At 41.4% G+C, this 498,386-nt stretch overlaps 2 protein-coding genes and 1 long non-coding RNA gene across 33 annotated transcripts; all 3 read right to left on the reverse strand.

The window, feature by feature from the left end:
* Positions 1–11,216: 11,216 nt before the first annotated feature.
* ATF2 (activating transcription factor 2) lies at positions 11,217–93,404 on the reverse strand. 29 transcript variants are annotated; one of them, XM_065561878.1, is made up of 17 exons: positions 93,264–93,404; positions 92,416–92,587; positions 87,523–87,573; positions 78,293–78,366; positions 77,590–77,659; positions 76,533–76,645; positions 66,638–66,734; positions 64,791–65,085; positions 63,763–63,881; positions 60,856–60,984; positions 57,573–57,751; positions 57,079–57,193; positions 56,592–56,678; positions 40,688–40,837; positions 29,931–30,137; positions 20,820–20,925; positions 11,217–13,649 (listed from the first exon to the last, which is right to left on the reverse strand). In XM_065561878.1, the coding sequence occupies exons 10-17, from the start codon at positions 60,982–60,984 to the stop codon at positions 13,423–13,425; spliced, it is 1,200 nt and encodes a 399-aa protein (XP_065417950.1). In that variant the 5' UTR covers positions 63,763–63,881; positions 64,791–65,085; positions 66,638–66,734; positions 76,533–76,645; positions 77,590–77,659; positions 78,293–78,366; positions 87,523–87,573; positions 92,416–92,587; positions 93,264–93,404; the 3' UTR covers positions 11,217–13,422. The 29 variants fall into 29 exon arrangements, 25 of the variants coding, with proteins under 25 accessions (XP_065417950.1, XP_065417954.1, XP_065417948.1 ...); XM_065561882.1 differs by having other exon boundaries at positions 64,791–64,988; positions 93,264–93,398; XR_010591588.1 differs by lacking the exons at positions 64,791–65,085; positions 76,533–76,645 and adding exons at positions 21,868–22,049; positions 29,411–29,484 and having other exon boundaries at positions 11,878–13,649; positions 93,264–93,398.
* An 11,677-nt stretch (positions 93,405–105,081) lies between these two features.
* Positions 105,082–109,901, reverse strand: ATP5MC3 (ATP synthase membrane subunit c locus 3). The gene is made up of 5 exons (XM_005300437.5): positions 109,670–109,901; positions 109,480–109,580; positions 108,126–108,203; positions 107,590–107,783; positions 105,082–105,334 (listed from the first exon to the last, which is right to left on the reverse strand). Exons 2-5 carry the CDS (start codon positions 109,516–109,518, stop codon positions 105,220–105,222), a joined length of 426 nt encoding a protein of 141 aa, XP_005300494.2. The 5' UTR covers positions 109,519–109,580; positions 109,670–109,901; the 3' UTR covers positions 105,082–105,219.
* A 98,165-nt stretch (positions 109,902–208,066) lies between these two features.
* Positions 208,067–486,645, reverse strand: LOC103307508 (uncharacterized). Of its 3 annotated transcripts, XR_510005.3 has the most exons (6): positions 478,866–486,645; positions 446,422–446,494; positions 424,355–424,549; positions 421,965–422,040; positions 213,106–213,201; positions 208,067–211,092 (listed from the first exon to the last, which is right to left on the reverse strand). It is a non-coding gene; the product is annotated as an uncharacterized LOC103307508 (long non-coding RNA). The 3 variants fall into 3 exon arrangements; XR_010591592.1 differs by lacking the exon at positions 478,866–486,645 and having other exon boundaries at positions 446,422–446,749; XR_010591591.1 differs by lacking the exons at positions 446,422–446,494; positions 478,866–486,645 and having other exon boundaries at positions 424,355–424,706.
* Positions 486,646–498,386: the final 11,741 nt, after the last annotated feature.

Here is a 498,386-nt window from a genome sequence, read left to right on the forward strand (position 1 = left end):
CAGACCAAAGGTCCATCTAGCCCAGTATTCTGTCTTCCAATAAGTGGCCACTGCCAGGTGCCCCAGAGGGAATGAACAGAACAGGTAATCATCACGTGATCCACCTTTTGTTGCCCATTCCCACCTTCTGGTAAACAGGCTAGGGACACCATCCCTACCTATCCTGGCTAGTAGCCATTGATGAACCTATCCTCCCATCCCTACCTATCCTGGCTAGTAGCCATTGATGAACCTATCCTCCATGAACCTATCCTTTTTTGAACCCTGTTATGGCCTTCACAACATAGTTCCACACATTGACAGTGCGTTCTGTTTTAAACCTGCTGCCTATTAATTTCATTTAGTTCTTGTGTTATGAGTAAATAACACTTCCTTATTTACTTTCTCCACACCAGTCATGATTTTATAGACCTCTATCATATCCCCCCTTAGTCGCCTCTTTTCCAAGCTGAAAAGTCCCAGTCTTATTAATCTCTCCTCATATGGAAGCCATTCCATTCCCCTAATAATTTTTGTTGCCCTTTTCTGAACTTTTTCCAATTCCAATACATCTTTTTTGAGATGAGGTGACCACATCTGCATGCAGTGTTCAAGATGTGGGCATACCATGGCTTTATATAGAGGCAATATGGTATTTTCTGTCTTATATCTATCCCCTCCTTAATGATTCCCAACATTGTTAGCTTTTTTGATTGCCTCTGCACATTGAGTGGATATTTTCAGATAACTACCCACAATGACTCCAAGATCTCTTTCCTGAGTGGTAACAGCTAATTTAGACCCCATCATTTTTTATGTATAGTTGGGATTATGTTTTTCACTGTGCATTACATTGCATTTATCAACATTGAATTTCAACTGCCATTTTGTTGCCCAGTAACCCAGTTTTGAGAGATCCTTTTGTAGCTCTTCGCAGTCTGCCTGGGACTTAACTATCTTGAGTAGTTTTGTATCATCTGCAAATTTTGCCACCTCACTGTTTACCCCTTTTTCCAGATCATTTATGAATATATTGAATAGGACTGGTCTCAGTACAGATCCCTGGGGGACACCACTATTTACCTCTCCCCATTCTGAAAACAGACCGTTTATTCCTACACTTTGTTTCCAATCTTTTAATCAGTTACCAATCCATGAGAGGACCTTCCCTCTTATCCCCTGACAGGTTACTTTGCTTCAGAGCCTTTGATGAGGGACCTTGTCAAAGACTTTCTGAAAATCTAAGTACCCTATATCCACTGGATCCCCCTTGTCCACATGCTTTTTGACCCCCCAGCTCCAAGAATTCTAGTAGATTGGTGAGGCATGATTTCCCTTTCCAAATCCATGTTGACTTTTCCCCCAATGCAGTATAGTATAGCAGCAGGAAGACTGCCTGAAGTGTTACAGTTAGTAAACTAGTGAAAAATCTGGTCTCACATTATGGTTTAAGATTTTTTTTTTCCCTTTTCAGTTTAGCTTAACCCTGTACCCAATTGACATGATGATTGCCCTGTTCTGTTCATTCTCTTTGAAGCACCTAACATTGGCCACTGTCAGAAGACAGGATACTTGGCTAGATGGACCATTGGTCTGACCTAGGATGGTTGTTCTTATGTTCTTTACTCAGAGCCAAATTACAGCAGCAGGTAAAGATAACAGTGTATCTTGCTGTTGCTCAGGGCACAAACAAGGAAGGGGGGTCACAATTTATAGCAACTTGCTGCAAAAAATGGCTGCCCAGTCAGCTAGAATGGGGAAGCAATGGGGAAGCATCCACTGCATAAAACATGTTTCCCTCTCAGTGCACTGTAATCTATGCTGCAGTATGCAGGATAGGACAAAACTACATGGGTGCAGCCAGGGTGACACCACAGCAATAGAACTAGCAGCTGTGATGATTGGCCTAGGGGAATGGTAACAGTTTTGCAGACCCATGGATGCTTCTTGCTTACTGTTTATGCTGTATCCAAGCACTTTACAGAAGAAAATAAAAAAACAAGGTCCCTGTCTAATGGCCAGAGATCTAAAATGTTTGGATTCATTGTTAGGAATATTATAAGGAAATATTTTATATACTCACACATATGTGACAGTCATAGAAGTTGTAAATCTGCCCATTTAAAATTCATTACACGCGCAACAAAATGATCAACAGAATTAACAAATGTTTCTATCATACAATGACCGATATACAGCATCTGTTCTTAATTTACCCGGATTATCTAGGTTTTCAGCAAAAATCATTAGTCCTTTAATACAATTCTGCTGAAAGGCTTTATTTGTCTGAATGCAGAAGACAAAGCTATTACAAGAAAATTAAAATATTAGTCTCTTTTCTTATGAAATCATAAACATGTAGAATATAAAGTTTATACTTCATAAATATAAGATTTATACTTTATACTGGTATTTTACAGAGTAGGAAATGTAGAAGGACTAAAGCCCGGTCTACACTACAGAGTTAGGTCAATGCAAGGCAGTTTATGTCCACCTAACTCCATAAGTGTCTACACTAAAATGTTGTTCCCGCCACTGTAACTTGCTCGCTACGCCGACTTAATAACTCTACCTCTGCAAGAGGTGTAACATTTAGGTCAATGTAGTTAGGGCAACATACATCCACTCTAGTGGCCTCCAATAGGTGTTCCACAATGCCCCATCATGACTGCTCTGGTCACTGTTTTGAACTCCACTGCCCGGCAGCCAGGTACATAGGTACATGCCCCTCCCCTTTTAAAGCTCTGTGAATTTTTGAAATTTCATTTCCTGTTTGCTCAGTGTGGAGAGCTCACCTAGCAACTCTCGAGCAAGTCTAGCAACTGCCCAGCTGACCACGCCAGCTCCACGATGCAGACATGCTCCTGCCTGAAGTACACAGAAGGTGGTGGATCTCCTGGGTCTGAGAGGAGAAGAGGCTGTGCAGGCATAACTCCAATCCAGCTATAGAAACACTGACATCTATGAGCAGATCGCTCATGGCATGGAAGAGAAGGGCTACAAGAGGGACACGCAGCAGTGCCACTTGAAAGTCAAGGAGCTGCGTCAGGCGCACCAGAAGGTAACAGAAGCTAACAGTCACTCTGGTATGGAGCCGCAGACATGTTGCTTTTAAAAAGAGCTGCATGCCATCCTTGGCGGAGACCCCATGACCGCCACCAACAGTTGCATGGATGCTTTGGGGGAGCTGGAGTCACAGGCCCCCAAAGTGAACAATGAGGAGGTGGTGGTGAATGAGGAGGAGTATGCAGGACAGGCAACTGGGGGATCCAGTGGCGAAGCGAGCCAGGATCTGTTCTTGACTCCAGAGCAGTCGAACCAGTTCCTACTCTCCAGCATGGGCAAGCCTGATGCAGGGGAAGGAACCTCTGGTAGGTGTGCAGGTTACTTTGATATTGCAGGGACACATCTGTTCATTTACTCTTTTTTAATCATTTCGTCTTTTTAATCGTGATGAGGTAGTAAAATAACCAAGCGAGGTAGAGTCGCTATCTGCATCTCATTCCCATGGACAGTTAGGCAGAGGGGGCCCTGCAGAACAGTTTGTTTATGTGCACCAGTATGTCCCGTGAATCCTCCATAGAGATCTCAAGAAAAGTTTCATGAAGGTTGTCTACAATCTTCTCCTGAAGGTTTCTGGGGAAGACTGCCTTAGGACACTTTCCCACATCACTGAGCAATTACTTCAGCAAGCACTATTGCAGCATACAAGCTAGCAGCATATGGACCCGGTCTGCAGCCGTATGAATGTAGGAGCTGGTCCCTTTCAGCCTGTTATCCTCAGAAGTGAGATATCACCTAAAATCACCACTGCCAGTGGAAAATGGTGCCAGTATTTAGTTCAATGGCTCTATCCACATGTACTTATGCCCATGAGCTATCTCCCTCCCCCCCATTATTGTCCCAACTTGCCACCTCCCCCCAGGTCATATTCACCTGCTGTGCTCACTCAAGGAATCCCAAGGAGAAGTGAGAATGTACTGCTTGCAACTTGTGTTGATCAAGGAGAGTGAGTTCAGTATACCAAGTTTCCATTTATCCTGTGAAGACACTCACAATACTACCTCTGTTCATTCTATCTTTTGCAGCTCAAAATATGGCCTTGAGAGTCTCTCCATCCACACCAGCAGAGCAGTTCAGCCAAATGAGGAGTAGAAGGAAGAAAATGGGGGATGACATGTTCCAAGAGACCCTGCAAGCCTTGGGCTTGGAGGATCACCATCTCGGATGCAATGGACAGATCGGAGAGGAGAAAAGCTCAGGACAAGGAGCGAAACAGGCAGCAGGACATGCTAGTGCTTCTCAAGAGAGAAACAAATGCTGGAGACTCTTGTTGACCTTCAGGTTCAACAGACCCATGCTCAACTCCCTCTGCGGCCCGTAGAGAACTGTACCTCTCTACACTCCCCCCTCCCATTCCACGTGGTGTCCAGGACTGCTGCACTATCCCTACCAATTTACCCTGGAGAACAGTACAGATAATCACAGCTGCACATACAGTAATCATGTCTCTCACAGATCAGTGTATGTGTTGGTGAAATGAAAATGACTGTTCTTTCCCTTTCAAGTTTCTTTTCCTTGTATTTGTAACATTTCATTCAGTTATAAATATGTCTGTTTGCATGGGTTTGGAATAGAAGTCTAGTTAGGGAAACTTATTTCTTTATTAGTTCACAGCATATGCTGGCTGGGTCTCATCATTCAGAGATAATAGCAATAGGTGCTTGTGCAATTTTATGTTAACACACACACACACACACACCAACCATTCATTACAAGGTTCACATCAGGGTTCAAAAAACCCCACACCAAACCAAAAAAAAGGCCAGGAAGAGCACAGGATGGCAATTCACATTATTGTGGCTATTAAAATGGTCTTTCAAAGCCTCCCTGAGCCATTTAGCTCCCTATTGAGCTCTTCTTATAGCCTTGGTATCTATCTGCTCAAAATCAGCAGACAGCTATTCCACCTCTGCCCTCCACCCCAGAAGAAACTTTCTCTCAGTTGCTTCACAGATATTATGAAGCACATAGACAGCTATTAAACCATTGGAATATTTTTTTCACTGAAGTCTAATCTCATGAGTAGACCGCAGCAGTGGCTTTTCAGATGGCCAAAGGCACATTCAACTGTCATTCTGCACCGGCTCAGCCGGTAATTGAAATGCTCTTTGCTGCTGTTGAGGTGCCCAGTGTACGGCTTCATGAGCCATAGGAGTAAGGGGTAGGCTGGGTCTCTCAGGATCACTATTGGCATTTTAACATCCCCAGTGACGATCCTCTGGTCTGGAAGAAAGTCCCTGCTTACAGCTTTCTGAACAGGCCTGGGTTCTTAACCATGCATGACGTGTGCATCTTTTTGTTAGTAAAATGCCTCTAGTGACCCACCAGCACTTGCAAACCATAGAAAAGCAGTCCTTTCTTTTGATGTACTCTGTGGCAAGGTGGACTGGTGCCAAAATGGGGATATGCGTGCCACCTATCGCCCCCCCCTGCAGTTTAGTAACCCCATTGCTGCAAAACTATCCATGTCCCGCACATTGCCAAGAGTAACAGTCCTTTGTAGCAGAACGTGATTCATGGCCCTGCACACTTGCATCAGAGCAACCCCCACAGTGAATTTCCCAGTTCTAAATTGATTCCCAATCGACGGTAGCAATCTGGCATTGCAAGCTTCCACATGGTGATCACCACTGGCAGTGCAGCTCTCATGTTGGTGTCGCTGCGCCGGAAGGCTGGGGCGAGCTCCGCATACTCTTCCAGGAATGTGGCCTTCCATATCTGAAAGTTCTGCTCGCCATCCCAAGGCTGCATAATAATGTGATTCCACCAGTCAGTGCTTGTTTCTCTGGCCCAGAACCAGTGCTCCACCATTTGCAGCTTCTCTGTGAAAGCCAACAACCATGAATTGTTTTTATGTCCAACAGCAAGGTAGCCTCCAAGGAATCATCATGTTCCCCGCGGCTCCTCTGGCGGTTCTGCAAATACTGCAGGATCAGGTGCATTGTACTTGCAGCGCTCATCACAATAGTGCCTGGATCCTGCACAGCTCTGCTTCTCACAGAGATGGCGGATGCATGGGTTTGCAGGGCTTTTGAAAAGAGGCACAAAACATTATGGGATGCAGATAAAATTATGGGATGGAGAAAACTGCATCATAGGATGTTTAAACCATGCTCCCAGTCACCCCTGCATGACTCATTTGTCCCTATGAGGCACTGCAAGCCCTTCCCAAAACACCCTGCACTAGTTGGTGATGAGTTGCACTGTGGGATAGCCACCCACGGGGCACTGCTCTCTCCATCAATACAAGCGCTGGTAGTGAGGATACACGCCGCGAACACAAGGAATGTAGTGTGGACATGGAAAAGCGATTTAATTACTGAGGGAGCCGTATGTTGCATAACTTAGGTTGACTTAATTTTGTAGTGTTGACTTGCCCTAACATGCATTTAAAATTCCTTAAAATTCCTTATTCCTTCACAATACAAAATATGTATCCATGGCTATTTTATAATACTTACCCGAAGTGTGATCAAAACAATTTTATAACTTTTGATTATAAATACTATATACTGAAGAAATTTAAATTCATTATTATTGTCCCTAGGTTACATTTGACTGTCTAATATGGTATCAGTAATAACTACATCTACCTTAAGTCTTTTTCTGCTGTTTAAATTTCATATTATATATATATATATATATATATATATATATATATACACACACACACACACACACGTATATATACCCCCCCACACACACACATTATTTAGCTGTAATTTTTCATTTTATTTTAAATATCATGGAAGCCAAAAATAAGCTGCTTTTTGAAACAATTCAATTTTCAATTGATCAGACCAGTTTATCTAGGGTAGTATTTTGTCTCCAGTAGTGACCTAATATTAGTAATTCAGAAAGAGTCAGACCTTAATGTCTCTTATACTCCTAGCCAATATAGCTGCTGGAAACAGGTGGAAGAATTCCTTCCTTGACTATTGACAGACCAGTTTATTCTGTAAAATTTAAGATTTAAATGCTGTCATTCAAATTTGTTCAACAAGATTTAGGGCTCCATTTCCTGACAACATACGTGCATATAAGGGAAAATTTACCTGCAATTCTGCTCCCCTGAAGATCTCTTTCTGACAGGATTCCCCCTCTTGGAGCTCATCTTCCAGGGTGAGACTAACAGAACTCCCAAAGCTGTAAAAACATTGACCCTAAAGGACAACAGTGGCCAGGCTGAATGTCACCCACATTTTTAGGCCACCACTTGCCACCCCCTACAGATTATAAATACCATTGCGCCTCTCCCCCTGCAGCCACTTTCCTCCTGTTCGCAATTGGTGAAGGCATTCTGGGAATCATGACTTTCTTTCATTGCTTCATGCTTTTCTGTATCCTTTGTATTTATTACTCCATTTTCAGTCAGCCTGTATGTTGTCTAAATTACTGGCCCTTTGTTTAGGCATGCTATAACAATGACTGCTCTTGCATACTCATTTCACTGCATTTTTCCGATTAAATCTTCATTCTGAGATAAAAATTAACTATGTCGCTTTATTGAGTAACTGAAGAATGTATAGACCTCTCCTTCCCCTACCCCCACCTCCTCCCCAAAAAAAGTTAACAGAAAAGAATTATGTGCAGGTACAGCAAATAAAATATGGAATGCCACTACAAAAATGGCAAAAAATGATGGGGAGATGTTTTACAGCAAATGAAATAAATTAAAAACTATCAAGTCGTTAATATATAAACTGTAATTCTATTAAGTGATCGACCTATACTAGCCGTACACTTGGGAGATTAACAAGCCTCTCAAAGGCACAGTCATGCTTTATTTTTTTATAACTTGGAGGCAGGGCCCTGTGTGGTGCACACAAGCCAAATTCAGTTGCAAGGGCTCCTGGATTTCTGCATCACTGCTAAATTTCATGCCACACTGAAAATTCTGTAATAGTGTGATGTATTTGCAAAGTAATTCCAGAACATATTTTAATTAAATCTAAAAATGCAGTACGTAATCCATATGTGACAAGTTTGTTCTAGGGAGATATAAAGCTTATACTTTCATAAACTTTTTGGTTTGCATTGTGATGCGGAGTATCTTGCAGCATATATAGGCTTCAAAAAGCTGACACGTCAAATCAGACTCCAGGTATACAGGCTGCAGAAAAAGCTCCATTTGACTGCTCATTGCTGTAACTAACCAGAGACAGTTATTTTGGTGAAGTGACGACAGCCTCTGACTGGCAATTTTTTGGGGGCAAATAGTAAATTTGCCAATAAATTGGGGGAAACTATTCACAAACTCAGATCAAATTCAGCAAACAGCTTAATAGATTTATAGACTCCAAGGCTAGAAGGGACCATTGTGATCATCCAGTCTCCTGTGTAATACAGCCCAAAGAATTTCCCCAATGTAATTCCAACAGTATATCTTTTAGAAAATATCCCATCTTGATTCAAAAATGCTAGTGATAGTGAATTCACCATGACCCTTGGTAAACTGTTCCAATGGTTAATTATTTTCAGTTAAAAATTTACACCATATTTCCAGTCTGAATTTTTCTAGCTTCAACTTCCAGCCATTGGATTGTGTTATACCTTTCTCTGCTAGATTTAAGAGACCATTATTAAATATTGGTTCCCCATGTAAGTACTTATAGACTGTACTCAAGTACTTCCTTTATCTTCTCTCTGTTAAACTGAATAGATTGAACTCTCTGATTCTATCACTGTAAGGCAGGTTTTCTAATCCTTTAATCATTCTTGTGGCTCTTCTCTGAACCCTCTCCAATTGATCCACACCCTTCTGGAATTGTGGACACAAAACTGGACACAGTATTTCAGCAGCAGTTGCACCAGTGCAAAATACAGAAATAAAATTACCTCTCCACTCCTAGAGATTAACATTTATCCATCCAGGGACTGCATTAGCTCCTTTGAACACAGCATTGCACTGGAAGGGAATGTTCAGCTCATTATTGATTATGACCCCCAAATCTTTTTCAGACTAACTGCTTCTCAGGATAGTCTCCTATCCTGTAAGTATGGCCTATGTTCTTTGTTCCTAGAAGTATAATTTATAGTTAGCCATATATCCAGCGATCCAGATCTCTCTCTGTATCGGTGACCTGTCCTCTTCATTATTTACCACTCCCCTAAATGCAAACTTTATCAATGGTCTGGAAGAAAACAATGTTAAATAGCATAGAACCACAAACTGATCCCTGTGGGACCTCACTGGAAACAACCATTTGATAATTCTCCATTTACAATTACATTTCAAAACCTATCAGTTAGCCAACTTTTAATCTATTTAACATGTGCCATGTTAATTTTATATTATTCTCATCAGTGCCTTACAGAAATCTAAGCATATTACATCAACACTATTCCCTTATCAGCCAAACTTGTAATCTCATTAAAAAAATATATCAAGTTAGTTTGACATAAACCCATGTTTATTGGCATTAATTATATTACCATTTTTTAATTCTTTATCAATCAAGTCTTGTATCAGCTGCTCCATCATCTTGCATGGGATTGATATCAGGCTGACAGGCCTATAATTACCTGGGTTCATCCTGCTCACCCTTTTTAAATATTGGCACATTAACTTTCTTCCTGTCTTCTAGAGCTTCCTTGGGGTACCAAGACTTACTGAAAATCAACAGCTGAAAAAGAAATGGAAAATAATTTTTAAAATATCTAAACTCTTTCAGCCATTTTAACACAATGTTAAAACTGTGTTTGAACCATTTTGAAATGAAACATTTTAAAATCCATTTTGTAAAGCAATTTAGCTAATTACAAAACGATTTTGGGTTGAAGGTAATGTTTTCAAGTTTTTTGTTCCTGCAAGAAAAAACAAATCCAGTTTCAGTTCAAACCAAACTGTTTTTTTCCCTCCCCACAGTTTGGCCCCAGAACCAAAATAAATAAATAAATAAATAAATAATTTACTTAGGTCTGACCCTACACTCAATATCTGAACAATGGGGGTGACGTGATTTATCACATAAAAGCGATGGTATTGTTTCTCTTTCCTGAGGTGGTGAACATAATTCATATAATCAGGAAGGGAGTTTGATGAAGCAAAAGGGTATCTGAATGTCTCCAGGAGAAAAGCAAGAATAGAAAAATGTTACATTTCTCTTTCTTTATCATGAAGGCCTTGTTTGAAGCAATTTTCCTATATTAAACTTCTGTAAGAATGAATGACTACGTGAAGAATTTCAATTGAATTTTCTCATCACATTTAAACAAAATAATTGCGTGTGCAAATCTAGCTGCAAAGGATGCATGCAGTCAGGTTCTTGTCGGTCTTGTTTTACTGCCTCTGTATCAGAGCTCTGTGGAGAGATTTTGGGAATCATATCTCTATACTTTAAGGTGTGACCCATACAGAATGCACCGCTTTCAGGGTGAGCATGTAAACTTGTAATATGCTTTCCACAAACATTTATGAGAATAAAAGTTAACCAACCCAAATGTTCTGAAAAAGCAAACAAAAGAGGAACATTTTATTTTTAAGTTTGATTGAATGCCCATAATTTTTGTAGTATTTGCCCACCTCTATTTTCTACATAGCTACTGTGTTTATTAAGGGATTATAAGAATTAGTTGTAGATTTATTTTACTTTTGTAACTTTACATATTATTAGCTGAGACACAAAAGAAGAAAAATAAAAAAACATTAAACTCTGCTCTGCAACTCACTGCCAACAGAAATCAGGTTGAATCACATCAGTGACCTATGGGCCATCTTGGACTCCTTTCTGATGCCCATCTTCTGCTCCTGGAACTAATGATTTAAGAATAATTCCTCTAAACAAAGTGGTTTGAATCCAAGGGTAGAGGAATGGAATTTGACTCCTTCTCTAGAAGACAGGGATGTTCTTCTACATTTATCTAATGTTACATTGACATTCAGGTAATGAATTCCACATAAATGCTAACAACCATTGGAGAAAAAAACCCGTAGAGAAAGAAGTCTGAGTACACCACTACCTTTTTAGAACAGTTGTAATTTCATTAAAATAGGAGCATAATTTAAAGATTATTCTCTGATGATTTACTCATGCAAACTGCACATAAAGAAAACAGTACAGTTTGTGAAAACAGTACAGTTTGTAAAGAGTCGAAATGATAAGTACAGAAGTAGTGCGACATATGTCTCAAAACGGAATTCATGGTTGTACAACTAATAACTGTTTTCTCTATTTGATGAACACAGACATGTTTATTATGGTTCTTTTCCCAACCCCATTCGTTAAATGCTTACATGTCTCCTCACACTTATGTAGACTTATTTTACAGGCACAACAGTTTTATTAAAAAAATTCACTTGCATAAATAAGATAAAAAATGCCTAGTGTTTAGGAGAGAGAATGAAAATGTAACCAATGAGGTTTTACCTAGTTCACCAAAATTACAATGAAAAGTAGTAACTGTATAGCTTTCCTGCATAATTCACATTTTGTGCCTTTGAGATAAATTCCTTTCTCACAAGACTTATGGTATATTTTACCATTGTGGAATTTTTCAGTAACTAACTTTTCCCCCCATGAAACTGGTAAAAGTATTTAAACATATGGGTTTATCAACTCAAAAATTACTTCCTTGTTTTTAAAATACAAAATATTTAGAATTCCTATTATTTTCACACTTACAGCACTGAAATGATATACACACAATTCAGATATGTCTTTGTCCAGTTTTGATTATAGTATGGTTGTATATTATACAAATTATGTTCTTCCTCTGTATTACCAATTACATTTCATAGATTTAAAAATGAATCTCATAAGGAATTTGATAGCACGGAGATTTAAAACAGTGTAGCATGGAGAAGGAAGAGAAAATGAACTACACAACCCATTATAAATGCATTAAATCTTTGTTATATACATAATGAAATCCTGACTGACTGCCAAAATTTGCTACTCTTTAGCTATTGTACAAAGTTTTCTGACCTGAAAGCACACATCTACTTTTTCCCCCAACGTAATCTATTGTAAAATATTGTACTGTATTTTGAACATGAGTACGGAATCCAAATAGGTAATGGCACATTTAAAAAACTCAATATCCTACAGATGATTGGATAATGAGAAAAAGTGTACCTACAATCATCTCATCAGAAACAAACGTACATCATGGAATGTTAGTTATCCAAGTTCGCACAGTAAATAACATTTTTAAACTGCAATCTATCAGCCAGCATCACATTGAAGGCATCTTTAAACATTCAAGCAAAGATTGCTGGCATAAACTACTGAACCATTCTCACACACATACACACACATACACGCCACATTATAATTACATTGTTTCCAAGATATGGTAGATACTGATTTTTCCACAAGAAAGGTATCAAAATTTTGCTACTAAAAGATGACAGTGCTTACACAAGAATTAAGTACAAGTTAGCTTGCAAATACAAGACAATGACAAAGAAGAAGGGAAAAAGTGTTGTTTAACAAAGGTTTTTTAGGCTTTTCTGGCATCCATACTTGTGTATGAGTAAACTCCTTAGTCTGTGATTCAAAAATCCACAAAGTATCAAGCTAGCTATGAAAATTATTCCATATTTGATAACCCTGTATTGTACGATATCTTTTTACTGTTTTGTACTAGCCTAGCCACAAAGGGTATTTGCAGACCATTGTTTTGACAGCAGAAATAAAGCTCCCCTTTTAAAATTAAAGTGTTGAAAAAATTGGCATTAGTTTTTAAAGAAAGTCTAGTTAGGAATGACCCTCATCTAGTTTAGGTATGTGCATAAAGGTACTGTATGTCCCTACACCATACTGGCCCTGTTAAACAATTTAAAAAACAACCAACCAAAACAGCTAATAAGCCAAACAAAATGCTACACATGATATAAAGCAAACATTTTCTCCCAATGTTTTTTCTCTCATAATGTGCAAAACAATAAAAAGGCAAAAAGACTAAAAGCAAATGTACTGTTACTGTCTTTTTCTCTTGCCTAGTGCTTTATGACCTTGCTAACAATTACAAAGTCAATAGGGACTATGCAGAACTTTGGTATAAAATGTCACATAATATTACTATCACAATCTTGGGGATGCACATTAATAATTCACCCCAATGTTGATTGAAATAATACCAAATTAAAAGTGAAAAAAACCACATTGTACTTTACACACACTTTACACATTGAGCACAGAAAATAACTAGTAAATCAACTTTAAAAAAAAAATCCATCTTCTTCAAGGAGACTAGAAACTGCTGTTCAGTCTCCTCTTCATCTGCCCATCTGACAATCTTTAAAGCCAAATTTAAATTTGAATTTTAAAAATGAATAATTTTAAGCTACATATCTTTTTAGATGGAGACTGGTCTTGATTTCCCTTTAAAGTCACAAATGTATATCTAAGAAACTGTTGCAATGCAAGTTTTTAATCAACTTCCTGAAGGCTGTGACTGGGAAGGTGGAGCCATAACAATCTGTGAAAGCACTGGCTCTGTACTCTGGTCCGCCATCTGGGTGAGAACTGACGTGGCTACGGCTTCTGCCTTGGAGGTTGAACTTACTCCATTGGAAGTGCTGACAGAACTATGCTGAATAGCTTCTGTATGTGGACTATTTGGCACTGAAATGTCTTCAGAACTGTCATCTTTATCTGCAGCTAAAGAAAAAAAATTCACTTGCTTTTTTTTTTTCTAAAATATGCATAAAAAATTTTCAGATAACAATAAGAGTCCTATAAATAATCACAATTAATAGCACATAGAAAAAGACATTTGTCAAACATTTATTTTTAATAGAATTGCTTTATATATAAAGATGAACAGGTAACTTGTTTGTATTTTTCTATAAACAAAAACCAGGATAGAATGTTAGAATATTTATGGACACAGGTACATTTTCAAATGATTATTCCCATTTAAAACCACAGTTAATTTTGGTTGATTTTCCATCTAGTGCAGCGACTGAGGACTACAATACCTGAGTCTAATGATGCACGCACATGAGAATAACAATAGTCTATAGTTTATAGTCTAAATGCCACCAGCTGTTCTATAGTTATGTAAATTAATTAGATTCAGATTTTTTAAAAACCACAAGATATTGCATTTGACTAGTAATTCAGCCAGAGAATCATTTTCAGTTTGATAATTAATAATGTTTATGAAAATCACTCTCTGTAATACAGTAAATTACTATTGCTCAGTTGGACAATAAAGTTTTCAATATGCAAAATCTTCATTCTTTCAACCGGGTGAAATTCAATTAGTTTTGTTTAGCACTTAAATATCTGCCAGTAAGAGTTAATTAATGCATGACATAAAAGTCTTTAAAAATCAGAAGACATCCAAGAACTTCTTCTGTTTGACTTGCTCTGAATCAATGAAGTACTCAAATGAATTACTCATATTTTTTTATGATCACAAAACCCAAGTATTGAAAAAACAAAACTTCTTGCTGTGCAAATTTAATGTGTGTGTTTTGTTTTTTTTTTTAATACAGAGGCACGATTTAACAGGAATTATTCTTTCACTAAATGCATCAGTTATATTTTACAACACACACCTTTCATTTAAAGCAGAGAAAGTTCATATATACAAGGCATTTTAGGAGAAAAGGAAGCCAATATGAGAAGTGAAATCCACTTAATAGATTATCTGATAAACATATATATTTAGATGAGAACATTGTTTAGACATGAAACTTATTTTATTTTTACAGGTGATAATTGGTAAATTAATTAGTATTTTAATTAAATCTCTTCTCTATTTTTGATTAGTCAGATTGTTGAACAGACATTATCAAGTGATAAGAAATTGTGTAAGTCAAATTTTTACCTGTAAGTGGTATCTTTCAGATAAAATAATCTCTGTTCACAACAGGTTTTTGCTCATATAAAAATGGAAGGTGTGAATGATAAATTTAACTGCAAGATTTTTTGGTACCATCCTAAGCTTCCTAGAATGTTGCTTGAGTCTTCCATGGCAACTCCCAAAACATTTACTTTTGCACTTAACTAAAATGGAGACAGTTACCTGGCTAGAAGTTAAGGAGGAAAAGAGCTCCATTCTAAAATGGTGCAATCAAAATAAAGATTTTTACTGAATAGGGTATGCATAGAAAAAACTGAATCCAAAACTAAAAAGGATGACAAAGACACAAAGTGTCCAAGGAAGGATACACCAAAGTTTATAATAACAACTAAGAATGAACATTGAGCACGGATAACAAAAATACATTGAAGGTAAATTATTGTGGGCTGAGGTTTTTTCAGTGCAGGAATACCAGTTGCAAGAATGAAAATTCACTGATGAGCAAGTTAATTCCACAACATAATGAGATCTTTATTGCAGTCCTTTATCCATACTAAGAAGGGATTAAGTTCAGAGACAGAAAGTAACTCTTTACATAGTATTGTTTGAATAGAAGCAAAGTCATACAAACATGCAAGTAAGCAGCCTTGCAAATGTATTCCAAAGAAATGTTAACTAGTATAACAGCATAAGAATGGCCATACTGGGCTCACCAATGGTCTATCTAGCCCAATATCTTGTCTCTGACATCAGCCAGTGCCAAATGCTTCAGAGGGAATGAACAGAACAGGGCAATTTTGAGTGACCCATCTCTGTCGTCCAGTCCCAGCTTCTGGGAGGTGGAGGTTTAGAGACACTCAGAGAATGGGCCTGGCTTATAGCCATTGATGGACCAATCCTCAATGAATTTAGCTAATTTTTAACCTTGTTATCCTTTTGGCCTTCACAACATCTCCTGGCAATGAGTTTCAGAGATTGATTGTACATTGTGTGCAGAAGTACTTCCTTTTGTTTTAAACCTGTTGCCTATATGACCCATAGTTCTTGTGTTATGTGTACAGCTAAATAATACTTCCCTATTCACGTTCTCCATATCACTCATGATTTTTTAGACCTCTGTCATATCCCCCGGTAGTCGTCTCTTTTCTAGGCTGAGCAGCCCTAGTCTTCTTAATTTTTTCTTGCATGGAAGCTGTACCATGTACCCCTAATAATTTTTGTTGTCCTTCTCTGCATCTTTTCAAATTCTAATACATCTTTTTGAGATGGGCCAAATGGAACTGCATGCAGTAATTCAAGTTGTGGGCATACCATGGATTTTTAAAGTGGCATTATAATATTTTCTGTTTTATCATCACTTTGCTAATGGTTCCTAACATTGTTAGTTTTGGGGGTTTTTTTGTTTGTTTTTATTGCCACTGTACAGATGTTTTCAGGAAACTATCCACGATGACTCCTAGATAGCTTTCTTGAGTAATTAAAGCTTGTGTAGACCCCATCAATTTGAATGTACAATTGGGATTATTTTTTCCAAAGTGCATTACTTTGAATTTAATCTGCCATTTTCTCGCCCAGTCACCCAGTTTAGTGAGATCCTTCTAACTCTTCATAGTCAGCTTTGGAGTTGTATTATTATTTGTATTATTTGCAAATGTTGCCACCTCATGTTCACCCCTTTTTCCAGATCATTTATGAAAATGTTGAACAGCACAGGTCCCAGTACAGATCCATGGGGGACACCACTATTAACCTTTCTCCATCGAGAAAGCTGACTGTTCATTTCTAACCCTTTCTCCCTATCTTTTAATCAGTTACTGACCCATGATGGGGCCTACCCGGGACCCCAACCCCTATCCAATCCCCCCTGTTCCCCATCCCCGAACCCCTGCCCCATCCAACAGCCTCCTGATCCCTGTCCCCTGACTACCCCCCAGGACCCCTTTCCCCATATCCAAGGCCTCAGCTCCCTTAGCATGCCGCTCAGAGCAGCATGTCTGGAGCTGCGCCTCCCGGCTGGAGCCACACACACTGCCACGCTGCCCTGCATGAGCATGCAGCCCTGCCGCTCAGAGTGCTGCCTGTGTGGCGGTGTGGCTGCAGGGGAGGGGGGACAGCAGGGGAGGGTCTGGGGGCTAGCTGTCCGGCCAGGAGCTCAGGGGCCGGGGAGGACAGTCCCGTTGCCGGATGTGGCCCAAGGGCTGTAGTTTGCCCACCTCTGCACTAGTCAGTCATCCAAATGGGAAAAAATTGCAAACATTTTCTTCCAAAGGTGTGGTATGACTAGAGCTGGTTGAAGTTTATTGACCAAAACTGGAAATTTGGGTCAGTCAAAATATTTAGGGAATGTGTGAATTTTGCTATATTGTTTTAGTTGAAAAATTCTATTAAAAAAAACCCAAACAAACACAACCCTGAAAAAATAAAGCAACATTTTCATATTTTCTAAATGAAAATTGGGATTTTTCTATTTGAAATGACTTTGTATTAGATTTCCTTCAATTTTATTTTAACAAGATAAAGCTCAAAAGTGAAATGACATGTTTGGGTCAAATGAAACATTTCACTCTTTCCAATTTCCCCCCCCAAATTTTTCATTTGCTGTTCTTTTTTCTCTTCTGGAAATGCCCGCAAACCGAAAAAGTCAGTTATTCATACAGTTGTGACAGCTTGTATAAAGTTGGTGCATATGTACAGAACGGACAGTTACTTCAGACAATACTGAAGATGAAGTCTCCAGAGATAAAACCAGATACTGCTGGTGCATAGGGACTATGGGAATGTTTAGGTCAACATCTAGACAAGTCTACGGTAGCCAGAAAATTCTCTAGAGTGGTGGCTAAATCACTGAAGGGGTTGACTTATCCTGAACAATTTGTAGGCAAAGGATTGACATAATTATTATAATGGCTAGACCCCAATTGTTTCTTTACAATTAACTAGAGCAGGAATCAAAAATTTTTGATTCACTCGTTAATGGATTATAGCCCCTATTTTTATTAAGCTTTACTCAAATGGAATCATCTAGTGTTCGGGAAGCTTCCTGAATCTTTGCAAATAAACAGAAGTAATATTCTCACACCTACAACTCTCCAACTACCCTCTGCCCCTTCACGACTATTCATCCTCCCTCATTTCTCCCCATCCTCCACACTAAGAGGAGACTATATAGGCTTATATGAGAGACACTATATAGGCTTTGCAGCAGCGTATTCCTGAAACTGTGTCTCAGATGGGACTATGGATAGAAAACGTAGGGTTTAGGTTTCTCTTGTAGATTACACATACAATTTAAAAATTTTGTTTAAGTCCTTAAGGGCTTGTTCAAGAAATTTCCCAAACAACTGACCAGTAGCATATCTGCTTGGGAAGGACATAAATTTATACTTGGCTGACAACTCTTGCATTGCACCAAGGTTTCCTCCAAACAGCCTCATGAAATGTAATCACTTCTCTTTTTGTCTTTTCTGGTTTCTCAGTCATCACCACCTCTTGGAAGCAGGTGAAAGGTACCTAAAGTAACTGAAAATGCTAGCAAGAAAGAGGGACCTTAGTACTTGTGCTTTTCACTCTATGTGAAGCAGAAGTTGTTCAAAAGATCTTTTAAAGATACCTAAATAAGTGTCAAAAAATTCTGCAATGCCATTGTTTGCTTGTGCCTGTTGAAGTGCATTTTAAGTGAAATCCCATTAAATTGTGTATCGAATTGTTAAAGCCATGTCCGCAGGGTATAAATTAACTGTGTCTCAGCAGCACATGATACCTTGCACTGCAGGAGCATTCTAATTCTGCCTCTTTGCCTCTTCTATACCACACATGATAAGAAACTATTTAACACTTTTTAAAAAGTAACATGGTCATGCTGCTGATGTAGATAGGGCATATCTTTTTAAATTTGTTTTTTAAAGATTTGAAGTTATTTTTTATTCACGCCACAACCACAAACATTAACTAAAACCATTTTAATTGATTCTTGCTATGATTCATCATATAGTCTTGCACAAGTCACTTTATCTATGTGTGTGTTGCCCCAATATCTGTAAAATTAAGATATTATTTAATTCTCTCAGAGCTACTGTGAAGTGCTTTGGACATAACACTTATACACAGTGAGACAAGAGTTCAGTGTTTATGCGCATTCTTTATCCACTTACATACCTAGCTCATCCCCATGCCATATTACTCATGACACTAATCCTGTAGATCATTATTTTGTGTGGCACTATGCCAAAGGCTTTACAAAAATATTAAGTGAACTATGCCTGCACGTTCCCTTCTGAACATCTTTTGATACTTCTTTTAAAATGTAGTTCCTTTTTTCAAATGATAGATATTTTAGCAACTTTACATTCTCTGTTCTGATTAGTAGTGAGTTAGTTTTACTTTGACTTTTATAATGAAGACAAACCTAAGAACTTCAAAATCTGCAGCGATTTATAAATACTATAGCATTTTTTCAACAATATTACTAAACATTTAGTTTTTAGTATTTTAATGAAAAAATCCTTAATTTGTAATTATCTGCCAGTCTATTTCAAAAATGCATACGTTTAATAATTGTTCATGCAAATCTAGAGAAACACATGTATCTTCAAGCTATCAAAATTCAAGAAACCTAGCTTGTTTAGGAAAACCATGCATGCATAATGGTATCCCCTAGTAGCTTCTATATGAAATTATGTTGTTCTGTCAGATGGGAGCCATAATGGCCTCATCCCTGCAGCAATCATTGTTAATATAAATCCCGAACATATTTCTATATGGTTCCAATTTACTCCAAGATGCTATTTTCCATCCTGTCAAAATGACTGGAGATCAAAGGACTAAGATTTATAAGCTCAAAACTGACAAAATCAGTGTTCTAAATATATATATGGCAACAGAGAGTTGCTAAAATCTCCTGAATCTTTTAAATTAAAAAATATTGCCCATTCTGATGAAACTGCTTACAATGACTACAAGTAAAGATGGTGGCCATTAAGTTTTATCGCAAGCACCTGAGGAACTGTTTGCATGCAATACAAAATGTTCCTTTATTCTCTCGAATTACTGACACTGGCAAATTAAAATGAAGTGGCTACATATGGCAGAAACAATCTTCACATTTACAAATATCCTGAAATATCACTAAATCATAAAAACGAAAGCTGTGGGTTATATATTATGAATGTTGCCTAATGCATTCCCCGCTCAGTTATTTGTTACGAATTTGTGTACAATGGACAAAATTGGCCATTTATTCTACAGCAGCAGCTGGTTCTAGCTCTGTGCATCATATCCAAAAAAAGAAGTTAGAAGTAAGAAAAGCACAATTAACCTTTAAAATGCCTAAAAAGTGAAAAATTAAGTGAACAAATTTCATTTCCTTAAAATTTAACAGTTTTACTGATTTCAGTTTAACTTGAGAATTCTAAGTCCTTCACTATTAGAATCCTATTTTAAAAATTCAAACATTTTAAATTCTTATGACAAACAGTTATTTTAAGTCAGAACAATCTCAGGGACAGCATACAGTAAGAGCCAGGAACCTGCATCTGATTATTTTAATGGGCTGACTGATCCTGGATGTGCTAGTAAATAAGGACAGCTGTTACCCTCCCCTCCATGGAAATCTCATTATGAAATGGAAGAAACAAGGACCTTTCATCTTATTTAAGATAATGCATTACAGAGATTGTTCACCATGTACTGTCAATACTTTAATTGTATATACTAGAAGCAGGTATTGCAGCTTACAGTCCTTTAGTAGTAATTATGGGTATACACTTAGTTTTGGTTGTTTTTTTCTATAATGTCTTTAAACTTCAGATAATCTACAACATTTTTTAAACTGAAAGCATTTAGAAAAATAGCTTCAAAATATCATACATTCATTCCTGTCTTTTAATAAGCTTGCAGAATTTTATATATTTATTGTTAAATATTATAACTGCACTTCTCATTTTTAATGGTTGCTCAGTTCACTTTGGCTGTATTTCACTGATGCAGCCTAAGGCTATAGGTAATGGAACATTACTCACTCTGATAGCCAGATTTCTTCTGCATGGCAGTTACAGGGCAATCTTTATGAGCCAGAAGAAGCTGTTTCAGCTGTGCCACTTCATTTCTCAGCAGGGTGACTTCATTCTAAAGGAGAAGAAAGTTATGCACTTTACCAGGCTCAGACTACATGCATTTTAGAGGTAAGTATTAACAGTCTTAAATTGTACAAGATCTTTGGATGTTCATTTAGGGGTAAACAAAACACAGTACACATTTCCATGACTTTAGAACACTTTAATATTAAACTATAGATATAACTTGTAAAAAGATTTTTTTTATATAATAAATGCCAATACATTTATTGTATTACATTTTGTAGTTGGTAGACTGCAGGTTCTACACATAGTCCAATTCACACGATCAGACTGTTGTAAGTCTCTTCTGGATGATTTTGTAGGTTATCTTTCAGGCAAGTAAACCTAATTTTAACCACCCACATTATAACATACGTTATAACCCCAAATATGCTCAGTGAGTATGGAATGAATTTTTTTATAAACACATTTAGACTCTATAAAAGAGAACCTCCCTACAAAATGTAACAGGAATGATAATAAGACAGTGATCTATCAATTTTCAGATTTTATTTTTCATAGCCATTAACAGGAAACAATCAGTATGCAAGAATCAAGTAATGGGAATGAGAACAAAACCATTGTAGGAGAGAAGAATTAATAATGATACACTTAGATGCAGTGTAACCCAGTACAGCACTAGACTGGGACTCAGAATAACTGGATTCTATTCCTGGCACTGTTACTAGCCTGCTGGGTGACCTTGGGCAAGTCATTTCACCTCTTCATGCCTACATTTCCCTATCTGTAAAAAAGGGATAATGACACTGGCCCTTCTTTGTAAAGCACCTTGAACTCTACTGATGAAGAGCCTGATAAGAGCTGGTATTATTATATTAGACAAGAATCAAAATTAAGAACAGCATGACATTTTAGATGTAACCATTTTTATTTAAAAATAGTTACAAACTGTCCTAAGCAACATTAAGTGGTCTACAAAACATTAAGTTACCTGTCAATATTTACTGCTCCCGTATCTTTTCAAAATGTATCTTCAATGCAAGTTTTGATGGGTTAATTTTTGCATCAAACAAAAATCCTTCATACAAATATGCATATTAAAGAGGAGTATGTTCTCACAGTAGCTTACGAAACTTGACATAGCACAAAATTGTTCAGTTTATCAATGTGTTACTATATTCAGTAAAAGAGGGGAATAAAGGAAAGAACAGAAAAAATTAGGTCTGAAAGAGGTCCTTGAAAATAAAACTATGTCAAATATGGTATATATTAGCTTGGAGGTTAGAAATAAAACACTATGGATTTGAAAAAATTGAAAAGAACAAAAGCTAAAGAAATAAAATTTATTTGAGAACAGACTTTGATAGTTTACTTTACCTTGCACTAAACAAACGCAATTCTACAAATGAACATTATTATTAAAAACGTGCTTTTATTTCAAAGGATAATGTTTTCCTTTAAAACCCCCAAGCTCCTACATTCTCATACTTGCAATCCTCCTCTTAGCAACTTAGCAGGTATTTCTTTTCTATTTGGTCCACAAACCTTGCTTGAACAGATACACTGAAAGTAAACACAGCTAGGCAGAGAATGATCATTCTGTTTCACAGAGGATTTCAAGATTTCTAAATTGTGTTTTGTTCCGATTTGTGAAAATCCCCCAAAATTTCCAATATTTAGGGAAATAGAATTACTATTTTCTGCCCAGATCTATAAAAGTCCTGCCTCCTGCAGGTTGCCCTGGAACCCGGGGCCCTGGAAGCCCCGGTGCTGAGACTCAGGTTCTCTGCCAGCCAGCCAGGCTGCTGAGCAAGCAAGTTGGTAGGAAACAAGGCAAGTTTTGAAACTTGTTTTGCTCACAGAGTTTCATCAGAAACCTACCTAGTTTTCAGTGGAATTTCATCAAAATCGACATTGTCCTGTGGAATGCTCCAATTTCAATACAGGTAGTCAGAAATTCAGACAAAAAATATTCATGAAATTTTTCTTGACTAGCTCTAGTAAATAGGTTTTTGTCTACTGAATTGGCACAAAAGATACCTGAATAGTTCTGAGAATAGGGTACACCTCTACCCCGATATAACGCTGTCCTCGGGAGCCAAAAAAATCTTACCGCGTTATAGGTGAAACCGCATTATATCGAACTTGCTTTGATCTGTCAGAGTGCGCAGCCCCACTCCCCCGGAGCGCTGCTTTACCGCGTTATATCCAAATTAGTGTTATATCGGGGTCGCGTTATATCGAGGTAGAGGTGTATGTGAATGTTAATGTTGCTGCAGAAGGAGCAGAGAGAGCTCAAGACTGTAAACTTACTTTCACTCCTCAGGGTACATCCTATGTAAATAGTAGGGTTTGTTTGCTTTTAAACTTATCTTTATATCTTAATAGTTTGGTCTCCTTTTAGGAGAGGGACATTTTGACTCCAGAGAATATTCTCAACAAGATGTAGCAATTTTAAAGGGGTGTTGACTTTTCAGCCTACATTAGATTGAGTCCTTTTGCTTTTTCCTGTCCGTGCGTCTAATTTTTGTGAAAATTAAATCTGAACAATTCCATACACTAATGGCAGACATAAGATGAGGTAGGTAATTATCAGCATAACTCCGGAATGTTTTTAAAAGATAATGGTTGAAAAAGTATTTTATAGCCCAATCCCACATAGTTTTTAAACATTTTTATTTTTTCTAATAAAAATATGGAAAGTAACTCAAATTCTTTATACTTAAGCAGACTTGAATGTGAAAGATGAAATATCAGATTCTTACATATAAAATGTAAAAAGCTGTGGAGGTATCTAACTCAAACTAACATCATCATTAACAAGTGAGATGACGCAAAAACAGCACCAGCTAATGGCATATACTATATATTTATCAGTGTATAGTGCTAGCAGATACCACGCATTTGAAGTTGGTCTTACATGATTTTGATGAAAGTATGAAATTAATCATTCTTAAGTGTACCATAGTGTATACATAAGTACTTACACTGTATACAGCATGAGGAAAAATGACACACAAGTTCAAGTAAGGGTAGTCATCTGGATACTAATATTAGAAAGCAGTTTTGGAAGGTAATGAAATCAGAACTGAGTGTACTAAGGCTAGACCCAACCTCTATATTCCCTGGTATATTTTTGCTCTGTACATGACAGTTTGAGATTTCTTCCCCTAAGTGTTCATATATAGTATTCTTTACAGAAAACAGGAAAATGGAAGGAAAACAAAGGAGGAAAACTTAAACTGATGTAATACAAAAATGAAAATTTAGATTCATGGCTCTGGACTAGTGAGCTGTCACATTACTAATGTATTCAGATACCATGACAAATACATGAACAAATATTTGGTTAGATGAAAATAAATATGAAATACATCTTGAGCAAAGTAATAGTGAGGAAATACAAATTTTCTAAATTCAGAGATTTCAAAATATACTATCAGAAAGAAAATTTGTGCAGAAAAACCTGGAGTCTCTATTAGATTCCTCATAGCTTGTTTCAACATATCTGTATTCCCCCAGCCAAAAAGTACTTTCTTTCTGCCTCCAATCCTCATGAGATTCAGCATGAGAAGTTCTCTGGCCTGGTGTGTGTTGGAGCCAAAGGTAACAGGTCCAGACTACATGTATTTGTATATAGTCTATGGAATGGATTAAGCATTTTTGTTGCACAAGGGATTGGGGGGGTTGTGTGGATAGGCAGCACCTGTGATGTGTCTGCCCAAGTCACCATAAAGAGGGAGCCATTCAGAAGAGACTACATTATAGGGAAAGTGGATGGATTATCCTAAAGGAAACCCTATACAAAAAATGGGTAAGTGAGCGTAGCAAGCTCTTCACAGGCCACGCCCCCCCTCCCGCAGGAGCAGCAGCATCTGCAGGACCCTGGGCCGCCTCCCACCCCCAAGGAGCAGCAGCCTCCACTGGAGCACAAACCCCCAACATCTAAGGCTTAGTTAGGAGTATTTTTAGTAAAAGTCATTGACAGATCACTGGCCATGACTTTTTAGTTATTGCCAGTGACCTGTCCGAGACTTTTACTAAAAATATCCATGACTAAATCATAGCCTTACCTATAGTAAAAAAGACAACATGGTATGTTTTATTGTTACAGGAATACAGTATTCTTCAATATGTCTGTAAGGCACAGAGGCAATACTTAAAATTATATATAATGTTTGAGATCTTTTACCAAGGAAACATATTGGCTGAGAAAGCCATCCAGAAAAGCAAATAGAATACAGATTTTAAAAGATTGTACGTGTGGGGCAACTGATGTAGAAGAGCTTGTAGTAAAGAGAAGACTTTGCCCGTCTAACTGAAAATATTGAATGTTATTGAGGTGATACAATTAATAGACATTTGCACTACATATATAATAAAATAGAATAGTATCATTTAAAACCAAGAAAATGAAGGATAGCAATGGGAATTATACACAACCATTTAACTTAAGAAGCAGATAGAATACTGGACTGTACCAAGAAAGGTTAAAGTAGACCTTATTTGTATAGAAATGTGTTTATTGGAAGCTAACAGAGAACATGCAGTAAAATATATATCATGTAGAAATTACATCAGAAAGAATATCCTCATCTTCCTATTTCTATATGTATTGTTTAGTGTCTTCATTCTAAAAACCCTGTTAAATTTACATAACACAAACTGTATGATACTTAAATTTAGGACATCTACTTATTAACAGTGGTGAAAGACAATTGTTTTTGTTCAATAGCTCAACCACAACTTTCAGTCTTTATGAAATCAGTCTATTTTTAGAAATACTGTAGCCTAATCATGTCAACAGTAAAATTCAGCTGAGCAGGGCATTTAGGTATTAAACAAAATATGAACTATTAAACCCTAGCATGCAGTCTGTAAAACTACGCTAAGGCAAAGCTCCAAACTTATTACATTTACTATTAAATAGAACATAAGTAATCATGGGTCATTACTGCCCACTATGCTGATCAGCTGTGCCAGGCTGTCAAGTGAAGAACTATTATGGAAATGCAGGATTGATTAATGTTTTCACATAAAGTACAGTTTAATTATTTCTTTGACATTCAATTTTCTTTACAAGTCATTCTGTTCTTCACAGTTAACGGTTTTGGTATTGGCAGACGGAAAGAAATTTCTTTCCCCTGAATTCACTATTACTGGGTTAACTCTTGACAATCTGGAAGCCAAAAGCTTCCTTGTATTTTTTTTTTTTAAATGAAGAAAATCTGTTTGTGTAGCTATGGGCTTAATAATCTAACAGATAAAAGTTAGAGAACTCATGGACTTGCTGACTGCAAAATAGCTCGATGGAATCAGGCATTGTCCCTAGACTGCTGAGTGATGGTGTAATGAGCAAAGAACGTAAGCACTGACAACCAAGTTGCTGCTTTGCAAATGTCCTGAATAGGGAACTGTGCTAGGAATACCGCTGATGACGCTTGCAGTCTCATGGAGTAGGCAGTCAGGATAGCTAGTGGCAGAATACCCATCTGCTTGTAACACGTGCGAATACACAAAGTGATCCATGACCAAATGAGCCTCCTTAAAGTCGCTGGCACAAACACTCCCAGGGACGTAAGGGTCGCCCTGGAGTCCTTCAGTCCATGAAGCTTCACACCACTCTGCCCCGAAAAGAGTGAAGCTTCCTTGAAGGGGAGATCTTGGAGGGTTTGCTGAACTCCTACGCATGGCCACTACAGAAGCCATGGACCTGGCTGCTGAAACTGCTGCATCCAGGGCAGCTTGCACGGAAACCATCGCTAAGGATTTCTCCTTATCCATGAACGAGGAGAACTCGAGCCTCGCCTCTTGCGATACCAAGTCTTTGAACTTCAACATGGAGTCCCACATGTTCAACAAGTCATATCAGCTGAGCAGCACCTGCTGGTTAGCAATATTGAGCTGCAGACACCTGGTAGAGTAGACCTTTATACTGAATAAGTCCAGCTTTTCTGAGTCCTTTGCTTTAGGTACCACACCTTGCAGACCCCGCCTTTCCCTTTCATTGGCAGCAGAAAACACTTGGGATTCCGGGGAGGGGTGGGGAGGGATGAATATACAGAAACTCATAATCCTGGGCAGGAACAAAGTATTTCCTCTTGGCTCTCTTTGAGGTGTGGGGAAGGGAAGTGGGGATTTGCCAGAAGGTTTTCACAGGGTCTATGATGGCCTCATTGAGAGGCAGGGCTACTTTTGATGGGCTTGTCATGGCCAGAATATCGCCCAGACTATGAGAGGACTCTCTTACTACTTCCACCTGCGTGCCCAAATTTTGGGACACCCTCTTCAGCAACTCCTGGTGGGCCTTATACTCATCTATGGGAGGTAACACACCTGCTCCTGACCAGCCTAATCAGCGCCTGAGGGTACTTCTCTTCCCTTTCTGTGCCGACTGGATCCCGTGGAGTTGGTTCCTTGAACTTGGTATCAGGCTGGGTACTGGAGTGTGTTGCCTGATGGGGAGGCGGAGCCCTTCTCTTAGGGGCCACCGAACAGGAGTGCCTCAAGTGGGACCCTGAGATTGGTAGAAACCCCCACAGGCTCCAAAAGGGCCATTGCATCAGCATAGGCACTTCAGTGACCACTAGGCCAAGCACTTAATGGCACTCCTGTGCCCCAATCCAGGGCAGGGTAGGGATGACTGGAGGAGTGGCAGGGTCGACTCCTTGGATGAGAGGAGTATGACCCAACCTCCAACTCCAAAGACGAGGAGTCTCCATCTGGTGAGCACAGAGGAGCAGTTCCCACCAGTGACAGAGATCGGTGCTGAGGCACAGGGCTCGAAGCCCGCTGACTGAGATATGCCTTGGCACTGAGCATAGACAAAATTCTGCTAACAGAAAGAGAAAAACAAACTATTTATTTCTAACTATTAATTATACACAACTATCAGAAAAATAAAGACCACCGAGAAAGCTTGCCGTAGCAAAGAAAACAGTTTCAGAGACCATTACAGGTGGTAAGAAGGAATTGAGGGGACAACTGGGCACTTTATACTGACGCTATGACTGTGCAGCACCAGAAAGCACCTGAGCCTCCCAGACAGGTACCACTGAGGGAAAAATGTCCAGTGACTGATCGAGGCGCGCACATACCTACAGTGGAATGGACATGTGCAAGCGCTCGAAGAAGAAACTGAATTTTGGCCAGTAATTATAGCATACATTCTAATTTCTTCAGTAATCTTCAAAAAGTTTCATTTAGTATGTCTGATAATTGGTGGGATATGCACAACTTATTTGCACAATTCCTTTCAATGTTAATACAATCACGGTTGCAGCCAATAGATGTCACTGAAGCTTATGTATTTTTAAAATCTATCAATATTACCATTTATAAGCCCACACCCATCTATTTTTAGGTTAATTAACTTTGGTGCTGTACATGTTCCTCGCATCATTGTATTATAATACTCTGAAGTCAGAACTGTTACTCCACTATTAGAAAAACGTTTACTGAGCAGTGATAGAGTTTGGGGAGACACTGTGTATTGTATTTGAAAGTAATTCCACCAATATTGAGGTATAATGCACCTTTTCTTGAATTTGGGTGACAGCTTTGTGTCCTTTACGCAGATTTAAGTCTCATTTGCATAATGGGACAGGATCCTTGGACATGCTGAAGAGACCTGCAGATGAGGAGCTAAGGGTGTTCAACATGTTGCAGCATTATGCTCAACATACCTGCCCACTCCTCAGGACAAATAATAAAGAATGGATGTTTGAAAATGTATTGTTTCCTGCTCTTTGTTATTCTTCCTCTCATTTTGCATTCAACTGTTTTTAGGACAAAATGGAAGGACAGTATGGCATAAGTAATTTATGCCATATACATCTTACTATATATTGCTTCTAAGTTTCATTTAAAAATGGGGATGTCAAGAGATTTAGAATCAGATCCTCTGTTGATGTAAGTCATGGAAGCTCCACTGACTTCAGTCAACCCACACTGATTTATACCAGCGAGGATCTGACAACCCAAAGTTTTTTGTATATTCATATTTTGGTTCCTAAATATTAATGTTATTGTGTTTCTTTGCTTTATTCTCTATCCTATTAGATTTCTGATAATCTTCAATAAAAATAAAAGATTGCTTTTTTTTTTTTAAATTTACCTTAGTATCTTACAAGGAGACATTGTCTATTGTGTTAATTCTTATACATGTCTAAGTGGGTGTTTGTTTTTTGTTTTGTTTTTGTTTAAATGCCTATTAAAGAGGCCTAGCTGGCTCAAGTTGACTGATACAGACCTTAGGCCCAGACTGGTAGCAAAATACCAGTACCACCAGTTGCCTGCTTTATTGTCTAAATGAAATGAATTGGACATTTCAGTTCACTGGACTTGGGTGGGGGTCAACATCACAACTTGGCATTAATTGGCACATTCTTGGCAGTCTCAGCAAAGGCACCAAAGGCTGACTAGGAATAGATACTGGACAACCCTCATATACTATATGGTCCCACAAAAATAGGGTTGAGGCACACTGGTAGGGCAGTGTGGTGAAATTTGCACGGCCACTGCCTGTGCGGTACCTGTTCTGTGGACAAATAGAGGCCTTCAGTTTCCAGTGCTGTCAATCTGGCACCTTTCACGAGCACTACATTCACTTTAAAGAAAAAAAACTACGGTTAAAAAATACAAAGGAAATTAAAACAAAAATTTGAATTTAAGTAACTCAGGCAGTGACACAAATTGATATAAACAAGGCATTTCTAAATTAAGGCTAACATTTTGCCAATGAGACTTGACTTCAAAATCGACTTGCTCTTGTTGGTTTGTGTCACAACCCCAAAGTTACTTAAAATGGAACAAAGGCCAAGTAGGTGAGATCCCAGATTTCACATATCTTTGAAGCTGCATAGTCTCATTCTCATTATACCTATGATACGGGCATTTTAATACTGATTATGTCTGTTCTGAATTCAACTGAATTTTAGAAAGCTATTCATATTGTAGCTCCCATACCAAGTTTGCGTTCCATGACCTCAGGATTGCTAACTGAAAATTCAGATAACTCTTTACTTCTTGCTCGTAATCAAAAAAAGAAAATACCTGTAATTGACCATTTAATGAGCTCAAGTCTTCTGCTTTCTTCTCCAATGACTGCACCCACACTTTTCTTTTTTGTCGACATCTTGAAGCAGCAGCACGGTTTCGCTCTAGAAACTTTCTTCTTTTCTCATCAGGGTCTTCATTTGCTGCTCTTCTTCGACGACCTCCTGTATTTTGGGTTTGTGGTGTGGGCTGAGCTGGGGAAGCCTGAAGGAAACAGGAACATCATAGTTCAGTGTAATGCAACATGTAACTCAAATGTAAGGGTTTGATTTACATGTATAAATGTACACACATTTAAATAGGAAAAATCAATGATATTTCTGTTCTAATATTTAAAACACAATTTTTGATTAAAGGAAACATTAAATAAACATCTTAATTCTAGGAATACTGTCTAGTGGTTTTCGTTGTGGTTTTGCTCACTAGTGAACTACATTTAATGTTCTGTCAGTATTTTAATCATGACCCACTGGCTTCCAGATTTGTAATCTTGCTGTGAAAATTCACTCCATTCTGATACTTGGGATACAAGTAAACCTGAAAGAAATAACTTTTTAGAATTTTTTTTCGAACATTCTTTTACCCATTTTAAAGTTACAGGAAGACAAAATATTTACAGGTTTTAAAAAACGCTTTAACTAAAAATGACTTTGTAAAATGAAATTTATCAGGCAATAACTTCATATAGTTTCTGTTTCTGGTGTTTTCCAAACACCTATCATCCTAAAACTTAGCTATACTTTGGTGGTGGAGATGTAATATTTGCCCAATATATAACAACTGCTCATCACAAGGATCTGGACAAAGCATTGGTATTTACTAATCCCTAGAAGAGTAATTTCTTACCTGTTACTTCTGGCTTTTCCAAGTCCCTCTATGCCAGCCCAGACATGGATAGGATCAAAGTAGTTAGAAATGAAAATATCCTATTAGATCATACAGTCCACCCTCTACATGGGCAGAATATAGTCCTCAATAAAAGGACTGTTGCGTTACAGCTATACAACCTTGGATCTTCAAGTCTTATCAGCTGATAAAGAGGATAAAACTGTACCTTGAATTAACTCTCCTCATAAAGGGACCTGGCTGACTCTGCATGCTTAATACTTGTTATACAATAAATAATAATAAACTATTAAATAAAAACAGAAATCAAAGTACCAATCCTAACTTCCACAGCTCATAATATGAAATCTAGACTGGTATAAAGGGACTTTGAGAAGTTAAATTAACAGTTAAGAATTGACCATTTGCAAATATTTCTTACTGATTAGATACTGAGAACTTTCACACTAGTTCTCATTAACCAGATTATACACAGAATATGTATACCTAGAAGAAAAATTGGGACCGACTTTAAATCAATCAATCAATCAATCTACCTTCTCAGGGCAGCATCTGCAGAGATTGTCACATCCAGATTAACAACATAAAAAATACAGGACACTGAGGTGACGACATTACACAGTCTCAATCCAAGAGTAGACATTGCTCTTGTGGATGGACTCAGTAAGAAGAGCCTCTATATCCTGGGCAGCATACACTTGCTTAACCTAGCCTCAAAACCAGAAGGGGACAAGATTTTTTAAAAGGGACGCCTGATGTTCGGTGTTTGAATGGCCTGATTTTCAAATATGCTGAGCACCCAGGCCCTCCCATTGCCTTTAATGGATGCTCAGCACTTTTGAAAATCAGACTACATCTTTAGGTACCTAAATATCATAGAATCATAGAATATCAGGGTTGGAAGGGACCTCAGGAGGTCCTCTAGTCCAACCCCCTGCTCAAAGCAGGACCAATCTTCAACTAAATTATCCTAGCCAGGGCTTTGTCAAGCCTGACCTTAAAAACCTCTAAAGAAGGAGATTCCACCACCTCCCTAGGTAACCCATTCCATTGCTTCACCACCCTCCTAGTGAAAAAGTTTTTCCTAATATCCAACCTAAACCTCCCCCACTGCAACTTGAAACCATTACTCCTTTTTCTGTCATCTGCTACCACTGAGAACAGGATAGATCCATCCTCTTTGGAATCCCCTTTCAGGTAGCTGAAAGCAGCTATCAAATCCCCCCTCATTCTTCTCTTCTGCAGACTAAACAATCCCAGTTCCCTTAGTCTTTCCTCATAAGTCATGTGCTCCAGCCCTCTAATCATTTTTCAGAGGGGTAGCCGTGTTAGTCTGAATCTGTAAAAAGCAACAGAGGGTCCTGTGGCACCTTTAAGGCTAACAGAAGTATTGGAGCATAAGCTTTCGTGGGTGAATGCCCACTTCATCAGACGCAAGGCGATGAAGTGGGCATTCACCCACGAAAGCTTATGCTCCAATACTTCTGTTAGTCTTAAAGGTGCCACAGGACCCTCTGTTGCTAATCATTTTTGTTGCCCTCCACTGGACTCTTTTCCATTTTTCCACATCCTTCTTATAGTGTGGGGCCCAAAACTGGACACAGTACTCCAGATGAGGCCTCACAAATGTTGAATAAAAGGGAATGATCATGTCCCTCGATCTGCTGGCAATGCCCCTACTTATACAGCCCAAAATGCCGTTAGCCTTCTTGGCAACAAGGGCACTCATATCCAGCTTCGGGCACCCTGCTTGATACTATGAACATACACATCCATTTTTGAAGTCTTGGCCAAGATACCTAAACTTTAAACGCTGTTTTGCCTTTTTTGGTACTTCACAAAAGAACAAACAGGGGATCTGTTTTTCTAATTTTCAAAGTTCTCTTCAGATAGGAAATGCAAAGCTTGTTATATAGTATGTATGAAAGTATGTTCCTTACTCAGTTTCACCAGGCCTGACAGAACAAGGGAAGAACAACTTCCTGACCAAACACACAGACAAATTATTTTAAACTGTCTCCTTTTGCACCAAACAATTGTGACCAAAAATTGTAACATTCAGATCTTACTGCTTGATTGCATTGACAGCATTTACACTACGTATTAAGGAGCCTGCTACTGGTTATAGAGAAGGTTAAGAATCAGATGAAAAAACTGGTAAGGCTAGAGGGAGCTTCATCCTCAATTTTCTGGACAAGCAGATGGCCATTATTAATACAACATTATTTAGAAATCTTCCTAAAGCACTCCACAGAAGCTCTTTTCAAATCCCTGAGAAGATTTTCATGATAAAGTTGAAATCCCATGCAACTATGACAAAGTCTTTGCTTTTGTTTTTCAGCTGCCCTAAAAACCGAACATCACCTCACCTCTAAAAGGAAAACCCCAGATGAATTGCCTTGATTCTTAAGGCCCTACCAATTACTTTATAAATCCTGAAGGGAGTCGATCTTCGGGTCTTTATTTTGAACATCCTTAAAAAGACTAGCATGTGATGTTACTGTTCAAGAGATCCACTACCATGTGAGAGGGTTCCAGCCTGGTACTACAGATCCAACGTAGTATCCCCAGGTAACAGAGAAGAGACACGCTATACATCTTTTCTTTGAAGGTCTAACTCTAAAAAAAGACGGTTACTCACCGTTGTAACTGTTGTTCTTCGAGATGTGTTGCTCATATCCATTCCATTAGGTGTGTGCGCGCCGCGTGCACGATCGTCGGAAGATTTTTACCCTAGCAACACCGGCGGGTCGGCTGTGGAGCCCCCTAGAGTGGCGCCTTCATGGCGCTGAATATATACCCCAGCCGACCTGGCGCCCCCTCAGTTCCTTCTTGCCGGCTACTCCGACAGTGGGGACGGGGGGCGGGTTTGGAATGGATATGAGCAACACATCTCGAAGAACAACAGTTACAACGGTGAGTAACCGTCTTTTCTTCTTCGAGTGCTTGCTCATATCCATTCCATTAGGTGACTCCCAAGCCCAACTTAGGTGGTGGGGTTGGAGTGAGACATTGCTGTGTGCAAAACCGCTGATCCGAAGGCAGCATCGTCCCTGGACTGCTGCACTAGTGCATAGTGTTCTGTAAACGTGTGGACTGACGACCAAACCGCAGCTCTACAAATGTCCTGGATCGGAACTTGCGCCAGGAAAGCCGTCGAGGAAGCTTGGGCCCTCGTGGAGTGAGCGGTGAGGTGTGGTGCTGAGACACCTGCCAGGTCGTAGCAAGTCCGGATGCAAGACGTAATCCAGGAGGATAGGCGTTGTGAGGAGACCGGTGAGCCTTTCATTCGGTCGGCCACTGCAACGAAGAGTTGCGTCGTCTTTCTAAAGTGCCTTGTGCGGTCAATATAGAAGGCCAGGGCCCTGCGTACGTCCAGAGAATGCAAACGTTGATCCTGGCGAGTAGCATGTGGTTTAGGGTGAAAGACCGGGAGAAATATATCCTGGTTGATATGAAATGGAGAAACCACCTTAGGGAGAAAGGCAGGATGTGGGCGGAGCTGCACTTTATCCTTATGAAAAACTGTGTAAGGGGGCTCGGATGTAAGCGCCCTGAGTTCAGAAACGCGCCTTGCTGAGGTGATGGCTACGAGGAAGGCTGTCTTCCAGGATAGGTACAGAAGTGAACAGGTGGCCAGTGGCTCGAATGGATGACCTGTGAGCTTGGAAAGAACCAGGTTGAGGTCCCACGTCGGAACGGGCTGACGTTGCTGTGGGTACATCCGGTCTAAGCCCTTGAGGAATCTAACGACCATCGGGTTAGAGAATACCGAAGACGCGAGTTCCCCTGGGTGAAAGGCTGATATAGCGGCCAGGTGAACTCTAATTGAAGATATCGCCAACCCCTGCTGTTTTAGGGAGAGGAGATATTCCAAAATGAGAGGAATAGGTGCGTGCAACGGGGACGTGGCTCGTTGTTCGCACCAACAGGAGAACCGCTTCCACTTGGCCAGGTATGTGGTCCGTGTTGAGGGCTTCCTACTGCTCAGCAGAATCTGTTGAACAGAGTGCGAGCACTGCTGCTCTGCCTGGGTGAACCATGGAGCAGCCACGCCGTGAGATGGAGTGATTGCAGGTCGGGGTGACGCAGGCGACCGTGGTCCTGAGAGATGAGATCCGGGCATAATGGAAGCGGGATCGGTGTCCGAACCGAGAGTTCCAACAGCGTGGTGTACCAATGTTGTCTCGGCCACGCTGGGGCGATCAGAATCACCTGTGCCTGGTCTCTGCGCAATTTGAGCAGTACCTTGTGGACCAGAGGAAACGGAGGGAAGGCATAAAACAGGTGGTCCTTCCAGGGAAGGAGAAACGCATCCGAGAGGGAGCCCGGAGCTCGACCTTGCAGGGAGCAGAACACGTGGCACTTCCTGTTGTCTCGAGATGCAAACAGGTCTATCTGGGGAAACCCCCACTTCTGGAAAACGGAATGTATGATGTCCGGACGGATAGACCACTCGTGTGTTTGAAAGGACCTGCTGAGTCGGTCCGCTAAAGTGTTCTGGACTCCAGGGAGGAACGATGCCGTGAGAAGGATTGAGTGGGCGATGCAGAAGTCCCACAGGCGAATGGCCTCTTGGCATAGAATTGACGAACGTGCTCCTCCCTGCTTGTTGATGTAAAACATGGCCGTGGTGTTGTCGATGAGAACTAACACACAGCGGCCACGTAGGAGATTGAGAAATGCCTGGCACGCCAGGCGCACCGCCATCAATTCCCGAACATTGATGAGCAGGGCTAGCTGGGGTGCAGTCCACAGGCCCTGGGTATGGTGCTCGTTGAGATGGGCGCCCCAACCCAGAGACGAAGCGTCTGTGACCAGGTGCAGAGAGGGTTGTGGGGCGTGAAATGGCATCCCCTCGCAAACCACACTGTGATCTAGCCACCAGGTGAGGGAGGTCAGGACCGAGTTCGGGACCGTGACCACCATGTTCAGGCTGTCCCGATGTGGGCGGTATATTGATGACACCCAGGTTTGGAGTGGGCGAAGCCGAAGTCTGGCATGCCTGGTTACGTACGTGCAGGAAGCCATGTGACCCAGCAGGGTAAGGCACGACCTCACCGTGGTGGTTGGGAAGGCCTTGAGTCCTTGAATGAGGCTCGTGATGGTGCAAAAGCGGTTGTCTGGCAGGATGGCTTGTGCGCGTCTGGAGTCTAGAACTGCGCCGATGAATTCTATTCTCTGGGTAGGTTCTAGAGTGGATTTGTCCTTGTTGAGTAGGATGCCCAACTTGTTGAATGTGTGCACTATTATGTGGACGTGAGCTCGAACTTGCTCTTTGGTGCGACCGCGTACCAGCCAGTCGTCTAGGTACGGGAACACCTGTATCCCTTGCCGACGAAGGTACGCTGCCACGACAGCCATACATTTCGTGAACACCCTTGGGGCCGAGGATAGGCCGAAGGGAAGGACTGCAAATTGGTAGTGCACCTTGCTTACCACGAACCGCAGGAAGCGTCTGTGAGGCGGGTAAATTGCGATGTGAAAGTAAGCATCTTTCATGTCGAGGGCGGCGAACCAGTCTCCAGGATCGAGGGAAGGGATAATGGTCCCCAAAGAGACCATGCGGAACTTCAACTTTACTACGAATTTGTTGAGTCCGCGCAAGTCCAAGATGGGTCGCAGACCTCCTTTGGACTTGGGAATGAGGAAGTAACGGGAATAGAATCCCCTGCCCCTTAACTCCACTGGAACCTCCTCTATGGCCCCCATAGCAAGGAGCGTGGAAACTTCCTGTATAAGAAGTTGCTCGTGAGAAGGGTCCCTGAAGAGGGACGGGGAAGGGGGGGAGGAGGGGGGGATTGAAGAAAACTGGATAGCATATCCCCTGTCCACCGTGCGAAGGACCCAACGGTCCGAAGTTATAAGGGACCAGGCACGGTGGAAATGGGAAAGGCGATCCCGAAAGGAGGGGGCTGGATCCTGGGGGATGACTGGGGCGCCGTCCTCGACCGCACCTTCAAAAGTTCTGCCTGGGGCCTGAAGGTGGTCTAGGTGGCCCCTGGTTCTGACCAGGTTGAGGGCCGGTCCACCTTCGTCTACCACCTCGCCCTCGCCTCCGGGCCGAGTCCTGTCTCTGACGAGGCGGGGGGGGTAGAAGCGCTGAGGCTGCGGCCTAAATGGCCTGCGCTGAGTGCCCACAACATGCATCCCCAAGGAACGCATGATTGTCCTGGAGTCCTTGAGGCTCTGCAGGCGAGAGTCCGTCTTTTCTGAAAACAACCCTTGTCCTTCAAAGGGCAGATCCTGCAGGGTTTGCTGCAGTTCCTGAGGCAGACCCGAAACCTGGAGCCAGGAGATCCTCCGCATAGCGATACCTGAGGCCAGGGTTCTCGCAGCAGAGTCCGCTATGTCTAAGGAGGCCTGTAAGGAGGTCCGAGCCACCTTCTTACCCTCCTCCACCAGGGCTCCAAACTCCTCCCTGGACTCTTGGGGAACCAACTCCTTGAACTTCCCCATAGAGTTCCAGGAGTTAAAGCTATAGCGGCTCAAGAGCGCCTGTTGATTAGCCGCTCTAAGTTGCAGCCCTCCGGCTGAGTAAACTTTACGGCCGAATAAATCGAGGCGCTTAGCCTCCTTCGATTTGGGCGCCGCGGCCTGCTGACCGTGGCGCTCCCTTGCGTTCACTGATGCCACCACCAGTGAACACGGCTGGGGGTGGGTATACAAGTACCCGTAGTCTTTAGACGGGACAAAGTATTTCCTTTCCACCCCTCTCGCTGTGGGTGGGATAGAGGCAGGAGTCTGCCATATCGTAGATACATTGGCTTGTACCGTGCGGATCAGGGGTAACACCACCCTCGATGGGGCATCCGCTCCGAGGATATTCACGATGGGGTCGTGCACCTCCACTATATCCTCCGCCTGCAGGTCCATATTACGGGCCATCCTACGCAGAAGATCCTGGTGAGCCCGAAGATCTATTGGAGGTGGACCTGTGCACGATGTGCCCGCCACTGCCTCATCCGGAGAGGAAGAGGAAGATGCCTCCGGTGGAACAGGACCCAAGGGAGGGTCCTGGTCTCCCTGCTCCTGGGCCGGAGCATCACCTGCGCTTGAGTCCAGGGCGTCAGGTGGTGCGGACACGGAAGCCTCCATGCCCCCGGCGGAGGCCGAGAGATGGTAGACTCCGGGGCCCTTCTAACAGAGTGACCGGAGCGAGAGGTCGAAGCAACTGGAGCCCCTTGCGCCTGATGGTACGCCCACGGGGTCCAAAACGACCAGTGAGATGGGCCATGAGAATGGTCCTCTGTTATGTTCTGCCAATGGCCCAAGTCCTGTTCCTCGGCTTGCCCCTGAGGGGGGTATGCCGATCTCGAGAGGTCCTCCGAAGAGCGAGACACCGATCTCGATGGCCATGGCGGTGCCGAGAGCGTCGAGACGATTCCCGTGGGCTGCGGTGCCGCACGGTGCCGGTCCGGAGATGATCTATCTCCACGCGGTGCCGGCGATCGGTGCCGGGACCGCGACCGGTGCCGATGACCTCGTCGGTGCCGGGAGTCGGATCTGGACCTCGACGAGGACCTGGAGTATGCCCGGTACCGGGAGCGGCCTCTCGACGTCGAGCGTCGACCGTAGCGGTGCCGAGAACTACGTCTCGACGTTGATCGGTGCCGACGATCATAGCGGTGCCGAGACGTAGAGCGGTGCCGCGAAGAAGATCTTGGCCGCGAGTACGACCGGTGCCGAGGTGATATTCGGTGCCGGGACTGCGAGCGGCGTGGGGACCTGCTTCGGGACCTGGATCGGTGCCGAGGTTCCAGCCCTTGCGATGGAGGGCGCATCAAGGCAGGTTTCCCCCTCGACTGGACCGGGCGAGTCAACGGTGCCGTCGGTGCCGGTGGTTGGGGCGGTGCCGGCTCCGTGAGAGCTATTAAGTCTCTCGCCGCCGCGAAGGTCTCTGGCGTCGACGGGAGGCACTGTATCACCGCCGGCCTCGGTGGAGACGCCATCTGCACCGGACTCAACGGCCTCGGCGCCGGAGTCGACGGTGCTGGAGGCACCTGTTTCCGGTGCTCCACCGGCGGACGCGGCTCTACCCCCGGCACTGGGGGAGCCAGCGTCTTCGGCACGGAGGGCCCCGTCTTATGGGCTTTCTTATGCCCTGGGGATAATGACCGGCGCCGAGGCACTTGCTGTGCTTGCGGTGCCGACGAGGTCCGGTGCCGACGAGGCTTATCTGACGCCACTCGCGTGGTCGTCATGGCCGGTGCCGCCGGGGCACTGCGCACCGAGGCGCTAGGTGCCGGGGCCTGACTTGTAGATGGAGCGTCCGGACTAAGTGCCGCCTCCATCAGGAGTTGCCGGAGCCGAAAGTCCCGCTCCTTCTTGGTCCTTGGTCTGAAGGCCTTACAGATCTTGCACTTATCTGTTTGATGGGACTCTCCCAGGCACTTCAGACAGGAGTCGTGCGGGTCGCTCGTGGGCATAGGCTTAGCGCAGGAGGCGCACAGCTTGAAGCCGGGAGCGTTGGGCATGAGCCCGGCCCCGCGGCCGGGGGAGAAAGGGGGAGACGACCCCCTTAATCCCCTGAACTATTATAACAACTAGAACAACTTTTAAAACTATTGAACTATTTAACTATAACACTAGGACTATAACTATAACTATAACTGTGAATAACAAACTAAGCTAGGGAGAGTGGAGAACAGCTAAGCAGCGCTCCACAGTTCCAACGACCGTCAGGGGCGGTAAGAAGGAACTGAGGGGGGCGCCGGGTCGGCTGGGGTATATATTCAGCGCCATGAAGGCGCCACTCTAGGGGGCTCCACAGCCGACCCGCCGGTGTTGCTAGGGTAAAAATCTTCCGACGATCGTGCACGCGGCGCGCACACACCTAATGGAATGGATATGAGCAAGCACTCGAAGAAGAACTAGAGCTTATCAACACAGGAGCAATGATATTTGAGAATAGGTATTTCATACCAGCTTTTTCACTGGCAGAAATTCTACAGCTGGGAAAACAGACAGGAGAGAGATACAGGTCATCTGATTTTGAGGACACTGGCTAGGGGAAAGAAAACTCCTGAACAGACACAGTGACCAATTGCTGACAACCTCGGTCTATAAAATGTCATTTTCCTAGTGTACATTAATCTACAAAAGGAAGTTACCATCTGAAATACACTCAATATAGCGATGCTTCCTTCATGTTTGTCTCTTTCTCCCCCCAAAAGGGGTGTGTGGTTCTGTTTTCACTGTGCTACTTAGTAAGCCTGAATTTCCTTGAGAAAGCTTTCCAGACAGGTTCTCTGATCAGATGAAATTAGGTCAACAGCACACCTCTGAGGTAAAAACTGTAGCTTCTGAACCCTTCTCCTAGAATCAAGGGGACCAGACCTCTCCCCAACTCCCAATTGCATACCTATTCCCCCTTCTCCAACTTGGCTCATTGTTCCCACCCATTTTCATCCTATTCCTAGTCATCATCTAGAATAGCTCTCCCAACATCACCATTTTCACAACACCCAAGAGAGCACAGTAAACTAACTAAATTATGCAGCTGAGTCCCTCATTTTTATATCAGTCAATAACGGCTCTTTCAAGCAAATGGTACCTTAAGCAGGAACCTGAAATGATTGGAAAAATATTTTAAAAGGTGCTTATGATCTTTAAGATTAAACTAATACAATACCATGGTAACACTTGTTTTGTTGATATTTTCCAGATGTATCTTAACTTGCTGCACAATTTTCAGTTTACCCCAGAATTCAATGCCAGTATGCTACAGAAATCAGGAGGCCTTAGCTTTCTTACCAAGTAGGTAAGACAACCTCCATTTTTTCCAATATTGGTTCATAAACACACCTCAATCTTATTCTCAATATATAAAATAAATGAATGAGGATCAGAGATTTTTGCGTAACAGTAAAAAGAGTCACAAGTACATCTTGGCTTTGTTGTCATACCGGTGTTTCTGTAGTTGATGTAGCAGGCTGTTGTAATGACTGTGGTCGGGCTTCCTCTGACTGAGTCCTAATCAATCCACTAGCATGCCCCTTGGCAGTATCTCCATTTGTGATCTGAGGATGCTGCTGGGTCAAAGCAGCTTTCAGTCTCTGAAAGTTGAGTAAGAAAATATTCTGTCACATTTTTCATAATGGAAGATACTGTGATAACTTACATTAAATAATAGCTATTTATATAGCAGTAGCACCCATATACTGCTAGCTACTTTCCAAACATACACAATGAGCTCACACTTTAAGATAAGAAACACACAAAGGGTGCAGGAGGATGAAACAAAAAAAAAAATTGTTTTAACAGTCTAATTGGCCTTCTACAAGAGTGGATAAATACACAGACAGTAAACCCAGACACAGGAAATTTCTTTCAAAACCGAATTTAAAAAAACTTCTGGTGGGGTTATAGTTTGTTTTAAATCATATTCTTTGTTCTAAGATGATATCTTGATAATGCATTAAATAATTGACATCTTTTAACTCAGATGTGGAAATTAACTAATGTTTACATAGTGCACAGGCTAAATATTTTCAACAATGGTTTACAAAAGCTTTTATGAGCGGATTTATTAAGCAACACAATTACAAAAAAATAGTAATTACAAACTGTATCTGTATACAATATATTTCAAGAGTCACATTATATATTAACCATGTGCTATATTCTAAAGCAGATCTTATTGACTGTACTAGTCTATTTGAAATTAAGTTTACAACCGCTTGAAAATAAAAGTTATGCTTTCACTATAAATGTGAATTAGAATTACTGCAAATTTTCAACAAAAGGTAATGTATTCTGTTTACAAGAAGCTTATATGCCTGTGGTATAATGACATAAGAACGGCCATACCGGGTCTGACCAAGGGTCCATCTAGCCCAGTATCCTGTCTTCTGACAGTGGCCAATACCAGGTGCCCCCAAGGGAATGAACATAACAGGTAGTCATCAAGTGATCCATTCCCTGTTGCTCATTCCCAGCTTCTAGCAAATGGATGCTAGGGACACCATCCATGCCCATCCTGGCTAATAGCCATTGATGGACCTATCTTCCATGAATTTATCTAGTTCTTTTTTGAACCATGTTATAGTCTTGGCCTTTACAACCTCCTCTGGCAAAGAGTTCCACAGGTTGACTGTGCATTGTGTGAAAAAATACTTCCTTTTATTTGTTTTAAACCTGCTGCCTATTAATTTCATTTGGTGACCCCTAGTTCTTGTGTGATGAGGAGGAGTAAATAACACTTCCTTATTTACTTTCTCACCAGTCATGATTTTATAGACCTCAATCATATCCCCCCTTAGTCATCTCTTTTCCAAACTGAAAAGTCCTAGTCTTATTAATCTCTCCTCGTATGGAAGCCGTTCCATACCTCTAATCATTTTTGTTGCCCTTTTCTGAACCTTTTCCAATTCCAATACATCTTTTTTGAGATGGAGCGACCACATCTGCGCGTACCATGGATTTATATAGAGGCAATAGGATATTTTCTGTCTTATTATCTATCTCTTTCTTAATAAAAGACAGACTTAGGTATCCTCAATGGCTATATTAATAGGTTTGTTTTTATTTTCAAATTTTGCACTCTCACAGTAAGAGTTTATTCAGTGTTATTAAACAATTTCCCTGCAAGATAAACTGTGTATGAGGATGCATCTTTCCAGTGAGCAGTTCTGTACTTAAAACCATCAACTTCATTAAAAACTACATTATTATACTTCTACAACAAATTAACAAAGATTTTTAATTACGTGACAGTCTAAAATACATAAAAATGCACAACTCTCTCGAATAATCTTTATTATTGCAGATTGAGACCTTCTGCACAAACATAAGAAAAAACATCAATATTTATCATCCTCTTTTGAATGCCACCAGGCTTACAGTGTAAATTCACCTCTCCAGTGTACCATAGACAAAAGTGCACAAGAAAGGAGGTCATTAATTCAATAAAGACAAAAAGCGGATATATTGATGAGTAAGGCAGAAGCATTCCCTGCTCCTCACCCTGAGAAGCCCCTGAAGATACCAGGAAGAATAGTGGAAAATAGGCCTGCCACCTTTCTCTGAATACAAGACTCCCCACTACCCACAGGAGGATGACCACAGCTTGATTCTCAGCAGGGCTTTACCTAAGGGAAGCTGTGGGGACAGATGGGGACTCATATGGATGCCTCTACAGGTTTGGAGAAGCATCCAAACTTGTAGATGCTCAGCTAAAATCCAAATCTTACAAAGGTGCTGAATTGAGATATTTGTGTTTAAATAGCCTAAAATTCACATTCAGCCCTACAACACCTGGAGACTACTTGGAGTATGATAATATATTACAAGCATAACTGGTAGCAATGCCCATTGTTAAGGTTACTTAGCACCTTCCATTATACGTTCCTGCTTTCAGTTGCTTATAAATTTTGTCTAACTTTAATCATTTGGACTGGAATTTTCCATGCTCTCTTTCTTCATCTCAGACTGAAGTTTTTTGGAAAGTTTTATCAAGAGGTTCTGCTAAATCTGAGACTGAAGAGTGACAAACTATTTTTTCTGATGATAAATTTCTCTTTCCAGGAATTTCTTTGAAGAGCTCTAGCACCTCCATGCATTGGAGCATAAACTTGAAATTTAGCAAAGGGGATAGTCCTGATATCAAAGAGGTGCCTTTTGCTGTTTTCATAAAAGTCCATCCAGATCTACACATGCTCAGCAGAGGTTGTTGGAGGCTTATTGCTAAAAAGTCTCCAAATACTCCATTCTGAACTGATATGTCCCAGAGCAACAGAACTCACTATATACCAACTGCACTAAGCATGCCCTCAGAACTGACAGAGTCTGCTACACAGTAGGCACAGAGCTAGATATATGAAGACAGGAGGCAATGGAAGGCATCCAAACTCTTGGCCCGTGAGAAGGTGTACTGGGGGCTGGAAGTCAAGAGGAGATGAAGTTCCAGTCTCAGCTCTTCAGTTGACCAGTGTTAATTCTGTGAACTTCCAAGCCATTATTGTTAAGCAAGGACTCATACCCTCCCCTACTTTAGGAGGCAGGAAAGGATCTTAATCCATTTTACAATTAAAGTAACAGCTTGAGCAAAGCCACTTCTGTCAGAGCTGAGAACAGAACCCCAAAGCTCTAAAATGGCAAGTCACATAAGTGCTTTTCACAACAAATTACATCAAATCTACGTGCTTAGCTGTGGTGCTTGGGTAGTTACACTCGCCTTCAGAGTTAGGAATAGAATCCAGAACTCCTAACTCCCAACATTCCTCTGCTGTTCTGCAAGTAGTTGTGCAAGCCACTGACATTGTATCTGTAGTATCTTCAGTGACTGGTTGACATAGACAATATCAGCTTACTATCACAATTAGTTATTGCTTTAATTCAAGTGTATTCTTACATAAAATGTCAGGGGCACCTAGAATATTGTATTGGCACTCTTATTACAGTGTGCATAAATCTTAACTAAGTGGTCGAAGTCTAGGCTATCCCTCTAGAAGTCTTGGGTTCCTGGTGATAACCCATGCAGTGGATCAATATGGGTTCACCTGATAGAATTTTTTTCCAGTTGGTTTTTTAAAGAAGCTATGACACTTCTCACCAGAATGTTAAGAGTTCAAAAGTCACTCACTCATAATTTAAGAAATTATGGAGAAAGTGAATAAGGAAAAGTTATTTACTTGTTCCCATAATATAAGAACTAGGGGTCACCAAATGAAATTAATGGGCAGCAGGTTTAAAACAAATAAAAGGAAGTTCTTCTTCACACAGCGCACAGTCAACTTGTGGAACTCCTTGCCTGAGGAGGTTGTGAAGGCTAGGACTATAACAGGGTTTAAAAGAGAACGGGATAAATTCATGGAGGTTAAGTCCATTAATGGCTATTAGCCAGGATGATTAAGGAATGGTGTCCTTAGCCTCTGTTTGTCAGAGAGTGGAGATGGATGGCAGGAGAGAGATCACTTGATCATTACCTGTAAGGTTCACTCCCTCTGGGGCACCTGGCATTGGCCACGGTTGGTAGACAGGATACTGGGCTGGATGGCCCTTTGGTCTGACCCAATACAGCCATTCTTATGTTCTTAAGAAATACAACCTTAATGCACCCCCCTTGTGAATGTTTTATTAGAGTTGGCCAGGAATTTTGGAAGCAGGCTTTTGCTGGAAAATGCCAAATCATCTAATCTGAAATGTTTTGCAGAAACATGTTCTATGAACTTCTGACAACCACATGCTGGGTTCCCTTGGAGCTGTAACTTCTGGCTCTAGCTGCGGTTCAGCTCCTGATTCAGGACTTCCAGCTTCCCTGCTGTGGAGCTGGGAGCCTTGCAACTTGGGCTCAAATTTTCCCAAATGAAACATTTAGATTATTCTGGAACAAGTTTTGGGGAAATTTTCCCTTTTGCGGGACATTTCAGATTCAAATTTTCCCTCCAGAATTTTGGAATTTTCCACAAAACAGAAATTCTGACTTTTGACTAGTTCTGTGTGTTATGGTTACAGAGAGCTGGAAGGATGCTCTCTTGTGTTTATGGTACTAGACGAAGACTCCAGTGAGTTCAAGTTTGCCCCTGGCTCTGTTAGGACCTTATGTAAGGCTAGCCAAGCTCATAATGAATACATATAAGAGGATCAAATTAAGGTTGCATCGGGAACCTTTATCATAGCATTTCCTAACTTTTGAGTGTTTGACTTTGCAAAATTAACATTATTTTAATTTTGTTTTTTGTACATAATAGTTAAAAAGCGGTGCCAGTGAAGCTTTGCACATTTTTTTTTTTTAACACTGCACATTTTCCCAGCTTTGCCTGACCACTCTGGCTGGGACACAGGAGGTTATTGGAACAATTTGCCTGAGGAAGAAAGGGAGTAACTTGCCCCAACCGCCTACGAAACTAAAAAGTCAATTCTAATACCAAACACAGAGGAAAAATGCAGTCCTGTGCCGGCAATTTTTACTTAATTCTATATTTTGCAAATTCTCAACTCTCATTAAAATAAGTTCATTTTCTTACTACTGTAAACACAGCTTTGCAAAAAAACTCCAAGCCCTGCCACCAACTGTCTCCAGTCAAACAAGAGCGAAGGTTCATCCTTTATTCACTCAATTCTCCTTACTAAAATGTAATGTCCAATTAGAACCATTCCCTCCTCCCCCCTCATTCTGAAAGTACAGCTGGAGTACTAGTAGTTTAATGGTATAGTTTCCAAAACTGTCAGGGCAATGGACTGGATAATCTAACAAGTCTTTTCTATTTCTAGAGCTGGGCAAATATTTAATAGTTATATGACAAATTTCAGCTCATTTTCTCTTCACAAATTTTCTGCAAAGACTGATTTTTCTCAAATGTATTATTTTCAATTATCAGCTGAATAACTTCAAATATTTCTTTAACTACAGCTTGTTGATAAGCAGTTCATTGCAAGTACTAAATAGTTACAATTGGAACTGTATTAATTAAATACAAGTTAGATGTTATGTTTCTATTCCAGTTTTTAAATCAGGTTTCTGATGCAAATACTAACCATTACAAAATAAAAATTAATTCTGTGCAAATATGCTGTAATATTTGGTTAAAGTTGGTAGGTTCAATGAACCTGCTAACACAGCCATTTGCTAGAACAGTAACAAAGAAAATGCAAAGGGATGAGAAGATAGGCAAAGTCTTTTTAAAATATTAATATTTGCAGGAAAACTTTTTGCAGTATACACCCAGCTCCATTTTTTTTAAAACTCCTAACTGCCATGATTCTATTGAACTGAACACAAAAATCTCTCATACTAAGTTTGCAAAGTTAAAATCAAAGGAAATTCAAATGTACGGTTCCAATAACAATGTTAACTCCTCCAGAGTGCACATGCATATTGCCTACTGAAATTTTTCCAATTAAATGTGTAACATAATATATTACTGTCTATGCTGTGAAATGTATACCATCAGACACACACGACTTGCAAATGGCCACACTAATATTGTTTTGGAAACTTGACTTTTGTATATAAATCTAAGGTTACACAGTTAAAAATACATTTTTTTGCATTTAAAAGTAAATAAATCCCATTTGAAAATTTGTTATATAGTTGAAACAAAATAGATATTTACCACAGAAATAGGAATACAAAACAATTCCCTGTTTTAGGCACGGCAGAGATTGAGAGATGTATATAAGAAACCCCAATACCTGATAAGTATTCCAATACTTGCATGTGGCATATGGGTCGACATTGTATTTCAACTGAATAGTGGGGTAGTCACCCAAAATATTATGAATTTTAGTTTTAAAAATCTGATACATTTCCGCATATATTAAAGATTTATTCTTTATATAGTTATAGTATTATATGTGAAGAAATAATAATGGCTAATCATAATCTAGATGCTTATTCAAGTGAGGTTAAATTATCACAGAATAAAAATCTGATTTTAAAATATTTTAACATTTAAATCTTTACTAGTGAAATTTTAATGTGCATGTGTACCCTTGAAAACAAATCCTTTTCACATCTGTCAAAATTTGGTAGGAATAGATCACTCCATCAACAGCTCACAGAAACTAGATAATATTCTCTAGAAACAATTTATGAAAAAGTCAGATCCATATTTCATATCTGCCACAAAAGCTCATCAGAGTAATAACCCTCCTTCTCCTGGGTGTTATCCTACCATCTGCTGCTCTATTACTTATCTTTATTTTGCAACTAATTAACAGCATAATCTTCTAAATTCAGCAAGTTAATTATCATTATTGTGGTCTTTGCAGCATCATCAGTCCTCATGAAGTCTTGTCTCTCCACCCCCAGAGAACGTATGAAAATGAACTAGGTTGGGAGAGGGTCTGTTTCTTTAGAGTAGGCTCATTAGGTGTTTGCTGATTATCTCGGCATGCAGAGAGGCAGGTCAGAAGAATTCTGCTGAACACAAGGTCCCATGCCGGGCTCAACCAAGCTAATATAGGTTTCTGAACATTTGCCAAGCTGCCCTCTGTCAATTCTCAGTAGAAACCCCCTGCAGAAAGCCTACTGGCTACCCACTGTGTTCAAGATATTTCTCATTTTGTCACAAAAGGCTTTGTATGAAGGGTTCTCCAGAGTAGAACTTTGTTTAAACAAAGATTTTTAATTTACTTTCTTAGGAAACTTCATGATTCACTCAGAATGTTTTCCCCAACGTTTTTTGTCTGCATCCTCAAATTGCATGTTAATGACAAACATGCTACACAGCTTGAAGTAAATCATCCTTTTTTTTTAATATACACTGATATCTGGAATTTCAGATTTTCCTCTCAAACAGATCAAAGACCCAATTCTGAAATAACTTGCCCTCCCTTACAATACAGTATAATATATTTTTCCACATCGCCTGCTGTACCTGCATGTGTTCTGGGCACCTCAAAAACACCACCCAAAAAAAAAAAATCAACCTGCATGTGTGGTTTTACTGTTGTGTGTGATCTTAAGAGAGTTCTGTATAACAATGGACACTGAGCCTGTGTGTGTGAAAATCCACAATTTGTGCATATGGCACACTTCATACATGATCTGTAAAGCTGATCTTCATACAAGACTCCTAGAATCAGCTGCACATGAGCTCCCAATGTGATGCTGTGACAAAAAGAGTGAATATGATGCTGGGATGCATAAACAAGAATCTCAAGCAGGATAGAGTTTATTTTACCTCTATATTTGGCACTTGTGCAATCGCTGATGAAATACTGTGTCTAATTCTGGTACCCACAATTCAAGAAGGATGCAGATAAGTTGGAGAGGGTTCAGAGAAGAGCCACAAGGAAAATTAAAGGATGAGCAAACATGTCTTCTAGTGACAGAATTAAGGAGTTCAATCTATTTAGCTTAACAGATGGAATGTGAAGGGGTGACTTGATTACAGTGTGTAAGTATCTACATTGGAACAAATATTTAATAATGGTTTCTTCAATATAGCAGAGAAAGGTATAACATGAACCAGTGGCTGGATCACTGGAAGTTGAACCATTGGAATAATTTACCAAGGGTCATGGTGGATTCACCATCACCGACAATTTTTAAATCAAGATGGGATGTTTTTCTAAAACATATGCTCCAGGAATTACATTAGGGAAGTTCTATGGGCTGTGTTACACAGGAGATCAGACTAGATTATCACCATGGTCCCTTCTGGCCTTGGAATCTATGAATCATCATTCCTATTAAAAGCGAACAATAAAAAATATTTTCAAAGGAATAAGAGCAACTGACACCTCGTGCCTGACAACACTAGCATAGAGTAATTCAAGCTAACACTGTGTACGTGAACATCCAACTCAAAAGAACTACATTAGAATGCCTGTTTCACCTACCTAAATTTAATATTGTATGCAGGTGCTTAAATGCAATACATCTTACTGTCTAACTTCATATCATTATGCTTCAGCATTTAAGCATACACTTAATTGTTCCTTATATGGTATATTTTTAACACAGTCTTACTGGAGAGTGCATCGTAACAAAACGATCAGAGCTAGGTAACCATTTTGCTATTTTCTGTCTCTTTTCTTTTCCGAATCTTTTATCCCTGTTCTTTTTTCTTCTATAGATATTTTTTCTGGTTTATTTTCATTCTTTATCTTATTTTCTTGCTCCTGTGTTTTTTCACTCCCCCCACCCAAGGCAATTGTGTTCACAGTGTACTGTCCCCCTACAGGCTGCTTACAGCCTATAAGGTTACAGGCAGTGATAGCACAGATTAGAGGAGAGAAAACAGCAGCAAAGGAGACTGAACAGGGCTCTGGCAGTAATAGCCTTACAGCTCCCTTCACATGAGAAGCCAAAACTGTGCCACCCTGAAGGAGTCTGACATTCCCAGGTTGGGGATTCCATCAAAACAACAGCCATACCAAATAAAAAACAAAACAAAAATCCAACTATTTAAATTATGTATTTACAAAGTTAATATGCAGTTGTGCTTGCACATTTGTTTTGTCAAATTTATACTGGTATGAAATTTGATTGCACAGGGGAAAAACATCAGAAGAAAACTATCCTGTAAGGTTAAACTTTTTTCCAGAATGTTAGCACCAGACATCTCAATGATACATCTTCAAAGACCAGATACACATTCTTTCAAGTCAAATCAAAAGAAGGCTGTAACTAAGAAAATATTTACAGATGTGCAATCCAGGCACTGAAGGGAGACTCAAACACATGTGTGGAAGTGGAATACAGCTCAACCAACCAAATGACAGGCAAACCTGAATATTAAATTGGGCAACTTCAGGCTGGTAAGACTTTGAAATGTTACTAGAGAGCAGATTTAGAAATTGAACTGAGACTTCAGGAGCTACTCATACTTAAAAGGTAAAAAATGGGCAGAAGGACATTCTTTAGATGAATGCATGACTGAAGGCTATATTTGGCATGTGAGACAGATTAGGTGCCCTATCTTCAACAACTGTGGGATTTTTGTCTTCTAGGAAAGCCAAGATGAAATTTTAACCATGACTTATATCTATTATTGAAGAGCATCTTTGCTGACACATTATTTTTAACAACTGAAGTTTAAAACAAAATTTCCATTTATTTCAGTAAAGCTCACTCTTATGATTACCACAACAAATGGTGCTATATATGATTTTGAGCGTGAAGCTTTGCTACATACAAGCCATAAGGAAATAAATAGTTATTTATCAAAATATGCAGTGGTTCTATATGCTCTGGCTCACTCTAAAAAAATATGCTAAACTAGAGTCAAATGGTAATAAATTATGCGTCCAACACCCATCTAAGGTTCTATTTCCCCCCTGTACAGATGGGAAAACAGAGTACGGGTGGGATTTTCAGAAGCATCTGAGAGAGTTAGGTGCCTAACACACATTGAAAGTTGACTCCAACTCTAACTTAGCCACGTCGTCCTTCCCCATGAAGGATATTAGGAAAGTCAAGGGAGCTTGTAACAAATGGATGTAATTTCTGTTAACCAGTAGAGCTGGAAGGGACCTCAAGAGGTCATCTAGTCACAAATGTGTGTTAGAAATTAGGAATAATTGGTGGACAAAATAAGGAGATTGGCTATTCTGCCCATCACTCCCTTTCGGAGTCCTCAAAGAGACTTGTGGAGGGAAAAAGCTGGCTAATGTGACAATGGCTGACTGAAAGATCAGAGACTGGGAAGGAGCGAGCTTCACCATCATGAATGCCACTCTTACTATCTCCTGGCACTGCAGGATCTACTGTACCATCATTGGACCTTTGTCAACCTGATTCCAAGATGTCCTGACCAGACCTGGGCAACAGAGGGACTTCGATGACATTGCCACTTCTACCAACTCCAGCTGAATCCCAAATACCACCTGGAATTTGAGACTATCACACCACCCACCACTCCCTTTCCTATCTCTCATCTTTTGCCTTCTGTTTAACGAGAATCTGGCTTAACTGGCCAAGACTGTATACTCTACAACACTTCTGTAAGTCTGTAACTGAAAAGAGGCAGCTAAAAGCAATGCCCTAAACAGCCCAACGCTGCTACAAGTTTACCATGCCTTAGAGCGACTAATAAAACAGTTTGCTGTTCCTTTGTTTTTCCAGCAGTGAGGCTGCAAGTGAAAGTCAACACTAGAGACAGAAGCTGCATTTTCCATCTGCTGTTCTTTTCGTTCCCCTTCTGTGTGAGTGTTTTGTTTTGTCTTTTAAGAAATGGGATTGGACTTTCACAGCAATGAGAACTCTAGCCCTTCTCAACTAACTTCTCTTTTCCCCAAAAGGACAGTTATTACCATCTTTAATACCATCTAATAGACTGTCAAGTAAGTGGGTTTTCCTTCTAAAAACTCGCTCTCCAGCTAAAGGGAAAAGAACAAGGGATGTTAAAATAAAAGCTTTCCCCAATACTTTACATTTCAAATGCTTTACCAGTTTTTCCTTCCTTCTCTCTCTCTGTATCTTTAATAAAAGGTGAAAAAGATTTTTTAAGGGTGTGTTTGCCATGGCACTAAGTAGGCTGTGGTATCTGTATACCAGACCCCAAACCTTCTTTAACACTCTTTAATGTTGGATACTGTCATATTAACATCGTTGACTCTTTGGGCCCATTTATTCCATCTAAATCCATACAAAAGACACCACTAGATACATCTTCCCAGTTTGATAGCGAACCATTGATAACTACTCTGAGTATGGTCTTTCAACTGGTTGTGCACTAACCTTATAGCAATTTCACGCAGGCCACATCCCTAGTTTGCTTATGAGAATGTCATATGCAACTGTGTCAAAAATCTTACTAAAAATCACAATATCTCACATCTACTGCTTCTCCCCATCCAGTAGGCCAGTAACCCCATCAAAGAAGGAAATTATGTTGGTCTAGGATGATTTGTTCTTGGCAAATCCATGTTGGCTATTCCTATCACCCTATTTATCTGCTAAGGGCTTTACAAAAAGATTAATAATTTGTTCCAGTATTTTTCCGGGTATCAAAGTTGGGCTGACTGGTCTACAATTTCCCAGACCCTCTTTGTTCCCTTTTTTAAAGGTATGTACTATGCTTGCCCTTCTCTAGTCCTCTGGGACCTCACCCATCTTCCATGAGTTCTCAAAGATGACTGCTAATGGTTCTGAGATTGCTTCAGTTAGGCCTTGTCTACACTACTGCAGCAAGTCTATCTAAGTTATGGTACTCCAGCTACGTGAATAAAGTAGCTGGGGTTGACATAGCTTAGGTCGACTTACTGCGATGTGTACACTGCACTGCATCGATGGGAGATGCACTCCTGTCGATTTACCTTAATCTTCTCATTCCAGTGTAGTACTGGAGTCGACCGGAGAGTGCTATGTGGTCGATTTAGCGGGTCTTCATTAGACCCGCTAAATCGACCTCCGTTGCATCGATCACAGCAACGTTGATCCCTAGTAAGTATAGACATGACCTTAGTTTCTTAAGTAGCCTAGGGTGAATTTCATCAGGCCCTGCAGACTTGAAAACATACAGCTTACCTAAATATTTTTTAAACTGTTCTTTCCCTATTCTGGCTTGTGACCCTTCCCATTTCTTGTAAATATTAATTGTGTTGAGTATCTGGTCACAGTTCACCTTTTTAGGTAAAACTGAAGCAAAATGGGCATTAAATGTTTCAGAATTCCTTGATGTTACCATCTGTCCCTCACTAAATAGTGGATTTACACTTTCCTTCATCATTCTCTTGCTCTTAATGTATTTATAAAACCTCTTTTTATTGCCTTTTATGTCTCTTGCTAAGCGCCACTCATTTTGTGCCTTTGCTTCATTTTGTCCCTACATGCTTATGCTATTCTTTTGTACTCATCCTTAGCAATCTGTCCACGTTGCCACTTTTTGTAGGATTCCTTTTAGTTCCGGATCACTAAAGAACTCCTGATGCAACCGTATTGGCCGCTCACTAATTTTTCCTTCACATCAGGGTAGTTTGCTGTTGTGTCTTAAATGTTACAATGTTCATTATGCTCCCTGGTCTACTGAGGATGGCAGATGTTGTTTCTCTTGTCGGAATGATAGTACTAGTTTTGCCCAGGGGCAAAAAGTTAGGTCATCCCTGCAGGAACCTATGAACATGGTTGCCTCCTCTTGGGCAAGTTGTCATGTGTCTTTTCAAAGAAGAAGTTAGGGCCTCAACCACCACATCACTTCATCCTGAATTTCTGGAATAGTCAGAATGTCTCAACTGAGAGTACCTTACAATAATATTTTTTTCTATATAACTTACAGTAAAAGATGCAAGATACTGTATTAGAGATTAGAAATTTCAGTTTTTGCATTATAGAAGACAAAAAAGTTTAACCAACGACAGCTAAAGGCAAACAATAGATAACAGCCCTCCAAGACATTTACCAACTTTCAAGGCATCGTCCCTAGTTCAACAGCCTATTTACTGTCACACTGAATGTCATGTATTCAGCAGACTGTTTTGACGTTAGGTAGCCAGTTGTTTTAGCAAGTTGGGCAACCAGTTGTCTTAGCAATTACATATAGTATGTATTTATGTTACATTCCCCTAGTGTAATATGAGAAAAATCCACAACAATGAAATATGTCTACACATGACTAAGCTGTCGCTTACAATATCAATAAGGAAGTTCCAAATGAATTCAAAAATTCTGCTTCCTTGTCTTCTAGCTAGTAACCATAGTGATATACTAAGAGAAATATGTAAAAAGCCTAGAAATAGTATTTAACCGATATTAATAATATCTAGCTAATCCTGCTTATTAAGTTTTATTGACAACCGGAGCATAGCATTTTTTAAAAAGGTATTTTCATCAACTTTGTTTATCAAGGAAATATTAATCAAATATAATTAAATATTCTAAGCCCTCTGTTGGTTTAACAGAGACCACCACCAATGATAAAAGTAAATTTAATTACTCTGACATTTGCAGAATTTCAAATGTATTGCAGGTTACATTGCAGCAGTTTCATGTTTAACATATTTTTACATGCAAGAAATATACCAGAAAGACACAGAATTTGGTATTGCAAATAAAGATTTACATTCTGAAAATCAAATGGGAATTTTAAAAATTGGTAACCCATGTTGCCTGTTCATAATACTTTATATCGTTCTTAGCTATTAGCCTATGTAATTTTTTGTTGAAGAAATTTTTCTGTGAATATTAGGTTTCTTCTTTACACTTTAAAAAAAATTATTATTTCTATTATTTTTGTGAATATACACTATATAGAGCGCAACTAATATACACAATTCTGATATATTCTGCCCATTCCTTATTCATAGAGACAAGAAAGAAAAGAAGAAATATGGTGAGTATGCTTTTACCATCCCATTTAAAGAAGATAAGCAAACACTGAAGTGCAAATATTAGCTACATTCTAATGAGACAACTAATGAGACTTAAATTTTAAGTCTCGCAATCTTTGTTTTTCTTTATGCTATTTTTGTGCCTTCTCTATAAGTGATTGCTTTTTCCTATGTGAAATCAAAAGCTTTTACCACTTGTATTTTTTCATAAATAAAGCTTCATAAAGCATATTACTGCATGATTTATTCTTACTCTTAAGAATCTAATTTCTTGCCCAACTAAACAAAAATAATTTGGACCTCTAGTTTTGAAGTTCTAATAGATTCCACATAGTGAAATTCTGTCAATAGGAGTCTTTTGATCCTGTGGAATAAGTCAGGTGAGGAAATAGAATTCTTGTTCTTATCTTATCCCCATTTTTTATATTAATCTTTTCCCAGAATTAAGATAAATATATTTTCTCAGAAGGCAGTTACAATTATTTTTTTCCTGACTCTGAAAATGAAGGACTCCTTTTTCAATCCCTCTGAACGATGAGTGGGGACTGAGGAGAAAAAGCCCTTAGTACTGTCCTCCCATCTCCTGCAGCACTTCAAAAGCCAACTCACCAAAGGGAGCAGAGATGGGAGAGTAGGTCTGACTGTAGCACGCAGCTCTACTCAGAGTTCACTGGTGGCCAACGCACTCCTGAGAGTGGTTGTATCATTTTGGGAAAAGGGTTTCTATGTGTCCAACAGCCTCACCTCACACAGACAGATATTTGATGTGGAAAGGGTCCTTGCCCATCTCTGGGGTACCCCTGCACCCTTCCTCACTACTGAATACACTAGGGTTTGGAGTGGAGGCCAAAAAGAAAGTTCACTGACTGAACTTCCCAGCCTTCTCCCCACATTAATAAAGGATTTTAAGGGCTTCATCCCTCTATACGGTCCATCATCCCCCCCTGCCAGCTATATATACAGTCTCAAAGTGGCTTCTGCAGCTATAGCAACTGGGCTGCCTGCTCCTGCTGCTGCCATGAAAGTGCCCTAGCAGGGTGCTATTGCCCCTAAACCCCCCTACTGCTTCACATTTAAAACTAATATTTTTATCTACTTACTGCTCCTGATTCTCCTCTTAATTTTTTAAATACAAGTAAATGAGTGTCAGGGATAATGTAATACTATTCTAAGTTAAATGCACGTAATCTACAAGACAGATTCAGTCTGTGGAGCTCTTCTATGGATGCACACGGGGGGACATTTATTTAATTTTTCTTTCATATATTTCCCATTCCATTTTACAACAACAGATGGAATGAAGAAAAGTTAGATAAAAAAGCATTGAAGCAACTAGCTAACAAATTGGAGAAGATACACATTTTTATTGGGATTAATTAAAGTTTAAACTATAATTATTATGATCCTGCTAATGTACATTTATATAACTGATTCTTTTCTTTACCCTTTTTGGTTATCATACCAATGTCTCTTTAGTGACATTGGTCACTAAACCCTATCAGGTTACATGCCTGGAAGAAGAGACTATAAGCAGCTGGGAATATTAAGACGTGTGTTGCTAGGTAAAGCCTGGTTTTTATTCCTATAGTCTTTTCTGCTAAGAAGCTTCACACCATTTTGATATGGGCTTACCTCTGCAGTTCTTCAATTTTGCTTCTATTAGCAGGCAAGGTTCACTGCTGAAGTGATATTAAGCTTGTGTCTCCTCCCTCTCCTAAAGCCACATATACGCCTACCCTTCACCATGAGGTGCGAGACTGAGCTTACAGTTAAAATACTGGTCTTCTTCTGAGTACATTTCACTGGTGCTGCTAAATTCATAAATGTGTTTTAGTCCTGGTGCTAACAATCATACAAGAATCTGAAATTACCATAAAACCAAAACACATTGATAGCTCTCATTTTCTAGCATTGAGATTCCAGCACAGAGCTTGCCTTCTGTAAGATCAAGGTCCGTAGAAAATAAAATTTATACTGCATGGTAACAATTACTAAGTCAAACAACTACATCTGTAGTAAGACCTAATTATTAATGACATAACATTTTTTTTCAGATTAACCTTCTTGAAGATCAATGGAATTCTAACTTACCAATTTTGCCTCTGACTGCACTGGCTGTGGGGAGGAGGGCCCTGGGATTCCTGGGATACTAGGCACCATGGTGACAGGTCTAACAAGCTGACCAGGAAAGTCATAAAAATGAAAAACAATCTTTGAGTATTCTAGCATAATACAAATTATATGATTGCATTGCCCACTAGAATCAAAACAGCTACCAAAATCTGTAAAACTAAGTTCTAAGGCTTAAGGTATATCAGCAGCTTTTTACCCTTTCAGAGTAATTAAAGTATTTCTAACCATTTAAGTAATATTTGGAATGATAAAGATATACTATTCTAATGAGTATTCAGAGCACAAATTACAATAGTTGCCAAAAATATGTATCACATCATAGTAAATCAAGTCCAAAAATCTTTTTTTAAATGTCAGTGTTTGAAATTAAAAAAAAAAGCAGCATTTATGCAAGTCTGCATTATTTTAAAATTAAAAATGTATAATAGGTCATGTGTAAACTTACTGGAACTGCAGCAGGGACATGAACATTAGAATTTGTGATTGAGGCAGGAATAGCAACAGGCATAGTTTGTCCATTAGGAAGATGTAACAGCAGAGGGAAAGGACCTGGTACTGGTCTAAGAAAAACAAAGAGGAGGAAATATTTTAAAAGGACACAAATACACAGCAGAATTGAAAGATATTGACGTTTCTTATTACAAAGTTTGATACATTATTAATTTGGTGTAACCCTGTCCAAACTTAATACAGCTTAAACTATTTGTCATTTTAACAAGGTATCAATAATATCCACATTCTGTACATTTAACAGTAATTCTGTTTGACATAACTGTCTCACATAGTTATAATGTAAACTCACTGTACTGTTGGAGAATATGGAGCTGGAGGCCACATTGTTTATTAAACTGCAGAAAAAAGTGATCAAAAGTACTTTGTAAACTAGACAAAATCTTTTTAGAAATCTGTAATAAAATATTTTACTATCACATAACTTACACTATTGGCCTGTTGGAGGATGGAGCCTGGGTAATGACAGTGCTGGAAGTTGGTGAAGGTATTGCCTGCTGAATAATAACACTTGAGTCAGAACTTGTTAGCAATACATTAGGAACCTGCAGTGATGCTGGACGAACTATTGTTGATGTAGGCTGCGCAGTCTGCTGAAGTGACACTTCCTATGGGAAAAATGAAAATTAACCATTGAAATTACAGACCATCAATAAAGATTGTGCAGTGAACATAGATTAAAGAGAAAAAAAATCAGTAATCTTTGTAACATTTAACCAACTTACAGACTGCTGGAGTGAAATGAATTATGCTGTTTTAAAAAACTGAATAAGTTCACCAAAAATATAGGCTCAATAATTAAGGCTGTGACAAACAAAATCAAGAAATGTATCTGTTCATCACAATTTTAGGACCAATTCAACACCAGTTTACTGAGCTATGAGACATATTGCTCCAATATGCTGTCAGGGTTTATATTAGTAATAGATACAGGGTAAAGGAATTGACAATCAGAATTATGCTACCAGTTGCATCAGTTCTTGGTAAACAGAGCTTTTCAGTATGCCCTGACATACAGCAAAGAGAAATATAAATGAATATTTCTTTTAGGTTTATATAACAGCTGAAACAAAAGGGCCATTGGAATCAGTAAGAACCAAAAAACTATGTACATTTGTTACTCCTTTTAAAAAGTAATTTCTCTTATTTAACTAGGACCCTCTCGTGAAAAATACTCCCAGGATTCTACAGTTCTTTCAGTCTTTCAAGATGTTTAGAAATACCCTCGCCTACCTCTTGACTGAATCTTAAAGAAAGATTTGAGCACAGAAGATAGATCACTGTGCTTGTAAACCAGGCAAGTAACAGAACTGACTGAGGATGTGACTGTCATAATCTGAGAATGGCAATCAATTAGGATTCAACGAAAATATTAAACAAGCATTTAGCACGTCTATACATACCTTCCATCTGAAGATCCCAAAGCACGTCACAGAAGTTAATGAAACAAGCCATTACCTTTAACATGGGACCCTGTATACTGTCCTATAAACTTTACCTACTGTACACGGCAACTAGCCTCCAACCAAAATTAATGAGAGAGCACTGCATGATGCAGCAAACTGGAAATTATATGGTAATGCTTGTTATTACTAAATTCAATAACCTTTAATTGTACTGAAATAGAATATAAATACTCAATAAAATGAAAGCACATAATAAATGAATTCTCTGGACAGGGCAGCTGAGCAGTTAACCAAACCAGGACAGGGCTAAGATGAAAACCCGTTAGCTGCGACTCAAATCAAGATCAGATAAAAGTGATATTTGCGGGTTGGAGAAAGATTATTATCTCCACCGATCGAGGAAGCATGCCCACTGTTTGTTCCTTATTAGATCCTCTATTGCTCTTGGAGGTACATACAGGTAGCAGCAGAGCACTTTATCTGGACTTGGCTTTTATCTTTCCTTTTGGATGCAGGCCTTTCCAGTTACTTATGCCTTTGTCAGATTTGATTGCTGCTGTACTCAGGACTACACTTTAAAACTATGAAAAAAACCTTCAATTAGTACAGATTTCAGCTGTCCACTTATTAAATGGTATTTCACTTAGGGAACATATTACCCTATAGGCTGCACTGGCTTCCATTTGATTTCTGAATGAAGCTTATGTTGTAGATTTGGACTGATAATGCCCTGAATAGTTAGGGACCTAGCTGCCTAAAGACTGCTTCTCTTTCTATGGTGCCTTTTGAATTCAGAAGTGGTCAAACTGGGAGCATTTCTAGTTTAAATAGGAGTGGATTGGCAGCAGGGCTTTTTCAATAAAGAGACATTTAGCTTTGAAACTTGCTCCTCACCAAAGAGCCAAACACAACCTACATTTGTTGCATGGCTCATCAGTTCTCCCAGATTTTGAACAAAGGCGTGAAGCATTTCATTGTGGGAAACCAGGGGAGGACTGCAGCGGAAGAAATCTGCTGTGTAGATCTACTAAAGGGTAACCTTGCACAGATTAAGTTTAGGAGCTGTGCAGAAGGAGAATGTGGCTGCCACGAAGAGCTCATAAGTGCTGCAAGAGTGGAGCTGTGATCCTGAGCAGTTTACAAGCACCAGATGGCAGCAAATTCCTCCTATAAGTCTTCTTTACCCAAGATAATGCAACTGCTTCAGCTGCTTTGCCCATTCGGCTGCAAGAAAAGGTCTGGTGGCTCAGGTCACACTCTCATCCTTGATGCACTGAATCATGAAAGTTATCCCTTCTCCCTGCCTCCCATTCTATCCTTTTAAATAACAGAAGTATAATAGCCAGCAAAGAAACAAACACATTTGTTTCCCCTTTGGGAAAGAGGGGAACTAAAAAGCAAGCAGAACCTAAGAAGGCAGGCAAAATGTCAGGCTAATAGGAGGAAAATGGACATTTTGTGAATTTATATGGTATCCTGGCAAAACAAACAAAAAAAGGTAAACTATGTGGTCATCTGTACAGTCACAATCACATTATCTAGGCCAGGATTAGGGTTGTGGTGCTGGGACCGTGCTGGTGCAGGTGATCAGTGCCCCCTCATTTGTCAAGGCATTTATCAACAACAACAAAAATCACAAAGCAGTCCCTAAACCTGTGACTTTTACTAACTTTACCAATATCGCGCCATGATTTTTTGATTAAAAAAAAAGATGTGACAAATCTGCAGCCCTATTTATGATGTATAAAGATGCTCTTTTTAAAAAAAGTTGTTTTTCTTATAAACAGAACAGGAAAGTCACGGACTAAATGAAGAAAAGTGAGTGAAGTGATCTGTATAAAAGAACACCTATCAAACTGAAAAGTAAGATCTACAAGATGGTAATTGGGCCAGCACTTTTGTATGATTCTGAGAGCTGGACCCTGAGGAAGAGCCAGGGGCAGTTCTTGAATACAGTGGAAATTAGTGTTAAGATGAATGCTTGGAGTTATAAGGCTGGAATGGAGAAGGACTCAAAGAGCCGAACCCATGTAGATGAGACTAAGACAAGAAGAAGAAATATCAGGAAAAATCTGTTCTCTCCTAAATTTGTTGGAGGACCAGTGGGAAGAATAAAGAATGTTTATTTTAAGCAAAATTTACCTGAAGGGTTGAAGGTTTTGAATCTTTTACAATATGACTGCCATCACTGTACTATCAACAATTAGGTCACCAAAGTAGTTCTAGTAAATATATACAAAACCAAATACATTGCTGTGAATGTTCTTTATAAAAATGTTTTGAATCCAGAAAAATAAGTTCCTGACCTTTTCATCACTGGTAGTGGACTCTGGATGAGGTAAAGGACTATCCTGATGAGTTGTCTCCACAACTGAAGGCTCTTCAGTTTTATTTCTTATGATTGGTGTTGCAAGAGGAGATAGATCTAGAGGCATCTAAAAGAGTAAACATGCAAATAAACCTGTTAGCCACTCAAATTATAATATGTAAAAACAAAATAAGCAGCTGGGGAAAGTATCAGCCCTATGGAGTAGAGGCTCTGTTCTCAAGGAGCACAGGCCATCTAAAGCCGAGCCAGCTCATTAAGCTACCCCTCATTCCCACTTCTACATGACCTTCAGTCCCTTGGGCAGATGTCTGGTTCCTCTCCTTTCAAGTCCTCAGGCCAGCCAAAGTACAGGCCAATCCCTGTAAGTTCTGTAGGAGAAGTGTTCCTTTCCTGAAAACCGTAGGAAGTTAACAGCTGGGAATGTAGCCTACGGTATTCTGCTTCACAAGATAGCCATATTCTGCAGAAAGCCCCTTGTCCCTGCCTTGTATTATCTTCGGTCCTTTGGGTTTCTGCATGGCCTGCTCTCTTCTATACTCTGAATGCTATAGCTGGCCATACTGATTCTAACAACTTGAGAATAAGGACAATTATGTGACCATGTAATCACACTGTATTGGGCTCTTGTCTGTAACTGATTACACGTTCAATTCAATCATAAGTAGCTTGTAATGGAGAACTCTCAAAATCTCAAATACCACTTTACCACATAACATACTAAAATTTTAAATTATATTGCTAAGAATAAAGTTTAAACTTTGAAAGCACTTTAAGCCTCAAAACATATGGAAGCCTAAGGAGGAAATCTCAACCTAGGGCAAAACTTAAAAAAAACACACAAACCCAAAAACCACACAAGACTCACTTTTCTTTCCCAGTAATTTTCTGTCTTCTTTAGTGTGATTGCAGATTTGTTCTGAATAACTGCCCTCCATCACAACCTAACTTCTACTCTATTTTGAACTCACATCATGAACTTACATTGCAATGCTTATTAAATTTTATTGTTACCAAGCAAATGATTAGACTCACAAGTGTGACATGAAAACCTTAAGTTCCAAAAGCTACAAGGGACAAAATGTTATCAAACAAATATACTGAATAATTATTGAAAGAGATAAAATTGTTTAAAAAGAGAATGGGAAAAATATATTTAATTGCTCAAAGGGCTTCACATTGTTAAAATCTGACAGAACAACTTTTAAAGGCATGAGGACTACATCTGGAATTCCTTTAAGAAAAATATCTTTTAACCAGTATCACTGATACTGGTTAAAGAAAAAGAAAGTCCAGAGTATTTAGCCACTGACTCATATTGCAAACTAGCCCATCTGCCAAAATACCTTAGAGGAAAATAATTCTCTCGAGAAAGATTTTTACCTTTCATTATACTCTATCTGGTTCTTTTAAGAGACAATCAAACTACATTGAAGAGAAAGAAAATTGTTTAGGAGTGCCCCTTCTCCCTATACTCTTCCAGAACATGGAAGTTAAAAGCCAGAAAATAAAACCTCTGAAAACCAGAAAATGCAGTTAGATAACTCCTCCCACATGATACTCCTTATTAACCCCATTCTCCTTTGATCACTGCCCTTAGGAGTCACTCAGGGAGATCACAGTACAATATCCCTCCCTAAGACATGAAGGTCAGCTGGGAGGATGAAGAGCAGTGTTGAAGAAACTGCAAAGAAGTTTTAAAAATTCTTTGATCCTTGTAGCCTCTTGAGATGGCAGTGAGCGCTCTGGAAACCTCCTGCAAGTACTCACAGGCTCAATAGTGCTACATATAATGGTGCAAGAAATCTATTAGTTGGAGCCATCATTTGGAGCTGTGTTGGACTCACAGAAAATGGCAGGTGACAGATTTTTTTAGGGCTCGGTAAGGTTCTATTATATTCCTAATGCCTCTGCTATCTCCACAGAGACAAAAAACTAAAGATGTGATCCTGCATACCTTTGTACATTTGAATAACTATATTTATATGAGTAAAGTTTTTCACATTGACAAGTGCTTGCAGGTTTGGGCCCTAAGCATTTATAAATGGGAAGGAATTAAAATGAAAGACATCACATCTAAATGTATTTAAATAAAATTCACTAGGAATGGATTCAATTTAAGTTTACGCAAAATTCAATTTGTACAAGAAGAACAAGTGTGGTGGTTTTGGTTGTTATCAACATTTGTCTTTCACGTGGGATTTGTCTGTCAAAGAGATTTAAATGTCAGTTTAACTGAAGTTAAAATAGTAAAATCTGTTCTCAAATCATACTTCACTTTTAGTTTCTGAATTTGATTACCACTGTTTAACTCATTATTTTAACAACTGAATATTAGTAATGTGTACATTGTTAAAGTGTTGTCTAATCTGTATACCTTCAAAACAATTGAAGTATATAAGAGTTATTCCTTCCACCTGATTTTTATTTATATATTTTTTCCCCTTGTAAGAACTGGGTTCTTTTTAGAACCATTTACTCATTTAGGGCCTCATAAAAAGCCCACTGGAGTCAATGGAAAGGTGCCCATTCACTTTAACAAACTGTGGATCGGGCCTTTAAATAATTAAAAGACAATAGTAAAGCCAATTAAAGCCACATGGTATAAAATGAAACAAACAGGTGTGTTAGTCTTTGCAGGACTGGGGCCTAAATTTGTATTTTCTCCATACAACACATACCTACACTGCTATGTTGATGACTGATGCATTTCAAAGTTGAAAAACAAAATAATGAGAACATTGATTTTTTTTAAAGCATACATTCCAGTATAACATGGTTCCTCTGCTTTATCAAAACAAACAAATCTCTCAGTATACTAAATACTTCCAGACCAAAACAAAAATATTGTATATAGTAACTTCTAAGCCCAATATTGCCAACATACTTTTTTAATGTCATCTTCTGAAGCCTTTTTGAATTCATTTTCAAAAGGACTTGCTAGCTCATTGAACAAACCCACTTCTTCACAGTTCTTCAAGAATCTAGTTGGTGTTGGTGTCTGATCTGAAATGAAATGAAATTAAACATTTTTTTCCAAAATACCATTTAGTAAGAACATGTTCTTACGATCTTCAAAATAAAAATATGAAAATACCACCAATGCCCAAGTTTTAATTACTTTGGTTATTTATCCTAAAGTTAACACTAAAGCAAACAACCACCTAGTTAAAATAAAGTTTGTGCTACAGTTTAAGGGCTCTTCTTTAATATTATTTAAAAACAAATTTAAGATGCAACTTTCCCCTTTAATTATAAAGACTTGCAGCCCATTCTACCTAAAACCACTATTGCTAAGGTTACAAAAACTCATTTGTTTTAAATAATTTTTCAATTAAAGCAGGCATATAACTCGTCAAAACTTTCTGGCAATTTAATTCAAAATACTTTATATATTTTTACTGTGTGTGTAAAAATAATATTTTGGGCATTTTGGAATATTTCTGTGCTAGCTTTTCTTAAAATTGTTTTATTAAACAACTTAGCTATCAGTTATTTCATAATGTGGGTTTTGCTTCCACTTATTTTGGAGAGAGTAGTTAGATCTGAAAATATTTAAAAGATTAAAAATAGACATCAGATACATGGGCCAATTTTCTTAGAGTTTTAACGTTATTTTAATAATACACTATAAATAAACAATATGGACGAATGCTAGTTCCCACTTTGATGAGGGCACACTTTGCTATGCCCTGGTACAAATTAATAGGTGTAAAACTCAACAAAACACACCAGTGGGTCAGCAGAGATTGCTATCAGAGGGAAGCCTTTAATTAGACTTCTCTTCTGTTGAGTGGAGTTCCCTCTTACCTTGTCACTTTCCACTTTCATATACACACTTATAAGTAGCAGGCTACAATGGAGGCTTGAATGGTTACATACATAAAGAAAATCAGATAAAAATATGGTATTTACATTAATAACTGTTAACTTTTGGAAGGTGGCATTCACTTGTAGTTTTGGTAATTAGGAAGACTCTCTCATTCAAAACCCCAGGGATAAGATTGGAAAGGGAGATATGGCATGTGGCCAAAAAGTTTCCTAGGCCTCCAAGGCACGCTTCTTTTCCTCTTTCATGCAGGCCAGCCAGAAGTGGTACTGTTGCTCCACCTGCTGGAGAGACACAACTGAGGTTTGTAGACCAGTCCCTCATGGTATAGATACAGGGGAAGATGTAATCAAAAGTCTGAGTTCTGTCTCCATCTGTTGGCTGAAGGAACAACTCTTAAGTGCCTGGATTAGCAGAGAGGATCATTTTAAGAAAGAAGCTTTATTTTCAAACAGCAATGAGAGTTGCTGTTATGTAAGGGCCCCCCACAATTCAAACCCAAGGGAAAGTGGCATTGATGGACTCGTGGACCTGTTTTGTATTTCTTCTTTTATTGTGAACAACAATAGGGACTACTGCTTTTGTTATTCATATGCTGTGTCATTTATAAGTTACATGCAAAGTGTGGTGAAGATAGTATCCCAAACGTTTTTGATTTAAAAGATGTTTGCATAGTAAAACTAAAATCACAGTACTTCCATTGACTATTGTGTGAATGACTTCTGTACTCATTTTAAATTTATATTTTGGATAGTATGGAAACTCCCATTTATTTCACTTAGAATTTATGCACTGTCAGGTGAAAGTAAGCTGTTATACTGTACAGTATGTATTATAAATATAGGAAATAACATTACACAAGGTTTCACTAATTTCAAGGGGAGTTCATGTATGATAGTGGGGAAAGATCATGGAAGTACTGTAGCACGCTTGGGAAGGCAGATAAAGAACTCTTCTATTGTTTCACTGCCACTCACCTGATTGCCTGATAGATCTCCCCCGCAAACTGCACACACTGCAGAGAGCATTTATGGTATTTAAAAGTCTGCCAGTTTTTTTAACTGTAGAATTCCATTTGTCTGTCTCTCCTAATAAATTAGCAACTTGGAATAACGGAAGGTTGGAAAGAGGGGCTAGTGCATTTGTACAATTAAATTAGACTGCTCCACCACTGGAAAATGTTTTGACTATATCCATGGTGTAGTATATGCACTATCCCCAAGAAGTTCAAGAGGAGCTTACTTAATAATATTTACAGTCTAATGGTCCATTCATGATTGGTCTGTGTCTATAAGAGCCATAGACTTAATAAATTTAGAGAGGAATTTTTTTTTTAAGAAATAAAACAATAATAAGAAAAATAAGATTCTGACTGACCAAGAAAGGCAAAGGGATTCAGGGGTTAAAGTTTGATTTCAGATATTGCAAATAAGTAGTTTTGACTTAGACAAAATTAAAAGACTTGTCTTCTTTATAACAACTTATTTATTTTAAAATATTTACAATACTATTGATTGATTTTCTTGAGACAACTGAAGTCTGTAAAATGTGTAGTATTTTTAGGGAAAAAAAACTATTTCAACATACGTGTAAACTATAAGGGCAACCAAGACCTTGGGGAAGCGTTTAAGTGTCAGATGAAGTTAGACATAAAAGGTTATACAGCATGTGCTTTTTTATATATGAATGCTTACATAGGTTAGTCAACTACTGCAATATTGACAATCCTGTATTTATTATATACCATGTGAAGAGAGGTGATTTAGATAGAAATGTAATGGATAATGAATACATGTTGCAAACCTTCACCATACAGAAATTCTTTGGTATTTTCTTTCACCAGTCTACAGAAGTTATATCATGTATAAAACCCCACAAAATTTGTGCACATTCCAGGAGAAAGATGGATAACTTAATAAAAGTATATACTAACCAGCCACAATGACACTGTCATTACGAGCTGGACCAAATTTCAGTGTCATCTCATGTTTATGTTTATGGACAGCCAAATGATCCTCGTTGGTAAAACGCTGTGGCAAAAAGTTTTAAAGTACAGTTAAAACTTTGAATTTGACTGAAGTGAATGTAATTATATGGAAAGTCATTTTCACAGCATGTAAAACCATCATTATCACTAAAATATCAGTTGATTTTTTTTTTAAAACAAATACACATCTGTTCTTGTTAATGCTGGATATAATATTCTACCATCAAGTGGTCAGAAAAACTTAACTAAAAATACATATACACACTATTGCTAAAGAATGTCCGCAATAATTAAGTAACAACACTATGAGTCAGTAAAAGTGAAGATACTGTGAAGAACCCTACAGTCATCAAAAAGTCAAGATACACTTTTGACACAAAAGGAGTATTATAAACATTTATTGTCTGAGCACAGTAACCTCTGTGGTTTTGCAATTACAGAAGAGTTGGTTTTCTGCCATAGCTAAGGTTGAAATATGGTTAAGGTTGAACATGGCTTTTTGTTTAAGGGTTGACCATTGTGAATGCTCTAAAATCCAATGCCTACTTGGATTGTCTTTGCTGTGCCACATGGGCCTGTAGAGTAGGGTTAATAATCCATAAAGGGATCATTTGAGCAAGGTGAGTCCCCCCAAGATACAGTCCCTCAGCTTTTTACAAAATCTTATTTTTTTGCACACACCTGGAACTCAGATTATGGCTCCAACAGTCCCAAAACTGATCTCATTCACTCAACATTTAATTTAGCTAGCACATGACACCCACTCAATACAATACTGAAAAAGTTATTGACAGAGTTTAGATCTCCAGAATGGCTTTTGCCAAAATTGATGAGCCAAAGAGATGGAAATGCACGTGTGCAGCAAGGGTGCGAGGCAGGTTGTTGTCACAATAACTAGATGGCTTCAGAAAACATGTTGTGTTCATTGTACTCATCCATTTTGAGTTCTATCCCCACCCTTGGCAGCTTTCAGAGAAGGTGCGTTGTGCACATCCTTGCTCTTTGCCTGCATTCTGCAGGGCTGCTTTTGGAAGTTTTACCAAGACCAATGTTTCTGGTTTAAGAGCAATATTTTAAATTGCTCTAAAATCCACATGCAGATTCTGATTTTACTTTAGAAGTATTGTCCAGGAAATTACCATTAATTAAATAGAGAGAAGATGAGAGACCACTAGACAGAGTAACTAAATCACAAGTCAGTCTTTGTCTGTTTCCTGACCAATGTAACTGAGTGTGATCAAAAAGATAGCAAGTCAATGTGTCATTGGTCAAGAGGTACCTACTACACAACTCATTCTCAGGAGCTTTTCACAAATTTTTCAAATTCTTATTACTTTGTTGAGACACAGCTGGGGAGTGTGTGTGTGTGTGTGTGTGTGTGTGTGTCAGAGCAGTGAAGGAACATGGGGGGTGGGATGGGAGCTTTTCAGCTTAGGTCTGTATTCTGGCACAGCTACTGAGGGACCAAACACGCCAAGGATAATTCAAATACTGGTTTTCCCCACATTCTCCCCTCCCTTAGCCCTGCCTGGGTCAGGTAGTGTCAGCAGAAAGGTGGGGATGGGGGAGATGCCTCCCATTCACAGCCCCACAGCTGGGGGCTAGAAGGTGAGCTCAAGGAGCCGGGGGCTCCTGCCTCTCAGGGGGGGGGTCTTAGCCCCTGTCCCTCCCACTTTGCATGTAAGCCAGGATCTGGGGAGTTCCTGCCCTTCACGGGGAAGTCTGAGTCCTTGCCTCACCATGTGTGAGACACGATCTGGATCCTCTGCTGAAGATGGATGTCTAGAGCCTCTTCCCCATACACTAGGGCGAGATTTGGGGTAGTGACTTTTTCTCCGCCCACCTGCCTCTTCCTGGTTTCAGCCGATACATGGAATCCTCATAGCCCCATCACCTTCCCACTTACCTATAGCCCCTCCAAGAGCACCAGGGGCATGGAGTGCCAAGGAGAAGGGTGCAGCTGGTAAATGTGTGGAAAGGGCTCAAAGCAGCAGGCATATGGAGGTAATGTTGGAGGAGACAGAGCAGTGTCAGAGCAGTAATAGGAGAGTCTGAGCAGCTTGGAGGAATACGGGGGTTGGAGCAGTGAGGGGTGGTTGTAGTAGTGCAGGAAAGAGTGGAGTGAAAGGGGGGTCAGAGGTGTGCAGCAGGTGATACTGGAGTGGCTTCTGCTTTGCCCCTCCCCGCCCCCAACCATCAATATTAACATCAATTATAGGTACTTACATGGCCCCTATCGCTGTAGTATCCGAGTGCCTCAATCTTTAACGTATTTACATTCACAACACCTCTGTGAAGTAAGGAAGTGCTATCATTCCCATTTTACAGTTAGGAAACAGATTCAGAGACACTAAGTGACTTGACAAAGGTCACACAGGAAGTCTATGGCGAAGAAGGGAATTGAAACAAATCCCCAGTCCTAACCACTGGATCATCCTTCCTCTGATGACCTCACCCCTCCCTTCAAAAAAAATGCCCCCCCCCTCCCGACTAGACATTAGTCCTTGCACCGTTGCTGCATCTCTTCCCCAGTTTCTCAAACTGCAGGTCCCATGCTAATGCCTGCTTCTCCTGGACAGGAGGGCTGAGGAGAGAGAACCAAGCTGTGCCAGGCAGACAGAGAGATGGGGAGATGATGTAGGGGCACTGAAGACACTAACATGCGGCCAGTGTATTCTGCGGCTGGGGTAATCACTGCCAAGGAGACAGAGGCAATGGAGGTGGAGAGCTGGGCTGTGGTACATAAGCACACTGAGAAATTATTATTATTATTTTTTTAAACTCAAAAGGAAATTAATTTTGCCAAAACTTCATTAAGGCAGAGTTAATGTTACCCAGTCATGCTTTGTGCCCTTCCAAAATGTGGAGAATGGCTAAACTTAAACCTCTGAAAACCTGGGAAGTTAAGGTACATGCGACCCCTGCAATGCAACCTTAACTCTGCTCTTCTAGAGCAATTCCTCAGCATACCAATTACATACATTCACACCATAGATGCTACAGCATACGAGCACAGCAGTATAAAGTCTAGTACCTTCTCTTTTCCAAGGCAAACCTTGGGTTTACATCAGGTATAGGAAACTACCTACCTCCCCTTGGTCTACACTAAAACACTGAGTTTACTCCACACAAACCACCCCAGATTTGCAAAAATGTTACCACACTTTCATCCTTGTCCTGAGGATTTGTTCTGAGACATTACCTTCCCTTATCCCTCACAAAGCCCCGGACACCACTGTCATGTATGCCATTACACCGCTGATAATCTTCATGACAAGGTAACTGGCGCAACTCTACTGACAATCTACAAAACTCAATGCTGAAATGAAGCATACTTGATTCCTCAAGGTACACCTGCACCGCTCTTTATATCACAGTCACAGCTCTACCAAGTTGTTCCAATTTATCCCTCCATCATTCAAAACAAGTACACCTAACACAGTGAATATAGCTGGAGTCCATGCAGATAAATGTCAGAAGTCAAATCTGTGGAACTTAACACAGGACTAAGCATGTCTTATTATTTTTCTCAGATCTACTTACTGTAGATTCAGAGATTTTAAGGCCAGAAAGGACCATTAGAACATAGATTCTGACTTCCAGTATGAGACAGGCCAGAGAATTTCATCCAGTTACTGCTGCATTGAGTCTAATGCCTTGTATTTGACTAAACCATATTCCAGAAAATAATCCAGGCTTGATTTGAAGACATCAAAAGATGGAGAATCCTCCACTTCCATTGACAGTTTATTAACCTTTGCACTACCCTACTGCCAGCTCCAGTGAAAGTACAGTTAAGGTTGTATTGTTGGGATGGAATATATCCTTATCCCTGCACTCTGGGTTTTCAGATGTTTAAGTTAGCCACACTCCACATTCTGAAAGGGCACAAGTGAAGGCAAACAACTCCGGGCTAATGAAGTTTTGAGCATTTAGTTTATTTTTTTCAGTTAATATGGATTTTTTAAATCATTGCATTTTTAAAAATTAAATTCTTGAAGCGATGCTATCAACTTGAGTGCTAGTCAGTTTTTTTTTTTTTTTTTAAATTAGCTAAAAGTACTTTCAGGTATTATTGTCTACCTGCCCCTGAGCCCCACTCTACATGTTACTTCTTTAAAAAAAATGTAAAATAGCCTGACAAACCAAAGTGGAAACTGATCAACTTTACAGGGAAAATTGTTAAACAATGTAACTATTTTGTCAAATGCACAAAACCTATTTTCTTCTACTCCCTTTCAATCACATCAATCCTCAATGATTCTTGTAACAAGTAAAATATTCAGAAAGAAATTACATTTTTAAATTGATGATGTCCCTTAAATCTATTTTTATTTAAGCTTGGTGAATATTTCAGTGCTCATGAAAATGAGGGACCTGTGGCACTGCTAGAGCAAGGCATAGTGCAGGTTGGTTTTCCCTTTATTGTAATGCAGTAACGAGCACATATTTTACCTGCTCACTGTGCATACATGCAGCAACAGCATTTACCATGATGACAAAAAGCCACAATTCTCATTGATTTCTACTACTTTATACTTAAAAAAAGTGTTTGCCATTTTTTAATATAATTCACATCACATAAGTTACTTCTGAAACCTGCCACACAATCGAGTTTTCTCAGTCTCTAACTCCATGGTATAGAGCCCAAAAAGCTAAGCAGAAATTACTTGAAAGAACAATGTTTCAGATTAGGATTACTCTTGATTTCTTTTAAATATAAACTACTAGAGCTTCCCTGGGATAGTGCTTGGGGTTTGCTATAGACCGCCGGGATCCAATTTGGATATGGATAGAGACTTCTTTAATGTTTTTAAAGAAGTAAATACTAATGGGAATTGTGTGATCATGGGAGACTTTAACTTCCCAGATATAGACTGGAGGACAAGTGCTAGTAGTAATAATAGGGCTCAGATTTTCCTGGATGCGATAGCTGATGGATTCCTTCACCAAGTAGTTGCTGAACCAACAAGAGGGGATGCCATTTTAGATTTGGTTTTGGTGAGTAGTGAGTACCTCATAGAAGAAATGGTTGTAGGGGACAATCTTGGTTCGAGCGATCATGAGCTAATTCAGTTCAAACTAAATGGAAGGATAAACAAAAATAGATCTGTGACTAGGGTTTTTGAATTCAAAAGGGCTAACTTTAAAAAATTAAGGAAATTAGTTAGGGAAGTGGATTGGACTGAAGAACTTGTAGATCTAAAGGCGGAGGAGGCCTGGATTTACTTCAAGTCAAGGTTGCAGAAACTATCAGAAGCCTGCATCGCACGAAAGGGGAAAAAAGTCCTAGGCAGGAGTTGTAGACGAAGCTGGAAGAGCAAGCATCTCAGAGAGGTGATTACGAAAAAGCAGAAAGCTTACGAGGAGTGGAAGATGGGAGGGATCAGCAAGGAAAGCTACCTTATTGAGGTCAGAACATGTAGGGATAAAGTGAGAAAGGCCAAAAGCCATGTAGAGTTGGGACCTTGCAAAGGGAATTCAAACCAATAGTAAAAGGTTCTACAGCCATATAAAGAAGAAGAAAACAAAGAAAGAAGAAGTGAGACCACTAAACACTGAGGATAGAGTGGAGGTTAAGGATAATTTAGGCATAGCCTAATATCTAAACAAATACTTTGCCTCAGTCTTTAATGAGGAGCTTAGGGATAATGGTAGGATGACAAATGGGAATGAGGATATGGAGGTACATATTACCACATCCGAGGGAGAAGCCAAACTCAACCAACTTAATGGGACTAAATCAGGGGGCCCAGATAATCTTCATCCAAGAATATTAAAGGAACTGGCACATGAAATTGCAAGGCCATTAACAAGAATTTTTAATGAATCTGTAAACTTAGGGGTTGTATCGTATGACTGGAGAATTGCTAACATAGTTCCTATTTTAAGAAAGGGAAAAAAAGTGATCTGGGTAACTACAGGCCTGTTAGTTTGACATCTGTAGTATGCAAGGTCTTTGAAAAAATTTTGAAGGAGAAAGTAGTTAAGGACACTGAGGCCAATGGTAATTGGGACAAAATACAACATGGTTTTACAAAAGGTAGATCGTGCCAAACCAACCTGATCTCCTTCTTTGAGAAGGTAATAGATTTTTTAGACAAAGGAAATGCAGTAGATCTAATTTACCTCAATTACAGTAAAGCATCTGATACGGTTCCATATGGGGAATTGTTAACTAAATTGGAAAAGATGGGGATCAATATGAAAATTGAAAGGTGGATAAGGAACTGGTTAAAGGGGAGACTACAACGGGTCATACTGGAAGGAGGTTACTAGTGGAGTTCCTCAGGGATCGGTTTTGGGACCAATCTTATTTAATCTTTTTATTACTGACCTTGGCACACAAAGTGGGAATGTGCTAATAAAGTTTGCGAATGACACAAAGCTGGGAGGTATTGCCAATACAGAGAGGGACCAGGATATCCTACAGGAAGATCTGGATGACCTTGTAAACTGGAGTAATAGTAATAAGATGAAATTTAATAGTGAAAAGTGCAAGGTCATGCCTTTAGGGATTAATAAGAATTTTTTGTTATAAACTGGGGACACATCACTTGGAAGTAACAGAAGAGGAGAAGGACCTTGAAGTATTGGTTGATCACAGGAGCCACCAATATGATATGGCTGTGAAAAAAGCTAATGCGGTCTTAGGATGTATCAGGCGAGGTATTTCCAGTAGAGATAAGGAGGTGTTAGTACCGTTATACAAGGCATTGGTGAGACCTCATCTGGAATACTGTATGCAGTTCTGGTCTCCCATGTTTAAGAAGGATGAATTCAAACTTGAACAGGTTCAGAGAAGGGCTACTAGGATGATCCGAGGAATGGAAAACCTATCTTATGAAAGGAGACTCAAAGAGCTTGGCTTGTTTAGCTTAACCAAAAGAAGGCTGAGGGGAGATATGACTGCTCTCTATAAATATATCAGAGGGATAAATACCAGGGAGGGACAGGAATTATTTAAGCTCAGTACCAATGTGGACACAAGAACAAATGGATATAAACTGGCCATCAGGAAGTTTAGACTTGAAATTAGACAAAGGTTTCTAACCATCAGAGGAGTGAAGTTCTGGAATACCCTTCCAAGGGGAGCAGTGGAGGCAAAAGCCATATCTGGCTTCAAGACTAAGCTTGATAAGTTTATGGAAGGGATGGTATGATGGGATAGCCTAATTTTGGCAATTAATTGGTCTTTGACTATTAGCAGTAAATATGCCCAACGGCCTGTGATGCGACACTAGATAGGGTGGGATCTGAGTTACTACAGAGAATTCTTTCCTGGGTGTCTGGCTGGTGAGTCTTGCCCACGTGCTCAGGGTTTAGCTGATCGCCATATTTGGGGTCGGGAAGGAATTTTCTTCCAGGGCAGATTGGCAGAGGCCCTGGGGGGTTTTCACCTTCCTCTGCAGCGTGGGGCACGGGTCACTTGCTGGAGGATTCTCTGCACCTTGATGTCTTTAAACCACAAGTTGAGGACTTCAATAGCTCAGACATAGTTCAGGGGGCTGTTACAGGAGTGGGTGGGTGAGATTCTGTGGCCTGCGTTGTGCAGGAGGTCAGACTAGAAGATCATAATGGTCCCTTCTGACCTTAAAGTCTATGAGTCTATAAGCCATAACATTCTTTCAAAAATAAAAGTATGCTGAACTCTTGAATGTAATACTTTAAAATTTCCTTTAAAAAAAAAAAATCAAAGAACATTCACCTCCTTGAATCTTTCAATTATAAACATTACAATCAGAAATTAAATACACAATTCGATGTTAAAATGATGATCAGAGTCTCACTTAAACTGACAAGAAATCAAATTCAGAGTCAATGTTACCACTCAGGACTTAGACACTGCCAGACAAATGGTACTGAATAAGACTAAGAACAAATCCTAGAGTTGTATTAAAATAAATCTTGTTGCTTCTGTAAAGCAACATTGTGCAAAAAACAAAACACCCACATAAACCAAACCCCACTATCTGCAAGAACGCAATGACTTTTCCTTACAGAATAAGTATAAATTGAGCTGTCATTAGTACATGATAAGAAACACAGAAGACAAGCCTAAAGGAAAATGGCTTATTAGCTTCAATATTATTTAATACACTGGAAAATTATACTCATCTACATGTGGAAAACCCGACAGCTATGGGCAGCTACATTTTCAGACCATAGATTACATACCTACATAATCATCATAAGAATAGGTAACAATTAAAAGGTCTTCAGTCTGCTCAGGGGGACCTAACCACAGGCTGCCCAGATGTGATGTGTAATATTAACTTTCACTCTATTATGAGAGTTGTGTCCAGCGAACTATCAAGCCCTAGTTATTCCTTAAAGTTAGCGTGCACTTCATTACGTGATATAGGCTACCGCTCCCACTACAAACTGACCCAGGTTGAGAGATTCACATCCTGGCACCTCCCCCTGAAGTCTACATATGTCTTCCTCACTACACCCTGCAGGAAGGACCACTTGCAAGTTCGCAGTGGATATTGACAAAATTGTGAGCAGATAAAATAAAAGTGAATATCTGATCACTGTTTGCATCAAGAAAACCTCAAGTATTACCTAAAACCACAGAAGCTGGGCCATACCAGTACGGAAGGAAAGAAAAACAAGATTAATAACCTAGAACAAAATATAGTACCTTTTTTCCAATCCTGATGGGAGTTGAGAAGGCGTGAAAGCCTCACATTATGAGAGCATAAGAATGGCCATACTGGGTCAGAACAATGGTCCACTTAGCCCAGCATACTGTCCTCTGACAGTGGACGGTGCCAGATGCTTCAGAAGGGATGAACAAAACAGGGCAATTATCAAGAGGTTCATCTTCTGTCATCCATTCCCAGCTTCTGGCAGTCAGAACCTTAGGGACACCCACAGCATGGGTTTGCATCCCTGACCATCTTGGCTAATAGTCATTGATGAATCCATTCATCATGAACTTGTCTAATTCTCTTTTGAACCCACTTATCCTTTTGGCCTTCACATCCGCAGGCAATGACTTCCACAGGTTGATTGGGCATTGTGTGAAGATGACTTACTTCTTTATGTTTGTTTTAAACCTGCTGCCTACTAATTTCATTGAGTGATCCCCAGTTTTCGTGATATGTGAAGGGATAAATAACACTTCCTTATTCGCTTTCTCCACCATATCCCCCCTTAGTCGTCTCTTTTCTAAGCTGAACAGTCACACAGTCTTTTTAATCTTTTCTCATAAGGAAGCTGTTTCATACACCTGATCATTTTTGTTGCCCTTCTCTGCACTTTTTCCAATGCTAATACAGCTTTTTTCAGAAGGGGTGACCAAAACTACACACAGTATTCAAGGTGTGGGCGTACGATGGATTTATATAGAGACATTATGATATTTTCTGTCTTATTATCTATCACTTTCCTAATAGTTAGTAACATTCTGTTTGCTTTTTTGACTGCCACTGCACACTGAGCAGATGTTTTCAGAGATCTAGCCTCGGAAAATTACAAGATCTTTCTCTAGTGGTAATAGCTAATTTTGAACTCATCATTATATATGTGTAGGTGGGATGATGTTTTACAATATACACTTTACTTTGCATTTATCAACATTGAATTTCATTTGCTCTTTCCTAGCCCAATAACACGGTTTTGAGAGACCCCTTTATAAGTCCAAAGCAGGCTGCTTTGGACTTAACTATCTTGAGTAATTTTTGTATTGTCTGCATATTTTGCAACCTCACTGTTCACCCCTTTTTCCAGATCATTTATGAGTTATATTGAACAGCACTGGTTCCAGCACTTAGCCTTGCGGGACCTCACTATTTACCTCTCTCCACTGTGAAAACTGACCATTTATTCTTACCTTTGTTTCCTATCTTTTTACCAGTTACTCATCCTGGAGAGGACCTTCCCTCTTGTCCCATGACTGTTTACTTCGCTTAAGAGCCTTTGGTGAGGGACCTTGTCAAAGGCTTTCTGAAAGTCCAAGTACACTATATTGAGCAGATCACTCTTGTCCACATGTTTGGTGACACCCTCAAAGAATTCTAATAGGGTTAGTGAGATGTTATTTCCCTTTTACAAAAGCCGTGTTGACCCTTCAACAAAATATTGTTTTCATCTATGTGTCTGATAATTCTATTCTTTACTATAGTTTCAACCAGTTTGCCTGGTACTGAAGCTAGGTTACTGTCCGTAATTGCAAGTATTGCCTCTGGGCCTTTTTAAAAAAGTTACGCTTCAGCTCAAAATGGGAGGGAAATTTGGAAATGCACAAGACCAGAATGGGATTTTAGTTCCCTGTACAGCCCATTTGTAAGGGATTTTCTCTGAAGCTGACCAATCAATGGGAAGGCCTCCTTCCTGAAGCATGGTAGAACCAGTAGGCTAGTACTGGATTATAACAATGCATTGGGGAAAATTGAGATGTTTACCGAAACTTAAAGTATGCCCCCAGGCTTCACTATACAAGAGCCCTGCTATCATTTAACCTCTACAGATATCATGAATACTGGAGCTGTATCACACTTTGTATTGCACTTGTTTTTCTGCTAATTCCTTCTAGAGAGTTAAGAATGTGATCACTATTATGCAAATTAATGCATTATTTGTTTCCATTTAGAAAATTACAAATGCAGAATTTAAACAAAGTGTTTTTTCTGACAGAGATATAACAATTGTGGGGTTTTTCTTTTGTTTTTCTTTTTTAAAGAATCTATCCTATGGATAGCATTTTTGAAATTTTTTTTAAAATTACTGAAAATTCTTGCTGTCACCTGCTTTACAAAATAATTACAGCATGCAGTTACTTTCCAACATCTGTCATTAAGAAATATTTCTACTCTTCAATCTAACATAAAATACATTTACCTGTGTTTGTCTACTTGACCAACATTAATAGATTCAAAGCATCCTATTACCTGGCCACATCCAGGGGCAGTGCATAAAAAGGGTTTGTCATCACTCATATTCCACAGGTCTTTGTATTACCTAGGTTGAAATGATAAAAACAGGAAAAACAAAAACAAAAAAGACATCTCAAAATATTTAAAAGTAATTGCAACAAGTTACCAATACATCAACCTCCAAAGCCCAGGCTGGAAGAATTACTAAAGATTTTAGTATTCCACTAGCAAGAACCATCCTGCCTCTCTTCTGATTGCAGTGAGCCAAGTATTTGATAATACAGTTGCACAGATACAAAATGGGAAATGACTGCTTAGGAAGAAGTACTGTGGAAAGGGATCTTGGGGTCATAGTGGATTACAAACTAAATATGAGTCAACAGCATATAACATCCAAAGAGACAAGCACACAGCACCAATAAGCCAGGGAAAACAACACATTCCCTGAATTTCTCATGATCAACCTTTAAAGCCAAGTCGGTGTATTAGGGATGCCCATGTACATCTCCACAGCAGAAATTATTTTTATAAATATTATTTTTTAAAAAGGCTACATTTCAATACCACTTCAGAAATACTACAATAAAATAAATAATAATAATGATATATAAAGTCTTTAGGTAAATATTATGTACCAGAACTCAGCAGAAGATCAAAATGTTACTTTACTTAGCAATGCTCTAAACAGACAGAGAGACACACACACACACGTCTATACCTGGCAGATTCACATGTAAGCCAAATTTCATAAGGTGAGCAGTTTAATCACATTCTCCTTTTCATGGCAATGAACTGTAATTAAAGAAAACAATTATTGTGCATGCTAAACAAACAAAATGCAGTTATTCCCTTGTAATGTGTCTGGATAAATTATATAATATCATTCATTACCCTGGACCAGGTTCAGATTGCACTGAATTCTTGCTATTTATGCATATATAGTATTTGAGTTTCTCTCTCCATAAATACAGTCTTCCTTCTCAGAACTACTATTTTTCAATTTAATACACAGTTTCATGCAAGCATGAGTCACGCAGTTATACTGACCTAACTCCTGGTGTAGACAGCACTATGTTGATGGGAGGGCTTCTCCCTTCGACCTAGCTTCCCCCTCTTGGGGAAATGGAGTACCTATGTCAACAGGAGACGCTCTCAAGTCAGCGTAGGTGGCTTCTTCACTAAGTGCTATAGCTGCTACAGTTCTGTAAGTTTAGACAAGCCCCCAGTTTCCTTAAGAGCCTTTGGTGAGGGACCTTGTCAAAGGCTTTCTGATATTCCAAGCATACCATATCCACAGGATCACCCTTATCCACATGCTTGTTGACTCCTGAAAATAATTCTGATAGATTGGCAAGGCATGACTTCCTTTTGCAAAAGCCATAGTAACTCTTCTCCAACAAATCATGTTTATCTGTATCTGACAATTCCATTATTTACTATAGTTTCTACCAATTTGCCCAGTACTAAAGTTAGGCTTACCAGCCTGTAATTGCCAGGATCTCCTCTAAAGCCCTTTTTAAAAACTGTTGTTAACATTAGTTACCTTCCTCTGGTACAGAGGCCGATTTCAGTGATAGGCTACATACCACAGTTAATAGTTCTGCAATTTCCTATTTAAGTTCCTTCAGAATTCTTGAGTGAATACCATCTGGTCCTGGTGACCTATTATTGTTTAATTTATCAATTTATTCTAAAATCTCTTCTACTGACACATCAATTTGGGACAGTACTTCAGAGCTGTCATCCAAAAAGACCAACGCTGATGTGGGTATCTTGTACATCCTCTGTACCAAAGACCAATGCAAAGAATTCATTTAGCTTCTTTGCCATTGCCTTGTCTTACTTGAGTGCTCCTCTAACACATGAGTTTCACTACTGTCTATATTTACATGAAGGCAGTGTATAAAAAAGAGAAACCACAATTCTTTAATTAATCTAAAATCTCAAAGAGGTGGGAAAAAAATCCAGAACACTATTGAGAAGAAAAACAAAAACAAAATTCAGACTGTTTCTAATGAAATTTCTCTTATCTGGATCCCTGCAAGTATCATGATACCAAAGAAGAATAAGATCTACTTATAAAGATAAGTCTGATTTGGTTCATCTGAGATACAGAGACAGATTTAAAAAAAAAAACATGTAATGAGGAAGACAGAAGCAAAGAGAGGGATGGTGAAAGAAAATGCAATTGTATTTCTTCAGACCAGCGGATTCAAAAAAACCAAAACGAAACCAAAAACATCCATAGACCTCCTTCTCTAGGTAACCAAGAACAGGATAGGTAGTGGATAGTATTTGTGGATACAAGAGGTCATTACAAGGCCACTCCATTTTAACATTCGGAGATAGATGATAACGAAATGAAGCAACCAAACTGCTTGATGACCTGAGAAATGACACATACTCCCAGCCCGTAAGTTTATTTAACCCCCATAAGAAATAGATTCAGAAGTTTAAGAAAATACCATTGAAAAAAAGTATCTTTAGGCAGCTCCAATGAATGGTGGTTTCAACTACTGCTTTGCTAGATGAAGTAAGCAATGGCAGCTTTATTAACAGAATGTGCTATGCACAGATCAAATCTGCTTCTCCTTCAACAGTTTGGACGCTGAAGGTCATGAGACCTTTGGAAATGCCTAAATTTTCACTGGATGTATATTCTCTCTAGTACATCACTAACCTTTAGACATGAGACAGCTCAACTGTTCTCAGATAGATCCATTAAACTGGCCTTCATCACTGATGTATGTCACTGATATCCACTGCTGACAGACTTGTTCCAAAAGGGTAGAGATCCCACTCCCCTTTACTAAATTTGTCTCACAACCACTGGATAGATCTTTTGGCTACTACACACATAATAAAGGAGAGCTAGTGATACTAGCCATAAGCACTTAACTGCAGAAGCAGCAAAGATACAGTGCAAGAGGTTCCAAGGTGTTGATTCTGTTACATACACATTCAACAGTAAAGGACTTTGACTACCTCAGATCAGGAGCAAAGAGGAGATTATTCCAAGAAGAAACACTTAAGAATCTCTGACTTTGGCTGCTGAGGGACAGGCTGACATATCAGAGTGTGAATGCCAAGACAAACCACGGACTGAAATTGTTCTGCTATTCCCTTCAAAGAGTTCATGACCTGTCCCAGGTTTCCGAAGGCATTCAGTATTTGTTGAACTGTTAAGCAGGCTGTTGATATGTACTATCATCATCATTTTTGTAAAGATTTACAGGAACTCAGGCAAGTGCCATGGCACAAAAAAGAATTTGTCTAAACTCCAGGCTACACTATAGATAGCATTGTTAAGAGGATATTGGAATATGTAGTCCTCTTGAATTTTTCAATGGATGCTTGAAAGTCTTCCCAGAGAGAACGTCATCCCAGTTCTGCTGTACTCCATTCCGAATTTTTTTTTCTTGGTTCAGTTTCAAATCTAACATGGGCTAGTCTTAGTTAGGCCTTGACATTAATTAATTAAACGTTGCTGGATCTCTCTCCAAGGGGCACTAGTGGACAACTCCTATATTGGAGATGGTTGAAGCAGCTTTGTAGCCTTTAGGATTTCCAAAAGTCTGAAGACAATCATGATAAAGAATTAGAAAGGGCACAACTGCCTCTATCTGTCCACCATAGAGATTCAGACTAACACGGCTACCCCTCTGATATCTGTCCACCATGACAGTATACCTTGTTGCTGATCTTCAAAGGGGCAAGCTAACTCCATACCAGACGAAATAGTACAGTATCAGAGTGCCTCTAGCAGATCTAGCTTGTTCCAAATACAGTAGAACCTGAGAGTTACGGACACCTCAGGAATGGAGATTGTCCGTAACGCTGAAATTTTCGTAACTCTTAACAAAGCGCAGTTTGGGTTCCAGAACCAGCAGCTGAGTTTGCAAGCTTGTCCCTATCCCTACAGGGGTTTGTGTGGGTGTGTACAGCATGTCCCCCTCCCAGCCGCGGAGGGAGGGTAAAAACAGTACATCCCCCTACTGGTGGGGGAGTGGTGGAGGAGTGAAAGAGGTGCAGACCCCAGCCTATTCTCCCTTTTAGTACAGGATTAGGACAATATAAAATAGCATATAGAGTGATTATCTGATTTAAATCTATTGGGTTGAGAGGGAAATGATCCTTTATTTTTTATATTTAATTTCTGATCAAAAGTCAATCCCTTTGAAACAAGTTGAACTGAAATCAAAAACCGATTTAGAAAAGTTTTTATGAGTGAACTAGAACTGACCCCAGACTGAAAACCTCTGACTCATATTGATCCCAAATGGGAATCAAACCCAAAAAACCAAAAACCAGTAACCAGTTCAAAGTAACAGGTTCAATCATCAGGTGGTAGGGAGTGTCTTCTCAGGATGCGCCAACCTTACAGAGAGAGAAACACAGACTACACTTCCCAAGAAGCAACCAGAAATGAGAGGAGGAAGAGGGGGGATAAAAGTATTCTGGGATTGGTAGTTCTCGATTAATTATGCCCGGGTAGAGGACTCCCCATGGAAGAGAACACATCCCTCCCCTCACCATCTCCTCCTGCTTGCTGGTGAGTGCTAGAGGCCAATAACTCAGGCTTCAGACATGGTGGGTGAGGCAGGAGGAGTGTGGAACACAGGACCTTTGTTTTGACTTGAGAATGTAAGGCTCCACTGTTCTTCCAGGGTGTTCATGGCTTTGTTTCCCTGGCACTGAAGTTTCTTCCTGCTGCCACTCCAATAGTCACCCTGCACAGGTTCAGTTATTGTGTTATGCTATGGGAGACTACTTGAAGGAGGGACGGAGGGACTCTGAGGGGCCTGAAAGGAGGAAGGAAGTGAAGGGAGTTCTAGCTGAAAGGGGAGAGGTGCTGTATCAGTTCTTTTCTGACTAATAAAAACCGCATTATCACCTCACCTCCCTGGCTGGGCCTAGAACGTCTCCCCTCTGTCCACTACGTCAAGGAGGTTTGTTTGTTTTTCATAACAGAATTATTTCATATTGCTTGATTGTAATGTTTGCAGTTCCCTGGTGGTGAATTTTTTATTAATAGGCCTGCTGCTTTCCTTTGCTACCTTTTTTTTGCATTACTGATTTCAAAAATTACTTCATAACTTCATCTTTCTTTTTTAATCTTACAAGAATTTTGGAATGTTTTGAGTTGCATTAAGTCTTTGAGGTGATTGGCTTAAACACACAGAGCCAACTAAATACAGTACATTGCTCTGGCCATACTGCTGGCCCAATTGCTAATCACTCCCAGCCCCAACTGAGGCTGCTCCTACCTAGTCCCTCAGGTATGTCCTTGATAACATGGGATATTGGTATTATGTAACTTGTGATTTATCCTAATCCAACAACCCAGATCATAGTTTGAAAATGTGATACATTTCTGCATACAAAATATTTTGAATGAAATTCCATTGAGAAGTTCCTGAAGAATACAATAATAAATATTCCTTTTCTAAGAGTTACAATGCAAGCATAAGAGTGTGTGACAATCTGCAGGAAATGTATCTGAACCAGTTCAAACAGGTTCAAAGTTTTCTAAGTTAGTGTCTGAACCAGAGAGTTAGGAACATTGCTAAACCCCAACTGAACCAAAATTTAAATGGTTCGAGACTCTGCTTTGAAAGGAAAAGAAATAAGTTTTATTGAAGTGAACTATTCACTGGACAAAAGTCAAAGCTAATCTGGCCTCTGTTAACATTATTTTATTGCAGGACACAGCATAAGGTAGTTTTATGAGTGACAGACATCTGAAAAATTGTATTTTGACAAGCTTTGCAATCTTTAGGCTTAAAGATAAAGAAGCTTCTGAAAAAATCACCATTTGCACATGTGCCATAGAAGCTTGCTAGAGCTTGGCAGCTAAATAGTCCATCTGTACTAAGCAAACTCCACCCCTACACAGCTCCTGGTTTTAACTGCACTGAACATGCTCTAGCCCAGGGGGCTGAGTAGGCCATTCCCTGCAATTGCTTTTCCCAACTGCCAGGGGCCGGAACACAAGAGACAGATTATCCCTCTTGCAATCTCAATGGTCCCCTGCTGTTGCCCAGCACAGGCACCATGGAGAAGGAGAAAGCAACAAGACTCAAATGCAAGAGTCAGAAATAAGAGTGTCATGTAAAGAAAACCATAAGAACATATACCCATCCTGACCCTGGAATAAAATGCAGGATTATTGAATCTCAACATTCCTCTGTTAGCCAGGAAAAATCTTTGAAACCCACTCAAAGTGTGTCTCAATCCCACCTAGTGGCTGCTCCACAAAGAGAATCACAGCATACTACTATGATTGCTACCAGTTACTTTGTTAGCTCTAGTGGTAGTGGTCTCTGATGTGGAGGTAAAGTTTCCAACCCTTCAGACCACCCATCTGGCTCAACAATTAAATCTCTGTGTTTTCAATTTGCCTTTAAAAAAAAAAAAAAATTTGCAAATCAAGCCCCTAATGTTAAGTTAGACACCAAACAATGAGGAACAAACAAGTAATGACCACCTGTGAAAAATCTGGCTTATGAGAGTTGCTGCACATGACACAGGAATCCTGTGGCAGTAGCAGAGATAGAATCCAATCCCAGAGTAGCATTCAGCTGCCTTAATCACAAATTCATTCTCTCTCTTCCTGCAGTTCCCTGCTTCATTCACTACACTCTTTCCAACTTATGCAACAAATGAGGAAGGGATCCTACAAACAATAGCCTCATTCACGCCACAACCTTGGCTCATCTCCAGAGCACCAGTCATCCTGTACTTTGAATAAGGCTGAGGGTCTGTGGGGAAAAAAAAATGTGATCATACAGTTGAAGACTATTATAATCTTCTTAGCATATGATCAATATGCTTCAGGATTCATCATCAAATTTGGTCCACTGGTGGTATTATAATGAATATGCACAAAGGGGCTGAATTAAGGTTGCACAACTATTCTTAGTTCTGGCATTTCCTAAACTTCCGAGTGTTTGATAGTGTAACCTTAAAGTTCTCTGAATGTAATTTTTAAAAATGTAATTGAACATTTATATAATAGTAGTGCCCAAAGGCCTCTACTAAGATTTTGTCCCCTAATGCTAGCAGGGCAAAAACACATAGTAATGCTCCCTGCTCCAAGGAGTTCATAATCTAAGATTTCAAGTGGGATATGATGGGTAAAGGGAGAGGGATACAGAAATCAAATATATACAATTTTGATGTACATACATATATTTGCAGATTTTTTATTGTATAGTAAGTGCCAATGATTCTCATCTGCCATTCAACTGAGTCATAATTAATAACTGATTTAAGTGTCAGGGCAGAGTTGGGACTTGATGAGAAATCTGTGGCCTTATGGGATCAGCTCAAAGAATAAGTTCCACATGTAAGAGGCAGCATGGATGGAGGTGCGGAGGCATATATCCATATATAAGAAGGTGACAAATGGCTAAACAAGACTAGCATAGTTAACAGAACAGAGAAGCTGTGTTTAATGTGATGAGAGACAAGCGAAAGCACATAGCTAGGGCAGAATTCTGAAGGTTCTGGAAGGTGAGGACAAGAAGCTTGACTTTGATGCAGTGAAACAGGAGGAGGATAATGGACCCAGGAAGATGATCTTAGAAGCTGCATTTTGTATCCTTTGGAATCATATGCCTCTTTCAGCCATGTTACCCTAAGGCATTTGGCTTATGTAGTTCTACCTGTCTGTCTACTGGTATGTTGTATTGCCTCATCCCTGGCCTTCATGTGTACGCTTTGATGTTAGTCCTACATGGGGAGAGATGTATGGAAACAACATAGTAGGCCTTCAGATACCAAAATAATCTGTTTAAGATACAGCAAATGGAAACGGGAAAAAGGAAGTTGTTTCCTTGATAGGTACTTGTGAGACAGCCCTGCGGTCCTTGTATTATTTATACACATGATATAAGTAAACTAAAGAACCCAGTCAATGTTAGGCAGCCAGAGCAGGTGACCTTGATCAAGACCACTTGCATAATGATTTCCCAAAAATTAGACTGGCTCTTGGTTAGATATTGATTGGGCTTGTAAGAAAAATATTTCCACACTTGTCTTCCTGTTTCTCTGACCATAGCCACATATTTAAATAAGTGTACAGTAAACTAAGAAAATAAGAGTTTAAAAGTAGTATTTACCCATCTGTCAATTACTGTACCCATATAGAATGCCTCCCTACAGAATTCAACATAATTTAGCATGAGACTCAAGCCCTATCCACAATGGCAGTTCAGAATAACATGGCTTGTCTGATTGGTATGGAAAGGCATAATAGTGTAAGCATTTAAAAACCATTTCTCTAGATTTTTTCACTTTTGAATCTAGAATTTTTTTTTTTTTTTAAAGCTTATACAGAATCCACACTGGCCAAGCAAACTGTTTTAAACTTGTTTCTCTGACAGGTTTTCATTACCAATATAGGTGACACTTTAAACACAGTCTGAAGGGCAACAGTGAGAAATGCTGAAATGATTAATGATTTACAACATACAGAACTTATAGCAATGATTGTTGATCTAGTGCGTGTCTTCTTGGGCCTTTTAACTACAGGGCAAATTTCACTGTATCAAATGAACAAGCTCCATACACCTGTCCTGCAAGCAAAAGGCTAATACTTTATAAACATTAATTCATCAAGATTAAGTTATTTTGACATAACTAGGGTTCCTAGGCACTACGGTAATACAAATAATAAATAATATAATGACATTCTATGTGAATGCAAAGCATAATCATCAAGCCCAAAGCATCTCACTTAAAACTTCTTAAAAAGAAAAGAGTGCAAATGGAAGTGGAGTGGACGTTAGCTAGAGTACTTGCTATACTGTATTTGAAGTTTTAACATTTAAAATTTTTAATTATTTTGTTTTTTGCAGATTACATCAAAATCCATTCATCTCTCTTGTTCTCTTCTTTTCCACCACTAAGGGTGGATGAGTGGTAGCTCATAACTGAGAATCATGATACACTGAAAATGTAAAAGCAAACACTATTTTTAAATGCAGAAACTGAACATTTCTTTGAGCTATTAGGCTACCTAAACAGTAGTGAAACATACTATATGCACTGTGACTGCTCGTAGCCCACTTGGTCTGCACTGCTGTTATTAATTTATGACTTTGTTTATATACACAGAAAAATTACCCTCGATTCTTTTAATAAAAAATGTTTAATGCAGACCTCTTGGATTTGAAGGGGCATTAAACTGTATCCTTAAATGTTTATTGTACTACAATTAAAATAAATACTGGACAGGTAAGCCAGAGCAGGCAAGGAAGAATGGTCACTTAAAAATAAAAAAAGGCATGTTTGTTGTATTTAATTCCTGATTTTTCTTTTCGTACAATGTCTTTTTCAGATAAGAATACAAATGTAACAAAAGGTCCGTTTAGGTGATTGACAATAAAATAAGCAGTGGTGCAGACTATAAGAATAAAAAACTGAACACAGGAAAGTATGTTTATTTAAAATATTTACTTTTAAGTGTAGGTATTAATTTTCCAACCTTACCATGGGGAATGTTAGCTTGAATGGGGTAAAGGGGCAAAAGAGGAAGAGGAGAGGGGTTCCGTTTTTTTTGTTTACTGGATTAAAATTATCTAATGTTAAAAGCAGTATCTTCTTCTAGAGCCAAAAAGAAACAATGCAACTCAAAATAGGTAACAGGGTTCTAAATGCTAGCTCGGCTGCTACACTTTTATACTTTCTGGGTGAGACTTTAAAAAGCATTCCAATTTAGCCTAACTTCAGTTCCCACTGAAGTTAATGGGAATTATACCATTATTTCTAGGGGAGGAGAATTGGGATGATTTTAAGCATCTTTGAAAGTCACACCTTTCACTTAAGTATAGAAGTTGGTAGATGGAAAGTCTCCCAAATTAAACTACTTAATAAATAATGAAAAATAAAACAAATTAAAATTTTTAGTTTAATAAAACAAAAAAAAGTCACAGCTGCACTGACCTGGAGGGGCTGGAACAGCTTCTCTCAGATTCCTAGAACACAAGTGGAAAGCTGAAACAAAATGAAATATATTTACTGCTTCACATTTACAGGAAAATCCACCCTCCACAAAGAAGTGGGTAAATGCCTCATTTTAATAGACCTATTGTATACCACCACCATAGGATCTGAAACAAAAGTGAAAAGGAAGGGTTCAGGTGTTTAAAACACAAATGAGATTTTCCCTACTATAAGTCAACCTTCTGAGACAACGTATTTGAAAGTCTGGACCAATGGGTTTTCATTTGATGTTCAAACTTACTAGGCATAGAAATTATTACTGGCTTCCAAGAATTGTTCTACCACCCAGCTATACTCTTTCCAAGCCAGCTCCCGTGCATTCCTTAGCACAGGATGTGCTCCAGTGTACTGCCATGAGGCTTTCGTATAGGGTGGAGGGATGCTTAAATGACAATTTCTGTGGTGTGTCAGAGTCCCTGCACAAGTGGATCTTCTGAGCAATGTTCTGTCCCTGCAAAGGAGAGTGGGGGCTTAGTCACTGAAGCCTGTAGGACTGCAAATGAGCAGGGTGGGCTCCATTTTGAAGCATCACTTGTCATAAAAAGACAGTGCTAAAGGGAGTGAGGCCCTCAGAATGTAGTTCAGGAGAATTTGCAGTACACACTGTCTCATTTGAGATGGAAGTGGAACCTAAGGAGCCTAAGCTCCTAACACTGACTAACGAGACAGGAGCTGTGCAGAGGGTGGAGGACTCACTACCTAAAGGCAAGGAGAGCCAGAGCCTCCTATTTTGCTGCTGCCACTATTTGCCTTGCTGTAAGAGGCCATTCCGTTTGCCCTGGGAAGAAGATTTAAAGTTGGGCTTGCTCCAGTGGATCTTGAGGAAGAGCAAGAGGGGATGTAACAAGTGCAGCATCATGAAGAGATCTAAGCACAAACAGCCACAGCATTTTCTGCCCGTCTGAATGGCTAACTGCGCCGTGAGGTTCCAAGAAGAAAGCAGTGGAGAGACCATGCAGAAGGAGCAGCTGGACAGAAAGAAAAAAAAAAAGTTTGAAGCTGGTGATTGGTCACATTTGCCTACCAAATCGAAAAAGCAGAAGGAAACCCATTTGTCCAGATTGTCAAATGACCTGATGCAGAAAGATCCAGTACACAGCCCAACAGAATCAGCAGACCTAATTATGGAATAGGGTGTGTGCAGAGGAACAAGGAGAGTATGACTTTGGTGAGACAGAGCTGGAATAAAGGCGAAATTTCTGTGTGAAAGGCAAGTGGAAGGGTAAACACTGTAGGCAATATGCAAGGGATAATTTTTTATTTGTTGGGGGTTTTTGATAGGATTATGAAAAAGTCAAATTACTAATACTGATACAAATATAGGAAAGGATCAAATAAGCAAGCAAATGCAAGTTTGGGTGACAGGATATAAAAATAAGTTTAAATACATTCATATTCTCTTCTAAAGTGCATTTTATGTCCTTAAAAACATTACCGTTCTAAACATTTCTGTTTCTACTGTTACTGAAGCTGCTACAACATCTTATGATAGACTACATAATTAGCTGAATCTGGAAACAAAGGTTACTTACAGTTTGGCAAAAATAAAATTTTAGTTCTCTCAGACATTCCCAGAATAATATTCTTAAGTTAATTATGATTTATCTTCTGAATTCACCTGTCTGGGTTCTTAAATCTCAAAATTTCTCACGGAAATTCAATTAATCAAAAATGAAAACTCTTATCTTCTGTCACTACAATAATGCTAGGTCATTTTTACTGTTTCAACTTTATTAATAAAGCCAGAAAACTGGTTCACTTCTACATTGTTTCACACTATCATATAGCTATTAATTTGATACAAATAATCATTTTTGAGTTTTTGTCATGAAGAACTGTTTCACTGGTAAGATTTCTGTTATACAAAACAGTAGACTTAGAAGTGTCTTTACCCAAATAATAGAATTGACCACTTTGAGCACTCTTTTGTGAAACTTGTCTGCATTTACCTACAGACAGAGGTGTTCTACACTTCTTGGACTCAGTCAAAGCCAAAACTTCCTAACTGTAAGAACAATGGGACAATGGAACAGACTGCATAGGGAGGTCATGAAAGCTCCTTCACTGGAGGTTTTCAAAAGGAGGCTGGATAGCCATCTGTCTTGGGTGGTTTAGACATGCCAAATCTTGCATCTTGGCAGGGGGTTAAACTAGATGACCCTTCCAGTCCCTTCTACCCTATGGTTCTTTGATTCTACATCTAAAATTTATGTTGACCAAGCTACATTGCAGAAAGATGTGATTAAGCCTTGGCATAAACACCACTATTCTTCCATCCACCTAGCTACTGTCTGTTGATGGGGTGGATTTACTACAGCAATGGAAAAACCCCTTCTGTCACTGTAGCAAGTGTCTATGGGCTGGTCTGCAATGGAAAGCTACATCAGCTTAGCTACGTCTCTCAGAGGTGTGAAAAATCCACATCCCTGAGAGTTGCATGTAAGCAGTGCTAGGTCGATGGAAGAATTCTTCAATCAACTTAGTTACCACCCTTAGTTACCCGCCCAGTGATGCGAGAATCCCTCCAGATGCTGCAATAAGTGCTACAGCAATGCAGCTGTGCCACTGTAGAATTTTAAATGTAGACTTAACCTACACTACAGTGGCATAGCTGCAGCTGTGCCCTAAGTCACTGAGTATGAATCTTGTCCCTACTCAAGTCAATGGCAAAACTCTCATTGACACTGATAGGGCCAGCATTTCATAGGTATTTCTTGTAACACCAGTAAAGCTATTTCAGATAGAAGTGTGATTGGTAGGTGATCAGTGTCCCATTAACACCAGGAGAATCTACATTTGGTGTTATAAAAAGTTGTTTTTATTTATTATATGTACTGCAGTAACATCCTACAACTCCAAGAAGGAGCAGGGACCCTTTGTGCTAGGTGGACATATGTGTAGGAAAGCAGTACCTGCTCATAACAGCATACAGTCTAATTTAAGACAAGATGTAACAAGTGAGAGTAACAAGCAACAAAGGATGGTTGAAGAGCGGACAGGGCTAACAGTAATAAGATCATGCAGTTAAATAAGCTAGCGAATGCATGCCACTTGATGACTTCAGTAAGTATTACTATATAATACTGAACCATACTATGCTTGTTACTGTGAACGTCTTCATTGGGTTCTTTTTAAGTGGGAATTTGATAAACATTTTTTAAAACTGGAGGCACGCCAGGTTGAGATCAGATAAAATTTCAGAAAAGCAACGTGTGTCAGCTAAGAGTTAAAGATTGGCACATAGCTTTTATTTTTGGTCTTAAATATCTACAGACAAGAAGCTTAAACAAAGAAAAAAATACCAAAGAAACTAGAATGGATAAAAATGGAAGAAGACCATGACATAATAGGTACATCGGAAACACGACTGAATGTCAAAAGTTAAGGGAATACAGTATTGTCTGGGTATATCCTATACAAAACCAAACAGATTAGGTTATACAGGTGTGGGAGCAGCAGTGAACCCAAAAGATTTAATGCAATCAAATAAGACAAAATTCTGAGTAGAAAGAAGGATATATGGCAGAATCTGTGTGGCTACAAAAATTCCTAGTAAGAAGAATACAGATATACCAACAAAATTAGGCTTACTAACATCCAAATCAGGATTAAGATATTTAATATTTTGATCTTCATTGCACATTCATGTACAACTTTAACTACCCAAATATAAAATGATAATAAACAAGTAAGTTGCCCACCCATCCCTCCAAAAAATGCATTTATATTATTATTCATTTAAATTTCTGTCAATAACCTTTAATGTAACAAGGAACCCCAGTAAAGTTTAGTGTATTTTTTTTTTAAAACTTCACACATTGCAATGAGGCCCTTTGAATCTGTAATATGCTATATAAATGCTAAATGTTATTTTCACAATGGTGTTTTAGTAGATGTTATAACTACCAGATCAGAGCAGTGTTCTACCTAATCCAACATCCTCACTCTAGCCCAGTTCTGCAAACATTTGTTTTAAACCAATGGGGCTATTACTAGTTGTAAAGTTAAACATATGCAAAAGTGTTTGCCATATTGGGGCCTCTGATAATAGCCACTACCAATACTTCAGAGAAAGGTTCAAGAAATCCTGCATTTGACAGTTATGGAATAACCTGCCCATAGGAGATTTTTTTTCCTCAGCCCATCTGCTAGTGGCTGTCTTATACTCTAAGGCAGTAGTTTTCACCATTTTTTTTCATTTGCAGACCCCTAAAAACTTTCAAATGGAGGTGCAGATCCCTTCGGAAATTTTAGACCTAGTCTGCACCCCCCCAGGGGACCACAGGCTTGAAAACCACTGCTCTAAAGCATGATAATTTATATCTAATGTAAGTGAGGATATTCTCAGTAGCCACATAAGAGGCTATTTTTGTTTGTTTTAGTCCTACTAAACTCCTGCACTCAAAGACAGCTTGGGGCAATAGAGGGAATGAAATCCAAATTCACTGACTTGGATATAAGGGAGATTTTAACAAAGATTTTGCTAAAGGGGGTGGAGGGTGGAAGGGAGAAAACAAAATGCCCAGATTTCTTTTATTTGGAGAAGCGGACAGCCTAGAATTTACTAGTTAAGGGGGGGGGAACCCCAAAACCCATTAATTGTGGGGTTAAAGAAAGAGATCAACATGTATTTATTTTTGGAAAGAACAAACAATTTAGTTGGGGGATGGATGGAGGGGGGAGAAGAAAAGGCAACCAGAATACATGTGAGATAGGAGTATCCCAACTGATTTTATTTGCAAGACCAGAATTATTTTATAAGTGGGGGAAAATCAAGAGGTTGCAATGTAAATTAAATAGGTGGCGGGAGGTGGCAGCACATGAAGTCCCTACCTCCAATTAGCAAACTTAATCCTGAGGCAAGAGAGGATCGCATCAGGGAAGATTTTCAAGCCCTAGAATATAACCATCATGCTTTGAATGTCTGGACACCAGTGCTGCCTCACATAAAACGTCTTCTTGGTGGGCCACAAGTAGGTCAGAGGTTTTAGCTATTGAGAGGACCCTAGAGGAAAAACACACAATTGGCAACAGAGTGTCCAGCTCCCACTCACCACAGACACAATGGTGATGGGCCCAAGCAGACCACCACAACCCAGGCCAGGCCGGAAACAGACACAGGCCACGCAGCCCCCTCTAGGCAGGACAGCTCTGCCCTCCCCTCTTGGCAGCTGCTGAGGGGCACCTGGGGTCTTCTGTCTCCCTCCGCCCTACCAAGGGCAGACACAGGCGAAGAGAGGCTGTGGCAGCAGCAGGGGGAGGGGCAGGCCTCGCTGCACCCCTCAGCCCCCCCGCCCCCAGGGACGGGGTGAGAACCTGCTGTACCTGTCAGGGCAACCCGCTTCCGGGAAAGGAGCCTCGCCCTGCTCCGGAGCCTCTCCCTGGGGCAGGCGCGGGGACTACCCTACCTCGGGGGCGGGTAACGGTCTCCTCCGCGCTGGCTCCGGCCCGAACCCCGCGGCTCTACGGGCAGCGGGGGCCACAGGCCGGGGTGGGGGCGGGGGTCTCTGTGGAGAGCGGCGACGCCATGTTAATGCCTCCCGGGCACCCCCACCTAGCCCAGGCCGCGCCGCCCCCTTCACCCGCCCGCTACGGCTGCGGCGCCGCCGCGCGCCAACCCCACTACAACGCCACGGAGGCGCTGCCGGGCTCCCCTCGCCGCGCTCTGTTTACAAACTCACCCCGGGCAGACGGGTCGAACCGCACATTAAAGGCCAGGTCCCCAACAGGCTTCCGTCCCTTCTCGCGATAACTCACTGACATTCCCCCCAAGGCCGAGGCAAAGGGGTCACGTGATCCACGGGGGTGCTGCTGGTGGAGGCACAGAGCAGGGCGCTGATTGGCTTGGAAGATGGGGCCCTGGCATGTTTGTGTGGCCGGAAGTGGTAAGTAACAAGTTACCGGCAATGGAAGGGGAAGGACGCTGGTAGGTGGTGTAAGCTAAGCAGAGCCCGCGAAGTCAAGCGGGTGGAAAGGGGACCTTCAGCGCTGTCACTAGTTCAGTTAACGATTGTCGAATGGTTAGTACTGAAAATAATGGGGGGAATGGTTGAAGAAAGTGCACTTTAGATGAAATTTAAAACTGACATCCTGACCCTTTTGTGGTAATTTAATTTACATTGTCTTTGGGGTAGGGACCATCATTTTGTTCTGTGTGCAATGCCTAGCAGCACAATGGGGTCCAGGTCCACGACAGACTCTATGGTAATACAAATTAATGATAATTAAAGATCCAATTATACATCTGCAAAAGTAGCTTGAGTGTCACAACCAAACTGCATCCTCAGTAATTCTACTTTGTCTTGCTAAATTTCCCCTTAATTTTCAATTAAATGTAGCATTCTTCACTTACTCTCAAGAACCATGTTGCTGGACTGTACACAGTGGCTGGTGAAGTGACATCTTTGTAAACTCAAAAACTTTGTCTCTCTCACCAACAGAAGTTGGTCCGGTAAAAAATATTACCTCACTGACTTTGTCTCTCTCTAATATCCTGGGCCTAACACAACACTGCAAACAACCTTTGTACTTTGTAAAGTTCTTTGAGATCATGTGGGATAAAGGTTAGAATATATATGTAGGAGCTTTATAAAAATGTAAAATAATTCTTGATTGCACATGGGGCTTGAAAGGCTTAAGAGTAGGGGACAATGGGGATTTTATACTTTCCAACTAATAGGTGCTGGGGGTGCTGCCACACCCACTGGCTGGAATTGGTTTCTATCATATACAGGGTTTACAGTTTGGTTCAATGGCTCTCAGAACCTTCACTATACAAATTATTCCAGCACGCCTGTTCCAACTATACCACTCTCACCTTTTCTCACATAGCACCAATTTCTGAGGTGCTACATTTTAAAATGTACCAGCTACTGGCTGCTAGCACCATGTGGCTTGCAGCACTGGTTAGGGTTATCATACGTCCGGTTTTTCCCGGACATGCCCGGCTTTTCGGCAATCAAACCCCCGTCCGGGGGGAATTGCCAAAAAGCCGAACATGTCCGGGAAAATGCCGGCCGGGAACTTTCCCTCCCGCGGCTCTGCTCCTCCCCTGAGTCTTCGGCTCTGTTTAAGAGCCGAGCGCTACGGGCTTTGGGCAGCCCCCATGCCTCCGGACCCTGCGCCGCCGGAGCCCGGGAGGGGAAGTGCCCGGCTGGGGGCGCAGGGTCCGGAGGCATAGGGGCTGCCCGAAGCCCGAGCGCTACCGGCTTCACGGTTTGCCGGGCAGCCTCCAGACCCTGCGCCCCCGGCTGGGCGCTTCCCCTCCCGGGCTCCAGCTGTGCTGGGGAAGCACCGGCCGGGGGCGCAGGGTCTGGGGGCTGCCCGGCAAACCGTGAAGCCGGTAGCGCTCGGGCAGCCCTTTTTGCGTGGCTGGGAGTGGGAGGGAGGAGTTAGGGCGGGGAAGGGGCGGGGTTGGAGGGGGGCTGGGGGTGGGGAAATGGGCGGGGCCGGGGTGGGAAATGGGCGGGGCCAGGGCCCCGTGGAGGGTCCTCTTTTTTTATTTGTTAAATATGGTAACCCTAGCACTGGTTGCCTAAATGTGATCAGAGAACTGTGGGCTACAAGGCTAGTCATGCAGTTCCCTACCTTTCCTTACTTTCAAATTGCCCCAGAAACCTTTGGGGGGGACTGGAGGCAAGAACAGACAAAACAGAGCAGCAAGGACAAGATGAGGAGCAAGAACTGCCAGTGCTAAATCCCAATATATCCCACACCACCATATGCTATATAGCCATTATAGTGGCCTAGATCTGGCTGGGGAGAAAGCAGAGCAATTTCTGAGTAAAAGCAATGAAGGTCTCTATTAACTGCCTCTGTGTCAGATACCAAATGAGAGAGAGAGAGAGAGAGAGAGATTATAGCTAGGACTAGAACAATCGACATAGCAGGTTTTCTGAGTTCATGGTGTTCAGAGTGCCACCAGATTTTCTCCTGTTGTGGTCCATACCAGAAGAGCAGGTGATGCAGTTTTCAGTAAAGTCAGTACAGTGAAGATTCTATCACTATCTATAGTATTGTCCCACCAGACTTGCATTTCATTTTGTGCCTGTTTCCGCAACCTGTGTAAGAGTTTTCAGGTATTCAAGCTCCTAGAGGGATGAACATTATCAAAGCCCGTTGGATAAACCCTTGCTGTCCAATCACAGTTGAGATGGTGTGGCCCTTGCTGTCTGCTCTTCAGAATATTTGAGCTAATGATTCTGAATATAATCAGTTTTTAAATCATCACTTATGACTGCATTTTTTGTGTTCAGGTAAAGTCAAGTCTTTTGGTGCTTCTGGGGCCAGTCAAGTTGGGTCCCACCAGCGAGGATCCTTAAGTGGGTATGTAGGGCTGTGATTCTCTCTGGTTTTCCAGGAGACATTAAATGGATCAGGGAGCCAAGACTGTGCCACAGAAGTTTGCAAATGAGAAAATCCATACAGTAAATATCCTTCATTCATCCAAGTCACCAAATCACCCTTTTTCTCTATGAGGATGGTTGTTTCTTGGCTATCAATTTGTTGCCATTTTAAAAAAAGTTATTGCTTTCATTGGCCTTGATTTTGGAGTGCTTTAGCAGTAGTTTGTTGACAAGGTATTTATGTTTTTTGCATCCAGCTGATGCCAACAGTGTATTTCCTTGTGACTGGGCTGGGCCTTTCTCATAGGTGTCATTCATTTAGGCAAGACTGGTCTGTTGCAAAGGAATAGAGTAGGTCTTGTTAAGATGAAGGCTATTCAGAGTGGATAAGAGATCCAAAGTCAGAAATTATCTCGTATTGAGAGCTGATCTGAGTAATTCAGGATTACTTGGCAGGTGGTCGATTGAAATTATAGTGCATAATCCTGCCCAGATGTTATCCTAAGCTCCTGTACAGAGGCAGGAGTGAGGCCATGTTATGTGGTGAGCATTTGGATGAGGCGATGTACTTTAACATTGAGCAGAGAGGTAGGCATACCCCTGGACAAATCAGATTTGAGAATTTTAGTCTGTACCAAATCCCAATGTTATCTGGAAGAGTAACTTGTATCCAATTTGGTTCTGAGCCTGTTGTGGCTGGAGAGCAAAAGGGTTGCATTGTTCAACTTTTACTGATGGATAAAAAGAAGGGCATGCTTTTGGTTATATTAATATTCTTATTGCAGGTTTTTGAATAAACTAATAAAAGTTGCAGTCATTTGTTAAACCATAAAACAATGTGCAGAGCCTTTATTTCCAATGTCGCATGGTTGTTACAATTAGTTATGACACACATGATTACTGAATGACTAAATAAAACGAATGTATAGATTATATCCTAACATATGACAATGATGTAAAAAAAAATACACTTCAAAACTGGTAGGGATCTACAGTACCAAATTAAGAAAATTCAGACAAGGCTTTACATTCCTTCATGTGCAGGCCTAATCCTCATATTAATCTTAACTATTCAAAGGCAAGGAGATTTCCTGAATTATAATTAGAAAAACTTGAATTTTAATTTATATTTTCCATGCTTTCTTGACTGGCTGTGTAAATGATTACAGCTAAGCTTTAGTCATTAAATGTATGATGTGATCACTCAGCATTGCTCCAAGTTTTTTCACTTGTCGGCCAAAAGGTAGTGGTCATACTCCACATTGTAACCTGGGCTTTGTCTTCTCTAGAGAATTAACTTGTTGTGAACCACAAGTTTTCTTATTAACACACTCCATAGTCAGACACCAACACCCTCCAGTTATATCATAATCTTGCCATACAGTTTTGGCAATGTTTTGAGGTATGGGCTAAGCCACATGTTAGCTTGCTGCTTTTTGCTAACTTTAAATGTCTGCAGTGAAAATGTGCAGCTACGACCAGTCACAACAATCGATAATGGTCCACCAATCCCTTGCCAGAAGTCCCCAGAGCACCTTATCCTATGCTCTATCTTGCCATCTACCTTTGCTCTGTCCCCTACCTGGAAGTTGGCTACTTTCCTATAGTTCTACTCAACATCTTTGGACCCACACTGTTTGAAGTACCTTCAACTTTGTCATCTCTGGTCTCCAGCACAGCTGTGAGAAGAATGCTTGCCAGGCATACTGCCACCTGGCCAGAGGATGATACTAAAACCTTGGTTGACCTTTGCCCTGGAGTGAGAACTGCCCACCTGTAAGATGCCATAGCCCCAAAACTGTTGGCCAATCATGGGATCATCTGGACCAGACAATGGAGCAGGGAGAAGATGAATGGGCTCAAGGTTGGAGGGCCAAGAATAACAGTTCCAAACCCCATGCCATCCGAGAGCTGCCCATTTTATGAGGCACTGGATGGTGTTCTAAGCATTGTCCTGTGCGCAGTTCTTATTTCAGCCTAAGCTCATCTGTGAAGTCAGGATGGGTGCAAGCTTGCAACGTGGATGTCTGTAAAGACACAGAAGCCACCCCCTTGGTTGTGAACAGCCAGCCCGGAGAAGACCTCGGTCCCAAATCACAGGATCTCTTTGGTAAACCAAACTCCAGTGAACACAGTAGAGTAGAGGAGCCTTTCATGGAAGAACCAGTGGAGGATATAGCACCTCAGCCAGGAAATGTGGGCACAACCATTATTGTTATTGTAAAGCCAGAGTTCCACTATACCTGTGGTCTATACCTGTGCAAGGCAGGCCTCCCTTTGCCTCCCCCGTAGCTCACAAATCCCCTCTGGCCATTTTGAAGTTCAGCTACTACAAGACACAAAAAGATTTCCCTTGCACAATCAGAAGGTCTCCAGTCCGAGCCCTGGAATATCTGCTCTCCCCTTCCAACAGGACCACATCACCTAACACCACAGCAGCTTAGACTATGTTTGAAATAATCACCAATGCTGCTGCTTCATCAGGACTGATCTCCCCACCCATCTCTCAAGAAAAATCTCCTCTATTACAGTGAAAATTTTGCTTAATGGGAAGGTTGTAGTACTCACCATTTTTTTTTCTAGGAATGTGCTTTAACCAAGGTTGGAATCTGGCAGAAGCTAGCAATCACAGCAAGGCAGTGAATGGAATGGCATGAGATAAAAGTTACAGTTTCTTTTACCAAATTACACAGGAAGGATGTAAAACTACGTTGGGACTCAGACTTTTTGTTTGTTAGGAGCTTTCAAGAGAGGCTCGGATGTAGTGAGGGAGGAGAGGACACCTAAGAGACTGCTCTCTGTGAGCTAACAGCTATACAGCCTAAGGGCTTGTCTATACTTACGCGCTGGTTCGGCGGCAGGCAATCGAACTTCTGGGTTCGATTTATCACGTCTTGTCTGGACGCGATAAATCAAACCCGGAAGTGCTCCCCGTCAACTCTGGTAATCCTGCTCGGCGCGAGGAGTACGCGGAGTCGACGGGGGAGCCTGCCTGCCGCATCTGGACCGCGGTAAGTTCGAACTAAGGTACGTCGACTTCAGCTACGTTATTCACGTAGCTGAAGTTGCGTACCTTAGTTCAAATTGGGGGGTTAGTGTAGACCAGGCCTAAGAGCCCAACAACAGAATAGCTGGTACTCTCCAGGCAGTAAGACCAGCATCACAAAATGGAGTTCAGCAACAGCAGGAGGGCCAAGGGAGGGCTGCAAAGTGAAAAAAAGGAGAACCTAGTGTCAGAGGAAATGTGAACTCTGGCTGAAAAGATGGTGACACAGTGTCTTTGCCATGATAGGGAGATGAGGGAGCAAGACATGGCATTTCAAAGGGACGTCTGAGAGACTTTTAGGGATTATGAGCCAGTCAATTCCAAGCTCTACTGCCCTATCCACCTGTCCAATCCCATCACTTCACTTCCATCACACCATGTCTTCCAGCATATGTACAAGTTTAGGTGTGGGAGAGCAAGTCAATGAGCCATAGCACTGCACACCATCAGCTGCTGTGTTCTGCCCCTATTCCTATGCAGGGGAACAAACTGGTATCTTGATGATGTACAGTTCCATTAGATGTAACAGTGCACATCAATATTTTCAGTTTATTTTGCTCTTTGCTGCTTGAATATTTTGCACTGATATATTCTTGCTTACACCTGTTAATGTTCTGCACATCTTTTCAACTTTGTAATGCTGGCTGGACTGCCCAAAACACGTTTTGCTTGGGGAAGACGGGGCTGGTGAGCACTTTACACAGCTCCATGAATGTAGTTTCCTCATACAAAAGCTCTGGACCTGACCCTGCCCGTCATCCTGTGTTTCGCAATGTAGTCCCACCACTCTGTGCTTGTGACCCTGATCCAGAAGCAGCAGTCTGCCTAGGGTGCCTGGAGATGTCTACCATGAAAGACAGCATTTTCTGGCTCCATGCCGCCATATCTGCATAGTGCTGGCCTTTTTGGCTTGTGCTTGTATCAGCAAGCCCCTGCCTTCCCCAGGCAAAACACCACCTCCATCCTATTTTTGTGGCAGCTTCTGCAAAGCCACGCCAAAGAATTGTTTCAATAAAAAACAGCAGCTGTCAGTCCCAGTTGTTAAGACAAGCAGATTACCTCCTTGCAGCACAAGTTGGTAACAGAACACCAGCTTGCGTCCTGGCAATTTTGTGGGCCTAGACCATTTCTGCCAACAATCTCCATAGGGGTCAGACATGTTGCCACATACTCTGTGTCCTATGCAGGGCCGGCTCCAGGCACCAGGCACCCAAGCACATGCTTGGGGCAGCACCTGGTAAGGGGCGGCGGGGGGAGCACAGCGTGGCATTCCGCGGGGGGGGGGAGGGCGCTCCGGCGGCACGGCGCTGGGGGGGCAGGCTCCGGTTGCGCGGGGCTCGGCGAGGGGGCGGCGTGGGCGCGGTGTTGGAAGGGGGTTCTGGCGGTGCTTGGCAGGGGGCTGGGGCGGGCTCCGGCGGCGCGGCGCTTGGCGTCGTCGTCGTGGGGCTCGGCACTCGGGGGGGTGGGGGTTCCAACGGCGCTCGGCGCAGGGGGGTGAGCTCCAGCGCTCGGCCGAGGGGCGGCGCTCTGGTGGGGGTTCCGGCGGAGCTCGGCTGGGGGGGGGGGGGGGGACGGCACTTTTTTTTGCTGCTTGGGGCAGCAAAACAAAAAAGCTAGAGCCGGCCCTGGTCTTATGAAAGTGAACCCTAGGGTATGTACTCAGAAATCTTTGCATTTCAGGATTGAATACAGTACCAGTACTGACGCCATGTGTGACTGCATATGTGGGGTACTCAACTGCTGTTCTGCAGTGTGGTCATGCTGTACTGACTTGTAATGTCCAACTCGAAATTAGACTGCAGCGAAGACAAAGTCTGTGTCTCACAGCCAATGCTGACACTATAGCCTCATGCTACCAGAAAATGCTTTTTTCCTCCAATGTTACTGTACAAAAAAACCACAAGCAATATGGAAAATGGACTAGACAGTGGAAAACCAGTGAAAATGACTATACACAAAAAGTTGTTAAATACATAAACAAATTGAACATTATAAAAAGTTCTCTTCTAATCTTTAATTTATTAAATTCTTAGGTAATACTTGAACATACTAGCAATTACAATTTCAAAAAGTGTGATTTTTAAGTTGACAATGTCCCTTTAAATAAAATACAAAACATTAGCTAAAACATTTTGCATTATTAGAAAACTCCAGCAGCTACAGTACTAAAAGCATCTTTGTAGTTGATCCAAGACAGTAAGGCAAGCTTTATAAATGAAGCAGAAAAATGTTATGTAATTTAAACATTGCTGATTGCTAAACAGAGGTGCTGAATAATATCAGAATTATAGCTCCTTAAAATGCAACCACAAGATTTACACATTTATTACATTTAATAAAAGCTACTTGCAATGCAAAGTATGCATACAACAAAATGTTAGCGTTATCACCAGAACAAAGTTTCTGGACACCTGAATCCAATTAACATTAGTGAGAGTCACACAGTTAACAGGGCAATGACATTTCCTCAGGCTATGATTCCTAAAATGCAAAGGGGAAAACAATAGGATCCTCATTTACAAGTCTGTTCTTTGAACCAGAATGTTTATGCCCTTAAACAATGCAGAAAAAACTTAGTGCTATAAATTTAAACGGTTTCCTTTAGTTATGTAAACATTTATTTTAATTATACCTAAAGCAACAGCTTAATTCAATGCAAAAAATCACATCTATATTTCACATTTAATAGTCTTATTGCAGTGTCTAAAGCTTGTTGATCATTAAATGACAGTAAGCACTCCATAATGGGTCAGACATTGTCAACTCAAATCATATTTCCATCTGAAAAATTTAACTATAGTAGATATAAATGTCGCACCTAAAATTCCTCTGAGGTTAAAGAATAAAATGTTTGATTTTTTTTCCCCTAGTCAGTCAATTATCTGACCTCTCAGCCCTCATCCTCAAAGGAAATCTGCTTACCACCTTCAAAATACAAACCTGGGAGCTTAAACTTTGTTAGACTAAAAATCACAGACTCAGTAAAGACATTGTTTTAATGAGCCATAAATTCAATCTATAATCCACTGACCCTCCTTTTTTGTCCTAGTACTGCAGTAGTGTTAACTCCCTACTTTCCCTTGAATGGTCTATTACAACATGTGTTAACTACATATGCTAAACAATCTGTTCCACCTTGTATGTAGCTGTGACACTATGAGTACTTTTCCCAGATCTGAAGAAGAGCTCTGAGTAAGCTCAAACACTTGTCTTTCACCAGCAGACATTGGGCCAATAAAAGATATTACTTCCCCCATCTTGTCTTGCTCATCAGTTATATAATCAGTTTCTCTGGTTGGTTGACAGCACATTTTCAGAGCTTTGCAAGAGTATTTATCAGTAAATTGAAATTGAAGAGGCTACAAACAGACACATACATAGATAAAAGAGTAGGTGATGCAGGAAGAGGAGTGTCTGCAAGCATCTTTCGTAATGTTGCATATGGGTCCACCAAAAAGACCCTTCTAAATATTAACAGCAAAGCCAGGACTGTTTTTTCCTGTGTGTAAAGTGCCTAACACAACGAGGTCCTAATTTATGACTGGAGCTACTAGCTACTGCAATACAAATAATAATGAAGAAAACCCCTTGTTAAAAACCTCTTAAGGCCATATTTTTTCAAGAGTACTCTATTAAAAAAAATCAGCTTAAAAATAAATATATCGGCTTGACCAGTGTCCCTTTAAATTTGCACTCAAGTTGACATTATAACCTGAATTTTGCACCCCCTCCTCCTATAAATCAAACACAATGAAATATTGGTCTCAAGCTGGTAGATTATCTTTATGGGAAAGGTTGGATTTATTTGGGATCAGTTAGGTACATGATTTGACATCCCAAAAAATCTCAACAATTCATCTAATGGGCAAGTCTGTGGTTTTGTTATGGGTTTGTACAATCCCTAACATACTGGGTTCCTAACCACAATGCCTCCCCCTGCCCTACCCCCCCTCCACACCCGACACGATCACAATACAAATGGCAAATAACAGATTATGGTTCATTGAGCTCCTCTGTTTAATATCTAAGGAATATGCAGAACAATGGGATTTATTTTAAAGTTGCCACACTAGATTTTTCAGAAACTACATTTTGGTTTGTTGGCAGCTTCAGACAGTAGCTAGCTCCTATTTCCCACCAGAGGGTTATATCAGAGAGCTCTCAGTAACCTGCAGAAATGTTTTAGCCTCCCTCTACCACCATTCCCAAACCATATAAGACTTGGGAGAAGCCACCACACAGACACTTTTTCTCATCACCATAAGGGGGTGGGAAGGTTGGTGTTGACTCCTAATGCTTGTATGGTATTCCCTACCCAAGCCTTTTCCAGCTTGCTGAAGGTAGGTGACTGATTAGGCCTACTTACACTAACCTCTTAAGTGGTGTGTAGGTAAGGCTCCTTTAATGTGTACTTGAAACAGTTAATTACACTCAACACTAAGATGCCTGCAGGCTTAACAAAGGTTTTAGGATAGGATATTGAAGGAGAACATGCACATACAAAAACAGATACATGTTAAGGTGGCAGCTTTTTGGTCTAGTATCTATTAACAGTGAAAAAAATATTTACTTCAATACTGAAATTACAAATGTTCAATTTGTCTTTTATATTAGGGATATGTTTAAACAATAGCCTTTCTGAATGTCAAAGAATTTTCTGCCTGCTTGATGTTTAAATGTTTTTCAGCAGCAAGACAGATGACTAAATAGGGAGAATGATGGAACGTACTTAGGTGGAAGTAAACTTAAGGTTACAAAACTCCAAGAAATTCTATTTTAAATTACTTGCAATAGGTAGAAGTTTCAGGGACTGAGTTTAAGATGAACATTAGTGATGTTTTTCTTGCTGGGGGGTTAGAACAAGCAGTGGTGATCATCTAAGTCTTTAGCAGATTATTGCTACCTAATACACCTTCTGTGAGAGGTAAAGGGTCTTATGCATTTATTTAATATTGCTGCCCTGGGGAAGGGTGACTGGAATTTTCAATTTTCTTTTAGAGCTAGTCATAACTTTTACAAGTGTGCTAGAAAGGCAGCTAGGACTGAATTATTGTAATGTTTCTGTTAGAGAAAATGTGAAGTTGTGTACATAATTGTCTAAAAGACAGCCACAAGATTTGGTGTACAGCTTATTTAACATTGCTATGCCTACTTTACAAAAAAGATATATATCTCCAGCTTCTTTGGGATTTTCTGTACTTTCCATGCAAATTATTTCTATGTCACAGCAGGTGGTAGCTCTTTTAAGTAATCAAAGTTAGCTAGCCAGTATATGCATTAAGTTAGCACCAGACTTCAACTGCACTCCCTGATCTCCACCAATAATGTGTGGTTTGAGAAAGTGATCTCTTAAGCTGATCCAGACACATGTACACTGTAGTTTAGACAAGCAAAAGTGCATATGGTCATCAGCCCCATTAATAGTTTGTTAAAGCAGAATCACTATAGAACAGCACCCTGGTATTTTAAAGATTTCCTGCATATAGTCAACTCTAAATATCAGTTTACAAACTAATTGGGTCAAAGAATCTGAGACACTGGTCAAGACTGATCAAGATTTGTATACAGGAGAGTGGACTGCAGAACCACTTTTGAGCAATGAGGTTTGAAACAGGCCAAGCTGCTGGATCTACGGGACTCTTAAAAGACAGTGACTTTCCTAAAGTAGCAGCATTACCACAGTTTGTGGAGCATTTAGAGGAGAAAGGTCTAAAAGTTTAATTGTGGTTCTGAACGTTATTTCAAAAGCCATTAGTATTTCATATACCCAAGGTCACTAATAGCCTTACACTGGCTATTTTAGGGGTCTTTAACCAGAAAGATAGCAAATGCATCAAACCAGAAATTAAAATTGACATATGCAGTGACTACGTAGAGAAAGTATTTAATGTACATTTCAGACTTAATGGCGTTTTTCTGTTTGAAGTTATGGTTTCAAGGTCCTATACTCCATGTGAATTCACTGGGATCAGGAGAAATTTGTGGTGACTGCAGGTCAGTATAAGCCCCGTTTACAGTTTATTTTCACATTAACATCCTTCCCCCGCAAAAAAAGTCATACCCAAGAGACAGTGTTCAAATTAATAAACGAAGGCCACAGCCAGACAGTTAAAGTTATTATCTTTAATGAAATGACTTTGGAAATAATGTTTGTTTCCATGACACCAACATTTTGGAAGCCTCAGTAAAATACATACAATTACATTTGTAGTTTACTAATGCTAACATTACAAGCAGCAGATCTCTTCACATTGCAAACAGGATCAAGAAAGCAACCATCAGACAAAAGAGACCCATAGCTTCAGACAGGGCGAATCCCAGGATAGCATATGAAAACAGCTGCTGCTTCAGAGAGGGATTTCTAAAAGAGAACGTGCAGGTATAAGATTGTTTATATACATACAAATTAAGAGTTTATGCTAATGTAGTTTGATGCATCTGACAGAGCCAGTTAAGGATTTTAAATTACTTTCACGCTACAGATTCCCTGCTATAGCAGGGAAAACACAGTAAACCCACACAAATGTTAACAGCGTTCACCATAAAATCGTGACTTCTGAATAAGTTAAGACTAGATTTAAATTGTGTACATTGCATATTAATATATCCATGTTTGGGTATGACATTTTACACATGCACAAGATTACAAACATGAAGGCCCTGTCTATACAAGTGCAAAACCAAAAGAGCCTTTGTAGACAGACATATCAACACGGAGCAAGTTCATATGAAGTAGGTACCTACCAGCATAAGATTTCTCTGGTTAATTCCACTGATGTGCAATGCACACTGAGTATTCCCAGGGGCCTGAGTTTGTTATACATCCAGAATTATTCTGAATGCCCTTGTAATATTTAGGCAGCTTACCAATAAGCTATACTACTCAACTATTTCTGCCTTAGATGGTTTGTCAGCCCCTTTAGTGTTACAAAACTGCAACTGAGTATCCTTGAGGAAGTGTGGAAGGAAGAGAACAGAAGGTAATTATGGACTAGTACCTTGCAACATTGGCCTCCCTAACCTCTTCCACCCCACCCCCACCCCCCCAAAAAAACAAGAACAGCACAAATGTCAGTTTGAAACAGTCTTTTTTTTTGTCATTTCAAGAGATAGAGTAAACTAGTTTGGTTAGAAGCATATTTTTGTTTCCTGAATGGGAAATAAAACCAGGCTTTTAGTGCCAAGTTAACACTTCGTAAGAGAGTTCATAAATGGAAACAAGTTAAGGTGTTTAAATATTTTTGTTTGAGGAGGGGGGAGAAGAGAAAGCAGGAACTCTACAGCTAGTTAAGTCATTTCATGCCTATGCCAGTTGCTGTCTCCTCAGTAGTAAGATTTGAGATACAACTGTATGGGAATTAAACAAATAGGGGAAACAAAATTATGAACACAGGGAACTAAGATCTCTCCCTCTTTAAAGGAGTTTCCCCTTCTCAAGCTCCAATAGTGGAATCACTTGTCTGATATTAGTTGGTTACCATGGAAGTAGTTACTGCAGTGACTTTATAAAGCTGCATTTGGCAAAACATTAAGTAAAAGATTGATTACAGGGCTGTAGCAAGAATCTTGCTTCTTAAGAACAATCCTGATAATTGGGTTAAAAGAGGCACAGGATCTCAAGTTAAATATTAACATCCACCATCCAGTTTGTCCCTCTATTCATGTAGGATTGCCCCTTACAAAATGTTTTCACGTTATATTCAGTCTAGGATAGGTTTTGGAGTCTCAGAGTCGAAGCTAATACTGAAGAACTAAACATGAAACACTGATTTAGCCGTAGTTCGTTTGCCCTAAGAAGTCACGTAAGATTTGCATATACTGAAATCTGTAATCTTAGAAATTCAGCACTTGTGCCTGGTGTGCCAATACTTAATATTCCAAGAGGTTAACATGTTAGAACAGAGGTGGGCAAACTACAGCCCACAAGCCACATCCAGCCCACGGGACCATCCTGTCCAGCCCCGAGCTCCTGGCCCGGGAGGCTAGCCCCCAGTCCCTTCCCTGCTGTCCCTCCTCCCATGAAACCTCAGCTCACTGCGCTGCTGGCGGGCTGTGAGCTCCTGGGGCAGCGCAGCTGCAGAGTCCGGCCTGATCTGGTGTTCTGTGCTGCGTGGTGGTGGCGGCAGTGGCGTAGCCCAGCTCTAGCCAGGCGGCGCAGCTGTAGTGCCGCCAGTCACCAGTGCTCCAGGCAGCACAGTAAGGGGGCAGGGAGCAGAGGGGGTTGACAGAGGGCAGGGGAGTTTGGTGGTCAGGGGTGTGAATAGGGGTAGTCTCTCAACCACCCCAACCCCTATTCACAGGCAGGGGTAGTCAGGAAGAATGGAAGGGCTGGATGGGGCAGAGGTGAAAATAGGAGGTGGGGGCCAGGCTATGACCCCCTCCCCTAACCCACCCTCCATACAATTTACAAAACCCGATGCGGCTTTCAGGCCAAAAAGTTTGCCCGCCCCTGTGTTAGAAGAATTATTCTAGGGGCTTTATTTCAATTCTACACACCTACTGTTTTAGTGGAAGTTTATCAAGACTTTGCTACCAATATAGATCTTCAAGTTTATCATTAAATAGGTTTGCATGCAACTTAAGTGATATCATTAAAAAAAAAAAAAAAAAAATTACCTGGCATAACCAATGATTAGACTACCAAAGACGGTTCCAATACCAGCACCAGAACCAGCCACTCCTACTGTGGCAGCGCCAGCACCAATAAATTTGGCAGCAGTGTCAATGTCCCTGCTGATAGCACTGGTCTGGAACTCTCTAAGTGCTACTTGGGAGACAGCATTCTGGGCTCCATTAAGTGTTGAGCTGCCCTGAGAAACAAACATGAAAAGCATTTAAATACAGACTCAGACAGCTCTCTTATAGCTATTTTGAAGTTTTGAGTTATCCTGTAGTTCTTCTATTACAAATACAGTAAACCAGTGTAGTTATTGAGTTCACTAGAGCCTGCGACTAGAAGTTCAGACTTCTGTATGTTACTTGCCGAACATAATGGACTGTAGCTTTGATGGGAGAAAATGTATTAGATGACCCTTTACCGATCTGTCATACAGTCAATATTTTAATTAGTAAAGTACATTTGAAAAATGGGATGAGAACACTTGGGCTCACCAGAAAGTTTAGGAAGCTACAGAGTTTAGTTTATAAGATACCTCTCCAGTCCTGACCTCTGGCCTAGACAACAATGATGCGGAAATTGGTCTGTACAAGACTCTTGATCCCGCACGGATCTGTAAGAGAAAAAGTGACATATTTTACCACAAACGTATTTCTATATAACTGCACTGACTTTTAATAGTGATATTTTGTAAGATCAAGGACTTCACTCCTCATTAAGTCTTTCATCTTAAGCTCAAGGCAGTGGACATTGACAATCTGCAGACATTGCCATATCTAGCAATATCAATGCAAGACAAGAAGAAAGCTTACATTTATCTGATTCCCTAACTCACGGCCCCCTTTTCTGGGATGGGTTCTTTTATGTCAAGTACTCAGGTTCATGCTAATCCATTATTTGGAGCCATTGCTAAACAGCACTATAATATTGAGAGCAAATAATGTTAAGTGTGATATATCTAATAGCAATACAAAGGGTGAGAACCCCACATTTTAGAAATTGAAATGAAAGCAAGAAGCTGAACATTTGTAACCCGATACTCCTCAAGTTGCTAGCCATTTGTTTATATCATTAAAACAAGAGCTTCTGATTTGATCATTTGTGAGTATCATGCTAAAGCCAAACAGTGAAATACAGAAGGCTGCAAGAATAATTCAGCTCTCATTTTGAAAAGCTAACTACCCTCATGTTTTAGAGCTAAGAAAAATAAAGTAGAAACTTGAATTTTGCAGCAGTAATAAAAATCCACTACAATGCATTTAAAAACCCTTAGCTACTCTGTAAGAAGGCACTGGTAAGTTTTGAGAGACAACACCCAGAATTAAATCTAGAAGCGAGGAATGAATGAACCCTCGCTCCAGTGCGGCCTGCTGGTGTCCTTGGGCTCCTAGCGCTCTAAGGTCAGGCTGACTCGTACCCGGCCCGTGTCCGCGGCATTACGGAGAGGGCGCCGGCTGTGCCGAGGGATCCCCGGCAGGGGCGGCGAGTCTCGCTCCCGCACAGCGGAAGCGGCAGGCTGGAGTTTGACCTCCAGCAAGGGGCTGAGCGGCGCTAGGCCTCACGAGCAGCGCCTAGCTCTCGGGGCGGGGGGACCGCCTCTCCCCGCTACTCACCGCGGGGCCCCAGGCTGCAGAGAAGGGGGCTGAAGGAAACAGGCCCCGGCAGCAGAAGCAGCTCGGTCGTTGCACCGTGATTTCCCCTCCCCGACGGGGCACTGGGGAAGCCCTCTGGGGTGGGACCGGCCTGCAGCCCGCGGAGGAGCTGCTGCGCCCCCCGCTGCAGCCTCACAGCCGCCCCCTACCTCCCGGAGCTCGGACTTGAAGCCAGCAGCCTGGAGGGGGTCGCGCGGGGATCCGGGGCCGCCCCGAGCCGCAGCCGGCGGCACTCACCAGGGCCGGGGAGGAGGCGAGCTTCACGCAGGCGAACATGGCAGAGGGCTGCGGGCTGGCGCTGTGTCCCCGGGGCCTCCTCGGCGCTGGAATCCGCCTCTCTGCGGAGAGAGCAAGAGCGGTTAGGGCCGGGGCGCCGCGGGGTAGATGGGGGCAGATGGGGCGGCGGTCCCCGGCTCCCCCCACTTACCGGTTGCAGCGGCAGAGGTCGAGCGGACTGAATGGGGCGGGATGCGCAGGCGCGGCGGGGGCGAGGAGCGCCCGGATGTGGGGGGGCGGTGGAAGGAAACGCTGCAGCCCAAGGTCACTTTGTAGCAACTTTATTGGTCCCGCCGCAGGGGGCGGGACAGAGCCGCACCGAGCGCAGCCTTGGTGAGCCGGCCCCGGCTCCGCCCTCCCGCGGCGTAGCGTCCGCCGCGCGCGACCTGCCCCGAGTCCCGCTTTCTTCCCGCACTCGCCTTCCTAGCGTAGCGCTAGGGCCGCTCGGCACCGAAATCCCTCGGAGGAGCTGGGCCTGAGGGCCAAGGAAGCGTGGCCAGGTGTCAAAGCCTCAGTGAGAGCTGGTCCCTGCCCAGAAGAGCCTACAGTATCTCCCTGCAGCCCTGCCGGGCTCCTGGGCGCTAGGCCCCTGGTCCTTCGTTTGAGAAATCATTTCCAGTGACACCACCTTTGTTTCCGCTGCTTTCACAAGTCACAGACGTGCTGCTCCTTTTACTGGTCCAAAAGTTTCGGATCAGTTTCTGTGATCACTTACTTTTATAGTGAAAATGCTCCCAAGGACCCGCAACCATTATTCTTATAGGACAGCTCCCCGCAGTGTTTTATCCCATAGCCCCTAAATACAGTGCTTGGTGGTCTTTGCATGATTGTTGTTGAAGTGCAGGACAAGAGTATGTTGACTTGATGCTGGCTATAAGGAATTACATCTCAAATAAACAGCATCCCTAAAATAGTGGAGAAGTTTTACCCTTAGTAAAAACACAAATGCAAAATAGAACTAGGACTTCCAAGAAAAAATTGAAGTTGCCTGTTAGTACTTAACTGTGATAATCTAGGAACAAATAATGCAGGTCCATACCAACCGAATGAGGGATTGGAAAGCAGTGATGCTGAAAAGGATTTAGGGATCATATTAGACAAGTAGCTCAGCATAAGCTCCCAATGCAGTGTTGTGATCGAAAGGGCTAATGTGATCCTGGGATGGGATATATAAACAGAGGAGTAGGAGTAGGGAGGTGATTTTACCTCTGTTCACCACCTTAGTGAAACCGATACCAGAATCTGCATACAGTGCTGGTGTCTGCATTTTAAAAAATATACTGAAAAAATTAGGATGTAGAAAAGAACCACACAAATGATCCAAGGGCTGCAAAAAATACAGTGAAAAACTTAAAGAGCTCGAACTATTTAGCTTATGGAAAAGATTGAGAGGTGACTTGACTACAACGTAAAAGTATCATTCTGGGGAGAAAATACCAGGTACTAAAGGGCTCTTTAATCTTGTGGAGAAAGGCAAAGCAAGACGCAAAGGCTGGAAGTTAAAGCCTGACAAATTTAAATTAGAAATAAGGCACCATTTTTAACAATGAAAGTGATTAACCATTGGAACAAACCACCAAGGGAAGTGGTGGTTTCCCCACCTCCTGTCTTCAGATCCCTAAGGCGGGATGCTTTACTAGAAGATATACATTAGTCAGACACAAGTTATTGAGCTCAGACAGGGAGAACTAGGTGAAATACAGTGGCCTATGTTATACAAGAGGTCAGACTAGATCTAATGGCTCCTTCTGACCTTAAAATCTATTAAGCTACAAATTAATTATTTTGTAATTGACATTGGTGTACCCATCAGTGTACGAGACACAGAAGAATGATCACTTCCCCAATCATCTTGCATTATAAAAGGTCAAGTACCACAAATCAGACATAAAACACACCAGGAGACTTAGAGGAAAATTCTGTTTTAAAGCTTTTGTTTGCTTTTCTGAATAGTTAAGTGGTGACATTTTTACTAATGTAGCTTAGCAGTGTGGAAGAAAAGAGTTATAGAGCATTGGTAGCAGTGAGGCCTTGGTCCTGCAGTGAGCTCTGCATGAGCAAACCCCTGCCTGTGTGCAGAGTCCCACTGAAATCAATCAGACCCCCTGCAGGCGCAACGGGGGCTGTCCCTGTGGAGCTCATTACAAGATTTGAACCTAATGCAGCAGGACTTTGGACCTGAACTGGCAAAACCCTACTTATGTGACTAGTCAATGGCAGTACTCACTTAAGTAAGAGTTTGCAGGGTCAAGCTCTTAGTAAGTAAAATTCCTTTTGAGACAAATTTAGTTACACCAAGAATATGATTATAAAGCTGTAGATATTAGCAGGGCCGGCTCCAGGGTTTTGGCCGCCCCAAGCAGCCAAAACAAAACAAAAAAGCCGTGATCGCGATCTGCAGCAGCAATTCGGTGGGAGGTCCTTTGCTCCCAGGCGGAGTGAGGGACCACCTGCCGAATTGCCGCTGAATACCTGGACGCGCTGCCCCTCTCCGGAGCGGCCACCCCAAGCACCTGCTTGACAAGCTGGTGCCTGGAGCCGGCCCTGGATATTAGTTATCCCTCTTCAGTGTCACAGTGATTTCCATTTCTAGTACTTTAATAGCTTTATGAGGTTTTTTAGTTTAGTTTTTTGGGGGATAACAGTTTTCAGATTGACATATCAATGTTCTTTACTAATGCTGCCAAATAGGAAAAACACACCTTTTCAGAACATTTCAAATTTTGCATAAGCCAATAAGAAAAGTAATTAATCCCTAATGCACATTTTATCCTGTGTAATCCAAATTATGAAATGTTTTGGGAAATGCTTAAATATTTTCTTTGTTATTAACGATTCCCACCACTGATGTACATACAGAAAGAGAAAGGGAGTGAGAGAGAGTGCATGTTATGCTCAGTGATGGACTTTTTATTCTCAGGTCTTCAATAAAGGCACCAGATTGAGAATTAGGGCTTGTCTACATGTGGGGGGTATATGAAGCTTTTTCCTGCATGTCTGGTAAAGCACTGTACGCAAGCTGCACCACTAGTGTGCACTTGGAATGCCTGTTCCACTTTTCACTTTGCATTGTGCATACACATGGCAACGGCTTGTGAACTGAGGGTATTATGTTCTTGGAGGATATCCTATTGTCCTTTGCTTCATAGCGTGCATTTTGGGATTCTTTTCACTGTGAATTGTGGGAAGCCAGGTGACTTCAAATTTTTGAAAAATCCAACGTCTCCACCCCCTGTTTAGTTTCTGGGTGAGTTAGCACCATTTTTTGAATTGCTGTTAGCCAGCTTGGACCCAACAATGGTCTGCTCCACTATAGTGGTAGCCATGCATACACAGAGGCTGCTTGGGGTGTATTTCAACACTCAGAGCTGGACAAATTCAGCTTTGGAGACCACCCACTGCATGTATAATGTGGCAGCAGTAGCAGCTTCTCCAGCAGCAGTAGGAGATTCAGTGATGGGGGGGAAGGAAGAAATTAGTACTAGAGAAGCTGTTCCTGGATCAGCTACACACAAAGCAGAGCCATTTCTGGGCTTGGGAGACCAGCATGGATTGGTGGAAAAGGACTGTTCTGTGGACCTGGGATGACCAGCAGTGGCAAGAGAATTTCAGGATGGGAAGGGCTACCTGTGACACAATGTACCTCAAAATGACACCCTGTACCCCCAGATTCAACAGTGTTATATGATTGTATGTTTTGTACAAAGAATGCATTTTGAGGTATCATTTGAGAAGTCACAATCTGTTGAACATTACAATGCTGGTGAATTGTATGGATTACCATTGTATGTGAAGTTATGAAGTTTGCTATATGTTCGTTACTGAAATTTGTTGCGAGTCTGGGAGATGCCCACAACAGGCTTTTGGTATCAACAAAGGAGCAACTACCAATCCCAAGACAGATTTACATTAGGACTAGCCAGCCATGTGTTGATGGTCCATTAATGAAAATCCACTCTCCCAGTGGCCCCTCTTGAATAGGGTTACCATTTTTTAAAATAACAAAAAGAGGACACTCCAAGGGGCCCTGCCCCCGCCCCAACTCCGCCCCTTTCCGAAAGTCCCCGCCCCAACTCCACCCCCACCCCTGAACGCTCCGCCCCCTGCTCCTCCTCCTCCCCTGCTTCCCGCGAATCAAATGTTCGCGGGAAGCCTGAAACAGGGAGGAAGGCAGCAGGTATGCTGGGATGGGGGGGTGCGAGGAGGCGCGTCCCAGTCCGGCCCCCTGGCCGAGCGGCTCGGGCCCGGCTTGGCTCGGGCCCTGGGGCGCCAGCCCTAGTTCCAGCCGAGCATGCCAGCCCCGGCCCGCCCCGGCCCCGGCGGTTCCAGCTCGGCTCGGGCCACGGGACACTGGCCCCAGCCGAGCGGCTCCGGCCCCAGCAGCTCCGCCCTGGCTCGGCTCGGGCCCTGGGGCGCTGGCCCCGGTTCCGGCGGAGCGCGCCAGGCCCAGCCCCGGTGGTTCCAGCTTGGCTCGGGCTCCGGGGCACTGGCCCCGGCCGAGCGGCTCCGGCCCTGGTGACTCCGGCCCGGCTCGGGCCCTGGGGCGCCGGCCCCGGTTCCGGCGGAGCGCACCGGCCCCGGCGGCTCCAGCTCGGCTCGGACCCCTGGGACACGGGCACCAGCCTCGGCGGAGCAGCTCCAGCCCCGGCGGCTCCGGCCCGGCTCGGCTCGGGCCCCGGGGCACCGGCCCTGGTTCCGGCCGAGCGGCTCCGGCCCGCCCCGGCCCCGGCGGCTCCAGCTCGGCTTGGGCCCTGGGGCACGGGCACCGGCCCCAGCCGAGCAGCTCTGGCCCCGGGGCACCAGTCGAGTGGCTCCAGCCCCGGTGACTCCAGCTCAGATCGGGCCCCGGGGCACTGGCCCGTCCGGTCCCGGCCCCAGCACCGGCCCCGGCCGAGCAGCGCTGGCCCCAGCGGCTCCGGATCCGGCCCCAGTGTGGATCCAAGCCCCACGACCCCTCCCTATTTTCCCGGACATACCCCTCCCTATTTTCCCGGAAATTTTTGGAATTTCCCCCGGATGGGGATTTGACGACCCAAAAGCCGGACATGTCCAGGAAAATCCTATAGTAACCCTACTCTTGAAGCACATATACAATGGAGGCCCAGTGTCTCAGCAGGGCACATAGAACATGTGACCCCTGACTCCATGTTTGAGACAGTATCTTTCCATGCACATGGATTGGGGAGGTATAAATAGGAGACTGTGACATCAGCCCCAGGTCTCTCTCCTCCCCCACCTACCCTAAAGGCAACAAGAACACTGGAAAGACAAAAACTTTGAACTGGGGAGATTGGTTCCAGGCTGAGAAGGGAATTCAGCCTGTGAATTAAGAACTGTAACCTGCCTGCAACATCCAGTTGGATGAGAAAAGCTGTTTGATTCAAAGCTTGCTTAGTCTGATAAAGTTTAGAATTTAGCCTGTGATTTTACCTTTGTTTCTTATATAACCATCTCTGTCCTTTATGTCTACCACTTATAATAACTTAAAATCTATTTTTCTGTAATTAATAAACTTATTTTAATGTTTTATCCTTACTGGTGAGTTTGTCTAAAGTGCTTGGGGAATCTGCTCAGATCACAAAGGCTGGTGCATGTCCACTATTCTTTGACAAAGTGGCCAACTAATTAATGAGCTTGCATTGTTTAAGAGAAGCTCTTGAGAAGTGTTAGATGGTACATTTCTGGGGGGATTTACTGGTGTTTCCCTGTGTATGGTTCATGCGTGGCTTACAGAGCATTCATGCAACTTAGCTGGGTGTGTCCCTGCATGTTGTTGACTGCTTGTCACTAGCACAGCATTGAGCGACAGCCCAGGCTGGAGAGTTAAGGGGGCACACCAGTCCCACAGTTCCAGATTGTACCCTGGGGATCTGTCACACTATCTTTTTTGAGATATGGGCTGGACTGACTCCGGAGCTGCAGCAGCATCAGCATACCAACATGCACTTTGCCCCATAAATGCGAAGAAGCAGGTTGCCACTGACACTTGGGAGCTGGCCACTCCAAAATGCTTCCATTTCATGGCCAACCAGTTTGGCATGGGGAGACGAACTGTTGAGGCCATTGTCATGCAGTGCATGATGCCATGAAGAAGGTACTATTGCACTGGGTTATAAAGCTGGGTAATGCTCAGGAAATTGATGGCTTTGCAAGCATGGTGTTCCCAAACTGTATTGGGGTAATTGATGGAACCCACGTGCCTATCATTTGCCTCCCACACCAGGGTGCAGAATTTATAAACAGAATTTTATATTTGCAATGGTGCTCCAAGAGCTGGTTGACAACTATGGCAAGATTACAAACATAAATGCAGGAAGGTCCAGAAGAGACCTGATGTTATGATCTTTTGTAACTTAGGTGTATTTGCATTAATGGAGAAAGGACTGTTTACTCCCAGGATAACACTATGGACATTAATGGAGTGAGGTTTCTCCAGTTATTCTAGGATACTCAGCTCATCTCCTGTTTCCCTAGTTAAATTAAGCCTTTCATAGGTTGCATGGACAGAAGGAAGGAACTTTTTAAACTATGAGTCAGCTGTTGCAGAATGGTAGTGGTGTGTGCATTTGGCCATTTGATAGGGAAAGGGTGCTGTTTGCGGAATAAGTTGGAGGCAGCAGAGAAAAAGGAGTTCACCATTACGATAGCATGTTGTATTCTGTGAGACCCAGAGCGAAACCCTTAATGATGGGTGGGAGGCAGAAGTGCAGCTAGCAAGGTATCCCATAGAAAATGGAAACACCCAGTAGAATATTGTTCGTGATGCCTATTGTTCTTATTTTGACTCTCATGCCTGAAAATGCCCAGCTGTACATCCAACTGTTAGCCTGTTGGGGTAAGGGGTGTGTGTGTCATCGTGAGCTGTGAGGTATAGTTTATGGATGGTGGAAGTTGGACCTTGCCTATTTTTTTTAAACTCCATAAATTATTTTTCCTTTATTTAAAGGGATTCAGTGAAGAGTTAAAATGGATGAATTTTAAACTGTTTTTATTATGAGACAACAAAGAGTAATGTAACAAATAAATAATAAAGTTTTAATTGAACCTATATCAAAACAATTGTTACTTGAAAATACATTTAACAAACCAAGTTACTAACCCTGAACTGGGGAAAAACCATTAAACAACAACAGTGCAGCCAAAACTGAAAGTTCAGGGCAGAACAATTAAGTCAGAGGATGGTTAAAGTCAGAGGTGAGTATAGGACTTTGATCCTCCTTTTATTGTCTGTAGAGCTACTGGGTTGGAATAGCATGCCTCAAATTTGTCAGGTGTTGGAGGGCTCAAAAGTGCTGGGCTCTCTACTGTAAATATTCTCTGTGCCCAGAGGTTGACTGTGTGAGGAGAATGTCTGTGCAAGTACAGTGGGGTGGAGTTGCTGGTGGTCCCACTAGCTTGTATTGTCAAGGAGCTGAAGAACATGGTGGAGTCCAGGTGCACAGGTCTACAGTGCCTGCTGTCCGAACAGGAGCATGTCGTATATTTTGGCTTAATGTAGCCTCCATGAGCTACTTCTGAATCTCCGTGCCCTTTTCCATGTACTCTTTGGCTATGGCAATGTTTTTCCTGGCAACTCCCATGCTGTCCTCAGTCACTGCCACAATCTTTTATGAGATTTCTTTTTCTTCTCTCTCTGGGTCCTCAAATAGTGCTCCACCTCTGTGACGTTGCACTCCATATGATTTTATGAAAATATGCTAATAAATGTGAATATAATGTAACTGGAATATGCTTCATGCAAAAGGTCTCTTGTAAGGTATCATTACAAAGCTTATAATCTACTGAGTGTGTTCATCCTATTTGTATGAATGTATCACTCTTGTATCTGAAACTAGAAATATGAAATATAACTCTGAGGTCCTATTGTAATTATGCAAAATGTGGGCTATTAATGGTGGTTTGGAATCTTGATGGCTCCCATTAACCAGGACAATTGAATGTAGATGGCTCTATTTACTTGCAAGACTTCCTGTGAGTCAGGCCAGGAAGAATGAAGGTTTGGGGTCTCACAAGACACGTGACCATGTCACCTGGTACTGGAATCCATTTTAAACCTGGTGCTTTTCCATTTAGAAGGATGGGTGGGAACCCAGAGAGAAAAAAGATTTCCACCTTGTGCCAAAGCTATATAAGGGGGTGGAACAGAACAAAGGGGGCTGCAGTCATGAGAAATCCCCTAGCTACCACCTGAGCTGGAACAAGGACTGTACCAGGGGAAAGGATTGGGCCCAGACTAGAAAGGCGTGTAGTCTGTGAAAGAAGCTTATTGGAACATCTCTGAGGGTGAGATTTACCTGCATTTAGTTTCCTACTGTATTAGGCTTAGACTTGCGTGTTTTTGTTTTATTTTGCTTGGTAATTTACTTTGTTCTGTCTGTTATTACTTGGAACCACTTAAATACTACTTTTTATATTTAATAAAATCACTTTTTATTTGTTAATTAACCCAGAGCAAGTAATTAATTCCCAGGGGAGCAAACAGCTGTGCAAATCTCTCTATCAGTGTGATAGAGGGCGCACAACTTATGAGTTTACCCTGTATAAGCTTTATACAGAGTAAAACAGATTTATTTGGAGTTTGGATCCCACTGGGGACTGGGTGTCTGGGTGCTAGAGACAGAAGCACGTCTTAAACTGTTTTAAGTTAAGTCTGCAGTTTTGGGGGGACATGGTTCGGACCCTGGGTCTTTGTTGGAGCAGACTGGCATGTCTGGCTCAACAAGGAAGGGTTCTGAAGTCCCAAGCTGCCAGGGAAAACGGACTCACGGGTAGTCTTAACACAGCATGTGGCAGTCCCAAGGGTGTCTCTGTGACCCAACCCATCAAAACCTCTCACCCAATTTTGGATTTTTTTTAAGGGACTCTGTGACGTGTTCTGAAAACATCTCATCCCAAGTCTTCCTTTTTGTCGTCCCCTCCCACCCGCATAACGTTGGCCAGGACCTCTGCCACTGAGAAAGGCCCTGCCCTTGATTGTCTGGCCATTGCAGGTGCTGTGGCTATGGGGTGTGTGCAAAAAAACCCAAATGGGGGGGTTATTATTCATTTTCGAGATAGACCGTGATATCATTTCTTTAATAAGTACTTGTGACTTTAACTCCCTGAGATTCTTCCCGGTCTTTGGGGCACCTCAGACATGGTAGATGGGGAGTGTGGGGGGAAGGTAGTGGGTGCATTGGGATTTTTGGGTGTATAAATATATGCTATCTTGCCTTGCCACTGTGCTGGAGGAGGGAAATTATGTTCCCCGTATAGTCTCGCTTTGCAATTTTCTTTGTGCATTGGTGTTGGAGGGGATATCTGGATAGTAATCCCCTCTACATCTCCTTTAGGCTGTCCTGACTGGATGACGTGATATCGAGGCAAGTGATTAGGAGGCAGAGAATGGCCTTATTCAAAAAGGAAAGGGCAAAACAGCGAGATATGCTATGAAGTTATTCACCAAGATGGTCTCCCCAGACATGCTCCAGGAGTGGAAGGGACTTGCAGCTTGCAGGCTATACTGGGGGAAAGGACCACATGGTTATCCCCTATAATGTGAGAACCAAAACTGAGCAATTTCTCAGTCTTAAGTTCTGCTTTATCTCCCCTGCAGACATGGAAAAAGTGCAGGGAAATACTGATAGGGTCCTACAATGATTGTATGGTAGAATGCATGTTGCAGTATCTCAGTGGGGAGTAGTACTTTTTTTACCTGTATTGGGCATAAAATATGTATTTATACCTCATGTAAACTATGAATCCTAACCAGACTTCTTTTCTCAATAAACCATTCATTTTTGAGCAAATACATGTTTTCGTTATTTGAATCTACCACAGGAGAGGGTGGTGTAGAGGCTGTAGCAGTGCTATGCTGTTGGCTGCCATTTTGGAGCAGTGAAGAGTGCTGATGGGGAATGGGTTCACTGGGCAGGACAACTGAGGAAAGCGGAAAAGAAAGGAAAATGAATAGATGGGTATGTGCCCTCTGTAGTGTGGGCCTAAGAATTGCCAATGGTCAGGGCTGTAGCATGTAATGGAGGCCAGGCAGAACGGCTGCTATCTTGGGAACATGGATAGGAGGGCTGAGTGGAAAGTAGGTGCAGAGGGAGGCAAAGGTTGGAGACATAGAAAAGCTTCTAGCTCACGTTCGTGTAAAATGGCTGCAGCCATGGCTCACCTGGCACAGAAGCTAGTGCAGTTAACGCAATAATAAATTGTAAAGATAGGTACTTACCTGCTGAAGTTCCCTTCAGAGGATCTTTTTCTTTGGTCCTGGCGTGGGGTGCTTGCTGGAATTGGAATTGGGTTGGTTTTCAACCTGGTCTGTGTCAGAGTCCTGAATCCCAAACAGATCCTGGCTCTGAGACAGCTCTTCTCTGGCCCCGTCCTGTTCATCCTCCGATGAGTGTCGGTTGTTATCTTTGGGTGGAGGATGCAGAACTGACAGCAGGATCCACAAACTATCTGGGTCAGGTAGTTGTATAATTGTGTAAAATCCTGTCCAGTTCTTCATAAGAGAGGCAGGTCATGTGTCTCCTGCCCAATGTTTTCCATGCATCCTTCATTTTAATGTAGACCCTTCTGTGCTTCTAGCTCTTTATCTGGTACTGGTAGGCAACCCAGTCATGCCACCTCACGGACATCTGTTTTGCAATTTCCACTAACAGGTCTTTATTATGGTGGCTGGCCACAAGAGCTTCCTGCACTGACATTTCTCCCCAAACGGCAATGAGATTTGGGGTCTCAAAATGGCTCCAAGCAGCAACACAAGGCATGTTGTGGGGTTTGTGGTGTAGAATTGCTGTAATATCACAAGAAAGCAGATACACTTGAAGCCAAGAGAAAATAGACATAATATGGCTCTGTGCCAGCTTTTAAACAGGAGAGGCTGCCTTCTGGGAACTTGACGCCAGAAGAGGGCACACAGGCACAGAGACAGGTTAGTAATGGTCGAACACAAAGTTGTGTGGAATAGCCATTGGAAGCAGCTGTTGCATGCACATGAACAACAGACCAAAGTAATTCAAATTTCAGCCAATATGGTCCAGTTAGCATGAGGACTCCAGCGTTCGTGGTAAATGTGAAGTTAATGCACTGTGATGCATTGCATTGGGTGTTAGCGTTTTACAAGAAGATTAACTCAGTTTGAACCAGTTCAAAACCCCCCGTAGACAAGCCCTTACAGTCAACATAATGTGAAGCGTTTCTCAGTCTTTCTTGGCATCATAGGTGGTGGTAGCCCACTGTGGACTTGTTTATTTCATTACACTAATTTCTTTATCCGACTCTTCTCACTCTTTGAGTCTGTACTCAGAATGGTCCTCTTTTATGTCCAAGAAGTGAACTGCTGATCGCATTCTCCTTCAAATTCACATGAACTATTTATGTTGATATTTATTGTACCACAAAGGTGAGACAGGCTCAATGTCAGCAACTGGGGAGAGAGGGGGAATCAATATCCACTTGCACTTTCATCAACTGCACAGTAATGTAATGATAATGTTGCTTATCTGTCCTTCTTCTGAAGTCCTTAGCCCTGATCCCAGGGTTCAGCTGAGCCAATATGGAGGGCAAAGGTGGCTACATGCTATCTTCCTGCTCTGCACCCTAATCCTCATGGCTGGCAGGGGCTACTTCAGGCTGCTTTAGCTCAAGGCAGCAATAACGGAGCGAGCAGAGCAAAGGGAATGTATTGGGTCCAAGGAAAAGGTGTAGCAGGATCTCAGTTTTCTTTCACTCTGCTCTTCCCAATATGAACCCTAAGTCCACATCTGTCACTACCAATTTTGGGATCATATGTTTAGTGTTCGTTGTATCCCTTTTACATGGCTTGCCTTCTTTGGTGAGAATGCTCAGTTTACGCTGGCGACAAAGGCACCACTCCATGCTTTCTTATATCACCTTAAATAACTGAGCTTACACTGAAGGCTGGCTAATATGGAACTTTAATACCATGCAATAATAATGTAATCATTGTGAGTCTTGGTTGTGGAGGATTTGAGTCCCAGATTACTGCTGAAAAGCAGCAGGTAAATTTAAGTTCCAGTCATAGACTTCTAATACAAGCCTGAAGTTTACTTATTAGCAACCCAGAGTTTGCATTTTATATTTGTCTTAAAACGTTTACATTTCTCCCCATCTTTGCTCAGTTGATCTTATAGTTCCTCTATACTCAGATTGTGCTCTTTGTTCTCAAACACCATGTCTTTTCATCTGTTAGTAAAACCTTCCTACAGTCTCCTGAGTATTGTGCAATTTATGTCATGATACCCATTCTAGAATGTTTTTCAAAAATGCATTCACAAGCTGTTTGATCTTAACATCAAACCTGCCATTACACAACACTTGTTAAATGTTGCTTTTAGTCCCTGTTAAGACATAACAGCTGATATTATATTTTACGTGTGCCTCAGTTATTGCTTTTAGGAGTCAGAGTAGCCATTGTTATTTACCTCTGGGACCTCTGTCAAGCTTAATTTAAACAGACCTTTGTAAAAAGAGTTCTCATAGCCTCAGACTGTCTCCTAGTGGATGAATTTCCAATAGGGCCTAAAAAAAGTGTATTAGTGCGCTAACATGCAGTATTTTAATGTGTGCCCTGAGTTTTCCATTAAAAATTTGCCATATTACAGAAAACTGTAACAGCTTAAATCCACCAGGAATTTTATCTCATATGTCCCCAAACCTGTTATTGGAACCATCTCTTCCAATTTTCCAACTACACCATAGATCACCAACCCTATGTAAACATACTCAGAATATCCTTGCTTGCAGCTGTCTCTCTCAAATCTTCCCTTTAAGTGTTTGGACAGCTTCTGTTTCAGAGTTCAGGGCTCAGCCCTTCAGCTGTGCTGTTCAAGGCACCTGCCGTCCTGGAGGGGGGCTGGGGGAGAGAGGGAGGGAAGGAAGGGGAAGTTCAAATAGTCCAAACAAACAGTCATCATGCTTCCACAGCCCACAAAAAGCGGAGTCCTAGGCCTTTGTGAAGCCAAAGAGGAAAAAAAACAAAAAACCCACCCACCCTTTCTCCTTTCTGAGAGGGCCTGGGCAATCAAGAGATGGATACACTAGAGAGTTTACAGCAGCGCAGTTGCACTGATGGAGCTGTGCAGCTGTAAGCTCTCTAATGTAGCTGATGGGAGAGAGTTCGCCCATCGGCTTAACTACTCCAGCCCCTACGAGCAGCAGAAGCTATGTCATGGCAGAACTTCTCCCACCAACATCGTTCTGTCCACGCTAGCGGTTATGTCAGTGTAACTTATGTTGCTCGGGGGGTGATTTATTCACACCTCTGAGCAACACAAGTTATGCCGACATAAGATGTAGTGTAGATATAGCCCAAGGCGCTCAAGCTGTTTCCCCAATCAGCAACCCCTACTTTCAGGGACCAGGGATATTTGAGTTGTAAACCTACTTCTTCAGAGTGCTACACTGGACTGAGCAGGTATCCTTCTTTTTACAGCTCCGCCTATCTCCAGTCTTGACAAGCCTCACACGTCCATTGGGTTGAGGCAGATGGTACCCAGAGAGCTCTTTACCCCCTTCCTGAGTGGGGTGCCCACAACAGCCCTAAACTGAATTTACATTAACACGATTCAAACTGTAATTATTACCATACATAAATGCTGGCTGACGTGCAACATGGAACTGTCAGCATTGAACAGTTCCACTTCATGGAACTGGCATTTTTTGTAGTGATTTTGTTCAGCGATCCTTTTTTATATCACTGAATTTCTATTCACTTTGCCCTCCAGAAAGCTGGTAACAAGCAAAACTGATCACAATCATTGTGAACTGTCATGTGGAAGCAGTATAAAACATCAGCTAGTTTCCCCTCTAGATACAGTTGAACTTCTATGGCTGCAGACTGGTTCAGGAAGCCAAAGAGGTAAAATGTTGTTGACATATCTGTTCATTCAACTTCACGGAGTGCTTTGCACCATATGCCACAAAAATTCTTAACACAAGATACAGGTGATTAAGAATAAATTTTAAGTCTGAAGAAATCATAGATGCATATTCAGGTAAAATCCTGTTGTTCAAAGTATAAACCAAAAGTTTTCTGTTTAATGCCCCTGAAAGGTAGTGGCATGAGATCAAAATCTATTCAATGAGGGTGAAATTCACCTGTCACTAGAGGGCTGACCACAAGCTGTATCCATCACTTCCATTTCAGCTATATTTTGAAGACTGTGTTTTGAAAAGAGGTCGGCTGCAGCACTGTAAAGGGCTCCACTCACTGCAGATGTAGCTAGTTGGCTAGGTCTGGGAATCAGCTTTCACTGTGTATGGCGCCCCCTGTCATCACTTGCTCACACTGTGGTCCTTCTCTTTCTTTGCGACTCAAAGTTCTCCCTCTTCTTGACTCAGCCTTCTGGCCTGGCCCTCCTTCCAGGGTATTAAAGTCCCACCAGACAAGCTGTCAGAATGCCACCTCAGACAGTCTTCCATTCCACCTCTAGGTCCTGTGCCACTTCCCAGTGACTGGGAGGGGAACCCGGGCCTGCCTGCAACTCTAAAGAACAGTATAGGAGGCCAAACTTTAAGCTACAATTGGGCCAAAATTTTCAAGCGTGTCCGTGAATTTTGGGGGACAAAATGGAGGCATCCCTAATTAGTAGACCCTTTTGAAATTGTGGGCCTTTGTACAGAGTGGGGTTGTGGCATTAGGTTCTTAGTTTTAGAAGGCAATATTCTCTTGCGGTGAAGGCACAGAATTGAGAGTAGAGAGACCTGGCTTTTATTCCTGGTTGTTCCATGGATGACCTATTTGACCTTAGACAAGTCATGTAGGGCAAGATTGTGGGTGGTAAGAGGTTGGAAGGATGAAAAGAGCCTTCATACCTCCTGCACAAGGGTCAGGGGAAGTAGCTGTCCTGTGCCTCTGGAGAGTAAACTGATCCAAAGGTGAGAGGAAGAGCTGGACAGCTGCATAGTGGTAATCAGTCTGCACCATCCAAAGGAATAATATTGCACATGCACACCTCCTGCATGGCGGGGAGCTGGGGAAATATTGTGTCTTCTGAAACAGAATCCTCCCAGAGCTTTCTTTGGGGCATTGCGGTCCTGCATCCTGGCCTCCAAAGTGGGCACAGCCTGTCCATTAATGCTGCTATTCCTCAGTTTCATCATCTGTACAATGAGTTAATATTTACGTACCTCACAGGGTGGTGATGAAGCTAACTTCACTGATATTTGCAAACTGCTTTGAGATCACTGGCTGGACGGTGCTGAATAAGTGGAAAGTATTTGTTACAGTCCTGAAGCTCCTAGGTCTCAGCGCTGAATTCACTATAGTAACTCAAAAGTTATGGCATATTGCTTTAACCTAAGGTACAGATGCTGTGTACAGCCTGTCATTTTTACATTCTTGGACTGGAATCTGTCCCTAATATTCAAACTTGATGAACATACTGGTTCTCTGGCATGCCTACAGTCATTCCCATCTGCTAGGCTGGCATTGTTCCCACTCTGAATTTGCTGTGCCAATTTCAACAGGGCATAGGTGCTAACCAAACACGGTTTTAGAGGGGAAGCCTTCAGAACACAGCAAGTATCATCGCTTCTGTCAGGAGATCCTGCTGTTTGCAAATAATTCCCGTTTAGGGCCACATGCTTCATTACATGGGATCACATCTGTAGATGCTTGTGGGCATTATAAAATCACAAATGTCTACTGTATTCCTCTTTCAATCTGGCTCCACATTTGGAATTTTGCATGCAGAGGAGAAAAGCGCTGCACCTTGTTAACAAGAGACAGACATAGGCTTTTATATACTCTGAGCATACTTGAGATGTTCCTAAATCAAAGCTGAAGCCACAAACTGCAGAAGCTTACCAGTGTTGTATCGCTTTGTCAGGAGGACCTCTATTGCCATAAGACTAATATATTTTGAGGAGAAAGGACAAAATAATTTTACCTCTTTACAGGACATCTCTGGCCAAATTCTGTCTAGAACCATGAAACTGACATAACCCATCCCCCCACCAACTGGCATATAAATAAACAACATTAATATGGACCCATACTGTGGCTGCCATCCTGCCCAGATTACGTCTGTTGCCAGAAATGTGTGCATGGGATGGGGCTGGAAATAGTTTAGGGTGTGGCTAAATTAACACAGTTCCATCACACTGCCTGATGATCATTAATCCCAACTCTACAGCACCTCTTTGTGGCCATAGGCAAAAAGATAGATGGAGCAATGTTTCTGCCGGTTAGGTGTGCTAGAGTCAGGGCAGACAATTTCCAAACTTGCACTTCCATTAAGGGCCACTGATTTTTAGATATGATCAACTGCACAGTCCAGCCAGAATTTACGTCTTCATGCCCGTTGTCCAGATTCTAGGGCACTTTACCATTAATATAGTGCTGGAAAAAGTCAAGTATATGTATTGTACCTGAAACCAAACATCTGTAAAACACTAGCTATTTTCAGTTAATTTTTCAGTTAATTAATATTTTCAGTTAATATTTGGGGCTCTGTTTCAGCAAAGCATTTAAGCACGAGCTTAACTGTAAGCATGTGCTCATGTCTCGCTCAAGTTAAGCATGTGCTTAAGGGGCAGATTTTTAAAGGTACTTAGGTGCCTAAAGAAGCACTTTGTGATTTTCAAAAGTGCCTAGGTACCTAACTCCTATTGATTTCAATGTTAGGTGCCTTTCAGGGTCTCAACCTTATGTGCTTTTGAACATCCCAGTAGGTGCTTATCTGCAACTTTAGGTGGGAGACGGCTGAAAATCCACAAGACCTACAGCCACACTGAGGAAGAAATCTATAGGATGGTAAAATGGAAATCAGTGCCAGTGGTTGTACCTACAGCATGCCACTGAGAGATCTTCCTGGGCTCAGCTGGAGGTGTTCAGGGTCTCACAGAATCAAGCCACAAGAAGAAACTTTGTTGTCAATATTTGGACCCTGCTTAATTATTCTCTGCAGAAGACAGCTTTTAGTATTGTCAAGCTGCAAACTTCCTCTTACACTTTCACTTAAATTAAAATTAGTTTTTGGTCTTAAAATATGATGTATATCTACCATGGCTATGCTCTTGTGAAATTTTTTATCTCATGACTACAGTAAAAGCCAAGGGGAATCAGAATTATTTAGTGTCCTAATAACCTTTTCTCTCTTTTTTTTAAGACATGTATTTATAAAATCTAATATAACTAGCAAAATTTCATGAACTTTTAATTCAATTTTTTCCCTGTGATATTGAAATTTTAAACACAAGAGCACTGTGTTTGAGCAGAAGAAAGTGAAACTGGCAAATCTAGTTTGATTGACCACGTTGAATAAATGTAAAAATATGCAAGCCCTAAAACGTGAAAGAAACTAAATTAGATTTCTAAAACGCTTCCATATTTGATGCAGTGCTGTGATAACACAAGCAAGAAATGATACAAATGCATTTTCTGGACTAGCATCAGAGATCAGCTACTCTCTGTCCCAAGGGTGGGGGCCAGAAAGACAGAAAAACTCTCTGAGATTGGTGTTATGAAGTTTAATGCAAAGCTTCCCCTCAAGGGGGTGGAGTTTGGGGTGTCTGAAGGGGCAAGAGCTTCCCAATCCCATAACTCTTGGGGATTCAAAGGAAAAGGAACTCTCTGCCACAGTTCAGTGGAGGCATGAGCTGTCTTGCGTGGATGACTGCCCTTCCTTCTTGGACTATAATGCTTGTGGCAGGAATGTGTTGCAGCTGATCAGTAACAACCACAAAGGCAAGGCAGAGGGAAATGATATGGGCTACACTCTAGAAACCCAGCCAGTTTGGGAGCAGCTGGTGCAGGTTTGGGATCCTGATGAGCCTGTCAAGGACTCCCTCACCATCCCCAGTATGCATAGCACAAAGTGCAGTGCAGTGCAGCAGATGGTGGGTGGGTGTGTTTGGAGGGAGAGAGGTCAGGAAACCAGGCCGCATAGGTGGCACCCCTTCCACCAATGCAGAGGGGAAGCTCTGGCTCACTGAGGTTGCTACATCAAGAATACAGACAATTAAAGACGCTTTCAACTAAGGTGGAAAAGTCATGGTGGATTGTTCTAAGAATCATATATGTAATACCTCCAGAATGACTATTTGTGTGTATAAATAGTGACATCCAGTGTTCAGTCAGATTAACCACAGGTCCATGTTCCCTAAGGCCATTCATCTAAAAGATATAGCACAGACCCCCTTTAAAATTCCAGTTTAAAGCTAGAAGGCTAATTTGAATATTAACTACCTGCCAAGTTCAACACACCTCCACAATAAACATTTCCTTCCTGACTTGTAGAGAAACAAAAATGGTGTGGCTCTTGTATAATGCTTTAACTTTCCTTTTTATGACAGTGTCTGATTATTCCCAGGTGTTTCTGATTTCTTCTCTTTTTCTGCTCCTGTCGCTATGAATGTGACTATTAGGGAAACACCCATAAAGGATGTGTTCACCACTTCCTTCTATGTCTGTCTCTTAACATAGCCGCAAGTCCACTGTCTTCTATCCATGTCAATTCCCTGAGGTATCCACACAGTATTTGTGTTGACTGCCTTAATTTTGATCTTTTCTAATCATTCCCTGCCAGATGGTAGTTAAAGTTTAATGGTCCCTGTAAAAATAGTTCCCTTTCTTCTTTTAATCAGTCACGTGTGTTTGCTTAGCTAACTGTTAGATGTTCAGAAAGCATGAAGAGACCACCAAGACAACCATTTCAAAATGCAAATCCATATCGTGATTTCAATGCTAAGTAAAAGTAGTGGGTTACTGGGTGAGGAAGATTCTTGGAAATTATCATGAGCTATTTGGCCTTAGACTTTTTGCTTGTTTTTATGTTATAAGTGTATTGCTATTCACCTGTGACATTTCATGTCATCAATACTACTGGCATTTAGAACTTCTTGGGCTTGAACATGTATGGTATGAATGGTCAGAAAGAATATGAGAAATCAGCAAAACATTTAAGCATGTCCTTAATCTTAAGCATATGAGTATCTGTAAAGCTGCCATTCAACAAGGTACTTAAGCATATGCGTAACCTTGAGCAAATGCATAGTCCCATTGGAGTCAGTGGGTCTGCTCACATGCTTAAGTTTGGACATATGTGTAAGAACTTTACTAATCAGAACCTAAAGCTTGTAAGCATGTGTTCACTTGACTTCAGTGGCACTTAAGAACATACTTTAAATGTTAACTACTTAGCAGTGCCTCTCGCGGTAAGATTTCACACTTGCATATTCCTTTCACATCTTCCATCTGAGACTTTCCAATCAGTTTACGAGCAAATTAATTAAACTGTACCACACCTCCGTGGGATAGGTAAAATATTATTATACCATTGATGGAGATGGACAATCTGGGACATTGTGAGGATAAGGGCCTAATCCAGCTCCCATTGAAGTCGATGGAAAGATTCCCTTTGACTTCAGTGGGCATTGGCTCAAGCCCTAAATGTCTTGCCTAAAGTAACACAGGAAGTAAGTATGTGGCAGAGCCAGTAATAGAACCCAGATCTCCGGCTTCAAATTAAAGTTGTTTTGTTTTGTCTCTTGCTACCAAGTAATAGGATGAGACTGTCACGGGGCGGGGGATAGATAAGCCTACAGCTGCCTTTTGGGGAGCTTCTTGTTCCTTCCTCCAAAGCATCTGGTGCTGGCCACTGTGGAGGCAGGATACTGGACTACATGGATTATGGCTCGGAATTCCATTTGTTTTTTTTAAATACACTCGGAGTGCTGGTTCTCATCGCCTGCTGAAAAAAATGCTCTGGAGCTCAGCTCCTACGAGCTCCAGCTCACTTTGACCACTCTCCAACTCTCAGTCTTGCAAGGAAACAAAGGGAATTGTTCCATCCAAGGATTTTCAGTTGAGTTTTGATTAGAGATGGGAGAATTAGTTAAGAACAGGTAAGAACTAAACTAAAATTTTTGCTTAAAATGTGAACTGAAAGCAAAAGTTTGAGGTTCAGTTAACTATTTCCCCCACATTGTCTTCTTCTTGCACATGTTCTCTTTGGGTAAAGTCCAGGCCAGAGAGCAGAGGCGTTGATTGATGGCAAAGACTTTTTCTTCTTGTTTATATTCAGGTAATGCCTAGAGGCCTGAATTGGGAGCAGAGCCTCTCTGTACTAGGTGCTGTGCAAACATCTGATAAAAGACAGTCCCTGCCCCCCAAAGAATTTACAGTCTAAATACACAAGATATTTTGAAGACGGGAACAGAGATTAAGTGACTTGCCCAGGGTCACCCAACATGTCTGTGGCAGAGCTACGTACTGATCCCAGATCTCCAGTATCCCAGTCCATTGTCTTAACCACAAGAGCATCCTTTCTCTTCGCTCATTTGGCTAAAATGGGAGAAAAGCCACAACTTCACTGAGTTAATCAAACCTCTCTAAGTCTGAGTACGTTTACACAGCACGCAGCAGCGAGCCTCCCAGCCAGGGTCAACAGACTCGAGCTCGCAGAGCTCATGCTACCATCCCAAAACAGCTGTGTAGATGTTGCAAGTCAGGCAGTAGCTCGCAGTCTGAATCCAAGGGAGGGGAGTGGGTTTCTGAGCCTGAGCTGCCATTTCAAAGTGCTGTCTACACAGCTATCTTTCCAGCTAGCATGAGCCCCACAAGCCCAAGTCTGTCGACCCGGACTGTGTAGACCTACCCAAAGATGCTTGAAAGCCCTGTCAGCTGTGGGAAAACAGGGCACTACCTTTGTTTGTACTCTTCACATCGCCTTTCCTGGTAATGTTTCCCTGTCTCCCTGTACGGTTAAATGTTGTATGCACATCAAAGACCAGAATAAGGTTTCCTGTGCTGATGATGGCTACTGGCAGGTGCTGGAGAGATGAGTCTTCTTCTGGACACAACCATTATCTGTTCCTAATGATTCCGAGTTCGTGGGAGGGAATATGAATCTTCCAAAAGGAGAAGCGAGATAAATTGCACCTATACACTGAAATGATTGTAATGCAGAGAAACAGATGTAGTTACTGAGCTGTCAGGATCTCTCTATAAACTCTTTTCTTTTATCACATTATAGACATAGCTCTTAACTATTGATGAGTATAAGCTAATTCTGAAGGTAAAAGTATGGTAGTTTAATGCACTGGAACAGGGGTGGCCAATCTGAGTCTGAGAAGGAGCCAGAATTTACCAATGTACATTGCCAAAGAGCCACAGTAATACGTCAGCAGCCCCCCATCAACACTCTCCCCCCCCAGCTCCCAGTGCCTCCCACCCACCGGCAGCCCTGCTGGTCAGCGCCTCCCCCTCACTCCCCGCATCTCGCGATCAGCTGTTTCATGGCATGCAGGAGGCTCTGGGCAGGGGAGGAGTGAGGGCACGGCAGGCTCAGGGGAGGGGGTGGAAAGGGGTGGAGTGGGAGCAGGGCCTGTGATAGAGCCAGGGGTTGAGCAGTGAGCACCCCCCCGGCACATTGGAAAGTTGGTGCCTGTAACTCCAGCCCCGGAATCAGTGCCTATAAAAGGCGTCGCATATTAACTTCTGAATAGCCGCATGTGGCTCTGGAGCCACAGGTTGGCCACCCCTGCACTGGAATATAGTGTCCTTACTAACACTACTGAGAGTAGTAACAAAAATTGCACATGCAACACAAAAAGAAAACCACATAGTAGAAAATATGCCTATGCCACCAAAACAGGTGCCAGAAAGTGCATTCCACAGAGGTTAAAAAGGTCACCTATTTCCTTGCTTAATGGAAGTCTTCAGGTAGCTAAAGGACTTACAACTTTCAGTTGAGTCATATAGGGTGAAAACTGGAGTAATACAGTGTGAAATTGGGCCCTTTGATTTATCCAGCTACTTGGACTCACTTTGTGTGATTTATAAATAGAAATATTTTCCACAGGCAAATTGACATGAACGACATTTTAATAGATGCAGTTTTCTAAAGCTCAGGAGTTTGTTTCAGCTGTACAACTTTGGATGAAGTCCTGGGGTTAAAACCACAACACTGAAAAAATGAGGGAACTGTCTCTCAGAAAACCCAGGCCTGGACCATTTCACCACTTTGCACCCATTTCCAAAGTGGGTGCAATACACTACTATGCTATTTTGGAAATGGGTGAGATCCACTTTGCACAGGTGGAAATGATTTCACAAGGCAATAGAGGAATGGGCCCAGGATCTTGTGTTTGCTTTCTCCCAACATACGTGTGCCACGTGGATCTAAGGGTGGAGAATATGTAACAGTTCACATAAAACATGTATATACTTGATGTAGTATATGCCAGTTGTGAGGGCAGAAAGCCAAAGGTAATGAGCACTGTGAGAATTATGAAAGCTCTTCCTTGCCAAGGTTCTGGACTGGAATTGAAGAACTGTCCTCTTCTGACCCTTCAGGTGCTATTGGTATGATTTTCTCCAGAGAATCCCTAAAGAAGTGAAGAATCTTTCTTTATATTATAGTTCCGAGCTTGAGGAAAACTAAGTGGGTAACTTATGAGTTTTTTTAAGAGTTTTCAAGCACTATGAGAATTCCTGGGTGAGAGGTTTTGTTTTTTAATGTTAAAAATGATCTTCATAGCTGGGTGTTGTTGTAAAATGTGTTCTATTTACATTGCTAGGATCCATCTATCATGAAATGCAAAGAAAACTATATTTATGGCAAAGCCACATGTAATTTTTAAAAATGTGTTAATAGATTTTAATATTAGAAAAAGAAAGAAAAAGGTCAAGAAAGTATTCTCCGTCAACACACACATAACAATAAGCTGCTATTTAAAAAGCAGTTTCTCATATATACACAGATAGGGTGTAGGTATGGAACATTACATGTTCATGTCTGAACAACAGAAACCTAGTCTCCATAATACAAGTGAACTCCATCTAGTCAGCAACAAAGTTTGACTTCCAAGAGGAATTGGTTGCCTAACTGCCCCGGTTCCCTTTATCAGCCACTTGTCTGTAGATGGGCCCAGGTTCTCAGGTCCAGATGAATGATTATAGAATCATAGGACTGGAATGGACCTCGAGACATCATCTAGTCCAGTCCTCTGCACTCATGGCAGGCAATGTATTATGACCATCCCTGACACATGTTTGTCTAACTTGCTCTTATGCTTGTAGTCACCTGATGCCTGGGGCTGTTGGGAACTGATTCAACCCCTGAAGTGTTTTAAAGCAGCCTGAGTGTTACTCTAGATCCGGGATCGGCAACCTTTGGCATGCGGCCTGGTGGGCCGGGCCGGTTTGTTTACCTGCCGCGTCCGCAGGTTCAGCCAATCGTGGCTCCCACTGGGCACGGTTAACCGCTCCAAGCCAATAGGTGCTTACCCTGGTGAGCCGCGTGCCAAAGGTTGCCAATCCCTGCTCTAAACTATATTAGATTGTAATAGTCCCCTAAATACTTTTTGTGACAAGTTGGACCCCCCTTTCATGTTGCAACCAGATGTGCGAAGGTCCCAATGAGCCTGCCTGTCTCAGCAGCTTGGGTTTCCCTTACTCTGTGCTGCTATGACAGGCCCTTTCCAGCACACACACAGGTAGGGATACACCCAGCTGTAGAATCACACAGAGCCTGCGATCAGCTCTCTGTGGGAGGACTTAGCTAGGGATTGCCCAGCACTCACATGCTTACCTCCTTCGCGGTGTAAACCCCAAAACATATTATCTTGCACTGTATAGAGAGATCTGTACAGCACAAGCTTATAAAAATCACTCCCTCCCTCAATGTGGAGGGAGATATGCACAGCTCTCCCCTCCCACCCCCCAGTTATGAGTTGCACAAACTGGGTTTTGGTATAAATAAGAAATAAGTTTATTACCTACAAAAGGTAAATTTTAAGTGGTAATAAGTGATAGCAAACAGAACAAAGTAGATTACCTTAGTAACTAAACAAAAACCACAAACTGAGCTTAACACACTAGATAGGTAGGATATAAATTAGCAAATTCTCACCTTGAGTGATAAACAGGCTGGCAGATTCTTAAGGCACAAATTACCTTGGCTTTCCCAGGTTTTCATAGTGGGACCATCACTTCCCACAGTTCAGTCTTTGTTCCTCAGGTGTTTCCAGGTGTGTTGTTGTAGGGAGAGTGAGTCCCCCCCCCATAATGTAATTTTCCCCCTTTTATATCTTCTCCCCACTTGTTGGAAAGCTCTTTTGCTGTGACCTGGCGTAAACAGTTCCCATTGTGTAGTGCTGTCTCTGAGAGGTTTCTATTGTACACAGTTCCTGGAGTAATCCTTGTGAGCATTTTCTCAATAAACCATTAACATTGTTTGGCCTTTTTACTGTCATACCTGAAAGGCTGCTTTTGGGTGTTTTCAACCTCAGGACATGTTTCAGCAACATATACATAGTCAAACTTCATAACTTCACATACGACGAGAGCGCATACAATCCAATGAGATAGTACTGTCTAGCAGTTCAAGACTTTTAGAGTGACACCTCACAAGACATACTTTGTATAACACATATCCTAATTACATGACAGTGGTGAATATTGGGGTGTCAGGGTGTCACACTATTACGCTGGCCAAGGGTCATCAAATGCATTGTGCTCCAGCTACCTCCCTTCCTGCCCCAACATATTCTCTACACTGGAGAATCCAGGAAAGGGGAGTTAAGGCCATCTACAAAATCTATACATCACTTGGAAATTCCTCTACACACGAGGAATCCTCACCTGCCCATTTAGGGAAGCTTTACTATCCCTTTGCACTCTTCAGAGCAATGCAATGAAACAGTATCAGGGAGGAGGATCTGGCCCCATGGCCTTCAGAAACCTCTTCATTCCCACCCCACACAGTTGTGCATTTTTTGATGAACAGCTAATTTATACTAGTTATATGTGATGTTTGTATGAATATTCAGACAATGTCACTGCTGAGATTAGCTGAGCTACTGCTGTTCTAGGAAAATAACTTCAGTTGGGGCCTAAGTTATCAGAAATGCTGAAAATACCTATTTTACTGGCTAGGAATATGAGATACAAAATAAGAACATTAAAGAACTCTCCCTGTCCCCTCGCCACCCACATTTTGCCATCACAGCACTCTTTGCAGTTCTGAAGCAAGACAAAAAAAAAGGCTTAAGTCAAATAAAATGTGATCTCTTGCATCATTAATACTAAGTGAGGATTTAAATACCAATGGAGGTAGGACTAGCACAGGGGAGGGCAAACTACAGCCCTCAGCCCACATCCGGCCCTCGAGCTCCTGCTGGGGAGCGGGGTCTGGGGCTTGCCTCGCTCCCATGCTCCAGCTGGGGAGTGGGGTTGGGGGCTGCTCCGCGCATGCGTGCCGCAGCTCCCAGAAGCAGTGGCATGTCCCCCCTCCAGCTCCCACATTTAGGGGCTGCCAGGGGGCTCTGCGCGCTGCCCCTGCCCTAAGCACCGCTCCCACAGCTCCCATTGGCCGGGAACTACGGCCAATGGGAACTGCAGGGGCACCTGTGGATGGGAGAGCGCACAGACTAGAGACACCTGGCCGCACCTCCACATAGGAGCTGGAGGGGGGACATGCTGCTGCTGCTTCCGGGAGCTGCTTGAGGTAAGTGCCACCTGGAGCCTGCACTCCTGAGCCCCTCCCATGCCCCAACCCTCTGCCCCAGCTCTGATCCCCCTTCCGCCCTCCAAACCCCTTGATCCCAGCTTGGAGCACCCTCCTGCACCTCCCTAGCTCCACCTCAGAGCCTGCAACCCCAGATGGAGCCCTCACCCCCCTGAACCCCAAACCCCTGCCCCAGCCTGGAGCCCCTTCCCATACCCTGAACTCCTCATTTGTGGCCCCACCCCAGAGCTCACACCCCCAGCCAGAGCCTTCACCCCAACCCCAATTTCGTGAGCATTCATGGCCCACCATACAATTTCCATACCTAGATGTGGCCCTCGGGCCAAAAAGTTTGCCCACCCCTGGACTAGCAGGTACAGTATATATGAGCTTTCCATGCTACTGGGTCCTTAATAGATTACAAACAAGTGGAGGTGTAAAGTCAAGAAACAATTTAATCAGCATGATATCTGCATTCTGTTTTAAGGTGGAAGCTCTTCTTGAAAAACCACAAACCTGATAGGACTATTTGAGAGAAGTATAGCAGATATAATTGGCAAAATTAAATAAAGCCAACTGGATGTCTGACATATCAGAGCTTTTGGCAATGCTGTTTAATTGAAGTTACACTGATGTAGTATATTAGTAAATCACATGCCATGATTACGCTGAAGCTGCCTAACTCAAAGAACTATTAAAAAAAAAACATTAAAGAACTGCCTCTACCTGTCTGATCACTGTGTCACCCTTTTCCATTTTTGATACAAAGCAAAAAGAATCTGTTTTTCAAATGTCTTCCCCAAACATATTTATGCAGCATGTTAAAAACTGAAGTCAGTGTGTGTTCTAAACTGGCATGTCATTTAACAGAACCCTCATCAAGCTAATGTTAATTAGACTTCAAAAGCAATTGTGGAATTTGGTTCAGGTGCCTGCCTAGGAAGAGGAAGCCAAATTCTCTACCTGCTCCTGAGAAGAGGTTCAGTATTGGGACATGTCTACACGTACAGCGCTGCAGCGCAGCTGCTGCAGAGTATCTAGTGAAGACACTCTATGCCAATGGGAAAGAGCTCTCCAGTTGGCATAATAAAACCACCCAGGAGTGGCAGAAGCTATATCGGTGGGAGAGCTTCTCCCGCTGTCCACATTAGCAGTTAGGCCAGTGTAACTTATGTTGCTCAGTGGGGTGGTTTATTCACACCCCTGAGTGACATAAGTTTTGCTGACATAAGCTGTAGTGTAGACATTACTTTCTCCTTGGACAAAACCCATGCTGTGTGCGCAGACAGCATGCTGTTTGGCATAGCTGGTCAGGGGCTGGTGGGAGGCTGTGCAGCCTGGCAGGACAAGGCAGGGGCTGTGTTTGGAGGATGCCAGGTGAAGGCACTGTTCAGTAACATGACTGAGCAGGTTCAGGTGCTGGATTCACCTTCCCAGCCAGGTGTCTGGAGGTCTGAAAAGACATTCTGGCCTGTTTTAGCTGGGTAAGGACTGAGGATTGGGCCTGCTTTTATTTGACAACATATAACTGTTTGTTTCTGAGTGGAGTACTCCGTACCATATCTGTTCCTCTTGATTTCCTCATACATCCCCACAAGGGATATGTTGATACAGTATAAATTGGAATCTGTTTTCTAACCACTAATTGGCATTTCAGCAAATTGATTGTAAAGGGAAACATGTAAATGCTGGGCACACTAAAAGTGTGTCCCAGGGATTTGTTAGCTTGCTCTAAACTAGTCAAATGACCGACCTCAAGGGCTAAATTACTCCTTGGAGTTTACTCCATTGACTTCAACCAGAGACCATTATTCAGTGGGGTTACAGCAGGTATGGCTTTGTCCCCAAGGTTTATCTTCATAAACATCCCACAATGCCAAATACCCAGCTCCTAGAACAGAACTCCAAAAGTGCCTCAGGCGTTTGAGATTATGGGTCAAAGTCAGAGGTTGCGTTGTTTTGCAGTTTAAGAACCCATTTGTCTCTATTAAATGTTAATTTTAGGATACATTTTAAAAACTATTAAATCACGTTCTTTACATGTCAGCTAAGGGTGGGATTGAGCAGAGGAGAGTTGAGCACCCAATTTCCACTGAAACTCAAATTCTCTTAGGTAGTTTTGGACATCCTGCCCAAAATGTATAAGCCCTTGAATTTGTCAGTAGAGAGGCAGATCTTTCAGTCACTCATCTGTGTCCTGTTCTGTAAAAAGAGATACCCAGGATTTCCTCCACCAAATTAATAGTGAAGCCAGGGGAGGAACCAAAGTATTCGAAAAAAAGTAAAAGTGCATGAAACACGGATGACTAGAAAGGGTTTCAGGTGTACAAATTAATGTCATCAATAAAAAGAGATATGATAGAGCAGATCAGGCTTGTTAATGAGCTGCCTGTGTTGCCTCCCTCATAATCAGATGAGTTAATAGTTTGACAGAAATAGGCACTCTGAAAAATAGAGTTTGCAGTGGAAACAATGACTCAACCTTGAATGCAGCAAGCTAAATATCACTGCGATAGTATCTAATTTCAGGATCTGATAATGTTATATTGAACAAGTAAACTGGGCTCAGATTAGTTTTCTGAACTGTATTTTTAAGTGTAATGATACTGGAGTTTTAGAACTTTAATTCTAATCCAGGTTTATCTGGTGGCTTGAATTTGCAGTGAGAAATACTGCACTCTGGAGCACAGGGAAAAATAATCAAAGTAGCTTTCATGATATGAATAGTGTCACTATTTTGGGGTTATATATATATATATATATATATATATATATATATATATATATGATAACAATAATCCAGGTCATGTTTTCATTGTATCATGAAAACGTGGCCTGCATTATTGTTATCTATCGTATACATAACCCCAAAATTTGCTAGATACTATTCATTCCTGTAACAGCTGTGACAACATAGGGCCCAGTGCCAGCGCCACTCTCTATTTAGAACTTGCATTGAAATTGTGGTCCCCTAGTTTTAACTGGGCAATAAGCTAGAACTGTGCTACCGTTTTGTTTTATCCCTCTTTTAAAAAAATGCTGATTTTTTTGTTCTGTGTTAGATCTCAACATAATAAACACAAGTCTTTGGAATTTATGTTTATATCAGTTGAAAAGCTGTATTTTAATATTAATAGTGCAGAGATTAAAATGCACAATCTAAAGCCTTCTCTATCTGCATGGAGGAGTACAATGAGCATCCCCACTTTAGCCTTGATAGATCACACCCATAAATATCTCTTGGGTGAAAAGTAATTTAGTCTTGTACATATGCATATTATCTCAGTCCAAAACTCATCGTGAATAGAGACGATCTGTTTAGTCAGTGTGCTTTCATCATATGCACTGATGTGAGACCAACAAACCTATTTCACTTAGGATTTTTAGGTGGACTCAAACCGTTTGTTTTAGCCCTTCCATAGAAGTTTGGCTTTAACATGATTTAGTTAAAAAGATTTGGCTGTTGGAATTGTGGAAGTAGAGTATGTTCTACTGTTCAGACACTAGTGAACAGGAGGGATAATCAAACCTGGCCTTTGTCTAAATGAACAGAACTTGTGTAGGGATGTTCTGTCCTGCATACGTAAATTTACAAATTGTCTAAATAAGAAACTCAGGATCAAATCCTTCTTTTAGATCCATACATGCAAATACCATTGCACTCAATGGACATTACATATGTGTTTTGAGTGCAGAGGTAATCTGACCCTGCTTCAGTTCACACCAACAGAGAACTTTGGCACACAGAATTTACAGACTATGGGCTGAATTCAGCCCTTGAGCTGAGTATAGGTCCATAAGCAAAAAAACTGCACAGAGGGGGTTCATGCTCCATAGGTCCATGTTCCATAGGCGCTCTTTAGAGTATGGGATGTTCTGTGGTGAGACAAGGAGTCAGGGGTGGTCTATGTCTTTTGGCACACACATCCCCATGCACAGCTGCTCAGATTACTCCTGTCTAGGAATAATCTGGGGGCAGGGTACTGGGCCATGCATTCACACTGTTTTTAATACCCGCTCTCCCCTAGCAGGGCGTAGGTCCTGAATTTGATCCAATAACTCCTTTGAAATGGCTGAAATTATGTTCAGTCCTCCTTGTTTCTTTCATGCTTCTGTACTCAGCTCTCTAAACAATTCACTCTCGTCTTCCCTTCCCCTCTGTAAAGGCAGTTTGTGATACTTGGATGCCATTTGAAAATAAATTGCATTGCATTAACTTTGTCAGAGATTGCGCATGTCAAACACAATACAATGTTTTTAAACATCATGGGTTTCTAGTATATTCTATCATCGAATTAGCTAATATATTAAAAGTTTACTGGGAATAGTTGACTCACTTTGGCAGACACCTGAATTTTAGAATTACTCAGTCATAAATCCAATTGAAATAAAGGTGCTTGCAATTTTATTTTAATTTTTCACTACCAGCAGGGGGAGCACTAAGGATGAAACTCTACAAATCTTAAGATTTCATGCCTTTATAGGACACACTATCCATTGCTAATCATTTCAGTCAAACTATGTCCTAAGGCACCTGCCCCCCAAGCTGCCATTGACTTAGATGGGAATTGAGTAAAGTATCTGAGGATATGGTGTCAAGTATCAGAGGGGTAGCCGTGTTAGTCTGAATCTGTAAAAAGCTTGCATCTGAAGAAGTGAGGTTCTTACCCACAAAAGCTTATGCTCCCAGTACTTCTGTTAGTCTCAAAGGTGCCACAGGACCCTCTGTTGCTTTTTATCTGAGGATAGGATTTGGCTCTACCATTATGCATAGTCACGCATTCCTATACTCTTCAAAGTGAACCCCCCAAAGATTTACCTGAGCAACATCATATTTAGAGAAAAAACAAATACCACTAATGAGTACTATCTGGAATAAGATCTGTGACCTGGTTGCATAAATCACTGACAATATCCAGGAAACTGATAGTATGTTCCAAATATGTTTAGTAATTTGGTTTCTGATTGCGCAGTTTAGACCACAGTTCTATGAGACAAACTCTACAAATACAGAAATATAACTTCTCAGTCTAGAATTTTAAAAGATCATTATGTTATTCATCACCTTTTATTGCAGTTGGCCAGTATCTCGTATTAGCTTTCAGGCAGTGTTTAAAAGTCAGCGTTTTCCTAGATTAATGATTTCCCTCCACCAGCACGTTTTCTATCAGAAAGCATTCCACGCCAGAGAATCTTGCATAGCTGTCATTGGTGAACTGAAAGTGAATGTGTTAGAGTAGATCCTAGTGTGCTGATGTGGCTGAGTATCATACTGGTAGCAGGCTAATAATGCGTTTGGTTGGATCTGAATGTTGTCTTAACTTCTGATTTCCGTTTTAGTGCTTGTGTTGTGAGGAAATGAACTGCTGGAAGATTAACCTTAAATTAATGTAGGATTTTTATGGGTTTATATATATTATATAAAATGTAGATATTTATATTTGGTAGAGGTAATTATCTAAATGAGCACTACATAGTGTACGCAACCGATAAGTTCTGAGGATACGGAGAACTACAGTGGAAGAGGGTATTTATACAGCCATTACACAATAACAGCCGTAAATAAAGTCTTGAGCTTTGGCAATTAGCTATATTGCTTATATTTGCTCTAATACACTGTGCTGATATTAACTTGCCCTCAAGGGGATACTGAAGGTACCTTGGAGAAGTTGTTCAACTATATATTTATGATATTTCTGGATAAACGCACCATGAACCCACTGATATACCAGAGATACCTGGATGATATTTTCATCCTCTGGATAGATGACCTTACACCTCCAGTTGTCACTACCATCCCATATGAACAATATGAGGTCTCTGTCACACAGTCTGTAGGGTTCACGACCATGAGTGCCAACCTCAGGGAGGATGTCAAAAGCAGGGCAGACAGCCTCAAACTGGTGGTAGGGTCTATAATTAGATTTCATCAACCCTTTAACAAATGTGAACTCCTGGATCACTATAACAGTCTCATCATGGAGTCAGACAGTCCCCTTAGGCTCTCCAGTCTAACTTGCCACCCGGTGGACTTAGTGATCAAAGGTCACATACACCAAAAAAAACCACCCCCCCAAAAAAAATATTCAGGTTGCTCCCAAGAGATGAGACACTTACCCCAGATCAATTTGTATGTAAGGGCAGGTCTACACTGTGGGGCTCAGTCGACCTAAGTTACGCAGCTCCAGCTACGTGAATAACGTAGCTGGAATTGACGTAGCTTAGGTTGACCTTTTGGGATGTCTACACTGTGCTGGGTCAATGGGATAAACTCTCCCGTCGACTTACCTTATGCTTCTCATTCCAGTGGAGTACCGGAGTCGACAGGAGAGTGATCAGCGGTTGATTAACGGGTCTTCACTAGACCCACTAAATCTACCCTTGGTGGATTGATTGCTGCACGTCGATCCCCCAGTAAGTGGAGACAAGCCCGTAGATCTCACACCAAAGACAACACTGGTAGCCAAGCCTGTAATAAACCAATTGAGGATTTATTAACTAGAAAAAAAGAAATGAGAGAGGCAGAGTTAAAGCAGGCAACATATATACATAAATCATGATAAATGAATGATAAATGGCAACAAAAATGATTAGGGGGCTGGAGCACATGACTTATGAGGCGAGGCTGAGGGAACTGGGATTGTTTAGTCTGCAGAAGAGAAGAATGAGGGGGGGATTTGATAGCTGCTTTCAACTACCTGAAAGGGGGTTCCAAAGAGGATGGATCTAGACTGTTCTCAGTGGTACCTGATGACAGAACAAGGAGTAATGGTCTCAAGTTGCAGTTGGGGAGGTTTAGGTTGGATAGTAGGAAAAACTTTTTCACTGGGAGGGTGGTGAAGCACTGGAATGGGTTACCTAGGGAGGTGGTGGAATCTCCTTCCTTAGAAGTTTTTAAGGTCAGGCTTGACAAAGCCCTGGCTGGGATGGTTTAGTTGGGAATTGGTCCTGCTTTGAGCAGGGGGTTGGACTAGATGACCTCCTGAGGTCCCTTCCAACCCTGATATTCTATGATTCTATGATTCTAATTCAGTTTATGGTTTCAAAAGGTGACAGATGTAGTAATCTGTCAGCACTGAATATCTTTTAGGGCTAATCCTAGATTGACCCTGGGGATCTCTGGTTTTTGTTTCTTAGCTCCAGCCCTTGTGAGAGTACAAACTGCAAACAAGTTAAAAATCTTCATATTAGTTATTTTTATTTTCATCTTCTAGCTTTCAGACTGATGGGATGAGGCCTTCTGCACGTACCTCTCCATAGGTGGATGGGAGAATTAACAAAGCTTTAGTTCTGTAATGGTCCACTTAATTTTGGTAGTCGTCCTGGATGGCTGGGGAGAACCACTCTTCCCATCTGAGTTCAAAAGTTCAGAGTAGGCATTTTTACAATTATAAAACAAACCTTGTAGCATGGAATAGAGACATTACAAGTAAGGTTAATGCATGCAGCATCTTATAAGTTTTTTATAGAGAGTCTAAAACACATCCTTACAAGTCTGACACCTATGTTGAACAATAGTAACATACAAGTGAGCTGGTCTGTTTTCCGCTATGAATTTGTCAGTGCTCAGGTGACGCCTACAGATTTGGTAAGAGCTGGCACCTGGTTTACAGCATTACAGTATCGTCAAACAGTTACAACCTATACTTGATGGGAACCACATCCTGAAAGAAGTCTTTCCCCAGCCCCTTTTTCTGGCCTTCAAACAACTCTGCTCCAAAACTTGCCAGGCTTATCAGACACAAGCTTCCCATAGACCAGGATCCACCAATTCAAAGCAGCACCAGACCCTGCCAGAACAACAGATGCAAAACCTGCAGACATATCTCCACTGCTATGATGATCAATACTCCCCACAACATAACCTTTCAAGATCCATGGGTCCCACATGTGCCCATCACAACATGGGGTAAACCTCACTGAAGGCACTAAATGCCTCAACAACTATGTGGGTGAAACCAGACAGACAATCACTACACTCTCGAATTAGCTTGCACAGAAAAATGATAAAAGACAAAAACACTATATCACCCGCGGATGAACACTTTTCACAAAACGATCACTCCATATCTGACCTCTCAGTCCTCAGCCTCAAAGGAAACCTGCACAACACCTTCAGAAGACGAGCCGGGGAGTTAAAGTCATAACTTTTCTAGACACTAAAAATCATGGTCTGAATAAAGACACTGGATTTATGGTTTATTACAACAATCTGTAAACCATTAATCCCACTTTTTTGTCCTATTCCTGCAAAGGTGTTAACGGGCCACTTCACTTTGAGCTGTCCCTTACAATATGTGTTAACTACTTATGCTAAACAATCTATTCCACCTTGTATTAAGCTGTCATGCTCGGAGGCCAGGTCTACACTACAGACCTATATCGGTACAACTACATACCTCAGGGGTGTGAAAAATCCACACACACCCCCGAGCGACATAGTTAAACCGACCTAATCCCCTGTGTAAACAGTGCTATGTCAATGGAAGAGCTTCTCCTGCAGACATAGCTACTGCCTCTTGTGGAGGTGAATTAACTACACCGATGGGAGAAGCTGTCCTATTGGTGTAGGAGCGTCTTCACTTAAATGCTGCAGCTGTGCTGATGCAGTGTTTTCGAGGTAGACCTGCCCTTTCTCTGGAGGGTAATTTTGACTGAGAAAGGATTGTAGGATTGTGCCCAAGATGCTTATTCTGTGCTTTACACCTAATGCAGTGTGGGTGGAAGTAATGAGGCTTCCTTTCTATTAGGCAAGCACCATTTCAGTTATCTTTGAACAAAGGGTGGTGGGAAATTAACAGTGCAGCTGGATCAGGTCTCATTTACCTTCCTTCCAGTACCTCTTAATTGTTAGCCTAATTCATTTCTAGCATTATTACTCCCTGCCTCTCCCATTCTCCAGAAGTGATGTTTCTTGGAATAACAATAACTGATGAGTGGTGTAAGTCATTAATTCATGTTTGCAAAGTGCCTGGTCATTGATGTTTTTGTCATTTGTCACATGAACGAGCATTTGAATCATACATCAATGGTATATTTAACACTTTCTATTTTTTTTGTTCATTTTCAGGTGGAGTCAAATATTTAAAGTATATGGAAGGAACTAATCATTTTCAAAAAGGAGAGAATTCACAAGTCTTAATAAAATCTGAATGGTTCACTATTGCAACTGTATAATGAAATGAAAACAAATACTAATTGCTCTTAAAATAGCTCCTTGTTATTATCACTGATTAAAATACATTTGTTAATGGAAGATGTAATACTATTGCAAGTAAAGCAAGTTTCTTTTATGTTTGATGTCTCCAGTTCCTTTACAGGTCGAAAATGTTGGATCTATACGCCATTCCTGTGTACATTCCAGAAAAGAAAATGCTATTTCCATAGATCATTTCACTGCCATGGGATATTGCCTCCTGATCATTGTGTGTTTTGCTTCTAAACTAATTCCTTAGAAGCATCTTTGCTACTAAAAATAAGTGACTATTTCTTGCTTTAAATTTATACATATTATCAAGCAGAACTTATTGTTCTCTTTCCTTTATGTAAATTTGTCCTGGCATAAAGGAAGCTGCTCAGACATTTTCATTTAAAATTGTAAATGTGTATACTGTAGCTCCACAAAATTTTGTCATAGTTTATAAATGCATGTGCCACTTAGCAACCAGTTAAAATATGTCATGCAAGTACAATTCTGTCTGAGAAGGCAAAGAGTTTATTGCTCAGGTTTTAGTCAACACATGCCCTCATAAAGTTGTACACTCATATGGCAAGTAACAATAAAATACTGATCTGTGTTACACAACCCCTAAGCACATCAGAGCTAGAGGAAAACACTAACCGTATCTGTGGAAGGAGGAATTGTTCAGAACAAGTTTGTGTTGTCAAAAACAGCTTTTCCTTAGAACTGAATCTGGAGGGGCTGGAAACAGAATGTGCACATCTTTGAGATCTCAGTGAGGGAAGAAAAGGGCAATTTTGCAGCCTGTGGTCCAAACTCTCCTATCAGTTACACTGTCCCCCTGCAGTCAGTGAAGATGCAGTGGTAAAGGTTACTGAGCGCTAGAGTTGCCAACTGTCTAATCACACAAACACCAACACCCCTGCCTGACCCCTTCCCCAAGGCCCCGCCCCTGCCCCTTCTCTGAGTCCTCATCCCATCACTCCATCCCCCCCTCCCTCCGTCACTCGCTTTCCCCTCACTCATTTTCATCAGGCTGGGGCAGGGGGTTGGGGTGTGGAAGGGGGTGCAGGTTCTGGGCTGGGGCCAAGGGGTTTGGAGTGTGGGAGGGGGCTCTGGGCTGAGCCTAGGGCAAGGGGTTGGGGTGCAGGGTGCAAGCTCTGGGAGGGAGTTTGAGTGCTGGAGGGGGCTCACGGCTGGGGTAGGGGGTTGGGGTGCGGGAGAGGTGAGGGGTTCAGGCTCCCACCAGGCGGCGCTTACCTCGGGTGGCTCCCAGGTGGCAGTGCAGTGGGGCTAAGGCAGCTTCCCTGCCTGCCCTGGCCCTGCACTGCTCCTGGAAGTGGACGGCACATCTCTGCGGCCTCTGGGGGAGGGGAGAAGAGGGGGCTATGAGGCTGTGTGCGCTGCCTCCGCCTGCAGGCACCGTCCCCACAGCCAGGGCCGGCTCCAGGCACCAGCCCACCAAGCACGTGCTTGAGGCGGCACCTTGGGGCCAGGCGGCACTTGGGTTTTTATTCATTTATTTTGGTTAGTAGGGGCAGTGCTGGAGGGTTTTTTTGTTTCCACAGCGGGTGGGGGCGCGGGAGCTTTGGGTGGCGCGGCGCTGGGGGGGAGGGGGTTGGCACGGCGCTCGGATGGGAGGGCGGGGGCTGGCGCGGCGCTCGGAGGGGGGGCGGGGGCTTGGCGCACCGCAGCGCTCGGAGGGGGCGGGGCTTGCGTGGCACTCGGGGGCGGGGCTTCAGGCACGTGGTGCTGGGGGGGCTGGGATTTTGGCTTCGTGGCACTGGGGGGGTTCAATGGTGCGGCGCTCGTGGGGGGGGTATAGCACGGTGGCGCTCTTCTTTTTTGCCTGGGGCAGCAAAAAAGTTAGAGCCGGCCCTGCCCGCAGCTCCCATTGGCCACAGTTCCTGGCCAATGGGAGCTGCCGAGTCGGCGCTCAGGGCAGGGGCAGCGCATGGAGACTCCATGCCCTCCCTCGGGGCTGTAGGGATGTGCCGGCCGCTTCCAGGAGCAGCGCAGGGCCAGGACAGGCAAGGAGCCTGCCTTAGCCCCACTACGCCGCCAGACTTTTAGCGGCCTATAATCTCCCGGTTTGGCTTCAGTAGCCTCTGGGAGATAGAGCCTGATTCTGGGAGACTCCCAGAGAAACCAGAAAGTTGGTGACCCTACTGACTGCAGGATGTAGTCCTATGAACAGTTGCTGAGCCTCAGTATGTGTATCTGACAGTACCTTGCCAGCGAATGAGAAACTGCAAAACCTTCAGAAGTTTGATGGACACTTCCATTACTAGATGACTTCCGCAGAGTAGTTTTGCTTTGGGCTACTGAAACTCAGGAAGATATGGCTGTACAGGTTTACACTCTGTTCACGTTTTCCAGATTCTCTCTGCAACCACAAGAATGAGAACCTGGTTTAAAAAAAAAAAAAAAAAACCAAAAGCAGACTATTCTGCAGCACAGGGAGAATTCCATGTCAAATTCCACGGCAAATTTCACTGGCACAGAATCATGGAATACATGGGGCTCTGATTATATTTTTTCTTCTCCCACTTTAAAAAAAACAAAAACAACAAAAACATAATATGCATTAGAAGTCAAAAGGAACCACTGGATTATCTAGTCTGACCTCCTGTATATCACAGGCCACCAATATCATTGTAGTACTCATACTCTAAATTTAACCAAAATTAGACCAAAGTATTACAGCCCGCAAGAGACTACTAGACTATTAATATGCCCCAGGCAGAGAACGAGGGACCATCGTGCACCAGTGCCCAAGGCCTCTGCAATGATTAAGTGAGATATACCCAGATAATCCCAGCAAGTGATCTGCACCCTGCAGAGGAAAGCAATCCTCCCCACCCAAAGGTCACTGCCTGTCCTGGGGGAAAACTCCTTCTCAAGCCCCCCATATAGCAAGCAGTTAGACCCTGTATGAGCAAGAATCAGCCAGCCAAGCAACAGAGAGAGAGCGTGAATGCTCTGTGCCACCTTAGAGCCTTGGCCTATCTTGTCCAATGGCAGGATATAAACCAAAATAGGATACATACATGGTAAATGGTGGCAACATATGACATTTGCACTGGTTAGTCAAGCAACAAGATTTTTTATTCAACAGGCTAAAGAACTGGATAGACACCGACCAGCGCCATGACAGATGAAAGTATAGGATGGAGTCCAGGAGCAGGGAGCAGACCATATTACATAAATATATCTTATCCCAGTACAGAGCATACCAACAACACTTTCAACTCTGAAAAACAAGTCAGGAAAACAGTATCTCTTGCTGCAAGTCTTTCAGCTTTTATATTTCCTAGACACTTGTCTAGCAACACAAACCAATAGAGAAGGAGCCACAGTTCCTTCACTGAACACTCTCCAAGTTGTCCATATAAACAAAACTTATTTTATTTGTTGTGACATTGACTGAAGTAATGAGCTCCTAGGAACAAGGAGTTGGAGAAATAGCTTCAAGAACACAGAGAGGGACGCCTCAAACAATTAGAAGGCAATTAGATGGAAAATGATTTTGGCTCCAAATTCTGGGGTAAATAATGCAGTCCTTACTCAAGCAAAAACTCTAGCCTACTCTAGTGTAAATTTTACCTGAGTAAGGATTGGACTCTAATTATTAGATATCAGTGCAGAAATAGTGGTTCTGTTTGTATATTTAATTAATTGCTCAACAGACCCAGAACTGACCACATCTTTATGGAAATCATAGAGCTATTGTGTGGGTGCTGAATTCCTTCAGGACTATTTCCCAAGCACTTAGCAATGCTAGTTGCCTTGTATTAATCATGATGCTACTTTTGATTTCAGGTTTCAAAGTACTGAGCAACTGCTAATTTGTGTTTTCTTCACCCCATAATGGAGCACAATCTGTCTGAAGCATTGGAGAGTGCAACTACAAGGTGTTAATTATAGTGTCCCATTCCCCCCTCCCCTCCCTCTGGGCTAAACTCTAGTGGTTTAGGTTGCATTTACTTAAGTAGCCATTTGATCTTTCCCAGGAGAGGATTTTGTATGGTTTCTTTTAATCTTCTCTGCAGGCATTCACCAATGGCTCGCTGACCTCTTAAGTTAATATTTGTGTTTATGGGCAAGAGGTCACAGGATCTACAACAGAACAAATAAAAATAAAGTTTGTAAACCTGAATTAAAGAAAATGGTGTCTAGTAAAATGTACATATGTCTGTTTTAAGTATGGATTAAGTCCATCCACCCATGATGATTTGTCATGAACAAATATGGTTTATATTGATTATACATTTTTTTAAAATGTATTAAAACGGTAATTATCATAGTCCCCTTTCAGCTACGGAAGAATCTAACAAAGGATTTTAAAAGATATTAAATTAAATAAAAATGTGAAATACAAATGCTTAACTTTATGCATATGAGTATCTCCATTGATTTGAATGGGATTAGTCACAGAGCATAAAGTTAAGAACATGCTTGCCTTTGCAGGATTGAAGGTCTTATACAGTAACTATGCAGCACAGTATGGTTCCACTGTCATGTGATATAGGGCCTGTTCTGCTCCCACTAAAGTCAATGAAACACCCATTGACTGAGATTCCGATTTCACTAATACCAATGCTCTGCCATTGTGTATGGCAACTCTGTTGAGGTCTATGGCACTACTTTAATCCACAACACAGAAATCAAAATAGTTCACCTTAATCAAACATAATTTAGGTTAAGGTGAAAGAGTAAAGTAGCCATCTCAGAAATTGCAAAACTTGTTTCATCCAATGCAAAATATTATTCCATATCTCATTCTGATAGTAAGAATGTCTATAAATCTGAGAGTTTATTTTCCACTGTTATTGTTTACATAAGGTTAGAAATCCAAAGCGATTTATTTCCTAACTTCTTTCTAGCACTGCAATAGTAATATTTGCTGTCCAGTGAGAACCATAGCCAAATCCATGATCCGGATACAAACAGAGTAAGTGACAAATCGTCCGCATGACCCAGAATACACAGAGCAGGAATTTCAATAACCACCTTCTTCAAAGTGTTAGAATGAATCAGAAAAGCACCCTACCAAAATTAATGAAAAAATATGAAAACTGTGCAACATTGTACCTAAAAAAACATGAAGAAATGAGAAACCTGGTATAATAAATATGCTGGTCCTGATCCTGCAGAATCAGGATCGCTACAAATTAAATTATAATTAATAATTTTAAATTAGATTCCCTTCATTTTTGAAACAACGGTGGGGGCAGATTATACTCAACTATACCTATGTGATCTTACTGAACTCAAATGTTGAGTTCGATGGGGTTGCATGTCAATGAATGTAGAGGTTGGCCCAATGTACTGAATTGTGAGATATTATTAAAATGAAATATTAATTCCCATTTATTCTGAACATACTAGATTGTTTCAATACCACCATTTTAGAAATAGAAAAGTAGGCATACTGTCTTATTTCCAGATATTACAAATGAATCAACTATTCTTTTAACTGGAAATCCTGCAAATATTCTATTTATACAGAGCAATCTTTGCAAGTGATTTGAAATTAAACCATTTTCTCAGCACCTGTAAAAATGTGCAGATGAAGAACTGGCAGTGTGATGATTGCTTTACAGATAAGCATTTCCTTCATCATCTTCAAGGACATCCAGATTTATGATCTAATCACTTGGCTCTTTAACAGGATGCATTTGAATCTGATTAAAAAGAAAACAAATAGCTTCGCAGATTTATTAATGAAATCTGCTTGACCTTTCCACTTACCTAACTCTCTCAACATAGGGTGTTAAAAAGAGAATGTAGCTTCCTTAGCATTTCTAAATATTTTAATTTCTACAGTTCCTATGTGCAGAATGCTCTGCAGTGCATTTTTGGACATTGGCAAGTGCAATTTTTGGAGTTCTTTTTTTCCCTTCTCTTCTTGGACTTTAATTGCTTAACCTACATCCTAATTCAGGTTGCTCATAAACCTTAGCCTTTGTTGTAGGTCCGACATCTGCATTATGTCAGTAACAAGTAAGACATTCACAAAGTTCCGGAATGTTGCAAGGCATTTTATAGGTGCTGCAATAAAAGGCAAATTGAATTTACAAAAATGCATTTGTCACTGATTAAAAACGTACAAAGTTAATTGGAAACACTGTGTAGGTGTTGCCACACAACTAGAGGTGTAACGAGTGGTTCTAATTCAGATTGAACATGGTAGGGTAGTAGATAGTCATATAATATTAACATTCTTAGTAATATTTTTCCCCCTTGAAAAAACTGCCATTTGCTTACCCGTAGATTTAGATTACCGGTTGAAATGGTGAAGTATGAACAATGTTAACTGAGAATAATCCCTGATTTCCTGGCTCATTTTCAGAGCTGCCATCACAGTGGTATCTATAAATATCATTCAGTGCTGGTAATTGCAATGTCCCTGGGGAAGGTTTTCTATGGTTTTTTTTTCTCCCCACTTCACTGTTGACAATGTTGTAATGTAGTATATAGCAAGTGAAGTGGAAAGAGGGAGGTAACCAACAACTAAGGCAATCAGCACCCTCCCCCTAGAGTGGAGTGAATTATTTCCATATAATCCACTTAACCTTTGCCATTGTGGGACCTGGAAAGCTTGAATGTATTTCTAAACTTGAGTCTTTTAATTGCCAGTTTATAGTGTCACTAGTCCAGCTCAGCTGGAAAGATGATGATTGGAAAATAGTTCCATAAGGCAATAGCTTTTCACCTCAGGTAGGAGTCCTAATTATTATTAGTTTTGTGGCCTGTTGTCCTCTCAGTCTGTTGGACAGTGGCCTACAACAAATCCACAAATGATGGGCTGGGTTCGCACTGCTGTAAAACTGGAGTAACATATACACTGGAACTGATTCAGCACTAAGTGTATTCAGAAGGGCCTAAGAGACCTCTGCTTTTGTACTTGGAGACAATTCTATACAAGGCAGGTTGGAGATAACTGAGCAGTATAAGAAAACAACATTGTGATTTCCTCTCTCATGCAGTCTCCACTTGACAATGAGAGTTAACTCATATGTCAAATACATGTTCCCTCTCCACATCATACACAAAATCTTTAGGTTATCCTTTATACACATAGTCTTATATTTGACTAATACTGTAGAAGTTTTGTTGGTCATTTCCCAAGAATTAAGTGTGGGCGAAAAAAATCCAAGTCACTTGAATATTTTAGTTAAAAATATACTCAAAGGGAATGAATAGCTCAGGGGATTGGTAATAGTCCACAGGAGCATTTTAGACATGGTACTAACTCAAAGCTAATATTAACTGATGGCTGTATGGCAGTGAGTTGATCTCTTACCATATTTCCCAGTGGACAGGTGTCCATACTCACCAAGCAGGTAACCTTGCTTGCAGACGCAGAGTTATCAAGACTGAATGGATCTGGGAAATGTACTAGCATCTCAGGCAGGGATTTCAAAAGAGCCTAGGAGAGGTAAACAGCCAACTTCAATTGAAATTCAACAGAGCCTTGGTTTCTTTGAAAATCCCAACCTCAGTCCTAGATCTTCCAGAACTGGGTTGAAGCATATTTGCTGGGCAGCATGGAGAACCTTGCATTGGTCCTGCCTATGACATCACTCTGAGGTATCTGGATAAAAGCCACGGAACTGGTACCTTTCACAAGTACTAAAATCATGCTCAGAAGCACAGTTTACATGCTCTGTTTCCCCCTTCCACAAGCTTCAATCTGCCAGCCAGTGCCAGGGGGTGGGGATAGGGGAGGATATTGAGTGTCTTGCATTGCTGATGTCATTAATACTTCCCATCCCTGTACTCAGGGTTGCAATGATCAGGAATGCCTCTTCCATGGGCTCCTTTGCTACCCTGTCCCCTCGTTCACTTATACACAACCTGCCATAATCTGACCCTGACTCTGCATTGACATTTTTGGATAGCTCCCTCTCAAGCCTCCCCAAATCTGATGTGATGAACCACATAATTATGATTTATTTGTACTTCCATAGTGCCTATTAGCGATCAGGGCCCTAGACCCTGTATATTCATTTAATGAAAAGATGGTCCCTGCCCCCCAAAATATACTGTCTATTACATTGTAACTCCCCACAAATACATCCCAAGCCCTAAATCTCAGGGAACAAAGATCAACAAAGATTGTTATCTTTAAAAAGAAACAGAGTAAAAAGGAACTGAAATGGGAACTGCATGGCTGCTCTGTCTGCAAGATCACTCAAGCCTTCCTGCCCTGGGCTCTTCCACTGTGGTAGCTGATTGTTGCCTCTTCCTAAGGGAGTTAATGCCATAGTGGATTAGTCTAACTAGCAATAACTTCTACACAGATTGCTATTCAGCAGTCCACCCGTGGTTGAGAAAGTAGTTGGCTCCGCAGTTTCATGCTCTCTTCGTGTGAGATGACTTGCAAACACACAAAACCGCTGACCACATGCGTTGCCAATGAAGGGGCTTCTCAGAGCTCCTGGGGATGGAGGAGGATGCTAGAGTATCACACTGCTAAGTCAGTTTGCCCTTCTCTGCCCATGTATGGGGAGGACCCAAGGAGTATTACAGAGAAGGACAAAAATGAGGTTAATAAAAAATATTAAAATCTGATTTTATTTCTGTAATTAAGGTTTTAGTGCAACATGTCATTAATAACATGGGATTGAGAACTGCAATTTAGCTAGCAGCAAGGCCTACCCATTAATAAACCAGCGTGGGTAGCAGGCAGTAAAGTTCAGCTGCAAAAGTTGGTCATATATAGTAGAAACAAAGGGGTATGTTCTTATTACTAAGAAGAGACCTCAAAACAATTAGACAATCTACTTTGGTTTGGATAGGTCCAAACTTTAATTTAACTATATTTAACTTCACTGCTTTGACATTCTTAACCCAGCAGCTTATCTGAACATCTCATCTCGACAACCTGAGATTTTTAGTACTTCCTGGGTTTGGTCTGGTGAAAAATGGCATGGGAATAGCTTCCTGATTATACCAGGGAGTGCAGGGAGGCTTGGGGAGAACCCCTCAGATTCCTGCCCAGAACTTTAGAACAAGATTCCCAAAGAATCAATTAATCGGAGGCTTTATTGTCAATCAAGCACATGTTGGGACAGGACATTGGGGATTGTTGGCTTTCTGTGTAGTAGATGTTCAGGCAACTTAGACATGTTTGGTTCAGCTGAGAGTTACTTAAATATAGTTACTATACTGAGGTGTGCAAAAGCTAAAACAACAATGTTAACTGAACCTTTCCAAACTTCAGGAAAGATTTGGGGTTGGGATGGATTTGGACAAAAGTTCGGGGGGGGGGGGCAGGAGGATTAGTTTACTGAAATAAATTCAAAGACTTGTCATTCTTGGCCTGAGGTGTACAGAGCTTCAGCTGCACTGCTCCTTGTAATGTTAGTAAAAACTGTGAAAAACAGCGTATATTGAAATGAGAACATCCAATTCTGTTGCCTTTAGAGAGGCTCTAAATAAATGAGGACACTGGCAGCACCTTGTAGATGCCTTTAAAATGCTGCTAACTGATTTTAGAGTAAGATGAAGTGTAGAGAGTCCGAAGCAAAAGATGACAAATTGAAACGATACTTCTGTGTAAGGCTGCAGTATGGCAAAAAAAGTGGGCATTGCAAATCTTAGTTGCATGTATTGTCTCCTTATTAAAGCTACTAAAGGGTAGTAAAACTTTTTTCTGGCCTCAGAGTGCTGAATGCTACCACTGAAAGGGTGTTAGACTGAAAGAACCCAGTGGTCAATTGCAGATGACACATAGGCAGAACTGCTAACAATTAACTTTGCCCCTCCCGCCTCCTATTCAGAGAGGATCGAACCCTGAAGGATGTCAGTTTAATTTTCTTTTCTGAAAACCTTTTCATTTTTTAGGGAAATGTAATATTTTAACCATGTGGAAAATAATTCTCCAGTCAGGTTGCATCAGGAATCATGTATAAAGTAATCTAAAAGGGAGATCACTCTTAATTTACAAGTCACATAAATGCTAACTCTGACTAATGGGGTGTGTGGGGGGGAGGGAAGGAGCAGAGGGTAGCGGGAGGCCACCATTAGACAGAGGTACGTAAATAGCTATACAAAGCTCAGGTCTCATTAGGTGGTACTCAAGAATATACAGCAGGACCAATGGAACTTTTTACTTCTTGTGTGCAGCCCTTTACATGCAGTTCTTAACCACCACTATCTTTTCACAGCGCAGACCATATTGTAATAGAAAGATTGTCTCCTGGGTCTGCACCACTTCCACACAAACCTTCTTACTGGCAATCACACGCCATCAGCAACTACAACCGTTGCTTACATGGAGAAACAACATTAGGTATTTGGTTGTTTTAAGATGTTCTGGTAGTGCCTCTGGTCCCTGAGTGCTGCTCCTTGTTTCCTCTCATTTATGTAGAAAAGACTATTAGTGGGGGTAGCTAGACTGGATCCTCATTGTTTCCATCTAAATCCATGGGTATCCAGGTTGTTCTTTAAAAGAAGAGCATGGACACTAGGAGATGGTGCCACCATTCTGGGCATGATCCTGCAGCAACTGATTCAGTGAGAGCTTTGTTATTGACTTCAAAAGCCAACAGGCCTGAGTTTCATGCATCCAGTCAGCTCTCTGTGGACCACCAGCAAGTGCTTCCTGGAACACAATTTGAAAACCTCTGCCAAGTAATCATTCTACTGATGGTACACGTATTAGAAATCAGTTCCTATCACTCAACATGCAGTGGCGGCACTTAAAATATTAATTTTCTTATATTTAAAATAGGAAACGCTTCTGGTACTGGTAAATCTCTAAAAGGAGAATGAATTTAAGTTAAATCACTGTAGATAAACTAGATTTAATTTTCCATAAGACAATTCACCTTCTGAAACAGGTTTCAATATACTGCTAAGGGACATACCAAGTATAATGGATTTGATTTAATTTTTTCACTGTCCCGCAAAGTTGCACCTTCTAGAGTGGCAGTTTTCTATAGCTGCTGCTCTGAAATGAATGAGATGCATGTAGCTAGCAGGGGAGTAGAACACTAGCACCTGATTTTTACTTTAAATTTAATTTAAATGGGTTCAGCTATTTGGAATATAAATCTAAAGCGGCTCAACCAAGCTGATATTGTTGATAAATATAATACATATATTACTCTATCCTCAGCACAATTATAATTTTCTGAGGCCAATGAGGCTTGGATGAAAAACTCATTATTCTGAATTTCTGAGTTCTTTTAGTACATTTCAATAAAAAATACCTAGCACCCTATTTTTATTTGTAACAAGCAGCTGACACTATTTGTGACTATTCTTCCCAATCCTGCTCAATGACATTGTAGATTATTTTTAAAGGTGTAATTTGGGTGATTGTTTTGTATATAAAACTTCAAAAGAGAAATAAAATAAAGTGAAAAATTCCTCATGATTAGAGAATTAAGGAGATATTGTCAACCTGTGTAGAACAACAACATTACTATATTTAAAGGAAGATAAGCCCCTAACAGTTTCACGGGTGGAGGATGTATATGTATTTACATATACACTATGCGTGAAATCCTGACTCATGCATTCAATGGGACTACGATTTCACCTTGTGTGATTATGTCCATATACATTATATTACTGTTGTATTTTCTATTGTAAAAGTAGATAGAGACAGGTGGTAACTGTTAAGCTTTTAATGCTAGCTGCTGTATGTGGTCGATGCTATCTAAAAGTATGTTATATCATCTTTATTGGTTTTATACAGTCTAGGAAAGGTTCCTTTCTATATCCCTCTTTATCAGTTTGATTTCTTTTGCAGTTGATTGATGGACTTTTCTACTGAGCATATCCAGTGGCTATAGTATACTTGGACTTTCAGAAAGCCTTTGAAGAGGTCCCTCACCAAATGTTCTTAAGCAAAGCAAAGAATCATGGGATAAGAGGGAAGGTCCTTTCATGAATCAGCAACTGGTTAAAATAGGAAACAAAGGTTAGGAATAAATGGTCAGTTTTCACGGTGGAGTTAGATAAATAGTGGGGTCCTTGTGCTATTTCAACATATCTATAGATGATTTGGGGAAAATGATAAAGAGTGAGGTAGCAAAGTTTGCAGATGACACAGAAGTACTCAAGATAGTTAAGTCCAAAGCAGACAGCAGAGTTACGGACAGATCTTGCAAGGTGACTGGACAAGAAAATGGCAGATGAAATATAATGTTGATAAATGCAAAGTAATGCACACTGGAAAACATAACCCCAACTATACATATAAAATGATGGGGCCTAAATTAGCTGTTACCACTCAAGAAAGATCTTGGAGTCATTGTGGATAGTTCTCTGAAAACATCTGCCCAATGTACAATGGCAGTCAAGAATGCCAACGTTAGGAACCATTAGGAAAGGGATAGATAAGACAAAAATGTCATAATGCCACTATATAAATCCATGGTATGCCCACACCTTGAATACTGCTTGCAGTTCTGATAACCCCATCTCAAAAAAAAAAAAAATTGGAAAAAGTACAGAGAAGGGCAACAAAAATGATTACATGAACAGCTTCTTTATGAGAGATTAAAAAGACTGGGATTGTTCCATTTGGAAAAAGAGACGACTGAGGGGAGAATATAATAGAGATCTATAAAACCGTGAAAAGTGTGGAGAAAGTGAATAAGGAAATGTTATTTACTCCTTCACATAACAGAAGAACCAAGGGTCACCCAATGAAATGAATAGTTAGCAGTTTTAAAGCAAACGGAAGGAAGTATTTCACACCGCTCACAGTCAGCCTGTGAAACTCATTGCCAGGGGATGTTGTGAAGGCCAAAAGTATATCTTGGTTCAAAAAAGAATTAGGTAAATTCATAGAGGATAGGTCCATCAATGGCTATTAGCCAATATGGTCAGGAACACAACACATGCTCTGGGCATCCCTAAACCTCCAACTGCTAGAAGCTGGGACTGGACAACAGGGGATGGACCATGCGATAAATTGCCCTGTTCTGTTCACTTCCTCTGAAACATCTGGCATCAGCCACTATCAGAAGACAGAATACTGGGCTAGATGAACTATTGTTCTGACCCAGTGTGGGCTGTTCTTATAAGGCTGTCATGGTTTGTGTAATATTTTTCCCCACACACACTCATAGTATATATGGAAGTTCTTCTTTGTAAGTGATTTTAACTTTAGATTAAAGGGAAAGTAAAAGAACAAAAGCAAAATGAAAGTCTCTGTGAGAGCACAATATATATCTCTTTGTAACAGGCTGCAGCTGACTGAACTGCAGACAGAAGACTCCCACAAGTGCACAGGTGCAGTACACCATAAACAAAATCATAAGTTTCATAGCTATGTACCCTACAGTTTTCAGCTGTTCTGTTTATGAGGATGCATTCCTGCCTCTTCAATGAATGAGAATTTTACATTTGCTTATCTTTGAAAATATCAATAAAGCACCTCAAGTTGGGAATCTCTTTCTCAGCTTAATATAGCATACTCTTTGTTGATCCATCTAGACAACATGTCATGTTCAAAGTACTCACATAACTATTACGCACATGAAATCAGTGGCAGAAGTAATTACTGTAATAGATCTTTATTCAAATGGTATCAAGAACTTCATCAATGTGGTATGACCGTATATGTAAAAGTAGATTTGTAAATTTACCTGTTTCTTTAATACAACCTATAATATATTATTGTAAATTCAGGTTTCTAAACAAAAAGACCTTCATTTTGCAAGATCACATGCAAATGGAGTCATTTGGTTAACTAGTATAAGTAGATCATGAACAACCTTAACTACCCTTATACTCCCCACCCCTACTTCATTGCATTTTGTTACCATATCTGTTTTCTTTTATGTTCATGCATATGTTCACGCTGTGTTTGTTGATCCATCTAGACAAAATGCCATGTGCTGTTGCTCTCTTGGGAGGAAGATCCATCAGAGAAAAAAATTCTTAAGTATGCTGTGGAATTGTGTTTTTTCCTGCTCATGACTTTCCTTTTATCTTATCTTCTTTTCAGCTAGAAGATGCTACAGCAAATGCTGATAGAGCTTCTGATAGATCTTTAAAGAGTCCTAGTGAGTGGCTTTTATTCACAGATTGGAAATTTTAAAAAATCAGTTTTGCTTTTTTCTTCATGAGGTTTGTATTTGGGTAGACAGTATGGAGGATTATAGAGTTCTTGGATGGAAAGAGGAACAGGAGACTATAGTGAGGAACCCTCAGTAACACACTCAAGGTTACAAGGAAGAAGGATTGTACTCTGGAAAACAGTGACTGACAAGGATTTAGGGGGTCCTGGTGGATGACCACTTGAACATGTGATTCCAATATGATGCCACACCTAAGAGAGCTAAGGTGATCCTTGAACATGTAAGCAGCGGAATATTGAGCAGAAGTAGGGAGATGGCACAGCCCTGTATACAACAGTGAGACTATTATTGGAATACCGGACACAGGTCCCATTCCAGTGTTGACAAACTGGGAAAGATTCAGAAAAGAACTACAAGAATCATTTGAGGTCTGGAAAACCTGCCTTGCACAGAAAATTTAAAAAAGCTCAATCTATTTAGTTTATCTAAGAGAAGGTTAAGAGTTGATCTGATGAATAGGATTTCTAATACTAGAGGACCCTTTAATTTAGCAGACTCAGGCATAATGAGATCCAATGACTGGAAGCTGAAGCAGCAGCGCTGACTTTCCTATGAGCTAGGGGGTGCTCCCCCAGCTCCACCCCAAACCCCGCCCCCACTCCACCCCTGTGTTTGGACAAGAGACCTTGAGAGAAGGAAATGAACAGATGGGGAAAGTGTGAAGTATAGACTTGTTTAATATCTGACAGTTCACCTTTTATAGAGTGGGGTCTCAACCAGTGAGAACCAGCAGAAAACATCTTCCAACACAACCACAAAGCTAAGATGATGCAGAAGAAAACTTTAGTAAGGGAAAATATACTTTAACACATTTTATTAATGTGATCATCCATACATAGGGAAGACAATGGGTCCTTGGAATTTTTAAAATATTTTATACTGATTAGAGGCTCAGTCCTGCATTCCCTGAGCTCTCCAATCTCCCAGTGAAATCCTGATTACTGAAACTTGGGCTCATGTGTAAAACTTCTTATTTTGAGAAAGCGGAGATATTTCAACAGCCATAAACGGTAATATTTGTAAATAATGAGCCTGGTTATATTACACCAATTTTATGCCAAAAATAACACCACTGATTTTAACAAAGTTACAGTAGTATAAAACTGATGTTCTGAAGTGGTGATTAAGGTCCAAGAACTCTATTAGTCTGGCTATAAACATTTTAAAGTAGGCCAGTATTTCATGATTAGAGGTACATGCATTTCTGACTTTAGCCCCCTGATGGCTGGTGTTCTCCATATTTTTCTTTAATGTTTTCCTTTATAATTTGCTGTTTTTACAACTAAGATAGATTTTGCCCCCTAACAAAATACAGATTAGAAATGCACATATTTGATGTCCTGTTTTCATTTGCTACGTTTTGTTTGCATAATCTTTTTGTTCTTTGCAGATTTTTGCCAGTTAGTATTATAATAGGACCTCAATCTACAGGAAAAGTTAGTGACAGATTAAAGAATATTTCTTTAATCACAAATTCTGATTGCCAGGAGCATCATTTCTAAGGTATTTTTTAGCTGACTAACAAATCTTCCATTTTATTGGCTGTCTCATTTCGTCCTCCTTCATATTTCACATTTATGATGCATTCAGACATTCCCCTGTTTTGTTAAGTAGGAATCTGTGTGGTCTTTGATGTAAGACATAATTTATTTGACAAGGAAATATGAGCTGGTGCCCTGAATCTGCATTTAATTGATGGATTGAGAATTTTTAGCATTGCAACAAGATAGATTCTCATCCAAAATGTCATGGAAGTAGCATTTTGTTAATGTGTTCTTCCGTGAATTAAAATATATGTATAGATAATTTAGGGAACAATTTTAAAAGTTCTGATTTGAAGGTGGTTGACTGGATTCCCATCTCTCTCTGAAATTCATATAGTAAAAATGATTTATGCTATTATATTTTCATAAGCATATTCTTGTATTCATAGGCGGTAGTACACAATTTCTACAACTCAGTGGTATGTGCCATTCAACATGGCAAATGAACACAAGGTCTTGGCAACATATCAGTGTTGCCCATGCCTGTATACACATCCCATTTCTTATCAATAGAGAGCTGCTCCCAGTTTATTCCCCATTATTAAACCTCCTGTAGTTTTAACATCAGAAACATCAAGCTATTTTTTAAAACCTGATAATTATACTACATTCAATATTCTCTGGATTCATTTAAGCCTCTTTAATATGAAGAGATACAAGTGAATGGAAAATAAATTTACTTGTTGGGGCATATTCTTGCTTTGGATAGCTGATTAATTTTCTACTACTAATCATAAAGAGCAATGAATTATTTTTAAAAAAATACTTAGAAGCTACTTAGTTTCTATAATTTGTTTCTGAGAAATGACTTAGGAGTAGTCAAGTGACTGGTAATTTCTCATCTAATATCAAATGGAAGCAAAAAGCTAGTGGCTCTCTATGTATTGCTGAAGGTTTAACTAACGAAGGGTGGCTGTTTCCAGGCTTTGAACTTGCTCTTATCTATTGGTATTTATTTGGGAATTGAAAAAAAAGAAAAGAAAAGAAAAAAAGAGGATAAGAAGTTACTTTGGTTATTTATGAAAATGTTTTGGTGAGTCTTCATTATGGAAGGTTTCAGAGTAGCAGCCGTGTTAGTCTGTATCCGCAAAAAGAACAGGAGTGTAGTCTCGCCGCCAGCGAGAGAGAGAGCTCTCACAGCACTGCAAGTACTCCACCTCTCCGAGGGGAATAGCTTGCAGCGCTGCGAGCGAGCGTGCAGCGCTGCAGGCGCTTATTACACTGGCGCTTTACAGCGCTGCACTCGCTGCGCTCAGGGGGTGTGTTTTTTCACACCCCTGAGCACAGCAAGTGCAGTGCTGTGAATTGCCAGTGTAGCCAAGGCCTTAGAGACTAACAAATTTATTAGAGCATAAGCCCACGAAAGCTTATGCTCTAATAAATTTGTTAGTCTCTAAGGTGCCACAAGTACTCCTGTTCTTTATGGAAGATATACCCGGGAGGCTTTGATATCAGGCCAAAAAGGCAGCAATGGCACCAAAATTACAAGGGTGGGGAGTTAGACACTTAATGAAATCTCCAGCAAGTCTTGTTAAATTTCCTCTTCTTGCCCTTCACGCTGACCTAAAGACTTTCCCCCTCGATAAGCTACTTGCTCACTGTGCTTCCTGCACAAGGGTGACGTGAGGAGGATTTCTTCTTCATCACCTTTGTATGGAGTTGGTGAATTTGAGAACTCAATGTCCTGTGCACCATCCTAAGGACTTTGATGCTCTGGATTTCCTTTCCCTTTCATTCCTGTTCTGGTTCTTTGGCAGGGTTGCTGACATGACATCTACTTACCTATAGTTGGGCACAATTCCCAACAGATTCATAGTGTTTTCTTAATTGCAACTCTTTCCCCCCCCCCACCCCCTTACTTCTTGGCTTTTTGCCATTTCCTGAAATAAAATACATATTCCTTCTTGAGCCTTTAATTCTGATGCACTGTCTCAGTAACTGGATTTGGAATTGGTTTTCTATTGTATTTCTTCTTTTGTACTCTTTGGGAGCCTGCTCTCCTCCAAATCTCTACCTCTTGTATTCCATTCTCTCCCCTCTACCTCAACTCACCAGAATTATCTAGGAAATTCTATGGGCCTCCATGAATTATTCTTTCCCTAAATGCCAAACAATTTAGTTCTCTCCCTGAAAGCACATTTTAGTTTTTTTCCTAAGAAAGCCAGGATTGACCTCCAGTGCTTTTTCAATGACTAGTACTACTCACTATTTTGTCTCTCCGCTGATGCCAGTTAGAATGTCAGATTTGGTGGTGGGTTTTGTAGTGTCCAGTAGTTATGGCACAAACTTATTTCACATAGGCCACTGGTCAGCCATGGTAAGGGTTTTTGCTCTCTACTAATCTGAGATTAATGTGACCCCAGTGACCCAGGTGTGAATTTTTCTGTATCCCAATAGAAATTCTCCAAGACATTCCGATCCCAATGAGACTATTCCTAGTTCTCCCCCAAAACTCCCACCATCTCTAGTCAGCATTTTTCTGCTACTGAGAATTAGGGATATATTTTCTCTCTTCAGTTTTGTTGGCACTATCCTCTCTGATAAATAATGGGATGTTTAGCCTTAAAATTATCAGAAGATGTAGCAGGTTTCTCTGTTGTGGATTAATTGTTTTCCCTAGTTCTGAATATTATACAAGAAATCACAGAGGGGCTATGGAAAAGAATTGTCAAGTGTAAATTATGAAATCAGAGTTACTAATTTGCCAAGTTCTTTAAAGTCTAAGAAAGAGGCAGATAATATTTGCTAGTGAGCTAAACAATAATAAACTCTTATTTTTCCTCAGTGGCGTAAAGATTGTTTTATAATCAGTATTTTGTATATAAAAACATGGGAAATGTGTTACAGAATTTTTGAGAGTTATTCTGAAGCCTTACACAGCCTGTACAGACCAGAGTAATGAGTTAGAAATCCTGGGAGTTTTGCCTGAGCAAAGACTGCAAGATCAGGCTCTATATTACAAATTCAAATAAAATCAAGGTAATGTATAACACAGGCTCTTTTCAATTCTAACAAACTCTCTCTCATTTTTTACTTGCCTGCAAATGTGTGTGATAAAATCATCAAAATTTTTCATCATTATGTCTTTATATCTTTCATAAGAGAACCACTCTCATTGTTATCTTTATTCACTTCTGTAAAAGAAGATAATATCTCCTACTTCATAAAACAATCTCTTTTAAAAACAGTTTCATTTTAGAGCTAGTGTTAGGCCATGATGAATTGCTGAATGGTTGATTTCCTGACACTCTTTCTTACTAACCTTTCCTGACAGCTTCTGGATTGCTTTACCTGGTAATTTGCACTATAATAATGGCTACAGTGAGATGTCTCTTAACTATTTCCTTGATTTTTAACAAGGATTCTTAACACCCTCTGTAGGTGACAAAATGCAATTACAGACATAAAGTGTCCCCCAGAGGATGTCACAGATGCCACCAGTACTTTAGTAGAGCAACTGTTAAATGAAATGAAAACAAAGAATCAGATTCTCTAAACATCCAGTTCAAATAAAAATTTAATTAAAAGTTATGAAGGTATTTTATTGATTAACAATCTTAGTAATTAAATAGTGTAGTTGACATTTTTTCTGGTGGATTTGTTCTTCCTTGGAGATCTCTAATTGTTGTATGGCTTTCCATTTATTGATAACTCTGTTTGATGAATACAGATGCCACCTTTTATGGTAGTCGTTGACAGAGTAATCATATTGTGAGAAACACCAGGCTTATGTAGTAACAGCTGTTGCAGTTATACATGCTGACATCCATTGGGAAAATGTGTTTGCTGCTATCATGGGTACACAATAAATGGAAGGTGCAATAAAGCACAAGCTAACATTTTGAAAATCCTTACAACTCTAGGAACTTTATTGCAGATTACAAGCACTTTGATCTCTGTCCAGTACTTAAGTCTTAATTATCAGACTAATTGCACAGACTATGTTCATTTTCAGTGGTAATCCTTTTGTGATTAGCTTCTGTGTTCAATAACTGACTTATCCTTTAATTAAAAAGACTATTAACCTTAAGGCTGCTGCTGCATCTTGGGATTAAACCTATACAGAGTTAATATTTAATATCATTGTAAAAGCCTTTGGTGAAAGGTGTAGAATGAAAATATACAGTGATTCCCTTTACTGTAACTTGCTTTACTGATGTATAATAAAGCTATCTACTAAAGCGTATTTTACTTTGACATCCTACTACGTTAAATCCATTATGGGCTTGCAAAGATATGTATACACATTGAGTTAACACTGAGCCCTGTCCTTGTTTACAGGCATAGCGTACTCATAGATGCACTACTGTGGGTTATTGGAAGAGGTTGGGAGTTATCCCAGTTTTTAATACATATATGATCTATGAGTGGTCTAAAAGTCAACATGCCAGATTTACAGTCCTCCTTTTTCTAATAGTAGTTCTGTATTAGTAGTCTGGGGAATTTACATATTTTTAAATATATGGCAATGAGATATTTATTTAAGATCAGTGGTAGGTAAAGTAAAATGGTATATTCTGGATGAAGAGGTACCATAGTTTTTGCCCAAGGCCACAGCAGTCTAACTGGTTGAAAGACTAAGGAGCAAATCCAGAGCCATCAATACAACAACATGTAGAGTTTGCCAAAAAGCCAGATGCTGCTGCAGGAAGCACTGTACATCTTCTCTAGTTTGGCATCTGGGTCCGGCAATGAACAGCCATCCCCAGTGTGCAGCCATGGCTCAAGGTTCTCCTGTTGCACTAATCAAACAATATGAAAAGAAGGTGATTTTACTAGTTTGTTTTATATAAAACTAGTCTCACCCTAAAGGTGAACAGTCTCTATGGAGCCATAGCAGAGTCAAGTATTCTCTCTAGGAGTAGGCTACATAAGTACAAAACGCCTACAACCAACCTTCCAAAGATCCCTCATTTGACTTATGTCAAGATGTAGAATTTATCTGTTGTGTTATCTCTAACTATTTGTTCCCTTTTCCTCCAACAGAAATAGAGGAACCTGATCGAATTGGGTTCAGTGAGGACATTTATTACAGCTATTGACTATTTGTTCTTACTAAGGACTGGTGAGTACAGACATTCAAATAGTATGTCAGAAGACATGCACCTCCAGTGTAAAGAAAGGGATAGTTAACAACTTGTGGGCCATATCCTGCTTCCATTGAAGCCAATGACAAAGGCCATTTCCTTCAATAGGTCTAGGGTTTTGCCTGCTGAGAAGCAATACTTTATTCTTTTCTACTTACCCTATGCTAGTTGTGATAAATAGCATAAAGCAGTATTGTATTATCTTACTGCAAGAACTACTTGTAATGTTACCTTACTTGTTGTATTACTCAAATGATGTATAAGAGTGACCCAATGTGACTGCTTCCTGAATAAAATTGAGATAAAAGACCATAATATTTGAAATCAATGGGAGCTCCTCATGCACTGTGATGGGAGAATCAGGCCCCAGAGTTGTTATTATCTACTGTTAAATGCTGACAGAGGCAACATGTGGGCTGGAGCATGCGGGTTCATGTGCCCTCCCCCCCACTTCCAGATTTGCTGCTTGGTTTGTACTGAGCATGCTCACACAGACAGTGTGCACAGTAACATTGCTGAAGCCAGCTGCCCTCACTCTGCCCCCTGACTATCGGCAGGCACAAGTCATCTCTGAGTGCTGGCAATGCAGATGACTGTGTACAATACATAAATAAAGTCTGACCCCCAAGTCTGGACCAATCCTCTCTTGTACACAGCAGTTGATCTCAGTGAACAGAGCTATCACAACTACTGTTTCCCAGGTGTGGATGTCCCACACAAGGCAGTATTTCATATATTATTGTCAGCCACTTCTGCTACACCTAGAAGCAAATGGAAAGCCAGGCCAGTCTTTGGAACACTGGTGTAAAATACTCCTTGTGGCTAACACTGCTAAGCTAGTGGGCCACCCTATTTGGCATTTGTATTTTAAAGAAGCCTTATTGAGGGTGCAGGAACAAACCATCCCGATGTGCAGAAAGAATAACAAATATGGCAGGTGATCAGCGTGGCTTAACACTGAAATTTTTGGTGAGCTTAAACTCAAAAAGGAAGCTTACAAGAAGTGGAAATTTGGACGGATGACTAGGGAGGAGTATAAAAATATTGCTAGAGCATGCTGCGGTGTAATCAGGAAGGCCAAGGCACAATTGGAGTTGCAGCTAGCAAGGGATGTGAAGGGTAACAAGATGGGTTTCTACAGGTATGTTAGCAACAAGAAGGTGGTCAGGGAAAGTGTGGGACCTTTACTGAATGGGGGAAGCATCCTAGTGACACATGATGTGGAAAAAGCTGGAGTACTCAATGCTTTTTTTGCCTTGGTCTTCACAGACAAGATCAGCTCCCAGACTTCTACACTGGGCAACACAGCGTGGGGAGAAAGTGAGCAGCCCTCAGTGGTGAAAGAACAGGTTAAGGACTATTTAGAAAAGCTGGACATGCACAAGTCCATGGGTCCAGATCTAATGCATCCAAGGGTGCTGAGGGAGTTGGCTGATGTGATTGCAGAGTCATTGGCCATTATCTTTGAAAATTCATGGTGATCTGGGGAGGTCCCGGATGATTGGAAAAAGGCAAATATAGTGCCCATATTTAAAAAAGGGAAGAAAGAGAACCTGGGGAACTACAGACCGGTCAGCCTCACTTCAGTCCCCGGCAAAATCATGGAGCAGGTCCTCAAGGAAACCATTTTGAAGCCCTTGGAGGAGAGGAAGGTGATCAGGAACAGTCAACATGGATTCACCCAGGGTAAGTCATGCCTGAGCAACCTGATTGCCTTCTATGATGAGATAACTGGCTCTGTGGATAAGGGGAAAGCGGTGGATGACTTTAGCAAAGCTTTGGATATGGTCTCCCACAGTATTCTTGTCAGCAAGTTAAAGAAGTATGGATTGGATGAATGGACTATAAGGTGGATAGAAAGCTGGCTAGATTGTCAGGCTCAATGGGTAGTGATCAATGGCTCGATGTCTAGTTGGCAGCCGGTATCAAGCAGAGTGCCCAAGGGGTCGGTCCTGGGGCTGGTTTTGTTCAACATCTTTATTAATGATCTAGATGATGGGATGAATTGCACCCTCAGCAACTTTGCAGATGACACTAAGCTGGGGGAGAGGTAGATACGCTGTAGAGTAGAGATAGGGTCCAGAGTGACCTAGACAACTTGGAGGATTGGGCCAAAAGAAATCTGATGAGGTTCAACAAGGACAAGTGCAGAGTTCTGCACTTTGGAAGGAAGAATCCCATGCACTGCTACAGGCTGGAGACTGACTGGCTAAGCAGCAATTCTGCAGAAAAGGAACGGGGGATTACAGTGGACAAGAAGCTGGATACGAGTCAGCAGTGTGCCATCATTGCCAAGAAGGGCAACGGCATATTGGGCTGTATTAGTAGGAGCATTGCCAGCAGATCGAGGTAAGTGATTATTCCCCTCTATTCTGCACTGATGAGGCCACACCTGGAGTATTGTGTCCAGTTCTGGTCTCCCCACTACGGAAGGGAAGTGGACAAATTGGAGAGAGTCCAACGTAGGGCAATGAAAATGATTAGGGGGCTGGGACACATGACTTACGAGGAGAGGCTGAGGGAATTGGGGTTATTTAGTCTGCAGAAGAGAAGAGTGAGGGGGATTTGATAGCAGCCTTCAACTACCTGAAGGGAGGTTCCAAAGAGTATGGAGCTAGGCTGTTCTCAGTGGTGGCAGATGACAGAACAAGAAGCAATGGTCTCCTCTAGGTTGGATATTAGGAAACACTATTTCACTAGGAGGGTGGTGAAGTACTGGAATGGGTTACCTAGGGAGGTGGTGGAATCTCCATCCTTACAGATTTTTAAGGCGCAGCTTGACAAAGCCATGGCTTTGATGATTTAGTTGGTGTTGGTCCTGCTTTGAGCAGGGGATTGGACTAGATGACCTGCTGAGGTCTCTCCCAACTCTCATCTTCTATGATTCTATGATTAGCTATAGCTTCTGAGTCATCTTTGAGGGCTGAGTGCATTACACTATCCACTCAGGATGCCATAAAAGCATGAATAATAGTGTCAAGGTCCACTTCAGAGAGAAGCAGTCACAATTGCCAAATGCATGTGTATTCCTCCAAAGCTATGTGTGACTACAGGAACAAAGACCCAGATTTGCCCTAAATTACATACATCACTGAAAGTCTTGGCAGACCTTCTCAGACACAATCCCTCTTTCTAGATGAGGGAGATGTAGAACAGAGTGTTAGCCAGTGCAGCCCAAACCACCTCATCTCCCCTTGTGATTTTACATACAGTTAATAGGAATGCAAAGATGGGGAGGTCAGGGGAATACTGCTCAAAATTGGTTGGAATTTTTAAGTGAGTTCACTCCAGCTGTTTGTTTCTCTTTTGGGTGAAATTGGGTACCTCAGAGGCACAATACAGAACTCACAGCCCAGGGAAGGGGGAACTAAGATGGCTTTAAGCCACATATTCATCCCCCTGATGCTGGGATGGTCTGGGGGCTGGAGGGATCCACACAGTTTGATTTAGATAAGGGGGTTGGAGCGGCTATGCAAGTTACAAGACTTCAACAGCAAATAGAAAGGGTGTGGAGTGGGGCTGAGAATCTCAACCTTTGTGTTCACTTTCTCAAAATATTCTAATGCCAGCTTTACTAGTATCAGTGCTTGCAAAAAGGACATGCTAAGCTTTTCTCTAAAGGGAAAATTTTGAACCACAGAACCAATCATTAACAATGTGACTTTCTAACTGTGAAGTTTACATTTAAAATGTAATTCAGAATGTACATTGGTGTTTTTCCCTTAAGTAGCTAAGCATTGCCATGTGGTTTATGCTACTTAACAGTGCAAATTCAGAATTTGCACAATGAGCTGTTCATTAACAATCTACTAAGCAATAATTATTTGCAGGAGAAATTAATGATTCATAAATCCGGAAGTGTCACCACTTGTTTGTGGAAACTGGTGAACAGAAAGAGGCAAAATTAGTCACATTAATTATTTATAATGAAATATTGACCCAGTTCTACACGCCAGATTAGAACCCTGAGGACCTATGCATGAGAAAGGTAACTGTCTATCCACCCCACAGCCAGACACCATGTCCTGCAATCTCACTGAAGAGAAGGAATAGAGCCACTCACATGCAATACTGATTGTCCCTGTCTCAGCCTGCCGTGGTATCTGCAAAAATCTCATGGTCAGAAGGTATAAAAGGCTATAGACAGATCTTAAAACAAAAACACAAAAAACCCTCAAACCAAATCCCATTATTAGAAGGATACCAGCCAATAAGAACACAACCATTTCTGTACACTACTCAGAGCAAATATCCAACTGGCATGGACTGTGAAAGGCTGAAGACAGATACTGCCAGACCTTTGCCATCACAGTTTCAGTGACATCAACCACAGAGGACATCTAGGTGGCAGTGTAGCTCAATGTATTAGTTAATTACAAGGTTTAACCATAAAGTTGTAGATTCCTTGAACATGATGACTGCTCATTTGAGGGAACCTATCACTCTGTATTCACTTAAGAAGGCATTAAGTACCCCCCGCAATCAAATTCAGTGGGCTCAAATTTTTCTGAGCTGCTGAGGCCTCTTTGTGCTGGGTAAAGTGGCCCTAAACCAGCCAGACACCCAGCACACAATTTTCCTTATGCTGGGGAGTGCATGTAATTGGTGAAAGTTAGTAGAGCCCATCACTAACCTACACGGGACTGGGTGGCATAGGATCTAGAAGCCACAGTCAACATCCTGTAACCACCATTCTTGAACATAGAATCTGAACCAATATCTCTGTGCTTGGTTTTACCAGTCACAAGACAAACATGAATGCAGGAAGCATCTGAAGTTTACTAGCACCTCAGTGAATAAAATGGGTTGAAATTTAACCAGAAATGATGTGGCATTATCACACCAGTCTACCTTTGATCAGGGTTCTTAGCGCCAGAATTTGATACCCTTACTCATGTTGAATAGTACCTACACAGCAGAGTAGTTCACTTGAAATCATGAAGCTACTTGCTGAGTAAGGTGCAATTCAGTGTTAGAAAAGCTATTACAATCTGGTCCTTAGATTGTAAGACCTGTGGGGCAAGATTATGTCTGTATGTGTTTGTGCAGGATCTGCCACAATGGATTCTCTACATCCTGACTAGGGTCTCTTGGACAAACAAAGAACCACCACCATCTTATTGGTGCTAAAAGAGAAGCCTCCCCAACTCAGTGAGAAACACTTGAGTTTCCAGGTGATGGCAGACCTAACTTGCCAAATACCCAGCACCCACACAACAATATTGCAATGTCACTATGAAGAAAAAGAAAACCTTCTTTGTTTCTATTATCTCCATAGAATAGGCCATGCCAGTCTCTTCTGCAATTGACTTCCCTGGAACTAGGTCACCATATGTGGTCTAACCTGGGCACCATTTATTTCATTTGTCACAGGTCATCTGTGTACCAAGATGACTTCTGATAGTGTACGGAGACAAGTTGTTTGGGAGTTCATATATCAGTGGTCAAAGACGCATAGTCATAAATACTGTCATACTAGGCCATTGACAAAGTGGTCCACCACCTCACCCTTAGAAACATCAGGCACTGAACCAAGTCAATCAATCTTAATGGGTAGAACAACAAACAGATATCTCACCACAATAGATACAAAAGTGCACCCTGATTTCAGACTCATAAATGTGATGGGCAGACCATGATGAAGTATTGTCACCACAAAGTTTATAATCCAAAAACAAAATCCAGAGAGTACCAATATATGGATGTTGAGTTTGAAGTCTCCTGGCACAATTTCATGGATGTCATTGCTAGCTCAGAGGAGCCATCATATCACAAAGACATTTAATTCAACCAAGAGACTCCAAATTAGGGATGAATTAAATTTGTCAGAAATAGCTGAGAATTCTAATGTTAAATTAGGAGTGATTCTACCTTATTACACCTCACTTGAATGCTTGTAAGCAAGATGAATATGCTCAAACAAGTCAATTTTTGGAGTGTGGTAATTCCCACACCTGAAATCAAAAACAAACATGACTACACAGCTCCTCAACTGTCTCAGCTCTTTCTGAATTGTGTAGCCACCCCAAGATAGCCACGCTAACAAAAGTCTTGCATCATCATCCAATCGGGTGTTGGTTGTACAAGCAATGTATATGATCCAAGATCAGATCACTAATGGCAATAGCTTTATTAGCCACTGATCTTCCATTGAACTGCATGAAATGAAGAGTCAGGTCCTTGACCGCCAATGATCTATATTTTTAAGACAAGAGCCAAGACAAGATCAGTGGAATCAATAGGGAAAATGTACAACACTTATCTCAGAAGAGCCTCCTTCTGCCTTTAGTTTCATACCCATCACAACAAGGAGGGGATTATATAAGCCCCTGGAAGTGTTTAGCTGCATGCGGTCTTCCATATCTGTAGCCTAGAGTATCATTTAACCATTTCACTTGCCCTATAGTGGTTGTCAAAGTGCTTGAGGCCCCAATTCAGCAAGGTACTTAAGCACATGCTTACCTTTAAACATGTGAATGCTGAGTGCTCCCACTGAAAGAAATTTAGGTACATGTTTAAGAACAATGCTGAATAGGGCCTAATTAAGGATCTCTAGAATTAAAAAAAATAATCTTTCAAAACCCCAAAAGCAACTCTCCTTAATGAGGAGGACATCAAAACCAAGCCCCCTCAAGCAATCCTAATTAGGTCACAGATAGTCAAGTGTGACCCTGAACTCCCTGGACCCCTGCAATCAAAGCTCCTAACTAACAGCAAGTCAGCCACCCATCATACAGCCCAAATCCACAGCTGTGGACCTCTCCCATGTTAATGAGATTTAAAAATCAGTATAAAACAGAGTGAATGAATAATGATACTTACTGCATCAGTGCCATTGGATGGGGGAACTAAAATGAGTTGAAAAGATGTTAACAGAGGCTAATATTAAAGATTCAGTACAGAGGGGTAGTATTGGAGATGGTCAATTTCCTCCTAGATTTAGGGCAGAAAATACAGTATTTGTAGTAACTGTCATGGCTGGCAAATGCTGATGTTTGAATGGCTTTAACACTGTCACAACATGAGGAGAGTCAGACATTTGTATCCAGTTGCTTCCATATTATTTAGAGAACTGCACCCCTTGGGTGAACTAACTTCTGATTCCCAGTGTTAGATGACTGAGAAACAGTCTCCTGAGCTTCAGCATCATCAGCCTATCATATTGTTCCAGATACTGCCTGCTGTTTGCTAATGTGTACAATGATGGACAGTATTTCTGTTGCTGCTGGGAATCTTGTCATGTTTTGTGATGTCATCAGCACAAGTCAAAATGAAAAAGGTCAGTTGTATAATGACGTACCTTATATAAAGTGAGTAGAGTTAAAGAAGGGCTAGATGTTTAGATAGCCAAGCTGAACAAGACACAGTAAAAGCTACATTGCCACCTCAGAGCAGGTGCAGTGGTCACCTTTAAAAAAACCAAGACAGCCCCCCAAATATTTACCAACACTTGCCATAGAGAATATCCTAGTTATGCCCTATAACAATCACTGTATGTAGGTTAATGGATTTTAGAAGAGTCCCCTCACTTTACCTCTTTGTTTACCTGAGTTCATGATACAGTAATAAGTAGTATTTAAGAAAACTGTTACTTATTTTTATCATCAGCTGCCCAACCAAAAAACATTGGCTGCCACACAATTTAAAAATCCCAAGAGATAAAGCCACAATTCAGACAAAACACTAAGGCCTTGGCTACACTTACCCGGTAGTTCGGCGGTGAGCGATCGAACTTCTGGGTTCGACTTATCGCGTCTAGTCTGGACGCGATAAGTCGAACCCGGAAGTGCTCGCCGTCGATTGCGGTACTCCAGCTCGGCGAGAGGAGTACCGCGGAGTCGACGGGGGAGCCTGCCTGCCGAGTGTGGGCCAAGGTAAGTTCGAACTAAGGTACTTCGAACTTCAGCTACGTTATTCACGTAGCTGAAGTTCCGTACCTTAGTTCGAATTAGGGGGTTAGTGTAGACCTGGCCTTAGTAACAAAACACCTTAGAAATAAAGTATTTTTTTTACTTTATATAATTAATGTGATTTTATATTACAAGGAGGGAGTGGCTAAAATAGAGCTCTACTAGGAGCCAATACAACATTACTATTACTACTACAATGCTACATTACTATTACTACAATATGACATTATTGGGGCTGCAACTGAAATTTAACAGTTGCCTACTGGCTTCAAGAGATGCCCCCAAGAGATCATGTTAGGAGATGTGCAGTGCCCAGAAGGACAATCAATAGACCATACATCCCACAGGTACTGGAGGCCTTTATATGTTAGCCAAGTATATCGCCAATTCATCAGATGCTATAGTGTTAATGAGAGCAAGGGCGGAATAATATTAAGAAGTGCTCACTCCAGCAAGCAAACCATGCTGCATTCTGTAGTAGCTGCAAACCACAATGTTGCTTTGCCAAGATTCCGGAGCAAGAGGTTGCAATAACCAAGCCTAGAGATTATAAGGACCCTGGTTGCAATGGTGAGATCATGGCTAGAGAGGAGAGGGTGGATTCTATTAAGGACAACAGAAATGCCCCTTTAGCACCTCACAGTTTTTTCTCAGTTGCCATAGAATGGTCAAGACCGACCTGATCTTACCCCCTTATTATTTTTATAAGAATGTGGAAAAAAATAAAACATATTATAATTAATTATAATTATAATTACAGTCATAACCTAGCCCCTTCCTGAAACCACCACCTTGTTTTCAGCTAAATTCAGCATAAGCCAGTTCTCATGAATCTGGTCCACAGTTGTCTCCAGGCGGACAAACTGAACAGGACCCACTAGGCACCGAAAGTATGTATGTGACAATGCGGGATTTAATCATTTGGCTTCTTGTTTTGTAATTCCCTAACTAAATATTAGACTTACAATATTTTTAAAATGGCAATGGACTCAGTAAGTCCTTCACAAGAGGCTAGTAAGGATAATTAAGGCTATGTGTAGTCATGGAGAGTGCGGACCAGTGCTGTTATGGCTAAGAGACAGTTAACAAGGATTAGGAATAAGTGGTCAGTTTTTATCACGGTTAAAGGTAAAGAGTGAGGTGGCACAAGGTTCCATATCAGGACTAGTATTTAAATTTATCATTGATCTGGGAAAGAGATTAAGCAGTAAAGTGGCAAAATTTGCAGGTCAGAGAATACTGGAGGAACTTCAGAGGCAAGCTAAGTGAAAGGGTAACATGAAAGCAGATGAAAATTTAACATTGACAAATGCAAAGTAGTGCATACAGGAAGAAATATTTTAGCTAGTCATATACCTGACTGGATTCTAAATTTGCTCTAGCAGTTCAGGAAAAGGACCTGGGCATCATCAGTGCAAACAGCTCACTGAAGACCTCAGCTCAACATGCAGCAGCAGTCAAAACAAACAAAATAATAGGCTGCATAAAGAATGGGATGGAGAATTTAATATACTGCCTTTATATATCAATGGTGCACCCTGGGTTCAGTTCTGGTCACTCAAACTCATACAGCATTTAGCCAAACTGCAAGGGGGTGGGCAGAACAGCTGATGAGAATGATTAGGGAGTACTAATAAACTCACATAAAAGATTGAAAAGATTGGGATTGTTTACTTTAGAAAGGGAACATGAAGCAGATATACAAAATAATGTTATGGAGAAGGTAGGTCAGGATTTTTATGCACCTACTCTGATAGTACAATAATAAAGGGACATTCAATGAAATTGAAAGGTGGCAAATTTAACACGCTCCCCCCCCCCATATTTAACCTGTAGAACTCATTGCCACAAGATATTGAGGCCAAGGGTTTAGTAGGATTTAAAAAACACTGACATTTACATTGATAAGAATGTCCAGAGTTACTGTAAGGATCAAAAAGAACAGGAGTACTTGTGGCACCTTAGAGACTAACAAATTTATTAGAGCATAAGCTTTCTCTATATGCATTTGAAGAAGTGGGCTGTAGCCCACGAAAGCTTGTGCTCTAATAAATTTGTTAGTCTCTAAGGTGCCACAAATACTCCTGTTCTTTTTGCGGATACAGACTAACATAGCTGCTACTCTGAAACCTGTAAGGATCAAAGCCAACTAGGTTTTAGAGGGGATATAAAACCTCACACTTCAGAGTGCAAGACAACTTCTAACTAGTGCAGGACAGGAGGAACCATTCCCAGTGGGCAGGTTATTCCATTACCACAATCCTCAGGGTTTCTGGTTTATTTCTCTGAAGCATTTGGTGCTGACCACTGTCAGAAACAGGATACTGCACTAGACAGATCACTGGGCAGATCGAGAGTGACAATTTGTGTGTTCTTAAAGCAAAACAGTGTTATCTCTTTATGTCATTGTCTAATTTAGATGGCTTTTTGTTGTTGTTTTGTTGGGGGTGTGATGGTGGAGGTGGTATTGTGTGTGTTTGTGTGCAATGCTTAAGGATTTTTATGAAGGATGCAATATTAGTCTATTTTGGAGGTATTTTAAAAGAGAATCAGCTAAACTGAGATTTAAACAATGATTGGCACTGGCCTTAACCCATGTGGCTAATATCACTGATTTGTCATGCTGAGTGATGTGAAAAGATAAACAATTGGTTGTTGATTATTGAACATCTCAACACAGAGCACATTTGGCATGTCAGGTTAGAGGTTATTCTAATGAGCTAGAGTTCCTGCCAATTACTTAAGGGCAAATATCCCTACAAGCCATTTTGTACATCTTCAAGATGTTTAACTAAATTCTAATCTCACTAGCAGATTGCAAATAAGATTGTTAGATGCTAGAATTTGTGCATATGTAGTACCCTAAATATGGTTTTGCATGCACCTGTCTGCTAATCCAGTCCTGTCATTCAGTGACAATGACTAATTAACATATAGTACAGCAATTATTTTAAGAACAGTTATGCTTTTTGAATAGGCTGACAGACTTGTATAATTGAACCATCCCCAGGAGCTTTTTATTTATTTATTGGATTCAAGATTGGGCCCTTAACATCACAGTAGTCCTGGAAAATAACTAGAATATAAAGAAAGGATCCAGGCAAGAGATCCTCCCATGTGTCTAAAGGGGGTCTAACACATCTTTTTGCTATTCCATATACCGTAGTGAGTTCTCCTTAAAGGAGAAACTCTTGGCATGAAAGGGAATATGGGAGCCAGAAAGTTATAATATATATATTTATAGTCAAATATCAGTATTAAGCACACTGATTATGTAGAGTTTTAGTTCAATATGGGTTTTTTTGGTATTTCCTTTTCCTGGATCTGAGTATAAGATACTGGATGACAGCCCTAAAAATCGAAGTCCCCTTTCTTTAAGAATGGATACAGGATGGGCAGTGACTGTGCAATCTCCCTTGCATAGCAAGCTTCCTCAACCCTGACCTAAAAGCATCCACCAATAGGGCTGAAAGGACAGGTAGTTGTCTATGCCCAGTCTGATATTGGACTCTCTGTTGGGAATGTGAACAAAGGTGCCCATTATTGCCGGTTGAGACAATTTTGTGATGTGAATGCTTGGTCATTGAGACTAGGACTGAAACCAGTGCCCTCCTATACTTTCACTACTGATCTGGGATGTATTTTAACTGGCAGCCTGCAGGTAGAGACTTCTATATGCCATTACCAATTTTCCTAAGCAAGTGTGAATGGGCCAGTTACAAATTTTTTACTGTATAGTTCATATTCAGTAGAATCTGATCCAGACTTTTCCCCACTTAGGGACTATTTTGTTGATGTACATGTTTGAATCCATTAATGCTAACTGCCCTAACATGCACAAGAGGAGAGTTGACCCTTTAGTATTTTCCAGTTTCCTGTGAGCCTTTCTATGCTCAATGGTGTTGAATAGGAAGGCAGATTTTAAGCCTCTGTCCTGAAGCCTCTGAGAACTCATCTCCATGGTTTTCCGACACTGCCGGTGCAGAATGAGAAAGACAAATTGCTTTTACTTTCCATCAAAAAATTAAACAGACATTTTTATTTTTAAACCATTTGAAACACTTCAAATGGTAGCTACATTGTTTTAACTGAAAAGGCTTGTGATGAAATCTCACTGTAAATTTAATAAAACTATTCAATAAATGGGAGCTTTTATTAACTCGACAGATCTAAATAGGCTCAGTGACTACGAAATAAAATCTAAATCAGTATTTTTCCCATTTTGATGTATACTATGCATACTATGTGGTACACTATACCAATAAATCAATCAATCAATCCTATTTTAAAGAAGTTTAATAGGCGGCTTACAACTGAATGGCTAGTTTAGTTACCCTCTGCTCAAATGCAAGATGCCCTCAAGTGCACAATACCCATAATTTGAGCGTCATTAGTATCAATCATTTTCTTCCACTTTTCATTAGATACATAGGATAAGAATGGCTCTTTAGAACATGTGTTCCACAATCATTTGCTCTAGGCTTCATAGTTGAAGCACCTTTATATTTTTCCTGATGAAATATTTGCTGTCTCCAGTCACCTGGGGATTGCTACCTTGATGAAGCCACTGATATATGCCCTATCAGTCTCAGAGGGTTTTCCTAGCCTACTTTTCACACTCCTCTTGCCAATTAAGCTGCCAAATTATGTATGGTAGTGAGGGTCACTTGTATTTTTTGAGTGCTAGTCTGCATGGTAAGAGATGACAGAAGCATCCCGGTGTGGTGAATAATTAGAGTGGATTTTAAAGTCCTGAAACCTCATCTTGCAGTGCCACACACTATTTTTAACATCATCTCCTCTTATAGGCGACTATATGCATTTTAGCCTGAGAAGCCACTGGCATTCTGCTCTGAATGACTGACTATCTTAAATTACCAAGCTACCAGATAAAATGAACAGGGTGATGATATCAGAAAATATAAAACATTTAAGGACCGTAAGCACAGAGTACAGGGTTTCTTTTCACACAGTAAAGAAAGCTAGTGTGGTAGGATCACATAACATTAATGAGTCTTTACTGAGCAAAGGTGTACAGTGTAATGCTTCAGTTTTTGTATATCACAATATTTGTATATCACCACTTTTCAGTAGGGGTAGGAAACATAACCCTTGTGTTGGAATCACTGTGAGATAATACCTTGTGTATGCTTCAGAACACAGGGATGTTGTAGCGTCAGTTTTTAAGCAAAAGTCTCTACTGAAATCAATAGTTTTAAGCTACCGCTGATTTTTTAAGGGTTGCTCATTGATACAGGAGGCCAAATTCAACATTGTACAACCTGAGTGAAAGTCAGAGCAGAATAAGACATTTCCTTTTTGAGACCCTAAAAACGCCTTTCTGAAAGGAAGACAAGTTTCTTTTAGCTAGAGTAGAGCACTATGCCACAGGATTCTTACACTGTCTGAAAGACTGTTAACAAAGGGCTATGATAAAGAGCCCAGTACTCAGTTTGGGGGATGCATGTAATGGGAGACTGGTATCAGTTAATATGTCTTGTTAAGCAGACATTAACATATTTTACTTCAGTAATGATCTAGACGTAGCAGAAGGAGCACATAGCACACTAATGAAGGGCCAGATTATGACCATTACTTGAGTGCCTGAGGTGAGAGAAAAGGTTAGAAGGCCTCTCCTCCTTGCTCTGAACAAAGGCCAACTATTAGTCCCTCATATATGGTTCACAAGGGCCACTGAAGTCCAGAACCTGTGCTCAGGACATACTGTGAGTTTGCTGTTATAGAAGGCACAATCCCCATCCAAGCTAGGGAAGCTTTGCACAATGCCCAGGGCTGCCAATGGCTAACTGCCAAAATACGACACTAATTTTGCAGAGGATACTGAACTGGGAAGAATTGCCAGGAATAGCCGGTTTACTAAAACCACCTAAAATGATTAAAAGCCTTCAGCACCCCCCATGTTATTGAACAGCTAACTATATAATTATAGGATAGTATTTTCAATACTCTCATCCTCCCCTACTCTTCCCCCTCTTACTCTGTTACATTCTGAATCTTGTTTCAAGTTTATTGTAAATTTTTTTGGGCAGTCACTTACAGTGGGTTTGTACAGCCCTTAACACCCAGTGCTCCGCCATCAGGCGAGGGGCTCCATTATGCCATCACAAACACGAACCACAGTAATAAAATGGAGCTCTGGCTGTCTTGTCACTTGTTGAGGCCTTGATTATGGTCCCACTCAACTCAGGCAATGGCAAACTCCCATTGGCTATAATGGTACAGGATCAGGGCCTTAAATTATGCTTGATAAACAATATAATCTTACAGAACTGCTGGAGATTCTGGGCCACAGCGAGTTGTGGAGCGACCCATAGGCAGTGCTACAACCACAGAACAGCACCTAGACCTGCTCTAAGTCCACAATCGGGGCACCAGTCCCACCCTGCCCAGAATCCCATAGGTACAAAGGTGACTTGAGGACCCCTTTGCCCCTCATTCTCTTGGGCTGTTCCTGTGTCTGAGTCTCCAGAGGTACAGCATCCAATCTTACTCTTAGCCTGTCAGTATTTTTCTCTAGAACACATTTTTGTTTCTGCCAGGAGTAGGGCTGAGCAGATAATTGATTTTTCACTTTGGTGCTGGAAAAAAAAAATCTGTTCATTTCAAACCCAAGCTGATTTTTTTTTTCCTACCAATACAAAAACCAAACAAATTTCTTTCAGGCTGAACAAATGTTTCAAATGCCATATGGAAACATTTCCCAAACAAAATACCAATTCAAAGTGAAACGTTGACTTGAAACAAAACATCAAAAGGGTTCATTTTGAAAATGTCAAAGCATAATGTTCCAATAATTCTAAATTTCCCCCCCCCAAAACTATTCGCCAAATTCACAAATCATTTTGGGGCCCCGAAAAAGGCATTTTTACTAATGAATTTACTATTTGCTGAAACAATTTTGCCCACCTCTAGCCATCAAGGACACTTCAATGTTAGTTTGATTTTAGCAGCTTGCTCTCTTTTCCTTCTTGGCATAGGACTTTGGCTAGGCAATTTTGGTTGTTATTCTCTCTCACTCAACCCCCCGTTTGCACAATTTGACATAAAAAACCAGAATAGAGACAAAATAACTTCATTATTTGTAGACTGGCTTCTTGAGATAGCAACTTTAATTGGAATAGTAAGGACAGTAGCAAGCAGGTAACTTGAATATAATGTTTATTTTAGAGTTAGTGATAAATCACTGTGAGATAATAATGGGAGCATATGTCTCCAACAGCTTTTCAGAAAAGGTGTTGTATTCTAAATGTAAACTAGTGGACCAAAGAGATAGTGAAGATTTATTTCCTCCTTCCTGGCAAAAATAGATTTATTTCCTTAGCATATTAATGATGATGCATTAAAAATGTTTACAAAATACCATCACTTGAAATTACAAAATGAATGTAATTAAAATGACTACAGGCCCTGAGGGCCGGGAACACCAGCTTTGATATTACTGAGACAGATTGCAAGCTAGGAGTCTAGTTGTTTCTTGCATATTGGGGAGAAATGGAAATAGCACTGCCACCGAGAATTTTGTGGCACAAAATGGAACATTTGCATGTGATGAGTAGCTAGACTCCAACTGACAAACAGGAGCAGAGTTTGGCCAACACTGAGAGCATCTGAAAATCCCACCCTATATAAAAGCAATCTGCTGACACACACCTCTCCACTTCCCCAGTTCATACAGCAAACATTTATTTTAATCAAATTTGTAAACACAGTTTACACTGGGTTTACTACATATGTAGGGTTAGATTAAGACTGGGCCTATGTGGGCAAGCAAGGTGGACAGAGTATGCAAGGAGCCTTTTGCCCCCTTATGACAGGGGACACTCACCTCTTGAGTGCCTCCTATCAGCTAGCTGCAATATTTCCTCCCCTGCTCCTGGCACCCCCTATAGTTTGCCAACCTCACTAGGCAGGGCCTTCAGGGGCTCAGCTTTCCAGCTAAGTCGCACAATCAAAATTGAATGAACCCCTTCCAGGAGTAGCCAAAGAGGGCAACAAAACCATCTACCCTCATTGAGGTCTTCAGCCTTGTTTCTAGGAACTTTGAGTCTAGCCCATTTTCTTGGGCTTTTAAACTAGCCATGTCCCCTTTCTTAGGTCACTCCAGCATGCTGTTGGGGAGACCCAGGTCCCAACCCCAGGACCCAGCAGCCATATACTGCTGCCTCCAGTTCACTACTGTTGTTCCCTGGGCCTTTTCCCACACAGCCCCTTTTCTGTCACCCATTACCTTAGGGTTACAGTTGTCAGAACCTCTCATTCCCAGGGCAAGTAAATCAGCCCATCAAGCACCTCCAGCCAGAGCAGAACATCCTTCCTCATCCCTCTGCTCCCAGCCAGGAACCAACTCACCTGCCACCTGCAGCTCCTTTTATCTGAGCCTGCTGGGCTCTGATTGGCTGCTTCTATGCAGTCTCCCTATCCAGGTCTGAAGGACTCCTATCTGCTGCTCTTTCCTGGGTTGGGGTGTGGTAGGACCACAGTTGACTGCTACATATGGGAACTCAGTTCTGTTCCTGCCCTACCAACAGTCTTTTTACATGGTGCCAAGTAGAAGTGGTTGAGAAATTTTCAACAAAATTGTTGAACTTTTCAGGAACATGTCAGTTTTGACAAAACTTTTGTGGGGGAGGAGTTTCTCAAGTCAGGAGTGGAATTTCTGGTCAAAACTAGAAAGAGACCCCTGCCACCTCAACACATAGCCTGGTGGTTTGGGGCCTGCCTGTGAGAAACCAAGGTTCAAGTCCTTGACCTACCTGATTTGGAAAAGGAACTAGGACCTGGTTATCCCACATGCCAGGTGAGTACCCTAACCATTAGGCTATTTTTATTCTAAAGTGGGGGGTTGTGCATGCTCTCTCTCTCAAAAAAACCCCCCAAACTTGAAAGGTCTTGGGTTCGTCCAGATGGGGAACGGGAAAAAATATCTCAAAAATTTTCACGGGATGGAAAAAACATACCCCCACCCCCAGCTTTAGTGCTAAGCAAGTCACTTAAGCCAAGATTTTGCACAGGCAGCCATGAGTGGTTGTTCCTTGTTTTCTGGGCACTCAGCTTGAGAATCCTAGGGACTTATTTTCAGACGTGCTGAGCACACTTATCATTGGAGTCAATAAAAGCTGTGAAAGCAAAATAGGTGACTTGGAGGAATGTGCACAGGACTAGAAAATAAGAAACCTTGAGTTCTAATCCCAGCTTTACTATTGATTCATTGTGTGGCCTTAGGAAAGTCACTTAGCCTCTCTGTCTCCATTTCCCTCTAATCTATAAAATATGGAAACATGTATTTCTACCTCCCAAGGGTGCTGTGAAGATTGATTGGTTAATGTCTATAGAGTGCTTTAGACATAAAAATGCTAAGTACTGAGAAAAGTCATTCCCTAGGGAGATACAATAACTGAGGTAACCAACAATTAATGGAGACTTTTGCAAACACTGGCTTTAATTTCTGTGCCCCAGTTTCCTATTTGTCTTACTCTTATCTCACAAGGTAGTGGTGAAGATGAATTCATTAGTAGTTGTGAGGTGTGGCACTGAAAAGCCCACAAAGCAATAACTGGTTGTTCAATGCAGGATCTGGATGGTGTGAAGTAAATAAGGCATGGAACCACACACTGAATGGCCAGGAGGAGAAGGTATATTGTACAATGGCCTCAGTCCTGGAACAAAATCCATCCTATGCACTGAGTGAGGAGGGATCCCATGGAGAAAATAATGTAAGTTCATGTAACTAAAGAACTTATTAAAATGCATAGGCTCAATTACATGGGCCACCTTAAATCTGGCATTTCCTAACTTTGTGCTTGGCTATGCAGCCTAACTAACAGTTTTTAAATGTAGTTTTTCATGTGAAGTATAAAATATATAACTGCATAGAAATTCCATCATGTACTGTGTACATGAGTGATACTTTCTACATCCTCTGCTTGTATGTTGTAGATGACTGTAGAACAAAATGCCTCCCAGTGTTCTCATGGGGCAGTACAATTCCCCCCTGCCTTCTACACAGGACTGTGCTGTAATGCTATTATCTAGCCCTGAGTTCTTTACCATCCCATTCACCAGCTACACAAAAGGTCAGAAACCAGGCATATGTTTTACAGAGCCTCTCCTTGAATATCAAGGAATCTATGATTTCTATGACGAAGGGGCAGCCTTAGTTAAATGAAAATGATAAAAAGAATCTCAGATTGAAGGATGGCAAAGTCATAGATGAGAATCGACCTCCAAATGTTGCTTTGCTAGCACCACATTTCAAATCCACCTGGACTTTCAAAAAGCCTTTTACAAGGTTCATCACCAAAAGCTCTTAAGCAAACTGAGCAGTGATGGGATAAGAGGGAACTCCTCTCATGGGTCAGTAACTGGTTAAAAAATAGGAAACAAAGGGCAGGAATAAATGGTTTTTATAGTTTTACCTCTCTACCATTTTTACAATGGAGAGAGGTAAAGAGTGGGGTCCCCCAAGGATCTGTACTGGCACCTGTGCTGTTCAACACATTAATAAATGATCTGGAAAAAGAGGAAAACAGTGAGGTAGCAACATTTGCAGATGATACATAATTGCTGAAAATAGTTAAGTCCAAATCTGATTACAAAGGGATTTCTCTAAACTGGGTGACAAAATGGCAGATGAAATTCAATATTGATAAATGCAAAGTAATGCACATTGGAAAACATAATCCCAAACTATACATACAAAATGATGGGGGTTTAAATTAGCTGTTACCACTCAAGAAAGAGATCTTGGATTCATTGTGGATAGTTCTCTGAAAACATCTGCTCAATATGCAGTGGCAGTTAAAAATGCTAACAATGTTAAGAATGCTAACAATGTTAGAAATGGGACAGATAATAAGACAGAAAATAATGCCACTACATAAATCCATGGTATGCCCATATCTCGAATACTGCCTTCAGTTCTGGTTGCCTCATCTCAAAAAAGATACATTAGAATTGGAAGGGATGCAGAGAAGGGCAACAAAAATGATCAGGAGTATGAAATGGCTTCCATACAAGAAAAGATTAAAAAGTTTGGGATTGTTCAGCTTGGAAAAGAGACGACTAAGGCGGGATATGATAGAAGGCTATAAAATCATGAATGTTAGGGAGAAAGTGAGTAGGGAAATGATTAGCCCTTCGAATAACACATGAATCAGGGGTAACCTGATGAAATTAATAGGCAACAGGTGAAAAACAAACATAAGAAAGCACTTTACACAATGCACAGTCCATCTATGGAACTCATTGCCAGTGGATGTTGTGAAGGCCAAAAATACAGGTGGGTTAAAAAAGATTTAGATAAATTCATGGAGGATAGGTCCATCAATGGCTATTAGCCAAGATGGTCAGAGAGACAACCCCATGTTCTGGATGTCCCTAAACCTCCAACTGCCAGAAGCTTAGACTGGATGACAGGGGATGGATCACTTGAAATTGCCCTGTTCTATTCACTCCCGCTGAAGCCCCTGGCACTGGCCGCTGTCAGTGATAGGATACTGGGTTGAAGCAGTATGAGCGTTCTTTTATATTCTCATCATGTACATAATTATATCACTGATTAATCACTTGTTTATGAAGAATCCAGTTGCACATCCATATCTCATTTAGGAGGTGTGGCAGTTCACTCTTTATGCCTGTAAACTGGCATATGTGTTTTCTGAACCTTTGGATATATGGTTTTGGTCCTAGAATTGTCTCTTTCCTTTCACGCTCCAATGTTTCTTTGTGGCTACTCATATACCATACTGGACTGACGTGATGCATCTGTTCATTCATTATGCTCTACTCATGCCTTTAAATACCTGGTGCAAACCCCAGCTCCAGATTTACCTGCCATTTTAACATTGTCAAATGCTCTCTTCTCCACTGGGCAATCACTTTTATTGCTCATACTGTACAGTAGATGACTATACATTTTCTTGGTGCCCAATAAATGTGTTCTTTTAATAGGTTAATTCTTGTACCTCTGCAGTTATTTCAAACAGGTGAGTAGTCTGGCCATTAGGAAGTCTACAAAATGCAAATGTATTGATCAAGTGAAAAGATGCACTTCTGACTTGTGCTAATCAATGTATCAGTTCTCCAAGGGCTTTCCAGTGTAAAAAAAAAAGAAATATATACTATTGCTAGATTTCCATTTCTTCAGGGGAAGAGCTGAAAAACGGATCCACTGTAAAATGATTTACAAATCATCTTTTAATAGTGAATATGTAGGTAAACATATGAGGAGGAATAACAGTTGTAGCTGCAAAATTTGCAGAATGATATCACTTAATCACTGAACTTCTATGTAGTCATACTACCTCTTCTTGTCAGCTCTCCCAAGTTAAATAGAGATGGGCCTGTATTTGCAGGAGCCCTCCAAGGAAACCAGAGGATGCTACAGGAAGTGTTTTTGATTAACCAGTTGGTGGCAACTCTTCTCTCTGAGCTGGCTGAATCCATGCCTGAGTATGACATTAGCGGGGATTGTGTTGCTGAAGGTGCCACCCTCAAATTTCAGATAAGTGATGTGTAATCCTTCCACCATGGCCTAGCTACTGGCCTCTGACCCCAGAGTACTCCATACATCTGAGTGTATGTCCCTCGCCCCGGAGGGAGAGCGGACAACCATTGTTGTCTTACTTGGCAGCCTCCTTGTGCCTTATGCACCATACAAGTACTAGTTTCAATCTGCCCTACTTCACAGTCAGTTGCCAAGTCCTGTGGAGAGACTGCTTAAATTTCAGGGAGATAAGAGGGACACTGTGAAAAATACAGGACAACGATAACGTTAAAGGGACTGCTTTCCGTAATGTTTTATGTCAGATTCTACACTATGAATATTACAAAGCCATGTATTTCTATCACAGTGTATGAGCCCTTGCATGATTATTGTTTGAAAACAATTCTATCTGACTGAATGCTTCTTAGTAGCTCCTTTTGGATAATGTAAACCCATAAAACTCTTAACATGACATATTGAAATAAACCTTTACTTGAAGCTCAGCTTTAGCGGTGTCAATCAATACTCATGCATTTTCTGCTGTCAGTCCAAGGCTGTTTATACAAGGAAAATATCCTCTCTACAGTTGCATTCAGTGCAGGAACTGACACTGTAAATTTGACTACTATAAATATATATATTTTTGGATTTGCAGTGAAGGTTTGAGATCATTTCTTTGCACAAGGTTCATTGAGCAAACATCCACTCTCCAGTGGGTCCTTCATTAAACAATATTCTGCAAATAAGGCATCCACATCCAACCTATGCTGTCATTTCAGGCCTTCAATAATCTTTTGCATTTGTCTGCCCTTGTGTGTGCTGGTAGGGCAGAAGATAGAGGGAGGTGGGGCTGTGAACCAGTAGTCTGTGAGTCAGTTGAGCTCAGTATTGATGCACAGGAAGGGAAGCAGCCATCCTGCCTCATGTCTGCTGCAATGAAGGCAAGAGAGAAAAGTCCTCCAAAACTTCACTTGCATCTGAACAGAAAAGCCATCTTGTCTGAAATAGGAGATTAAAAGCATGTTGTATCCAACCTTAACTCCACACCAACTTTCACTCTATCCCCCTCCATAGGATGGAGGCTCTGAACCATCCTGGATCTCAGAATTAGAATACCACATCTGTGTGCTTGGCTACTGTCTCTCTCTGAACTGGAACTACTTCTGCATAGCCACCTCTATAAAGTGCATTGAGATCCAAAGATGGACAAGCACTATATGAAAGCAGAACATTGTTAATATAGAATGATCACCAAGGAGACCCAATTCAATCTTCTGCACTAGCCACTGGGCATAACTCCCTTCTCAGGGACACAGACTCCAGGAAGTCTGTGTCTCAGCAGTCAGGTGTGTAATCCACTGGCCAGGTGTGGATCATATCCTGTTCCAATGGCTGGTGCTCATAACAGATATCAACATACTACTGCAAGCAGCTAACGGGTTTTCTCCTTTATTCGAGGAAGTCTGTGCTGATAATCTAATGGTCCTGGGTTCAAACCCTGCTGATAACCCCCATGTGTTGTCCTTTGTTTTGCTAAGAAAGATTTAAACATGATTGATATAATTTACAGTGATATTTAATCTTCCATTATAGAATTATGATTGAGATTCATCCATCTGTTCAACAATCATCATAATCAAAGATATGCTAATAAAATTATACAGCTAAATAGTATCCTAAGTGTTTTCTCCTAATCCTAAATTGTTGGGATAGTTCTCATCTGGTAGTAGTGATAGACACAGCAGGAAGAATAGTCCATCTCTATTAGGAGTGATTAATAAAATGCTAAGCTATGATTACCTAGATATACTCACACAGGAGACCCACTACCAGACCGTTAAGCATCCTTAAGGGGATGATCTCTTCTACCAATGGCCCCGTAGCATACAGGAGAGCTGCAAAGATTTATCCTTACCAAGTGGCTGAAGAGTTACAAATACATGGACAGTGCCTAAGGAAGACTACAACTTCTCTTTTGATAGATGGCTGAAGAGAAGAGTATCTCTCCAGCTACATTACAGAGTAACCCTCATATCAGAGGCCACTCTTGGAGGACAGGGAGACATCATGGGATCCTACTTATTTGAAGGCATCTCATCCTCAGCAAGGTAGTGTGACAGCATACACTTTCTAGAATGGAAAGCAGTCCATCCAACCTGACAACAGCTCCAAGAGGTCTTGGAGGATCAAGAGTGCTCAGTGATGTCAGATGATATTGCCATTGTCTCACAACAAATTGGACAGGGGGAACCCAACGGAACAAGTCTATTCCAGGAAGCCTTTTATGCCCAGAGGAACCCCTTATGTCACTAATGGTCACAAATATAAAACTACCCTGAATGTGAAGAGGCACCCTAATAGAATGGTTCACGAACAATTCAGTGTTCCATGGCACATACCTGAAGTGTTAGGCAGCTCACAAATATACCTTTTCGCATAGTGGAAGAATACTAAATGTAAAGCTCTTTCTCTACATTAAAAAGACAGTGGATACTCTTTCTCAAGAATGGTCAAGCCTCTTTTTCTATCCATTTCCTCCTTACAATAATTTGTCTTCACATTCCTAGATCGCAGCACTTTTTATAAGAAGCTGCCAAGCATAATTGCCTCCGTGTTACAGATGGGCAAACTGATGAACCAAAGGAGAAGTGGCTTGTCCAAGGTCACATCAGGTCAGCATCACCGCGCTAGGTCTCCAGACTTTTAGTCCAGTGCGCTATTTACTGGCCCACACTCTCTTGTTAGGCTGGAAAATGTAGGACAGACCTTGTATAATTCTATGGTACTTCACTGGCAGAGAAGTCCCTGGTTCTCCTAACTAGTCTGTTTGTTGATGGAAATCTCAGAGTTCCTTCCACACCAGCAAGGTTTTCTCAGCCAGTGTCCCCTCTGACATTTGGTCCCCTGGAACCTGAACCTAGCAACTCGCTATTGAAGAGGAAAATGAACCACTCCTCACAGCCAGAAAACCCTTCACCTCTAGGGCATATTCCAAGATCTAGAACCATTAAGTGGACTGGTCCAACAAGTTCTTCAGCCAACCACAAACAGCCCCTTGATTCTACAGAGCAGGCAGGATGGTCTTGCAGCCAACACTATGAACGTATAATACTAGTGGCTGCCTCCTACGCAGTACTGTGTTCTCAGCTTCACAAATCCTTTGGCTCCCACCCACGTAGCACTTTTCCCTGAATACAACAAGGAGCATAGAGTCCCTCAAGACTCGATCCTTACATAGTCAGAGGCCTTTGCCTAACTTTCTACTTAATCCTTTCAATCAGCTTTTCTTTATATCCTGACCCTAGCCTTCCTAGTGGCAATAACATTGATTCAATGATTGTCTGAACTGGGGACACTATCCTTCAACCCTTGATATTGCATCTTTGAAGCAGATAAAGTGGAATGTGAGCTTGTAGAAAAATTAATCCCCAGTACTCCTCAGATGGAAAACTTCTGGCACTCTCATCCAAGTGAAAAGCTCAGAAAATCAATTTCATTTCCAGACACAGGTGGAATAAGGCATCCAATGAAAGGACATCAAGTCAAGGGCCTAATGACTCCAGACAGGCTTCAGGCATACTCTATCGTGTGCATGTCATAAGCAGAGGAGTACTCTACATCAAGAGTACAATGTTGAAGCCTAGTCCAGCAAATATTACATCTGTGATGGGGCACACCCTCAAAACAATCAGGAGAAGGCTAATGTGCTCCTGTAAACTCAATCCCTACCAAATATAAACACCTGCAGAGCCTGCCCCACTGGAGGAAGCAAGCTTAAAAAGGAGAGCCGGTCACCAGAAAGACGACAGCCAGGAGAAAAGGTGCTGTAGCTCAGAAGAAGTTGACTCTTGTTACAGGGGAGCTGAGAAGGAAACAGCTGACAAGTTTCCGCTGCCCACAAAGACGTATTGAAACCCCAAAAGACCTTTAAAAGTGGGAAAGGACTCTGAAGCTACCTGAGTGTGGCCCCAAGAAAGGCCCTATCACAACATCTACTAACCACTACAATCTGGACATCTCGGCTTCCACTGAGGTAGCACTGGGCAGAATGGAGCTGCATATTGCAATTCCTCATTAACATTCTGTTCTTACTCTAGCTATAACTTCTCTTATTGCTCATCTCTCTGCATGCCAACCTTCTTCTCCTTTTCAATGCTGGATACTTCTAGCCAATTTGTGTGCCTGCTTACTCATCAGAAGAATAGTTTCCCTCCTTCATCAGCTTCTCTTCTTCAAGAAAGGCAGGCCCACTGAACTAGTATCCTTGACCCTTGCAATATGCACAGGAGAAGAACTTGCAGAGTCTCCCTCAAATGGGAGAAAGATTCTGTCTTTCTCAAGGATTACTGATGAAGAACGAATTGCAAGGTCTTTGTCCTGTGACAGAGATAGAGAATCAGGGTCATGTTTGTAACACGGAAAATGTTTCAGAACAACGTTGCCAACTCATGACTCTTATTGAGAGTCTCAAGTTTTTTGGTGTTTTTGTTAGAGCCCCAGCTCCTGGAGTCAAGTGATTACATGAGAATCTCAGCTTAAAAGCTTGAAAATGTGACCCAAGTGCACCCCGACGCCTCAGAAACCAGAAGGCAAAGAAAAATAACCCAACAGCTATTATTTTTTTTAAATTTAGTTTTCTTGGGGGGAGGAGAAGGGGGGAGAACACCTGACCCATGATTTTAGAATGGTTATGTGTGGCAATCCTGATAGACTAAGGAAAGCAGTACTATTTCTCAAGATACACTCTCTCCTTCCCTATAGAGCTTCTGTCTAGAAGCTTCTCCAGCATCCCTCCTGTCTGGCACCCTGCAACAGTTCTAAAGAAATGGTGACCTCCTTGGAGTCTAAGAACTACACTTAATTCTGACATTTAATTTGCTCATGAATTATATAATATCAGTTATTTTAAGCTTGAAAGGTTTTAGGTTTCCTTCTGAACAGCAAGCTGCTCCTCCTTGGCCTCTAGCTATCTCCATTATTGCCATTAAAAGGCTTTGTCTAATGAGTAAAGGATCAGTAGATGTGTTTTTGGCAAAAGAAGAGACATTGATGGTCGAGAGCATCTCCCACTCTGCTTCCTGTGGAACAACCAGTGCGTGCATTTTTTTATTTCATTCAGTCACAATTTAAACAAGTTCAGAGCATTATAGCTGTAGTAGTTTAAAGTAAACTATTATTCTAGTAGCAATTTCTATAGTATAAAAGCATCTAAAATATATTGGGCCAGATTAATTCCTGGAGTAACGCCACTGAAGTCACTGGAGTCACAACAGGGATGAATTTGGCCTCTCATTTTGCAAACAAGTGCAACAGGACAATTTTACTTCAAAAATGTCAACCTCTTTCTCCTGCCTGACAATAAATATCCATCTGATCTCTTGCAGCAGCACGTAAGTGATGAGAGAGAATTGTTTAGTGCGCTAGTGTACCGTACACGGATCAAGGAAACAAATGTGCATGGATCATAGAAGATACAATACAATGAGTAATGGAACACTCATCTCGGGTTAAACAAAGATCCCTGTGTGGTGCTGTGTGATCTGTACTGCTCTATATGGCTGCTGTCGGAAGAAAAGCACTAAGAAAAAAATATTAAGACCCCTTTGTGGTCCCAGTTTCAGAACACTGCAGAGCCTTCCTGTGTCTTCCTTAGCTATGTAAGTTGCATAATACTATGAATGCTTGTCTGAGATAGGAATAATTGTATATGTGAGAAGTTATGTGAAATATATATCCAGAGTACAACAATCAGTACCCACATAAGATTGCTTTTGTTATTTTGGCAAGTATAAAAATTAGTATAAGACAGTGTAAAAAAAATACAGTGGACCAAATTGAGAGCAATATAAATAGTGGTTTAAGTAATAGGTTGGTATGTGGCCATAACTTATATGAGAGAGAACATATAGGGAGTGCCAAGGATCTGCTAGCACTTGAACTCTTGTTCTGAGTGGAAGTAATGAGATTCTGGGCCTACATACTCAGCCACATGCTGTATTAGATCTTCAACCTGGCAGAGGACATAATTATATTGCTTTTCTGGCCTGACCACCTCCTAATCGAGGCAGAAAGCATGGCCTTCTACCCCATCCTTCCTAGGAAAAATAAAAATCAACTGAGCAGGTTAGCCTGCAAAGGCTCTTGAACTGATAAAGCTTTCAGCATGCACCAAAGAAGCAAACTGATCAGCTCCAAGGGCTATGTGCTAACAAATCGCCAGAGAATTGTGACCTCCTAATGAATCAGCCTCCTCACCATCAGACCATGAAGAGCAGACGCATCAGGTCAAATGAAAAGGTAGAATATCAAGCTGCTAGTGGTGGAAGACCCCTTCCAACTCCAATGCCATCAGCCAACAGCAGAGAGACTTCTTACAGACTGTACCATCACCATAAAGGAAGTAAAGAGATCTCCTGTGCTGTTACAGCTGCAGACCTGTGCTTGGCAAAGCTGTTATGAACAGAGAAGAAACGAATCCTTCTTTATTTTTTTTTATTTTTTTTTTACTATAATTAGCTTAAATTTCAAAACAAAGTGTCATTTTCAAAAGGAAAACTGGAACCGGAATGTTGCAATTTGACAATTTTGATTTTTTTTTAAATCCAAGTAAAAAAATTCATCACAACCAATCCTTTCCAGTGAAAACTTGCAGTTTTGATGAACTGGCGTTTTCCAATGGGGAAAAAAAACGTTTCTCAGAAACAATTTCTGACCAGCTCTATTGACCACTGAATTGTTTTTGTCGTATGTCACAGAAAAGATTAACTGAATGTAAGATGGACCCAGACAGAGAATTCCAAACAGAACCAGAAAGCGTGAGCCAGCCACTGTTTGAATTTGACCCCATTCAATAAAACAGAGTCCTGAGAAATATATGAGCCACGGCCTGTAGAACAGACATATATCCATGCTGGCTGATAAAATTCAGCAGAGATCAATTGAGCCCACTGCTAATGGTAGCTAACAATTCCTTCAGAGAAATGAACTTATCAGCCTCTGTAGAAAAGCAATACCCTGCGCAGTGCTAAAGAAATCAACACAATATACAGACAATGGGTCGGATCCCCAGCTGGTGTACTGAAGTCAATGACAATTTACACCAGCTGAGGATCTGCCCCAAGCTCCCCAACTTTTTTGTTCAAGGCCAGATCATAGAGCAAGCAGTGACATCATTCAAAATCTGCCAGCATCTAGGACGTATCACTCAGGCTTTCAACTAAGACAAGGTCAGTTCATTACAGCTTAGAGAAGGTTTTGCAGCTGTGATGGCAGAGAAGTTCTTTTTGCTTCACTTAGTGCAATAGTAGAGTCTCTAGTAGCACTAGTGATGCTGTGATGCAGACAGAACCAGTGCCAGCACATACCAAGGCCTCACTGAACACAGACAAATGCACAGCTGGACACTAGTCTGGCTCGCCTGTGTGTTAGCATTGTAAAAATAGATATTAGAATTATGAGAGTGTCTTTTGTGTTTAGACTTTATGAAATGCTTGTAGGATGCTGCATGTGTTAATTGTAGTTATAATATCTGTGGCCCATTGTACAAGGTAAGATTTAAATGCAATATAAAAGTGTTTGCTAAAACTGTAAAAAAACCCAGTCAGAAGAGAAGCATTCCCTAGTCTGAAATGCTAGTTTACCATAAGAGGTGTCATCTCCTGCCCAACAAAAGAAGTTCTATAGACATCAGACAAGCCACTGTAGAACATTGGTGGACAAAAGACTTTGTTGGTTGCTTCTCTGACACCCATGAAGAGGGTACATGCGCAAGCCCTTCTCCCATCACTACTTGAACTCTGGGGAAAAGGCCTAAAAATCTGTGTCAAGGAGGAATTGTCATCACTACAATGGAATTCAGAGAGGGCATAAGCAAGGGATTCCCAAGCTCCATAGCTTGGGTTAGCCCTAAAGGACATACAGAGCTTGCATATTATAGCAGCTACTATTGCCTTTTGGAACCTAAGTATCTTATTTGTGCGTGTACGTTTACCTGCTTTAACCTTGTAAATAACTCTCATTTCTTTTTCTTGGTTAATAAATCTTCAGTTGGCAATATTATAGGATTGGCCTCAAGCATTGTCTTTGGTTTGAGATCAGAGCTACAACTGACTTGGGGTAAGTGACTGGTCCTTTGGGACTGAGAGTAACCTGAATATTGTGATTTTTGGTGAAAGGGATCACAAAGGCATGCTTGCCTGGGTGGCAAGATAGACCAGCGTGCCCAAGGGCACTATCTGTGACTCCATGTTAAGGCTGCTATAGTGCTTTAGGAGCTCACACTTGTAACTTGGTTGGTGAAATCTACTTATAAAACACTCAGCCAGTTTGGGGTTTGTGCCGTGGTCTGTAACAGTCTGCTCTGAGGTTGGCATTCCCATTCATGAACTACTCTAGACAGCTTGACAGATGGATGATCTCCTTATGGCAATGGGGAAAAGTCAAGTCTCTTGACCTCTGCAGTCAGACAGTTGACCACTAGGTACTGCTGGCCTATTCGGGGAACAGATTGTGCAGGTCCAACCATAAACAAGATAAATATACATATCTGTAAAGAGGTGAGAGTCCTTCCCATCCCTCACATGGTGTTATGCTATAGGCTGAAGGTCTCGCACAGTTTTACATATTCCATATACCCTTGCCACACACAGAAAGGGCTAAATTGGAGGGGGAGGGGTGCAGCAGGGAATCTTGTTACGTTATTCGAATGAATAACTTGTACGAGCCAGGAAAGTGGTGGCTTCTCATACATTTTGCCAGCAGCTCATTTTAATTTTTAGATGTGATGGCAAATATTTTGCCTTTTTTAAATTGACCATGCCTTCAAACACACTTCTCTCTGTAGGAACTTGCAGTTTAGTTCAATATTTTAGCACGTTCTGACTCAGACACACTGAATCATCCATTATATACACTTACAGTACACTGATTATTCTCGTATCACACAGCAGGTCAATCTGATTAGGACTCTTTTGCCATACACTGTGTTTTGTCTTTTTTTCTACAGCTGATCAGGGGATCTCAGAATTAATTAAGTCCCCATGTACTTGGACAGCTTGTGGAGTAAGTGTTAAGATATTAAAGAGACTGAACTTGTTCATTTGATTTCATCTCTGTAACCCGAGCTCCAATTTAATGCTGTATCTTCCACCTTCTTGGAGATTAATTACTGCACCAGTTAGTAAGTCAATCCACCTTCTTTCTTTTGTGAAGAGCGTTAGTCAGTAGCAGTGTAATTCAGGTGTTATGCTGACTTTATATGTGATCTGTGACAAAACTGTTAAAGTAGTAACAGGCTGAAGTGTACTAAGCAAGGCAGCATCATTTTCTTCAAAGCCATTCACTGGGCCAAATGAACCTCTTCTCAATTATGTTACAAGAAAGATGAACCAGGCCCACTGGGTCAAATTCCACTCAGTTGCGTCAATATAAAAGTGGATTCCTCACTGAAGTCAGTGGAGCTGCTCTGGATTTACATTGGTGCACGGGGAGCAGAATTTGGTCCATTATATTTTTGACATATGTTAGAACTATATGGAAAAAGGCATTTTCAGAGAAGCATAGAAATGACCTCGAGAGGTCAGCTAGTCCATCTCCCTTTGCTGAGGCAGGACCAAGTAATTCTAGAACATTCCTAATGGGTGTTCATCTACTCTGCTCTTAAAAATCTCCAATGACAGGGATTCCATTACCTCCCCTGATAACCGATTCCAGAACTTAACTATCCTTATACTTAGAAAGTTTTGTTGTGAGCAGGAGCAGCGAGGAACTGTATTGAGAGGACTGATTCTACAGCTGCAACACTTTCTGCCCATACTGGCATTGCAATGGTACATTGACCCAATGAAGGAGGCAAAAGTGACTAGATTTGCTCAGAGCAAGTGCAATAGCAGTGATGGTGCCAATGCCTGTTAGCTGTTTCTAGGTGTTGTATATGTGGACAGGAGGTGTGTTATAGGCATACCAGGGGCTTGCAAAGGTCAATACCAGGAATCAGTGGCCTTTGTCAGAAACTGGACGATAAAGTTGTGTGATTTTGCTTTTCTTGTAAATATATTACAGTAAATATTGTTATGGCAGAAGTCACCAGATGGTGCTGCTACACAGTCTTACAATTCTTTCTTTTAGTGCGTAAGCAAGTTTTTAGTCTTTGAAGAAGTACTGTGTTGATGTTAGTTTTGATATGTAATGGTTCTTGTAGAGAAGCTGTGTCAGACTGTCTTATTCTGTATATGTGGGGGCAATTGTTGAGAAAGAGAGATCCTGTGAGCCAGGCATTGGTGTGTGGACTAAGATTTCTGGAAGAAAGGATTGCCTACATGCTGTTTGTGAATGTCTCTGTTCTAGGTCTTTTGAGTGTAAATAACACAAGTGACATGGCGAATATACCTAGACTCCACATTGCTGATTTCTCCTTCATTGGGAAGCCAATTTGCTACATACATATGCCAACGGCCAACACTGGTGCCAGAAACAGAACACTGGTGTTGAAAGAAGGGGCAACAATATGAATACAGAAACAGATAGAGACACTGAAAAACAAAGGACAGATGTACCTTTCAGCCTGTGAGAGAAAAACAATCCAAATGGTCTTGAACCAGCATCTACTAGCAGTACGCCCAAGGAGGGGTTAACCTGCATACTTGAGACACACCTCCCTTACGAGTTAGTGGCCAGAAGCATTTCCATTTCCGTTTCTTGGACACTGAGCTGAACACCTTTTTCTAGACAAATCAAATCCACTTTTTCCCAAACCACCACCTGGAATGCATACAAGATGTAAAGTTGCCCTTCAGCACTGCTGGGATTGAGTCAATCATGGCTAACATGCAATAGAGAGTCCTGTGGCACCTTTAAGACTAACAGATGTATTGGAGCATAAGCTTTCATGGGTGAATACCCACTTCATCAGACGCATGACTAACATGATACTTAAATACATCAAATCAAAACACAAGCCACTGAGTGGTAGGTAGGTTTGTGTGTTTTTTCATACACCAAGAGAAACTGGGACACATCTGATGGCACAATTCTGCCCTAAGGAATAAATCATGTCCCTCATCTAAGGGTGCAGAGGGCCTTCTGTTAACATACAAGGGGATAAGGTCTGGGGAGGCCAGACATGTAATGGAGCCCAGCTCCCTGTGCTCTGTTACACCTGGGAGGTTTGTTGGTGGACTAGGGAGGCGTGGGGAGCGCCAGAAGATCTATCACTGTGTAGCTACTCTGGTCTGCCTCCCTCAGGGAAGGGTGGGAGGACCAGCTGCAGTGACTTCTACAGCCACTAGGCAGGAATAGTGGCTGTGGAGCAACTCCATTTCCACTCACACACTGCACACTCAGAAATCACTCGCTTACATTCTCCAGGGAGTACCCAAGCATCCAGCTGAATGACTTGGGACAGATCTTAGGGAGGAGGAGATTTTAATTTAAGTGTAGAATGATCCAAGTAACCAGGGTAATGTGGCGCTCTCAGCCCTTCCAGTCAGGGGGTTCTGTGGCTGGCATGACATGACAGAAGAGAATGAGAAAAACAAACTGCTTAACCCTCTAGGAAGGCTTACCATCCATTTATATAGGGCCAGATTGTTACCCTTCCTGCACAGATATCTCCCCTACTGCAGACAAAGGATTTCAGGCAAACCCACACCACTATCCCTCTCTTCCCAGGACTTTCTGGAGGACACACCATAGGGCTGGGGGCAGGTAGTTGCACATCAGCCAGGGATGCACCTAGGAGGATATTGATCATCATCCCCCTCTGTGTCCCATCTATCTCAAGGTAGAAAAAGGTAATACAGAAGAGGTAATACAGCCTGTGGCACACCTAACTGATGCATCAGGGAACTCTTGCGTCTGATGAAGTGTATTCACCCACGAAAGCTTATGCTCCAATACATCTGTTAGTCTTAAAGGTGCCACAGGACTCTTTGTTGCTTTTTACAGGGAACTCTGGAATCACTGCACTGGGAATAGATGAAATTGTGACTATAAAGGTTATCCGCTCGTGTGGCATATGTGTTGTCCCTGCAATATGTCAGTGAAGGTAAGGTAAGATACCCATTTTCAAAGCTAACCTTGTATTTCTATTTCCCCCTGGAAAGCCCCCCTTACTCCCGATGGTTTCAGTTGGCCTGCATGTAGCACAAACATCCCTTCCATGTGAAAGGAAATGTGTTAGAATTAAATAGAAGAGGAGAAACAGAGATTGGTAAATATAAAATATTATCTCCCCATCATCAGATGTAGTTATGCCTCATTTGCCCCCGGTCTGCAGCGGCCCTCTTATGTTGGATAGTTGTTGTGGTTTTAGTGCTTTGGCCCTCCTGCTAAAGCGAAAAGCTCTCCCCATCTGGGGTTCAACCTGAGTCCAAAGAAAAAGCAGAACTATGTTCTTGACTGTTCCCAGGCTAGACAGGTCCTTCTTTCACCTCTTTGGATGCAGGACTCATCAATAGCAGCAGCTAAGTAGTTTAATTATTGTTTTTCCAAGGGTCTTGTCTAGTCTTCCTCTTGTTAATACAGAAGTTATAATGGGGACATTCTCTCATCCTCTCTAGTAGCACCAACCATCAGCCCCAAAGCAGGAAGCTAGAGCTCAGTTCCTCTTCCAAGCCCTCTATGCTGCTTCATCCACAACCTCTTCTTTCACTCACTTCACAGCCTCTACTCCCATGCTTCTCTAGCTCGCTTGATTAAAAGCCTTCCCCAAGGTCTTGCCTCGACAAGAATCTTGCCTAATATACTGTCAGCCTGCAGTCACACGGCACATGGACTACATCGCCCATCAGTCTACATCCTCCAGAATGCCCTTGAAATGGGATGAAATGGGACCAGGGCCATACTTGCCTTGTAGCCCTTGTAAAGGGCAGTACATACACCATTACAGTAAGGAACAGAGCCCCGATCTACCTTTCAGAATGTGTAAAAAAGCAAATAATGCAAAAGGTCTTAAACCAGTGTATCAATCTTCTTTATATTGACAGGTTTCAGAGTAGCAGCCGTGTTAGTCTGTATCCGCAAAAAGAACAGGAGTACTTGTGGCACCTTAGAGACTAACAAATTTATTTCAGCATAAGCTTTCGTGGGCTACATCCGAAGAAGTGCACTGTAGCCCATGAAAGCTTATGCTCAAATAAATTTGTTAGTCTCTAAGGTGCCACAAGTACTCCTGTTCTTCTTTATACTGCATCCCATTGCATTTCTGTCCCTGTGATACATTAGAAAAATTCAGTGATAAATAGCCCTCAGACTCACATTTCCATTAGCACAGGTATAGTTGCTGGTATAGTTGCACTTGGTTTTGTCATTTATATTTGTCATTTTAAGATGGTTTTACACTGGTAAAAACCACAAGATTGTTTGCATTAGAGATGGGCCTGAAAGAGACCTGTACTTTGGGGAAACTCATATCTTGAAATGGAGCCAAACTTTGCACCTGAGTCCCATCTTTAGCTGGCATATGAATGATTAAGAGACTAATGCCGTGCCATGATGATAAATATCACATTAGTTTAACCTGTAGAGTTTGGAATAGTGACTACTTTGTTCATTTAGAGCCCCAAACATCCCGAGGATCTCAAATACAGATAAAAGGCTAAGATTAAATTGGTTTGACCTCCATGAACTGTTGAATGCTGCACTCTCACCTGAAGGCTAGAGAAACTACAGTAACAACCAATCAGAGTAAAAACCTCAGAGAAAGCCAGAGGGGATGGCACGTGCTGGCGGGTCCAATCCGGGCAGTGAGTTTGCTGAGGAGGCAAACTTTGCTAATAATATCATTCCCTTGCCAGCCTGCATGTTCATCTGAAGTGAGGCTGAGATTCCAGCCAAATCTTTCGTCATGATAGAGAAGCCAGTGGAGAGGTGCAGAAGCAACATTAGTCCTGCAATGGGCCAAGAATGGTTGATGATGTAAGATAAGAGGAAATCCCTTCCCAGTCCCTGCAGACAATGAGCCAAGATTCTGAAGTCTGGAGACCCTTATGCTGTCTTTAATTGCATAGTTGCAAATGTTGCATTCACATTACAGGATATGAGAATACACCATGTGTATTGAATGGCCCATTCAATCCTGAAGTCCTTCCTCAGGCAACTGTCCCACTTCATCAGATCCTACCGAGCTAACTTCATCCTTACATACGAAAAACTCTTGCTGACATCAGTGGAAATTTTGCCTGCAAGGACAGAGCAACCATTATAATAAGTACCACAATATTTGACAGCACTGGTCCATCATTGCACCTTACAATAGCCATATTGTAGGTAATTATTCTAGAAAATAGTCAGTTTGTTTTTTAATAAGGGAAAGACTGCCTGGTTTGGCCCAATGGGAGTTTTGCCTGAATTTGGAGTGGGGCCCTCAGAGTGCATTGTGTTTAGCCACAGTAGTAAAGCTCAAAGGAATTAAACCATTTACCGTAGTTAACAGGTACAGTCATGAAAGCTCTTGGGCCTTTTTTCCCCTACAAGCAAGCATCAGTGTTTTTTTGGTTTTCTTTTGCCCACATAAGAAACTCAGCACCTGGCTGTTTTTATTATAATTCTCTCACTTCACCCAATCCATTTTTATTTCAATAATAAAAATATAGAAATATAATTAGCATCTTTAAGGCACTGAGTTTTTAAAGGACTGTATGACAACCGTTACGGCAGTGAAATCGTTAAAATCATGTAAATGCTTAAACTATGTAGGCCTGGGAGATTATAGTTTCATTAGAGAAAAGGCTATAAAGTTAGACCTAGGTAATTACCTTTCCCATTAATGCTAGAAAATTCTTTGCTCCACTGAGAAGTGATTGTGGTGCATCATGCCTTCTGTGCTTTTACATTCAAACTGCAGGAGCCTTTATTTCATCAGCACAAACTGCAAGAAAACAGCGGCAGCTTTCCAGGTGTACTTTGCAAATTGGGGTTTAAATGTGGAACACATCAAATTAAAATTCAATATTAATTATTTTGTCTTGCTAGGAGCCTGAGTAGTTTAAAGCAGCAAGGGTAATTGTCTAATTCATTGTATGTGTCTACAACGAACTTAATCATTATGTCAGCTTCCTAATAAAAGGTTATTATAGAAACAAAGATCCCAATTTTACATATGGTAGGCAAGGGAGAATTCGAAGAGCTAGTCTCCAAGGTAGACTTGAGGTTCTTGACAAATGATGCCCATGCTGTGATCAGATACTTAACAAGAAATCTCGTTATTAACTAGGCCTGTACAGATAATTAGCACTTGAGCTTCAAATTTTAAATCTGGCTTGAGATGTATAATTTATCAAAAGCCCTAGCTTGCTGTCAAAGTCCTATAATAAGGCAGCGTTATTGATGAATTGAGATTAAGAGCAGATTGAAGAGAAAATTAGGCCACTGGTTAGTCTGAAAGGTCTGATTTCAATATTTACAGTACTAATTTGGTATTATTTTGGTAAATGGATGTGGTCCCCAAGTGCTGCACAGTATAAAAGAATAAACTATGCATCATTATTCTAACAGAAAAAAGTATTGTTTACTGTATGCTGGATTTTGCAGCACTAGCAGTCTGGTTAATAAGCTTCTTTATGGGATAAAGTGTACCTATTTTTATTGCATGAATTTATTATAACACATACAGCATGCAGGGCTTTTAGCTAGAATTAGAAAATATAGCTTCTTTGCATTAAAAATTATATTACAGTAGACTAATTGTTATGGAGTGTGTAGATCCCTGCTTTAGCTCAGTTTCATTTGTATCTTTGAATTGTCTTTCAAGCATTCTTTACAGTGGAATGCAGATAAGTACCATTTTATATATTCAAGCTACATAAAATGAGCAATCTTTTTTTAATGATCGCTGGTAGCATTTCACTGCAAATGGCTCCAAGAAAAAAAGAAAGAGTTACTGTGTGCAATCTATCCACAGTACACTGCAGCTGCAAAGGTGTTAGACCCTAGTATGCTAAATCTTATTGATACACATAATAAAATGTCATTTAGGGCAATACTGATTTCCAGAATTATATTAGGCAAAACATAAGGCTCGGATGAATTGTATTCATATTTTTCACTGCCTAATTCATTGTTTGAGCATACAAATGGTATCAGGTAAGCATTGACTGACATGATGCTTTACTATATATCATGTCCAGTATATATCAAATACAACACTTATCATTGTATATATCCCATATATCATTATCAATATCCTCTAGAAAATAATAATGTCAGTTGCTGCCTGTTTCCAGGAAACTTTGCATTGAAAATCCCTTGTAACATGTTATTGGCAGCAGCTCCTTTCTTCTCATTTTCCAGCTGTCCAATGGGGTATGCCAAGTCACAGCAGGACCTGAGGAGTGTTTGTATTCAACTGTGGCACTGAGGTTTATGGAGATTTTCCTTGTATATTGTGCACTTGCAGACAAGCAGGATTTTCAGGACCCAGCAGGAGCACTCCAGTGTTTATGCTGAGGTAGTTAGCTAGTTGGCAAATTGCTTTGGTCTAGAAACATGGTCTAGAGCAAAATGTATTGCAGTGGATTTGCTATCAAAACCATCTTAATGCTGACATATAATACAATTTCTTAGTTTGTTTAGGAAAAAAAGATCTAGGAAATACTTGGTATTAGAATTTTCAAATGTATTGAAAGCTAAAAGAAATGTTCAGGTAAGTCAGATTTTTGGTAAAAAATGTATGCCGGGGTATGCATCAACAGGAGCATACAGTGTATTAAAAGGTTCTGTTAACACAGAACATCTTGACATTCATTCAGTACAATAGTAAAGAACTCTTAACAATAAGCTTAGCCATCCGCTTAGCTTGATCATGCAGTCTTTTCACATGAGATATTCCGTGGCCTACAATGGAAGCTATGCATGCATAACAGCCAGAAGTTGCAGAACAACTAGATTATTGTATTTTGACTAGGATTGAAGTGCGTATCTTGTAAACAGACAACATTTTGTAAAAACAGCCGTGGTAAGAAATACAGTAACCAGTGAGAAATGTATGTAAAAAGAAAGAAAAATTATTCTTAAATAGTACTTTGTATCTTTCACTGTATTTATTAAAAAGAATGGGCCCAATTCTCAACTGTCCTATGCTGTCTTGTACCCACCAGTGCAAGAAGGCTGGGTGGCTGATGTGGTAGCACTGGTGTAAATGACTACACAGAGTCCAGGGTCAGGGATTTTATCTGTAGCTATTGACTCCTTAGTGCTGTAAGTACCTTAACAAAACAGTGGTTTATAAAGGTAAATTATTTCATCCAGTCAAAAATTACTTCAGTTTAAATAGCTACAAATATTCTTCCACTTTGTAAACTCAGAGCAGCGTTGTTTAGAAAATTACAGCATCTAAGAAATAAAAAGGAAGAATGGTTTTCTGTGTTTAGATACCAGTAAGAGAATGCAGAAGTTGCATCTCTACTAAAATATCCACCCCATCAGCTGGAAGAACATGAACTTTGCTTTGCTCGTCCAGAAGAGAGGTAAGGCAGTAGCAGTTGTAATACTATAAATATAGACATTTTTGACTTAAGTTTGAAAAATACAAAAATATTTTGTTTTTAGTATTTCAGGGTTTGCTTCTCTTAAAGAGGCAACCCAAACTAAAATTGTATAGTGTGTGTATTCTGATATGGTCCACATTCAGGAGTATATTTTGACCTTGACGGGGGGTTATTATTTTTTTGTCTGTGCATGAATATATGGCAAATTTTTCATTATCAGGAAGTGTGTGCATTCAAATCTTCGCCCATTAAAATGGGATGATTACACTAAGTCATCAAGAGCCTGCTTCTCCTCTCTTGAGGTCAATGGCAAAACTCCCATTAACTTAAATAAAAGTAGAATCAGGCCCCAACCTATTCAACTAGTATTACTCTGATCAATAGAGTGGCAAGCACCTAAAAAGAGGGAGGAAACTTTTTAGAGAATTCCCTCTATGGTATGGTTTAATTTTCTGTCTCTTCTTCCCCACAGCTCCTGCCACGTCCTCTCATTTAAGATTATGTGATGAGAAATCATCACATGCAAAATCACTTGTGTCCCAATTCTGATGCCCTTACTCACACTGACTTATACCTTAGCCTTTTTGTATTGCTATGGATGTCAAAGGGACTCCTCGCCCAGTAAAGAACTACTCATTGTGAGACAGGATGGCAGAAATCAGCCGTTGGTGAATATTTAGATTCCAATTGTATCTTAAAGTTTTGCTGAAGTGTAATCCACAGTTCATACTGATGTTTAACATCTATTTATTTTGAAGTAACACAAGTCACAGACCTATATAGGTCCTCAATAAATATCAGTGTCAAAGCTATGACAGCAAAGGACAGAGCTCAGTCCTACAGCCCTTATTCATACAGCTGCAGCGTGTTGGGATGTCATAGTAATCCTGGTTAATACCTACAGTAATGGTATAATGACAGTGCTGCATTTAGCTGTGTTTAGTATAGCTCTTGACATCTCCTGACTGCAGTGAAGTTTTGGAACACCACATTTTGATTTAGCTATTTTTTGCCATGTATACTGGCCAATACTTGTTTCAGTCAAAGAGTTTGCTAAATCAACAATTATATATTGTGCAAAACTGGGTATATATTACACACCAAAATAGCAAAGTAATGCTGCTTTCAGTCCTACAGTACACAAAGTGCAAAGCATCAGTAGATACAGTTAAATCATTTAACTGCTCATACTGTTGTTTTCACTGTCTGACCAATAGGGGTCTCCAGTGTATCACAGAACTATTTATACAATTTACTCATGATTATTTACAGTATACAGTATGTGGCCAGAGAGGGAGAGTGCAAAGGAGAGGCAGTGAGAGCGAGGGAAGGAGAAAGGGGATCTACAGTGGGTGCAGTCCCCAGACTGAAGTTATTTGCAGGAGTTAGAAGATTGCATCACAACTCTTACAAGGTGAAGCAAAGCAGAGTCTGTTGCAAGATTAGCTTTTGACTTAACACATACTGTGTGAATAAGTCTAAAGCATCCTCACACCCTTTGTGTATTTTGTTTATATCAGGCTGTTTTCTCTCATTTCCTATCCCCTATCTCTCATTTTTAAGGTACTATATTGACATGTAGACTTTTTGCTGGGAAAAGATGTGAGAAGTTCACTTGGGAGGGGACGGCAGGTGATGGTATTTTCAGACTGTGACAGGATGGAGACTTATGAACCTGTTATTTCATCCATCTGATATAGAGTGGGATAAAATAACATGATGTTCTTGTTTAGCTCTTTTCAATTGAAATAAGAAGTTTTATTTTCCAGCAGGATCAATCTGAACTAATGCACTATTATTCATCTATACACACAGGTAACACAGGAAGAGTGAAAATGCCATTTTGATTATTGTGGTCAGTATTAAATAATGGTGTTCAGTGCTCTTTTGTTAAATGAGTTAGGCATATGTAATTAGCTAGTTAATATTTAACACATATGGGAAGTTTGATCTCTGTTTTTGTTTTTGTTTTTTTTTGTTTAAACTATCCAAGGAGACAACTACCCCAAAAGCTTAGTGCATTTAAAAACTAGAATATAGCTCTAGAGTGTATGACAATGTACAGTGGTTGATGAGTTAGTTCTAGAGGCTTCTGAATTTTAATGATGTTGGAGATGATATTGTGTGTCCTTCAGCTTGTTAGAGTGACACTAGCACTCCATAAATCATAATACCTGTGTATTGTAAAATCAATACAAAAGTGCTATCTCAGCGCTAAAGCTTAATAAGTTTTTCAGTGCTCTAACAGCTTAAACTTTGCTGTAATACCATTGGACCTGTAGGTTAGGATCAGAGCATGCTTAATTTGCTTTGTAATAGAGACTTTTCTTTAATGAAGGACCGATTAGTAAAGCTTTGGTTGCCACTCTGGTGATCAGTTGGCAGAACAGCCTCTGCAATTAAACTCATGTATCTCTGTCCTGAAGCAAAAAAGCCAGCTTAAACAGTCAATAAATGTTAATCCAGTCAGAACCTGTCTGTGCCTTTGAAGACTGCCCATGAGGGGTTTTTCAAATCACATTTTTTCATCTTGTTTTAAATGTGGTGGTCCCCATAGAGTCAGTACATAGTGTACAAGGCCTCCCACTGTTCTGTAATAAGATCTGGCATGCTAACAACAATCTATACAGATCTGTCGTCTATAGGGCTGTTTGTCCCTCCCCTTTGCTGCCTGTCCATCTATTTACTAATGAGCAATTATAAAATTTCTGTTTTCACACAGGTATGAGGGGGGGAGAGTATTTGAAATATTTATACAAAATATGCTGGTGTCTATGTACAGGTTTTTTTCAGGACAGCATTTTCCTATCTACCAATGGCCCATATGACACACAGGAAAGCTTTTTAAATGATTATTTATTGTTAGTGCAATGAATGTCTCATATGGTATTTCTCAATGATGACGCATACATTTAAAAGCAAAGGATGCCTAGTACAAAGCACAGACAGTGAAGAGTGGAGCTTTCATGTAACTTTCCATAAAACAGGCAAACGAAAAAGCTGAATGCTCACTGGGCAGTTGCTGTCCTCTCTATGGTGTGCCTCATCTCAGACATTTCCAGGTATTTATGTGATTCTGTCTTTCATTCTCATCTACTTGCCTTTCCTTCATATGAAGTGCATGAAAAGCAGGGCAAGGCTGACAACTAAAGGTAAGGTTAGGATTAGCTTAAAGTTGGCCTGTAGACTAGGGGAGGGGGTAACGGGAAGAGGCAATTCCAAATATTTAAATACTTTCTGGTTGGCACAAGGCAACCTTTATAATATGCATTTGATTAAAATTATCTACCTATATTTATATACATGTAACTACATGTATAGTGAGACAAAAAGTGTTAACATTCACAGGAGGGTGTATTACAATTAGCTTAACCATAAGTAGCATCAGATTTATATTACTTTGTATAATTTAGCTTGTGCTCATCACCAGAGGAGTGAAAACTAGGAATCAGAAAAAGGAGAGTTTTATGAGCCAGTGTATCTAGTTTATATATATAAAATAGATTTGTTCAAAGACAATGGGCCAATTTCACCGCTGGTCTAAGGAGCTGACTTTCCCCTGACTTCAGTGGAGTTGCTCCTTCTTCCACCAGTGGTGAGTTGGGTATGTTCAAAATATATTAATTGATGGGGTGATGCATAAAAACTTTCTGGGCAATGTAATATGGCATAGTACAATGATGGAAAATTTCAAAAAAGGCAACCAGATATGCTGATTCCTGTGATGCTGCTTGTTATGGTATTTCCTCCTGGCTCTGAGGAGATTCCATGTCACCAATATATGTTTTATTTTAAGTGCCCTAGAAGTATTATAACAGAGGAACATTCCAAGTGGCAAAGATAGCAATTCAACATTATTATTAATATTAGAAGTATGAATATATATATATATATATCCTAAATATGGCCAGTTTAAAGTCGTTAGACTCTAGTGAGCAATAGCAACACAATTTGTTTTTTAAATCAGCCACTCAGTCTTCCCAGTTTTTTTAAAGCCACCCATACTCATGTGACACACCCAAAAGACAGAGCCCAACTATAGAATTGACATTTATGGTAAGTTACATGGTTGAAGGCTGGAATAAGTCAACGTAGTCGGGTTAGGTTGGGGCAGTGTGAAGACTATGATGGTCTGACTTGCACAAACTCAATAATGGTTTGAATCTGGGGCATGGGTAGAGAAACCTTCCTGTTGGTTATGCTATGACCCTGCCCTTCTCAGCATGTAATTTACACCAATTTGCAGTAGTCACTTGCACTGATTTATATCTTATGTTACCTCTGACTCTGGCTAATGTGTGATCTATCTCTGCTGTTCTCGAGTAAACAATGATCATTCTGGCCTAAATTTTGCCTTCTTCACAGCCATGTAACTCCAGTGAAGTCACTCCAGGCAGAATTTGGCCCATTCTCAGCCAAGCTGTGTGAGTTCTTGCTGAAATCATTGAGGATACTGCTGTGCAATCACAGAAGTAAAGGGCAGACAGCTATGCTGGGGCTTGAGCTGTTTAAAATATAGCATAAGGTTAGGGGAGAGGGAAAGGAATCAGTGTCTACCAAATGAAGTAGTACAGAAACAGAGATATGCCAACTGGATGAGAAATGTCTTCTATGGCAAACTATCAGCCCTGAGTTACGAATCCAAATATTCTCAGTAATAATCAGAAAAATCCATGTTGCACATCAATAGGGTGACCAGATAGCAAGGGTAAAAAATCGGGACAGGGAGTGGGGGGTAATAGATATCTATATAAGAAAAAGCCCCAAATATTGAGACTGTCCCTATAAAATTGGGACATCTGGTCACCCTACACATCAACAGCGTACAGACCCCACCTTATCTTTGGTGTCTTTCGGAAGTGGTCTGTCATCCCCTTCTCTTGTAGTTCTTCTTACACACTGTATTCCTTAATCCCTGCCACCACTGCACGGAGGCCCATTGTAGAGGGTTCCTCCAATTCAAGCAAAGGCCTTCATGCTACCTTCATTGCTCTTGCTTTAACAGCAATTCTGAAAAGCCTTCCGCTCCCCTGCTCAGCTATTCCCACTGATTGTCTGGGATTGACCAACATCCCAAGCTTCTGTGCAGCTGCTAATATCTTAAGAAAACCAAGTGATGCTCTTAGCTACCTCTCCGAAGCTCACCAACACCTAGCACCCCTATAGCTATCTGGCACCCTCTGAAGAGGGTGTAAGAAGGTATGGGAGGAAGTGAAAGCTACTGGCATCTGCAACAAAAGGCACTAGCATCTAAAAGGGGGTGGGACCAACAGTCTCATCGCACTGCACTGGCCAGCAGAGTTGACTGGGCACACAGAGGAGTGGGTGCAATAGCATTGTTCTCCCACACTCCCCAACACCCCACGGGTCTTCAGGCCTAACCCCCTCAGAGCTCGTTCAGAGGGCTGAACCTCTGCATTGCCCCCAGTGCAGGGCTGTGGTGATATGCCCTTACTGTAAAAAACCTGCATCTTCTTGTCTATTGTTGGCTTTAGTCAGATGCTAACACTCGAAGCTGGCGGTAATCAGTGCACTCACAAGACAGCAAAGAAGCAGAGTTTCAGTTTCAGCAAGTCACCACTACTTTGCAGAAAGAGGAAAGTGAGATTTCAAATAAATCTGCTTTCTTTTTTTCTTTGTTTTCCCCAAACCCATTGTTCAGGTCATTGATCAGGCTAGTGTATCATTAAGATGGAGAGTGGAAAACATGGAAAGCTAACATTTGAATGCATTCTTCTTTATCTTTCTGCTTAAGAGACCTGGGGATATTGTTGATAAATTACTCTTACAGCTGTTTAGGATTTATCTCAGGTAAGTATTAATAACGGAGTCCATTCCTCTAGTATTAAATGATTTCTTATTGAGTCCAGCTATTTAATACTCCTAATTTAACCTGACCCCTTCCCAATGGTGAAAATGGGGTACTTTCCCAAAGGCTGAAGAACTGCACAAAATTACTTTTCTTACAACTTTTAATTTTCTTCTGGATCAAGATTAGGTCCTTAGAGAGGTGGGCTGGTTCCATGTTTCAGGTATGAGCCTGGGACTCAGCAGTGCCGAGTTCAATCTTTGCTCCACCGCAGGTTTCCTTTGTGACCTTGGGCACGTTATAGAGTTTCTCTGGACCTCAGTTTTGCCTGTATAAAATGGGGCCAGTAGCACTGCCTTCCCTCACAAGTATTCTGAGGATCAGTATATTGTCAGGTGCTCAGATACAATGGAAAGGGGAGCCATATAAGTACCTCTTAGAACACAATGATGCTGTGTTTGGGGACTATAAGACATGGCTGTATCCTGAGGTAGTGCAAACCACAATAACTTGCAGGAAAACATTCACAAATGGTATTCCTGAATTATAACAAAGGAATGGTTAGTTTTTATTAATCTTTGTCATTTTCAAGTCAAATGGGACAATCACTTCTCCAGTTTCCTTGATCGACTTACAGATTTTACAAACTGGTAACGAATCAAGTCACTTTTCTTCCTTGGTGACAGCATCTAGTTTAGTCCTGAGATCTTAGAATGCAGGACTTGATCCCGCAGGCTGCTGAGCATTGTTGAAAGTAGAGCAGAAGGCCCCATCTAGGAAAACTTGACTGGAGGTGTTCACCACCTCACAAGATCTGACTGGTAGCATCGGGTAATGTGTACAGTACTCATCAATGGGCGAAAATATTCTAGTCCCACACTGAAGTAAGCTCTGGTGTGTCGGGGAAAGTGGGTGTGAGGATGGCCAGCAGTCAGACATGGCCAGGGCAGTGAATACAAATAATGTGGATAGCAGGGCTTCTCAAACTTCATTGCAACATCACAACCCCTTTCTAACAACAAAAATTACTACATGACCCCAGGAGGGGGGAATGAAGCCTGAGCCTGCCCGAGCTCCACTGCCCTGGGCAGGGGGGCCAAAGCCAAAACCCAAGGGCTTCAGCCCCAGATGGGGGGCCTGTAACCTGAGCCCCACCACCCAGGGCTGAAGCTTTCAGGCTTTGGCCCCGGGCGGTGAGGCTCGGGCTTTGTCCCCAGGTGGTGGGGCTCGGGCTTCAGCCCTGGACCCCAGCAATTCTAACGCCAGCTCTGGCAATCCCATTAAAATGGGGTCACGACTCACTTTGGGGTCCTGACCCACAGTTTGACAACTGCTAGGATAGAGATCCTTAGGGTTTTCAATTCCTTTGACTGCCCTCCTACTTGGCAATAGGCATGACTGAATTTAGAAGAAACTGATTGTAGAGGCAGCTAGGAAGATGGTGCCAACCAGCATAACCTTAGGACAAAAATCATCAGTGATTTTCAGAGCCTACTGATCAGTGTGCATTGGTTTACTTGGTTGATTTACGTGCACTGGTTGCTCATAGTCTTGAGGAAATCTTGGCAAGAAAAAGAGCTAGAAACTTACTTTTAAAGAAAATAAACGGTGGAACTAGATCCCGGGTGTCGGAAGGGATAAGGGGGAGCCAGGCTTCGTGGGTCCAAAGTCCAGCTCTACATGAGAGCCAGACAGTGATGGAGAATAGCTTCCAAGGGTTCTGAGCAAACAACAAATCTCACAGCCAGCTCCGAAGGGCTTCATGAAGTGTGCTGGGTACAGTGTTCTTGCCTGCACATCAGTCCTTGGCTTAGTCACGGTACAGAAAGTGAAGTAACGAAGCAACGAAGCACCATGCTCAAGAAGCCTCGTGGTAGCTCAGAGCTGTTCTCCCTGTCTTAAACCTTACCCACCCCTTGGAGGAACAAGCCCATGATGAATGGACATGGGAATTTTTTTTCAGGCTGATAATTGGTTATTCTATAATATTAATTTTAATCCTCAACTGTTCATTGATTGACGAATACTGGAAGTGGATTGTTCGTTTTCTTCATGACACTTATGCTGAAGAATGATTTTAGGAATATGTTAGTGTCTATTGATGGTCTGTTCCTCTCCCTATGTGTCTTTGAAGTACTTCCCTTAAGTGGCTGCTACTGGGGACAGCAGTATTGGGTTTCCGGGACTGATTTTTTGACCTGCATATGTTTAATAATCAATTTGTGAAAAAATTAAATTTATTTTAAAATGCCTAAACTAGAAGGAAAAATTAGGGGGGAAAATCAATCAACAAAGCTAAAAAATGGTAGAATGATGAAAGCCCTACTGAGGAAAAAGAGGTGAAGGAAATGACATCAATTTTACTACCATCCCTTCTGATTTCTTTCCAAATACTTCCACTTCTGTCTGTGTGCTGCAGTTGTACATGGAAATAAGTGTGGTGAGTCTCAGAGCACCTTGCCTGGATCATGGCAGACACTGAAACAGAAGCATTTGCAAGCATTAATAAAAGCCCTGCTGCTATTCAACTGGCTTCAACCTATGCAGATATAATAAGCAGATTTTTGACATGATACATTGTGTCCATCCATAATATGGAAGTATTAATAAGCAGATCTGTACCATAGAACATTGTTAGACTGCCTTTGGTTTGATCCATAATAGAGGCCTAACAAGGGTTGACATTAATACTGTTATATGCAAAGCTGGAGAGGACCCCAGGCACTTTCTCCTTTTACATGTTTAGTGCATTGTTGGATGCACTCTCCAGGAGTACATGGAGGCATTATATATATTAGGCACAATCACCCCAAGCCCCTGTAAGGGCTCGGTGGCTGCATGCCAACCCCCTTATTCAGCGCAGTCCATTATGGATCCAATGATGTTGCCAATGAAGTCCATGGGAGTTTTCCCACTTAACAGAATCAGGATCAAGCCCTGTGAAAGAACGTCAACATGCTTGTGCAGTTCCTTGCTTTCCAAGTATCAGTAATTCAGACAGTTTAATTTAAAATAAAAAAACGTATCACCAGCCTGACAGCTGCATATCTATTTCTTTATATATGTGCATTTAACGATTAACCATTTTTGTAAGAAACTGACAAAGAAAGTAAGATTAAAAATGTATTAATTTTATTACTGTCTTCTAAGAACTGACAAAACTGATTGTAATGACATTTTGTATTTAAAAAACAATCAACAAACCACACACACAAATACACATGCACAGACCCCTTGCTGCTGGGGTGAACCCTTGCGTGCCAAGTTTCAGCCTGAAGCTAATTTTTACAGCCACATTATAAACCCCTGAAAAGAGGGTTTTATTGTGGAAATGTTGACAGAACCCTAGCGGTGCTACTGGCTGCCTCTCTAATTAGTCTGACAAACAGAATGGTATATTTTGCAATATGTGGTGTGTTCCATTGCCCTGATATTGCTGGTTTGTGCCAGAACTACAGGCTTAATTCGATATTTCATCCTCTGTCACTGTTTTGTAAAGACTATCTTTGACTCTTTTAAGCATCAATCTTCATTGCTCCTTTCAATTATATGAATTTTAAAAGATGCTGTTTGGATTTGTTTTGGTGACAGTGCAGGAGTTCCTGGGGTGCTCAGTCTACTTTGAAGAAAATATGAAGCCCATATGGGGTTTTTAACGTGTTTTCCAGAGACTAGTTTTAGCATCTCTTTAAATTCCTTCAATAAAATACTGACTTGAACAGGAATAAGAGCGTTTGGTGGTAATGTTTACAGAGAAACACCCTGCCAGGGGACAAATGTAAATAAAAGAAAGGCACTAAGCATTTTACTTGTGTTCTCCCTCCCTCACCACTTCCTGTCTGCCAGACCTTCCCCCAGTTGTTTGTATCTACCTATTCTGAGGGGTACATGTTTGTTACCCCTATTTCCTATTTATGCACAGTATGACCAAAATGGCAGAGGCCATTCTATCTGCCTCGTGTGCTGCAAGTTCGCACTGGGAGGGAGCAATGTTATCTCTGCATTTGTGAAGGTTCCATGCCTTTCGGATCTTTCGCTCACATTTCATCTACATGTTTCTGTCTAGTGTCTTGCTTTAATTTCTCTTTGCTTAGCCGAAGCACTCTCCTTTTTTTTACATAAAATAACCACATCCAGTGACATACTTATCCCAGGCATAACTTAGCCCCATTGACTTTAGTGTTACTGCTTATGAGAGACACATTAAGGGTTTTGCTGGACTGAAGCCTCAACTATTTGTTTTTTCCTGCTACCTATACCCATAGCCTCATGGAGGTGCTCTATATTTATGGGTGCTGTATAATTACAAAAGATTGTTGTTTGCTGCTATTATGATCTGCCCTGATCTGTGCATGGCGGGCAGAAATATATCAGAGCAATCCAGGGTTCTAGGCATACCATGACAGAGTCTCCCTGGCTCCACCCCAACGGAGCTGGAGCACAGAGCCCAGAGAAGCAGGAGTGATAGCAGGGGAGACTCCCAGTACTTACCCCAGCAGCCAGGGCGTAATTGCTTTGGTGGGAGAGTCAGGCCTGTTGCTCGCTTCTCTTCCTGCCACATGTAGAGTGGATCCTGGAGTTAACATCCTATAGAGAGGCATGTGACAGTTAGTAGCTCTTAGACCTACTGTTACAGGCTGTTTGCAGACTCAGGCAGACAACATTGCTGCCAGGAACACGCTGGTCACATTTTCAACATTTTCTTTGCAACCAAAAGGGGGCTAGAAACTTGCTTTTGTTTTTAAGTTGAAGTTGAGATTTTGGTGTTATCACACAACTCCAGGGCAAGGGCCTGGTAGTGTCCATGCCTTCATCTGGCTCTCATGGAGGGGACCCTCTGCACATAGATCACACCTTGCCTGCATAGAACAAATGTTCAGTTGCTTCTGCAGCAGAATCCTCCCTCCCCATGGAGTGCATGGAGAAGGAGGGAAGAGGTAATAGCAAAAATGGGTACACTGAAGATGGAGACAGGATGAAGGGATGTACTCAGCCCAATGAAATTAAGCATGGAAAGGTAATGCAGCTCCAGGCTCTATTATCTTTCTGTAATGGAGACCCACAGACTGCTGGAATCTGGACAACAGACTCCATCAGAGCAAGGCTGCTACAGAACAGAAATAAATCTAAGGGAACCTCAGAACTGGCTCATAAGAAGCGTGTCTCTACACAGATGGCCTCCTGCCAGGTGGCTGGATTCTGTACAGAGTCTGGGCAATCCACAGGGTTTGTGGTGAGCCTGATGCCTGTTCTGAAGGGCGGCACCTCCATCCCCTCCTGCCCCCAAATCTGCTGCATGGAATGATTAGGGATAAATTTCCACCAGGAGATCCTTGCAGACATATTCTCCAATTTAATTTTATCCCCTAGGTTTTATCCTGGGAGATGGAGATGATCACGGCTGTCATTTGGCCACATCTTCTATTCCTTGCTCAATTTTTACATCGTCTTTAGCAAATCTTCCATTGACTTCCATGGTAGTTTTGCCTGAGTAAAAACAGAAGGCCAAATTCTTCTGTCCACTCCCTGGAGTAACTTACTGCTTTCAGTTCTTGTCTCATTTACGCTGGTAAATCGAGAGTACATCCAATGATTGTAATAGAGTTAGTTCAAATTTACACGAGTGTAATGGAGAGCAACATTCGGCTCTGAGTAAGGATTGTTTGTTCTGGCCCAATATTAATAAAGCTTCAGTAACTGATTTGAGTATATTATAGGCTCTTAAAGTGCTTATAAAGCCATTAATAATTAAGGAATACATATATTTATAATGTCAACAGAAATTCTTAATTTGGCACATTAACATAAGTAAAATTAAGTAATTACTAGACTCTCTCTCTCTGTCTTTTAAAAAAAGTATTTTGGATTGCACAGATTGTTCCTGGGACAGGCTTTGCATCCATAGGTGGCTTTTACTGCAATCTGCATTGTAATGTTTGGCTTTGGGAGAATAAATCAGATGACAATGAGAAATTACAATCTGTTCTTCCCTTTTTGGTCTCTGCTGTATACTCCCATCCCTTTTCAGGGAACACCTTTGCCTGGTACTTGATGGTACCTGCAATGGCTCCAGCAGTGAATTTAGTATGTCTGATGAAATTACATTAAAGCACAGTAGCAGATATCTTCCACAAAGTCTTGACAGTGCTAACCCTGACTGCACTGTTTTGTGCTTGTTCAGCAATGCAAGGTCTCAAATTCTTTTTTTTTTTTGGTTTGTATTCTATTTTCTGCCTCCTATGCAGGAGGCAACCTCTCAGGAGTGACCTGATGGGCTGGCGCCCTGAGATTTGACTCAACCAATCTGACCCAACCAGCAGTACTTAGAATTAGATCGCAGTCTCTTGAGTGCATTAAGATCTACAACCTACAGCCCCATTAGTATGTTGAGCCACTAGACTGGCCCTGATTGAAATTACAGTTTTGATGATCTGACCTTCAAATCTATTAATAAAATAGAAAACTACCTACCCAGTTGTCCTTTTTGCTGCTGTGTAGCACAGTGGCACAGCTGCTAGGGAACACAATTTTTAACTTGCCTGCAGAGCACAGTACAAAAGCTGGTCACTAAAACTATTATATGGCCTGATTTTCATGTACTTGAGGGTCTTCACATGGCTCTTACACTGCCAGAGTGATGTCAAAGGGCCACAGCTATATGAGAAACAAACCCAAGCATTGCTTTACTGGGTGGTCAGTAGCACATTGATTGTTCACTCAAGTCAGCATGTTAATTTTCAACTACACCAAAAGTCACATTTCTTATGTCCACATTGTAACATGTTCTCTTGCAAAACACACTTAAATTATATAGACACACTGGATGCCTGACAAATACCACATTACTATGGTATTCTTTAGAGACTGGAGGTGGAAGGACTGACATTGGGAGTGGGTATGTGTTTCCAAAGGGTGAGGTAATTGTCACAAAGGAGAAGAACTGTTTTCTCTTTTATTTCAATCTGAGCTTTAGGAATATACTGCATGATCTCAGTGTTAAACACTTATGCAGCAGTTGTGTCCTGTGACACCTCAGATGGGAAAAACATCCTTTTATTTATAGAAAATAAATTATTCCTAAATCATGTGTACCATCAGTACCTGTCAAGTGGAAAGGTCAAATCTATACCTGGTGTAAGTAGGAGAAATGCCATTTAAATAATCAACAAAGTTACTTTACACCTGTTTATCTCAGGTCTGAATTTGGCTCTGCCTCTCAACAACCAGGAACAGGGTAACACCCAAGATAGCAGCTTTCAAGCAAACAGCCCACAAGATCCTTTTTCAAGTAGGAGAAGAAAAGAATCGTTTTTATGTTTAGTTTCTGCATGAAAAACAAACTAACAAAAGCACAATCCTGACAAACAAAAAATCCCCCCAACTCACACCAACAAAAATAAGTAAACATTGCCAAGTTATTAAGTTGCTTTCTGAAATCCAGGGTGAAACAGATAGACATGTACATAATAAGAACATAAGAATGGCCAAACTGGGTCAGACAAATGGTTAATCTAGCCTGGTATCCAGTCCTCTGACAGAGGTTGGTGCCAGATGCTTCAGGGGACGTGAACAGAACAGGGCAATTTTGCATGGTCCATCCACTGTCGTCCTGTCCTAGCTTCTGGCAGTCAGTGGTTAAGGGACAGCCAGAGCATGGGGTTGTATCCCTGACCATTTTGGCTAATAACCATTTATGGACCTATCCTTCACGAACTTATCTCATTTGTTTTAACCCTCTTATACTTTTTGGCTTTCACAACATCCCATGGCAATCGGTTCCACAGGTTAACTGTGCGCTGTGTGAAGAATGATTTCGTTTTGTTTTAAACCTGCTGCCTATTAATTTCATCGGGTGACCCCTAGTTCTTGTGTTATGTGAAGGGGAATAATACTCCCCTATTCACTGTCTGCACACCTTTCATGGTTTTATAGACTTCTATCATATCCCCCCTTAGTCACCTCTTTTCTAAGATGAAATGTCCCAGTCTTTTTAATCTCTTCTTGTACGGAACCTGTTCCGTACCCCTGAGCATTTTCATTGCCCTTCTCTGCACCTTTTCCAATTCTAATAGATCTTTGTGGAGATGGGGATGATCAGAACTGCACATAGTATTCAAAGTGTGGACATATCAAGGATTTATATAGTGGCATTGTGATATTTTCTGGTTTATTATCTATCCCTTTCCTAATGGCTCGTAGCATTCTGTTAGCTTTTTGGAGTGCCACTGCACATTGAATGGATGTGTTCAGAGAACTATCCACAATTGACTCCAAGATCTCTTTCTTGAGTGGCAACAGTTAATTTACACCCCATCCGTTTGTATGTATAGTTGGATTATTTTTCCCAATATGTATTACTTTGCATTTATCAACGTTGAATTTCATCTGCAATTTTGTCACTTTAATAAGATCCCCCTGTAACTCTTTGTAAGCAGCTTTGGACTTAACTATCTTCAGTAATTTTGTATCATCTGCAAAGTTTTGCCTCCTCACTGATCTCTCCCTTTTCCAGATCATTTATGAATATACTGAAAGGCTCAGGTCCCAGTACAGATCCTTGGGGGAACCTGCTGTTTATCTCTCTCTATTGTGAAAACCGACCATTTATTCCTACCCTGCATTTCCTACCTTTTGACCAGTTACTGATTCATCAGAGGACCTTCCTTCTTATCCCTTGACTACTTAGTTTGCTTAAAAGCCTTTGGTGATGGATCTTGTCACAGGCTTTCTGAAAGACCAAGTCTAAATAAACTGAAATTATATTAAATGTTAATAATTCAGAAGGCTGATAAAATAAAGAGAAAATATATAGGTCCATGGAAAAGAGTTTGTGCTGTATTAAATAATCCAGTTCATAATTGGATCTTATTAATTAAACATTTTCATTATTAAAACCAAAATATATGGTTTTTCAAGAGACTTGGCAAGTGCCTTTACTGCATTGTAAAAAATTATTGAATCGTACTCTATAAATCTAATAGCTATCTAGATTTTGAAGGTGTGTTTGCACACACATGTGTATACACTTATCTGTATAATTTTGAGCAGCAAAGTTTTTCCCCAAATTACTGATGAGCAAACCTCAGAAACTACAGCAGTTCTGATTTTGTTCGGATAAGACTCTAGAGGTTGAAACTTAATGTATCCAAACGTCTTCGGTCTGGAAATCTCATAAGAACAGACTTTGTTGCAAGATTTCTAGTAATTCCTGAATTCAGTCATGTGGAAATGCGCAATAAGCAGGTTTCCCATGATATTTCTTCTTCCAGATGTTTAAACTAGTAATAAATAGCAATTACAATAATAAGCATCTTTAGCACCATATATTATCAAAGCACATTAAAAACCATCTACTAATTATTAACTAAGAAGTAAAGAGGTACCTGAAACATTTTAATATATCAACAAAATAGTTAACCAAACGCGTTTGAAACTTAATAATAAATCAGCTTCCATTAGATTAGTTTTGAACAAAGGTTCAGCTTGGCTTTATTTGATTCCAACTGATCACGTGCACCCTCTGATAAAGAGTTGGCAGGCAAACCTTCTAGGTTTCTGATGTTTGCCTATTACACACTCTTCTTGGTGAGCCTAAACCATTTGCCTGGCAGGTTTGCCATGAGGAGTTTATGTATGAAAGAAAAAAACAATTCTGAAGATAATATAAAATGGTGGAGCATTTAAATTACTTCATATATCAATTGAGTTATTTATTCCAAATATATCATCTAGCACAAGTTTACAGTGGGCTCAGTCATGTTGTATTGATAAAAGCCTCAGTAAAAGGGCTTTGCTCCAATAAAACATGCTAACAAGAGGGGCAATGAGAAGGAATCCGCAACTCCAACATGTGCTCCACAGCAGCCACCGGCTATTTCTGGATAAGAGGGGGCATAGTGAACTTGGCCTGTTGCTTCCCTCAGCCACTGATTTTTGCCGTGGTGGATTTGTGTGATGTGGGAACCTATTGACAGTGTCCCTACATCCTTAACACCATACTTCCCTCTCACCCCTTTGCAGAGTTCTGTCAGGTGGAATCTCCATTGCTCGACTCTCCAGTGCCATGAGAATTTCTATGTTATGCTCTAGCGCACTCTAAAGTGGGTTTGGTTTTGGACCTATATTACAAACTCATTTTGCCGGTGGTTTTGGATTGGTTGTTTGTGTCTGAGTGTAGGATGGGAAAAAGAAAGGGGAAAATCAAGAGAGGGCAAAAATGGAGCATGGAGAGATCACCAAAGTAAACAATGAAGGGCAAGGGGCGGTCCCTCCTCCACAACACTTAGCAATTAAAAAAAAACGGTTTATAGAAATTTTGTAGGTAGGGTGAACTTCTGGCATGACCTGCATGGGAGCATTAAGTGTGTAAGGGGACACAGGTCCCTTTTACCCTGATTGCACACATTCAACAGACAGACAGAATATCTAGGGAGGGCCCAATAGCATTCAGCAGCCCCAAGGACATATCTAAGGCTCCATTTTCCCCTGCACTAGTGTCCAGAAGCAGATATGAGAGGGGAGCACAAGCTACACCTTTCTGAGGCAATGGCATGGAACTTTGCTGAGCTGCTCTCCTAAGCCTTCCTCAGCCATTTTCCCTGTCTTTGCCCACGCAGGCAGAGTTGTTCATGGAGCCTCTGCTACAGCTCTGCCCTCAGTCCCTTTGCTGCTCTATATCTTCATATCTACCGCCTGAGTCTGACAGAACAGGCAGCGTGAGCACAGCACGAGAATAAAACATCTCTTTAAAATACTCTAAAGTTTTGTTCTTGGAGGTTTATTTTCCATGCATACTGACATCACTCACACACAGCAAGAGAAGTTTGTGAGCCTAAAATTAAAGCAAAGCAGAACATTTATATGCCTTTTCTTTTTTTCTTGAAAACAGTTTGGTTTTATTCCTGAGACATCTCAGGAAGAGAGAGCGCCGTAAAAATTGTATGCGTCCGTTAGAATGTTGAAACCAGCTAAATGCAGTACTCTGTATTAGGAGTGTATGAAATAACCAGTTAGGCGCACCTCTAGTTCCAAAACCAAATAAAACCCAAGAAGCTAGTGAGAGCCACAGCTCCAGCATTTGATGCAGATATAGTGACTGCCAGGAAATCTACAGGAGAAATTCCACCATGCACTGTATTAGGTTCAGGGCCGGCTCTGGCTTTTTGGCCGCCCCAAGCAAAAAAAATACAAAAATGGGGCAGCCAGAACGGCAAAGCAAAAAAACCCCCCCAAAAACCAAAAAACCTGCGGCGCGGCCGGAGCACGGGTGCAGGGGAACTGGCGGGCGGGGGGGTGGGTGGGGAGGGAGCGGGCGGGAGAGAGAGAGAAGGGGGCAGCGACGGCTACAGCAGGGGCGCTGCCACGCGGCCCCTCCCGCTGCGCCGCCTCCTGCCACGAGGGCTCCGCTCCGGTCGGTGTGGAGGGAAGGAAGAGGACTGCCCTGCAGGGTGCTCTGGTTCTCCGCGCCGCCGCCCCCTACAGGGCGGCCGGAGTGGAACAAAAAAAAAAAAGCGGCCGTGCCGCCCTAGGATTGGGCAGAATGCCGCCTCGAACAATCTGCCGCCCCAAGCATCAGCTTGCTCAGCTGGTGCCTGGAGCCGGCCCTGATTAGGTTGTGCAAACTGCACACACAACTCTGCACTGGGGGGGGGGGAGTGCAGAGCACTGAGGATATTTTTCTCAAGAAGCCACAATCTCTCTCTCAGTTCTCAGGGCCTGAACCAAAGCCTACTAAGTCAATGGGAGTCTTTTCATTGTTCTTTAGATCAGGCCCTGAATGGACAGGGGGACTGTGCAGGTTCCACCACCCTTCAAGATGGTGCAGTCTGCTCCCTGCAGTGGGCAAGACCTGCTCTATAAATCCTAAGTGGTGGGGACTGGGAGGGCAGAGCCCCATGCTCTCCTGTCGCATTCCTGCCTATCTGGGGAAAGATGCATCCCTAGGGGCACACTGAAGAAATAGTTTGTAACCACGGTCACAGAAAAGCATTTGGACTGAGTGGAAGTGTAGCCTTCCTCCCAAGGTTTATCCCTGAGTTTTATCATCACTGATAATGGAGTCAATAACAGCAGTGAGTTTAGTGAAACAGACACAGCTTCAGATCTCAGTGCAATAGTAGAAGACACCTGTTTAGAGTTTAAAAACCATGGGCAATGGAGCACTGATATGTACATTTGTAGGGGATTATCCATGGATTCACATTCTTGCAGTATGAATCCATGTGGGTTCATTATTTCATCCTTCACTTAGCCATTGGTGCTCTAGCCTGACAGCACAAAGTAAGCCTATGCCTATGAACTACATATCGTCTATCAAATTAAGGAGTTCTAGCCCCTAACTGGATGCATGGCAACCTGGGAGGAAGAGCACATGAAACTATCATGATTCTGCTTCTTATGAAGAACAGTGTGTTGGGGTCATAAAAAATTATCAATTAAAAAAAAAAGGAATAGACAGTGGGAGACAAATTCTGTTCTCAGTTACATGGGTGTAAATCTCTACAATATGATGAGCTTCATTAGTGTTATGCTAGATTTGCATAATCAAGATCAGAATTGGGCCCAAAGTTTATTGACCTTTCTGATGGAACTGGGTATATGACTAGGCAAATAAAATGCCCTAAAAGAAAAGGGTGTGTCTGAGAAACCTCCCAGCCACCGGGACTGCAAGGAACATGTCAAATATTCAAGTCTGTCATAAAATCTACGAAATTAGACAAAGATAAGAGGACTGGTATCCAAATGGCTGGCAGTGAGGGGGGAGAAAAGCACAAACCATTAGAGGTAGTGACCTGATTCTGATTTCACCTATGTTGGTGTAAATCAGGCTTATTTCCACTTGCTTCCCTGGAGTTGCTCCTGATTTCACCTACTTTGGTGTAAATCAGGAGCAACTTCAAGGAAGCAAGTGGAAATAAGCCAGTGTCGAAGTGATGTAAGGTGGAGATGAAGCAGACCCTCTCTCTTCAATACAATCCTGTTGGTCATCTCAAGTGACAAATTTCCCATAGTTTTGGTCTTAATAATTAAATATGAACCAAGTCACCCAATTGCAACCCACACTCCAGGAAAAGAACACAGCACAGAATAATGATACTGATGTCACTGTTCTGGCAAGCAAACGTGACAGGAGCAGGCTCAGATCTCCTTTTCTAATGGACTCCTCTATACGGGTTATTTTTTAGCTTTATTCATGAAGCTGAACTGAATGAATGAACTGAAAGGGAAGTATCAAGTGGCTTGCTAGGGGACTGACAAAATGTGACAGAAGTTATTCATTCATGAGAGCAACAACACAAATAGATAGCATAAAGCCCTTATCATCTGCACAGAGGTATGTAACATGATCAAGATAGAGTAATTCTACAATTGCAGAAAAATACTTGTATGGCAATAAAACTATAAATCCAAGAAATGCTGAAGAAATGAGAAAAGGCCATGAACAAAATTTGCCAAAGATATGGGGTAGAAGTTTCAGAAGTGCCTAAGTGACCTATTCCAATTGACTTTCAATGGGCTTTGGGCTCCGGAGTCACTTAGACTATTTGAAAATGTTACCCGTTGGGCCATCCTCAACTGGGGTAAGTCAGGCCTGCTGATTTACCACTGAGAACTCAGCCCATTGTTTCATAATTGGGTTGCACACTGTCTAAAGTACATACTAATACCTATAGACTGATTCTCCCTTACTTTACACCTTGTGTTGTCATTAACCCCAGTGCAGAATGAGTGCTAAGTGAACGTAAAATCCCATCACTCTGATTGGTAGAGTTTTCTGCCCATTTGGCATTCACATTAGGCCTGTGTAAATGACCACCCAAGGTCATTCTAATCCCAATTTAAGCAACAGTCAGAAAGACTCATCAAAATATACTCTCATTGATGATTAGTGGCAGATTCATTACCCAATAAGTGAGATGGGAAAGGACAAATGTTTAAGCACTCTATTTTCCTGCTGTTTCTTCATTCAAATTCAAACACAAATGTTCCGAAGAGCTTACTGAAAATATGCCTAACCCATATACTGTTCTTTTAAGCTCTTTAAAAAGTCTTGTAAGAGGTCTCAAAGATGTTAGCCAACCTGTTATATGTAGTGAATCCTGGCAGAACAGAACAGCCCAGCAGTAGCTCCAAATGAAGAATATACAATAAGTTATCTCAAATGCTAAGCAACTTCCCCTTGTTTATCATGTATACAAAGCACCAATGTCTGGAGACTTCCTTCCGGAAGTACTGCACTATATGCAGTATTAGTCACAACATAACAAGTCTGAGTTCTGTCATTGCAACTGCATCTTTCCTCAGGTGATAAAGCATAAGTAAGCAGAGATGGAAGAGGCTGTCCAAAGAAATAAGAATATCCACTGGTTCACCAAAAAGGATAGGGTAATAGTGTGAAGAAGTTAATAGGTGCCACAAAAGAACTCTTCATAAGCATGTAATTCAGTGTACGGACTGTGGGTCAAATTCTGGCTCAATGGAGTTAAGCTAATTAATATCATCTGAGGATGGAGTGTGCAAACCCTGAGGAGATTGGACAGGCCTGTGACCAGGGCGGACCCGGAGAACAGAAGGGTGTGCTGTCTCCCGGGCGCAAAGATACGCGATGTGGACCTGCGGTTGAAAAGGATCCTAAAAGGAGCAGGTAAGAACCCTTGATAATCCTTCATGTGGGAACGAATGACACGGCTAGGTTCTCGTTAGAGAGGATCAAGGGAGATTATGCCAGGCTGGGGAAGACGCTCAAGGAGATAGAGGCTCAGATTATCTTTAGTGGGATTCTGCCCGTTCCGAGGGAAGGGCAGCAAAGGGCTGATAGGATTGTGAGAATAAATAGTTGGCTAAGGGAGTGGTGCTATAAGGAGGGCTTTGGGATGTATGGCCACTGGGAGGCTTTCGGGGACAGACACCTGTTCTCGCGGGATGGGCTTCACCTGAGTAGGGAAGGAAATAGACTTCTGGGAGGGAGGCTGGCTCATCTAATCAAAAGAGCTTTAAACTAGGAAGTTTGGGGAGACGGTTGGGAGATGCACAGTTAATCTCCACGCCAGATTCCAGTATGGAAAAGGTGAGTAAAAGGAGAGGAGACATAGCCGGGGAGATGAGATTGGACATAGGAAGGACAGGGGGGACGGACACAAGGAGGCCCACAACATATAGTGCTGCTAATGGAGATGGGCTAAACGACATACATTAGGGTGTTTATACACCAATGCCAGAAGCCTAGGTAATAAAATGGAGGAATTGGAGCTCTTGGTCCAGGAACTGAAACCGGATATCGTAGGAATAACGGAAACGTGGTGGAATGGTAGTCAAGACTGGAACACAGGTATGGAGGGGTATGCGCTGTTTAGGAAAGACCGGAACAAAGGTAAAGGTGGGGGGGTGGCCTTGTATGTCAATAGTGAAATAAACTGTAAAGAAATAATAGTGGATGGATTAGATAACACAGAGTCTGTCTGGGCAATACTCACACTGGGTAATAGGACTACTAGAGCCTCTCCGGAGATAGTGCTTGGAGTGTGCTATAGACCGCCGGGATCGACCCAGGATATGGATAAGGAACTATTTAATGTGTTTAGCAAAGTAATTACTAACAGAAACTGTGTAATTATGGGGGACTTTAACTTCCCGGATATAGATTGGGGAACAAATGCTAGTAGCAATAACAGGGCTCAGATGTTCCTAGAAGTGCTTGCTGATCAATTCCTCCATCAAGTGGTAACTGAACCGACGAGGGGGGAGGCCATTTTAGATTTGATTCTGGCAAGTAGTGAGGACCTTGTTGAGGAAGTGGTAGTAGGGGACAATTTGGGCTCCAGTGATCATGAGCTAATTCGGTTTAAAATACATGGAAGGAGTAACAGAATTAAATCAAAGACTAGGGTTTATAATTTTAAAAAGGCCAATTTTAACAAACTAAGGGGACTGGTAAGGGAAGTGGACTGGGCAAACGTATTAATGGATTTAAAAGCAGAAGAAGCCTGGGATTACTTTAAGTTAAAGATGCATGAGCTGTCAGAGGCCTGTATTCCAAAAAAGGGAAAAAGATTACTAAGCAAGAGATTTAGACGGAGCTGGATGAGCGACCGACTCAAAGGGGCGATTAGGAAAAAACAGAAAGCGTATAAAGAGTGGAAGAGGGGAGGGATCAGTAAGGAAATGTACCTAAGTGAAGTCAGAGAATGTAGAGATAGAGTGAGAAAGGCCAAAGGCCGTGTAGAGTTGGACCTAGCAAGGGGAATTAAAAGCAATAGTAAGAGGTTTTACAGCCACATAAATAGGAAGAAAGCAAAGAAAGAAGAAGTGGGACCGCTGAAGTCTATTGCCGGAGAGGAGATTAAAGACAATCTAGGCATGGCGCAATATCTTAATGAATATTTTGCATCGGTGTTTAATGAGGCCAATGAAGGTATTAGGGATACTAGCACCACTATAGAGGGGCATTCGGGATGGGGGATTACCGTATCCGAGGTGGAAACAAACCTTGAACGCCTTAATGGGGCTAAGTCGGGAGGACCGGACGATCTACATCCGAGAATATTGAAGGAATTGGCGCGGGAAATAGCAGGCCCGTTAGCGATAATATTTAATGAATCTGTAAACTCGGGGGTGGTCCCGTTAGACTGGAGAATAGCTAATGTGGTTCCTATTTTCAAGAAAGGGAAAAAAAGTGATCCGGGTAACTACAGGCCTGTTAGTCTAACATCTGTAGTGTGCAAGGTGTTAGAGAAAATTCTGAAAGAGAAACTAGTTGAGGACCTGGAGGGTAGTGGCAATTGCGATAAATTACAACATGGTTTTACGAAGGGCAGATCGTGCCAAACGAATCTGATCTCCTTCTTTGAGAAAGTAACGGATTTATTAGATAAGGGAAATGCGGTGGACCTAATATACCTGGATTTCAGTAAAGCGTTTGATACTGTACCCCATGAGGAATTATTGGTTAAACTGAAAAACATGGGGATCGATATGAAAATCCAGAAGTGGATAAGGAATTGGTTACTGGGGAGAATGCAGCGGGTTGTATTAAAGGGTGAACTGTTGGGTTGGAGGGAGGTTACTAGTGGAGTGCCTCAAGGTTCGGTTTTGGGACCCATTTTATTTAATCTATTTATAACTGACCTCGGAACCGATTGCAGGAGTGGGCTGATAAAATTTGCGGATGATACGAAGGTGGGAGGCGTTGTAAATTCGGAGGAGGACAGGGATATCCTGCAGGGAGACTTGAATGAGCTTGTGAATTGGAGTATCAGAAATAAGATGAAATTTAATAGTGAAAAGTGTAAGGTGATGCATTTGGGGATGACTAATAACAATTTTAGTTACAAGATGGGGACGCATTGGTTAGAAGTAACGGAAGAGGAGAAGGACCTAGGGGTTCTTGTAGACCGCAGGATGACTATGAGTCGACAATGTGACGTGGCGGTGAAAAAAGCCAATGCTGTCTTGGGATGCATTAGGCGAGGTATATCTAGTAGGGATAAGGAGGTCCTGCTTCCGTTGTACAAGGCGCTGGTGAGACCTCATTTGGAGTACTGTGTGCAGTTCTGGTCTCCCATGTTTAAAAAAGATGAACTCAAACTGGAACGGGAGCAGAGAAGGGCCACTAGGATGATCAGAGGAATGGAAAAGCTGTCGTACGAAAGGAGACTAGAGGAGCTTGGGTTGTTTAGTCTGACAAAGCGAAGGCTGAGAGGGGATATGATTGCTATCTTTAAATATATTAGAGGTATTAATACAAGGGAGGGAGAAGAATTATTCCAGCTTAGTACTAACGTGGATACCAGAACGAATGGATACAAACTGGCCGTGGGGAAGTTCAGACTTGAAATTAGACGAAGGTTTCTGACCGTCAGAGGGGTGAAATATTGGAACGGCCTACCGAGGGAAACGGTGGGGGCGACGGACCTGTCTGGTTTTAAGATAAAGTTAGATAAGTTTATGGAGGGAATGGTTTAATGGTAAAACATAGTAGTCAAGGAAAGCCAAGCAATGGTGGGTAAATAGTATAATGGCTAACGGGGTCGGGCTGGAGACTCTTGCCTATATGCTCGGGGTCTTACTGATCGCCACATTTGGGGTCGGGAAGGAATTTTCCTCCAGGGCAGATTGGCTGAGCCTCTGGAGGTTTTTCGCCTTCCTCCGCAGCATGGGGCAGGGATCTCTAGCAGGAGGGTCTCTGCCGATTGCAGTCACTAAAAACAGGATTGGGGACTTCAACAGCAGAGACCAGGGAAGGGGTAGGGACGGTTTTATGGCCTGCAGCATGCAGGGGGTCAGACCAGATGATCATAATGGTCCCTTCTGACCTTAAAGTCTATGAGTCTATGAGATATTTATTATGTGCACCCTTATTCTAATCAGAAGCAGCCACATGCAGTTGCTCTGCACAAATTATTTCTTCTAGGGATAATAAATGACCTGCACATGTGGGCAGGGGCCACTGCTCGGTCAGGCTCTGAAAGTGCATGAACAGAAGGACCATTCTAAACAGCTGTGTGTGGCTACAGCTATGCAGAAAATGTATACTGTGGAATCTTTGTGGGGTTTGGAAGTGACCAGTATTGGGGCAGACACCAAAGCAATTAAGCATGTGCTAATTCAGAAAAACACTTAAGCATTTGCTTAACTTTTAAGCACATGCTAAGTCCCATTGACTTCAATGGGACCTAAATAAGTTTGTGCTTGAAGTTAAGCATATGCTTAAGCTCTTTGCTGCAAAGGGATGGACTGCTGAATGGAGGCCCCGGTGTCCCCACATTCAGCCTGATGGGCATGAATTTTCTGGCAAACAACAATGAGCAGTGCATGGCCAGGATTTTGGCTCATAAATTGCAAACATTTGCATCCAGTTTACATAAAAACATATCAGCAACCTCAATCAGATGCATATTCCAACTGTATGTTAAACATGAATGACCCTTTACATATAATTAAATACTAGTCTGCTCTGATTTTGATTGACAATGTTTCTCTGTTGCTGTATGTAAACTGAGAGCAGATTCTGTGTCCCTACATCATCCTGATGTGAAACCTGAATGACTGTGCAGTTAACTGAGGCGCAAGGAGGTGACATGACTTTCTCAAGGTTACACAGTGCATCTGTGGAAGAACTGGGTGTGAAACCCAGGAATCCTGTGCATTAGCCACAATCCATCCTTTCCCTATGTGTACGTGCCGTGTTTTCTACACTTCCCTCTGCTGCAGTCCATTTCCCTCTCCTAGCTCCTGTGGTCTTCACCGTTCTCTCCTTTTCTGGCCACAAACACTTCTCTGGACCCATCCCCACTTTCCACTGCCATCTTCCTGCAATGGGTCAATCTTCCCCCCACCCCTTCCTTTCTCTCCCTAGACTTCTTTGTAACCACTTTGGTGCTGCCTCCCTTATGTCATAGCTCCTTCTGAGAGGTGGGGCATGCTGATGCTCAGGGCAAGAAAATAACAATGTTTAATTCCTCCCTATGTTTTGCTCCACTGTGTTCCACTAAGGCCATGTCTACACTACAGACCTTACGGTGGCACAGCTGTACCGATGCAGCTGCACTGCTATAAGATCTCTCGTGTAGCTGCTCTATGCCAATGGGAGAGAGCTCTCCTCTCAACATAATTAAACTACCCCAACGAGCTACGGTAACTATGTTGGTGGGAGACTCCCACCGACATAGCCCTGTGCACACTATCACTTATGCTGGCGAAATTTACGTCGCTCAGGGGTATGTTTTTTCACACCCCTGAGCGACACAATATTTTCCAACATAAGTAGTAGTGTAGACATGGCCTAATAGTTACAAAGGAGGTGAGGGACCAGTGAGAAGGGGAGAGAGGAGGAAGCATTGGCTGCCTGTTCAGGAGCTTTAGAATTTGAGAGTAACCTCCAGTAGCCAGGAGGAATAGCTGACGCAAGTATCGCCAACCCCAACCATTCAAAAATCATGAGCCACCACACCCTTAAATTATGAGATTCTAAATACTAGTAGACGCTGTGTGTTTTAGATTTGCTGTCTGGTTGTTAGGTTACACTCAAGTCAGTCACATTTTCAAGCTTTGCTCTGCAACCCTGAAGGCTAGAACCTTGGTTTATTTTTTAAATATGAAAGCTGAGAAGGGGAATGCTGGCTGCCAGCAGGTCGGCTTATGAGGGTCATTTCAGAGTGATGGCAGGAGCAAATGTGTGACTTCCACTGCAGATGTCAGACTCACAATCAACTCATGAGTACTGGCAACATTGTTGTATGCTTTTGTGTGTATGTTGCTTGTTTGAACAGGATTTGGTCGATGGGTGAGTATGATAATATGTATACAATAGCACCACTAATCTCAAGATGTCACGTGCGTATACACCCACCCCAGAAACCTTGCTCATCTTAACACAAGGAGTTCATTTACTCCAAATGAGGAATACCTGTGTGTGACTCACGAGGCAGAATTGGCCTGTAAAATGCATGAACCTGTGCAGTATATGGGGGGGCATACATCTTTAGAGGAAAATCTTTTAATTTAATAATAGTCAATTTTGAGCACCTGGGAACAGTCTTTCAATGATTTAATTAAAAATATTTTAAAACAAGTACACCTTTAAACAGAATTATTTTATACAGCACTAAGTTTTTTTTTTTTAATTACATTTTGTCTATGAACAATTTATATGGGTTTTAGAGGAACAAAAAAACAAAAGGAAGCAAATAGTAATACAGAACATTTAAAATAATTCCACAAGACCCATGTCAATTGGATATTTGTTACCTCTTGTAGTTCAGAGAGACTGTTATAATTTATGTTGAAGCTATGTTGGTTTTCTGTGGCAGGTTTTGTACATAAGAGCTAGTTTTTGGATCTTATTAGCTCAGGGCAAAAAGTCATGCTTTGGAGCAGTTGCCCCAGCAGGAGGATAAAAGATGATGGTTGGTAATTACATCAGTTTTGCACTGTTGAGCAGATGTTCTTGTAGATAGATTTTTGGCTGGCATTTACAGAACATCACTAGTGAATCTCATGGTAGCATCGGAAGACTGCTGCTACAAGTGGATGGTGCTGCATGCTTGTAATAAAAAGATTATGAACTGAATGAAAAGACCCTCAGTAGCTAAACTGTATTTTTAAAACATTTATTTCTAAAAAGAGTTGGAAATAATCATGAGTGGCCCAAATACAACCCTGAAGATTTATTTTAGAACTGGATTTAATGAAGGGATTAATTAACATATGGTACCATTTGTCATTTTCTATAAAAGGCCAAAATATTGTATACAAGTATTGGGGCAAAAAAAGAGAAATGTCAGAGATCCAGGACTGGACAGATTAGCAAGAGAGCATTCTTTGAGCAGAACAAAGTCAATGAGGTTTTGGATCTGTGGATGATTGACAGCAAATTGAAGAAAACAGGACAGTGACCAGAAATATGACATACCTTCTAATTCTTACAGAGTGTATCTCTTGTTCCCTAATTATTAACACAATAGTGATAGGCATGATATAAATAACTACTTGGATAAAGAGGGAGAGACAAAAAAAATCACATTGGTGCAATCACAATGGGTTCAAAGTAGTGTACAGATATTAACTAATTAACCCTCACTGCACCCTTGTGAGGAAGGTGGAACAGTATTATCATTCCCACTCTTTAGGTGGGCAATGGACTTTCCCATGACAACAGAACAAGTGGGTGGCAGAACTAAGATTAGAACTCAGGACCTCTGACTCCCAGCTCTGTACTCAGTCCTCTGGAAAGGCAGACAGATTTAGGGAGATGGATGGAACTTTTTTTTTTTTTAGATATAGGCACAAAGTAGAAGTCAGTGTGATGAAAAATGCCACAATCTGAGAAATTAAGGGATTCATTGACTAGGAACTTGTAAAAATAAACCATTTATAACTAGATTAGAATAAATTCTCCTTCATTTTAGCTGTCTGCTGACTTTAATAAGTCTCACCTTCTTGGGCCAGGTGAACGACACTAAAAAAGATACAAAATCCTTCCCCCAGTTGGCAGGCTTCAGTTTGCTGAATGCAAGCTGACTGTTCATCTTGCCAGTCAGCATCCAGAACAAGGAAACAAATACAATGCATAATGTCAAAACATGTTTTTCTGCATATCAAGTATGGTGGTGGCAACCAAAAGAACTGTCACTTCAATGGAGACTGTTACCATATGGTTTTTTGACCCTGGTTTTCAAAAAAAAGTTTAGCTGTGTGGCCAAATTAGAAAAAGCAGAAATACTTTGTTCAAACTTTAAGGGCCAAAATTCATACCTTGTATAGGAAGGCATATCTCCCACTGAAGGTAGTGGATGTTGTACCCACATACTGCAGGGCTGAATTTTACCCAGATTGTTCAAGAAAATTGTGTAGTATTCACCTCAACCCAAAAAATCTGAGTGAGAAGAAAACTAGATTGATGAACACTGAATCAAGTTACCAAGCTATAAAAAAGCAGACAGGAAGAAGAGGTACCCAGAATTACAATGGGGAGGGACAAACTGATATCAGTTTAGATAAAAAAAACAACAACAACCAAAACCCAACCAAAAAAACCTTAACCGGTGTCCCAAATCTGAGCCGAACCAGAACCCAAATGGCTGGGGAATAGTCTAGGTAGAAGCTCTGCAGTAAAGCAGAGAGAGAGTGGCGTTATTTAGGGCTTAGCTGCACAGCAACTCAGGGTGTGATTCTACAGCACACCAACCTGCTGCACAGTAATGTCCAGTGTGGACAGTGCAGTGAATGGCCCTGTGTGCGGCTTGGTGGACCGCTGCTTGAAAGCATAGTACATCAAGCCACCCTCCAGGACGTTCACTACTCTGTAGCAGTATCTACACTGGATGTTACTGTGTGGCCAGGTGGTGCACTGTAGATTCCCATCCTGGCTTGCTGATCAGTATCTCGCTGAGTACACTAGCCCTTATTCTAATAAAGTTCCCCGTTCAGTGTTAGAAGAAAACAACTTTATCTGTGACTGTCCATGACACGTCTGCCCAAAGAGTTGGAACAATAGAGAAAGATTTTTTGCCTGAAATTGATACTAACAGCGCAGACACGGTGTGCTCCAGCAGGGGAATAGCTGTTATCATCCAGATGTAGAATGGTTATGTCGCTTTTCAACAGCAAAGAGTATCAAGTCAGCTCTTAGTACCTGTCTGATTCAAAATGCTATTAACTTGCACACAACTAGGGCTTCAGCTGTTAATGTGGGTGCTCCCCTCTGTTGCTGTGATACTCTCAGGGGGTCTCTTTCCCACTGGTACTGATGATTCTTCCTATATCTGCTCAGTCCAAATTAGAAAACACCACTGATGTGATCGGAAAAGAACTCGAACTGATATCAGTTTGGGGTTACCTGAAAATGCCTGGGGGGGGGGGGCGATGTCAGCGGTTCTGTAAAAGGAAACATCATAAAGGCAGTGTGAAGGGTACCAGGCTGAAACATAACCCCAAAGAGGAGAGAGAATGTAAGGGAAAGGAATGATGCTGTGTTTATCAAAAGCTGAAATGCAATAATCCTGGTTAGAGTATATGGCCCTCTTTAAAGAAAAATAATACTTAATATCCCTATCCTGCAATAAATCAAATGACAGAAAAACAAATGTCACTTATTAGAACATTGAGGTTTACCATTCAAGTGATTAACTAAGAATCGTTTGTATGATTAAATGCTGGAAAATAATTTGCTTTCACTGTGAACCTATAGCATAGATCTCATTATACAGAAGTGCTGCATATTAGTTGAAGCAAATTAACATTCAAACACTTTCTGGAGTGGCTGCTAATCACAAGCTGTTAATTACTGTCATTACATTAGCCTGCTGAGGAGACTAACCAAGGAATCATTCTCATGATCTTGGTATTTGAAAGTGATCTTCACCAATAAAAGCACGTCAGACACACAGAAATTGCAAATTGCCAAATTTGCTGACACAGTCAAAAATTCCGCTGACTATAAGTGCCCGTCTAGTGATAGATGCATTCTTGACACAGTTTCAGTGTTTGGACTTAGGAAATAATGAGTATCAATGTCCTGGCAAGGGAATATGCAAAGATGAAGGAGCCCTTTGTATCCTTAATTAAGGAAAATAGTAGCAGAACTCGTTCACAGATAAGTGACTGTACATAATAATCATGTATTTATGTGAGGGACTGTTACGCTATAGTACTGTAGTGCAATTAGAGTTTCACAAAGTAATTTTAATAAAAGCCAGAGTTACATAATAAATAAAACAACTAATTTTCATGGCAGATTAATTATATACTGCTTTAAAATGTTCATAGCACTAAGCTAAACATATAGAGTCTGATTTTCACAAATGTGTTTGTGTGATTGTATGTACAAAAATGCACTTGCTTCTGTTATTGCGCACACACAAACAGCAGGATAGACACACTTTTAAATAGCAGATCAATAGATTATCTGTATTGAAGCATGACCCAAACTTCTAATTTACCCCAAGGCAATGTAGAAACATTCTTAGCAGGAGGTGGGAGAGGAAGGGGGTTCTTTTGAAAGTGTCAGGCCTTCATTCTGAGAGGTGCAACTCTGAAGATGTGAGCTCTCTCTCCCACGGAATCTTCTAATGACCTCCTTCCCAACCACTAGGGTGAGAATTCTTCTGACGACCTAGTTACAGCCTCTTGAAGGGGTGGATTTACTACTGTGGCACTGTAGCGCTTGTTGTGTAGCCACACCCCTATAGCTACACCATTACAAGAAAAGTACATCAGCAAACCTGCTATAACACATGACCAGCAGAGAATTTAGAATTAATACATTTTGTCTTTAAAATGTTCATAAGTAGTGATAGAAATTAAAGTAATTTAATACACTACTATCCCACAGTAATCCCAAATTTTGTAAAACAGTAATTAATTAATTCTTAACAAAAGATGTATTCGCTCAATTTCACTTCCTTTTCAGTTTATGAGTTGTCTATGAACAGAAAACTATTTTCTTGAATGTATTCCAGAGCTTAATTTGTGCTGGTGCTTGCTGGGACACAATCCCAGAGCCTCTTCTGCGAGAGGCACAAGGTGTGACCTTGCACGTTTGGTGCATGTGAAGTTACACTGTACAGAGGATGCGATTTTGAGCCCTTTATAAATAAGGAAGGATATATTCATTATTAGAAATGACTTATGCAATAATTTGCAGGAATAATTCTGAGTTGCTTTTTCACTAGTTTGCAACAAGTATTCAATATTCCAACTGGAGGCATACTGGGACAGCTAACAGATCCAGGCTTTGTCAGACCAAAGAAGGGTTATTACTACTCTGTGGTTTGTCTACTATTTTAGAACCTTGGAATGTTGATCATTTGAGGGAAAACTGATTTAGATAGTGGTGCCTGCTATAAATGTTTGGGAATTCGAAAAACAATTATATTTCAAAGAAACACAATCTCTTGTCTGGTGTTATTGGTAATTTACACATAAGGATGCATATTGGGAACAAACGCTTACAAAAATGCATTTCAAAGGAGGATATGAATTCAGTGAGTCCATCTTCAGTGCAAATGTATGTGCTGTATTGTTTCTGCATTACTTACTGACAAATACAAATTAAGAGCCAAATCCTGCCCTTGGATATGCTCATGCAGCTCCCATTGTATCCCTAATTAAATAAACACCATATCTGTTCTGTAATTGATTAGGAGTTTCTTCAAAGAGAGTCTCTGCAGTGAATTATCTATTTTCCTGGCTACATGGAAAACTGCTACTTCACCCACACAATGTGCTACAGGATCTAAGGGGAGTTGAGCTTAAGGAGTTGAGAATCTAAGCACATTTTTTTCTGAGAACTGGAGCAACAGAGAAGTAGTTACTTTCAACTGTTCTCAGTGGAGTAGGGTCAGGTGATATTGTCATGCTTTGACACTGCACCCAAACTGCTTTATTATCTAGTCTTTTTGCTTTGTAAGCAATATTCATCCTGGAAAGCTGATGAAATCTGGGGAACCTACATAATGCAATTATATTTAACATCTTGTATTTATGATAATTCTGTTAGATGTTGTAAGTGTTGTTTAGAGTGATATATATCTAAAGCCCATTTTAGCCCTGATGTAAGCAGATGCAACTTAGTTCAAGTCAACAAGGTTGCATTCGTTTACAACAAGGTCACATTGGGTCCAAAAGATTAATTTTCTTTTTAATGAAATGTTTATAGAAAGTTCCTTCTGACGTCTAAAAATATATTTTTCTAGAGGAATTGGACTGGATCCTTTGAGGTCCATTGGGCTGTAATTAGAGATTGGAGGAAAATATTTATTGGTTTCTTATGACAAACAACAGAACATTTTGTGAAATTTTCTTCCCATCTCTTGGCTCGTTCTAGCTATGAGCCTTCTTTCCACTATTGTTCTTTCTTTTTCATTGATCTATTAATATGTGCCAAGCACATTGTATCTGGATGCAGGATGCACTGAAAGAAAAATAGAAAATACTAAGCACCAACAAAAAGGAAGGCAAGTGACTCCAAGGGGAATGTCAGCAACCTCTGTAGCACCTTTTGGGAGACAAGGGAAGGGGAAGATTGGGGGGCAGGGAGGGAAGGGTTTGAGGTGGTTTGGGAGATAGAATGCCATGTTTGTTCTGCAGCAAGGTTTCCTCCTTGTCCTAATGGAGAGAATGGCAGAAGCCTACGAATGATTACATCAAGTTTTCCTCCCTTTGATGTCCCATCACCTGCAGGTGTCTCCACTGCAAGTGATGATCTAGGTCTATATCTGATAGTTCTTTCTGTTGCCAACACATAATGCTATTGTGTAATGCAGAAAAGTGTAATTAGTATTGCTACCACACTCACCCTACTGTATTATTGTCTATATGAGGACAGACATCTATGCCTGAGGTCAGCACTCATATAGTGAAAAAGGTTGGTCAAATATCCCTACCCTCATCTTTCATTTCTATATGGAACCCTCTTCCCTTATAGTCTTGCTACCAGCAGTATGGCGAGCTTGTAAAGAAGGAAAACATACACATACAATTATTTCAGATATTTGCCTAGATTGGCACAGTTCTATTTATCACTGCCAAACTATCAACAGATATACGTGAGGGGAGGTTTTCCTTGGAGACTTAGTCTTGCAGTGGGATTGATCCTACTCCCAGTCCTTCTGTGTTGCACTGAGCATCTTATTGTCTGACTTCACTTGGTACCCTCCTCCTCTTCAGCATCAAATATTGCTACAAGGGCTGCTGAGCAACTTGGCCTTTTTGTGCACTGAGAAATGACCCTGCTCTTATGTCTGCCTTGACGTCTGGGCAGCCACTCAGCCTGGTCTCCATGGCGCCCAATGTTTAGGAGTAGAAACACTTGCTGTCCTGTCCCCTATCCCTCAGGCCCATCCCAAACCTCCATGGAGACCTGCCATCCAATCAAACTGACTTGCATGCCTGTTTTAACAGTAAGGGTTAATCATAGTGGTGCTGTCACTGTGGTCCTGCTTGCCCACCTATATAAGGGGCAGGAGGGAATGAGGAAATTCTCTATGTCTTATTTTCTCCCACTCTGATTTGCTTAAAAGGACCAGGCTGAGTTACCTAGCACCAAAGAAAAAAAAAGAGTCAACTTAATAAAGACTTTATTTATTAATGGGCTCATAATATTGGTAAGCTAACCACCAACGTTCAATGATATTTATATCTCATTAACTTCCTTATGTACCAAATGTTTAATTATCCACATGTTGTGCAGATTAACTAAATTCAAGGGAGAGTTTCAAGATTTTGAAATGTGCAAAATGTGAAATATATTTGAATGTGTTAACTGGTTGGATTGCACTGTAATCTCCATTGGAGTAGTCTCCTTTACAGAGTTCATACGCTGAAACACTGTTTCTCGTTGAGTAGCAGTGAGTTTTCATTCCTTTTCGTTGAATGTAATTTTCACTGTGATGTAATTATCCAGATAGTTTTCCAAAATAAATCTGAACCCGCATAACTGATTAAAGCACTGCTGGCCAGTTCATTGGTTAATACTTTTTAGAAAGGTGGGTGACCTTGCTGGATGGAAGACAGGTGCAGTGCAACACCAGGAGTGCTGAAGAGAGATAAATAAGAGATCTGCTTTCTGCATTCTTTACTCAGACTCCCTTTGATGGCTCCAGAATTTTGCCTGAGAAAAGAGTTCAGGATCATTTCCAAGATGCTGAACAGAGCAGATTGGGGACTGCAGAGTAAATGGTCAGCAGCAAACACAGACTGCATGCCTTGATTTGCTCAGGGCACTTTCCAAACATATAAATCAATAGCAATTAAAGCAGATTATGAAAAGGCAATAATAGATAGTTAAGTCTTTAGATGATTTAAGCTGGAGTAAAGATGCAGGGCCTGATTCTCCTCCCATTCACATAAGTTTTACACTAATTTAACTCCACACAACCAGATTCAATTGTTTCCTAGAGCAGCTTTGCACCAGTTTCCTGGTGAAAAATTGTCATACCACCAGTGGAGGATTCTTCTTATGTACAGAAATCCTCTAGTCATTTAGAGCCACCATAGCGGTTCCCCAGAGCTGTGGTGCCCCAAGTGCTGTAATGGCCACTTCAGTTTGTTGGAAACTGGCATAGGTTAAAGCAGCCTTCATGATTATTAGAGCTGCAGTGGGGAACTTGGCCTGGAGATTAACTGTCCTAAGCATTGAACAGAGCTTAACCTGGTGACAGAATCTGGCCCAATGACATCAGTGATGTTTAACCTGTGTAAGAGAGATCAGAATCAGGCCCGGAGTGTCTCTCGGTGATGGCTGTGTGTTCCAAAGAGGTGGGCCACCGTACATAAAAGATGTAAACCTAAATGATAATTTTAATAGTTGCAATGGCTCAGAGCACTATTAAGCTAGACTTACGCATGCCTCTTTGGAAGTAAGAATAGCAAGCTTTCACATGTATGAATCAGCACAGTCATGCAAAGCCATGTACAAAAGCTAAAAACGTAAAGGTTTTCTGCAGCAGCATGGGGAATTAGTGAAGCTCTCTCAGCACAGGAATAATGAATGTACTCAGAGCTCTTGGCTGCAGGGAGAATTCTGGTTCTGGAGTTCTGCTCCCAAGCTGCAGATGCTTGAAGAATGTCACAGGAAGACCTATACAACATGAATTACAATCAACCAGCCAAAGCTGGTTTAAAGCAAGAAAGGCCTGAATAATACTAATATTATAATAGAGTATTAATATAGTAATAGTGTATTAATAGAAAAAGTATCAGTATAGATGTTCAGTCTCTTGAAATGACAGCGTGGGTGACAACCAGGAGAAACTCCTATGCTGAGCTGATAAGAATTTCACAATCTAGCAAACATGACCCTTGAATGAAAGCTCAGAGTCAAAGATGTCCCTGTAACTAGGAACTCTGGAAACTGAAAGAAAAGAAATAAAGAAGGAAAAAAATGTCACTTGTCCCAATCAGTAACGACTACCTTTTATCAGTGCTTGAATTAGAGAGGGTAGACATTACAAAAGCTGCAATTCAATGCAAACAGTGCCATTAAGAGGCCATTAGGAGTCATGTGAGACTGGACATCATGAACACAGATAACTCACGCTCAAAAGACACACACAATTGCAAACCCAAGAGAAGTTTAGGCTACAGTGAAAGCACCAGGCCTACAAAGAGAAAATTGCACCTGATGTTCTAGGAAGTGCAGTACAAGTATTTAGTTACTGCTACAAAATCACATGTAATAGTCAATGTGATTGTTACAAAAAGACAGTAAGAGGAAGGGGTGGCGGTATGGGTGAGAGTTATATACTCAGGTCACTATAGATCCTTCAAGGATAGGCTTGATGCCTTCAACATTCCAAAGTCACACTGAAAGGGCAATACACCCACCTTTCCTAAAAGGGTATATGATGCCCTTGAACCGGGTTTTGTAAAAACCAGGGTTGCTAGTTCCTGACAAAATCATTCACGCCATGTATCATCCAATTTTTAATCCCTGAAGCAGACATAGAATTTCCATCATCCCTAGGTATGGAGATGAGAGGAAGACTTCATTGCCTAGGAAGAAGCTGCAGGTTTTGGTGATCTCATTACCTATATTTCAAAAGTTTGATGAACCTGGGCAGTGATGTTTAGAGGCCATGCAATTGCCTGAGGTATGTAAAGGTCTGAGCAGGAGAGCAAGCCAAAGGACTACACTTGTTTTTAGAGGACATCCCAATATCTTTGTCATGGGAAACTACATAACCACCTCAATCAATGGCATTTTCCCTGTGGCACTCACTCTCTTTCTCCCCAGATACTTCAACTGCTCTTGGTTTGTCAACAAAAAGCGACCAGCATGCCAGTCACAACCTCTGATGTCTCAATTCTTTCTCTCACTTGCCAAAGGCGATCACTGAAGAAGAGCTCTGTATAAGCTCGAAAGCTTGTCTCTCTCACCAACAGAAGTTCTTCCAATAAAAGGTTCAACTTGTCTCTCTAAAGGCCGTCACTAATTTTCACACCACCAGCATGCAACATCAGTCCTTGCACTTAACTTTCCACCATCTGTGTCTCCCAGCTGAATTGCTCTATGCCACTCCCTGAAACTGTTGTGACAGCATTCACAAGTTCTTTGCTGATCTCTGCCCGGAGGCTCTCCAACAGAGCTTCAAAAGGCTTTTCACAGTCACCATGGCAGTACTACACTGTGAAACTACCTGTAATAAGAGACTGTCCCCACCTTGCTCTGCTCCAAAAGACACAAGGAACAAATTAAATGTTAGACGCCAATTGAAGAATAAGCAATTTGAAGAATTTAACATTTAAACTGTAGATTGCTAATGTGACAGATTTCTGTTACCAATCTACCTGAGGCATCAGGTGATCAGGCTGAGGCCGCAGGATTGTTGGAGGAGGGGATGAAGGAGCACACCAAGTGTCTAAATTTAAAGCTTTATTAATAAAATAATAAAATAACAGCAGAGAGTTCAGGGTGTTCCCACGTCACTCAGAGGAGGAAAGAAAGCATTAGTGCCCCAAGCCCTAACTCACTTTCATACTCACACACACACGACCCGAGGTTGGCCAAGCCTGGGTGTAATGTAAGAAGAAGAGGGGGAGGGGTGGACGGGAGTTCTTGTCCTGAGTCCAGATTGTCCGGGGTCCGCTGTGATCTCCAAATTGCTCCAGCTCTCAGGAGGGTTTTTAAGTCTAGGGTTCCTTTGGGGGTGTTTTGTTCCATGACCTCTGTTTCTGGTGTTCTTTGTATCAGTCCAAACTGGCTTTCTGTGGTCTCTTCAACTTTCCCAAAACACACCAGCTCCAGGGACGCGCAGCTCTGCTTCCCCCCTTCGTTGTCTCGCCTGTATTTTCCATCTCTGCAGCCCTGGTTCAGTGTACTTTTTCTTTTCTCATGGCTGTCTGTGGCTGACTGAGAGATAAACGCAGCTGCAGATTTCTCGTCTAGTGCCGTAACCTGGGACTGGGGCCAGCGTAGTGTCTTATCGTCGGACTGAGCTAGCTACAATGTTGAGTTAGCCTGTCTGTTACAGCTGTCCCCCTGCTGGATTCCTTTTTTCCCCTTCCTTTCTGTTTGTGCTGAGTGGCCGCCCCCGCCCCCCTGGCCATGGAACTGACCAAAGTCACAGCCTGGCCCTGCTCATGGGAATGGCTTGTGCAGACTGACTGGAGCCATTGCTCTGCTCAGGGAGGTGGGGGCTTTTTCGCTCCTTTGTCTAGCTTCTTTGTTCGGACCCGGCTCGGTGTAGGGTGCTCTGCCCAGGTATGCGAGACCTAAAGTGGGCACATAGCTGAGCATATGAGTCATACCTGTGACTCAGAACTTGCCCAGAACATGTCCTGTGCCTACCTGCAGTTTCCCTGCCTTCTCTCCTCCCCTGGATTAAGGGGAACCAATCAAAGTTACTGGCGGGAAACTGCCTGAGTTTGCCCTTAAAACCAGACATTTTCTGATCAGACCCCCGGAGAAGGTCTTTGCTTTGCCACCTGGTCTGATCAGCTAGGGGTCTTTGAGGGGCCCTCTCCCCTTTCTCGTTTGTTTTTGAGCGTACCCCCGTTTTTAAACTCCCCTCCCACGAACAACGAATTTGTGCCTGGAGATCTCCTGATTATTGTAAGCGAATCGAGTCCTCTCTGCATCCTCTGATGCTGAAACTGCTGTTCCTGCTGCTGCTTTGGGGATTGGTAAGGAAAAACCTCTTGCACACTCCCCTTGTTCTAGCTGCTGGCTTTCTTTCCCCAGCAGGCAGACCCAAGCTAACTCCTTGGTCTGTATCTGTAATCTGCTTCTAGCTCCGCAGTGCCTTTGCTGCTAGAAATAAGCCTGCTTGCAGCCACCACTGGTTAAACCCCTCCCTCCTTGGAGCTGTATCCTGGGCACACACCACTCTGCCCTCTGGAACTACCCCTAGTATAAGGTGCACCCATTACGTTAGATTTAGCCTTTAGTCAAGATAAATTGTAATTTCATTTTGCATAGTTGTGGTTAAGTTAGGTTTAGAAAATTGCTTGCATTGTACTCTGTAAGTTAGGCTTAAAGAATTGTTGCATTGTGTTTTGTTACTTGCTAATTTGTGTAGTCTTGGTTAAGTTAAATCATAGATAAAATTTTGCTGTGTTCTGTATAATTGTCTCTCTGCTGTTTAAACTTGCAGCCTGTCTGCTCTCTCTCTCTCTCTTAATCCCTTCCCCCACGTGCTCACCCTGCTCCTACTGCTGCCAGACCTCAACTGTATTACTGAAGTCTAGCATAAAACCCCATTGGTTACCCTTTTTCTCTCTAACACCCCTCACATTTTACATTTACACCACTGTGACACATTTTTACCTAAAGTTGGTTGGTTATTTAACACATTTTACCCATAACTGTTAGTTGGTTATATGCTGCTGTGACACACCCTTTACACAGAAATTGTTAGCTACCTGTTACATTTATACTTCAGTGTTAATTGGTTACCAACTGTATTGTACCTCACTGTATTGTATCCCACTATTGAACCCCCCTATCCTATTTACTAAAAGAAACCCCTCCCCAATTGTCTACCTTAACAAACCCCATAACCCTCACTATTGAATTTTCCCTGATTTTGCATTTTCTTAATAAAGTTTATTTTACACCCCACCAGTGCAGTAGTTGTCCCCCAAGATCCCCTACCTGCTGGCAGGGTCAGCCCGTTCTCTGCTCTCTTCCTTCTTCCCCCTTTGGCCTCTTGCAATCTGCAAAGGAATCTTCCATTCCACACTCACATCTTTGACCCTTCCCAAAACGTCTTATGATGCTTGCAACAACGTTAGCAATATACAATGCTGATCTGCCTCCCCCAGGGGGACCCCTTGAGGGAGGGGGCCATTGGGGTGTGACACTAACAGCAAGAATCTCCTCTAGTAGCTGTCTTGCACCTGTTTAGAAATATCACTTACACCACAGTAATGGCATTTTATGAAATTATTTCAAACAGTTCATTGTGGGCCCAACTGTAGCTTTGCCATAAGTAGGAGCGATAGTTGTGCTGCCCCCAGAGCAGACCAAGAACCAGACTGTGACTCTGAATCACAGTCTACTTCCTGGTTCCCTCATTGCCCCTGGAGGTAGAAATAATCTGTACAGCCTTGTAGCCGGTGCACTAGCGGGTAGATCCAAGGCTCCACCCACTTCTCAGCCCTGCTTGTCCACTCCCTGTTTACCTGCAGAGTAGGGGGAGTAATAATGTCGAATTCTTATCTAGCACTTTTGCTCAGAAGGTCTCAAAGTGCTTTATAAAGGAGGTCAGTGTCAATATCCCCATTTTACAGATGAAGAACAGAGGCACTTAGAGAGGAAGTGACTTGACCAAGTTCACCCAGCAGTTTAGTGGTAGAGCTGGAAATGGGACCCATATCTCCATGAGTCCTAATCCAGTACCCAGTCTACAATCTATAGTAGTGTAGGGGAGTGGTGCCGCACTGGCTTCTCTCTCCACACTCCTATGCCGCTACCTGCAATATCGGTCACCAGTATAAGAAAGTCGTCTTATTCCCATTCATGGGGAAGTAGAATAATTTAGAGTCTCACCACATATAAGCAAAATCCATATACTAGAGACTAGGGGGATATATTCAAACTGGTGTTAACAATACAAGCCCACTGATAAAAAGGAGGTTGCACTGCTTAGACTGAGTTACATTTAGTCTGAGGTTTCTCATTTACCTCTGCCATCCCAAATAATTCCAATCACTTAGTATTTTCCACTCTTCTCATTACTATGTGAAATTACTTTATATATTTATATCCCTTTACCGTTGGAAAATGTTTGTGCTGCCCCTTCTGTCTTGTATTACATGCTTGCAGTATCGAGCAGGTAAATGTTTTATAGTGGAAGCCGTATTTATCTCGGTGATTGTGTGCTGTTGGAATGTTTATCTTTGCTCCAGTTGCCTGGCTATTGTAAAGCTACTTGAAATGATTCATGGGTCTGACAGATGTCTGGTACAGCTGGATGTGTCCTTGATTATCCCAAAAGTCTGGACAACATGTCATTCACCATTGCCCAAATTATCTCTGTATTGACTGCGGAACCCTCTCTGACAGTACTGTAATGGCTAATTACCTAGGATACCTTTGGTACTTACTTTATAATGGTTTAGAAGGGTAAAAAAGAGAGAGGAGAGAGAGAGAGGAAAAACACACCAATACAAGCAGTACCCTACGCTTTCAAAAGAATACATGGCTTAGTCTGTTCAGGAATATGCTGTGTATGCTAATGAAATCCAGGCCCTCTGTTTAAAATGGATAGATTTCCAGCAAAATAGATAAAGAGGAAATAAAATGTAAAGAGGCTCGACAATGATAAATCATGGATGATAGAAGGAGCTATTATCTGGGAGAGAATTGTATGTACAACATATTTGAAAAAAAGGACAATGAGCAGCCATTTGCCTGCTTTATATGTTGCTGGAAAAAGAACATGTCCTGTTTAGCAAATAACAAAGAGAGTGGGAGGGGGGAGAGATTTCTAAATGTTAGTATTTTAGAAAGCTGCCTATAAGAATAAGGGTTGAAAGCAGAGGTTTCATTTCCCCTCACAATGCCATAAATTAGCACGTTGTGACAAACATGTCCACATATTAGGAAAAAAGGTGAAGGCAGAGAGGGTACAAAATCCCATTTTGACTTTTAGTGAATGTGATGAGTTCCCAAGAGGGCAGACAAAGCATAGTAAGAGGAGCCTTTCCCACAAAGAATACAGTAATTTGCCACATTCTGTCGAAGCTGCATTTGAATGTCACTCCTGTCTTAATTACGAGACTCACAAAGCTATTTGCTGTTATTCTGGATTACCTCCATCTTTATTTCTCTGATGCAAGAGGATACTCTTTCCATCCCACCAAGCACTCCAAACCATATTACTGACTGTGTGTCGGCCAACACAGGAAGCATAAAGGGCTTTGGAGTTCTTGCTGACAGGAAAGGAACCACACACAAAGGTTGAACGGGAAGTGACATGTATCCCAGATTGTCTGGAGAGGTACTAACAAGGGAGACATATTTTTGTTTAGTATCAGAGGGGTAGCCGTGTTAGTCTGAATCTGTAAAAAAGCAACAGAGGGTCCTGTGGCACCTTTAAGACTAACAGAAGTATTGGGAGCATAAGCTTTTGTGGGTAAGAACCTCACTTCTTTGTTTGATGATTGTTGAGGGAAACTTTATGTATGTGTACAAGTAAGATTTGCTTTGCATGCATATAGGTTCTTAATGACAAATAAAAAGTTATAGCAAACATCTTTGATTTTCATATTTATCTTTCTTCATTGGGGTCAGGATGGTTCCAGACTGGAACAACAGATGTCACTGCTCTTCCTCTGGATTTTGGGATGTTCAGATACAGATTAAAATTCAAGGTGAAATCCTGGCCCCATTAAAGTGGCAAAATTCATAGTGACTTCAGTAAAACTGAGATTTCACCCCATCCTAATGTTCCAACTCAGGGCTCACTCTATAGTGAGCTGAACTCAGAACACTGAATCTAAATGTCCTTGTACTATGGGAATTTTTTTATTCGGAATCGATTATAGATCAGGATTTGGTAATTCAGGCACATTTATGTTTATTACTTTAAAAAAGGCAGAGGGGAGGAAAGAAACCATAGACTTGTGATACTGTGTTCATCTTGCATATTTTAATTATTGCTGTTACCTTCTACATAGAAATAATATAAGCAATGTACTGAATTACTGACCAGAAAATCTGAATGATACATAAGGGGAAAATATGGATAATTTATTTTCTTGGTGATGAATACAGAGCTGAACAAATAAATAATGGCAAATAAAATATTCTAATATTTTTGCCTTTTTTCTTGTTTGTCAATTTGTTCTTTGCTTCTCTGCTGAGAGATTGTGATTTTTTGCAAATTTATCTGTTATTTGAAGTTATTAACTGAAAACATCGTGACTCAGGCCTTGTCTACATAGCACAGTAAAGGGCATTAAGTGGTAACACAAATTAGGTACCCTTTAGTTCACGCCAGCAGGGTCTACATGGGACATTTCACATGTAGCATGTTACAAACCACACCTGTCTAATGTCCTGTGTATGAGTGCCATGTAGACAAGCCCTGATTCTCTAGTTTGTGAAGAAGTAATACTGCAAATATTAGCTGTAGATCTATTCTACCTGGATTTCAGGAAGGCATTTGATATGAGTTCTACATTATTAGTTAAATTGGAGATGATAAGAAGTAATATGAAACTTGAAAAGTGGCTAAGGAACTGGTTAAAGGGGAGACTACAATCGGTCATGATGAAAGGTGAACTATCAGGGTGGAGGGAGGTTACTAGTGGAGTTGCTCAGGGATCAGTCTTGGGACCAATCTTATTTAAGGAGACAAAGAGCTTGGCTTGTTTAGCCTTACCAAAAGATGGCTGAGGGGAGATATGATTGTTCTCTATAAATACATCAGAGGGATAAATACCAGGGAGGGATGAGGATGAGGCATGGGTCACTTGCAGGTTTAAACTAGTGTAAATGGTGAATTCTCTGTAACTAAGTCTTTAAACCATGATTTGAGAACTTCAGTAACTCAACCAGAGGTTAGGGGTCTATTACTGGAGTTGGTGGGTGAGGTTCTGTGTCCTGCAATGTGCAGGCTAGATGATCATGATGATCCCTTCTGACCTTAAAGTCTATGAGTCTATCTGAAATTCAAGAAGTATTGGTTCATTTTGAGTGTGTACAGGGTCACATGGTATTATTTCTGTTCTCTGACTGGTTGATTATAACTCTTAGAATTAGGGTCCTGGTGTTAGTACTTGAATTTCAAATTCAAGATTTCCTTGCTGAAACTCCTCACTAATAGTCCCTTAAAATTAATTCTTTTCACAAATATTTCTGTTAGTGAATTTGTCTGCTAGAATATTTGCAGAAAGTAACAACAAAAGGGAATTCACAATTTGTATTGCAGTGGATAATTGCAAACAATTTTTTTAGTCTTTTCTCAGCTCTAGCTGTTGGTATGCTTCTAAAACTTCAAAAAGGCAGCATATCCAAAACCACATTACTTCATACTAGAGATAAGCCAACATTGGAACATTTTATCCAATCCCATTGCTCAAACTTTGGTGGTTCAGATAAAATGGAAAACATCCCCTGGTTCTTGTTTTGTAAAACTAAATCCTGACTGATAAGGTTCTGCAAAACCAAAATCAAACAGGTACCTATTATGGACAAAAACAAAAGAACAGATTATTCCAGGGCATTGGAGCGGAGCCCGGAGCAGCTCCGGAGCAGTGGAGCTGCAGGTTTTTGCCTGGAGCTGGAGCAGAGCCGGAGCACAGCTCCAAATCCCTGGATTATTCAGCTGGTATAAACTGATGTAGCTTCATTGACTTCAGTGCCACTATGCTGATTAATACCACCTAAGGATCTGCACCCCCATATATATGTGAAACTAAACAACCCATTATAAAGGCTTGACTGGAAAAATCTGTAACCACCTACAAATCACCACTTGTTTTGGTTTACTTTTACAAAACTGAACATTTAATCAGTGAGGCATCCCTCTTTAGTCCGTCTCTACTAAATATCAGGCAATGGGCATCTAGTATGCCCACTAACATAGGATTTGGGAAGAAGTCAATATGAGAGCTGTACTTCCTTTGGTACAACCCAGATTGTGTCTTACCCACAGTAGCAAATCCCTATGGAGTGTGGGGTGCAGCAATACACTCCACACTCTTCCAGAGATGAGGGAGCCAGCTGGTATCTCCCCAAGAGTGGGTGGAGCTAGTCTGAGAAGATATGAAGAAGGCTGATTCAGCAGCTGTCCCAGGTAGCTTCAGCCAGCAGGTAGCCCCAGATGGAATTTAAAGCTGCTGATTTCCAGAAGTGAATCCCCTCTTTGTCATCACTACCCCACACATTGAAGGGGGTGAATCTGACCATAAACCTCATTTGCAAAGTGCTGTACAAATCTCTCGTAGGATATGTCTACACCATGTTTTAAAACGTGTGGCAGTGAGTCTCAGAGCCCAGGTCTACAGACCTTGCGGCTCAAGGGTGGAGGCAGGCTCTGAAGCCTGGGGAGTGGGGTAGTAGTAAGATGCCTGTGAGTTTTAAAACGTAATGTAGACATTCCCTTGGTAAAGAAGCACAATACCACAATAAGGTAATGATGAGGAAAGAGGTATTTTTTTCCCTTCTCACAGTGAGTTGCCAGCAGCATGGGAGTAGATTTAAAAGATGGAGAGGGATTAAATATGTAATTGAAAACTGTCAGGTCAGAATAAAGTGGCGAATGAAAATCCAAGGACTCCTCAGTATCTTCTGCTGGAAACTTAGCGTCTCTCATATCATGTACTTTTTTCAAGTTGAGTAGGCAGCAAAGAGACTAATTTTAGATGCTGGCTTCAGCTGGGAAATGAATAGTGATGGCTGATTTTGTTTAAAACACAAAACCCTGAAAAATGGTATGTGGCATGTGATTTTGGGCCCTCGAGTATTGTAATGCCCCCAATATAAGATTTGTGTTCCATGATGGCATTCAAGCATTCAGCTAGGCTGATTTCCTGATTAGGGTGCATAAGTGCTATTTGCATGCAACAATTTGACACCTGGACCTGACTCAAGCAAGCTGATCTATATGGAGGACACTCAAAGTTGCTTGCATGCCTGGGGCCTTGGTTGGGCAAACTTAGAGGCTATTTTAGAAAATCTGACACAGAATGGCTGTCTATAACCCTACATACAAGTTTCAAACTTTAAAAAAATAGTCTCTTGGGTTAGGTTTTTTACATTTAGGACCTGATCCTGCAGCTGCATCAAATGTCGTACTCCCGTTGGCTAAAATGGGAGTTTTCACACGGAATAGCTATTGAATTGGGCTCTACTGTGACGTTAGCATGTGTATGGGCAGCACATTGTTGGGTTGCCCCAGAAGGAGACTGGGAAGCAGACTGGACTCAGAAATACAGTCTCTCTCCTGGTAACCCCCCAGGGTGTGTGTGTGTGGGGAATGTACCCTGTGACAGCACTGTGCCTGGTGTAGCCGCTGGCATGCTATCACAGCTACATAGGCTAGCGGGAGGTGGGTGAAACAGAGGCCAGGCTCTAGCTATACTCACTCTTCCCACCCACTCCTGGCCACATGTGGGATAGGGGGCAGAGTAGCCCCATGGAAGATGCTCTCCCCACCACACCAATACTCCCTTACTCTGGCCCTAAATAACTGTTTATATTTAGAGTGGATTTTGTTTTTAAATCCCAGGCCACTTGTGCTTGAGAAGAGGCATTTTGTAGAATGCATCAAACAAGTTACCCAAGAAATACACCTAAAATGCTATTCTTTGCATTGAACGAACTGCTGATAAATTTTTAGGACAACATTTTCAAAGTGACTAGTGAGTTTGGGTGCCCTATCTGAGACTCCTTAGAGAGGCCTAATTTTCAGAGGCCAGGTCCTCAGAACTTTCTAAAAAATCGGACCTCTGAAGAATCTCAAATTGGGTACCCAAAAATTGAGGTAGCCAACCATTAGTTACTTGAAAACCTTGGGTGAACTGAGCAGGATAGTGTATAGTTCACATACCCTAATGAAATATTACCTATATAGTCAAATGATAGCAAAGCTAGCTATATTCTAAATAATCTTCTAAATAATCATAGTCTCCAACTGATTTGTAGAAAAACAATTATTTTCCCAAGAAACTATTAAAAGTTTACTACCCCCCCTCCCCACATTAGGATGTTCATATTACAGTTAAGAATGGCTAACCATAACACTGTAGTCACTGGGATTTGAGAATTCTAACTATAGTAACCTTCCACTTGAAAGAAATTTCTGAAAGATCCATGGCTTAGTTTTGGATAGTCTATCTGTGTATGTAGGCATTTAGGGTCTGATCCAGTCAGTCTTTCCACTGACTTCAGCTTGGTTTGGATCAGGCCGTTCTTCCACACTTGTCACCCTGGTATACAAGTGGGCTATTGCTTCTGTCCCAAAGATGCTCTGAAAGTATCACATTCTGTATAGAATCTACTAAAATCCTATTTAAAACTCTGAACACTTTTTCTTATGGGGGAAGGGAGAGGGGAGTATAGTCAGCAAAGGTTTGCAAGGAAGGGGTAGCCTCTTCACCATGGCTCCTGTTTCCCAGGCAATTATTGTAAAGGAATTCCATGAAATTTCTTTTATGCTTCCTTTAGAAAAGTTGCAGTAAGTAAATGGCAGAGTACCGTCTACAAATGAGTTCAGAAATGTTAATTTTAATCATAACTTCCTTTACGCTGCACAAAATATCCTATTCATCTAGGGCTTAAAGTTTCATTAGAATTTTAATTTAATACCTTATATTGGGTACTTGGCAGGAGCTGAAAGAACTATGCAGCTTGCAGCTGAGTAAATGGAACACTGCTAGGATTTAAATGTTGATAAATTTGTGGCTTTTGCGGCTTCCCCATGTTGCATTCTGTATTGCTGTGTGCCGTATGTAAGCTATATTATATACAAAGAGTTTCATTCAAATGGATAGCAAATTGGATTTTGCTTACCCCAATAGTTTAGATTTATTTTCCCGTTTGCTTTTGAAAGCTTTCATGCACACTTGAAAATAGGTATAAATCACTTAGTCAATTTGGGGAAGATACTTAAAGATCCACTTATGTCTCAGTATTAGAATCTCTGTCTAGGTCATTGCAACATTCTTAAAAGCTGTCACACTTATTTAGAATTCTCATGATAAAGTTGCAGATATATTTATAAACTTCACCATATGATATTTTCCAATAATGCAAACCGCCTTTACAGCTATGGTAACAATTTAAAAACAGAAGTTGTTTACATTCGATCCCATAAAGAAATGGAATCAGAAGCATGCTTATTTCTCTAACAATGAAAGAAAGCAAAATAGTACATCAAATCCCTAAGTAAGCAATCACAAAAGACCTTTAAATAACTCAACTTTCTACTGTATTTTATTATCCTTTCCTAGTTTTATTGCATTATCTGCCATAGAAATGCAGGGAGATTTGTAAAACACTATAGCATTTAAGTCATTACATTTTATAGCTATTTTCTAATGTGGATTTGATTTTTTATGAGCAGAAAAAGAATCTAATTTGCATTAGTGACTGTAACTAGAGAAATTTAACACCTGGCACCATGTACCAGAAACTGAATATTAGCTACTTGGGTGCAAAAAGCTACTTTCATACCTTCAAGGGGGATTTTTCATTTATTTATGTTGTGCTCTCCTGTTTATCATTACAAAACTGTTCTCACATCATGATGGAAGAAAAACTCAGGGTTACAAAGATACTCGGCAAAAGGAGTTTGGAGCAACTGCAGCAAAGTGAATCATTTAGACATTAAAGAATGTGCCGACCCAGGGAAAAAATCTCCAATGAGATATCAAATTAGAACAGCAGCAATCTGAAGTCAGTTGCTTTCTACAAGCCCTTTATTTTATTTATTTAATTTTTTGCAGAAGGCATTGTTTTGTTGGGGCAATGTATTCAATCAAAATTAAACCTCTGGCAAAAGAACATAGGTGATATGAAAGAGGACCACATTTTTACAGGAACAATCCATATGTTTGTAAAGTGTAGAAAATTTGGTGCTGTAAAATAGGCAAAGCTGGTGTAAAATGATATGGGAAGTGACACTTTACATAGCCAGCTACAATTAACACATTGATGGCATTTTGCTGGGCTCCTTGCAGTGATAATGCTGTTGTCAAATGTGTTTAGTGCACCAAATCTCCTGGAGCCTTCAGCTAGGCAGCAAGCTTTTGACAGATTGAAGGTTCGGAGATAGGCTATCATGACAGATGGAAACTGGCACCGATGTTCAGCTTTCGCCGATCACAGGGGACCTGCCCCCCTTATTCTTCAGGGCTCAGCTCTGCAACCTTCCCCCTTCTGATGAAAGCAGGGGATGGCATTGTTAAATAGTGCATCTGTGTGAGTTAGACTACTCTGATGAAAGCATAAGGCAGACGCTCTGTGAAGCAAAAGACAGCCTCTGCTCTAACTGCATTTTAGATAGACTTGAGGAAGACTCCAGGGAGCTGGGATAAAACTTTGGTAAATTTCAGACGAAAAAGAAAAAGCCCACTCTAACCATTAAATGTTAGTTCTTATAGATCTATAAACACAGGCTAAAGAAATCCATACATGTTAGCTACCGTGAACTATTTCTTAATGGTCTCCAGTAATGTCTATTTTTATTATTGTTTTGATCATTTACTGTAAATTGGTTTATAAAAAACTATACATTTCAGAGCTCCATCCAAAAAGCTGATCCAAATGGGAGTTAGATGGAGAAGAGTCTGTTTTGCTACATGAACATGCAGTTTGCTCAGAAGCTAATTCAATTATTAGAAGAAGCTGTTCTTGCAACTGGTCTGGATTCTTGGATACAGTGTGTTATTGAGCTTTACACAGCTGGGCATAAACAGGCAGATAATACAGTTAATTAACCTTTCACCCCCCACACCTTTTGATGAACGAGCATTAGTCATTCTACTTCATCAGTCCCACTATATTTCAGAGGCATTTGTCCTGGCTATATTTGTTTCTTTCTATCCTTGACAAATTCCTATTTGATTTTTTTAAACGGGGTTGTAGCATCTTCTTTCTTTGCTGTCTTAATCTTCAATTCCGCTCTCACTGATGCAGCATTGGGAGCAGCATACTGCAGCCCATTTGAGGTATGATAATCAGCTGATTAGCTAGTGAAGTCGTTTTCCCTATGGCTCTTTTGTGTGCAAAATCCTCACACTCAACTGACATGTGGACATCATAAAGCTGATGAAATGCAATTGTAATGAACAAGAGGGAGAGGCATCTGCAGCAGTCGAAATGAAGGACCCTTCCCTCTCGACATGCTAATTCAGAAAATCTGCTCTTAACTTGTACTCCCTCTGGATTCCAAATGGATGTGAATCTCCATGAATGCATATTCAAACTAGGTATTAGCCTCAGTAGCAAGTGAAATTCGAGCCTGGATAGACCAATTCTAATTTCAAGACAGATTATACTGCATCAAACGTAGTAATGATCTGACAGTTCATTTGTGACGAGAGTCCTACAGTCAAGGTTTAATGCATGGACAGACGCAGGTGTGCAGCTAGCACCAGAAAAATCTTTCAGACAGACCAAAGGCTGCTGTCAAATTATCCCAGTTAAAAAACCTGATACATGAAGAAAGGTGAAACACATTTAAGAAATTAATGCCTTCATATTTAAAACATATTGTGACAACGCATCACTAGCTGCACGCTAGTTATTATAGTGTCACATTTGCAGAGCTATACAGTGCTTAGGGTTAAATTGAAGTTTCCACTGTGAACCCCAACATCCAGAGATCGATATAAATTTTCTCCTGGATGAAATTGGATAACAACGTCACAGGGTGTTTTTAAATTTTTATTGTTGCTGTTGATATTCTAGATAAATTGCTTTGCCCATTTGTTATATACACAAGCAAAAACTATGGCCCCAGTCCTGTAACTAGCTATATACATGCAGATCCCAGTGACCCTGGGCACCATAGGGTATGTCTACACACCACATTAAGGTCAGGCCTGTATGACCCATGCTGTAGACTTGGTAGTTCCAAGCCTGCACTTCAGCTGCACTGAAGTCTGGGCCTCACAAGTGTACTGATGTACCCATACTGCACTTCACAGACCCAGTCTCAACCTCAGCTTCTGTGGGTGTATACTATCATATCCCAGGGTTCTTAGTACCCTCACCACTGGAAGCCACTCAAGGGTTTGTTTCATAGTGTGTTGAGGGAGAACTTGTCTGTTCATCCCATGAGAGTTGACTGGAAGCTTTTTGAGTGGTTTTTAGCCCACCAACACATCCAGGAGAGCCCCATTGTGTTCACAGGCTTCCGGCAGTTGGAGCCATCAATATGGATTCCAACCCCATGGAAGAACCTCTCCACCTCATGCTGTCAATCATATTTTAGGGAACAAGGTGGATCATCTGTGAAACACTGGTGGACATCTTGGCAGAAATTTTTCAACTGCCGAAGGCAACTCTCAGAGGGGGGACACCAACATCCAGACGCAACTCAGCTGATGCTGTTCAAGCCTATTGTCTTAGCCAGAGATTCCCCCTGTGTAGACCAGTGCTTCTGGAGCAGGGCCACAGGCACAAATTGGTGGGATCACATTGTCATGAGGACCTGGTATGACCAACAGTGGGTCCAGGACTTTCACTTGAAAAGCAGACATTTCTGGAGGTTTGTGATCAGCTTGCCCCAATACTCTAGCACCAGGACACCTACAGAGGAAGGCCATGCCAGTCGAAAAGCAGGTTGCTATAACCATTTGGAAGCTGGCTACCCCATACTGCTCTAGGTCCATGGGTAACTAGGATGCAGTTGGCAAATGAACTGTAGGAGTGGTTGTGGCAGAAGTTTGTGAGGCGATCAGGACTATGATATACCCAAGGGTGTTGGGGTTACAAATATTCCTGAAATTATTGCTGGCTTCAAGAGAATGGGCTTTACAAACTGTGCCGGGGCCTCTGATGGGAATCATGTGCCTATAGTCTGGCCTATGCAAGGAGCACATGAGGACATAAGGTATGTCTGCATTGTTATGCAGGCCCAGGTTGATACAGAGGCACATTCATGGACGCTAATGTGGGATGCACTAGCAGGGTACATGATGCGGGGGTGTTCCAGATATTGGGACTTTACCTTCATGGACAAGCTGGGACATTTATTCCCATCGAATTACATTGTTAGAAATGGCGTCACTGTTCCCCACTGGTTATTCTAGGGGATCTCACCTACCCTGTTGCCATGGCTTATGAAACCAAACCTTGATTTCAGAGGATCTGACAAAAGGTTCAACCACACACTCAGTAACCATAGGATGGTGGTGGAAAGTGTATTTGGCAGATTGAAATCCTGTTGGATCTGCCTTCAAAACCATTTGGATGCCAGTATCATCCAATGCAGCCCATATTGTAGTGGTCTGCTGTGTTCTGCATAGTGTCTGTGAGGGCAAGGGGGAACCGTTTTGTCAGGAGTGGACTTAGAACACTGGTAGATTTTTAAACATATATACACAGCCAGACAGTTCATCTGTCATGACTGGTGCTGGATCCACGTGTGCAATGGAAACCAGGGAAGCTTTGTGCACCCACATAATGGGTTTGCATGGTTACATGCATGAGGGGGAATGAAATGGTATTGAGGTTGTGCCCTGTATGGATATGGGGCAGCTGTGGGAAGATTTTTGTAAATGTGTTGCTATTAGATATTGTGAATTTTGTAAACACTTTTATGAAATGAATGGAGATCTGGTATTATGCATTTTATCAATACTGGCCATGTATTGCAACTCACAGTTTATGGATTACTGTGATAACAGTTTGTAAATGTTTTATTGTGAAAGTTAATGAATGTCCTCACATGCCCATTCTCAGTAAAGTTTGTGCCATTTTTAACATTACGTATAATAAAACTTGCTATTATAGCCTTGTGAGCAAATTCAACACCATTTTACACAGGTATTTACATACCAGTGTAAGAACCAGAAAGACAGATAAGCTTCCATCAACGCATACAGCGTAACAAACAGACTCAGTGCTAAAACAGTCAAATGACATCTCCAACCATTCCTGGATGTCCCCTGTCCCTCTGTTCTCCTTGGCCTTTCTGGTGCATTTTGCACATGTGCACACTGACTGGACTGGAGTGGATGAATGCACAGGGTGTGTTTGTCCATTCCATGTGCTAATGTTCATTGCCTATGCCACGGTCCAACCTTCCTTCCCCCTTTAATTGTCCAAAGGATGCATAGTTTGCAGCGCTGACAGTGCAGAGGGGACTTAGGACATGGTGCAGGAGCTGAAGGTGGCACTGGAGCCAGCAGGGTGGTAGCCATATGCATGAGTGCTCGATCAGCTTCTTCTGCTGCAACCTCCTTTCTACCCTTAACTTTGGTCACGCTCCATGAATCTGTCCACCAATTTCTCCGCATGCTGTGCAGCCTTTGTCTCTCTTTCTACCCTTCTTGCATCCTTATCATTTAGATACTCCATGTGGTCCTTCTGGAACTCTATCTGCTGATTCATTTTATCTAGCACCTCCCCCATCAGCTCATCTAGGACCCTTTCTCTTTGCTTGCAGTAGGTTGGTCTACACTCCCAAGTTCCTGGTGCTGTGTGGTTGCCCCATGGTGGCAGAAGGGCCTTGATTGAAAAAAGAGTGAGCACATTGTCTGATTGTGATAATAAATTACATTTCCCCACTCTGTGAAAGGGACCACTTTAATTCAAGGTCAAAAGATTAAATTTTTATCAATGGCCTGTATTTCAATCCCACAAAAAACACAGGCCACTTCAGATATCCTTTGGAGCAGCACTGAAAGCCATCACACATTATGGCAAGACAAAATACAAAATTCAATTGAAATTATTTCTTTATCCTCTTCATTTTTTCTAGGGTGGTGGTGGAAAAACTTATGAGTGGTCTAGCTTCTAGCTATGCTTTTTTAATCCTGTCAGGCAGGGCAAGCTCTGGAGAACATTGATATTCAGGAGGTCCCTGAGTCGAAGCAGAACTTCTGTTCCAGGCCAGCGGAGGACAGCCATCCATATACGCTAAGGAGATATTTAGGTGTCTAGCGACTCACCAGCACATCTTGGACTGGAGGGGGCATGTGACTCTAATCCTGCCCCAGAGTGTAGCCAAGTGTCTGGAATACCTATTCCATGAGAAGTTCACTTTCATCGCCTGACAGCAATGGGTGAAAATTTGGTGTAAAACCAACAGGATGCTGGTTTAGCACAGAGATGCAGTACACCTCCTTACAAGCACCCTACATCGATGCACAGACCTGACTGACTGCCCTGGGGATTGCTAAAGCAGCCAGACAGCCATCTCCACTGTAACATGGACCCTTATATTAAAACCAGCAATGGACCAAATACACATTCCAGTTTTGCTTGCACTCATAACAGGCAGGTTTTTGGGGACTCAGTTTACAGTGGTCCAGGACAGTCAGGGCATGGCCGATTTACAAGTGTGCTGTGTTCGATGGGCTATTGATTGAGCGCCCCAACCCAACTTACAACAACCAGTGAGTAACTAGTAAAAATGTCATGATAACTGCTTACGTGTTTCCCCTTTTTTGTGGTGTCCATTTTGAACCTGATGTGGTCAGGGGGCTAAAGAGGGATGCCCTGAATGAAAGCACACCAAATCCCAGCTTAAATTAACAATTTTATAAGCACATAAACTGGAAATCCCTCCCATCCATATATTAATACAAACAAACATGGCGGCAGAAAGTTACCAGGCTCCAGGCTATGGCTCTGGTGCTTGCTTTGATGCTGGTTCTGTAGCGGGCTGCTCCCCTGGGCTGGTCCCAAACAGCTCCTCCAAGTATAGACCCAGGCTGTGTTGTAATTGCCCTTTGGCAATAGGCTCTTTGGTTACCAGCCTCAGCACCAAGGGCACTTCTTGTCCTTCTTCTGGCAGCTGGCTCTCCCCTGGTTGGTTCCTGTGATGGGGTGGTTATGAGGGTGCCATCCCTGCCTAGCAAATTGTCATGCACCACTGTGGCCTCAGTGCACACTCCAGTTCCCAGTACCCAGTTCCATTCCTTGTAAAAGAGGCAGGAAGACAGGGAGTTGGGCTTTGATCCACACCACAGTGGGACTTGGGCTCTGATCCTCCCACCCCCAGCACAGTCCACGGGTCCAACTCCAGAGGGGTTTCTCCCTGAGTTAGACTGATTTGTGGGTGTATGGAAGAGGGGCATGAGTTTAAAGCTGTTTCCTATGTAGACATATTCCCAATGGCTCCATGGGGATGCAGGTATCTGCTCTCATGGAATCAATTGGATGATCAGAGCCTATGTGCTGTAAACATAAATTTAAAACTCCTAGATTTTACTAGCTTCAAATACCAGTTTTGTGTTCCTCTATTTTAAAATGGTCAGAATCTTTAATTGCATTTGCCAGGCAGCCAGTTTGTAATATTTCCAGATCAAAATACTTTTTCGGTTGAAATGAAGGAGATATAAAACCACACATTCCTCTTTTTTTGTAAGTAGTTATGCTTGTTGATTTGAAATTGCTGAAAAGGTGTTAGCTGAATTCCCTTCTCAAACAGCCTCAACTAGTTGTGGGGGACAATTAGTTTTAAGAGACAGACAAATTGATGAGTGTAATGGCATGGACAGGGTTACTTGTAATGGTAGGGAGACAGGTGCAGAAGCCCTGAGGTTCACTTCTGGATTATGTCTTACATTCCTAAAGCTCATGCTTCAGGGTTTCAGCCAGCCAACAGCAGGGATCAGGAGGGATTCCCCCCAATGTACTCTGTTTTTTAAAATAAATCTCTTTTCTCTGAAGCCTCCATGATGGCCATGACTGGAGATGGGACAATGGGCTAGGTGGGCCAGGGATTTGAGGTGTCACCGAGCATTGTCTCTCTCTCTCAGGTGTTTGGCTGGCTGCTTCTTGTGCACATGCTCAGGGTTTAACTGACTGTCATATGTGGGGTCGGGAAGGAATTTTCTCCCAGGTCAAATTGGCAGTGACCTTGGAGGTTTCTTGCCCTCCTCTGCAGTTTGTGGATGCAAGTCACTTGCCAGGATTGTTTGGGTATATTTCACTTAATCATTTCTCTGCCATTGTGGGGTCCTTGGATCCTCCTGTTCTCTGCCTGAGGCACACAACAGTTAAGTCTCCAGGGGACTGTAATGCTTTGGTTTAATTTTGGTTGTTGGGCTTAGAGTGCGGGTGCTGGTGACCTGTGATACACAGGAGGTCCAACTAGATGATCTAGTGATCCCTTCTGGCCTTAAACTCTATGACCCTTCCAAGCTAAAAATGAATGAAAATGAAGGGTTATAACAAGGGGAATCAATTATTTTTTGTCAAGGTCCAAATTTCTTGGTCAAAGTATAGTCAAGATCCAGACTTCCGAGAAAATAATTAAAAATAACAACAATGATAATAAGTAAATAAAAAGATTTCATGGTCCATTGAAAAGCATTCAGAGCAGGGGTGGGCAAACTTTTTGGCCCGAGAGCCACATTGGGGTTGCAAAACTGTTTGGAGGGCCGGGTAGGGAAGGCTGTGCCTCCCCAAACAGCCTGGCCTCCACCCCATATCCAACCCCTTCCACTTCCCGTCCCCTGACTGCCCCCCTCAGAACTTCCAACCCATCCAACCCCCCCTGCTCATTGTCCCCTGATCGCCCCCTCCTGAAACCCCCCTCCCCTAACCGCCCCAGGACCCAACCCCCAACCTCCCTCCAAGTGCCCTGACCCCTATCCACACCCCTGCTCCTTGACTGGCCCCCCGGGACCCCACGCCTATCCAACCCCCCCGTTCCCCGTCCCCTGACCCCTGTCCACACTCCTGCCCCCTGACAGGCCCCCCTGGACCCCACGCCTATTCAACCCCCCCGTTCCCTGTCCCCTGACCCCTGTCCACACCCCCGCCCCCTGACAGACCCTTTGGGACCCCATGCCTATCCAACCCCCCCATTCCCCATCTCCTGACCCCTATCCACATCCCCGCCCCCTGACAGGCCTCCAGGGACCCCACGCCTATCCAACGCCCCCCCCCCCGTTCCCTGTTCCCTGACCCCTGTCCACCCTGCCCCCTGACAGGCCCCCCAGGACTCCCATGCTTATCCAGTCCCCCCCATCTCCTGACTGCCCCCAAGAACCTCTGCCCCATCCAACCGCCCCCTGCTCCCTGTCCCCTAACAGCCCCCTGGTATTCCCCTCCCCATTACCATGCCACTCAGAGCAGCATGTCTGGCAGCTGCGCCGCCCGGCTAGAGCCAGATGTGCTGCTCAACAGGAGCATGCAACCCCGTCATCCAGAGCGGTGGCGTGGCTGCGGGGGCGTGGCTGGGGGTTAGCCTCCCTGGCCAGGAGCTCAAGGGCTGGGCAGGATGGTCTCATAGGCCGGATGTGGCCTGCAGGCCATAGTTTGCCCACCTCTGGTCTAGAGGTCCAGATTGGGCCCACAGTCCAATTGACTACCACTGGACTATAACATTCAAATCACAATAATATTTAGAACTTAAGAAATGCTTTTCATCCATAGATATTAAAGCACTTTCCAATGACAGGTAAGCATCATTATCCCCCTTTTTAGAAAGGGGGAAGTCAGAGCACAGAGAGGTTAAATGACTTGCCAAATGTTATTGTAGAGCCAGAAATAGAATCTTGCTTCCTGACTTCCAGGTTGTTTCCCTTTTCACTGGACCACCCTGCCTCTTTCCTGAGCATGTTACTGAGTTATACAATGCTACACAGAAACAACTTCCTAGAACAGATGGCCCGCGAGACTGTCCTGCCTGGCCCTTGAGTTCCCCCCAGCCCCTCCCTCGCCGTCCCCCCTCCCCCGCAGCCATGCCGCCGCGCCATCAGCGCTCTGGGTGGCGGGGTTGTGCGCTCCTGCCAAGGGGGCAGGAGGTGGTTGGATGGGGAGGAGGTTCTGAGGGGTGGATAGAGGATGGGGGGGTTGGATAAGCGTGGGAATCCTGGGGGGGACTATCAGGGGACAGGGGTGTGGATAGGGTCAGGGTACGGGGGGATTGGATAGGTGCGGGGTCCCGGGGGGCCTGTCAAGTGGTGGGGGTGTGGATAGGGGTCAGAGCAGTCAGGGGACTGGGAGCAGGGGGGCTGGATAGGGGGTGGGGTCCCTGAGGTGGTTAGGGGTGGGGGGTCCTGGGAGAGGGCAGTTAGGGGACAAGGAGCAGGGGGTGCGGGGGTTGGATGGGTCGGGGATTCTGAGGGGGGCAGTCAGGGGGCAGGAAGAGGGAGGAGTCAGATAGGGGACAGAGGCCAGGTTGTTTGGGGAGGCACAGCCTTCCCTACTCGACCCTCCATACAGTTTTGCAACCCCAATGTGGCCATCGGGCCAAAACGTTTGCTCACCCCTGTCCTAGAACATTTTAGAAAAACTGTTTTTATATGTGAGCTAGTTAGTTAGTTCTTGAATGCCAGAACCAGTGATACTAATATTACACAACTGTTTTAATTATTTCATACATATCTTTTTCATAATGTCAGATTCTGAAGTGTTCAGTAGTAGTTGCATGCATGTAACCGAGACCAACATTTAACCCTAAATTTTCACTTATATTGTCACTAGAATTGTTCTTTTACTAGTTATTTTGTAAGTGTAACTAGTGTTAATATAAATACCACTATTAACTCCTATTGTTATCTGTCAGCTCATTTTAGTAACACACGTCTGCTGTGGGATTTCTTAAACTACCTCCCATACATTCCAGTATAAAGAACATTGTAAAGTTTAAATTGGCCTATCTTGTAATGAACTACGTTTTAAGAGTTTGAGGCAATTTCAAAGCAGTTCTCCACCATATTAACAGATTCACAAGGAGGAAGCAGAATTTAAACAGAGGAAACAAAAGCAAACATGCTCTTTATTTGAGGGCAATGAAATTCATTTAAAAAGATGTTGTATTATAGCATCCTTGCTGTGTGTGGTGTGCCTCCCCCCCCCGCCATGGCTGCCTGGAAAATACCAAATAAATAAATAAATAAATCAGTAGAAGTAAATACAAATTGTTTGCCCACAAACATATATATTAACAATACAACCATAACATTACTTTCCTTATTTTATGATGTTTGCAATCCACTTTAGTTTTCTTTTAATTTAGGTTATCTTGACTAGCAGTTATTTTCTCTGTGGTTTTGTATTCAAAAAGGTATAGCAGATGAAGAAGGTAACAGCACTTGACCAGAAATAGGACTCTCAGGATTTGTAGCTAAGTACTTGTCTTACCTTTTTTCATATTCTAGAAATCGTAGCCAGATCTGTAGGAAACCACTGTGCCCCTTGTTTTAGTTCATCCAGGAGCTTCTCCATAACAACAAGGCTGTCCTGCACTCTGCTAAGCCATGAGATGTTATGCGCGGGGTGGGGGAGGGAGAGGGGAGGGATCCCTCCTCTGCCATAGCACAAACTGATGCTCTTGGAAGGGAGGAGAGCAATCTTGAGTTATACAATGGGTAGGTCTTTTTATCTGGGAGTCCCAACAGCAGAACCATCCATTGGTCATTTCACTTTTGTTTATGTCTATTCCAATCTTTAGAATCCCTTACAGATATTCCCATCAAATAGAAAGGGACCTATTGCTGTCTCCAATAGTCCCAGGTAGACTGTGAGATCTTAAGAACATAAGAATGGCCATACTGGGTCAGACCAAAGGTCCATCCAGCCCAGTATCCTGTCTACCAACAGTGGACAATGCCAGGTGGCCCAGAGGGAGTGAACCTAACAGGTAATGATCAAGTGATCTCTCTCCTGCCGTCCATCTCCATCCTCTGACAAACAGAGGCTAGGAACATCATTCCTTACCCATCCTGGCTAATAGCCATTAATGGACTTAACATCCATGAATTTATCCAGTTCTCTTTTAAACCCTATAATAGTCCTAGCTTTCACAACGTCCTCAGTCAAGGAGTTCCACAAATTGACTGTGCACTGTGTGAAGAAAAACTTCCTTTTATTTGTTTTAAACCTGCTGCCCATTAATTTCATTTGGTGGCCCCTAGTTCTTATATTATGGGAACAAGTAAATAACTTTTCCTTATTCACTTTCTCCACATCACTCATGATTTTATATACCTCTATCATATCCCCCCTTAGTCTCCTCTTTTCCAAGCTGAAAAGTCCTAGCCTCTTTAATCTCTCCTCATATGGGACCCATTTGAAACCCCTAATCATTTAAGTTGCCCTTCTCTGAACCTTTTCTAATGCCAGTATATCTTTTTTGAGATGAGGAGACCACATCTGTACGCAGTATTCAAGATGTGGTCGTAGCATGGATTTATATAAGGGCAATAAGATACTCTCCGCCTTATTCTCTATCCCCTTTTCAATGATTCCTAACATCCTGTTTGCTTTTTTGACTGTTGCTGCACACTGCGTGGACGTCTTCAGAGAACTATCCACGATGACTCCAAGATCTTTTTCCTGATTAGTTGTAGCTAAATTAGCCCCCATCATTTTGTATGTATAGTTGGGGTTATTTTTCCCAATGTGCATTACTTTACATTTATCCACATTAAATTTTGTTTGCCATTTTGTTGCCCAATCACTTAGTTTTGTGAGATCTTTTTGAAGTTCTTCACAGCCTGCTTTGGTCTTAACTATCTTGAGCAGTTTAGTATCATCTGCAAACTTTGCCACCTCACTTTTTACCCCTTTCTCCAGATCATTTTTGAATAAGTTGAATAGGATTGGTCCTAGGACTGACCCTTGGGGAACACCACTAGTTACCCTTCTCCATTCTGAAAATTTATCATTTATTCCTACCCTTTGTTCCCTGTCTTTTAACCAGTTCTCAGTCCATGAAAGGATCTTCCCTCTTATCCCATGACAACTTAATTTACGTAAGAGCCTTTGGTGAGGGACCTTCTCAAAGGCTTTCTGGAAATCTAAGTACACTATGTCCACTGGATTCCTCTTGTCCACATGTTTGTTGACCCCTTCAAAGAACTCTAATAAATTAGTAAGATACGATTTTCCTTTACAGAAACCATGTTGACTTTTGGCCAACAATTTATATTCTTCTATGTGTCTGACAATTTTAATTCTTTATGATTGTTTCAACTAATTTGCCCGGTACTGACGTTCGACTTACTGGTCTGTAATTGCCAAGATCACCTCTAGAGCCCTTTTTAAATATTGGCGTTACATTAGCTATCTTCCAGTAATTGGGTACAGAAGCCAATTTAAAGGACAGGTTACAAACCATAGTTAGTAGTTCCGCAATTTCACATTTGAGTTCTTTCAGAACTCTTGGGTGAATGCCATCTGGTCCTGGTGACTTGTTACTGTTAAGTTTATCAATTAATTCCAAAACCTCCTCTAGTGACCTCAATCTGTGACAATTCCTCAGATCTGTCACCTACAAAAGCCGGCTCAGGTTTGGAAATCTCCCTAACAACTTCAGCCATGAAAACCGAAGCAAAGAATTAATTTAGTTTCTCCGCAATGACTTCATTGTCTTTAAGTGCTCCTTTTGTATCTCGATCATCCAGGGGCCCCACTGGTTGTTTAGCAGGCTTCCTGCTTCTGATATACTTTAAAAACATTTTATTATTACCTTTTGAGTTTTTGGCTAGCTGTTCTTCAAACTCCTTTTTGGCTTTTCTTATTACATTTTTACACTTAATTTACCTCACTAGGATTTGACTTCCACTTTTTAAAAGATGCCTTTTTATCTCCCACTGCTTCTTTTACATGGCTGCTAAGCCACGGTAGCTCTTTTTTAGTTCTTTTACAGTGTTTTTTTAATTTGGGGTATACATTTAAGTTGGGTCTCTATTATGGTGTCTTTGAAAAGTTTCCATGCAGCTTGCAGGGATTTCACTCCAGTCACTGTATTTTTTAATTTCTGTTTAACTAACCCCCTCATTTTTGCATAGTTCCCCTTTCTGAAGTTAAATGCCACAGAATTGGGCTGTTGAGGTGTTCTTCTCACCACAAGAATGTTAAAAGTTATTATATTATGGTCACTATTTCCAAGCGGTTCTGTTATAGTTACCTCTTGGACCAGATCCTGTGCTCCACTCAGGACTAAATCGAGAATTGCCTCTCCCCTTGTGGGTTCCTGTACCAGCTGCTCCAAGACATTTAAAGTATTGAGAAATTTTGTCTCTGCATTTCGTCCTGAGATGACATGATCCCAGTCAATATGGTGATAATTGAAATCCCCCACTATTATTGAGTTCTTTATTTTGATAGCCTCTCTAATCTCCCTTAGCATTTCATCGTCACTATCACTGTCCTGGTCAGGTGGTCGATAATAGATCCCTGTTATATTCTTATTAGAGCATGAAATTACTATCTATAGAGATTCTATGGAACATATGGATTCACTTAAGATTTTTACTTCATTTGATTCTACATTTTCTTTCACATATAGCGCCACTGCCACCCCACCCCCCTTCCCGGCACGACCTGTTCTCTCCTTCCGATATATTTTGTACCCTGGAATGATTGTGTCCCATTGACTGTCCACTCCACCAGGTTTCTGTGATGCCTATTATATCAATATCCTCCTTTAACACGAGGCACTCTAGTTCACCCATCTTATTATTTGAGGAGGCACTGTCTTTTTAATATGTCAGTGCAAAGACTAGCATGATGGAGAGTCTTGGGTCCCTGATTTCAGCCTATAGGTGCTAATGTAATACAAATGACCAATAATAATGCCTTGCTGGGTAACACCACACTAGCTTGGAATAATCATTTTCAAAAGAATCAATCCCAGATATTTTGGTGTCTGATCTAAGAAGCATCACCACATTCTGTGCAAGCATAAAAGGCATAATGCATAGCTATAGTGGAACATACAGCAAAATTCACAGAGGCTTCCTACGGTCAAAAGCTCAATATTAAGGCTCTGGCTTCTCTTATTGTTTGTTCTCATTGTCTCTTTAATGTGTTTATCAGTACAGTACTTCAAATTTGTCATTCACTCAGACATAAAATCAAAGGACTGGAAGGGACCTCAAGAGGTATCTAGTCCTGTACCCCGCACTCATGGCAGGACAGTCTTATCTAGACCAGTGGTTCTCAACCAGGGTATGTCTACCCCTGGTGGTATGCAGAGGTCTTCCAGGGGAACATCAACTCATCTAGATATTTGCCTAGTTTTACAACAGGCTACGTAAAAAACATTAGAAGTCAGTACAAACTAAAATTTCATACAGACAAAATGAGAAAGCAATTTTTCAGTTAATAGTGTGCTGTGACACTTTTGTATTTTTATGTCTGATTTTGTAAGCAAGTAGTTTTTAAGTGAGGTGAAACTTGGGGGTATGTGAGACAATCAAACTCCTGAAAGGGGTACAGTAGTCTGGAAAAGTTGAGAACCACTGATCTAGACCATCCCTGAGAGGTGTTTGTCTAACTTGCTCTTAAAAATCTCATGATGGAGATTCCACAACCTCCCTAGGCAATTTATTCCAGTGCTTAACCACCCTGACAGTTAGGAAGTTTTTCCTAATGTCCAACCTAAACCACCCTTGCTGCAATTTAAGTCCATGGCTTCTTGTCCTATCCTCTGAGTTTAAGAAGAACAATTTACCTTCCTCCTCCTTGTAACAACCTTTTATGTGGTTGAAAATGTTCCCAGATCCTCGCTTTCCCCCCAGTTTCAAGTACCCAAAGTCTACAGCTTTTTCAATATAGTAGAAAGGTAAAAGAACAAAAAACAATCATTCTATGGAATGCTTTAAAATAAGACTACCTGATTATAGCAGAGCAGAATTTCAGATAAATGTGCCAGTTTCAGATTTGGATAAGCAAATTGAAATGTATTTGTGCTCACCTGGCTGTATAACTTATTTTCATATGTCTACTGAAGATGTATAGTTTGTACATATTTCAAATTCAGAGATACACAAAATGTGGGCAGGTGAAATTCAGTAAAGTGGAAAATGGATGAAACAACTGATTGAAGAATTTGGTGAAAATGAATTAATTGCCTCCTGGGTCACCTCTCTTGCCGACCTTTCTATCCCAAGCCAAGTGAGAGTTCCCCAATGTTCTAGCTTGTACATGACAAGCTGCAACGTACATCCAAGAATAATATTCCAGACCATCTGATGAGTGCCAGGACTCTGACCAGCATATGACACATTGGTGTTCATTGAAAGGAACCCTTTCTCCTGTACTCAAGTGATTTCTCCTCTCTAGCTCTCCCTCCACTCTTTACCCTACTGAGGCAAAATCTCCTTTACTTGGTAAAGAAGTGATTAACATTATTTTCCTGTCTCAGCAAGGTTCCAACCACCACTCTTGTGTCTAAAACTGTGGTAAGAAACCCAAACTCAAGAGCATTGCTCATATCCCAGGTAAATATTATTTCCAGTTTGAGGACAGAACACATCATCCAAGTAGGATAATGTAAACCACTGTCCTTATACTTGGGTTCTTCCCCATTTCTGCTTCTTTCCACATCTGTCTTTAAAAATTGCCTTGGACACTTTCTGTAAGGATTCTGAAAATGATTTTGTCACGTATACACCAATAATTAAACCATTTTCACCACCAATTGAGGTGTGTGTGTGTGGAGAGGAAGGATCTACTAATGGATTGGTTTCCTAGCATGGCAGGGTTCACAGAGCACAATACTGGAACAGACACCCCAGGAAACCTGTGCCTGACAGCTGCGAATTCTCTTTAAATTCCAGTGATAAGAAGAAAGTATAACTGCTCTGAGATATTTACAACCCAGAGTCCAAAAAGATGCTGGGATTGGACAAAGCTGCTTTTTGTCATCTACTGCAAAGTGCTGAAAGCAAGGGAAAGAAATCGGTGATCTGGTTACAATTCCCAAGCTTATGTCTGGACTTGATAGATAATTAAAGAGCAAACAGTTATGCCTAAACTCTCAGTAATTTAATCATTGGCACTGAGTCTGCTGACTGCCCATTAATTGCCTGAACAACTCTGCAATTTAACTGACCCAAAGACCACTCTCTGATAGCTTAGCTGTTCACCTCATATGAACCTTGAAATTAAGCACCTCCATCCTGAAGCTTCAGGAAGGAAGCCATGCTCCCTGCTGGACCTCAACTGCAGTTACTTCCTAGCAGCCCCAGTGAACTGCTCCACAAAGACAACAAAAATGGCAAGAGATCCCTATAATTTTTTTGCTGCCCTAATGAATCACTGAATTGATGAGGTTTTTATCCCCTGTAAACATACTGTTTTACAGGAAAAGGCAACAGAGGGTCCTGTGGCACCTTTGAGACTAACAGAAGTATTGGGAGCATAAGCTTTCGTGGGTAAGAACCTCACTTCTTCAGAAGAAGTGAGGTTCTTACCCACGAAAGCTTATGCTCCCAATACTTCTGTTAGTCTCAAAGGTGCCACAGGACCCTCTGTTGCCTTTTACAGATTCAGACTAACACGGCTACCCCTCTGATGTTTTACAGGATACATTCATTTTTCATGTTCTCTGTGTATATATATTTTCCTACTGTATCTTCCACTGCGTGCATCCGATGAAGTGGGTTTTAGCTTACGAAAGCTTATGCTCAAATAAATTTGTTAGTCTCTAAGGTGCCACAAGTACTCCTCATTCTTTATACATCATCATGATTGCTTTTACCAATGGTAATATTGCCGCAAAGTATTTTGACTAAAATGATTCCTTTATTTCTCCAGGACACAAATCCCAGGTGCTGAAATGGCCATGTCCCTTCCCAAGTGGTGAATCCTACTGCTGCTGCCTGCGATGGGGAATTATTGTAGAAAAATCACTGAAACCATCAATCCCGTGCACAGCAGCAGCAAGAGAGGCAAACAAGATATCAAGTGGTATTAGCAGGGGGATAGAATACTAAACAAAAGGTGATACAGATACTGTATAAGATCCTTATTAGCTATACCTCATCTGGAGCATACCTAGACCTTTCTGTGGGTCTGGTCACTGTAATACAGGAAAGATATTATTGCCTTACAGAGGATGCACTATAGGGCAACAGAGATAATATCAGGTCTCTAAAATCTAAGTTATGAGGAAAGGTTAAGGGAGCTGGGCTTATTCTCACTGGAAAACAGCCAACATTGAGGTGACCTAATAGAAGTTTTCAAAATTATGGAAAGGGATTGAACACACGGATAGAGATACATTTTTCACAGTGGCAAAATGTTCAAAAACGGAGGGATGTAAAAATTAGAAAACTAGGATTAAAGGCGGAATTAACTGAACTATTTTATGCATGGATAATAATAAACAAACAGAGTGCCCAATCCTGCTCCCACTGAAGTCAGTGGGAACTTTGCCATCGATTTTAAAGGAGGCAGATCTGGCCTGGAATAAATCACCAGGAAATAAACAAAACAAATACAGTACACAAGTTAAAGAAATGCTTTACTCCGCTATTTTTTTTTCTGGATGAGATGGCCAGTGGAGACTATGGTGAGAAATCCCGAAGAAGGGATTAAGTATACACAAAAGGGCTGGTGCTGGGCCAGGTGGCATTGTCTTATTCCAGATGATATTTCTTGTGTTAGGCATATCACTTCCTTTAGGAAGTTCCTCTTACACCCATTGAGTCTGAATATTCCAGGGCAGGCAGAGACCACTGGACGCACTGGCACATTCCTCTTTGTATTTCCCACTAGCAAACATGTAACAGCTTGGTCAATGCACATTCAAGCCAGGGGTTTGGCCTTTGGCCAGACTGCTTATATCAAACAGACAACAAGAGGGTGGGAGGTAGCCACCAGGTTAGCCAGCCACTGGCTTTGCAATCCATTGTGAGCAAAAGGCCTTGCATGTTATGTGACATTTTGATGACCAAATATGTTAAGCAGCTAGAGCAGCACTTAGCTTGTTCCTCAGCTCCATTTTTTGCTTTATTCATTTAGGACAAGATTACCATTTGTCCAGGTGGCCACACGGGCAGAAAAGAGAAGAAACCATCCCCCCCCATGTAGTCTTCCTGCATCACCAATCTGCACACAGAGCTGAGAAGCTCTACAGGGTTACTGCATGTATAAGTGGGGCAGAGAGGGACAGAGAATGGGCTGAGCATTGACTGTGCCTCTCCTCCTACCCCAAATGTATAGCCAGTGCAGCTGAGCTGGCTCAGAGGAGGAAGTATTTTGTGAGTGGTATAAGTGAGGGGCAGGGAGGAAGGAACGAACTGTGGCCACTAGTGGGGAAGAAAATGCTGGTAACAATCAACTCTGCCTTCATTTACACCAGGTACAAAGAAGAGAGGGGGGGCGGTGGTACATGCAGCACCCATTGTAGGGATAGCTGCAGATGCATTTCCTGGGAGCTCTGGCAGGAATTGTGAACAAACCAGCCAAATTCCTCCAAGGGCACCAGCTGCAGTGAGGTCCCTCCATGCTCCTTCCAGCCCACTTTGGACTAGAAGAGTCAGAATGTAGCCATAATTATGCATAATTAGTCTATGATAACAAATTACACACATTTTCAAACAAATATTAGAGACCATCATTATTTGGAGCATTGCTGCATTCAGCTACCCAACCCTCCGTAGTATGATTGATGGAGTACTCAAAGCCACGGAATACGTTGACCTGGAATGGAGTGATTATTTAAAAAATGAACACAGAAATAAGTGCACATGAATCAAACAATGCTAAACACTAGAGAGTATCAGAGTAGCAAGGGTTGGAGGTCAATTACCAGTCCATAGCTTTTAGGTAGAAGATTATTTCAGACATATACCCTAGGATTTTAAAGCTCAGGCTCAAAATCCCTCAGAATTTTAAACAATTCCATATAAAAGAAATTCTCAGATAGTAGATTTTTCTTTTCTTCCCCCTTTACTGTTCTTTGGCTTCAATGTCCAGCAGTGAGTGAGCACTTATTGTGCAGAACACAACATGCTTGCTCATTATTAAAGGACGGTTTTAATAGCACCTATAATCACTGCTCAAAGAAGAAAGCTGTAATGATGCTACTCGGGTCTAAAAACTGACCACAGGGTAAAATGGGACTGATCACTACAGGACAGGTTGTATCAGTCCCTACAATTAACATTTCACCATAGGAGGCAATCATTCTTCTCACCTTCCTGCACCTCATTTCTGTCTCTTACTCCTTCCCTGATGAAAGCAATTTTCTCACACCCAGCCCCAAAGCATATTGTTTTCTAATGTATTCAGGATGTAATAAAAATTTTAGTTATGAAGAATGAAGAGTAGATTCTGTTATGCAACCTCTCCAGCTGTTGAAGAACTAATAAAAGTGTGTCCCTCATCATCAGGCCAAAGAAAACATCCTTTCTGACTAACAAATTTTAGATTTAGAAGCTGAAACCTCTGTGGATGTTTGCATATTTAGAATGAGTCACCTTTGGAATATGAATATTTTTTCTAGAGCTATTGTATTTCTTGATAGTTCATCAATTAAAGTTACTTAATTGGTTACTTACCTCCATACTAAGGCCCAGATGTCTTGTTTGCTATCAATGGGGATTTTAAAATATTTTCTTTGGCTATGAAACTATCAAATAACCAGATCATGAAAGCCTGCTTCATAGCCATTGGAAACAGTATCATAATCACATGAGACCAAACTCATGAGAATGGTAGTTTTTTATGGTTATAATTTTAGAGGAAAGGATGCCTGTCTTAAGCTAAGTCTTTAATTTTATCCAACTGTGTGAGGTTGGCACTTATGATTATGATGTGTTCTCAAACAGGTTGCAGAAAAAGTGGCATCTTAAATTAGGAGATATGAAAGACATCAAAAGTACATCCACTAAGACAAAACTCTGAGAAAGCCACAGCTTTCTGATTACCTTTTATTAAGCCTGCGTCCTGCTTTTGTTCCACAAACTGGATATTTTAAAGAGATATTTCAACAGGTCTTTTTTCTTAATAAAGACCATGAAAGAAGGATGTTAACAAAATAGTAAAGTAGTCTGACATAGGGATAATGATATACTCATGGCAAGTATAAGAAAGGAGAGTGACAGCAGAGAACCAGAGAGGTCATTTATTTCTGGCTCAGTCCAGATGTTTTATTAAAATTGACATTTTCTCATTTTCTGCTGGGAAATTTCCATTGGAATGTTTTGGGTTTTTTCCCCGAACAGCTCTATTCCTGGGTCCAAAGTAGCAAATAAAGATTTGGTTGTGTGTGCATCCTCGATGACATGGGAGGCAGAAGATGAGAATGGAAGAGGGGGGGGGAAATGAGGATGATGGAGGTGGAAAGAATAGAGAATGGGGGATGAGGAGGAAATTAATGGTGGAGAAAATGAAAAGACTGTGGAAAAAAAGACAGCCAGATATAGGCAGATACTTCAGAAATGGGACTATATAAATTCTTATATTAGACAGACCAAAGGACTAGGGAAAGCTGGAGTGAATTAGAAAAAGTAAGAACAGGAAACTTGAGAGACCAACAATTTAAAAAACTCTTTGTAAAGAAAATTGGATGCCAACATATTGCAGTAAAATACATGTTAGTGTTTGATTTAGATGTTAGGGACATGATTATTTGGGAGAAACCATCAAACATCTGGACATGAATGGGAGATGAACTACCTTAAAATCTTCTAAAATGTAGGAAATTGCATTGGATATTTTCAATTTTTTTCCCCCAGAGGATACCCCTGGACACACCATTTTGATGCATAGTCCTTATCCCAATTCAGAGTCTGTTTTCTGGTCAAATTTTAATAATTGCATTTGTCAGAATAGGGATGGGGAACATTACGATAAGTCCGCTACTGGATCCACACATGCACACACAGAGTTTGCTCGGCTGGCTATGCGCCAGCTTGGGAACATGTGAGCTCCCCTTCCTATGTTGATCTATTTTAACCACTGAATGAGGCCAATTCCTGCTCACCTTGCTCAGAATCCCAATGATTTAGCCAGGGAGTACTCTGATAAGGAAGACAAACCAGGATTTGGACTCTCATAATGATTTCCTCATCAATCAGTTATGACACCACCAGCAGGGCACCATCAAAATCAAAGTAGTGAAGCTGATTTACAGCAGCTGAGGATCTGGCCCTATGATGTCTGGCAGAGAATAAGCAGAAAAGGCAAATGAACTCTTAAGAAAGAATAACTTTTTTCATCTGACCGCTGAATAGGAGATGAGAAGTATGAGAAGCATCTTCTAGATTAACAGGATTGTTTCTGAAGAGAATGCTTTTCAAAATGACTAAAAGGCATTGTCTGCTCTATAACATGATATTGAAATAATTTTATTTAAAATACCACCAAATGGTTAAAAGCAGACAGTCTCCGAAGCTTGAATGAGTAAGGATTACATATGCCAGCAGACACTCACTTTGTCAAGGAAGACTGAAGATGACATACTTCTGAAAGTGGTGAGACTTCCACTTTATAAGTACCATAAAAATGAAATGAGATATACAGCACAGACATAGTGATAAACTGCTTTGTTTCTCTGATAGAAGCATCACCTAATTCCCAAACCTCTGAAGATATAGACAAACAGAAGACTCCAACAAATTAATTTGCTAAAACAACAGGTAATCATGAAAATCATCTCAACATTTGGTGACAGGGAAGCCATTCAGGGCACCATGTTTATGGTCATGCACACCCAGTCACCCACATATCCTGTCACGGAAAACAAAGGATGCATATCAGAAATGAATTGCTAGAAAACCATAGTAAAAAATGTTACTCATACATACACAGGTAAATTAATTAGTATATAAGAAGCAGACTATTTTATGTTGCTGTACTTCAATAAATTTATAATAAACCCACTTGAGGCTTCAGGGTCAAAGAAATAATTCTATTCATTGTCACCCTGTAGGTATGCTGCAATTATTTAATGAAACAGACTAAATAAAGGGCCAATCCTGCTCCTGCTAGAGATAATGTCAAAACTCCTATTGACTTTAATAGGAACAGAAATTGTCCTTAAATAGGGAATCAAATTTTCTTTTTTATTTCCTATAAAATTCTTTGTAATCTCTTTAAAACCTGTGACACTGCCTGTTTTTTTGAATATTTTATTATACACACACACATATATATACACACATACATACACTTGTCTACCCTTTGGATCTGGAATAGTTGAGGGAGGGAAATAATTACATGCGTTAATGTATTTTGAAATGCTATTAAGACATCTAATAAAGATTAAATACTTTTTATAAATTTATAATAAATCTCCCCACATGTTGTGAATGTCAGTTTTTGTGAACAGTTTTTTTCTGGAGCTATTGGGATTATATTTTTCAGATTCTAGGAAGAAAAGTGAAATGTAACTAAACTTGGGATTTAATAAATTATTAATACAATATTTATGAGAGACACTTCCATCATAGTGTGTGTGTGTGTGTGTGTGTGTGTGTGTGTGTGTGTGTGAAAATCCATAAACATGAATGACAAGAGAACCTCTATTGTTGTATGCAGTGTAGTTGTAGCCATGTCAGTCACAGGATATTAGAGAGACAAGCTGGATGAGGTAATATTTTTTATTGGACCTGAAGAAGAACTCTGTGTGGTTCGAAAGCTTGTCTCCCTCACCAGCAGAAGTTTGTCCAATAAAAGATACCTCACCCACCTTGTCTCTCTAAAAGAGCCTCTAGGAATTTAGGAAAATGTTATGTGTTTCACCTCACATGGTTTTTCCCAGGACATATAGCAATAGTTAATGGTGAGACTATCCTGTGCAACAGTCTGGGTTTTTTCCCCCCATAACCCATAGATCAGGGGGAACTGCTGGAAGTCTTGTGCAGCCGTTCTACTATCAGGGTCTTCTATGCCTGCTATAAACTCTTGCAGTGCTCTTCCATGGGAACTGCCATGCTGGAACAGAGGATCCTTTGTGCAAAAGTCAGTGCAGACTGCCTGGTGTCCTTCCAGCCCCATGATTTCTTATATAACTTCCTATTGTAAGTTCCCTGTTTCTTTTGGGTAGACCATACATTCCCGCACATTACATTCAGTGGCAGAGCTAATGGGGGACAGAGGAGCAACCATCCCCAGGTGGCCTTTAGATGTATATGTGGCACCTTTTCAAGCATATTATGCCATTGACAAAAGAAGGTGTACAACACAAATTTTCACAGGAGTCTGGAACGCAAGCCTGAACCACACTCACCCAGCAGTGGTGGCTTTTGTTTTAGGGAGCTGGGTCCGGTGCTGTGACCCCATGCCCCAGGTCACAATGCCACTCATCCAAAATTGTCTGATACAAGACTGAGGGGTGGCCGGTCCAAACCTGAATGGTGCTGTGTCCCTGTGTGCCAGGTCACAAGGGCCAGAATGGGGAGCTAGATCCAGCCCTGCAGAAAAGGAATGGCCACTTCCAGGTGAGTTTGGGGCACACTCATTCTCCAGCCCACCATGCCCATTGTCCCCTTGGTTGCAAAACTTGGCTCCACCACTGAGTACTTTATCTTGTTCATTTCTTGCCTATGTGCTCCCTCAATCAAGGCAAAAATAGCACTGGTGACTGTAGTTTACATCAACTTTGTTAAATATCTAATACTGCTATACAAAGTTATACATATCAACATGCAGAGCTTTCATCTTGAATTTACTCACATTTCTCCTTCTTTTCAAAATGGGAGAAAATGGTTTTCTAGCATAAAATTATAATAGTATAACAACAACTGCTTCCATACAATGCCAAAATGTGAGACTATCATCAGCAAATATGATCAGATCGTCATTTTTGGAAGAAATATAACTTGTGGGCCTCTTGATATCTGCAAGGAATTGGATGAGGCCATCAGTGCATCATCAGTGGAATGTACAAAAACAGATAAAAATCTTAATTCCAATGCTAACTGGTTCACTATACTGAGAATGAGAAAATAGTTGCAGTAAGCAACTGTTGTGAACTTATCATTCTATGTCAGGTCCAGATTGACTTGAAATGAATGAAATTTGAGAAAAAAGGCTAAAATGTCCAGAGAAAACAGGACCATATAATATAAATATAAGAAATACATTCAATAGCATGGCAAATTGCAGTTATTAGGTGTTTGATCTAGCTCCCTGTGGCAAAATGCCCATTGACTTCAGTGGTATATGTTCAGGTGTTAAGTACAAGGTGAAACTTTATTTACTAAAATGATGAGTTACTTGCATATTTAGAGTTATCAGGTGATGATAGAAGCTTTGCAAGACCAGAAGTTCACGTGACCCTTTTTTTGGTTTCTGTTCTGTGTGAACTCAAACTCCTGAGTTTTGCTTTGAGTTTTTGATTCAAATGAGCCTATACATTTATTTTTAACCTCAGCTAAAACTACCAAGTTTAACTTGATTTATTGGCTTCTACCCAAAACAGAAGAACTGTTCCCAGTTCACTCAAAATATAGCCCAGTCTTTCTTGAAACAAAGCCCAAGTTTTCAGAAAGATCTATAAATCTAGAAGAAACTTTTAGGTAAAGTGTGTCAAGTTTTAGGTTTGTAAAGATACCTGGAAGAAGACAAGTTTCACAAGTTTAATTGCAGGATAAAGAGGCCAGATTCTCTGCTGATGTAATCAACATACAGTAGAACCTCAGAGTTATGAACAACAGAGTTACAAACTGACCAGTCAACCACATACCCCATTTGAAACTGGAAGTACACAATCAGGCAGCTATAGAGAACAAACAAACACACAAAAAATACAGTACAGTACTGTGTTAAATGTAAACTGCTAAAAAAAAAGGGAAATTAAAAAAAAAATAAAAAGATTTAACAAGGTAAACTCTTCCTGTGCTTGTTTCATTTAATTAAGATGGTTAAAAGCTGCATTTTTCTTCTGCATAATAAAGTTTCAAAGCTGTATTAAGTTAATGTTCAGTTGCAAACTTTTGAAAGAACAACCATAATGTTTTGTTCAGAGTTATGAACATTTCAGAGTTATGAACAGCCTCCATTCCTGAGATGTTTGTAACTCTGAGGTTCTCCTGTACCTCCACTGATTGAAGTTGAGTTTAGAATTACACCAACTGAGAATCTCATCCAAAGACTCGGCACTTTCTTCTGTTACAGAATGTCCATGAGCAGATTATTTCCTTAAACACATTTGTTATTTTAAACTATTTGGCATTCACAAATCTAATACACTTTGATGTATTACTTGATAATGAAAATTTCAGCTATGCTGCTTAGTTGCGATTAGTCACATAAGTCACACAATGTTGTTTCTGCCCCTCATTGGATGAGTATAATTCTTTTCAGTTTCCTGGGGTGAGCATATAAACTTCAAATTCACTATCCATAAGTATTCATGCTAGTAAAAACTCAGGCCATTAATGCTTCCAGGAAGCAGACACGAGAGGAGCACAATCATGGCAGAGTGGAATTCATATTTAAATATGATCAGAACATATTTGCAGAACATTTTTGCACTATTCACCAATTATGTAAAACACATATAGCAATATCATTCTTCAGAGCAAAGGCAGGAGGACATTTAAATTTAACGCCTCAGATTCAAGAAATACAAGCAAATTTTCTTGAGGATTCCTACACACTTTGTAAATTACATCAGCACATCATCAGTCAATGATCATTGTATGTAAGTTATAGCAATTAAATACCATAAATTGTGAGACAAGGTGGGTGAGGTAATATCTTTTATTGGACCAACTTCTGTTGGTGAGAGAGACAAGCTTTCAAGCTACACAGACCTCTTCTGTTGGTCCAATAAAGATACTACCTTACCCACCTTGTCTCTCTAATATCCTAGGACCAACATGGCTACACCACTGAAAGCCATAATTCGTGCTCATTCACAGTAAAGATTCTTAAAAGAGAACCTGAGTAGGACTGTGCCTTAGATACAGGTATTACATTATAGGCTGATGTGTACTAGTGCCAGCTGCACTCTCTCCATTGAGATGGCATACACCCCATAACCACTAAAGGCTCTAAACCTGCTTCCACCAAAATCAAAGGTAAAACTTCCATTTATGTTAATGGTTCAGAACCAAATCCTAAATAAATTGTAAGGCTTCTTGAGGGAAATTCATGGTCATTTGGAAAATACTGAAAATGACTTGAGAAAAGAAATGCTAACTGAGATTCATAGCATGAGCGCTTCAAAGACCCAAGGGAATAACCTAAGGTAGCAGCTACCAGACATTTAGTGCTATCAACATTATTAGTGGAATCAAAGACTAAAACTGTATATTTACTGTTAAAAAGGTTAGCAGTGTCTCCTAAAATATATAGTCCTATTCTCAAAGTTTGTACTTTCTGTCAAATGCACTAACAAAGCATTGCTTTCTCTCTCTAACTGATGTAAAAAACCAATTATTTTATGTGCCATTTCCTGTTTCTCTTTTACTGCATTTTCAGTCCAGCCCTTTTATCTTTGAAGATGGTCTAATATGTAAATAATCCTCCATTCGCTCTCCAGAATAAAAAGGAGGTATTAGGAATTGAAATTCTATTTAAATTTATCATAACTTGATAAGAGTAAAGTATGTTTATTTAAATACTCTACTGTTGTTTTTTCTTAACAACAGGCAGCACTGAAGTGCAGCTATAAGTCTGTTTACACCACACAGATATCAAATTGACTTGCTAATGGTAACTTTTATTCGGTATCCATGGGTTACTGTGTCATGTGATTTGACATCAAGTACAGACAGTGCTGATTAGTAGCATCCAGTTCTGTCCATCTCTGTGCATCACTGAACCATCTGGTCATTTATTCACTAATAAGCCCCTAATGGCCCAAATATTCACCGGCCTGTCATTGTGACATGGCATAAAATGCCTACATCTTTCAACTTGCTTTGACGTGTTGCTTGTTTCACATCAAAACCCGTCATTTACAGGAAAAGAGCTCAGAGGGGTAAAAACTTGACCTAATCTGCAGTGTTAACACAAAGACAGAGGCTTTGTTATCTGGTAGCCTGACTGAAAGCATGTAAATGGGCATGAATTCATTTTGTACATTTTTCCATTCTCATTTTACAACATTCTTTAAGTTTCGTATCATTCCTAATATGGCTTTTTATGTGCGTTATGCTTTGAAATATCTTTTTAAAATCTGTTTTTATGTTAAGGAGTGTTTTAAAGGAAACTGGATTTTCATAGAAACTTGTCCAGCTTTTTATAAATAAAATAGGTATAAACCAAAATGCAATATGGAGCCACATAACTTTTCTAAACCATTCTATTAACATATTTCTGGTCCATCATTTTACTCCCTGCATTTCTCCTGTTCATTCTTTCCCCAAGAAGTCCAGTAGCCAGCACAATATTTTCTAACCTAGAGGATGGGTTAGCCATGGCTGCTTCCAATGTTACATTTTAATGATATTTCACAGAACATGTCTACATAAGAAAACCTCAGAGCATCTCTCTATATGAGAAAAAACAAATTCATTCTTGCTTGGACCTGTGAGTGCTTGATTATTGAGAAATCCTCTACCTATGTCCCTGAAGCACAGAACCACCAGAGAAGAAGGAGGTCACAATCAATGCTTTTTTATTTTATGTTTTTTACTGGATATGGACATAATTAAAATAGTTTAAAAAAGCAAACACCCATTAAACTAATTGCTGTTGAAATCTTGGTTAATACATCATTAAAATGTGATTAAAGCATGATGTAATTGATTGTAACTAGAACAGTTAGGGTGGTTTTATAGCTCTGCAGTCATTGAAGTGATGGGACACATAATTCACCCAATATGTTACCTTCACTTGATGTGTGCCTCTTTTGGAGTCCTGGTCTATTGGAGTTAAGTACACTTGGTTCAACAAAAAGTTCCATTATGTTACTTTCTGTCTGATTAGCTGCCTATAAGGTGATAACTGAAAACTTTGATTTTTTTAAAATGTGGCTTGTTAAATTTTGTTTTGTTTTATATTTTGCACGGACACCAACAACAGTGCCAGTGGTAGCTCCTATTAACAACATGAGTGCTACTATAAAGAAATCATATTCTGTATTTGCTAATAGCTCTTCATCAGAGAATTTGGGTGGCTAATAAACCAGTCTAAATATTGCATCTTCATGCTGGGGCTCAATAAAGTTTAAGTTCATTTTAAAATGAGTCATATTATTTTAAAGTGGCATAGCATAACCAACCTCAGGGTGTAGGTACAAGATTAAATACATTCAAATGTCACTACTTTGGGATACTTTCCTTACCAAATCCTCACTGGAATATTATATTACCCTCAGGGGCAACAATAAACACATTGACTCCTATCTTGTAAGTTGCCGAGAACACCTCCTGCATGTTACTCAGGTCTTTTAACACCCTTCTGAGTCAATGGGACTTGAAGCTGCTAACCGGCTAACAGGAAGTGCTCAACACCTTGAAGGATTGGTCCATGGGGTCTGATATTTGAGCACTTTCAATTCCCTACTTACTACAATGTGGGATGAAGCACTCAGTGCTAGAGGCATCTGGGAAATGGTTTTCCCATCCTGTGAAAGTTTTCAAGATTCTGAGAATTTTTTCCATTCCAAAATCAGGAGGAAAAGTAAAAATCCTGAAAATTTCTGTGAGCCAAAAATAAAAATCAATTCAGGTCTATCAAAATATTTTGTTTCATTTTGTAACATCATTTTGAGCTGAAAACTGGACCTTTTGATTTTGAAAATGTTAAAATGAAACGATTTGACAATTTTGATTTTTTTCCCAAAAAATTTTCCAGTGAAAACCAACCCTTTCCTGTGAAAATTTTGGTTTCAAAGAAACTATTTTCTGACAGATAAACATCTTCATATTTATTGTAGAAATGCAGGAGCAAATTCTCTGTAGATATAAAGTGACCCATTTCTATTGAATTCAAATGGAGCTGCCCAATTTAGACCAGAAAAAGAATTTGGCACATAATATTAATTAAAAAAAACATAGCTATTTCAGACACCAGGCTCACACCTTGAAAAGCTGGAGACCACTTCCAACCAGAACTCTTATCCTCAAAATGGCAGAAAATCAGGCCCTTCCCTACAAACAAGTTTCTTTACAACCACCTGATCATTGCTAAGGCTACGTTTATGTCATGGAGGTCATGGAAGTCACAGAATCCGTCACTTCCAGAGACCTCCATGACATTCTCTGCTTCAGCCCCAGGGACTTCAGGACTCTGGAGCTGACAGCCAGTGGGACCTTGGCAGGGTTCCAGCAACAGGAGCAACAAGCGACAGGGGGCCCCCTGCAAAGTTCCAGCAACAGGTGACGACTCCTGAGGGGCCCTCCTCAGGGTTCCAACAATGGGCAACAGCCTTGTGGGGTTTGGGGGGGGAAGGGACACACCTCGGGTGAGCGGCTGGGGTGTCCCATTTTCTCTTTGGGAAATATGGTCAACCTGCAGCTCCCAGCTGCCATGGGTGGAGAGGGAACCTCACAGCTCCCAGCCACCACGATGGTGGGGGAAACCATGGAGCCACAGCAGCAAAAGTCACAGACAGGTCACAGCTTCTGTGAATTTTTGTTTATTGCCCGTGACCTGTCCATGACTTTTGCTAAAAATAACCATGACAAAATCTTAGCCTTAATCATTGTTTATACACCACAGGGTACCCATGTTTTCATAGGAACTTTTCCCAGCAAGCTTTTCTGACTCTTTATGATGAGTATAGACAAGCAGCTGCACCCTACCACGGCCACCTGGCAGCTAGCCTCAGCTTGCTGCCTCTCCCTCCATTCCAGCTAGTAAGTATAGAGAATAGGTTTCCTTTTACTTTATTATTTGAGATGACAACCTCACAATTGCATGTATATAGCATGATTTGGCCAAAGATCACAAACTATTTTACAACAATGGATATGCATTATTCATGTTTTTTTAAACAGACGAGGAAACTGAGGCACCCACAAGCTGAATGAAAGAGGTTGCACAGCAAGTCAATGAGTGTAATCCTGACTCTCACCCCTGTGTTGTATTTTAGACCACGTGTTTTCTCCAAACCCCTTTGGAAGCTTTATAATAAAGAAATATCAATATTTTTTGCAACACTAACAATACAAACCATAGCTCTTGAACATGCACTGCAGTTATTTTTTTATTGCTCTTTTTAATTCACTACAGTAGCAAAGTGACATTCCTTGTTACTGCCTAATAAATCTTATCGTGATAGCTCCCATTCAAACAAGTGGGAAATTGCCACCAATCACCTAAATGGAAACCAACAGCCTAAGAGAAATAGGAAAAAAAAGTACCTCCATTAATATTAAAAATCAGAGATGGGTCACAAATTCAGCCAGTCTCTGTTTCCCATGCAAAACATGTTTTGCACATGTAAATGGAAATACATGCTTGCAAATCTGGTATTTGTATATCTAACTACAAGGGTTATCACGAAAAGCCTAACAATGTTCCTTTTCTGCATAGTTCATTTATCATGGTATTTGCAGTATTCTCTATATTTAGGCCTCAATCCTGCACAGACTTATGCATTTGCTTCAGCACATGCAAAAATCATTGTAATATTAGTATAGGGCTAATCTTTCGCAAACAGAGATTGTAACATTTATAATGACAACCACCAATGACAACTTGTTATAAAAATGCCTAAATACATGCACGACTGTTTACTTTCTATTACATATTTTACTTACAAACATACTGATGGAAACTAAAGTTTAAGCTTGCACGTTCAAGAATCCACATCCAAAGTGGTCCATGTTCTATGGACTGAAACAATGTTTATTAACACAGCAGAAGGGTTGTTACGTTAGCCACAGTGCAATTAAAAGTGTCAAAAATAACATGACTATATATTAACAAACACATTGTTACTATATTCAGTACCTAAATATGAGATAATGTTGATAGAATTCAGGTACAATATTATTTATGAACAATTAATGGGAGATCACTAATTCAATAATGCCCAGAGTAGCATCAAATATATGTCACGAGACAATTACCATACCACAGTGATATCCCTCTGGTGATTTGAGATGGGGGCCTATATTTTTAAATGAGCCTGATCCCAGCTTCTAAAATTACACCCACAATTATTTGCTGTGACTTTGTGAGTGCAGTTATTTGCGCCTGCAAGTAATTACACTCCCAAAATTCCTGACATAACATTGTGGGTGCAGCTTTAGAGGTTGTTTTTGAAAATATGAGCCACATTATTATCAACGAAGTGATATCAAATGTTTTAATAGGCAATAAACTGGACCTGAAACACACATTATCCACTTCTCTGTATGTGCTTGTTCAAAGCTATCTGCCTCCTAGCACTACCAGACCCACTAATCACTCACAAATGATTTGGTCACGTTTGCTCCCTGAAATAATTAGCCAACAAAGGTGCTTATGCCAGGGTCACCAGCAGGCTACCAAGACATGATTGTTATCAGGAAACTAAGGGACTGCAAATGAAGTATCTGTGGATGTTTGATCCAATAATATGCAAGTATCTGCCATGTGAAGAAAACAGAAAATGTGAGGGAAATTCAGCACACACACCACATTTTTTTTATATTAAACAGGGACTCTGATAACTACAGCACAGGTGTATTTAATACTGCTATATCTGTTTACCCTGCTAAGTAGTCATTTATTATTTTCTAAACACATACATTCTTCACTCTATATCCTTTTAAAGTTATTGGGGGAAGGGATATAATGGAGCCACAAGAGGGTCCTACAATGACAAGAACCCCAGCAAGCTACATTTTCTGCCATAATGTTAATTAAATAAAGCAATTACATGATCCATGAGAGAGAGAAAGAGCTTTCGTAGGCTGTAGCAGTGGGAACCTCAAATTGGTCACTGCTGACAAGAGCAAAAACTTAAGACCAATGTCAGCTGGAATACCTTAAAATAGACCCTCCACACAGACACACACACAAGCAGCTGAACAAAGCACAGACAAGATCCACCGCTGTTCACACATGTTCCTACTAGTAGGGTGGGCTGCAAAACAAGAATTCTGTTTCACGAAACTTTAGGGGTTTCAACATCTGTTTCCATTCTGATGCAGAATAAAACTAAGAACTTTTGATTTTTCCCCCGCAGAAAAGTAAGCGTGTGTGTGAGAATGATCCCAGAATAGCCAATAACCTGGTGAATAGGTACCCCTAGGATGTGAAAGACTCAGATTCAAGTCTCTGTTCTTCCTACTTCAGAGCAGGGACTTGAACCTGGACCTCCCACATAAGTGCCCTTATAACTGGTCTTTTTCTCTCTTGTTTAAGCAGACAGTCCATCCTGGGCTTGAGAAAACTCCCTGATGTGAAGCCTGTACACTCCCATAAAAATTTTCTGTTTCAACAAATGGGTACTTTCCAATGGAAAAACGTTTTGTAAAAAAAAGTTCCCAACCAGGTCTATCTGCTATGCCTGCACTAGGTGAGCACTGCAGTGTTATTAACCATCAGCCACAGGAGTACTGCCTTCCCAGGGATGTTAGACAACTGGCTGATGATAGTTTCATTCTCAAATAGAATGAATTCTGAAGGAACTAGTTCTGAGTTTGCTGTCAAAACATGGCAACTCTTACCGGTTTAATTGCTCTGGCCTACGTTTTCAAAAGAGGCCTCTAGCTTTGGGTTCCTCAGTTTTTGGAGCCCAACTTGAGATATGTTTAGCATTCTTGGAGATGCTGAAACTCAAAACTTCATCCAAAGTCAATGGGAGTGACGGGCTCAGTACTTCTGAAAACAGAGCCAGAGGCGCCCCAGACACTCACACACTGAGACATTCAAAATTAGATCCTACTTCTGAAAATTTTTACCTTTGTAAAATCAGCTCACACACAGTGCACATGGTTGCCTTACCCAGGGCCGCCGAGAGCGGGTTCGGGCCCCAGTGAAAAAAATTTTTCGGGCCCCCCAGCAAGGGCGGACCGGCTAAACAGGGCTGACTAGAGGGGGGGGGAAGCCAGGCCCAGGGCCCCCTTCTGGACTGCGGGGCCCCGGTAATTTGTACTGGCTTCCCCCCCTTCCCCCCGTCGGCCCTGGCCTTACCCTAAAAAGTACTGCTGTATATTGCATTTACTAGGGAAAGATACAAGGATTTCATAAATAATCAAATCATGGAAGACTTTACTCAGGCAAATCTCCTTTTAACTTGGCCCAAGGAAAGCCTTCAGAATTTGGCCTACACTGGTTACACTTTAACTGCTTACTTCTGTAGTAGTAGAGGCCCTTGGTCAGTGACAGTACCATCTGCAGCACTGTGCTGAAAGTAAGCTCTGCTTTGTAAAAAATAGGGACATCAAAGCCAGAGTTTGGGGGTGCAGGCCACCTCTGTTTTGTCTGATCTCCCTCACTCCCGACTCCAACAACTACATTGGCACCTAACTTTTGCTGACAGGAAGTATCAGCTCTAGAAGGGCCAAACCAGCAAAGATTACTCACTCTCCTTTTTACACACCTCTGCACTTACAGTTTCCAGGCAAGATCAAAAGTGGAAGGAGCCAAAATGGCAACTCTTTTCATGCTATTTCTGACATGCCTGGCAATGAGAAATGCTGTACAATAAAATCTGTACTCTTGAGATTTACTGCTTAATTCTGCACACTCAAATGTGTAGGTGGTTCAGATGAGCATACAAACCTTTGGGTGCATGTCTGAACTGAAATGAAACTCAGTCTATTGAAACTTTGCTATGCACTACATCAAGCCCATGTAGATCTTCCAAAGGCTTTTGACTTATACTTCAGAAAAGGCCTTTTTTCAATTGTTAGAGAGAATTGGGTGCCCCCTAATCCCCTGCAGTCTGATCCAATCCTTCCACAGTGGCATGAAGGTGGCTTCCAATATGATGCTAATCTGCAGTGATGTCAGACAGGGAGGTGTTTTGCCATCTGCACTCTTCAGTATATTTTTCTCTCTGCTTCTTCTTTATGTTTTCTCATCTAGCACTAAGAGTGTACATCTCCATATACAATCAGATGGGAAACTCTTCAACTTTTCATGTATAAAGCAAAAATAAAAAATCAAGCACTTGCAGATAAAAGAACTTCTTTGTGCCCATGATGCAGCATTTATCACACACAGTGAAGAGGTGCTTCAGCAACTTTGCACTAGCTTTGTGCTAGCCTGTGATGAATTTGGACTTACTATCATTCAAAGAAGACAATGATTATAGCACAAGGTGTATTGACTGCACCATAGGTTTCAATAGCTAACAGCATGCACAGTTGAGCACAAGTTCTGCTACTTAGGATCACCTGTACTAGATAACTTATCTCTGTTGAGTTTAATTCTAGCATCAGAAAGGCAGCTACTTATTTGGCCAACTAACCAAATATGTGTGGAATAACAGGAAACTAACATTGAAAACCAAGATATGGGTCTACCTGATGAGTGCTTTGAGCATGATGGTACAGCGGCGAGACCTGGACCAACTACAGTAGGAATAAGAGAAGACAAAACACCTTCTATACCTGCTGTCTTCACCATATTCTAGATATCAAGTGGGAAACCAAGGTTTCTGACATCGAAGTACTCAAGAAAGCAAAATTGCCAAATCTAATCACTACTCTTAAACACACAATTCTCCATTGGCTTGGTCATCTGCACTGGGGGATGATGGGTGTATTCCAAAGGATCTCCTGTATGGAGAACTTGCCAATGCTCAAAGGCCACTGGGCCAACCTATGCTCAAGTTCAAGGACCTTTGCAAGAGGGACTTGCATACTTTTAACATTGACACAGCGAGCTGGGAAGGTGCAGCTAGTAATGGGCTGCAGTGGAGGGCAGCACTGCATCAGGGAGCCAAAGAGGCTGAAAGTGAAGAGGGCAAAGAGGAAAGTGCAGCAGGCCTCAGACACTAGTAGTGGCTGGCTTCATCCTCTGTCCCTGTGCCTTGTGCCAGTACTGTTTGTACTGTCCCTTGAGAATTGGACTTTGTAGCCACTCGTGATACCGCAGCATGACAAACAGTAACTGAATTGCTGCTTTGGTTGTCTTTCAAGATGGAAGGTTGCCACATCAAACCCACATCAGAGTTCTCTCATTCATTTCATGACTCTCAGCCCTAGATTTAAAGGTGCTCTCAAAAATTTTATTATGATCACTCCTTGTTCTCAAACTCCCCCCGACCCCAATTATCAGGTTATTTTTTAGAACTGGCCTTGATCTTCTTGCTGCATTGTTTGTTTGTTTTTTAATAAAAAGAAGAGCTAGGAAGAAATGGCCCCTAACTTGGCTTAATTCCAAAACTGATTATCTGAGATTAGCATCCTGCACAAACTTTGCTAATTTTAATTATTAGGTTTCCAAAGCAACTGCAAAATCATGAGATTTTCACAAGGGTAATAGCGGAATAGAGCAGAACGATAATTTTAAATTCACCAGAGGAAGCAGGTTGGGCCAGAGAAGAAGACCCTTGTAATCCAAACAATCAGCAGCCTCTAATCACTGGCATAGTAGAGTGTGGGGTCCTATGTCATATTGTATTAGCAAATTTTTTCTTTATTCTGTTTCATTCTATTTTTCCTACCAACTACCTCCACCACTCAGACCACTCTAAACAATAAGGACCATATCCTGTCATTGTTCCACACATGGAACTCTCATTGAAGTCAGTGTGGAATACATATTAGGGCTTTTTTTTTTTAATGGAGTATCCCACTTTGTCTGCCTTGTCTATTTAGATCGTAAGCTATTGGGGCAGGAACTGTCTCTAACAATATGAATGTACAACATCTAGTGTAATGGGGCCCCAATCTCAGCAAAGGCATCCAAGTTCTATTGTAGTACAATAAAGTAATAATAATAACATTAATACCACCGCACTGGTTTGCTTTCTCATGAAGACCTTCGATAGACTATGCTTTATAATCTCTGAGCTGATAGCTGGTTGCTATACACCTACTATACACAGTATTTGCTTCCAGGTCCAATTCATGGCATTGGTTATAATCTACTATATAAAGTCTTAGATGGCCTGGGGAGCTCTGGCCCATTGTGTTGCTCTTGCGGTCCCCAATTAGCAGCAGCAACATTCTCAGTGAAGGGTCCATGCTTCCTCCAACACTTGACTAGAGTTTGATTTTTAACAAACTACAGGCCACTGCATCTGAACTTTTCTGTTCAGTCTAGACATTCAAAGACTGACAAAGAAGCAAGAACTTCACATGAATGATGCAATGTTCATGGGGCTGTGGCCAGGATAACTCACAGAGATCTGGACTCTATGCAAAAACCTATCACCATGCCCCATGGCCCTTATATGGCACTGCAAATGTAGGGTTACCATACGTCCGGTTTTTCCCGGACATGTCCGGCTTTTCGGCAATCCAACCCCCATCCGGGGGGAATTGCCAAAAAGCCGAACATGTCCGGGAAAAATACCGGCCGGGCACTTCCTCTCCCGCGGCTGCTCTGCTCCTCCCCTGACTCAGACTTCGGCTCTGTTTAAGAGCCACACTGCCCAAGCCAGCACTTGGGCAGCCCCCGTGCCTCCGGACCCTGTGCCGCTGGAGCAGAGCAGCTGGAGCCGGGGAGGAGAAGTGCCCAGCCGGTGGCTGGGGTCCGGAGTCAAGGGGGCTGCCCGAAGCCGGTAGCACTGGCTCGGGCAGCTTGGCTCTTAAACAGAGCCGAAGTCTGAGTCCGGGGAGGAGAAGTGCCCGGCCGGGGGCGCAGGGTCCAGAGGCATAGGGGCTGCCCGAAGCCCGAGTGCTACCAGCTTCATGGTTTGCCGGGCAGCCTCCAGACCCTGTGCCCCCGGCTGGGCGCTTCCCCTCCTGGGCTCCAGCTGCGCTGGGGAAGCACCGGCCGGGGGTGCAGGGTCTGGAGGCTGCCCGGCAAACCGTAAAGCTGGTAGCGCTTGGGCAGCCCTTTTCGCGTGGCTGGGAGGGAGGAGGGGGAGTTAGGGCGGGGACTTTGGGGAAGGGGCGGGGAAAGGGTGGAGTTGGGGCGGGGCCGGGGTGGGAAAGAGGCGGGGCTAGGGCCCGTGGAGTGTCCTCTTTTTTATTTTTTAAATATGGTAACCCTAGCAAATGTCTTCTCGCAGGTCATCTTTTCTGTGTGCGGAAATACACAGAGTTTCTAGGTTAGATGTTTCCCTCCCAGACTTTTTTGTGGGAATGACCTGCTCATAGCTTCCAGTTAATTTCTGCCAAGTGAAAGGAGCTATTAGTTTAGTTTGTAGCCAACCACAGTAGACAATATATGCAATATATGAGGGGTAAAGAGGTAGCACTTTAACGGTATAAATCACTAAAAGGGAAAGAATCAATCTCTGCTTAATTATTTGTATACACCTTTTTTTCTTCTATTTTCCATTAGTTTGTAATACAAATAGTGCTGGGCAGAACTCCAGGATGCATAGTTGGAACTGAGAAAGCATTAGATAGTGGGATGTAATTCACATAAAAACAAGCTAGTCCAATGAGGTAGGTTACTTATTCATACACCTGTCTGTAGAGGGAGCATAACTATTTGGTGATTCCCTATGGCTCTGTCTTTTGGGCGAATTTATATAGGAAACATTTCTGTAGCTAAAAGCATATCAATCTCTAAGATTCTCTGCTAAGATCAGAAGGCATACTGTCAATTGCCGTCATTTATTATTTAATTCTCTAAAACTAATGCATGAACACAAGTATTTGCTGATTGTAAATTACAGTATCTTCTCTTTGGACATATCTTGTTGGAAACAGCAGCAAAAAATCAAGTTGCATCAAGCAAATAAAAATGAACATATAGTAACATCCACTTTATTAAACAATTTAACACCGTTTCAGGACTCCATGAAATAGATGACAGGTTTTTTTTACAATTCGTTATACTTCTACATTTTTAATTGCCATCAGGAGTCCACGAAGAAATGACCATCTACGCACATTTTATTTCACTATACTGTAATTTAATCTTGGTGAATAATAAATGTTTGTAGCATTCAGAATGTAAACCATAAGCATTATTTACTGTTTTCCACAAACTTATGAAATAAGTAGCTGTAAAACTGTTCAAGTATTTATATCTTACACAAATTCATTGTTTTCATAATGTTCTCTGATGGTAAACCATCCCAATACGTGGGTCACAAAGATGAGTTTCAAAATCATTCAGCAGACAATGTCCTTATAAAATGTTATAGAATGGGTCACTGTGAGAGACTAATATATGCTATAGACACAAAATTGTATTTTATTTACTGATAGGTATTTATATGGCACTCATCACAGTACAGTCTAAGCACCCCACATCTGTTAATGAGGAAGTCAAAAGATTTTTGTAACATCTCAGGAATTTAGGCCTGCTTATGGTACATAGTACCACAGAAATAAACAAACATAGAAAAGTTTGTAGGGACCAATGTCCACCACACCCTGTCCCATGCTGACAGACAAGAATTTGAACAGATGGAATATGCTCACCTGAGCCTAACAGATCTGTTTTCCTTATAAAATAAGGTTCTCGAAGTAAGCTGGGGGGAAATAGCAAGGACATCTTCAGTCCTGGGAGAAATTTCCTTCCGGTCCCCCAACTTGGCAATCTATTGAATCCCGTGTGTGATAACATTGTTTTCCAAGGTGGATTCTTGCAAACCTCTAGGGTAGTGAAGGGAAAACCTGGTTTACCCACTAAGTAAAAAAAACAAAACAAAAAAAGCCCTTTTGTGTATTTAAGATGCACGTCATTTGCTTTTGTTTTAAACATTGTCAGGAGTATCCCTGTAATTTGTTGCTAATGCTTAATGGACCAAGTCCTCTTTGGTACTCATATACAGCAGAAAAATCCTCTACTGGTCTCTTCAAATTAGGAGGTTGAGCATCAGCTCGTTAATAAATGCCAGTGAAGAGCACTGACCCTAAAAGCATCCCAGCTGTACTTTCTCATGACTGTGACCTGCTGCCCTTTACATTTTTCTTGTAACTAATTTGCTATCCACTCTTGATACCTGTATCCACAGCTAGGTAGGCCAATCTAAGAATTACAGTCTATTATCTCCTTTCACTAATGTGAATGGCATGGAAGCTACACAACCTGTCTAGGGGCATAGAAAAGAAAAATAGCACCTCTGCTGCATGCTCTTGCTCTTAAGCCCATGGAAGTCCCCCAGCCCCTCCCTAAATTAATTTGTAAAGCCATTTATCCTGTCCTTCCTTCAGATTCCTCCTGAAGCCACGTTATAGCTGTGGCACCCACAAGAATCAGCTAGCTAGTAAGGGCTAGGTTGTACAGCATTTGGGGAAAGCTGATTTTCTTATATGAAAAAAAAAATCGAGATAACATGGAACTATCAAATTGTGTGACAGCTACCTGTGTAACTATGTGATTTTCTTATCTCATTTCCCTTCTCCCATTCCCTCTTACTGCTTTTTATACTTACTCATCGTTCCTTGTCTCAAATTAAACTGCCATTTTTTCAGAGGTAGGGGCTGTGTTTTGCAGTACATTTGTGCAGTGCCTTACACAATGAGACTCTGATCCCAGTAAGTGCGCAAGTTTAGGGGCAAGTTAAGCACATTCTCACTTCTGAGCCTTTTGGATATTCAGCTTGGTAGTTGCATGGAGCTAAAGTTGCTCCGGGAATGGGACCCTGCCTAGTAAGCAGGATGTCACATTCTGCACCAGCTGAAGTTTCAAAGTGGTTTTCAGGAGTACATTGCAGTAATCCAAGGTGAAAGCAAGAAAGGCATGGGTAAGTCTGGTGGGATCTACCCCCTAAAAGAAAGGTTACAACTTCCTTGCCAAGTGTGTTGTCAGCAGTCCATCCCAAGATTGCTTAACTTGGGCCAAGGTTTAGATAGACTGCATATGGTGATGCTATGCAGCACAAATGGTGTCCCTCAATCTGCAATCTAGACAACCCAGAAGTTACAGGGTCTGTGTGTGTGGTCAGCAACATCAATAAAGAATTCCCTTTGTGTGTACAAGACCTGGTCCTGCTCTCTTCTCCAGCACTAAGATTGCTATAGAGAGAGAAGCTGGAGGAAAGAGCTCTTCTGGCCCCAGCTGCTATCAGGAGATCTGATATCCAGAATCATTGTTGTAGCATTATAGTTAACTGGATTCTAAGTGTGTGAAGATAAGTCAAGTAAGTATTCAAAAATGAAGCCATCTTAACAGAAGCCATCCTGAAAGGTAGAGCGATCACTGTATTTATAGGGTCATTCTGATAAATAATAAAGCAAAAAGTTGTATAGCATAGCTAGGAAATAAAAAAATATAAAGAAATTCAGTTCTAATCAATCCTGGCTGTCCCTAGCTAATGGAACAGAAGTGAAAAATCAGGTCTCTCTGCAGATCATTCACATAGATTTTTTTAAATGTTGTAGGTTACCCAGCAACCTTAGTGATGTGCACAATGTAAACACTTAGATGGATACACAGATACTGCATAACACAGTTATTCTAGAACAACTTGCCCAAAATAATATATTTTTGTGCAATTTGCTAACAAAAAAATATAGTTTGAAATTAAAATTTGAGTAGGTTAACAAACATTATGGCATTTTAATAATAAAATCAGATATGGGCCAATCAAAAACCTATATCCAAACACCCCAAAACTGAACCTGGCTCTACATTCAAATTTTGCCAGCAGCCCATGTCTTTAAAATGGACCAAACCAAACCTCTGGATCTGAATGAGCCAGAACTTTGAAATGTTGAAATCTGGATACTGCACCTATCCTTTATTAAACAATCTTATGTTGAGTTGATTCATCTCAGGTTCTGAATCTGATTTGGCTGCATAATCATTGAATTTTCAAATTTCTTTAAAAATCCAGTGTAGCTGCCAGATATCTGCCTTTTCTGGTTACATGCAGGTGGATTCATAGTAGCATCAAGTGTTCAATTAGCTTATTCCCAAGTGAACATTCTCTGTGGATATCCCATTGGAGAGATCCCTGTCACACTTTTGCCTACTTAAAGGTAATAAATCAGTTGTCATATTCTGTCATATTTCTAACTAATTTTTAGTGATATTTCTCAGTGCTACCTTCTTACATTATAATGGTAGTGGGGCTAACATACATATTGGGGAGTACTAATGAGACAGGTCCCTAACCATAGTAACTTGCACTATCACTCTCTCTCTTGCAAGGGAGATATAGTAGCCTACAAGCAAAGCAGTGGTAAGGTATGGAAACTTAAAGGATCTGTCAATAGCCCAGTTGGAGAAATGAGGTAACCAAAGGAAAGGGGGAAATAACTAGCTTGAAAGGATCTTTGGAGGATTAGTCCTTCCTGCAAGCACCTCCTGGAAAATGCTTAGCACATTTAGTTCCTGTGAAATCCATGGGAACTAAGGGAACTCAGCAGCTCAGGGGGTGTCAAGCATTTGCATCTGAAATGCTAGCATGATGGTTCCTTCCTGCAAGTACCATGGTGGTGAGCCCTACTGAGGCAGATTCTCCACTGGTGTAATTGTCATAACTCCATTCCCTTTGGGGCTGCCATAGCAGAATTCAAGTCAGGCTGTCATAGCACCGTGACCTCAATGGAGCTAGGACAAATATACTATAAGAGACTCTGCCCCCCCCCCCCCGTGTTACCACAGCAAGACCCACAAAGAACAGCACTGACTAGTTAGAAACATGCAAAAAGGCAAGTTGTTTTGCTCCTTGGCTATTTTTCTTGGTACCGTTAGGTACATAAACAGTTGTGTTCCTTTAAACATAGAACCATCTATAGATTGTTTTTGTATGACTCTATTTCTATTGTAGTAGTTGCTCCAGAATACGTTTGCTCTGTAATGAGGGGTGTTACCTGGTGCAGCAAATACAGTGAGCTGTTACATTGTATTTGCTTGTACAAGAAGACACAATGCTAGAAGCCTGGCAGAATTAAGTAAATCAGGGGGGTAGGAGAAGTCCCTCTGCTTTCCTTAAGCAAAGATGTGGTTGCTGACCATTGTGAACTATAGTGCCTTAGAAGGAAACCAACTGAAAAATGTTAAACAGGATAATTTGCCATTTGTATACTGGTTCTCCTCTATTCAGGATTTCAAATCCATTTATTTACTCTGTGTCATCCTAGTGGGCTCTCTGGGGGCATTCCAAATGTGAACATTTCCTTCTGAGAAGCTAGCTGTTTTAAGCTGTGAAAAGTAACTGGGAAACCTGGCCAGAATTCTCCTGCTATCCTGTGAGGTTTAAGGTAATTTCAGCCAGTACAGGGCTAGCCTTACCTTAATAGCCCACTTCTCCTCTGTCCTAACTCCATTGGAGTTACACCATGGATAATTTTGAGTTCAGTGAAATTATACCAAGGATTAATTTGGCCCAATATTTTATATGCCATGTACAGGATCTCACTGGTCCTGCCATGGTTGGGTCAGCAATTTCTGTAGCCATGAGTTCTGACACACCTGTTCTGATTAGGTGCTACCCGCCCTTCTGATGCTGCCACCCGCACTTCAGCCTTTTTTAGTCCATATGTATTTCTGTTATTTGTCACTGGTTTAAGGATTGGAAGAATTTCTCAAAACTTTACAACCAGTGAAAATCAGCACCAGCTTTGTAATTCTGGCACAACATGTCTTCTCTTTGAAGTCTGGTGACTGCTTTTTACAGTTCTATTTTTAAAATGTATTAAAGATGTTTAAAAGTGGCAGAGACTTCCCATAAAAGCCATGTTGTCCAGAATCAGGATGCTGGTCCCAATTTAAACTGGCTGTTAAACAATAGTGTATCAAAATAAAAGGGGTCTGATTTATAAAAATACCTTGGACTGAATGAAAAGAAGAACTAGGCAATAAACATTCAAGGTCTGCAGAGAACAGTCTCTCTTTATCTCCCATTACTTGCAACACTTCTTGTAACTACTGTGCAGTACATAGGTTCCTTCCCTATATTTAATAAACCAACCATAACAGAAAATGCTAAACTATAACAAGGGAGGGATGCTAATGAAATTTTACATTTGCTCGTGTGTGTATACAACAGTTTCCAGTGCTACCACGAGCTTTCGTAATCTGAAATGGACTCAGGATATACTGTACAGCATTGTAATTGGCTTCTGCTTTTTATCAGCCAACGTTTGTATTATTACCTATATAAACTAAAATTTTATTTATCAGATGACATATCAACACCATACTGAATTGCTTATTCAAGGGCACTGAATTGACAGAAATGGGAGAGTGCATTAATGATTCGGACTCAGCGCTTAATCTGCTGTATCATTTATGATTTGTGCATGCATGAAGAACCCACATGATGGACAGTCTCAAAGTCCAGAAATCCTGGTAAGAAGTGACAAAATGGTACAATAGAATTTTTTGAGGCTGCATAGTCCAGTGGATAAGGCACTGGAATCATAGAATCATAGAATATCAGGGTTGGAAGGGACCTCAAGAGGTCATCTAGTCCAACCCCCTGCTCAAAGCAGGACCAATTCCCAACTAAATCATCCCAGCCAGGGCTTTGTCAAGCCGGGCCTTAAAAACCTCCAAGGAAGGAGACTCCACCACCTCCCTAGGTAACGCATTCCAGTGCTTCACCACCCTCCTAGTGAAATAGTGTTTCCTAATATCCAACCTGGACCTCCCCCACTGCAACTTGAGACCATTGCTCCTTGTTCTGTCATCTGCCACCACTGAGAACAGCCGAGCTCCATCCTCTTTAGAACCCCCCTTCAGGTAGTTGAAGGCTGCTATCAAATCCCCCCTCATTCTTCTCTTCTGGAGACTAAACAATCCCAGTTCCCTCAGCTTCCCCTCATAAATCATGTGCTCCAGTCCCCTAATCATTTTTGTTGCCCTCCGCTGGACTCTTTCCAATTTTTCCACATCCTTCTTGTAGTGTGGGGCCCAAAACTGGACACAGTATTCTAGATGAGGCCTCACCAATGTCGAATAAAGGGGAATGATCACGTTCCTCGATCTGCTGGCAATGCCTCTACTTATACAGCCCAAAATGCTGTTAGCCTTCTTGGCAACAAGAGTACACTGTTGACTCATATCCAGCTTCTCGTCCACTGTGACCCTTAGGTCAGAACTGTTACCTAGCCATTCGGTCCCTAGTCTGTAGCAGTGCATGGGATTCTTCCGTCCTAAGTGCAGGACTCTGCACTTGACTTGTTGAACCTCATCAGGTTTTTTTTGGCCCAATCCTCTAATTTGTCTAGGTCCCTCTGTATCCGATCCCTACCCTCTAGTGTATCTACCACGCCTCCTAGTTTAGTGTCATCTGCAAACTTGCTGAGAGTGCAGTCCACACCATCCTCCAGATCATTAATAAAGATATTAAACAAAACCGGCCCCAGGACCGACCCTTGGGGCACTCCGCTTGAAACCGGCTGCCAACTAGACATGGAGCCATTGATCACTACCCGTTGAGCCCGACGATCCAGCCAGCTTTCTATCCACCTTACAGTCCATTCATCCAGCCCATACTTCTTTAACTTGGCGGCAAGAATACTGTGGGAGACCGTATCAAAAGCTTTGCTAAAGTCAAGGAATAACACATCCACTGCTTTCCCCTCATCCACAGAGCCAGTTATCTCTGGGAATGGGACTCAGGAGACCTGGGTTCTAATCCGTTGTTTTGTCAGTGACCTCAAGCAAATAATTTCACATCTCTATGCCTCCTTTTCCCTTCCCAATTTAGATAGTCCCTGCCCTAAGGAATTTACAATCTTCTACTATGCATTTGTACAGTGTCTAGCACAATGGGGTCTTCATCTTGGTTGGGCCTTTAGGGGCTCCTGAAATCTAAATAATTATTATATAGTCATAGAACAACGATACTTAGCACTTCTATATAAACTTTGCAGCACTTGACAAAGATGGGTAAGTGTCAGTATTCCCCACTCTATAGAAGGGAAAACGGAGTCATAGAACAGTGAAGTAACTTGTACAAGGTTACAGCAGAAATCGAAGCCAAAGCCCTTGAACACAATCACATGCCCTCTCTGTTGGACCACACTGCCTGTCAGGTCAATTATATTGTAATAGTGGAGTAGTTAACCCTGCTTGATTGAGGGTTAGTAAGTGTTTCCAAAACTCTGATTTAACATTTTGTTTCCTGGCTATTTTAAATTTAATTTGTCATTTCATAAGTTAAAGATGGTTTATATACACTAAGCAGTATTTTTTTTTTTAAGTTTAGAGCAGTAAATAAATAAATGAATACCTTGGGCACTAAGTTTCCGATAATTCTTGTCACCAAGCTCTTAGCCAAAAGTTATATATTCACCTCTTGCTTTCAGAAATACAAAACAAACTGCAGTGCATTTAGTCTTCCTTAATGAAAAATAGTGCCATTTGGATTTAAAGAAAATATTAAAGAGATACAAGAAACCCAATTTCTCAGTGGGCACAGTCTCTCTATTTTCTGATACTGCAAAATGGTGTGAGGAATCGAAATTTGCAAATAGTGCCTTGAGGTCTTTAATCTCCAAACAGAGCAGAGATCCTTGGCTTTAACACTGCTGAGTAATATTTGAAGGGGTGGGGAGAATCCACCTTTTTTGAATTGTTAGGCAAATTCACTTTTTGTTCATTTTCTATTAACTGGTCAGAATGCCTTTTGAAATAATGAATGTTAATATTGGAGAATATTCACATGGAATGAATGTCTAACTGAAACCTCACTATAATTGTTGTTCTCATCCAATCGGGGAACAGAAACACAGCTAATATAACTAAGAATAACAAAATTGAGAAAAATCACAAGAGGTTCAGACAATTCATGAATAGACCAAGAGGCTACATTTTTTGAATAAGATATTTGTTGCAAATTATTCAGTCAGCTATAAACCTCATGGAACTCAATTTACCTGCTTCTGAAGCATGAAGGACTTAGTCAAAACCATCTTGAATTGACCATGCAGAGCTCTGTCTGTGTAATGTGGGATTCTAACAGTTTCAGATTTAATTCCTTGATCATTAGGCCATCCTATCCAGTTGAAACAATGATGCTATTATAAAAGGTTCATCTTCAATAGTAAAATAATTTCTGTGTAACTCTATGAAGACACTGTTCCAAGTATTATTTTATTGTTTTTGAGCACAACATGATACTAGCTGAAGGTTATAGATCGGGGGGAAAAGGGAGGGAAGCAAGAGGCCAAGGGTGTCAATGAAAAGATCAGTGCTATAACTAATTGCTTTAAAAAGGCAAAATTAAGATGGCAAAATCACTTCCATGCAAGCCTATGGACACATTTCCTGATCTCACAATAAGAGAGCAAAGTGTGACACTGAGCATTAAAACAACAAAGAAAATAAACACCAAGCCAGAAACGACAGTAAAACAGCATTAACATAAACCCACACAAGAAAAGTAGTTCTGAAGTAAGGCTTCCATAGCACCCTGAACTCTGGTGTTGTGGCACATTTATAATCCTCTATCAGAAAGTCTCACTGACCAACGTTATATACAATATCACTAGGGAAAATTTTGGGTAAAATTTTGAAGTATGTGGATGAACACATACTTTTGGCACGGTCTCGGAGCATGGGGAGGGAAAGACTGGCACTGGGGTGGAAAATTGTGGAGGGAGAGGCTAAGACTTGCTCAGCAAGGAGATCTGGGGTCCTGTGGAAATAAACAGTATGTGATCATGTAATTAAAGACTGCAATGCATGCACACAAGGGCTGAATTAAGGTTGCACAGGCAGCCTTAATTCTGGCATTTCCTAACTTCAGTGTGTTTGACTTCACAACCCTAACGCTCTTCTAACAATCTTTTTGTAATAATGTTATAAAGGTCTGACCCCTTGTTGATCATTTCAAACAAACACTGAGTCCATGTGGTCTTTCTAGCATGCTCTCCACATCAGAATGATAAAGGTTACATACTGCCCTGTATTGTATGTTAAAATGGAAAGATAAACTTCTAGGGTGACCAGATGTTCTGATTTCATAGGGACAGTCCTGATTTTTGGGGCTGTGTCTTATATAGGTGCCTATTACCTCCCACCCACAGCCCGATTTTTCACACATGCTATATGGTCACCCTACCTCTTCCTATAGCACATTCATGCAGTGGCAAGGCAGGATTCCTACTTTAATGTTCAAGGGCGTGCTAGGAGGGGATCACAGCTAAATGTGCTTGCTGGTGCCCCACAGCTTCTGTCAGTCAGACTCCCAGCCAACATACTGCCAATGTTATGGTGTAAGCAGGCACTTCATGTGGTAGACCCTGCTCATTTTAAAGCAGTGAGTGCCCTACCATGCATTTCCCCCCTACCACAAACCATGGCTGTAATGTACATGTGTTTGGTACAGCCATGTTCCCCTCATCAATTAGGGGGCCCTCCACAGTGAGAACAGAATTTGGCCAGATTTAATTTATCTAATTTGCTTATGTCTGTGACCCTTCTGGTTTCCAAAATTTAGATTCAATGACTGTCTATTAACATAGGGCTAAATCTTAAGATATTTTCTCACATGATTAGTCAGTCCAACATTCTACTTACTGCGACTAATCATGTGACTACGGATTACTCACGTGAGTGAGTGAGTTGTCGGATCAGCCCATATTCACCAATTTCCATTGGACTGAGTTTGTGGCTGAAACAGTAGGCTTTCAATTACTATGATAGTTTTGCTTTTAATACTATATATATATAGTATATATATATAACCTGACACCCACATTCCCAACTTCCTTTTATATATATATATATTAAATGTCTTGCTTTTAACTTAATTGCTATAAGCCTCAGATGTAAACAAACATAAAAAAATTCTTCCCTCATTTTTATATATACTGTGGAGAACCACAATAATGACTTCCACTGCTAAATACTTGTTTACGACATGCCCTTGAAAGTGCAGCAGATATACAGATGCATTATATCTAAAATGAAAAATCTCTCTCTAACATACAGTTAGAGGATAGTCTGAGAACTGTTGCATGTTTGCCTTTGAGAATCTACTACTATAAACTGGCTTTTGGTGCTCAATATCCACATGCAATCTTCCCAGCCTGTATAGGCAATCATAGCACTTCATTGTCCAGTGCTATCATTACAATATTGTTATCATCTGAGCTTGAGTCTGACACTTTCTCTAAGACCTTTCAAATAACCCCTTTACTAGGCTTCAGTACCAAACCATTCAGGGCAAATCTCTGCTTTGTGCTTGTCAGCCTTAATAGACTGGATGTCACTTTTGCCTGTAAAAAGTGCCCGCTCTTCAGCTGTCAGTCAGTCCTTGTGGTGTCAGCTGAGAGCGTGGCTGGAGCCTGCTGGATTAGAGGGTAGTTACCATAGCTGTCAGATTACTGACAACCTGACACCCACATTCCCAACTTCCTTTTACTGTATTTGGTTTCCATCTAGCTCCTTGGACCTTTCTTAAGGTGGATCCAGCTGTTGGAATTAAATGATATATTTTGGAGGTATCTGGAAAAGTTTTGCTCACTCTCTGCATTCCTTTTTCAGTTTTTTTTTTAAATCACTCATTTAAATGTTTTTTGCAAATTTGTCATTTATCAGTAAAATTTATGAGGAAAAAATAATACATTTCCTAATGTCCCCAAGCTAATGAAATTATTTCTTTACTTTTAATGATTATGGGATATTTGGGGATATTGTGCTTGTTGGATTCTTTATTCAGTCTGATTTTTTCCACTTTTATTTCCCACCACAGGTTTTAAAAGTAACCTTACCACCTCATTCATTCATTGCTTCCTCTGTCTCTCCCATACACACTCAAGAGGCTGTAGGGTATGTGATACCATGTACAGTTAACATTTATTGAAATGAGTGTGTGGTATTCTAGCATTTTATACAACCGTGCTTGTATTTCTTATTCCATACGTTTTTTTCTAACTAAATAAGATTATTTAGGACCAGATATTGCTACACTTGTTCACATTGGCTGTGTCTTCATTGCACAAAAAAGAAAAGAAAAGTGTTTTTACACTGATACCTAACTTGAATTATTTATCTCGCTGTAAAATCCTAGTGCAGACAAGATACTGTAATTTTTATCTCAGGGCAGATAAGTCCACATAAACCTTACACCTCCTCACACCCCCCATAATTTGGGATTGACTTCAACTAGCTACACTGAGTTAAAACTACAGGTGCCTTGTCTCTGCTAGGATTTTACAGCAAGAGAGCACTCGATGTAAAAAACAAAAAACAAAACAAAACACATTTTTGCAATGAAGACATAGCCACTGAGTAGCACTTCTCTCTGAAAGCAGTCCCTGCGAAGTAAGATACTATTCACCGTAAGGGTGGCAGAAATTGGCACTTCTTGATTAAACATATCCACAGTAGATATCTTAAATGGTGCTTCATATCTTTATTAAGAGAAATGATTGCAACTCTTTCAGAACGGTTGTTTCTTGATTAGTTCAGTAACATGGTTCAAATTAATACAAAAATTGTTACATTTAATGATGGCATTTTTTGTTTTCATTGTCTCCCTAAGAATTTGACCTAATACATTCTAAAACAAAAAATAAAGCAGGGTTAGAAATGTAAGGCTTTGTTTCGGTCATCTTTAATCACATTGAATACTGTTACTACTCAACATAAAAGTGGCAGAATCTGGTCCTTAGTGAATATGCTCCTTTGCAAATTTGCATGAAGTATCTAATGCGTATGTCTTGTTATAATCTTACATGCAATGGCAAGTTTGTGATACAAGGGCTTAACTGGTTATTCATGGTTGTTCATTAAGAGTGTAATGGGAAGACCGAACAATCAAGATTTGTAAGGGAATGCTGTGGGGTTGACACAGACTACGGGCTGCAGCACCATGGGATGGAATGAAACAGCAGTCACTGCCACGCTATACCTGCTAATCCTGGCTTCTAGATCTGTAGAGATGTGCATCCTATGTTAGCTTATTTGAGGCCAGCATGGAGTTGCCCAGTCTGTGGACCAGTGGATTGCAATAACTGACGACTCTGCCCATGATTACCTGCATAGCCCCACAGATTTCATGCAGCTCAGTGAATCTCTTTGCATTCTAACTCTCCATTAAATGCTGAATAGACATATTGCAAGGGGATTTTTCAGTAAAATTGCCTAAGAAATAGAATACCTATATAGCAAAAAATCTTTGATATGACCAGGGATGACTGGGAATGGGAACACTGGATGTTCAAGCAAAACCTGCCTCACCCTTTGTCTCAATTTTTCATTGCACATCTTCTATAGCCTTGCAAGCACAAGTACTTTCATATTTTTGTAAAATGCAAATTTAGGCAAGTAGGTAACGTAAAACCTTTGAAGCATTAGGGAGGTGTTGTTAGCTTCTCCATAGCTGAGCATGTGTTGAATTTAGGACTAAGTTTGTATTTTTCTTTAGTTATGTAGGAACTACATTCACACGTATGAACTTTGCTACATGTTCCCATTTCTTTTCTGTATTTCTCCCTTATTACATTTCATGCTTGCGTAGCTGTTGCCTCGCAAGGCAGACAGGTGTGATTTTGGATACTCCACACTGGATCTAACCTTGCTAGCTTCCTATCAGTAGGCAAAAGTAGCTTGCTGCCTGTAAGTAGCATCTGAGTCATTCAGAGTCCCAGCTCCTTCAAAAGAGCATTCATGTGATCTAGTCACAATACAAAACCACCTTCTGTAGCTATTGCAATACCAGCATGGAGAAATTTATGGTATCTGATGACAATCATCTTTTGGATGAGTGTGGCACTGTATACTGGTACGGTAGTAACTACTGAGTTCAATTTTAATGTAAGACTTCGCATTCTGTTTGCTTGAACGTGATGAGCAGATGCTAATAGTGTCAAGACCTTTATTAAGAAATTGTTTAAATTCAGAACTCTTATCTTTGTGTTACACCACAAAGGTTAAACATGCATGTAACAGGCTTTTATTCTCTTTGTCAGACCCACTTTCCTGATCTGTCTGAACTGTTACCTCAAAATATATTGTGAATATTACAGTACTAACATGACCTGATGTTATTACAAGTGGCTTTATACTTTTAAATTAATACCCCTTCTTTCAACATGGCAAATCCTGAGGTCCTTAGTCAGTCATCACCATGAGAGTTTGCCTTAGTGAGGACTGAGTAAATACTTAATAAGGACTTCAGGACTTGGCCCTTTGATTATCTGATTAACTTAAATGTGTGTCAGCCCATTTAAGTTGACACCTTCTTGAAATCACATTGTTGGGGAGGGAAGAGAGGAAATAATTATACATAAATTAATGATAAGATATCAGATATATCTGTGTGGGTTCCTTACTTTTGCCCATGTGCGACAGGAGCCTAATTTATTTTAATTTACCTTTATATATCTTAAATCTAGAGGCTTAATTAAAGTAGTCTTTAAGATTATACTATGATATTTGAATGTGAAATCAGGGTTATGAAACGTGCATCATTAATCCAAATCAGCAGAACAACTCTCAACAATTTCACACTTAAGCCCATTAACAGAAATTAATGCATGGTTTTCCCCCAGTAGTTACCAAAGAGCAATCCACAGTAGCAGGTGAATCCATGTTTGAACAGAAATGATGGGATACTAAGCTACCTAATTTGGGTACCTCATAAGTAACCTTCATAACAATGGATGTGTTGCCATCTTTTCATCTGATTTCCAGGTACAGTTACAGAACACAATTCCACAGTGCTAGTTAACTGGCTGTGCGTGACACCTGATATTCTTCACGGAATTAATGCTGTCTAGGGAAGAATTCTGCATATGATAGCAACAGCTTACTCTTTAAGATAGAACAGGTAATATTGTATCTCACCTACTGTCCACAATCTTCAAAATTAACTTGTTTACAGCATCCCATGCATTTGCTCAGACACTTGCAGTGCATATTTGGCAACCTTTTAAAATTTTTGAGTGTACACACAAATTTCAGTGCTGGTGAAGAGTGCCATATTGACAGCCATCAACAGCCTGAAGTCAGAATTCGCTGGCCTATAGTGTGACATTATAAGCCTCTCCACACTGACCCACCCATGTGTGTCAGCTTAGCTACAAGGGGCTACCTGTACGGCTGACAGGATAATTAGCACAGGAAACAATTCATTTTAGAAAGTCCCCTGAACAGACATGTGTGGGTAACAATGTTCAGTCATTATAGGTTTGGGCAACCTAGAAGTGACATGCTAAATATCGCATTTTTTCACCAGTCTCCCGACCCAATCGGTATCACATTCTTAACTAAAGGCTTGGAATGATTAAGGGATAGACCTGAGATATCACAATGTTTGGAGCCATTGCAACTACATGTATGCCTGCACAATTAGACCCCGATTCAGCAATGCTCTTAAGATAGAGCCTAACTTTAAGCGTGTGAATAGAGCCATTAGTTTAAACGGGACTACTCACTTGAGTAAAATTAAGCACATACCTAATGCTTGCAGGCTCAGAGTTCATATTCCAATGTTACAAAAACTGGTTTTGTTGAAAAGCAGGTACTATACAACTATCAATTTTAAACTTCGATATCTCAGTTTATAACCCTCAATACAGTAACTGAGAAATATTTTTTTCTCTGCAAAATACTAACAGCAAATACAATGTATCAACCAATCACTACCAAAATTGTTTATTTGTTTTTAATAAAGGCATAGGAGTTGCAGAAGTGCAAAGAGTGTTTTAGACCTTTTAATTTGTTTTGTTTACTTCTGTAGTTTAAAAAAAAAAACCAGTCAAACCAATTGTTTTTAATTGGTTTAAAAAATTGCCCAAGGCAGAAACCTAGAAAACCAATCTTCAGTCTGGAGTGAATTTTTACAGCTGCCTTTTAAACCCCCTAAAATGGGGTTTATAATGGAAGTGCTGACACAACCTTATCTAGAATATATCGGTATGAACTGTACCGCTATAATAAGCAGTTATTATGTATGTGTAAAAATAATGAGAGCCAGTGTCTGAAGAGAGTTAATGTAAAATGCTAAGCAATTATAGTTGGTTACACTGTATAGGTTAATATTCTTTCATAGAGCTACACTTTTTTCCCCTTTTGTCCTCCAGAACTCCTAATGAAAATTTTGAGACCTGACGGTAATGATAAGCAGCCATTCACACGTCCTTTGTGTCAAGACTGGAGCATTAATGCTTTCCTTCATATAACATTTTGCATAGCCTAAAGCATCTATTAAAATCCTTTGTAAAATTCATGAAACAAAAGTGGTGGGTTGAGTCTAGTGGGAGAGAAAGTAAGCTGCTTATTAGCAAAAAGTCAAAAACACAGGGCCAATTACAGATCTGAACAAGAAGGGCTAAAGAACAGCATGGGGAGTAATTCCTTCTTCAGCCCAATGGGCTCAAGTGAGAGGCAACTTAGATAAAAATATAGAAAATATTCTAAGCAGTAATTAAAGTAAAATTTTGGAGTTAGAAACAGCTCTATAACAACTGAAGGAAACGCTCAAGTAAAACAATTGTCTGGTCTCACATAGATGCTAAATTGGAAGGATTTAAGACTGCTCCCTAAAGGAACGACTAAGGGGTAGTCAAGAGGAGCTGTGAGCTCAGGAGATATGTAAAGAATCTGTTTGGTATTTCAAATGCTATAAATTAGATAAAAAATGAGCTTTTCTACTGAACAAGCAACATAAAACTGAATAAACCACAATAAGATTGCCCTTTTTCTGTTATAAACCTGACATTAAGCCTGTCATGTTCAATGACAGCCTAACAGACCTCATTCTTTACCCTTTGGAATTTGAAAGATTGGCAGATGTCATGATTTCCCTAACATAAAAGACCTTGCAGATAATGTTCACAACACATACTTTTAGTTTCATCACTTCACTCCCCTACTTCCAGAATCATTGGGTGAGATTTGCAAATAGGGCTTGAGATTTTTCTCTGGTCAATAATTGTTTCTGACCCCGAGGAAAATCTTTTATTGACGAAGGAAAAACGTGACACGGGCAGCAATTTTTATGATTTGCTTTACTAGTTGAAACACACCCCTCCATTCATAATAATGAGCTCCTTGCACAAAACAGCTCATTATTATGAACAGAGGGTATAATACTGTTAAGTTCTTTAGAAAGCTGAGTCAAAGCAGAACTAGTCCTGGTTTGCTCTCAGCTGGGAGCAGTGTTCCCTTTAAAACTCCCCCCATCCTCTGCAAAATCTTTTTCTCGCACACACACACACACTACACACACACACAATTTGGATTGTGGTAAGAAACACAAAACTCTCATTTCCTAACGGTTGGTAAACATGTGTGTTGTGATTAATTTACTTTTCAATTTGCAAATGGTCCCAAGGTGTTCTGTAAGATTACGTCATTTTTCTGCAACTTCTTAGGGGGTCAGATCTATTCCCTTGAATCTGAACGAGAACTGAACACCTATTTAAAAGGGAAATCATGCCCCCGGCTTTTGCTAAGTGAGGTCAAAACGCAACGGAACTGCTATAGTTACTCCATATGCTGGGATGTGGGCAGGAAGTGGAGCAGCTGCACAGAGGACTCCGTAACCTGCCACATGTTATGGAACTAAATTCTTTATTAACTTTCCCTACAGGTATGTGTATGGGTGTGTATGTAGAGGTGTGAGGGTGTGTGCATGTGCGCATGCACCCACAGCCAGTAGTTCTTCACATTTCACAGATCTAGAGGACACAGTCCCTACACAGGAAGAGTTTTGTGGATTACGGCCATTACTACAAGGCACAAAAGGCCGTAGCAGCCATGGAGTGGCTGTGTGGATGGACAGAACCCTGACCTGGGTATAGGGCAAGATTCCATTTGTCCAGCCTCCCACATTGACCTCTGGCCAAAGCCCTTTTACTTGACTTTTGCAGAAGGAATATGAATTTCACTCTGAACCTATGGCATCTGGCCACAAATGAAGTCAACTCCCTATTTAGCAGATGCACTTGTTATCATAGACAAACCCTCTCTTTGCAACTGGAAGGCATAGATGAATATGTCCCAAACAGGTTTTGAAAATTTTTATCATGAAGGGCTTTCAACTTTTAAGGCTGAAATTGTAGCTGCCTTCTTTTCTATTTATATGTGAGCAATAGACTGGCCTTTTTTCTTGAAAACTGAGTATTTAGGCTGTTACCTGACTCATGCATCCAAATATCAGTTCATGTGCACATATTTCACAAGAGCACAAATCAGAGGTCAGCTGAAAATTTGGCAATTAAGCTTTAATGTTCATACGTGCTCTTTTGTTAAATATTTCCAGCTCTGTTATAGCCCATAGTTTGGATGTATAAATACCATATTCTAAAGAGTTATGGTATTAATATTTTAATCCAATTTTCTACCTTTAGGGAATAATATCAGAAATCCTCCACCCAGTAGCTAGAATCGCTGGCAAAAATTTTCATGACCTTAAATTTCAAAAACAAGTTGTTTAACTTGACATTTAACTATCCATTTACATACACAAATACATTTTGCTTGCACAAATCCAAATTTTGTGGGAGCAAGATATGGGCATGAGTGATATACCTATGATTTTAGAGGCAAGTTTTGAAAATATGGCCTTAATGCTAAGGTTTGTGTACAGGAGGAAGAAACCAATTTTTTTCAAGGCACAACTTTTTAAGCACATATATTTCTCATCATAAGGTGCAACATGCTGATTTTTTTTAAGCTGACCTTACATAGAAAAAGAGAGGAAAATTTTCTACTTGAAAATTTGATCACAAATACCCCCCAAAAAGTAACATTTTTGTTATCTCTGCAAAATATTGTATGAAGATTCTAATTTCTTAAATGTTTGAATTGTAGCACTGAAGTTTCTGAAACTGGCTCTGATCCAAACTCTTGAAAGAATTGCTAAAATCTTGTAACTGATTAAAGAATCTTCAGCATGTGATCCCTAGTTAATAGCCAGGGTAGAGCAAAGAATACTTTATTATTCTTTTTTATCCTTACAAATTTTTTTAGAGACGGGCTTGGGGCTCAAACTCCCATTATTACTGTATTTTTTTAAAGGAAAACCATATCTTAAATGATATAGCCACTACATTTAAAAATGTATTTCTATGTATGGTATCCAATGAAAAAATATTATTATACAATCATAGGATGTGGTATGGATGATATAATTACATTAATAAACTGGTCAGTCAAGCTAATATGGGTTTTCATTTCAATTAATCATATACGTGTGCTAAAAGCACTCATGTTAATTGGAATAGTGTACATGATGTAAATGTACCAGACATAACTATCACAGAGAAAAACAATTCTGTTTGTAATTATTCCAAATATAGCATCAAGAAAGTCTTGTGGTTTGTGTTTGTAGAGTGAAATTTCTTTAGCTAGATTTTTAAAATAAAATGTACATATCAATGAACAGATAAAAATTCTCAAAACTGTATCTCCCTGTAGTTTCACTAACACGTTAACCTACTTACAGCAATTAGTGCTTCATTAGTAAGGCTAACTAACTGTTGCTGTGCCCTGTAATAATTTGCCAGGTTTTCTATATACAAGTGCATAATCAATGTTTTCCAATTACTGCTATAGTGCAACCACTATTTCAAATAAACTAGATAATAATACAAACCCATTACTGAATCTGAAGTAGCAGAGGCATTTAATTGCAAGGCAGTTCTTCTCAGCTTTTAAAATTTTTCACACTAATGAAGTGTCATACAAAAAAGTTGTATTGATTTTTCCACCACATGGCTTCAACCACAAATATGTAATTATCCCTTTTATATCTAGCAGGGGGATTAAAATAATCTATAGTATATAGCCTTTACTTATCCCTGATGGGTTTAGTAGTACTTTTTACCCTTTTCAAAATATGCAGCTTTTTGATGAATGAACTTTCAGTAAAATGTTGCTTTATCTGCTTTATATCTTTACTTTTTTAAAGTCATCTTGTGTGCAAGCATTGGAATTTTAAATCCTAGATTCCAAAACTATCCAAAGAATACAGGACTTGATTCTGCACCATTGGAATCAATGACAGTTTTGCTTTTGCAGGATCAGGGCCACGTAGAGTCAAATCTAGTGAACCTTACTCACTTGAGTAGTCCTAATGAAGTTGTGCCAGTAGATAAGGTGAGCAGCATCTGACCCATAATGTAGTTTATAGATAGCATTTCAAGTATTTTCTAAACGGGAAGAATCAAGGTGTAAATTATAGGATAATATGCAGTACAAAATGTTTTCACTTAAGGGAGATTTGTATTCATTTCCAAAGTTTTGTTAAGCATGTAAATCTTTGTCAGACTGCACAAACAATGCTCTGTCTTCAACATGAATATTAGAAATATGTCTATGCACTAGATTTCGTATTTCCTCATCAAAGCAAAGAAATTCTGAATGCAAAATAGATACTCCACATAAATGGAATACTGCTCTACTGAATAGGAGTAAAATGCATTTTAAAAGTTAGCCTGCCTTTATATATATTTGAACACATAAATTGTGTCCTTAAAAATGCCTTTGCTAATATTTCTTCTAGTTTTACTTTAATTTTTGTTCTGCTATAACCAGTGTAAAAATATTTTCCACACTGAAAAAACAAACAGTCTCTCACCCCAAAAACAAAACTTATCGCTTAAATGTAAAGGCCTTGTTCTTAACATGTGTCAAAACTTGTATTTTCCAGTAATTTCACGTTAACCTACTTACATCTGTTAGATTTTCCAGATATGGAGATTTGCTGAGTTTTACTGTACTGGCTTTCTATATTTTGTGGAGAATTTTAAGGAGAATTTCATGTGCAAATTAAGGAACTATGTGTTTCAGACCAAGTGCACATGAAAAGTAAGTGGATATTTGAAAACGTTTTGAGTACATGTTAGAATTTTGGGGAAAATTATAGAACTGTAGTATAACCATTGAACAAAGTGTTTTTATGGTAGTGGGAACTTTTATTCTGTGTTTCAGTTTAAATAGGAGATTTTTTGGCATTCATCTAAATAGAACGAGGAAATGAATTGTAATAAAGAGCTAATAATTCTAAAAAATAAAATATCCATATTCATCTCCATCTTTAAAAGCACTAAAGAAAAGTTACAATTTGCAAAAACACTTTAAATAGTAATGAATATTTTAGTGTCTAATTTTCAAGTGGAATGAAACAGAAAAATAAAACAGAAGCAGAAAATAAATGCAAAATATATAATAGTTTAATATACAGATGACTGTGCTATGCTATAGTCTCTTCCCAAATCATGCATGTAAATCCCAGTAGCATCTATGTGGGTTAGAATAACATTTCAGTAGGAGAGTGGACTGGAAAATTCCCCAGGGTATGATTTTTAATTAAACTGAACAATGCTTTTCGTGCAAGCAATTCTGAAGAAAACTAGTCCAGGTGATTTGTGATATTACATACCTCTCTGTACTGTATTTTCTACTTTTGTAGATAAAGCAGTTATGACTTCCTGCTCTTTGTTAGCTTTGAGAATGCAGAGGGAAAGGTTTCTTTGGTCACCATGTGTTAATTAGTCAGAGTTCAAAATAATACAATTCAGCATTATCTCTCAGTTAACTTTTGTACTCTCCAGGATACCAATGCAAAATTAAATTAATAATTGCATATTTGTTTGTTTTTTTCTAACAGTCTTAAATCATTTGCAAAGGACAAAAGCAAAAATTGTGTGTGCATGGGGGGGGGGGGCAATTAAGCTGCATCAAAAGAGTTCAAGAAAAAAATATCCATCTGCTTTGTGGAAGTGTGTATTTCCAGGATAATAAAAGGCCATTGCCTTGACCGATGACATGAAGCCATCAGAGTCATATTTATTGATGAAACTTTCAGCTCCCAATCTGCTGCACTGAATGAGCATCATACAGCTGTCAGCAAAGGCAGAGTACAAAAACAATGATAGCTTGTGACATTTTCCTTTTATAATTTATGAAAACAAAATATCTTGAAGTTGTAGGACACCCGAGTAATATTTTTAAAAGTCTCTTAAAGATCAGTTATCAAAGTCAGAGCTTTAAAATGGTAGATAGCTTTTGTTTGTTTTTTCAAAAGATTTCCATTACTAGAATCTACGGCTCTAAAGGGATTAAAAAAATTAATCGCGATTAATCGCACTGTGAAACAATAATAGCATACCATTTATTTAAATATTTTTGGATGTTTTCTACATTTTCAAATACACCTCTACCCCTATATAACATGACCCGATATAACACGAATTCTGATATAAAGCGGTAAAGCAGTGCTCCGGGGGGGGGGGGGGGGGGGGCAGGGCTATGCACTCTGGTGGATCAAGGCAAGTTCGATAACGCGGTTTCACCTATAATGCGGTAAGATTTTTTGGCTCCCGAGGACAGCATTATATCGAGGTAGAGGTGTATACTGATTTCAGTTACAACACAAAAGGCAAAGTGTACAATGCTCACTTTATATTTATTTTTATTACAAGTATTTGCACTGTAAAAAACAAAAATAGTATTTTTCAATTCACCTAATACTAGTACTGTAGTGCAATCTCTATCATGAAAGCTGCACTTACAAATGTAGAATTATACAAAAAACCCTGCATTCAAAAATAAAACAATGTAAAATTTTAGAGCCTGCAAGTCCACTCAGTCCTACTTCTTATACAACCAATCGCTCAGACAAACAAGTTTGTTTACATTTGCGGGAGATAATGCTGCCCGCTTCTTGTTTACAATGTCACCTGAAAGTGAGAGCAAGTGTTCTCATGGCACTGTTGTAGCCAGCGTCGCAAGATATTTACGTGCCAGATGCGCTAAAGATTCATATGTCCCTCCATGCTTCAACCACCATTCCAAAGGACATACGTCCATGCTGATGACCAGTTCTGCTCGATCACAATCCAAAGCAGTGCAGACCGACGCATGTTCATTTTCATTAACTGAGTCAGATGCCATCAGCAGAAGGTTGATTTTCTTTTTTGGTGGTTTGGGTTCTGTAGTTTCTGCATCAGAGTGCTGCTCTTTTAAAACTTCTGAAAACATGCTCCACACCTCGTCCCTCTCAGATTTTGGAAGGCATTTCAGATTCTTAAATCTTGGGTTGAGTGCTGTAGCTATCTTTAGAAATCTCACATGGATACCTTCTTTGTGTTTTGTCAAATCTGCAGTGAAAGTGTTCTTAAAATGAACAGCATGTGCTGGGTCATCATTCGAGACTGCTATAACATGAAATATATGGTAGAATATGGGTGAAACAGAGTAGGGGACATACAATTCTCCCCCAAGGAGTTCAGTTACAAATTATTTTTGTCACTTTTTTTTTAACGAGTGTTATCAGCATGGAAGCATGTCCTCTGGAATGGTGGCCGAAGCATAAAGGGGCTGGCACGTAAATACCTTGCAATGTCAGCTACAAAAGTGCCATGCAAATACCTGTTCTCACTTTCTGGTGACATTGTAAATAAGAAGAGGGCAGCATTTTCTCCTATAAATGGAAACAAACTTGTTTGTCTAAGTGATTGGCTAAACAGGAAGTAGGACTGAGTGGACTTGTAGGCTCTAAAGTTTTACATTGTTTTATTTTTGAGTGCAGTTATGTAACAAAAAAAAACAACATTTGTAAGTTGCACTTTCATGACAAAGAGATTGCACAACAGTACTTGTATGAGGTGAACTGAAAAATACTTTCTTTTATCATTTTTACAGTGCAAATATTCATAATAAAAATATTATATACTTTGATTTCAATTACAACACAGAATACAATATATATGAAAATGTAGAAAAACATCCAAATTATTTAATACATTTCAATTGGTATTCTATTGTTTAACAGTGTGATAAAAACTTTGATTAATTGCTATTAATTTTTTTGAGTTAATCGCGTGAGTTAACTGTGATTAATCGACAGCCGTACTAGAATCATATGCTAATAAAGCTCTAACAAAATGTGTGTGGCATTATTTCATTATTGATAGATATGTCAAAAGAAATGCAAAGCTTATCCCTTAGCCTGCTAAGACCCAAATACAATGTGGGACAAAGTCCCAAAATGAGGAACACAAAAAAATTATTGCAAGAAATGTAAAATGTTGTGAGATTCCTTCCTTTAGTGAAAATAACTCTTCATAACCTCCGTTTCATGATTCTTTTTTTCTGATGTAAATAATTTTCAACAATAAAAGTGAGGTGACACCAAATGTTTTGGACTAAAATAAGTGACAACCCTTGAGATGCGGGACATTTGAGAGGAATGATGAAAATAATTTGGTAACTTCAATAACTACTGTGATCTCACAGTGTGTATTATTTCAATATCAACAAATGCTGTATTTGTTATTCCTACATATTAAGGCCAAGCAAAATTGGCGAATTTTTTTGAGAAATTTCACACAATTTTTCATTCATTTCACGCTGTTCACTCATATTCTAAATTTGGATTTCATTACAAGTTTTTCCACAGATCAGCTCACAAAGGCCAATTTTGTGATTTTTAAATTTCACATATTCAGTGAATGGAAAGACTTGGCTGGTGTCATCATCTTCAGCCGTCAGACTTATGGAATCAAACAACTTGATGGTGTCACACAGAATTCTTATTTGTGTCCAGTTTGGTGGTGCTGAGTGTAGGCTGCTGTCTTTCTGGTCCCGAGTGAATCTATGCAGATAGGAGCGCCGCGTAGCAGCACATTGCCTACAGAGCTTGTCCAACCTGTAAAGGGTAAAATTCCATCATGACGTTGTCTCCTGCTTCTTCTGAAAACAGAGGAAGTGATTCTTCAGCTGAAGCTCTCAGACAATATGATGCAGCTGTGCAGCACAAAATTAGCTAACATAGGCACAGAATAACTTTCATGCCATATTACTAAGACCCTCCTTAGTAGGTTGAGGCAATGTTAAAAACCAGAATGTGTGTGGGAAATTACCTTCACATCCTCTCTCCCTCTTGCTTTGCCATGGGTTGGGGCCACGAACCCGAGAAAAGAGAGAGTACTTTTTTATGGCAGAACGAAATGTATTCAATATACTGCTGAGTCACTTCTCAGGTCTACCCATGAACAATGTAGTGCTGACACACAATGTTGGTGCTGCATCTCAGGTGGACTTGCTGTGTGTTACGTGACAAGTAGCCAGGGTTTTGGTCAATGGTCCACAACTGTGGACAGGTGAAACTTCCCACTATTGCCGATCTGAAGGGCATGCTGAACTGCAACCTTCATTGCTTGGCAAAGCCTTAGCCAAGTTTTTGAGGGGAAATGGTTTTATTATTAGGATAATGCTTATTCTCCTACTACAGTGCCAGTTACTTTTCTTTAGCATCATTAAGCATCATCATCTTCCTCCGAAGGTAAACCTGGCCAAGAATCTTCCTTAGAAGAACCCTCCTATTCTAGATAAAGCCTCCATTTCCTATACCTGTGAATGGTCAAGAGCTCTTGCCTCATCCTCTGTACTAAAAATGCTCTCCTACTTAGCTCCTGGTTTTCACAGGAAAACTGTGTAAATTATACTGATATTTCAGTACAGCTACACACTGTGGTGTGTGTGTCCAGAAATGCCAAACTGTGAGGACTGGACTATGCTGCTGGTGCCCAAGTTAGGACTGTCCCCTAGAATATGCATAGTGCTTAAAAAATGTTTTTATGGGAGCTACTTCCATTTCTGTTACAATTACCTCACTTATTCACTGTGTGCACTCATCACCACTACAGGCAATTATGAGTGGCACATTGCTTAATGTTTACCTAGCAGGGGAACACTTATTCCCCAAATGTCCTATGCATGTAGGCCATTGCAGAGATTTTACTACCACAGCTAGGACTGCGAACATTATATTATTAGTGACTGGAAGTGAATGTGTTGAATAATGATAGAAAATGGAGACCAGTATATTGAGTAAGTGCATTGGGCAAATGTATGAAATATCGTGTTGAGATGAGCATGGATCATGGTTAAGACAGCAATTCCTGACTACCCCAGGCCTGGCAACTGAGCTAATTGATCACACAGGTGCATAAGGAGAGGTGACTGTTCCAACTGCAAATGGGAGAGATCACACCCACATGACTACTAACTTGTTGGTGACTGACATCTGGCACTGACTTAGTTAAAACAAGATACACAAGATGATATGAATATAGCCTTCACAAATCACGCTGGTCATGAGCACATAATTCACGACTGTGGTGAATGGACGATGATAATTTTACATAAAAGAGAGAGCAGTGGATTCAACCCATGCAGTTGGCAAATACAAGAAATGTATTGCATGAGGGACATGGGGATAAGGAGGGACAGTAGCTTTCCAAATCCTCCTGGCCAGAGCCCTGACATTATAGGCATCTAATAAATTCGACATGGATCTAGCAAAAACCTTCATATAAATTAGGACTCCACATGAATATTCACACAATTGTTTGATGTCACAATGACTAGAAGAAAATGGAATTTGATGTACTGGCTAAACTAGAAGAACTCTTTTCTCATCATTCAGAAAGGAATCCAGGGATTTTCAAATCTGGGGTCTATATACATAGCCATACATAATGCTGGTTTTTTTTGCAAAAAAGGCGAGGAAAAGATGTTGAAAGTCCTAAAATTCCCTAGGCCTTCTTATGTCAGTACTTGAATTACAGGCTTAAGTACTTTGTCAAAAGCATTTCTCTCAGACGGCGTTTTGTGTATGGAATTTTCAGATGTTTTCTTTGTTGAACATCACACAGCCAATACCGCTATTGGAAAACCCATGCAGGAAAATCAGTGGACAGTGTTTTTTGATGCACATACTCAGTTCCCACTTGCTTCAATGAGAGCTGCATGCAGAGATCAGAGGACAGAATTTTGCTCTATATGTGTAAATGTGGGGCGAGGGAAGGGTGCAAATAAATCACACAATATCATCCCATTTCTCTTTCATTGTTAACATAATGTTTGTAGGCTTCACATCTAAGTGACCTGCCTGCATCTGAGAAGACCCAGATAGGAATCCCTCCAGAGACACCGTCAATGTCTTCCCTAGATTACCTACAGAGGCTGCTGCAGAGCAATGCAAGTTGCTGCCCACAAGTGCTGAGCACACTGTCTACAGCACTCCCATTCCCTACCCTCTGGGAGCATGGTCAGCTCCAGGCACCAGCGCAGCAAGCAGGTGCTTGGGACGGCCAGCGGAAAGGGGCGGCACGTACGGCTCTTCGGCAGCAAGTCCCTCACTCCTTCTCGGAGGGAAGGATCTGCCGCCGAATTGCCACCGAAAAATGAAGCAGCGGTGGATGAGCTGCCGCCGAAGTGCCCCGATCACGGCTTTTTATTTATTTATTTATTTTTGGCTGCTTGGGGAGGCAAAAACGCTGGAGCCGGCCCTGTCTGGGAGCAAAGGCTGAATCTCAGGGTATGTTTACGCTACTCGCCGGATCGGTGGGCAGCGATCGATCCAGCGAGGATCTAGTCTAGACCCGATAAATCGACCCCCGAGCCCTCTCCCGTCTACTCCTGTACTCCAGCACTGTGAGAGGCGCAAACAGAGTCAATGGGGGAGCAGCATCAGTCGACTCACCGCGGTGAAGACACCATGGTAAGTCGAGCTAAGTACGTCGACTTCAGCTATGTTATTCACGTAGCTGAAGTTGCGTAACTTAGTTCGATCCCCCTACCCCCACCCCGGGTAGACCAGGACTCAGAATGGAACATAAGACTGCCATGCACTTAATACAGAGGACCAGATACTCGGGTAGTATAAACTGGGATAGCTCCAATGAATATACAAGGATTTACATCATCTAAGGATCTAGCCCACATCACCAGAACAACTTGAGACAATTTAACACTGTTCTAGTAATTACAGGAAAGAGTATCAGAGTCATTACAAGGATGAATAAAGTTCCAAAGGGTCAAAAATAATTAATCAAACAATGTTTATAATGTTTAAGGTATATAGTGGCCAGAACGCAGCATTGCTTTTTAAACCAACATCCTGTGGGATCCTGGATAAAATGAATTTTTTCTGGCTGCTTAGAGTCCTCTTTGGATTTCTGCCTTTTTTCTTGGGAGAGGTTTTAAAAATTAGGCTGCTGCTCATCAATATTTTGCAGGGCTGTCAATTAATCATGCAGTTAACTCATGCGATTAACTCAAAAAAATTAATCGCGATTAAATAAAATTAATCGTGACTAATCACACTGCTGAACAATACAATACTAATTAAAATGATATATTTTTGCATGTTTTTCTACATTTTCAAATATATTGATTTCTATCACAACACAGAATACAAAGTGTACAGTGCTCGATTTATATTATTTTTATTACAAATATTTGCACTGTAAAACGATAAAAAAAAAGTATTTTTCAATTCATCTCATACAAGTACTTTAGTGTAATCTCTTTATCATGAAAGTGTAACTTTCAAATGTAGATTTCTTTTGTTACATAACTGCACTCCAAGACAAACCAATGTAAAACTTTAGAGCCTACAAGTCCACTCAGTCCTACTTCTTGTTCAGACAAATCGCTAAGACAAACAAGTTTGTTTACATTTAGGGGAGATTCTGCTGCCTGCTTCTCATTTACAATGTCACCTTAAAGTGAAAACAGGCTTCCGCATGGCACTTTTGTAGCCAGCGTTGAAAGGTATTTACATGCCAGATATGCTAAACATTCATCTGCCCCTTCATACTTCGGCCACCATTCCCGAGGACATGCTTCCATCCTGATGATGCTTGTTAAAAAAATAATGTGTTAATTAAATTTGTGACTGAACTCCTTGGGGGAGAATTGTATGTCTCCTGTTCTGTTTTAAGCACATTCTGCCATATATTTCATGTTATAGCAGTCTCGGATGCTGACCCAGCACATGTCCGTTTTAAGAATACTTTCGCTGCAGATTTGACAAAACACAAAGAAGGTATCAATGTGAGATTTCTAGAAATAGCTTCAGCACTGGACTCAAGGTTTAAGAATCTGAAGTGTCTTCAAAAATCTGAGAGGGACGAGGTGTGGAACATTATTTCAGAAGTCTAATATTTTGTTATTGTCTCTGAGAGAGTGGCCCAATTTTTAAAATGAATTGCTGCCCACTTAGGAACATCTTAGTATCACAGACGAGTGTGACTGGAGGCTTGGAAGTACTGTAAATTGGAACGTACATCCAAACCAATTGCCATCATTTTGAATTATGCCATTTTCAAAAGCACTGAATTTCTCCTCAAGCCAGTACACTTTTCATAATGATTTTAGAGTCCTAATGACACAACACTCTTGAAGATACTGCAAGTCATTAGTGTTGGTAACCTACAGATGCACTAGCTTGCCAGTATTTAGCATAATTTGGCCTAATGAGGACATTTTATAAGGTTAATGTGGACTATATTTAATTAAACCACCCTCATCAATCCTCCTTCATCTCCAAAAGTAATAAAGTGTGTAATAAATGTGGAATCTCTTATTACAAAGTCTAAGCCACTGATATACAAACTATCATAGTTCAAAGTAAATTTCAAAAGAGATGCCTAAGCCTAATCTAATATTGCCCACCCACACATATGAAATGTACTCTAAGTTATCGGCAGAACTATAAACTCATCCCCTTTATAACAACAGGGTCAAATGTTGAAATCCTCCCTCAGTTTCATTCAGTCACTACTCTGGGAGCAAGTCTCAGCTGGATTGTGTCCTGAAAAGTGCTGAGCAGAGCAAGGCAAAATTTTTAAACCAAAACTTTTTTTTTAAAGGCATAAATGCAGATTTGGGCCCGCTGAAACAATGACCAAATTCATCAAATTGTTTCAATGTTGGGGGAAGAATTATTGGAGGAGGGAGGGTTAGTTGACCAAAACATTTTGATTTTTTAACTCAAAAGGACTTTGTTCTAAAATTTCCTTCCCTTTTATTTATTTATTTAAAAAAAAAGCTCAAAATCAAAAAGAAGCTTTTCATTCACGGTTGAATTCTGCCCCCGTTTTTCATTCACCAACAAACTGAAAAATCAGTTATTCGCCCAAGCTTAGCACTGAGCACTTCTTCTGCCTATTGATTTTGCAGGTGAAAGTGCTCAGTACCTCTCAGGCTTTGATCCAACAGGAATTTTGCCTAAGTAACAACTGAGGAAGAACTCCTGGCCTGGAGACCTATTGATTACAGTAGTGTTTCAGCTCCTGTAATCCTTACCTGTTGCACTTGTGGGTATGTATGGATTGGATAAATAATTTATGCCAGGCTTTTTCCCCTTCCTTTCTCATGACTTAGGTTTTGATATCACATCATGATTCAAAGCTTGGTGCACCATAAATTTTCTCCAAATGTGTAGTAATTCCTTGGTGCAGTCCAAAGTTATGATTCATTTATACTGGAGTGACAGCATAATACCTAGGTGTCAAAATCCATTAAAACTGTTCAATGTCTTCTGTTTATTTTTAGAATCAATTGAGACTTAACTGATGGTGAAAAATATACAGTCAAGTGTGTTTACTTCACCTTTACAAAGAATCCGTTATAGTCCCAATTAATTTGTTATTCCTGTCACAACAGGTACTGGATACTTCAAAACTGTCATTACCGTTTCTGCCTTTTTTTGTTTTTGTTTTTTTAATAACAGGGCTTCTGTTTATTTTTAACCCATTAGTAGGTACCACAGGATTGTTTTGTAAAACAAAGGGCTGCAAATCATTTTCCATTTTAATTACTAGAAAATAAATGTGATGAATAAATACATCTCCTAAGCATCTGAAATCGACTGTGCTTGAATTTCTCTCTCTTCCTATCATAATCAGGTGTTCTTTTTAGTGTTGAGTTTAATGACTGTCCACAGGAGTATTCATCTTGTGCATTGATATGATGGACCAGATGGAAGACATTTAAATTAAAAATGTAGCAAAAGAGATAGTTGTAAGAACTGGGGTAATTTTTAGTATAAATCCAGAACTGGCTTTACCAGGTTAATAGTTAAAAATACATTTCCTTGTAGAAAACTCAAGATAGGTTATAAATCTCAAGGCCATAGACTACTGTGAGAGCGAGTTTGTTTAATCAGCAAAAATAAAACTAGTTCTGCAAGCCACTGTAAAGATAACTGCTAAGATGAGCAAGTTTGTGTATATGAGAGAGGTAGAGTGGAACATTAATATGAAGTTTCTGTACCCTTATCCACACTCGAGCCAAAGTAAAACCATAACATGATTGGAGGGAACTTAGAATAGAAACAAAACTAATTTACAGGGCTGGAGGCTTGGACATCTGAAGAAAGATTCAGTGCTTGAGTTGGCACATTGGCTGCAGTTACCTGATCATGCACCCGTTTACCAGGAAGTAACTTGTCTTGCCTGTTATGTTCCTCTAGCATCCTTGCACACACACAAAACAGCAGAGCACAAGGCAAGGTTGAAGCCAAGTGAGAAAGAGGCAAAGAAAATGTATGGAGTGATTCAGGGGCTATAACTGAGTGTACTGCGATGAACATAAGCAAATTTTCAGAGGAAACTTTTCATAGAACTATTTAAAGCCAGACTGGACAAAGCACTGGAGAATATACTGTGGGTAATAATTCCATAGTGTTAGGAGAATGATCTAATTGCTCTTTTTCATCTCTACTCTGTAGGGATGTAATTGAATCCAGGACTTGGAGTGGCTTAAAAGTATCATTGATGACCTCTCCCACTGCCCCATCAGTACTGAAAGTTATTCATTTTTGAGACAAGTAAGCTCATTCAATATGAAATGAGGCATTATGGTTTTGCATCCATTGTAAGGTTTTTATTACAGATTTGGATGATTGTGCTCTATAGCCATAACTATGTAACATTAAGCATATATAGTTTAGCAGAATCATAGGTATTAGTGATGGAAAAGTTTTATCAGTCTAGGTCACCATGCTCATCCTCTAGTCAATATACCATATTCTCTACAGTATAATTTTCCATTGATTTGACTTGTCTGTTTTAAATGTCTCAAGTGATGTGGCTCCACTATTTCTCTTGAGCAACTGTACTCTAGTCTAATAGATCTCAATGTTAGGTAAATTTCCCTGGTATCTCATTTCATCCCTTTACTCCTAATTACTTCTTCTTGAGCCATCCTAAACATTTCCTCTATTTCTGCCTCCTTAGTATTTCCGTCCTTCAAGTTCTTTTTAGAAGTTCAACACACCCTCCCTCACCTGAACTGCTGTCCTGTGTTTGCTGGTCTTATTCAGATTGTTTGCTCTTTAGGGAGTGGAATGTATCCTTTTCTAGGTCTATAAAGAACTGTATAGACTTATGGTGCCATACAGAACTCCCTATTCACCATATTCTTTATGTCTGTTCCCACAGTGAACAGTGCTTGCTCAGGTACTGGAAGCAATGAATTTGATGTTAGTGGGTGGGTTTTCTTTTGCCAGCTGACAGCCGCCACAGTAAAAGTATATATATTTTGTCAAGATTTCAAGGGAATTAGAAGAGGATACAGGCACTTTGGGCCCAATACTGAACTGAAGTCAGAGTCTTCCTTCTGATTGCAATGGGAGAGGAATTAGGCCTTTATTTTCAATGGGACAACTCACATGAGCGAAGTTACTTTTATGCTTAAGTATCTGAAGGACTGGAGTCTTAGATTGCAATGTAGAGCTTTCCAGAGGTAATGTCTCTATATAATAGCTGCAGTCAGTGTCAAATAATGAACTGCACTTTACAAGTGTGTTAGGAGGGAAAGTGTCCAGTGACTGTTTTCCAGGCTTGATTTTTGCTACAGATGAACAGAATTTTGGAAAGCAGCTGATATCACTCAAACACACAACAAAGCCTTCACTTCCGCTCCTTACTTCAAATTTCACAAGCTAAACTCTGTACTATATTTTCAGCACCAGAGTCTAAATAGGACTACAAAGAGCTTAACAGGTGTGTGTTAGCCCAATGGTATTGCCTTCTTCCTCAGTTATGGTTATACATTTCAGGGGCGGCAGGGAAAGGATTGTTTAGTCACTCACCACTCCTCTTTGCAAGCACCTGCTCCCTGCTGACTTGATTTTTAGCATAGAGTAAGAGGGAAGTTTTCGTGAGAGTCCTTTCTCAAAATATTTGCAAAATGCTGCTGTATGCTAAGGAGGTGGAAAGGCCAGGATGTAGTAGGAGATAAATCAACAGGAGGGTGTGAAAGGTATAACAGAAAGCAGCTCCCACTGCCATATTACCTTGTACCTTCCTTTTGGTTACTTTTCCTCCTGCAATCCCTTCTGCCATGTGATGTAAATTGCACTAACACTAATTTACTGAAACACAATTTGGCTCAGAGCCATCTGACCAATGGAGGGGTTTACCTCAAAGTTTTCACTCACCACACATATGAAAAATGTCATGGATATCCCCAAATGCATGTAAGAGACCCCTCGACAACATTCAACTTGCTCTTCAAAAGATAAAAGTCGTCAGTGGAAAATTTCTGTATATAAGAAAAACTATTATTGCCATGAGCGAACCCTCAACAACTCAGTTATCTGGAGGTCTGCCCACAAAACTGACTCACACTCTGGAGCTCATCTCAGTGGCGTTGCACCGAGGATGAATTTGGTCATTATGTCTAAAACTAAAATCACTGAGCACTTTCTCCAGATCCACATTCCAAAAGGATATCTGACTATGGTCAAATGGCATCAGAAGGATCTTCCCTCTTGAACATGTTTTCCCATTCTGTCTGGCATTTCACCAGAGGATGTGCTTGCTTTTTGTGGCTGTTCTAGTGAATTAGTTAACACAGAAACAGTGAATTTTACGTGAATACTAAAGAATATTTGTGGGAAATGAATTATGAACTCATAAATGAGCATATTCATGTCAGAAACCTGATTCTAAAAGTCATGCTTATCCAATCATGGAAGATAAACCTAACATGTGATACATGCACAATCAAAGCCAATTGGCATAAGCTGAATATTAGGTTTCAGATGCCACCTATTCCCAATGAACTGTTGGAGAAGAATTCACAGATCAAGAATTGTTTGTAGAAACAATTTAGCAAATAAATATGTCAGACAACTGTAACCTGCTCATGGGTAACTGGTGAAGAGGAAGAACTTATTCAATACATTACTCACTATGAATTATTTGCTCAGCTCTCGTTTCTAGAGATGACATGTCAGATGGACATTACTCTCTGATACTACAAAACCTCTTCTGCAAAGGGTATAGGTACTTGTCCCCAATTTGCTTGCATTCCCTGGATTCTTCATTGACATCATACCTGACTTGTAAAAGGCCCATTGTAACGAGCGGTTAAAAAAAAAATAGACCCGATTCTGATCTCACAACACTGCAAAAATCAGGAGCCACTCCACTGAAGTAAAATTGGTGTTACATCAGAATAAGCATTTTCATTGTTGGGCCAGAGTTGTGAAGATTCACATAGTAAGTGTGTGGAAGTAACATGTCTTTTAGAGGGATGACTCCCTGGAAGCTCTACAAACTTCCTGATTCTCTAAGAAGAAGAAGTCACCAGCACCAGAAAAAGTGTTCATGTATGGTTAATATAGAACATGCCCTCAGACAATAGACATCAGTGGGTGCTGAAATTCATGAAATCCAAAGACTGAGTATCTTCTTACAGATCCCACTGAGTTCTATGGAATCTAGGCTTTCATTTGAAAGGAAAGACTTCAAAATGTTTCATTATTTCAGATCTGCAGCAAAGAGCATCTGCATTAATATTACTACTGTTATTGCTAACATACATGTATAGTCCAATGCTGTAAGCGTTCTATGAATGGAAGTCTCATTCATTTCACTGGCAGTTCGACATACAGAGGGGATGCAGGATCACACTCTTACACAGTCTCTTTCATCCTTGTTGATCTCAAAGATCATGTATACGTATATATAGGAATCATGTTGGTACCCAAATGCAGCCACTTCTGTTGTAAAGATGACAGGTATGAGGACAACCTGAACATCACACAATAGGGGTGAGAGTAAAGGAAACCAAAGAAAAAATATTTGATTGAGGGAAAATTGTTCTATAGAGTCCAAAACAATAATGGTACATTTGTCACCAAGAAATTTTTAAAAAAAGTAATTATTATTTTAAGACTACAAACACTCATGTGATTTATTTTTCATAAAGCTGCTTTCATTTAAAACAAAGACTATTTAGATGATGCCAAACATTTCCTCTCTCTTACCTAGCCATTAAGAAAATTATTGGGAAAATGGGAAACATACAGACACTGTGCCAAATTCTCCTCTCCTGCAGAAAAGCTTTCAGGAATGGGAAATGCTCATAGAAGACACTATGAAGAAAGAATTCCATAGTTTCCATCTTATGCTTCCCCTTTTCAGGGTATGTCTACATAGGAATTTTTTATCATAGAATCATAGAAGTGTAGGACTGGAAGGGACCTCGATAGGTCACAATCCAATCCCCTGAACTCAAGGCAGGGCTATGTAATAACTAGATCATTCCTTACCTGTGTTTATCTGAGCTATTCTTAAAAACCTTCAGTGATAGAGATTCCACAACCTCCCTAGGCAATTTGTTCTAGTGCTTAACTACCCTGATAGTTAGGAAGTTTTTCCTAATGTCCAGTCTAAACCTCCCTTGCTGCAATTTAAGCCCACTGCTTCTTGTTCTATCCTCAGAGGTTAATGAGAACAATTTTTCACCCTCCCCCTTGTAAAACCCTTTTATGTACTGGAAAAGGTATGTCCCTGACAGTCTTCTCTTCTCCAGACTAAACAAACCCAATTTTTTCAGTCTTTCCTCATAGGTCATATTTTCTAGACCTTTCATCATTTTTGTTGCTCTCCTCTGGACTTTCTCCAGTTTTTCCACATCTTTCCTGAAATGGGATGTCCAGAACTGGTCACAATACTCCAGCTGAGGCCTAATCAGCCAAGAGCAGAGTGAAGAATTACTTCTTGTGACTTGCTTACAACACTTCTGCAAATACATCCCAGAATGGTGTTCGCTTTTTCTGCAAGTGTGACATTGTTGATTCATGTATAGCTTGTAATTCACTATAATCCCCAGATCCCTTTCTGCTGTACTCCTTCCTAGGTAGTCATTTCCCGTATTGAATGTGTGCAACTGATTATTCCTTCCTAAGTGGAGTACTTTGCATTTGTCCTTATTGAATTTCATCCTATTGACTTCAGGCCATTTCTGCAGTTTGTCCAGATAATTTTGAATTTTAATGCTTTCCTCCAAAGCAATTGCCATATCTCCCAGATTGGTATCGGCCGCAAACTTTATAAGTGTACTTTTGATACCATTATCTAAATCGTTGATGAAGATATTGAACAGAACTGGCCCCAGACCTATCCTCTGTCCAGACTAGAATTTACAATTATGTTATTTCACTTGGACGGGTCTTAAAACACAACTAAAAATTCAAGTACAGATGTGCCCTCAGGGAGAAGAAGGAATGGGTTGAGGCTGCATGGAGGAGGCAAAAGGCAAAGCCTTTAAACCCCACTAATCTGGAAACACCTTCAGGAAAAATGTCACTGATTCTAGGGTCTCTGGCCATAGTGCTTCTATGTCCCCTTCAAGGCTCTAGCATCCTTGTCCATGACTGCACAAAGCTTTGAGACAGCAGTAAGCACAGAGCCGAGAAACAACACAGAGGGCTGCTCTAGAAGTCCTCCTGGGAGTTAAATATGACCAGGTCACATGTCTTTGTCTATAACAGGTGCTAAGTGCTGTTTAAAAACATATGAATTAAGATATTAGCCAACATGTTTGAAAGCTCTGCTCATTTTCCCAGCCTAGACAAGCCTAGTGTGTGGCTGCTCCCCTTCATTAACCCACCCACTCCAAAATTAGGCTCTCATCCTGCAATGACACCCATGCCCATGACTTCAATAGGGCTCCATGCGCATGTAGATGTCCTTGTGCATGGACGCAACTGGAGGATTGGGTGAGATGCATCATGCATCCCAGCAGAAAGTCCTCTCCATGCTTAAGGTGAGTTCTTCTGTAAAAGCCACCCCCATCATGTATGCTTCTGCCTCCTCCTCCAGAGGAATTGGAGGGGAATACTGAGCCTCTAATTTCTGCAAGAGATTATTGAAGTCTCAGTTTTAGGGCCACATTGTCTACTTGAAAGAGTAGAGGAAATTTGGCAGTGGTGTGTACAGGATTTGTGTAGTTGTACAACTCACACTAATATGAATGTGAATTGTGCAGCTAAATTCTTGCGATAGATATTTTATATTTACTTCCTTTAAAAAAAAATACAAGTCCTTTAAATCATTTCACATCTCTGTGCATAGATCAGAAATCACTCTCCAAAATAAATATTCCTTGGGAATATTCCTCCTTTTTTTATTAAAAAAAATTCTATTAAAGGAAAAGGAAATTGTCTGCTGGTGCATTATTATAATGACCCAAAAAGTTTTTTAACTCTTCATATTTCTTAACACAATATTTATGTTTTGTTCTGTTTTTTATATTTCTAAGACTTATTCCATAATAACATGTTGCCTTCTCCAGCTTCCACTATAAAAGCTCACAAACAAGCTACAAGGGTTTTTGTGTGTGTGCAGTTATGGTCCATCATTATTAAATGTCTCTTGTTGGATGGAAGAGGTGCTTCATCACAAACAGCCATTCATCAGCACTTGCCAAGCCAGCTCACATCTGACCTCTGCAGCAATAATGCCGCATCAAGTAGGCCAACTACCCAGTTTAGCAATAGAGCAGGGAGCACAAGCTGGCTTCAAGATTAAGTGCACTGTTTCAGGTTTCCATTCCCAGGAGCTATGCGGGCTGATGTTGTATTGATTGTGAAAGTTTACCAGTAAGTATCACAAACAACAATAGCCAGGTCAACGATCGGTGATGCCTGAATATGAATTCCCTTGTGGTGCCTCTGCAATCTGGGCTAAGGCACTGCTATCATGATATCGGAGCATAAGTTGAATAAGGTTTACAAGGAAAGAAAGAGTGAGAGCCTGCAGTTTGAAATGACATTTAAGCAAGTTACATGTGGGAACAGAATGAGAGAAAATGATGTAATTATATATTCCCTAGTTTTCTACTGCAGCAAAAACCTGTCATCCCTCAATGCTTATATGTTCACCAGGCTGTACATTGAGTGCACACAGTATTTTCAGGTACTAAGCAAGATAAGAACAATATGCACAGGTAGATACTAGTCAGTATAAATCACAGATGGGGAAAAATAGGACCCTGGCATCCAATTTCTCTTCCTGCCCCCATCAGCCAAACTTTACTTTGGATCAAATGGGATCTGGATAGAAACTATCCATGGTTTTGTTTTTGCATAACCAAAACCTGACCAATTTTTTTTTCAAAATCTAACTCACCCTGGTTTGATTCTAGAGATGGAATAAATGGGAAACTCTTTCTCCTGATCCCCTGAACTTTTTTGACTAAATGAAATGGAACTCACATATTCAAACCACACTTGGGCATCGTTTTGCAAAACTGAAATCCAGACTCCTTGTCTAGTACAAAAGCATGTTCCCTGTCTATGGTAAGCAGCTAATTAAAAGATGTGAGACTGGCTAGCTCAGTTGGTAAAACGTCAGACTTAATCTGAGGGTCCAGGGTTCAAGTCCCTGGTGAGGGGTAGGTGGAATCATTTCCTCCTGTGATATCCCCCAAGAACTTCAAGGAGGGTACTAAAGAACTTCAGGGGGGGAGAGGGATAGCTCAGTGGTTTCAGCATTGGCCTGCCAAATCCAGGGTTGTGAGCTCAATCCTTGAGGGGGCCATTTAGGGAACTGGGGTAAAAATCCGTTTGGGGACTGGTCCCGCTTTGAGCAGGGGGTTAGACTAGATGACCTCCTGAGGTCCCTTTTAACCCTGATATTCTATGACTTTACTGTATTAACATTTTTATATTTAATGCCTAAGCTCCGAACTCACATGTTGAACAGGACGTTTTACAGAGACACAATTTGATATGACTACCTCTACATTCAAGAGACATTTTGGAATTAGTTTTTAGTTACAGCCCGTAAAGTTTCCTCTTTTAGATAACTTTCAGTGAATGTACATGTCCCAGATAACATAGAACACCCTTTGTACAATTTAAGATGTGAACAAATGCAACTTCATAACCTACTTAGAACTTAGTGCTTTACATCTTAAAACTGCTGCCCCAATGTTAGCAAATCATTTTTCACAACACCCTTCTAAAGTAGATAAGTTTTATCTTCTTTTTAAATTATCCTCATCATTAATTATTTATTATTAATGATCAGGTCTTAGAAGAAGAAATATGAGATTTAAAGAGACTATCTGCAGCGGTAAACCTCTTTGTCTACTAGGACATCAGTGGCATGATCTCTCCCATTAGTGTGACTGTAGATTACCCAGGTACACCAACAGAAGACTAGGCTTCTAAAATATAGGTGCTCATTTCCTGTAACTGTACCATTATTCACTTATGCACAATAATCCTCTTCCTGTGCTGCCAGACATCAAATCATACAGTAACTATTGTTGAATGGAAAAGAAAGTCAAAATGACTTTTTTAAAAATGCTGAAAGTCTGGAATCACATTAAACTTACAGCTTTAGTAATACCTAAAGTGAATGTTTTGCATGTCTAGTCACCCTTCCATCTGCTCAGAAAACTCTAATGAGCAAATAAATTGTGGGGTCTGATATGGGTCATGAATTATTAATAAATAATAATAATAATACCTAGATCTTGTCTTGTGGTCTAATGACCAGACATTTACTAGTCTGAACAGAGCTAGACACACATGACTGGCTGCTTCTATGCCAACTTCTGAGAGGGGAAAAAACTCCAACAGTCAAACAATCATTCCAATCAGATGATTCCTACTCTAAATGAAAGCAGAAACGCTGCCTGCTGTGAAAATGAATATTCCCTTTTAAAATTTAGGTGGTGTGTTAAAATTTGTCAAGTCATCAGTGTGATGGAAATTTAATAAAATGCAATACCTAACATTTGAAAAGGACCTGTGCCTTTAAATAGTGAGTTTGCTGAATCAGGGCCTAAATACTCACATTAAAATAAATGATATATGTGATTAAAAAAATATATTGCATTTAATATATTTTAACTACGACTTTCCATTCATTTTGAAGTGTATTAGATATTGAGCTTGCATGATAAAGAAATGTAATTATGGAATGTTTTAACTCTTGCATGAAACAAAGACACAGTAATCATCCATTGTCTAACTAGAGAAAGAAAATCATAAAGCCAGAAGAAAAGTGACAAGCTTGTTTTACAAGCAGAACAAAGTATAAGTCCAAAAAGATTTTAATACCCAGGAAACAAGTACCACTTATCAAGTTACAGCTAAGATTAGTGCATATTACCATGCTGACACATTTATTAGTCATTGGGGGGATAATATTAGTGTCATTTAAAATTGCTGGTTTATTGAAAGATTCAGCATATTTAATATAACATTCAGTATTTCATTTTTTCATCTCTCATTTGAAATGGAGTTCATAAACCTTGGTTCCACTAGCTCAATAGTGTGTAGAAAGAATGACATGAAAAGAGAAGTTGGTTAGTTTTATAACTGTTTCCTTAAACATTTTTGAGCTTTTAAAATGTGTGTGTCAGGTGAAGAAAAAGGAAAATGCAATTGTCACAATGGAGTAGGAAATATCTTATAAAAAGTTGTTTTTTGTTTAATTTATAAAGGCACCTCCATTAATGTCAGAAATTTAGCAGGCGCACTCATGATAGTCCAGGTACTTCCTGCTTCTCTTTGGATAACGTGAGGATTTGGCCACAAGCATTGTCATATTAGCTACATTATTTTACACATGGGACCGGCTGATGTCTCACTGTTCTAATGAAAGACTACTATTATCTGTTCTATACAAGTATTTAAGCCAAAAATCAATGTATTTACAATTTTCTTTCCCTCTCTATTCAGAGGTGATTGTCACCTAATATAGCAACAAGACAAAACAATCAAAGGAAAAATGCAAAGAACTTCCAGTAAAATTTAGACAATTTAGATAGCAAGGTAATGCAAGTGGCCCAATATCTAATCCATTTTGACTCTCATTCATACCCAAGTTAATTATAAAGCAAAAAAGGGATATCAGATACTAGACCCCCAGTTTATTGAAAGCAGTTAGGAAGTAAGTTTGACTCATAATGAACAGATCATTTTTCAGTGCTATTGTTAAAAGTGGCCAATAAGCATATTACAAGCCACACATCTCTGTTAACACACCACATAACATCAATAGTTATTCATAACAAAAATCCTGCAACCACAGGAGATAGTATAGGACTGTGGGAAAAGCTTGCTGGGAGATTTTTTTTTAAGCTCCACTATGGCTGTATCCCTCTTCAAGAATGCACCTATCAAAAAGTAGCTATAGAGTTGCCTCCCATCATTCATTAATCAGATCAGCTGCATCTGTAATACTCAATTCTGACACGAAGCAACAGAGGGTCCTGTGGCACCTTTAAGACTAACAGAAGTATTGGAGCATAAGCTTTCGTGGGTGAATGCCCACTTCATCAGACACAAGTTGCTTTTTAAAGATTCAGACTAACACGGCTACCCCTCTGAATTCTGACCATGGACTCTCCCAAAGAATGGGGGAGTTTGGATGAGTTTTTGGATGGGCCAGTCTTTAGCTAGGATATAGTTTGAAGTCATACAGGTTAGTTTGTTGAAGGAGTATTATTTTCAACTTTGTCTACCTATTGGATAACAGCTTAAGAAGTCCCTTCTCCTTATCCTCAGTGCTCATTGTTACACCCAAAAAAAGCATTAAAACACACACACACACACACACACACACACACACACACACACACACACACACACACAATCCCTCATTATTATTACATAACTATGACACCATCAGCAAAGCAGCACTCAGTGACACCAGACTAGACCATGTCCATACCATCTATGGGAAAAACCACAATAAGATTTTTGCATTTTAAACCATTCTGACATAAGTAAAATAAAAAATAAAATCTCTTTGGTGTACTTAGTTTATTACATTAAGTCTATGTTAATATTTTCTAATCATAGTGACCTCATCCTGCCAGAATGTACAGGCCCCTAATCCTTGCTATAATGTTTTCTCATTAGCTGCTCAGCATTGGCCACACTAGTCGTAGTAACTAAGCACTGCCTCAGGCACCACTGGAATTAATTACTAGAAGAAACACTGCTGTTTTCAATTGTCATCTTGAATTTATCACTTGCCACTTAATGTAACTCATCTGACCTAATACCTCCTCTGTGTCACCAGGGGCTTTGGCACCAGTTCCACCAGGGTAATAGCAGGGGTGTTCTGTATACTTAATGTGCCTGTATAGCTGAGCACACATCTGCTTGAGGCCTGGATAAAATCCTACCCTGGAGGCAAAGCATGCTAACAATGCCCCAAGCAAACTGCAGCTTCCCCATACGTCATGTTACATCTGAACCAAAGACTGATTCAGAGGTAGACCCAATACATCTAATTTCTGCTGTTTGGAGATGATAATCTTCCATTTCATTGGATGTAACAACACTAACCATTTGTTTCGCTCATGTTACATTTGAAAAATAATGAAACTGGCTATTCGTGTGTGGATGAATAAGTGGCTCTAGGGAGCCTTGTAGAGTTAGGCCTGTGGCATTTTCTTATAAATGTGAAGAAATTGCTCATTAAATTACCCTCAACAAAATACATTTCAGTTGCCAGTCTAATGTAACCTATGTATAAAGCCCAAACCAGTCTTACCAGTTTATCTCTCCTGCCACCCTGCTTTTTCCATTTGTCTAGAACAGAGGATCTTGTCTATTTGTATATATTTTAAAATAATGTGAAAATTAATATTCTCTTTTGTTTAAGGCAACAATGTTTATGCACTATAATCTTTGCTGGATGTGCAGGATCACATCAATTCTTTTTTTTTCCTATAAAGAGTTCATCATAGAAATTGACAGATTTCACATTTTTCTGACATATTAGGAATAACTAGACCCTCAATGTTTCTGTTGTAAGGTCACTATTTGCAAGTTCTATTGAAGTACTTAAATATGTGAGAATATATTTTACCACTGTTGAAAACTGGCATGGCTCCTTGGTGTAATAAGCCAAAAATATCATACAGATAAAAGAATAAATGTAACAGACTTATCTTTTAGTAGCATTTTAATGATGACAATTCTCAAAACATTTCCTAGACAGAAAGATTTCCTTTTGCTACCACAGTGTACACTCAGTACAGTAAACTGGGAGAGATGTATAATGCAATATAAACATTAATAGTTTCACAATTGTGTTTTAGAACGACTATTTATAGAGAAAATACAAAATGTCTCCCAAAAGTATACTTAGACGTAAGCCACCATAATCTTCCTGCTCATGCAGCAGGAAATCTAATACACCAGCTCAATAAACCTGTAGGAAACAAAGGTTTTATGTAGCATTAAGAGTCACAATATTAAAATTCAACTACTCTTACAAAGCTCCTTTTAAGAGCCAAGAAAATTGAGTGCCAGTTTAGAGAAGGATAATATCACAGTATGTAGAAATAGACGAAGCAGGCACCAAGATATGTGGAATTCTGCTGATGTTTTTGCTGCTTGGGTCAGTTCCAAACCATAGGCGGTATTGCTATTTTGAGATGTCATCACCAGAAAATACTGCCCCAGAAGTGGTATTCTCCAGAATAACGTTGCAGCAATGTAAACTCAGACTGACCAATGCAATAACATTATTTCAGAACATATCATCCTCCACTGTTAATAAAGTGAAAATAATTATCATCACTATGCCCGGGAAAGTTCAGATTTGAATCTAACCGTGGAATTTGGGATGTACATATGCATACCTGTAGAATACACAAAATTGTGGAATAAAATTTTATCAGCATATCTTTGAGATGGAGTTATGCAGATCATCCGGAAAAAAGTGTGCTAATAAAGCCTATATACCACACTTTCTCTATTTGCAATATATATTTGGGACTATTTTTCATATTCTCCCACCGGTAAAGCCAAGTGCCTTTGAAGGTAGGTACCATTTACCCAACTTAAGAGGGCTCAGACGGTGCCATAAAAAGTATCTCAAAATAGCTTTTATATACATACAGATGTCACATGTCTAAGCCCATGATAGTTGGGCTGTTTCAAGATTAAGAATGCTGGGCACCAGCTGGGTTCTGGAAGTCTCCCATTCTCAAGGCCCAAAGCTCTCATTTCTAGCCCTGAAGGGCTACATGTTGTCAAACAGTGACATTGTTCTGTTTAGCAAATCTGTCTCTGGCCATCCTCCCTCCACCTTCAGGCTACTTCAGGAGTAGGGTTTTTTTGGGGGGGAGGAATCCACATTTGAGGGATAAAAGAGGAAACATTTCTCTGGTTGATTTATTTTGAATCTGCAGAAAGGGTTGGAATGTTCTGGGAAGATGGACTAATGGATAGAGGACAAGTGAGGTGATGAAAGTTGCATAAGTCATAAATACATTCATATCGCGTGTGGTGTTTGTGTCTTCATACATATACACACCACTTCACCCACCCCTGAAATGCAGCTCTCTGACTCTAGGATGGAAGGCGACATATGTATAACTGTGCACAGGAATACTACACAACACTTTAGGACAGGAAGTGAAAAATACTGCATCTAATTGTAACTACAGGTGGAGTTTAGGTAGGCCTAATGCAAATTATACAAACTAGCCAGGACACCAGGGCTGGCACTGAACACTGCATAAGTCGGAGATAAATATACATTGTGAAAATTTGAAGTTGTGTCTGTTCTACACGATTTTGTACTAGATTTACCAGATATGTGAAAACAGAACTTACACATACATCTGTAGAATTAATAATTTCATTCATTTTATTCTTTCATAAACCCCCCTGATCTTAAATTAGAAAAGAGTACTGGCTGGGAGAAATAAGTTCCTTGTAATAGGAAAATATATCTAAAAGCAAATTCTGTGTGTTCATTATTGGGAGACTGGGTTTATGCAAGCAATTTTCATGCAAGCATAGTTGTAAGTAATAATGTGGCCTTTAATGACGGAATGATGGACCTGCCAAACACTAGCTCCTGCCATACACTGCTTGCATTTCCCTGCTGGAGAACACAAAGATGCCCATCTGGGAGTTATTAACATATTCTCGTCAATTCAGAACCGACTTTAACATAATCCATATTTGTTGGCAAAAGACCAACATCAGCTAGAGAACAGCAGTCACATGATTCAATGACACATTTCAAGCAGCTCACATAAAGCATGCTTGGGCAACTAAGCAATTCAGAAATGTAAATAGCAAAAGCATTCCTCTGACTAGATAAAAAGGACAAATCCCTTTTGGCAAGACATAGCATATACTCTTAATACGGAATGAAAACAACAGAGATAAGAAAGGGACATATAGTGGCTGATTTTGGGGGTGCTCTTTCATTTTATTCCAAGCCACACTCAGTCTTAAACTGAACCTTATACTTTTGTTTCAGGCAGGCAATGCTTTCTTGTATGGGATTTGCGGGGGAGAATACAAATTCTCTTCAATCAGCAGTGTCACATGCTCACTTGAATGATATGTGGAAACATGCCTTTTTTATTTATTTATTTTTACAATTGTCTTGAATTCAGCATCAAGGGGGCTCTTTATTTAAAAACTGTTCAGTCCTGTAGGACAGTTTCCATTTAGAAGCTCATCATTTTAAAGAATTACAATTTTATTGTTCATTATAATTTTGGGCAACACACAGTATATATAATGTTATGATTGTTAGGCACGTGCTTTGTTGTGAATCATGCTTCTATTGAGAGACACTGCTTTGCCTAGAAAATAATGATCTGTACTGGTTTGTAATCCAATCATCTCTGATTTCTCATATTATTGTTATTATTTATAGGGTGCCAGTGATATACAGTGAGTTTTACAAAACCAATAGAATGTAGGATCTCTATGATGAAGATATTGCAGTCTAGCCCAGATAAACTCTATACTCAGAACAACTGTTTGAATGAGACATAGAGGTATTATTAATTAGAATTCAACATAGGAAGGTTTCATTAAAGAGAGTATTAAGGAGGAATTTAAAGGAGGCGGAGGAAAGACCTCTTTATTTTTAGAATTAAAAGGAAATATGAAGTTTTGACTTAATTCTTTTAAAATAACATAAATACCCTACCCTCCCAAAAAAGGGTTTTATTTTCTACTAGAGATGGTGGCAATGATGATTGGAGGCATGGAGAGATTTCTGTATGAGGAGAGATTGCAAAACAAACAAACAACCTGGGATGTTTAGCTGAGAGGAAATAAAAATAAATAAGTAAGAGGCAATATGACACATAATGAATGATATAGAGAAGATAAATTGGGCACTCATGCTTATCCTTACACAATATGAAAAGAAGGGGACAGTCTATGAAATTGATGGGCAAAAAGTTTAAAAATGACAAAAGGAAATACAATATTTTTACACTACACAATTAATCTCCGGAACTCATTGCAGCAAGATATCGAGTCCAGGAGCTTAGCAGGATTTTAGAAAGGATTCAATATTTATATGGATAATGAGAACATAGACCATTACATTCAATGGGATTTTTTTTTAGATGGGATATAAGCCCTCATGCTTTAAAACGTAAGCCAACCACTAACTGATAGGGGTTAGGAGGAAACTTCTCTGTTATGGGGAAGTTAGTTCTTACAATGCACTACAAGGTTTCTGACACCTTCCTCTGAAGCGTCTGTCACTGGCCACTGTTAGAGATAGGATACTGGACAAGATGGACCACATAGGATGATCTGGCAATTCCTATGTTCCTAGGCAAGGAGACAGCCAGGTATCCCTGGGGGGAATTTCCTACACATTCTTCCATTTTTGTTAGGGAAGTTGGCATTTGCCTCCCCACAAAGAAGGGGAAGGGAAGTATTCCAGATCCTAAATTCTGTTAATCTATCTATGTCCTGGAGGCAGAGGGCTGTATGCGTAGAGGCTCTGTGCTCCCGCAGGCCCGTCTCTCTCTGGCTCGCAGTCAGCATGGCTCCTTTGGACACAGCCTGGACTATATTACCTTTTGTATGGATTCCCGGTAGGTTTGGTGAATAGTCTACATCCACCCCCCAAAACCAGGCATGGATTCAGACCCTGAATATGGGAAGAGAGAATGGTACCATTCAGGGGGCTGGCCTGAAACCCACTGTAAGTGCTGGAAAAGGTCTCCCTCTACACTCACCTGGTAAAAGAGCATGCCCTAAATATGCCTATCAAATTACTACTTTGGCCTGTAGATGCCATCTGTGATCCCGCTTAATCAACCATAGTTCTAGTTCAACTTCAATGGCAAAACTCATTGACTTCACTGAGAGCAGGATCAATCTCATTCTTCTGTCAGACAAGACAATGCAATTGTTTAATTTTATTTAAAGTGCAGGCAGTGCATTAGTAACTATTGCTTTGTTGATATTGTTATTAAAGAACATACCAGCTGAGAATCTGTTCTATAAATTGACCAGAGTATATCCCTGCACCTATGTTATTTTTAATATATAAACATAATATAATAATATATTATTATAAAGAGTTTTATATCTGTGTGTGACTGATTTGCTTTTTCCTTTTGGATTTTATTATCCAAAAGGATTTATATAATGTACATATTAAAAATCCAAATGAAAAAGCAAAGCAGTCACACAAAGATGCAAAGCTCTTTATAATCTGAATATATTAAATGATCAAAGTATGCAGCTTCCCTTTTTTTCCTGTAAGCCTGAAGAAAAATGAGCAAAGACAGTTAAGAACATAAGAATGGCCATACTGGGAAAGACCAATGGTCCATCTAGCTCAGTATTCGGTCTTCTGACAGTTGCCAGTGCCTAATGCTCAGTTAACCACTAAGGAGCCTATCATACTTCCCTGAAGTCACTAGGATTTTACCAGTGACTTAAATATAAGTATGATTTGACCCCAGACTGTTAAGAGCAGGTATTGTTTTAAAACAAAAGAAGATATTTTATGGGGAAATCTCTCTGAATTTTTTTGCTGCTTTTTCATATAGAAATCAAAGCAGGGTGTTATTCAATATAATAAGCAAATCCCAGTGCTTACTTTCAGTGAAAGTGATAAAGGCTATAACTGCTCAAGGAATAAGTCATCTATACAGATTAGTCATGACAGAAAATGAAATTATTAGAGTAGAGTGGGACTGAATTTTATCTAGCATGGGTTTTCTTGAACATTTATTTTTAAATATGATATATACCCAAATGAGATGGCAATTGCTTCTGAATCCTTGGTATGATGTATATATTTTTCTTGATACTAAACAATGAATAAGCCTAACATGCCCCTGCACTTACAAAGATGTGTTGAATGATTGCTACAATAAAAAATACTTGCTTGGAAAAGGTTTTGAGCATAGCCAATTTGAAAATGAAAGGTGTTTTTTTTTTTAAATTAGGTCTTTTTTCTAAAAGCCAGTCTAGTTATGTTCTTGATCCTTGTTCAATTCTCTGTAAAATCTCTAACTTCAAAGAAGGTTAAATAGCATGAAAGTGCCAGCACTCATGTAGGACTTGCCTGGGTACTTTGATGTACAGTATTCCAGCATGTCAACAGCTAGAAACTAAGGCCCTTTTTAACTCTTATCTCAATACAATGTGATATTTACTAACTTCAGTTTCTGTCTGGCTAAAAAAAATTCTTCTTTTCTTCTTTTTTCAATCCAGGGTTACTTGATTTTGTGACTTCTGATGTTCAAACTAATACTGTTTATGACCTTTAAAGACCTTAAGGGAGATACTGTTTTTCCCATTGCACAGCCACTATGGAGAAATTCCAACATACATCTGTGAGCTACAAAAGGATAGCGTAAACAACAGTTTCCTATTAAACTTTACTTTAACATTAGGACTGCTGTCCAAAGATCATACTTAAAGATAACTGAAGTGTTACGATATTCCTTTGTGTAGTTCAGTCATGACCCTAATTAATGTGTCTAGGTTAGACATGTATTTCTTCAAGTAATGGGTGGTTTTGTTTGGACAATTAGGCAGAGCTGACAAGGAAATTTTCCATCAAACTGGGTCATAAAAAGTACATTATTCAGCATTATTATGAGTAAAGCAGTATTTATTGCCTGAACTTTACAATACACCATTATCAATCATTACCTGCCATTAAGGTATGTTAACATGAGATCAAAGAGACAAAGCCAAGTTAAACAAACAGGGATGCATAGAAGGCTTTTTAGAACTGCTCATTTAAATTGAAACAAGTGTTGTGGAATCTATTGGTTGGCTTGGAGTTCCTTTACGCTAAAAATGCAAATCAGCCAATAATTACAACCCTAAAACATTCCCCAATTCTTTTTCATAGGTCACAAAATACATTCGTTTTTAGGGAAACATGAATAGAAAAATAGACACAGAAAGAAAGGAAAATACAAGTGTCAAGTCCAGCTAGGTTAGGTTCTTTTCCTATATCAGTTCTCAGCTATAAAATTACCTATGCATTCACTAAAAATATCAATGAAATTGATCCAAACAGAAGGCCAGATGTTTTTGGTCAAGTTGTAAATGCTGGAAAATACATGGGTTTAGCAAATGCTCCACGCTCATAAACCTAAGGTACATTTATTATTATTAACAACAATTTGTATTGTGATAGTGCACAAGAGCCCAGGATCAAGTCATGGAACCATCAAGATCCCATTGAGACAGGTGCTGTACAAACACTCCATAGAGCTAGTCTAATGTAGACTTGATGCTGTCACCTTCTTTTGCTACAGCATAAAATTAAACAGCCATATCACAAAGCAGCATGTTCTCCCCTGACTTATATTTGCTCTTCTTCCAGTCTCCCCTCCCAGATATGTTTATTCTAGAGAGAGTAGTTAACTGAGTCAGAGGAAATCAGATCCCAAGTTTCTGTCCACACGTGAACCAAACCTTTTCTAGAAGTTCAAAATTGTCTGATGTTCATCTATTTTGTCTGTTTCTGTCAAGAATTGGAGAGAAATACAACAAATTGGCTGAAATACAACAAAAACAAGAACACAGAGACCATTCTTGCAGTATCCTTAGCCCATACAGAAGCAAATAATCTTAGAAATCTTTTGAGATTTCCTCACCACTTTTGTAGATACAAGAGTTTTAGATTATTTGGATAAGCTCAGATGAACATCAGGATTTCTGGATGCTTATTCAAAACAAACAGTACCCCCATTTCTTTTGCATTTCTATCATCATTACTATATCCCCAGTTACTCCCCACTTTCATAGGAATAAGCTAATTAAAAAGAAGACCCACAACAACAAAGCTGTCCTCAGTATCCCCTCATCCTTTTCCCCTCACCTTCCCATTAAATTGTTCCGCACAGTCACAGACCCAGGCACTAGTTCCAATACAGGTCCAGGCCAGGCAGTATTATCAAGAGTTGTTAACGACAGACCCTCTGCCATATCTCAGGCCACTAGGCAGTGGATTTTTGATCTGAGGTACCAGTCTTCATGGGTTTTCAAGACCACATATTGCTTTTGCATGCACACATTAGCAATCCATACTTCACAGGATGGAATTCCATTATTAGAGATCTTTTCAGATACACTAGAATACATTCATGTAAATCAGATCTCTTCGGATATGTTGGGCCTCAACACGCTGGCATAACTCCATTAACTTCAAATGAATTTCTCCATATTAATACTGGTTTAAATGAGAGGGGAACTAGGCCTCTCCTGTTCTTGCACGTTTCTACAAGGCTACAAGCTTATTACAATATAAAGAGAGACTTTTGTAGATTTTAGAAAAGAAAAGGTTGGCAGCTAAGAGCTAGTTCAGAGCTAGGCAAATAGATTTTTTTATTTTAATGCATTTTAAGACTCTTTCCTCTCCAATTCTGAAGCCTAAGAGAGGTTTGTTACAACTTGGAGAGCAACCTCTCATATAAACTCGAGCACTGAGTTAATAGGGTTGCTTTCTAGAAGTAAAACGGTCTCTCTTCCTTCACAAATAGTTGAATGTTGCCATTCCCCTGGCATACATCTTTCCAATGTGTGCCTTAAAGGATATTTTCACTGAGGGAAGAAAGGACCACACAAACATGTATATGAAAGACAAGACAATGATTCATTGCAGTTGCATTTCTTTTCAGTAAGCAGAAGGTGTCATGATATCATCTGTTGGTGATATATAATAGCAAGGGGAAACCGGTCAGGATTTTTGCCCTAATATGATTTTAGACTAGTTGGTGCATGCATGGCAGATACAGAAAGAATACTGTATAATGCTAATGATTTACAAGCCTAAACACTCAGTTAAGCAGACATGACTATGTACTCGCATGTCGTTTACAGTCTAAAAACACCATACTGAACTATTATATATCATACATATATATTTACACACAAGTCATTCACCCATGATTGAAATGCAGTTACCTGCATTGTGTAGCGCAATAGCCATTTGACAACACACAGTCAATACTATACAACAGTTGATGGAAATGAGTTAGAACACTATATGAAACTGAATCTTCAAAAAACATATAGGTAGGCAGAATATAATTACTCCAGGAATATCTATCATCCATTTGTCCAGAACACTAGGGTTAAAAACTCCTTTTGTGATGCATGTCAAGGGATCTTTAATAACTTCAAGTAGTCAAGACTTCTGTATTATATCATTGGATAGACAGATTAGATGGTGCTCCCTCATTCTAAAGATTTAAAGACATAATATAAATATGCAGTACTCAAAATACCATGAAGTCATTTTGATTTATTAGAAATGTCCGATAAGTATCTTCATGTTTCCTCTAACACTGAATATAACTGACAGCTTTTTCTCTTGTTGTTCTGCATTGAACAAAGCTAATATATTTTTTCAAAGTCATTGAAGCTATGGTGGATACGTTTCTCACTAAGGTACTAAATAATTTCCTAAGACCTTGGTACACTTCTTTGAAAAAAACCCTTTTCCTCATAGCAAGTATAACACTGACACCTCCATTTTCCTAAACACCCTGCCCTCAAAAAAGAAAAGTCCACTGACAGAAAAGCTCTGAGCAAAGGATGACCCCAAAATGGAGGCGAACCAGATACTTCATGAAATCCACAAAAGACTTCATGGCTATTGGGTTAACATGGAATGCACTCAGATACTGTGATGATGGATAGCAGTATAAAACCCTAAGATAGATCAATACTTGCAGTCAAGAATCCTTTCCCATGGTCTACCAGTTGGTGAGATTCTTACTAAGAAGAAACCCTTGTCTTTGAACTATTATTACAGTATTCTAGTAACTAATCCAAAAGAGGGTTTGTCAAGTGGGTTTTCTCTGTTAGTCATAAAAGATGGTCTGTTTTCAGGGCAGTCCCATCTGTTTGGGCAGCAGTACCAATACTTATTGATTATTAAAGCAGGACAAGGCATCTGGTCAACAATAATAATAGAATCTTAATAAACTGCATCCACTTCCTAATCATATCCTTGGGAGCCATATTTTGAGTAACACACACAAAAAAAATCTGATCACTTTAACCTGAGCTATGCAAAGCAGCCAATGATACAGCATAGTGGTAAGCAAAGTCAAGTCTGCATAAGCAAGAGATGGACAGACTGATCTATGAGGTTGATTTTGTTTTTTCCCCCCGTCCATCTTTTAGTTATACCCTAATGAAGCTTCTGCTCCTGCACAAAAACTCTATGCTATGGAAACTGCAATATATTATTTTCAGTATGCAGGAGGTTCAGGCAGTGGGAAACTACCTCTGCACTGCAAATGCAGTATTTCTGGTGGCTTTCTGCACTGTCAACTGGAGCTGGAGAAGTTGAAGATTGGTGAGGCATGGTTAGCATATTCACCAAACCCACCATGTTGTGGAATAGCAAGCCAAATCTGCCAATCCCCCAAACCTTGAAGAAATCAGCTGTAAACTGGAACATTTTAAAAGACTTAGGGCTGATGATTCCCTTCCTCACCCCCACTGTCCTCCAGAACATTTCCCTCAATTTTTTATCAGTTAGCTGCACTAATTTCATGATAATTAACAGAATTAGTGCAACTATTCATAGCAAGTAATGGGCTAGATTGTGTCCCAGTGGACACAACTCATAGTAAGGGCCAGGTCATTGCTGTGCTATCCCAGGAACATCCCAGGGAAGGAATTGTGATTCAGAGATCCACACCACCTTCTCTGCTTCTCCCTTGTACCAGGAGGTGCTAATTTGCTGCTGGATTTACCAGCCAATTATAATCTCACCCTGGCACCAGCTCATCTTTGTGGTTGGTGCACTAGGGGATTGGAACCAAGACTCCGTCTGTTCTCTGCCCCTTCCTCCTCATTCCTCCCCCCATCTGCTTTAGAGTTGGAAGAATAAATGGGCATGCAGTAGGAGGGATAGCTCAGTGGTTTGAGCATTGGCCTGCTAAACCCATGGTTGTGAGTTCAATCCTTCAGGGGGCCATTTAGGGATCTGGAGCAAAAATCTGTCTGAGGATTGGTCCTGCTTTGAGCAGGGGGTTGGACTAGATGACCTTCTGAGGTCCCTTCCAATCCTGATATTCTATGCCCGAACCAAAGGTCTGGATAGCCCATGAAGAGGTCCAAGAGAGTGATATATTCCAACCTGGGCACACAGTTCAGTCGGCAGTGTATTTTTTTAAAAGGACTTAAGCCCCTCTTTCAGTTAGTGAACCACCAGCAAACTGATCCTGATTTTCTAAGAATGTAGTTATTGTTTGGGTTTACTGCATGGTTTCGAAGAATAATTTTCAGAATCTACATAGTTTGTAAACAGTTTATGTTATCTATCGCTCTTCATTGTTTATTGGGCATGGTTAGTTATGTAGGTCACATGGTATGATTTTTGTGTCCAGACTGGATGATGTGCTTTAAAAATCCAGAAAAATAAGAAGTGTGTAACAAATAGCATGAACTTCTTGTAAGAACAAAATAACCCCTTCAAATAGAATCTGTGAAATGTCATGAATACCCAGCTGTTCTGAAAATACTTACAAATAAGAAATGATACCATAAATCATACTAATTGGAATCTTGTGCTTTTATTTGTGAAAATATTTTCATTTTTTAAAAAAAAGCTATTCAAACAACTCTAATGATGAAAGGTATTACAGTAGCCTCATATATAGTCGCTGGTGAAATACCCCAATAGGCGAGAAACCATAGTAACAAATAGCACAGAGGAGGTTGAACTTAGTTATGGACATGATATATTAAAACAAAAAAAGTCAACAGTGTAAGACCATTACTTTGGCATTGTTAAGGTATCATTTCTACCCTAGATTTTTATGGTTAATCTACTTGGCCAATAGATTTGTATTCCTTTGCCCCCACCTAATTTTGTGATTTAACAAAAGTTTTTATCCAAGGATCTCCTTCTGAATCATCCCACAGAGAAGTGAGGCTTGTGCTCCTGTAATTTCAACTCACAGGCTGTTGTCAGGAAAATAGAATGATGTCAGAAATTCAGCTCTATGAATTCACTGTCAGGTCAAATAAGGAAGAGCAGATAGGCAGTGAGAGAGTGAAGCACTGATTTTTTAAACACCCTGCAATCCTTATTCAGATGTGCTGTAGGCACATGCTTCCACTGAAGCGAAGGGAGATTGGTTTGTAGAACTGGGCATCCTGGCAAGTTAAAAAAAAAATTCTGAAAAAAGAGTAAATATTAATCTGTTCTTTGTTCTTGTCTGTTTGATGAGGGAAAATACTAAAGTATCAGAGTTAAAGTCTCTGTGTTTAAGTAACTGAACATCAAGTAAATATAAGTTTCTAAGACATGAGGGGCCAAGTTCTGCTCTGTGGAGTTAGTTCAGATTTACACCAATATAATAACAGAGAAGTATTTGTGTGTGGATTTTCCCATTCCACCTTTAGAAATAATTTCTTTAACAAAATATAAAGAAATACTATATTATCTTTTCTATGTTCTCATTGTGGTAGCTATTATTTTGTTTTACTCAACCTGGTCTATTGTGTTCCTTATATCTCCATGATTGTACCTTTGTAGCTCATTTTTAATTGCCTGTCATTGCTAACCTCCTTGTAAAGAGACAGGACCCTGCCATTCCTACTAATTATCCAAATCACCAGTCACTGTTTGCATGTGTGTGGCCTTGCCTGAAGCTTTTAACCACAAGTTATGTCACTAAATCAAAGCAAGTTGGAGGAGTCGCTGCTGTAGTGACTTACTAATAAATGTTGCATGACATTCCTTTCAGGCCATTTGGAAGTATTGTTTTTAGAATTACACTTACTCAAATAAAATGATTAATTTTGTTGGGGCGGGGGTAGGGGGGACCAAGAAATGTTGGAAGGCTATCCAGTGCTATGAGCTAGTGCATTAGCATTAGCATTCACCTTGAACAGTCATTTTCCAACAATGCTTAGGCCATAAATGAAATGAGTTTGATGATCTCAACCTACTCCCTGTGGAGTGATTTTTGCCTACATCACAAAAACCACAGTACAATTTGACAATTGTTAGTCTCTGCTCAGAGAAGTTCCAGGTCTAAATAGCAGCTGCTGATCCTAGTTGTTGAAAGGACATTAGTGTAGGTGTGAGGGGAAGCTTCAGAGCAGGAGTCTCATACTTTCCTAATCACGATGCTTCATCATATTTGCTTACTGCCAGATTCTGCTGAATACACTGACACACAGAATAGTAGAGTACTACTGTTGAGAACAATGAGACTATTCACAGAGTAAAGTACTGCAACAGCATGAGTAAGGGTGACAGAATCTGGCCCTTAATGCTCTTTTAATTAAAGCATGTTAAGAGTAGGAAAACCTACCCGAACATAATTTGTATATACGCTGTTTAGCTTTGCTGAACTTATGAACCTAGAACTTCAGTCTGAGAAAGACACTTTGTTAAGGTGACAGATCTACGGCTGTGCATGGGGAGTCCCTTCAGGGATCTTCTGTTGGGGGCCATCTTGATATAGAGAGATGGACATGTATTTTTATTAGGTCACTCTGAAGTTAGAGCAGGTGTTTTCAATCTAGGAGGTAGGACAGAGAATCTCTCTGCTCTAGAGAGAACTAAGGGTACAGACTGAAAGGTCCTGCAGGGAAGCCCTTGGAACAGTCAGCCTTAGGGAGAAAGCTTAGGCTGAGGATTATGGTCTGTTATTATTTGAATTTGAATTATTTGAGTTGGACAATAAAGTCCAACTCCATAAAAGAAGTAAGTTGGGACATTTTGTCGTGCATGTACATATGTCGTTCTGGGCAGCCTGGGAGCACTGCCTGCTTACAGGAAACATTTTTCAAAGGACCACTATTTTCGACACCTCAGTTTTTGCATGCTCAGGTTCTGCATCTAATATTTTGATGCCCTGGTTTCCATTTCTAAGCTTACTGAAAACAAAAACAGCAGCAACAACAGATGTCTAAGAGCCTACCGCTTCAGACTTAACCTTGACAGTTTTGCACCTATCTTATAGTAATTTCATTTAGGCCACAATTCTCTAGTTTGCATATGTGAATGTCACATGGGATTGTGTAAAAGGCTTTACTAAAAATCAAGATATATTATGTCCACAGCTTCCCCCCATCCAGGCCAGTAACCCTGTTAAAGAAGAATATTGTCTTGCATCAGAAGATTTGAACACATCTTAACTTTGGGCTGTTTTTCTAAACTTGAACATCCAAAGATTGGGTCTGATACTGCATGTCTTATTCATGGGAATAGTTCCTATGCAGATGAGTAGCTCTATTTAAGTTAATTTGATAACTTGCCTTTTAAAGTTACCCCACCACTAATGATCACTTGTGGTGTTCTGAAGGAAAACCCACTCAGTCTTAAAGTGTTCCCCTCAAAAATATTTGACCAAACAAAAAGGGAATTGGACCAGTAAGTGTGGTTTCAGTAAGAAATGAAACTTGTTTGAGTGGTTCTCATTCTCCTATTTTCTTCTAGTCTTTTCTTCATCTTGATTAGTAATTTTTACACCCTGGCAGTATAATATTAAATACTTTTAAAAACGGCTGTAGTGGGGAAAATACTTAATTTTTATGATATGTCTCCAGAGATAGATATTTAATACTCTACAGTGAGGTTAATTTAGCATAAAACAGTATAATACCTTCCTTATTTCTGTTAATTCATTTAGAAATTATGGGACCAAATCAAGAACAAGTTACACATCATGCACTAGTTACTGTACATAGAATCCCCATGAACTGAAAGTGCGCTTCAAAGGATTAGATTTTTAATTGATAAATGTTGATAAATGTCTATTTCATCGTACACACACAAACTGACGAAAAAATGTTTCCATTAAAATTAATCAAAATTTACAGACAAAGTAAGAAGAATGCTGCCTGATAAATTACAAGAGTTTGATTTAAGAATATTTACTCTGTTTATTTTGACATATGACAATGACAATTTGTGTTTTAACAGTTATAAAGCTTTAACCTTTTGAATCTCAATGTTTATTGTCATTATATAACTATTGTCTGACCCCCCCATAATCTCACACAACAGTGAAAATTTAAATAGATCAAAATAGAATAAAATGCTTAAAACCCATAACTTTGTGCAACTGACAATTTAAATCAATACAATTTAAAATGTGCTTAAACATAAATATAGATATTGTCGCTTGAAATGATCAAAATGATTCTGCCATGCCTAACGGTAAGTAAGAAATGCTTAAATCTGCCGGAAAACACCATGGGCTGCAATTCATAATATAGCAAAACTCTTAATTCTTGTTAATAACTTGCCAGCTCCTGATTATATTCCCCCAAAGAAGAGATGTTTGTGCAATGAAAGCTGGAATGCCCCTCCACTTTGGAAACTCTCTTCTGTGCGCCCTTTAAAAATAAAAATAAAAATAAAAAGTTCTGGTATTCCGACTGCATTAGTGTTTCATCCCAGGTTACTGGGAGCACCTTAAATCAAGGCAGTGTGACTTGATAATGAGGTACATAACTATAAGCTCTAGTGATCATGTCTGCGCTGCATGAATATTCATACTGCATTGACTAAACACCTAAAGTCTTGCTCTAATATGCAGTGGGCTCAATATAAAACCTGAGACAGAATATCTGGGGCCAGCCTCTTCTAAATTGTTCCCAAGTTCTGGTCAGATATGTGGAGCATAGTAGACAAACACAAGGAATAACTGTAGTGTATGTTTTAGCTGTAAATATGAGGCCAAATCTGCCCTCAGAAACATATGTACACTGACTATAATGAGAATTTTGCAGTCATTTCTGTGGGCAGGATTTTTCTGGCCCTGATGAAAGGGAGGGCTTGCTGTAGTGCTAGGGTGACCAGACAGCAAATGCGAAAAATCGGGACGGGGGTGGGGAGTAATAGGACCCTATATAAGAAAAAGACCCAAAAATCGAGACTGTCCCTATAAAATCGGGACATCTGGTCACCCTATGTAGTGCTGACTGATGCACATTAGAAGCCTCACTTCTTTTTCAGCACCCATATATGGGCCAGAAAGGCTAGTCCCACTCTCTCTTTAAATTGACTCACAGGTTCCCAAGTTCTGCAGACACGAATGCATGGACATATGTCAACCTCACTCTACTGTATCTTTGGATGGTGACCAGTTGCTCTCCATATCCATTGTAGGTAGGACAAGACATAATCAGCTTAATGTACAGCATGGGAGATTTAAGTTAGATATTAGGAAGAACTTTTAACTGTAAGTCTTGGGACAGGCTTCCGAGGGAAGTTGTGGGATCCCCATCACTGGAGGTTTTTAATAATAGGCTAGACCAACACCAGTCAGGGATGGTCTGGGAATACTTGGTCCTGCCTCAGAGTGAGGGGCTGGACTATAGGATTTCTTAAGGTCCCTCCCAGCCCTATATTTTTATGATTCTGCTTCAATTTAAAAAAGCGAGAAGAGGAAGTAGAATTTTCCTACATTCTAGCTCAACATTAGTATAAAATATTTCACTCCTGAGAGGTGCACCCTTGACATCCAAGAGAGTCAGTGGGAGGTAAGGGTGCCTCTCTCACACTAGGCACCTGTTTAAATGATCTTCAGAGGGATTAGTGCCTAAATCCCACTCATCTTACTCAAACATCGGACCTTTATCGGGAGAGTAAGGCAAGCTGGGCTTGGCTGTAGGGTAGATCTGTACGTAGATCACTACCCCACTGATTCTTAATTCTAATGTTACTGTGGAGAATCTTGAACCAATACTGTGAATAATGTGGAGAATCTTGTAAACCACCCCTAAAGCCAACTCAGCCCTGGCTTGTCATCAATTGGTGTGTTCATTGAGAAATAAAAAGGATCTATAGCTTGACCTTTAATATGAAGAGTAATAAGAAAATCACATAACATGGTATGGGTTTGTTTTTCACTGAATTGTGGCCCTTACTATTCATTAACTTTCAGGTGCTGAAAATCAAATAAATTATTTCCAACAGGAAATGTAAACAATTTTCTGACAGCAAGTACTGCATACAGTAGGCTGGAACCTACTTGAAGTTAATTGCAACACAGTTCACTAATGAAACTTTCCGTCTATTAAATCTTTACAGGCATAACTATAAAAATGGCGCCAGCTCTCTCTTCTGCTCAGGAATGTCCCAGACAGCATTTGCAGTGGCTTTCACCCATTCTCTTTGGAAGGATTTATAATTATTGCTAAGTCATGGCAGCATCTAACTAAATTCACATGGGTTATGTATTTTTTTTAAAAAGTATAATTTTCATCTGCTGAAATTTTATTTGAATTAGCAGCGACCAGCGAGCTGCTCCATTAAGCTCTGATACAGCACCTATCTTTGAGGTAGAGTCAAACTCCACACCCTCACACAATATCTAATGTATCAGTGTGATCATCAGGGAGTGACACTGGGGGAAGACAACACCTTCTTAAAACACCTTAGCCTGAAGATGAGGTTCATCCTTACTCACTGAAAGCCAGGAATACAGTGAGATGGTCAAGCAACATCTCCATCACTAATTAGATAAGTGTCTAATTTAACTTGGAGCACCTTGGCTTATACACAAAGTGTAGCTCTTCTTTGTCTTTATAAACGTCTAGCTTTTCATCACAGGGACTATGTCCCCGTATAGGTTTGGATGGCACTTAGCACATTGTGGGTACTATGGAAATATAAATAACCACCACCAAACTGGTAAAGGAGTGTGGTCTTGATCCCAAGCCATAGAATGAGGAGTGAGTTTGTTTATTCCAGCTCTTCCAGACACTTCCTGTGGGACCTTGGGCAAGTCTCTTAACCTCACCAAGACTCAGTTTCCTCATTTCTAAGATGGTCCTACCTGTACAGCTCAGAGAATTTCCATTGAAACAAAATTTTGACCAAAAAATTGCCTAGCACTACCTCTCCTCCCCCACTCTGTGGTGTGAGGTTAAATTCATGACTAATAATAAAATCCTGTGAAGTTCTCTGGTGGAAAGCACTGTAGCTCTGTAGGCAACTCCTAAGCAACACAAGTGTAAAGGGTATATTTTAAGGAGAAAATAGCATTAAAATGTCAGCACCTTTTTTTAAGCCCCTCCAAGGACTGATCACATATACATGGATGAAATCAAAATCTCAGTATAGATCCATATACCAGTCAGTCAATTATCTTTACAACTAATGTTTTGGGGAAGCTAGAATGCCTGAGAATTGCACTTCTGTGCTAATGCACATGGGCATGTTATCTTATTACTACTTTATCTGAGCTCAGCAAGCTGAAGCCAAGATGACAGTTTTTCTCCCTGTGATGGGGCGGATTGGTACGGAGGGGGTTAATTCTTCCCTCCTAGCAGGAGAAGCCCCATCCCTGAGGCTCTGCATGCTCCACCTGGAAGTCAGGTATAAAAACCTGCAGAGCTGCTCAGTCAGGGTTGACTGCTAAGGAGGAAGGACACTCAGCAGGGGCGCCAGTCCAGGAGCTGTTACAGCCCTTACCTACAAGAGCTGAAGAGCCAGAAACCTGGACCAGAGGCCTGCCACCATCAGAACCCCAGGGAGTGTCTGGTGCTGAGGTGCCTGGGGACTCTTATATCATATGGACCACTGCTGCAGGAGAGCTGGTAGGAAGTGACCCAGGGAGGGTGAGGGAGTGGTACCTCCCATCCTTATGAGGTCAGAGTGTTTTGGTAAGATTCTCTGCTGACCCTCTGGCCGACTGCTCCACTGCTGTCAGGGCCCTGGGTTGGGGCCTGGTGGAATCGGGTGGGCCTGGGACCCCCAACTGGCACCAGCCACTAGGCTCCCTGTTTTGCCTCCAAAGGTGGCTGTATTGACTCTGGCCGCTAGGCCGTGCTATCCCACTAGAGGAGGAGAATTAGGCGGACTCTGGCCATTGGGCCACACTGCCCTAGGAGCACATTGAATGGAGTCTGGCTGCTAGGCCACATTACCCCACTCGGGAAGAGGCAGTAGATGGATCCTGACCATTGGGCCACACTGTGCTGACTACCGGGGAGCAGGGGGCGTGTAGAAAACAGATGTAGGCATAGAGAGGTGGGGTTACCTCCTGCCCCCCTGACATAAGGGGTCAATATGGTACAAAGCCTGCCACACTCCTATAGATACATATTTGGGTCTAAGAAACTGATATAAACTGTCAATTGGTGGGACAAGCTAACGTATGCTTTTGCTTAATATTATTATGATGACTGATGTGGCATAGTAAATGATTTCTGGGTAACCCCAGACACCCAAAACACTTGGAACACTTATAAGCAGCCAGACCATTTTTCATGTTTTACATATTACATACACACTGGTCTCTCTCAGTGCTAGCTTGGAAATGATCCTCAAAATGTCCTTGGCTCCAAAATTGCTTAAAATAAAATTTGTAGCTAAACCAGGAACATTCCTGTCTCCAGCCTAATTTGTCTTCCTCACTCAAGTTTTAAAGTTATATTGTTTTACGATAAGAAAGCAAACTTTCAGCACTATGTATTGCTATATTAGTTGAGGCAATATTTTAAGTTACTTGTCTACTCTATATACACACACAGATATGCACACATGATATATTTGTGCGTGCATACATAAGTATTTTTATATTAACTGTTAAATACTGACAATGTGCTTGGTGCTATACAGTGCACCAATCTGAAGACTGCTCCAGCTGCCAAAAGTCTAACAAGTAGATACACACAGAAGACAGAGGGAACAATGTTCAGAGGTTCAGATTACGATGTAAATATGTGACCCTTAACCAAAGCTTATCCACATATGTTGGGTCTGCATCACTGGTCTGGAAGGAGTCTGCCTGTATTTTGGCACTAGAACCGCAAGACTGAACCAGAGTGCTGCTGAAGAATGGCAGTGCATGAAATTAAAAATATGGGGGGCAGGGGGGGGAGGGACTGCAGAAAAGGCTTTGCTTGAGTTGAGGACAAACATTTGGATTGGTTCTTGTTTCAGGCAAAATAGTTTCCTACTTAAAAATACGACTTTTAAACTTGATTTTAGAAAGTGACACACACAGACTTTTGCACTGTTTGGAAGGGAGTCACAAATAACTTGGGTGCACTGTTACTAAAAGCCTCTACCACTATACTGTTTTGTATTGAATTAATGAAATATATTAGGTAACAGCAAGTCTGGCCAAATTTCTCCTGTATATGAGCTAATCCTAAATGACTCCAGGACTCTTGGGGACCACAGCTGTGGCTGCTTCACTTCTTTTTTTAAAGGGAAATCTTCTATTGTTTGGGACTGCAAAGTAAAAATCAGAAATCCTCTGCTGTTTCATTCTTACTACCCAAATTCTGCCCTTAAATGCACAGAGATGGCTCCTATTGAAGCAATAGGAAGGCAGAACTTGGTTCCTAAATTGACTGGACTCATGGTCCACTCAGACTTCAGGATCTTCAGAAGTAGCTCAGAAAATTTAACTGAACAACATCAGGTAGTCTATCAATATCCCAACTCAAGTACAAGCTCTGGGAAGCAATGTTAAGGGTTCACTAACAAGACTGAGGGCTTAGAAAAATTTTCACTTTTAGTCTATATAGACACAATGCACTAAAATATATTTAAGTTACTTTTTCATTTGTGAAGTATCTGCCATCCAATTTAAATTTCATTGACATGCCACAGAAAGGCACAAAAAGAACTTTGAAAATATTTCCCATAAATATGTAATATCACCATATTCTCTCCATAACTGGGGGATAGCTCTAGCATTTGGATTATCTTGACCCTCCCATTTCAATCAGTGTCTTGTCTTTTATGTGTTTATCTTTTCAGCTCTAAGCTCTTCAGAATGGGGACTGGCTTTTGTTTTTGTGTACAGTATGATGTGAAGCATACAGTTGGCAGAAACAATAAATAATACACCTCAACCCCAATATAACACGACCCGATATAACATGATAGAACGCGATAAAGCAGTGCTCCGGGGGGGGGGGGGGGGGGGGGGCTGTGCACTATGGTGGATCAAAGCAAGTTCGATATAACACTGTTTCACCTATAATGCGGTAAGATTTTTTGGCTCCCAAGGACAGCGTTATATTGAGGTAAAGGTGTAATAGTAATTCCTTCTGAATTGTTTTAGTCATTCCATATCCACCCACAAAACACTGCATCAGTTGCAGACATTTTGGGGATGCATCACTTCTGGAGTGGGAAAGATTACAAGCAGGATAGTAATGATCTACAAGGCTAGGTCGAAAAATATACCAAGTTCTACCTCCCACCCCACAAATTTACACGCTCCACAAATTTACACACACCGCTGTCACCACCACCAGAGATCTGCAGGTACCCAACTCAAATTCACCCAGCAACTTCACTCTACCTTTATCTTTAGCATTTTCTCTTTGTTTAGCATTGTTTGTGCTTTTGTGTGCTCTTTTATTTCTGTGCTCTCTTGAACTCCCTGCTGTAATGCCATTGACTAGAATGACACTCGATGCTTAAGGCAGAGATAATCAATGTCTGAACTGAGACAGCAAGCTGTTCACGACTCATGCAGCTGCACCACCTTCTAATTCATTGGGAACTTTATTGCACAGTAACAGCTGCCAGCCGCACCAGGGGAAAGGGGAAGGGACTGGGAGCTGGCTAAGCCTGCCTTGCCCCCTACTTCCCAAGAAACCAGGCCTAGTGAAGCACTACAGGTCCATTCCCCCACACTGGCTCCAAGCAGCATTAGGGGATGGCATGTTTCTAACCTCACCCTGATGTCGATGACAGTTCCGGACACTGAGCTGTTCTGTGGGGTTGGGAGAGTGGCTGTTGGGGGAGCACAGTAAGTGAGAAGCTGAATGGGAGCAGCACCTTCATAACCTGTGTGCTGTAACATCACACTATGCTCTCTATGGGCTTTCTGCTTCCTCTCACCCGACACCTGCAGGGATCCCTCCATTCCCTCCAAATAGTGGGGAATTTTATGGGGCCTAAGGGGCTGGGGCCCCTATGGTAGAAGAAGACAGCCCATTGTCTGAGGTAGTTAAGAAGATATTATTAGTTCCTTTTTAGGAAATATAACCTTAGGTAGGGGCAACTGGGGACAGTGTATATCAAAGGAGTCAATCAATCAATACATCCATTGAACAGGAAGCAAGACCAGTGTTGCTATCCCCCTTCCCTCTTAAAAGGAAGGGGTAGGCAGGACAGAAGGGGAGTGTATCTGTTCCCAATCACAAAGATGAGGGCAGTAGCACTGAACAATTTGTATAGAGGGGATGCTGAGAGCCAATGGACAAAACTGTAAACCCTGTATGTGATGAAAACCACTTCAAGCCAGAGCGTGCTGCCGCACCCTCAGCACCCTGCATTCTAGCACCCCGGATGAGGGAGACAAAACTCAATAGTTGCAGAGCTATTGTGGTCTTAATAGAGATTGGGAGTGCTCAGTAGGCAAAAATAAGAAAGCAACTAAGAATAGGCAGGGCTATTCAAAAGCTGCCTTCAGCAGCACAATACCCTGCAAATAGCTAAAACCCAGCCTAGAGCCTGGCAATACATGGGCATTGTGTGTGAATGTAGAGTTTTCATATCGCTGTGACTGGATATTTCCTTGGTGGTTCATGTGAAATCACTGTGTCTAATTTCAATTCCCAGTCACCAGAGGCTCCATCACAAATCACCACCCAAGTTTGCACCAATTGGTATACTTGATGTAGTCTCAGCCAAGACTAAGGAGTGGATGGACATGTAATCTTACCTAAACTTTCATCTCCATAAATAGTCTCTGAAGCTGATGTAAATTTGCTAGATTGTGTGGAGGAACTTTCACACTTGCTGCACTAGTTTTGTGGATAAACTGATGACTTCATCATCAGGAAAGGCAAAACATAACTGGAGTTGCAGCTAGCAAGGGATGTGAAGGGTAACAAGAAGGGTTTCTACAGGTATGTTAGCAACAAGAAAAAGGTCAGGGAAAGTGTGGGATCCTTAATGAATGGGGGAGGCAACCTAGTGACAGATGTGGAAAAAGCTGAAGTACTCAATGCTTTTTTTGCCTTGGGCTTCAGAGACAAAGTCAGCTCCCACACTGCTGTCCTGGGCAACACAGTATGGGGAGGAGATGAGCAGCCCTTGGTGGTGAAAGAACAGGTTAAGGACTATTTAGAAAAGCTGGACATGCACAAGTCCATGGGTCCAGATCTAATGCATCTGAGGGTGCTGAGGGAATTGGCTAATGTGATTGCAGAGCCATTGGCCATTATCTTTGAAAACTCATGGCAATCGGGGGAGGTCCCGGACAATTGGGAAAAGGCAAATATAGTGCCAATCTTTAGAAAAGGGAAGAAGGAGAATCCTGGGAACTACAGACAGGTCAGCCTCACCTCAGTCCCTGGAGCAGATCCTCAAGGAAACCATTCTGAAGCACTTGGAGGACAGGAAGGTGATCAGGAACAGTCAACATAGATTCACCAAGGGCAAGTCATGCCTGACCAACCTGATTGCTTTCTATGATGAGATAACTGGCTCTGTGGATATGGGGAAAGTGGACGTGATATATCTTGACTTTAGCAAAGCTTTTGATGTGGTCTCCCACTGTATTCTTGCCAGCAAGTTAAAGTATGGATTGGATGAATGGACAGCTGGCTAGATTGTCAGGCTCAGCAGGTAGTGATCAACGGCTCGATGTCTAGTTGGCAGCTGGTATCAAGGGGAGTGCCCCAGGGGTCGGTTCTGGGGGCGGTTTTACTCAACATCTTTATTAATGATCTGGATGATGGGATAGATTGCACCCTCAGGGATAGGGTCCAGAGTGACCTAGACAAATTGGAGGATTGGACCAAAAGAAATCTGAGGTTCAACAAGGACCAGCGCAGAGTCCTGCACTTAGGACAGAAAAATCCCATGCACCACTACAGGCTGGGACCGACTGGCTAAGCAGCAGTTCTGCAGAAAAGGACTTGGGGATTACAGTGGATGACAAGCTGGATACGAATCAGCAGCGTGCCCTTGTTGCCAAGGAGGCCAACGGCATATTGGGCTGTATTAGTAGGAGCATTGCCAGCAGATCGAGGGAAGTGATTATTCCCCTCTATTCGGCACTGGTGAGGCCACATCTGGAGTATTGCATCCAGTTTTGAGCCCCCCACTACAGAAAGGATGTAGACAAATTGGACAGTCCAACAGAGGGCAATGAAAATGATCAGGGGGCTGGGGCACATGACTTACAAGGAAAGGCTGAGGAAACTGGGCTTGTTTAGTCTGCAGAAGAGAAAAGTAAGGGGGGGGATTTGATAGCAGCCTTTAACTACCTGAAGGGGGGGGGCAAAGAGGATGGAGCTAGGCTGTTCTCAGTGGTGGCAGATGACAGAACAAGGAGCAATGGTCTCAAGTTGCAGTGGGGGAAGTCTAGGTTGGATATTAGGAAAGACAATTTCACTAGGAGGGTGGTGACGCACTGGAATGGGTTAACCTAGGGAGGTGGTGGAATCTTCATCCTTAGAGGTTTTTAAGGCCCAGCTTGACAAAGCCCTGGCTGGGATGATTTAGTTGGCATTCATCCTGCTTTGAGCAGGGGGTTGGACTAGATGACCTCCTGAGGTCTCTTCCAACCCTAATCTTCTATGATTCATGCTATCTCCTGTTCAGTTTGGCACATTTCATAAGCACTACCTCATTATTATAAAAACACCTTAACTAGATCCTTTCAGACTCTCCTCTGATCATCTAAAAGTTCTCTAGAATTTTGGTTTGATGTGAAAGTTTTCCTGATGAAATTGTTTTTAAGAATTCTGATTCCAATCTGTATCATTCCACTTTCCTGCAGAATACCTTGGCTATGTTTAATCACCAGCTGCAGTTTGTCAGCTCAAAACCTATCTTGCTCTTCAGTCTACTGCCATAGCATCCATTTCAGTTGTACTGAAGATCATTTCCCATGTGTAATATTTTTATGGCTTCTCATCTATTTATAATTGCTTCTTGAGAACTAGAAAATTGTTTGTGCCCTACTTTTTTCCAATCTTCATTACCCCTCTGACTGAAGTAATAACCTGTCATGCTTAAACAATTAGTGTAATGCAGAGGACACATGGGCCTACTGCATGCTGCTAATGGAACACCAAATTTGGCTGTTAGAAAGTCTGATAAAAATATGTTTTATATGGCCAACCCTAGATGTTAGTGAATCATCTTAGGGCAAACATTTTAAAAATAGAATAGTCAAAGCAGCTTTCTCTTTTCTAGCCCCAGCAAGGTGTTGATTTTTTGCCACTATTATAGCTAGCATGTAATCTCGTAACTTTAGCAAGGATATGACACTACATAGCTACATTTCCCACAATATTTAATTGTATTAGGTGTCTCATCTCCACAGAGAAGGAAGCTGTGGTAGTGCTAAATATGCACACTCTTAATCAGAGAAATTCACCAGCAAACTACCTCATTACAACTCCACTAAGAATGAAACTGTTCTCATTTACTTCAATTGATTTTTCCATCTTTCCAGGGAATTTTTATTAGGTACTGTAAGCTTTTTCTTCACTTTAGTTGGAGAATTCTGCAGTAAGGTAAACAGACTTGCCTCAATTATTTCTAAACTTTTGCTTTGATTATTTTGGTAACAGTTACAATTAAATGGTCAGAAGGCCTACTAGTTCAGTGGCCTTTAAAAGAAAAAAAAAAAGTAGAATTTATACCATGTCCTGTGTACACCTTCAAATAGGTCTCAGTTTCTGCTATTTAGTTGGCACAAACAACATAGAAATTGGTAGCCACCAATAGATGGTAATCATCATGCATCTTTAGAGTCCATTAGTATATTGTCAAAGACATATAGCCACCCAGGGCCAAAGCTCATACACTGTTATCATGACAGCTGGCTTTTATTGCCATGTTTACTCCAGTCTGTGGATTTGTTGGATTGGCATACTTAATGGTAGACCTCTGCCCACCACTCTAAATACACAGTATACAGTGGAACGACTCACTCGGGAATTTAAGTGATAACCTGTTGTCAGGCAGGTTATAAGTGGTCTAGCTAATTAATTGAAGAGAAGCAGTATGGGCGTGGAGCCCAGTGAAGAATGGAAGTTCTCCACCCTTAATACAAGGCGCTCAATGCCGGATCTTTTTCGTTGTATGAATTAATGTAAATTATTTCTTCTGGATTTGGGATTTTCTTTCAAAACAAATATTCATGGTTAATGAAAGAAAAACGTCCACTAGTCATGCTGCACATTAAACCAGAACTTTAATAATTGCCAAAATGGTTTAAATTTAAACCAATCTATTATTGTAGATCAAGTTATTTTATCTTGAAAAAGGCCAAATCATTACATAGATTCATAGATTCATAGATTATAGGACTGGAAGGGACCTCGAGAGGTCATCAAGTCCAGTCCCCTGCCCGCATGGCAGGACCAAATACTGTCTAGACCATCCCTGATAGACATTTATCTAACTTACTCTTAAATATCTCCAGAGACGGAGATTCCACAACCTCCCTAGGCAATTTGTTCCAGTGTTTAACCACCCTAACAGTTAGGAACTTTTTCCTAATGTCCAACCTAGACCTCCCTTGCTGCAGTTTAAACCCATTGTTTCTGGTTCTATCCTTAGAGGCTAAGGTGAACAAGTTCTCTCCCTCCTCCTTATGACACCCTTTTAGATACCTGAAAAAGATGAAAGTTAGAGATGAAAGTTTCAATATTCTTTTTTGGAGACAAATGAGAATTTGGAAACAAAAATTTCTGCAATTCACAATATAGGGAAGTGAATCTTGAAAAAAGCAAAAGTTTCTGAATGTGGAAAAATCTATCTAAAATAAAATTGTACTCTATTTGTCTAAACAGTTTGTCAGTAGAAGATCATACCATATTGCTAAGAAGAACACATCAATAAGTTTTGAATTCAGAACATAACAGTGATTAAAGATATACTGCATATTCACTATACTGATTAGTTAATATTTTTCAGAGCATAATACTTTTTCATCAAATGATTACTGCTCTTGGGCTCAATCCTGGAAACCTTTACTTGCTTGAGTGGTTTCATTGAAATAAATAGGAATATTCTTTTGAGTAAGGTTTGTGGGGTCAGGTCCATATTTATACATGCAAATTTTCATTCAAATAAAATCTACAAATTCACTTACACAATATTTGTGACCCCTTTATTCATTTTCAGACAACTTGCGTGAATTACTCTTCACCAAATTGATGTTTGTCAGAATGTGTTGCCAATATTCTTGCCAGAAGTTTTCCTGTGGACATCCTGAAAGGTTTATGAGCTTTGAAGTAATCCACTTAGGAAGCAGAAATAATGTCATATGACTAAGCTGATCAATCACAGTCCAAATAAAGATTTACAAATAGCATTGGAAAAGTGTTCAAGAAATCACTAGTTGATGCTGACAATATAGCCAATTATCCACTTTGGGTAAGATTGTGGAGAAAGGTATGGTGAGACAGTCTTCACAGTATCTAGATGGCTTTGATATCCTTGTACCTTGTCAGTTTGGGTATAAACCTAACTTTGAAACAGAGATTGCATTGGTCATGTGGGTTGAGTCTCCCCTTCTGGTGATGAATGAAGACTAGGAGTCCATAGTGGTATTATTAGATCTATTATTAGATATATAGTAAGTTGCCTTTAGGACCATTGATCACGAGATGCTGACAACTTGCCTGCAACCCTTGGTAGGCGTGGACAGGTCTGCACAACAGCTAATTATGGGCATTTTTTCCTCTTCCTAAAGAGCTATCAAGTGTGGGATCCTGCAGGATACCAGTCTGTTCAATGTGTATATGGGGTCACCAACAGGGTTAGTAAGGAGGTGTGGTGTATTCATTATGCTGATGACACTCGGTTGTATGTCTCTATCTCATCTTAGTCAAACAATATGGTTCAGCTCCTCAGCCAATGCTTAGCTAAAACTGGGGCATAGATGGGGCTGGCTGAAGATAACAGTAAGGTGATGGTGGAGGAAGCAGCTACAGACGATTAAGGAGGATCCTTTGATTATGGTAGTATGTCTACCATTAGTTGGTAGGGTTCATAATGTAGGGATGATTTCAGACCTCCACCTGCTGTTCAATGATCACGTAATAGCAGTAACCCAATCAGCTTTTACCATCTGTGTCTAAGTAGAAGGATGTGATCTTCCTTTTGAATGAGGATCTTGCCACGTTAGTCTACTTCTGAGATAACAAAGGCCTGGTTATTATAATGTACTGTACATGGGGCTACACATTTAAGCCATCTGGAGACTGATGTTGGTGTAGAATGCAGTGGGTTGCTTATTGAGCAGGACATCTTGCTGGGAGCACATGACACCAGTGCTCTGGGATCTGTACTGGTTGCCCATTGGTGTCCGGGTAGAGTTTAAGGTGTTGGATATGCTCTATAAAGCTCTAAATGGTCTGTTACCTGCCTACCTGAGGGCTCCTCTATATCCCTGTGCCAGACTACCACTGCTGTGGTCAGCAAGAGACATTTAAGCTACATCCCTTTCCCAGGGCTGTTAGCTGGATATTCTCTGTGAGGGGCTCCAAAACTCTGGAACTTGCTTCCCAACACCTGGGTATGAACTAGGATGAATTTTGTGCCATTCTGGGCACACTGCAAAATGCATCTGTTTGATAGGTTTTTCAAAAAGGGTTGAAAGTGTGCTTCTGAAATGAAGGAGTGAATGTGACTCAAGGATCTCTTGATGCCCGCTGGCAGAGGGCTACAAGGATCCCCTGGGTTCACCAAAAGGGGCTATGTAAGGTCTACTGAAAGCATGTGTCAGACTGATCATTATAATCATTGTGAAATGTACAGATGTGTGTAAGGAGTTATATCTGTATACTGAAAATTATGTTCTTAAGGCCTTGAAGTTAAAGGCAGGTCACTACTAGCGGGCATTGAGAGATTTCTCCAGACAGGAGGTGGGCGCACTTATCTTTTGGTTGACAGTTGTGTATTTACAGTGGAAGTTTATTTGTTTATTAAGTTAAATGCTACTAAGTAGATTGTGAATGCGGCAGAAAAATCAAAACCAGCAAGGATTGTCCTGTGTTTGAGTAAAGACAATGCATGTTTGGGGTGGAACTGAGGGAACGGACTTGCACCCGGGATCCGTCAGTCTGGGAAGACAAGCTGCCAGTGGGCTTAATCTTATGGAAACCAGCCACCCTGGTTTAAAACACTGGGAGAAGGACTTGGGGTAATTAATCCTGTAAAGGAGCCCAAGAAAGGTCTTGAGAGTTAAGTTCAGGCTCTAGAAAGCACATTATCATTTTGTCTTATATGCAACTATTTCCCCCAGTATCTTTACTTATTAACATTTGAATCTGTGTTCTTTGATATAGTTATAGTGAAAGCAAGAAGAAGTTTATCTAAGTGCTAGTAAGCGTTAAGCAGAGTGGTGATCCTGAGTTGAATCTAGTAAGCTGGTGTGCCCTGTTCCTCTGGGAGTAGGGAATCAGAGAGTTCTGTGAGTGTTCAGTAGAGCAGGGGCTGGGCACTTGGAGGACTCAGGGTGGTGGGTGTCTATCACAAACCTGTACAGAAAGAGCCAGGCCTGGGAAGGCAGCGCTCCTGCTGGCAGAGGCTTGGGGAGTCAGGGACCTGAGCCACAGCAGGCACAGACAAGTCTTCCTCATGCTAAGGACAGGTGGCAGCAAGGTGCCTTACAATGCTGGGTACCTCAGGAAGCGTCACAGTGAAAGGAGCTTTCTTGTAGGTGGTTGAGTTCCTGCCTGATTGTTAGTGCTGATCAAAACCCAAATTTTCCTTCCCACAGGAATTTCCAATATTTCTGCATTTTTGGGGACAAAATCACAACCGTTTTCACAGAATGAAAAATTCCTAAAAATGTATATTCAGAAACGTCAAAAATATTTCAATTTTTGATTTAAATATTCTATTTTGGGTTAATGCTAATCTCTGCTTCCACCTAAACCATGATGGTGCCTCTTGGGAGCTGTAGTTCCACATCCCTTATGTCCCCATTCTCCCCTATGGGCCCAGCTACATGGCCAGATTACATTTCCCAGGTGCACCCTGCCCTCTCTCGTGCACATGCACTGAACTGCCATGACTCTATTTTCAGATTGTATGGACAGTTCAACTCCTGCAGTACAAAGGGATCAGAAAACCTCCAGATCACCACTTTGGGGAACCAGTGGACATTAAGCCAGCATAGTCAGCTCATACGCCTACCTCCTCCTCCTTTCTCTGCAGCCTCTGAGATGGGGAGGTGGTGTGGCTGATGGGCAGTATGCTCTGATTGCCCCCAGCTGGCAGATGGCCCCTTGAGGACAACAGGCAGCCAGGGCAACTTAGAGAAGCCCTCAGTCTAACTAATCTATGCCAAGGGTAACATAATGCCCACTTTTCAGCTGTGCCAAGGGGCACAGCTAGCAACAGAACCCAGTTCCAACACCTACCCACTCTCCTCTGTGGAAGCCATGCAGCAATAAGCAAGAACCCCTAGATATGTGCCGCTGTTCATAATAATGGTCAGCAGACAATACGATAATTGTTGCTCAGGTGCTGGATACAGACCAGTCTTCTCCCCCAATGCCCCAAAGAATAACAGTAAGACAGTAAATGGATATGCAACATGTTCCTAAAAGCCACAAAATAAATGGGACTGCCTGTCTGGTCTCCATGCCATTCGATGCTGGGGAAAGACTCTCATTATCTTTGTGTTATTCATCCCTAGGCCACAGCTACTCCCATCTCTTACTGAACCATATGGCTCTAAGGTTAATATTATTGCATCACAAAGTACTGAGAAGAATATAGCGGCGCTTCTGTGTGTGTCTAGACTTAACTTAAAATAGTCTTTATGAAATGTTATGCTTTAGGGAGACAGTGTTAGCAAAGAAATGTCAGATTTTGCACAAGTCATTGAGGAACAGAATCTAACAAGGGTGGTTGCCAGCTACTGTGCTTTTGTATTGAAAAATACATTGTACAATCCTTTTAAGTTACATATAATGATTTTATAGCTTTTTAACAAGTGGAACACCACTGGGTAGGATTTTAACAGGGGAAGTAGGATTGGTGATTTTTTTTTTAACAAGCTGAATTCCCTAAGTTCTTCCTTGATTTAAGCCATGGTTTGTACTACAAACAGAAAAGATTATAAGCATCTAAAGCAGCAATGGTTTCAATAACACACTCTTAAGTAACGATGAGCCCACCTTATTTAGAGAAGTCAGGGGTCAAAAAGACCTTATTTGCCTATGCCTTTCAGTAGGAACACTCTTCCGCAGTACCATACTTCCTAGTACTTCTTTGAATACACAGAGGATTCATGCTTGAGTTCTGCATGTATTAAGAATGCAGCCATAGCAACTACTAGCATTAATGAACTATTTGCTTATGCAGTAATAATTAACTTCCATTACATTACTTTGTGTGATTACTTTCTTAATTGCCTGAATTATGCATCCATTTAATATTTAATAACCATTCTCAGAAATCAGACACTGGTAAAAAAAACAAATTGCTCAGAGTTTCCTTGCAATAATTAAGCTCACAAGAATAAATGAAACCTTTTAAAAATGAATGCCTTGTGATTATATCCTTGCATATAGAACAAGATCCTAAATTAGCTATTTATTAAGTCTAAATTTAAGACCAAATAGTACATTTTTCACATCTGCCTGGGGAAATCAACCTATACAGTACCTGATATCATCAACAGAATCAAGGGCTATCTATTTTCTTTGAGAGTCACGAATTCTGCATTAGTATTAACAACACTGTGAAATAGAAAGTCTTTTAAAATGCTACTTTTAAGAATAATTAGCATCTTCTTAACCTGAGATAAGATGCTTAATCTTTAAGTAAAGTGTTGGAAAGATCTGCCAAGCATACCTGTAATCTCCCCCACCCCCTATACAAACAATGAAAACACAGTGTATAGCCTTGGGTCAGGTTTATCTAACAGGATGAAATTCATTGTTTTTGATTGTAAACATAATTTTCATATACAAGTAGTCTGATCTACTTGTTGTCATCTGTCTGTCTGAACCCTTGTGCCCTGCTAGCACCCAACCAAAGCTACATTCTGCTTTGCAAAGTGAGAATGCCATTATGTTATTGCACATCAGCTCCAGCTCCCAGTGGCTTGCAATAAAGTGACTGGCTTAACAAATAAAATGTGTTACTGTTTTGTTGTAGGTTGTGTTGGTGAATAGATTCTATTGAATCTGGACAACACAACTAACTGTTGTTTTTTCTCTGAGTTGCATCTGCAAAATTGCTCTGCCATTCCACATTGATTATGGTAGCCATGTAATGTGTTTAGCTGAACCATAACAGTGTTAGGCTTAAGCTACAGGGACAGTGGCATGTTATTTACTCACTGTTATCCTATGCATACAGAATGTACAAAAAATGTATACAAAGAAAAATAAAACATCTTCCAGGCATTTTGTATCCACATAAACCAGTCCAGTAAAAAGAAATAATCAAAGCGCTTATACTCTGAAAGGCAGGTGAATAACAGAGATTGACTATTCACTCCCCTTCCTCCATACAGGTAAATAATTTTCTGTGAAATGCATAAATAGCTGGAGGGATTGCGGGGGAGGGGGGAGAACAATGACTTTAGGGTGTCATGAGTCAACAATGGCTGCTATTCTGAGTTTCTAAACTGAGCTAAATAGATGCCAATCTCACTGGCTGTTGTTACAGTGGGCAGCATCATTAGGATTTGCTTTTTAAATGATCTCTCAGCCTGTAAGTCTGAGAGCTGCTAGCAAGGCAAGGTTAGAAAGAAAATGATGGCAGCATGTTGATGCTTCACAGACCTCATGATAGTTTCCGTCTGTCATTATTTACGTCTGACTAGATGCATCATGTCAGCTACCTAGAAGGCACTTTAATATGAAGCTCCTGTTTTCCTCTGCTGTTGCACATCCAGACTGGATACTATTATTTTTTTTTGCATCACTACACTTAGGTGAAGCTTGCTTCAATCTTTCCATAATGACACACAAAGAAATAAAAATTGTTTAGCTCATGTTATTATACATGCTTGTATTCTAACAGACCTCTTCAACATTGCTCACAAAAAGGTGAATTTAAATCAATAAACAGACATCTATCAAAAGGTCATCTTAATTTTATTCTATCCGCTAGTTTACCAGTACTTTAAGTAAAATCTTCTTTGTTTAGATTTGAGTAAGTCATGTATTACTGGAATGGAAGCAGCAGCCTATAATTTTAACGTTTGGTTTGCTTAATGTTTAATTAATTTAATTATTAATACCTCTTTGTATAATGGTCTGTCAGTCAATATAAATAAGGATAACTGTACAGCTATGATGCATGTGTCAGCTGTGTCATTAGGTGATTCAAAATCAAAGGCTTCACTGGCACTGGTTTGGAACACACTGTATAACTCACTCATGACTTTGACATACCTGGGGAAAGCAGACAACCCTAAATTGTACCACGAAAACTTCATACAGCCACATGCTATTATGGACTTGTAGAATATTAGGGTTACCATACGTCCAGATTTTCCCGGACATGTCCGGCTTTTTGGGCCTCAAATCCCCGTCCGGTAGGAAATCCCAAAAAGCCGGACATGTCTGGGAAAATAGGGAGGGAGGGGCCGGCAGTGCTTGGCCGGGCGCTGGGGCCGCTGGGGCCGGCAGTGCTCGGCCAGGGGCTGGGGCTGGCGGTGCGGGGCCGGCGGTGCTCGGCCAGGGGCTGGCGCCCCAGGGCCCGAGCCGGGCAGGAGATGCCGGGGCCAGAGCCTCTTGGTCTGGGCTGGCCGGCCGCCAGAGGGAGCCGCTCGGCCGGGGGGGCCGGACTGGGCCGCGCCGTGCTCCGCCCCTGCCCCAGCTTACCTGCTGCCTCCCTGTTTCAGGTTTCCTGCGAACATTTGATTCAGGGGGAGCAGGGGAGCGGGAGGAGAAGGGGGCGGAGCATTCGGGGGAGGGGGATAGAGTTGGGGCGGGGAAGGGGCGGAGTTGGGGCGGGGGCGGGGCCCCGTGGAGTGTCCTCCTTTTTTTAAATTAAAATATAGTAACCCTAAGACTATATATGGGCCCGATCCTAAGCATAAACTGCCCTTCCTGAACCCAGTGCCAGGCCACAAACCACTCCTCATTTAAATCCCTCCATAAAAGCCACCTCTTGTGAGACACCTCAGGAAGTGACTCAATGACTGCATTTCCTTTTATAAAAGACGGTTACTCACCGTTGTAACTGTTGTTCTTCGAGATGTGTTGCTCATATCCATTCCATTAGGTGTGTGCGCGCCGCGTGCACGATCGTCGGAAGATTTTTACCCTAGCAACACCGGCGGGTCGGCTGTGGAGCCCCCTAGAGTGGCGCCTTCATGGCGCTGAATATATACCCCAGCCGACCCGGCGCCCCCTCAGTTCCTTCTTGCCGGCTACTCCGACAGTGGGGACGGAGGGCGGGTTTGGAATGGATATGAGCAACACATCTCGAAGAACAACAGTTACAACGGTGAGTAACCGTCTTTTCTTCTTCGAGTGCTTGCTCATATCCATTCCATTAGGTGACTCCCAAGCCCAACTTAGGTGGTGGGGTTGGAGTGAGACATTGCTGTGTGCAAAACCGCTGATCCGAACGCAGCATCGTCCCTGGACTGCTGCACTAGTGCATAGTGTTCTGTAAACGTGTGGACTGACGACCAAACCGCAGCTCTACAAATGTCCTGGATCGGAACTTGCGCCAGGAAAGCCGTCGAGGAAGCTTGGGCCCTCGTGGAGTGAGCGGTGAGGTGCGGTGCTGAGACACCTGCCAGGTCGTAGCAAGTCCGGATGCAAGACGTAATCCAGGAGGATAGGCGTTGTGATGAGACCGGTGAGCCTTTCATTCGGTCGGCCACTGCAACGAAGAGTTGCGTCGTCTTTCTAAAGTGCCTTGTGCGGTCAATATAGAAGGCCAGGGCCCTGCGTACGTCCAGAGAATGCAAACGTTGATCCTGGCGAGTAGCATGTGGTTTAGGGTGAAAGACCGGGAGAAATATATCCTGGTTGATATGAAATGGAGAAACCACCTTAGGGAGAAAGGCAGGATGTGGGCGGAGCTGCACTTTATCCTTATGGAAAACTGTGTAAGGGGGCTCGGATGTAAGCGCCCTGAGTTCAGAAACGCGCCTTGCTGAGGTGATGGCTACGAGGAAGGCTGTCTTCCAGGATAGGTACAAAAGTGAACAGGTGGCCAGTGGCTCGAATGGATGACCTGTGAGCTTGGAAAGAACCAGGTTGAGGTCCCACGTCGGAACGGGCTGACGTTGTTGTGGGTACATCCGGTCTAAGCCCTTGAGGAATCTAACGACCATCGGGTTAGAGAATACCGAGGACGCGAGTTCCCCTGGATGAAAGGCCGATATAGCGGCCAGGTGAACTCTAATTGAAGATATCGCCAACCCTTGCTGTTTTAGGGAGAGGAGATATTCCAAAATGAGAGGAATAGGTGCGTGCAACGGGGACGTGGCTCGCTGTTCGCACCAACAGGAGAATCGCTTCCACTTGGCCAAGTAAGTGGTCCGTGTTGAGGGCTTCCTACTGCTCAGCAGAATCTGTTGGACAGAGTGCGAGCATTGCTGCTCTGCCTGGGTGAACCATGGAGCAGCCACGCCGTGAGGTGGAGTGATTGCAGGTCGGGGTGACGCAGCCGGCCGTGGTTCTGCGTGATGAGATCCGGATACAATGGAAGCGGGATCGGTGTCTGAACCGAGAGTTCCAACAGCGTGGTGTACCAATGTTGTCTCGGCCACGCTGGAGCGACCAGAATTACCTGTGCCTGGTCTCTGCGCAATTTGAGCAGTACCTTGTGGACCAGAGGAAACGGAGGGAAGGCGTAAAACAGGTGGTCTTTCCAGGGAAGGAGAAACGCATCCGAGAGGGAGCCCGGAGCTCGACCTTGCAGGGAGCAGAACAGGTGGCACTTCCTGTTGTCTCGGGATGCAAACAGGTCTATCTGGGGAAACCCCCACCTCTGGAAGATGGAATGTATGATGTCCGGACGGATAGACCACTCGTGCGTCTGGAAGGACCTGCTGAGTCGATCCGCTAGAGTGTTCTGGACTCCAGGGAGGAACAATGCCGTGAGATGGATTGAGTGGGCGATGCAGAAGTCCCACAGGCGAATGGCCTCTTGGCATAGAATTGACGAGCGTGCCCCTCCTTGCTTGTTGATGTAGAACATGGCCGTGGTGTTGTCGATGAGAACTAACACACAGCGACCACGTAGGAGGTTGAGAAATGCCTGACACGCCAGGCGCACCGCCATCAGTTCCCGAACATTGATGTGTAGGGCTAGCTGGGGTGCAGTCCACAGGCCCTGGGTATGGTGTTCGTTGAGATGGGCGCCCCAACCCAGGGATGAAGCGTCTGTGACCAGGTGCAGAGAGGGTTGTGGGGCGTGAAACGGCATCCCTTCGCAAACCACATTGTGATCTAGCCACCATGTGAGGGAGGTCAGGACCGAATTCGGGATTGTGACCACCATATTCAGGCTGTCCCGATGTGGGCGGTATATTGATGACACCCAGGTCTGTAGTGGGCGAAGCCGAAGTCTGGCATGCCTGGTTACGTACGTGCAGGAAGCCATGTGACCCAGCAGGGTAAGGCACGACCTCACCGTGGTAGTTGGGAAGGCCTTGAGTCCTTGAATGAGGCTCGTGATGGTGCCAAAGCGGTTGTCTGGCAGGATGGCTTGTGCACGTCTGGAGTCTAGAACCGCACCGATGAATTCTATTCTCTGGGTAGGTTCTAGAGTGGATTTGTCCTTGTTGAGTAGGATACCCAACCTGTTGAATGTGTGCACTATTATGTGGACGTGATCGCGAACTTGTTCTTTGGTGCGACCGCGTACCAGCCAGTCGTCTAGGTACGGGAACACCTGTATCCCTTGCCGACGAAGGTACGCTGCCACGACAGCCATACATTTCGTGAACACCCGTGGGGCCGAGGATAGGCCGAAGGGAAGGACTGCAAATTGGTAGTGCACCCTGTTTACCACGAATCGCAGGAAGCGTCTGTGAGGCGTGTAAATAGCAATGTGAAAGTATGCGTCTTTCATGTCGAGGGCGGCGAACCAGTCTCCAGGATCGAGGGAAGGGATAATGGCCCCCAGAGAGACCATGCGGAACTTCAACTTTACTACGAATTTGTTGAGTCCGCGCAAGTCCAAGATGGGTCGCAGACCTCCTTTGGACTTGGGAATGAGGAAGTAACGGGAATAGAATCCCCTGCCCCTTAATTCCACTGGAACCTCCTCTATGGCCCCCATAGCGAGGAGCGTAGAAACTTCCTGTATAAGAAGTTGCTCGTGAGAAGGGTCCCTGAAGAGGGACGGGGAAGGGGGGGAGGAGGGGGGAAATGAAGAAAACTGGATAGCGTATCCCCTCTCCACCGTGCGGAGGACCCAACGGTCCGAAGTTATAAGGGACCAAGCACGGTGGAAGTGGGAGAGGCGATCCCGAAAGGAGGGGGCTGGATCCTGGGGGATGACTGGGGCGCCGTCCTCGACCGCACCTTCAAAAGTTCTGCCTGGGGCCTGAAGGTGGTCTAGGTGGCCCCTGGTTCTGGCCGGGTTGAGGGCCGGTCCACCTTCTTCTACCACCTCGCCCTCGCCTCCGGGCCGAGTCCTGTCTCTGACGAGGCGGGGGGGGGGGTAGAAGCGCTGAGGCTGCGGCCTAAATGGCCTGCGCTGGGGGCCCACAACATGCATCCCCAGGGAGCGCATGATTGTTCTCGAGTCCTTGAGGCTCTGCAGGCGAGAGTCCGTCTTATCTGAGAACAATCCATGACCCTCAAAAGGCAGATCTTGTAGGGTTTGCTGCAGCTCCGGAGGCAAACCCGAAACCTGAAGCCAGGAGATCCTGCGCATAGCGATACCCGAAGCCAGGGTCCTCGCCGCTGAGTCTGCAATGTCCAAGGAGGCCTGCAAGGAGGTCCGAGCCACCTTCTTGCCCTCCTCTACCATGGCTCCAAACTCTTCCCTGGACTCTTGGGGAATCAACTCCTTAAACTTCCCCATAGAGTTCCAGGAGTTGAAATTGTAGCGGCTCAGTAGCGCCTGTTGGTTCGCCGCTCTAAGTTGTAGCCCTCCGGCTGAGTAAACCTTACGGCCAAACAGATCGAGCCGCTTAGCCTCTTTTGATTTAGGCGCTGCAGCCTGCTGGCCGTGGCGCTCTCGTGCATTCACTGATTCCACCACCAGTGAACACGGTTGGGGGTGGGTATACAAGTACCCATAGTCCTTAGACGGGACAAAGTATTTTCTTTCCACCCCTCTCGCTGTGGGTGAAATGGAGGCAGGAGTTTGCCATATCGTATCCGCATTCGTTTGGATCGTGCGGATCAGAGGTAACGCCACCCTCGATGGGGCATCTGCTCCAAGGATATTCACGATCGGGTCGTGCACCTCCACTATCTCCTCCGCCTGCAGGTCCATATTACGGGCCATCCTACGCAGGAGATCCTGGTGAGCCCGAAGATCTATCGGAGGGGGACCCGTACATGAAGTGCCCGCCACTGCCTCATCCGGAGAGGAGGAAGAGGATGCCTCCGGTGGCACTGGATCCAAGGGGGGGTCCTGATCCCCCTGCTCTTGGGCCGGGGCATCACCTGCACTTGGGTCCATGGTGTCAGGTGGCGTGGACACGGAAGCCTCCATGCCTCCTGGCGGAGGCCGAGAGATGGTGGATTCTGGGGCCCTTCTGACCGAGTGACCCGAGCGAGAGGTCGATGGTATTGGAGCCCCTTGCTCCTGGTGGTACGCCCACGGGGTCCAAAACGACCAGTGAGATGGTCCATGAGAGTGGTCCTCTGCCATCTCCTGCCAATGGCCCAAGTTTCGTTCCTCGGCTTGCCCTTGAGGGGGGTATGCCGATCTCGACAGGTCCTCCGAGGAGCGAGACACCGATCTTGACGGCCATGGCGGTGCCGAGAGCGTCGAGACGATCCCCGTGGGCTGCGGTGCCGCACGGTGCCGGTCCGGAGATGATCTATCTCTGTGCGGTGCCGGCGATCGGTGCCGGGACCGCGACCGGTGCCGATGACCTCGTCGGTGCCGGGAGTCGGATCTGGACCTCGACGAGGACCTGGAGTATGCCCGGTGCCGGGAGCGGCCCCTCGACGTCGAGCGTCGACCGTAGCGGTGCCGAGAACTACGTCTGGATGTCGAACGGTGCCGACGATCATATCGGTGCCGAGACGTAGAGCGGCGCCGCGAAGAAGATCTTGGCCGCGAGTACGACCGGTGCCGAGACGATATTCGGTGCCGGGACTGCGAGCGACGTGGGGACCTGCTTCGGGACCTGGATCGGTGCCGAGGTTCCAGCCCTTGTGATGGAGGGCGCATCAAGGCAGGTTTCCCTCTCGACTGGACCGGGCGAGTCAACGGTGCAGTCGGTGCCGGTTGTTGAGGCGGTGCCGGCTCCGTGAGAGCTATTAAGTCTCTCGCCGCCGCGAAGGTCTCTGGCGTCGACGGGAGACACTGTATCACCGCCGGCCTCGGTGGAGACGCTATTTGCACCGGACTCAACGGCCTCGGCGCCGGAGTCGACGGTGCTGGAGGCACCTGTTTTCGTTGCTCCACCGGCGGACGCGGCTCTACCCCCGGCACTGGGGGAGCCGGCGTCTTCGGCACGGACGTCCCCGTCTTATGGGCTTTTTTATGCCCTGGGGATAATGACCGGCGCCGAGGCACTTGCTGTGCCGACGAGGTCCGGTGCCGGGGAGGCTTGTCTGACGCCACTCGCGTGGTCGTCATAGCCGGTGCCGCCGGGGCACTGCGCACCGAGGTGCTAGGCGCCGGAGCCTGGCCCGTAGAAGGAGTGTCCGGGCTAAGTGCCGCCTCCATCAGGAGTTGCCTGAGCCGAAAGTCCCGCTCCTTCTTGGTCCTTGGTTTGAAGGCCTTACAGATCTTGCATTTATCTGTTTGGTGGGACTCTCCCAGGCACTTCAAACAGGAGTCGTGCGGGTCGCTCGTGGGCATAGGCTTAGCGCAGGAGGCGCACTGCTTGAAGCCGGGAGCGTTGGGCATGAGCCCGGCCCCGCGGCCGGGGGAGAAAGGGGGAGATGACCCCCTTAATCCCCTGAACTACAATAACAACTAGAACAACTTTAAAACTATTTAACTATTTAACTAGAACTACAACTATAACTATAACTGCGAATGACTAACTAAGCTAGGGAGAGTGGAGAACAGCTAAGCAGCGCTCCACAGTTCCAACGACCGTCAGGGGCGGTAAGAAGGAACTGAGGGGGCGCCGGGTCGGCTGGGGTATATATTCAGCGCCATGAAGGCGCCACTCTAGGGGGCTCCACAGCCGACCCGCCGGTGTTGCTAGGGTAAAAATCTTCCGACGATCGTGCACGCGGCGCGCACACACCTAATGGAATGGATATGAGCAAGCACTCGAAGAAGAAGATATCCTTACCTGCCCCAAATTGTTCAGCCATGCTGTGCCAATGCCTTTGCTGAGTAACCACATAATCCTATTACTATGACCCTGCCTTCCCTCCCTCCCATCTCCACCACACTTTTAAGTTGTCTTTTCATTGTGTCGTGTGTGAAATGAGATTGGGAGCTTTCTGCAGCAGGGATCCCGTGTTTCCATTTATATGTATTGTGAGGTGGCTATCACACCTTTAGGTGCTGTAAAATAATCACTGACATTTGTTCAACTGTTTTCACTTCAGTCATGTTGGGCCTTCACATCTTACAAGAACATAGGGTAAATTCCATTAACCAATGAGCTGCACACTTATGTGCACACTGCATCTGTTTAAGAGTACAGCTAACAACAAAATATTTTCCAGTGTTTGTTATTTTATAGCTGTCCTTTGCAAATTTAGTAAGTCAAGCAGTCCTCAGTGAGGCCTATTTATTTTCCCATGTTGAAATTTCAAAGTTCAGTTATTTTTCTTGTTATCCTTAGGAAGGGTGGGGCGTGGGGGAATGGTCAGAATTTTTTAAAGCAGGAAAAATGGTGCCTCTCATAACTCAAACAAAAGAAGGGGATTTTGTTCGAGCTTTAAAAAGAAGCATTTACTTTCAGAGAGACTCTAAATATGGAAAATTTCAACCCAAAAGATGAATGTTACTTAAAGTTATAAGTACAACTGGTTGACTTACTCACAGACACCCATCTGTTGAATTTAGCCCATTTTTCTGTTCCTAAATAATCCAAAACCAGGTCATGAGCTTTGGCTATTTGACATTTTTCGGTGATTAGTTTGTATAAACACACGTTGGCCTATGAATTATTTATATACAGTTCACTATGAATTTTTGTTATCAACTATTTGCACCATCTGATCAGTCACCTAAGTTATATGGGTGGTTTTTTTACCCAGTTGGATGATCTGAGATCTATAAACAGGAGTCTCTTTTCTGTTCACAGATTATGTGCTAATATTAGTACTTATTCAAGGAATGCATTGAGTAAAAATTTTGCAAAATTGTCTAACGCTTCCGACGCAAACGCTTGTGAATAGCAGCATAATACTTTTTGCTTCCTGCCAACATTCCAACAAATAAAAACGTATTCATCCTATGTTAATGTATGTATATGAACTTTCACAAACATAGCATAGTAAATTGGTAGACTTAATTTTCATTAATTTCTCCCACCTCTTGTGAAAATGTGCAAAAGAATGCAAACTTAACTTAATCTCTCAGTCCTGCCATGACAGCATTACACAAAAAGGACTTCCTTGTATAGAGTTTTAGGGTGATTCATCTATTTAAAATATCAGGCTATATTTCCAGTGAAGCATTAATATTTTCCTTTACATGAGTTCTCCTTTGGTCTGAATAGTAAATAACTATTTCCTATATTAATATAAAGTTACACAAGCAGCTTGCTTCTCATTTTTTGCATGCCACTTTTATAACTGTGTTGACAGTGTTTTACACTGTACAGTGTCTCTCTACAATTAAGTAATAAGGCATGAGACAGTATGGAAATCACATCTAATATCAGCCTCAGAAGGCTCAAGACAAAGTGTCAGCAACTACTCTGTATGGTACTTTACCTTTTAGACTGTGGGCTGGTTTATTATGATGAAAAATGTCTTATTAAATATGGTAATGAAAAATATTTTCTGTTGCTTCTCAAGATCCAAAGTCGTTGTGATACTACACAAGAGCTATACTCTGCATAGTGCTGATTGTTACTCAGGCTAGTAGGAGCCAAAAACACTAAGCACTTTGCAGGATTGGGCCTTTCAGCAAAATGACTAGAGACATTCTGCGGACAGATTCCATATTTTCTCTTTTAACTGGGTTAGTTCTCAGATGACATAAGAACTTATTGAAAGTGACAGCAACAAAACAATAATACTATTATGAGGATTCATAATTGCAATTTTAAAGTTCAAAAATCTTCTGAATCAATTAATGTACAGACTTTTTTTTTTTTTTTTTTTTTTGGTAATTGAAGGATGAAGCGTCTCCGACTTCACCAGCCCTGAATGAAGTGCTGTACGCCTTACTGAATTCTCCAGTATCTGCTATGGTAGAAATATATAGACTGTAAAGTGCTAGGGACGTGTAATATTTGGAAATTCAGCTGTAGTCACTAGTTCAATAATGCATGTGTGGTAAAAGACTTTTTTTCTTTAACATTTGACCAAAGCATCATCCTTATCGCTACAGAAACTAAAATACATGTGGCATGATTAACAGTAGGTGGCAGTCAAGTCATTAAGCTATTTTCATAGCTTTCTTACATTGAATCATTGTTAAGTAATGTACTATTTTCACATTACACATTTTTCTGTTGTAAAGGTATCTTTTCTAATTGATCTTTTCAGAGGTCCCAAATTGTAGAGTTAAGGTTGGTGGTGTATTTGAACAGAAGAGCTCAAGCAAGTGCTTGAATTCTAAGACCCAATTTTTTTATACTTACACTAAAACTATTCTGTATGTAAGATTTTTATATGGTTTGACAGATCTGTTCTCAGATCACTGAAATCATGGAGCACATAGGGGTATTTAAACAGAAATTGTGCATGTGCAAACAGACAAAGTTCTCCTGCATGCCATACATGGGCTAACCTTACACTTAGTCTTCAGGTTCAAACCAAGAGTGTCTTTATTTCATGACCATATAAATACCCAGGTACGTCATATCTCTGGCTTCTGTTTTGGGGGGGGATTATTAAAAATAAATCTTGACAAATGAAATTAACGATTTTTGAGTTCTATGTAAATGCCCAAATGTTGGGCGTGGGTGGAGTTGGGACTTTCTCTTTGTGTATGCTGTACTGAGTAATGTATTTTATATATAGTAGTATATGCTGTAATGAGTAATCCCTTTGGAATGTTTCCAAGTATACTTTAATGTAGTATTGTTTCAAACAGACCTATGTTAAAGAGCACTAGGGAACTTTTTGTGTGCACCAGACGACGAATTAATGGGAAACACATTAATTCGCTAGAGAAATCACACTCCTGTAGTCCAGATTACTGCTCCATGTAGACAAGTCCTTAGATATAAGTAACGATTTCGGGTGTTTTTCCAAATAAAACAGGTTTCATTTTTTGTATCTTGGTTATTTTAATCAGTGTTTATTGGCTAAAACCTGAAATCAGAAACCCTATTCATATCTTATTCCTAGGAATAGCTATTCTCCACGTCTCTCCCCCCTGGGCCATGGAATTGCAAATACCATTATTTTAAGTTTCTAGTACCATGAAAAAACAACACAAACACCGATACATCACAAATATTAATTGGAGACGTCTCTCCACACATGCACAGACATCCCATAACCCCATCCCACATAGGAGCATGGAAGGACACATGCCCTTCTAGTGCCCTTTCCTAGACCCATATTCAGAGTCCTTGATCTCAGGGTCCATGATCAGAGTCCAGATCAAAATCTTAGTGAACACTCTATAGAATATAACCCTGTTTTGTTTAACATTATAAATCAATTTTTTATTTAGATTAGTGCTCATTTCCCACTCACCCACCCGCATACAGGGCGTGGAATCAAGAGAGTCAGGAAACGTTTGCTTAGTCGCCATCGAGAGGTATCAGCTCAGTTCAGTTACTGGGTTTGTGCTATTGACTGACACTATACAACCTATCTTGGGAGTCATAGATTTTAAGGCCAGAAGGGATCACCATATTATCTAGTCTTATCTCCTGTATATCACAGGCCACCTACATCACCCAGCACCCACATACTAAACCCAACAACAAAAATTAGACCGAACTACTACAGCCCACAGGAGACTAAACTATTATGTGCCACAGACAGACAATAATATGGTCTGAGGTGCACCAATGCCCGAGGCCCTTGCAATAGCATGAAATTAATTGAGATACACCCAAATGATCCCTGTAAGTGACCCAAACCTGCAGAAGGAGAACCCCCCTCCGTCCCCCCCCAAGGTCACTGCCAATCTGATGTGGGGAAAAATTCTTCCATCCCAATATACGGTGATCAGATAGACCTGGGCAAGAACCAGCCAGCCAAGCCAATTGAGACCGAGAATTCTCGGTGCCATCTCAGTGCCCTGCCCAGTGTCTCATTCCCAGCTGTGGCCATCCTTGCTTCAGAAGAAGTAGGAAAAATCTCCCACAAGCCACACCCAGAATTCATGGGGGGGGGGGGGGAGAAACCCTTCCTGATCTCTATTGGTGACTGGCTGAAACATGAGATTTTAGGAACATAAACCAGGTGGGACCACCAGGGCTGCAGAGCCCTACCCCTGACCATAACAAGCAACCCCATTTTACAATCTCACCCATCAATTTGTCCAGCTTTCTCTTAAAACTAATTAAGTTGTTTGCCCCCCACAACTTCTATTGATATGCTGTTCCAGAACCTCACTCTTCTGATGGTTAGAAACTCTTTTCTAATTTCCACCATGAATTTGTTCATGGCCAGTTTATATCCATTTGTTCTTGTGCAAACATTATCCGTTAGCTTAAATAGCTCTTCACCCTCCTTGGCATTTACCGTCCTCATGTATTTATACACAGCAATCTGATCCCCTCTCTGATTTACTTTTGCTAAGCTAAACTAGCCAAGTTCTTCCAGTCTCCTTTCATAAGACAGACCTTCCATTTCCCTGGCTATCCTAGAAGCTCTTCTCCTGTTTGAATTCATCTTCTTTGAACATAGGTGACCAAAATTGTACACAGTGAGGTCTTCCCAGCACCTTGTACAATGGCATTAATACATCTCTTTCGCTGTTAGAAATTACCTGCTTGATGCAACATAGGATCAGGTTTGCCATTTTCCATAGCCACATCACATTGGTGGCTCATAGTCCTCCTGTGGTGAACCAACACCCAGGTCTCTCACTTCATCTGGGGCTTCCAACTGATGAGTCCCCATCTTATAGAAGAAATTATTATTATACCCTAAATATAATTATATTATAATTTATATATTAGTATAAACACTATTCTATTATGTTATAAATATTATTATACTTTACACACTTTATACAATTAAATTTCATCTCATTTCTGTTACTCTAGCGTTCAAGGTCATCCAGATCATCCTGTGTAATATTACAATCCTCCTCTTTACTGATGATCCCACCCAACTTTGTATCATCAGCAAATTGCATTAGCACACTCCTACTTTTTGTGCCAAGATCATTAATGAAAATACTAAATAAAATTGGTTCCAAGACCGATCCTTGAGGAATTACACAACTAACCTCCCCCCAATCCAATAGTTCACTCTTCAGCACAACCAGTTGGCTTCTCCCTTTAGTCAGTTCCTTGCCCACCTTACAACTCTAGTACTAATCCCCATCTTCTCTAATTTAATTACTAATTTCACATGTGGTACACTGTCAGATGTCTTATTAAAGTCCAAGTATACTAGATCTACTGCATTTCCCTGAGCTAAAAAAATCAGTTATCTTATCAAAGAAGAAAGTCAGGTTATAGTCTAGCATGATCTATCATTTGCAAACGACAGTTGCATTACATCCCCCTTTTCCATTTACCTACATGAATTTAATTATTCTTTCCTTCACAGTTTGTTCTAAAATGTCCAGCGTCCTAGATGAAACTGTTGTGGGAGCAGCAGTGATCTGTATGCTCTGGATGACTATGCTATGTATAACCTGTATGCTCAAACGGTCTGTTACACTTTCCCCCTCCTTTTGTCTCTTCTCCCTCTTTGAATACCTGTGAAGTGGCTTTCCCCCTCCCCCTCCCTCCTGGAATGCTTGTGGGATGAATAGGCTGGTTGAACAACTGGAAGATCAGAAGAGCTCCCAGGTAGACAAGGTGTCTGGGACTCTAATTAGGCAGCACTCACACACCCAATGCATGGACACTCTCCAAGGTGGAGTGTGACCAACCAGACGCAGCCAAGTCATCTCTAGTCGCAGGCCATGAGGAGCAGGTCCTTTAAAGAGAAAGGGGCCATGTGCTCAGGAGTGCACTCACAAGCTTGTACCTCCCATAAAGGCCCTTCGCCCAGACTGCCTGGCCAGTGGATCGCCGCGTTGCATTCCATCGTGCCTCAGGAAGACTTACCTTCATCACACCGTCCATCACTGCGCTGTGGGAGACTTACCTTGAAGGATCCTGACATCTCCAGTGACATCAATATAATGTGACATCTCTAGTGCTGTACCTGTCCTAGGAGCGTGAGTATGCAAGTGTGAGTGTGACACCCCACCCCCATTCTTTTGAGCTTAGCTATCAATATGATGTGCTGCTTTCGGCTAAACTCTGGTGGGTCATTAGTCCTTCCTAAGCTTACTAGCTGGCCCAATTTTGGGTAACAAGGTACATATCAGTATAAGATATTCTTTAACCTTTAATGGTTCCCCACTTTTACACTGCAAACATAGTAGATTGTAGGATGGGAAAGTTAGAAAATGAAAAGACCTATTGGGGCACTACCACACCTTCAGACAAACATTGTAGGCCCTCTTATCAAGGTATAACTGTCATATGTATTCTCACAGATTATGCGCACACTGGAGAAGGGTTAGATTTTGACTTCAATTAACAATGTATCTAATACAATAGCTGGATAAATTATTTACCTTTAATTTAAAAACCCGATGTGCTTTATCATCCCATACAAAGTGTGGGCTCCCTGAACAATGTATGAATGGCTGATCAGAAAACTTCCTTGACTATCAGGAATTGAAAACCATACTAAACGGCACTCAAGTTTAAAAGGTTAGATTTGTAATGACTTGATTTTGACCTTCAATTTTAATGTCCCAAGGTATTCATGATCTGCATACAAGTAACATACAGGCAAACAAACTAAGAAATTCTAGGAAAATCTATAAAACATACACATTTCTATAAACTCCATTAATGGATGAGTTATATTAAATGAGCAGTAAATAGAAATACAAAAAATATTATTTAATATAGGGAAAAAACGATTATAGGTATAGCACATCAGGTACTGGTTCGGGATTACGACTGTTTAGCGAGATGTCCTATGCTACAATAGTGTTTGTACAAAAGAGGTCAAGAGAATGCATATAACCCTCTTTCTGTTCTGATCCAATAGGAAGAACAACATGATTTAATGATGTTTTGGGGTTTACCCGGGCCAGTAAGGAGTTTGACCATCATTTGCCTTGTAACCCTGGGTGTCTTGCAGCTGTGCAGCTTTGGTCCAGAGCTCTGATCCCAGCAGCCCACAAGCCTCACCCTGGCTTTGCCAAGCCTGGTTACTCCTTGCAAGTGCCCCTCGAGCCCTGAATTTGCCCCAAAATCGTCCCACTACAGGGACCAGTGTCTCTCACAGTACCCTGAGAGAAACTGTTAGATTAGCTGCCTTTACGGTGACCTGTCAGCTTTCTAGAAGAACACACTTTATTGAACTTGCAGAGCACTGATGATTTATAATGAAAGCAAAACATGTTTATTAACAAAAGAGCCTGGGTTAAGTGATACCATGTATAAGAAATAAAGGTAGAGATGGTTACAACCAAATAAAGGTGAAAACACGCATCTAAGACACACATTTAATCCAGCAAGATACAGTCTATGTTTAAAATGGTTTCTCTCACCCAGCCTCTTTTCCAGTGTGGCCAGGACCCATGCCCCTTTGTCTCCTAAGGTAAAAGATAAAGATGGAATCTCTCTCTGTTCCTTATATCCCCAACGGGATGTCTTCGTCTTACAAGTCATGAAGCTCCCCTGGGGAGTCCGTTTCCTGTCTCTCTCTGGGGTGCTGCAGCCATGTGAATTTTCTGACTCTTGAGTTCAGGATCAAGATAACCCAAGCCCGTTTAGTTTCATGGCTTTGTTTACTGCTAATCCATGAACTGAGGTAACCCCCCATTCCTTTGTTTAGGACAGATCTGTTCATCACCTTTACCTAGGCTAGGCTGTCTGGTCTTAACATGTTTTCATTAATGTTAACACATGCATTTTACAATATGTTAATAACCAGTATGTTATTAGCTATTATACATATATATTATATATATCATATATCATATGATACCTCACAAGGCATATTTTGTACACATACAACTGCAGTAGTGTATAGGGTGTGAAGACAGGAGGGACTAGGGTCACAATGAGAAAAATACCTGGTACAGAATTGTTCAGCTGAAATGGGATGAGAGAACAAGGAGGAAGATCTGAGCTGCGCTACTATTTTACCCTTCCAGAGCACATTCCACTGTGTTTAACGAAGATTTCTACCTAAAGAGTGTGCATGACATTTATTAGGTTAGGTAAACAAAAGAATAAATTTCATTTTATAAATAAATTACGGAATATTTTCATCCTTTATGTTGCCCATTTCCAGCTCTACCTCATATTGCCAAAGTTAAGAATGAGGAATGGAAAATCTGAATAAAATAATTCTGATATGAAACAAAATGTGTTCCATCACAAAATGAAATCCATTTTGGACTGAAGCAAATGTAACATAGTGCTGTCTTAGAAATATTATTCTTACATTTTAAAGTCAGAAGGGACCATTATGATAATCTAGTCTGACCTCCTGCATAACCCAGGCCATGGAATTCCACCCAGCAATTCCTGCATCAAGGCCATTCCTTTTGATTGAACTAGAGCATATTTTTAGACATTCAATCTTGATTTAACATTTTCAGGTGATGGCGAATTTACCGCACTCCTTGGTAAGTTATTATGGTAAATTAACACAAATGTTAAATATATGTACCTTATTTCCTCAGTTTTGTAGGGCTGGGAAGTGAAGAAGGAGAAGATAAAAAGTGTGTTTACAACTTCATCAGCCATTCATCATTATCTACGGCAGCAGAGGAAATTGTTCTCTCAGTTTTTTTACTAGCGACAGTTCCTTTCCCAGGATCACCATGGCCACAGTCTGGCTCTCAGAAGTGACCCTATCTCTGTTTGCTCACTATTTCACCAGGCACATTATACAGCAAAGACAAACACTTTTCCGAAGTTGCATGGTGCTAGACCAGGCCACTGACCCTCACTTCCCAGCTGCTGCTTTTGGGGGAGGTTGTCTGTAAGCGAAGACTGGCCTGCCTCCCAAGGTCTGTGAGAATGAGGGATCGTTTTCCAGGATAGGTTGTAGATTGTTGATAATACACTGGAGAAGTTTTAGGTGGGGGCTGTATGTGATGGCCAGTGGGGTTCTGTTATTTTCCTTGTTGGGCCTGTCCGGTAGTAGGTGATCTCTGAGTACCTGTCTCGCTCTGTCAATCTGTTTCCTCACTTCCCCAGGTAGGTAGTGTAGTTTTAAGAATGCTTGATAAAGATCTTGTAGGTGTTTGTTTCAGTTAAGATACAACCGAATTTGCTTCAATCCCTCAGACAGAGACAGACTTCAAAGAGAAACAGCAGAACTAAAATTCATTTGCAAATTTAACACCATTAATTTGAGCTTGAATAGGGGCTGGGAGTGACTGGCTCATTACAAAAGCAGCTTTGCCTCTCCTGGAATTGATACCTCCTCATCTATTATTGGGAGTGGACTACATCCACCCTGATCGAATTGGCCCTGTCAACACTGGTTCTCCACTTGTGACGTAACTCCCTTTTCTTCATGTGTCATTATATAATGCCTGCATCTGTAATTTTCACTCGATGCATCTGAAGAAGTGAGGTTTTTTACCCACAAAAACTTATGCCCAAATAAATCTCTTAGGGCTTGGCTACACTTGCAGCTGTACAGTGCTGTGAGGTAAACCTGTCTTCGTACAGCTGAGTAGGGAAAAGCACTGCAGTCTGTCCACACTGACAACTGACAGCGCAGTGGCGTGGCCACACTTGCAACATTTGCAGATGTGTTGGGAGCAGTGCATTATGGGCAGCTATCCCAGCATTCATGTGGCTGCAACGTGCTTTTCAAAACAGGGGCGGGTGAGGTGGAGTGTGACAGGGAGTGTGGGGGGAGAGAGTGTGCTTTTTGGAGCATGTCAGCTCTCTATTTTGCAAGTTCTGAACTCCCAGCCCCTGCTCATTCATTCACTCACTCAAAGCAAACAGCAAACTATTTGCTTTTTCTCTGTGGTATGAGCTTTGAAACTGGCACTTCTGCATTCCTGCAGCCGGTCACAACAATGGAGAGGATTGGCCACTCGACAAGGTGATTAGTACAGCGCTGCAAGCATTTACACTCACACCCATGAGTTGTAGCCACTCCGCTGTATCTCTTATGCTTCTCGGGGAGGTGGAGTACCTGCAGCGGTGTACTCAGGGAGTTACAGCGCTGTAAGTGCCCTGCCAGTGTGGACGGGGAGTGAGTTACAGCGCTGGGGGAGGCTTTACAGCGCTGTAACTCGGAAGTGTAGCCAAGGCCTTTGTCTTTAAGGTGCCACTGGACTCCTGGTTGTTTTTGTGGATACAGACTAACACAGCTACCTTCTGATACTTTTTAGTAATACCCCATTCCTTTAGCACTTCTTCCTCCACTGTTGCTGCTACTCGCCCTCTTCATTTTTATTTTTAAAACCTAACAATGAAAGACTGAAAAAATTGTGTGCTTTGCACAGATACTTTTCAAAAACTTAATAGGATTATCATTTCCCCCTCTATATAGCCATAAGGAAGTGAGACTAAAGTACGATAATACCACTAGTACAGAAGACATGTCAGGATGGAGTGCATCCAGGGGGACTGTTCCCCTTATACTAGCACAAAGGTTCACTACAGTAGCAGTACTATATACAGTGAACTGAAATGTCTTTAATAAATACACTAATACAACTGAAATGTCAGGGCTCAGGAAGCCCCAGGCCTGGGTGACAGGTTAGGCCACAGGGGAATAGGAACACTTCCATCTTTACTATTTGTAAATAAAGAAATAATAGGTTTTTGCAGTAGCTTCCAATAGCTTGCAAAAAGCACTCCCGCTCTGAAAACCAGTGTGAAAATGCTTTCTAAGCACACTAGCTATGGCTCAACCCATCAGGGAACTAGAACTTATGATTGGAGTCACATGGCATGTGATCCAGCACAAAATATTGAACAACATTTAGAAAAGCATCATGGCATTTTTTGTGTAGTTCAAAAAAGTCTTAATTCATATATCAGAGGGGTAGCCGTGTTAGTCTGAATCTGTAAAAAGCAACAGAGGGTCCTGTGGCACCTTTGAGACTAACAGAAGTACTGGGAGCATAAGCTTTCGTGGGTAAGAACCTCACTTCTTGCATCTGAAGAAGTGAGGTTCTTACCCACGAAAGCTTATGCTCCCAGTACTTCTGTTAGTCTCAAAGGTGCCACAGGACCCTCTGTTGCTTTTTAATTCATATAGTGTACATAAAACCAGATACATATAAATATGAAATCCCATAGGAAAGTGTGCCAGGTTCTGCAGATTAGTCAAGCTATATATACCACAAAATGCAGTGGAAGAGGAGGGGGACAGGAAAAGCAAATGTGATAGGAAGGTCTTGTTGCACACATGTAGGGGCCAAAGAGAGAGCGTGCAGTGCCAGGGGGGCTTGCAGCACTGGGAGCAGCTGACTAGTACCTCAGTTGCTCTCATGCCTTCACAGAACAGCTCCTTCTTCGCCCTGCATCTTCCCACTCTCCTTGTGGGAACAAGTGGCAGCTCAACCTGCTCCTTCCCACTCCCTTCTGTTCCAGTTTTGCTTTGCCCCTTACCTCAGAGGCCTCTCTGCCCCCTGAGAAAGAACAGGGTGGCTGAAGGACAGGGAACAAAGAGGCAGTGGAGCAAGAGGCAGAGAGCTGCCAAAGAATGGCTGAGGGCCTTCTGGGCCAGGAGGGTAGCAGTGGTGGAGCCCTCTGGGTAAGGGAGATTGTACTGAGAGAAGGGTAGCACCAACTGAATTTGGGAGCAGCTTATTCAGGGCTATCCCTTCCCTGATGATCCACCAGTCTAGGAAGGGTCCCTCTCCCCAAATCCTCCAATCCCCAAGCAGCCTTGTTAGCCTTCTTCCTTTACACCCTTTTACCGAGAAGACATCCTTAAAACAGGTGTTATAGTTAAAATTCATAAACTGTCAGGATATGCCACAAAACACAGGTCTTCCACATACAAGTCACTTGTTACCATTCCAGTGGCTTTTGACACACACTGGCAGGTTTCCTGTTTGAGACATAGATTGCACTAAGACGACCCGTTGAACCAGTGACTGACAGTCACAGACACGTTGTGTGGGTTAGTTACCTTTGTTCAGAGCAAATGCAATCTACAAGGCAGTGTGATTGCCCATGTTGGCATCAGCTGTGTGAGATACATTGGGTATTACAGGTGTGCTAGATGGTCCACACCATCATTAATGTGCCAAAATTCTCAGGAGTAGGCAAGGACTTTGTAGTAGCCACATACATTTTGGGATGTAGGCTCGAATCATTTACTCAATTGTGGCGGTGGTGATTTATTCACAATCATAAATAGAAAGGTCTATTCACAAATATAAGTTCTTCTAACAAAACTTGTGCAAAAAAGCTTTATAACTAGGGCCGTACATAACTCAGCAAGCATTTATAGAAATATAGTATGTTTCCTTCACAAATTTGGATTGGAGAAGATAGAACCATCATCGGAATCAATTCTAGCTCAACATTGCCATCAATTTCATTAATTCCAGCCACACGCAGCTTGGAAAAAAACAGAATAATGTACAGATGAATTGTTCAAGCAAATTTCAAAGATTCTTAATCAGTTCAGCATAAGAACAATTGCCATATTGTGCGAATATGTCAATGTGGAAAAAGTCATGCTTCTGAAGCAGACAATTAAAAAAAATTGAGCTTTAAAACGGAAGCTTCTAACTTACAAACAAAGCAGAAGAAAAGCAAAATGCCATTTTTTCACTCCAACCATTAAAGGAGCAATATCTCGTTTGATGTCAGCAAAGAAAGCAATTCCACATATTCCAGCAGGTTCTTAAGAAAGTTGGAGCCTTTGCTTAGCTTTCCGCTAATGCCAGACTCATGAGCTCTTCATAAACTTCCACTAAGTGTTTGTGCTATCGATGATTAATCAGAAGATTTGAGGCCAGAGCAAAGCAGAGGTTTTTCCCTGCATTAGTGGAGCTGCAGTGTGATGCCATCAGATTAAATGTCTTACTTTTCCTTGGATAATCATTTGTCTCAGACTCAAATCTGTAAACCCTCTGAGCTGGTCAGTACAATGTTTGACTTGCAAGCACTGTTTCACAAAATCCCATCAGTGACGATGAGGCTTGAGGTTTTCATTATCACTGAACCAATTTAAAATCCAGCCCCTATATGGCAATTTCAACTTGATTAGGGTTCTGTTGAGATGACAGAAAAGTCTTGAAGAGAATGGTAAGCCTTGCAGAATTAGCTACCGTGAGCCTTCCACAGAGCTCTCCAACCTGGTGTGATAACCGTTATCCCCAGCTATGCCCAACTGATCTAGCACACAGAGAAGTGCTCTCCTCTCCTCCCAGTCACCTGTACTTCACTTCACCAGAGACATGTGTGAAGATGGGGAGAAATTTAAGAGATCTTTTCTAACTAAAATTTCTGTTACCACACTGGATGAGCACATTAGATAAAATTAAAAAAAAAAATAAGTAAAATAGTTATCAATGTGAATATAATGGACGTTACAGTCACCCCATTGAGCTGAAGGGGGTAGTTCACACTTCTCAGGCTGTCCTAGAACACTTCGTTGCATTGGTTCACAGTTGGACAGTTAAATCTGCAATGATAAGGCTAGGTATATAATGTTATTTGAAATACAGCTTAAATTCTGCAGGAACTGATGGGACCAAGAATGGGATACATGCCTTGCATGACAGATGTAAAGCAAATGGCAACAACTACTATTGGTTTATTTTTAGATGCTTTAAGCTGTCCAACTGTAAAGCTATTTACTGTACCATACAGGGTCCCTTTCTCTGTATATGCTATAGATACATTCAGAAATTCATAGACTTTTATAAATTAGATGGAAAAGACCTATTGGATCATCTCTTCTATTTCCCAATGGGCAAAGCAGGCTCTCTCTGCACAGTGCAGGAAGATAAAATTAACAAATATGGTTGGTTTAGGAATTGCAGAATAATAAACCACATGAAGATTAGCATGAGTACATCATAATGTTATTCTTCTTTAATTTAACAGGATTGTTTCAATGTTGAGAATAGACTAAGTGAAGGTCCTGGCATGCTAGCTCTAGTAGGAGAGCTCAAGGAAATTCTTTGCCCATTCCAGGTTTTGATTCATCATCTTTAAATACCTAGCCATTATACACATTTCCATTGCTTCCTCTAGATTTTCCTGCAGTTTGCATTACTGTTTCCTAAATACAGTATATTATTTACCTTAGTCCACACGATCAGACCTGTGTGCGTCTTCCCTTTCCCCAAGTAAGAATATCACATCCTCCAGCAACAAACCAAGAGGAAAATCTGGAGGATATGTCCTCTGAATAACTGCTCTGGAATAAAACATGGAAGTATTTGGGGCTGGAATCTGCAAGGTGCTGAGCAGCCATTGGTTTTGGTGAGGTCAAACTTTCATGGTTTTTGCTTTCCTTGAGAAACACTTCATTTTTCTTCTAGCTGAGTAGTTTGTGTTTACTATCCAGACATATCCATTAGATAACAGATTTCAGAAAGGCTTACATATAGAAAGGAAACAGTATTTATTTACTACTTTTCAATACAGTGCAGCTACTAATCCACTTGAAAAAGGGGAGGGACAAGGCTCCAAACCAAAGCTGAATCTACTGTCTGCATGTAACTTTTGTTTACAATTTCAAAAACGGATGTCTGAGTACTATTCAAATTCACAAGGTATACATCTCCTGCTACTAAAGTATGCTCAGTGATTCCAGCATTAATCAGAGCTGAATTTGCACTATAAGCATTTTGGGCACAGTCTAACGTGATCCGTATATGTATGACTTGGGCAGCCAGTTTGCTGTATGATGTAAATCTAGATTGTTTTCTTAATAATAAACTCTGCACTGGTGGCTAAAAGTGATCAGAATCTCTAATGTAATTTAAAAGCAGGCTAAACTATACCGAGATATAAACTGTGATGATACATAGCGAGGCTTGCAAGGGTACCCCCACCCCCGCAAGGCACGTGATTCAGATGCAGAAAATATTTTCCCACTTAATGCTGAAATTCTTACTACCAGATATCCATTTTAAGGACAATTCTATTCTCAGCTCTGCCATTCTGAAGTGTGGGATCATGGACCAGCCACATAATTGCTCTGTGCTTCAGTTTCTCAATCTATAAACATGGGAATGGCACCCCACCTCTGAGATTTAGTACAAGGAAAGTGCTAAACAAGTATGCTAGGAATTATTAAAAATAGAGATCTGTATGGATATCCTAGTTACCCCTAAGAACAGAGTGTGCTGGAGTCATTCAAGGACATCTTTGAAGGTTACATTATTTTATACCCAGTTCACAGTATCTGAAGAATAGAATTTGCAGTTTTCCTAGAACAAAAATGAGGACTTTTAGGCATAAATTAGTCAATAAGAAGGGTCAGAGAGAAATGTTTCCCTTGTGATACAGTATTGCAGAATTAGCCAGGTACATTTTGGCAGGGATTCTACCTGACTAAATGGGCCATCGATCTGTTATTAAGGTGGCAACTCCTATGTTCCTAACCTGATCTCAGTGCAGCTGCTGTATAGATTTTTTCTCATTAAGTAAAAAAATCCTCAATTACAATAAAGTAGCGATTGCAAGGACTGCATTATAGTTCATTGTTCTGTCTATGACAAGATTCTTTTAGCTGGGTCCCAACCATGTCCCTGCCATATGCAGTCAAAAATTTATCTTCAAAGAGTATGAAAAATGAAATCATAGGGCCAGATAGAGTGAGTGGGAGGCTGCCAGGGAGCTGGTTGGAGCTTTCGGATTCTCTGCCCCAGCCTTGGCACAAGTTTGAGCAATCTCATGGTTGCTCTAACTTGTACCAGCTGGCAACAATCTGAAAGGGATTGTCCACCAGTTGGGGAAAGACAATGCATCATACTAGGACTACTGTATGCCTCTCCCCAAAAAGTTTTCTGCATCAGGGCTGCAGTGAGGAAAAACATAGAAGATGATTACACTGGGGAATCCTGCATTATAGGACATCAGAGGATTTATGAGGACTTCTGATCACTTTGCTTTGTGCAGGCAGCACAGAGGGGGTGGATTTGATCATAGAATTTGGCCCATAATTTTAGGTTGTGTGATCTTGTATGATGAATGTAGCAGCTTTAACAGGTTGAAAGTGTGATGTTGAATGCATTCAAACACCAGAGTTAAATTAAATAGGTTCTCTATCCTATTTATTTCACATATACACAAAGAAGCGTAACTAATTTTCATACACAAGAATGAAGTAGCTTTAAGACGTAAAAAAATTGTAATCTGACAATTCCACTCTTAATATTCATGTGCTTAGACTATCAGGACTCTCCAATTCTTTATAGATAAACAGTTTATTTTATAGGACACTGGTGTTTGACGGGGATTGAACGACTCCCACAATCATCAGAGAAGAATAAATTTGGTGCAAATAAGAGATTAAGGGTCAAAAGTGTCAGAGCTGGGGGCTTAAAGTTAGGCTTCTAATTCCTAAAAATCAAACTGACCTGATTTTCAGAGGTGCTGTTGAACTCCAGTGCCCATTCAAGTCAATGGAACCTAAAGATGAACAGCACCTTTGAAAATTAGGGGAGTTCTATTGAATTTAGGATCCTAATTTTAAGCACTAAATTTTGAAACTTGGAGCCTTTATTTACTGAAGAAGGGGCAAAAAGAGAGTGAAAACAATAGTGGGGAAAGCATGATGCAGTTTGCTTGTAAATCTCACTGTATGATACTATCCACACAGTGAGAGACTCCAATTCCTCCCTCAAACATGCACTTGTAGCAAGGGAGATTTAGGTTAGAAAACTTTCTAATGACAAGGATAGGAAAGCTCTAGAATGGGTTACCAAGAGAGGTTGTGGAATCATTAGAGGTTTTTAAGAGCAGGTTGGACAAACCTCTGTCAGGAATGGTCTGGGTATACTAGGTCCTGCCTCAGCACAGGGGGCTAGACTAGATGACCTCTCAAGTTCCCTTCCAGCCTGAAATTTCTAGGATTCTATAAAACTCCTGTTGCCTTCACTATTTTTACACAAGTGTAACAGAAAAGATTTTGGCCTAAGAAATACTGGGAACTTTTCCAAAGGGCAGATTAAAGCACAGGTGACAAATGTGATTTCCCCCAACCGCCAGCCTACCAACAGGCAATAAATGGTTCCAGTTAAGCACAGGCAGTTCATTGGATGCTACAAATCCAAACTTGGAAGAAAATAAATAACTAAAAGCAAGACAAAATAACCTCTCAATCCTATTCACAGTTCTTTTCCATTCCTATTCTAATAATCTGACAGACATGTATGAAGCAAGCGACTATCAACACACTTGTGCTTTACCAGAAAAAGAAAGAATTCACAGTGGGAAAGAATTCTAATGCTAAATTAAATTAGCAGCAGCAAAAACAAAATAGAGCAAAGATGTCTAGCACCAGAGTAACCCAACCAAGTCAACACATAAGCAAATCTTCACATGACCAAATACATCCAATGAACACAAATCGGAGGAGCAGGGCAGCAACTTAGCACAGTTTATCCCTTGTAATGCCAGATCAGGTACAGATACAAGCACTTTCTCCATAGTCATTTAGGCAGCTAAGTAAGAAACAGTCCTAGTGACAGGGCTGGTGGTCAAACATGTCCATTTCACAAACAGTTTTGAGGTTTTGACACTTATTTCCAATCTACAGCAGGATGACACTGAGACCTTTAAAAAAATATTGTGGGGAAGGATTGGAGGAAGATGGGGGAAGGAAAGGAGAAAGAGAGCGAGAGAGAGATTGACACCCACCTCAAAATAGCCAATAGACAGTGGTTAGGGCACTATTTGGGAGTTCAAATCCCTGCTCTGAATCAAGCAGACCAGGGACTTGAACCTGTCTCCCCCACATTCCAGGTGATTACCCTAACTATCAGGCTATAACAGTTATATGTAGTAAATGTTGGAAACCCCTTTCCACAAAATCCTGCAGACAAATGGTTTATTGCATAAGAATTTGACTGGAGCCATCAGACAAGGAGCAGCCTAATGCCCAAACCCCAGGATAACACCAGCCTTAGATTACATTCACATCTCTTTTCCACAGATGGGCCAAAACCAAATCCATAAGTCTGAATGCTCACAGATTTAAGGAGTGTTCAGAACCTGAAAATTCAACTTCTGCATCCTGAAATCATCTCTAATCTTTACCAGAGCAATACACACCCATTCTCTTATTACTTGGATGAGGCCAGGTGTCTTGGCTTTCTCTGCTCAGTGCTGAAATTAAGATGACAACTTCAGCCAACAGTCACCACACAATAGGGAGACATCACTGTTTCCTCTGTTTACTTATAAAGGAAACTGCAGTAGCTATGTGTTATTGATTAACAAAAGCTGTTTTTTTGTTTTTGTTTTTTTTAATGGCAGCGACGGTAATTCCTCACTGAATATATAGCTACACTGATTCTGAAGCTCAAGTTGCTCCTTGTGATGACATTTGTATTTGCTGTGCTAAAAATGTCTGATCTACATTTTTAGTTGAATAATATTTAGAGATGTTATATCATTGACTTAAGTGGCTCTTTCCCCCTTAAATCAGGACTCTCTGAGGAATCTGAGAGCACTAATGTTGTCCTGAGAACTACAGTGCAATTCTCTGGGTAGCATTTAGCTCTCATTGTGGTTTAATAACCCTGCAGAAAGACAAGCAGGCATACAGTGCTCAGTGTTGTTAAAGAGAGGACATATATATATATATATATATATATATATATATATATATATATATATATATATATATATGGTCCAGTTTACACAACCCTAACAGTTTATTCTGGAAAAAATTATGGGCCTGATAATGCAGTCACTGCATGTGAGCATTCCATTTAAGGTAAGTTTCTGAGACACAGTAGCTGTGTAACTCTTAGTCAAAAATGAAAAAAATATCATGAATAATTTGTCAATTTACTGCACTGTATCCAATAATCAAGGCCCACATATGTTGTGTTCAGTCTTTTATCCCTCTCTTAGAGAATCTCAGAGTAAAACTTCTTCTCCCTTACTCCAATGCCAATAGCATAGATCAATTGGCAGCATTTTGCATCTTGCTGCAAAAGACCATGCAAAAAAAAAAAAATTCTCAGAGTGTACATATGTGAGTTTCACTTTGTGCATTGTACTGTATCCCTCAGGACACTACTACTGTATAGGTTCTTGCTGCAAACCTATTTTCTTTTTTGAAATATTCCCTTTAGGGTTTTGATGCCATAAAAGAAATGATTGGGGTCAATTTTTAAAGGAGTTGCATGGCATTTTAGAGGAACGTGTCTCCTTGACTTTAATGGGAGTCTTATCACTAAAACCTTGTGAGTTGCTTTGACAATCTAGGGAACAGTGCTGAGTCATTGAATATATAATTCCAGCATTTGAACATTAAAATAGATTGTCTTCGTGTTAACACAAGAAGATTGAGAGTCTCTCCCCAAATAACCTATCACTTGAAGAGCACACAGAAGCAGCAGAAAAAGGAGAAGCAGCAGTTTACTGGAGTTCCAAAGTGACGACATCAAGAAACTTTCGCATACGCCGGTTGTCTGGAGGCAGGTACCTCATGCTATTCCATGGGTTCACCGCGGCTGACTGAGCACTTAACATGTATTCTGCTGGCTCCTGTCTGGTTTGGGACTTCTGCATTTATGTTTTGGGGGGCTCATTTTTGCTGATCACAGAGTAAATACACTGAAAGAATGTGTGTAAGAAAGAAATAAAGCCTGTGTTTGGCAGACAAAAAATGACTCAGTGCAATTTTGTACTTCATCTCATTGTCTCATCTGAATTATTTCTGAGCTGATATTTAATCCAGTCTTACAGAGACTCAAACAAATGTGTGACAAAAGTGCTACTAGTGCCATTATAAGGCAGATTTTTACTTCTGAAAAAGCTTGGTTTGCTTGTGTTGAAGTTACTTAACACGCTTATTTTTCCCATAATTATTTTACTAGAACTTATTGATTAAGGTGATGTTTTATGTATAGCATTTTATCAGTATGCTTTATGGGGCAAGTACATTTTGAAAATTACTAGGGAAGAGACTGAGAAAAATCATCATTTGTAAATGATGGCTAAATGAAGAGGGTGCTTTATTCTTTGCCTTTTGGTGCCAAAACCTTGGACTAGCTCAGATCCTCTGCGTATGCAATTATGCAAACAGTATTTCCATTATTTTGAATTTTTTGCAGATAAAGTATATGAGGGCTGCTTTATTCAGGATGACATGCAGTTATTTCACCCAAAGCCTCATTTACTCCTATGGCTCTAACCCAAAACAGCAACAGCTATCAGCTGCATGAAGGAATAAACAAAGCATACCCGTAAGTACATGCTGCTGGCAAATTCAGAAAAAAATCTGGACTGGAGAGCACAATCCAGGACTGATGCACTCCTGTGCATTCATATTGTGCTGACCATCAGGAATCAGAAGGAAATGGGATGTAAACAAGAGGAGACAAAGAGGTAGACACATAAAAACATATAGCACTATAAAAATAGAACCGTGAATAAAGAGAGTTCACAGAAAACAGATCAAAAGATAAAGAGAGAAGAAAAACTACAATGCATGAAAAAGGATGGACTAAGATAAAAGAGAGGTTGTTACAAAGCTGGAGAAAACAAATGTTTTGCAAACAATACAATACCAGATAGACCAACTATAGCAAAGAGATAAACCCGCTGGGATCTTTAAAAGCACAAGAATTTATCCTCTGGAGAGACTATTAACCTGAAAAGGACCTAAAATTTTAGACATTAATAGTTACTAATAATGCTAGATTACAGTGCTTGGTAATTTCCTATTTTTGTCCAGTTCACTCTTATGGCTTGTTTGCACTGGAAAGTTTGTCTGCTTTAACTATACTAGGACAGTGAAAGTAGCATAAACCCCACCTTCACCTCCACCCCAGAATGTGGAACCAGATATATCAATGCAAGGGTGCTTATACCAATATAGCTTATTACAGTTTGGGAAGCAAAATAAGCTATAAAGGTACCCTTATATTAGTATAACTGTGTCTACTCTAGGGCGTGTACTGGTGTAACTATTGGTAAAAAGAGAAAAAAATCATTCCCCTCCCTCCACCCCAACCAACACTGATAAACTGCTACATGCTTTGTACTGTAGATCAGGTCTTTATAGAAACCAAGGCTAGATTACAGTATTTGGTTTCTTGATGGTTGAGCGTAACTCTTAAAATTATATTTCTAGAGTATATACTTGCATTTAAGAATTCAAAATTTTCTTCCCACAAATATTTTCTATTATTTTTGTAAAATATCATTGTTTCTATGACCATTTCACTATAGTGCCAACAGAAACAGGTGTGAAACAGTCAAAAGTGAGTTTATTTTAAAATGCGAATGAATATTCATGGAAAGTAATGTTGTAGTATTTGTCCATCTCTAGGAAGTACCTGTCCTATGTCACCTCACAGATTTTACCCTTCACAACAGAATCACTAGCATCTCAAATAAAAGGTGCCATCATATCCATCTTCTGAATGGCATGGAGGAATGGACATGCAGGACTTGCAGACATAGTACACACAGTATTTCTGTACACAAGGCCCATCTCATTATTCTTTTCCTGGTGCTGTTTATGACTAGTTACTGTATGCCCTTACAACATTTAGGATTTAGTGTGAAGAATACCAGCCTTAAGAACATTGTCATTGGCTGCATAATAGTTGCTGCTTCCTTAAAATCCTGTTCTATTTGCATTTAAATCAAAAGCAAAACTTCCACTAACAACAATGGAAGCAAGACTGAGCCCCTGGCACACATCTCCCCGGGAATCATAACTTGATTAACTTTAATTGGAACATTAAGTGTGCAAGTAACTTGGTGCTAGGCGAGTTAGAAAAATATATTTAATTTTTCCCATTAGAGAGGGCAATGTACAGCTGTGCACTTCACATCTCGGTCAAGAGAGCAGGCCGCACTGATATGCTGAACCTTACCTTTATCACTTTTCCAATGCCCCCAAACTGGCTTAACCCAACCCGTTACAGTGGATAAGCACCTAATAGAGAAATACGGTGTTGTTAAGAAATGCTTCCCTTTTTTTTTTTTTGTTTTCACTCCAAGAGTAGCACGCTGATTTATAAAGGAAACACTTATTTTGAAACAAAACACTCAAGGCTCCCATTGACTGGGTATTTAGCAGGCATCAGAGGGCAGAATTTGTCCCTTAGGTTTACCGTAGGCTGCTCTATCGCATACACTTGTATAGGCTATGTATGTAAAAAGGAGACGATAACAGTCACCATAAAAAGCTGCAGCAAACTGAAGAGAGATGCACTGCAGGAAAGCTTGTGATGACTCTGAGTCCTTTCTAGATACAGACTCTGATGTGGACACACAACAGGAGGACATGCTGAAAGATGTTTCTATATTTTAATATGTCTTTCTTAACTAGCCCTTTTACGTTTTCTCTCCAACAGAAACAGGTAGGAGATGATATCCTGAAAGAGATGAAAGTAAATTCACAGTCTGTCATTTCCAGTGTCCTGTTCTTTTCGGGGCTCTTTGATCATATTTTTCCATCAATAATTTTTCCAGCTCAGATTAGCACTGCTACACCACAAACAACAACAACAACAAAATTGTCATAGTCTTTTTTGTCCTGACTTGCCTCTGTAAGCCTCATTGATGCTCAGAATTCATCCAACATATAGAATGGAAATAAACAGGCAATATTATCTTTGTCTTTTAAAGTGACTGCATTCAAACTACTGCACATCACCAATCCTTCCATAGTCATTCTAGCTGGTCACCCTCCCTTCACAAAATATAGCTCAACATGAAGGTTTGTACATCCTTTTTCTTCCATAATGGCTTTCAAAGCCTTTTAACATAATCCTTGATGCAATTATTTGCTTTCTTACTTTCTCCAACTTTTTTGGTTCAGATTAACAAGTTACCTAAAACAGATACATTTTAACCCATCCCTTCTCCATTACATTGCTCAGAGGAATGACTGAGTGACAGAGATGGCAATTTCCTGCAACATCTTTGGGAGATTTTGCTGTATTCAGTTTATGTATCACTGTGTGTCGGGGATTATGTGTAAGACCATGGGGGACATTGACCACAGCTCCTCCAGGAACTAAGAACACTGAAGGAAGATTAGGCAAATTCGCTCAGGTTATAATACCTCTAGAGAGATCCCACCACCTGGAGAGGCTCGCATATACTGGTTCAAACTGGATTCTCCAGAGACCAATAGACAAAGAAAGGACTTTGGGATAAATAGCCTGAGTTTAAACTAACTCAGGGCCTTCTTTCTGATCCAGCAAATGGACAGGACCTTCTGTCCTGAAGGCCCCAATTCTTACTGGGAAGGGTTGGAAGGACCTTTGGCCTATGAGACCCCATCTGATGGGTAACCTCTGCTAAGCTTTTAACATGTGTACAGGAACTTTTTATTATTATTATTATTTTCTCTGTAAAGCTTCCACATTAAGAATAAATAAATGCTTGCTTAGAAAAGTTGTATGGTAACCGATGCTTTCCTGTTTAGGTAGCCTGGCTTGCTGGTGATATTGCAAGCCAGACTACCTGCAGCCTAGAAAAACCCTGGTCAGAAGGGAGAGAGATGTGGGTGTCTGCCCAAGAGAGGAGACAGCTAATGAGCCTGAAGCCTAGAGTGCCCTTGAGGGACCACAGAAGGGGAAATGCAGTTGCCCACAACTGTGACAGACTGTACAACACTATCCATCTATGAATCCTTTACACATACCACAATCATCAACATGTTGATGAATCTGACACACACTATGCCCACAGTTTATTCTTGGTTTTCTGTGCTAATGATATCAATAGACTTCTAGGACTGAGCATCTCTCTTATAGGAGCAGCACATGCCATCTGTTCAAAGTACTCGATCATCTATTTCCCTAGCTCTTTTTTGCTCCCCATGGAATTACTGTGACATCCATGGCTGACCAGAGTTCATCTCACACTGCAGAAATGGGTTAGCGTGAAAGGGCGTAGCCTCTAAGCTCTGTATTAGTCCTTTGTCATGCTCAGAACTTAAGCAACATGATGTTTAACTCTAAACAACCTTAATAGCTCCCTTGGCACCAAAGTGTAACTTCAACAGCTTGTGCATACCTTCTCTCTCCATATGGAAACATATAGCTTCATTAGAATTATGTATCAGCAGCAATCCCTCATATCAGTCCAAAACACCCAGCTGCTCTCATTACTCAGGGTGAAAATATGCTTTGCAATATGAACCCCACATGAGTAGTCCAGGTATTTTAGTAAATATTAGCCCCTAGAATGCACATCAGGCAGATGCTATATCACTAGGGACACTGCTATATTCATTTTCTTGTTTCCTTTCATTTTCTATCGTTCTCTTTTTCTGTGGCTCACCTCTGTTTCCAAAATACTGTATCTACTTTACAGTCCTCCCACCAACTTTTAGCCATTTTCTTTCAGCACCTCAGCCTGCATGTTGTTTTTGTGCATAAAAGCTATGCATAACTTAGGTACATGAAATAAGTCTACAATCTAAGATGACATTTCAGATAGACAGACTCCACTCCTTTTCTTTGCAGTCTGATCCCCTACTTTCCCCAGCATCTTCTCTGCATGAAATGGCATTTGTCAGCTGAAAAGTAACCAGTGCCTTTGAAAGTGTTGTACTGCAAACTCATCCCTTCCCACCTTCTCTTTGTACTCCCCAACCCAATTTTATTTTAAAAAGTAGAACACAACAAAAGAATGGAGCAGATAAAGCCAGTGAAATTAACATATACCAACTACCCCTCCATGAACACTGTATTCCTTCCTCCCAAGATTTGCCCCATCTTGTCTCAAATTAGACAAACTCTTTGGGGTACATCTTCCTAATGTTTGTATAGCATCTGGCACAATGGGGCTTTGCTCCCAATTGGTCTGTACGGTGTTACCACAATACAAATAATAATTATATTTCCAATGTGCATTGTGTTGTCAAGAGGGGGGTCCGCTTGCTAGTAGTGGGGTCCAGACTCCCGGTCCTCACCTTGAAGTTGAGACATCGCTGACTGCATTTGGGGAGGCAGGAATTTACCCAGGAATCACACCAACACCATTATCAGTCCACCCACACAGTTCTATCAGTATCAATCACCTCAGTCAGGATCAGACTGATTCTGAGTCCCAACCACCCCAGCCTCCTACATTACAAGCTCAGAGTGCTGATTTTGGGTCTCTGTTTGACCCAGACTTCCATGCTAGGTCTCAGCTCCCCCAACCCGTGTCTAGTCCCCAAGTCATCTCCTCAGCTGTGGGTTTAGTCAGTCCTGATCCCCTTGCTCTCTATAGCAGCCACAAGAATGTACAGTTCCATGCCACTCAACCATGTGGGACACCATGGGCACTGCACATCAACCTCACACCACACCATTCTCCCTCAGTCACAGATCACAGCCCTCATTCCCTTTGGGGTGAAGCTAATTCTCTGTACCAGCACCGCACATCTGGGGCTACATGCTCAGGCTTCTCTCAGCCTGCTGGAGCATGTGCAGTCCCTATGCCACCATCGCCCTAGCTGTTCCTTTTTATTCCTAGGAGATCTTCCATAGAAAGTTGGTGCAGGTTTCTAGTCACCTCTCTGCTCAATTCCTGTTTGTTCCCCCCACCCCACAACCAATAAGTTTCAGAGGCAAATCCCAATTTTACAGCACTGCTGCTGTTTTGTTGGAGTGGAAGTTCACACCTCCACAGTGTTATGTCTGCATCTTCGCATACTGTGTGAATTGTTACCTAAAGAAAATGTGTGTTGTGTTACTAGAAGTGAGTGAGAGTGCTACTGCTGATGGGGAAGGTTTAGCAGTGACATCTTTCTGCTACCCTAAAAGATGTTCATAGTTGATATATTTGACCATTACAATGGGAAAGTTAAGGTAAATAAGTGAGGGCTGTGTTTTTTTTCCCCTGAAGGCAGCAAGGTTCCTGCTTACAGTGATTCATGCTGGGGGCAGTTCAACAGTTGTGGACCAATTGCTGAGAAATCTCAGTTGGCTGCACTAAGAATCTCAGAAGTTTGAATTAAAGCTGGTCGGAAAAAATTCAGACAGAACTTTGTTGGGATTTATAGACTTGTAGATTTTTAGGCCAGAAAGGACCACCATGATAATCTACAGCCAATTCTTATTAACTAAACTAAAATTTATTAAAAAAGAAAAAGACATTTTTTAAGATCAGTATGCATACAGACATGAGTAAAGTTTCTGAGATCAGATTCATAGTACAGATGGTGAGCTTTGTAGTTACAAAGAGTTCTTTCAGAATTAGTTCATAGGTTATAGTCCAGTGTTCATATTCAGGGTGTATCCAGGTTAGGACTGGAGATCTCAGCCTTTTGGCTTAAGATTCCCCTGCATGAAGCATCAAGCAGATCTGAGATAAAAAGGATCAGAACCCAGGGATCTTTTATATAGTTTCAGGCCTTCTTTGACAGGTTGAAGTCCTCAGGCGAACAATAAGCAATCATGAAGACTTTGAAGTAGGTCTATTTCCTAAGCATCACCGGTAATTAGTTACACAAATTAACATAAGGCAATTTATCCATTAGGCAGTCTATCACAAACTTTAAAGAGACATATAGACAATGACATTATTTCACCTAAGATTCATCTAAATGTTAATATCCCTTTTGATCTTTGAATCAACATCTATAGTGACAGACAGGAACTGACTGTTTACATGGCTAACATTTAACAAGATATGAGTATACATATACAATTAGTATCACCTCTAAATTTCTAACAATACAGGTTTGCATTTCAAAGGTCTACCCTATCTACCATGGAATGGCCCTAATTACCATTCACATACTTTTCTAACATGTCTCTACAGATTGACCTGTCATTTAGCTTGCAGTACGCTTAACTCTTTCTGGCCATGTGTCATACTTTATATAAGATTTGCTGCAATTATATAACAGTGATAGCAACAATTATTTGCATGGTCATATTTTAATCAGATAATGTCTCAGTCAGCAAAACCTATCAGCCAGAATTCTCTGTAGTAACTCAGAGAAAGAATTTTCTGTAGTAATGCAGATCCCTCCTCATCTAGCGTCCTATTTCTGAACATTGGAGTTATTTGCTAATAGCAGTTATGGATGGGCATATGCCACTGTAGGCAACCTCACCATACCATCCCCTCCATAGTTCTGGAACAGCCTTCCAAGGGGAGCAGTGGGACAAAAAATCCTAACAGATTTATCAAGCTCACTCTTGAAACATGTTAGGTTTTTTTGTCCCACTGCTCCCCTTGGAAGGCTGTTCCAGAACTTCTTTCCTTTGATGATTAGAAACCTCCATCTAATTTCAGACCTAAATTTGTTGATGGCCAGTTTATATCCATTTGTTCTTGTGTCAACGTGGGTGCTTAACTTAAATAACTGCTCTCCCTCCCTGGAGTTTATCCCTCTAATGTATTTATAGAGAGCAATCATATCTTGCCTCAGCCTTCTTTTAATTAGGCTAAACAAAGTTCTTTGAGTCTCCTTTCATAATGTAGGTTTTCCATTCCTCAGATCATCCTAGTAGCTCTTCTCTGCAACTGTTCCAGTTCATATTCATCTTTCTTAAACATGGGACACCAGATATGCACACATTATTCCAGATGAGGTCTCACCAGTGCCTTGTATAATGGTAAAAACACTTTCCTGTCGACCAGAAATACCTCACCTGAGTGCATACTAGGATTGCATTAGCATTTTTAATGGCTGCATCACATTGACAGTTCATATTCATCCTGTGATGAACCAATACACCTAGGTCTCTCTCTTCCTCTGCCACTTCCAACTGATAAGTCCTCATCTCATAGTAAAAAATATTATTGTTAGTGCCCAAATACAAGACCTTCCGCTTTGTACTATTAAATCTCATCCCATTTCTATTACTCCAGTTTTCAAGGTTGTCCAAATCTTCCTGTATGATATTCCAGTCCTCCTCCGTATTGGCAATACCTCCCAACTTTGTATCATCTGCAAATTTTATCAGCATATTCCCAGTTTTTGTTCCAAGGTTATTAATGAAAATGTTGTAGAAGATTGATCCCAAAACTGATCCTTGAGGAACTCCACTAGTAACTTTCCTCCAGCCTGATAGTTTATCTTTCAGTATGATCTATTGTAGTCTCCTGTTTAACCAGTTCCATTCAGTTCTTGTATTAATACTCATCTTCTCCAATTTAACTAATAATTTCCCATGTACACTGTATCAAATGCCTTACTGAAGTCCAGGTAGATTAGATTTACTGCATTTCCATTGTATAGAAAACCATTTATCTTCCCAAAGAAAGGTCAGGTTGGTCTTTTGTAAAATTATGTTGTATTTTATTCCAATTACCATTTACCTCTATGTCCTGAACTACTCTCTCTTTCAAAATTTGTTCCAAGACCTTACATACAATTGAGGTCAAACTAATAGGATAGCTTCCACCCTTCACCTCCCTTTCTTAATTATAGGCACTATATTTGCAGTTCTCCAGTCAGAAGATATGACCCCCCCCCCAAGTTCATGGATTCATTAAAAATCCTTGCTATTGGGTTTGCAATTTCATATGCTGGTTCCTTTAATTTCCAAGGCTGGAGATCATCCACTGCCCCTGCTTCCCCCATTTAATCCCATTAAGATGTTTGAGTTTGGCTTCCACCTCGGATGTGGTAAATTTCTCATTCCCATTAGTCACCCTGCCATTGGTGAAATTTAAATATTTCATGGCGATGGATCAATGTTGATAAAATTCTGATGGAAACCAAACTGGTTTCCTACCAGCTAGCCTGCCTCACTCCTCAGCAGCTCACCTGGTAGGCTCACAGGGAGCTGGAAATGCCAGCTCCCAAACACACAGCTCCTCAGCAGCTCCAGTTCCCAATGTCTGCAGCTCCAGGGAGCCCACCATGCTGGGAAGGGAACCTCTTACTTCAGGGTTTAAGCCAAGCTGTTAGGAGGCAGCTTTTATGGCTTTTATTGTCTACATCTGGGGGGTTTCTTGCACCTCCCTCTCTCTGAAGCAGCTGGTGCTGACTGCTGTCAGAGACAGGATACTGGAATACATACACCACAGGTCTGATCCACTTGGCAATGCCTATGTTCCCATGTTGAAACAGGTGCTGTAATCCCCAGTTTATCATATTATCTACTCCAAAACCACTAACTCTGATGTCACAAAGAATTGTGACTAGAGGACTGGATAAGAATTTAAGTTCTTAAAAGCAAAGATCCTGGTTGTCTGTAAAAATAAAAACCAGGAAACAGAAATGCAGAAAACGTACAATGCATAACTGGAATTGTCATTAGGCAGAATCTCGTTTCAAAGTATTCCATGGGGTGGCAGCTGGACTTTAAGCATGTCTTGAAAGCACTCTTCTTTCTACTTGAGTTCTCATTTTTCTCGTTAGTTGCTTCCAGTGGAGTCCTTCAGAGGCTCCAGGCTAATCAATTATCTGCCCTCCTTCTCAATGACGTGATTCCCTACTAACACAAGTATTTCATGCTCTCTGGATGAGCTTTTCCATTTCCCTTCTGCTAAAACCGTTTCACTTTTTACAGTCTGTTTAGCAGAAATTAATGCTATTTCTCAACATTTTCTCCTCTGCTACTACTGCCTTGGTGGTGAGCATATAGGATTTTTGCCAAGCCAAGTGTGTGTGTGGGGAGGGGGTGAGGGGCAATTTAAATTGTAAAATTGAAGCGCCATCTAATTTCAATATAATCATAGTTCTTCTCACATGGGAGGTTCACCATGCAGACCAATACCTAGTTAGCTTATGATAAGATTCAGAAATCCAGAGAGGTGGCATTATCTCATTACAGTTTGACATCCTTCAATGGAAAATGCAGCATCAGTGCAAAGTACTAGTATTATTGTCATATGGGAAAAGTGTGGGGAACTACAGCCACCCAGAAGAAGAAAGTTATACCCATCTGCAAAAAAAGTCAGTACCCTAGCTGGGCTCAGGAAACAAACCACACCCCACAACACATTCAGCTGAATTTGAGGGTTAACAGTTGGGTTTCACACCAGGCATTGGCCCCTACAGTATATCAGAGCAGAGGGATGACTGGTCTTTTCCAGTAGGCAATTCCCATTTTCCTAGGCTATATGAAAAGCTTAAATGTAAAGCTGACTCACACCCCACTCTCAATTTTACTGAATGCTACTCTGAGGATTCTGTGTGACAAAAGTACGTGACAAGCATGTCGCCTGGGAGCACGATCACCGCCAAATATCTGAAACAGAGAACTATTTCATCAAGTGTGGAACCTGAGAAAGTGTTTGGTTCCAAGCATAAGCATAACTCCCACACTATCAAGGCTGGCATTTATCCATGTCACACTCCTGCTGGTGTGGTCAACACTGACGATGACCACAATAAAAAAATCAGAAGAACTGATTTTCATGTTCCAGAAGCATTCTAGTTTCCCAGCTTCCCTAACTCATAGGGAACAAACAGGTACAATATTGTATAGCTAGAACCAGGGCCTGGTGTCCTCCACAGCCATGGAATTTGCCATAGAATTGTGCATCAAATTTTAAGACTTAATTTTTTTAAAATAAATTGCCTAGCCTTTATATTTTTAAAGAAAGTCTTTCAAATGAGAATTGAGTGGAAACAGATTCAGAGATACCTGCTGGAATCTGTATAAAGTCAAACAACAGAGGTGTGAAATTCCTCTTTATCCGAATGGCATGTGAACTTTGAAACCTAACAATGGTATTGTTCCTTTGGCCTACAGGAGGTCAGACTAGACGATCATAATGGTCCCTTCTGACCTTAAAGTCTATGACTCTATGAGCAATTAGCCAACCTTCAAGGCCTTGCAGAGGTGTTTCAGTTTGCAGGAGAAATGGATGACATAACTTTTGGGGCAATCCTGTTTATTTACAAAGAATGTACACAACATCCTGTTTCCAGAAACACAGCAGAAACAAACAGCAGCAGGAGTTGCCTTGCTGAGAAATCTCCCAGTGAGCTCTATGCCCAAGAAGCGCTGTCTCTCTGCTTCCTCTCAGGGTCACGCTCACAACAGCTTCTCTAGCAACTTATATCACCATTGCTATGTCTTTCAGGGGTGTGAAAAATCCACACATAGCTATGCCAACCTAACCTCCACCCACCCCAGTGTAGAATTCTTCCATCAACCCAGCTGCTGCCTCTGGGGGAGGTAGATTCCCTACACCAATGGGAGAACCTCTCCCATCAGTATAGGTAGTGTCTGCACTGAAGCGCTGCAGCTGTGCCACTGTAGCATTTTCAATGTAGACAAATCCAAAGACACACAGCTGACCAAAACCAAACTCCAAGCCCCAGCATTTGCAATCAAAGAATCCCTCAGACAAAACAATTCAGCTAGTTCTGGATACAGGGCTTAATTGTTTCTTCCATGGAACCTGAAAGTAGAGTGCTTACGATGCCCACCTGCTTTAAGCAGGTCTGTGATTGTCTTTGGAGCAAAGACCCGCTAGCTGCCAGCTCTAAAAATACAATAAACGTCAACGTTCTTAGCCATTTCGCTGCTGATCATTTTAAAAGAAACATCCAGCTAAACTACTTATCATGACCCTAATCCCCTCTCCACACCTCCCATGTGCCAAGAGCTCCAGGTAGAACCTTTCCAGCTGCTAACATCTCCAGCCTCCCCACACATTCCACAATGCAGTTATGAGTTTTCCAAACATTCATTTTTGCTGCTCGTTGAAAACTGAAAATCTAGCTGAAAACTGATAAGACCCAACTGGTTGGAGTATTAATTTTGTGTTTAATTCAGTGAATCCTCTGTCACAGCTCAGGTCAAGCTGTCACTGCTAGCAGCCCACCAGACGGCTGTGAGGGGACCCAGCCACTGGATCCCACGTGTACTTTAAGATCCCCTGGATCTCAACAAGGGGCAGTACTGTTTGCTCCGTTGGCCTCTCTGGCACAGATCCTAGGCACTGCCACTCCACAGAAATGGAGCACTGAAAGCCACCTGCCTTAGGACCCAAGACCAGCACTAACCCTCAGGTTACCCCCATAGCTTACACACTCCTTCTCCCAGAACCCTACCCAAAGGTGTGAGCCTTCTAGCCTCCCTCTTCAAAGAGCCACATGGTAGGTGTAACATATAATGCACAAACACTTGGTAGAGAATTCTAAATAAAGAGCAATAATGTGTTCATCATACCAGAAATATACAGCTCTGTACAAAAATAATAAACTTTACATTCATTTTTCTGCCTCTGTTTCTTCACCACTTTAGAGCATCCTTTGGGCTAGAGTCGGGGTAGTCTGTAGGATCCAGGATCTCTCTTCCCAAACAGATAGCCTTTCTCCTTAGGTCAGCTTGCTTCCTCTGGCATTGGCCTGCTTGTTTCCCTCCCCTCTCCTGTCCAAACTTACTGGGGAAGACTGGGAGAGATACACAGGGAGTTCTTTTCAAATCCCTACTTCAGCTAAGGATGTATTCCTATGAACCTCTTGATTTAAAATGGTCAGAACTTTATTTCTGTTGCTTAGGAAAGGATCAAGTTGGCTTGCTTTAGACATTAGATAGAGTACATTAATAGGCCAATTATAAGACTTTAAAAGCTTCATTTGTAAACTATTACAAAACATTATTGTTTTGCAAAATTAGGTTTCCATCCTATCGTTTACATATATTAGTGATGCCAATTCTGCTCTAATTGTGGGTTTGAGTCAACATGTTTAAGTCAATTTTATTGACATGCCATGTCATCTACAGTGCATTACAATTGCCCCAAAAGTTTATGTTGAGCTAAAAAAAATTGCTGCTGTACAATACTTTATAAGGGCTCTTTCCTGTGTTATTGTCTCCAGGTTATTTTTGCTGTCAGATATTAAATGATGCCAATTACAATTCCAGTTAGAGTATTAAATAAGATCATGCAATTCAGCAGTTGATTTCAGTGATCCACAAACGTTTACTGATCTTCTGAAGAGGAGGAGGGGGGAAAAGGGATTTCTTTTCAGACATTGTAGTCAAGACTAAATTCTAGTGCGTCTCCCACTGAAACCTTGGACTGGCCTGTATTAAGCTAGACTAGGGTTACCATATTTTCAGCCTCCAAAAGGAGGACAGTCCACAGCCCCCGGCCCCGCCCCCAGCCCCGCCCACGCCCCCACGCCCCAACTCCGCCCCTTCCCCAAAGTCCCCGCCCCAACTCCGCCCCCTCCCGCTTCCCACGAACATTTGATTCGCGGGAAGCCTGAAGCAGGTAAGGGGGGTGTGGGGGGAGGAGGCGCGGCCCAGTCTGGCCCCCCCGGCCTCTCCAGCTTGGGTCGGCTCGGGCCCTGGGGTGCCGGCCCCGGGCACCTCTGGCCCGCCCAGCACCCCCCGGGCCCCCAGCCGAGCACCCCCCGGCCGAGCACCCCCGGCCCGCTCAGCGGCCCCCGGCGCTCGGCACTGCCGGCGCTCGGCCCCAGACCTCACCGGCACCCGGCACCGCCGGCCCCCGGCGCTTGGCCCTGCCGGCCCCAGGCACCGCCGGCCCCCGGCGCTCGGCCCCCGCCGGCCCCCGGCGCTCGGCCCCAGACTCCACCGGCCCCCGGCACTCGGCCCCACTGACCCCCAGATCCCGCTAGGCACCGCTGGCCCCCGGCCCAGCCTCCGGTCCCGATTTTCCCGGACATGTCCGGCTTTTTGGGATTTCCCCCCGGATGGGGATTTGGAGCCCAAAAAGCCGGACATGTCCAGGAAAATCCGGACGTATGGTAACCCTAAGCTAGACCTTGTTCTCAGTTACCCCAACAGGCTCTTCCCCGCCCCGCCCCCCCCCAAAAGAAAAACCAAACGAAACCAAAACAAACCTACTAAGTTCAAATCAATGCGACTGTGGTAGATTGAGAATTGTGGACATCAGAATTTTCTTCTTCAAAGAAGGATAGTCAGACATATTTAGGTGTGTTCTTTGGGTCATAACTGACCCAAGGTGAAATTCTGGTCCCATTTAAGTCAATAGTAAAATTTTCACTTTAATATAATCAGGATTTCACAACCAAAGTTTAGAAGAGCTCAGATTTGGGTTCCCATTTTAGACCTTTGATAGAGGAAGGCCACAGCTATGAAATTTGAATTCAATTTGTTTGGGCTGATTTCTAAATCATATTTGTAAAAGATGATAGGGACTTTTTGTTCTATGTATGTACAGCATCTAGCAGGATAGGGTCTTTATCTGTGACTGGAGTTCCTAGGTGCTCTGATAACACAAACAAACAAACAATAGTAATTCACCCATTCTGACAGAGCACTGGTGGAAAAATGTAAGTCAGCTTATATATAGGTCACTCAATTTATTTATTCTTTTATATTATAAGGGAGGGGTCAATTTACACAAGTAAATCGAGAGGACAGTATAGTACTTAGAAATAATAAAATACTGCAGAAGCTTTTCATTTTTAGCTGTACATTTTGGAGATAACTACATTTTATTTTATACACACAGAAGAAAAGCAGTAACACACAGGCTGAACCAAACGGCTAAGGCAGGTACATGCTACAGTAATCAAGAACTCCAACACTTTAATGGGAGTGACATTACCACAAGAAGGAGGTACAATATTTGAACGAGGAATAAAGGAACTAGCTTTTCCAATTTCAACCTTCCTCAAGTATCATGGGTTTTGAAACTAGACTTGAGCATTATTGAATTTACTTTCCAGTTCAGAGAGGCTGTAAAAATCAGGAAGTAGAAAAGTCAGGTGTAAAGAAAAAAGAAAGGGATACTGAGGAGAAAGTGTTAAAAATAAATAGATGGACTGAAAAAACAGAGCAGAGAGTCAGAAAGAGGGTCCAATGAAAAATAAGTACTGTACATGTGGCAGGCATGTAGGACATGAACGTGTGGCAGTAGTGAGGGAGGTCATACACCACAGGAAACACACAAGCATCCCTTTAGCTAGTAAAACAATGCTTGAACAGTTGACTTCTCATTTGGAGGAGGAATGGAGAGAGAAGGCAGGTGGACACAAGAGAAGAAGGTTGTGGCATTGGAAACATAGTCACAGCCTCCCTCACACAGGGGAAAGGAGGCCAACCATGTCTAAAAAGTCACTGGCACTGTCAAGGATTTGGGTCTGGAGAGCAGGGTTGGAGGATGCACCAATTCAGTGCATCTTCCCCAGACCTTAAAATAAATCTGACCCAAATCCCTAGGTAGAAATTTAGAGGAAGGGATATGGCAGCAACCCGTCTCTTGGGCTGAGTCCCATCCTCCTTCCCCCAGTGCAGGAAACCTGGTTGTCACAAAGAAGTGACACATATACTCCCTGCACCAACACGAGAAATCTGGCCCTTTACGTAGAAGATTCAGGGAGAATCAGGGTTTAATTAGGAGCAAAAGCAAGGAGCCTGCCGTGAATGAAGGGGGGACCTCTTTAAAGTAAGTAATTAATTGGCCTATACAGCGTGCTCAGCAAGAAGGAACACAAGCTGTTTGGTTTTATAGCTGCCAAAATTGCTAGTGCGCTTCAGTGCTTTCCCACTAGGTTTAGGTAGGTCATATCGCTGAGGATCATTCAGAAATATAGACAAGAGTACTCCTTTCCATTTGTGTTGTGCTTATTAAATGGCCTTTATTGTTTTAACTAGACAAGGTCAATTAATCATTGAAAACGTTGGCCTGACAGTAATTAATAATCATGGATGCAAAGAGTCCAATCAGCCCTTAAGGAAAGCAATCACACAATCGAAGATGGATTTTGTTCTCTTTGCCGCTGTAGGAGCCCCTGGCACATTCTAACATAGTCTGTGGATGCATTATTGAAAGGAAAGGATGAGAGAGTATTAGCCCTCTTAAGGCAGGCTGGGTTATTTTCAAACCTTTGCATACAGGCTGCAGGTGTAGAAAACAGTAACTGACCGGGCAGGCAGGATCAGGAGGCAATACCCCATAGGAAAAAGCTGATATCCCTTGCAGTCTATAATCCAATAAGACTCTCACTGAATGACACTGATGGCATCGTCTACACGTAAGGATTTTGACCAATATAGCTACACTAGCAAAACCCTCCTAGTGTAGGCGCAGCATACGTCAGCAAAACAATGCTTTTGCCAATATAGCTTGTATTCATTCTGCAAGCAAAATAAACTATACAAAAAACAACAACAACAACAAGAGGCACGTTAATGTCCGTATAACTGTGTCTATACTAGGGCTTTTGATTGTATAAATATGTCACCAGCTCCCTCTCCCCTGCACAAAATATTGCTATTCTAGTACAAGTTTCTAGTGTACACCTGGCCAAAGGGAATTTTGCATAAAGAAGGGTGGCAGATTTTAACCCCGGAGAACTAGTTATTATGGGCCAATTTTATCAGTGGTGTAATTCCATTCATATCATTAACACCTGGAATGGATTTAGCCCCGAGTCAAATACAGTCACTGATTTTTACATAACACTCCCCACTGATGTCAAAGAGGGTTCCCCACATGGAATGATGGCAGAATGTTTATGCTCTTTTCCATGTGCTAGGTAACTACTGATAGTACCAATGCAGACTATGAAAGAATTTGTTATTCCTTGTTCATTTTCTCCTAAGGGCTATAGATTTCATATAGAGTTCAATTGCCTTTTCTCCTGCCAAACCTTTCATACCTTAAAATTACAAATATGTGTCATTTGGATGTTACAGCAAAATTCTTAGAAGCAATCAGCTGAAGAAAACTTATTCAGAAGCCATTTGAAGGCATACAAACTGAAAAGAACATTTTTAAAGGTTAACCTTTCCAGTGTATCACAAACATCTAAAGCATTTCTATTACTGTATGTAGTGCTGAAATTTTTATTCATATTAGGGATTATTTCTTTTACAAAAGTTCTAACTCCAGTGAGCACATGGCATAAATTATATGTTAATGATTTCCATGTAAGAGATGTGTAGTTTAACTGACAAAATGCAAAATTAAATACATAGAGAGAGACTAAAAATCTTTGAAAGCCTCACTACACAATCATAGACCTGTCTAGCCAAGGGGTAAGGGTCCTCAACTAGGTGCCTAAATAATACCTTTGAGGATCTGGGCCTAAGTACCTTGAAGAATTAGTCCAGAATTAACATGCAACCCACGTGATCTTGGAAACCTGGGAAGGATCCAAGGGACAAGAGAAAAGTCAATGTTGTGATAACATTTGAAAAGGTTAGATGGGATAACCTGGGTAATTATAGGCTACCTAGCCTGACAAAATAATGGAACGACTGATAGGAGACTCAATCAATAAATAGTGGCATTATAATTAATGTCAATCAACATAGAAAATAGGTCATCAGACACAAAATTATCTGATGAGTTTACAGAATTGGTTGATATATTTAGGCTTCTGTATGCTGTTTGACTTAGTGCTAATTAAAACATTAGCACTATGCAAATTCAATATGGCACATAATAAATTGATTAAACTGGCTAACTAATAGATCTTATCACATAATGGCTAATGGGGATTCATCAAGTGGAGATGTTGCTAGCGAGGTTTTGCAAGGATATGTTGTGGGTCCAATGTTATCCAATAATATTACTAGAAAAAAATAATCATTGATGAAAGTTTGCAGATGACACAGTGATTAATGGGATGATAAATAATGAGGAGAACAGATCTTTTGTACCACTTATCTGGATCACTTGGTAAGATGGTTGAGTTTTAATACAACCAAATGTAAGTATGTCTAGGAACAAAAAAATATAGTCCATATATACAGTATCTTGCACTTTATCCTGAAAAGCTGTGTCTGTCAGTCGATGGGGTCATGGTAGATAACTAGCTGAACATGAGCTCCCAGGGCAGTGCTGTGGTGAAAAGGGCTAACACAATTCTTGGCTGTTGTGGCACTCTGTACCTCAAAGCAGCACCCTGGAACCCCCATATTCACCCCAGCATACAATTATGATATATTTCATACAAAGCATGCCATGTAAGATATCATATGAAAATTTGTGATCTACTGAAACCCACTGATCTGTCCAAATACGTATATCCATTAGTGTGTATGAAGTTATGAAATTTTGCAGTATGGTTGTTACTGAAATATTTTCCAAATTTGAGAGTCTCTATTGCTAGTTCCCCACTGACAACAAGGGTGGTGATCCACCCCAGTAGGATGTTAAGTGATCATTAATCAGCAGGGGAGTTGTAAACAAGGGATTTACAATTCTATAAGTAAAGCACCATACAGTGTGGGATTGCTCAACAAAACTCAGCAGTGTTTTCCAGACACATGGAATGAGGATATAAAATAGGGGACAGTGGCATCATGCTTTTGCTTTTTTTCTCCCCCCACCTATGTTGGAAGCAACATGAATGCTGGGAGGACAAAGACTTGAACTGAGGAGACTGGTCCCAGGCTTAAAGAGGAAGCCTGTGTATTAAGAACTGTAACCTACTTACAAAATCCAGTGAGGTAAGAAAAATTGCTTGATCCAAATACAGCCTAGTCTAATTAGGTTTAAGAATTAGACTGCATGCTTACCTTTTATTTTCTTTGGTGACTATCTCTGACCTTTTGTGCATACCACTTATAATCACTTTATCTTTCTGTAGTTAATAAATCTGTTTTATATCTTACCTAAAACAGTGTTGTCTGGTTGAAGTGCTTGGGAAATCTCAGCTCAGTTTACAAAGGCTCAGGTGTGCCCTCTCCACATTGAGGGAGGGGTGGACTGGGTAATGAACTTACCAGGCTTCTGACCAGGAGAAGACGGTACAGTTCTGGGATGCAAGGCTAGGGGCTTGGGAGATTTGTGAGTGCCTTTCTCTGTGTGATTTGTGAGTGGCTCAGGGAGCATTCACACAATGTAGCTGGGTGTGGGGCTCCACATGCTGTTGTACTGAGTTATAATACTGCCCGGAGGGGTTTGCTGCTTTTCACTAGCAAAGCGCTGGAGAGTTAAGGGGGTACAGGGAACCCCAGTTCCAGGTTGTACCCCTGGATCCCATCACAGATGTATAAACAGGGAAACACTGTGCCAGGGTTGAGAGGTGATATTACCTCAAAATATGGCATTGTTGAGACCTCTACAGGAATACTGGGCCTAGTTCTAGGGTCCACATGTTTCAAAATTGAAGAGGACACAGAGAAAGTTGTAAGAATGATTCAAGTTCTGGAAAATATCTTACAATGAGAGATTTAAGGAGCTCAGTCTAGCTTATCAAAGGGAAGGCTAATGTGAGATTTGATAATTATCTAAATATTTATCTGTTAGCAGACAGCTCTTTAATCTATCAAAGGTATAACAAGATCCAATAGCTGAAAGTTGAAGCTAAAAAGAGTTCAGACAGGAAACAATGCTTTTTAAAAAAAATCAAGCAAACAATAAGAGTAATTAACCATTGGAACAGCTTACCAAGGGATGTGGTAGATACTCCATCACTTGAAGTTGTTAAATCGGGATTGGAAATCTTTTTTTAAAATATGCTTTAGTTCAATCAAAATATTGAGCCGAAGGCAGGAATTAGTGGGTGAAATTCAATAGCCTATGTTATGCAGGGGTTCAGACTAGATGATCAGAATGGTCCCATCTGTCCTGAATCTATTAATCAAAATCATCTGAACCAGACATACAAAAGATCTATTAAAAGTCATCTTGTCTATCCCACAGCCAATATCCTGCAGTATCCTTCAAAGAAAGAGCTTCTGGCATAAGACATAGCAATGCAATAGAGATCTATCTGAATGTTTAGGAACATCTTCCCTTAATATTTTTATTCTATTAAGGGTAAGTGACATTTAATAAAGTAAAGTTATTTTGTGCAAGAATAACTGAAGATTACAATTGGTGACCTGGTTCAGAAATAGTAATTTGTATTTATATATTACCTTGCAACTGAAGATCTCAGAAAGCCTCACAGCAACTCTGTGGTAGATAAATATTACCCCCATTTTAGGGAAGAGGGAATCAAAGCAAAGAGAGATTAAGGGATGTGCCCAAAACCTCACAGGAAGCTCTGCAGTAGAGCAAGGAATATAAATCTCTTCAATCTTAAACCTTCCTCTTTGTCTAAACCAAACCCTTTCCCTCAAAACTGGTTTAAGGTTTGGAGCAGTTCACTTGAACACCCCAGCACCACCACTTTTCTCTACTGTGCTCCTGTAAAAACATTCCCTCTTGAGACCCAGCACATATATTCTCCCTCCCTGAGAACTCCAACAAACCCTTCCCCCCAGACACTTGCAAACTAGTCTCTGAGCTCATAGACTCATGGACTTTAAGGTCAGAAGGGACCATCATGATCATCTAGTCTGACCTCCTGCACAGTGCAGGCCATAGAATCTCACCCCCCACTGTAGCTGGACAGGGTTTCTCAAACATCATTTCATCATGACCCCCTTCTGACAACAAAAATTAGTACACAACCCTGGGAAGGGGGACTTAAGCCCGAACCGCCACGGGGGAAGCCAAAGCCAAGCCCTGTCGAAGCTTGAGGGCTTCGGCACTGGATGGTGGGGCTCAGACTTTGACTTCAGCCCCAAGCCCCAGCAAGTCTAATGCTAGCCTGGCAACCCCATTAAAATGGGGTTGCGACCCACTTTGGGGTCCCAACCCACAGTTTGAGAACCGCTGAGCTAGTACATTCAATGATCTCACCGTGGGCTCCACCATATGTCTAGTCTTTGCTTTAGAGGTATATGCTATCTGTTAACCCTGGCCAGTTTAATCTCTTGCTAATTCTGGTGCTTCCCTGTCAGAAAATAGCAATTTACTCTGGCACAAAGCTAACAGCAGGCATAACAGAAACCTGAGATGGACTGAGCCCTATGATGGGAACATCAAAGGTAATAAAGTCATAGCTTGCTCGTGGTGCATGCAGGGTGGTCATAGGGATGTGAAAGTGTGAAAAAAAATGACTTGAACTCTGGAGGTTAGGCGCAGAGAGCGATTCAGTGCCTGTCACAAATTGTAGGGAGGAGATGATGTACTAGCCAGAGGAGACAGATTTATGACCAGGGAAGAGAAAGAGAGAAAGGATCTTTGCGCAGAGAGTGGGGGGAGGGAGAAGAGCAGGTTCAGATAAGTATTCAAATTTTGGGATGCTCACCTGACCTCATCTAATCATCCCTTACACTTCCAGCCTCTACCCCAATGTAGTCTCTTTGCAAAGGCGTGTTTCAACTTATAAATGGCACATTTACATTTTTCAGTCTCCTATAAGGGTGCAATGCTTGGAGCCTGGAAATTTTGATACCAATGCAGGGCTTGTTTTTGTGGCAACACTTCAAAAATTCTATAAAACAGATTCTACTGATTTTTTAATTAAAATGACAGTACTATCAACCACATACAGTAAAACTAATTGTCTGCAGTTCCTCAAAGGGAACCTGCTTCTCTAACTGACTAATAACTGCTTTATATTCGTTTGAGCTGGAAAGTCTGTAGGCATGGCCAATCTGCTGCCTACAGAATTTTGGTGCACTTACAGGGAGAACAAAAAGAAATGAAATCGTAACAGCAGTTTCTTTGCTGCAGTACCAAAAGGATGTAAAAATTATCACATGTGACAGAGTTGATGCCATGTACCTTAAAACTAAGCATAGAATTACTCAGCCTGGTAAACAATTAAGTCTGTGTCAAGATCCAACATGAGATACCCACCAGTCACCAACCAGTTCTGAGCTTTGGGTCTATGCCATCAACCAATCAAACAGCAATGAACTGCTCTGGAGTGAAGGAGAGATATGTATTTAAAGAAACTCTTTAGAAGCCCTATTTTATAAAAGTAATTACTTTTAATAAGTTTCAGAGTAGCAGCCGTGTTAGTCTGTATCCGCAAAAAGAAGAACAGGAGTACTTGTGGCACCTTAGAGACTGGGAGTTGGTAAGACAACTCCCACCTGTTTATGCTCTCTGTATGTGTGTATATATATCTCCTCAATATATGTTCCATTCTATATGCATCCGAAGAAGTGGGCTGTAGTCCACGAAAGCTTATGCTCTAATAAATTTGTTAGTCTCTAAGGTGCCACAAGTACTCCTGTTCTTCTTTTTATTTTTAATAAGAGTCCTGCTACCAACCTCCCTTTATACCATTTTAGCTGACAATTGCTGCTTTTCTACGAGGGTTTTAAATTATGTTTAAAATATAGTGGGGACATTTCAAATTTTTCAACATTAGCTCTCTCTGTGCACTCACATGCTCTACCCCCAGCCCAGTACTGATCTGATGTCTCATATAAACTTCCTCTTGGTCTGACAATTATTTTTGACTCCCTATTTGTCCACTTTAGTTGCACAACACAGAAAGCCAGCAATTCATCTCTCCCCCCACCACCCTCCCCCATATATTTGTCTCCATTTGACTGGCTCATTTTGCTTTCAATCTAGAGGTACTGTAATGGAGGCAAAACACTGAAATTACAATTAAGATATTTTTAGAAACAAAACACTTGGAAGAACTAGACTTTAATACTGGTATTATGACTGAAGTTAGGAATTATGATTATTAGAAGCTTTACAGTTTATGCTTGCCATAAATCTAATTGCCTATTACATTATCCCCTTTTTCAGCAATACTGTTGCTATATTTACTACAGACATCTATGATGACAGACAGTACCTTTGAGGAGATCCAGATAAACAAAATATTTTACATACTCAAGCTTCTCAGTGTCTAATGGATTCATATCATGGAGAGAAAAAGGCTTCATTAGAGGAAATGCACCAGGTGCTTGAAAGCAGATTTACCACAGAGATTTGGTTTGAGTTATCTGCTACAGTTTAATGGGAATGCTGGTGTTCAACTCATGGAATCCTGAGCACAAAACAGATAACTAGAAAATACTGAGAACTTGACAACTCTGTGGACACAAAACTTTGCCTGAAAACAATGATATTGTCTGGAATAAAACATTCTATAAACTCGTAAGGACACTGTCTCAGAGAGGCCTGTGCAAAGGTCATTATTATTGCAAGATGTTTGCCACATGGCACAGCTTCAATAATGTTTTGTTTTGTCATAAGGAAGCAGGGGATCAAGCCCACGGGAGAATGGCGGCATACAGAGGTAATTATCCAGGCATTAGAACCTGAGGGCCAAAACAAACTCTTCCACCTTCCACCTCAAAATATTTTATGCAATTCTAGTGTGTGCAGTAAGTAACTTGATTGTCACTGAAAGTACAATGCCGTAACAATGAACAAAATGACAAAGTACTCTTACAGATTTGAATAAACCATTCATCAACCATTATAAACCGTTCATAAATCTTGGATCTTGTCTGAAGTGGCAAAGCGATGAAACAAAAGGAAACTCTCTTTTTGTAGTAGTACCATTAAGTAAGAGATGTTTAGCAGACAGGGATTGGCTTGTGATGTGTTGTCTGTGATACTCCAAATATCAAGGGTCAAATACTATATTTTTGTAGATGTGTTGTGCATGAGATTCTTGTAGGGATGAAAATTTAATTAACTCTCGCCCTCTCGTGCCCCAAGAACAGGGCTGGCTCCAGGCACCAGCCCACCAAGCATGTGCTTGGGGCGGCACTTGGAGGGGGGCGGCGTTCACCCAGGGAGAGCGGGGCTGCGGCTAGGCTCGCCGCCCTCCCCCGGCGCTCCGGCCGATCGGGGAGAGCGGGGCCTCGGCTGGGCTCGCCGCCCTCCCCCGGCGCTCCGGCTGGCCGGGAAGAGCGGGGCCGCCCTCCCCCGGCGTTCCACCCGGTCAGGGAGAGCCGGGCTCCGGCCGGGCTTGCCGCCCTCCCCGCGGCGCTCCGGCTTGGGAGAGCGGGCCGCGGACGGGCTCAGCGCCCTCCCCTGCTGTGCTCCCCGCCGGGGGGGGCAAGGGGTGGGTGGCGGCAGAAGGCTTTTTTGCCTGGGGCGGCAAAAAAGCCAGAGCCGGCCCTGCCCAAGAATATGGAGCTTCTCCACAGCCACTTCCGCAGCATCAGGTCACAGTAGCTGCAGCAGATTGCCATTTACTCTGCCCTCCTATATCTGGGTATTTGTCTCCTGGATGCACATAGTTCTGTCTTGCAAGTGTTTGTAGAATCAATCCTACCTACATTTGTTAATCGGTCTTGAATTTCATTTCCTCCCTATACCATTACTAATAGTATTAAAATGTGAAGATATAGTGGAAAAGGTGTAATTATAGGTAATCAATTGGCCAGTGTCTGCTCTTGAATTCACATGCATGCACACAGATACACACATTCCCAAGCACGAAGTTTAGCCCCAAATTCTTAGCCAGTCACTGGTATCATGAGATAAAATGACAAGCAACAGAGCATCACCAAGTCAGTTCTTGGGGGATTAGGGGTAGTAAGAGGGAGAATCAGACATATTCCTTGAATACTACCTGTATTCCCAATTCTTGTATATTTGTCATGAACATTATGACTTTTGGTGTTTCTCTTAAAAGTCCCAGGCCCTTGAATTTTATGGTTTTATGAGAACCTTAGTTTATTATTAATTATAATTATGATAAGTTTCTAGTCCTCCTGGTTGTGGAGGAAAATTTGAAAATGTGACCCAAGTGTAACCTAAGATGCAAGCCAAAGAGCAAAGAAAAGGAACCCCAAAATAGATCTTCTTTAAACATCTCATCATTTTAAGACAGTCTAATGTTTCTGAAGGCCTGACTCTTGATGTTTAAACGCTTGGGGTTAGCTAGGGTTACCATACGTCCGGCTTTTCCCGGACATGTCCGGCTTTTCGGCAATCAAACCCCCGTCCGGGGGGAACTGCCAAAAAGCCGAACATGTCCGGGAAAAATACCGGCCGGGCACTTCCTCTCCTGCGGCTGCTCTGCTCCTCCCCTGACTCAGACTTCGGCTCTGTTTAAGAGCCAAGCTGCCCGAGCCAGCGCTACCGGCTTCAGGCAGCCCCCGTGCCTCCGGATCCCAAGCCGCCGGCTGGGCACTTCCCTTCCCGGGCTCCAGCTGCTCTGCTCCGGCAGCTGGGGTCCGGAGGCAAGGGAGCTGCCGAAGCCGGTAGCGCTCGGGCAGCTCGGCTCTTAAACAGAGCCGAAGAGTCAGGGGAGGAGCACAGCAGCTGGAGCCGGGGAGGGGAAGTGCCCGGCCGGGGGCGCAGGGTCCGGAGGCAAGGGGGCTGCCGAAGCCCGAACGCTACCGGCTTCACGGGTTTGCCGGGCAGCCTCCAGACCCTGCGCCCCCGGCTGGGCACTTCCCCTCCCGGGCTCCAGCTGTGCTGGGGAAGCGCCGGCCAGGGGCGCAGGGTCTGGGGGCTGCCCGGCAAACCGTGAAGCCGGTAGCGCTTGGGCAGCCCTTTTCGCGTGGCTGGGAGGGAGGAGGGGGAGTTAGGGCGGGGAATTTGGGGAATGGGCGGGGAATGGGTGGAGTTAGGGCAGGGAAGGGGCGGAGTTGGGGCGGGGCCAGGGGTGGGAAAGGGGCGGGGCCAGGGCCCCGTGGAGTGTCCTCTTTTTTTATTTTTTAAATATGGTAACCCTACGGTTAGCAATACCATACGAGGGCTTCTGCTCAATTCTGCTGTCTCAGAACCTTGGAGTATTCAAGCTTTTTACACAGCTTTGAAACTGGTCTACACAATTTGGTCAACAGAAGAGTTCAACATCAAATATATATTCAGTCAAATCTGACACTGAACACATATGTTGATCCACTGGTGTCTTGGGTAACCATTTTAAAGCTTGGATACCAACATCAGATACTTCATGAATAATCCATAAAGTGCTCTATTTACTTGTGACTTTAGAATACTGAATGGGCTTGAAAGATAATGGGGCTGGTTCATGAATGCTTCACAAAGCCAAATTTACCAACCTGTATATTCTGCAAATCCTATTTGACCAGCTCTACTTCCAATTATCTAGCAAAGGCATGTTCTTCCATTAGTGTCCTTGGGGGAGGGGGAGGAGGAGGAATAGTGATTCAAATATGAGCGGTCCCAAAAAATACACTTGCAAAGTTTCTTCAATAACTTTAAGCTGCTAGCTCCAAGGCCCTGAGACATACCCCAGTGAAGTTAACAGACTCCCATTCACATCAGTGAACTTTGTGTCAAGCCCCTAGTACAGACACACCAGCAGTGGTGAGACTGCTCAATATATTGTGAAGTCAAATCAACTGGAATTTTGTTGCTGTCACTGAACTAAGTTGTTTTTAAAAAAATCAACAGTATATCATAGTTAACTCCTTTACAATCCCCGTCTTTATAGTTGAATCAAATCGTCACTAGAATACACCCATATTCATATAACAGCAAACTTCCCAAATTGGACAGGTAGGCGGCAGAGAAGCAAGATGTCTACTTTACAAAGACAGGCTCTAATTGGCTGTCTCAAGCTGCAGCACCCAGAAAGGTGTGAAATTCTTCTTTCCTGCCTTAAAACACAGAGGACAGCAACCACAATCTAATTCCTAAAACTCAAGGTTCACACATCACTATGAACGAGGAGCATGCACATCAGGGGCAGTGAAAAATGACTTTTGGTTTGGAAAATAATGTATGATCCATATAACCAAGTGGTAATCAGTAACAGCTAATTCCACTTTAAATTAAATCCTACCAACTGGCAAAATACCCACCATAGTTACATTAAAAATCTTCTAAGCATCCATCTATCCAATTTGTTTAAGCATCATTACAATAGTAGAGAGAAATTCTGCTCCAAGCTCCACAGAGCAGATCTCAGCTCTATTATTGTGGTCGCCTTACATGTGCAGAACTCTGGGAGTATATTAGAGTCAAGATCTGTCATTCAGAGTTGAAAATAGAATTTTGTTCTAAGTATGGTATGCTGTGTGTTGCATTACATTCCTTGCAAACGAATTGTACTGAGCGCAGTAAAGAATAATTTTTCCTAATCTAAATATGTAGGATTCCAGAAAATAGAAGGGCAGATAGCAGGCCAAAAGAATGAATTATGCATACAATACCAGCAAACTCTTACCCCAATATATAGCTGCAGCAGGTTTTGCATGGAAAGAGAAATGAGGAAGAAACAGATATTGAACAATTTTCTCCATAACTGGTTCTTACTCACTCTAAATGTAAAATTTTATTTAGCTGATTTCATAGGAAGACATCATTATTAAAGTAGCACATTTACATGGGTCCCTTTGAAAAGATTTAATGCAAACAAAGCCTGAAATAATTGAAGAAACTGTTCTCAGAAGAGCTTAGCACGGAGGAGGATGGCAGGAAAGAATTACTTTATTATATTGATTTTCTTGGGAAAATCAAAGTGGGATAAGCCAAATAGACCAATTCTCTTTTGCAAAACTCGATGGAAGCATGCAGAATGGCATTGAATTTACACGTCAGAAACTGTTTGTAGTCATCGTGTTGTAACTGCAAAACCTACACATCATTACTCTACTAAAAAAGCTAATACATGAGGATATCTTGATTCATTACTGCACATTCCTATTTTTAAAATTGATCAAGGTATAAAGTGTGTAAGTTTTATATTTAAAAATGTAAAAAATATAAATAAATCATTAACCTGATATACTAGAGTAATATAAAACAGACACACAACAATAGATATGTTGAATAGCAACAAACATAATTGGCCAGCAGTTTTCTAAAAGCTAAAATGCATCTTGGTTCACAAAATGAAAAATGTTTTCACACGTAAGCAGACAGTTTTCTTCACCATGTTAAGTCTTGATTATTGTTTATTTCTGAATAATCTATTAGCCTTTAATATAATTTTTACTTTATTGTTTCTTGAGCAGTGAATTGAAACAGTCAAATATATTTTCAAATCAAATATCTGAAAAATCAGTTCCTTCTGATCTCATTAGGACCTAGGATTGAGTAATCTCATTCATTTGAAGTTGTAACATTTGGTGGCCTGGGACTCAACTTCATATCTGTCTGTAAAGGCACATTGCAGACTTAGCATTATTCAAGTGATAGATTATGATAATACTTATGTGAGTGAGGGCTGCAGGACTTTGACTTAGCACGGAATTATTGGCTAAGTCCTGAATTTAGGGCACTGTACCTTCTTTGCTTTATCATAGTTGATGAAAACACAAACTCTTGTGGTTATAGAGCTGGACTGGAAATCAGGAGATCCACGTTTAATTCATGACTCTGCCACAGACTTCCTGTGGGACCCTGGGCATTTCACTTAATATTTCTGTAAATCAGTTTCTCATCTATGAAATGTAGATAATACTTCCTTTCTCCACTGCTTATTGCCTCATCTATTGAAGCTGCAAATTCTTCAGAGTAAGGATGTCTCTTACTTTAGAACTTAGAGGCCACATTGTGCTAGGCACTGTGCATACACACAGCAATACAAATAGTTAACAATTAACTAAAGTGACTAAGGGTCCAATCATGCAGTTCTGAAGTCAATTGCAAAACTCTCACTGACTTTGATTGGAGTAGAAGCTGGCAGTAAAGAAGTGTAAGGCTTGCAAGGAAATCTTTCCTCTCTCCTCTAGGTGGTGGTGTCACCAACTGTGGTAGAAAAAGCAAAGAACTTTGAACTGAAAGTCTTAGCAGGTCAGAAGCTTTTCAGCATACTTTCAAATTCAGATTAAGGGCTTGATCCTGTACGTCTAACTCCTAAATAAGCTATGAGGCTTTGAAGACTCCTTAAACATTTTTCTTTCTTTACGCGCTTGCCCCAATAGCCAAAGAGCTGCTTTAGCAGAGCTGATCAGAAATTATCACCTGCATAATCCTCTCTACTACTAGATCGGATGATCTATAAATCAGGCACTGCCCTATTATTGTACCCTTTAGGGCCTTTATTAGTAGTATTAAATATTCCTCACATCTCCAACAAATGCAACTTATGAAAATAAGAATCAATGGTCCATCTATCCCAGTGTCCTGTCTTCTAGCATTGGCCACTGCCAGATGCTTCACAGGAAATGAACAGAACTGGGTGATTTGAGTGATTCATAACTTGTCATATGGTTCACCTGGAGCATGGGGTTGCATCCCTGAGTATCTTGGCTAATAACCATTGATGGACCTATCCTCCATGAACTTATCTAATTCTTTTTTTTTTTTAACCCAATTATACTTTTGGTCTTCACGACATCCCATGGCAACAAGTTCCATAGGTTAACTGTGCATTGTGTGAAACAGTACTTCCTTCTGTTTGTTTTGTTTGTTTAACCTGCTGCCTATTAATTTCATTGGGTAACTCCTAGTTCTTGTGTTATTTACCCCTTCACATAACACCTCCCTATTCACTTTCTCTATACCATTCCTGATTTTATAGACCTCTATTGTATTCCCCCTTAGTCATCTCTTTTCTAAGCTGAACAGCCCCCATTTTCTTAAACTCTTCTCATATGAAAGGTGTTCCATACCCCTAATCATTTTTGTTGTCCCTCTGTGTGCCTTTTCCAATTCCAGTATTTCTTTTATGAGATGAGGCAACCAGAACTGCATGTAGTATTCAAGAGGTGGCATACCTTCTTTTCCTACTTCTAGCAAAGAGCAGGATAATGAGAGACTTGAATAGACCAACCTGAAAATTATCTAAAACAATAAGATGATCCATTTTTACAGAATCCTTCACAAAAGTCAGAGGGATGTTTTTAAATAATGCTTTTGATTAATATTATACAGAAAAAAAATACATCTTGAGTTAGAAACCTTTTGTTTAACTATTTATAGATAGCCATTTACTGACCTATTTTTGATACATCAAAAATCAAAATAACGCTACTCCCCTTCAAAATAAAAACAGAAAAATTGTGATAATGCAACAACAAAGGCCAACATATAGTGTTGGGCCCCTGTGCAAGCCCATGGCTTTAATGGAAATTCACCCACTTACACCAGGTCATTCACCATTATGGCCCTAGGTCCCCCCACTTCCCCCCCCCGTGACAGTGTACCCCATAAGGCTTTATGGGGGGGTGCTTATAAATGTATGTATGACATAACTGGAATATGTTTTGTGCTGCCTGTGCCATGTAACATATCTCCGTAAAGGTTATGGTCTACTATATCTATTCATCCTATTTGTACATATATATCATTTTCTACTTGAGGTTAAGAATATGGGCTGTATACTTGCTTGGTTTCTAAGTAAGCTTTGTGAGGCATTTGGTCAGTTTCTTTAGGAAGGAATTCGCCAGGTTAAGTACCTGATCAGGAAGCACTTAGGGAACAATGCATCTTGGAATGCTCCAATCCAGATAAGAAGTCTTCCTGGAGACATACAAGATACCATGTGAATAATGGCTTTGGCCTGTAAAGACTGAGTCATGCGGGGACATGTGACTTGCCCAGGTGACTTCAGAACTCCATCTTGGAGCTGGACTTTGCATAGGAGTGAGGAGGGGGGGTCTCCACCCACAAGAGAAAGTCTATTTAAACCCATGGGAGACCCCTCCATTTTGGTCTTCAGCTGGCTAAAGAAGGAGCCTCTCCACCCCCCAGAATACTGGAAGGAAACTGGAACAAAGGACAGTAACTACAGGGAGTGTGAGTGATTGCTGGACCCAGGCTAAAAGGAGATTAGCCTGTAAAAGGGAGCATTCTGGAACTGGTGAGGATCTTATCTGTATTCAGTGTTTGATTAGACATAGATTTGCACATTTTATTTTATTTTGCTTGGTGATTTGCTTTGTTCTGTTTGTTACTACTTGGAACCACTTAAATCCTACTTTCTGTATTTAATAAAATAACTTTTTACTTAGTAATTAACTCAGAGTATGTATTAATACCTGGGGGAGCAAACAACTGTGCATATCTCTCTATCAGTGTTAGAGAGGGCGAACAATTTATGAGCTTTATACAGGGTAAAACGGATTTATTTGGGTTTAGACCCCATTGGGAGTTGGGCATCTGAGTGCTATAGACAAGCACACTTCTGTGAGCTGTTTTCAGGTAAACTTGCAGATTTGGGGCACGTAATTCAGACCCCGGGTCTGTGTTGGAGCAGACGGGAGTGTCTGGCTCAGCAAGACAGGGTGCTGGAGTCCTGAGCTGGCGGGGAAAACAGGAGCAGGGGTAGTCGTGGTACATTAGGTGGCAGCTCCCAAGGGGGTTTCTGTGATCCAACCCGTCACACCCCCATTGTAGCAAGCTTCTATTGGAAAGGACACATTTTGACCTGATCTCATTAGGAGCCCTCACTCACTTACTCTCACACACACACCTGGAGACATTTTCTGGTCCCAGTAGTGAGTGAGAATACACAGAAAGGTTCAGGAACCCAATCTTGTGGCCATTACATTCCATTGCAAAACTCCAAATCATTTCACTGACAGCAAAAAGAAACCACAGATCCATCCTTCCAGGACCTGGATCTTGGGCTCAGTCCTGGAGAAATCAAAACTTTGGCAAACATCGCATATGTATCAATTCCTTTTTCTGTTTATAATGAGAAACAGCATCTCTTTCCTGCTGATTCCTCAGCCCCACTCTTTCAGCTAGGTCATTTCTAACTTCAGTCCAGTTCTCTCCTCTTCGCTTCCCAGTTCTCTCCTTCCTCTCTAACTCCTCCCCCCCCCCCTTTGATATTTTTCCCCACTGAAAAGATCATGGGAACAACTTGTTCTTAACTGAAAACACAAAAGCAACCAGTCTCATTTTGCAAGGTTGTGCTTTTTAGTTCGGTCTTGGTTTTTTGTACGTAGACCCCAACCATGAAACACTGATATTTTAATCACTGAACAGTGAATATAAGAAGATTCTGACTGCATTTGTAACATCTATCGGTGTGCGGGATCGAGACAGAGACTCTGGAACTTAGTGTATGAGCCTCTACTGCATGAGCTAAAAGCCAACTGTCTCCTAGCTAAGGCTGTAGAGCAGACTCATTTAAAACACACACATTATCTCTCTCTCTCCCCTCCGCACCCAGAAGGTATGTGAGCTACACATTCATGACTTGTCAACTACAAAATGGCTCCAAATTAGTAGTCTTGTTCTTTCTGCAGCACAGAAATACTATAAATACACCAAAACATGTAAGAATTCAGAGGATATTACTCACCTTAGAAGTTAATCCCAGATACTCAGAGATGGGAGTTTCATACTGCTCAGCGAGTCCTTCACCACATCTTTGTGGACTAGTAATAAGAAACCAGCAAAAAATCAGATGACTGAATATTCAAAATACCCAAACCAGTTGAGATAAAAAGAAAAGAACCAACAAGGCTTTTTGTCTGCATAAAGAACATTTGAAATTTCTACATTACTACACAAAATGTAGACCTCATCTACATTGGGAATTTCTCCCTATACCAACAATTAGCAGCCAGTAACTGACATAACTGCATAACAGCAAACCCCATGTGAGGATAAAGAAAACAGCAGTTTGTAGAAGTGACGCTCACTCAATTCCTGCTTGAAATCACCTTAAGCTCCATCAGTGCAAATTGCTGCTTTCCTTATCTACACTGGGTTGGCAATGATTCTGTTACATCAGAGGCTGGGGTACAACCTAGACAAGACCACAAAAGACAGATTCAGATCTCAGTCAGGAGCCAATCCAGAGATGTTTGATGATGGAAAACAGGTGTAAATGAAAGGAAAAAATCTAGTCAGCAGGACACATATGGAATTGTACTTCTTTTACAATTATCAGAACTTAAATATGATGCAATTTTCCATTTAGACACCAATTTTATACGTACAATCTAAAGGTTGTTTATTGATTTTAAGGAAGTCTTGTAGGGTGACCAGATGTCCCAATTTTATAGGGACAGTCCTGATATTTGGGGCTTTTTCTTATATAGGCGCCTATTACCCCCCACCCTCTGTCCCAGTTTTTCACACTTGCTGTCTGGTCACCCTAAAGTCTTGTACAAAATATACTGTGTAAGAGTCAGAGTATTTTGCATACCTATACTTTAGAAAAAGTCTCATCAATACAGCATAAGGTAACACAGAGGAAGCCACTTTCAATAAGCCTATAGCAAAGTTCCCAATTGTTTCAATGCATTTTAATTCTTCTTGCAGCAAAGCTTGGCTACACTATTGTATGTAGGTTTCACTGTGCTAATCCTCTTAGAATGTAGGATTTATCACCTTCCCCACAGCGTTAAAAGCTGCATTACAAGGTAATAATCACTTCCGCTTCCTCCTCTGCTCAGGATAGAAGAGGAAGGGGGAGCAGTACTAAGGAGAAAGCCCTGATTCCTACTTTTACTCCAGCTGCTCCTAGCAAAAACTGGAGACCAAAGCCTCCAATTGTAGGGGACCTCTCAGGGATGTGAAGAGATGCTTTGTCACCACTTCCAGGATGAAAAGGAGAGACAGAACCTCTTACCAGACACCCCCTCTCCAGTTATAGTGGGACTCTGTACATAGTGCCCATCCTGAAGTTTCTATTTCAAATGAGTTTGACTGAAATAAGGACTTTAGGAGCAGTCTCTGTGAAGACAGGGCTGTTCCCTCAAATTTTTGACAGGCCGTGTGCGCAAAAAATTTCTTCTTTGTAAATTGTTGTGCTTCTGTGCAAATTTTGGTGCATATGGTGTTTCGCCGTGTGCGCAGGGTTCAGGATCAGTGTGCGCGTGCACAGCTTAGAGGGAACAGTAGACAGGGGTCTGTTCATTCATCCATATCAACCAACTGGGTGGGGGTGGGAGGCAGACAAGTAAATACTCCTTTCTGGGAACACCCACACTAATCTGAGAGGAGCCCAGCCTTTTCTATCCCCTGATTAGGGTAATGAATTCCACCTGCTCCAACTGACTTCAGAAGCACAGCTGACTTCCTCATCCCAATCAAGCTAGCACAGGAGGAAAGCAGTTGTGCCTGACTATTGCTGGTGATTTAGGGCTAGATCCACAAAGGATTTAGACACCACTGTGATCCACAAAACCCCTGCCTAAACTCACTGGGTGCCTATATTTCTCTGTAAAATTTCCCTATGCACCCACATTTCTGCTCTGAAGAGCATTGTTGCATCTGAAGAAGTGGGTTTTTTACCCATGAAAGCTTATGTCCAAATAAATCTGTTAGTCTTTAAGGTGCCACTGGATTCCTTGTTATTTCTGCTCTGACACTGTTGCCACCAGGTGCCTATTTCCCACCTAAGCCCCAGTGCAATCCTCAAGCCAGAAAGCGGAAGATAGGCAGAGGAATGCCCATGGGGCCTAATCCTATAGGCATGCTCAGAGCATGCCTGACTAACTCCACATAAAGTTTTGCCCAGGAGTTAGGTTTCTCATCTGGGATATGGGAGATATCAGTTCAGTCAGCCCCTCCCCCCCCAGGAGAAGGTATGTGAACAGGGATTCCCTGCTCCTCAGGTGAGTGCCCTAACTACCAGGCTAGTTTGATGTGGCTTTCTTGAGCTCCTTTGTTAAATCTGTTCCACATTTCATATTAATAGGGATAGAGACAGAGAATTAGTTTAGTGGTTAGGGAGCTCACCTCAGAGCTGGGAGAACCCAGTTCAAATTCCTTCTCATCCAACTTGGTCCTGTAAGATGCTGAACCCCTAGCTCCTAGAAGGGGCTGAGTGTCTTCAGAGCCCAGTGAAGACAGATGCTCAATGCCTCACAGAATAGGGTCCCTTGGTTGGAAACTTCATGTTTTCTTGCAATATTTTAGTACTTCCACTCCTGGCTACAACCAAAAAGTACAGAGGCTCAAATATTGAACTTCTTAAAGACATCAACTAAACTATTTGAAGTCTCAACAGAAAAAAAAATTGTTTGGCTTGTGCTGGGTGAAAACTGGAAGTGTTGGGGGTGGAGAAGAGCTCTGAACTGATTTGCCTAATTACTAGTGCACCCAGCAGGGGCAGAGGGATCAGATACAGAACACCTGGCATTTTAACAACTTGATATAAACACATTCTTCTGGCCTGAGTTTGGTGAAGCCTGAGTTGAAGTACTCATGCTGGCTCTTAGTATTTGGCTTATGTATACAAGAAAAAACTATATTCAAGTAGCAGGGTTAGGTGTAACAGCTGCTGTCTGTTTAGGGAAACTGTTTTAATCTCACTCTGCTAACAACTGTTTTATTTACAGTGACAATACAAAAAAAAAAGTGTGAGAGAAACCCACTGGTCCAGACTATTATGCTGTCAGTCACAATTACCAGGTTGGCAATTTATTTCCTGCAAAAGCCTAACTTGTTTTCTGCTTTTCTTTAGTTAACAGAGGGAGGAGTTAGGGCAGTAGCTCACGAAAGCTTATGCTCTAATAAATTTGTTAGTCTCTAAGGTGCCACAAGTACTCCTGTTCTTTTTTTAGAGGGAGGAGTTTGCCACTCTTGGAAATCAGTATTGCAAATAATGCAACCCTGGTGTTAGTGGGTATCTACCATTTGTAATCTCCTCAAATTTCAGAGTATTCTTGGGCCCCCCAGTTCCTCCCCTTACATCTGGACCAACTTTTCCAGTGGCTGCTGTCCTGTTGCTGAGCCACTACAGACCAGCAGTTCTCAAACTGTGCTTTGTGGAAAGCCACAGCCAGGAGCCCCAGCAGGGCTGAAACCCAGAGCCCCATGCCCCGAGAGGGGCTGAAGCATGGAGCCCTGAGCCCTGTGCCCCATGCCCAGTGGGGCTGAAGCTCCCTGCCCTGAGTGGGGTTGAAGCCCTGAGCTCTGAGGCCCTGAAGGTAGGGGGTTGCCATTTTTTTTTTAGTGGGGGGGTCATGATTTTTTTAAGTCTAAATGGGGTCACCAGCACAAAAAGTTTGAGAAACATTGCTAGACTGTACCATGAAGGGCAATTAGATGTTTTTCTCCTTCATAATATTGCCCTGAGACCATAATTAGAACAGAACATCCTTAATGTATCTGCAGTGCTTGCACCAAGGGAATTCTCCGCAGCTGATCCTGGGGCTTTTAGAGCCCCATTACACGGTGCCGGCCCCTTTAGGCAGGGTAAAGGGACCATGGTAGAGGTGAGAATTTTACCCCAGGTGTTCTGAATAAAATGGGTATGTACTTTTTCTCATTAGAAGGCTTTTAAATGGCTCCTTTTAAAAAGTGTTCCCATAACTAACCAACAAAACCTCATTACAGAGCATATTTGAAACTTAGATTTTTATATTTGGTTGTGCAACTTTCACTTTTCAGTCCAGGAATGATAAAATAATATTTAAATTGCCATTATTTGAAAACTATACACTGATCTCCATCCATGAAGTTGACAGAGAAGAGAAAAAAAGCTGACCATGTATTCTGGGAGGTCCCCATCACTGAGAACTATTTTCAGTGACCAAGGCAAAGAATGTTTCTTGCACACAATGCACTCTATCAACAAATGCTTTCCCACATATGTATAAAGAAATGGATGCTGTGATGCTTGTAGGCAGGGCCTTTTGTCTGACAGACTCTTTCACCAACAATTTCAGCCATATAGTGCTAGAGGAATATGATCTGAGTGTCCAGCCATTTTTGGTTTTGGCTGTATGGCATATTCATTTACTTTATTAAGCTGGTGCCTCCATCCTATTTATTGAAACACTGCATTTTCATGTACTTACATGAAAGAAGAAAGATATAAATATTTTTTCAAAAACTAAGAAAAACCCAAATATAAACTCTTCATTTAACCCCCCCCCCTTCCAAAAAAAACCCAAAAAACCACTTATACTGCAATTAAACACCTGTAGCTGGCCTGGGTTGGCTGGCCCAAGTCAGCTGACTCTGCCTTGGGCTGTGGGGCTGAAAAACTGCTGTGTAGACATTCTGGCTTGGGATGGAGCCTGAGCTCTGGGACCCCACAGGGCTGAAGGGTCCAGGAACTTGGGCGCCAATCCAAGCCCAAATGTCTAAACAGCAATTTTTATCCCTACAGCCTGAGCCCAAGTCAGCTGACCCAGGTCAGCCATGACCATGCCATGGGTCTTTTATTCCAACATAGACGTACCCTTAAGCTTGTTAAATAAGTATGTTGTTGTCAACTATACCGTCCTTTACAAAACTCAAGCACTCAAAAGCAAGTAACTGAATAGTTAAGTACATCATAGATCTTATATTGCTCCTATAATATACCAATTATTTTTATCAAGTACAGAGATGCATATTACAGCACAATATAACCTTTACTCTGACCTCAGACACATTTGTTTCAACAGAAATCTCAAACTATGAACATAAAATTAACTCCTTCTGAAGAAGTATAAAAATCATATATACATATTCACAATGACACATACTGACCAGACTCAAATGCAAGTCCATATCCATATATCATTTCACCGTAAATCAACAATGTTACCTGTAAACTACATAAACAACATTTAGTCTTAAGACACATCAATTAAAAGCATTCTATCAAAATTCTAGTGTCAGTTCACAAGTATATGAATTCATTAATACTAACCATTAAAATAAAATATTTAGATTAAGAAACAACCCCCACCCCCACACCCGATAGATTGGCCAGTTAACGTTGTGTTGTGATGAAATATGCATTTATTTGTACTTGGTAAGAACTGTGTGTGTGTTTGTTATGAGGGTAAGAATCATTATATCTTTAACTCCTCATATGCTTGGTTTTAAGTATTGTACAAGAGGAGATAGTTTGTTGTCACTTGGCCACCACATGTGCTTTTTAAAACAAACTTTTTTGGAACATATAGCTATAGGTACTTCCAGCTGATGAAGTTTACAGTCTAGTAAGTCATAAGGGGAAACATATAGATCAGCTTTATGCAATGTAGTTCTTTGCAGCCCATAAAGATCTTGGGGATAATGAGCCTAAATGAAATTGTCCTGGTAGCAGAGCACATCTTTTGGGGCCACTTTTGGGATCAGACATTGCACTGCAAATCTCCAGCCTATATGTAATAATGAATTCAAGAGCTGAGACTGTGTCACTGTGAATTTTGCTGTTCTCAAAGCTTAAGACATGTATGTTGCAATCAGATGATGCTTTTTGCAATTGCGATGTTGTTACTGTCAGAAACAATCTGTTGACTTTGCATATTTCCACATTTTTGCGAGCTGCCTGGATTCTATCTTCTGCAATTGGAATGGAGATTTACTAATTTATTTTATTTTGCAAGATGAAAGGCCTTGCAAAGGGTGTGAAGAGGTCCCACCATTCAGAATCTGGCAAAATTCAGATTTGGGGCATAATCATTTTAATGAGGAGTCAGATTCAGCGGTCCCTCCCTGCCAGCGGTCCCTGTTGGGTCCCATGGGCAAGATAACCCAATATCCTTAGAATTCAGGCTCCATAGGGCACAAGAGCCTCAGAAATAGTTGCATCAGAGCAGAAATGAAACGTGCTTCCTTCACACTAACTACTACAGGCAAATAATCTGCTATAGGCAAATAATGCAGAGCAAGGACTAGTCAGTACATTTGGGATTGAATGGATGAGACATTACTACAAAGTACCCAATATATGAATTCATTAGCAGGGATAACTGATGTAATAAACTGGCATCTGGGGACTTTTGAAGAGCTCTGAGCACAGTCTGAGGCAAGAACTGATACAGGTTAGAGCTTAACCCCTTCACTGCTGACATCTGTGCAGTGGAGATGCATATTTTACATTCATCTTTGTTTGCCAAGGATGAAACCCAGTGCAATGGCTGCATTCTTGCTCAGGGCAGGCAGGAATCATTTGCTTAGAATATAGAAGTCATAGTAGGATCCAGGAAAACCTAGACACAATTGTAAACAGCAACTTAGCCCTGGTCTACACTACGAGTTTAGGTCGAATTTAGCAGAATTAGATCGATTTAACCCTGTATCCATCCACACGACAAAGCCATTTTTGTCAACTTAAAGGGCTCTTAAAATCCATTTCTGTACTCCTCCCCGACGAGGGGATTAGTGCTGAAATCAACATCGCCGGGTCGAATTTGGGGTAGTGCAGACGCAATTCGACGGTATTGGCTGCCGGGAGCTATCCCAGAGTGCTCCATTGTGACTGCTCTGGACAGCACTCTTAACTCAGATGCACTGGACAGGTAGGCAGGAAAAGCCCCACAAAGTTTTGAATTTCATTTCCTGTTTGACCAGCGTGGCGAGCTGATCAGCACAGGTGACCATGCAGAGCTCATCAGCACAGGTGACCACGCAATCCCAGAATCGCAAAAGAGCTCCAGCATGGACCGAACGGGAGGTACTGGATCTGATTTTCTGTTCTATCAGAAATCAAAAGACAAAATGCCAAAATATTTGCCAAAATCTCTAAGGGCATGATGGACAGAGGCTACAACAGGGACGCACAGCAGTGCTGTATGAAAATTAAGGAGCTCAGGCAAGCCTACCAAATTGGCAAACGGCTGCTCTGGGTCAGAGCCCCAGACATGCCACTTCTATGATGAGCTGCATGCAATTCTAGGTGGGCCCCTCCCACTACCCCAACCCTTTCCAGGGACACCTGCAAGGGGGGAGTCTCATGAAACAGGGATGAGGATTTTGGGGACGAGGAAGATGGGGAGGTAGAGGAGGATGAGGATAGCGCACAGCAAGCAAGCAGAGAAACCATACTCCCTGACAGCCAGGAACTGTTTATCACCCTGGAGCCAATACCCTCCCAACCTTCCCAAGGTGGGTTCATGGACCATGAAGCTGGAGAAGGGACCTCTGGTGAGTGTACCATTGTAAATATAATGCATGGTTTAAAAGCAAGTATATTTAATGATTAATTTGCCCTGAAGACTTTGGATGAATTCGCGGCCAGTACAGTCCCTTCTTTTAAATGGCCAACCCAATGGGTGCTTGGTATGGGAAAGGCGGGCGCTGCTGTTTAACATTCCCACATGTTATGAAGGTTGAAGAAGCTGAAAGACTGTGGCTTATCATGTCTGCCAGCAAGCTGAATTCTGTTGCCCAGCCCTGCGTGTATGATCTCTCACACCAAACCTGCAGGCCCTTAATATAAGAGGCAAAATGTGATCCTGTACCGAAAGCACATGTGCTACGTAATGTTAACAGCTTGGTTCACCGTGAAAGAGTCTACCCATTGTTCTCTAAAATGTGTCTTTTTAAATACTACTCTCCCTTTTTTCCCTCCCACAGCTGCAAATGTTTCAACACTACCCCTATCATCTCCGTCCCAGAAGCTAGTGCAGATAAGAAAGCAGAAAAAAAAACCCACTTGCCATGAAATGTTCTCTGAGCTCATACAGTCCTCCTGCACTGAAAGAGCTCAGCAGAATGTGAGGAGGCAAACAATGTCAGAGTCCAGGAAAGCAGAAAATGAACGCGAGGACAGGAGGGACGAACGAAATGAGGGGTGGTGGTAGCAAGATGAGAGATGGTGGCAGCGCAATGAGTGGAGGCAGGATGCAATGCTGAGGCTACTGGGGGAATCAAACTGATACGCTCTGGTGTCTGGTGGAGCTGTAGGAAAGGCAGCAAGAGCACAGACCGCTGCTGCTGCCCCTGTGTAACCACCCACCCTCCTCCCCAAGTTCCATAGCCTCTTCACCCAGACTCCCAAAAACGCGGGGGGGAGAGAAGGGGGCATGGCTCCGGGCACCCAACCACTCCACCCCAGAGGACTGCCCAAGCAACAGAAGGCTGAAATTCAATAAGTTTTGAAGTGCAGTGTGGCCTTGTCCTTCCCTCCTCCCCTCATCCACCACCCTTCCCGGTGCTTCCCTCCTCCCCCACCGCTCCCGGGCTACCTTGGCAGTTATCACCCTATTTGTGTGATGAATTAATAAAGAATGCATGATTTTGAAACAATAATGACTTTATTGCTTTTGCAAGCAGTGATTGAAGGCGGGAGGGCGGTTGGCTTACAGGGAAGTAGAGTGAAACAAGGGGGCGGGTTTTTATCAAGGCGAAACAAACAGAACTGTCACACCATAGCCTGGCCAGTCATGAAACTGGTTTTCAAAGCTTCTCTGATGCGCAGCGTGCTCTGCTGTGCTCTTCTAATCACCCTGGTGTCTGGCTGTGCGTAATCAGTGGCTAGGCAATTTGCCTCAACCTCCCACCCCACCATAAACGTCTCCCCCTTACTCTCACAGATATTGTGGAGCACACAACAAGCGGCAATAACAATTGGAATATTGGTTTCGCTGAGGTCTAACCGAGTCAGTAAACTGCACCAGCGCGCTTTTAAACATCCAAATGCACATTCTATCACCATTCTGCACTTGCTCAGCCTATAGTTGAACAGCTCCTTACTACAGTCCAGGGTGCCTGTGTATGGCTTTATGATCCATGGCATTAAGGGGTAGGCTGGGTCCCCAAGGATAACTATAGGCATTTCAACATTCCCAACAGTTATTTTCTGGTCTGGGAAGTAAGTCCCTTCCTGCAGCTGTTCAGACAGACCAGAATTCCTGAAGATGCGAGCGTCATGTACCTTTCCCGGCCATCCCACGTTGATGTCAGTGAAATGTCCCTTGTGATCCACCAGTGCTTGCAGCACCACTGAAAAGTACCCCTTGCGGTTTAGGTACTGGCTGCTAAGGTGGGTCCCAAGATAGGGATATGTGTTCCATCTATCGCCCCACCATAGTTAGGGAATCCCATTGCAGCAAAGCCATGCACTATGACATGCACATTTCCCAGAGCCACTACCCTTGATAGCAGCAGCTCAGTGATTGCATTGGCTATTTGGATCACAGCAGCCCCCACAGTAAATTTACCCACTCCAAATTGATTCCCGACTGACCGGTAGCTGTCTGGTGTTGCAAGCTTCCGGAGGGCTATCGCCACTCGCTTCTCAACTGTGAGGGCTGCTCTCATCCTGGTATTCTGGCGCTTCAGGGCAGGAGAAAGCAAGTCACAAAGTTCCATGAAAGTGCCCTTACACATGCGAAAGTTTCGCAGCCACTGGGAATCGTCCTACACCCGCAACACTATGCGGTCCCACCAGTCTGAGCTTGTTTCTTGGGCCCAGAATTGGCATTCCACGGCTATAACCTGCCCCATTAACAGCATGATCTCCACAGCACTGGGGCCCGCGGTTTGATAGAATTCCATGTCCATGTCCTCATCACTATCATGATCGCGCTGTCGTTGCCTCCTCACCTGCTTTTGCAGGTTCTGGTTCTGCACATACTGCAGGATAATGTTTACAATGCTCGCAACAGCAGCAGTGAGCTGAGCGGGCTCCATGCTTGCCATGGTCTGGTGTCTGCAGGAGAGCAGAGTTGCAGTGGAAGCGGTGGATGATGACAGATGCCACAACAATAGATATTTATACCGAACGACGAGAGGACCTGCAAGGTGGATTCAAGGCACCAGGAGAGCAGAGTTGCAGCGGAAGCGGTGGAGAATGACGGTTAGCACCGCACACATTTCCTGAGGAAGAACATACATTCCCGGGACCCCTTGACAGACAACCTGGAGAAATTCGCTATCGAGACACGAGCAGGAGAGCAGAGTTGCAGCGGAAGCGGTGGTTGGAGGACGACAGTTAGCAGTCCTACTGCACCATCTGCTGAAAGCAGTATGGTGTCTGCACAGAAAAAAGGCACGGAACAATTGTCTGCCATTGCTTTCACGGAGGGAGGGGCAACTGATGACATGTACCCAAAACCACCCGCGACAATGTTTTTGCCCCATCAGGCATTGGGATCTCAACCCAGAATTCCAATAGGCAGCGGAGACTGCGGGAACTGTGGGATAGCTACCCACAGTGCAACGCTCCGAAAGTCAATGCTAGCCACGGTACTGTGGACGCACTCCGCCGACTTAATGTGTTTAGTGGGGACACACCCAATCGACTGTATAAAATCGCTTCCTAAAAATCGACTTCTATAAATTTGACCTAATTTTGTAGTGTAGACATACCCTTAGTCACATACAAACACATCACATTCATGGAGTATGCGTGTTTCCTGTTGGCAATATACTCTAGCCTAAGAACTATCAGGTACACAGAGTCCCATCCTCTATGCCTAGCAGTGATGGAAAGTAGGCAGTCTAATAGAGTTTCCTGCGTTATCTCCACTAAGTCATCCTTGTTCTTTGGGAAGATTAGCTGCTCAGTTGCACTCCTCACTGTCACTGAAGTAGCTGCCCAGGCAGCTAGGCCGAGGCAGCTGATAGGGATCACCACTGGCATCAGCCAATGTTCCATTAAAAGGATGCAGTGGATAGTGTGCTCGAGATGGTGGTGGCCGACTCAGACTGAAAGGGTATAGCTAGTGCTGTAGTGAAACTGATTTTCACTACCAGGAAAAATTCTGGAAAAATTTTAATCCCAAATCAGGACAAAAATCCTAAACCGTGAAATTGTTTGTGGAAGTGAAATTCCATAATATTTTGTTTTGGAAACATCAAAATGTTCCCACACTGGGAATATTTAGGTGTTTCCAAATCAAATATGCTTCTGGGGGTTCCAGACTTCCCCAGACCTGGAAGCCCTGGCTATATGACCAAGCAAGCTTCTAAGGAGCCTGGGAGTCCACTTGCTACTCCTCTGGTCCTATACTATTGCTGTTGCCCATGTATGTGCATGTGTGTCACCCATATGCCTCCTGTGCCTTGGCTTTTTTAATATATTTGGCACTGTGTTTCCAGGTCTGTGATGTGTAGAGTAACCAATGCTCACGTTGCTCACTGGGGTGTGACTTCAATGGGTCTGGAGGCAAAAGGTTCTCCCCTCAAGTGTGTGGGAAAGGCCGGAGGGGGACATGGAGATCACCAAGAGGAAGTGGCTGGGGCAATACTACATTTGCTCTCTTGGTTCCCCCTCTCTCTCCCCGCAGTGTGTGGGGATAGGGCAAGGGGAGGGTGCTGCTCCTTTCTCGTTTCTTCCCCTCTCCAGTGGCAGGCTAGCCCAAGGTAAGAGGGAGCTGCTACCCTCAGACAGTGGAGCAATGAGGGACTGGCTGATTGGCTCTTGCCTGCCAGGAGAGGTTGAGGGGGGTGAATTCTGCTTGCATTTATTGCTAGGAGTAGCCATTTTGAGCTCTTTTGCTTTCTGAGGGCAAGTCACCAGCCCCAGCCTTATCTAATGGGCTAGATGTCTTATCATTCTGGGGGCTAGGCAGATCACCAGACTTTGTTTGGGTCTGGAAGGAATGTTCCCAGCTGGTGAAACTGGCAAACTTCTGGGTATGTTTTTTCACCTTCCGTCCAACATCCTGGGGGTCTGGTTTGGAGGATTTAAATTACATTGTCACAACTTGAGTGGGTTTCAGTGCAGCTGGTGGGTTTAAAAATGATCCAAGGTGAGGTCCCTGCACCATAATGGACTGCTTGGACATGGGCCAAGAGCCCAACATTGCATGGTGAGAGATTTGCCTCCCTGTCTTCTGGAGCACATGGCTCATCTCATTTCATCTCTCCTGTCTCAAAGAAGGGAATGGGCTGGGACTTTGGTTTCCAGCCAGGGTCCCTGGGCGGGCTTGAGGGTGTAGAGGGAGAGGGAGCATTACCCATATAGCTGCCCTCAGGTTTGCAGAACCCAGGGCCATTGGTTTCTAATTGAAATCTGCACCGGAAAAGCCCTGCCAGGTAGTTGAGGGAAATGGTTCCCATTGGTTAAGGGTTTTAATAAAGATGCAGCCTCCACATTTAACCCTACTATTGCATAGATGTCTCACTGTTTCCATGCCCATACATCAATGAAAGGCTGGTGCCTGAGTGGCTTAATCTGTGCTTGCTGGCTCAGTTATGCCATTGACATGACAAAGTCATGAAGTACCCAGCTGAGTGTAGGGGGGCTCTAAGCACTTTTAAAAATCCCATTTGGGCTACCAGCTCCTTAACAAAGGTCCGAGCCCCACTCTTCTTGGCGTTCTCTCTCTCGGAGTCGGAGCACACGCATTTAAGATTTTTGAGAATTTTCTCCTGTCTGAAGCAGAAAGTCAAGCCTGAGTAACTATCCTTTAGTAAACCTGTCCCAGCACAGAATCTCACTGTGTTGCATAAACAATTTCCGTAAAAAAGTTACATTGGCACCACAAAGATGTATGTAGCGAGCAGAAATAATTTACCAGTTTGAAACTAATGGTGTACCTTAAAAAAAGAAAAAGTATTTAGCAGCATGTGAAAAATATTCACTTTTAGAGGGTTCTCCACACTGAGTTCTAATAAATACATTTTTGTTATAAAGACATGCAAATGAGAGGTACTGTTAGAAATAGTACTTGGGTCTTGGACAGACACTTTATACAGACCCCAACTGCCAAAATCAGGACTTTTAGCAAAAACACCATTCAAAAAGTTTTTTTTTTTCCCCAAAATGTAAATATATTGTATATCTTATCAACTTTTGAGACATTCAAGCCTGACATCTTTGTCATTTAAACAAATTATATTATTTCATATCATGGTTTGAGACCGAAACAAGAGCCCCGAGTGAATAACCCTCCTAGGTGTCTATGTTGCTCTTATGCACTTCTTCAAAGGGCACGTTCAAAGGTTTTTCAAAGAGCAAGTTCCTTTTAACTGATGCAACACATTGCTAATTAAAGCCTGTTACCATAGCCGGCATGTATATATACCCTCCTCTTGCAGAGCATTTGTAAATCTCCTTCACATTACTGGGAATTATACAAGTGCATCAAGAGAAGAATAGGCCCTGTGGGACCTTGACACTGGAAGTGCCTTGGAATTGGTGCCAATATACAATGCCTGGTTTGATTCTATTAAAAATCATTATACTGTAGCTGTTAGAACATTAATAGTGAGCTTCATGGAATATAATTCTCCCAGGGGAGTTTTGCATTATCTAGCCAATACTGTATATGTGACAAAAATGAATTACAACTTCCATTAAAGAGTGTGGTGAAAGGACTTAATTGTATATATCTGCATTGCAATTTAATATGTACAAGATAAACTCTGCCCCAATATATTGCTTTCTCTAAGTGTGGCTGGCCTGTCCAGAACCTGATATTTAGGCAGATCAGTTTGTTTTCAGATCCCTGTGCTAGGAGTTAGCTGCATTCTAAGTAGGGTTACCATATTTCAACAAGCAAAAAAGAGGACGGGAGGAGCCCCGCCCTAGCCCCGCCCCTGCCCCTCCCACTTCCCGCCCCCCCAGAACCCCCAACCCTCCCCCCGTTCCTTGTCCCCTGACTGCCCCCTCCTGGGACCCCTGCCCCTAACTGCCCCCCGGGACTCCACTCCGTATCTAAGCCTCCTTGCCTCTTGTCCCCTGACTGCCCCAACCCTTATCCACACCCCCACCCCCAGACAGACCCCTGGGACTCCCACGCCCCATCCAACCACTCCCCACCCCCTGACAGCCCCCCCCCAGAACTCCCAACCCATCTAAACCCCTCTGCTCCCTGTCCCCTGACTGCTCCGATCCCTCTCCCCACTCCTGCCCCCTGACAGCCCCCCCCAGAACTCCCGATCCATCTAAACCCCTCTGCTCCCTGTCCCCTGACTGCTCCGATCCCTCTCCCCACTCCTGCCCCCTGACAGCTCCCCCCCAGAACTCCCAGCCCATCTAAACCCCTCTGCTCCCTGTCCCCTGACTGCTCCGATCCCTCTCCCCACTCCTGCCCCCTGACAGCTCCCCCCCAGAACTCCCAGCCCATCTAAACCCCTCTGCTCACTGTCCCCTGACTGCTCCGATCCCTCTCCCCACTGCTGTCCCCTGCCCCCCCTTACCCTGCTGCTCAGAACAGGGTGTTGGGCTCTGTGCCAGCCGGACACATGGCTGAGCTCCCCTGCACAACACAAAACCCGGTCCCTGGCCCTGCACAGGGTTGCCGGAGCGGGCTGCAGGAGGAGCTGCCGGCCGGCTCAGAATGCAGGGAGGGGGGGTGGGAGGAGGAAGCTGCTCCGGAGTCCAGCCCGGGACTTTCCTGCAGCCCTCCCAGCCGGGGGAGGGAGAAATCCCGGACATTGTGAGTGCTTCACAAATTCCCCCCGGACGCTATTTTTAGCACACAAAAGGAGGACATGTCCGGGTAAATCCGGACGAATGGTAACCCTAATTCTAAGGAAAGTGTAATTATATTCATAGTAATGTAGAACTGGAAGGGACCTTGAAAGGTCATTGAGTCTAGTCCCCTGCCTTCACAGCAGGACCAAGTACCATCCCTGACAGATTATTTTGCCCCAGATCCCTAAATGGTCCCCTCAAGGATTGAACTCACCACCCTGGGTTTAGCAGGCCAATGTTCAAACCACTGAGCTATCCCTCTCCCCCTCCCCCCCTCGATCCTGTGGAATATGAGTTACACAAAGATATGAAAAGGAGGTTAATGTTGTATTTTCCAACCTTAACTACAGCAATTTGCTATCAGCATGACTCCTTCAACACAGCATTTTACAACCTTGGGCCAGATCCCAAGCTGGTGTAAATTAACATAGTTCCATTGAAGTCAATTTATACCAACTGAGAATTTGGCCCAAGTATTTCTTACAGCCATTTTACAGATGGTTAAATGACTTGCTCAAGTCACATTGCAAGTCATTGTAAGAGCTTGAATTAGAACTCAGGACTGCCTTACTTCAGTCATATGCTTGTTCCTCTAGATCACACTGCCTCCCATGAAAGCAGATGTGCTGAAGTCATAAACTGAAATCTGAACTCAGTTTCTCCCACGCATCCTCCAAGAAGCCCATGGGAGTTAAGGACATGAAGCACTTCACAAAATTGAGTCCTTAATAAGCTAAATCGTCCAAAAAGGGCAAGTAAAACTGGTCAAAAAGTTCTCCAACACAACTGAAATTTGGTGTGAAAACTTCAATTTATGCAGAAAGTGTTTGGGTTCTTGTTGAAACCCCATAAATTCTTTCAACAACCATAAAAATAAAAATCATGTTTTGAAAACTGAAAAACATCAAGTTTTCAGTGTTTCTGAAAAATTCTGGGAAAACAGCTAGGTGAATATGAACTGTTTTTGTCTCCATTTGTAATGGAAAATAAAGTACATTTCCCAACCAGCTCTAGTGATGAATAAATCAGCTTGGTTGACTGGTTTGCATTTCAGAAGTGAAATAAAGCAACAAGGGCTGTATTTTAGGGTTACCATACGTCCGGATTTTCCCAGACATGTCCGGCTTTTTGGGCTCCAAATCCCCGTCCGGGGGGAAATCCCAAAAAGCCGGACATGTCCGGGAAAATCGGACATGCGGTGCCGGGCCGGCGGAGCGGGGCCTGGCCAGGCCGGGGGCTCGGCCGGCGGTGTCGGGGGCTCGGGTGCCGGGCCGGGGGCTCGGGGGCTCGGGTGCCGGGCCGGGGGCTCGGGGGACGGGCCGGGGACGGGCTGGGGACCTGCGGTGCCGGGGGCGGGCCGCGCCTCCTCCCCCCACACCTCCCCTTACCTGCTTCAGGCTTCCCGCGACTCAAATGTTCGCGGGAAGCAGGGGAGGGAGCGGAGACTTTGGGGAGGGGGCGGAGTTGGGGAGGGGCGGGGCTGGGGGCGGGGCTGGGGCCCCTTTAGTGTCCCCCTTTCGGAGGCACTAAATATGGTAACCCTACTGTATTTGAAAAGCAGAAAAGGAGTGCTATAGATTTTTGCTGGTCAAATAGACAAGGCATAATCTGTGTGATAGTATTTTTGGATAAATCTAAGGATTTGTAGTGGCAAGTTTTAATCACATATTCTCTAATCCATTAATCATGTGCTCCTGATAAGAAGTCACTAGCATATCTAGAAAATCCCTGACTTTAGGAACAGTTTAAGAGCACTCACCACTTTGCTGGATGTACTTCGCTGTTTGCAGGATGGGACCCACACATCTTGACCTACCTGAAAGAATTATGAAAGCAAAGCAATCCCAGAGTCCTGGATTCTGTTTTCACTTTTTTTTCCAAGGCTTTCAGCATTTCTGGTCTAAGATTCTTAAAAATATGTGATATAGTTTGCTTTATTTACTTCCAAGCTGATTGTTAGATTTTTGGGAGCAGTATTAAAGCGTTCCATAAATCCCAAGTGAGTATTTTCTATTTTTAGATGTCAATAATAATCAATTAAGTATATGCAGCTTTTCAAAATATAATCTAATGAAAGTAAAATTAGCCAACAAAGTCAATTTGGGACTTTTCATATATTTTGGACTTAAAATACATCTAAAATCAAGCTAACAAATACCTTAGTCCCTAGAAAGCACACATATTCACAACTGTTTCCTTAATTTAAGCTTTTTATATGTTTTGCATCTAAATAAGCCTTATCAAACATTTCTTGCTCCACTGGCAATTTTCTGACCTCCTAGTTGAAGATCTGAGCCCCAACTTTGGTTCATGGATGAGTAATCACAGCAGGTCCACAACAGAACTTATCCTAGAACTACAAATATATCATCTGCAGCATTGTAAATCAAAGCCTCAAAGAGCATCATTTAGCCTGCAGCTAAAATTGCTTGTTTATCAGATGGTGCCTAGTTTAGCATGGAGCAGTTCCTTGTAAATCTCAGGGACCTTTTACAGCATATACTTAAGCAAGCATATTGGCTCCTGGGAGACTTTCTGAGAGCTTTAATGACTGCAGACTGCTAAAAGATCCAGGCCTTGGTTTAGTTAAAGTGGTTACTTGTATAGTTTGGCTCCATTTTGTAAACTCACAAAGATAAGGTGTCTGCTTTATCTAAAGCAAGAACAAGCATTAGTTTCTTAGGAAATCTTTATATCCTAAGTGTTAATGTTCTTGTGGCTTTTGGTATTTTGACCTTTGTCTGTTCACTTTTGATTTACTGTGGGAGCAGAGTCTTCTCCCCCTAAGCCCTTCCTATGTTTTATAGCTACTTTGAAAAGCACAATGAAATACTTTCAGCATAGCTTTTAAAGGCTAAAAGCCATACTATTTTTGATTCATAAATATATGCTATGCAAAATTAAAACCCTCCAATAATAAAGAAGCACAAAGACCACCCATTTTCTTAATCCTGTGAAGGTAAACTGTGACCACAACAGCTCAATAGGACTATTAATGACCCTCTCTCTATACCCCATTCCTAGTCCCAGCCTCCCTGTTCAAGTCAGCACTTTGTTCCTGTCTGACAGAAAAGTTTATGGATTCTGGCCTCACTGCTGTAGTGGCAATGGGAAATTGTTCACAAAATTCCTATTGGTTTAAAAGTGTAAGCACTTCCTAGAGTCATGAACAGTGTACTGACAGAAACTACCACCAAGGATACTGGTGGCTGCTAACTACTTTCTGATAGATACTCCCATAGAGAATGTATTTCCCTAATTATAGAGCTCATGATCAAAGTCTCTCTTTTTGATATGAGCTAATTACAGTTCACCTCAATATAATAACCTGCTGTATGACAACACCTTTGATCAGCATACAGGGGTACAAAGAGAACACAGTATTTTAATAGGTTTATTGGAACAAAATCTGCTCTAAATTAAACTGAGGCAACTCTGTCAATACTGCTCCTAGTTATACCAGAATGGAAACCTCATTTATTTCAGGGGTGTTGTTGCAGTGTGAATGAGAGCAGAATTTGGCTCATTATGTTTATAAGCAGTGGAGGTAACACATTTCTAAATCTATCTGTTAGATTTACATCACTTAATGCTTTCAAGCTTTCCCCACTTTTGCAGATTTAAGGAGAAAGTGCTTTTTTCTGTGGTAAGGGTAAAGAGATCTGTCATTTTCTGTGGTGGTTTTACATTTCTTAAACCAAGAATTCTACCTTGTCTATTAAGTACAGCTCCTGCTGGCACCAATCCAACACCTTACACTCAAGCCAAGGACTCCTGAGGATAAGCACACACTGCTTGTCGTGAAGCTAAAAATATGTTCACCTGTTGCATATTTTCCAAACAGAAACAAGCCCCCGTACTACACAGTAAACAAAAAATTAAATAACTTTTAAGCTTAATAGAAATTGCTATATTTTAAAGCTACTCTTTTCCAGTTAGACTGGGTTAAAGACTCAAAGAGATTCACCAGTACATTGTGCCTAAAACTGACGATGACACACTTAATGGAGATGCAATTGCACTTGTTTGCGCTATTACTTTAAAAAAAAAAATAATATTGAAAGATCAAATCCTTTCTTCTTAAGCAAAGCCCAAGTCAAGGGGCTGCGTACAGGAGATGTCTGCTAAGGCTAGGCAAAGAAATCCTTCTTGTCCATCTGTAGAGCGCATCTTGAGCTGTTGTTCAGCCACTGCTATTTCCCAGGAGCTATAAAAGTCTCTGAGGATTCTAAGCCCTGCAAATGCACTGCCCCTTCTCTGGCCCACCTCAAAACTCCACTTTCATACTATCATGGAGCACAACTCATCACTATTGACTGTCCATTGTGGATCTGGATGTTCTGTTAAAGACTTTCAGGTTTGAACACTGAGCCCTGTATCTCTTTCAAAAGATGCTTCGTACTGTATTTCAGAGGTAGCATGCATATAGTCAGTTACAGCAGTTGCCATAACTTCTTATTTTTATTGAAAAACAATATAAAAATCTAAATAAAATGTAAATAATTATAGGAATTAAATCTACTTCCAAACAGATTTAGCTTTTTTTAATGAACACTTGTATTTTACTTATTAGACCAGTGCCTTTTCTTTTACCAGTACTATCCATAGCAGTGGTGGGAAACCTGCGGCCCATCAGGGTAATCTGATTGTGGGCTGCGAGACATTTTGCTGACATTGACTGTCCGCAGGCACCGCTCCCTGCTGCTCCCTGTGGCTGCGGTTCTCTATTCCCGGCCAATGAGAGCTGTGGGAAGCGGCAGGCAGCAAGTCCCTGCAGCTCCTTTGCCTGCAGGCACCACTTCCCACATGCGTAATCTGATTGCAGGCCGCAGGTTGCCCACCACTGATGCATAGTTGGGTGCTTAAAGGTAATCTGCCATTTGCATAAAAGGACAAAGGTTGCCATGATAACAGAAGCATGTGTTTTACGAGTACAAACTGCTACTTACACTTGGTGTATTATAGCACTGTATATGTTAAAAGCACCAGACATATATTAAGTAATCCGGGTAAGGTCAGCGTTATCATCTGACAGATGGGGAAAACTGAGACAGAACGGCAAAATGAACTGCCCCAGGTCACATGGGGTATGACTTACAGTGCTGCAGCAGCACAGCTGGGCCCCAATAGTGAAGATGTACCTACACCAATGGGAGAGCATCTCCCATCGGCATAGGTACTCCACCTCCTCGAGAGGCGGTAGCTATGTCGACGGGAGATTTTCCACACCCCTGAGTGACGTAGTTATACTGATATGTTTGTCGTGTAGACCAGGCAGATGTCTACACTGCACACTAAGCCTGCGTCTTTGGGAACCAGGCTTGTGGACGTGGTGTTTCCAAGCCTGTGCTGGAGCTTCCAACTGGATTGTAAACCTGGATTTACAATTGCTGGACCTGGGTCTCACAGCTGTGCTAATGCATCCATATTGCACTAGGCAGACCTTCTAACTTGGGTCTGTGGCTTGAACTGCGTTCACACTGCAAAATGACAGGGCTAGGACTTAAGCCACAGTGAGAGTTGGGCTCTGACCCCCGCTCCTCCGGCAGGTCCTGGGTCCAAGGTCCTGAGTGACTGCTGAGCTGAGTCAGACGGATATATGGATGGAAGGGGTGCTTGGGCTCAAACCTGAGTCAGAGCCTGGGTTTAATGTGCAGTGGGGACATATCCACAATGAATTAGTGGCAGAGTCAGGATTAAAACTCAGAACTTCCTGTCTTCAAACCCTGTGCTCTTTCAGCCTTACAAACTATTACATATTTTTCTGAGTAAAATGCATGTAAAGTGCCACACCCATAAGGTTTTTAATTAATTAATTGTCATGATTTCAAACATACCTTTCAGAAAAACAATGACAATATATTAAATTGAAGTAAAGCACATTCAAAGCAGATACTGCAACAACAAAGAAATCACTCTCAGGAGAAGGTGACTAAAAGAAAAAATGTGCAGGGTTAAATTAAATGAAATACATCAACCGTGAAGGGCTATTCTCTTTATACAGCACGGAATAGACCTGTTGGATTGGGTAAGAGGTGGAGTAAGTCAAAGAACCTTGTGCCATGTAGAATATATACCATAATTTCAGTCAGTCTTGAAAGCAAAGAACTGCAAAAGGAGAACACTCCATTTAATGTAGAGCATCTCTAGCTATTGATCCTAATCTACACTGAACTCAAGGGAAAAAATCCATACCAAAACCATGCTGAGGTTTGAGCCATCTATGCATCCATCCTTCAGCAATCACCTTCTCTATTAAAATCACTCCAAGTCTTTCTTCAGTGATGTCCTCATGCCAGGCCATCAGATTTACCTAGTGTCAGACCCTACTGTCACAGGCATTTCCTCTACATTTAAGCTGCAGTGCTAATGATAAAATCTTTATTAAATGCAACACGAAATATAATAACTTAACAAATCCAGCCCCTAAAAGAGGAATTTGTGATTCAAAGATAGCAGTCAGAAAAAAAGAATCACAAATAGCCCACAAAAGACAGATCATCACTGCCTATAAACAAAAGCCAGAGGTAAAATTCTGGCCCCATAGAAGTCAATGCAAAACTCCCTTTGACTTTAACAGGGCCAGGATTTTACCCAAAGACCTCAAAATAATGCCAGCTCACAGCCCCCCAAAATGTATGTGCCAATTTTTTTAAAGAGCTATTGGCTTCTAAATGGGCTAAATTACTACAAATTACAGAGCTATGTTTTGAAATGTGTTAAAATAAAGACTATATATGCAACTATATATGTTTATTGTACCCATTTCTATTAAGAACTAGGCAAAGATTAGAAGTTGGAGCCAGACAAATTCAAATTAGAAACAAGGCACCAATTTTTAATGGTGACAGTGATTAACCACTGGAACAGGTAAGTAGTGGATTCCCTGTCTCTTGATGTCTTCAGACCAAGACTCAATGCCTTTCTGGAAGATGTGCTTTAGTAAAACTTAATCATTGGGCTTAATAGGGGGTAACGGAGTGAAATTCTATGGCCTGTGTTATACTGACCAACATTAGATGATCTAATGGTCCCTTCTGGCCTTTTTAAAAAAAAAAAATCTATGAATCACAAAGCTCATTGTAACAGAGTGGCTTGCCCTTAACGGGTGAAGGGCCTATGGCTAGCCAGCCCTGATTAAGAAGGAGCCACACGTGGGCTGGATCAGGTAAGTTCACTATAAGAGTGGCAGGCAGCTATAATGAAGAGGAAGCTGGAGAGAGCGAGAAGATGCAGTGCAGTGCAGGGGAGTGTGAGTTAGAAAAAGTGAAAACTGTGTGGTTATACGTGCAGTTTTTCTCCTCTTGTGAGAAGTGATGATTCTCTTCTGTCTCATCACAATGAGAAAGCCAGCTCTGAATACTGTGAGACTTGGCCTCAGCATGATTTCTTCAAAGCAGAGTGCTCTATAGTCTAGGGACCTCTGCAAAGGGCTCTCGGCCTCCATATTCTGACAGCTTCATCCTGGGTCTTGACAGTTCCATTGTCCCTGATGAATATAGCTTTCTTGATGAGATGTGTTTACAGAAGCAATCTATGCGATGCCCTGGCCACAATCAGTTGAGTCATGTAGGCTGATGCCAGGGCCTTGAACTGTATCAGGAATCAAATAAGGCGCCTATAAGGTTCATGGGGTGCACTTTAGCAATGTATTCATGCCAGTGTAGCACAGCCAGGCCCCTTCCATCAACCTCAGATAGAGTAAGTCACTATACTTCAACCAGCTGAGAAAGGCATCCATCATAGTTGCCCGATTGCCCTCTGATAGGAGCTTCTTGGCTAGCCAGAGATGATAAAATCAATTTCTCCTACTACTGTTCTTTGAGCGTCCCTACAGATTCCCAGGCTTGAAGTGTCGGTGGTGCAACTCTGACAGTGGAACACGTCACAGCAGTTTTGTTGGAGCAATCTCACATACCCCCCTCCTGCCCTATAAAAGGGGGCATGGTGTTTTGGCTGCCTCAGTTCTTTCTAACTATGGTTGCAGACAGACTGGAACCTGTCTGGATCCAGCCTAGATCCACTTCTTCAATCAGCAGTGATATAGCTACTTTTAGTTGTTCTTAGTTAGGAGTTTAGTTTTCTCTCTCTCTTTCATTTTATTCAAATTATTTTATTTGTTGAGGCTCCTTTAGATTCTGCACCTTAGTGCGGTCTCATGGGTCCTATGGTACATCTGAAGGAAGGGCCAGACGTAGGGAAAAATCACAGCCTGGGTGAACTTTTAGCACCTTTCTTTGAGTCCAGATGCATGGGGGTTGGGTGGATGGGGGGAGGGAAGGCAGCTCCCCATCCAGTGACCGCTCCCACTGTGGCTGGGAAGCAATGGGGGCAAGAAGCATGGGGAGGGGTGATGCAGAGCTTCCTGCAGCCGGGGGAGGTTCCCAGAGGTGGGAACCACCTATTATTAAGGTTGCCTGACACGTCCCATTATAACACCATGTTTTCAGCTGCTTATAATCTTGACAAACTTTAACTGTTTAGCTGATATTTTGTGAGAATGAAGCTAGCAAAATAATACATTGTTTTGCTCCTGTCAAAAAGTTCTGGAGCTCCCTCCCCACTTTTTTTTTTTTTTGAATAGCATGCAGTACATCAAGCTTAGACCCATACATTAAACAATGAAGAGAAAACAAAATATTGAATAGCTTCTCAGTAAGTGAACACTATCCATCCTGGGCACTGACTGGGGTAGAGGTCCCTGTGGAAAAAATAATGTGTGACCATGTAATTAAAGACTGTGTCATAATGTAAACACAAAAAGGTGCCAAATTAAGATTGCACTGGCAGAGGCAACCTTAATTCTGGTATTCCCTAACTTTTGACTGTTTCATTCTTCAATTTATTAATAGTGAGGAAGTGTGTGTCAGTGAGAGAGAGAGGAGAAAAGATATGATAGATCTAGGTGGGGAAAAAATGAGAATTTTTGAAGAGGAGGACCAGTTGCACATTCCAACTCCCTGGGATCTGAAGAACAGGAATGTCTTTGGAGTGTTTCCTCACCCATTCCTGCTGGGGTTTGAGAGTGAGTCAGTACTTGTGAGAATAGTTTTCTAGGGAACATGTTAAATTACATTATTAATTCATATTGGAGAGTTTGCAATGCTCTGTGTAGATACTTTAGTTTGCTGTAATACAGTGGTTCTCAAACTTTTGTACTGGTGATCCCTTTCACGTAGCAAGCCTCTGAGTGCAACTCCCCCCTTAATATATATAAATGCTGGAGGCAAAGCGGGGTTTGGGGCAGAGGCTGACAGTTCGCGACCCCCATGTAGTAACCCCCTGAGGGGTCCCGATCCCCAGTTTCAGAACCCCTGCTGTAATACCATGTAACATAGTGTTGCTTGTCATCAAATAGCTATTCATGCTGCAAGAGAACTCGAGTTTATATATGTTTCACAATGTTTTCATTCTGAGAAGTTCTACAAAGTACAGAAACTTGGGGGGAAACTCAGATAATCCAGGAGGATTTAAAAATAGTGTCAAATATGCCTATTACTCTTTTTCACTAGAGCCACACAGGCTCTTTGTTTTTGTGGACTTGTCCCATTGGAGCTGGTGTTTCCTTTCTAAATGTCATTTAAGCAGTGACATCCCAGGCGTCCATCCTGCTTTCATCAATTGACCTATGTGCAGCAGATACTGAAAATACCTGCTGGGCCATTTGCACTATCAATGTAAAAAAACATAACACCGCAGCCAACCTTACCTTTCTGCTGATTCTCTGCTGCTGCACCTGGTGGCACTAATGGATGCTCAGTGAGACAGGCATTGTCTGAAACCTGAAAATAGTGTAGGTTGAAACTCTCCAGCCTGAAGTATACACCCTTTTGCTTTCCTTACTGGCATGTTTTGTGCCGTCCCAGGCCCCTCTTCCTCCTTAGAAGAAACACTGTGAATATTAGGAGTTTCAGTCAATATTATTGCCCCCTTCTCTCTGCTAGACTCAGTGACTGACTCCTCAGTCTAAGACACACCCAGATTCTTTGTCCTCTTCCATGTCTAGAAAGAAATTTAGAGAGGCACAGTTATTGTCATAGCCCATGGCTCCACATATAGCACTTGGGTAATCATTTGCTGTTTGGCTCGTGTTCAACAAGATCTGCTTAGTTTGTCTAGTGGAGGAGGGAGGGGAAGATACAATTGACCTTTGTTTCCATACAATAGCACCACTCGTTTTCTCAGAGTGGCAGTGGCACAGACACATTGTTTTTCAGGAGGTATCTATTTGATGGATTATACCTAGTGAAACTAGCTAAAGCAGCAGCCACAGCCCCTTTCATGTTGCTGAACATGAAGTGATCTAGTCAATCTCATTATGTTAGACTACAATTTTGTGGCAGTGCACTCAAGTGACAAACCTTTGGTAAAATGGAGAGAACGCTAACCTGTCAGAGGAAAGGGGTCAAGAAGATTTCATGATTTGGAGAAAGGCCTCAAAGATTTGGGTTGTTCCCTGAGGATACCCAAGTACACAAAAATCAGTCAATCATTCACTCATGGATGGTATTATTTATTTTAATGTCCCAAACATGCTAGATGCTTTGCAGACAAATATGGAGACCAGATGTCTGCTTCCTAAAGATCTTATAAATAAAATTGTGCTTCCTACAGCCTTTCAGCAGACAGAAGTGACATACCAGTATTCCCTGGCTTTAAATTAAGTAGTCTGACTTGTTTACCACCCTGTTCCCTAATTTGTGTTTGGTGATGAAGTTCACTATATTCCTTTTAAAAGCATCAGATATAATATCTTTAAAGTCTCTCAATCAATTAGGTTATATCTGAATGCAGTGAGGTTGCTCTAATTTTGCATAGATTTCTTAAGTCCAGACCTATAAAATACTCTCGTTGTGAAACATTTGGGTGATGCTCATTAAAAATATTATTCTCTGGACGTGAAATCCCAGCCCCATTCTAAACAATGGCCAAACTCTCATTGATGTTAGTAGGGTCAGGATTTCAGCCTAGATGAGGGAATAATTAGAGTTCCATTACTAGGAATATTCTTACAAATTATCCTTCTGAAGCAGGCATAAGATACCCAGACTTCCCCCGCTCCTCCTGCCATTTACAAATATTTCATTGTGTCCAGTAGTTGGGTCAGTGTAAATTTCCCAGCTTCTCTAAATGTGAAATATAGTGCCACTCCGGGCCCTTTCCTAGATGAGTGTAGCAGGGTCCCCTCATGGCCAGAGCTGCCTCTGCAGTGCCCTCCTAACAATTCCTCCCCTCTTCAGGGCTCTCCACACACTCACCAAATAAACAGCCTCCAGGTCCTTCTTTAGACTTTTTCATTTCCCTAATACAACAAACCAAAACTGACAACAACAGCAGAACGGTTACCCTGCTGGTCCACAGCTTACCGCCAGGCCTCCTGCCTCTGGCAGCCCCAGCAACTCTCACGGCCCTCCCTGACTAGCAGCTTCCTCTTCATTGCAACTTCCTGCTGCTCTCATAGTGGAACCAGCTGTGGCTCTTTCATAATCAGGGCTGGCCAGCCCTAGGCCTTCCAGTCCTTACAAGTAAGCCCTCCTTACACTCCTCCCCTAAAACATCACCCACCCCAGGGCAAGTTCTACTTGAGGAGATACTTCCCACCCACCCACTCACAATTTACCAGTGTCACTGGCCATATGAATGCAAGAATGGGGCTTTCAGAGACTCCAGCTCCTTTCCTGTAGGGTTGCCTGATGTTCCTCAACTAACTGCTCCCATGTTCCCTGAGAAGGCGCTTGAGCTATTCACACTTCCCTTGTTTCCTCAAGACCCACCCTTTAGGTGCCCCCCACCTCCCCATAGGACATTGCTTGGGTCCCAACAACCACCCCTGGAGCACAGTTTGGGTTCCACTGTCCCTGGTCCGGCACTTGCTTCCCGGCACTCCTCTCTGTCTGGGACTTAACACTGTCTGTCTGTCTCAACTTCTTTCCCTGGGTGAGCTGGCTTTCTGGTCTAAACTCTCTCCTGTATCTATAGAGTGGGCCAGAACCCCTTACTCTTCCTGCCTCTTTTCAGATACATGGAGTTCATAAAGTCTACTAACAAACTATACATAACACCAACATTTGCCAGGCTCTCCTGGTGAACATGTTCCATTTTTGGCAAGATCCGTTCCCTTTCTTGTACTCCTCAGACCAATGTCCAACTTCCCTGTGGTTCCAGTCTTCAAAAGAGCAAGTACTCCACTTATGACCTTCCATCCCAATGTCAAGCTGTCTGGGGTGGCTCATGAGCCTGGGTACCAACTTCAGGACAGGCTGTTACAAACCAGGGCACAAACCCCAAATGGGTTGTGAGTTCTATACTTAGATTTCACCAACCAAGTATGTTGAACTCTAGCACTATAACAGCCTTAACATGGAGTCACACACTGTCCCCCTTGGGAACTCCAGTCTATCTTACCACCCAGGCAAGACTGCCTTTGTGATATATTGTCCCTTACACCAAAATCACAACAATATTCAGGTTACTCTCAGTCTCAAAGGACTGGCCACTTACCGCAGGTCAATTGCACTCTAGATCCGACACCAAAGACAACACTTGTAGTGAATCCTATAATAAACTATCTAAAGATTTATTAACTAAGAAAAAGAAATGAGACTTATTTACAAAGTTAAAGCAGGTAAACATACACACACAAATGAGTTACAGTGTTAGGTTCCAGAAGGTGGTAAAAGCTTCTATAATAAGCAAGCTCCATAAGTCCTTAGGGCTAACCCAGGCCAAGCACTGGGATCCCTTGCTTATGCTTAGCCATCCCAAAGTCCAAGCAGCACAGAGAACCCGTTCTTTCTTGTCAGGGATTTTTATTTCCTTCCCCCAGAATTCAAACTGATGGAATGAGTCCACCTACACATCTCCTCTTCTTGGGTGTAGGGAGGAGTAATCAACAAAGTCTTTTGTCCTCTGATGTTCTAAAATGGCTCATTTGGTTTTAATGGGCCTTCTTCTTACTTTCTGTAAGAAGTCAGCATTTTACATTAATTAATGCTCCTTTCCTGTTTGATAACTTATACAATTACAGAGGTTTACAAAGCAAACATGCAATATAACCTTATAACATGGAGTACAGAAGATATAACTGAGATTAATGCATGCAGCAACTTACAAGCATTTCACAAAGTCTAAATACTAAACATGTGTATAAATCTAATACCTATTTTAACAATACTAGCACAAAGGTGAGCCAGACTGGTTTCCAGATATGCATTTGTCAGTGTTCAGTGAGGCCTAAGGGCCTTGGCATGAGCTGGCACCTGGTCTGCCAGCAGCACATGAGAAACATACCTTGTAGGGGCTCTTCTTCCTCCTCAGAGGGTACAGACTCTTAGTAGACAACCCCAGGCTACCCATGTGGCTGAAATAATACTCTGTAAAGTCACATTCCATGACAGGCGGTTCCTCTGAATGCGTTCTGCTTTCCCACAACAAAAACACACTACTGGGGTCTCTCTATCATTCCTTATGGAGTTTTTACCAATTGGCCAGGATAGATGAGCTGTTGATCATTCTTCTGAGGCCCCATGTCCTGGGCTAGTTTTAACTTCTTCCCTCTGTGGGCTTCTCCTGGTCGGGGTATCCCTGCTACTGGCCTTCCCCCAAAATTGGGTGGTCCTGATCTGGCCCATTGCTCCAACAGCTCGGCTCTCTCCGCTTCCAAGCAAGCCTCTGCCTTCCCCAGCCAAAACCACTCTAACTGGGTTTGAGCTCCCACAGGCAGGACTTACAAGAATTGTTCTAGAACAATGAAGTCCATGATTTTCCCCAGAGAGTTCATCTCTGGACTCAGACCCCGTTCAGCCAGATTCCACAACCTCTGGGCTACCACGTGGGATCATGCACCCTGCGGAAATGGCTCGATGCAGAATTCATGCTGGTATGCTTCTGGCATCAGTCCTAATCTGTCTAAAATGGCTGCTTTCAATTTGGGGTATGACTCTGAGTTTTGCCTGCGAGTCACCCAAAGCTCCAGAAGCAGCTTGAGCCTCGCCAGTGAAAAATGGCACCGTTCTGGCTGCCCAAGTGGAGTCTTCCTGGCCCACAGCATGGGAGACCTGCTCAAAGATGCAGAGAAAGGCATCAGTCATCCTCAGGGCCCCCATTTTGCCCAGGCCAGGCCTGCCCTGTATTTAGGGTTGCCATACGTCCGGATTTTCCCGGACACGCCCCCGGGAGTGTCCTCCATTAGGAGGCACAAAATATGGTAACCCTACTGTATTAGTCCTGTAAAAGTCTCTAGTTACTGCAGAAACTGCTCCTTTTGTTGGCATTGAGACCCCTGCCACTGCTGCTAGCTGGCAAACTGTATCTCTCTGCTACTTCTGTTGCCTTTGCAAAAGTTATAGGAGTAGGGCCTGACTCGATTGTTGCAGTTCTGTGAGTAAGTGGACAGTGTCCTCCATCCCTCTTGTAATGGCATCCCTTCAGTTTCCACTTCCCTCCTTGATGGAATGAAGTTGTAAAATTCATATAGTAGGGTTGGCCACCTTCCATGCACCCCCAGGAGCAGCGGCACCGGAGGCAGCAAACAGGGCGGCTAACAGGGGAGTTTGAGAGGGAGTTCTCATTGGAGGAGAAGAGGCCTGCAGGGGCTGGGTGCTGGGAGGGACGCCGAGCCCTGAGTTGGGGGCGGGGCTTGGCTGTGTAGGGGGCCCATAAAAGCGGCCGCCTAGCCAGGCAGCGGCACAGCTGCGATCAGCGGCACCGGAGGCAGCAAACAGGGCGGCTAACAGGGGAGTTTGAGAGGGAGTTCTCATTGGAGAAGATACCTGTATTTGTGTCTGTCCTTGTTGTTTTTGTGTGTTTGTAGAGGCCTGCAGGGGCTGGGTGCTGGGAGGGACGCCGAGCCCTGAGTTGGGGGCGGGGCTTGGCTGATTAGGGGGCCCATAAAAGCGGCCGCCCAGCCAGGGGACCTGGAACAAAGGTATGTTTGCATGAAGTGTCGCCTTATAGTGTTACTGGAGGAAAAGATTAAGGGGCTGGAGATGCAGGTAGATACCCTGGTGGAGTTCAGACGGGGGTTTGAGCAGCTGATGGAGGATAGGCAAGGCGGGGCTGAAGGGGAATGCTCTAGGGTGCAGGAGGAGGCAGTAGTAGATGACAGCGAGAGGGGAATGGAAGGGGGAGAACAAGGGCAGTGGAAGCATGTGACCGTGAGAAGCAGGCCAAGGAAAAGAAGGGCCAGTGAGAGGGGAATAGAACTCAGGAATAGGTTTGGGTGTTTGGATACCGAGGTGGAGGGGCAGCAGGTGGTGACTGAAGGTGGGAGGGTGAGGAAGAAGAGAAGAGCAGCTAGTCCAAGAGAGAGAGGGGAGGAGTTGATGGAGACAGCACCAATTCTGGGCCCCCGGAGGATTCAGGAAGGCATAAGGGGGAGCATAAGGGAAGATAGGAACAGACACAGGTCAGGACTAGAGGGATCAGAGACTAGATTACTAGATCGCACTGTTGCCAGGCAACGGCAGGTGTATGTAATTGGAGACTCTTTACTGAGGAGATTGGACAGGCCTGTGACCAGGGCAGACCCAGAGAACAGAAGGGTGTGCTGTCTACCGGGCACAAAGATATGCGATGTGGACCTGTGGTTGAAAAGGATCCTAAAAGGAGCAGGTAAGAACCCCTTGATAATCCTTCATGTAGGAACGAATGACACGGCTAGGTTCTCGTTAGAGAGAATCAAGGGAGATTATGCCAGGCTGGGGAAGACGCTCAAGGAGATAGAGGCTCAGATTATCTTTAGTGGGATTCTGCCTGTTCCGAGGGAAGGGCAGCAAAGGGCTGATAGGATTGTGAGAATAAATAGTTGGCTAAGGGAGTGGTGCTATAAGGAGGGCTTTGGGACGTATGGCCACTGGGAGGCTTTCGGGGACAGACACCTGTTCTCGCGGGATGGGCTTCACCTGAGTAGGGAAGGAAATAGACTTCTGGGAGGGAGACTGGCTCATCTTATCAAAAGAGCTTTAAACTAGGAAGTTTGGGGAGACGGTTGGGAGATGCACAGTTAATCTCCACGCCAGATTCCAGTATTGAAAAGCTGAGTGAAATAAGAGGAGACATAGCTGGGGAGATGAGATTGGACCTAGGAAGGACAGGGGGGACGGACACAAAGAGGCCCGCAACATATAGTGCTACTAATGGGAGACAGGCTAAACGACATACATTAGGATGTTTATACACCAATGCGAGAAGCCTAGGTAATAAAATGGAGGAATTGGAGCTCTTGGTCCGAGAATTGAAACTGGATATCGTAGGAATAACTGAAACGTGGTGGAATGGCAGTCACGACTGGAACACCGGTATGGAGGGGTATGCGCTGTTTAGGAAAGACCGGGACAAAGGTAAAGGTGGGGGGGTGGCATTGTATGTCAATAGTGAAATAAGCTGTAAAGAAATAATAGTGGATGGAATAGATAACACAGAGTCCGTCTGGGCAATACTCACACTGGGTAAAAGGACTACTAGAGCCTCTCCGGGGATAGTGCTTGGGGTGTGCTATAGACCGCCGGGATCGACCCAGGATATGGATAAGGAACTATTTAATGTATTTAGGGAAGTAAATACTAATAGAAACTGTGTAATTATGGGGGACTTTAACTTCCCGGATATAGATTGGGGAACAAACGCTAGTAGCATTAATAGGGCTCAGATGTTCCTAGATGTGCTTGCTGATCAATTCCTTCATCAAGTGGTAGCTGAACCGACAAGGGGGGAGGCCATTTTAGATTTGATTCTGGTAAGTAGTGAGGACCTCGTTGAGGAAGTGGTAGTAGGGGACAACTTGGGCTCCAGTGATCATGAGCTAATTCGGTTTAAACTAAATGGAAGGAGTAACAGAATTAAGTCAAAGACTAGGGTTTATAATTTTAAAAAGGCCAATTTTAACAAATTAAGGGGACTGGTAAGGGAAGTGGATTGGGCAAACGTATTAATGGATCTAAAGGCAGAAGAAGCCTGGGATTACTTTAAGTTAAAGATGCATGAGCTGTCAGAGGCCTGTATCCCCAAAAAGGGAAAAAGATTACTAAGCAAGAGATTTAGACCGAGCTGGATGAGCGACCGACTCAAAGGGGCAATTAGGAAAAAACAGAAAGCGTACAAAGAGTGGAAGAGGGGAGGGATCAGTAAGGAAACTTACCTTAGTGAAGTCAGAGAATGTAGAGATAGAGTGAGAAAGGCCAAAGGCCGTGTAGAGTTGGACCTAGCGAGGGGAATTAAAAGCAATAGTAAAAGGTTTTACAGCCATATAAATAGGAAGAAAGCAAAGAAAGAAGAAGTGGGACCGCTGAAGACTATAGCCGGAGAGGAGATTAAAGATAATCTAGGCATGGCGCAATATCTCAATGAATATTTTGCATCGGTGTTTAATGAGGCCAATGAAGGTATTAGGGATACTAGCACCATTACAGAGGGGCATACAGGATGGGGGATTACCGTATCCGAGGTAGAAACAAAACTTGAACACCTTAATGGGACTAAGTCGGGAGGACCGGACGATCTTCATCCAAGAATATTGAAGGAATTGGCACGGGAAATAGCAGGCCCATTAGCGATAATATTTAATGAATCTGTAAACTCGGGGGTGGTCCCGTTAGACTGGAGAATAGCTAACGTGGTTCCTATTTTCAAGAAAGGGAAAAAAAGTGACCCGGGTAACTACAGGCCTGTTAGTTTAACATCTGTAGTGTGCAAGGTGCTAGAGAAAATTCTGAAAGAGAAACTAGTTGAGGACCTTGAGGTTAATGGCAATTGCGATAAATTACAACATGGTTTTACGAAGGGCAGATCTTGCCAAACAAATCTGATCTCCTTCTTTGAGAAAGTAACGGACTTATTAGATAAGGGAAATGCGGTGGACCTAATATACCTGGATTTCAGTAAAGCGTTTGATACTGTACCCCATGCGGAATTATTGGTTAAACTGGAAAACATGGGGATTGATATGAAAATCCAGAGGTGGATAAGGAATTGGTTAATGGGGAGAATGCAGCGGGTCGTATTAAAGGGTGAACTGTCAGGTTGGAGAGAGGTTACTAGTGGAGTGCCTCAAGGTTCGGTTTTGGGACCCATTTTATTTAATCTATTTATAACTGACCTCGGAACCGATTGCAGGAGTGGGCTGATAAAGTTTGCGGATGATACGAAGGTGGGAGGCGTTGCCAATTCGGAGGAGGATAGGGATATTCTGCAGGGAGACTTGAATGAGCTTGTGAATTGGAGTATCAGAAATAGGATGAAATTTAATAGTGAAAAGTGTAAGGTGATGCACTTGGGGATGACTAATAACAATTTTAGTTACAAGATGGGGACACATTGGTTAGAAGTAACGGAAGAGGAGAAGGACCTAGGGGTCCTTGTAGACCGTAGGATGACTATGAATCGACAATGTGACGTGGCGGTAAAAAAAGCCAATGCGGTCTTGGGATACATTAGGCGAGGTATATCTAGTAGGGATAAGGAGGTCCTGCTTCCGTTGTATAAGGCGCTGGTGAGACCTCATTTGGAGTACTGTGTGCAGTTCTGGTCTCCCATGTTTAAAAAAGATGAACTCAAACTGGAACGAGAGAAGGGCGACTAGGATGATCAGAGGAATGGAAAACCTGTCGTATGAAAGGAGACTAGAGGAGCTTGGGTTGTTTAGTCTGACAAAGCGAAGGCTGAGGGGGGATATGATTGCTATCTTTAAATATATCAGAGGGATAAATACAAGGGAGGGAGAGGAACTATTCCAGCTTAGTACTAATGTGGACACGAGAACGAATGGATATAAACTGGCCGTGGGGAAGTTCAGGCTTGAAATTAGACGAAGGTTTCTGACCGTCAGAGTGGTGAAATATTGGAACGGCCTTCCGAGGGAAACGGTGGGGGCGATGGACCTGTCTGGTTTTAAGATTAAGTTAGATAAGTTTATGGAGGGAATGGTTTAATGGTAAAACATAGTAGCCAAGGAAAACCAAGCAATGGTACGTAAATAGTATAATGGCCAACAGGGGTCAGACTAGAGACTCTTGCCTACATGCTCGGGGTCTTACTGATCGCCATATTTGGGGTCGGGAAGGAATTTTCCTCCAGGGTAAATTGGCTGAGCCTCTGGAGGTTTTTCGCCTTCCTCCGCAGCATGGGGCAGGGATCACTAGCAGGAGGGTCTCTGCCGATTGAAGTCACTAACACACAGGATTGGGGACTTCAACGGCAGAGTCCAGGGAAGGGTTTTGTGGCCTGCAGCATGCAGGGGGTCAGACCAGATGATCATAATGGTCCCTTCTGACCTTAAAGTCTATGAGTCTATGAGGTGCCTCTGTGGTTCCCTCCTAACAATTTTTCCCCTTCTCAGAACTCTTGCATTACATTAACACCAAACAAACAGTCTCATAGGCCCTTCTGTCCAGTCTTCAGTCTCCAGGTCCTTCTGGCCAGGCTTTTATTCCTTTCATTTTCCTAATACAGCAAATCAAAATTGAAAACAACACCACAACAGTTACCCTGCTGGTCTTGAGTTCTGTCCTCAGAGGGATCTCTTCTACAGCTTAGCGCCAGGCCTCCTGCCTCTGGCCATCCCAGCAAGTGGGGAAATGACTGTCAAGTAGTTTCTCCTTTGAAGTTTCATTCTGGACTTTTTTTAAAATGCCCTTTATTTCCTATGTTAGTGCCTAGATCATATGGTGATTTGGGCCTTGTAATTTACTAGTCATAAGAAAAAATGGCAAATGTCATATCCCTTTATCATGATCCTCCTTGCACATTTTCCTAAGCAATGATTATCTGGCAACTTTATAAAACCGTGCAGTGAAGAGCAATGCATGAAGTAAAGCAAGCTGGAAAGGGTTGCAAGTGCTTTGGAGGATAGAATTATAATTCAAAATGATCTGGAGAAATGGTCTGAAGTCAATAGGATGAAATTCAATAAGGACAAATGCAAAGTACTCCACTTAGGAAGGAACAATCAGTTGCACACATACAAAATGGGAAATGACTGCCTAGGAAGGAGTACTGCGGAAAGAGATCTGGGGGTCATAGAGGACCACAAGCTAAATATGAGTCAACAGTGTAGCACTGTTGCAAAAAAAGGTGAACATCATTCTGGGATGTATTAGCAGGAGTGTTGTAAGCAAGACACAAGAAGTAATTCTTCTGCTCTACTCCGCGTTGATTAGGCCTCTACTGGAGTATTGTCACGTTGTGGGTGTCACGTTTCAGGAAAAATGTGGACAAATTGGAGAAAGACCAGAGAAGAGTGACAAAAATGATTAAAGATCTACAAAACATGATCTATGAAGGAAGATTTTAAAAATTGAGTTTGTTTAGTCTGGAAAAGAGAAGACCGAGAGGGGACATGACAACAGTTTTCAAGTACATAAAAGGTTGTTACAAGGAGAAGGGAGAAGAATTGTTCTTCTTAACCTCTGAGGATAGGACAAGAAGCAATGGACTTAAATTGCAGCAAGAGAGGTTTAGGTTGGACATTAGGAGAAACTTCCTAACTGTCAGGGTGCTTAAGCACTGGAATAAATTGCCTGGGGAAGTTGTGAAATCTCCATCATTGGAGATTTTTAAGAGCAGGTTAGACAAACACCTGTCAGGAATGGTCTACATAATACTTAGTCCTGCCATGAGTGCAGGGAACTTGAGGTCCCTTCCAGTCCCATGATTCTATGCCATGCTCACAGCAGAGATACGTGGACCAGTGATCAGACTGTAGTTTATGAGTAAAATTTTCAAAACTATCCAAGCGACTTTCCCAAGTGAAAGTCAAATGGAACTGAGACCCCTAAGTCACTTAAGCACTTTTGAAATTTTTACTCTATACGTTATTAAACCACCTGGACAATTGTTCAGTTTGCTGAATCTGCCGCTACAACATAAGTGTTAAATGGTGGTTTGATTTTTGTTTGTTGTTAACTCTGCAGTCAACCTACTGTTGCAGTTTGTAGTGTAGCTTACTCCCAAGCAGAGGTGCAACCAGAATTTTCTTAAGGAAGGGACCCCAGTCATGAGGCAGAGAAACTGGTGGTATGTGGGATGCCTTGCGGGTACAACCCAGCTTGGCATATGGCTCACAGAGAGCAAAGCCAGCCCTAGGGAGGTTTGGGTGGCTGCAGGGAGGGAAGGAAGCACTGGGACATGCCGAGCCCATGCTCTCAGTGCTAGGGCGGGTGCAGCCCACAGAACACAGGGGCAGGTACTGTGCAGCTCTTTGAGTCCCCATCACCCTTGCTGTCAGACAGCGGGATGTGGGCAGTCATGCCTTGTGGTTGGAGCAGGAGTCAATAGCCAGGAATAGGAGCCTAGGGTCAGAGCCAGAGCCAAAGGCCAGACCCAAGAGCCAGAGCTGGAGTCAGAGATCGGAGCCAAGGGTCAGTGCTGGGTTACTTGGAGTGAGACAAGGCAGGGGCACAGCTGGGTCTGGGGCAGGAATAGGGTGGGAGCAGGACTGGGAACAAGCAGGCATAGGAGCTCTCACAGCTGTGGGTGAATGCTTTGAGCAGCCACTCAACTACGGCTGCTGCTGGGCTTAAGAGCTGGTCTGCTGCCTCTTTTCACCAGTCAGGCTGTGTGGCCAATCAGGCAGCCTACTATAGGCCAGCTGATCTCGTTAGGTGGCCCAGGGACTGGCTCTGCTGCAGGCCCTAGTTCCCAACACTTGCTTCTCATGGAAAGTCTTGGCATCTGGGTGGCAACCCCCACCCCCATCCCTGCTGCTGCCCTGCCTGAGACCTGGGGCTTAGGGAAGTGACAGGGCCTCCCCTTCAATCTACAGCACTGGGGCTCCAGCAGAGGCTCCCCCACTAGGCAGGGATGCAAGCACCCCAGCTCATTACTTCCTGTGCAGGAGGCAAGCCCCTGGCCGTAGGTTTGCCCCGAGCTGCTGTCTCAGGCATGGCCAAGAGGGGAGGCAGTGACTGCTGGGTCTCTGCTCAGTGCCAGCTGCGGGGGGCCTGATGACAAAATCATCGGTAACCATACACACCCTGCTTTCTACATTGCTTGAACTCTATCACCAGCGGTGGCTCCAGGCACCAGTGCTCCAAGCGCGTGCCTGGGGCGGCAAGCCGCGGGGGGCACCCTGCCGGTCCCTGAGAGGGCGGCAGTCAGGCAGCCTTCGGTGGCTTGCTTGCGGGAGGTCCGCCGGTCCTACGGATTCGGCAGCAATTCGGCGACGGGTATGCCGAAGCCGCGGGACCGGCGGACCTCCCGCAGGCATGCCGCCGAATCCACGTTCCAGCAGACCTCCCACAGGTGTGCCGCCGAAGGCAGCCTGCCTGCCGTGCTTGGGGCGGCAAAAAAGCTAGAGCAGCCCCTGCGTGTCACAGGTTACTGGCCCCTTTTAGGGGAATCTGGGTCCAAGCTACCTGTGACCAGCTAATTTAAGGAACCCATCCAGGGCAGTTAACTGAGCAACAAGCACCCGGGTCTGATAAAAAGGACATCGTGGCTCAGGTACAGGGAGGTGCTCATAAAGAGACAAGCTCACATAAACGACAGGCGCTCCCACAACTGAGACCCACAGGCCCCAAGGAGGAGGGCTGAGCCTGAGAGACTATTCTCACCATGACCCATTGAAATCCACTTGCCAAATACTGAACACCCTAAGCCAATGTGAACTAGTTACTTGGAAAGTCGGCAATGATCTCATGGACGTGTCTAGTGCCACTTATTCAGTATCTTCAACAAGTGCCATGCTGCAGCATGTAATGCAACATGTAATGAAAGAACAAATGGATGCATGAAAACAACTTTCCTATGCTTTTCTCAGACCAGGTGAATTAATTGCATTGTCCCAGCTTTCACATGAATGTCAGCATGGTGGGCTAGTAGCTTCTAGATTTTCCAAACAAAAACTCTATTGGGGGTAGAGGAATCTTCCAGTTCTTCTGGACATTCATCCTGATGTAATTCTACAGGCCTCATCACTCCAGAAATAAATGGGATGCACTGTGCTTGAAAGAACTGCAGCGTGAGTGGAGGGCCCAAGCTGGACATCAGGCCAGCTGGGAGGATGCAAGAACAAGTAGTTCACCTGGAGTATCACCTTCCTAGGAGGTTTGCTGTGGCAGAATGCCACTCCAAAGAGGCCTTTGTGTGAGGTTCCTCAGATGTGAGCTTTGCACAGAATTTTGTTGACATAGGAAGATAGATGTGTTTACATTCGGGCACTTCTTTAACCAACCCACTTAGTACTGTTTTAAATACATGCCCTACCTTATTTCTAGTACCTACTTTAAGCATGCCCTACCCTCTTTCTCATTACTTACAGTAGTACCATGTCTTTGTACTGTTACGGATAGAGGAGCCCTGCTAATTATATCCAGTTACTCCATTTGAGGAACAAAACGTGTGCCACTCATTTGGTTTAGAGCTAAGCTGAAAACCTGAGAGCATGTGAGAGAAAGTTCACAGCACAGTTCAGAAGCATTTTTTCATCTCATCATTAATGTTCTGATTTATTATTTGTATTGCAGTAGCACCCACAGGCCTTGATCCCATTGTACAAACACACTCCCTGTCGCCAAGAGCCGATTATCCAACTCAGCCCAGGACCTGTAACCTCCTGGCGGTCATGAACAGATTTCAACGTGTCATGACCAACCTGTCCTTCCCATTTTGCTAAATGGGAGTAAACGTGCTAGATCCTGGCCAGATAGGGAGTGGGATTGCAAGGATCCCAGTATGGAAAAGGTTTGAGAATCACTGATCTAATTTAAGACAAGATGCAACAATGTGAGTGTAATGAACAGTAGGACGGAAGGAGGACGGGTAAGTGTCATCACTCTTTTTGCCTCTGTTCCTTATATGTGTGGATTTAATCTCTTCTTTGTCCTGGGGAATTTTTCTGTAATGAGAGATCATGTTTGATGAGAATCCATGCAGAAACTGGAGGTCAATTTCTATAGGTGCTGGACATTTCCCTATGTTTTTAAGGATCCTCCAGGAGTACTCTCCTTTGAGGTTTTTCACTTCCAACAATTCTCTAGTAATTATTTTAAATAGAATGTGTAGTTTTTGACATGCAGGAGCATACAGCTTTAAAGATGGGAAAGTGGAAATGGTCCAGTAATCTCATCTGGTGCACTGCTCTCTATTTAATTGCATTGCAGTGGGGGGCAGGTCAGCAAGATGGGTGGGAACAAGTGAGCTATTTTGGTTTTCCTTGACACAGCATAAGACTTTTCTGAAACACTGACTAATGTAATTTCCCAGAGTTATCAGGATTGTACTCCTTGTGCTGCTGTATCTGTTCCGAAATATTGATTTTAGCAGCAAGGAATTCCTCTTAATAAAGTTTCTTTCATCCCACATTAGAAGATGAGGTTTTAAGTTGGCAAAATGATTAAAAGTAGAAACTATTGCTGAGCAAGATACTTTTTAAAACAATTCTTTCTACGGTACTCGATCCCCGTTTTCATGCATTAATGATGACCCATTTCCCTGCATTTCATTGATTAGAGCTGCATTATGAAAATAGTATTGCCATTAGAAATGAGATACATATTAACTATGTTTATAGTGACTGCATATATAGTTCAACATTGTAAATGTAATCTGATTCAATTTTGCTTTAAAATAGTATTTCCATTATATGTAGTCTAGGCTAAATTCTCATTAATATTAGAAAATATATTTAACTGCAACTGATTCAGAAGGAATCAACTCAATGGTTATAATCTATTTAGGAAGGATCAAAAAGGCGAAAGTGTAGGTGCAGTGATATTTATGTCAAAAATGGCATTACCTGTATCCAAGTCACTGATAACTCGGAAGAAAATTATCTTAAATGTTTATGGATCAATGTTCTAACAGTAAAGGATTAGATTAGTTGTTTTCTGCTACAGACTACCAAATCACACTCAGGAACGGGATGTCCAGCTCCTTATGTATCTACCGACAATGTGGGGGGGGGGGGAAGCTGTGTGATCTTGGGGGACTTCAATTTGAATGACCTGTGCTGGAGGTCTCATGCTGCCAGTACTAAAACATTCTTGGAATTTCTAAATATTAGAGATGACAATTTTCTTGCTCAACGTGTTGCATCCATCATGGGGGAATTCTATATTAGACCTCGTCTTGACTGATAAAAAGGAACTGATAACAGAATTAAAAAATAATGGTAACTTGGGTACAAGTGATCATGACTTGATCACATGTATAATGTGTAACCAGATATAGATATAGATATATAGATAGATACATACACACACATACATACATACACACACACACACACACGTTGTCCTTTAAAAGGACTAATTTCACAAAGCTGAAAACAATTATGAGCCAAACCAGCTCTGAGGAAGAATTTAGTTAGAAAAGTGTGAGTGGTAATTGAGAATTGCTTAAGGACACTTTACTAGATGTCCCCAAAGCCACAATCCCACAAATCAAGGAAGGCCATATTGGTTAAAAAAAAAAAAACAAGCTGGTTTAGAGAAGAAGTGAAGACAACTATAAAAAATAAATAAAAATATATAACAAATGGATGAAAGGCAAAGTTGATAGGAATTGTCGAAAATTGATAAGGGAAGCAAAGAGACACGGAGAAATCTATGACTCACAAAGTTAAGGACAAGAAGTTTTGTTGATTAAGTATATAACATCAACACTATTTCCTTTAACTACTGTAAGGAATTTGACTTGGTACTACATGATATTTTATTTATTTTATTTTAACATGGCTCACATTAAACAGATTAAAAAGTTTCAAATGAATAGGTTTTAAAATGTAATTATAAACAGGGAATCATTGTCAGGCTGGTGGGTTGCTAGTGGTATCCTGAAGGGATCCGTTCTTGACCCTATGTTATTTAACATCTTTATCTATGACCTGGAAGAAAACATCTGATAAAGTTTGTTGATGACACAAAAAATCAGGGAAGAGGTAAATAATGAAGAGAACAGATCACTGATACAACTCAATTTGGATTGCTTGGTAAGCTGGACACAAGCAAACAGTATGTGTTTTAGTATGGCTATATGTAAATGTATACATATAGGAACAAAAAAAAATGAAGGCCCTACTTACACAATGAGGGTCTCTATCCTAGGAAGCAGTGACTTTGAAAAAAAATATGGGGGTCATGCAGATAATCAGCTGAACATGAGCTGTGAGTTTGATGCTGTGGCCAAAAGGGCTAATGCGATTCTTGGATGCATAAACAGGGGAATCTTCAAGTGGTAAAGAAATTATTTTACTTGTCTATTTGGCACTTGTGCGACTGCTGCTGGAATATTATGTACAGTCCTGGTGCCCACCATTCAAGAAGATGTTGATAAATTGGAGAAGGTTCAGAGAAGAGCCCCAAGAACAATTAAAGGATTACAAAACATATTTTATAGTTAGGTTTGGCAGAATTTTACTGTACATCTCTACCCCGATATAACGCGACCCAATATAACATGAATTCAGATATAACGCGGTAAAGCAGTGCTCTGGGGGGGGGGAGGCTGCGCACTCCGGCGGGTCAAAGCAAGTTCGATATAATGTGGTATCACCTATAACACGGTAAGATTTTTTGGCTCCCGAGGACAGTGTTATATCGGGGTAGAGGTGTCTTTTTTTTAGAATTTTGATGGATAATATTGATGTTTATTTTAAGCATTTTTTTAGATGTTTATCAACTTATATTTTCATGCCTGCAGAAAATTATGGGCAGGGGGAAGTCAGACAATTATTTAATGATAGACATTGAGAGTCAAAAAGTGAAAGCTTTATAAACTGTTGAAATGCACATGGTCAACATCACATGTCAAAGTATACAAAGTAAATACCCTTAAATCAAGAAATTATACCTGCTTTTACTATTCATTTGCTAGCCCATTTGTAACAAGCATAATTCAATAGTCTAAATCACTGAATTTTGACTCTAAATGTTCTCAAGCAGCATTTTTCTTACTTTGCCTATCTGTAAATTTTGATTATTATCAATGAAATATTTGTCTTGGTTTGTGTGTGTGGTAGAATTGATGTTTACCGACATTTACCAACTAAATCTAATCCTTCCAAGCCTACTTATTGTGATAGATCCAAAGAGCTCAATCTATTCAGTTTAAAAAGAGAAGGTTAAGGGGTGACTTGATTACAGTTTATAAATACCTACATAGGGAACAAATATTTAATAATGGGCTCTACAATCTAGCAGACAAAGATATAAGATGACCCAATGGCCGGAAGTTGAACCTAGACAAATTCAGACTAGAAATAAGGCACAAATTTTTTTACAGTGAGAGTAATTAACCATAGGAGCAATTTATCAAAGGTCGTGGTGGATTCTTCATCACTGACCAGTTTTCAATCAAGATTGAATGTTGTTCTAAAAGATCTGCTCTAAGAATCTATCCCCTGTGTTACACAGGAGGTCAGACTAGATGATCACAAAGATCTGTTCTGGCCTTAAAAACTATGCATCTATGTGAACAACTTTTATTTTAAGTGAGTGTTTTATTTTTAAGCAAGAATACAGATTTTTTTATGCCTTCAAATGTTTTTTATATATATATAAAAAAATTTGTCCTCATTGTTTTTGTTACTGCCAGTATTGCTTCCTGCAAGATATTGGTAGAAATAAGATATACATATCATGCTGGTATCATAAATGAAATGAAAATAAATGCTGCTCATCACTCTACCGTCTGCCAATTTTTTCTATCTCATTCTGCTGCTCCTCAGTGTAATATATTGTAAGAGTTAGTTCTGCCTATAAGGGAATCATGCTTGTTGACAAAAACCTCCAGTTTAAAAATGGCTGTGTATATTAATTTCCCCACATATATGCATGATAGCTAGAAATGGGACATTTGTTCAATGTTCCACAAGTGTTTTTCTGTAATGAATTAACACTACAAGAAATTAATCAGCATCACCTTTCTATTTGCATTATAATGGATTTTAAAATAACTAAAATTTTACTTTAACGTTTGTACTGCAGGGAGGGAGGGGGGACTTTTTACAGCGATGAAACACTAAACATTTTAGACAGCCCAAAAGCATCCTTGATTGTATATAGTGAATTTTTAATCTATTTCCTGGGACTTCTTATTTTATATTTAAGTTACATACAAAAAGAATACAAAATTCTGGTTTTGGTGGTATTACGAAATAGCTTAGAAGATATGGAATGTGACTTTTAGCTTGAGGCAGAACAAACAGTCCACTCTTTTGCTTGACCTCTGTATATCTGGAGGATATGGTAAACATATTGAAACTTTGTTGTGTTCCACAGTGAGGGAATGAAGTGCATCGATTGCTTGTGATTATTAGCTAGAGTGGGATAAGCCTTCTCCTTATTATGCAGATTAGTGAAGCTCTCAGTTCCAACATATTGTACAGATGCAGGAGAGCAGCTGCTCTTACAGATGGTAAATACACAGCTCCATTAGTATGTATCTATTGTCTGCTCTTGGCTTGCTTAGAGGATGGCAGGACTGTGTAAAGAGGAATTGTTATACAGTGAAATGTAAAGGAGAACACATACTCTTAAAAATCCTTACCCAAGAGACTATTTACACAGCAGGGCAGACAGCAATCAAATTAGAAATGTACCCTAAATAAGGGCTTTCGTATGTCACAATTAAGCTTGGGTAGTTTTTTAAACAGATTAACCATTAAAATCAAGGAGTATAATTCAAATTTCACAACAAACTGCTGTTAAATAGTCAGATTAAAAGAGAAATCCTATGAGGTTCATTGATGATTTTGTAGTATATTCAGCTCTTTTGGGACCAACTTTTAAAAATAAATAAACAAACACAAATCCTAGTTTATTTTACATAATCTTACAACAGTGTTCAATATGGAATTATATTTCATTTATTACATTTTTCACCGCAAGAATATAGCATTTTCATGCAATTGTTGAATTAATGAGAGCTGAAGCAGCTAAGTTTAAGTTAGTATGGACAGCATTGATTGTGCATGCATGTCAATTATTCTTTGAGAAAATGCTAAAGAGAACATTAGTTAACTGTATAGTAGTTTTTAATGTTATGCACAATGCTTGCGGAAACATAGCTACAGGCTGATTACTGAAAGTAAAGGGCAGTAATTTGGGACATCATTTGTGTCTAGATGCATTAATTATGATGTTAGGAGATATCTTAAAATTTAGTTAATAGTTTACCTTTGTAGTTTCTAGTCAAGAGAGGATTTACTGGGTTTTTGGAGGGAAAGGGTAAAACCCTCATTTATGGTGTCATTCTAGTCTGAAAGTCCTGATATCTAAAAATAAGAACTTGCAGCCAAATTTTTTGGGGAAGAATATGCATTTGGGAGTGTAATGGGGTATACTGGCCCTTTAAGACTAAGGGAGGCCAGAAGACCCCGTTCCAAGGACAATGGAATAAAGATAGGCCTTGTAGCAGGAAGTGATCCCAGGAAATAGTAGTTGGATGGGAAAGGTACAGTATCCTGGTCTGAAGGGTCCAGGACCAGAAGCTCTGTAGTGTAGGGTTGGTTAGAGCTCCCCTCTCCCACAACCAATTCGGGGTGGAAGCTCTCCAAAGGAGCGCAGTATATATGCTGCCTTTTCCCTCAGGACAGAAAGACAAAGCCAGAAGACTGAGCTTTTGCAGGGAAGTACAAGATTGGTGGCTCCATGAATAGCAGTCTAGGGCAGAATAAGTGCAGTATGAACTACTGTATTGTGTTGCTATGATGGACTTTACATGTGGGGCATTAAGGACAATTTTGAACTGCTTTCAGTAAGTCAGCCCCAGACAGTGGCTGCTGGTGATCTTGAGAAACACTCTGGGTTGTTCCTTAGGAGTCCCAAAGAGGGGGAGCAAAGGTAGGGCAGGGCAGAGACACTTCTGACTATGAGGGGGTACACAGTAAATAGTAACTCCATTTCAATGAGAATAAAGAAACGTGAATCACCCATGTTCACTTCAAATAGAGTTTTACCCTCTCTGACTGGTTTTGGAAAGTGAGGCAATGCTTAAATGTCCATATGTTTGGGAACAGGAAGACACTCGGTTTAACATAAATTGATGAGCCAAGTCATTAGAAAAATGTCTGAAAATTTACCACACATATTTTGCTGGAATTCCAGGTGATAGGAAGTTACGGCCTACATGTAAACAAGGGGTTTTTCCCGGCAGTATTACAGGGCAAAAATGGAGCTTTGTAATATTTTCATGCTCTTCAATGCAAGCTTTATGCTCACCAGGTGATTATTTAATTATTATATTGTACTATCTACAGATGGTCAGGACCAAGATTCCTTTTCAGTATGCTCCCCTGCAAAAGAAATGCAAGGAGATGAAACAAGTAGTGAGGAAAGTAAAGCAGCCCCAGTTTAAAATTACCCCTGTTCTCCTCCACACAGTATTATCAGTGGGTGGTAATTGCTCCATGGGGCACAATGTGTGTATTCAAGGGGGTGTATCAATAAACTGAAAAGATGACTCACTCTTTGGGGGATATGAATTTCTTATGTACTCAACCTGACAACTCACTAAACACAGATATTTTCCCAGATAGTCCCTAGTCATGCTTTTACATACCTGGACCACTTTGTATCCTGCTTGGCTTTGAATAGCAATGGCATAATAATTACACCTCATAGTCCAACCAACATCTCTTCAGCACAAAAGAGAGGGTCCTTCACTCTCTCTCAGGGAATGAGCAACCTCCTAGGTAGGTTTTTATTCTGCTTCTGTCACTGTTGTATCTGAGCATCTTAACAAATTAAAAGATTCTCTCTCTCTCTTACTCACTCTCCCGTTCCTCCTTGAATTGGGAGGATTTATTGGTTTGTTTTGACTGTAGGGTTTTAAATAAATAAATAAAATGATGGCATTTAGCTCTAAAAGTGATGAAATTAATAGCCATTCTATCTTCTTGTGGTAAAGAGTTCCACAGTCTTGAGCTAACTTCTGAGAAGTGGTGAAGTCGTTACTCACTGATGAGCCTGTAAATTCGATGAGAGGAAAAACACCTGCACTATTTCAAGTAATTTCTGTTAATCCCTGCAGCTTCTTGGAGGTGGGACAGAAGTATTTGTTGATCAACCACTCAGCCAATACTGCAGAGGGAACCAGCTGGACAAGTATCGATGTATATCCCATGTCCATGGACAAGAAGTTATCAATCCATTCAACAAGTGCTATCTGTGTCCTGCGCATTGGCCTGCTACCGACGAGGATCCAGAATGCTGGCCATTGATAGGAGGTGCTGAAGATTTCTTACATCTATACTTACTTCCTGGTCCGGATGTAAGCGATCGATCTTCTGGGATCGATTTATCGCGTCTTGTCTAGACGCGATAAATCGATCCCGGATCGATCCCGGAAGTGCTTGCAGTCGACGCCGGTACTCCAGTTCAGCGAGAGGAGTACGCGGCATCGACAGGGGAGCCTGCCTGCCGCATCTGGACCCGCGGTAAGTTTGGACTAAGGTACTTCGAATTCAGCTACGTTATTAACATAGCTGAATTTGCGTACCTTAGTCCGAAGTGGGGGGTTAGTGTGGACCAGGCCGGTTGCTTCTGAATCAGCTTGCTTAGAAAAGTGGGGTTAGACAGTGAGTGGTACTTTGAGGATTTTAGCACTGACTGATGGCTTCTTTAGTAGAAGTGTAATACTAAACCTTGTTGCAAGCTTTGGATTTGGGGGTAGTTTTGCCTCTTCCAAGAAGGTGGTTTACTTCTCTGTTGGGGATCCCAAATATTTTTAACTCTTTTACTAGCCAGGAATGGCAGGGATTACAGTAGCAGGTGCTAACCCTGACTGCCTTTAATGCTTCCAGAATTAATGGTTGGGTGTCGATGAGTCAAATTCTTGGCGAGAGGGTAGTGTGTGTTTAGCTCTCTCTTCAGGTTGCTGTTCCTGTCCCAAGAGGCCATCTTTGTGAAATAAGGCGAGAGTTCTTTGCAGCTTGAAGTGCTGGTTTCTAGGGTTGAGTGGAGACAGCTTCAGTTTACTGTCTGGAAGAGATCTGCAGTGTGTGACTTTTCTACCTCTATGGTAAAGGAGTGGTAGAATCTCTTTCCATCCTGCACCGAAGTGGCACAGGTTTTTCAATAATTCCTTGTGCCAGAGTCTCTGTGTAATCTAAAGGTTTGCCATCTTGGAATCTTTTTTCCCTATGCTGTTTCTGTCACAGTTAATCCAAGAACCATGGAGATGCATGTGGGCAGCCAGGTGACAGAGCATTTTGAGGCCAGACACCCAGCACCAAAACACTCCCCTTGCACTCCACTGACCACACCTATCTCCATGATCACAGCTTCACTAATGATTCTACACTCTGGCCTCCTGATTAGAGAGAGGTTTCTTTAAGGAAGTTTGGGGATTTGGCTGCTTATATGAGCTTTTTGGGGGAAGTCAGACACAGTTCTTGCCATGTGACAAGGAGAGTTCTGATTTTCACCGAAAGGAGTAAGTCATCAAACCACTGAGGAGGTCGTTGTACTCCTAATGCCCATGTATCATCCAAAGATAATGGCTCGAGGTCTGGCCTTTTGTTTTACCTGTGCATCCAGAGACTGAACGTGAGAAATTTTAAGGTAGTTTTGTGCTTTGCTGTGAGACCTGTTTTCGGTGCCTGGACACTGAAGTCTTCCCAGACAATGAGCTTTGTGAACTTCATCACCATATCAGACAGTGTCTCAGTCAGCCCCTCAGGGAAACCAAGATGTCTGGGGGGGTCTATAGATTAGCAGTACATTCAAATTAGCCTGGTCTCTGGTGTCTCAGATTATGTGGACACACTTGAAGGATTTTGTTTTGAGTGAGTACCTCCTGGTTTTGACTCCAGATGGGACTAAAATTGCTACTCCACCTCCAGATTTGTCCACTGCTTCTGAGTCTGTGGTGTATAGAGCAGCCTGAGTGAAACTATAAAAACTAAACAAGAGTTGCAAAGAGGGACGGATATAAGAGGTAATTATGCTAATCTCAGAACTGGTTTAGTTCATTTGCATAATGCATCCTTACTGGTTGTTCTAGGTGCTACTCACACTTCAGTAATAATTTGTATTCCACAGTTACCATCAAGTGTCAGTCTTTCTCAATGCATACTCTGGAAAATCAACATCATCTTTATGTAGAAGGAAATAGCAGAATAGGGAACTTCCATCTTTGTTATCTGGCTTATATGTAACAACGTTTTCTAAATACTGCAATACTTCGGCCATCATTAAGATTCGCAAGCCATGCCTATTGGCTCTGTTAACTCAGTGAAGTTGCACATGTTTTCAAACTAAGTTGGAAAAGTTGTATTCCTGAGAGTGGCTACCCTGCATAAATATTCATCTTCACACTAACTTTCAGAGTGACCTACACAAATGGATCAAGAAAAGCAACAAAACAGTGGCAACAAATGTGAGTTAATAAGCAATCAGGAAGGAAATCTATGATGAAAAGTATGCCAAGTGCATTTAGCTGCAATCTTCTGGTGCATGCTATCTTCATACCAAGTGAGATGAAAACACTGGAACTGGAAGGTAAACAGGGAACTACTATTTATACTTTTCTCATAATACATGAGCAAGGAGGCATTCAACTACATGAAAATGCAAAAATATTTAAACTGATTAAAGGATTTTTTCCCCACAGTTCATAACAAATATATGGAACTCATTGCCATTAGAAATCACTGAGGTCAGGAGCTTAACAATATTCAAAACACGGATTGCACATTATTATGAATAATAAGAGCAGTCAAAGTTCCACTGGACAGGATTTTTAAAAAAAAATTTAGAAGAGAATAAACCAATTTACTTTAGATTATAAACCAACCCCTTACTGATGGGGGTTAGGAAGAAACTTTGCCTACAGATTGATTACTCTATAGCTGACCTATACTGACTGCACCACAACTAAAGTAGGGCAGAGTTTGTCTGGCGCTTACCCAGGAAGGACAGCTCTGCTTTAGGGGAAGGGGTGGGAAGGAGGAGGTCAGGAATTGCTGTTAAAAAAAAGGGGGGGGGGGTGCTCAGTGGTCAGCTTTGCAGCAGACTCCCCCCTCCTCTCCCAGGAATGTGAGGTCTGAAAGGCATAAAGGTACAAAACCTGGGTGGGGAAAGTCTCTTTGTTCCACACAGCGAGGAAGCCAGCACCCACCCTCCCTCCCCTCGTGGAGGTGAATGGCAGGCTGGGTTAGAGCCTGCTGTGGGCATTATGCTAGTCGCTCCTTTCAAAGCGGGGCTGGGAAGGAATTTTTCCCATACCAACAGAACTGGCTTCAGTGGAGTGAGGTTTTTTCACCTTTCCCACAGCAGGTGTGAGGAAGGACCTTTTCTGGTGAGAAGAAAAGGTGGTAGGCCATATGTCGCAACTTATTTTGTAAGATTGGGTGGATGTTCAGTGCAGGTACTCCATAGGGAAGGCAGCCAGTGACCAGATAAATGGCCTGGTAAAGGACTTAAAAGGAGGTACTGGATAAAGGAACAGAATGGGGGAGGGGGTTGGGGACTCCTCTGATTGGTACGGCAGGGAGCCAACCCCCTCTACCCTGCCCTGTTCTCATAGCCCACCTTAACCTTCTTATCAGGGTGGTGGATGATAAGGTCCAAACCATGGGTTGGCTGGGGGACCTGGATGGACACAAAGGGGGGCTGGTGGAAGCCCCAGAGAATTGATTTGAATAAGCATGGATTTGCCTGCACTGTACACTTTATCTGCCGGGTAGTCCCAAACTTCTATATAATAAAGTTGTGGCCTGATTAAAATCCATAGTGTCTCCTGTCCTTCTTGCCGTGTACCCAGACAATGAGTTTTTTGTACTTTTCTCTGAAATATCTGGGACTCACAACTATCAGAGACTCAATGCTAGTGGTCTAGATAGACCACTAATCTGATGTGGAAAGGTAATTCCTATGAAATGTAGGATAAAGCACTTATACCTAACCAGTAAGTCTTCTAGAAAGTATCTTCACCACTGTTTTACATAGATGATAACTTTGCATGAATGTTTAGATCATGAAGACGATGACATGTTTCAAAAAAGTGTCATATTTAGGACATTTCATCCTGCAGTGGATCACTCCTCTACACGTCAATGTTGTATCTTTCAGCTTTGTTTCAATTATCCATTTCCCTTAAATAAAGACGGTGGTAGCATCCTGCAGATGTGAAACATACTGTGGTTTTGTTTGTTTCCTGGGGGAAGAAATCCTATAGTGAGTCATTTACCGTCATATACTTCCAATTCAGTTCAGTAGTCTCTTATTTATTTCTCTTCTTTCCCAATTAACGTTTTATCTTTCGATCTCTCCTTGCCCATTATTCCATTTTAGTCTGTGCTTTTTCTGTGAACAGGAGTTGAAGGGGTGTGTTATCAGTTTATGAGCATAAATTCCAGTACAACGAGGTGAGACTACACCCTAACTTTGAAACACAGAGCATTCTCCTTTTAATACTTCTATATTTGGTAATTTTACTTTATAGCAATAAAAAAAAGCACAGATTACTCAAATGTAAGCAGAACAGCCACTTCCCCTAGACTAACCTGTATTATCTGCAAGTCTCAAAAGCCATTTGCTGGCTTCATTGTACATTTTAAATTATTGCCATTACTTGATGTACTGTCATTGTTCAGTTTAACTTAAAATCTAACTTGCATTGAAAGTTGTCCATTAGTGTAAGCTTTAATTTTAGGATTCCATATCCAAGCTTCTCCAAATTTAGGGAGGTGGATCTGGATCTGGGAGCATCCTGGTTGAGCCCATTCTAGAGTTAGCAGAGAGGCAAGCATATCTGTTCTGAATTCAAATTTCCAAAATTCAGGTGGTTTGGATTTGGGGTTTTGGTTCAGCCCATCTCTAGTCCTGCCATTTATTGTCTCTTCTTAAACATAGATGGTAAGCTGCATTGGGCAAAGATCATCCTTTTGTTCTGTGTTTGTACAGTGCCTACCACCGTGGGGTCCTGGTCCATGACTGGGGCTCCCAAGTGCTAGGGCAATACAAATAACGAACAACAACAAGAAGCAGATCCACGTCCATGTGCTATTTTCTGTCACAGGGGCCATGCTCAGGCTTATTCATTGTCTAACAGCTGGAGGCACCACGCCTAAAATACCAGCCCCTCCCCCTTGACTTCACTGACATTTTTGCCTGCTTGTGATTATATTATGGTAGTGCCCCAGGGCCCTGTACAAACAGAGTAGTAGACAGTCCCTGCCCCAGAGATCTGACCATCTGCCTAGACAAGACAGAGTGGGGGAAGGAGTAGAACACACCATCAGAGTGAACAATGTGATGGCAAGGTCAGTTCCACGTTTGGATGGGGGAGATAAGCAAAATGGGAAGAGTGAAGGCAGAGGGGATACTGAAGGGAAGGGGGTGAGTGGGACAGAGCACATGTAGAGTTAAGCTGACATGGAGGCTGTGAGGAAGGGGAAGGAGGGAAGAGAAATAGAGCAAGCAGCCAATCAGCACAAGTCAGACAAAAGTCCTGACAAAAGTGTAGAAAGCTCTCTGAATGCTTTGGCTGCTTCTGCAGCTGCTCCTACTGGTTGGAGTCCCTGGCTGGTTCCTCTCTGTGGTTTTCCCCCAAAGGCCACATGTTTGGGAGGGAGAAGGGACTGGGAGCGGAGGAAAGGCACCACCTGGGTTTTAATGCCCCCAAAGTGGGAGGTGGCTACCTGGCACAGCTCTGGATAGGGTGGAGGGAATGTTGGGAGGGGGGAGTTGATCCAGCCTGGGCTCCATTTTCCTCCCTGTCACCCCAGTGCAGCAGTTCCTGCATCTACCATCTGAGCTACAAGATTGGGTTCTAAATGACTTGGCATATTCTATTAGTTCTAACTCCATTGTGTTACCATTGTATTATGGTTGCTTTGATATCAAAGGTAACACTAAGTAGTATCTAGAATATGGTATTGCATTCAAATAGAGATATGTACAAACCACCAAGCCTGGAACCAGATCCAAAATGTCCTGAAGACTGGGAGTGTGCGCACAGTTTTGGTTCAGTTCAAAGATTGGAGCCATATGCAAAGTTCAGATCCAGTTCTTTACTTCTTCAAAGTTTGGGGTCACCTATAGGATCAAGGTTCTGCAATATTTTTATAGGGATTCCAGTGGTGTGAAGTAGGTTATAAAGTCTCATTAGTAGCATGTATTTTTCCAAAGCAACTCTTTGCATACAATTTCATTCCTAACAGTACAAATTTAACATGGAAAGTATTTTACTTCATGTTGTCCTCTTTCCTGAGAAGCAACATAAAAAGTGCCTCCAACTTTCATATGTATACAATTCAGTTATCTTAAAATATATTGCCACAAAAGATATCCACTAGGCTAGGTTATATTATCATGTACAGAATGGTTTTGTTTTTCCCCCCACAACACCAGTATGCATGTCTGATTTAGAATGAGATACCAAATCAAGCATTTATCTTGAACACAGCAAAAGTGTTTCTCAAACATGTTACAACACAAAAGCTGTTTCAGAAAACTCTTACAATTGTACACCCTGAGTAAGGCTATCTTTTATATAAGTTTTGCAGGCAAATGGTAAACAAACTTCCAATCCTCCTATATAAATTATACAAAATCTTTATACACAGTTTACTCACTATACAATTTTCAAAACACTTACTTGGTTGTTAAAATATAATACGGAGCAGTGAAATGTGCAAATAGGAGGGAGTAAGCATGAACAACTGTGTGTACTGGAGTTAAAAGTCTGCATGGCTCTACTAGCTATATCTCTGCCATTAAACAGACAATTAAATCAACTGCTGGATAAAGTGAATCTATTAATATGCCTAGATATAGCTTTTATAAACACTTCAGAGGATTTCTGCACTGATATGCTATTTTTACCTTTTTATAATCTCATACGTCATTTCTTAGAACTGTTTTCTTGGTTTGTTACTTTAGGGACATATTAAAAACCTAACTAAACCAATATCCATGTTTACAAGAATATTTTTCACAACCTCTAACACTGTATGAAGTTACTTAGAATCAGCTTTCCAGGACTTCACTAATGCTAGAATTATCCCCACAACAGAGTCTGCGACCATGAAAGATCTAGGACCTGCTTTCTGTGTATAGAATATAATAATACAGCAAGTTTTGGTGGGATTATTGGACCAGTTGCTACAGGGTTAACATAATTTATGACAAAAAAATCACCTTAAAAGACCTCCTATTACTTCATGCAATTGAATTTGTGCAGCTGGACCATTGTGTCTGCCTAGAACACAATTAACTTCAACCTGCTCAGATTCAGTTACAGCACTGGTCCTATGTACATACAGCACGAATGAAAGTCACCTATGTCTGGAGAATAAGATAGCAGCCAACTAGCCCACAGCATAACAGAACAGAAAAGGGCAGAACAGTGTAGGCTGGGACATTTTTGGTTAACACACCCTACCTTATGAAAAATACCATGTGACTGTTTAAATAATGCATTATTTTTATTGATTTAAAATGTATTTTAATTATAAATATTAGTTACATACATACATACATACATAAATGCACTCACACAAACACTATTATTTATCATCTTATCCTTGACATGTGATATACAATGTCCACATGGAGCAGCTCGGACCTCATCTACTAAGGTGTCATTCAAAAAAATGCTCACATAGTAAAGTGCATGGAAAACTATCTACTTCAGAAGGATGAAGGACTTAGGTGGATGTTGCTGGAATTCAAATTTATGGTTCTAAGAGGTTTAATTGTTTCACACCTAGTGTTTAAGCACTTGGCATTTGCAAACCTAAGACATGCACGGGGAAGTCTACTGGACCTAGAACAGGCCTTCCTACTTCGGAACCATGCAGAACAGGCTTTGTAAGATGTAGAACAATCTGAAATGTAGACTTTCTATGAGCTGAAGCTGCTGGATGTGGAATCTACTTTATACATAACAAAAAGCTTCTGAAATTGTCTCTTCTATAAATGAAGCCACCAAAACAAACTTTCATTGGGGGGAAGCCACACAATAGAGATTTCCTTCCTTCCTTCCCAAGCCATCCACTACAGGCTTTGCATGACCCAGTCCCACCAAACTGAACAGACTTTTCCAACACCAACTTTACCCAACAATCAATGATATAATGGTGTAAAGGCTTAAGAAAGGGATATAGGAGTCTGTAACTTACAGCAAAGATTTTCTTGCATTTTTGGACCGGTTCCTACAGTAAGAATATAATGGATCTAAAAAATATGGTAGGGGATATGTCCCCCCACCAATTTCTCCTTTGGTTATTTTTATACAAGAACTGATTTTTTTGTAAACACTCCAGAATCATACAAAATGGGCTTCTTACAAGCCTGATGTACCCAGAGCCATCCTTTTGCAAACATCTCTCCCTGAGACAAGCTTTACATGATCCTAAATTACTCATTTCTACATCCCTCACCCACCTATTTGAAACTAAATGAGAATTGTTTTTTTTTTCTAACTTGTATTAACTGGGTTGAGCTTTCTGAATGTAGACCCACCTAGAACAGATTTTATGATGACCCCAAATAACTCCAAAAAGTATTTCTATGATTCATATACTATCATGACTCTTGCAGTAGCTAATATTTTATACTTCAGAGGAAGGTCAAAACCTCACCTACCTACTATATCCACCCAATTTTGCAGAGCTGATATGCAAAATAAAAGCAAAAAGCTATTAAAGGTTGTATGAGGGTAACAATCCTCCTTAGTGATACTTAAGGTTCTGAAATATCTGCTCTAGATCATTTGCTATTTGAAAATAATTTCTTATGGTCATATGTGGTGAAGAGTTCTGTTCAAGCATTTCCCATTAAAGGGTGTATCAAAGGCATTTTGCCAGAGTTGATCTGGAAGAAAAACAAGGCAACCTTGGAACAGAGATTTGAACAATTTAGCTAGGTAACTGACTCTAGAAGAATGAAGGTGACTCTGCACAAATACAGCTCTACTGTGGTAAGGAACAGGAGTTAAATGAATATTTTGAGAATTTCAAGGGAATTTGAGTAGAACACTAGGTCAAATTCTGCCCTCAGTTACTCTGACATAAATCTGGAGTGTCTCTGTTAGAATGTGACCATTCTACAGTGGTACATGCCACTTCATGGTTTGTTTTCCAGAACAAACGCCTTCTTTCCTGAGTAGATTTTAGACTTCTACCGCTAACTTCTCTTATGGGGTTAGCGAAATAATGTATGCAAAATAAATGAGAAATTGGAAAGGTCAGTCAGGACACCTAAGCTACAGGAAGCTTTTTTTGTTTTTATGTGTTTGTTGTTTTTTCCCCCTCCAGACCATGTTTAAATCTCTAGATATCAAGAATGCTTAGAGAGTTCCCACAACATCCAATAACAAACAACAACTGAGCTGGAAATAGAAGCTCTTATAGACTTACAAAGTACCTTGTTTAAAATACATGAATTTATCAGACAAGTCTTGTTTAAAGAAATAGAACTTTTGAAACTGTAAGACTAGAAAAAAGTATTTTTCCTCCTCTCAGCAGATAGACATTTACTAACTTTATCTAAAAGAAGAAAGTAGGTTTATAGCTTGAATTTAAATTGACAATCTTCTACCTTCTTCTTGTTTTAAAAAAGAAAGGAATTCCACTGAAGCAAACATCATAATGCAAGTGCAATGAAAAACATTTATCCCACACAAATAGTTCCTTCTTTGCTCTGAGCATTGCACCAAAGAGACAAACTTGAATACATTCAGCAAAGTTTGCATTTAAATGGCAACACTTGTCATAATTCATCTGACAGTCACAGCTGAAAGGAAACACAAATGTGTAAACGTGATGAATGTAAGTGCTGTAAAGTAGACCCTGCATCTTTGACTCTTTACTCAATATTTATTGAGCTCAACAGAAAGACCTCAGCTTGTGAGGCTCTCTCTTAGCTCCATCATCAGTAAAGCTCGAAAATAAGAGATTTTGTTTCAGGTATCATCACTGAGTTTAAAATTTTGGCTCATCAAATTTTAGCTAATCCTAGGCATGATGCTTTAAAATGAGAAGCACCTCCTGAGAGATGCTGGCTATGGAAGCTGAAAGTACTCCATTCCCCTTTGAGCTCAACATGAATAGATCAACAGTTCTACCAGTAAAACATCTTGCTTAGTTTTTCTTAAGGTATAATCTATAGATACTACAGCCTGGAATATTTTCCTATACTTTACATTGTTCATATTCATCAGTCTGAAACTGAAGTTCTACCACAGTTTCAGCCATTCTTGTTTTTATTAGATGGAAATATAAATGAAAGATGGAAGTTCTGACTTAATGGGAAATAATTGTATTACAACAGTACTGGGAGAAGAGTCTATCCATAAAATAAGAGTAAATATCCATTAAATATATTTACATTTTGTTATTTGTCACTGAAGTCTGACTTCAAAAATTTTATTCTGTAGAAAATCAGTTATTTTTAAGAGAGGAAAGTGTTGTGGTTAAGGCACTGGATTCAGACTCAGAAGATCTGGATTTAGTACCCTGCTCTACCAAAGACTTCCTGTGTGACCTAATCTAGCTATTCCTCAGTTTCCCATTTGTGTAACAAAACAATAACTCCTTTGTCTGTCTTGTCTGTTTAGATAGTAAATTCTCCAGGACAAGGATTATCACTGTATCTGTCTATAGTGCTCTGTACAATGAGACCCTGATCTCCATTGGGGCCTTTATGTACTACTGTAATTCAAATAAATAAAATAAAAATAAATAATGGATTATTAAAGAACCAGGTGTAACTAATAGAGTTATTGGACATAGTTTTCTCTCTCCTTTGCTGCTACTATTATAGTATACTAGTCATGTTAAGTACATTTTGTAATGTCTGTTATTCAGATAGTTTTTGGCATGGGGAGAGTGCCCACAAAACAGTGTTTGCTAAATTGTTGCACTTGTGTTCGAATTTAGGAGCATAGTACAATGCATTGATGGCCTTTTGAACAGTGGAAACTCTGAAAGGTCACAGATTCCAGGGCAACCTGTGAGTGGAGCTATGGAACAATGGGGATGGGTGAAAGGATAAATCATGTAAATATTCCTGCCACCCATATTCCACTGCTTATGTTTTATCTGTCCCTACAGCCCACACTGGGGATACCCAGCTCATAGGAGTTACTACAGATTTAGGGCCGGCTTAATCCTTCCCAGCCCCTCAAACACTCTCTCTTTCCCTCTTTCTCCCTCTCAGACAGTGAGAAGCAGCTTCTAGCAAAACCTATTCTGATAGTAAAACATACCTGGGTTGGGCAGAACTTTGTTTTCCTCCCCGCATCAATGATCTGTGTGAAGAGAGACTCCATCCGCACCGTCAGTCCTCAGTCATGAGAAGCCTGATCTCTGCAAGTCTGGACTCCTGCCAGGAACATATTTTCTTTCCCAGTAGGCAGAAGTGTGAGATGATATTCTTCAGGCCACATAATCATTTATCTCATATTCAGAAGGGCGCTGCTAGACCATGAGAACCTGCTTGGCCCCATACCTTTCAAATACATCCCCAAATATAATAACTAGTTGTGGAATGCCAAAAGTAAGCACTGCACAGACTTTGAAGGTATAGTCTCTGTCCCAAGCAGTTTCAATATACATTAGACTCTATTAGCCAGAATATGCCATCGCATATAGATTCCAAGAGCCCAAGCGGCTTGATCAAGATACATAGAGTTTATAGACCTGGTTGTGACCTTGCTTATATTAGTGTAAATGAAGAGTAACTTTAGTGAATTTGATTGAGTTACAACGTGTAAAACTGGGATGGGTGATGCCCAGTGACTACACCTGGGAAAGGATAAGAGGTCACAGATATATCATTATGTGGCCTTAAACAAGGGACATCTTCCCCATCTGAATCAGGAGCAGCCTCTACATACACATAGTCTGAGAGACCTGCAGTACTTCCATGGGCCAGCAGACTCACAGATGCTACTTTGGGGCTTCACAATAAAGCTCTACATCTGGCTGCATAGGCTGATGTACCCTCAGTCACGATAAAGTTCCCATTCACGTCACATTGATATCCATGGCCCGGGTACTGCATGAGTGCTCTGACAGTTGCCTTAGAAATATCTACAATAAAGGAGCAATTCAAAGTCAGAATTTGGCTCTTACTAACCCTGTATCTAATCTACCAAAAGAAGGATCAAATCATTTTATTTGTTGTGCAGAAAAAATGTGTCACGTTTTTCTCATGATATAACATGCCACACTGATATACCCACATGACACTAACAGGCCTTAGTTTTAAAAAGAAAATTCAAAACATTTTAGCTGAAGGACAGGGTCATGATTTATACTGCCGACACTATAAAAATTATTTACAACACAGTCCACTTCAACCATCTTGATCTTACCTCTAACAAAGGATTCGACTTGTCAGAACTTTTTAATGTGGAAAAACAATGTAATTAGGGATCTTAAAGCTTTATGTAAAAAGCATGAAAACAAAGGTACATACACATGCTGCATCCATTTTGTCTTGTGTTCTGTTTTCACAGATCTTTTCCAGGACAGTTTCACTTTCTTGTATATTTTCAACTAAAAAAAACATTCTAAACATCCAGAAAACAAATCATACACATGTACACCCATCAGTGGACTAAGGAAACTCCTTCTTTGTCTTCCTCCTACATACAAACAGGCAAACGCACACATTTTGGCACCTCGCAACCTACAATACGGTTGCAGTAGTATATGTGTGAGTACATCAATGTCCTCTCGGTTCGAAGAACAAAAAAAGAACAGTTTCTCTCTAGGATAATATGTTTGATCCACGTGTTACCACCCTAAGTACAATAATTTCATTAAGACTTTCTTTCAAAGCTCCTACTAATGTGATTTCTTCTAATGTGAAAGTTACATAAGTTATTGAACACCTCACCTGCAGTGCCCATATTAAAACTTGCAGTTTAACTCTTGAATTGATATGAAGCCCAATTTCAAGGGCACCAGGCACTAGGGTATTGTAAGTGCCTTTAAATGACCAAGATGAATTGCTGATTTTGCAAATATCCCTCGAAAACCAGGAATTCTATTTGAATTACTAACATAACAGATGTTTGCTAGGATCTGCCATGCTGTCTGCGTACACAGTTATGCTAATTTGGCAGAGTTTCTCTTCAAGTTAGCTCTGAGTCATTAAAGCACACAGCTAGTAGGTCCGTCTGTCTAACTAATAATTGCCTATTATTGATATTAATTAACATTTTTTGCACCTTCCCTCAGTTTTGACCTGGTATCTGTTGGTAGTCTAATCACAGTAGCCTATTAAAAGTCAAAATACGGGGGCCTATAGCAGTCATGAGCCATTTATCAAAAAGCAAACAAGGCCAATTAAACAGGCAGCCAGACAGTTGTCTTGATTTGCCACTGACTGTTTCTTGATCACCATTATAAATTGCTAATCGGGCAGAAAGTGCTAAGCAGTGCATCTGCAGGGGGTGGGTACTGCTCACTCCCCGCCTGGTGACAGGTGAGAGAGGCTAGTGATGGCCGTATTGATGTGAACTGCCCATCAGTTGGTAGTTATTGTTAAAGTTCATGATGCTACAGCTGATCCCTTCCTGCTGAGAGTCAATCAAATTAATTAGCGCTAGAAATTCTTCTGTATTATTTTAAAGCAGAAATACAGAAGGAACACTCTGTAATTTGGTTCCAGAGGCAATGGGAAAAAAATCTTCCTGTATTACAGAGTGGGGGGAAAAATCAAATATTGCTTCTTCCATTATTTTATAATAAGGGCTGCAGCTAAAGGTTTTTATAGCCACAGATCAAGAGATCATAATAGAAGCATATTGACAGATTTTTTTTCCTGCAATACTCCAAGGAACTGGCTGAAGCAGGAAAATATATCAAAACCTTATCATCAGAGCTGAGATCTTCTGTGAAAAATCAATAAAGAGTTATACATGGTTTGAGTTTAAACAGTTCTCTGTAGTCATTTAAACATAGCGCATCTGTGCAGCTTTTTACCTCTGGAGACTGGTGTAGCCTAGCAACTGCAAGGCTTAAACCGATTAACTACAAATGAAGTACTATGTGCCTATCAAAGCAATTGTTCATGGTTGCCTTTGTTGCAGAGACTGAGCTAATTGAACATGATACAGTATGAAGATAATTAACACCCATGAGTTTGTTAATTGCCTGTTAGCATTACAACACAGTCTCTTGGTTTCTTTTTAACTTGCTCTTTTGCAGCTTCTTACTTCCCTAAAAGGGTGCAGGACCTATTTAGCTGGCAATGATATCTTATAGTTTATTAACCCTTTTCAAAGGAAGAATGTGGTAATGAAGCAAATTCTGGTCAAACACAAGCTCCCACATAGTCCGTGCAATTTATGGAGAACAGAAATTTGTTTTACATAAGCTGTACAAACTATGTTTATTTTCAGGGCTAATTTATTTCAAGCAATTTAGCCACTATAATTGCTTTAAAAAAAATCTTTTGTGGGTCACTTTTATGACTCAGCTGCTCTGCCTTCTAAAGTGAGTGATAAATGTCTTTTAGGGTTGGAATATTAATTGAAGGCAGCATCTGGTCAGCAGCTGACCTACTATACTTGTCTTCTTTGTTGACTGCCCAGTTAAAACTAGCAGTTTATTTGCTTTATTTACCAGCTTCTCTCTTTCCATTCTGGGAGTGCAGATAAACTCAATTTCGTCTATGCCAAAATGTAATACTAATGGTAAATATGGAGGGAGAGCGAGAGACAGATCAATTTGTCACAATCTATTAATCTGAAATAGTTTTAATCTGAGTAATTTTTTTTTAAATTAGTTATTGTGTCTCAGAGAATATTTCTCTATTATTTATATCTGTGGAATCTGTGAAGAATGCAGATGAAAGCTCATAAGAACAATGCAATGTCTGAAGGTATAAATGTATAGGACATTTCTCTATAAAATGGAGTCAGCATTTAAAAGGCAAAGCAAAATATAAGCAGAATAGCCAAGAACGATTAGCATTTGGTTGCTATAGGCAAGTCTCTGATGTTTAAGCTCCACTTGTCCCATACTGAATGGAAATACCTTGGCTGTGTCACAGTTGTTTAAAATAGATTTTTCTTAAAGGATCTTGGGTTTAACTGTTACTGTGTCATAGTTAATACTTGCAGAAAAGCCATTCCCTTGAGGGACACTACTAGTGCCCAATTACAAGTTCCATCATCAATCATAAGTATTATTTATTCAGCAAAATGAATTGCTAATTAATAACTGATGAGCATTATGGCCTTGAAGACTGTAACACTATTAATTATGGTTGGCAATTGGGATTCTGCCCATGAAGGACTACTGGGTGCATTTTCACAACAATTAGTGCACAGAGGTTACAAGGGAGAGGGAAAAAATTAATCTGTATGGCTTTTAGAAAGCAACGTCGTTTCTGTGCAGAATAAACAGTAACACGTTCTTACCATACTGCACTGTTCTTGTTTTGTTCAGTTTGGGTTTTTAATCTAGAGTGACAAGGAGGCAAATATTATGTCAGCATGTCAACTGGAAGATTTGGCATTGTGTCCTAAAATGAGAGTTCCTGCTGAAACTATACATGGAACCAATGTGGTAACAGTATGTTTGATGTAACACTGCTGCCTTGTGTTTAGTATCCCATGGCTGCTTGGCTGATGCAGTATGCTGTGATTAGTGGACTGACATGCAACTTTAGACCTCTAGCAACTGCTAACTGATAAATGTTTTCAGGGTGGTTAACATTAGCATTATTTTTCAAAACTGTGACTGTGAGCTTTAGGTGAGAGAAGGAGAATACAGTTCACAGTAAGCCCAGGTCCAGGTCTTTCAGTAACTCATGATGATACTAAATTGTCCCTACAGGATCATAATTTACCCTCAGCCCTTCCTTCCCTCTAGCCTTTGTTTACTGTCATCTCTTGCTGTGTTATGTCTAATTTTTATTATAAACTCCTCTGGGCAGTGACTGTTTTTTTCATTTTTCTGTAAAGTGCCAACCACATCTATGGAGCTGTAAAAAAATACCAGAGAAACCGAAGACTAAAGACTAAAACAAAAAGTCAGTTCCTGCCACGGAGCCTGTAGGCCAGGAAAACTCTTCCAAAGGCACAAGCCAAAAAGAGCGGCTAGAACGTAAAAATGGTCTTTGTCATTATTGACTATTTCTATTATGGTAACACCCAGAGAACCAAATCAAGATCAGGGCCCCATTATGCCAGGAGGTGTATAGATATGTATGAAAACACAATTCCCTGCTCTGATGAGCACTTTCGAATTAATTGTTGCACTCCCGGGTCTGAGCAGAGAGGACACTTAGATGGAGCCTCGTAACAACAATATTATTTGCATTTGAGTTTCACTAAAAGTATTTAAAAAAAAAAAAAAAGCCAGGCAAACGAAAGGGTGGGAAAGGAATTGCGGCACTTTGGTAACTAATGCCTTCCTAAAAAGGCTCACTTTGTAGGCCATTTCCGCATAGGATAATTGCAGCTCCTTACACCAGGGCTGAATTTGGCCCTATCGGTTTGGTGTTTATATAATAATAGTTCAAGTGGTATTTGAGCAAAAAGGTATCCTTTTTTGCCCCCATGTAAGAGGGAAAGTGAACTACAATCTTAAAGCTGGTAATGTGTGTTCACAATGATTAAAAGTGATCAGTTCAGTAGGCAATATGAATGTATTGGATGCTTGTTAAATAGCAAAATACAAGGGCTCTCTCTCATATCTATCATAATTCCCTATTGTTACTGGAAGCTTTATATGCACTTGAGTTTAGGTGCTGAATTTCTGATGTGAGATGAGAAAAGTAGAAAATGAATTTATTTGCTGCAGTCACACAGTGACGACACTGATCTCCATAAAAAGACTCATATTTGGGAAGAATTGTTTTCTGTGGGTAGTTTCTGGCTATATAAACTCTTATCTGGAGATCAGAGAGATTTGTTTACCTTTTTTTAAAAACACAACAGCTCTACTAATTTCCACATTGTATCTTGACTGTGTATAAGACAGATATACTACAGAATTAAATAAGCTCTAATCAATGTTACTAGAAAACGACAAAATGATTTTGCTAGAGAGATTGTAAAGATTTTGCCTTTAAGAAACATTGTAGAAAATAGCACTAATTTGTAGAAAATGTCTCTTGATTTATTTATTTTTGATTTTAACAGGTTCTCTCTCTTTTACAAAATATCTGTAAATGCCTCTTTGGCAATTGTTCGATTAGTCCTACCAACTCAGCTTTGATCCATTTTTGCTCATGTTGAATCCACTCCTGATCTTCTTCCTTTTATTCTGCTGCAGATGCAAAGCGAAGAAGTAAAGATGGAATGAATCCACAGTTTTTAATTGATTTGTACATAAATGTAGCATCTTTTAAGTTACTGAAATGCCTCAAAGCCAACTCCAAAAACAGACACAGATTTTGAAACTCACCCACCACCCCCCTCACTACCTTCTGAAGTAAAATAACTATAAATTTGACATTTTGTGGCATGTCATGGCTTTGCTTTTTGGGGGGGGGGAAGAGGGAGTCACATAATAAGAGCAAATATTGGACAGTCAGCAGTTAAATATCAGCTAGTCTAGAAAGGTCTGGCTGGGAGACTCCATTTTGTCTCTCTGTATGCGGTAGAATGAACACAAGTGAAAGAGAAGCCAGACCTGAGAGTTCTTTTGTTCTTTTGAGATAAATCCTTGTAAAGATGAGTGTGAAACTTGCAAAACACAGATGATAAACCATGATAGCACTGATTCTGGCAGAGTATATCTGCTATGATAGAACACATGCAAGGAAAGCACCCTGAGATGCACTAAGACAGTGGTTCCCAAACTTGTTCTGCCACTTGTGTAGGGAAAGCCCCTGGCGGGCTGGGGCGGTTTGTTTACCTGCCGCATCCACAGGTTCGGCCAATCGCGGCTCCCAGTGGCCGCAGTTTGCTGCTCCAGGCCAATGGGAGCTGTTGAAAGCGGCATGGGCCAAGGGATTGAATTGAAAATTGTTTGAATTCCACAATATATCTACTTAGCATTGTTTATGATAAAAGTCTGAATTTGACATAATTTGTAATATTTATATATATACATTTTATATAAATATATAAGATTATCTGGCTATATATAGCCAGATAATTTTGGAACACTAATCTAATATAGAGTCTCAAATATAATTCTTGCCAAAAAAGGAACATACGGTAAAATATATTTACAAAAGACCATTTCACATTTTCACTTGCAAGGTGATTCAGATTTTTTGTGTAAGATCATTTTGATTTAATTAACGCCAATGCTTAAAACAACATGCTTTATTTCAGGGACATGAGATGGAAAAAGGGAGTATATCTTCAAATGTGAGAGACTACAAAATATTATTCAATATAGAAGTTTCTGAGAGGGGACGTGGGTGTGAATAGATCTTTAAAAACATTTGCAGATGTGGAAAACCCTTTGTTGAACAGTGGTAGTAAACATATGGAGAGAAATTAGTAGCTATAAGGAAGGCAACATGGAATACAGTGCTTACTTATACCTACTTTATTGTAAAAGAATATCCTTTTCGTAGAAGCAATATAGGAAAAAGCACCCAGAATGATTTAGGCACTTAGAAAAGTTAACTCTACAAAAACAGCTGCCAAAATTGAAACACTTTTTAAGGGAGGAAATCTCATTGAGAAATACAAAATTCTGAAGGGAATAGAAGTGAGATTTTACAAGACTATTTGAGATAATGTCAAATACAAGAACAAAGAAGCATAAACTAAAGTTAAAGAAGGGTCAGACCCTGAAGGAATTTAGGCAGAATTTCTTCAGACAGAGTACTGAGTATATAGAATTAAAGACAAAGGGCAGCAATAGGAAAAATTATTGTAAATAGTTATAAAAAAGGAGTTAGACAAGTACAAAACACCAAAAAGCACTGTGAAGTATGATTGCTAACTCCACAGAAGAGAGAGACTTGAATGGGTCACCTTGTCTTTTCCAGCCTTATCAATTTCTGGTTTTGTTCCTTTTAATGCAGGAGTACAAGTCTCATTGACTTTCAGTGGGACTTGTGCTTAAGTCACTTAGGCACTTTTGACTGCATAACCATAGACCAGTGGTTCCTAAACTTGTTCCGCCGCTTGTGCAGGGAAAGCCCCTGGCGGGCCGGTTTGTTTACCTGCAATGTCCGCAGGTTCGGCCGATCGCGGCTCCCAGTGACCACGGTTCACTGCTCCAGGCCAATGGGAGCTGCTGGAAGCGGGAGCCAGTACGTCCCTCGGCCCACGCCGCTTCCAGCAGCTCCCATTGGTCTGGAGCAGTGAACCACGGCCACTGGGAGCCACGATCGGCCGAACCTGCGGACGCAGCAGGTAAACAAACCAGCCTGGCCCGCCAGGGGCTTTCCCTGCACAAGCGGCGGAACAAGTTTGTGAACCACTGCCATAGACATTAAATAGAGTTATTAGGACATCCAGTCCAGCCCCTTGCTAATACAAGAATTTCCTACCATACACCTTCTAGCATTTTGTCCAATCTAAATGACTACAAAAGAGGGCTTCCTCCACTTTCCATGGGTGCTCATTCAACAGCCTATTATATTTCACTAATGACTTTTTCCTAACATCTTAAATTTTCCTCTCTTAATTTCACCCCGTTACTCTTGTTATTCCCTCTTGCACAATCTTAATTAATTTCTCTCTCTCTCTTTAGTGTTTATACCTTTCAGATATTTCAAACACCCCATCAATCATCTCTTAGCAAAGCCAGAAGTAGGAAATGTTAATCTTGCCATATGATTCAATCCTTTCAACCACTCCCCACAACTGCTTTTGTTGCTTCTGTCTGAGCTCCCTACAATTTGTCAGTACTTTTATGGTCATGTTATTCCCAGAATTTAATCCAAATTGTAGGTGTGGCTTTACCAGAATTGCATAGAGAGCAACTATGCGTGGTCCAACATCTCTAGATATACAAACCAAAATTGCATTGACTGCTTCTAATGCCTTCTTGGCTTTTCAGACTTATTTGAGGCATGAAGCATTGGTGATAAACTATGTGCATCATGGGGTCAGATTTTCACAAGAGTTCTGCAAAGCTGTCTGCCCTTTTTGGTATCTAAATGGGAGCAGAAGAACTCCATCTGTGGGAACTTTTTAAAATCTCACCCTTATTTAGGTGCCTAATGAGGACATGGTCCCAACTGTGCTTGAAAATCTAGTCCTGAGCTCTTTTGAGAATCTGGCCCATAGTGATTAAGGCATATATCTGGGCCAAATGCAGACTTGAGTAAGCAGGGGCAATCCCCATGGGCTCAGTTCAGTGGTGATATAAATAGTGATACAAGTTATACATCAGCTCAGTTTGTAGGAACATTAGTGTAAGGGAAGCACTGTTTGAAGAGCATTATGCTTTTGAGGTAGCCAGTGATGTGCCTTGTTTTCCATTTGGAAGCTGGGGCTGGCAGCAGTGTGTAAAGGGCAAAGATGTTACTTGTTGACCATGCAGAGATTGAGGACCCATTGGAAACTCTGGGCCAAACCCTATGAATCAAAAAATATGTGCACCTCTCCACCCCCACAGCTCTCTGCCATGCTGCTGTTGGCTCCCACCATAATCATATGTATGGGCAATTACCAGCAGATTCTATTGTGCTGGTGCATAGCAGAGACAAAATAAATAAATAAATACATCTATTCACATAGCACTATCTTTCACGGATTTACCCTTTTGGTGTGATGGAAACACAGGAAGGCATGACATTTTTCTGTGAGCTTCTAAAAATATTTCCTTTATGTTACTGAGCTTCCTTGTCACAGAGTTGCAGCCTGAGCAGATTGGAATCTCTCTCTCCACCCCAAATACAGGTTGGGAAAAATAATTGTTTACTAGATAAGTAGTAGACACAGTATCTCCTGGGAGTTAGGTATTTGTATAATAAAATTAAAAGAAGTTAGAGGACAAACTTTGCAGTTTACAACAATTCATGCACGTGGTACGATGCCAAAGCTCCATTCACCAGGGTGCCAGATGTCAGAATTTAACGAAGAGGCAACCTGCTAAAAGAGAAAAAATCTGAATGGGTCTCTTCATATATCCCACCTATGGACCCATCCTAAACTTCATGTTAATGCAAATTGTCTAAGCAGGTGTGAACTGCAGAGTTTGCACTGTGGCAAACATCAAGTAGTGTGATGTAGAAGCAAGAATGTACCCACACTTAGCATAAGGGCTGAAAGCAAAGGTGTTTGCACAGATATAAACACAAACAATGCTAGAGGAATACACTATCTACATGCACAAACCTACATACCATGTTACTGTATGTACATTATTTAGACAGAGAGAGATAATGTGCATGTGCGCATTATAGGCAGGGCTAGTAGCACCATCTATTAAGGTTGGCTGACACTTCTCATTATAAGACCCTGTTTTCAGTTGCTTATAAAACTCTGCCAAACTTTAACCATTTGGGCTAAAATGTCCTATGTAGGGTGAATTCTTTTGGAAACCTTCAGCCATTCCTTAGAACAAGGCTAGGAAAAAATATGTTGCTTTTCAATGTTAAAAAAATTCTGGTGACCTTTTCTTTGGAAAGCTCTAGCACTCCCCCGTACTTTACAGCAGGGGCTTGAAATTTGGCAGGGAGGGTGGGCTACATGCCAGGGATGTGTCTTTTGCTGTCTGTCTGTAAATCTGCACAAAGTTGGCCAAGTTATAAGCCCTTGAATAAAAAAAAAATCACAGTTCATATACACTCAGTAGAGACTTGTGAGAGTTAATAGCTAAAATCTCCAAAGATTCTATCCTTGCTGAGCATTTTCCATCCCCTCACAGCTCTCATGCTGACCAGATTGTGCATGCACCATCCCAACTGAGCACATTCCATGACTTCACAGCTCCTACATATGACAGGACAGTGCAAGTGCCATCCCCACAGAGTGATCACGTGTGCACCATTCAACCCAGGGCTACAGGAGCAAAAACAGACTTTCCCTGCTGTGATGGGTTGAATCACAGAACCCCCCCCCTTGGGAGCTGCCAACTGATGTGCCAAGACTACTTCTGACCCTGCTTTCCTGCCCTGGCAGCTTAGGTCTTCAGTGCCCTGCCAGGTTTGAGCCAGACTCGCTAGCCTGCTGCAAACCCAGACCCAGGTCTGAATCATGTCCCCTAAAAGCTGTAGGCTTACCTGAAAGCAGCTAACAGAGGTGTTCTTGTCTTTAACACTCAGATGCCCAACTCCCAATGGGGTCTAAACCCAAATAAATCTGTTTTACCCTGTATAAAGCTTATGCAGGGTAAACTCAAATTGTTCGCCCTCCATAGCACCAATAGAGAGATATGCACAGCTGTTTGCCCACCCAGGTATTAACACATACTCTGAGTAAATTAAGAAGTAAAAAGTGATTTTATTAAATACAGAAAGTAGGATTTAAGTGATTCCAAGTAGTAACAGACTGAACAAAGTAAGTCACCAAGCAAAATAAAATAAAACACACAAATCTATGTCTAATCAAACTGAATACAGATAATCTCACCCTTAGAGATGCTTCAGTAAGTTTTTTCCTCAGACTGGACGCCTTCCAGGCCTGGGCACAATTATTTCCCCTGGTACAGCTCTTGTTCCAGCTCAGGTGGTATCTAAGGGATTCCTCATGATGGCTGCTCCCCTTTGTTCTGTTCCACCCATTTATATATCTTTTGCATAAGGCGGGAATCCTTTGTCCCTCTCTGGGTTCCCACCCCCTCCTTCTCAATGGAAAGACACCAGGTTAAAGATGGACTCCAGTTCAGGTAACATGATCACATGTCACTGTAAGACTTCAAGCCTTCATTCCTCCCATTGCCTGCAAACAGAACCATCCACAATCAATTATCCTGGTTGATGGGAGCCGTCAAGATTCCAAACCACCATTAATGGCCCACACTTTGCATAATTACAATAGGCCCTCAGAGTTATATTTCATATTTCTAGTTTCAGATACAAGAGTGATAAATTTATACAAATAGGATGACCACACTCAGTAGATTATAAGCTTTGTAATGATACCTTACAAGAGACCTTTTGCATGAAGCATATTCCAGTTACATTATATTCACTAATAGCATATATTTATAAAATCATATAGACTGCAATGTCACACCTGCAATTTCTGATCCCAGCTGCTCCTGGCCAGGGTGTGGCTGGCCACTGGAACTGAGAGCAAGAAGGCTGTCTCTCTCCTTTGCTCTTAATTACTCCTGCTGGCACCCAGGCAGCATGCAGGAGGAAGCCATTTAATTCAAATGCAGGGACAAGAGACAGATCAAGTGTATTGTGGGGAGGGCTGGGGGAGTAGATTGGGACAAAGTCTGCAGGCAGAGATTGGGACTAGACACTGGCAGGGGAATGGAGACTAGGATAATCTGGGTAATAAGACTGGATCTGGAGAGGGGAAACAGGAAGGAGACACTGGTGGGGAGAAGAGAGATCTGATGTGGATTCATGGACTAGCAGAGCAAGGAGATTGGTCCTGGGAATGATTTTGGATTGGGGAAGAAGGTGGAGGTCAGGCAGACAGAGCTGGCAAGGATCCGTGGCACAGGGTGAGAACTGGGAGTTGCTGAGTAAAGAGATTGCAACAAGGAGGAGAGGACGCACACTGGAGGAGAAGCCCAGGGTGGGAGACTGGGAGTGGGAGCCACTGGGGATGGGAAATATGGACAGGGAATGGGCAGATGACTGGACTTTTGAGTGGCTACAGTAAATAGAGAACCCAGTAATATGACCTCTACCACCTCTGTTGATACCTGGTAGACTCCGTTTACTCATTCTGTGAGACCAAAATGCTGATCGCATCTGCTCTCATAAGGCCAAACCAATATTTTTAAAAAGGCTCTAGAGCAGTGGTGGGCAACCTGCGGCCCATCAGGGTAAACTATAATAAAGAACAGAATTATCAGACACTGATGAATACGATTTGTTGGGGGAAGAGTCAACATGGCTTTTGCAAAGGGAAATCATGCCTCACCAATCTTTTAGAATTCTTTGAAGGGGGTCAACAAGCATGTGGACAATAGTGATCCAGTGGCTATAGGGTACTTGGACTTTCAGAAAGCCTTTGACAAGTTCCATTACTTAAGCAAAGTAAGTTGTCATGGGATAAGAGGGAAGGTCCTCTCATGGTTCAGTAACTGGTTAAAAGATAGGAAAATGAAGGGTAGGAATAAATGGTAACTTTTCAGAATGGAGAGCGGTAAATCGTGGTGTCCCCCAGGGGTCTGTATTGGGACCAGTGCTGTTCACCATATTCATAAATTATCTGGGAAAAGGGATAAACTGTCAGTGAGTTACAAAAGGGATCTCACAAACCTGGGTGACTAGGAAACAAAAATGGCAGATGAAATTCAATGTTCATAAATGCAAATAATGCACATTGGAAAACATAATCCCAACTGTACATATAAAATAATGGGAACTAAATTAGCTGCTACCACTCAAAAAGAGATTTTAGAGTCACTGTGGATAGCTCTCTGAAAACATCTGCTCAATGTGTAGTGCTGCAGCGTCAGTCAAAAAAGCTAAACAGAATGTTATTATCCATCCCTTTTCTAATGGTTTCTAAAACAGAAAATATCATAATGCCACTATATAAATCAATGGTATGCCCACACCTTGAATAGTGTGTGCAGTTCTGGTCACCCCAGCTCAAAAAAGATGCAACAGAAATTATTATGGGTATGTGTTACAGGGTGCGACTCACCATTGCGGCACCCCCTGCTTGATGTTCCAGGGATCAGCTCTTCTAGCTGGTGCGCCCTCTTCTGGTGGCGTCTCGCCGCCATCACTTCTGCTCCAGGGACCCACATCACCCCCAAGACCCAGAGCGGCATCCTCTGCGTGACACAGCCCTCCGCCTGTGCCACACTCTGTGCTTCCTCCTTCTGGGGGACCTGCAATCTCTGTCCAGCCACTCCCTCAATGGCAACTGCAGTTCATTGTCAGCTACTGAACTCTGCTCTGCCCTGCAGCCCCTCTTATATGAGCCTGCCAGGCCATGATTGGCTACTCCTCTCAGCCCCTTTCTAATTGGCTGCCTATGGCGCAGCCTCCCTAGGACTGCTTTAACCCCTTAGAGCCCAGTGTGGGGCAGGTGCCCCATTACAGTATGGAACAGCTTCCATATGAGGAGAGATTAATAAGACTGGAACTTTTCAGCTTGGAAAAAGAGACGACTAAAGGGGGGATATGATAGAGGTCTACAAAATCATGAATGGTGTGGAGCAAGTGAATAAAGAAGTGTTATTTATCTCTTCACATAACACAAGAACTAGGGGTCACCCAATGAACTTAATAGACAATTGGTTTAAAACAAACATAAGGAAGTACTTCTTCCATACTATACACAGTCAACCCGTGGAACTTGTTGCCAGGGGATGTTGTGAAGGCCAAGACTATAACGGGGTTCAAAAAAGAATTAGATAAATTCATGGAGGATAAGTCCATCAATGGCTAATAGCCAGGATGGGCAGGGAGGCAACCCCTAGCCTCTGATAGCAAAAAGCTGGGAGTGGATGACAGGAGATGGATCATTTGATGATTGCCTGTTGTGTTCATTCCCTCTGAAGCACCTGGCATTGGCTGCTATTGGAAGACACGATGCTGGGCTAGATGGACCATTGGTCTGACCCAGTATGGCCGTTCTTATGCTCCAAGGTTCTGACTCGGTCCTTATATTAAATCAAACCTCTGTTGAAACCTGTGGAAATTTGCCTGAGCATAAGGACTGAGTAAAATGGAATAAACCCCTCAGGGTTTGGCCCATAGAGAGCACTACATGCCCATAAACTCAAAAGATATGGAGCTGATCTATGCTCAGTGAAATTCTTGTTGCAAAACCAAAACTAGAAATGTTGGGGGGGTCCCCTTAGAAACCTTTCATCTCCTTTCTCCCTTATGTTGTTTTAGCAATGGAAATGGAGAAAGTTTTAGGGACATGAAAAGCAGTTTTCCTTGTGAAACTGGGTTTTTACCTTGGTTAACAAATACACCGTCCTGCTCAAGAGATGCCATGACAGTGTTTTGTTGCTGTTGAATAGCCGGAGCACAGGCATTTGGAGTTGAGAAGTGGTGTAAACAATGAAAGGAATAAGGATAGAGCAAAATTGAGTGTGATGCCAGTCGCACACCAATACTGCGGTATGGAAAACGCTAATTTCTATTCCCGACATCAAGGCTATGCTCAAAGCTCACAGATGTGATGAATCAGTGAGAGAGTACACTGGGCAGAAAACTAGCACAGATCTGCCCAAGTTGCCACACAGCCAGTTCAGTCACAATGCTTCCTTCCTCTGCTCGCAACAGCTTGTAGGCCAACCCTTTCATCCTGTCCCTAAAAACACCCTTCCCTGTTCACAACAGCTCTCCAAGGACCCAGTAGAAGCAGACATTGGTGTCTCTGAGGCTTCAGGGGACTAAACAAACATATAATCTTCTACCTAGTGAGGGTCCTGCACCACCACAGCATCTCCCAGTTAAGTTCCTCCCTACACTGGCATGGTGCATGGAGCTTTGCACACAGTGCTGATTGTGTGTGGTTACTGCAACTTTTAGATCCAGAACATTCTCTGTGGCAGAGTCCAACAGACTTGTAATTTGAAAGCAATTGTAACTATGTAGTGGTGCACAGGGGCAGGATAATAGGATCAGCCCCTGTCACTCAATACTGTCACTCAAAACACTCTTTTGGGCGTTCCATAGATCCACCATGTGAGTGTCCAAGGCCCTTTTTATCCAGCACAGATCCACCATTAAACCACCACTTATGATAATGCAGTGATCTCTCCCCCACATCAGACAGGCAGTCCACAGTCCCTGCATATCACGTATACCCACTACTGACCAGCAGGGGCTGTCAGTTAGGGTACTTCTGGAGTATAATTTCCAGCTCAAGAAGACATATGAATGGAGCTAACATGCTAGAGTGTAGCCACAGTGACACAAGTAGTGGGATGGGTGGGCCACCCCCAGCACATACCTAGTATCTCAGATGGGATCATATTCAGGGTAGCTAGCCCCTCCGACTGCTCACACTGCCACCATTACACTCTAATTTTAGTGCATAGCTCGATCAGGGCTAGTATGAGTATGTCTCCTCAGGCTGGAAATTACATCTTCCAGCTCAAAGTGTAGGCATACCCTATATCACATCATCACCCACATCCACTTGTAGCACAATGAAAATCTTTGCACCAAAGACCCCACACAATATTTGAATTCTGAAACAAAATTCCAGAGCCCATCTCTGTGCCACTTGCATTGGGTATCTGTATTCATGCCTTAGCCTTAGAACGCAATGAGAAAATAAAATGTCTTGCTCTATGTGTTTGAGTGAATTTTTGGACAGTGAATAGCAGATGTTCATGACCCAAACTTTTTACATCAGAAAGTTATAAGCACATATCCAAATCAAACCACAAGGGAGGGACACAGCGTTACGGTTCCTGCCATTATTTTTGGTACACAAAGCCAGGTGATCTAGAGCATGTTGCAGAATAAAGGGACATCATCAGCTTAAAAATCTACTATCGTTCCAAGTAACATTTACAATTACTATAATTGATAGATTAGAGAAAAATATTGTTCCACTTTTTCAGCTTGCTTACTTGTATCTGGCCACACTTTATGTATAGTTTCTTTCACTGTTTCCCCTGTAGTCACTCAGTTTCCCTTTCTTGATTTTGTGGTTCTTTCACACAGCAACAAAAAGAAAAAAAAAACATGTAAAAAATAGAACATCATTGTAATGTAATAAATTGCCATGACGATACAGGGCTAGGTTTGACATTGGAAACTACTTAATTAAAAAAAAAATACTACATTTTAAGTTGATGCTCTCCCTATAATGCACTATACAAAAAAGTTTCCAGGAATGATACTATCCTCAGAAAAATAAAGCAAAGCATTAATTTAGTTTATTCAGAAGTTTTAGGATCAACTTCTACATACCTATCCTATAGGGGAAATCCATTAAAAACTCAACATTCAATATCCCAGATACCTGCAGTAATCCTATCATATCACTCTGTACTCAATACTGATTAGCCACTATAAAGTGGCAAACATTGAGTGTTTAAATGGTGCACACAGCATGATATATCATTACATATGTACATGTTGCCAAGAGAAAAGCAGTGATAGTCTAAGGTGTTATCCATGATATATTATTTGCTTTCCATAGTTATATAAAGATTGTTCTGGGTGAACTTAATGTGATAATTTATCTACATCAGTGCTCTACCGAACCCAAGTTGTATGAGCAATATGCTAAAAGCAGCCTAGCAGCTACCATCATAATAAATTGCATGAAAGCAGATACATGCCTAACAATAAAAAAGGTACAAAGCAGTCAAATAGGTCTTGACCCAGGCCCACAGCTATGGGAGCAGAGCACTTGGCCCAGCTGGGACGGGGTGGAGGGAACAAAGGTGTCCTTTGGATCCTGGAGAGTCTCTGCACCAGTCCAGCTTCCTCACTTCTCTCCAATTGTTGGTTGGCCCTGGGAAGACCTTATTTAATGCACAACCTGGAGTGCCACAAGATCCACAGCCCCCGACAAAAGTGTTAGGTCTTGTGTCAGCATGAATTCACTCTATGTTAGACCTAGACATTGGCTATTGTTATTCCCCCTTCTCCTGACATCTGTCCTTAGATAGTGAGCTCCTCAGGTCAGGAGATCATCCTTCTTCAGTGTTTGGACAGTGCCATATCCTGTGCTCCCCCATATGAAATAAACAATATGTAAAAAGAAGAATAAATTCAGACTGATGCAAAATCTCTCATATTTGCATATAGTGCCAGCATACAGATTCACTATCTATTGAAGATCGATTACATTTCTCTTACAGGCAAAACAAGTTTTCCAATGTTTTGCATGTTATGGTAACTAATTTTATGGTTAAACACATTTATGCAGCACTCAGTCTAGTAAAGGCCAATATAAAAGCAAGATATTCTCACACAGTTTATTAAAATATAATAAAAGTGTGAAGTGTGAAGAAGAAAAATTGGGGAGATCTAGTGGGGCTCATGATCAGTAATAAATATCTGGTTATCAAAAAGAAAATGAAGGAATAATTAGTTTAGTCACATGGGTATTTGATAAAGAGCATTTCATTTAAAACATCCCTGGAGACAGAGGATGTGTTCGTGGTTATTAAGGAACAGAAAAACTGAGGAGAGTGAGTGGAGAGTAACAGTGGGACACCTTTATTTGTCCAGAAAGAGGATAGAAAAAGCAGTAAGTCATAATGGGTTAAATCCATGTGTGATGTATGCTATTAGGGATAAAATTGTTGAAATGTTGAAAGTTATTTTTATAGAGTCCTTTCATATTGTGGAAATACTGGGGAAAACAGGGGCTGGAAAACAGTCCTAATTTTTATAAAGGAAAGGTATGAAAATAAGGTTGAAAGAAATAGGCCTATAAATCAGATATCCAGTGCCCTATTCCTGCAATCTGATCTAGCTGGACAGACCCCTGCACCTGCACAGAGACCCAGTGATTCAGTGGGATTTTGTATGTACAAAAGAGTCTGCCTACACAGATCACATTGCAGAGTCTGGGCTTGAACTATAAAAAGGGGGAGATTTAATTATTAGGATAGCTTAATGAGAAAATCAAAAAAGCCACAACTGGTACGAGAGGTCCCGAGTGGATTTGTGAAAGGGAAATCATGTTCGAAATGTTTTTCAAAGGCAATAACCAGTGTGGTAGTAGAGGACCAGTGGATACACTGCCTAGATTTTCAGAAAGATGTTACTGTTCCTACAATAGTGAGACCTCCTCTTAATACCATGTGCAATAAACAGTTCTTGAGCAATCATATTAGCATATGACCCACCCCTCAAAGTTTCCAGTAACATTTTGCTTGCATTTTAAAGCCCATCTCTATCATAAAAATAGCTTTTGCTGATCACTTGCAAAATTGACTGTTTCAAATATAAACAGTTGAGTGTATAAATTTAGTTAATTTTTCCTACATACCAACTTTCACATTATTCAAATTAGCAAAATTAATTGCAGTTACCTATTCTCACCAATAGGTGGTGCTGGCAATTTTCATAATGGATTCCTACATCTTTCCCAATGAAAAAAAGATGACTTATGGACATGATAGTTATGTTTTCAGTTAGAAGATGCATAGAAGTAAAATAAATGCAGTTTTTTATTGTGGTAACACTCATACATTAAATCCATTTACATAGATTTGGAATGAATGTACTGGTCAGAAGACTTTCCACTCCATTCCTCCCGCGCCTCCTTCCCTCCCCACCCGCCCAAAGTCTTGGCGATTCTTCAAAGCACTCATTTCAAAAGATTAGTTTCTATAAAACCCAGATTAGATTATTCCTCTGCAAGCAGCTGCTGTATGACTGAAAACATAGCAACGGTTCCTATGTTGTGATATTTGTATGTGTAATTGCCTCCTCTAAGTTACCACCATGGTTCCTATAAAACACAACACAGCACTTAGCTACATTTAAGCAAGATTGAGATCTTTACAAGAAAGGGGCATACATTGAGGGCCGCATTTTCAGAAGAGCGCAGCACGCTGGCTGCTGAAATGAGGGACACAATGGAGGCCGCAGGGTGCTCAGCCCCTGCAAATCGGCCCCCAAATGAAGATGCTGCCATTAGGAAGCTGACCCTAACTCACTAGAAATGGAATTTTATAGCCTGCAAATCTTAACAGCAGGTCCAACATGAAATTCATAGATGATTCAAGCTGACTTTGCAGTCTGTTATATTTGTCTTTAAAAAATTCTGAAT

Source organism: Chrysemys picta, chromosome 11 (genome assembly GCF_011386835.1).
Source record: "Chrysemys picta bellii isolate R12L10 chromosome 11, ASM1138683v2, whole genome shotgun sequence".
NCBI classification, from domain to species: domain Eukaryota; kingdom Metazoa; phylum Chordata; order Testudines; family Emydidae; genus Chrysemys; species Chrysemys picta.

Bases quoted from the DNA above. Each gene is read 5' to 3' on its own strand.
- ATP5MC3 (XM_005300437.5), bottom strand. From the start codon at position 109,518: ATGTTCGCCTGCGTGAAGCTCGCCTCCTCCCCGGCCCTG. The intron at 108,204-109,479 runs GTGAGTGCCGCC...TTTCTCTTACAG, and splicing joins TCGCCTCCTCCCCGGCCCTG to ATCCGTGCGGGATCAAGAGT. The intron at 107,784-108,125 runs GTATCTTATAAA...TTTGTTTCTCAG, and splicing joins CAGAGGTCAGGACTGGAGAG to GGCAGCTCAACACTTAATGG.
- ATF2 (XM_008178391.3), bottom strand. From the start codon at position 77,637: ATGAGTGATGACAAACCCTTTTTATGCACTGCCCCTGGATGTGGCCAG. The intron at 57,752-60,855 runs GTCAGGAACTTA...TTTTTCCCATAG, and splicing joins CCACTACCAGTGATGAAAAG to GAAGTGTCACTTCAGCAGAC. The intron at 13,650-20,819 runs GTGAGTAATGTT...TTTTTTCTTTAG, and splicing joins GAAGAAATCTGGCTATCAGA to CTGCAGATAAAGATGACAGT.